General features: G+C 59.4%; 8 protein-coding genes and 2 long non-coding RNA genes across 23 annotated transcripts; 4 read left to right on the forward strand and 6 right to left on the reverse strand.

Annotated features, from left to right (window-relative positions):
• Positions 1–8685: 8685 nt before the first annotated feature.
• Positions 8686–324594, reverse strand: MAD1L1 (mitotic arrest deficient 1 like 1). Of its 6 annotated transcripts, XM_081791667.1 has the most exons (18): positions 324471–324594; positions 322179–322341; positions 319028–319168; positions 316594–316773; positions 314197–314321; positions 313266–313347; positions 312233–312363; positions 312000–312114; positions 310046–310107; positions 266285–266371; positions 201667–201811; positions 156190–156330; positions 143179–143235; positions 120244–120332; positions 98523–98613; positions 73457–73664; positions 45963–46153; positions 8686–9135 (listed from the first exon to the last, which is right to left on the reverse strand). In XM_081791667.1, the coding sequence occupies exons 2-18, from the start codon at positions 322326–322328 to the stop codon at positions 8977–8979; spliced, it is 2154 nt and encodes a 717-aa protein (XP_081647793.1). In that variant the 5' UTR covers positions 322329–322341; positions 324471–324594; the 3' UTR covers positions 8686–8976. The 6 variants fall into 6 exon arrangements, with proteins under 6 accessions (XP_081647793.1, XP_081647796.1, XP_081647795.1 ...); XM_081791670.1 differs by lacking the exon at positions 319028–319168; XM_081791669.1 differs by lacking the exon at positions 266285–266371.
• A 1095-nt stretch (positions 324595–325689) lies between these two features.
• Positions 325690–332097, reverse strand: MRM2 (mitochondrial rRNA methyltransferase 2). Of its 2 annotated transcripts, none has more exons than XM_078440496.2 (3): positions 331936–332097; positions 330168–330457; positions 325690–326813 (listed from the first exon to the last, which is right to left on the reverse strand). In XM_078440496.2, exons 1-3 carry the CDS (start codon positions 331941–331943, stop codon positions 326371–326373), a joined length of 741 nt encoding a protein of 246 aa, XP_078296622.1. In that variant the 5' UTR covers positions 331944–332097; the 3' UTR covers positions 325690–326370. The 2 variants fall into 2 exon arrangements, with proteins under 2 accessions (XP_078296622.1, XP_078296621.1); XM_078440495.2 differs by having other exon boundaries at positions 331825–331937.
• NUDT1 (nudix hydrolase 1) lies at positions 332003–341241 on the forward strand. Its single transcript, XM_078440497.2, has 4 exons — positions 332003–332104; positions 333667–333834; positions 340172–340317; positions 340553–341241. The coding sequence occupies exons 2-4, from the start codon at positions 333683–333685 to the stop codon at positions 340723–340725; spliced, it is 471 nt and encodes a 156-aa protein (XP_078296623.1). The 5' UTR covers positions 332003–332104; positions 333667–333682; the 3' UTR covers positions 340726–341241.
• Positions 341242–343831: 2590 nt separating this feature from the next.
• Positions 343832–396953, reverse strand: SNX8 (sorting nexin 8). Of its 4 annotated transcripts, none has more exons than XM_060649673.3 (11): positions 396830–396953; positions 357545–357735; positions 354751–354868; positions 354360–354481; positions 352438–352518; positions 351011–351171; positions 350377–350509; positions 347560–347628; positions 345914–346063; positions 345397–345546; positions 343832–343997 (listed from the first exon to the last, which is right to left on the reverse strand). In XM_060649673.3, the coding sequence occupies exons 2-11, from the start codon at positions 357683–357685 to the stop codon at positions 343887–343889; spliced, it is 1236 nt and encodes a 411-aa protein (XP_060505656.1). In that variant the 5' UTR covers positions 357686–357735; positions 396830–396953; the 3' UTR covers positions 343832–343886. The 4 variants fall into 4 exon arrangements, with proteins under 4 accessions (XP_060505656.1, XP_060505655.1, XP_060505654.1 ...); XM_060649672.2 differs by lacking the exon at positions 396830–396953 and adding an exon at positions 383366–383495 and having other exon boundaries at positions 345397–345543; XM_060649671.2 differs by lacking the exon at positions 396830–396953 and adding an exon at positions 383366–383495.
• A 16667-nt stretch (positions 396954–413620) lies between these two features.
• EIF3B (eukaryotic translation initiation factor 3 subunit B) lies at positions 413621–435979 on the forward strand. Its single transcript, XM_060649668.3, has 19 exons — positions 413621–414120; positions 418120–418312; positions 420486–420605; positions 420863–420920; positions 421070–421198; positions 421466–421623; positions 424171–424302; positions 424387–424453; positions 424834–424880; positions 425864–426074; positions 427308–427380; positions 428216–428338; positions 429778–429856; positions 430550–430688; positions 432414–432539; positions 433262–433339; positions 433635–433743; positions 433995–434111; positions 434727–435979. The coding sequence occupies exons 1-18, from the start codon at positions 413622–413624 to the stop codon at positions 434096–434098; spliced, it is 2445 nt and encodes an 814-aa protein (XP_060505651.3). The 5' UTR covers position 413621; the 3' UTR covers positions 434099–434111; positions 434727–435979.
• Positions 435980–437168: 1189 nt separating this feature from the next.
• LOC132689683 (kinesin-like protein KIF19) lies at positions 437169–478205 on the forward strand. The gene is made up of 20 exons (XM_060649639.3): positions 437169–437284; positions 437715–437795; positions 441266–441376; positions 443416–443503; positions 444355–444488; positions 444700–444825; positions 445781–445975; positions 448792–448944; positions 449549–449671; positions 451796–451946; positions 457295–457472; positions 458648–458825; positions 460789–461059; positions 461493–461614; positions 463184–463311; positions 467039–467147; positions 467755–468117; positions 471723–471876; positions 476378–476485; positions 477658–478205. The coding sequence occupies exons 1-20, from the start codon at positions 437258–437260 to the stop codon at positions 477753–477755; spliced, it is 2898 nt and encodes a 965-aa protein (XP_060505622.3). The 5' UTR covers positions 437169–437257; the 3' UTR covers positions 477756–478205.
• Positions 478206–485378: 7173 nt separating this feature from the next.
• On the reverse strand, positions 485379–489231 carry LOC132689710 (uncharacterized). Its single transcript, XR_009615127.3, has 2 exons — positions 488940–489231; positions 485379–485932 (listed from the first exon to the last, which is right to left on the reverse strand). It is a non-coding gene; the product is annotated as an uncharacterized LOC132689710 (long non-coding RNA).
• A 215-nt stretch (positions 489232–489446) lies between these two features.
• CHST12 (carbohydrate sulfotransferase 12) lies at positions 489447–510585 on the forward strand. Of its 4 annotated transcripts, none has more exons than XM_060649674.3 (2): positions 489447–489583; positions 508899–510585. In XM_060649674.3, exon 2 carries the CDS (start codon positions 508982–508984, stop codon positions 510224–510226), a length of 1245 nt encoding a protein of 414 aa, XP_060505657.1. In that variant the 5' UTR covers positions 489447–489583; positions 508899–508981; the 3' UTR covers positions 510227–510585. The 4 variants fall into 4 exon arrangements, with proteins under 4 accessions (XP_060505657.1, XP_060505658.1, XP_060505660.1 ...); XM_060649675.3 differs by having other exon boundaries at positions 489454–489568; XM_060649677.3 differs by lacking the exon at positions 489447–489583 and adding an exon at positions 490784–490882.
• LOC132689713 (uncharacterized) lies at positions 503003–509710 on the reverse strand. The gene is made up of 3 exons (XR_013552907.2): positions 509621–509710; positions 504582–504653; positions 503003–503108 (listed from the first exon to the last, which is right to left on the reverse strand). It is a non-coding gene; the product is annotated as an uncharacterized LOC132689713 (long non-coding RNA).
• Positions 510586–542464: 31879 nt separating the features above from the next.
• Positions 542465–543885, reverse strand: GRIFIN (galectin-related inter-fiber protein). Of its 2 annotated transcripts, none has more exons than XM_078439773.2 (4): positions 543602–543885; positions 543345–543504; positions 542918–543052; positions 542465–542631 (listed from the first exon to the last, which is right to left on the reverse strand). In XM_078439773.2, the coding sequence occupies exons 1-4, from the start codon at positions 543733–543735 to the stop codon at positions 542605–542607; spliced, it is 456 nt and encodes a 151-aa protein (XP_078295899.1). In that variant the 5' UTR covers positions 543736–543885; the 3' UTR covers positions 542465–542604. The 2 variants fall into 2 exon arrangements, with proteins under 2 accessions (XP_078295899.1, XP_078295898.1); XM_078439772.2 differs by having other exon boundaries at positions 542886–543052; positions 543602–543881.
• Between the last annotated feature and the right edge of the window lie 19093 nt (positions 543886–562978).

The following is a 562978-nucleotide window of genomic DNA, read 5'->3' on the forward strand; positions in this document are numbered from 1 at the left end:
TCCGGGCTGTCAGCACAGAGCCTGATGGGGGGCTCGAACCCATGAACCGGAGACCATGACCTAAGCCAGAGTCGGACACTTGGCCCACTGAGCCACTCAGGTGCCCTGACAGGTGATCTCTTTAAAATGCGGCCACAGAGTCACTGCAAGAAGTCAGAGCGTCCCCCACCATCCTGCAGCGGCGTTCTCGCTGTGGGGTCTCTCAGTACCAGGGGTGGCTCTGTGGCAGGGTCTAGGGGCCTGGTGGGGGCGGGGGGAGAATGGCCCCCGAGGGAGACCCGCCCGTCCTCGGACACCTGATTTACGGTGGCGTGGGCGGGGAGACCGCGGGGGGAGAGGGGGCCGTGCGCCAAACGCGGCCGAGACAATTAGTTATTCGTGTGGAAAAAACGAAATTGGATTTCTGTCTCACTCCATAAATAAGAATCGCTTGCAGACGACAGCGCGGGGCGTCCCCACGGCCTCCCTGTGTGGGGAGGGGGTGCCGAGCGCACGGGAGAGGCAGACCTTTAACTGCATTAGCGTCGAGAGCTTCGTTTATGGAAAAATAACCTAAAAAGGGGAAAGGTGAGTCATATGGTGGGAGGAGCTGTTTCCACGGATAAACCAGCAAGGGATCGATGCACAGAGCGTTGGGGCCACGGCCGCGGGAGACCCGCAGCCCGCAGAGGAGCGGGGAAGTAGGCGGGGCCGAGCAGCTCACGGGGTGTGCGGAGACGCGGCCCCCGCGTGGAGGGGGTGGGGCACAGGTTCCGGCGCCCCCAAAGTCGCGGGGCTTCCTGTCCCCAAGCCCGATGCCGGCGGACCCCGCGACCCAGCCTTCTGCTCCTCGGTAAACCCTATGGAAACACTTGATCCTGAGCCCGACGAGGCACACGCTGGGTCGTCCAGGTGGCTTTTAGTAGCGAAACCTGGGAAAGCGGCCGGATGTCCACGTGACGCGCGAACGGGTGCACCTGTGCTGGGAAGCTCCCCGCCGTGGAGTTGTGCCCGGAGGCCGGACGGTGTCACCGCGGGGCACGGCGGCCCCCCGGCAGACCTCCGGGCGTCACGCGTGGGTCCCGCACCGTAAGCGCGAGCGCACACCGAGCCGCGTGCCGTTCTGCGCTGTGTGACCCTCGGGCGAGAGGACGCGCGGCGCTGCCCGGGGCGGGGGCGGGGGCAGCGGACACGGAACCGGAAGGCACTGGGGCTCCTCGCGGTGACCTTGGGAGGGGGCGGTGGGCCTGCGAGGTCCCGTTGCGCGCACGCCCGACGACACAGAGTCACCCAGCGCGTCACATGTCACGGGACCACATTAATGAACAGAGATGCACGTTTCTGATGCCCGAGCGTCTCGGAACAATCCGTGTCCATCGAGAGGAATGACGGATGCTTCCTGCCGCTTAACGGACTCGCCTGCGGCGATGCCTACGCTCGGTGCTACTCAAACCGCCTTCACTGCTTCCCTCCGGGGCTGGCTCTCCGCGAGCTCGCGGCCTCCCGCTCCTCCAGGCTGGACGGCACCTCGGAGGGGGGGTCTGGGCGGCCCCTGAGCGCCCGCGGGCGGGGGTCTTGCCCTTGCCACCACGTGCACCTGCTGCGAGTCGGAGACCGCGGCCCTATCTGCCCTCCCATCCGGTCTGGGTCCCCCCTCCCCCGCCCCTGCCTCTCGGCGCCCCGTTTTGAAGGGCAGAAGCCAGCCGCACCCGTTTCCTCTGCAGGGTCTCTCCTCACACCCTGGTTCCCTTAGCTGGGAGGCGGGGTCAGGGCTTCCCCCCCCCCCCACCTGCCTGCCCGCTTCTCCCTGGGGGGGGGCTCTGCCCAGCACACCCTCCCCAGCCTGCTGTCTGTTGAGTCTGTGCCGGGTCTCGAGTCAAGGCTAGAAATGCAGCTCCGGGAGCCACTTGCTGGGCCCAGGGTGCTCGGAGGGACGGCCCGTCACACACCATGACCTGAGTGTGACGTCGTGACCTTCTTGGACCCTGGGCTGGCGATGGAGACGCAGGGGACGGTCACCGTGGCCGAGGAGCGAGCTTAGCCCGGTGCCTCGGCCACCCCACGGGGCTCTGTCCTCGGAGGCTGGTCGTGGCCGCCCCGGAGATGAGCTGTCACCCGCACACCCGGCTGCCTCCCAGCGGGATCTCTGTCTCCGGGGGAGAGGAGTCTCCCCGCTCGCCGCGTGGTGCCTAACATTGCTAATCTGACGCATCCATTAAGCATATTTCCCTAAATATTTAAACACTTGCACAATTAATGAATCCCAACTAGAAAAATTAACCAATAAAATTTCCCAGATATTTAGATATTGATTATAAACTTTAATCAAATGCTTCTACATGTTTAATTAAAGTCACAAGCTAAAGATACCAGATTTTCTCGAGCGCCTTTACAACCAGGTACAGCCTACATGCTGTATCTCCCCACAATCCACGCGCTGAGGCCCTGACCCCACCTGACCGGCCGGAGACGGGCCTCCAGGAGGTGACACCTGAAGGGACGCCCGAGCACCCTCTCCGACCTCACGAGGACACGGCCGGCCGGGGGCTCCACCGGAGACCGGCTTCGCTGGTCCCCGACCCAGTGACCTGAACGTCTGTTGCTGGGGCCCCCGGTCCAGGACATTAGTCAAGCGGCTCCAGCAGACGGACTTGGGTTCATGACTGTGCGGAGCTGTGCCCCCCGGGTGGCCTGTCCCGTCCACGGAGTGCCCCTCGGTAAGAAAGAAAAGCCTTACGGTTTCTTTCGCTGAAACCGGTTATCAGCGGCGCCCGGTTTTCTCTGTTCTCGTGTCGCCCCGAGATCTTTCCACGGTCGGTGGCCACGACTTTCCCTCCCACGCCCTCCCATCGGCCTCGCCCGCAGGATCTGGGTTGAACCCACTTCTCTCCCGTATGCCTCCCGGTGAAGCGCCATGGGGGAGCCGGTCTGTCTGCGTCGGGCCGCCCCCTGCCACCGTCCGGGGGGACCTGGGGCCATGGGCCCCTCAGCAGCACGTCCTCCTTGACAAGTAGCGTCCCCAGGAGGCGAGGGACCCTCTTCCTCCCGTGTGCCTGGGGCTTTACACAGACTGGCGTTGTCCCCAGTGACTCATTCACCTGTGACCTGTGTGTTCCCGGTGCTGAAGGGCCACTCGCCGGGCAGTGAGCCTGTCCGGCTGGCGCGTGTCCCCCAGCCCACGGGTCTGCTTCCCAGGACGCCGGCCGTGGCTGCAGCGGGGGGGCCGCCCGAGCGTCTGCCGCTCCCGAGATGCCCACCCTGTTCGGCACCGACGTAAAAACACACCAGATACTTGACGATCGTTAGGCCGACGGCAGATTCTACGTTCTTCCGGTCTCCACACGCACCTCACACCTGACCTCTGCTGTGTTGGCATCTCTGAGCCTCAGTTTCTCCTCCGTCACGCGGATGACACCGTGGGTGCGTCAACCCAGGACCGGTCATTAGGACGCCCGCCCCCTCCCCCCCCCCCCACGCGTCCTTGCCCTTTGACCCCCAGGCTGCCCTTTGACCCCAGGCATTACTGGCGATTGCTGCAAAGTAATCATAACGAGAGGGGGAAACCGACGTCCCGACAAAAGGGATCCGACAAAGAGAAGACGCGGGGGCCGGGCGCGCAGAAGCATCGCGACACGCTGTGCACCCACGTGCACACACACGCTCAAGGGGAAAGTTCCGGAAGACGCGCCATCCAAAGTGCGCGGCGATTATGTTCCTTTTCTTCCCGAGACTTTCCTGCATTTTCCAAATGTTTGACAATGACCGGTATGAATAAGAAAAACAAAACCCCCACTTACGTGTGTTTTTTAAGCAGAAAACACCACCGCTGCCTCCTGCCAGGGTCGCCGATGAGAGAGGGTCACGAGCCTGGGGCCTGGTTCCCTGCGTGGCAGCCGTGGGGACCCGGGGACCCAGGATCCCAGGATGCGGCCGCAGGAAGGGCGCAGGCTGGCGTCTCTGGCCCCCTGGCCCGCATTCCACCCTCAGACCCTTGGTCAAGCCAGCCTCAGGCCAGCTCAGAAGGGGTTAAGATGTGCCACCGATGCAAATTAGGTTTAATTAATCCTTTTCATCAGTTGCAAATATACCTTCTGAACCCTATTAAAAACATGAATATGCAAATGCAGACCTTTTTAAATTCTCATTTTCAAGGACTTGGTGTTGGGGTTTGATTAGTGAATTCCGTTAACAGCCTGTAAACCTGCTGCAAAATTTAATTTCCATTTTCAGTTAAAAAAAAAAAGGAGAAAAGAGTCATGACGGCTGTTGGTAATTGGGCTAATTACGGTGTTACACTCACGAGACCACACAGGGAGCCCTGGCGGGCGGAGGGGGCAGCGACCGGGCAGGGGGAGGGCGGCCCCCAGCGGGCGGTCCATTTCCGAGGTGTGGAGACTGAGGCTCACTGTGGGGAGACCGAGAGCCGTGTCGGCTGGGGCAGAGCCAGCATGGGAGGGCCACCGGGTGCCCAGGCCAGGCTCCGGGGAGGGCGCCCCGGGCCCCTGTCTGTGGGGGACGCCGCTCACCGCCCCCTGGTTCTGCCAGGTCCCCATGGACTGCCAGGTCACCTGCTGGGACAGCCACTTCTCTTAGTCGACAGGGCCCTTCGCACGCACAGTGAGGCCCCGAGTGACCTCTGGTGCACACGACGTCCTGTCCCACCTGGGGAGGGCGGCAAATGGGACAGAAGACAGCGGATTTCCCAGACGCGGCGGACGGTAAAAACACAGTAAAATGATGTCTCGTTAATTATTTACAGTGATTACACATTGAAGTAACCTTTTGGAATCGGTGGTTTAAATAAGATCTATATCTTAACTTCACCTGTTTCTTTTTATTTTTTTATTAAAAATTTTTTTAATGTTTATTTTTGAGAGACAGAGACAGAGCGTGAGCGGGGGAGGGGCAGAAAGCGAGGGAGACACAGACCCCGAAGCGGGATCCAGGCTCCGAGCTGTCCGCACGGAGCCCGACGCGGGGCTCGAACCCACGAACCGCGAGATCATGACCTGAGCCGAAGTCGGAAGCTCAACCGCCTGAGCCATCCGGGTGCGCCTCTTACTTCTTAAATGTGGCTACTAAATTTCAAGTCACACGTGTGTGTGGGTTGCATGTTCTGTGGGACAGTCCCGTGGGTTCCCGAGACCACGCGAGCCTGATGGAAACTATGTAACGTGTGTTGCTGATAAACTACGTGTGAGGAAGATGGCGGGGGCCAGAGGTGCCAGAACGGAGCGGGTTCAGGAGATGGGGCGGCAGCGGTCAGTTTGGGCCGCCGTAACAAATGCCGCCACATACTGGGCGGCTGAAACAACGGAAATGATTCCTCACGTCTCGGAGGCTGGAAGTTCGAGATCCGGGCGTGGGGAGGGCTGCTTCCTTCTGAGCCCCTCCGTGGCGTGTAGGCGCCGTGTTCTCCCCGTGTCCTCACGTGGTCGTCCCTCTGCGCGCGTCCGTGTCCTGATCTCCTCCTTGTATAGGACCCCATTCCTGCTGGGTTGGGGCGCACCGTCGTGACCTCCTCTTACCTTAACCCCCTCTTCAGACCCCCCTCTCCAAGTACATCACGTTCCGGGTCCCGGGCTTCAACCCGTGGATTTGGGGAACTCAACTCAGCCTCTGACGGGGTGTGGGCCCGGCCCGTGCACGCGTGTGAGCGGAGACCGGGGCCTGCCCTCTCTGGACGGGCCCCTGTGGGGAGCCCACGGGCGGGAGGGAGCTTGGTGAACTGGTTGGTTCCCGTGGGGTGAGAGCTTCACGGCCTTTGAACCGGGCATGAGAGCCGCCTGGGGGTCGCGTCACGTGCAGATTCTGATTCAGCGGGTCCAGGCGGGACCCGAGAACCGAGAACCTGCGTCCCTGACCAGCTCTGGTGCTGCCGGCCCGTGGATGCCGAGGGGGGCCGGGTGCTGGCGGCGGCTGGGGGTCCGGCGGACGCCCCGGCAGGCGGCGCTGTCCTCCCTGGGAGCCTCGGGGAAGCTGGGAGCAGCCTGTCGCACACAAATCCTGTTACATCCTGGCAATTAGAGTTTATCGCTGTGGCACTAATCCCTTAAAATTAGTCATTAGCGGCTTAAGAACCATTTAGTGTCGGGTGCCCACTGATGAGCTGGCAGAGGTGGGGAATCTGCCAGAACCAGAACTTTCTGTGGCCTGGCGGCCGGGGCCTCGGTGGGCCCAGGCTCGTGTGGCCGTCTGTGCCTCCCCCGGCTCCCCGGGTGGCCCCGAGGGGACTGGACCGAGTCCAGCAGCGGGAACGGGGCCAGCCCCGGGGGACGTTGGCAGGAGCTGTGCTCCCGCTCCCACTGTTTGAATCTTCCTGCTCCCTTCTGGAAAGGAAAACCCTGGAATCGGACGGAGCACAGCCGCCGTCCAGCCCAGGCTGGCCCGTGCGTCGGCGTCTGGAAGGGGCCTTGGGAGACCCTCTCCCTGTGGAGGGAGGAAGCTGGGGACCGTGGCAGGGATGGGACACGTGCCTGGGCGTCTGCACCTGAGGGAAGGCCTTTGCTGGATTTGAGCTGCCCGGCGCCCACCCCGTCCTGCAGAAGCGGGGACAGCGGGCTGTGCCAATGCGAGACCCCGCCAGGCACCCTAACCCGAGAGGGGACGAAAGCTTCGGGGACAGTTTAGGAACCATCTTGGAGGTTGGTGGTGGAGCCCTGCAGCCGTGGGGCTTCGTGGCCTGTGTCGGGCAGTGGGTAGCTGGTGGCCACGGGGCTGTGGCACCATGCAGCCCGATTCCTCAGCTCTGACCCAAATCCTTCCAGGATATTCCTCTTTCGCCTGGGCTCGCCTAGCAACCGGCACCCCTTGGGGGGCATCCAGTCTCCGTGGCCCACTGCGGACGGATGTTCCCTCGGCTGCCCACGGGGCAGAGGTCAAGAGCTTCTGTCCTGGCCCACGATCCAGGACATCCCCGTCCCTCGAGGTCCACCGGCCGTCAGAGCCCGGCCGGACACCCCTACCTAAGCCATCTGAGAGAGAACCAGCTCCACGCCCACTGCCCTGGAGGGTGCCTGTCCCTGGTAAGCGCCGTCTGCACGCAGGGAACGTGCTGGTGTGTGTATTCCTGCCCGTGCGTGAGGGGCCGTGCAAAGCGTTTTTTAGGGGCTGGTGATTTCGCGTGGCCTTCTGAACTGAGCGTTTCCTTGCTGTTGTACAAGCAGCCGGCCCTCCGTCTGCTCCGCGGGGCGGAGAAGGGAAGGCTGGCCTCCCCGCCCACCGCACCCTCCAGGCTGGAGCCTGCAACAGGTGCGGGGGGGGGGGGGGGGGGGTTCCCGCTGTAGGCTTGGGGCCCCCACGTCCGGGGAGGGCAGGGTCAAGCCCACAGGGCCTCAGCAACACCCCCCGCCCCCTCCGCCCCACCACTACCCTGCGGGTTTCTGATGGTGCTGGACACAAGCCCAGGGACCAGGCCCTAGAACAGAGCCTGGGAGGGAGTCCACTCTGACGTCTGCCTGAAACCCAGCACGGGGGTGGGTGGTCTTTGCTGCAGAAGCCAGGACCCCCAGGAGCTTCTTCCCAGTTCCCAAGGGGCTGCTCCGCGGGGTTCGGCAAGCCTCCCACGTGGGGGAGCGGGTTTGGAAACGGGTGCTGTCGGTGAGACAGGACGTGGGGCAGGGGAGCCTCGGGCCTCCGCACGGGCACGCCGGGGCTCTCAGCCCGTGGAGGGCGGAAAGCCCCCGAGCTGGACTGGGGTCCCCATTCCCACTGGCTTGTGGCCCTGGGAAGCCACGTCACCACCCCGAGCCCGTGTTTTCAGTTTCAAAGTGAACAGTTTCAAAGCCATCCGGGCTGTGCTGTGATCAAGGGAGCCAGGGGGGCTCCGGGTTCAGGCAGGAGAGCCTTGCTGGTGACCCTGGCGCCTGGCCAGGCCGTGTCTCCATCTGCCCGCGGTGAGGCTGCCGGCCACGGGCTGGCACCGCCGATGCAGCCACACGGGCGGCTGACGTCAGGACTCATTGTCCCCATGACCGGTGACAGGTCTGGAGTGCTGAGCCGTGCGTGTCAATGAGGTGGCACTTGGGCGCTCCAACGCCAGGCGGCCCGTCTTCTGTCCCCCAACATCCCGTGCTGGGGGGAGGGGTGGGCCACCACTCCAGGCCTTCCCGAGCCCCCCAAACCCCTGGTCAGCGGGCCCCCCAGGCCCGGAGCTGTGAGTACAGAGGCCAAGGTCCCCCCGGGGCTGGCAGCTGGACCCCCTCCCACAAAGGCGGCCCCCGTCCCTGTGCCCAGGGGTCCGGGGAGAAGGCCGACCCGTGTGCTGTGATCCCCATCCCTGCCCCGGGTGCCCAGGCGTGTGCAGGCTGCTGGTCCTGAGGTCACCACAGGGAGGAGGACGTGGCCGGAACCACCAGCGTCGCCCGTGGGGGCCTGGGGTTTGGGGTGCTGGCTGCCAGCACTTCCACACGGGGCCTGGAGCCGCCCTCCCGGCCAGCACCTGGGGCCGCCCAGTGTGAGCGTCATCGTCGGTCCGTTGGCGGGGGGAGGGTGGGGGCGTGGGGGGGGGGCGGAGTCCAGGGCAGGGGAAGTATCTCGCCCACTCTGTTCCACCTGAACACGCGCTCCCTCTCTTCTGCTGGGGGCGGTGGCTCCCGGGCTGCCAACCACCGTCCCCTGGTGTCCAGGGGCTGCCCCGGGGCCAAACCGAGGGCTGGTGGGCAGGGCGAGCCCGTCCTCTCAGACGCACACAGCGAGCCGGCGGGGTGGCCGAGGAGCAAACTTTATTTCATACGGAGCAGGGACTCTGCCGGGTTTGAGCGGTGTGTGGACGGGGGTACACACTGGGGAGGGGGCCGGAAGCGGGCCCCCCGGGCCACCCCCCGGAGCGGCGGCACCGAACGTCCTGGGCGAGGAGGAGGGTGCGGCCTCTCCCCCGCAGAGCGGCTCAGCCCCTGCCGGCTACGGGTGCGGGCGGCCGGGGTCCGTGGGGCCGCGTGGCGGGAGGCGGGGTGGGCCTGGGACCCGCCGGCTGCCCTCTTCCGCGTGAGCCGCAGGCTAGGCCACCGTCTGGCGGCTGAAGAGGTCGAGCGTGAGGGCGCTGAGGAAGGCGGGGATGCTGTCTTGGCGCAGGAGGTGCAGCTCGATGAGCTCCGGCACCGTGCGTGAGAAGGCCGTCTCCAGAAGCTGCATCTTGGCGCCTGAGGGTCCCGTGGCCTGGAGGGCGGGCGGGAGACACAGAGGACACACGGTCAGCGGTGCGGTGGCCTGCGGGGTCCCCCCGCCCCTGCCCCAGGGCCCTTCGGTCCAGGACAGGGCGGGACGGGGACCCCGTCCCCGGCGGGGGTGCAGAAGACGGGATGTGGGGCGTGGGGCGTGGGCTCCGGGTGCCCAGCTGCCCTCTGTCGGTCTGCCCAGCCCTCCCCGTCCTCAGAGCCCGGCCCCCGTGACGGCAGCCGACACCCCGCCCCACCCCCCGATGCTACAGACGAACGGGCGAGGGGCCGGAGCCGCCCCAGAGAGCTGCTCCGCGCCCGGGCGGACGGCCGTGCCCCCTGGTGCTCAATCCCGTTGGCGCCGGCCACAGAACGGAGGGGGTTCCCACCGGCGGCCCTGCTGGGAGGCCAACCCCGCTCGCGGGCCTTGCTTCTCCGCGGGAGGAGCCGCTCCCGGCCACGATACGCACAACAGCCGGGGTGCGCACGCCGCCCACGGAGTCCGTCGGCGGACCGTTACTCAGCCACGAAAAGAACGCAGCCCTGACCCCTGCTGCGCCAGGGACGAACCCCAGACACGGAACAACACGCGTGCGTCAGATCATCCGTAGGGAGTGTGCAGAACGGCGAGTCCGCGAGATGGAAAGTACATCAGTGGCTGCCAGGGGCTGGGCTGGGCACGGGACGGACTGCCAGTGGGCGTGAGGGTCCTTGGTGGGGCGACGAGAGTTCTGAAATCGGGTCGTGGTGGCGGCACAGCTTGGAAGACACCAAATACACCAAAAAGCAAGCCGCGGGGTGAACTGCACAGCGTGGGAACTCCCCCCCTCCACCCCACCCCGGGGCTGGGAGCGTGTACTAAACCCCCGTCTGCCCCACAGCCTGACGGGGCCACCCTCCTCCCAGGAGCTGCGGGGGCTGCCTGGCTCCGCCCGTGTGCACGGCTCACCCCTGCACGCGGCGGGCCACGCACGCGGCCCGCACACCGACCTCCGCCCGGGAAGGACGCCTGGATGCGCCTGTTGGGAGGCGGTGGTCTCCCTCCGAGACCCCAGGAAGGAGCTGGTGCCGGCCTGCCTGCTCCCCCGTCCTGTCCCACGAGCCCTCCCGGCGGCCGTTGGAGCTCGTGGCGCCCAGCGTCTGAGCGGCCCCCCCCCGCCTGTGTGCCGCGCGGACGGCCTCTGCTGCCTCCCCAGGGCACCCACCCTGCTCCCCTGCGTGTCCGCACGTTTAGGCTTGTCACAGTTCAACACGGACCATTTTTAAACAAAAGTAAGAGAAACCACTCTGACCTTTTACCGAGAAAATCCTTTCATTTCTGCCTTCTGCTCAATTGTGAAAATTTCCCCTAAATGTCAGAGGGGCTGATCCTCCGGCAGCGGAGGGGCGGGGAGCAGACGCAGGGCACCGCTCAGGCCGGGGGTGGGGGTGGGGGGGGGCGCTGAGGGAGGCCGTGGCGCCCGCCTGGCTCGGCGGCTGAGTGGCAACCCTCCTCCGAAGCGGGGTCCCTCCACGCCGCGCTGCACCTGGCCGGGACCCCTGCCTGCCCGGGAGGGGGCCTTCAGTCCGGGTGTCTCCCCAGATCCCTGTTGGGCTGTGGGGCCCCAGCCATGCTTTACACACATCAGACATCCCTCGCGGCTGCCAGCACTGCGGCCGTGTCTCGAACAATCGACATTTAACGCTCGCCCACGCGAGGCCCATCCTGGGCACCTCAGTGCACCTGTCCGGCATTCAGGAGGCGAGCGCACGGCCACAGAGACACTGGCTGTGCCCTGGGGCTGGCGGGGGGCGTGCAGGAAGGAGGCGTGACCAGGGCGGCCTTCTCAAAGCCGAGGGTTTGTGAGCCACCCGCCCCCCCCCCCCGCACCCCCCCGGCCACGCCGGCCCATTCCGTGGGAAGGGCCGTGTCCTTGCTCAGAGGCGGCGTGGAGCCGTGTGGCTGCCAGCATGTGCCCTGGTCACGCCATGCCAATCAATCTCTGCTAGGCTCCACCGTGCTCAAATACCACCCGGTCCCCAGGTACCTTGTAAATCACTCTAATTAGAGGCTGTTCGCTTAAAATTAGAGAGCAATTTTTTAAAAAGCAAATTGCCCAGTAAGACGCGTTGGCTGTGGCTGGAAATATTTATGGCCTGTGTCTCTGCCTCCTCTGCCCCCAGCATTTGGGAGTGACAGGCCGCGGTGTGGCTGGCAGGCGCCCCGTGGCGAGCAAGGCGCTCCGCCACAGTAAGACCCCCGGCGGCCCCTGGCTGGCCGTCAGCGCGGTCCGGCGCTCACACCTCAGCCTGGACTCGCCTCCAGGCCTCCCCTCCCTCCAGACGGCGGAGCTGGGCCTGCCTCGAAGGGTTCTGCCGGGACCCAGACGGCCAGGTCCGTCTGCCACGGCGCGAGTCTGCGGAGACGGGCCACGCGGGGACGCCGGGGGGCTCCGGGGCTGTGCGTCATCGGAAGACGAAGCACGTAGTGGCTCCAATGGGGCTCGTTAAATGCCAGCCTGTGGCACCCCACAGCTGGCGGGACGGCACGCGGCGGGCCCTTTGTGAGATGCCCTGAGTAGGGAACTGCCCCCGCTTCGGTGGCCCCCTCCCAAGCCCCCGACTGCCCGTGGGACGGCACAGAGGGGAGGGGATTCCCGTCGAGTGCAAGCCTACCGCTTGCTGAGGGAGCCGAAGGCGATCCCGCGAACGAAGGCACGGGAAGAATCCAGAGATGAGACCCATAGCGAGGTGTGGGTCCTCACGTCCCCACCTGAGCAAGATTTAGACAACACAACAAGATGATCAAACAGGCAGTGCGAACACCACTCTCTCAAGACTCTGGGAGCGGGGTATCGTCTCTGCGTCACGGTGGCATGGCGGCTTGTCACAAGGCCCCATCGACTCCCGAGGAAGCGGCTGACGGCAGCTGGAGGGAAACGCAGGACGACGGGAGCATCCTGGGGCCTGAAAACAGACGGTGAACAGTCACAGAGACTTGGGGGCCCCAGCTCGGTGACGAGAGACACATGAGATGACGCGGCATGCTTCCGTGACCCCGCGGGCCGAGACGAAACGCGGGGTCGTGGCTCGTGGGCGCACCGGGCAGAGCCGGGGGGACACAGAGCCCGGGGTGCCCTGCTGGAGACCAAGGACCACCCGCCAGGTGTCGGGGCTCTGCCTCGAGAGGCAGAGAAGGGAAGGGTCGCGATCAAGGAGGAATGAACGATACTGACGACAGGAGAGGGGGTATTGCAACCAGAGGCCGGTCCTTCGAAACCAGCAACAAAACAGACGGAAGAGAAAAGACAGAAGCTGCCGATACCAGAAATGAGATCCTGGAGCTGTTCCGAGAATAATAAGAAAACACTTAAAAACCCTTTATGCCCATAAACTTGACAGCTGGGAACAGAGCGTCCCTTAAACACCACGGAGCACCAGGGCTCGGTCAAGATGAAGCAGCGAACCCGACAAGTCCGGCGGCCGTTTAGGAAACCGAATTTGTAATTAAAACGCTCCAGAAGAAACCTCCAGTCCCACGTGGTTCCACCGGAGAATTTTATCAGACATTTAAACGAGAATTAACGCCCATTTTCCACGGTCTGTTCCGGAAGACGGAGCAGAGAGAGTACTTCCCTGCGCACCGGTGTGTCCGCCCGACAGCAAGCCAGAAATGGCGCACACGCACAGGCGGGAGAGAGAAGTGGACTTGGTGCAGAGACCCTCAGCAGAGCTCAGCTAACGTGGTCGGGAAGTATAGAGCGGCGACTACGCCAGGACCACGCGCAAGGCACTTCTGCGTGTGGCCGGTGCGCTGACGACCAGTCAGGACGCGTCACCACAACCCCAGGACACCCAGTCCCACTGCCGACACAGGGAACGCCTCTGACAAAACGCGACCTCCATTCCCGAAGAAAACCCTCGGCAGACGGGCGCGCACGGCCCACGCGGCCTCCGAGTGGGACAGGCGGCGCCGTCCCGTCCTGGGGGCAGAACACACACGTGGGGGCCTCGACGGAGGCCCCCACTAACGTGCCCCATCAACCTTTTTTTTAATTTTTTTTTTTTAACGTTTATTCATTTTTGAGACAGAGAGAGACAGAGCATGAACGGGGGAGGGTCGCAGAGAGAAGGAGACACAGAATCTGAAAGAGGCTCCAGGCTCTGAGCCGTCAGCACAGAGCCCGACGCGGGGCTCGAACTCACGGACCGCGAGATCACGACCTGAGCCGAAGTCGGACGTCCAACCGGCTGAGCCACCCAGGCGCCCCCCCCCCCATCAACCTTCTTAACGCAAGTGCCAGAGCTGCCCCACGGAGAAAGACGAGAGAACTGAAAAGAATTCTGACTTAAACCTCACACCTCACGCAGAACTTAACTCCACGCCCATCACAGACTTACACGTAAAACATAAAAACCTTCAAGCACAGAGACGACATTTCAGGACCTAAGACCAGGCGGAGAACTTGTCAGACTTCACACAGAAAGCTCAGTCCAGAAAACAGAATGAAGACGGGACAAACCGATGGGCCTCATGGAAACTGCCAGCCTTTGCTCCCGAGACACAAGCCCGCCCGGGAAGGGGTACGTCCGAGTCATGAGTGACCCGGGGCTGGCATTCTGTGTCCCGGCGCCTCCTGGCTGGAAGGTCAGGTGCACGGTTGTGTTTCGCTCACGGCTGTCCCCCCCCCCCCCCCCCCCCCGCCGGAACAGGGCCCGGAGCAACGGGTGCAGCCGGGCCCCCTCCTCCTGCACAGCGCTGGCCGCGGTTGCGACGGTCTGTTCATCTCTGTGACTCGCTGAACCGTCTCCCTCCGTTCCCGGGACGCCCGGGGAAGAGGCGGCCGCAGTCAGGACGGGGCGGGTGGGGGTACTGATGGCAGCCCCACGCCACCCCGGGGCTCACCTCGCCCACGCGCTCAGATGCCCCGAGGCCGGCCCTCCACTCCCTCACTGGCTCCCCGGCTGCAGGTGGGAAGCTGGCGGCTGCAAGGCCCGGGGGAGGCCGGCTGCTTGGCGGCCGTCTTCAGTCGCATGAAGGCTCACGTGCGGATCTGGGGGCGGCAGGCACCTGAGTGGACACAGCTCCAGGCGGCCCTGCGTCCCGCGAAGCCCGCCGCTCCCATCCCGGCCCCGTCCTCGGTGCCACCCCCAGGCCTTCGCGTGCGAGGCAGGGGCTGGGAGCCCGGGCACGGCGCAGGCACGGCCTCTCTGCAGCCGGGTCCCGGCCGGGCTCCGCGGCCAGAGGCTGGCCCCGCGGGGACAACGTGGGGCGGTCGGTGTGTGCAGGCGTGCGCAGACGCCTGCCGCGTGCCGGGCACCCCCTTCCCGCCGCCACGCACGCGTACCCCGGGTCTTCGGGGTTGAGCGGCCGTCCCCCCACTCAGACGCGACCGCCCAACGCCTCTGCTCTGACCCCTCCGTCTGGACGGCCTCCTCCCGGTGCTGGCCCTGGGTGACCCGGGGCGCTCTGGCGAAGCTCGGGTCCCGCGCGTCCGTCGGGTGTGAGAGCCCCCGCTCGGCGGGACGCGCTCGGTGGTGGGTGGTGGGTGGCTGTGGCCCCGTCTAGGGGAGGAGCCTTCTACCAGGAGCACAGGCGCTTCCTCCTCCGGGGACCAGCCCGCCCTGCAGAGGGGCGGCCCAGGCCGCGCACCCCGGCTGTGCACACTAGCCAGGCTGCGAGGGAGCTCCGGCTACGCGGGCGAGGGCCCGACGCGCTGCCCGAGCCGGCACACGCCCACCGGTGATGCGCGGACAGCGGCTTCGCCACGTCTGCTAGGAAGTCGCCTTGAACTTCCGTGCCGGAGGAAGCCCCCTGAGCACGCACCGCAGTGGGTCATGCTCACACACGACACGGCTCTACACGTGCAGAGAAAAAGCGTGTAAACCACAAAACCTAAGTGGTTAGCTCAGGGAGCTGCGATGAAACGTGGCTCCTTACGGCTTTGTGCACTTTGCGGATTTTCTACCGCGGCCGCACGTCGTCTCCGTAACCAGGGCCAGCCCGATGCGAACTGGGTCTCCGAGAGCGGCACTTCTGACACAGGGCACTCATCACACACGCTGGTCTTGCCACAGGCACGTGCGAGTTCGTGGGCCTCACCGGCCGCCTGGCCCCGGGACTGGGGCCCCTGGGATGCCCGCCACGGCACCCACGGGTCTCCCACCCAGAACCACGCACCAGGGCGGCGGTCGGTCGTGGTGTAAGTGGCCCGGCCCACCCGGGCCCCGCCTGGGGACACGGAGGTGACCCTCGGCCCTGGATCCCTCCTCCGCATAGCCCCCACCTGGCCGCTCCTGCTGCCCCCCGCCCCCGACTGTGACGGTGTCCTGTGTCTCCTCACCTTGTAGGCCGGGCTGGGCGAGGAGGCCCTTCCCACTGCTGCCCTCCAGGCGCCCCCCCACATGCCCTGCCAGCCTCCGGCTCTGGTGCACATCCCCGCCCACTGCTGTCCCTCAGGGAGGGCGGGCGGCGGGGGGGGGGGGGGGGTGACCCCGGTGCTCGGCGTAGGCGGACCCAAACAGGCCTGGGCACAGGCAGAGGGACGTGGTGGCCAGCGGATCGGGACGAGCTGGACGGAACGCCGAGGAGCCCGTCCCAGCACGAAGCTGCAAACGCCGAGCTGGCAAAAAGGATGTCCAGCACGGGGCGGAGGGAAATCGCTCCCCCAATTATCCCCGCTCAATTGTGCCGGGAAACGGCTAAATACCGCATGTTCTAATTATACCGGCGTTGCTGGAGTTACCGTCCCCGGCGAGGGGCGACCTCTCCCCAGCGTGCTCTGGGGGGTGGGGGGGGGGGGCGAGGCCAGGCGCCCCGGCAGCTGCAGATCGGTTCCGAGCCCACAGTTGTTATTATTATTACTCTATTTATACGGCTCTGCATCCCTCGTGCCTCGCCCCGGTTTGTGCAGCTGCTCCCACGGCCTCACGAGGGAGGGGCAGGAGGGCGCACATGGGCGGCGAGGGCCCAGGGTCATTTCCAACGAGCCTCGTGCATCACAGGTGGGTGCCCAGGGGGCCCACAGGTCATCGGCACAGGGCCAGGCTCCGTCTGGCGTCCCACTCCCGGCCCAGGCCTCCTTCCCATCCCGGGAGGAAGGTGGGGACAACCGTGGGGGCCGGGCCACCTCCCTCCTACTGGCTCCCAGGGGCAGGAGGCCAAGTGCAAGGGGCCCCCAAACAGCTCTGAAGGCCGGACGTCCCGGGAGGGACCGGGCCAGATGGGCTGGAGCACGTGTCCCCTAGCCAGCCACGCTCAGCGCAATGACGCGGATGGCACCAGGTCACACAGGAAGCCCCCCTCCCCGTCCAGACAAGCTGGTACAGTGGAGCGCTCACGGGGACACAGGCGGCCGGCTGGGGGAGCGGCAGAGACTGAGCTGGGGACCTGGGCTCCGATCGTGGCTGCCCCTCCCACTCGCCGTGTGACCGTGGCACCTCCCCTCCCCTCCCCTCTGCGAGCTGGACTTCCCTCAGTGGAAAGGGGCACACGGTGTCTGTGTCCCCACCTCGGATATTAACTCACTCACGTGCTGACAAGACGGATGAAGCCAGCCGCCACGTCACGGGCTGTCCACGTGAGGGGGAACTGACGGTGGCCTCTGGCCAACGGCCCGAGAGGAACTGAGCGGACCCACGTGAGTCTCTCCCCAAGAGACTCGTGGCTGTGGCGCGAAGGAGGGCCCACCTGGGCGCAGTCCGGCCACTGACCGTCGGGCCACCGCCACCGTGCTCGCGGTGAGTGCTTGTTCCGCCATGGACTGTCGATATGGGAGGGCAGAAAAAAATCCCTTTAGAAAAACATCCTGAAAGGTGATGCAAACCTTACCGAACATGAAACGTAAGTCAGGAAAATGACACCAGAGTGCACGGTAACCCAAGTGCTCAAAAGCAGGAACGACTTAAGATACGGCGGCCAGAGACGACCAGACACATGGCCAGAGGCGCAGGATGGGGTGACAGCGGACGCTCACTGGCAACCACGGAGGCCTGCAAAGTACAGAAGCAGCAACCAAACACAACCCCCAGCGCCCCCCACTCCCCGTGGAAATGTTCAGAAGGCGAGGCCGGCTCCAGACGCGCACGAGTGGAAATGGGAGCACGGAGAGCGGAGGGAAGCCCCGACTCTTGAAATCTCTTCACGTGACAGCAGCAGGCCACGAGCCTCCTCGCGTGCACAAAGTGACATCCAAGGGAGCTCGGAGCGGCGGGGTTCTCACGCCCCACGTCGCGAGAAGGCTGCGGGAAGAGGCACCCAAGTCCTTCAACAACCCTCAAAACAGCACGAAGAAGTACAGACAGTAAGTCGAAGAAGGAGACAGACCGACTTGTACAAAACATTCCCCCGACCCAGAGGAAGGCAGACAAAGAGGTTCAGGGAACAAGACAGGCCGGAAACAATGAATTTTGGAGCGAAGACCGTCCCTGGGGATGAGGGTAGCTTCAGAATGATAACAGGACTAATTTATACATGAAATAAAAAAAAAAAATGACAGAAATACAAGAAGGCACAGACAAATCCAGAATTAGTCAGAGATTTCAACGCTTGTCTGTCTTTAATTGACAGAAAAGATAAAAAATCGGCGAGACTTTGATAGAAGATAGGACGTTTGACAAGATTATCAAAGAACCTGACGTAACTGACGTTTATAGCACACGCTCCAGCAGAATACACGGTATTTTTAAGTATGTTTGCTACACAGACAACATTCTGGACCTTACAACAAATTTCGACGAATTTTAAAGGATTAACGTCGTGCAAAGTATGTTCTCCGACCACAATGAAATTCAGTCAAAACCTAATAACGGAAAGGTAGCTGGAGATTGTCAAAATACTTGGAAACTTGGTAACCTACTTCTAAGTAACCCCTGGGTCAAAGAAGAAACCAAGAGGGAAATTACTAAGTCATTTCAACTGAATGAAGCTGAAAACAAAATCATCCGAATTTGCGGACAGACTGAGGCAGACCTTGGGGAAGTTTTTAGCGCTAAATGTCTATGCGAGAAAAGAAGAAAGGGCTCACGTCAGTGACTTCAACTTGCACCTCAAAAAGCTGAAATAAAAAGGGCAAATGAGACCCAATGTACGCAGAAGAAAGGAAACAAAGATCAAAGCGGAAATCAATGAACTAGAAAGCAGAAAAGCAAGAGAAAAAAATACAACCCGCAGTGGTCCGCGAAGATTAACAAGGCTGACGCACTTGGGCCAGACTGCTTAGGAATGAAGGGCGGAAGACGACTGATGGGGTCGTGGGGGACGGGGGTGACAGCACGGGTCCCAAAGATGTCAGAAACACAAGGAGGGAGCACTACCAGCCTCACGTCGGTGAGTCCGACAACTTAGATGCAGCGGACCAACTCTGAAAGACAGAACTTGCCGAGCTCACCGCAGAGGAGGGCTAAACCCGCTAAGCCCTGTGTCCGCTACGGAAAACCTCTCACGGAATCTCCTGGGCTGGTGGCGCTCCCCGGGTCCCACGCAACACGCAACACCGGAGGAAGCGATACCAGCCCGACATCAAGTCTAAGACACCCGATGAGGACGAGCACGCCCCAAGCCCACGGAGAGCCCAGCACTGCTGATACGTCAAGAAGAAGGGCCATGTGATTCTCAGAACAGGAGGGAACTTCCTCAGCCTGACCGACGGCACCTGCGAATAACCCACATTCACGCCACAGTCGACGGCCCGAGAGCGAGCACCTCCCCGCCCGCCGCAAGCAGAGGCTCGCCAGCTGGCTCAGCATCGCTCTGGAGGCTGTGTGGACCCGTGCAGGTGCAACGTCACGGTCCAGGTAGAAAATCCAATCACTACAAAGATACCAGGAAAGACACATGAGGTTAGCGAGGGTGCAAAATAAAAGATCAATATTCAAACACGAACTGCTTTTCTACAGTAGCAACAAGGAGAGATTAGAAGAGGAAAAGCAATCCCCTTCACAACAGCGTCAAAACACCAAACGCTTCGGGACGCACCCGACAAAAGGAAGCGATGGTGCGGACAGACACTCTTGTCGACCCCGTGTTGCTACGACGGCCATTCTCCCCTCGATGACCTGGGAGGCTCGCGCACCCCTGACCAAAACCCGAGCAGACGTGTGCTGTGCACGCACACAGGGGCCTCAAACACGGGAATGCAAACACCCGGGAATACCGCCAGCGGCTCCGAGTGAGGAGGCGGGGGCGGCTCCACAGACGCCCTCCCTGCTCCCAGCCGCCTCCACAGGGACTTCCTGGCTCCCCTGTAGCCCCCCATGGCCTTGGGAGAAAGCGCTATGCGGTCTTCTCACCGGGCCCTACAGCACAGTAAGCCAGCGGCTGCGGGTACGGATACCGAGGGTCCGCAAACGCTTGGTCCTGTGCCATCGACGGAGCGACCTGGCTGAGAGAGAGGGATTCTCTCCCGCCGGGCCCAGGCCGCCTCCTTTGGCCACCACCGCGGACACCGCCTCCCGGCCCCACCCTGGGCCAGGGACACAGAGACACAAGTGCCGGGCCCGGCCGTACGGAGAGGCCGGTCCCGAGGACCCCGAGACCAGATGGGGGAGCCACTTGGCTGGGGGGGGGGGGGCAGCCCGCACTTCACAGGTGGCTGGCATAGCACGGCTGGTGGCCCGGGTGCCTCGGCCGTGGTCACACGCCGTGCAGCAGGCACACTGTGCTAGCCCTGGGTTAAAGACATCCCTGTGACGGACGTGACTCCCAGAAAGTTGTGTCTCCACAGTCACGCTGGCGTAAGAGCAGCCGGACGCGCTGTGCGCTGGGCCTCGCCGGTCACCCGGGTGGCGCGTGGCTGCCACGGGCCCTGAGCAACGAGGACGGAAGTGGTCTCCGCCTGGTCGCCGTGGGATCGGGACCTGCTGCCCGACCCTCGCCCTCCTGCGGCCGCGAGGGTCGCGCCTTAAAGCAGCCTCCATCCTGGCAGCAGAGTCCCCTCCTCTGTCTGCGCCGAGAGAAGCGCACAGGGTGGCTCTGCGAGAGCCCCCCGCTCCTGCCAGGTGCCTCTCTCCCGCGGGGGTCCCGGGCAGGGAGGCTGTTGGGAGGCTCGGAGGGGCCGGGCGGCCCGAAGCCGGGGCACACGCGGTCCAGGTAACCTAGACCCCCCTCCCCTGGAACGAGGGGCCGCGGCTGCCGCGCAGGGTCCCGCTGGGGGACGAGGCCCCATCTCTCGGGCCTGTGAGTGTCCCTGACTCGGGGTTCTCCGTCCCCGCCAGGAACCACGGGCGCTCCTGGCTGAGGCCTCGGGGAGCCGGGCCCCACAACGTCCCAGGGTCCCCAGCCCTCACGTTTCTGCCACCATCTCTGTGCTGACTACCCCGCTCAGCCCTCTGGCGTCGGTATCATCTGCAAACTGCCTTGTTTTTCATCTCTGGCAAGGCTGAAAATCTGATCATGAAAGGAAATTTTCTTTTTTCTTTTTTAATTAGTACTCGGTAATATCACCAAGCTGTGAGTTTATGGCTTTGTAGATCTTGTGTTTTTGACACTAATTACTCACAAAGGCTTTTTAAGCCTCATCTCAACTCTGCAACTGCCACGCCGGCGATTACACAAGAGAGGGAGACCCAACAGATTCCACAGGTCACACCCGGCCCCTCCGACCCCTGCTCCGGGCTTGTGGGGGGCCGCCACCCCCCTGGCCCCTGGGGCAACCCGGCCGTTCCCAAGGCTCTGGCCCAGGGGCCTCAAGGCCACGTCTCCGGGACTGCAGTCGCCGCCAGTCCCGGCAAGGGGCTCGGGGCTCAGGCTCTGCTCTGCGCTGAGGAGCCTGTCACAGTCCCCGGCGGCGGCCGGAAAGGACCCGGGGCAGGAGTCCTGGGACCCCGCGGTGGGGGGTGCCTGCTCCACGGTGATGGTCTCCTGGAGCCTCCTAGGAGGGCCTGGCCCGGCTGAGGACAGACTGCCCGCCTCCTCGGCCCTCCTTTCCCGCCCGGGGCCCTGAGCCAGCACCGACCACGTGCCCCTGTCCTCCCTGGCCCGGGCTTCTGCCCCCCTCCTGCCCCCTGCCCAGGCCACCGGGATATGGCGAGGCCGCGTGCACCTCCGCCCGCCTGTGGCTCAACGGGAAAGCCCGCCGGGGAGAGGCTGCTGGCCTGAACCCTGAGCCGAGGTGAGGCCCCAGCACGCCCACCAGGCAGGCCCGCGGCCCGGGCTTCCCGTCCTCACGCTCAGGAGCGCACACCGAGCCCCGGAACCTCGCCGGCAGGCAGGGTGGCCGGAAAAGCAGGAGCAGGTCACCCTCCGCCGGGACCCTCCGTCTCGCTGTGAACCCTGCGTGATGGCGCGTCCCTCCCTCCTCCTTGGAAAACCCGAAGGCTCTCGGATGGGCGATACATCGACTGAGCAGAACAGGAGGCTCCCTCTTGCTCCCGAGCCCCGGGCTGAGCTTGCTGCGCGGTGGGCTGCACCCGGAAGGCTCCCCGGGGGCCGCGGCCCGATGAGCGCGCTGGGCCGACCTGAGATACGATCGGTTAGCCACGGTTCGGCGTTCTTTATTGCGATCCCATCTTAGGATGCAATTAAAACATCTCATCGCCAAAGCGCCTGGCTCCTACCGGGCCTCTGCCGCCTCAGGCGAAGGCGTCAAAGTCGAAGCCAGGGGTGCCGCTTCAGGCACCCCTCTCGTTTCCAAAGGGGCAGGTCTGGCGAGGACCGGTCTCCGAGGACACCCTGCTTTCGCAAGAGCGGTCCCGCCGGCGCTCCTCCCCCCGGGACAGGCTGGTGAGAACCTCCCTTCTGCCCCACACTTCGTGCCGCCGTGGCGACAGGACAGCCCGGAAGTCTGGTCCCTGCAAACACACGCGCCCGCCTGACAGGAAGGAGGCTCTGGCGGGGTGGGCCGAAGCCACGGCTGGGATATCCACGTGAATCGGCACAATCTCACGACGGGTGAAGAGACAACGAAGCAAAGAACTAGTGATGCTGGTTGCATCTGGGCTGGCGTCCCCGTGCCTCGCCCCTGCTGGCCCTGCTCGGGTCACATCCTGTCACGGGGCCGCGTGCATCCCGCCGACGAGGGCTGGGCCGTCACAAACTCCGGGACGCAGTGACGGTGCGCGCTCCTGCAGGACCCTCCGTGACCTGCAGGGTGACCCCGTGACTGGGCAGGCCTGAGCCCGAGGGACGATGGGAGGGACGATGGGAGGGAACCCAGCAGGAGACAGGTGGACGCCCCACAGGCAGACCCCGAAGAGGGCGGGTGGGCGTGGCGGGGGACACAGGGCCTGTGGCGGGGTGGGGGCTGCAGGGGCAGGCGAGAGCTGAGCTTGGGGCTGCCACACCTGGGACCTTCTCCTTACGCGGGGGACCGACACCTCCCCTCACATCTGCCTTTGCCCCGAGGCGGAGAGAGGGGCTGCGATGACACAGGAGCCCTGGGCTGCCCCCAGGGTGACCTGACAGGACTCGGCATGTGCTGGACACTGTGCAGAGGGTCCCAATGTCTGACCCCATCTTCCCTTTCCACCTGGGGGGGGGGGGGCGTGTGCACCAGAGGTGAGGGGCTGGGAGCTCAGCCAGAACCGCCTCCCTGGGCTGCACCCCTCCACTGTGAGCCGGGGCGGCATGACCGTCCCCGTGCTGCCGTCACGACGCACGGCCTGACGGCCAGGGTCACTGTCCCCTCCATCGAGAGCCCGTGCGGCAGGATGATGGGGGAGGGGACCACGGTGACGCCCAGGGCTCGTCTCGCTCTCTCTGGGCACGGGCGCCGCCTGGTACCATTACGGGCACTGCCCGGGTGGGCCGACCGCAGGGCACGGGGGCGGGGGGCGCTGGAGCAGGGGTCTCCTGCTTCCCACGACCCCTCCTGGCAGACTGGCGGGCCACCGGGCAGTGTGCCGGCCTGGGGTTGGGAGCCCACTATTTATTCCCAGCCCGTGGGAGGCGGGGACTCACGCTCCAAAGCGCGGCTCTGTCCAGCACAGCCGTGCCCAGAATACTGACGCAGGGGCGGCCGCGGCTCTGACCTTGGTCGGTTAGCGGCCCTTCTGGCTCCTTCAGCGTCTGGCGGCCGGGAAGTCAGCAACCCAAAATCGACGGCCCGGAACCCCACTGACTGGCCTGTCTCCCTCTGGTTCCAGAATGGAGTGCACTGAGCAGCACGGCCGTCGCGGTCTCTCGCTTGCCTCTCTGAGCTCGAGTCCCTGGGTGTGCACCAGCCAGGCAGCGGGCCCGGGGTGATGGACCGCCTCGGGTCAGGCGCACAAAGCCACGCTGGCCACCCTGACCCCCTCCGCAGGGCCTGGGGGGACCACAGAGTAACGCGGACACGCTCAGCCTTGCCACCAAAGGGGGGCGGGGGCCTCTCCCTGCAGCCGAGCTCCACGGGAACCCATTCTAAGGCACCACCACCCAGGGCTGTCAGGACGGCTGAGTGGCGGCCGTGCCTCGGGAGCGGGGGACAGACAGGAGGGGACACGGCTGGCCTCCGGGCCCTCCATCCGTGCTCCAGGGGGCACGTGCCACCCCACTCTTGCCAGAGCACAGCCAGGGTGAGATGCGGTCTGCCCTTGTGGGGCAGCGTCTCACCACCGGGGTGGAGGCCACCGAGGCCACCAAGGGAGCAAGCACCAAGACCCAAGGATGCCGATCAAACTAGAGTCATTTGCACCCAAGGCGTCCCCAAACCGAGGGGTGATTCGGGACCAACAAAGCATCCAGCCCACGGAGAGGACTCGGGACGGGACACGGCCGCCTGGCTGGTGGGGTCACCAGGACCGAGGGCTCTCCCCTCCGCCCCCCTCCTCTTGGACAAAGAGCCGGCTGGAAGCACAGGGTCCCGGGCTCCCCCTGCCACGGTCCGGCCCTCAGGGAGGAGACGCCACGCCGTGTGGGCACCCGCGTTAAACACCTGAGCAGGCCTGCCCCTCGCTCTGCGGCCAAGGGCACGGCGCGCACACGGCTTCCCTCCCCCAGACCCCTGCCCTCGGACAATAAAAGCCGGAGGAAGGAAGCCCTTCGTGCTTCGCAAATAACGCTCGGACGGATGCCAGCTGCGGGTGCAGGCCGTGTGACGTGTGTTCTCCGTCTCGTCAGCGCCTCGGCCGCACGGAGCTATTTGCTTTCAGACCCGCTTCACGGGGCTGGAATCGTATCGTAGGATTTTCTTCATCCTGCAGTAGAGCCCACGTCCTGCTGGTAACTGCATCTTCACTGACCACGTTCATTTGAAGAAGAAACTTGAAAACGTATCTGCAGCGATTTGCTCCTCGGCCCCAAGAACGGATACGAGCCACCTGCTCACATCCGGCAGGTATCTTCCTGTGATTTAATTTCGGAAATGATTCTCCAGCCTGTTCTGAGAAAGGCAAATCACCCCTCTCTTCGGGGGTGTCTGAAGAGCTCACATCTGTCCCTACCGAAGTCTGGCCTCTTCTGTTTAGCAAGCACCAAATCTCACATCCAAACGAGCTGGGGCCATGGGGCAGCGGGCCAGGTGTCCAGGGACGGGACGTGGCTCAGGAGGGTCTGGAAGGCCCAGCACCCCTGCCAACAAAGGGCGGGAAGGCGGTCACGGTCGCTGTCCTGAAGCAGCGGTGGTCCGGGCGGCTGCCCGTGCACAGGGCAGTCGGCCAGGCCCCCGGCGGCCAGGGCCCACGCGCTCCGACCCCCCAGGGCAGGAAGGCACTTCCCGGGCCGAGAACCGTGTCTGTGACATCTGGGCCGGTCCCGCCTCCGCCCTGGGGGGCCCCCAAAGGTCCTGGTGGGGAAGGGACACGGGCCCGATGTGGGTGGACGTGGCTCTGGGGGCGCGCCACGAGGGCCGCCGAGGCCCCTCTCCCTGGACGCAGAGGGGGAGAGTGTGCTTACGAAGAGAGGGCTCACGCGGGCTGGGCCTCCCGGACGAGCACCATCAGCCAGGCTCTCATTCCTGAAAACAGTGGTTAACGTTCCAGCCGAGCGTGTGACATTAAGGGGATCTAACTTCCCGAACAAGGCGGCACGCGCCGTTTCTCTCGCCGGAACACTGCCCACATGGCGGCAGGGCCCCAGATCCGCCGGGAGGGCCTCCCTCTCAGGGAGAGTCACCCTTAGACCACAGCCCTCCGGGTTCCACGCTGCTGTCCCCGCTGCGGTGTTGGGGGCACGGCCGTCATGGCAGAGGCCAGACCTCAGGCCACCCAGAGGAGGCTGCTCTCGGAGCCTTTGTCCTGGCAGAAAGGTAGAGGGACACGGCCTCCCGTCCCCGAGTGACAACGGAATGGGCCGGCGCGGGGCAGATGCCCCAAGCGTTACAGGGCGAGCGCCCTGGAAACAGCGGGTGCCCCACTCCGGGGCACCTGTGGACAGTGACCTCCTCCTCCTATTCCGACTCCCGGGGACCAGGACAGGCCAGCACCGGACGGCCTCCACAGGCGCCCACCGCCCCGAGCAAGGCGGCCCACGGGCGGGGAGCCCAGGGGCTGGTGCCTACCTCGGGGATCTCAGACGCCCAGGACGGGGGAGCACCCGCTACGTGCCATCACCGCCTCCCTGGCCGCCACTGCGCCAATAACTCGTGCGAGGCCCGTGTTTTCAAAGTGCTCCGGGATAAGATGGGTGGTTTGAAAGCCTGAAGGAAGCAGATGATTTCCCGGAAAGTCACAAATTACTGAACGCAGGGAGACCACCAAATGGAGCCGGACTAAAGGCCGGGCGGGCGCTGCGTGAGGAGAGGTGCCCCCGTGCTCCTCCGCAGACAGACGTTCCCGATGCTCCAGCGCGTCTGCACCCGGAAACAGAGGCAGACACGTCCAGTGGGTGCAGCTGGGCCTTTTGGGGGTGCTGCGGGGTGTCGGGAAGGGAGGCGGCCAGGCACGGACGGAGCGGGGCCCCGCGATGCCCAGAGGGCGGGGCTGGCACGCGCTCTGGAAAACCTCCCCGGCCGGTCTCATCGTGTCTGGGCTGCGGGTGGGCGCCTCTCGCCCTGCGGCGAGACCCCGCGTCCGCTGGCCCGGGAGGTGCCCGCCGGCCCGGAACCTCCGGCGGGGCAGGGGCTGAGGGCCGCGGCCTGGACTCTGGGGGCTCCCAGGGCACCTGTGGGGGCAGCACGGCGGGCCGCCCCGGCCCAGCCGGGAGCCGACATTTGAGAGCGGTCCGGGTGACGCCGTGTGATTTAAAAGTTAATTAAACCGAGTAAAGTATAACAGCCCCAGGTGTTTATTTCCAAAGAGCATTTGGAAGGAAAAGGGGGAAATCTAATAAAAAGCTCTGAGGTATCGCATTAGGAAATAATCACGTCGCTAAATCACCCGCGTCTCCAGTGGCCTCCGCATGACTGGGCTCCGACTCCGCCCCCGCCATCACCCAGGTGACCCCTCTAGGCGCAGGCGGCCGGGCCTGCCCCAGCAGCACCCTCCAGAGGCGGCCAACCCCCCTGGCGGCCGTGCATGCAAACTGGTTCACCGGCCCGTCCGCCCGCCCGGCCCCCTGCCTGCTCACCTGCCCGTTCACACTGGTCTGTTCACTCACTCGTTCATTCGCTCACCCATCCATTCATTCGTTCACACAACCGCTCGTTCACGCGCTCGCACGTGTCCCCCCTGCACCAGCGCCCCGAGTACTCGCCAGACCACAGCGGGAGGCGGAGGACGGCAAAGGACACGAGGACCTGCTGTGGTGGCGTGGGGCGGGACCCGTCAACAATGCACGCGGAGACCCAGCCCCTGGGAAGGCAGCATTCGGGCCGAGACCCCAAGGAAGTGTAGCCTAAGAGGGGCATGTGGGTGGGGGCTCCAGGCTCACGGGGGCCCTGAGATACAAGGGACCTCAGATGCCGTCTGGTCAGACAGCCGCCTTCTGCTAAGGCTGGTGACCCCACTTCGGCAACGTCCCGACGGGGAGCTCAGCACCTCACAGGGCCACCTTCATGTGTCACTGGGCCGAAACCCGCCTCCCCGGGCATCCCGTCGGCCCACAGAACCGCACGGCAACAGTGGGAAGACGGGCTTCCTGAAGCTGAGCCCGGGGCCAACGCGGGGGTGCCGGGCAGTGGTGGGAAGCCCCGGGAACGCGCGGAAGGTGGGCAACACGCACGCAGTATGGCTGGAATGCATCCAAAAAACGCTCACCGAGGCCTCCTGTTCTGGGCACCTGGGAGGCTCCCTCGGGGCCTGGTGGGAAGGCACGGCGGGTCTTCACCCTCCTTCCCAAGCTGGGTACAAGTGAGGTCCCCTCCCGCCGCGGCCGGCGGGTCTCCACGGGGCTGTCATAGCGGCCTGGCTGGTGCCTTGGGGGGCGGCTCCCGAGAGCCCGGGAGCAGCAAGGGGAGAAGTCACGGGACAAGAGCTCGGTGCAGCTCGTGCTGAGTCGTGGAGCTGCGGGCGGCCTGAGGACCTGGGCCAGCCCCCACCGCCCCCAGGGTGCGGACAGGGACACTGAGGCAGGGCGCGGGCTGGAATTCTGGCGCGGGCCTCCCGACTCCAGGCTCCGGCCGCACCGCGCTGGCTGGCACCCCAGGAGGGGCCGCGTCCCGCCCCACGGTAGTCCACGGCCCCAGCTCCGCTGTCACCAACTGCCCTCTGTGATGTCAGGCACCCAGCACGGGGCGGGGTCCGGGTACAGGGGCGGGAAGGAGTAGGGCTGGGCGTCGGGAAAGGAGGGGCGCCTGGTACTCACAGAGGGGGTCTTCGGGGTGCAGGCGCCTGACCTGGGGGAGCACTCAGGGGGCGGGCGCCCCGCCGGCCCGCAGACCCGCACCTCCTCCCGCTCGGCACCTGCCGGGGGCCGGGACGTGTCCTGGGGCCGCTGGAGCCGTTAATTACGACAGAGTAGACAACTGCGGTTTGAAAAATGCGTGTTTCTACGTGATTGCTTTTTTTAATTGGTTGGTTTAACATCTGAAATCTGATTTAATTTCAACCTGATTTTCCTCGCCGTGGGGTCAGGCTCAGAGCCGGGAAGTCATTGCCGGAGTGCCCGTCACCAGCGGCAGGGATCCCGGAGCCGCGCGCCGGGTCCCTGGGCACCGCAGTCGGCGTGCTGGCACCAGGACGGTGGCGCCCTGCGTGAGAGGGGGCGGCCGCGGGGACGTGTCTCTGCAGATGCCAGGGTCCTGGGGTGGCGGGCAGCGGCACCCCAAGACCAGACCCACACGGCCTCCCCGCCCGCTCTCGAGCCGACCAGGCTCGGGTGCCGACCCGTCCCGTGTGAGGTGGCGCACGAGGCTGGGGCAGCTGTGGGGACCTCAGGCGGGAGTGGACGGTAAGCGGCGCGGCTGGCCTGGCCCTGAGGGGGACGCGCTCCCCGCGGCCGGCAGCCCGGCCCTGAATCTTCTCCGGCAAGTGAGCCCTCTTGGGGCCTCTGTCCCTCCCTGACACACCAGGAACGGCGTCTGCCTCGGGGCCCTCTGGGAGGACACGAGAAACGCACCCAGGGAGCCGAGGAGCTCGGCCGGCCGGGCCTGTGCGCTCAACGGAGGCTCCACCGTGCTGCCGCCTCCCCGCACCCTGAGGCCACCGGAAGGCCACCCGCCGTCCCCTCAGCTCCCGCTGCCCCCGACACAGGCCAATGCCACCGGCAGAAATGCCACGCCCCGCGCCCTGCAGCCACGTGATCCCCACACGCGTTCCACGCTCTCCTGTCTCGCGCCTTTGCGTGCGCTCGGTCCTCTGCCTGTGTGACCTGCTCCCAGTGAGGCCCTCCTCGCCCTCCAAGGGCCACCTCGAAGTCTGCTTCTCCTGTGCATCCTCCCAGAGCCTCCAGAGAGGATTAACTGCTTCCTCATTCACTCATTCATTCATTCACTCATTCATTCTTCACCCACACACCCACCATCTGCCTACCTGTCCACCCACCGTCTTGCTGTCCATCCATCCACCCACCTACCAGCTGTCCATCTGTCCCCCCCCAACCATCCAATCACCACCTGTGTGTCCGTCCACCCATCCATCTGCCCACGATCCGCCTGTCCGTCCATCCGTCCACCCATCCATCTGCCCACTCATCCACCCACCCACCCACCCTCCAACACTTACTGAATGCCCATCATGTGGCAAGCGCTATTCTAGCTGCTAGAGACACAACTGGAAATAAATTAGACAAAATCGCTGCTCTTACAGAGCTTACAGATTCTAAGTAAAAAGTAAAACAACGTCGAAAAAAGGAAGCAGGGGAGGCCTCTAGAGAGGCAGTGGGTTTTCTTCCACAGAGATGGTCATACAATGCCCATCCGCAAGGTAACCCTTGAACAGAGCCCTGAATGAGGCGGAGAACGAGGCATATGGCTCTGAGGGGGCGCAGGAAGCGGGAGAGGTAGATGCAAAGGTCCTGAGGCAGCACATACTTGGTGCACCCAGGGGGAGCCCAGTGGCCAGTGACCCTTGACGGCAGCGTTGGGGGGACGTGTGGGAGGAGCGGAGGCTGGAAACACACATGAACTTGAGGAAGTTGCCGGGGTCAGTGCTACAAACAGACCCATCTTCTGGAACAGGGGTCAGCAAAACCATGGCTCTTGGGTCAAACCCACCATCCGTGTCTTGTAAATAAAGTTTTCTTGGCACACAGCCATGGCCAGTCAGTTACATACCCATCTGTGGCTGCTCGTGCCTGACGCGGGCACAGCAGACCATCGCGACAAGAGACTGCACGGCCTCTAAGGCCCACAACAGTCGCTGGCTGGTCCTGCACGAAGTTCGTGAACCCCAGCCCGGCAGGCTCTCCGAGGGACCAGCCCCTTCTAACCCCGGAGGCGCTTCCTACAGTTTACAGTGTAAACAGACCCCAGGCTGGGTAAGGGGAAGGTCCTGAGCCCCACGTGGGGAAGCTGGGGTCAGCCGGGCGTGCATCGGGCGTACCCGCCGCGGAACCTCAGGCCCGGGCAGCGGTGACTGCCCTAGTGGGGACCAGGGCTCGGCTCAAGAGTCTCCCCAAACCGCTGGGCCCCAGTTTGCAGGTGCACCGCCGGCCGTCACTCCGCGCATGTGGCTGGGACGGGCAGAGAAGCAGCAAACGTGCCAGAAAGACAGACGGCTCAGAAGCGGCTGGGGGGGACCCGGGGCGGGGGGGAGGGACGCGGCCTGGCACTCTGGCGCCAGCTGCCTTGCCGGGACTACGGGGAGCGCCCTGGCAGGTGGTCACGCACCTTGGGGTGTGCTCTCTGTCCTCTGGAGGGCACGTTAACACAGCCCTTACGGAAGGGGCGCAGGGAGGGAGGCCGGACAGGACGCCACCGGAAGACAGAGGCCCCCCGAAGCCCAGGTCTTCCCTGTAGGAGACACGCACCCCTTCTCCTCCAGCGACCCGGGGGCCGAGGCTCCCGGTGGGGAGACAGAGGCTCTCCTGGGGGTGGAGAGGTGCGCACCTGGAGCCCTGCCTCCCTGTGCCACTTGGGCCAACACGACACGGGTCGCCACAGCCAACTTCCTGGGAGCTGTGGGCATGGTGGACAGGGGAGACCTGCCCAGTGGTGGCGGTGCCCCGGAGGCCGCACCAGCCTGTGGAGAAGTGAGCCGGGGGCTTCAGGCCCAGGGGGACAGGGCAGGTGAGAGAGGGGCCAAAGCCGTAAGATGTCACCCACGTGAGACGGATCCCTGGGGCGGCATCAGACTCTTCCAGACCAGCACAGGGTGAGGGCCGTGGAACGAGTGACCAGGCTGCCCGGTGGCCGAGGCCAAGCACAGTCCCATCACGTGTGTAGCCAGCAACAAGCAGCCCCCCGGCCACACCCCAGGACCCCGGCGGCGCAGCCGACGTGACAGTGAGAGGGGGAGACGCCCCACAGCCAGGCAGCTGTCCTCCCGCCACCCTGGGTCCCCGGGTCTCAGAACGCCCTGCCTGCTTCCTCCGGTCTCCCCAGGAAAAATTGCTTTAATATTACGTACAGCGGCGCAGGGGAGGGAAGACCAGACAGAAAGACGGATCAAAACAGGACTCGGGGAGGACGGAGACCCTGAGAAAGTGCTCAGTGTTCGTATCACCACCTCAGCGAGGAATCCGGTCCTCCTGCGACTGGAGGCCGTTCGCGCCAGCTCCCCGAGGAACGCCCTCTGCAAACTTTGATGCGAACTAATTAAGTTTGCACAGTTAATCAGGACCGGCTGCCTCGGAGACCCGGCATCAACAGACACGGAGGCCGCGGGGAGACGCAGCGGGGCCTCTGCGTCACGTCGGTCTCCTGCCTGCACGCGGCGAGCAGGTGCTTCTGAGCCAGGGTCCTGGTGACCCACGGGCAGCCCAGTGGCACGACAGCACCCACGACGGGTAGCGTGCCCACGCGGGGCCCTCGGGGACCGCCGGCAGGGGTGGGCACGAACACGGCGCCCGGGCTGGCCGAGGCTGCAGCTGGCGGGACACAAAGGCCGGGGCACGGGGGGTGGCAGCGCAGGGGCAGAGCACCCTCCGCACAGCGCCCGCCCACCGGCTCCCTCAGCACCTGCTAGCCGTCACCTACACTGTAGCAGGACTCCGGGCGTGTGGCCTCCGCTGCGCGGGCCCCCCGCCCCGGCCCCCAGCCCACCTCCCCTCGGGAGCCCTGGCTGCGACCCTGCGGCCCCTGCGGGAGCTCGCTGCGGGCACTGCGGCAGGGAAGGAAGTGCAAGATGGCCGTGGGAAGGAGGCCAAGGGACGGGGGGCTGGGCCGGTGGGATCCAGTGCAAAGGAGCTCCCATCGCTTACTGAGGACGGATTACGACGCAGGTAGGAGGTGCTGCCCGGATAAGAACCGCACAGTGAAGACACCGTCACGTGGCGAGGAATGACACTTGCTGGGAGGCCCTCCGGGCCCGCGTCCTTCACGCTGGGAGGCCTGGAGGTGCAGGAGACCGGCCCACGCGCCATTCCGGATTCTCTCAATCTGGTCGAGGCCGTGCCTGAGTCGGCGGAACTGGGACCACAGCCCCACCTCTTCCCGGCCACGGTTGGTCAGAACCTTCTAGAGTCCTCTCTCAAGCCCCCTCCCCATCGCTGGGACCCCGAGGGCCATCCGGGCCTCTCTGGACTCTGACCCCGCTTGCCCTGGCTGACTGGCGCTGAAGGCGCCTCCTCGGCGCGGCCCCGCCCGTGCCGCCCGCACCCCCACTTTGCACCTCTCGGGCCCGGCCGGGGGGTTCCCGGAGGAACCCCGAGGAGCCCGCCGCCAGGCGCAGCCCGCCTGTGTTTGCGCAGAGAGCCTGCAGAAGTGCTGACGGCCACGCTGGCGGAGCCAGGAGCTGAAGCAGCACTTTGTGCCGGGACCGCGGATGAGACCCGAGTTGGGGCGCGCTGTGCTCACGGGAGAAGCCCGCACCCCTCAGTGTGCTGGGGACGCTCCCCCCCCCCCCCGCATGCAGACGGGCGTCCCGCAGGGACACTCGGCCACAGGGCCTCATCTGTGCACCGAGCCCTCAGGGGTCGTGGGTGCAGGAGGTTCTGATCCGGGAGGCCACGGCGGCCGACACCCTGCACCCGTGACAGGCGCCCAAGGGGTGCTGGTGCGGCCAGTCGGGGGTGGACAAAAGGTCCCGAAAACAGCGACTGGCTAAAGTGGCACGGACGTCCGCCTCGGTCCCTGAGGCCTGCCTGATGTGGGGAGAGGACTCACCCAGCACCCAGACGGGGACGGAGCCCCTCCGCCCCCGCGTCCGGGAGCTCATGGCGGTGAGGCGGCTGCCACCGTGGGGATGTCCTGCCTGCCCGGTCAGGGGTCAGGAGGGGCACAGTGGGCACCTTCATCGGGAAAGGGCTGAGGCCTATCCCGCTGGTGGCTTCTATCCCCACCCGGGGCCCCCGCTCTGCATCCGAGAAAAGCCCTATAAGGAAGCTCTGACTCCAGAGGCCAGGAGAGTAGACTGGCTGCTGCCTGGCCACGGGGCTGTGCCTCTAGTCAGCACGGGCCACGGGGGGCGAGGTCTCCAGAGGATGGGTTACCGGACACACGGTGGGCACACGTCCCCTCCTCTCTTCAAACGCTCCTCACACACCGCTCGTTGGGAGGCGGGTAAGGAAATGTGGCTCCTGAGGCTGGTGGGGTGGAGGCCGCTGGACAGAGGCCCAGGGCAGACCCGGAGGGAGTCGAGCCTCTGCCGTCCATCCCGCCCAGCCCGGGGTGGAGCCGGTGCCAGGGTCCAGGCTCCCCGGCCCCTCCTCCCCTTCGTGCCGCTATGCCCTCCCCCCGAAGCTGGGAAGTCAGGGAGAAACACCTCGCCAAGAGGGATCAGGAAGCAGGTGGGGGTCCCGGTCCCGCCTCCAAAGCGTCAGGAGCACGGGACAAGGGGCGGGCACCGGAGTCTGGAGAGGGGATGCGGACACAGACCAGGCTGCCCTGGGGGGGGCCGGTCACCCGGGGCGGGAAGCCCCCCTCTCGTCCCCCGTAAAGCCGGCTGGCACCCCCCGGCCCTTGTCCGCTCTGGGCTGCCCGGCAGGTCGGCTGGAAAACGGGAGAAAGGTCTCCGAACACCAGCGGGCATGAGAGAAACAGAGACACGAGCCACGGCGGGCCGTCTTCAGCACATGCCGACCTCCGGCCCAGGAGTCCCACGCGCCTGGACCAACGCCCCGGCAGCTGGCCAACACGAGGCTCTGCCCCACCGCGGGGGCGCCCCCCGGCCCGTCCCAGGGGTGGGGGAGGGGTGGAGGCTTTCCGGCAGCGGGAATCCACAGAGCCAGCCTCGCGGTGGCCGGAGGTGGAACCGGCATCGATTCCCAATTCGCAGCTGGGCCCGTCGCCAGCGGGGCTCGGGGGGAAATGCCCTGCTGAGATCAAGTGCAGGGGTGGTTTTCTAGGGCTCCTTCAGCCCAGCCCAGCGGGCGTACGGCCCGCGGCGGCCTCGGAGCGGCCTCCGGCCTCCCAGCTGCACAAGACCCCCGCCGCCTCAGCACCTGGGTGGATCCTACTCCCCCTCCTCATCTGGGGTCAGGGCTCCGGCTGACCCTCAGCACCCTGGGCTGGCGGGTGGAGGACAGGCCTCAGCAGCCCCTGCCCACGGACAGCGACGTGGCCGCCGGGCAGACCGCGGCTGTGGGAGTGCTGCCTGCACGAGGCACCCTTCGCGTGGCCAGAGCATCTCGGTGGGGGGGGGGGGAGGTGGGGAGGCGGAGGGGAGGCCCTCTGATCCTAACGATCCAAGTGTCTGCGCAGCGTGCGGGCTGAGTGCGGTTCCCTTAAAGACCGGGAAGGGTACGGAGCTGCTCTCACAGATCAACATCACCCAGGGACAGCGGCTGCTCATCGAACGCCTGGCGGGCCCCAGCGTCGAGCTGCGAAGAGCCATCATCTCCTGGCCAGGGGCAGGGGGAGGGGCGAGCGCTCCGGACCCCGCAGCCCCCGTCCCGAGAACCAAGCAGCCTGCATCCTGCCGGGGCTGCCGCGGGGCTCTGGGGCCCCTGCCCCCCCGCCTCCCCTGCAGCGGGGGCTGGGCAAGTCCAGGCGTCCAGTGACCCAGGCCCCTGCCCTAGTCGGAGGCTGCTAACGAGCAGCTCCCCGCCCTCCTGTCCTCCGCCCGGCCTTCCCGCACCCCAGCTCCGAGCAGCAGGACGAGCCTGTCCGTGCCCGCACTGGGGTCTGTGCTCACGGCCGAGGCTGCGGGCTCGTGGGAGGCAGGGGCCGGCAGACCAAGGAGAAAACATCCCTTTGCCTGGCGGACAGGCCACCCTTCTCTGGGCCGGAAACACCACTGACAACTCAGTCTGGGGGTTTTGTGGGCACGTCAGAACCACAGCTCTGTGACCTCCCTGGCTCCTCAGTTCCCGGGCTCAGTGGGGTGTGGGCACAGGGCAGGTGCGTCCCCGCACAGGGACGGGGGGAGCCAAGTGCCAGAAGGCTCGCGGAGAGAAGAACCCGCTCTAGGAAAGCCCCCAGCAGGCATGACAGATCCCGGTCACGTATGATTGATTACATGTGCTCGTGGGCACGCGGTCCACATACACGCACGGCCGCGTACGAGTATCTGACACTCTGAGTGGAACAAGCAAGATGCCGGCAAAGCCAACGTTACAAGCCGGCCCGTGTCCCCCAGACTCACGCACTGTGTTTAGGGGTGCAGCTGTGACGGAGAAAATTAAGATAAAATGAGGTCATGGGGCAGGACCCCAGTCCACCAGGAACGGGTGTCCTCGTGAGATGGAGAGGCAGCAGGGACCCACTCTGCCCCTGCCCGGTACACGCACGGAGGACAGGCCGCAGGAGGACGCGTCGAGCCGCCTGGCCCGTGGCATCGGCTGTGGCGGCCTCGCTGACCGTCCGCGGTGTCCGTAACACAGGCTTATCCGGTAAAAACCCAGCCCCGTGACACGCTGCTGGCTGTGGTGAGCGTCGAGGCCTCAGGGTCGCCTGCACGCCAGCGCCCTGCCAGCCGCCATCCACCCCCAGGGCTCCGGGACCCGCACGCTGCCCGACACCTGGCGCCGGGACCCGCCACCGGGCCGCGATGCCCTCCCGCGTCCACCAACCCGAACCCACCCCGCGGTGACAATGCGGGTTAACGCCAAAACGCTCACACGCTCGCCCGGTGCGCGCGAGCCGCTTCAGAATAATCGGGGCAGCAGGGAGGGCTTCGGTGGGCACGTGGGGATTCTCGACACCGTCCGCTTTCACAGACGCTTAAAACTTTCCGCGACGAACCTGAGGACGGCAACGGTGGAAACAGACCTGGAAAACCAAGGGCCGCTATTCCCCTTGCCGGCCGGTCACACGGGGGTCTGGGGGAAGGACTGGCTGCTGCTCCCAGGAGCTCAGAGCCCCATCCGCACACACACAAGGATCCCCCCAGCACGGGCACGGGGTAGGAAGCCACTCGTGAGGGGGAGGGGCCGTCCCACCTCTGCCCGTCCTGGGGCACACCCAGGGCCATGGCGCTTCTGGGAAGGTGAGAGGCCTGTGACCTCTGCCCGGGGATCCATGCTGACACAGACCACATCTCCTGAATGCTTTCGGGGGCCACGGGGGCCCCCGGGGCCCCCCAGTGTGGGCTGAGTGCTCTTCTTTGAACGTATAAACCGGGACCAGACCTGCCTCCGTGTCATTAATGACCGACACGATGGACAAAACACACATGGTTAAGTGTTTGCACACACTGGGCAGGTGGCTACGGTGATCCCCGAGAAAGAGACACAGGAGGTGAGCCCACAAGGCTCAGGCCGAGGCCCTGGTGGGCAGCGCCTGCACAGGACAGAGCCGAGAGGGGGCTCTGGGACAGCAGGCCCCCAGGACGGAGCCGAGCGGGGTCTCTTGGCCAGCAGACCCCCAGGAGTTTGCAGCAGGTGCCCAGGGTATTTACCAGAGACCCCGGAAGGGTTACATCTCAGCAGCAGAGTTTAGTCCTAGAATAAAAGCAGTCTTGACCAGCCCTGCCAGAGCTTAAAAACAAGCCTCGCAAGGGCCAGCTGACGGACTTGCCTGCCAGAAAAAGGGATCTGAGAAGAAAAACCCATTGGAGATGAACAGCACATGAAAACCCCCCAAAGAGCAGGTCAGTGAACTTGAAGAGGGGGCGACGAAGAGCATCCAAAAGGAAGCATGGAAGACAGACACACGCAGCATCAGTGACCAGCAGGATGAAGCCAAGTGACCTTAAATGTGTGTAACGGGAGCCCCAGAAAAGAGGGGAGGGACACGGAAACAGTATTGGAAGAAATGACAGCCTGGATGATCCGATTCTGGTCAACTATAAAACCACAGATCCAAGATGCCCCGTGAACCACAGCAAAACGGGCACAAAGGATATCTAGAAATCAGCCCAAGGTAAGAAGACTTCACGTTCACAGCACCGAGGTAAGACCGCTAGCCTTGCGGGCTCTCCGGACACGCACCCCCCCCGCCCCCCTTAAGGGGCACGGCTCTGTTTCCATCTGACGCTGGTGAACCTTTCCTTATCCTGAGCTGGGGGCTGTGTCCTGAAGGATCCCCGCTGCTGTCCAATCCTACCTCCAGACCCCCTACCCCAGGAGGGCCCAGCCAACAGCGGCAAGCAGCGGCTCTGCCTGGGGCGCCCTCCGGATAAGCACAAGCCCGGCCTCTCCCGTGCGAGGCTCAGGGGGCAAGCGTATCTGGGCAGAGGGGGCTCAGGGAACACTCTGGGCCACCCCGATTCCCGCACCTGTTCAGCTGACGAAACGAGAGACGTTTAGAAGCCAGCGTGCGTTCAAAGCAGCTCCATTTGAAATTCAGAGGACCCAAAAAAAAGAAAATTCAAATGAAGGTGTGTGTCTGGGCCCTGTTATTACAGCAGGAGACGGGAGCGCTCCCGGAGCAGGCTTCTTCCCACACGAGCCTGTGCGCGGCCCCAACGGCCAGTCAGGGGAGGGGGAGAAACCTCGCAGCCTCACCCCCTGACTCCCGACACGGGAGCCCTGTGGGCTCTCCACCTCCTGGTGGGGTCTCATGGACCCAGGCTCGCCCACCATCCTCCCTCAGCCCTCACAGAGCAGGGACGAGGCCGGGGCCAGAAGGGTCCCTGGAAGCCCGAGGGGCGGCCCCTCATTCAGGGGGCGTTGAGAGACGCTGCGGCTTCTCCTGGGCAGTCTGCGTGGGGACCGGAAGGTTCCCGACACTCCTTCCAGGAGGCCCAGGGAGCCCTGTCCAAGCCAGAGGAAGCCCCTTCCCGGCCTCGCTGGCTGGCGGCCCTGGGGGCCAGCCCTCAGTACCCGGCGGGGGCAGCAGTGCCCCCAGGCAGGCAGCAGGGACGGACGGCCAGGTTCAACCGGCAAATTCCGAGTGCCCTCGGGTTCGGTATTTGGGGAGAAAACAGAACAAGCCCCTTTCCTTCCCTGTTCCTCAACTTGAAACCGACACTCCAACCCTGAGATCCGGCATCTGACTGGAAGTGACCGGAGGGTCAGTGCCCCTCACAGGACGCCTGTCCCACACACATAAATGCAGGGGTGACACCAAAGGAGGGCCGAGGACCCCAGAGGCTCGACCGTCCTGTGAAGGTCAGGACGAAGCCACGGTAGCAGAGAGGGTGTGTAGGCCCTGCCCCTCGGGCCGGGCTGGGTGCCCCCCGACACTCAGGCCCACGGTCACGCTGGAGGGATGCCCGCCTGCCCCCCGGCAGCCAGCCTGCACTTGATGCTCCGCTCCACCAGCCACAAGGCCACCTTTGGGGAGACTAGCCGGGGGGCGGGGGTGCAAAGTGACGTGGCCCCCAGGAGGCAGCTCTAGGACTTAAATGCACTGGCCGGTCTCGGTGGGCCAGTCAGTAGCCAAGGGACCCCGCGTTCCTCGGCCGCCCAGAGCTGTGGGCAGCTGCCGGCAGGGCAGGAACGCCTGCCGATCTGTTTGGCAGGGGCAGACTTCGGTCAAAGTCTCAAACCCGAAGCCCACGCCTCAGTGTCACGGCCCCACCAGTGCCCCGGCCCATAGGGAGGCCTGCACGTGGCTTCACCGGACAGGCCGTGGGTCCTCACTCACGCCGCCTACGCCTCAGCCCAGACGCGACGCGACTTGTTTTGATCCAAAGCACATCAGAGAGCGGCCTGGTCCAGGCCAAGGGGCGCCCCAGGGGCATGCTGGCAGGGCAGGGGGTTAGGGGTTGATGTGGGAGGGCAGGCGGCCCACACTGGTGGGGAGAGGAGAGCCGCGGTGAATCCTGGCCAGGCTGTGCCCGCCCCGTGTCTGACGGGCCTGAGCAGACCTGGCAGGACGTTCTTGTGGAGGGGGACAGTACTGGGGTCCTAGGGCCTGCCGGCCTGCCCCTCACCCTGCTCTCTCCTACTGACAGGATCCGGGAATGCTGCCCCTGAAGACAGCACAGCGGGGAATGGCTTGCATCCGCCAGAAGATGCACAGGCCCGCTCCTCCCAGGAACTGCCATCAACCACTGGACCCGACACAAGGGATCCGGACAGATGACGGGGTGACAGGGTGGGGCCCCCAGCAGGATGGAGGGGGAGGAATGTCCCTTATCTGGCCTCCGAGCAGCCGCTCTCCCGACACGAGGTCCCAGTGTGTGGACAAAGCCCCTGCCGAGGACCTGGCCACGGGTCCCCTGCAGGGCTCCACACGGGGCCACCCGCCACCTGCCCCGTCTGGGCCTGCTCTCGGTTTGCCCCCAAACACCCTCTATTCTGACTCTGTGGCGGGGAGAAGGGCACTTCTCATGGGCCTGGAAGCTCACGCGCACAGCTCCGAGGGCCAGGCAGGCCAGGCACGCTCGGAAAAATCCCAGGAAGCCACAACACGGGTGTCCCACGGGCCACGTGGGACCATGCTGTCAGGTCCGGTTCTGGGTCAACACCTGACCGGTGGAGCTGTCCCTGGGACCTGGGGGGAAACTGTGGCTCCCGGAACCCCTCTTCTTCCTCCTCCGACCAGGAGCTGTTGCCACGGCAACCGCAAGGCTCCCCAGCCCCGTGCCAGTGAGATGACGCCACTGGGACGTCGCCCTGAGGCACGAGCTTCTCTCCTCACTGCAGTCTGGTCCAAATCCTCTGTCTTGCTTGGCCCGACCGTCCCGCCTCTGCACAGGGCAGCCTGCCTCTCCCCCACCCGGCCCCTGGCCCTTCCCACCCCTGCTGCCCCACAACAACTGCCCCGGGCCCAGTACTCCACGGGAGGCTGGTGGCCTGTCTGTGCCCGTCAGACAAGAGTCCCGGGCACTGGTGCTATTGGGGCCCGGTGGGGCGGAACAAGCCTGCGCTCTGTGGGTGACGGGGCCACGGGGCCGACCCGCTCACTTGTTTATGAGGAGAGAAGGCGGCAGCCACGGGCAGCCACGGGCAAGCTCCTTTGCGGGGCTGCACGGCCTGCACGGGCCTCGGTCCGGGTCAACACGGCCCCGCCGGCTGCCAGGTCCACAAGGGCCGCGGTGTGTGTGGGGGGGTGGGGACAGAGGTCGGAGACGCTGGGGGACAGAACGGCCAGGAGGGCAGTGCAGGTGTGGTGGCAGTCGTACACCGAGTCCCTTCCAGGGACGAGCCAGGTGGACACAGGGGGCTTGGAGTCACCGTGTCCCCCGAGTACTCGCTGCAGTGACAGCAGGAAGTCTGGAACTTTCTGAGGACGCGCAGCAGCCAGATACTGAGCCGGCGCGGCCTGTGCTCACCGCGCCACGGTTTACGGGTTTACACGCACACCTCTCCCCTGCCCTCGAGCTGCTCCCTGGTGCTGGAAGTGGTGTCCCCCGCCTTGCCTGCTGGCCCGAGGGCGATCCCCGGGGCCGGCAGAGAGGACTCCCGCGTCCACAGCCGTGTCCCAAGGGCACTCACACGGGGGCCGGGCGCCGAGACTCAGCCACCGTTGTACCCGCCCGGTCTCCCTCTTGGGACGGGGGGCTCGCCCCGGCTGGTCATCAGGAGGGAGGGCAGGAGAGCTCGTGAACCACAGCCAGACAGAATGACAGGCCCAGAGAGCAGGCCTCCGGAGGTCCCGGAGACTCGCACGCACCTGCGGGCGCCACGGGCGCCCCCACTGCTGCCGGCGCGGCGAGGCCCACTTCTCCTCCGGCGCGGGGGCAGGGGCGGGGGCGGGGAGGGCGGCCGGGCCCCCGCCGGGCCTGAGTTCCGGGCCGAGTGCCTGCCTGTCCTCGGAGTGGCGGCCCCCGGGGGCAGGCAGCTCCCACCCACGCGGCAGCAAGGGCCGGGCCGCCGGGCGCCGCGTCTTCTGGAGCAGAGCGCGTGGGGTGAGCCCGAACCCTCAATCATGCCGGCGCACATCTGCAGAGCCCGCTCAGCCGGAACGGCGCTCAGCTATTTCTAACTCTGCCTTCAGCCCCCTTCCTGCCTGAAAGATCATCTCTGGGAAAATAAAATAAAATAAGCCAAAGGGGCCAGGAGACTGCAGCTTTCTGCGATCCCCCTCCAGCCCGATTCCGCCACCGCCGCGTGAGTCTGCGCTCAGCCCCCCGGGGCAGGGCCCCCAAGGCCGCGTGAGGGTCGGCGGGTCGGCCCGTCTCTCCGGCTGGTCTCCGTCCCGCGGCATCTCTCTCTTAGGACCACCGGCTCACAGGGAACCCTTCCTTGCTGCCCCAGCCAAGGCTGAGCTCGCTGGCGGAGCCCTTCTGACCCCGGGGCGCATCCAGGTCAAGCTCCTCACTGTGGGTGGGGAAACCGAGTCCCGCGGGGTGCAGTGGCCCGGCCAAGCGTGAGGGCTCCAGGGCACCTCGTGTCCCCTTGGGTCCCGGGGCAGTGCTGGGCAGGGGCTGCCTCTGGCTGCGTCCCCGGAAGGCAGTGAGGATCTGCACGTGGTCAGTCTGCCGTCTCCCTTCTACGTGGCTTCTCGCGCGTTCTCCCTATCTGTCCGTCCGTCCGCAGTGCACAGCCCGCACACGCCAGGCCGAGCAGGCAGACGAGCAGCGGATGGGATGGGACGGGGCCTCCTGTCACTGAGCCGTAACAGGCAGAGGCAGCAGGTACTTCACTGCCAGTCACTCCCAGCCCCTGCTTAGAGACGTCCTCACAGGCTCGGCACCTCCGGACGCACCTTCTTTGGGGCCTCTGAGGGCCCGATAGCACCCACCCCGGAGAAGCTCAGAGGCTCCGCGTTTCGAGTGTCCGGGAGGACTGCGGCCGAGCAAGCGAAGGCACACACACGTCCAGACGGTCTGCGGATACCGCCACGCTCTGGGGCCCTCCGCTCTCCGCAGCCCAGCACTTTCTGCCAGTGGAGACGCAGAGGGAGGACAGGGCCACCGTGGAGTGCAAGCCCCGGCCGGGCACCGCCCGAGGCACGGCAGCCGGTGCGGGGGGCCGGCACCTCGGGAGGGTGGGGAGGTGTCTGGGGGCAGAGGGCTGAGCAGGCCCAGAGGATGCACCCCTCACCCGGCCCCTCCCGTTGGGTGGCCTGTGAGCTCCCGGGAAGGCCCCACACGGACGTGCACGGGCCCCGAGCGGCAGATGCCTGTGGCTGTGTGAGCGGGGCTGACGCTGGGGGTGGGGGCAGGGGCCCTCGCTGCCACGTCAGGGAGCCCGGGAGCACCAGCTGGCCGGGGTGCGGTGGGCCTCACCTGCACAACTGTGGGAAAGGCCCCTCAGGGGGACCTATGAAGGGCTCCAGGGATGGGCCCGGGGTGGAGGAGGCAGGACCGGGGCCCCCACCAGGATGCTGGGGACTTACAGCCCTACCCTGAAGGGAGAGAGGTAAGCGGAGGGTGGGAGGTGTGAGCCTGGGGCCCCGAGCTGGCTCAGACCCCTTCAGTTCACCCCACACGGCTTCCAGTTTTTCCTGATGAGCCGGGACAAGAAAGACAAAATCCCAACCACCTGTTGGTGCCCGTACGGCAGCAGGCACCAAGGGGGTGACAGGACTGGAGACAGCAAAAGGAAGGCCAGCGTCCTCAGAAAAGCCGGGCCCTGGGGGAGGCTGGCCAGCGTGTGAACGCCAGGACGCAGGGACAAGGAGGCGGGAAGCTGGGACCAGGGCGGGTCCACCAGGGGCTGGGCAGGCCCCTGCCCGGCAGGGACCCATGAGAGGCCCGAGGAGAGACAAGGCTGCCCCACACGCCCTGCTGGAGGTCTGGGCAGGGGCAGCCCTGTGCGTGTGCCTGTCACACGTGCGCACGCATGCTCCTAGCCTCTGGTTCCCGGGACAGCCCCCCCCAGGCCCATGGAGGCACGGCCAGGCTCCCCTCTTCCTCCCCCTGCCCCCTCCAACACCCAGGCCCTGAGGCCCCGGGGCATGAGCGCTCTCTGAAGGGAACCCTAACCTCCGGTCCTGGCTCTCTCGCTCTGTCCAGCGGCCGCTGCAGCTGACCCGCCTGTCCCAGGGGTGCCACGGGATTGGGGGGGGGATTCCTGGGGACAGAGTGGGGGGGGCTTGCCTAGACGTCAGGGACCGGCTCTGTCCTGCGTCCCTGGCTCTTTGAAGGACACGGGACTCATTGGAAGCACCCCCAGACTTCCACGGACAGAGAGCAGAAACAGCTCCTGCCTCCCGGTGCCATGGCGGGGGGGGGGGGGGGGGGGGCGGGAGGGGTGGCGGCTTGCAGGCTGGGTGGGGCGGCCAGGAGCCCGAGCTTCCAGGACGTGGCAAAGCCACCAGAAAAGCTCCACCCACCCCAGCAGCATTGGCAAGTGCCTCGGGCACCGGGTCCTGGCTGGGGGCTGCGCACCTGCTGGGCGCGTCCTGGACCCTAGGTAGTAAAGAGTCTACAAGCCAGTGTGTGAGCCCGAACAAAGAGGCCGCATGCCGAGATCCGGGGTGGGGGCCTGGGTGGGGGGCTCCTGGCTCGTCCATACCTACGCCGCACTTGAGGCCTCCCAGGGGTAAGGGTGGGGTAGGCTCTCTGGGGACCCCGACGTAGGACGGTTCCTGTCCCTGAAGGACAGGGACAGGAACCTTGTGTAAAGGAATAAAAGTCACCTATGTAATGACCGAGCAACAGAAAGCGACATGTGTCCTGAACGGTGTAAGTTGAAGACAGTTCCCACCTCTGGGGAACACCGGAAGCCCTCCCGGAGGAGGCGACCGTGAGCACATTGCGGCTCTGTTGGGGGGTGGGACGATCTGACCAGGGGCAGGGCCCAAGCGCTGGTGTGCAGGGTGAGGAGACCCCCAGGGGAAGGCAGAGATGGGGGCCCTGTGGGGCTAACATGGGCCCTGATGGGCAGCTTCTGTCTGCTAAGCGCTCACTGCTGGAAAACACAATTCTGACAAACCCTGAAACCCAGGGTGGGTCCTCAGGGATGCTGCTGGTGCCCCCGTGTCAAGCACTATGGGGGCTCGTGGTCGTGAGCTCTCTTAGCTCTGACCCCTGACTCACAGACGATGAGACCGAGGCTCAGAGTGGTCTCCAGGTGGGGAAAGGCAGCGTGTGGGTCCAAGTCTGGCAGCCCGGACGAGGGGCAGCTGGCCTGTCTACCGGGTCCTTTCCAGACAGCTCTCTGCACGGCCTCCGAGGACCAGCGGGCACCGTGCTTCGCATCTCACAGTCGGCGACGTCCCTCCACGTTTTCCCCGACGACACGGCAGGAGAACCCACGCGTCTAGAACGTCACGCGTCTAGAACGTGGTGGGGCCGTGAGCAAACCCACGTCTCCTGATGCTGTGCACGGGACTGCCCCCTACCTGGGGGTGGGGCTGGAGGCCCAGCTGGGACGGTGGGGGCAGGGGTGCCTGCTGTGGGCGTCCAGGGCTTGCTGGGCGTGAGCGGAGGGCTGAGCCGTCGGCCCTCCTGTCGTCCTCGGGGGCCGTCTCACACCCATGCTGCTCCCGGCACATCTGGCCCTTAGGTCCGGAGCCAGGCCTGCAGCTGGGAGGCAGGGCACCAGTCAGAACTATGGGTGTACTGGACCCCGCAAGGGACCCTCAGGAGGGGAAGGTGTTGGGGTTACTGCAGCAACACCCAGGAACTGAGCCGGGGTGAGCTCTGGGCGTGGACACACTCAAGGGGCCTGGTGGGGGGCAACTGCTGAGCACAGTGAGGCCTTGCACGTGCAGGAGAGCCGAGGGTGGGGAGAGACCGCAGAGAGTGTGGGTGGGGGCGGGACAGCCGAGGATCTGTAGGGGAATAGTGGAGGGTCCGGGGTGGGGGACGGCAGAGGGTGGGGGACGGCGGAGGGTCTGGGGACGGTGGACGGTCTGGGGCGGGGTGGGGGAGAGGAACGGCCTGACAGTGCCTTTGCGGATCTCTGCTCCACAGGCGCTGTCCTGTCCAGAGTGAGGGTTTGTAAGACCTGAACATCTCTGCTTACGCGCTTGACATTTAAGAAAACCGTGTGGGGCTCCCAGAACACACGAAGTGCTCGTCAGGGTCTGAGTTCTTCGGAAGATCGCGGAATGACACAGGAGAGACGTTTCTGAGAGCTTGCTTAGAAACGTAAAAACAGACACGCGGGACCCAAGACGGCCGGGGATGTGGGAAGGCAGCCACCAGGCCGAGACGCGGTGCTGACCTCAGGACGAGGAGAGGCCGCCAGGAAGGAAGGGGGATGGAAACGAAGTCGGGGGGGGGGAGGGGGCCCACACCGACCTGCGAGGTCGGGACCCCTCTTCCCTCGGCCTCCCGCGACCCGGCGCCTCCGGGCTTGGCCAGCACCTGTGCCAGGAAGCAGCCAGGCGGGCACAGGTTTAGCGTGAGGTTCAGTTCACGATGAAACGAGACAGGCAGGACTCCTTTGCTACTGCGTCCTGCTCCACGTGTGCAGATCGCACGGGTTACGGCTGCTTTACGGACCCAGAAGAGTGGGTTCTTTGTTTTTACAAACGTGGGCAGAGCCAGGTGGACGGCCCGCTTCACACCGTGGTCACCCTGCGTGGGGGCCTCCGTGCCGACCGTGGCCGCCCACAGCCATGCCGGGCCCACGTCGCCATCTTCAAGCAAAGGGAGGGGAGGCCAGCGCGGCGGTGGCGGGAACAGCCCTCCTGGTCGCCCTGGCAGCGCCCCAGTCCTGCCCCTCGCGTGCGGGTGCGTCATTCCCCGCGACCGTCCCAGTCCCGAAACCTGGACACCACCCCAGGCCTGGACACGGGTACAGCTCCACAGGCCACATGCTGCCTCCGACTCCGAGGGGGCTCCTCTGTGGGGGCCCCCACCCTGCTGGCTTCTCCAGAAGGAGTCTGGGGCCAACACAGGCCGCCAAGTTCCCGCCCTCGCATCTGTCTGGGGTTCCAGCCCTGGCGTCTCAGGCAGACCCGAGGGCCCGTCCCACAGAGATCCAGCAGCTTCCGTCCCCTGTCCCGTCTGCCACACGGCACGATGGCCTTGGCCAGGGTGCAGTCCTGAGGCCGCCTCCCTGGCCCAACACGGACCCTCACCCTCTTACTTCCGCCGTCCCCCGGGAACTGCTGGGGCTGGATGCCCCGGGCCTCACTGCCCCGCCCCGCCCAGCGACGGGGCCAACGCAGCACAGGCGGACGGCAGACGCCCAGAGGCGGCCAGGTCGGGTGGGCCGAGGGTCAGCAGACTCCCCCGGAAGCAGCGGGCCACGCCTCCTGAGGGGAGGCGGCTCCCACTCCGTCGTGCACCAGGACGACTGGGCGGACGTGCTCTCCACGCCGGTGGCCGTCACCGCGGTCCTACCTTGAAGATGAGGCAGTCGGCCTTGTGCTCGGCGTACATGGACGTGAGCCGGTACTGGCTCTCCGTGGTGACGTCTATCTGGTAGCCCGTGAGCGCGTAGCAGACCTTCCGGAACTCCTGGATCTTTGTGTGAAAGACCTCCTTCAGCCGCTGGTTTCTCAGCTCGGCACTTTCCACCTGCTTCTTCAGTTCTGGGGGCGACAGGGGACAGGGTGAGCTTGCAAACCCGGACCGGATGGGATGCGGGGCGGCAGCGGGGGTCAGGGCCAGAGTCACCGACAGAGGGTCGTGGAGGAGACGGGGTCCCGCCCAGGCAGAGCCCTGACGCGCACGCGCGCGAAGCTAGGGAACGAAGAAAACAAGCAAGCACAGGGACGACCCGACCTTTGGGCACGGAGTCGTTCAGTTAAACGTAAGTAACTCTAAAGACAGCAGTGACTCTGAAAACAGCGGGCCTGGTCCCGGCTCTGAGCCCTGATTCGACCCCCCGTCTGGCGCCTTTTCTGAAGGGCAACGGGCAACACAGAGTCCTTCCCAGGGCTGCTGAGGAGGCTTGGGTGGGGCCTGGCCCCTCACGGGCAGTCTTGGGTCTGTACCTGCTGGGGGGCTGGCCGCCCACTCACACAGGCCAGCACTGAGAAGTGGTGAGCAGGCAGGGGGCCTTGACAGTGGATGCCCTGGGGCTTCCTGGTCACATCCCTGCCCCCCCCCCCCCCGCCGGAGACAAGGCCACTGCGCGCAGACAGGCCCCTGGGCCCCCGCCCGCCCCCTCGAGGCTCTAACAGGACGGTTCAGGGCAGAGGCCCCAGGCCCACCTGTCACGCCTGCCACGGTTCAGGGCCGCACAGGAGAAACCAGCTGTGCCAAGCACAAAGCCATCAGGAGGCTACACAGCAATTATCACGAATCCTTCACCCAAGGTGCCTTCCCAGTAATTAAACCTCAGTTCTCCCCTCACTAATTAGCAAGGCTGGCTCTCCTCAAACACCAGCCTCTGAAGCCAGGAGCTTCCTGCTGGTCCCTCTGGAGCTGAGGTCGGGGAGCCCCTCCAGGGCCCGGGGACGTCCTGGGCGGAACGGGAGCTGGGTCGTCTAAGAGGGTGGTGGGAGACCCCAGGCCTTGGAGCCGGTCAAGCCGGCTGTGACAGGGACAGGAGCCCTCTTGCTCAAGCTGAAGCAAGAGGCCCGTGGCACATCCTGTGACAGTCACCAGGACGGGCCCGGGCCCGGCAACCAGAGGCTCCCTGGCGGGGCTGAGGGCAGGGAGAGAGCAGGAAAGGTCACCTCCTGGAGCAGGTGAAGGGGACGGGGGAGCCTGTCTTCCAGGGAAAGACACACAGGAGAGCCTCCACCCGCGCGCCCTTGCGGACCTGTGGCCCTGAGCATGTGACCCTCCAGCTCCCAGGCGCGTCGGGTACACAGCTGCCCGAGGCGGCGTCGCAAAGACAAGCTGGGTCCCACGGGGCCGCAGCACAGTGCCGTGTGGGTTCGGGCCACACCTTGGATGCTGGGAGCTCGGTCAGCTCCGGGCACCAACACGCCCTGCAGCCATCACAGGGCAACGCGGAGGGCGTGGGCTCTGGTTCACAAACAGGGGCTTGTGACATTCACTGCCGGGCCACGCGTGTCTGGCATGGGGAGCGCCATCTGCCCCAGGCCAAGCTCTCGCGGCCCCGCTGCCCCTCACGCGCCCTGGCCGGCGCCAGGCTTCTGGACACGTATCCTGGGTCTCGTCTGTACCTTGTACAGCTCTGCGGGCAGCCCGGGGCCGGCCGCGTTCTTGCTCTGAACGAGGAATCTGAGACCAGGGCACGGCTCCTTCCGGCCTCCCCGCCACGCGGGTCCCTCCACCTGTCACACGCCCTGCCCTCACCTGCCCTCCATCACCACGCGGCCCTGATGGCCCCGGTGGACATCCTTCTTCCGGAGCAGAGAGCCTCTCCATCGGGACACGGGCGCGGAGCCCTTGATTAATCGAGTAATCAGACTACGAAATCCGAAGGGTGATTGGCGGCTCTGACCCCGTGCTCCTCCCTGAGTCTCTCGGCCAGCCCACCGAGGACGGACCCGCCAAGCGGGAGAAAAACCCATCCTGGAAGGAAAGATTCACTGACCACGTTTCTGCGGCGATAATTCACCCCTGTCAGACTGCACTGCCTTTAATGGAGCTCAGATGCCCATTGGGAAAAATTTAATTTTGGTAATAATGCAACCTGACCTTGGAGAAGGTAACAGCCCCTTTGCCCACAGATATCAAGATGCCGCCCGTTACCCATCCACGGACTCCTACAAGTACACGGACTCAGGCAAATGCACGGGTAAGCCGCACCCCTCCAGTCCCCCTGGGGGCTGCGGACGCCTGGGGTATGAGCTCCGCCCCCCACGTCGGGCTCCTCGCACACTCTGTCTCACCCAGTGCGGTCCCCACCACACCAGGCGGGCCCCCTGTCACTCTCTGACAAGCGAGGGGAAGCTTGGATGGGGGAGTGACTTCCTCAAGGTCACACAGGCTGTCAGAGGTACAGAGGGCTCTGCCCCCCGTCTGCCTGGTGCCGGTCCTCAGGTGCGGTCACCTTAATGCAGCACGTTGGGGTGGGGACGCCGTGAGCTCTCGCTGTGATTTAGGGCACAGCAAAGTCAGTGCTCTGACCTCCCCCCTATTCTGCCTTTCAATCGCTTACATAAACGTGAATGAATAATTCACACGATGGTTTGGATTAAATAAATAAAAGATGTGCCTTTTGCCTTGGAAAAGCCATTGCTCGGATGTGGCCTCTTCCCCAGAGCGAGCCGAGGCTTCCTGTGGGTGGGGTTAGGTGGCCTGCCAAGGGCCGGTGACCCCTGGGGTCCACGGTGACCCCACTCCGCACCCACCCGCAGGCACCCGGCCACGGCCGCCCACCGAGGCCATCGGGCAAGGCCGGCTCAGCATGCAAGTGGCCTCGTCGGGTCTGCGGAGAGCTCCGGGACCGCCCGCTTCCGGACCCCTCCTGCCGTGTGCACGTCTCAGGCATCACCAGATGCCTGGGATGAGGACCTCGTGCCCGGACCCCCTCCCCTCAGGCCTGGGATCAGGCCCACGGCTGGAGGCTGCACCGGGCCAGACTCACCCTCCACCCCGTCCTGCCCTCTGGCAACACGGGCTAAAGGAACGTGCCCTCCTGCCACGCTCTTCTCTCTTTGGGCCACCCTGTCCATCTTCCCCGTGGCAGCCCTGTGAAAGGCTCTCCAAGAGTCCTTGGTGAGGGACAAGGGAGGCCAACGAACAAGCGGGCGCCAGACAGAGGACGTGGTCGCCCAGAGCTCAGGTGTGCAGGGCGGGCAGGGGTGGTGCAGGCCAGGGATGGATGGCAAGGTCCAGGGGCCATGTACCTGCTTTTCAACTGGCACGCGGCCCCACGCAGGCCGGCTGGTTCCCTCCACAGCCACATCCACATCCACGGGTGGACTGCCCCTGGATGGCTCGGACTCCCCCCCCACCTTCCACCCTCCCCATCCGTGCCCAACACCTGGCTCCCTCCGGAGTCCTAGAAGGCCGCTGGGAGAGCCCGTGGGAAGGACACGGAACAAAAATAAACTCTCCCTTACGTAAGGCTGGCAGGAGAGAGCGGAGATGGCACGATAAAGGAGCGGTTATGGGCACATGGCTCTGGAGAGCAGTTCACAGTCTAAAATTCGGAGAAAGTCTTATCCCAGAGGAGCAGGGAGAGCAGGTGAGAGACAGACCGGTGGACGGCGGGACTCTCCCGGCAGCAAGCCTCTGCGGGGCCCCCGCACGTGGCCGCACCGGCCAGCAGAGCCCGGCTGTGCCTTCATTTCACTCACAGCACACGCGCCTCCGTGACTCAATTCCCTGCGTACCGGTTTGCTGGGGAAGGTGCGGGGAGCTGGAGGTTGGGGGGTGGGGGGCGGCAGCTCCACTCGGGAGGTCCCGGTCGGCTCCGTGGGACCTCTGACCCAGCCTCGGGATGGAGGCAGTGACGTGCAACCCTTAGCTCTGAGTTCCTCTTGCTCCCAGGGCCTTCGAGAAGCACAAGCAGACAGGACACGGCAGAGACACGTGCCAAGATGCCAACGGCCCTTAGGAGGGCAGCCCGGGGCCTGCGGTCCACGTCTTTCCTCTCGTGTGGCCTGAGCACGCCAGTGAGGTGACTGGGTGTGACTCTGCACGGTGGCCATTCTGAGGGACAGACAGACCTCGGGCCTTACCCTGTCCCACACGCGGCGGCCTCAGCTCCGTCCTGGGACCTTTCAAGGCAATGGCTCCCTGTTAACGGGCTTCCCTGACCCACATCGTGGTCCGGAGGATTCTGAGTGTAGAATAAGCACCATCCCGGGGAGGAGGCTGGCGGGGGGAGGGCTGGAGACCCACGCAGGGCGGAGCTGGGACCGGGATCCCAGGCCTCCCAGCACAGTCACCGAGCTCAGAGCGGCACCGGCGGCCGGGTCAGGCCCTCTGTCCCTTGGGTTCCAGTCCTGTGCCGGGGCCCAAGTCCTCTGGACAGAATTCCAAGCTCTGAAGGGGAGACACGGTCTGAAATGAAACCCTGTCCTGCGGCCACCAGGCCTGTGCCGAGCGTCCGGGCCTGCCGCCTCTCCAGCCACAACTGCCCTGGCTCTATTCCAGAAGCACCACTCTCCTCCCCACCTCAGGGCCTTTACACAGGCCTGGAGCAGCCCGTCATGCTTCCCAGCTGACTCCCAGACTCCTCAGCTTTGAAATCACTTCTTTGGAATAGATCCGGTCTCGTGTCACATGTCCTCAGTGTACGTGACAGTGTCTGTTTCACACAACAGAGTGTCTTCAAAAGCTTCTCTGAGTAAGTTATTTTCTCCGTAGACTCCACACTCGCTGCAGGGAGGACTTTTTGTCCCATTGAGTTTCAAGTGCACTTCAAGGAGGCAGGAGTACACGAAATGCCATTTCTCCAAAACCCTAAATCATAACCCCGGAAAGGCTCTAGTCAGTGTCAACAAAAGGGAACACACATACGGGGCTTCCCCACGGACACGGCGAGTAGAACGCACGTGCTCACCCTTGAACATACGTGTTCGACCTTGCCCCCTACCGCAACCACTGCGGAGGGCGGGGAGGCAGCGGCAGACAAGAGGGCGGACAAAATCTTAGAGGATGAACAGTGAATTCAGGAGAGGAACCGGGCCCAGCGGGCCTGGGTGAGTGGGACCTCACCGTCCTGGGCGGCAGGGAGGCCGGCTGGAGCTGTGGTGGGGGGTCCGCACCGGGGAGCAGGACTCCTCCCTGCACGCCAGGTGATGGCCCTGCCCCTCCCGGAGAGGAGACAGTCCCTGCTCCCAAGGCAGGGGTGACAGGCCACAGGGCTGCTGTGACGAATAGAACACCCCCTGATGCCTGTGCCCCCGGCCCCCGTGGACCCGGGGTCCACAAGCACAGGGCCCGGCAGAAGGTCGATCTGCGCCAGCGGCCCCTGCGGGGTCTGAACCGGCCTTCACATGCGGCTGGCGGCAGCCTTCCCGGTGCCCAGCAGACCGGCCCCAGACGGAGGCCCGCCGGCCCGGAGAACGACCCGCAGGGCGCGGGGCCTGCCTCCCGCACACGCAGGTTACGACGGACGCTGTGGAGGAGAGGCGTCTGAGGCAGTAGCAACAACGCGCGATCCGCGGAAGCGATGCCGTTACAGACACGCACGGAAGCGCGGACACGGAACGCGGAAGGGCCTCCCCGACAGCGCCCCACCGAAGACAGAGACAGAAAACGCCAAAGAAAAGATACATCCGGAGATCCTGGGAGGAGAGACCACACAAGGGAAACCCCAGAAGTAACCGACTGGTCTCCAGGCTGGGCGGGCAGGGCGCAGAGCTATGTCAGACACCCCCCAGGAAAACACCCACCCCCCCCACCCCACAGACGGACCTCCTCCCTCCCGCCCTACCCCATGGACAGAAACCCCACCCCCACCCCATGGATGGACACCTCCCACCCCGCAGACAGACCTCCTTCTTCCCATCCTATCCCCACAGACAAACTCTCCCACCCCACGAATGGCTCCCGACCCCTCGTGAGGGAGGCCGGGAGGAGGACACAGGGGGCAGGGAAGCCGTGCACTGGCCGCCGGCCGAGCCATCAAAGGCAGGCGGCCTGGCCCCTGCAGCTGCGCTGTGTTTAAGAACGGGAAGCAGCTTTTGAAATTTCCCTTTGGGGACTCGGGACAGAGTCATTTTTCTTTCTGAAAAGTGAATAAAACCACTTAGCCAATGCTAAGGTTCTCAGGTTTAGAAACCAGGAAAAGGCACTAACATTTCACCACTTGAAAGAACAGCTCTTGGAGCCCAGGCTGAGCCGGGGCTGCTCCAAGGGCATCGTGTGCAAGGCAGTGAGGGGGGACGATGGCCTGCCCGGACCCGGCTGTGGGCGAGGCTGGATGACCAGCTGTGCTCCGTCCCCGGGCGTCCCCAGCACTGCGCCCCTGCGGTCTGGAGGGGCCCAGGGGGCAGGGATGACGGCGGGCACACCCGTGGGGTCCGCGGCCAGGGACGGCAATGGCAAGAGGCCAATCGCCCACCTCCCGATGCTCACCGAGCTCCGCTCCATGGCCTGTCCCCTCGGGGCGTCCGTGTAGAGGTGGGATGAGGGCCCTGGCTCCACGGCGGGGAGGCAGGGGCTCAGAAAAGGGGTGGGGCCGCCGTGCACCGAGGGTGGTCAGCCTCTGGGCACAGCGCTTCCCGCCCGCTGTCTCTGCCCGCTCTGCCTGCTCAGGCTCTGAAGCAGGCCCTGCCGGGCACGAGGGTCGAGGAGGATGATGCTCGGCCAACTCACTGTCCCTCCCCCCCCCCCCCCCCCCCCCCCGCCCCAGACACCGGCAGCCTCTCGGCACCCAGATTGGGCTTTCCAAAGCCAGGCCAGCTGGTGCCGTGGGCCGCCCTGGGCCCTCGGGTCTTCCCAAGGTCCGGAAGGGCACGACTGAGACCAGTCTGGACAGTGGACGTGGGGATGAGTGAGAGGCGGGACGGTGCCGTCATCTGCCATGAACAGGCTCTGGGGGCGCCGCGGGTCTGCAGGTCCAGGTCCTGAGTTGGGTTTTTGCCTCCTTGGGTTCAAGAGGCCGGTGACGGAGCTGAGGGAAATGACCTCTCCGTGTCCAGAGGAGAGATACACGTGGGGGCAGCAGTCACACAGGTGGGAACTGAGCCAGTGAGGCCGCACGGTAACAGCTGTTTGACGTGCACGTGCTGGGTCTGGAGACGGGGGCACAAAACGCGTCCCTACGTTATCTGAAGGGCACTCGGGATGAAAGCACACGTGTTCAGAGCTGGTCCTGCAGCCGAACAAAGACCAGCGAGGCGACCCGCCTCTCTGAGGTGTGCCTCGGGGACAGCCACGTGTCAGGGTGACGCAGGGGCCCTCACACTGAGCCCGGGCCTGACCTCAGATGAGAGAACCGCACCCGTGCACGCGGGGACGCCCGGCCACACAAGACCAGGCCGGGCCAAGGAGCCTGGCTGGGCCCGAGGTGCCCCCGTGGAAGCGTCCCTGGGCCTCCCTGGCAGGTGCACGGGGAGGGGGCTGCAGGGGGCGCTGGCTCTGCTCAGGCCCAAAGCCGTGCCACGCCGCTGGGGCTGAATTATTGGCATCTCGTAACTTCTAACTATTTCAGTTTTACGTGTTTAAATATTTAATAATTAGGCATCAAATATTCATGCAATTTTATTAGCAACTGCGGGAGCCGGCACCACAGGGCGACGACTGTGGGTCCGGGTCCTGGTCCCCGGGGTGGGGGGTGGTGCCCACCGCCGGACCACGGCCCCAGGCAGGCCTTTCGTGGGTGCCGTGCACAAGAGCGGGTCCACCACCCCGACGCAGCACGTGCATCCTGACGGGCTCCCCCTCCTGCAGATGGCCTTCCCATCCCAAGCCCAAGCTCCAGGAGAGGGGCCCAGGAGGCTGGCAGGCACAAGGGGGGCGGAACCAGTCTGGAGATCCGCGTGTGCCTGTGCCCTGCCTGCCGGGGGGCTTTAGGCGCCCACCCTGCTCCTCGCGCGGCACTCAGGGCAGCCTGTCCGTGAGGGGGCACAGCGGACACCACCCGACCGCTGCCTTCGGTGACCAGCGGACAGGCCCGTGCCACCCGCCCGCCGCGGCCTTCTGCCATCCTAGGGAATGGTTTGCTTGAACTGCCTGGAGCCAGAGGGCCCTTGGGACAAAGTCTCTCCATTATGAGCCCATGTTCCCCTGCTGGGCCGGAAATTGCACGTTTTACACAAGAGAGAAGACATTCGCCCTGGAATTATATGCAGATGAGCAGCGTGTGTGCCCACCGCCGGCTGCCTGGCAGACGCCCGCCCTGGGTAAGCTCGGTGCCAGCTTTCAAACAGGGGCATCTCTGTGTGATTAACGGCTCCCTCCACAAGCAGCCTGTCACCTTGCACAGAAATGATCTGAAAAGACACCAGCAATTACAGCCCACCAGATTACGGGGTGGGAGAGTCCCGGGGTGACAGGCGGGCGCTCATGTGATATCGCATTCCCGGGAAGGCTCCCTCCCCCACCGCTGCGAACAGAGAGCGGTCGAAGCCCCAGGAGACGCCCCCACCCCCACCCCAGCCTCCCCACCCTGGTGCCTTTGCGGAGGGGGAGGAGGACCAGCTGGGCCACGTGGAAGGCCACGGCTGGCCCCTCGTCCAGGCAGCTGACAGATGTGGGGTCAGGCCCCGAGGAGGTCAGCGCCTTGTTCCCGGTCACCCCGACTGGGGAGCAGAGAAGCCGGACATCCAAGCGAGGACTTTGGAGTGGGGTGGATCCCCCAAGCCCAGCAGGCAGTGCCGGACTCCCGGCACCACCTCGGGCGGAGAGGTCTGGCCACAGGTGCCCGAGGGAGCCTTCGCGGCCATCCCCCCACCAGGTGCCCCTGGGGGACCCGTGTGCCTGGGGTGTGTACAGAGCTCACCATCCTCTGACTTTCTTCACTTGTTTCGTTGTTCACGGCCCATTTTTTCCAACTAAAGCACACCCCGCCCCCCCTGGAGGGTAGGGACTCACTGCACTAGGGCCAGCCGGCCTGCACGGGAGACCCCACAAAAGAGCACCGGGTGGAGACCTAACGCCCTCCGTGTGCACTGGCCCCTCTTAAGCTCTGGGAACACCCGAGAAACATCATTACATCCACCTCCGTTTCACGGGTATGGACCCAGGGGGTCACACGGTTAGAAGCAGACCACCCGAGGCACACACTCACACATGCACACACATGCACACACTCATGCATGTGTGTGCATGCACGTGCTCTCTCACACACACCACACATGCAGGCATGCGTCCACACACTCGTACACGCACACACACATCTGCACACACACACTCATGCATGCACGCACACGTGCTCTCACACACATGTGCAGGCACACGTTGACACACTCGTACACGCACCCATGCGCATGCACACACACGCTCATGCACGCACGTATGTGCTCTCACACACACCCCACACATGCAGGCGTGCGTCCACACACTCGTACGCGCACACACGCATCTGCACACACACACTCATGCACGCACGCACACGTGCTCTCACACACATGTTCACTCATGCACTCACCACACACCAGCCAGAGCCAGAAACCATCTAGAGGAGAGAGCCACCCAAGTATATCACCTCACAAACGCCCTGAGACATAAACCAGAGAACACCAGTGCTTAACTGAAGTTTCCGGCAACTTCTTTCCACACGCACACCAGCAGGTGACCTGTCGGGCTCATTGGCAGCGACGGCCTGTGGCCACCAGGTGGGACGGCCGTGGGTGAAGGCCACGATGCTGGTAGCCGCGGCAGGCTCCGCTCCAATCCGTTCTGCGTGTCCTGTGCGTTATTAATCTCCAACAGCGGGCTTAGAGAAGCCGAGTTCCTGGAAGGCGAGCTTCCTCTTGGAAGAGGGAAGAGCCTCTCAGAGCTCATCTTTTATTGACAGAGTCATTTTCGAGTCAATCTGTCTGCTTTGGGCAAGACAAGACTTTAAATCTTTCTCTCTCTCCCTGCTTTCAAGATGTGGCAGTCTATTAAGACCCGCTAATGTATGCGGCCAGGCCTCGAGTCTGAAAGGGAAGGCACGAAGGAGGAGGACCGAGAACCCAGAGAACCGAGCAGGGGTTCAGCAGGTGCAGCCGCCCACAGACCCGAGGGGAGCAGCGGGTTAGCCCTCTGGGGCTCGGACGCAGGAAGGTGGGGCGTGCGGTGAGGAGGGACTAAGTTCGAGGCGAGCAGGCGTGTAGCAGGTGCACAGCCTGGACAGGGAGGGAGTGCTCTGAGGTGGCAGGCGCCCCTCGGTCAAGGACACGCGGCAGGCAGCCAGGACCAGCGTCCGGCCCTCCTCAGGTCCGCCAGGCGCGGCAGGAGCAGGGGCCTCCTGACGACAGGTGACGCGCACGGCGCGCTCCCACCACGGGAACTCCGAGGGAAGTGTCGGCCTTCCCGGCCCCAGCCCCTCCCGCCGGTCCTGCTGAGCTCTGTCTCCAGCCGGGCCCAGCCCCTCTGTGCGGGACCACCACAGGCACTGCCCGTAGACGCCCTGGCGGGAGGCGAGACGAAACACCCCCAGGGGTCCTGCCTGCTCCCCTGCCCCGGGGCCCCCACCCCACGGCGGGCTGGCCCACTGCGCTGTCTGCCTGGGGTCTGCGGCCTTTGTCCAGCACCGGCAGCGGGGGCTGCTCCTGCCCCTACGCCCCTGAGTCGTAAGGACCCGGTGGGTCAGAGAAAGGAAGTTTCTCCAGTCAAGGACAAGTGACCAAGACAGGCTGTGGAGGGGTGTCAGCGCCTGATGCCCAGGACCAGGACCGCTGGCTCATCGGCAGGACCCTGCAGGTGCCAGTAAGTGAACTAAGGAGGCAGAGACCGTCCGGGGTGCCCGTGTCATCACATGGCTCCTCCAGCGACGAGGCAGGAGGGTGGCAGGTCTGAAGAGGACGTTCCGCTGTGGGAAGCCTGGGAGGGGCCGAGCGCCAAGGAGAGCGGCCACCGCCAGCAGCTGGAAATGCCAATGGAACAGGTTCTCCCCAGAGCCTCCGGGGGCCGGCAGCCCCTTGACGGGAGACTTCTGACCCCCAGCGCCGTCGGAGGAGACATCTGGGGGTGCGGGTGATGCCACGGCAGCTGAGTACAACCTTCCTGCCCCTCAAGAGCAGCAGCAGGAACAGTTCTCAGATGAGCAGCCCAGGAGCAAGGGCTTTAGAAAAGCTGCTCAGTTACTTACTCACCCAACAGATAGGCGTCAAGGGTGAACCATGTGGCTGGCATTATGCCAGGCTCGGGGCGGGCGCCAGTGTGGACAAGCAGGCGAGGATCCCAGACCTCAGGGGGTTACATCCCGAGAGGGGACTCAGATAAACACACAGGAGCGGGTGAGTGGTCTCCAGAGGTGGTTAGTGCCACGGAGAACGAGAAAGCAGGGTCGGGAAGGGGCCGGTCACAGCAGCCCTCTGGGAAGCCAGGGCATGAGCCGAGGACACGGCGGGTGGGAGACGGCCAAGTGCGGGTGGCAGCGTGGACCATTCGAGAAAAGCAGGGAGACTTGGGCAAGCCGATGCAGAAACGGACGCAGAGATGCAAACAACCCGCAACCGAGAACGGTAAGTTGGGCCGCGGTCATCAAGGCTGCACTACGCCACTCCGCTTCGGCAAAACGCCCGTTAGGGCCCGTTCTCACTGTCCACGAGAAATCCAAAGAAGGTTTTCTCACTTTTACGCGCAAAGGTGAAAAGCAAAAGTAGCATTCGGCACTGGTTTTGCGGCGAGCCCCTGGAGGCAGTGCGCACCGCCGGCCGGGCCCCCAGCTCCGTCCCCGGAAACCGCGCTCAGCATCCCGGCGTCCGGCCGCCAGAGCTCTGAGCTGGGTCCGCGAGCATCCACGCATCATCCTGAGTCTGTGTATCCACTAGCAAGATGCGTCCCAACGTCTCAGAAGAGCCCAAGAGAGGGGAGTTTTTCAACAGCTGGGTATCTAAATACCAACAAGCGAACGTTGACTCCTCCTTCACACCGGACACAAAAATCGATTTGCTGTGGGTCATAGGTCCACACGTAAAACCTCCCAGAAGCCAGGAGATGGCAACACTGGGGTGAGCAAGGATTCTGCAGACAAAGCGCTAGGCAGAGAAGAAGAAACGGGTAGATGCGACTTTCTCAAAATTTAAAGTTTCGCTTATCAAAAGGCAGCATGAGGGAAATGATCACGAGAAAACAAATTACGTAAAAAATGGGCTGAAGATTACGGAAGTCGTTTCAGCACAGGAGACGCGCGAATGGCTAACGAGCACGTGGGAAGGTGCCGGACGCTGCCCGCCACCGGGGAGACGCAGCCACGGCGCGACGCCACGTCACACCCGTCAGCGCGGCTGGACCCAAGAAGCCAAGGGCTCGCCGGTGCCAGAAGGACGCGGGGCACCAGAGCGCGCACGCAGGGGCCATGAGATGGCGGAGCCACTTTGGAAAACCAAGCAGCAGGTTCCTAAAAAGTTGAATATAAACTCACCCCCACGGCCCCCCCAGGAAGAGCCCCCCAATTCCACTCCCACCCAGGGCACAGGGGGCCTTGTGCTCAAAAGCCTTCGGCAGCAACGTTCGAAACAGCCCAACAGCGGACCACGTGTCGGTGTCCGTCAAAGCGTGGTCCGTGTGGTAGGCTCATTCGTAACCGAGGAAGGAAACGAAGCACCGCCACGCACACGCCGCCACGGCCAGACCTCACACACGTTCCGGTGAGGGGCGGAGGGCAGACACGAGGGCCCGTGTGCTGCGTGACCCCACTGTTGGGAGAAGTCCGGAAAAGACGTCGCCAGAGGCAGAGCGCGGACTTGGCCCGCGACCACGTGCTGCCGCGGACACGTGCTGTCCAGGAGAGGGACGGGCCGCGCACGCTTCTCTGGACGGATGCCCGCCCAGACCTCTTCCGCCAGGTGATCAGGGACGCCCCACCCTCTGGTCCCCAAGCAGGTGCCCAGGGCGCTGGCTCCACCGTCCGGCCCAGAGGCTGCCCCCAAAGCAGCGGGGGTGGGGCTAAGCAGCAGCGGGAAGGGGGACCACTCCCCACCCCACGCCGGCAGAGCCGAGGCCCAGGCTGGCCCAGGACTCGTTGGGCGCTAAGTCGCGGCCGCAGGGCCACCGGGGGAACCCTGCCCCGTCTGCCGGCAGACCCGGTGGCTACGTTACGTGACTTCCTTACAACTGCAATCACACACCCAGTTGATGGTGTTGCCCTTTGTTACCTGACACTGACAACAGACAGACAGCGAGGGGAGGGGACAGCCTGGGACACGCGGTAATTAAAGCGCCAACCAGTTTTCAACAAAGCCCGCTGTCTGGAGGCAGCAAAGGAGGGTGGGGCCGGGACCCTGGGTACTCCCCTGCCACAGTGTCCCCGGGCCCGCCCGGCACCGCCGGGGAGACAGGACCCGGTGTCTCTGTCGAGGTCACACCGGCCCCCCCACGCACTGGTGGCCTGACCCCGAAGCCACCTTCCCTCCCCAAGCCTTGCTTCCCGTGCAGCCTTCAGAGGCACCGCTGACCCGAGGTCTCGGGCGGTCTCGGGCTCCACTGCAGCGGCTCTGCACAGCTTCCTAGGCCGACGTGCCCCCGCCGCCCCCTCTCGGGAGAGCGTGCAGACGGACGCTGTGCACAGACGACTCTGGCTCCGGGCCTCAGCGGCCCTCACAGCCACCACGTCATTTCACAGACGGGGAGCCGAGGGCCAGAGAAAGGACGGGCAACGCCCCGACCACCCAGCTGTTAGGTGACCCCGGGGCCACCGAGTGACTTCCACCAGGGCCAGGCCTCCCCGGGTCCCCTCTGCCTGCCTTGCCTGCCCGAGGGCATGGGACCCAGGCTCCTGCCTTTGACTAAAGGGGGACGCCTCAATCGGAGCTGGTGGGTCAGCACGCATGGGCCACAGGATGCGTGGGGTCATTCCTGCTTCTCCACCCAGGACGGCTCTGCCTGGACAGGCAGGCTCTGGCGCGGGTCCGGGTCACCAGGGCTGATGACAGTGGCCATTGTCACGGCTACCCCATTACCGCACACCGAGGGCACATAGCACACTCCGAAGGCATCGCGCGGGTGCAGGAGGGGTCTCCATGCCAGCCTGGGGCAGGGCGATTAGCCTTGTGTGGAAGCCAGGGGGACTGGGGCCAGGCGGGGGCGCAGCTCAGACTGGCCCAGGGTCACACGGCCGGGCAGCAGGGCAGGGATCCCCAGAAGTGAGCGGGCCCTGATTCGATCTGGGATCCAGGCTCTTCGGGCTCTCCAGTCGGGGCAGCTCTTCCCTCCCCGGCTCCAGGGGCCCTGCTGCATGGGGCCCGTGGTTAACTTAAATGAATGAGAACCTCGCACAGAGGGATCTAGGGAAAAGGTCCCAGGGGCCGGGGGGGGGGGGTGCCCACTCACACCCCTGCGTCGATTCACAGGGTGGCCAACCCAAGAGCACCGCATGCCTCGCACAGTCAACCACACAGCCCCGACCGGCCACACAGCGGTCACATAGCCCAAGGGGCCACGGAGCAGGGGACTGCTCCTTCCTCACCCTGCCGGGTGGTGGGAACAAGAGTGGGCGCAGAGCCCCTCAGGGTGCAGGATCAGGGAACCTAGGGCTCTGAGCTGGGCTGAAGGGCGGGGTCACAGAGAGCTCGTAACAGCGGCCTTGTGGGGACTTCTGGCCCAGAAAGATGAGCAATCTTCCCTGCTCCTCCCTCCCAAAGACAACTGCGTGCGGGAAAGGGCAGGGCAGCACAGCAGAGCTGGAGGGTGGGGGGGAGGGGAGAGGCCCGGGACCCGAGACTCCAGGCAGAAGGACTCGTGACCGCACCTGGCAAAGGAAGGCGGCGTGGGCCCCGCGTGTGCAGACCCCAGCCCAGCAGCGGCAGGAGGCCGGGGCGGCCGTGCGTGTGCAGTGGAGTGCTCCCTCCTGCAGCTGGGCCACACAAGTGTGCGCCCGGGAGTCCTCCCTCCCTGGAGACAGCAAGGAGCAGCTGAAAAGTCGCCTGCCAAAGTAACGTACGACCTCAACGCAGGTTCGGTAAGAACCAAAATCTCCATGGCTTTTTCGCGAACTCCACGGAGTAATTCCGAAATTCACTTAGACTAACGGAAGATGAGAAAGTCCGTAAGTGGAAAAAAGTAACACCTTGCTCTACACTGGACACTAAAACACATTTTAAAGTTACAACTGCAAAAGGAACACAGTACAATGAAATTAAAAAAACGGAACGTACGAACACATCTTATTCTGTATCAGAACCTAGCAATCGATGGAGCGCGGAATGATTACGGGAAAGAAGGTGGTGGGGTGATCTGGGAAGAGCTCGATTTAGACCCTTCCTGACCTTGCGCCATGATTACGGGACAGACAGCGGTGGGGAGATCCGGGAAGAGGTCGATTTAGACCCTTCCTGGCCTTCAGGCACACACCAAAATAAGGTCCAAGTAGATTAGATCTTTAAATGTGAAAAATAAGGCTAAAAAATCCCAGAAGAACAGAGAATTATCTATCATATCACAAAAGGATTTCATAAGCATAAAAATAACGGAGTTAACAGAAGAGATTCTGAAAACAGTTAAAACTTCCTATATAAAATCACTGTGACAAAAACCCAGAAGCTCCTACCCAAACTGAGTGAGAAGGTGATCGAGGAGCGTGGACGTGGCGAGACCACGTGTACGGGGCACACAGGATGGTCCTCCTTGTCAGCAAGCAAAGGAACACACGCTAAAACAAGGAACCGGTTTGATCTGATATTTAAAAAAACACCGTGCAGTAAAACTGACATTTTTTGGTGCCTAAGTCCGCAAGGCCACCGGCTCCAAGGCTCAGGACGGCTGCGCCACCCTGGACGGCTGTCCGCCACGGGCTCGGTGCCCCCCGCCCCCCCGCCCCGCATGCCGCTGGGACACCGACAGGTTATTCCGCACTCACCCGATACAGGGCGCTGCGGCTGTCGACGGTCTGTGGGGACTGCGCGTGGCACTGCCACACGCGCAAGCTCGGTTCTGGGAAAGACGCAGCCGTGGGCTCCGGCCCGTCTCTCGGGGAAGGCGCTCGAGCCGGAGGGAATGCCGCCGCTGGCCCTGAAGGGCAGAGGCTGCGAGAGGCCGAGGACGGGGCCTGGGGCCGGCGGCTCCAGGCGCAGGGCGAGCGGACACTCGCCGTGCGGGGCCTTCCCGGCCACGAGCGCGGCGCGTCTCCCCCTCTGTTCGGAGCCCCTCTGACTTCCTGCCTCACTGCCTCCTCCTGGATGTGTTCTGCTGGACTCACACCCAGGCATTTCACTTTTGGAGCATGAACAGAAATGGCAGGATGCTTCTGATTTCCGTGTCCACGCGTCCGGCACGTAACATACAACACACACAGACACACGCACACGCACGTGTCCAGCTGGCTGGTACATAACACACAACACACGCACGCACTCACGTGTCCTATAAAGGGTGGTCAGCGAGGCTGCAGGACACGAGGCCCCCTGGATCACAAAGAATCCATCAGTTTTCTGGCTTGTCTGTTTGTACTTCTTGGGGTCTGACATCCAGTCAGGCATCTGTTCCCCCCCATCCCCACCCCCACGCCTGCTCTTCCCTGGCTGCCTGGACGGGGACTTCGGGGCGCCAGACCACCGCTGCCTTATTTCCGGTCCAGGCGAGCGTGGGGTCGTCGCCGTCAGGTCCGGGGCTGGGAGGCAGCGCCCGCAGATGCTCTCCGTCCGGCTGAGGAAGCCCCCTCTCTGTTTATTTTGCTGAGAGTTTTCCTGAGAGCCGAATTTTGTCACGTTACTTCATCAACTGGAATAAATACGAAAATAAATTCCTACAGGTCTCATTTTCTGTCTGGTTTTCAAATTAGGGTAATATGTGCTTCATAAAATGATTAAAAAGGGCTCCCTCTTCACTTTTCTTGACGAGATGGTCAGGACTGGTGTTTGTTGTTCTTCGTTTGGCAGAATTCACCAGTGAAAGCACCTGGGCCCGGACACTTCTTTTCTGGAAGCTTCCTGACTGTGCATCCCACGTGTGGAACAGTTGCAGGACCGCGGAGGCTATCTGCTTCTCTCCGGGCGAGCTCTACGGCGGCCTGGGTTTGCCAAAGCCAGTGGCCGTTGCCGGTTCGGATCCCGGCACCCCCTCCCCAGGCGAGAGGGCCTGAAGCCCGGGCCGGATGCAGCGAGCGCCAGGTACAGACAGAGCTGAGACAGAAGCCCTCACCTGCTGGCCCAAGAAGCAGGTAGTAGAAATCAGCTTCGTTCCTCTTCTCATGCTCCCCTCCTCTGGGTTGTGGGCAACCCCACAGAGGCACAGGTGCGGCTGGGCAGGTGCCTAGCACCTCAAGAGCTGTGACCTCAGGGCCGTGGGGTGAATCCTCGCCCATCTCCCTGCCGCACCCCACGGCGTGGGCCGAACTGCAGATGCGGTCGTGGGAAGGGCACAGGGGAGTGGAGCGAGCACCGCCCCGGGTTTCTGGCCAGGGCCCTCGGGGACCAGAAACTGTGGGCGTCAGGAGAGGGGACTCTGGAGGGCATGCAGAGGGTGTGCGGGCCCCCGAAACTGACCTGGTGTGTTAGCACAGCAGGCAGAGGGCACGGGAACCGCCACCTTGGCCCACCTGAGCAGACCACCTGCTGAAATCAGCCGACCGAGTGACATTCTCCGCAAGGCTACGGAAAGGCCTACAATCTCCTTAAATGGCATGCAAAACCTCCGGAAAACACCCCAAATTAAGCAGCACTTGAAGAACCAAGAAAATACAAACCTGCTAGGAAACACACAGCCAACAGGTGCCAAACCCCAAAACACGGAGATGTTGGAATTATCAAGCAAGACTTTACAGATGCTCACAAGACAGGTACTTAGCTTGTGGTCTACTCAGAAACAGTACTGTACCACTGAAATTGGCTGCAGAGACCACGTCAGCGTACAGGTCCCCTGCCCCCGGACACTGCTGCGGTCCCATCCCTCCACTGTTACCTGTGATCTGAGTTTCTTACACAGAGGGCAGGTGACCCGACTGACTGCAGATGACTCATCAGAAACCACAGAGGCCAGAGGTAGAGAGGCAATGTCGATTTCCAAAGTGCTAACAGATAGAGCCCCTGACTCAGAATCAGCAGGGAGGTCCTTCAGGAATGAGGGCAGGACAGGTGTCACCACACGGATGGAGCCCCGGGAACCCGTGACAGCAGACTTACCCTGAAAGAAATGCCTGGGGAACAGACAGCAGGGGAAACCTGGGATTTCAGGAATGGAGAGAAAGCAACGGAATTCTAAATGTCTAGGTAAAAATCATGAACTGTTGTTCTCCTCTTAAGCTCTTTGAAACACATATGACAGTCTGGGGCTCCCGGGTGGCTCAGTCGGTTGAGTGTCCACCTTCAGCTCGGGTCATGATATCACAGCTCATGGGTTTGAGCCCCGTGTTGGCCTCTGTGCTGACAGCTCAGAGCCTGAAGCCTGCTTCGGATTCTGTGTCTCCCTCTCTCTCTGTCCCTCCCCTGCTCACAGTCTCTCTCAAAAATAAACATTAAAAAAAATTTTTTTTAATACATATGACCATTAAAAACACAATTTTAGTCACTTTCGAAAGTATCCATGGACATACAAAAACACAAAGATAAATCAAAATGGAATACTAAAAAATGTTCAAATAACATGGAAATAGGTAGAAATGGGAAAACAGGAATAAAATACATAGAGGGCAAGAAAAACTAATCATAATAGCAGGCCTAAAACCAAACGTATTAAAAATTTACATTAAATATAAATGGCCTAAACACATTGATTAAAAGACCGAATACACATTCTCACAAAGTGCACACGGAACATGTACCCAGATAGCTCGGAACCGGCCATCGGACAAATTCGGAATTAAAAAAAAAACACCACAAGATATTATACAGAGTAGTTCCTTAAATGTAAATGAATTAAACAAGAGACCAATAACAGAAAACCACCTGGAAAATCCCCAGACGTTCTGAAATTAGAAACACACTTCTACATAATGTATGAATCACAGAAAACAGCTAAAAGGAAATCTGAAAAATTTTGAACTGAACAAAAATGAAGCTACAACATGCTAAAATCTGTGGATACAGCTAAAGCAGCACTCGGATGTAAATTTACAGCACTATACACGAACATTAGAGGACAAAAAAGATCTCAAGTGAGCAATCTAACTTTCCAGCTGAAGAAACCAAAGAGTAAGAGAAAGCCAGAGCAAGTAGATGAAAGGAAATCAAATGGAAATAAGGCAAAAAAAAAAAAAAAAAAAAAAAAAAAATCAATAAAATCGAAAACAGAATACCAATACTGAAAAATCAATGAAAGCAAAAGCTCGGTCTTTTAAAGACTGATCCAAGGATAAATCTCCATCAAAGCTGACAAACAAAAAAAGCAAAGACACAAGTTGCCAAAATCAGGAAGGAAAAAGAGGATAACTGCTGTAGACTCAGCAGAGATGACAGAACTGAAAAGCAACAGTACAAACAGTCCCTGCTATAACTTTCGTGACTCAGACATAAAGGACCAGTTCCCAGCAAACCCCAGGCACCACCACGACTCACCCAAGCAGAAACAGATAACCTGATATTATTCCTCTGCTCTTAGACCACGTGGGGCGTGCAGCAGAAAGTCACACACTGGGTGGTTTATCGACACAAGCTCGTGTTCCTCACGGCTCCGGAGGGCAAGGAGCCCGAAGGTACCAGCAGGTCTGGGGTCCAGCGAGGCTCCAATTATTGGCTCGGATGGTGTCTTCTTGCTGTGTTCTCACGTGGTGGAAGGAGCAAGGGAGTGTCCTGGTGCCACCCACGGGGGCTCCGCCCTCAAGACCTTAGAACCTCCAAGGCCCCATCTCCTAACGCCCTTGCACAGGAGACGAGGGTCGCAAGACACGTTCTGTGTGTTGGGGGCAGGGGGCACAGACATTCAGTCCACTGCCCCCGTATCTAGTCTTCCACGACCCAGATCTACAGGTCCAGATGGTGTCCAGCAGATATCTCTCTACAAAAGTGTTAAAGAAATAATGCCAACTTTACCCCGTCTCCTCTAGAAAACAGAAGAGGCAGGAACATTTCCCAACTCGTTGCATTCATTATGCTGATAACCAAGTCAGACAAGGACAAGAAAACTCCAGACTAATAAGAACAAAGACACAAAAACCGTTGACAAAATATTAGCAAGTTGAATCCGGCAACATAAAGAAGGAAAAATATACCACAACAAAGGGGAATTTATTCCAGGAATACAAGGCTGGTTCAATATTGAACAATTTCACAGGGAAATCTCCCCACTGATAGTCTTAGGAAGAAAGAACACGTGACCTTATCCATCGACGGAGTTGGGAAGTTCCACATCCGGCACAAGAAACACGGCACACTTAAGAGTAGAGGTGACCTCCTCAACCTGGCCAAGGGCATCTACACACGGCCCGCAGCTCACAGCACCACTGGTGGGGAGGGACCGAACGCCGAGGACACGAGGGGCAGTCGGGGTTCTGGAACAGATGGAACACGCCCGGAGAGGAGGACCGAGGCCAGCGCGCCCTCGCTCACCACTACTCTGCCCCACACCGGCGCGCCGGCCGGGGAGTAAGGCAAGAACGTGAAATTGCGGGCACCCGGGTTTTACAGGAAAAGAGAAAGCAGTCGCTGTCCACAAATATCATGACCGCAGAGAAAAAAAGAACGAAAACACAAGAACGAAACTCCCCAAATCGGTGCACGAGTTCTGTGAGGCCCCAGGAGCCAAGACTGAGCCTGTTTCTACACACAGCAACATCCACTAGGAACGGTCAGAACGCACGCGCACGCACTTAGGATCGCTGCAAGAAAGGAAGCTGCTAACAACACACTGAGTGGGGGTGTGGGCAGACGCTCGGGAAGCGCTGATGACGGAAACCCGGGCCGGCCGGGGCCAGGGCAGACACTCCGTGTTCCAGCCCGGAAAGCCTCACCTCTTCAACGCACGGACCCTCCCCAAGCTGACCTGCAGACTTAGCGGAGTTCTTGTGAAAGTCCTGGCGGGATGTCTGTCCATATGGACAAGCTGAGTCGCGAATTTCTACGGAAAAGCAGGGTCACCAGGACCGGTAATCGTGTGTGAAGAGGGGGCCCGGGCGGGACTGGTGCGGACTGTCTGGCTACGGCCGCCGGTCGGGGGCGGGGGAGAGCAGCGAAGGGACACACGAGTGGGCCAGAGGAACAGAAGGAGGCCCACGTAACTTCGCCAGGGCACGTGATGAAGGAGCAAAGGTCATCAATTCCACAGAGGCGTGACGCGCTTTTCCGCAGGCCGACACCGGGACGATCGGACGTTCGCCGTTCACGTGAACTCCCCTCACGATCCCCTCGACCTCAACCTCACACCGTATGCAAAACATAACTCTAAACGGATCACAGATTTACCCATAAAACTCAATCTCTCTTGGTAGGAAACAGAAGAAAAAAGTGTCTTGACCTCGGGTGAGGTCAAGTTCCCGGATGGGACGCCCATGAAAGGAAAATTCATCGTCTGGGCGCGTCCAAATGAAAAGTATCCGCTCTGAGGAAGCCACTGCCAGAAAATGAAACTCCCCGAACTCAATACAAAGAAAACCACCCGATAAAAAAGGGGAAAACCGGACCAGACGCTGCGCTCCAGAGGGCGCAGAGACAGGCACGGGCAGAAACAGGCGCTCGCCTTCAGACAGCGGGGAAACGCCCGTCACGACGGGACAGGCTCCGCCACACGGTCCCCGCCAGCAGCAGTGCCTGCCGGTGGGGACGCACGGTCACGGGCCACGGGCCACGCGCAGACACTGGGTCAGGGCCCAGAGTTTACAAAGCCAACCACACGCTTACCAGCCGCCCGGCCCTTTCCCTCCTAGGAGCGTGCCTGAGGACACGGGCCAGCGCTGCCACAAGCACCTGCGTGGTCCTTTCCCGTGCCTGGTGGTTTGCTAACAGCGTATCCGGGGGCCTCTGACCCCATTCTGAAAGTTCGGGGTCGACATCAGCTGTTTTGAAGTCTCTGTGGTGCTTTTCAGGTTCGCCCCAAGTGTGCCCCACTCGGGCACCGGCAGCCGCTTCAAAGACACAAGCCTTCCTTCCCTTCCCACCTGCCGCCAGGCCTGGGTGGGGGGGGGGGGTGGTGAAGGCTGTTTTGCGGGGCGGGTGGGTCAGGAAAGCCCAGCACCGGGACCCTCCCGCTGCTCCCAGTGCTCATCTGGGGTGGGGGACGGAGGCGGCCGGAGAGACCCTACGTTGCTCCCCAGATCATCTGGGCACGCTGGCCTTCTCTCTCCACCTGGATGGTGCATTGCTCGCCCCGGGGACACAAGCACAGCACTTGCTGTGGCCTGGCACAGGGCTGGGCACCTGCTGCGGGGAAGGGCAAGGTCAGGTGACCCCTGCCAGGAGCACTAGTCCTTCTCTCCTCCCACTCAGCCCACAGAGCTCACCGAAGCCCCCCACCCTGGTGGAGGAAGCTGCCCGGCCACCGCGGTGTCCCTGCTCCGAGGCCCTGGCTCCCATGGCTCTTTCCTCACTGGCAGGTGGCCAGTGTTGCCGGCCAATGGAGCATGTGCCCCGGGGGCCCTCGGGAGCCCATCGCGCCTCTTCCACGCCGGCACCGCACCCTCACGTGCCACGAGGGTGCCGACGGAAGCCGGGAGTGGCTCCCTTATCGGAGGGCGCGGGGGCAGCAATGACTCAGCCCGTGTCTCACGGAGCCGGTGTTCAGATTTCCGCCGCTCTTGGCCCATGACCGTGGCCCATGACTGTGGCTGAGCCGGCGTGGGCTGAAGCGGGGGGGGGGGGGGGGGCGGGGAGGGGGCCGCCTCACAAGCCCACAGACAGGCCGGACGGCAAGGGAAGAACAACACCGATCTTGGTGCCCCGGGCCCCTGTGGTGCGAGCGAGTACCCCAGTCCTCCAGGCCGCCTCTCTGGGCAGAGTGGGTGGGCTCCAGGGAGGAGCCACGGCACCCCACGGCCAGGAGGGAGGAGCCACGGCACCCCACCACCAAGGGACACCTTGGGATCAGCTGCACCCACACAGCTGGGCGGCGACAAACTTGATCACCTTCACTGTGCTGCTGACAAGATTAGATTACTTGAATATTAATGCCCTGCCTAATTAAGCTGCAATTAATCTCCCTGGCCCAGGCTGGGCTCAGCAGGGGGCCGTGTGAGGAGTCAAGAGCCGGGAGGGGGGTACGGGGGGGGGGGGGGGGCTGAGGACTCAGGTGTCCGCGTTCCTGCCAACCCAGGGGGCTGTGCCCCTGCTCTGGGTCATTCAGCAGTTCCTCCATCAAAGATCCAGAAGAAGCTCGCACCAGCTTTCCCCACACGGGAAGGCGGCCGTCCCCGGCTAGCCCAATGGGCCCTTCTCCTCCCTCTTGGCAAAGCGGCCTTCCCATCACTGGTCCAGCCACCACCCCTGCCCACCCCTGCCCACGGGGCACCTGCTCCGTCCGAGGGCTGCGCTCCACTCTGCAAGGCCCGCTCGGAGGCCACGTCCTGGGCACGGCAGACGGGAACCCGTCCGGGCCATCAGCGCCCTCCGTGTCATCTGTCAGGCCACTGGCCGCGTTCCTGTAGGGTCCACTGGCCCGTGCTAACCCTGGGGTGCCGAGGGCAGGGGCCACCGTATGCAACTCTACCCTCTCGCCGGGCCACCCCGGCAACACCGTGCGCACAGCTAAAGGTCTGGGCAGGGGGAGAGCTGTCCGCTTAGAGGTGACAGGGCAGGCTGGCCTGTGAGGTCCAGGGTGGGGGGTGGCGATGTCGGGAGTACCTGCAGGTGTCGAGGCTTCTGCAATTGGCGGGAAGGTCACAGGTCACAGCCCGACAGCACTGGAGGCCGGGGGAGCCTGGGGAGGGGGGAGGCACGTTTGCCGCCTCGTGACTTTGCTGACAACGCTGAGCCGTGCAGGCAAAAATAAACAAGCGGGGCCGCCAGAGAGGCGGCGTCTCATCACCACGCCCGGCTATGCGCCCACCACCCACTCGGCGGGTCTCGGCCATCGGTCTACCCGGTGCTTAAGCACCATCCACGAGGCGCCCGATTGCTCTACTAACACGTTCTCTGGGGCCGAGGCTGCTGCCGGGGGAGGGGAGCGGCCTGTGGGGCTGGGGTCCCTGCCCAGGCTCACCGTGTGGACAAATGCCTGGAAGGAGGCCACGGGTCACCGCCGGCGGCCCGCCCAGCGGAGCATCCCTGAGAGGGTCGCAGCAACGCCCACGCGCCCCGGACCCCTGCCAACCCTGGCAATGGCGTGGTCACCCCGTGCCGCGAGGAGGGCAGTGACCCACTGCTTCCTCACCCACACCCCCCGGTCAGCCAGCCACCGCCGGGTGCGGCGGGGGACCTCTGGGCAACCCCCCGCTGCTGCCCACCCCCTGGGCCCGTGAGCCTCCCAAAGCGGCCCTGGTCTCTGCCCGCTGCCTCCGCCCGCCCCGCCATCCAACCCCCACCCGGAGCTTCGGTGCTGCTGGCGCTCACGGCCTTTGGGAGCCTGACTCCACAAGCCTTTTAAACCTCAGGCTTTGTTTTTAGGCCACCTCCCCCTGCACAGGTTTTAGAGTCCGGGGGCGGGACAAGGGCATCTCCCCCTCCCTTGGGGCAACGGCTCCACCTGCTGGCCGGTTACTTGGGTCCCAAGTCCATTTATGGAGGCACCAGGATGGCCTGGGCCTCCTGCCCTCCTGTCCTCCCACGGACACCATGCCCCGATTCGCTCGCATCATGACCCCACACCGTCCTGGCTGCAGCCCCTGAAGCCAGCCTTCGGGGAAGATGGGAACCGAGAGCCGTGACGTGGGCACGCAGCTGCGCAAAGGCCTGGTCCACGCTGCCTCTCCAGACACCGGACACCTCCCATTCTGCAACCCCGTCTGTCTGAGGAGGTTCCAGCACTTTCTGACCAGTCTCCACCTGTGCCGGCTGCTCCCGAGGCGGCTGCCCTGGGTCCCCCCATCTCTCGCGGGCTGGGCTCGGGCCTCCTGTGTCTAGTGCTGCTTCCTGGTTCCCCCACCCTCGTTTCATGGGTGCGCATCCTCTGTGGCCTCGTGAGAAAGGGGCGGTGGGGGGCGCTCTCGGCACGCCACCCACGAGAAACCGACATGAACACTCCCTGAGGGAGGCGTCGCAGACGCCCACGGCCCCTCGTTTCCTTAGCCTCTCCCCCTGCTTGGTCCGTCCTTCCGTCCTACCATTCACCTAAACGCCCCAATCTATAAGGTCCTTTGTTCAGGCCCTCATCTCACTCTTTGATGTTTTTAATTTCCAAACGTTCACGTGCTTCCTCTTTGAAGATGCTTAAGTATTGTTTTCTAACGTTTATTTATCTTTGAGAGAGAGGGAGACACAGAATCCGCAGCAGGCTCCAGGCTCCGAGCTGTCAGCACAGCCCAGCACGAGGCTCAAACCCAGGAACCGTGAGATCATGAACTGAGCCGAAGTCGGACGCTCAACCGACAGAGCCACCCACGCACCCCAAAATGTTTTTAAAGTGCCGTATCCCCCTGTGTGTCTGCAGAGGTCCGTGGACAATCACCGGAAGCTTTCTCTTTCCCTGGTTGTGCTGCCCCCGCCCTCAGTGCCCGACCGCCCTGGGGCTCCTTCACAAGGAGGAGGGGGCTCCGTGGGTCCCGCCGGGAAGGCCTGGTCGGGCCTCCGACGTCAGGGGACTCCACGACAGGAGCCCACCCAGAGGGTGTTCCGGGGGGTGACGGGAGACAGAGGTGGGCTGGGGCGGGGGCCCGGCACCCACATGCACCCCTCTGTGTTGGCTCCAGGGCTCCCGTCCAGGGACCCTCTGTGAACCACTTCCCCCAGGGTTTCCAACCCAGCGGGCCTGGCACAGAGCCCGACATCCCGGGCTCCTAACCAGCTCTCAGGGAGGCCCTGCCCACGTGGGGCCTGCTCGGTGGGACTCAGCGCTCTCAGAGAATTACCCTGGTTTTCGGTCTTCCCTTCTGGTTTTTGCTGGGGGAGGGGCAAGTGCCTACTGGAAGGTGCCGGGTGGATGGCCTGGGGGGCCACGCTGCGTGACTACACCCTTCGGGGAGCACCGTTCATCCTCCTCCTCTCGGCCAGTCGCCCTCCCTCCCCCAGGGCCTCTGGCCACCACATCTGGCCTTGGGGGCTCCGGGGGCACCGCTCAGACTGGCCCTACCACTACTCACCCTTCGACCACCCACGCACCAGCCTCCCAGATTCCAAAGTCTGCTGTGGGGTCATTTCTCTGGGGTTTACGTCCTCCTTGCAAACTAAAAAGCAAAACCCAAGACCTTCTCTACTGCAACTCCAGGAAGGGTGTCCGGGAGGGGACAGAGTAGACGCCACGTGCAATGGGCCGGCTCCACCCGGGTGCCTGCGGCCGGCACCAGCCACCTCCTTGCCACGCGCCCTCCCCGGGCCACCGCGCTGCCCTGTCCGGCCTGGGCCCTGGCTCCCCGGTCACCCCCACGATCCGTCAGAGGGGCTGGCCAACGGCCTCCCATCCGCTGAGGCCGTGGGCACCTGTCTCAGCACCCTGGCCCGTGCGCGAGCGACTGTCCCCGTGTGGAGTGCCACTCTCGTTCGTCAGGAGCGCGGCACACCTCACCGGGCAGACAGATGACCTATCACGTCACGAGGGGAACAGTCACCTGAACGCGCGCTGAGTCTGGACCTTCGGCTCTTGAATTTGTCAAGGACACAGACAGCTCGACACAGGACGAACTTTCTCAGCTGAGAAAGACGAGGAAGACCAGGTGGCGGCCAGGGCCCTGCCACCGCCACGGGGAGATGACCCGAGTGAAAAGGAGGGGCGGGGGCGGCACACAGGAAGGGCACCTCAGAAACACGGGAGGGAGGTGTCACGGCAACTGCCGCCTGGCCCTACAGTGCAGATGGCCCGGTGACCTCGGCAGGGCTGTGCCAGGAAGGGCCAGGCGGGGGCCCCTCGCCCGGCCCGGGGTACCCATGGGGCCTGACTGTGCGCGGTAGCCCCAGGCAGACTGGGCTCCCAAACGCTCCCTGCCTTTGCCGGCGGGCCCTTCTGTGCACTTGTGGGGCGGCTCCCGCGTGGGACACGGCGGGAACGGGAGGGTCACTTCCTTGCACGGGTGGTGGCGAGCCGTGCGCTTGGGGGCCCTTACCCTGAGGTGCGGAGCTGCAGAGCACGAGTGAGGCCGCGTTAGGACAGGCGGCCTCCCGCACCTGCGCCCCCCGCTCCCGGCCACCGCCGGCCTCTGTGCAGACGCCTCTGGGTTCTGTGAAAGGTACTCAGACCCATGAAAGACGGTCCCCATTGCCGGAGTGTGGATTTACTCACGATTAACGGGACACGTATAACCTGGAACACGGCATTAGTCTGCGTGAGGGGAGGCTGCACACAGTTGAGCCATGCGTTTCCCCACTGCTGCCCGAGTCACCTCCCGGGGCGACCCGCGGCACGCAGGACGCTCGGTCCCAGGCCCTCCCGCGGCCCGCCGCCCGCGGGATGGCGCACGGACGGGGGGCGGTGCCTACCTGCCACCTCCTTGGACGAAGGCAGACCCGCGGCGGCCTCCAGGTCGGCGGGGACGGGGCCGCCCCGCTCCAGGGCGCGCACGAGCTCCCGCAGCCGCTCACACTCCTCCTGCAGCTGGGCCTGGTCCTCGCGGAGCCTCTGCTTCGCCGCGCTGGCCGGGTTCATGCTCATGTGCAGCACCTTGGTTTTGCTCTGGTCGTAGCCGCCCTGCGGGACCACAGGGCAGGTCAGCACGGCCGGGACCCGTGAGCGCGAGGACAGGGACTGCCGCGCCCCGCCCCGGGCCTCCGGGCCCTGATCGCGCACCGGGAGTGGCGGTAAGTTATAACCGGGGAAAACCCAGGGAAACCTGCGAGACGGCCCTCTGGAACGCTGCACGTGCCCGGGCCTCAAAGTCCCCTCCGGCTTCTCACACGGCAGTTGTAAAAGCAAACCGGGGAGCGGGGAGGACATCCCAAAAGTGCTACACTTTCATAACGCTCTGCCGACAAATGTCCCAAAGACGGGGGCCCTTGCTCCCACACGCCCTGCTGGCTCAAGGTCTGCAGGTTTAAAAATGAACACAAAACTCAGAGATAATCTGTGAGGAGAGCTCGGAATCCCCACATGGCTGGGCCCCGTGCCCCTGTCACCGACACCCCAAGGGCCCCAGCCCTCACCGACACACCAGTGTGGACGCTGGCCTCGCTCGCTGGGAGAGACACCCGTCTACGAACGTCTCCAGATGCAACCACCCGCGTCTATAGTAAACTGAGCCCCCGTGTGCACGGACGTCCTGTCCCCACCTCCACGACCCGCCATGACACGGCCCAGCCCGGCCCTCACCCAGTTCGGGTCTGGCACCTGCGTGCAGCGGGACAGAAGCGGCGGGCCCTCGCGCTGCCGGTCTGCAGCCTCGAGGATTCCCGGGTGCAGAGGCCGGCCCCTCCCCCACCCACACGCTCTAGGGTGGTTGTTCTCCCGCGTCCCGGAGTCCGCCTCGAGCCCTGGCCTGGATGCTTCTAAAGTCACGCACACACCGATGTTCACCGTGCGCTGTAAGTTCAAGGGGCTCTGGCAAATGCAGGCACGAGTCCAGCAGTGCGGCATCAGAGTCCCAAGGCGCCCGTGCACCGCCCACCCACCGCTCTCGCCGCCTGGCTCTTCTGGACACCGTGGGCCGGAGGCTTTTCAAACCGGCTTCTTTCGCTCTGCTTCACTTAGCAACACGCACCGCAGGTTGCACCACGTCTTTTGGCGGCCTGCTAGCCCATTTCCGTGCAGCGCTGAGCGACATCCCCTTGTACGGACGCGCCAGCTCGCGGGTCCACTCACTTCCGAGGGACGCCTCGGGAGCTTCCGGTTTCGGCAGTTTCAGAGAGAGCTGCTACGGGTGGTCATGTGCGGGTTCTGTGTGGACACGGGTTTTCCAACGACCGCACCCGGCTCCGCTGGGGTCCTGGAGCCCCCGGACGCCCCACAGGAGAACCCTCGCTCGGCCGGCAGGCCCACCTCGAGGCCCTCTCTGCTGCTCCTGCCTGCCCGCCAGCTGCTGCCCCTCGGAGTAGCTCCCGCCCTGGGGAGTGGAACCCCCTCGGTCTGACCCTGGAAACCAGTGCGAGGTGGCCCCGTGACCTGGGCAAGGCCAATCATTTCCCTGAAGTTTTCTCTTCAGGAACTGGGAAAGAAGCTTCCTCTTTCCGGTCCCGCAGCTGGGACATCGAAGGCCTCGCCGTCTTCCACGTCCCATCTCTTCCCTGCTGGCCTGGAAGAGGCCCGCCCACCATGGGGAGACAAGATCAGCTACGCAGAGACGCAGAGACGCAGAGACGGAGAGCGAACGAGGCCCGGCACCAGTACGGAATGACCCACCCAGGGCCCAGACGAGCCACACGGCCCGCGGCCGCCCCACACGGCCGTGAGACCATCTGACAGACGCCACGCGACAGCACGGTACAGTCTGCGGCGGCGGCGACCGCAAGCCACCGACACACAGAGACCGGGAGAAAGGGTGGCGTGGGGTCAACGGGATGATGACCTCACAGAACACAAAAATGACGATGCCTAAGCGACGACAAATTTACACACAAAAGGCAAACCAAAGCGGGTTCAGAAGAAAACAGAAGAGAACGCCACGGCCTTAGAGTAGACAGAGGTTTCTGAAAACAAGGTCGTGAAGGTGCTGACCTCACGTGAAAACGCAAGCACACGGGCCTCAGAGAAAACGAGACCTTCCGGTCACCAAGACTAAGAGGGCGGCTGGCACAAAAGCTGACACGGGGCTCACACCCAGGATACCTAAAGAGCTCCCGCAAACAAGAAAGGGAGAGGCAGACAATCCAATTTTCAAAATGGGCAAAAAACGTGAACAGACACTTGACAAAAGAACATGTCCGAAAGGCCGGCAAAAAGTGAAATGGAGCTCAAATTAATCATCCGAGCAAAGCCAATTAAAATGGCCCAGAGATGCCCGAGCTCCTCCCCCACGCCCACGGCACCGAACAGATGGGAAAGGCATCAAGGGCACAGAGCGGCCAGAGCTGATCCCGGTGAGGACGGGAACTGGCGAGGCGCCATGGGAAGGCCACGTGGCGGTGTAGCTCCTCCCTCCCGAGCGTGACGCCTACGGCCTGCACCTCGGAGCCTCGTGCAAACGTCCACGGGGAGGCAGGCACCGACAGGTCCCCACGGGGAAGAGCACCCATCTGCAGGAACAAGCACCTACGGACACAAACGACGACGGGGTTGGGCATCACCAACAACGCCGAGCAGAAAGAGTCAGATGCGGCGGAGGCACAGCCCACGAAAGCAGACCTGAGCACTCGGTGCCGCTGGAGGCCAGGAGGACCGCCTGGGGCTGTGGTTGGGGCAGCAGGGGGCCCCCGAGGTGTTTGTGCTGCTCCGTTTCCTGCTCTGGATGCTGGTCACCAGTGTGGACAGTTGACGAAAACTCCCTTCTGGTGTCCTGCCCAGCGGCTGTGATGAAAACGTGCGCCTGGACACAAGGACCATCCAGATACTCACGGGGAACTGACTGCTCGACTCTACCAGGGTCCACCCATGCTCAGTAACAAGGCCAGACACACACACAGGTGCACACACGTGCACACTCACATTGTGCCCACAGATACGCACGTGCACACAGTGTGCACACGGATACACGCTCACGTGCACATTCACACACACGTACCCAGAGACACACATGTGCATACCCACACGTGTGCACAGGTACGCTCGTTCAGATACATATGCACGCACAGATTCACATATGCACACACGTGCACACGGACACACGCACACACGCATGTATGCACATTCACACGCATATGTGTGCACCAGACACGCGTGCATACACACATGCACAGACACACACTCGTGTGCGCACATACTCCTAGCGCACACACACACACACACACACACATTCACACACACGTATACACTGACAAGGGCACACACACTCACACGGATGCGTGTGTTCGTATACATACGCAAATATACACCCGCATCCACACGCACACACGGATGGGCACGTGACACACAGACTTACACACACGTGTCCAAAGGTCAGAGAACCCCAAGGGGAAGGTGGGCTTGAGTCCCTTGCCCTGGTGTTGCTGGGCCTCCACCGTCCATGGAGTCTGACTCAGACCCTGATGACCCCGAGCCAACCTGGGGGGTCTCACCTCTTCCCCCTCGTGCCCCTGGACCTGCTAAGAGCAGCCCTGGTTTTTCGGCCAGCGTGGAGAACGTGTCTAAACGACCCGTCCAGTGTCCTGAGCCAGTGAAGGCAGGGCAGGAGCTGGGTCCGAGGCCCCTCCCTCGGGATGTCCCCCCGGGACGCCCCCTCTGGGACGCCCCCCGTGCCCTCCCATCTACAAGGCTCCTGAGGGCTCAGACACCAAGAGATGCCCTTCCTGGAAGACGCTGCCGTCTCCTCACTCAGGAGGGACATTGGTGGGGTCACAGCAAGAGCCACGCCTCTCTGGTCTCCCTGACAAGGACAGGGGCCGCCGTAGGGCAAGGGAGGGAGAGGGCCGTCTCGAAGTTCTCCCGTCTGCTGGAGCAGAGAACTGCCGTCGGGTGGCGGAAGGCCCGTACCCATTCTGGGACGGGCACTCTGGGAGGCCGGCATCTCCTGAGCAGACGGGCAGGAGGCCGCCGACCCCGGGAGCCCACCCCGGTTCTGTCAGTGAGGGACCAGGGCCAGCTGGACACACCGTGGCCTGTCTCCCTTTCCGCTCAATATGCGGTGATGTTTCCTCTCTCTCCGACAGCCCCATCTTCCGCCGCTTTTGTGAGTCCTGCCCACACGTCTCTCCTCGCTTTTCCAGGGACAGCGGTGGGGGGGGAGGGCGGGGGACGGCATCCTTTATTCTGAGCATCTCGCTCCCCGGGGAAGCAGGCTGGCCGCGGACACATTCATTAAGTGCAGCAGGGCCCGCACACGAGCTTGAGCTGCCGTGGGCGCGGTCCTGCCGAGTCACTGAAGGACAGTGAGGCCACCGTGGCGCCTGGGGAGGGGCCAGCCCAGAAGCCCCAGAATGTGCCCTGAAAGGAGAGGCAGGAGGGGATGGGGAAGGAATGGCAGGATCCTCCCTGTCCTGGGTGCCACCTCCAGAAAGTAAAACACCTTCCTGGGGTCCGCTGGCACAGGGGAGGGCAGCCACAAGCCCCCTCAGAGACAGGAGAGCAGGGATGCAGCTCTATCCTCAGAGACAGGAGAGCTTTGGCCACAGATGCAGCGTCACCAGCCGTGGCCCCCTCGGCCCCTCTCGTCTGGCATCACTTCAGAGAGAGGCTGGGCGGGGGGGGGATGGCACAGCACGGTGGGGCCTAGACACGGCTGTCTGCATGAGCCCGTGGGGAAGGTGCTGAGAAGGGAGGACTAGGGGCTCTTCACGGGTTTCTGAGAACCTTGTAAAAACCTCAGAGAATAAAGAGACATCCTGTAGCTCCGGCTGAATCACAGACTCTCCGGGTGGGAAGGCAGCGTTACTCCCTCCAGTTTTAACACTCTGGGAAAGATAACCGCGAGCGTGAAATCCATCGGCCCCGTGCAGCCCGGCAGAGGCCCTGTGGCAGCAGACAGGCCAGGAGCTTGCTTTCTGGGCCTTTGCGGGCTGAGGTGGGGGGTACCCATCATTCATGCAGGAGGCAAGCAGGCAGTGAGGGATGGGCCGGGGGCAGGCACGGCAGGCCTGTTACTAGCCTCCATCCGCCAGCCAGCTCTGCGTCTGCACGGGGCACCGGGAGTGGCGTCCTGCAAAACCACAGAGCAGCTCCTGTGTCCCCAAATGCTGCTCTTCCTTTGGTTTTCCTCCAACCCTTCAAAAATGTAAGAACAAAGACGGGTCGGCAGGCCTCGGGCCCAGGCCCACCCCTGCTGAGCCAGAGGGTCAAGCTCCTCCTTCCCTCGGCCACCAGGCAGAGGCTCTCCCGGGCCCGAGACAGGATGAGACCGCTAACACCCGAAAGGAGGCAGGTGCAGGTGAATCGGGTGACCCGGCGCCTGGCCATCCCGGGCCCGGGGCAGGATGCTGTCCTGGAGGCGCCGAACCCAGGGGAACAGGAAGGAGAACACCGCTCCCCGCCGGGACCAGGGGTTCCGAGCAGCAGCCTGCGGGGAGGACCCTCCCTCGATGGGGAAGGGCTGATGGTACAAACGAGGTCGGGGACTTCCGGAACCCGCAGGGCTTCTCCAGGCGAGAGCAGACAGGGGGCGGAGGCAAAGCGGAGAAACTCTTACAGGTGTCATGAGTCGGGACAGATGGCCCTTTGGCTACAGGGTCAAGGTGAGCAGGCCAGGCACCGGGAGGCCACGGCCCCGGCGTTCACAGCGGGGATGGCTCTGTGCGCTTGGTGCCCAAGCTCTCGGCCACGGCACCAGTCACCCCCCGGTGTGGGGACGAGCTGCAAAAGCTCTCACTCCCTGTGGCCCTGGCCACAGGGGAAAGGATCGCCGCTGACCCCAGACGGTGGTCAGTGGCCCACAGGGTCCCGCCAGGATGGCCGTCCTGACGGGCTGACTGCAGAGCCCAGCGCAGGAGGCCAGTGTCGTGTGAGAACACAGATCCCCTGCGGCCTGGCCTCTGCCCTGGGGGTGGAGGGGGGCACCTGTGTCACCGAGGCAGCACCCGTGGCCAGCGCCATGGTGAGTTTTGCTGCCGCCACACTGCGCCCCCCAGCCCTGGGCTCCCTCACCTGAGAAATGGGGAATGCCAAGGACGGACCGGGCGACACGTGTTCAAACCCTCATAGACCGTAAAGCCCGACGCTGACTGAGCCATTTCTTAGCACGTGGGAAGCAGCCGAGGCGCTCAGGACACAGGGTAACGAAGAGGGAAGGTCTCCGGGGCCCTCCGTGGGGATGAGACCCATCTGCGGATGTGAAGGCCACGGCCAGACTCCCCGGGCGCGGGATTAGCCTCTGCCCCTTCCCCGTGGCCCGTGTGGGGCTGTAAGGACCTGGTGGGGCGGGGCGGGTGGGACAGGGAGGGGGGCCGCAGTCCACGCTCCCGGGCTCGCCCCTGCACTGCGACGGGCCTGCCGAGGACAGCCGTCAGCTGCGCGTGCCGCGTCTGCCAGCCCTGGGTCCCGGGGCGCGAGCGCCCCAACCCGGCCGGCCCTGCAGAATCAGGCCGTGAGGACATCACACGGACTGTGGCCGATCAGGCCCGGGCGTGCGAGCCCACGAGGCTTCTTGCCTCTTCACGGTCACAGTGACAAGCGAAGGCGCGGCCCGCTCACACCACTCGGTCTGCCCTGCTCCCGCCCGAGGACTAGCACCCAAGTCAGAGCCCCATTTCTGGGACCAGCCCCAGGATGTGGGAGACGTGCCTCTGTGCGCAGAACCCGCCCCTCCCGACAGTGGGGGGGGGGCAGGCTGCTCCCGGGGAGACCAAGCCTGAGCCCCCCGCCCCCCCGTCCCCCGGACAAACGGCGGCCACGGGGAGGCCGGCGATCCCATCCGTGCGCCCACCGCCTCCCAGACCCTCCCCGTGAAGTCGGCCTCGGCCCCCAGGTCAGTGTGGTGCGCCCGAGGGCTGAGCGTGCGCGCGTCCAGCCTGCCCTCTTCTGACGCACCCGTGGCGGCACGTGCTCTCTGCCAGAAGCTGCACCGCTGGAAGCTGGCGATGGCACCCAGGGGAGACCAGCACAGTCACCCAGACACCAGCGAGAACAAGGTGGCTGCTGTTTCAGGCTGCTAAGTTTTGGGGCGTTTGCCTCAAAGCAACTGGGAAATGACACCGTCTCTAGAGAGGAGGCTAGAGGAGAAAGGAGCCGGGCACCCAGGGCGTCCCGGTCCCCGCCCGGCGGACGGCAGGCTCCCTGGGAGGCTGCGGGCCGAGGCTTTTGGGTTCTGCACGCATCAGTAAGAACAAGGCCAGAGGTCGTGCTCCAACCTGGGTCACCAGAATGACAGGACAGTGCACCACCGACCTCCACCCCATCCTGATTATGGAGGGGAAGTGGGGGGACTCACACTGGCTGGGGGTGGGCAGCACAGGCCTCCCCAAGATGCAGGGGTGAGGGGCCACATCGCAGCACCAGGGACGAGGTGCCCGGGCCACGGTGCAGGCCCTGCTCTGCCCCGCCGGTGGTCACGGTCCATCCTTGACAAACCCTCGTTTTAGGGGAACAGGCAGAGAGCAGGTCAGGGGACAGAGGCCAGGGCCCCGACGGCTGGGGCAGGCGAGGCTCCTTCCGTCGGGCCCCCTGGTGGATCGCTCTCCTGTTTTCTGGAGGTGTGTACCGTGCAGGCCAGCTGGGAGGGGGCAGTAAGTGAGTATTCAGGTCTGGTGGCCACACAGCCTATTATCATTGTAATGTGGGGGCAGCCACAGACGTGCATAAACTGACGGGCCCCACCGTGTCTCAAGAAAGCTCTATTTGCCAAAACAAGCAGCTGGCCGGACCTGGCCCGTGGGCTCTGGCTCGCTGACCTTGGGTGGAAAGAGTCTGAGCAGGAGGTTGGGAGGAGAATAAAGGCCCACCCACGGGGAGGCGCTGGGGGATGTGTGGCAGGCAGCACCAAGGCCAGTCCAGAGGCCGGCATCCAGGGCGCCCGGGGGCCAGGGACAGGCAGCAGCTTCGCCCCCTTCCTGTCCCCAGAGCACCGAGAGCAGTAGGGAGCAAACATCGCCGGCAGGGATTAAGGACGCAAATAGGCGCCCGTGGACCGGAGGACACGGCCTGTGACGATGGCCGAACCCAGCTGGTGCACACGTGGACCTCGTCTCCCCAATCCCAGCTGCTTCCACAATTCACAGGGAGCTGCAAGAGGTTCAGAATAATCCCGAATAATCCCAAATAATCCTGCATAATCCAGTCATCCTGAACGGGAGGACAGAGCAGGAGGATGCCCACTTCAACTCCAAGGCAGAGTGGTGCCAGCGTCAGGGCGAGCTCACTGGAACAGAAAGGAAGCCCGGAGGAGACCCTCGTGTCCCCAGAGAACTGACTTCCTACAAGGGCACCAAGTCCACTCTGTGGGGAAAGGAATCCTTTAACACACGCTGCCGGGACCACTGCACATCCACGTGCAAAAGGTGTGAGGCTGGACCCCTACCTCACACCGTATAAAAACTAAGTCAAAACCAAAGATGTAAGTGAAAGAGCTCAGACCACAAGACTCAGAAGAAAATGTGAGGGCAAGCCTTCGTGACATTGGATTCGGCCATGGATTCTTGGATAGGATGCTAAAATCAAAGAACAAAACAAAAAAAAGTACAAATCGGACGTCATAAAAATGAAAAACTCTGTGCTTCAAAGAACACCACTGAGGAAAGGAAAAGACAACATACAGAACGGGAGAAAATATTTGTAAGCTGCACATCTAGTAAGCAACTCGTACCCAGAATAACAAAGCCTCACAGCTCAGTAGCAACAAGACCCAGGTAACTGATTTAAAAATGGGCAAGGGTCTCACTACATACTTTTCCACGGAAGAGACACAAAAACTAGTAAGTACACGAGAAGACGCTCAGTACCCATGGCATCGTTAACCGAGACAACAAGCGTTGCCGAGGACGAGGAGGAATTGGGGGCCCCCGCGACTGTCAGCACAGATGTGAAACAGCACAACCGCTGTGGGTAACAGCTCCTCGAGCGGTGAGACAGAGAGCGACCGCACAAACCCACAAGTCTACACGCCGGTGTCGGCTCAGGAGAAATAAAACCGATGCGCACCAAGAAACCTGCGCCCCCACGTTCACGGCAGCATGATTCATAACAGAAGGCGGGAAAAACCCAACATCCATCAACTGGTGAACGGTGAACTGCGCTGGGTGCACGGTGGAATATCGCTCAGCCGTAAAAAGGGGCGGGGCACCGACGCCTGCTACCACACGTGAGATCCTTGGACACGTGACGCTCAGTGACAGAAGCACGTCACAAAGGACCACAGGTCACGTGGCTCCATCCACACAAAAGGCCCAGAACAGGAGTACCCACAGGGATGGAAAATAGAGACGGGGGCTGTGAGGGGCAGGAGGCAGAGGGGTGGCAGGCAGGGGTGGAGATGTGTGTCTGATACGATGAAAGGCACATGCTATCTGCGAGTGTAAGCACCACCGAATTGCTCTCGGTTTCAAACACGTGAGGTATACGGCATATAAATCTCCATAAAGCTTTTTTTTAGAGGGGCACCTGGGAGGCTCAGTTGGTTGAGTGTCTGATTTCAGCTCAGGTCCTGATCTCACGGTTCACGGGTTCAAGCCCCGCGTCGGGCTCTGTGCTGACAGCTCAGAGCCTGGAGCCTGCTTCCGATTCTGTGTCTCCCTCTCTCTCTGCCCCTGCCCTGCTTGTGCTCTGTCTCCCTCTCAAAAATAAACATTAAAAAAAAAAATTAAAAAAAAAAGTTTTTTGAAAAAAGGAAGGAAAGAGGTAGGGCGGAGAGCCGGCACCCACAAGGGAGCGGAGCACCGAGCTCGGTGGGGGGAATGCATGCTGGGTGCGGTGGAGGCCCGAGCCTGACCTCCACGCCACCCCGGGGCCTGTCTGGCTGCCAGGCCGAACCTCTCTGAGCCTCCCAGGCACCCCTGCGCCTCCATGGGCCCACAGCTGGTCAGGACTCCCCGCCGTAGTCCCCCTCGAGTGACGCCCCCCGACCTCATCCGCCCAGGCTTTCTGGCCCCATGTTCTCAGGCCACCTTCCCGTGTACACCTACCTCCCTGACCCTGGACCCTCAGGGCTCCGAGGGACCCCCACCGCCCCTGGACCATACGCTGCCAGACCCCGTCCGCAGGGCGGGAGACGGGCCATTCTGCTCCGGCCGGTTTCCTCCAAGTCTTTGACACGGGGGTGCATGGGGTGTGGGGTATGTGCAGACCAGACCTGAGACTGCAAGGTGGGGGCAGAGGCCCGTGTCGGGACAGACAGCAAGCTGCTGCAAGGCGCGGCCTGCCGGCCAGTCGCTGTAGCGGTCGCAGTGAGGCCCGGTCGGGAGGGAGGAAGCTGGGGGCCGGGATGAGCTGTCAACACCCTGAGGGCCTGGGTTTGCCGTGGGCACCTGCCACCTGCAACTCCCACACAGGGCTCAGAAGGACGAGGGCTCCCGCCCGGAGGCGGTGAGAGGAGGTGAGCTGGCTGGTGCAGTCGGGGCCCCCCCGGCAGTCTGTCACGGCCGGGGATCGGGGAGCATGCAAACCGGGTGGCCAGATAACGCCTTCCAGGGGCCGGGGTGACTGGCTCCCACGGCAGCCGCCCCTAGGCCCGGCCAAACTGGACTCGGACCCCATTCTTCTCCCCCCGCACGCCCCACAGGGCTGTCCCCGGGCCGGTGGCCGGCAGGCGGGGGCCGACCTGTCGGGACCCCGCGGCCGGGCTGTGCGTCCACAGGCTCAGCCCGCGGTGACACCGACCCCGCGCGGTGGGAGGAGGCCGTCCCTCTGCGGCTACGAGGGCGGCACGGCGTGGCCGACACCACGGAGGCCCGGGAGTGGAGGGAGACGCTGGTGCCCACGGCCGGCTCGCCACGGGACGTCCAGCCGCCGAGATCACGGGTTCCCCAGACGCTTCCAGCAGGCCGAGCCCCGCCCGGCTCTCACGCAGCACATCACCTGTGACCTGCACCTCACCCCCAGCCTCCCGGCCGGAGGAACGTAAGGGCAGGCCCCTGGGGCGCGTGCGGGGCAGGAGCTGTGTGGCCGCCGGGGGGCGCACCACGCCTCCGGGGGCTGGCACGTCCACGAGGCACACAGGCGGGGCTCCGGAGACCCCTGCGGAAACGTGCTGCTAGATGGCGGCTCTGAGACACGAAGAGGGAAGACGGCTGTGGTCTCCTCCGGAGACGGGTCTGATTCCCAGCTGAGGAACCGGGTAGCGACGAGAATCTCAAAAGGAAAAGTTCCGGGCTTCCTCCGGCCAGACGGCGGGATCGCCGCGTGTACAGGCCCCTGTCACCCGCGGAGAGCTGCCGTGTCTGCCCCAGAATGACCCCGGGGAAGCCGAAGACCGGGGCTGGGCGTGGGGCGGCCGGGGTTCTGGGGGAGGGGGCGTCTGCCACGCGTTTCTGCGGAGACCCGCAGAGTGCCGGGCGGGTCTGGGCCGGAGGGCGAACTCTGCTCGCCCCCCAGAGCCCGGAGGCTCCTGCCTCGGCCTCACCGCACGAATCCCTTCTTTTGCCCCAACTCCCTGACAGCTCCCAAGAATGGCCGCTTTCCTCCGCGTCCAGGCCCGCTGTGCCAGCGTCCTGAGTCCCGCGGGGAGCATCTGCGGCCTGGCCGCCCTGACCCACGCTGGCTGCTGGCCCTTCCCCACCTGCAGCAGAGCAAGGGCGGGCCGCCACCCCAAGGACCTTCGGGGCCTGGTGCTCACAGGCCTGCACAGAGGGCAAGCCCCAGGAGCCCCCGTCGGCCTGGCCTGCGGCGGCACGTGCTGCCCAGGGCCCGGGAGGGAGGGTGGGCGGGCGGGCGCCTGCCACCCGGGCCTGACACGCATACTGAGGGCCCTGCTGGAAGAGGCAGAGACGCAGGGAGAATTAAACGGCTCAGTTAAGTAAGTGCTGGTCTTGATGCATATTCATAAGTCACCCGGCCTCGCAGCTAAATCAATACCTCTCCCAGCCCAAGGGAGCACAGCTCGGGGAGAAGAGCAGGAGGCTCGGGAGCCGGGCCGGGCTTACTAGATGGGGAGCGCAGCCCTCCCCAGGCCCTGCCTCGGTGACCTTGCTCCCCAAGCCCGGCCCTGCATCTTCTGCACAGGCCCAAGGCTGGTGCCCCCTCTGCTCAGGAGCCCCATGGCCTTGTGCAGGTCCCTCAGCGGCTGGCCTCATGTCCCTACTGTCTCACGGGTGGGGATGGGGGCAAGGCGGGTTCTCGCTCAGTGCTCAAAGGGCCCTGAAGCCTCGGGCACACAGCAGACCCGATCCCCCCGCATGAGACCCCCCAGACTGTGCTCGCGGCAGGTGCTGCTCGTGGCAGGTGCACAGGGTAGGGAATGGCGGAGGGGATCACACAGAGCAGCATGAGCCGGATTCCTCCACCCCCCGGATCTGCGGCACCATGGGCAGCTGGCTCGTCTCCTGGCTCAGAGACTGAGAAACTGAGGCCCGGAGAGGACTGGAGGCACACACGGCTGTTCAGGACTGGTCACCGGGAGGGGTAAAGAGGGGAGAGGCCGGGGGCTGGAGGTTCCCAGAGGCAGGTCTCCGGGGTCCTTCCTCAAGCCGCAGACATGTTACTGAGGGAGAACAGGTGCTCCACAAGCTTCTGCCTGTCCGTGGGCCAACAGGAAGGCTAAGGAAGAGGCTGGGGACCACGAGGGCCTGCCCCTACCTCCTCTGGCTCCCCTTGCCCCCTCAGGACAGAAGCTTTACTCGAAAGCTGGGCACTTGGCATTCCCTGGGGCCGAGGCACCCTTGGAAAACACACAGGGTGTACAGCCTGCCACCCAACTTGCAAGAGGGGGTTGTGTGCACGGTCTCCAGCGCCCACCGTAGCCTCCGAGGGGCCCGGACCCTCTGGTCAAAGCTGGTCAAGGGACCCAGCGCAGCAAAGGGAGGATGCAGCCTGGGGGAGCAGCCCCGCCTGGGCCGCCACACGTGGGTACGGCTCTCCTCACTCCACCCTGTGGGCGACCACCGTGCCCGCTTCCGACCCAGTGCCGGAGACCGCAGCAGGATGGGTCTGTCCACTGACGGCCACGCAACAAAGGGGAGGAAGATACGCCACGTCCCGTGGCCGCCCGGAGGAAGACCAACGGTGACAGGGGGCCCGGAGGGGGCCCTCGCCCAGCCAGGCCTGACACTGGTCCTCCTTGGGCGCAACACCCAGAGGGAGGCCACTGTGCTCAACCTCCGGGCCCGTCCCCGGCCCAGAGTTCACCCTGCGGTGGTGGTCCGGAGCCCTGCCGGCCTTGGGCACCAGGGCAGGCTGCCAACACGACGCCGCTGACCTCCCGGAGGCGGGCAGACAGCGGGTGGCTCACGAGGGCGGTGGGGACCGCCTCACCAGCGCCTCCCTCCTCCCGGAGACAGAGTGGCAAGACGGGCCGAGTGCTGGGGCCCAGCGGGGTGCCCGTCCCTCCTCTGCCCGCACGCAACCCGTGGCCAGGCCACAGGGCCTGAGGGAAAGATGCCGCCATCCCAGGACACCGGGTGGGGCCCTGCGGGTCACACGCAGAGCCCCCGCGGCCCCGACCACAGAGGTCTGGCCTGGCTCCCCGGTCTGACTCAGCTGCCCGGCCAACAAGCCCCCTGAGGCTCCTGTCCCCAGGCTGGGCCCCTCCCTGCACCTCCGTCACAGCAGGGCAGGGACACCGAAGAGTGTCACCCGCGTGGGCCGTGCTCTGTGGGAAGAAGGGAAGGGACAGGGTATCTTCTCCTTGTGCTCGTCCTGCTAGTCAGGAGGCCACAGTTGACGATCTCCCCTCCACCTGCCATCCCACGGCAATGTCACCAAGCGAGGGAGCCAGGCCCCTGCTTGGCTGCGTGGATGCACAGAAGCTGTGGAAATCGGGTGACCGTGGCTGTCGTGACGTCTCTGTCAGACGGCAAACAACGGGCGCAGCCTAAATCCGGTGGCCTGCCTAAGCGGTGAGAGCCGGCACAGACAGCACTGAGGTCGGTGCTCACTGCCCTGGGTGCTCACCGGGACGCCGGGCACTTTGTCCCACCTGCCCAAGGGACCGGAGGCACACAGATCAGAAAGTGCTGAACAAAGCCACTCGATTTTTTCAAAATTGTGGTAAAATACACATAACGTAAAATTAACCATCTCAACCATTTCTAAGTGAACAGCTCAGTGGCACCGAGCACATTCACGCTGCTGTGCGGCCTTCCGCACCGCTTGTCTCTAGAACGTTCCATCTCCCCACACTGAGAGTCTGCCCCATTACACACAGACTCCCAACTACTCTCCCAGACCTGGGCCCACTTTCTACTCTGTGTCTGTGAGTCTGACGACCCCGGGACCTCGTGGGAGTGGGTTCCAGTGCGTGTCCTCCCATGTCCATGAGTCTGACGACCCCGGGACCTCGTGGGAGTGGGTCCCAGTGCGTGTCCTCCCGTGTCCGTGAGTCTGATGACGCTGGGACCTCGAGGGAGTGGGTCCCAGTGCGTGTCCTCCTGTGTCTGTGAGTCTGACGACCCCGGGGCCTCGTGGGAGTGGGTCCCAGTGCGTGTCCTCCCGTGTCCGTGAGTCTGACGACCCTGGGACCTCGTGGGAGTGGGTCCCAGTGCGTGTCCTCCCGTGTCTGTGAGTCTGACGACACCGGGACCTCGTGGGAGTGGGTCCCAGTGCGTGTCCTCCCGTGTCTGTGAGTCTGACGACCCTGGGACCTCGTGGGAGAGGGTCCCAGTGCGTGTCCTCCCGTGTCCGTGAGTCTGACGACCCTGGGACCTCGTGGGAGTGGGTCCCAGTGCGTGTCCTCCCGTGCCTGGATCGTGTCACTCACCGTGGTGTCTGCAGGGTCCGCCCATGTTGGAGCGGGTGCCAGAACTTCCTTCCTTTTTAAGGCTGAGTGATATTCCATTGTGTGGATGGGCCGGGTCGTGTCACCCCGGTCCAAGATGGACACCGTGATGCTGCCGTGAATGTGGGGGTACGTGTGTCTGTTCGAGTCCCAGGAGCGGGACCGCAGGGTCATATGGCTAAAGAAAGCGGCTTTGTAAAGTCCGTTTCAGCATCTGTGGTGGGACATCAAGAAATCCCCACGGGAGGCAGTTCTAGAATTCCGCGTTCTGTCCGTAAACCGCCTCTACAAAACCACCTTTCTACAAGAAGGATCAAGTAAACCGGTCATAATTTCCTTCCTTGCTGGGCTGCTGAGCAGTTCAGCTTCAACAGTGCCTGATGCCAGAATATTCCTGATCTACTTCTCGTAGGTATCACGTTATCGGTGGCCACAATACTGGGATCTTATCTAAAACAAATAGACACGACTGTGGAATATAGTCAAGTTAATACTCACAGACTGAAGAAACTCAAATTCCCCAAATAATTTGGACTCTTCCAGAACTTTCGTGGAAAGCCTAAGCACCCTGAGAGGGTGACTTCCCGTGGAAAGCCCTGGAAATCCTGGCAGTGACATTCCTTGTCCTCTGTGCCACAGAAGGAAACCAAGAGCACGTGGTCCCGCCAGGTCCTCGAGCGGCTCCTCCCCGAGTCCGTCCCAATGGCCTGCTCTCCTTCCTAGGTGTCCCCACGAGTGATGACTCATGGGTACACCGGGCCCACGGTTTGTGTCTCCCCACCAAACACACGCTCACGGAAGTGGGGCCCTGGCTGCCTCAGCCTCCGCTGTCCCCCACATTAGAGCAACACCCACACAGCAGACCCCAGCAAGGGGGACAGACACCCCACACCCAGCACCGGGGGCGCCAAATGACCGCTGCTCTGCTGGGGTCCATCCTCCCCTCTGGCCAAGCCACCCCAGGGACTCGTTCAGAAGGAATCTTGGACCCTGAGCCCTGGAACGGAGCTTGAACGGCAAACATCATGCCATGTCCCAGCGGGGCCCCCAAGTCGGAGGGAGGCCAGTCGGGGGATGGGCTGATGAGCAGGAAGACAAGGAGGAGACAAAGGACGGAGACCAGCACGGGGCCTGGAACAGACCTGGCCTGAAGCTCCGGTTACCTAAACCCCCGGGCACCGGGCCAATGACCACAACCCCCAGCGCCCTCGCTGGGGCTCCTACCGGGCAGCCCCCGCCCCCCCCACCCCCGTCACCACAAACATTCCTAAAGGAAGCTGGAGGGGAGGGGGCAGTCCGGGCCGGATGCAGCAGGGGGAGGGGAGGGCCGCGCACAGACGAGGAATCTACACTCTTCCCTAAGCGCCAGTGCAGGCTGCCCACGGGACATACGTGGATGCAGGCGCCAGGGAGAAAGGGCCTCTGGCAGCACGAGACGCCCCGAATGCCCTCTCTGCGGTACCCCTGCCTCCTGCCGCACGGGCCAGAGCAGGGGATGCAGGCGCACGTGATAAGCCCCTCTGCCAGCCCCTCGTCCGGTCTCGGGAGCATCTCACTCGGGCCAGAGGGCGCGGGCCTACGGCCCCTGTGCGGCGTGTGCCACGCCCTCAGCTGTGGCCCTCGCAGCACAGGGGCCATGAATGGGTCTTCTGGAGGCGGCCCGGCTCCGTGGGCCCTGGGGACGGTGCCACAGTAAGGGAGGACGGGAGCGTGCCAGACTCCCGAGGCGCCGCGGGCCGACCCCCAAGCTGGGCTTCCTCCCTAGCACCCAGGCCGACACGGCACGTCTACACGAGGTGACACAGCCGCCACGAGGGCTGGGCGAAGCCGGCAGGGACAAGAGAGCGAGTTCCCCCGAGGCAGCCGACTCCAGAGCCCCCATCTGGTGGGAGCTGTGACCCGGTCAGGGGACACGGATCCAGGGTGCTGGTGGGGTCCGAGCGGGTGCTGGCCTCACAGGGAGGAAGGGGCCAGGTGTCCTGCTAGCCCCGAGCCAGTCGCAAAAACAAGAGCCCAGGGTAAGAGCTCCTGAAGCTGGTCGCACTGCTGCCCGTCCCACCTGTCCCGCCCCGGATACGCCCTGGCTTGACGGGCCTTAAACGGACAGCTGCCGTGGCAGTAAGGCCCCGCGCCTGGCGTCAGAAGAACGGGTCTATCCCGGCCGGGCCCCAGGGGCTCAGTTCCGGGAGGGACACGCGGGGGTCACGGGGCACGAGGCCGCACCTGCCCTCCCTGCCCCCGGCCGGTCCCGAGGCGCGGACCTCCGCCACCCCGCGAGGGCGAGGCTTGCAGGCCAACGCTCTGCCCTCTGCCCACCCGCCTCACGTGGCCGCTGCGACGCTGCGGGTCCCTCGTAAGAAAAATTCAACTGGCTTGAAAATGATAATTACGTATGACTTTTCAGCACGCCGTTCGTCTCTAGGTCTGTGGGGAGCCGGGTAACCCACGTGTGTGTCTAATGGCCTGGTGACGATCAGACAGGGGTGAAGTGGGGTCGGCACGAAGTCTGAGGTGGCCGCGCCGGGCCTGCGCCGGCGGCACAGCGGGCGGGCCCGGCGCCCTGAGGCCTATCCTGAGGCAGGGGCTCCAGGGACCCTCGGGGCGCCATGAGGCCCCCTGTGCAGGCAAGGGGCCGGGCCGCCGGTCTGGGGGTTTGAGGCCCCGCGGAGACGCCGGCTGGCACCGGCTCGTGGGACGGGAAGGGGCTTGTTATTCAAGACACGTCCTTCTCATAAAAGAATCAGAAGAAATCAGCGCCTGTGGAAATGTCTCCTCACAAGTGCGCATCAGCAGGCCGGCTTTTTTTAGTCCTCGGCGTTAATAAACATGAGCGGCCGGGCGCCACGTTGGGGAGGGAGGTTCGGGCTCTTTCCTGAAGCGCCTTGTTTTACACGTACGTCAGGGAGCACAGGCCCGGGGCACGCTCCCGCTCGCTCACTCCGGGTATGAAGGGCACACGCGGCCGCCACGAACAGGGTCACGCACCTCCCAGGCGGGGCCCGGAGTCTGCGCGGCAGGGACACCGAAGATCCCCGCCCCAGAGGCAAACGACACAAGAAACGTGCAAAATGAAGACACAGCCGTAAAACGTGCCGGTGGGGCGCAAACAGGACCCCACAAACGCTCCCGCGCACGAGACTGACTGCCCTACGACGTCCGGTCCCGGGAGGCTCACCGCCATCTTTCGTGAGACCTAACAAATTCTCAATTAGTTGGGGGGTATGTTAATTCCAAAGGGCACATAAACGTGAACAAGAGGCGCCGGGAAAGATTCTGCTGGACGAGTCACGGGGCAGGCGGGAGGGGACGCACCAGCCCTGGGAGCGGCCCACACCCAGTGACACGCGGGCATCGCGGATCCGGGGCACGGCGCCTGACACCATCAAGGACAGGCTTTGTGGACAGTGGTCCCAGGACCGCGAGGGGCCGCCTTTCAGGGAACAGGCTGATGTCAGGCTTCCTCCCTTGTAGAACTCCAGACCAAACCCGAACGCCAAACCAGCCACGGATTTACACGTGAAAAACAAAACCACCACGAAGAACTCCTTCACCACCCGAAGCCAGAAGAGAATAGAAGGTGAACGCACCTATGTAAAAATTCAAATATCAAAATCTTCTTGGTAAAAAACACCTCAAGCAAAGCCAAAAGACAAATGATCAATTGGGAAAACCTGTTCACAACTTAAAAACACCTCAACTGCTTACAAGACAACGACTCCAAGAAATCGACAAGGGCCACCAGAAAGCTGGACCACAGAGGACGACACACAGGAACGTAGTTAAAGACTCTCGCTCTCACGTACAACACAGGGACCGAAGCTCGAAAGCACAAGGACCTGACCCCTGTCCACCTGCTGGGCCGGAAGATCTCGCTCTGTGACGGTGCACTCTGGGCTAGGCCGTGGGGAACCGGCGCTCTCCTGGGTCACCGCCGTCCCACGGTGTGGGGAGTGGTCACGGACGGACCTTCGCGACCAACCGTCCGGCAGAATCGACCAGAATAAGGACCGGTGCCCTTCGATCTCATTATCTCCCTCCCGGAAGTTTATCCCCCACACGCTTGCGCACACGGAAACGCTACACGCAGGACGTGCACCACGGCCACGTTTAGGACCACGGAAAGGGAGGACGGTGCCTGCGTGGCCACTGACAGGGAGCGAGCGGAGCAAACCACGGCACGCCACCGCCACACAGCTTGCAGCTGAGAAAACGAGGAGACAGCTCCCAGATACAGCGTACAGAAAACAAAAGGCACAGGATGGTTCGCAACAGCCTATCTTTTGAGTTAAAGGGGGGCGGGCACTACGTTAGGAAAAAACTCAACCACCAGTCAAGGAGTTACTACACGGGAGGAAAGCCCGGAACGCTTCATGTACTTAACCCTCCCAGCCTCCGCGGGACTCGGGGGCCGGCGGCTGCACCCACCCCTGTGCGCTCCCCGCGCCTGTATGCCCCGAGAGCCCGGGCTGACACGCAGGCCCGAGGCTGGCGTGTGCAGGTGACCCGGTCAAGGTTGCTGCCCTCAGAGCTCACGGTCCAGAGGGCTGACCCGCAAACAGGTCCCAGATGTGGCGTGAAGGCGATCCCGAGCCGGCCCCGAAGGATGGGCGGGGCTGGTGGGCAGGCGTGGGGTGCCCCAGACGGCAAGTCGTGGGAGCCGGGGGTGCAGGCCACGGCCAGGGCCCTGAGGGAGAAGCCAGTGGGTGGTGGTGGGGCCCTGTGGTCCCCACACAGCCCCCCGGGCTTTCAGGGCAGGCACGGGGGCTGACGGGGCAGCAGAAGGCTTGGGTCTCTGCTGAGGGGATGGGAGATGTGGCTCATGGCAGCAGGTGGGGGTCCTGAAAGTTGAGGGAGGTGACTGAGTGACCTCGCCACACCTTGCGGCCGGTCGCCGGCTTGTGACGCCGGGTACCCCCTTCCCCCAGTGACGGAGGCCCTCACTGTGCGGCCGAGGAGGAGCTTCAGGGGCTTTAGAAGCAGGGAGGGGGCGGCTGCCGAACAGCAGAGGCCAGCGCCTCTGGCCGAGGGCCAGTCTAGTGCCCTGCACCCCCGTCACCTGGCTGACCCGGATGAAACCAACTCTCAGAGACATCAGCCCCTTCCTCACCCCCAGAGCAATCTCTGGGGCTCCCCTTATGCCCACACATCCCCAACACATGGCCTGTGGGGTTCGGCGCCCCCAGGAAGCAACACCCAGAGAGCATTTCAGAAGTGGGGGCAGTAGGCCAGTCAGGGGCAGGACAGGCCCAAGGGTGTGGTCAGCAGCCAGAGGGTCCAAAGGGGAAGAGCCAGAGGCGGGAGGGTTCTGAGAAGCAGAGGTCAGGCCTGAATTGGGCCCATGGCTCCCTGGCAAGTGAGAGCTGGTGGGAGCAGGTGGGAACAGGTGGGAGGAGGTGGGAGCAGATGGCAGGAAGTGGGAACAAGGGGGAGGAAGTGGGAACAGGGGGGAGGAGGAGGGAACAGATAGAAACAGGTGGGAAGGGGTGAGAGCAGGTGGGAGCAGGTGGGAACAGGAGGGAAGAGGCGAGAGCAGGTGGGAGCAGGTGGGAGAAGGTGGGAAGGGGGGGGAAGGGGTGAGAGCAGGTGGGAGCAGGTGGGAACAGGAGGGAAGAGGCGAGAGCAGGTGGGAGCAGGTGGGAGCAGGTGGGAGCAGGTGGGAGCAGGTGGGAGGAGGTGGGAACGGGTAGGAGGAGGTGGGAGCACATGGGAGAAGGTGGGAATAGAGGGGAGGAGGTGAGGGCAGGTGGGAGGGAAGAGGCGAGAGCAGGTGGGAGCAGGTGGGAGAAGGTGGGAAGGGGGGGGAAGAGGTGAGAGCAGGTGGGAGCAGGTGGGAACAGGTGAGAGCAGGTGGGAGCAGGTGGAAACACGTGAGAGCAGGTGGGAACAGGTGGGAACAGGTGGGATAGGAGAGGTCCAGCCCTGGGGGCCCAGGCCGGGCGGGAGGAACCCGCAGGTGAGAAGGAACCAGCGGGGGCCCCTGGGGGGGGCCATCACAGCATCGACCGGGAGAGGGCAGTGCGATATGAAGGGTGAGGGCCCCTCTCCCCCACCCCGCACTCAAGAGGGAGGAAGGAGACGGAGGCTGGGAGGGTCTGGTTCGACAGTGCCTGCCTGGTGACGCAGGGACGGGAGCGGAGACGTCTCCACAGGCACCGTGAGCTTTTCGCTCGCAGGCAACCCAGCAATTTTCTACCCACTCTGTTTCCAAAAACGATACTTATTTCAAATGTCACCGGGCCGCAGTCTGGTCCCTTTCCCGCGCAGCACCGCCGGCTGGCTACGGCAGCCCCGCCCTGGCGCGGGGGGAGCAGGCGCGAGGGGTGGGGGGGAGAGCGGGACCTCCACCCACCCCTGACCATCACCTGCCTGAATGAGCAGCGTAATCAGACAACATTGAGGGGCAGCGGGACGTGGGCTCAAACCCCAGAGATGAATTCTGCTTGATTACACGCACGCTGGAGCGTTTACAGGGAACGCTGCAGATGTTTGCAATTTGCTTTAAAATGCATCAAGAAAGTTAAAAAGATTGACGGATGGCAGAGGGGCGGCAGCACAACACACGTCAAGTGCTCGTGCCGGGATGTGGGTGGTGGGTTAGGGTCCGTACTGTGCAACTTGCTTGTCCATGCTGTCCATTCCAGAACGCTCCTAAGACGCCGGGGCAGTGCGTGGCCAGGTCGTCTCGGTGCCCTCGGGGCGTCCGGCCTAGGCCAGGCTCCCCCCTCCCCCCCCCCCCCACCCACCCCGCGGCCCAGAGCTGCCGCGCGTCCAGCCGCCTCTCGACAGTGCGTGGGGAGCCGGTGCGGCTCGTTGCCGTCAGTCCCCAAGTCTGGCCCCTCAGACACACAAACGCCGAAGAGCACGTTTGTCTCCTTCGAGGGAAGACACGGGACGGTGGCGTTATTAACCACAGCGGCAGCGGCGCTGGCCGTGCTCAGCTGGCACGGGAGGCGCCCCGGCTGGGCGCTCCCCCCGAGGTCGCCAAAGTGGCCCTCCAGAGACCGGGCCCACGGCCTCCACCCTCCACGGAGAGCGCCGAGCGCAGTCAGGGCGGACGAGACCAGGGTGCTGTTCCTCCACCGTTCTGGTTCTGGGAGACCGAGGCCGGCGCAGGGGCGCGTGGGGCGGGGGCCCAGGCAGGGAGGACCAGGGCTGCGGCCGCCGGCCATCCTCGCTCTGCGGGCACCGACGCGCCACGAGTGTGTCCTGGAGCCCCCCGTTCCCGCGGCCACGCGGAGAGCGCACACCCGCCCCGCTTCCGGCCCGGAGGATGTGGCGCGTGTCCGACCCGCTCGGTAGCCAGAAGGGGCGTCGGTGACCCAGGGCCCCCCCCCCCCCCCCCCCCCCCGCCCCGCTGGAGGTCCGCCGCCCTGGGCTGCATCAGCGGTGCATCGGGACCCGGAGCCGGTGGGGACAGCCCGCCGCCCCGTCCGGGCTCCCAGAGGGCACAGGGCAGGAGGGGCACGCCCGGCTCCGAGCGGGAACGGAGCTCCGTCTCCTCATCAACCAGCTGTGAACTAATTACAAGAAGTTCTAACTAGTGGCTCCCTCTCCGAGCATATGTTCCCAATTAAGGCAACTGCAGCTGATTTTAATCAATCTTCCGTGAAGCGGCCCATCTCGAAGCCTCTCCGCGGAGGGAACGAGGGCACGGAGGGGAGGGTGTCTGCACGGGAGCGCCCCGGCCGCACCGCCGTGCCACCGAGGTCCCCCCGCCCTGCCGGCCGCGGCCGGGCCGCACTCCCGAGCTTGGCCCGGGGGAAGGCGGGGTGGGGTCGGCGCCTCCCGAGCTCCGGCACAGAGGTGAAGGGGCGAGGCCTTCGCCCTCACGGTGGAGAAGGCGGGAAATGGCAGGAGACGGACGCGGGGATCTACCGAGGGCCACGTGGCGTCAGACGTGGCATGCCACCTCCCCGGAGCCCCACCTGGGCATCGCCATCCCGAAGTCCTGAAGGACGTACCCGATGTGCCGGGGGCTCAGATGGCAGAGCCCGACACGCCCACGACCACCCGGCCAAGGCACAGGACGGTGTTCTAGCTGAGGACCCCACGACGCCCCCCGTACCCACGTGTCCGAGTCACCCTCGGGCCCACTCGGCCGCCGCCTGGACCCCCCAGCCAGGCGCGCGAGTCCTCCGGGTCCGCTCTGGGCGACAACGCGACCGCCCACGCTGCTCCGACTCGCCGCCTGCGTTCCGGTCTGCCCCGCGGGGGGGCCAGGTTCCAGGACGGGCCCGTCTGCCTACGTCCTCCACGGGGCCCCACGCTCACGGGGGCTCTTCGTGAGCCGGACGAGTGGACGGCGTCCGGGTCGGACGGGAACTGCCACCAGCAAAGCCAGCGTCCAGACCCCCTGGGACGGTCAGCTCAGCCCCGAGGTGCCGACCTCGCTCGCCCACACCACTGCGCAACAGACCCGGGTCGGGGCAGCCGGTGGCGGTGGGGGGAGCAGACCGGGGGGTCCTCGGAGCTGAGGCTGGGCACCTGAGAATGGCAACTGGCTGTAGGGACGCGGCCCCGGGGCCACGAGGGAGCTGGGCTCCGAGCCCTCTCCCGCCGGGTGCCCTCGGCCAAATTACGGACCCCTCCTCAACGGACGCTTCCTGCTCGGAGGACCCGCGTCCGAGGACCGTGGACACAGAGAGGCCCGTGCGGCACAGCGACCGTGCGCGGCAGAGGCCGGTGCCAGTTGTGACAGCCGAGACGAGCAGCCGGGAAACAGGGATCCTGGCGGGCCCCCGCATCGCGCCGGCCTTCTGACAGGAGCCCCATTTGAGGCGCCCTCCTGGATTCGTGCCGGAACCGGGAACCTGGGGCGAGGCCGTCACGGACCTCCTCGTGCTGCGGTGTCTGGAGGCAGGACACGGGCGCTGCTGTGGGACGAGCAGTCGGTCCCCCGACTCGAAGCAGTGGGAGGGAACGGGGCGCCCGTGAGGGGCCGCGGGACACCCACCTGGTGCAGAGGCGGTGGCTGCCTGTGGCTGTCTACAAGCCTCTGCCACCCCTGCCCCGGGGCCGTGGCACAGCTCAGGGAGCACCGCCATGCCTCCGCATAAGCACCCGAGCCCCCTGCGTGATGCAAACCTGTCTCCACACGGCAAACCTGCGTTTGCCCCACCCACGCCCACAGGCAGGGACGCGGAGGCCGCCTGCCCCCTGTGGGCAGGAGCCCAGCCCCTCGGCCGGGAGCGGCCCCAGGACCTGCGCGTCTCCCGTCAGGGAGCAACATTGGAGATGGGCGAGCAGCGGACTCCCCGTCTCCCAGGGTGCTGGGGGCAGATGCCCTCGGGCACAGCGCTCGCCAGCACCTTGCCTCAGCAGCCCCGCCTACTGCACGGCAGGCTCCCTGGGAAGGTCCTGGCAGGCCGGAGGCAGGAAAAAGGGACGTGAAGGATTTCAGCCAGCCTCACTGCGCCCCGACCCCGGGAGCCCGGGGAGCCGTCAGCCCCGATCACAGGCTGTGCCCGAATGAACACGCGGGAAGACGCCCACCCGCCCTGCTCCGACAGGGCCTGGCTGACGGGCCGCCCGGGCCGACCTGCCAACAGCCCAGATCTCCCTTCGGAGACCGCGGCCCAATTAGAGCGGTACGGGTCCCAGAGCTGAGCGCCGCCAGCCGCGGCTCCCGGCACCTCGCTTCATCAGACTTGTCACTTCCCCTGGCTCCAGGAATCGGTAATAAAAAAGAGATTTGATTTGCCTCTAATAGGTGTCAAGATAGAATCAATGGCCTGTCCAAAATCTGGGTAATCACCAATCTGCAGGTTTCTTGCCACGGAGCAATTCAGACGGGAGCATAAAAATGAAAAACAACGTAAAGGTGTGCCGGCGTAAACAGAGCTGTGGCCTCCTGACTGCAGGCGGCGGGCACGGGCCTGGGCGCACACCCGACCAGAGACCAGCCACGGGCCACGGCCGGTGCAGGGAGGGAGCAGGAGGACCGATGGAGCACGGGGCCGGGGCCACGGCTGGGACACCCTCCCCGATGCGCTCCGAGCACGCGCCCCGGTGTGAGGGCAGGCGTATGGGGGTAGATCGCGGCTTCGTGCAGTCTGGCGAGACAAAGATGGGACGTCGGCGGGAGGGGGAAAAACCCGGAGGGCAGGGAGAACCTGTGGGGGAACGCCGCGTCCCGGGATAAGCCCCCGCCGGTGGCCGCCGCCGGCACGCACCTGCAGGGTCAGCCGCTCGAGCTGCGCCTCCAGCGTCTTCTTCTCTTCCTCCAGGCGGCTGCGTTCCCCTTCCAGCTCCTCAATCTTCAGCCTGCAAGGAGAGCCAGACCGTCAGGACACACACCGCGGCCCGCCGTCCACTCCGACAGACGGGGCCCTGCCCGGAGGGTGGGGGGTGTCACGCTCAGGCCCGGGGGCGGGGTGTGGCCCGCACGTCCGTTCTGACGAAGGGGGGTCTCCACGGACCACAACTCGAGGGGGCAGGACAGATGGGAACGTGCACGCGTCCTGTGCTCGTCGGCCCACTCCCAGGACGCATGACCACGTATCGTAGAGGACACAGAACCACGGAGTCGACCCGGAGGGAGACGTGGGCTGGGGAGGGAAGCTAACTGGGGGGAAGCAGGCTCAGGGGGACCGTGCAGGGTCCCTTCTCCCTCGCGGGCCCGGACACCAAGGCCAGCGGCCGACAGAGGCGTACGGCAGGTTTCAGCTCACGGTAACTAAGTGCCTATTTCTGTCTTCATTTCCAGATTTTAATTTTTGAAAAGCACTATATTCACATGATTTGGAAATAAGTAAGTTTGTCCAGGAAGCAGTGTGCAGCACGTACATAGGCTAAGGAACAGGGCCTTCCCACTACTAACCAGCTGGAGTGGAAAACTCACATTTCATAGATTATTCAGGAAGGTCTTGGCTCGGGAGCAAGAGATAATTATCTCTAGACAGAGAAGTGCTCCAGGACGGCCTAGCAAATCACACAAGATCAGAAAGGACCAAAACTCTTTCCAAGAAACCTAATTACGTCTCTGAAAAAAGCTCGGGAAGATTTATACGAATACAAAAACATTCAGAATCAAACAAGCCAAAATTTACAATGTCTGCCAACTAATCAAAGACTACTAGGCATTAAAAGAAGCAGGAAAGTATGACCCGTGATGAGGAAAATAGTCAATCAGTTGAAACCCACCATGAGCTGCAGCATTAAGTAGCATCCAAGGACAGTGAAACGGTTATTGCAACCGTCTGCCGTTCAACAGCTCAGCACAGAGACGGAGTCACGAGCAAGACGGCCCCAGTTCCTGGAGGGGTGAGCCCCAGCGCCCGAGACCACAGACACGCTGGGCGGGCGAACGCCAGAGCAGACTGTGCAGGAGGAAAGCCTACGCACCGGAAGACCCCAGAAAGAAACGATACAAACCAACACACAGAACAAAACACCCAAAACGATCCCAAGTGAAAGAGAGAGGAAAAGGGATATTTGAGGCTGACGAGACGGTCACCGAGGTGTGTGGGGCAACTTCACGGAGCACAGCGGCCGCCTGGGTGGAGCCCCGAAGGAAAGGGCGGGAGGCAGACCCTGGGAGACGAAGCGTCAGCTTTGATGACGAGCACACACAGATCCGAGACGCTCGGCAACCCCCCAGCACAAGACACACGGGAAACGGCCCCAGTGCACCTAGTAACCTAACGGCTCAAAAAGCTGCCAGCGGAAGGGAGAGAGGTCACGTACAGAGGAATAAAGCGGATTTCTCATCAGACACAGTGCAAGTGAGAAAGGGAAGAGAAAGCTTTAAAATACTGAAATAAATTAAAAAATACCAACCGAGAATTCAACCGCCAGTGAAAATAATCACAAACAAAAGCAACATAAAGATGTTCTCAGACAAACCACACCTGCAAGGACTCGTCACCAGCAGACCCGCTCCCCGAGGGGGTCAGGGGAGGCCCTTCTGGCAGGGGGGCAGGGACGCCAGAGGGAGACACGGGTCCACGTAAAGGAGCGAGGTGCAGCGGAACCGCGACCGCGTGGGCCAGCGTGTGGCTGTCAAGGACGCTTGATGTCCGGCTGACATCCGCTACCACGTGTGTCTCAGGCGTCCAAGAGTGACTGTGCTATTACGGACACCACAAAATGCTCGCCGTGGTCGTGGTCTGTCGCTGCACAAAGTCACCACAGGATCACCAGCTGCATGTCACAACCCTGTGCTGTATGTCACATCCCTGTGACCTACTATTTTATAACTGGAGGTCTGTACTCTGAATTCCCTCTATCTCCCCGCTCATTATCTAGGCGTCTATGCATTTCTTTTGTTTTTTTAGATGCTACATGGGAGTCAGATCACACGGCATTTGTTTTCCTGTCTCAGTTCACTCAGCACCATACCCTCTGGGTCCATCCACGTCGTTGCAAATGGCAAGATCTCATCCTTCTTTATGGCTGAGTGATATTCCACGTGTATACACGCCACGTGTTCCAGCCAAGATATGAAAGCAAATTGCTATCTTTTAACAAGATTAGTTGTTGAAACAAAACTAACAAAAATGTACTGGGGTCTAAGATAAAAATACAAGTGGAATGCGTGACACACGTAGCAGAGGCCGGAGGGGAAAACAGATGATGTAGCGAGGAGGCTGTGTGCCTGACGGTAGAACATCGCTCGCAGGCAGACTGTGACCAGCGGGAGGTGTGCACCATGCACCCCGCAACAAGCCCTAAAATAACAAGGAGTGACAACCGGTGAGCAAGAAAGGAAATAAAGTGAAATAATAAAACACACGCAACGAGTTAGAAAGAAGCCAGGAAAATGGGAAACGAAGAGGAAGGGACGGGACGGGTGGACGGCAGTAAGGTGACAAGACAAGACCCCGTCGTACCGGCTGCCACAGGACACGTCAACAGTCCACACACCCAGTTAAACGCAGGCTACCCACGTGGACGAAGCAGCAACCCCCCGTTATGTCACCCCCGACACGAAGCGGCAAACGGACGTGAGCCGCCAACACTGGGAAAACCAACAGAGAAAGCCGGAGAGGCCCCTAGAACCACAGAGAATTTCAGAGCCAACGGCGGCGCCAACGAGGGAACTTTGTGATGGTGCGGAGGCCGAGTGGCCGAGAGAACAGTATCGTCCGGAACACCTACGCGCTAGGGAAAGCCCTTCGACAGGTGCAGCAACCCTGGTAGAGACACACACGGAAATATCCAAGCCCGCAATCGGAGCCCGAGATTTCGACGTCAGTCCCTCAACAGCTGACGGAACGATGAGCAGAAAACCCGGAAGGATGAAGTAGACAGGTGCTGGACCCAAGCATCCCGCGGCAACACCGTGACCACGAGAGCAGAGGGCACGGCCCTCTCGGGCGCACACACAGGTTGACCAACACAGACACGGGCTGGCCCACGCAAGGAGGCTCAACCTACTGGGAAGGGTATCAGTCATTCAAAATCTCTCCTGCGACCAGAATGGCGCTAAGTGATCCACGCAAGGACACCCGGGAAACGCGACTCACAACTGCACGCAGGAACACGGAGCGTGCGGGGCTCGACCTGGAAAACCCGTCTGAGACCCGCCCTCTGACAAGCACGAGGTCGTCCGCCGAGCTGAGGGGCGCTGACGTGGGCCCAAACGCGAGGGGATACACGTGGTCGTGGCTGAAAGGCTCCCTTGCTGGGATCTCACGATTCCCCGCACTGCCCTAAAGAGTCCACACCGACCCAGTCAAACCCCACACGTTTCTTCGTACAACCGGACAGTTGATTGTAACAATCATGGGGAAGTGTCACAGCCCCGGAACGCCCAAAGCACCACCGGGGAGAAGGCTGGAGACCTAACACCGAATCTCAAGAACTGCCATAAAGTCACGGCAACCAAAACAGCACTGCCCTTGAGCCGCACCGATGAAACACAGCAGGGCCCGGAAACAGACCCCTACGTGCAGACGACGTATTTTGATAAACATTCGAAGGCAATCCAGTGTAGAAGGGGTGTCTTTTTAACAAATGGTGCTGGAGCAGCTGCGTGTTCATTTTTCTAAAGGCCCTAAAGTCTGTATTTTGTACAATATAAACAAAACTAACTCAAGATGGAGATATAAACCCACATATAAGTCGAAAAAGGGTAAAATTGGCAAAAAACGTAGGGGGAACCCTGTGAATCTCAGCTACGGTATCCAAATCACAATCAAAGAAGAAAACAGATAAGACTTCTCTTTAAAAGCCTTCCTGAAGACAATGCAGTGACAAGCCGCAGAATGGGAGGGAATATTCGCAAAGCAAGTAAGTCTCCGGCAAAGGACTTGCGCCCACAATCTGCAAGGGACTCCGCAGATTCAGCGAAAAGCAACCAAGTAAAAAAACGGACGGTACTTAGGACACTTTGCTAAACCAGATGCCAGACGACAAGCACAGGCAAAGATGCTCATGTCGTCAGTCGTCAGGGAGACAAAATTCAAACCACCACGAGCCGCAGCGCACCTGTCAGGATCGCGGTGAGAGAGGCGGACGGGCCCAGGGCCGGCGAGGAGTCAGGGGTGGCGGGGATGCTAACTGGTGCGGCCCCCTGGAGACACGCAGACCCACAGAAAACGGCCACGTACACGCGCCAGCCGTCCCACGACCAGGTGGTGTCCCGCCGCAGTCTACACAAGGACCTTCTCCGTAACGTCAAGCGGCTCTGTTTACAACAGCCGTGAGCCGGGGGAGAGTGAGTGTCCAACAAGGGCACACGTACGCGAACAGTCCCCGGCCGTAAAAAGGACCACGGCACAGATGTGTGTTCGCAGTAAGGCAGACACGGAAGGGTGGCCACCGCGTGACTCCATTCATATTCAACTTCACCAAAGGCCAACCAGTCTCTAGGACTGAGAGCACATCAGCGGCTGCCTGGGGAGGAGGAGGAGGAGGGATGGGTTCCGGCCAGGCCAGAGGAAAGGTTGGGGGTGACGGACAGGTCCGCCACCTTGAGCCTGGTTGGCACAGCAGGGTGTGCGGGCGTGTGCGTGTGCAAACGTCGCACTGTGCGCTTCGTATTTTTAAAACTTTTTTAACGTTCATTTTATTTTTGACACAGAGAGGGACAGCATGAGTGGGGGAGGGGCAGAGAGAGAGGGAGACACAGAATCGGAAGCCTCGAGATCATGACCTCAGCCGAAGCCGGACGCTCGACTGACTGAGCCACCCAGGCGCCCCGCTGCGCGCTTTAAATACGTGCAGTTTGCCGTACGTCCGCTACACCCCAAGAAGGCTGTGAAAACACCTGCTGACCCCACGCTTCACACCTGAGCGAGCACTGCTTCTCTGCCGGCTCGGGGCGTCTCGGAGGGACAGACCTGGAGGCGTGAGCTGCCCCGCCCCAGGGAGGTGTCCCCCAGGGGCGTGGGGCGGGCCTGGCACCCAAGGCCACGTCCGGGAAGCCGCCGTCTGCGGGCAGGACCCCTGCACGTCAGGGGCAGGCTGCATGAGGAGCCCCGCCGGGCCCCGATTAAAACCGGACGCTACGGACTCTGAAGGCTCGTGAGCAAACGTTCTCGGGGGCTAAATTCAAATAAGCGCGTGCACGCAGCTGCAGGCCCATCAATAAAATGGCTTGGGATCCATCCCGCTGTCAGAGAACAAACCCGCATAAACAACACTCGTTTACGTGTCTTCAGGCGGGGCCCCTCCCCTCCCCCGGCCTCCCCTTGAGGCGAACCGCCACCTTGCTGAGGGAGAAAATGAACCCGCGTGTGTTCACAAGCTCACAGGGCGGCTTCGCCTTCGGATGCTTCGAAGCGATCAGCTGTGGCCTAGGTTTCTCGAGACCGACTGGCTCCACGTTCTCTAGACGAGGAGGGCGCTACGTAAACCGAACGACATCCCAGATGGCTTCTGGAAAAGACTAAGCGAGTCAAAGCAGGGTGTGCGTGCGTGCGTGTGTGCAACAGGCTAGGATGAGGTAGCTGTCAATTGTTCTCGCTGGACTAAAGAAAGGGTAACGGCGGGGGGAGGGGTGCCGGTGGTCGGGCCCCCCAACGGCCTGAAGAAGGGACAGCCAGTGGCCCTGGAGGACAGCCGGAAAAGCACGCGGCCCACGACGCACCATCCAGGCTGAGCGCCCCCAGATCCCACAGCCGACGCACTGCCTGCTGCTTCCTCCCTGACAGGCCCTGACCATCCACTGGGGACTAGGCCACCACACTGTCACCGCAGGCCTCTCCGTTCCCTCTGTCACACGCCCGCCCCGTGTTCCCAGCACAGAGCCAATGTTGGGCCCCACGGGCAGAGGGGATCAAGTGCGCAGACAGCAACCATCCCTGTCCCGCACTAGGAGGCTGGAGCACGGAGAGGGCGATGGCCCTGCTCCGGACTCATTCAGACAAGGAGGGGGCGTCCTGCTACGGACTGAACGTCTGTGTCTCCCCACATCCTTAGGTTGAGGCCCCAACCCCCGTGTGATGGAGCATGCAGGGAACTAGGGTCAGGTGAGGTCACGAGGGTGGGACCCTGTGACGGGCTAAGTGTCCCGGAAAGAGCGAACCCCGAGAGCTTGTGCGCACTGTCCCCCGGGGGCGAGCGCCTGGTGGGAAGGCGTGGCCCGCAGCCACAACCGTCCTCTCCGGCAACAACCACGCGGCACCATGGCCTCAGACCTGCGGCCTCCGACAGAGAGAACGTAAATGCCTGTTGCTTATGCCACCCGGGCTGGGGCCTCCGCTGCGGTGGCCCGAGCACAGAGGCAGATTTGGCCCTTAGGGGAGGGGGCCCAGTGACAAGTCCCTGACCGTGGGGACACGGCTTTGGAGCCGGTGACAGGCAGAGGCTGCGGGGAGCTTGGCCGAGCCACGTGCCTGTGTCGTGCGGAAGGCAGCACCGGCACGCGGCTGTTCAGCTGAGATCTCCGAGCGGAGTGCGGAAAGGGTGGCTTGCGACTCAATGCAAACGAAGGACGTGCGTCAGGAAGGAAGTGCCAGCATCCCGTACGGACCCCTGGTCTCATGTGACGGACCCCTGGTCTCATGTGACGGGAGGGCCCCACCCCTGTGCCCTTCCTCCCTTCTGCCGAGAACCTAGGTCTCCCCACGACACACGTGAGACATGCCCGGCCTGGGGACCGTCCACGGCCGCCTGACCAGTGCTGCCAGGGTCACGAGACACAGAAAGATGGGGACGCTGCCCAGGAGCGGAGGCGGCAGGGGTGACCAAACCAAGGCAGGGCCTGGACCGGACGTCAGGGGGCAGACAAAGTAGTGCCGACAACGGAGGGCGTCACAGGCTCACGGCAAGCAAGCCACGGGAGCGGAACACGCCGGTGACAAGGGAACACAGGCAGGGCTCGGCTGAGCTCTCTGTCCTACTCTCGAGAGCTTCCGGCAGATCGAGCTCATTCCAGCAGCACCTGGGGGCTCAGCCGGCGGAGGGTCCGACTCTGCTCAGGTCACGGTCTCATGGTTCGTGAGTTCAGGCCCCACATCGCGCTCTGTGCTGTCAGTGTGGAGTCTGCTTGGGATTCTCTCTCTCTCTCTCTCTCTCTCTCTCTGTCTCTCTCTCTCTCTGTCTCCCCACCCAATATAAATAAATACACTTAAAAAAAAAACTTATTCCAAAGTGAACGGTTGGCACGAAGTCACCCTGGACAAGATACTTACTGTCTCTCCCTTCCTTCACCCATAAAATTGGGATAATAGTGCAAACTGTGTACTTACAGCTTGTTTTAAGAATCCAATGTGTCACTGCAAGTAAACTATTTAAAGCTGTGCTTGGGCAGGTAGTAAGGGCTCACGAGAGAAAAATAAAACAGAATGGAAGGATGGAAGGAGCAAGAGGACAAGTCCAAGCGGTCGTGTGCAGGAGGCTCTGGGGCAGGTGACCAGACGACTGCCTGCCGGGAAAGGGCTAGGACACAAACGCAGGGGCGCACCTCCGAGCCACCGCGGGCTCGGTCCCAGAACACCGCAGTAAAGCAAATGTCACAATAAAGCGAATCAAATGAATTCTTTGGTTTCCCGGTGCACGTAAAAGCTAGGTTTACAACACACTGCAGCCTACTCACAAGGCGGTCACATCGGGTCTGCAAAAACGCACAGGCCTTAATTAAAAATACTTTATTGCTCATAGTGCTAACCATCGTCTCAGCTTCAGTGATTATAACCACTGATCACCAATCATACTACACATAACAATGAAAAAGTCCCAACTATTGCGAGAATGACCAAAATGTGACACAGCCACGGAGCAAACACACGCTGCTCGTTCGCCAGGACACAACCACGCTAACCGTACTTCCTCCTAGAAGCAGAGCTGCGTCAGGCACGAAGCACGACGCGGCAGAAGGACGGGGGAGCACGAGTGCGGCTGGACACGGCGATGAGCACGACCCACGGGCAGGAGGGCTGAACAGGACCATCCGCAGAGTGGATCTAACAGGAACTGGTACAACGCACCAGCCAACGACAGCACAATCCTTCTCCGGGACAGACCACATTTGGGGCATTTAACAAACCTTAACAAATTTTTTAAAGTGGCATTACACAAACTACATTCACAGACCACAAGGGAATGACACCAGATGCCAGTAACACGACAGGAAAATCCCCAAACATCTGCAAATCTAACAACACACATCAAAACAATAGGTCGTTTAGCAAAACGACTGAGATTATAAACTACGTTTACCTGAACGAAACGAGAGCACAGCATCCAAAAAGGTGGGACGCGGCTGAAGCAGTGCTCGGAGCGAACTTTGTAGACGTGAACGCTTATATTACAAACCAAGATCTCAAATCAATAATCTAGGCCTCCACCTCAAGAGACTAGGAAGAAGGAAAGAAAATATACCAGGAGCGGGCAGAAGGAAGGATCCACACGGAGCAGAAATTAACGAGACAGAAAACAGAAAAGCAAAGGGAGAAAGGGGAGAAAGCAGACACCAGTTCTGTGAAGAAGCCTGTTTAACAGCGAACGTCTGGCAAGGCTGCAAAGACCAGAGAACACGGAGAACGTGAGGTAATAACGTCAGGAAGGAGAGGCTCCCGCTGTGGGTCCTGCAGACAGAACGGGAACTGTGTACAGCATCACACACAGGCCCTGACAACCTACATGGGACGCACCAATTCTCCCAGGTACCCAAATTCTCTGAGACAAATTACCCAGCCCGGGTATTTCTGTGACTGGCGGAGGGATGACATCGTGAGCGAAAAACCACACGCAACAAGGACGCCTGGGTGGCTCAGTCGGTTAGGCTTCTGACCCTCGATTCGGCTCAGGTCACGATCTCCACGGTTTACGAGTTCAAGCCCGCGTCGGGCTCTGCACTGACAGCGCTGAGCCTTCTTGGGATTCTCTCTCTCCCCCTCTCTCTGCCCCTCCCCTGCTCGTGCTCTCTCAAAATAAATAAAAATATTTTTTACAGATTAAAAAAAAAAAAACCCACACACAACAGAAATACCCAGCCTTAGATGGTTTGCCTGGGTGCAAACTTTTAAAAAGGAAGCAATGCCAGATCCACACATCCCTTCCAGAAAACAAAAGAGGACGGAATACTTACTAACCCATTTCACAAGGTCAGTATTATGGTGATAAAAACCAGACAAGAACAGTGCGAGAAAGCTGTAAGGCCAGGATCCCTCATGAGTACAAACACAAAAATCATCAGCAAGAAATAAGCAAGTTGAATCCAGCAATATGTAAAAAGGACAATGCATTAGGGGCGCCTGGGTGGCTCAGTCGGTTGGGTGATCTACTCTTGAGTTAGGCTCAGGTCATGATACCAGGGGAACGGGATCGAGCCCTATGTGGGGCTCTGCGGGAAGCGTGGAGCCTGCTAAATATTGTCTGTCTCTCTCTCTCTCTCTCTCTCTAAAGTAAAAAAAAATTAAAAAGGACCATACGTTATAACCAGGGAGGGTTTACCTAGGGTGTCAAGCAGGTTTAGTACTGAAAAATAAATCAATATAATCTGCCATGCTGACAGCGTAAAGAGGAAAAACCACATCGTATCAATCAATTCAAAGAAAAAAACAGAACTTGAAAAAATTCAATATCCATTCATTTCAAGCCAAGACTAGAAGTGAGCTTTTACATCCTGATGAAAGACCTACAAAGGGGGTGCCTGGGTGCCTCGGTCAGTTAAGCGTCCAACTGAGGCTCGAGTCATGATCTCAGATTGAGAGTTGGAGCTGGTGTCAGTCTCTGTGTTGACAGCTCGGAGCCTGGAGCTGCTTCAGATTCTGTGTCTCCCTCTCTCTCTGCCCCTCACCTGCTCACACTTTGTCTCCCTCAAAAATGAATAAATGCTTAAAAAAAAAAAAAAAAGACACCTACAAAAATCCTACATTATTTCCAGTGGCTTCAGACTGAACATCTCCCCACATCCAAGACCAGGAACAAGGCGAAGGCGTCCGCCCTCCTCACCCCACAGCAACATCACACTCGAAGTCTCAATCAGCACAAACTGTAAGTGGAGGAGACCAAAGGCATACTTCTTGGTGAAGATGTACAACTAACCAAGTTCACAGACAACAGAATATCTATGTAGAAAATCCCAAGGAATTAAACACAATTAACCAAACAAACAGACAAAAACCCTCACAGAACTGATAATTTAGTAAGGTTGCAGGCTGTAAGATGAATAACTAAAAAGTCAATCATTTCTATGTGATCAAAAAACAAAACAAAGCAAAATTTAGAACAGATATAAGAAAGACATACTTGGGTCCAAATCTATTAAAATACACAGAACCTGTATACTGAAAGTACAAAATGCTAATGTAAGAAACGAAAGACCTAGATAAATAGAGATGCATACCATGTTCATGGAGGGAGGACCCAGCATGGTGCAGAATCAGTTCTTCCCAAACTGAAGGTGTCCACTTAACACGATACCAATTCAACTCCCAGCAGGGTTATTTTTGTAGAGATAGCCAAACTGTCCTAGCATTTCTTTGGAAATTCAGAGGAACTAGAATAGCTAAAATGATTTTGAAAAAGAAGAATGAAATTGGAAGAGTCATACCACCTGATTTAAAACTTGCCATAAGACTGTGGTCACCAGGAAAACGGCAGTGAGACAACATGCGGATCAACACGGACACAGAAACAATTCAGTGGAGGGACGCCTGAACATCTTAAGGTAAAGAATAAAATAAAATAAATAAACGTTGACCTAAACTTCACATCTCATACAAAATTTAACCGAGCGTGGATCAAGGAGTTGAACGTAAAATGTAGAATTCCTGTTCTTTTAAAGGTTTTATTAAGATGAAAAATCACACTACGGACTAAGAGAAGGTAGTTCCAAGTCACATTTGACAAATATGTCTGAAATGCATAAAGGACTCGCAAAATTCAAAAGTAAGTTAAGAAAACAAAAATAAAACTGGGTGAAAGATGGCTAAAATATCTGAACAGACATTTCACCAAGGAGGATAAGCAGATGGCAAGTAAGCAATGAACAGATGTTCAATATCAGCGCCCATTTGGGAGCCACGTGGGAAACCTACGATGAGACACTGCACACCTGTGGGACAGCTGGCATTAAAAATACCACCAACACCAAGCACAGACTAGGATGTGGGTATTTCTGTTCAAGGAACTGCCAAACCATTCTCCAAAGCTAAACATTACCCAAGGTATTACCCAGAAATGCGACACCTGGGTATCTACCCCAGAGGAAGGAAGACTGAGGGCCCCCCCCGGACACAATCTACACACAGCTATTTACAGCAGGCTCTAGTCAAGATGGCTCCAGATTGGAAAGAGCATAAATCCCTGTCAACAAGTACATGGATACAGTCTTTTTTGAAAAGCTGTGGGGCATCCACAGAGCAGAATGGGATGCAGCCACACAAGGGAGCAGCTACAACCAGACAGAAAATGAGCACAGAAGCAGCACACGTGGATAACACTACAAACCAACTAGACCAACCACAGGGTGCGTGTCCTTGTCAAGTGCACACGGGATCTCCTCCGGTACAGACCACGTGTTAGGCCACGAAACAAGTCTTAATACGTTTGATTTATTAATTTGGTGGAATTAATTCAATGGAATTGAAGAATCAATAATGGGAAGAAAAAATGGAAAACACATATGTGGCAACAAAACAACACAGTCTTAAACAACCAACAGGTCAGAGAAGAAATCAAAGGAAATTAGAAAATACTTGGAGATGAATAAAAACAAGACACGAGATACCCACACTTAGGGGGCACGGTGAAAGCAGTGCTCAGAGAGAAATTTGTAGCCATAAATGCCTACGTTAAAAAAGAAGAGAGTTCAAACCAATAACCGTAACTGCCTTCAGGAAATAGAAAAAGAAGGGCTTACTACACTCAAAGCTAGTCGAAGGAAGAAAATATTAAAGATTAGAACAGAGATGAGTTAAGTAGAGAAGAGCGAGAAAATCAATAAAGCCAAAAGTTGATTATTTGAAAAGATCAACAAAATTAACAAAACTTCAGCTGAAATGACTAACTGAAAAAAAAAAAGAGAAGACTCAAATTATTAAATCAGAAACGAAAGACAGGACCCTACTTCTAATTTTATAGAAATAACAAGGATTGCCAAAGAAGACTGTGGACAACTATACATAGATTGGATAAGCAAGACGAAACAGACAAGTTCCTAGCAATTCACAAACTACCAAAACTGACTCAGGAAGAAACAAAAATCTGAGCTGACCAACAACCGGTAAGGAAACAGAAGCGGTAACAAAACAACAACAATAAAGCGTAGGACCAGATGGCTTCATGGGTGAATTCTCCTAAACATTCGCAAGGGAATTAACACAATTCCCTTCCAAAGTCTTCCAAAAAGTTAAAGAGAAGAAAACCCTCCCAAATTCATTCTAAGAGACCAGCATTATGGTGATACTACAAGCCAGGCAAAATACCACAAGGAAACTACAGGTCACTGACCCTTATTGAACAGAGGGGTAAGAACCCTTAACAAGACACTAGCAGACTGAATTCAGCACCATGACCATGTGGGATTTATACCAGGAATGCAAGGTTGTCTCAACATGTGAACATCAACCACAGCAATACACCCCATTAACATAATGAAGGGGAAAAAACCCACATGATCATCTCAGCAAATGTAGAAAAAGAGAAAGCATTTGACGAATCCATCAACACTCAACCAACTAAGCACAGAGGGGAACTTCAACATGAAAAAGGGTATTCTTGAAAAAACCCAGAACTACTGCCAATCTCAACGGCACAAGGTTGAAAGGTTTTCCCATAAGATCAGAAATAAGACAGGGATGCCCGCTGGGGCACCTGGGCAGCTCAGGTGGTTAAGCGCCCGACTCCTGATTTCAGCTCAGGTCATGATCTCATGGTCTGTGAGTTCGAGCCCATGCTGACAGTGTGGAGCCTGCTTGGGATTCTTTCTCTCTCCCTCTCTCTCAAAATAAATAAACTTACAAAAGAAAAATAAACAAGGATGCCAGCTTTTACCACTTCCAGTCAATATACTACGAGAAGTTCTAGCCAGAGCATTTAGTAATAAAAAGAAGTATAAGGTATCCATTTTAGAAAGGAAGAAGTAAAACTATCTATATTTGCAGCTGCCACGATCTAGAAAACCCAAATAATCTGAAAAACCAACACTCATTAGAGGTAATAAATGCATTCAGGAAGCTGCAAGTTACAAAATCAATATGCAAATTCAGTTATATTTCTATCTACCAGTAATTAAGAACCTGAAAAAGAAATTAAGAAAACAATTCCAGGGGCACCTGGGTGGCTCAGTCGGTTAAACGTCTGACTCCTGATTTTTGGCTTGGGTCATGATCTCACGGTTCATGAGTTCGACCCTGCATTGGGCTCTGTGTAACAAGTGAGGAGCCTGCTTGGGATTCTCTCTCCTTCACTCAAAATAAATAAGTAAACTTAAAAAGAAATCAATTCCATTTATAACAGTGTCAAAAAGAACAAAATACTTAGGAATTAATTTACCCAGGGAGGTAAAGTTTTATATACTGAAAACTGCTAAACATTGCCAAATGAAATAGGTAAAAAAAAAAAAAGACAAGCCAAAAAAATAAATGGAAGGCATCCCATGTTCATGGATAGGAAGACTTTAGTGTGGTTAAGATGTTGGAAGAGTCCAAACAATCCTGAAAAAGAACAATGAAGCTGGAAGATGATGCTTTCTGATTTTAAAACATACTAGAAAGCAACAGCAGTCAGAAAAGCCAGTGTCAAAAGATTCCGTATCATAGGATTCCATTCTTTGGCCAGTACTGACAAAAATGGAGAATGTGGTTGTCACGCGGTTACAAAGGGGATTTTGAGGTGATGAAATTATCTGGTTCTCTGACTAGGGGGTGATTAAACATCACGGAATTGTACAACCCCCCACCCCACAAAAAGGGGAATTTTACTATAGAACAATTTTTAAGGTGAAATACAAAACATCTCCTGGTAACATTCTGCGTTTTATTGGGATGGTGAATGTACGCACGTGTGCACTTCTGTCAAACATGCCTACGGCACCTGGTGGGGGTGAAGGTGTGGGGAGTACTTTTATTGTGGACTTTCTTTAGAAGTGAAGGCACACAGTGGTAATAAAAAAGCAGACTGGCTCTTATTTTGTGTCATTACTGTTTCAACCTTGTCCAAAGAGAACACAGCGTCTTAGACCTGCACCCTGGTGGGCAAGTGCACTACCCCACCCTGCTACTCCACCAGCCGTACAACCGTACATTCTTCTGTGTGTTCCTCATGCCTCTGTAGAACCGTGGCTTCTCAAACGCTCGTGGAGTGTTTCTGGAATTCTGCAGGCTAACGCAGAGAGGGCACAAGGTGCAGACAGAGCCCGGCCCACAGAAGGCACCGCATCAGCATGAGCAGCTTTGAGCACAATTATTACCACCACTACCAGAGCCAGGAGCCATCCTCACTCTCAAAACCATGATGCATCCGAATCCTAGATGCGAGCAGACTCCCACAGTCTAAATACTGTCAGGCTTCAGAGACCCAGAAAACATGCTTGCACGTGTGTCAGAAAGTGGGTAACAGTTAACGCCTGTCCACTGTGGCCTGTTTTTTGTTTTTACATTTATTTTTGAGAGACAGAGAGAGGCAGAGCACGAGCCGAGCCGGGGAGGGGCAGAGAGAGAGGGAGACACAGAATCGGAAGCAGGCTCCAGGCTCCGAGCTGTCAGCACAGAGCCCGACGCGGGGCTTGAACCCAGGAGCTGTGAGATCATGACCCGAGCCGAAGTCAGATGCTCAACCGACTGAGCCACCCAGGCACCCCCCCTTGTGTGGCTTGTTCTTAATGGCTGAAAATTTGAAACAACTCAAGCTCTGAAAGTGGGTTAATTAAGTATACTTTGGAACAAACCATGCATTAACATTTATAGTCTGTAAAAACATGGGAAAGTGTCATGTCATCAAGCGGAGAAACACGGTCTGAACGAGGGGCTTGCTTCACTGTTTATAAAACAGCAAGACTCGAGGTAAAGCTGAGGGTTCCAACAGACATGTGCGTGCAGTCTCCCAAAATCGTACTCAAACGAGACTCTATGTTTTCCTTACTTTTCTTCCTCAGCTTTGTACTCCCAAGGGGACAAAGAAAATAAAGGAAGGGACAACATCGAAAAACCTTTAGAAGCTGGAAAGCAGACGGAGGAGTGGTAAACAACTCAAAAGCTCAATCCTAGGCCAGTGGAGGGAAAGCCAAGAAACTTCTCAGGAGTCTCAGGACTGGGCATGACCAGTAGTCACTTCTAGAGACGGAGAAAATAGGGCTCCAGCTGGAAGATTGCTTGGAGGTGTGTGCGTGTGCGTGTGTGTGTTAACTTTTCAGGAAATAATCACAGGACTTGCCAAACACGTACAAGGAGGCTCTTCACTTAGTCTCCCTTGATGGTGACAAGTGGAACCAAATACAGTTCGCTATCAAAGCCAGGACCACTGACACTGGAGCGGCCCCGGAGGCTCACACTCGCTGGCCTGCGTGAGATCCTGGACGTGCACATCTGTGTAGCCACCACGGCCAAGACGCGGAGCTGGGTCAACACGGAAGGCCGCTCACACCACCCTCTCGCAGACACCCGCACACGCCTCCCCCCAAACCCCAACAACGCCCTCTGATTTCTGGAAGAGACTGCATAAAGTCGACATTAACTAGTCTTTAAGGGTTTAGAATGCTCCACAGACACCATGTGGACCCGGAAGTATCTTCCCGGGAAGCATCTTAGTTATGAATTCCATGCGTTGATGCTTCTAAGACTGTGCAGATTATCTACTTCACGTGGTTGAATCTGGGAAGCCTGCGGTCTTTGAGGAAGTGGACCGCCGCTGCGAAGGCAACGAACCAGTAAGCATAAAACCATGTGTAGAACTCCCATCATACCCCTCAGGTGGCTACGGGATCTAGCCACGCCTCAGCTCGTTCCTCATCTGGATGACTACCTTCTCTTTCCACGTCGGTCTGTTTTGCTAGGAGCTTATTAATGTTATTCCTGTTTTTCAAAGGACGCTTTGTTTCAATAATTTTCTCTGCTGTTTTTCTCCCTTCAATTTCATTACTTTCTGCTACTTATTATTTCCCTGTTTCTGCTCCTTTGGGGCTTATCCTGCTCTTCCTTTCCCCAGGTCCTCAAGTTGAAATAGATACTAAAGACCTCGTCCCTCTGAGCGCTATCCACTTCCACGGTACTGAGGGAGCCCTGTCTCGTGGATTCCCGTACGCGCCTCTCCGTGACCAGTGGGACCGCTGGCTTGTGTTTACTCCTCCTTCCAAACTTCCTTTCTCACACGCGGGCCATCTGGAAGTGTGCTACTTAACGTGCAAGCGGGAAGAGACTGTCCTACTGTCTTCCCTTCACTCCTAGTTTGAGTCTGTTGTGGTCAGAGAGCGGACTCCGTACCTGATTCTTCCGAGTCTGGTCACGACCCCGGGCGCGGTCTGTCTTGGTGAATGCCCAGCGCCCTTGAAAGGAGGGTCCCGCTCCCCGGGACCCTGTGGTTGGCGGTGACGTTGAGTTCCTCCATGACTTCGCGCCGTTCCTTCCGGCAGTCTCGCCTTCGGAGCAGTGCGGAGGCCTCGACCGCGAGCAAGGGTGTCGGTTTCTCCCGCGGCTTCTACCTTCTCTACCTCGCTTCACGCTTTAAGCCCCGCTGTTGGGTGCAAACACGTTTGGGGAGAGCACGTCTTCCTGGTACACTGATCCTCACATGATGTCCCTTTTCGTCCATGTGATGTCCCTTCTTTGCACTGAAGTGTGTTCTTCTGATGTTAATGAACGTGGCCATGCCCACCTGAAAAAAATCAATGCTCGAGTGGCATCCTTCCATCCTTCCCTTTCAACCCACCTAGATCGCTGGGCTGGAAGGGAGCCTCTTGTCCACAAAACGTGGTCGGGTCCTGTGTTTTCACCCACCGGCCAACCTCCAGCTCGACTGGTGCATCTAGATCATTTCTATTAGAAGTAATTACGGATTTGCTCAGGCTTAAATCTATCGCTGCGTTATTTGCTCCCCGACGGTTCCTCCGTTTCTTACTTCTTGCCTTCTGGCAGGTTCCTCGGATGGTTTTAGGAGTCCTTTACGATTGGCCGACAGTGGTTTTGAGTTCAGCAAACCAGACCACTGTCTTTGTGGGTGCCGCAGGCACTCGAACACGCATCTGTCCCTGGGCCCGGAGGCATGACCGTGCCGGCGGTGAGGGGTGGATGCGGGCCGGTCCCTGTGCACTCGGGAGCACCACCACCGCATGACCCTGTGGGTTTCCAGCCACCCGGGGCGAGTCAGCCAACACACGAGGGCGGCAGAGGAAATTCCCCTCCTTCCTCCATTAATGTGCCTTTCTATCCAGAAGCTTCCTTCGCGGTTCATTAAGGGCAGGTCCGTTAGGGACAAACTTTCTCACTTTTGTCTTGATTTTCTTCTCATTCCTGAAGCGTATCTCCCCTGACTGACTGCGTGTTTCTCTCGGAGCCTGAAAAATGCCGGTGCACTTGACCTGGCGTCCACGTCTGCAGATGAGACAGTGTCCCTGCGGACGGTGCTGCTTTTGAGACTCCGCCTTTAACTTTCAGAGTAATTGGCAGGTGTCCCGTGTGACTTTGCGGTTTGACACTGTGTGGGGTTCCGCCCAGCTTCTTAAATCTGTGCGTTTACGCCCTTCACCAAATCCTTCAGAAAATTTTCCAGCTCCCACCTTCGTCTTCCCTCTGGGGGTCCAATTAAATGCATGTTTGTCTCCGAGCCCTGGTCCCAGTGGCTCTGCTCCGTCCGTTGGCCGTCAACCTGTTTCCCTGTCTGTCTGTCTGTCTGCCTCTGAGCTCACGACTCTCGTCTCCGACCCACTGCTGAGTCTGCCCGTGAGCTTTTCATTTTGGTTTTGCTGGAAATTTCCATTGGGCTCCTCTTCCCTTTCATTTTTTTAACTAATCTCTCCTTCTTTGTTGAGGTTTACGGTTTTCTCGTTTAAAGAAGATCCGTAACTTGTTTGCTGAAGCACTTTTCTGATTGCTCTGCGATCCTCGTCAGATAATCTGGGCACCCGCTGCTGCCTGCTGGCTGGCTGTCCGCCCTCTTGGGGCTGTGATGCCTGGCTCTGCGGAGGGCAGACTGCTTACCTACCGCATCCCGCGTCCTACTGAGTCTGCTTTTGGCAGGCGGCCCCGTGCAGAGGCGGTGCCAGGCCCGGGAGGCAGGCGCAAGTCCCCAGACCTGTGGGCCCCGTTCACACGATGCTGGCAGAGGTGGGCCCTGCAGCGAGTGGGATGCAACCTGGGCTCCCCACGGGGTTCCGCGGACACCAGCGACAAGGAAGCAAGGACCACCCTGCTGCTACAGGTCGGCATGAGGGCTTCCTGCTGAGCCTGGGTCAGTGGGAGGGGGTGAGCAGCCCCCCTGCCATCTCACCCAGGCTCTCCGATACCGAGGGGTGGGGCTCCGATTCCCTCTGGGGCAGGGAGACGTGGGTGGTGCCCCTGCCCAGCGGGGCACAGAGACCGACTCCCCTCGCCCTGCTGACACACCCGGCACGGCCTGCTCGGAGGGCTGGAGAGGAAGGTAGGTCCCCACTGGCCCGGCGGACACGGCCGGTGGGGACTGAGGGCCCTTCTTGCTGTCGTGGGGCAGCTGCCGGAAGAGACACGGCCCACCCGGCCACTCAATCCAGACAACGCTCAGGGTTTGCTGCAGCGGCTACGTGCCAACAGGGAAGACAGAACCAGGCCCTGCTCCGCTGAAAGGGTCCCGAAGCCGCCGCTTAAGTCTCCCCCGGGGTTCCCCTGGTTTGCTGGTTAAAGAGCGATGTTCCGTAGGCACACATGTGCGCAAACACTACACGTATGCACTCATCACACCGCCTGCACCTCCCATCCTTTATCACGTGCGAACGCGTGTGGGATTCACACGTAACAGACCTATCTGCCAGCACGTGTCCCCGTCCCTCAGGACCACGGGCTGCTCGTGGCCGGCGGGCAAACTGGGGCATGGTGCCAAGGGCAGGCCACGAGCAGCCCACTCGTCTCCCTGGGATCTCAGGGAAGCTCTGCAGGAAGGGGCGGGAGGAGCACGGGTCACGAAGGTGGGAGGGCCCTCCCGGGGCTTCCCACCCTCCCCGAGGCGGGCAGCGAGGCCCACGGGAGGAGCTGGGGCAGAGGGGCTGGCGCCCTCCCCTCCAGTCTTTCCCAGCCCAAGGGCGGCCTCGAGGGGCCCCGTGTGCGCGGCTTTCCAGGAAAGTAAAGGTGGCACGTGACACAAGGGAAACTGAGGCACGACACAACTCTGGAATGCTTACCGGGAAGGGGACGCCTGGAGGAGGACAGGCGTCGGGTGCACGGGGTGAATGGTGATGTGAACTGCAGGGTCCACCTGTGCTCCAGCAGCTGAGGGGCTGGCAGGACCCAAGAAAAGGGCCCAGGTCAGGGGCTCCCGGCAGGTGCCCTCGCCACGGGGCACAGGGGGGAGCGTATCAAGTCACGTGTGGTCTCCCGTAGCCACAGCCCTCCCTCGAGTGCGTCCGGGCAAGCGGTCCACACAACCGCCGACCCAATTTCTATTAATCAGCCACGAAGTCTCTTCTCCCGCAGCTGCACTCACCAAATGAGGCAGTGGGACAGGCAGCTTTGATCTTGACGGAGAAGAGATCGGTGATAAAGCCTTTTACTCAGGTTTTAAAAACAAATAAAAAGGAATCGACCTGAAGTGTGCCAGCCCACGCAAACACGAGCGCGGCTGGCCCTGTTGTGTGGACGGCAGCCAGGGGCCCAGATGCCACACCCGCATCTCTAGGGGGAGGCGCCGAGGGCAGCTCGGGCCGCAGCGGAAGGGTGGGCGCTACGGCAAAGCCCGGACGCGGCGTCTCCTCCGATTCCAGCACTCGGTGCTCAGTATGGGGCACCCGGGGCGGCAGCCCAGGCCCCTCAGGAGCGGCACCAAGCACACCCCCCCCGCCCCCCGCTCTTGGCGGGGCTCCCTGGAGGCCACTCTCGCGGGAAAGCCCAACCACATCCCAGACCTTGGCTGAGCCCCTCTGCCGCCCACCTCGCCCACTCACCGTCAGGACCCGGGCAGACCCCACCCGCTCTCCGGGGCCCCGAGCCCACCCTCGGACTCCAACAGCTGTGCTGCTCGCTGGGCTGGGGCTGCGCCTGGAGGCCGGGTGCAGGGGCGTGCTCTCCGCTTCTCCGCGCGGGGGTGCTCCCGCGGTACGCGCTCAGCTGACCCCTTGCCGAGCCCTCTTCCAGGTCCCCGCTCTGGGCAGCCCAGGGGGCTCCTATGCTCCGGATGCGACCACTTCTTTGCCCGGCAGGCTTTGCTGCCTCCACCGCTCTTGGGAACAAGGCCACATCCTTACCGGGACGTCACCCGGCCTGGCCCCCGGGCCCTGCTGGTCTCTCCCCCCACGTCACGTCCTCACACGCACCACCTCCCCATGAAGCCCGCAGGCCCCCAGCGCACCTGGCCTGCCCCTGGACCCCCCGCATCGGCAGCGGCCCGCTCCAGTGGCACGTCCGCCCTGCTTCCCACGGCCTGACCCCGCGGACTTGATTTGGGGAGCAAGTCCCCCAAATGCCCGTTAAACGGCGAATTCAGGAGGTCAGAGCGGACGTGCCCAGGCTCACCAGCCTTTCCTCCTCACGCTCGCCCAGGACACCCACACTCGTACCTGAACAAGTCAGGGAATAACAAACTGGGGACTTGGAAACTTGGTGGGTCCCAGCGACAGCGAGGTCTGAGGTGAAGGTCCTGACACAAGAGAAGCTTTGGAAACGACGGGGAAAGCTGGGACCCAGAGGGCGCTGCCGCCCTGGGCACACTTCTCGCAGGGACGCCCACAGCCTGAACGCAGCCTCACGCGGGTGAGGGACTAGCCCTGGGGAGAGGACAGGGCCCGGCCACCTTACCCTGCGCGAAGCAGGGTCCATGCCCATCGAGCGCCCTGGCGGGGGCCCAGGCATGTCTCTCTGACCCGCCAGCTGCACCTGTGCCCACGGCAGGCTCTCAGAGACCCGGAGCCGACGCCTGGACTCCCTGTGCACCAAGGGATGCCGGGGGGACGGCGTCAGCCTGCCCAGAGGCCACGTCCCAGTAACAAACTGCAACAGTGGGGCCCGCTCGGGGACCCGTGGGGAGCTAGGAGTAGGTCTCCCTGAACACCTCCTCCTTGGACGGCTCTCCCGGTCCAGGGAGAGAGGAAGGCCGGCCCGCCGCTCGGCACCAGGAGGTGTTCAGTGTCGGGACGGGGTCCAGAGGAATGGAGAAACCCTGAGGAAGACAGGCCGCGTCGTGAGCTGGCCGGACACACGGGCTGAAGGCCGCCTGGCAGACACGCCGAGGTGCCCTGTGAGTAGCTGTCTCCCGAAACAGGGCCGTCTCTTGGGCTCTGGACGAGCCCCTCAGCGTGCTGGACGCAGGGGAGTGTCTGTGCAGAGGTGGGGCGGGGCGGGGAGGGGAGGGGAGGGGAGGGGAGGGAGGACGATGCTGACATACCTGAGCGAGCTCACCTCCTCCCTGGAGACCGGGAAGCCCCGCTCGGAGGCGCTGGTCTGGCACTGCAGCATTTTCACCTCCACCTCCAGCTGCGAGCGAGAAAGCACGGGCGGGTCAGTGGGGGTGCTGCGGCCCACCTCCTCCCCCTCGGGCCCCTCGCACCTAGATCCGGCCCTCGACTTCTGGGGGGGGAGGGCGCGCCGGGGGCCGAGCCACCGTCTCCGGGGCCACCCCATGTCCCGGTGGCCCGGGGCAGCAGGACCTCGGGCCCTCCAGCCACGCAGACACAGCCTCCCCGTCGGCACCCGCCTCCGGGACAACAACAGACACGCGCTCCTTCCCGGGACGCAGCTCCCGACGCCCGGCTGTCCCTCGGGGCACCGCCTGGCTTACCACGTGGCTTACCACGGCAGACGTGGCTCTGCGCCCGGCCACCCAACGGCGGCCTCTGCGACCGCTGTGCGCCCGGTTCCTGGACCAGAGCAGGCACTCGGTAACCAGGCACGTGACAAGAGAGAGAGGCAGGTCGCGGTGGGCTGGGGCCGCGGGACCCCAGAACCGACCCCCAGCCTGCCCTCGGGCTCCTCAGGCGCACCCAGGACGGTCTGTTCTGGTCCAGACATGGCTCTCGAGCCTCCACGTTGGGAATATTCGTGCTCAGCCGGTTTTCTGGCCACCTCAGACCCTGGGGTGCTGAGTGCCCCCGACTTCTCACCGTCCAGCCTGTCTAAGAGGGGCCGGGAGGGCCAGGGAGGGTGCAGGGCAGCCTTCACCTCTCAAGGGGCTCTCCCGGGAGGTGTGGCCGAGGGGGCGGCGGGCACACCACAAGAACACGGACTCGCCACCTCTCGCCACTCAGGTGGAGCTCGCCAAGGGGCGGGCGCCACACCAGACCCAGCCGTTGGGCGGACAGCCTCCCCGGAGGCCGACACGTTGTTACTTTGAGAGACAACCGCAGTCAGCCGAAGAAAGAAAGAAGGTGTGAGCGGACAGGTGTCTCAAGCTCCGAGCCACCACGGGGGCCCCTGAATGGGACAGTGACGGTGACGGTCGGGGAGCGCTGCCGCAGGGGCTGATGGGGTGGGGGCGCAGGACAGACAGGAGTCTCCCCACCTTGGCAGGGCGTGGCCTGCATGCAGTCAGCCCCCACACGGCCTCTACCTGTGGTGGCCTGTGCTGATGCCCCAAAGGGAGGCCACTCGACCTCCCCACGTGACTCTCCACGAAGGCCCAGAGGACAGGTGATTTCAGGGAGAGGCCTCCTGGTGCGCCCACCACAGTGCGGGCTGGGAATGACGTGGCCCGGGTGAGACTGACTGTGGCCCTGCCTCGCTACCCCCTAGGCCGCGTGGCTGAAATGTCTGCCCCTGAACTGGGACGACCGAGAGCTCCCGGGGCCGGGTCGGGGGGAGCAGAGAGTGTCTCCACGTTTTTGCCTTCCTAGCTCGAAGGCACAGTCTGCTGTGCTCTCTTCTCGAAAACATCTTCTCCGGGTTGTTCCTGGAAAGGTCCTCCTGAGGCAGCTCATTTAGGAATTCTCAGGCCTGAGGCACCCGGTGTGTAGGAAGCCCCGATTCTCATCATCGAGGTCGCGAGTGACGCCACCACACAAGCGGGTGACCCCAATCCTGCCGAATGCAGATTAGAGAGCAGACATGAGCTGGAGCGGCCTCGGCGAGGTCCCCAGAGGAAAGGACGGTCGGGGTCTCCGCACACGGCTGCCCGGCACTGCCCGATGGGCTGAGGTCCCCCTGCACAGATCAGGCACTAAGCGACCACTCGGTGGCACCAGCACGTGGAACAAGGCCTGCTCACACCTGTGAACAAGTGGCGTCCCCCATGTGTCCCACGTGTGGCGTGTCCCAAAGCCTCTCCTGCCCCTCCCCCAGGAGCACACACACCCCTGACTGGCCAGGCGCGCCGCTCCTACCCGATGCCACCCACATGCTTACGCAGTGACCGGAGGTCCCTGTGTGTCTGTCCTCAGGCCACAGCCAAACAGGCCACCGGGCACGCTGACTTCTCTGGACCCGAGGACTGTCCTGGAAAGGCGCAGAAGGGGCCTGAGTCCAGCCTGGGCTGATCCCTCGGTCTCCTTTCTCGCGTGTGTCGGGCTGCTGATGTCTTGGGCAGAGGAGGCGTGCACACTCACGGTGGCTACCTGCCCGCCCCACAGAGAAAGCCGGGCTTTGGAGCCGCAAGACAGGACACTTCCTGGAGACGTCACCGTCCGGGCCCCAGACCTGTCACAGGCCCGCTGCGCCTTGTTCTGGATGCTGTGAACCACACGCAGCCTTCAGATCCAAGGTTCAGATGGGAGACACGATGGGCACGCACCCCAGAGGCCTCAGGAAGGCACCCCGGTCACCCAGGCGCCACCCACGGCCAACGGGGGCCAACGGGAGCCACCAGGGGGCGGGGCTCTGGAGAGTCACGCCTCCACTGGCAAGTATGAGCCGTCTCTTCCCCTACTTGCTTATCGATTTCTCGTTACAAAAACAGGAAGACGGGCTGCACGCTGTTTTGTACTTCGGTTTCCTCACTTAGCATATTTTGGAGGTATTTCCAAACCAGTGCCACGAGAGCCCCTCCGTTCGTGTTCGTGGCTTCATGGAACTCTGCCACGTGGACGCCCCACCTCTTGCTGACACGTCTCCCACGGAAGAGGGTTTCGCCGCTTCCACCTGACGGCGTGAAGTCAGTGCCGAGGCAAGGCAGCTCTTGGTTCCCCGCGTGCAGGCGGATCCCCAGACGGTTCCTCCCGCGGCTGACCTACCGCCCCCGGGAGGGCCCAGAGGTGCCCGCAGCACGTACCCCGAGGCACGACAGCCCCGCTGCTGTACGATTCCGCGTTGTCACTCACCCGCTTCCGCGTCTGCTTCTGATCTCCAGCCACCGTCCTGACCACAAGAATTCCAGGGCGCCTTCTCTCTCCCTCCCTCCCTCCCTCCCTCCTCAACCATCAAAGCAAAACAAAAAAACCTTTTTAGAAAACACCGGGACCACGGCAAACGCACAGACCGGAAAGAGGGCAGCTGAGGACACGATCGTCCGCCCGGCCCCCGGGGGCGCGGTCAGCCTCGCACACTCCCTGCGGGCAGGCGTGCTGGGGGATCGCGTCTGGTTACCCTGATGTGCCGCTGCCGTTCTAAGTGCGTGCGTGTCCCTGTATCGTCTGACTCGTTTCTGTATTTGCAGGACTTAACATCTCTGTGTAATCTTGTTCCCCACCCTCAGTGCGGTCAGGAGGCGGTCTCCGCGCAATCCCGTCAGCTGCGCAAGCCAGGGCCTCCCTCCCTCCCAGCCGGACGGCTCGCACCTCCACGCCGGGAAGCCTGGGCGCGTCTGGGGCTTGGCTGGAACGGCTGCTGGCATCTTCCTACTTACGGCGTGTCAGTTTCTGGCTGAAATAGATGCGCTTTGTTACGCTGAGAAATCATCCATATGTTCCTATTTTATGAAGACGGAACATGGGGTTTCTGGCAAATGCCTTTTCGGCAACTATGGAGCACATGTCCTAAAACCGAGCCAGCCGGCCGGTGAGGGGGAAACCGCGGGCGTGCCCCAGCACACACGGCGGCATCGGCAGCCCGAGCCCCAGCACGCACACGTGACGCCCACACGACACAGTTGTCGCTCGCCCCCAAAGAGCTTCCCCTGTCCGTGCTCCGGGTCCGTGTTCGGAAGGCCTAGCGGAATTTCCCCCCAAACTGCCTCAGCCCGGTACGATTTCGGTCTCTTTTTGTTGGGGGAGGGCAGGAGCGGCTATTTTGTGACAACTTTATAATTGTTTTCTTTAACGTTTCTATCTCTATCGCTTCTGGAGTCAGTACTGATAGGTTGTACTTTCCTAGAAAACAATTCATTCAGTTTATTTAAATTGAGCTATAATTCAACTTACATTTATTCTTTTTAGATGGTTTTTTCCTTTCCCGTATTTCCCTTTACCAACGAGGTGAAGTTCATGCGCGGTCAAGTGCGTGAGCCCCACATGCCCGGCTCCGTGACCGTGGTGTGGGCACGCCTGTGGGATGCCAGCCACCCCAGCAAGACCGGAAGGGGGCCCCTGCAAGCCCCTTCTGGCCAGAAACTCCACGATAATTCTTAGTCCTCATTTGGGTAGTGACGTGTCTATTAATTTTTTACCAGAACTGTGAATAATTCATACGTTTTACTGGTTTTATTTCCGAGCACGAGCGTTTGGATTTATTTATTATTTCCGCCATTTTTCACTTTCTTATTAACTTCTGCTTTGATCTTTACAAATTCCTACTTTGTGCTCTACTAGGGTTTATTTTGTTTTCCTTTTCTGAGTTCTTGAGCTGGGTCTTTAATCTGTCTATATTCATTCTTTCCTGTTCAATAATATAAATATTTAATCCACGAGTTTTCTTCTGAACTCTGCTCTGTTTCCCACGGGCCCTGAGATGTGTTTTCTAGATTCCGTGTACGTCCGTATCTCACTGCTGCTTCGACCCAAGAATTGTTGGAGACGGAGGTTTTGGTTCTGGTTTTTTTTGTGTTTCTATTATTTTTTTGGTCTGTTTGTTTAGGTCACCATTTCAAGTTCCTCACCTCGTGATCTGGTAAGTGTGTTGGTTACATCTATTTGAACTTAGGAAGGGTTTCTGTATTATCAATATGTGGTGAATTTTGGTGAATGTTTCCTATAAGCACTTTATAGCAAGAGTGTCTTTAGTTTGGGGGGGTTAAGGGCTTTACATGAAACAGATTTTATCTTTCTATCGCTTATTCTTGACCCACTCGACAGACCAGGGATTACAAAGTAAAACAAATCCTCCTGCTGCTGGCGTCCTTGACAATTTCCTCCCAAATCTCTCCCCATTTTCGCTTTTTGAACATCGATGACGTATCTGTGGCCTATTCATCTCGTTTACTTTTTCGTGTGAAATTCTTGATACTTAGAGACGTCTTTTCGTTCTCGTGGTTGCTTTCGGAACTCTTGACACGACCCCTGCACTTTTCGGTTTCCAACGGTTCCTATCCGCCTCCCGCAGAAGATTAACCGACGGGTTGCGTGCGTCCAGCTTACGGTTTACCTTTCCTCGGCTCAATGTGCCTTGGCCGCGTGACGTTAACTTTAAATGTTTTAGTCTTCAGCCGCGATGGGGTGAACACCACCGCCCTCCCGTCTTCTCCCGTCTTCTCCCTTCCCAAGAACTTCCATTAAATGTGTAAACTGTGCGCCACCGGAACCCACGGCATCTGCCCGGTCCTGTCTCCTGACCTCCTTGCGCGTTTTGGTCTTCTGGCCCCATGGGTTCAGGTCTGGCCCTCAGGCCCTGTAGCTCCAGTTTAACCTGGGCTCCGGGACCGGGGACGCCCCGCAACAAAACGTTCACAGATGACTTTCCTCTGCTCAAGGTCAGCTTGTTCATTCTTCCCATGAGAACTTTTTCTACCATCCGGGTTGCTACAAAACTTCTGCGTTTTACAAAATTGTATGACGTTGCTTTTATTACTCACCAGGAAGGTGACTTTTGCTTTCACTGTGACTTTCACTGTGGAAAGGACAATCCTGACCAGGCGGCTCTGTGTGCCCTCCACACACCTTCCGACTTTGCTCTGCAGTGGGGGGAAGCCGCGGGCACTCCCCTGAGAGCAAACGCAAGCCCTTCCTCTCCGTCCCAGAGACAGACGCTCAGCCTTGTGGGCATTGACCGGCCCCTTCCGCCACGGCCGCTGCACCTGCTGCACCTGTCCCAGGGCGCAGACAACAGGTGCCCTGCCCCTCCCTGCGGCTGCCTCTCCAGCCCTTTCCCTGCGGCTGCACTTCTTGGCTCAGCCCCGCACGCCCCTGCTATTTCCACTGCTGAGGGCCGGCTCCCTCCCGTGAAGGGGCTTGGCTTTTAGCTGCAGTTCTGTTCGGCCCAAATTTAGGTTTGCCTTTTTTGGCTTTCATTCTTCTTGGTACTTTTGGACACCTTCCAGGAAGCAAGGAAGAAATGCTGACTTATGCTATAGTGTTCAAAGCAAAATAGGCCCTTTTAACTTGTAAGCTTGACTCATAACTGCTTCCCACTCGACCCCCTCCCGCCCACTACAGCCCGCACATGCCGAGGCCCCCGGAGCTGCCCGAGCCTGCCCTCCGAGCGCCCGCACCTGCCAGCCCCCAGCCTAGGGCAGTGGCCGGCTCCCCAGACACACGACAGGGGTCTGCAGCTCAGTCCCCACCGCCACCCGCCCCCCGGACCCCGTCAGACCCACCTCAGAGGCCGCCCCCTCCAGCAGTCCTCCCAAACCGGGAGTGGTGGCCCCTGCCCATATTCAACCATGTAATTCTAAGACTCGCGTGTGTGACTGTTTTCCCGCCGGCCTGGGAACTCCTGAAGGTGCATATACCTCCGCTCACCTCTTAACCCAATTCCCAGCTCAGATGCGGCACGCCGGGGATGGTCCAGGCCCGCAGGCAGGGGCACAAGAGCGTGTGGGTGGCCAGTATGACAGTCCACGCCTGGCGCTCCCCTGGCATGCATGGCCGAGTGCTGTGCATTGGGGACAGCGTGCGGGCCAGGCCTCCGCCGGGACGGCAGCTCCGGGCCGGCGAGCGGAGGCAGGGTGAACACACGGGAAAGCACGCCGTCCAAGGAGAACACAGTCCGGCGTTTGCCCACCAGCACCCGATTTTAGAAAGTAAACAGGTCGGTATCAATAAGAGGAAACCAGTCAGGCTCTGAAAGGGGTTGCCGGATGACGAACGTCAACGGCACTCCCGTGGGCGCCTCGGGGAACAGCCCTCCACCCCCCGCCTGCCTGTGAGCCCTGCTGGCTCCAAGGCCACAGCCTCTCCGCCGGGGCCCCTCTGCCCTGTTCACGTGGGAGGGTGGTAAGAGGTGCTGGCACCAGCCGGGTCACACACAGGCTCAACCTCCATCTCCTCATCGGTCGAGTGGGGGCGATGCCTCCTGTTCTGGAGGTCTGAGCAGGAAGTGGGCCGCCTGAGAGGAAAATGCCCATCCGGGGGCCCAGCGCCCGCCACAGCCGAAGCCCCATCCCGGCAGCACCCCAGGGCCCCACCCTTCCCCACCCTCAGGCCCGGCCCTGGCTCTCCCGGGGGCACAAGCGTTCATCCTTTGTCTTTCAGCCAACAGGCGAAGCCACGCTGCTCTGACCCGGGCCCGGAAGAAGGGGCAATTGGAGATGCGTTAACACTGCAGTCTGCAAACACCTATTTCGTGCCTCACTGAGAAGAGTCTGCATTTGTAGCTTAAGACAAAGGAACACAGAGCTAACTGGATCGTATCTTCTAAGAGATTTGCCAAATGACAAAACCCCGAGGGCCGTTCCGGAGGGCCGTTCCGTGAGCCGCCCTGCACACGGGGCTCGGAAGGGAGGCGCCCCAGAGGGGGTGTCTGCAGGTGCAGCACGTGGCTCTGAGCCACGCGCCCACGATGAGGACGAGGCCCCGGGCCTGCCACCGCCCAAGGGAGCCCCTCCGCACAGGCCACGCTTCATCGCCACACCGGCCTCCCCCAGAGAGGCTCTTCTGCGTCTCCGACCTCTGAAGCCAACGCACACATTTACGTTCCTTCCTTCGGCTCGCCGTCCACATCAAGAGGCAGAATTAGCAGCAGGGCCGGCTCCAGACGACTCAAATGCCCAGGGAGCCCGGCCGCCGGCAGGCTGTGCTCACACCCTGGGACTGGTGGGCGCCCCTGGGGAAGCCCGATGTGCCCGTCTCGCAGCCACCGAGGGGCGCGGGTCAGCCACGCTCGGTCCACGGCCCCGAGGCTGCTGCTTCTGGTTCTGCGGGCGAGCACGCTGAGGCCCAGGAGGTAAATGTTCCTGGCTTTTTCACAGCAAACCTGGAGCCCAAAGAGCATGGGGACCTGGAGGCGGCCCGCTGAGCGCCGGGGTACCGAAGGTCCCACCGTCCCCAGCCCACAGACATAGCCTACGACTCACCCGGAAGCAAAGGACAGCACGTGGCAGAGCCTTCGTTCCCTCTACGCTCAAGCCACAGGCTGCGTGAGGAACACGTCGGCCTGCACAGAGCCCGCCTGTCTTAAATGCTTTATTTTTAAGAGAGAAAGACAGAGTGCGAGCTGGGGAGGGGCAGAGAGAGAGGGAGACACAGACTCCGAAGCACGGTCCAGACTCTGAGCCGTCTGCACAGAGCCCGACACGGGGCTCGAACCCACGAGCCGTGAGATCACGACACGAGCCGAAGCTGGACGCTCAACTGGCTGAGGCACCCGGGCGCCCCAGAGCCCGCCTGTCTTTACGCAAGGCACCGGGGACACCAACATTCTCCAGGAGGCGGAGCGGGCCCGGCTGGAGGCTGGCCGACCTCTACCGTTCCGCCTTTTCTTTCCTTTCTCCGCTTCACGCCATGGACGTGTGCTGCTTACTCAAACAGCAAGGAAACACTAAAAATATCCGTTTATTGGCCCAGAGCCCAGGCCAGCATCCACCAAGAAGCAGCCTTCCCAGTCGGGCCTTTGCTTTCGATAGCAAACCACAGCTCGTGGCCCACGTGCCCGCACACGCCCCACCCACAGGTCCTCGCCGTCCTCGAGGCACGAAGCGCACGTTTACCAATCCCTCGGGCTCCCACCCCGGGAACAGTGAGTTCCGGAGAGACCGCACCCCCCAGGCCGCCACAGCACCTGCGGGCCCTCGCAGGGACCGGCGGCGCTGAACCGTGTCCCCCGAACTACTGAGCGCGTTGAGGTGTCGCCACCGTCCCGCTCCGGGGTCCTGGCTTGCGTTCAGGCGGGGCTGGGCCCTCCGCCTCTTCACCGGCTGCAGACCCTGAGCCCAAACCGCAGGGAGGGTGCCCGCTCGAGGCGCCACCAGCACAGTACTGCGTGCCAGCAGACACGTGCGGACGGCAGACAGCGGGGGTAAGTGCTGGAAGGAAAGGAAAGGCAGTCTCTGCAGCAGCAGGAAGTGCTGCCCTGCGGTCTCCGCTGGTCTGCCCGCAGCCAGGGCTGTGGGGGCCTGGGCTCCCGGGAAGCACCCGCCCACCGCCCAGGGGACCGGGCCCCCTCGGGGCCTCGTGCCCGTGCCAGGGCACCTCAGCAAAGGCCAGCAGAGCTCGGGGCCCAGTTACAGACACCTGGGAGCCAGGCCCCCACTCCAGCACGGATCGAGCCCAGGAAGCGGGGCTCACACCTGCTTGAAGTGTCCCCTAAACCAGGCGTCAGAACATTCCTGGCGTAAAGGCCCAGCGGGCAGCACCCTCCAGTGCCACGGTGCACGGGCGGCCACGGGCCACGGGCACGCACACAGGTACCTCCGCCTTGTGGTTAAGCACGTGTGCTTAGAGACCGCAGCGGGCTGCTCTCCTGCCCCTGACCTGGCCCGCCCCCTCCCTGTTGACGAGGGGACAAACCAGCCGGGACAGACGCCCGAGAGCTGAAGGGCGCACCGCCTGAGGGACACCTACCCGACAGCCCCACGGCCGGCCGGCCGCTCTCCCCACCGCACGAGCGGGAGCGGGGGTGCTGCTCGCCACCCCCAGAGCGAGAGGGCGGCTAGCTCTCCGGACTGCGTCCCCGGGTGGGGGCGGCCCAGCCCAGCGCGTCCAGCACTGAGCGAGGCCGGGGGGGGGGGGGGGGGGCGGCGGGGGCAGCTTCTCACTGGTGCCAGCCGGGTATGGCGGCCGGGGGTGCGGTAGCACGGCAGGCTGGGGCGCTTCCTGCCCACGAGAGGGGCCGGTGGCAACGGGCAGAAGTGCCAGTTTCCAACACGCGGCCGAGCCTGGGCAGCAGCCAAAGCGGCCGGCTGCGCCCGGAACCGGGACCCTCGCTCCCGACAAAGCACAGATGCGCGAGTCCTACGGGTTCCGTGTGAAGGCCACGCCTCGCTCTGTTCACGGCGCAAGCGCGCCACGTGAGAACCAGTGTCGCCGTGGTGCCGAGGCCCCGGAGCTCCAGCACAGCCCGCGGCGTGCCCCGCGCCCACCTCCACGCATGCGCACGCGGACGTGAGACGCGTTCTTCTGGGTTACGTTCCTCCGTCTCCCCGTTACCGGATTCCCAGGCTGCCGGTGAGTGCCGGCGTCTCCGAGTGCGCGGGTGGGGAAGGGGCCGTACAATTCACCTGCTGTCAAGGGTGCCGCTGACAGACCAGTGACAGACCGGTGACCAGGTCGCGACGGGGAGCAAAACCTCCCGAAGGTCAACAAACCAGCCGTGTGTCTACGTGTTCCGTCTCCGTAAAGCCCACGCCCCGTGGCAGGAGCGGCACCTGCCCCCGCACGGGGTGGGGGTGGCTCCCGGGACCTGTGTCCGCGGGACCACCCCCACCCCCCAGCAACCTCCGAGCCCCAGACGGCCGAGAAGCGACGACCCAAGGGAAGGCTCCGGTGGAAGGGGCGCCCTAACCGCCCCCGCCCCGTGGTGGGCCGGTCGTGGGACGACTCTGGGCCTGAACGTTAACCGAGTCCACACGGGTGGGAAGTTGCACCTGCTGAGAAACCACACCACTACCCTGGGCGCAGCTGGACGCAGACACGCGCCGCCTGTCCACCCGGGTTCGAGGAGGGGAGCGCTCCGGGTGGGGGAGCGCCACGTGGCGGGAACAGCTCGCATGAAGTCACAGAGGCATCGAGGACACGGAGACGTGGGAGATCAACCACAAAGATCCTAACGTCAGGGATCCCGCTCACCGAAGTCAGGAAGACAAGCACAAGCTGGAGCCACCCCGGACGGGACGTCCGCGTGGACCCCGCGCGGTCCGAATCCACACCGGCAACTGGCCACCAAACCCCGTCAGAGTCAGGTGTGGGAAGAAGGGGAGAAGCGGGCAGGTCTGTGGCGTGGAGGAGAGAGGAGGACACGGGACAGGACACGGTCTCAGAAGGCCACACCACTTCTAAAAGCCGCTGCTCCTCGTACGAGGAACCTGTAGGTGTTAGTGGAATATTTACAGAGACGTGAAAATCCCCTTACCAAGATGGAGATTAATACAACAAAGGTCGCCAGCCCCCCAAAAGGGATCAGAAACCTACTACCTACGCAAGTTCCCAGAGACCAAGACTCACGTCCCAAGCCCTCCCAAGGGCAAATCCGCCCAGGCTGCCTCGGGTGCTCCCCGGCCCCACCCTGGCAGAGACTGCGGGCCAGGTCCGTGGGCTGCTTAGCATCCGGCAGCCAGGATGAGACCTGGGGCCACAGTCAGGAGATCGAGGTCCCATCACCACAGCAACGGCAGCAGGGAAGGCCCCCCGACCAGGCCTGGGCACAAAGTGTAAGTCGACCCCAGCCCCGGACGATCAGATGAAGGCCCCGGCGTGAAGCCACCCCTCAGACCACAAACTGTGGTTTCTTGCATGTGTCCCCGCACATCCGTGTGTCATGGGAGGCTCTAAACCAAAAACACTCTCCCCGGCACCTTCTGGAAGAAATGCCCCGTGCTCTCAGGAGGCCAGGTGCACAACAGGCTGGGGTGAACAGCTGGGCCACGGGACCCCGCGGCCAGGGCCGCCGCTGGGAAAGTGGAAGGCTGGGAACCACGAGGCAGGCCCGGTGGCCATCCCGGCTCACCGTCTTCAGGGAGTCTGGGACACGGCACAGCCCGGGCAGGGGAGGCAGACCCAGGAGGGCGGGGAGACCGCGGCAGCCAGACTCCACACTGCAGGGAGCGTGCAGGGGCCCCCACAGGCGCGCGGCAGAACCCTGACCGGCGTATACAGGAGAGCAAAGACCCCAGATCGAGGACTGAACCATCGCAAGGGACAAGAGGGAATTACCTGTCCAGCTGGGCTCCAAAGCGCCTAACTCCCAGGGTAGCAGGCAGAGCACCGTGGGAGGCCAAGACCCAGAGCTGGAGATAATTAGCCCTAGAACAAGTGCTGCCCTGGGTCAGCCTGGAATGTCATCAAAGTGCCACCTGGCAGATCGGGCCATTTCTAAGGACCTTTGCCACGTTCCTGAACGAAGGAAGCTGGAAGGATCTTCACAAGAATACACAGGCATCCAGCATCCACCCAACACAGGCGTTAGACTCGGCACAGAATGACTGTAAACAGTCAATATAACCGAACTCCATACTTTTAAATATAAGGTATAGACAAGGAGAGAAAAGGAAACCATAGGCAAACTTTTCAGGGTTGCAAACAGCAACATCTGAGCTAAAAATGCACGGGTCACTCCAGTGGAAGACTAGTCCAGGGAGCTTGGAGACACAGCAGCAGGAATGATTCAGAAGGAAAAGAGCACATGTGAGCCATGGGATAAGTCCCAGCACCCGAAATGTGGGTAACCGGACGCGGCCCAAAGGAGGCCTTTCCAAAGGACGAGGACGGGAAGTCCACAGAGCTAAAGAACGCAAGAAAGCCCGAGCACAAGGAACAAAGGAAGGTACAAGAAGGACACAGAGGCACGTCGTCATCAAATTCCTCCAAGCAGTGATCGGTGATCACGAGACCACCAGAAAAGCCAAGTTACACGAGGACCCCGGGGCTGGCGACAGGGGCCTGATGGAAACAAGGCGAGTCAGAGGCGAGTGGGGAAAACCTCCTTCAAGTCCTGAAAGGAACAAACATGCCAGTGAGACAGGAAGTAAAAGAAACCGCCCACCTTTAGCTAGACCAAAAGGGGGAGCAGAGTCCCCGCTACTGACCTTAGGAAGTAAGGACGGTAAGATACAGACCCCGGGAAGTGAGGACGGTAAGACGCCGACCCTGGGAAGCGAGGACGGTAAGAGAGCCCTAGGACGACTAGATGACTCAGACAAACTCCTAGAAACACACAAACTACCAAAACTGACTCAAGAAGAAATGGAAAATCTGAACAGGCCTGTGATGAGTAAGGAGGCTCAATTAGTAACTGAGGATCGCCCAACAAAGAAATTCCCAGGAACAGACGGCTTTACTGGTGAATGCTACCAAACACGTAAAGTAATTAACACAGAATTCCCAAAGTCTTCTAAGAAGCTGAAGAGGACAGAACGCTTCTCAGCTTATTTTATGAGGCCAACATAACCGTGATACCACAGCCAGAGAAGGCTAAGACCAATAATCCTTATGAACACAGGCCGAGAAGCTCTCAACAAGACAGCAGCTAACCAACCGGCAGCATCTCAAAGGGTCAGACACCACAACCAAGTGGGCTCTAAGCCAGGAATGCAAGAATGGTTCAACACAGAAAAATCAGTGAATGCAGCACACACCGCATTAACAGAATGAAGGAAAAGCCCCATGATCATCTCAACTGAGGCAAAAAACCAGTTGGCAAAAATCCAACGCCCTTTCGTTATAAAAATAATAAACTAGGAGTAGAAGGCAACTTCCCCAACCTGACAATGGGCATTCACTAACACCCACAGCAAACATCATATGCTACGATGCAAGACCGAAGCTTCCCCATAAGATCAGGAACAAGGCAAGGATGCCCGCTTCCACCACTGCTATTCAACATTGCACTGGAGCTCCAGCCAGAGCAGTCGGGCAACAACAAGAAACAAAAGGCATCAAATCGAAAAGGAAAAAGTAAAGCTATCTCTATTCACAGATGACCAAGATCTCATAAATTGCAAACGCTACGGAACTGACAAAAACTGCTGGAGTTCAAAGAATTCGGCAAAGTGGCAGGAAACAGGACCAACGCACAAACACCAGCAGTGTATCTGCACGCTAGCAGCGAACAATCAACAAAAACGTTAAGAAAGCAATCCTATTCACAACAGCATCAAAGAGAATAAAAACTTATGAATAAGTTTAACCAAGGAAGAAAGACGTGCAAGCTGAAAACCATAAACACTGCTAATGGAGATCCCAGCAAACATAAATAAATAGAAAGACAGTCTGTGTTCATGGGCTGGAAAATTCAATGTTGTTAAGACGGCAATTCTCCTCAAAGTGATCCACAGATTCAACGCAATCCCTGTTAAAATCCTGTCTTTTTTTGCAGGAATTGGGAAGCTGATAGTAAAAATTATATGAGATTACAAAAGATCCCAACAGCCAAGTTAATTCTGAAAAAAGAAGAACAACGCTGGAAAATGCACATTTACCAGTTTCAAACCTTACCACAAGTGACAGGAACCAAAACAGTGTGGTACTGAGAAAGGACAGGCCTGTAAGTCAAGAGAACCGAGCCGGAATCCAGAAGGAAACCCAAGCATCTCTCTTTCGGTGAGGGAGAGAACAGTCCTGGGACCACCGGATGTCCACGCACAAAACAATGAAGGCAGACCCCAACCTCACACCATCTTCAAAAATCCAACTCAAGATGATTAAAACCTCAGTTAAAGAACTAAAACTACAGAACCCTTAGAAGGAAACACAGGGGTAAATCTTTGCGACCCTGAATGTGGCAACAGTTTCTTAGGCATGACCGAGAGCATCAATGACAAAAGAAAAAAATAGACAAAACGGATAAAATCCAAACCCTGTGTGCACCCAAGGACACGCTCGAGAGTCAGAAGACAATTGACAAATGACCCGATGAGAACCCCGTATACACGACGTAAGACGAACCGCGCAGAACTCGTATTGCTCAACAAAAAGCCAGACGACCCAGTTTGAAAATGGGTAAAGGATCTGAACAGGCATTTTTCCGAAGAAAATACACAAATGGCCAACAAGCGTGGGAGGAACAGCTCCACGTCACTAGCCATTAGGCAGATGCAAACCCAAACGACAATGAGACGCACCTCACACCCACCAGGAAAACAACAAGCGTTACGTCTCCTCTCTCGTTCCTGATGTTGGTCACCTGCACCTTCCCTCCCTTCCTGCTGGTTAGTCTGGCTGAGACTCATCAATGTTGTTGATCTCTGAGGACCAGAGTGTGGTGTCGGGCACAGAACTCACCTCCGAGCATGAGACCTATGGGGCGGGGGGGGGGGACCGACGAACACCGACAGGTAGAACTCTCAGAGGGATCGCTGCCCTGAACAGAAACAGACGAGAGCAGAGAACAGGACACGTGGCTCCCTGGCGGACCTGCCCAAGCGCCAGGCTCAGCAGACCAGCCTCCGACCTGCCTGTCTCCTCTGGTGACAAGGTCCCTCCCTCTTGGAGAGCAGGCCTGGCTTGCCACACTCACTCACAGCTCCAAAGACTCATGAAACTTTAATGCTAATGGCACTCACGGCCGGCTCACTAGCGCAGCATAACCTTTAAATAGAGGCCACGCATTTCAGTTTCATTTGGGAAGACACAGTTTGATCCCAGGGCCTTACCCAGTTCCACAAAGCACTAGCCAGCAGGAAGAGCAGAGAAGTGTGCCCCCCTTGACACGATCCCAGTGAACCTGGCACCGTGGGGCGCCAGAGGAAGGATGCGTGCACCCCCAGGTCGGGGCACGGGAGGGTCCGCCTGGGCCACGGACCACAGGTGGTACTGACGGGACCAAGGCCCAGTGCATCCCAGGGACTCTCCCCAGAGCTCAGTCTGGGCGGGTACCTCAGGTGTCCCAGAGAAGAGACGACACTGAGGTCAGAGTGGGAATCCTGGTCAAAGGCCACCTTTCTGCTCGGTTCTGGGCCCATCACACATCCAGGAAGGTCCCTGTAGTGGCTGCTGCTTCTTGGGGAGGCGCGGGAGGGGCCGAAACAGACTGCCCTGGTTACGTTCCGTTCCGTCTGGAGGGACGCACCTGACCTGACAGGCCAGGCAGGCCACGGCAGCCACCGGTGGCTCTCCCGGGGAACTTCCTGGCAAGTACAGCTGGTCACCCGAGCTGGGACACGCCTGCACCCCAGAGAAAAGAAGCCCCACCGGAAGGCGTGTGCAAGCAGGACTTCACGCTACAGCGCCATTCCCTACGCCAGCACGTTTGCTAAGAAGATTCTAGGGACCCCTGCAGCCCACCCACCCAGGGAACAGGCTGTGGGAGCGTCCTGGGGTGGGAGAGACCAGCCAGGCGGCCTGGCAGCAGGTGACAGGCTCGTGGTGAGCGGAGGCAGGAAGGCCCAAGAGGCAGACCTGGAGAAATCCAGGGTGTTAGCAGGAAAAAACCCGAAAGAAAGCTGAAAGTCACCCGGGTCTGGAGGCAGTCTGGGCAACGTGCACCACGTGGGTGCAGAGGGGCGCCAGCAGCCCAGCATGGCCTCTGCCACCCCAGACCCAGCCGCACACGGTGGGCAGCCCATCCTGGGAACACGTGGGAGGTGTCCACGTGCTTCCGTGGGTCTAGGGGCTGGCTGAGGCTGTGAGGCCGCCTCCTCCGGGAGAGCAGCCGTTGAGATGGGGGGTGGGGGTGTTAGAAAGTCCAGGAAAATCCCATGAGGGCAAACCCCCTCCAGAAAACGCGTGCACGTAGCAGACACGTGGCCACGGTTCTGCGGGCTCTGGACCCCTCGACGTCGCCACGGGCGACCTCGGCGATGTTGAAGAGGAAAAGGCTTTGCTACAGAACGCCTTCCACTGAGGCCGCTCTTCCAGGTGGGGCTTACCGTGGGCCCCAGGACTCCCGAGTTCCCACACTCCCCAGTCGGGAAGGCACAAGACAAGTCTGGCTCCAGAGGAGCAGGGCCGCCGTGGCCGTCGTGCGAGCTTCCCCCGTGGGCCGTGGACCCGGGGGCCCCTCCACGGTGAAGGAAGCACTGGCCAGACCCTGGCTGTCACAGAGCCCTGGCTGCCCGAGCCTCCGCAAAGGACGGTGGGTGCCAAGGGCAGGACCACGTCTGCCCGGCTCCCCAGGAACACACCTGCAAGGCGTGCGGCCAATGCTCGGAGAGGAACCACAGCAGCTAGTGAGGATGCGGCAGACTCACTGATACGGTCAGGAGCGAAATCGCTCAATGCGGACACGACAGGAACTGCCAGCTGAGAAGGACCTGAGCCACAGAAGGCCACTGCCGAGGCTCGAGACGTTCAAACGATACAAAAACGTCTTACTTAGAACCGGGCCAAGCGTGAGAAGGTCTGTCGCGGAGGACGCCCCCGCTGGAAGGGGCCGCGTGGCTTTTAAAGATAAACAACCAATTTCCACGTGTGGCTGTGAGAGACCCTCACCGTGCCTCAGCTTTGTGGGCTGGGGCTGCGGGGCCTTCCCTTTCCTCTGGGGGAGCGCCGGCCTTCTCCGGCGTCCCTGACCCCGCAAGGGGCCCGGTGGGCCTCGTGGTGAACCTGGGCCGCCAGCTGGGCGAACAGCAACGTGCGAGTGATGGAAACGATAAACCAAACTCAAGAGAAGGCCGGGAGGCCAGAGGCTGTGAACCGGAAGTCGGCGGCACAGAGCGTCAGCAGCGCCGGGCAGAGGACTCTGCCGGGAGGCCCGACCCGCGACCTCCACCCTCACGCGGGACAGAAGACACGAGGGTATCTAAGACAACACTGACGAGGGAAATAACCGAAGGGTCAGCCCTTCCACAGGCTGGGGCTCTGGGGACTTTGACAGCATGTCTCCGTGGTCCAGACAGGAACGGGCTGAAGCGTTCCCTCTGCACTGGGGAGTTTCCTTTTCCTTTTGGGAACGATCCGATTAAGAGCCAGAAATAACAGAAGCAGACATTTATTTCCTAGGCTAGGAGACCATCTTCTCGGACCCCTGTCCCCAAAACACAGACGGATCCCCGTGAGGTGATAAATCACCAACCTCGTTAGGTCTTTGCAAGCTGGAGGAACCAAAAAGACCGGGCCCCGCTCGGGGAGAGGGGCCCCCGCTCGGGGAGAGGGGGCGGGCGGGGCGCAAGCTGCCTCCCCCCACGTCCACATCCCGTCACTCGGCAAATCCTTTACAACTAAGTCCAGGGCCCGGCCCCGTGGCACCGCGGCGTCCATGCAGGCCGGCTGGCGCGAGCAGGCCTCACGGTGCCCACAGGACTGCGGCCCGGCCGCCACTGCACCTGTCCCCTCATCTGAGTCATGGAGACGACCCCGGCACCAGGGTCTGCCGTGAGGGCTAAGAGGGATGATCCGGGTACAGCCGCGAGCACAGCCCGGCACACGGGAGCGCTCGGAGTTCAGTGGCTGGGGCGTGACCGAAAACGGGCCCACAACAAGGATGACAGCCATGGTGACGGCCACAGGCCCACAAGTGAACGTGGAATGGGAACGTGACGTGTCTCTATGAAGGGGAAGCAGAGGACGTTTAACTCGAGCTGAGGGAGGGCTCGGCCCTGCGGGACAGAAAACACATTCCAGGGGGCGGGAGCGGCACAGGGCGACGGGAAGGCAAAGGAAGCCGCATGCGGGGGCCTAAGTGGAAGACGCGTGCGGAGAGTCAGAAGGGCGCCCAGAAGCGGGACTCAGATACTCGCGGGACCTGACAAATACGGTGTCGGGACACAGACGTGTTTAAAGTTGTCCAGCGCGGGGTGCGTGACCCCTTCTCTCCCTCAGGAGCCTCATCCGAGGACAGGACTGCGGCGGCCAAGGGCGGACAGCCTCGAGCTGGCCCCTACCGGGGCCCAGTGTGGAGCAGCACCGTGGGGAGGAGGGGACCCGGGGCTGGACTCTGGACGCCCACACGCTAGGCCTCGGGGGACAGACGAGCCAGTGTGGCACGGGCAGAGGGCCCCACGCCCACATGCCGCCCTGCCCCCAGGCAGCCCTCGAGGCGTGGCGGCCAGCTCCGCATCCCTCACTCACCCAGAGCCCTCCGGCCCTGAAGCGCCTGTTGGGGACTCTGCTCTTGGGGGTGGCCCTGTGCCCCCCAGGTCAGCTCGACACTAAATTCTAAAGAGGCTTCGTCGAGCCCTTCTCCCAAAACCAACTCCCCGGCTCCCATCGAGCCGGCCCAGGCGCTCGCCCCCGGGAGCCAGCACCCAGCAGCGCATCTGGGCAGCTGCCGGGCAACGCGCCGGCAAGGTGCGCTGGCCACGGCGTGGGTGGGGGGCCCGACACAGCCACTCCCAGGGCGTCCGACGGCCCTTCAGTCTGTGCTAACGTGGGTCAGCGCGGTCAGGGACACGAGGGACAGGAGTCCCGGAGGCCCAGGCAGAGGCGTGCGGTGGCCGCAAAGTCACTGGAGCTGGAACCCGCCGGAACCCAGGCCTCTGCCTCCTGAAGCGTAAGGCCAGGCGCCAACGGGGCCACGCCACAGGGCTCCGGGAGCTCACGTCTGCACAGCTGTCAGAACGGCGCCCGGCTGGCCGTCAGGCCGCGTAAGCGTGCGTCAATAAACCACCACGATCACCCCGGTGCTCGGGACACTCAGGACCCACCCGGCTGCAGACGCCAGACCCAAATCAACCTCACGACCTGCTCGCAGACTCGGGGTGCTCGCTCCAGGCCACGCACTGGACACACAAAGACGATGAGGACGTCGCTTTGACACGGAGAAGACAACGCGGCCACCGAGCACCACCGGCCAGCCAGCGGATCTGCCCTCCTGCAGCGAAGGCCTGTCTCCTCCATGGCTCTGCCGAGGAAGCAGGACAGCCAGGGGGACGTGGCGGGGGACACGGCCGGGGACACGGCCAGAGGGACACGGCCAGGAGGAGGACACAGCCGAGGGGACACGGCCAGCAGCTGGCATAAAGCTGCAGAAGCAGCAAACACCGGGAGATGCCGGGAGTGAGAGGAGGCGGGCAGGACCAGGCCCCGGGACACGCACAGAACGGTCCAGACCATCCCGGTCGGCTCAGAGCAGATGGCCAGGCAAGTGCAGCAGGTCAAGCCCGGGTCAGGCTGGGGACACAGCCGCCTGCGAGAGACTGACTCAGACGGTGGCTCAGGAAGGCGAGCTCCCTGCAGCCTCCAGGGCCGGGTCCCCCCTCCCCCCCGCCCCTCCTACAGCTCCTGGAGCCTGCCGTCTCGGGCCCTGACGCCTCCCTCTGTCATGCCGGGCCCCAGCGGCGGGACACAGACACTGCTCTGCGGGCACGGAGCCTTGCGAATGAACAGGCTGACCCAAACCCAAGACGGCCACCAGCCTCAGGGACACGGGTCCTGCTGGTCCCTGCAGCGATGTCCCCCATGAGCCTTCGTGACTCGCCCAGCACGGATGAAGTTCTCCCATCGAAGCGGGGGGGGGGGTCTCCCAACCCTGGCTTGGTCCCGTGGCAGCACGGATCCAGGACGTGGAATGAGTCACTGTCAGTCGGAGAACCAGGAGGTTCTTGTAATAATTTTCCGGAAGGCAGCCGGCAACGCTGGCAGGCTGCGATAAGGCCAGGTTCTCGGGCGGCAGGCACGTAGGGATGCTGGCTGCCAGCACTGAACAATGGAAGCTCACACAACCCCTTCTGCCGATTTCCTGGCCCTCGACGCTGCTTTCACAGTGACAGACGCATCAGCAGGCACACGCGGGTGTGCGTGCCCCTCGCAGAGCTGAAAATCGGCTCTCACTGGCATCTCCCGTGATCCGCGCACCAGCCCCTCAGAGCCACAGCCAGCGAGCCTGGCGTCTCAGGATGAAAACCGCGGGCAGGGAGAAGCTCGGTGCGGGCTGAGGGGGCCGCATGCTCGCTCGCAGATGCTGCCCTGCCCCAGTGGGACGCTGCCACACCTCGGAGCCCCCCGGGGAGTACCCGACCCGCCAGAGCCCTTTCCGGCTGACCCTGCGCAGGCCCAGAGGCTGGCAGCGGGAGCCCGCGGGAGCCATAGGGGGGAACGGTACTCAGGGCGGACGACTGCTTAGTTCCCAGAGTCGTGAAGGCGTCATTCCCCCTTAAATCGGAAAATCAATCTTCCCTCCTTGCTCCCTGGAGTACGTCAAATATTAGAGCGAGTTTTATAGTTATAATCAAAAACCTCATTTCTCCAGCCACCGCCGGCCGTATCTAATTAGGGTGAGGGATGTTAATGATACAACTGTGGCCCAGGACATCTTTCCTTGTGATATTAATTGCACTTAAAGAGAAAAGCCTGAATGATGCCATGCTTCCTAATTAGCACGGGTTTGCTAATTAATAACAGAAAGGCAAACCGTCTTTGTCTTGTCATCTGCAATTAGCTACAGATGTTTAAGTTTTTCTTTTTTCCTCTCTCCTTCCCTAAGTAGCAAGTCAACTTAGGGCCAGAAAACAGCAGGCTGGGAGAGGCGGCCCAGGAACCGGGCGTCCCTGACCCAGACGGACAGCGGCCACGGGTGCCCCCGGCCAGAGCCATCGCCAACACCGTCACCGAAACCGCACGAAGGCCGCGGAGCCAGACCCAGGGTCACCTCGATCCCCGTGTCACTGCGAGCTCCAGCCCCGGCCCCACGTGGGGCCTCACTCTTCCTCCCACGCCAACCAGAGGAGGTGGGCCCAGGGCCTGAGGAGGAGGCAGGGAGAGGAGAGGCTCGCAGGCCTGAGTGAGCACCTGAACCCACACCGGCCCGGCCGCTGCCACGTCTGTTCTCCCTCCAAGTGGGAAGGAGAAGACAGAAACACGCGGGAAACAACTCAGATGACACAACGGAGGCAGAGAGTAAACCCACGTGAGTGACAGACGGGTCAACGATGAATGCCGGCCGCAGAGAACTCAGACACTCAGGGCACGGGACGCACCCACAGGGGCCCCCAAGGCGCAAAGACCAGCGGGGCCGACGTGCACTTTGAACAACACGTGTGTGACAGCAGGATGTGCTCCCGATGGGTGTAGCCGCCCTCCCTGGGGGCCCGGCTCCTGGGTGCTGGAGCGGCCTGGGAGGGCTCGAACCTGAGGCTCTGCGCGCCGGCCCCCGGGACACACACATGCCCGGGTGCTTTGCCGGCCGGCCTCGCCTCGGGAGCTCGGACCCCAGGGCCAGGCACCCGGCACCAGGCATCCACTGGCCCCTCAGACGCCCAAGTTTCTCTCCGGCTTTGCCCTCCCCAATCTTCCCATCCTACCCATGACTCCCTCACCCGCCTCCCAGGCCACCCTGCCATCTCTGACTCCTGGACTCATGCTCTCCCTGCATCTACCTCTGCATGGCCAGTGGAACCACTGCCCACCATGCACCCCTGCAACTCTCCCTCACCCCCACCCGTCAGGGGCTCTGAGCACAGCCAGCCTCAGGCGGCTGCTTCCTGAGTGTTCCATTGCCCTGTGCTATGGCCGAGAGCAGCGCTAAGACAGGACACCCAGCGGCCAGGGGGACAACTGCAGGATGGACGAAACAAGTCCAAGGACGTGGCATGTCCCCTTGTAGGCCACTCTTATTTTGCAGGTGAAGGCCAGGTGACCCGCTCAAAGTCAGGGACCGACAAGATATGACACCACACTAGGAAGCCTGAGCTGCGCTGTGCGCCCCAGGGCCCACCCCAACTCCTCACCCTGCAGCCCCGATCCCAACTGGATGGCTTGCGTCCTGGGGTGGGGCAGTCCCAGCACACCTGTAAATGTGGCCTGTGGCCCTCCTGTGACCCTGGTGGCTAGGTCCCCACAGAGGCCAGACCGTGACCGCAGCAGCGCGACGGGCCTTGTGGCTTGTGTGGCACAAGGGCGCGGTCCGTCCCACAAGGTAAGGAAGCCGTTTGGTACTGGGCACCCAGGCCAGGGTCGGCGGTGCCTGCCCCCTGCCCCCACCCAGCTCTGCACGCAGCCCCGGGGGGCGGGGGTGCAGGGCAGACGGGGGGATGGTCCCAGGAGAACACGCAGAGAGGAAACCTGCCAAGTGGCTGGGGGGCTCCGCAAGCTCAGCAGGGGAACGGGGGCTGTGGAGCCCGGCGGCCACCGCAGGGTGCACACCCCAGGAGGTGGGGCCGCTGTGGGCCGGCCACTGGGGGACAGCCTGAGGACGACGTGGCCGTGGGCGCCAAGGCACGGATCGCCAGGCCGCGGGCCCTGCACCGCTCAGGAGGGTGTGCGAGTCTGCTCTATGTTGGATGGGTCACGACCTAGGGCACCAGGTGTGTGGTCGGCCCCGAGTCAGAGTGAACCAGGGGACGGCCCCACACCAGCCCGTCGCTGGGGACCCAGCACCCGGCTTCCAAGCCCCACCACACCCTTTCCATTCCCACCGGTGTTTCTGACGACACGAAGGGCCGTGGCCATCAGGGACCCCCAGGCTTGCACCTGACGTGATCTCCTCACACCCAGGGTCTAAGGCACCCCCACCCTGAGCTCCCTGTGGCCACAAAGACCACCACCGAGGGACTCACCATGTCTGCTCTCTGCTTCTGGCCTCCCAGCTCCTCCAGGGCCTGGGACAGCTGAGCCTTCAAGACAAGACAGAAAGCAGGGTCAGTGGGCCTCCCGCTGCCCATCTCCACCGCCCACGCTGCCTGCTGCGCACAGGGGCCCCGGGGGCGAGGAGGTGGCCCTACGTTCCCGCCGTTTGGAGGAGGTGACCGGGGGGCGGCCAGCAGACACCCGCAAGCGCACGCCCACACCTGCTGCCCAAAACAGCGATGCAGTTACACGCGTGGAGACGACCGGGGTGCGGTTTCCACGTCCCTGCAAGAGTGGGGCTGCAATCCACCTCCTCCTGGAAAGCTCACGTCCTGGAAGAAGCAATCAGGGGGACTTTCCCGACGGGACCAACATCCAGGAAAATCCGGGACGCCCCCCAACCAGCAGGACCGTCCCGGGGGCCCGGCCCGTACTGCCCCAGGGCAGAGAGGCAAAGGAGGTTCCCGACCGTGGGAGCCGATGGCGGTGCCCGGCCAGGTCCCAGGGACCCAGGCGGGAGCTCAGGGGTGGCCGCGCGGGCCTGGCCAGTCCAGCCGGCACGCTACGTCTCCACGGACGCCACCGTGGAACCGGGAGCAGACCAAACTCCAGAGCGGCCCCCCGGCGCCCAGAGCCGGGCCAGGCACACCCGGGCGCTGCTGGCTCACATGTGCGCCTAGTCTCGACGCCCACGAGCGTGGTCTGCGTGGCTTGTCCGTGGTCCTGCACCGACGCCTCCTGAGCAGCAAGAGGCCAGGAAACGCTCACGCGGGGAGAGAAAGAGGCCTCCGTCCTGCCCGGAAACAGTGAGCGCAGGTGTACTAAGGGAGTCGAGGGGCCGCTACTTGGACACCGCCAGCGAGAGGCTGAACCCACCTCCCTGAAGAAGCACCGGGCTTGCTGGGGACCCGGCGGCGGCCACAGGGTCTCTGGCACACCGCAGACCCTGTCCTTCCTGGAGCGGCAGGGGACAGACACACAGCTGTCACTCCTGCCGTGACTCTCAGGACACTCTGGAGGGTCCCAGGACGCGGCTCCTGAGGCGCGAAGGGAGAGGCCGGCGGCACTGGGTCCTCAGGCCGCGGGAGACCCGCGTCTCTCGTGACGATGTCCGCGTGCGCCAACCCTTCCGAGGCCAGGGCTCCCGCTAAAAGCTCCTGGGTACTTTGTGCGCCCGCGCGAACCCAGAGCGACATTCTCAAGAGAACCGAGAACGGGGCGAGTGCGGGCGGCACAGAATCGTTGCCACGGCACGGCAGCCCCAAAACTCCAGCTACGAAACCCGGCTGAAAACCGAAAACGCACACCAGCATCAGGACCAAGCGCTGGGCCTGAGGCCCCGTCCCGTGGCGGGGAGGGTTAAAAACCAGGGAACCGCTCGGGAAGGTGATTTGGCTTTCCCCTCTCGCTCGGCGACCCAGCCCACGATGCGCTCCCAGGAAACCGAACCGTGCGCCCAGTTGATGGACGCAAAACCGCCCCTGCCGGCACCGCAGAGCTGAGATCCGAAACCGCCGGCTGCCCCCGCCCCTCCGGCAGGGGTGACCCAGCACGCTGTGGCGCGGCCGTGCACACAGAGGTGCGGCCGGCGGCCCCCGTGTGAGGTCAGCCGGGAGAGGCGGACAGCGCAGGGCCGCGTCTGCCCGTGGCCACGCCGGGAGCCGGCCACAGGCCTGCATGCACGCTCGGCGAGCCAGCCACAGAAACGCAGTGGTGGCCACCGGGACGTCCAGGCCGCAGAGAGGGCCCCCCCGGCCAGGTGGTGAGGCCAGAACTCCGCCGACGTGTGCGGGACACTTCACTACGGCCTCTGCGAGGACACAGGTGAGCCAAGGCCCGGACGCCAGGATGAACAGGCAGAGGCCGATCCACGATGCTCCGCGCTCCGCTCAAACCCCCAGCCTCCACGTGAAGCGGACCCAGGCGGCGTGCTCCTCGGGCGTTCGCGTGACCCGGGCTATGAAACGGGGCTGCTATACGATAGAGAGCACGAGGGCTGCAGAGACCCCGAGAAACCAGAGTAACTGACAGAAACCTGTCCGCAGGAGCGTCCACGCGGCGTCGGGAAACGAGCGCTCGCCTCCCGTCCCTGAGGCAGACGAGCCTCGAAGCAGTTTCAGGAAAACTCGGGCCGCAGAGGGAGGCCGGGAGCCTCTCCCGCCCTCTGCCAGGCCGGGAAGCCAATGCCAGAGGGACTGGCCACGCTTCACGTGTCCCACAGACGCGACAGGACGGCGGGGGGGCACCACCCCACGCTGCCGAGCCGGGGAGAAGGGAGGCGTCCAGAGACGCAGGGACCGTCCCGCGCAGAGGGCGGGGGTGCAGAGGAGCGGCCCCGGCAGCCCACCGCCCCTGAGTGACGGGCTCCGATGACCCAGCGTGGGCCCCCGGTGAGACGCCTGGTGGACGGCGGCCGCTCTGCGAGCTCTCCCAGCAGGAAACGCGGGCCTTCCTAGCGCGCCGGCCACGAACAAAACAGCCGATGCCACACAGGCCTCCTCCAGTGCTTGGCGCCTCTTCCGCAGACCCCCCCCCCCCCCAACAGCACACGTACGTGAATGTGCCCCCCCGCCCTCCCCAGAGCACGCTAAGGTGAAGCGGTGCGGTCAGCGACCAGGCCTAAGTCACGGTGGCCCACGCGGACAAGGCGCCCACGTGGCATGCCGGCCGTGTCCACCCACCCCGCGGGAGGCCCGGCCCGGACACCACGATCCCCTGCACCTGCCGAGATCCCACCAGCTCCAACACGCCGGCCTTTCCGGAGGACTGAGAAGGGGACACGACACAGGCCGCTGGTCAAAGCCCATCCACTGGGCCTCAGCCGGTCACTCGTTCTGTGGTACTGTCCCTACAGGCGTCACCGCACCCGTGCAGGCACGTCCGGGGCAGCTGGGGAACACGGCTGGGAGCAGCACCGACCGAGGCGGCGGGCAGACACGATTCTGCCCGTGGGGTCCCGTCTTCACAGACGGCAGCTGCTTGCTGGGCCGGCCTGTCCGGCAGCACCGGCCTGGCCCTGCGGTGACTCCGGCCGCATCCCTGATACTTGTGCTAGAGCGGGGCTGTCCCCTGAGCAGCAGAGCGCCACCCGGCCACCCACACGCCCCCTGGGCTGTTCCACTCACAACACCCGAGGAGCTGAGGCCACACAGAGGGCCGGGCTCACGGCCCAGGAGAGGAGGACGTGCACCCGGTGCGCCTGAAGCCCCTGCACAGGTGCATGAGGGCTGGGGGCCGGGGAGCAGTGGTCACTGCCCGTGTTCTGGACGGAGTCCAAGCGGAGCACACACACTGCAGTTTCTGGCCAGGCTCCCAGGAGGGGCAGCTTCCTCCCTGCAGCCGGCGTTCACACTCTGGGGACCTGGCGGGGGAGGGGGGGAGGGGGGGTGGGGGGGTGGGTGCTGCAGGAGTACGCGTGTGTCCTCCACAGGCAGGACCGCGTGCCTTGCACGGGAGTCAGGTGTCACTCCTGTGACCCTGCCGGCCCCTGGCCCGCCCGTGACCAGTGACCTCACACTGGTGCTCGTCCTCCACGCCGGGGGGGTCCTGAGGTGGTGGCAAGAGGGGGGCTCTGCAGGCACGGAGCTGGCAGGGGGCTAAGAAGGGAGGCGGGGGCCAGGGAGCAGCAGGCTGGTCCACAGGGCCGGTCGCAGTGACAAGGCTGGAGGCACCACCTGCGGGGAACAGACGCCCGCAGCAGCCGCGGGAGGCCTCGGACCCTGGAGCTGCAGCCCAGCCGACCGGGGGTCTGCAAATCAGAGGGGCTGGCGGGAGTGCCCGTGCGTGGAGGCAGCACGCCCGGGAGCACGCGTGAGGGGGACGGGGCGTGCGGAGAGGCCGGGGTGGCCACAGAGCCGCGTCAGCCCAGCAGCTCACACGGCACTTCCCGGTTCGGGGACACGTCCTCCGGCCGGGCCCCCGGGTGGCCGCTGCACTCAGACTCGTGCCCCAGGCCCACGCGCCACTTGTGACAGGCAGAGGCTGCACCAAGACCTCGCGTCGCTATTTTTACCCAGAGGTGAGAAGCTGCTATGTATGAAGAGCCAGCGCCCTGCCAGCGCGGGAGCCCGGGCACGGCCGAGGGGCAGTCCCCGCAGGCCGCGACAGGCTGCCGCAGCTGGCCGACCAAGCCGGGAGGACGCGAGGACACCTGGCCAGGAGGAGGGGAAGTCAGAGCCCACGGAGGGGGCACGCCCAAAGTCGCAGGGCACGTGCAGGGAAGGAGCCGGAGGCCTCGGGCCGCCGGCCCCTCTGCTCCGCCGCACTTGCGGGTCCGCGGGCCCCGCCGGGTGCAGGACCCAGACCCACTCGTGCTTTCTGCCCAGCAGAGGCCGCCAGGGGCGAGCACAGCCGCCCGCACCCCCAGCGTGGACGGCGGCCACAAAACAGACCCGCGGGCACCTTAAGCGGGCAGCCCGCTCACAGGGCCAGGTGACGGCCCGAAGCCAGCCGGCCGCGGCTGCCGCAGCCCGGCAGGTAGAGGCGTCCACGCCACCGAGGCCAGCCCTGTGACCCGGGCGGCCAGCGCCTCTCCCAGCCCCAGAGCACGCCCAGCCCTGTGAGGCGCTCCGTGGAGAAGCCCGGGACCCCGTGCAGTGCTCGGTCCCTCCCGTGTGGCAGCCCCGGGGGCTCATGCTGGGGCAGGGCTCTCAGCGTGGCCAGGGACCGGAGCTGCCCCGTCGCCCGGGAGCTCGCCACAGGTACAGCGTTTCAGCCCAGCACCCCCCACACCTCTGAGGAAGGGGCCCACAGCCATCCCAATGTGCACCGAGTTTGAGAACCGCTGCCACAGGTTTAATCTGGAGCGAGACAACCAGAGGCCAGTCCCAAAGGTGCTGCATCCCCACAATGAGCCAGGAGAAGCACTGGGCTGGGACGCCAGCAAGGTGGCCGGACAGGGGTCTCCAGCTGTCGCCCCACAGACGGTGGACTGAGAGAACTCTCCATTGGTGAGGACGGAAAAGATGACCAAAGCTAAGCCGGTGTCTTGAAAAAATAACCAAAACGGACAAACATTTAGTGAAACTCAGTTAAAAATAAGTCTGACAGACTGAAACCAGAAACAAGGGAGGACGTGTTACGAGAGACCACTCGAAGGTGCCAAGAGTCGTTAAGAGACTACCAGATACAATTACCAACAAAGCAAACGATCAGAAAGAAACAAACGAACTCCTAGAAACGCACAAGCTCTGGAGGATAAACCACAAAGAAACAGAAGATACAAACAGAACAATAACAAGAAGGCTGAATCAGTAATAAAAAAAAATCTCCCAACAAAGAAAGGCCCGAGACCAGTTCAAGAATTATTACCAATCCTTCTCAAACTCCTCCAAAACTACGGAAGAGAAAAGAACACTTCCAAACTCATCTTACGAGGCCAAGATTAGCCCGAGGCAAAGCCAGACAAGGACGCTACAGGAAAACCACAGGCCGGTATCCTGATGAACACAGATGCAGAAATCCTCAACAAAGTACTAGAAAACCACACTCCACAGCACGTTAAAAGGATGACATACCGTGACCAAGTGGGATTTATCCCTGGGATGCAAAGACGGCTCAACATCCACAAATCAAGCGACGGCACGCAACATATTAACAGAACGTAGCATAAAAATCATACGATCGTTTCAACAGATACAAAGAAAACACCTGACAAAAATCAACATGCTTTCACGATAACAATTAATTAGGTACCACCCACCGTCTCCATGCTTACTCAACACAGTACTCGAAGTCCTGGCCACAGCAATCAGACAAGAAAAAGAAACAGACGTCCCAGTCAGCAAGGAACAAGTAAAACTGTCCCTGCAGGTGACATGACCGTACATGCGGGAAATGAGACGCCACCAGAAAACTGTTAGAGGTAACCAACGAATTCAGTAGAGTCACGGGATTCGTAACTCACGTCGCAAAAGTCAGATGCGTTTCTATAGGCTGAGAGCGAACAATCTGAACAAGGAAACAATTCTACTGCATCAGCATCAAAAAAGCAATAAAATACCCAGAAATAAATCTAAGGGAGGAGGTGAAAGACCTATAGACTGAAAACTGTAAAACACTGACCAAAGAAACCGAACAAAACACAAACAAATAAAAAGTCATTCCACACTCACGGACTGGAAGACCTAATACTGTTAAAACATCCATATTACCTGGGGCGCCTGGGTGGCTCAGCCGGTTAAGCAGTCAACTGCTGCTTTCGGCTCAGGTCGTGATCTCCCGGTTTGTGAGTTCGAGGCCCACATCAGGCTCTGCACTGACAGCAGGGAGCCTGCCTGGGACGCTCTCTCTCCCTCTCTCTCTGCCCCTCCCTCGCTCATGCTCTCTCTTCCTCTCTCTCGCTGAAAATAAATTAATATATACGTTTTTTAAAATGTCCGTTACCCAAAGGAAACTCCGGATTCAATGCAATCTCTATGGCATTTGTCACAAAAACAGAAAAAGTAATCCTAAAATATGTACCGAACCTCAGAAGACCCTGAATAGCTAAAGAAATCTTAAATAAGGACGGCGAGGCCGGAGGCATCACACTTCCTGATTTCAAGCCGCCACGAAGCCGCAGTAATCAAGACGGAGTAACGCCCGCACAAGAACAGACATGCAGACCGACGCGGCAGAACAGGGAGCCCAGCTGTCAAGGATTCACGACGGGGAAAGGACAGGCTCTTCAAGGAACAGCCTTGAGGAAACTGGATGTCCACATGCAAAGGAACAGTAGTGGACCCCTAGTCTCACACCACACGCACAAAATCAACTCCAAACACGGGCCCGGAACCATAAAAGTCCAAGAAGAAAACGGGAAAGGCTCATTCATCTTTGTGATGGTTTGTTTTGTTGTTTTTTTTTTTTTTTTTTTTTTTGATTTGATATCAAAAGCACAGGCAACAAAGGCAAAAACAAACCGGTGGCTCTGAATCCAACTAAAAATCTTCTGCCCGCACAGGAAACCACCGACAAAACGGAAGGTGGCGGGAGACAGAATTTGCGGACCGTACGTGGATAAGGGGTTAACAACCGCGTATGTAAGGAACTCGTGCGACCCGATATCAAATCACCAAACACCCAAACAAACAGTGGGCAAAGGATGCACAGTTTTCCCCGAGAACACGGACGCCCAGCCAATCCGCGACAGGGCGCCGCAAACGCGGCCGGCCGGCAGGTCCACGACAAGGCGCTCAGCACACGCAGCATCAGGCACACGCGCGTCGGGACCGGTCGGGTGCCCCTCACGCTGGCGAGGGCGGGTGTGCTAAACGAGACGAGAGACGGCGAGCGTCGCTGAGGGACGCGTCGCGCGCCGCTGGGGGGACCGCAAACGGGCGCAGCCGCCAGGGGAAACCGTGCGGAGGCTCCTCAGAAACTTAAAACTACAAGTATGACCCGCACGATCCGGTGTTCCCGTTCTGGGAACGTGTCAAAAGGAAACGAAAGCTCCCTCTCAAAGGAGGCCCGGACGCCCGGGTTCTCCGCGGCCCGGCTCACGGCGGCCCAGACACGCAAAGAGCCGAGGCGAGGCGCCGCCAGTGGATGGCGGGCAAACGCGCTACCCATACACGATGGAGCGTTGCTTCGCTTCAGAAAAGGATGAGACGCCGTCATCTGCGACAAGACGAAGGAACCCGGAGGACACTGCGTGAAGCGAAAAGGAAGGAAGACACGCGAAAACGCTGCAAACCCTCTCGGACACGCAGACCCCGAGGACGCCCAGCTGGCAGGAAGGGAGAGCGGCAAGGCGGTCGGCCGGGGCCAGGTGGGAGAAACGGGGTGAGGGTGAGAGCGTACTCGCTTCCGGGCGTGAGGGGAATGAGACGTGGGGGCCTCACACGCAGCAAGGGGACAGGAGCACGCTGATGATTCGGCGTCACGAGCTTGGATCCGCCAAGACAGCACATCACACTCTGCTCCCGCTACCAAAATGACCGGCGGGGGAGGCCGGGCGACGCAGGGGCGACGACGAGCCACAGCGGTGGGGTCAGCGCGGCACCACCCCGCACCCCTCGGGTGTCTGTCGTTTCGTATGGGCCGATCACACATCCGCGGAGCTGGCGGCAGCCGGCTCCGCAAGCCTAGCGCCCGCCCTTCTCAGAGCGCAGGAGGGGGCAGCGGCCCGACCCACGGGGCGGCCGGTAGTGACACGCGCAGGCCGGGGCTCCCTGAGGCGTCCTGCACGGGCCTCCCGCCTCTGTCCCGAGCACAGGAGCCAGTGCCTCCCCACGACGTCTGCCTCCCCTGGGTCTCCCACCTGCACGCTGGGGAGCATTCCCCACGGAGGGTTCCCCGGGCCCGGCTCTTCTCACTCACCCCTGCTTGTTTACCCTTGTCTATAATACAGTTTAACGCTGCCTCGAGATTTTCCACGGTGTTGTGGGCGCTTTTTTCCAGGACAGTCACCCTGAGGTCTTTGTGCAAGGAGAACGACCAGACGGCGTTTGTAAGTAGCGCGGATCTGTGAGCTCCCCGGGGTTCCTCCGGAGGCCAAACCACCCCTCCCGCAGCCAGGGCAGGAGGGCGCAAGCACTGCGGTCGGACCCTCGCAGAGGCAGCGCGGGGCGGGCGGCTGGTAGCATCGGGGCGGCCATCCTCCCCGTGCTGGAAGAGGGAAGCGCTTTCGGACCCACCGCCATGTGAAACCGGGATTTTTCCTCACACCTTCCTGAAGCCAACAGCACCATTATCTGTTTTAATTAAATAAATTGGAAAAACAAATCGGGCTGATATGTTGGATCAGAGCAGCACGAGCTGCATATTTATAGCTCGGTCGACGGAGGAAGGTTCGTGACGCGCGCTATCAACCTCTGCAGCCGCTTTATTAAATGGAATAAATAAACTCCACGCAAAGTGGCACCAACTTCACTAGAGACGGGCCGCTGGGATTCTCCCAATCTCAGCATTCCCCGGTCCGCCTCACTGGGCCATGTCTGCCGGACTCAGACGTGCTCCACATTAGAACCACCCGATTAAGCTCAGCGAGGGAACTGCAGCGCCTGGAAAGAAGCAGGGACCTCGTCAAACTCGCCCCGCCCCCATCCTTCCCATCAGTGAACAGGGGGGCCCACTGGCGCGGCCCGTGTGAGGGCATACCGCGTGCTGTGCCGGACAGGCCGCGTGGGGCCCAGTGCCACCCAACCGGGCCCGGGAGCCCCACGCTGCTGGGGTGGCTTCACATCAAGCAGCAGCATCCCGGGGGTCCCAGGAAGAGCCGGGGCTAGACCAGGCATCCGACAACCACAGCCGGCCTCCCAATCCCAGGCCCCCCCACCTGTTTTGCCGGTAAAGTTTCAGTGGGACACAGCAGCCCCCACCATCCACAGACGGCCCGAAGCTGCCTTCCAGCTGCCACAGCCACAGAGCCGACCATGTGGCCACACAGCCCACGGAACTTACCACCTGGCCCTCTACGGACAAGGCTGACCCGCTGACCCGAGTGAGGAGCCACGGGGGCCCGGGGTGAGGGCTGGAGCGCAGGTGGCAGCCGTGGCAGAGAGCGGGGTGTGAGAGAGAGAAGACGTAAAGGACAGCGTGAGGACCGAACACAAAGACAACAAGGAAGGAAAGAGAGCCCGCCCGGAAACGAAAGGGAAAAGCAGCAGGTGGCGGTGGGCAGAGGCAGAGAGAGAGGTGCACACCCCACCCCCGCCAGGCGCGCCGAGCGGCGGCATGGCAACGATGTTCTCTCCCTCCGTCCCCCTGGACCTTGCCTTCCAGACCGGCAATCCGTCAGGCGGGGGGGGGGAGCCGCGGAGAGTTAATCCGCCGCCGTAATCGGACCCCGCGGGCCGTGGGGGTGTTCTCCCTGCACGCACCTCGCGGCTCCCCGCGGCTCCTTAAGGCGGTTGAACAAAATGGGAGCGACTCCGGGGGCTCGCCAGCGAGCGCTCGGCGCAAGGCTGCTCGTCCTGGGCCTCCGTGTGCCCCCGGCGCTTTGCCTGCATCGGCGCCGTGACGGATGGCTTGACTGGGAGGCACTAAGGAACCTTAACAACCAGGTTCTATGAAGTTACGTAACTTTTCACTGTGTGCCAACACACGATGCTCAACGAATAAACTTCTGTCAGGCCCCCTGGAGCAGCTTTTGATGCTCTCCGAGATCCTGATACATAAAATGTTCCTGTTTAATAAATAAGAACGGGAAAACAGCCCCTGAACCCTGGAGGGCGGCACTCTGTGGCCTACAGGATCCGGGGTCAGCATGTGGCCTCTGTGACCCTGGGGGGTGGCGGGGGGGGGGGGGCGCGGAGGCAAGGCTGGGGCACCCGTGACTGTTCCCTACCTTGCGGCCGCTGGACTGGACCAGCAGGCCGTCCCGGCCCAAGCCCGACACTGGGCCCCAGGCCTCTCCCGAGGCTGCCTGCCCGCTGGGGGTCAGGAAGCAGGTAGGCAGAGCTGAGGTCGCAGCCCAGGCCTGCAGGCAGGGAGGGGTCGGGACTCCAGTCTGGAGCGCAGCCCCACGGCCGAGAGACGGGAGAAAGGGCTTCGGGGACCCTGCGTGCCCGTGACGAGCTGCCCTGCGGGGGACAGTCTGGACCCGGAGGTCTGTCCCCCAAACCGGTCAGGCTGGAGATGGAAGGAGGGTCTGGCCAGGCCCCTCAGGCCGCCAGAGAGCAGATGCTCCCTATGAAGACCGTGAACCCACCGGCACCCTCACGTGCCCGCCCTCCATCAACGGGACGCCTGGGTCTGCAGGACTCGGCTCCACGGGAGCGTGTCGGGGCCAAACGCAGGTCAGGCCAGCATCTGGGTTTCGGTGCCTCACCTTAAAGTAAGGCTCTGTCCCTGCCTTCTGGCACGTCCATGAGGCTCCCAGACCCGGGAGTGGGCAGAAAACTAAACAGAGCAGACCCCGACTCACAGTCCACCGCCACCACCCACAGGGCCCAGCACAGCAGCACCGTGCCCTTCTCTCCCGACCCCACCAGCTCCCGAGGGACCTGTTTGCTAGCTTTCAGGGGGACCGCATCCGCAGCCTGAGCCGGGACCCTCGCCCTGCCTGACCCGAGCACGGGGAAATGCCCCCGGGTGCTCTCCCTCCTCCCCTGTTCTGCAGAGAGAGCCACCACCCACGGGGCCAGGGGACAGGACAGGACAACACCCGTCAGGAGATGGACGCCGGTCACAGAAGGTGACAGCAGGAGAGGCAGAGCTGGCCCTGGGTCCCCGGTCTGGCTCCAGCTGCCACACGGTGCCCACCCCGTTCCTGCTGGTGTCGCCAATGGCAGGCATGACGTCCACGTCATCTGGGAGCTCGCCCCAAGACTTTCCTGAACCCAAGACCCGCCCCCCCCCACCCCCCCCACCAAAGCCCCTCCTTGTGTTGCTATGGGCTTAGTTCCTAAAGCTGGGCCCCCTTCTCCCTAACCCAGACCTCCTCCTGGGTGACAAGCGGGTCAGGGGTGCCTCTCATGGGGGAACCGGGGCGGTCCTGGTGCCACGGGAGAGCCTGCGTGAGAACGGTCGCTAGTTGCAAGGCGGCCGCTGAGCGAGCCCGGTCTCCGTGCCACCGACGGGCCGCACGGAAGGAGCAGCGGAACGCGGTATCTGGCGCATCTCCGCCTCTTCCCTTCCACGCGAGACCCCCGCTAAAGAGCCACCGCCCTCCTCCAAGCGCACAAAGCGCCACTGGCTGCGTGTGCGCCTCTCTGCGCACGTGCGCGGCAGGGAGCCCTGCGGTCCCGGCAAGCGGCCAGGCTGCCCCTGCTCCGGCCGCCAGAGCACCGCGTCCCACCCCACACCCTGATCAGACGGCGTGGGGCTCGCTGCGGGGGTGACACACGTCACCGCAAGTGGGCGAGACGGGGCTCCCCCACTGGCTCCCTCACACCGCGTGATGGGTCCTGGTCCCACGGCCAACTCGAGAGCAGGGGTCCCTGAGTGCCAGCAGCAGCTGGCACGGGACTGAACTCGTCGGGCACCGGGTCCCCCGGCAGAAGGAGCTCTGAGACTTGGCACGTGGTGGGCATCACCACCCCACCCCTGCCCCAGACCCCCATCCTCACCCCTACCCCGCACCCTCCCGTGACATGTGCCAGGCAGCCACCTCGGCCTCCCGGGGAGGAGGGGGAGGACACCCTCCTCTTCTCCTGGCACAGGTTCTGAGAGAGGCCAGAGGGAGGCCAGGGGAGTCTTGGCGATGAGAGAAGGAGACAGGCCTTGGGAGCCCCCACACCCCCCACCCCGCCCCACCGCAGGCCTGAACGGAGCAGGACCTGGTGCTTCGTCTGCTGCCACCTGCTGGGGGCCAGGAGGCACACAGCACTCCACAGGGGACCCGGGCCTCTGAGAAGGGCTGGACAGGGTCCAGGCCCGACCCCCAGGGTGCACTGACCCAACCACTGCCTGCGCTCCCCCAAAGGGGGCCGGCTGCCAATCGCGGGCACCTGAAGGCAGCGAGCTTCTCTCCACCTGCTTGTTGATGTTCCAGAACGGCCAGGGACAGGGAACGGGGAGCCTGGCTGGGGAATGCCTGGCGGCCAGCCTCCCCGAGCCTGCTCCTCCCTGCAGGCAGCCGCTCGGGCCCTGGTGAGCCCTCGTGGAGGTTACCAGAGCCGGTGAGACAGACCGCGTGCAGGCCCAGAAAGGTGAGACGGGTTAACCGTGCCAGCCCGTAGGTTCTCAAGTCACCCCCATCACCCCATCACCCCAAACGCGGCCCTGGAGGTGCCAGAACCGCGGGCCTCGTACTTAAGTGAGGAGGGTGCACACGGCACACGGACAAGAGGGAGCTCTCACGTAAAACACGCCAGGGAGGACCGAAGGGGTCAGAGAGCCTTCCCCGCAAATCTCTCCTCGGTAACGTTCCACACGGCACCTGGTGTGCCGTAACCAGATGGCTATTAACACGCTGATGCTTACGGCGACTCGCTGGGTGCGGCGGGAACAGCCATTCGAACCACCGCTGAAGGTCTGCACGCGACAGCACTGCCACGGCCCCTTGGCGGCCCCCCTCCCCCGGCCGCCGGTCGGGGCGCGGAGCCCGCACGCGCCGGGCCCGCCCGCACACTCACCTCCATCTCCGAGCTGTGCGCGTGCACCTTCTGGACCATGTCCTCGGCCTCACGCATCCGACGGGTCAGCTGGGGCGAGTACTCGGCCGGGGTCAGCTCACTGTCGTAGGACCCCAGGATGGCACGCATGCCGTCTCGCTCCTGTGGGCACACACAGCAGGCGGTCAGGCCGGGGACGGTGACGGGACCCCGGAGGAACACGCACGACGTGACAGCAGACGCCACGCGGAGGCAGCAGGAGGGTGGGGGGCTCACGCGGCCTCTCAACGGGCCGAGGGGCGTTTGGATCCTCACAGAGCCCCGTGAGGCCAAGACGGGGCCTGAGCGGCTCTGAACCAGCAGCCCGAGCACAGCCCAAGGCCGGGCTGGGCCCGGGTGCTCCCCACGACCGCCCGGCCTCGAGCTGCAGGGTCTATGGAGGCCTGTGGTGGCCAGAGCCCCCTCCCCGGGCCTGCCGACTGCCCCAGCTGCGCAGAGGCCCTCTATCCCATCCCGCCAGCCCCGGGGGCCGCCAAACTCCAGACACGGTCCCAGGAACGCAGCGGCGGCGGGACCAGGCCAGGCCGTGGGTTTGAATGCCCCACCGCCCGTGACTCCTGACCTGGCCTCTGGGCCAGGCTGCACGCAGCAGTCGGGAGAGAGGACAGATCCATCCAAGCAGCAGGCGACCGGGTGGGAGCAAGAAGCGGGATGCACGTTCCTTCCACCCAGACGCGAACCGCCCCTGGCTCCCCACTCATTAGCTCTGGCCTTAGCAAGCTCCCTGTCTCCCCACACAGCTCACAGGATGCCTGGGGCCCCAATCTCAGGCCACAGATGTGTCACTGGGCACCAGCCAGGCCCGGCACCCTTTCTCCATTTTTTGCTCAAAGGGAGAGCCCCCTGCAAAGGTGCACCAGGTTTCGGGGAAGGATGTACCGATGCCACTGCATCAGGACCAAGCGCCACAGAGAAGCCACTGCTCAGGGGTGTCCTGCCAGAAACGCTTATTAAGGCTGAGTGTGAACCAGAGTCAGGGGCCCTGGGAGGCATGGGCGGCTTCTCCTGCCCAGGACTGGAAGACTCCTTCCTCAGATGTTCGTGCGGGGAGACAACCTCCTGGAGGCCAGCCAGGGAAAGTCGCAGAGACCCGAGGTGTCCCTCGGTCCAGCAGCCGAGCGGCTCTGGAGGGTCTGCACAGAGGGCACCCGTACCCAGAAAGGAGCCTCTGTCTCCCCTGTGGGCTGCCCACCGTCCATTCTCGTGCCCTAGGAACCTGGACTCTTCCTCGGCCCTAATACAGGCCTGAGCTGGGGCTGGCACCTGCTCTCCCGCCCCACATTCTGCAGGCTGCTGTCACCTGGGAAGCCCGCAGGGAGAAAATCCCATCACCCCGCAGACACCCAGGTGCACCGGCGCACGCGTCTCAGAGCTTCACGTGGGCCAGTGTCCCGGGGGTCAGCTCCGCAGACCGGGCTGGGGCCTGAGGGTCTCTATCGCACGCAGGCGCCCAGAGATGCCGCTGCTGCGGGACATGGAGCTCCGGGGCTCTGCCTGGGGCAGCACAGCCCAGGGAGGAAGGGTGGGGTGTGCACGGGCCGGGTCTGGCCCGACTCTGCTCCAGCCGGGGCCCCGAGGCCGGAGCAGTCATCCCCGGCATCAGTTCCCAGATCAGTGGGTTAATCCCCGCTCACACACAGCGGACCCGAGGGCTGACGCCATCACGGATGCAGCGTCCACGCGCCGCCCCGTGAACGAGGCCCGGTGGCCTCACCCGTGTCGCCAAACACACCTCCACGGGTTCACGGCGCACCCGCTCCGGCCCCGGCACCGCCTGGCTCTGCGCCGGCCCGGCTCTCGGCCGCTGTCCCATCAGGGCAGGGCGACCAGGCGCACCACAGGGACAGTCCGCACAGGCACCTTCACGGCCCCGAAACGGTCCCCCCACTCAACGTCCTCCGGGTTGGAGAGGCCCCTTCTTCTCGGGTGGGACCGGGGGAAGGCACAGGGCTCACGAGCCTCAGACTCGGTCTTCGCCCTGCCGCGGACTGCACAATTAGCTGATGACAAGAAATTCACCGAGAAATTAAAGTTACAAATCCAACTGGAACTGGTCGCACGTCCGTGGGAAATTTGTTTCCACAGGAAGGTTTATCGAGTGTCACAATTTTATTGAAATCCTTTATCTTCGTATTGACTTTTATGGCTCGAGCTGGTTACCGGAGTCGTCCCTACCAGAGTGCGGGCGCCCCGGGGGGCCCGGGCGGGGGGACTTGCCTTCCTGAGCAAGCTGTGATCGTCTCCCTGATTGACCAATAAATCCCCACAACCCGCCTTCCAGCATGGCACTCTTCATCGGGTCTGCGGGCGCCTCGGCCGGCGAGGAGGAAAACGTTTGGGAGCAAGTTCGTCGTTCGTTCCCGTTAAAGACGTCGCTTTGTCATTACAAGGAAAAGCGAAAGACCAAGTGTGCTGGTTTTATTTGATAATGACTTTTTAATGACCAATTCCGCTTGTGGTAAAGTTTGCTTTGTTTCCACTTGAGCAAATGCCGATGATTAATCTCTGAACAAACAGGCATCCGGTCCACGAGGAGGCCTCAGAGACTCGCCCGAAGAAGTAGAAGGGGACACTTGCCGCCGGGCGCAGAGCAGTCCCGTTGACTTCGAGCATGCCTGCTGGTCACAGAGTCATTGGCAGCTCCACGCGTGGATGAGGGCAGGGTCGGTCGCCCACGCGCAGATGAACCCCAGGCCCCGCCCCGCCCTCGCCGCCCCAGCCGTCTGGGAAGGAGTGCGCTGGCCCGGCAGCCTCGCGTGTGGGTAACAGTCACCGGCCCTCCTGCCCCCGGGCCTCCAGGACACGGAGCCTCCCTCCCCGCCAAGGGCTGACAGGCCAGTGCCCGACTCCAGGACAGACGCAGGACTGACGGCTCAAGACCCTGCCCAGCCGTCCTGTCTTCCGGCCCACCTCCCCAACCAGCGCTGAGCCCCGCAGGCAGGTTGGTACCAGGGACAGGAGGAATCTTCTGGAAGCTCTGGAATGCTCCCAGTAAGGGGCCGGAACCTGAGGAGGGCAGAGACCAGGGGCTCCGGACAAACTAAATGCTTCCTTCCTCAGCAGAAATGAGGGGACAGGGCTGGTAGGCGGTGCTGTGCGACGGTGCACAGCCAGCCCCAACACTGGCAATGAGTGGCCATCGAGGCAGGCCTCAGCCTTCTGGACAGGAAGCTGAGGCACAGGGGCTGCGCGCGCACGCACCAAGGGTCTGGGGTCTCCCGCAGGAAGGATGCCGACCCCAGGGGCCGTGGGTGTGGAGACCGAGGATCCGCGGCAACCAGCTGACATGCTCTGGAAAGCCAAGAGCGTTTGAAAAACATGCCCTACTTTGTCGGGCTTGTATCTACTGATGCGGAAGCCAGAGCCCCTCTGCGGGCAGCTCAGAACAGCGAAACCAACGCTGGCGGGCCCCGGACGCGGGCCTTCCCCCCCGACCCCGGCGGTATGCATCTCAGCCGCGGCCGCTCCCCACCGCCCAAAGTACCCTCCACCAGGAGCGGTAACTTCTTCTCCATGGGGCTGGGCAGACAGGTCTGCCTGGGAAGACGACGTCCACTGTCCTCCCTGCCCTTGGGGCCCACACTGGCCGGGCCGTGCTAGCCAATCCTGCCTCTGTCCCAAGGACAGCTCTGTTCACGGGACAGGCCTGCCAGCAGCAGGCCCCACTGCCGCCTCTCACCCCTGGCTGGTCCCGGGGACCCAGACCCCCGCCTCTGCAGTCCCACGGGCCATGGTCACCAACGCGATGCCCAGGGACACTAGCGCTCCAGCCCCCAACGCTGGGCCGGGATGCAGGCTTTTGTAATTTCCCCGAGAGGGTGCAGGAAGGAGGGAGGACACGGGGAAAGGTGCAAAGTCCGAAAAACCAGTGAGGGACATCCAGCAGGCACAGCCCCTGGGGCCTCTCTTCTGGGGTCAGGGGTCTCTCTTCCGGCCGTCTCCTCCCCTCCAGCCCAAAGCCTTCCTGTTCTGAGGCCAGGGAGGCGCGTCTGACCCTAAGCCCCCACATCACAGACCGAGCCCCCGACATGAAACCCCGACCGGTGCAAACCCTGGGTGACAGATCCCCTGGGGTGCCCCTCTTGGAGCTCCTCCCGCGTATGCCCAGACAGCAAACCCCAGCAATCCCCAGGCAGTGGCAGCCGCAGCCGCAGGCACCGCGGAGTCTGGTTCAGGGCTCAGAGCCCGTCTCCTCAGGCAATGCCAGGCCACGACGGGGACGGAGGCCAGAGGGGAGATGCTGCTCCTGCGCACGATCGCCCTGACTGGTGTCGGATGAGCTGTGTCCTCCTGGGTTCCCAAAGACCAGAGCCGCCCTACTCCACGGGCTCCCAGGCACAGACACCCCGGCACGTGGTCCTAACAAACACTGCCCCTCGCACGTGCCCCCCTCACGTAAACTGACCCCTGAGTCTCCTGGGCTCCTCCTGAGTCCAGGGGGCGCGGCCGGCCCTGGAGCCCGGAGCAGGAGTCTCCCGGGGAGGGACTGGAACCAGTCCCTTCCTGCAGGTGCCCGAACCGGGTGGGAGACGAGAGCAGAGAACCAGGACCAAAAAAGTCGGTATGCACAGGGGGCAAACCTTACAAAGAAACAGATGGTGGTACCTACCCACACAGGCACACACAGCGCTGACTGCCGGCGGATTAACTGTGCACAGCACCGCAAGACCACAGTGCGAGCAGGCTCGTGGCAGGAGCACACGCAGAGATCCAGGCTGGGAAAGCAGGACCACGCTCTGCCCATCAAACAAGTTGCAAAGAGAAAGTTCTAAGGACCGTAAGGTAACAGTAAAAAATACAAATAAATCACACAAGAAAAATGAAAATAGACCAGCAAGCACTGGAATTAGGAGAATTAAACCCACAGTACTCAGGTAATAAAATAATCGGAAGCAGAAATAGAAGATATGCACGGTACATTCAAAATAATAAAGAAAGGGACTTAAATTATTAGCGAGAAACAGTACATCAAAGAAACAAGCAAATTTAAAAACAAAACCAAAATGCAAATTAAATAAAGCTCAACAAGGTAAAATAACAATTCAAAAACGTGAACAAGTAGAACGGCGATTCAGATGTGGCTGAAATCTGAGGAACAAAGCAGAAAGCAGACAAAGGACAAACCGGAAAGAGGAGGCAGCGGCTGGGTGACGGGAGCACTGGGAGGCTGAGGGTTTCTATCAGAATCAGGGAGAAACAGCACCTCGGACGGAGGGCAACAGTCAAGGTCACGACAGCTGAGAAACTTCCAGAATGGATTAGAAGCGCCCACCCTCAGGTGCAGAAGATCGCAAACCTTGCAGAGTGCGCGAGGGGCGGGGGCGGATGGGGTGCGCCCTGGGAGGGCAGACACCCACATGCGTGGATGCGGCCCCCGCAGCAGGCTGGCCACGGGAAGGCCGCCAGACGTGCCCGTCCGCGGCGACACACAGTCTGGGGCGGTAGGGAGCTGCTCACCAGCAACGACTTCACTGGAGGAGAGCACACAAGACGTATTGCCGAAGGCAAGTGGTCACGGAAGCCAGACCGACAAAGAAGAAAGGAACACGAGCGACGCGCTAGCGGCACGTGCTACCACAGCCATAACTGTGAGATCGCAGGGCGCCTGACTCATGGGTGGGGGAGGAAAAGGCAGAATGAACCTGCTCGTCACCCACTAACAAGAAATGAGTGGCGACCAACACTAGATACTTAAATACCTACGAGACGCTAAGGCTGCAGAGGAGGTGTGGGGCACAACACTTTTCTTAAGGAGATACGAGAGTAAACCATTCGCGTGTGCACACACCCACACCCACACCCACACCCACGCGGCCTGTGCAAGCCGAACCAGACCCCTGGCTGCCTCCAGGCAGGTGTTCGGGGGGGGGGGGGGGGGGGAGGGGGTTTGGGCAGACGGGGCAGGGACAGGTGAACTTCTTACTGCCTACTCGTTCAGGATTTCATGACTTCTCAACTTCTCTACTGAAAAAATACCAATTAAAAATAGAAATTCAGGGGGAAAAGAATAGAACATATAATAAAAGCATTTAAGGGAGGCCTGGAGCCTTAAATTGCTCCCAAAGGGATAAAGATAGTTTACCCGGTCTATTAAATATGCCCAGGAACCTCTAAAAGAGAAGAAACCGAGAAAAATATAAAAGGGAGGGAAAAAGATGCAAGAAAAAAGAACACAGCAGGAAACTTATAAATTCAGTGTCTATATTAGAAAAGCTGAAAGCTGAAAATTAATGAGCCAGCAACCAAGTCAAAAATAAGAAAAAGAATAAAACAACACAGGCAAAGATGGGGCAAAAATGGGTACGACAAAACGAAGACAGACACGTGTCAACAGAAACTTCCCCGACTGAGACGCGGAGAGAGAAATGATGAGGAAAGCTGCGCCCCAGAACGAGGGCCAGTTACGACAGGGGTGGGCTCTGCACCATGACACCAGGAGCAGAGGAAACACCCCTCTGAATGGGAGACTTTCCAGAACGCCACCCAACCCCAGGTCCAGGGAGCTCAGAGGACCACAAGCAAGATAAACACCAAAAAACCTACACCCGGCAAATCATACTCAAACCCTGAAACCGAAGACAGAGAAATCCCACCAGAGGCAGGCAGCACGTGAGAGACCGGGGCCGGGGCCGGGGCCGGGGCCGGGGCGGGGAGGGACGTCTACTTGAGCAGAGAAAAACCTGCCTCGCCCAGAACTCTGCATCCAGTGAAATCACCCTTCAGAAGCAGAGGGGAAATAAAGGCATCCTCAGACAAAAACAGCACGCGGGATCCGTCGGGGTACACCTGCCCCACAAGAAATATTAGAAGGTGCGTAGCAGTCCGAAGTCGGATCGGCGTAAAGAAAGGCAGAGCTTCGGAGAAGGAGCAGGTGAGGGGCAAGCAGTCTCTCCCACCTTCCGGGTCTTACCTGCTCTAACAGACTATGCTCACAGGAGCAGGGTTAGCAAGGCCTCAGGAGACCAGCGCTGTCATAAGGGACGGGGGGAGGGGACTTGGGACACCTGGTGCGAGGCACCGCGCTACCTGTGCGGGGGGACAGTACCGTCTAAGGATGGACTCGGACTTCCGCCAAGCTGCCAGTTCTGGGGTGAGCATGACAACACAGGACTTGAGACCCGTAACTCATGAGTTACCAGAGAAAACGAGAGAAAAACAGAGTCCCATGAAATGCTCGGCTAAAACCAAACAAGGCACCTCGACACAGAAGAGTCCAAAAGGACCAAAGAACAAGTGTCCATGTGGAAAATGCGAACCACATCACAGCGGCCAAACTGCCTCGGTATCACTGCGAGCGATCTAAACACGCCAACCGGAAGATACCGTCAACGTGGATTAGAACGGGTCCAATTATATGTCTATAAAAAACCTACTGCACATATACAAACACAGACAGAAAAGTTAAAGGGTGGAGAAAGATATGTCATGCTAACCTCAGTCAAAAGACAGCAAAGCTGAAGGGGAAGCTTTACCAATCTTGGGCCAAGCAGACCTCAGGACACAGAAACGCCTATGGAGATAAGAGGGGGACTACATAATGATAAAGGGGTCAACATTCCCCCAAAGATTTACCAATCCTAAACACGTATGCACCTTTCAATAGAGGGTCAAAATACGTGAGGCAAAACTGATAAAACTTCAAGGAGAAACAGACATATCTCCTGGTGTAGCTGGAGACTTCCGTGCCCTCCATCAGTAATTGACAGATCCAGGAGGCAGAAAATCAGTAAGGATGTAGTTGAACCAAATAGCACCATCAATCAACTGGATCTAATTGACATTGATAAAATACTTCATACGCCAACGGTAGGACACACATTCCTCTCCAGCTCGCGTGGAACATTCACCAAGACAGACCACACTCTGGGCTGTAAAACACAACTAAACACACTGAAAAGGGCAGAAATCACACCAAGTAAGCTTTCAGAGCACTCTAGAATTAAAATGGAAATCAGTAATAGAAAGATGGCTGGAAAATCCCAAAATATTTAGAGATTAAACAACGCTTATCTAAATAACACACGGGTCACAGAAATCCTAAGAGAAATAGGACAGTATTTTTAACAAGATGAAATGAAAACCAACTTATCACAACGTGTAGCAAAAGCAGGGCTTCGAGGGAATGGATAGCACTGAATGCTATTTTAGGAAAGAAATCTAAAATCAATCATCAAAGCTTCTGTCTTAGAAAACGAAAGAAAGAAGAGTAATGTAAGCCTAAACCGAGCAAAAGAAAAGAAATGATGAAAATTAGAACAGAAATCGGTGAAATTGAAAACAGGAAAACAACTGAGAAAAATCAACAAAACCAAAAGTTGGTTCTTTGAGAAGATCAACGACGTTGAAAAGCCTCTAACGTGCCGACCGCGTCACAACCAGAGAAGCCAAGACAAAACAGAAAAGACACAAATTGCTAACATTGGATGTGAGAGAAAGGTCATCACTATCAATCCCAGTAACGTGAAAAAGAGTAAGATTATTAGGAACAAATCCGCGCCCCAAAACTTCGTAACTTACGTGTAATGGACCAAATCCTTCAAAGGCACAAATGATCGCAATTTGCAAGAAGAGAAACAGAAAATCTGAGTTGGCTTCTGTCTATTGAATGAAGTTGAATTGATAATAACCCTCCTAAAAAGAAGGCACCAGACTCCAGTGGTTTCCCTGGTGAATTCCACCAACTATTTAATCAAGGAATGATACCAACTCCTTAAAATCTCTTGCAGAAGACAGAAGCAATCATACACACATGTTCGCAAGTGACATTTACGTGTCAGCATAAATAACATGTATTTGCCAAAGCTCACAGACCCGCACAAGAGTCAACCTTACCATGAACCATGGCCGTTAATTAGAGATAACGTACCCATACTGGTGTATTCATCGTGTCAGACATGCCCCGGGAAAATTCAGGATGTTAGTGTTAGGCGAAACTGTGGGGTGGGGGAAATAATACAGAAGCCATCTCTGTACCGTCTTCTCCACCTTTTTGTAGACCCAAAACTGTTCCAAAGGAAAAAAAAAAGTACAAAGAGCTGGACAGGAGAAAGCGGACAAGGGACTGGCCCCAGGAAGGGGGTGACTTACTCATGAGCTCACCCGGTGCAAGTCAAAAGGCAGCACAAGTACAGGCTCAAAGGGCGTGGGTGGCCAACCGAGAATTCCATACCCGGCAAAAGAGTTTTTTTAAGTTTATCTACTTATTTTGAGAGAGACAGGCAGAGTCCCAAGAAGGCTCCACACTGTCAGCACAGAGCCCGACGTGGGGCTTGGTCCCACAAACCACGAGATGGTGACCTGAGCCAAAGTCAAGAGTCAGACCCTCAACCGACTGAGTCACTCAGGTGTTCCCCAGCAAAGTATTCTTTAGAAGTGAACGTGTAATGAATACAGTGTCACGCTAGGAAAAGCTGAGGTAATCCCTCAGCATCAGATCCATACCGAAGGAAGTACTTACTGAAGGGTGTGCCGCAAGCAGAAGGTAAGTGATCCGGATGGATGCCTAGAGAGGCTGGCGGGTAACCAACACACACGCGTAAATGTGAGTGAACACACAAAGACCCCAGTAACAAACTGGACGATCACATGCAAAAGAATGAAATCGGACCACGTTCTTACACCGCACACAAAAATAACCTCAAAATAGATTAAGGATCTTAAATGTGAGACTTGAACCCATGAACTCCTAGAGGAGAACACAGGTAGCAACCTCCCTGACATCGGCTGCAGTAACTTTTTTCTAGACGTGTCTCCTGAGACAAGGGAAGGAAAGGCAAAATTACCTATTTGGACTACATCATAATAAAAAGCTTCTGCCCAGAGGAAGGAGACAGTCAACAAAACTAAAAGATAACCTACAGAATGGGAGAAGATATTTGCAAATGATGTATCTGATAACGGGTTAACATCCAAAATATATAATGAACTTACGCAACTCGGCACTCAAGAAACAAATAATCCAATTAAAAATGGGCAGAAAACACGGACAGACATTTCTCCAAAGGAGACATCCAGATGGCCAACAAACACATGAAAAGACGCTCAACGTCACTCATCATCAGGGAAATGCAAATCAAAACTACAACGAGATACGCTCTCACACCTGTCACGGTGGCTAAAATCAACAACACAGGAGACAGCAAGTATTGGTGAGGATGCAGAGAAAGGGAAATCCCCTTCCGCTGCCGGTGGGAATGCAAACTGGTGCGGCCACTGTGGAAACAGAATGGAGGTTCCTCAAAAAATTAAAACTAGTATGACCAAAGACAGGAATTTCACGACTGGGTATTTACCCAATGAATACGAAAACACTAATTACAAAGGATACGTGCACCCCTACGTTTACTGCATTGTCTACAACAGCCCAGATACGGAAGCAGCCCAAGCATCCACTGATAGGTGAACAGAGAAAGAAGACTTGATCTCGGCTCAGGTCAAGGTCTCGCGGCTCGGGAGACGGTGCCCTGCGTCAGGCGCAAAGCCTGCTTAAGACTCTCTGTCCCCACCCCACGTGCCTCCACACGCTCTCTCAAAACAAATAAGCAAAACATTAAAAAAAAGTAACAACAATAGCTTCTCAGCTGTGTGTGTGTGTGTGTGTGTGTGTGTGTGTGTGTAAAGAACATAACAATAGTCTATACGTAAAGCAAAAAGGTCAACAGATGTCATGTTTTAAGGTTCCTTGAATTGTCCAGGAGAGAGAGAAGTATTCAGTTTTATTAGACTTTGATAAAGAATCTATGTTATAATTACCAAAATAGCTCCTAAAAATTACACTAAAGCATATGCTACTACAAGATAACCAGGGGGAAATGGTTAGTCTGCGACAGGTATTAATTAAAAAAAAAAAAAACAAAAAAAAACAGCAGAAGGCAAATAAAAAGACGGTTAATTTCAAAACAAACTTATCGTTAATTACAACTAAAATATTTCAACTAAAAAAAATAAAGATTTTCAGACTGAATAAAATACAAAGCCTAACCTGTGCAGGAGCGATATCATAATAAAATAAGGAACAAAGACTCCAAGTAAAACCTGAGAACGTGAAAGGCACAAATGCTATACAAACGCAAGTGGAGGGATCTGTCTTGATATCACACAAAGGAGATTCAAGGATCAAAAGTATCTAAGAAGACTATTTCATAACAACAAAAGGCTAAATGGACCAGGAAGATAATTGTTTGCAGCCTATATGGGCCTAATAAGGCAGTGCCAGAAGACACGCCGTAACTGACCAGATTAAAAGGAGAAACAGACAAACTGAGAGTCAAGCTGGGATATTCCAACACAACTCCCTCAGGATCAGAGAGAAAAAGAGGGAAACCTCACTGGGAACACGGAAAATTTGAACGGCACGATTAGCAACCGATCCACGGCGTTGATAAGGCACCGCATGCAGCCAGTGCGGAACACGTGTCACTCTGAAGTGTGCACGGGCCGGTCACAAACGCTGACTTCTACGCGGTCCCTCCAGCAAGTCTCAGCAAATTTCAAAGGACTGGTATGAGGTATGAGCTCAGAAAACAATGATATTGGGCTATAAATAAATAACGAGGTGTTCACAAAATGTTGGAAATTCAGAAATTTATTTCTAAATAACCTCGTGGTCAAAATAAAAATCACAATCGAGGGGCACCTGGGTGGCTCAGTCGGTTAAGCATCCGACTTCGGCTCAGGTCACAATCGCATGGTTTGTGGGTTTGAGCCCCACATCAGGCTCTGTGCTGAGAGCTCGGAGCCTAGAGCCTGCTTCTGATCCTGTGTCTCCTTCTATCTCTGCTCCTTCCCCACTCATGCTCGCTCTCGCTCTCTCTCTCTCTCAAAAATAAATAAACATTAAATTTTTTTTTTTAAATCACAATTGAAACTGAATATTTTGAAATGAATGATGAGAAAAATACAATGTTATCAGAACTACAGCAGGCATCTATGTTTATAGCCCAGAACACAGAGAAGAAAGTTAAAAACCGATCATCTACATAGCTCAAAAGTTAGAACAAATTAAAAAGGAAAAGGAAAAAATAGGAAAATAGAAATTAATGAAACAGAATACACATGGTACAGAATCAAGAATGCTAGAAGTTGGTTCATTCCAGTGACTACTAAAACGGATAAACGTGATGAGACAGCTTGAGAGCGAGGAAATACGTAACCAAACAACCAGACTGAACAAGAGGACGCAGCTGCAGGTCATGGAGACGACTGGTCACCCAGAAACAAAATTCAAATGACTTCAAAGCTGTTGAAAGAAATCAAAGCCCCAATTTAAAATCTTTCCAACCCAGAAACCCCACAGGCCCAGATGCCTTCACTGCTGAAATTTACCCAACACTTGAGGAAATACCCCCGATCTCATACATACCGTTACAGAGAAGAGAAAGAGAACTCCCTGACTCGTTCTATAAAGTCAGAAAAACCATGACAGCAAAACTTGATGAGGACATTATAAGAAATGAAAATTAAGAGGCACCTTCCTGGGTGGCTCAGGCAGGTCTTGATTTCGGCTCAGGTCACGATCTCATTTATGGTTCATGAGTTCAAGCCCCATGTCGGGCTCTGCACTGGCACCGCAAAGCCAGCTTGGGATTCTCTCTTTCCCCACCTCTCTCTGTCCCTCCCCTGCGTATTCACTCTCTGTCTCCGTCTCTCTCTCAAAAATAAACTCAAAAAAATAAACTTAAAAAGAAATGGAAATTAATCATCGAAATCTCTCATAAACACAGAGGCAAAATCTCCAACCTACTCATTAGCAAACCAAACTAAACATTACTTAGGAAGGAAAAGCCATAGCCAGGTTTGCTTATTCCTGAAAAGCACGTTTGGTTTAACATTTGAAAATCAATTAATTTAATTTTCCACATTAATGGAGTAAAGAAAAATCGTATGATCAGCTCAGTATATCCAGAAAAAGCCTTTGATTAAAATTCAACATCTATTCATGATGAAAACAATAAACAAAAACCCTCTTAGCAAATGAGGACTTGGAAGGGAGCTTCACCATGGCCTGCAACTGAAGTGTGACAATTTTCCTTCACCAGCTACCAAAACGCTTCTGTCCAGAACAGTGTTGGAGGTGATGAGCAGCAGAATAAGGCCAGAAGAGCCACAAAGGTGACTGGAAAGAATTAAAAACTATTATGAGCAGGTGACACAGAAAATCCAATGGAATCCACAGAGAACTTATTAAAATAAGTTTAGAATGTTGCTGGATCAAAGTCAATAATCAAACTTTAATTCCATCTCTATGTGCCAGCAACAAATAGTTGTAAAATTACACTTTAGAAAAGATGCCATCTACACTGTCAAACAAACAAACAAAAAAACACAACAATACAAACCTATGAGACGTCCACCTAGAAAACCTTATAAAACAGAGAAAAAACAAGGATGCCCCAAAAACACAGAAGCACGCGCCACGTTCACGGATCGGATGCACTCTTACCAAGATGGCGCTTAATCAGTGCAGTCCCAACAGACAGCTCGGCGGGTTTACCGTAGAAATGGACAGACTGGAGTCCAAACTCAACATGCAAACGTAAAGGGTCACCTCCAGGCGAGGCGGCTGGGGAGGGGGTGCTGGCTCTATCAGGTAGCAGGGCTGAGGAGAGTCCCAGTGACTAAGGCGGTGTGGTCTGGGTAAAAAGAGAAACAGACCAGTGCAGATGTGCACTCTGATTTCACCACATAAGCAGCCCAGCAGGCAGTGAGAAAGGAAGGGTCTCGATAAACGCCATTGTGGGGTGGGGGTGGGGGGCAGAGCCCGCCGTGGCACATTAAGCTTCACGTGGGGAGGTTAAGTGTGGAAAGGCCAAACGATAGAGAGGATAACACTGAAGCATACGTCGGTAACTGTGGAGCAGACGACGGTTTCCTAAAGAGGGCACAGGAGATGATAACCATCAAGGAAGGTTCACGTGGATAAATTAGATGGCATTAAAGTTAAGACCTTCTTTTAAGTTGCAGAGAGTGAAAACCTGACTCAGAGAGAAGGCATCTGTAACGCAAACAGCTGAGAAAAGGCTGGTGTGCAGAATCCGTGCAGAATTCGTACAGGTCATAAAGAAAACGGCAGAAGGGAGAAAACGAGACCACGGACGTGCCAGGGGCCTCACCAGAGCGAGCCCCACACGCCCGGTAATCACGCGAAGGGGTGTCGTCCCCATCCACACCCTGGGAAATGCAAACTCGAGACACGAGGAGGTCCCACCACCCACCCTGGAACAGCCTCCAGCGCGAGCGGCTCTGGAGCCCCAGGGTGCTGTGCGCACTGATGCCAGCAGCTGGGCGGCTGGGACCCCACGGACGTGCCCGTGGTGGGGCGGCTGTGCTCCCGGGTGCCCGGACACAAACGCAGATCTCCGTGCAACAAAAGACGAGAATGTTCACCCCGACATTCACACGCACCAAGAAACGAAGAAACTCAACGTTACGTGTGAATGCATAAAAAAGCACACTATGCTCTACTCCACTCGTAAAACACAGAAGAAGTAACTGCCCACAGAAACGTGGTTTTGAGCAAAAGAAAGCAAATACAAAAGATGACACGTCGTACAATTCCATTTACACACAACTTACAAACAGGGAAGGCAGGGCTGTGGTGCTAGAAACAGGACGGCGTGGCTCGGAGGGAGCACGGCGGGAGAGGAGAGCTTTCTGGAGCTGGTGACACACGGCTCTCCGTCTGGGAGGTGGGGCGCCATGGACCAGCGAGGAGACAGCCGCCTCCACGGAAAAGCTGGCCCACAGTGCCCCGCGCCACTGTCACCTCTGACCAGAGGGGAGCGGGAAGGCCCCGGGCCCGGCCCCCAGCAGCTTGCTGGGGGCCTCGGGTCCTCCCGGGTCCAGGGCCGCCGCAGTGCTGTCCCGGGGCGCAGCGTCAGCCCCTGACAACACGCCTTCCCCGCCTCTGGGCCCAACTGCCTTCCCGGCCGCCTTCACTCCTCACGGCTCCCATACAGGGTCCCCCGGCCGCCCAGGATGGCAGGGCCGCGCTGACGGAGCGCTCCAGAGCGGGCCCGACACAGGGACGGCCACCGGGACTGGAGGTGCCCGGGGGGTCATCGTGCTCCTCCCGACGGCCCTGGGCTGGCGCCTGCTGCACAGGACCCTCACCGGCATTTCAACCTGCTGATGAAAAGCTCTGCGGCGCCCCTGTGGGAAGGAGCAGGGATCAAGGGAGACTCCCCAAAGCGATTTCACCGGGATCTCACACTTCTCTATCCCAAATCCCCTTCCGGGGTCCAGGCCGGCTCCCCACGGCCAGAGGAGCCCCCTCCCCCTCCCAGCCTGCTCCCCCCGCACCGCACCGCGAGGCCTGGATCAGAGGGGCCCCCGCACCGCGAGGCCGAATTAGACGGGCCTGCCTTTCTTCCCTGGAAGGGCAGGGCACAGGCAGCCGAGCTCCAGCGTGCTCCCTGCGTGCGAGGCGCCCAGCAAGGCCATCTCCACGCCATGGCTCACTGTGCCTGCTCTTCACCGCGGAGAACCCAGCGCCCGGAACCCAACAGGCGTTCAGTGAGTATCTGCTCAACCGAAGCACGAATGAACCAGCCGATCAACCCACTTTCAGAGCAAACGGGAAGCAGGCGCTCACTCTCTCAGAGGAGGAAACAGGCTTCTCGAGTTCAGTGACTTGCAGACTGAGCCGAGGTCTGAACCCGGCTCGGCGAGAAGCAGGAGCCCGACGCTCGGTTGTCGTACCGAAGGCGACACGGACACCGGGATGGAGACGTGCTTTATAAACCCGGGTCCGGGACGGCTCCTGGCCCGCGTCCCTGGGATCGCAGAGTGCAAAACGTCACCGGCAATGGTGACCCCAAGGCCTTCACCACTCACCAAAGCACGAAAAGCCGGAGTTTCCGGGACGCAGGACGTGACCCAAATAGCTCTAATTTAAGAAGGCTCTTCTCAAGCTGGAAGGTCAGGCACCAGACAGGCTTTGTCCTCATGGAGCTGACCGTTGCTCTGCTGACCAGGCAGAAACCCAGAAAAGATGGGCTCTGAGCACGATGACTGACCAACTGGGAAGCATCCCCAGTGAGGTCAAGGGAGGCTGCTGCTTCGTGTCCCACACAGAAAGTTCTGTCCGGTGTCGCACGCGCCCATCCGGGGTCAGGCCAGCCCCGGAGGGAGCCCCGCTCTCCCAGACTCAGCCCCAGAGGGGACAGGAGGTGAATGCCACAAGAACCCAGAAGGGATGAAGACAGCGTGGGGGAGGTTGGGGGGGGGGGCAGGGGCACCCCTGGAGGGACCCCACGGCGGCACACGGGGCGCGAGAGCAGCACAGAAGGACACCGACTGTCCAAGTCCCACCTTCCACCCGCACCGGCACTTGCATGCACGGGCACACCCCCACACCTGGGTCCTCAGGGGGTCACAGGGCCACTGCTCTCACACGCGTCGGGGTCTCAGCACACGCCTGCGGACACCTCCGCGGGGTCCAGGACAGCGGACGGTTCACACCCCAGCTCGGCCACTTTCACTCACCCAACAGACGTCACCGACTGCCAACCACGGGGCCAGGGGACGGCAACGGACGAGAAGGCGCACTTTCGGCACTTCACGCCGCCATGTTAGCGCCAGACGCCTGGACCCCAGGCCCCGATCAGCAGCAGTGGAGGCACAAGCAAGAGGCAGAGCCGGTCTGGGCCTCAGCTGGGTCAACCGCGAAAAGACCAGAAATTTCCTACCACGAGCTTATTTTTAGGACCAAATAAGATCGTTTATTTAAAACTCATACCATCGGGGCGCCTGGGTGGCTCAGCCAGTTAAGCGTCCGACTTCGGCTCAGGTCATGATCTCACAGTCTGTGAGTTCAAGCCCCGCGTCGGGCTCGGTGCTGACAGCTCAGAGCCTGGAGCCTGTTTCAGATTCTGCGTCTCACTCTCTCTCTGACCCTGCCCCGTTCATGCTCTGTCTCTCTCTGTCTCAAAAATAAATAAATGTTAGAAGACAAATTAAAAAAAAAAAAAACAAAACAAAAAAAAAACTCATACCATCAACTTTTAAATTTCAGCTTATTATCACTGTCCCCGCCCCCCCCATTCTTGGAATGTCCTGCCCACTAAAAACCAGAACACACAGCTGGTTATACCCACTCAACCTCCCCACTCAGAACAAACACAGCCCCTCAAGGACGCCCTTCCCAAGCTACCCACTGGACAGGGGCCTGCCAGGGGGCAGGGGGGTGTCCCAGAACTGGGACCTGCTGGGGAAGGCAGGTGTTGTCCCAGAACTGGGACCTGCTGGGGGACCCACTCGGAACATGGGGGGTTGTCCCAGGAGGGGAGGCCTGCTGGTGGGGGCAGGGGGTGTCCCAAGAGGGGAGGCCTGCTGGTGGGGAGGGGGTGTCCTAGGACGGGAGGCCTGCTGGTCGGGGTGGGGGGGACGTGTCCCAGGAGGGGAGGCCTGCTGGTGGGAGGGGGGCTGTCCCAGGAGAGGAGGTCTGCTGGGGGGGCAGGGGGGTGTCCTAGGACGGGAGGCCTGCTGGGGGACCCTCTCAGGGCATGGGGGGGTTGTCCCAGGACAGGGGCCTGCTGGTGGAGGGGGGGGGGGGTGTCCCAAGAGGGGAGGCCTGCTGGTGGGGAGGGGGGTTGTCCCAGGAGGGGAGGCCTGCTGTTTTTGGGGGGGGGGTGTGTCCCAGGATGGGAGGCCTGCTGGGGGACCCTCTCAGGGCATGGGGGCGTTGTCCCAGGATAGGGGCCTGCTCGGGAGTCTCTGGCCACACTCTGTGGTCCACCCTCCAGCCATCATCACACCTTCCTATTTAGGTCATGATTCTGCCTCCCTGACCACACCGCAAAGCTCCCACAGAGCAGGTGAGACATTCTTTCCCTTTCACTGCTGAATTCTCAACATCCAAGACAATACTTGGCAAGGAAAGATGTTAAAAATATATTTGCTAAGGCAATCACAGTACTCGGCAAAAGGGCTCTGTGCCCGGCCCTCCCAGTGCACGATCCTTGGGGTCTAGGGACCATGGGCCCCTCGGGACGGGCCACCTGCCTGAATGCCCCTTCGGCAGCCCTGAGTGTGGCCCATAGACTTGCGAGGGCTGGGAAGGCACCCCTTCTGCCCTGGCTCCTCCAGGCCCTTCCTAGGCTCCAGGGGAAGGGGTCAGCCGCGGCCGTGTCCCCGTGGCCCGTGCTGGCACTCGGGACCGAGGGAGCAGTCAGGCCCCGCGGGGGCCCGCAGCCAAGGGCACTCGGGCCCCTGACTCTAACTCACATGTGACAGCTTCCTGACCTGGGCCTGGAGAGGACCCGAATGCGTGGCTCCGTGTGCACACTGAGCTTCCCCCACTCAAGGTACCCACGAACCCGACGCCCACTCCCGGCTTCAGCCCCGTCCCTCCACTGGCCGAGGAGGCTCAAAGCAGCACTGGTCCTGGAGGGGACAGCTCTGCCAAGTCCTCTGCGTGCGAATGCCCTCCGAGCCCGGGGACGGGGGAGGGGAGGGGGACCCAGCTGCCATCTCGTCCCCTCCAGGCCCACCTGACACTGAACAGGACGGCAGGGCTGGAGGACTCAGGGACAAAAGCTGCTCTCACCCCAACTCAACTGAGGCTTGAAGGACAAATCTGCCACAGAACGGAGAAGGCCTGCAAGGAGAAAACCGACAGACTCACACTTCCCTTTGTGGGGAAAACAGGGGCACCCCGCGGGACGGCGGACACAAGCGCCGGGGATCCCCAAGCGGGGGTCAGAGGGAGAAGAGAAAAACAGAGGCCGCCCGCCCTGTGCTCACAGCAGCAGCCTTCCGGCCCCAGGACCGCTGGGCAGCCCCGCAGACCGGGCCGGAGCACCCTCCAGGCCCCAGGCCCGGGGGCCCCAAAGGGACCTGACCGATGGCTGCCCGTGGCCTGCGGCACCTCGGCACTGACTCCTCCAGAGACAAAAGGCTATGCGGTTCAAACAGCAACAAACGTTCGACATGGCACAGACATTTAACGTGTCCACAAGTCTCTTGGTGGCACGGAGGAGCAGCCGCAGGATAACGACTGCGCAAACCTGACTTCAAACTCTTAACGCGCTTAACTTCCTGCTTCTCTGCTGCCTTCCCTTTGCAGAGGGACTGGACTCGGGCTGCGAATCTGGCTCTCCCACTTCCTGGCAACGCTTCCTGGCAAGTTACTGAACCCCGGCAACCTCCTCCCTCCTCTGGAAAACAGTGTCGTCAGAGACGGGAGTGGGCTGAACGCGGTGTCGGGCGTGTATGCCATGTAAACCCGGCAAGATCCGTTTCGCACCCAAAGTGGTAGGAAATGAAACGCTGCTACTCAATGCGGATGGGGCACACCTGCCAGAGGGGATGTCTGCTGAGCCAGCAAGTGTCCCTACTCCGCGCCCAGGAACGCGAGGCTCCCACACACGTCTCACGAAACGAGTCAGAGATACGGCCAAGAGCCACATCCGAGGATGCTGCTCACGCTAGCAAAACTAAGGCAAAATTAAGAATAATCTAAATTTCCAACAAGAAGCTTAATTCCGAGACAACCGTACAAAAGAACATTATATAGCCACTGAGGGCCTTATTCTCAAAAACTGCTTAATAACCTGAAGATCTGTCCCAATAAACGTTAAGTGACAAACACAGGACACGCACAGGTCTTGTCTGTCCTCTTCATGCCTGTTCTCTTAATACCTGGAACAGTTATGTGAACATGGCTGATCCCACAGCACCTGGCACTATGGTCGTCAGCCAGTGATGGATGGATGGATGGATGGATGGATGGATGATGGACGGCTGGGTGGATGATGGACAGATGGGTGGATGGATGATGGACGGATGGGTGGATGGATGATGGACGGATGGGTGGATGGATGATGGACGGATGGGTGGATGGATGATGGACGGATGGGTGGATGGATGATGGACGGCTGGGTGGATGATGGACAGATGGGTGGATGGATGATGGACAGATGGGTGGATGGATGATGGACGGATGGGTGGATGGATGATGGACGGATGGGTGGATGGATGATGGACAGATGGGTGGATGGATGATGGACGGATGGGTGGATGGAAGGATGGATAGGTGGGTGGCTAGATGGGTGGGTGGGTGGGTGGGTGGATGGATGGACAAGTGGATGAGTAGACGGATGAATGAATGCACGGATGGATGGATGACGGATGGACAGACAGATGGATGAGTGGATGGATGGATGGATGAGGGGAGAAGGCGAGAGAAATGAAAGAAACCTGCAAACATGATTTCAGTGCTATCTCCAGGTAAAGAAATCAAGAACTTTTAAAATGTCTTCTTTATACTTTCCAGCAGTTTCCAAGTGCTCCACAACGTACAGCATTATAATCCAGGAAAGAAAAAGTTGCCGTACGTTTTAAAGGGGCTGGGGGTTACAAGGCACCTCCAGACACATCAGCCTGAAGCCCAGTGAGCTAACGGGACTCCCCCGGATCCACTCTCAACACGGACTGGGGCCGTTCCATGAGGACTTGGAGCCCCGGAAGGGGCAAGGCCACAGGGAAGCCAACGACCCATGCCAGCATCTGAGCGTGGAAACGCCCAGGGACGGCGGAGGAGAGAAGGAAACGTGGTAGCTCGGAGGAGCTGGAGGGAGAAGGTCAGGTGGGCCGAACCAACTCGACACCGGTGACTGTGCAGCCATGTTTAAGCATCCACCCCTGGAGGACATCGCCGTTCTCTCCAATTTGGGCAATTACACATAAAGCTGCTAGAAGCAATTTTATATGGCTTTTTGTGTGGACATAAGCTTTATTTCTTCAGGATAAATGCCCAGAGTGCAAGTGCCGGGCCATCTGGTCACCGCAGTTCAGCTGTTAACAAACGGTGACATTATAGCGCAGAGGGCTGCGCCAGTTCACGTTCCCGCCAGCGATGGATAAGAGATCATTTCTCCGCGTCCTCGGTAGCACTTGGTATTGTCGCCGTTTTTTATTCGAACCGTTCTGAGGTGTGCGGTGATACCTTACGGTGGTTTTACGTGCATTTCCCTACCGGCTAACGATGCCGAGCGTCTCTCCCGGTGCCCGTCTGCCATCTGTGCACGCCCATTTTCTAATTAGGTCTTTGCTGCTGTTGGGCGTTGAAAGTTCTTTACACATCCCAGATAATAGTCTTTTGTCACATACACGGTTTGCAAACATGCTCTCAGGCTGTACCCCGTCTTTTCCATTCTAACCAGAATCTCTCACAGAGCACGGGCATTCAGTTTTTACCAAATCCCATTCATCAATTTTTCCTTTTGCAGATCCTATTTTCGGTGTCAAGTCTGAGAACGCTTTGCCTAAACCCTGAAGATCTTCTCTTACTTTGTAATAAGACTTTTGCACATTTGTGCTCTACGTTTAGTTTTGTGGTTAATTTTTGTATGAAGCGCGAGGTTCACTTTTTTTGTTTATGGGTGTCCGAATGCTCCAGATGGATCTGCTGAAACGGTCATCTTTCTTCCACTGAACTGCTTCTGTGTCCTTCTCAAAAATCGGTAGACCCAAAGCAGGCCAAAGAATGGAAATAACAAAGACGAGGGCAGAAATAAACAAAAAAGAGTATAGAAACCAATGGAGAAAATCGGCTGAGCCAGAGCCTGGGTCTTTGAAAAGATGAATAAAACTGATAAACCTTTAGCTAGACAAATCTAGGAAAAAACTGAAAAGATTGAGATTACCGAAATGAGAAATGACAGAGGCACTACCACCGACCTCATGGAAATAAACAGAATTATAAAGGAATACTATCAACAAGATGCCAAAAATCAAATGCCCTGAAACGGACAGATTCCCAAAGACTATCGAAGCTGACTTAAGAAGAAATAAAAAGCCTGGACAGACCTGTCCTGAGTCAAGAGACGCACCGGCCACCAGAGCCTCCCTGTCAGCCCCGCCTCTCCTCTCCTGGGACCCGGAAGACATCAGCCTGAGTGAGAGCTTCTGTTAAGATCCCACTGGTCCCCGAGGCACTGCCATTTTTCTCCGCACGTATTTCTCTCTGTCGCCCACACTGGGGGGTTCCCGCTGCTCTGTCTCTACTGTCCCCTCCATTCCACGACTGAGCTCAGCCACTGCCTCTGCTTATGTAACTGCATCTCCAGCTGTGGCCTGACAGGTCCCTCAGAGCCCCAGACTTTCCTCGGGGCCCCCTGCCGTTTCTGGACTGTCGGCTTCTCCGGCTCCACCTGTGTGACAGGCCCAGGGAACTCACCCCATGCTGCTCCCAGCGTCCCCAAGCCCCCAGCCACCACCTTTCTGAGCTTTTTGTTTGTTTCATACATAACGCCCAGGGTTGTTAGCTGTACTTAGCAAAAGGAAAAAAAACTACGTCTATTCCATCTTCCTAGAAACAAGAGCATTAGCTGCGCTTTAAACGTGGTCAGCAGCCCTAGGTGCTGAGCGCTACAGCAGACACTGCCCTCAGAAGCTCGCTTTAGAAACCAGGCAGATGTCTAGCATCAGTGACGGGCCACTAAGCCCTCTCCGCCTGAGGAAGGAAGGACTCCGACCAAAGGGCGCCGCTTCCCAGCTGCAAAGATGCAGGCTCTCACCAGGGCGGCCGAGGTGGAGGGAAAGCGGAAGGAGAAACTCACGCTGGGCACCCCCCACCCCGACCAACGAGCCACCAAAGCTCCCCACGTCCAGCCGGCTAGGCTCCAGCCAGAGAAAGGTGAGCCCGCCCCCCCCACTCCCACGAAGGCCGGGAGAAAACGGCCCGTTGGCCTGCTGGGGAGGACGCCGTTACAGAGAAAGAAGAACACCCCCCTCGTCCACCCACCTAAGACTCCCCGGCCGGGCCGCGGGACCACTGCAGCCAAAGCACATCCCGCGGTCCCTTCCGCAGGCCCCACTGGCTCCACGCCGTCTCTCTTCCGGAGAGCAGCAGCAGAGCCAGAGGACGCAGCCACCCGCTGCCGCTGCCCGGTTGGGCGGAAAAACCCCCTCACCAAGGAAGCCAGGCTGCCGGGAAGGACAGCCCAGCACTTGGGAAGTTTGGTCCCACTTTCTGCATCCTCTTTCTTTCGAAAATTGCTTATGCAAAGAGATTACCATGCATAATGTATTCAATTATGCGGCGTAAGATGCGGCCTTGATGGAGAAAATTCAAGTCAGCCTCGTGGACACTTCGGGAAATATTAAAAAAAACCACAACAACCACGCCGCTGACTTTCAAATGTGTTTGAATCCGCACACCTCTCACTACCCACAGGGACACAATATAAATACATAAACGAGAGCTCAGCTCGTCTCCCACTGCTTTCTTGCAGGATGAGGGTGCCTGGAGCCCACGCCTCCCTCCTCTCCTCGGCAGGGCCTGTATTAGCATGTAAATAGCTGGCGGATACTGAACTGAAAACAAGGAAGAGGCCTTTAATTAACTTTAATCCTCCGAAAAGCCAGGCGGCAATCTGCTCTGACAGGAGGCCCTCTCCAGGCCAGCACTGGGGGGGGTGCGTGGAAGGACCGGCCTGCGGCAGTGACATTTGGGGGTGTGGCCCGCAGAAGGCCGCGACACAGCTGTGCCCTGGAAGGCTGCTGCACCGAGCCACGCCGGGGCAGATGCCAGAGGTGTGGGCACTGAGCACTGCTCCCAACACAGCTCATGGGCACAAAGGGTCCGCACGGACGTCCCAACGGGAGGGGTCAGCTCTGCCCCAGGCCTCTTGCCAGCCCCCCCCCCCCCCCGAGCTCCAGGTGGCCGACGCCCACCCTGCCCACACAGAGACCCTGCAGAGTCCCCCAGCTATGGAAGCAGAGAGGCGCCGAGCCCCGGAGGACCCGCCATGGACGCGCCACACACCTCACTCTGCAGGCCACAGGGAGATGGCCGTGGCTTTGGGGCTGTAAAGCGACTGGTTCCGGCCAAGCTCGTGGTACACGGCTCTGTGAGCACACGGGACCCCAGCGCCCTAGCCTAGTCGGGGTGACCCCCAACCCAAGCGCCCTAGCCATGGTCCGGCAGCAGGCGGCACAGGTACAGGGACGTGTGGGAGTACACAGGGGGACACGGGGCCCAAAGATGCTACGGGCTGAGCGGAAAGCACAGCGGGACAGGCCGGAGATCATCCGAGGGGAGCACACGCTCCGGGCGGTCGCGTGGCTCCAACGAGGCTCCGCAGACTCACGGACTCATCCCACCCTCCGACACCGGACACGGGGATGCCACTACCAGCCGTTTCTCTCACAGCGGCAGCAAGCTGGAGGCCACTAAGGGCACGGCCTGGCCACACGCATGGGACGGGTGAGCCACATGCGAACACACACACTCGGCTCTGGGGGGCCACGCCACTCTGTCCAGGTTTCAGCTCTGGTGGGTGGGGGGATGGGGGAGGGGCAGAAAAAAGCCACGCGGCACATGTAGGAGGAAGCAAAATGCCCGGAAATGGTTCCGTAACATGAGCACCAGGTCCCCAAAGACACTGGTGAACGAACCAGATTTTACTCACAAAGACGTACAATTCGGGGGGCAGCCCGGCCGACACGGCGGTCTGTCCGTGTGCTCTGGCCCCCGTCCTGGTGCTCCGCAGCCGGCTCGGTGCCCGCTCCTGCTCACTTCCCCGGGCTCCGCCAGGAAGAAGAGTGGCGTGCGTGCGGAGGTCACCTGCTCGAGCAACAGGCACGGCGGGAAAGGAGGCTGACAAGCATCATAGGTTCCTGCCGTGTCCTCGATGTGGACAAGGGAGTTCCAGGCGGGAGCGGCACCGTGCTGGGCCCGTGTCCCGCGAGCCTGCATCCCGCGGAGGTGGTGCCAGCATGGGCGGGAGGCCCCTCGCTCCGAGCCACACAGAACCTGAGCCCAGGCCTCTGAGGCCGTTCCGCGGCACTGTGGCCCTAGGGCAGAGTCGCCAGGAGCCGGTGATGACGGGGAAGGTCACTGACCCCCGACCCAAGCGCCGTGTCGTCTGTGCTGCTCTCCTCGCCCGGAGCTCGGGCCCCTGGCGTGGGTCTGGCCTCGGCACGGGAGGCCTCGGGAGAGCGCAGGGCTCCACCCGGGGCCCGGCGAGGAGGCTCTCCAGGCCAGTTACCGCGTGAGGACGGAAAAGCCCCTTCCGGAGACAGATTCGCAGCCCTGCAGCCACCGGCCCTCTCCTCCGTGTGTTCTCATGACCGCCCAGCACTTCTCGTTCACACAGAGCTGCTTCTCCAGGGGCTCACAGGTGGCTAAACGAGACCGCCTTACACAGAATAAATCCCGCTTCTGTAACTAGCAATATTTCTTTAACCGGAGGATAATAAAAATCACTGGCAAAGGCTAACCGACGGATCTAATTTATTTAGAGACTTTCATAAAGCTGGGGATAAAGCCCTTTGTAAAAGCTTATTGGAGAGCCCCAAGGAAGCCCCCAAAGAGAGGACGTCCCCGACTGGGATTCGCAGGCCCCAGGGCAGGGAAAAAGCCAACCAAGTCCCTCAAAAGAAGGGGAGGGAAGAACAAAGTGGGAGCCGACGTGTCGCCCCAAGGGCTCAGTCCTCGCCCAGACGCAACAGGAGGCTGTTCCAGGGACCGCACACGGCTCCTCAGGCCGGTCCACACGGCCCCGCGCTCAGCTGGGAGGGCACGGGATGCACACAGCAGAAATCAAGTCCACGCTGCCCTCCCGGGGAACCCAAAGGAGACCAAACTACCCCCACCCAGGAGGGCACTGCCCGCGGCATGCAGCCCACCGGCCCCCACGCTCCCCCCAAGATCACGCTGGGAGGAGGGTCCTGCATCACGGGAAGGAGCTGCGGTGCCGGCGGGTAGGGGGCGGGCTCGCTGCTGGACCCACTTCCGTCCGGCAGACACCCCCACCTGGCTATGTGCCCACTCCCAGCCATAGAGTCCGCATCTCCGGACACCCCCCAGGGTGCTCGGATGCGGGCAGTTCACAGGCAGGCCCTGGGGCGCTGAAACGCCCCTGCCCACCTGCCGACGCCTTCAGCGTGGGGGGCCCTGTGAGTGACCGGGCGTCTCGTGTGTATTCATCTGCTGCTGGGCCAGGAGGCTGCCCTTCTGCTGCCCGGGAGAGTGCAGACCCCCTCTCCCACTCCCGGACTAGACTCTGTGAGCCCAGGACGCCCTGGGGGGGGGGGGGGGGTCCATGCTCTCTCCCTGGGGCACCTGTCACACCTGCCACCCTCTGCTAGGGCACCGCCCCGCTTCTTGGCTGGACACTTGAGGCCGCGAGGAAAGAAGCCTCTAAGCACGGTAAAACTTACTGGAAACTAATGGTCTAGAGAAAATAAAACTTCACCCGGGGCAAATGCAGCAACCGTCCAACTTCTCTCACATTCTTCTGGAAATCAGACCCTGTACCTGGAAAGCGCATCTGCATGAACTGTGGGAACGGATTCCGGGGCTGACGTCCCTGGACGTCAGACAAGACACAAACTGCTGTCCACACGCCAGTGTCACAGTGGATTCAGCGTATTCACAGCACGTGGCCAGGCAGGCGCGGAGCCAACACCGGACCCCGGGCCACAGACGAGCGGGACCCTCGGGGACCCCGCGAGACTCTTGTGCACCTTCACGGACTCCATCCTGGACCAGTTCCACCTGAACCCCTGGGAACAAAGCCGTGTACCGGGCACACCACACGGCCGCTCACGTGGACATGACCGTCACGTGCACCCATCCTGCTCGTGGACAGACGCAGAGACTCAGTTGAGGAGCGGGCCTCCAAGGAGAGGGTCCACGATCCACCGCAGACCCTTTTCCTCACTGAGCACCGCCGTCGCGGGCAGACAGCCGGCAGCCAGGACCCTCCCCGCCGAGGCACCGCAGGCAAACGTCAGTGCCACGTGTCCCCCCTTCTCCAGACACAGCGCACGACGGAAACGACCTACGGCACAGGTAGACAACCAGCGTTCTGGAGAGGGACCGAGAGACGCCTGTGTCCCGCCCACAGCCGCAGCACCGAGCCGGAGTGGACACCCAGTCACCCTGCAGATTGCTGCAAACCTGGAGCGGCGGCACGGCGCGGGCCTGACTCCACGGCAGCGCTGGGAGCGCTCTGCTCCAGAAGAACTTCCTCCCCGGTCCTCGGACTTTATTAGGGGCAGTTTGGGTCTTCATGGGCGAAGTTAACCAAAAGATTATGGACTCTGAACCGCTCTCCCTGCATTTGACTGTTTTCCATCTGATGATGGATGATATTTAATAACTTCCAGTCTGAGTGCACTCTGGCTCTGTAAATACAGATCCCTCTTTATTGCTACTTAATAACTATTACGATGGTTGGGGCCGGTCCTACTGGGCCTAATGTTCCACGAGGATCTCGTGGGAAAGGTAGCCAACTGCGGCTTTCCATAATGGAAACACACATGCACACTCACACACACATGCGCTCACGCACGGCACACACATACATACGCACCCACGGGCGGGTGCACACCTGTGCACACAATGAACGCACACTCACAAATCACACAATCACACACGTACACAATAACACACACGCTCATACGCACACACACCCTTACACATTTGCACACACGCACTCTGACACCCCTTCTGACACAAGGAGGCGTGACCGACAGACGGGAAGGAGCCTAGGTCAGAGTCAGGTGCATCTGAACTACAAGCGGGAAAAGCCGTCTCCCACTTTCCCCAGCCGCAGACTGCTCGCCCCGGAACTGGGATTCTGCAAATCCTAGCTCAAAGAATTTTGAAAATGACCATGTTCACGAAGATGAGTTAAGTGTGACGGGCGACAGCCGTCACTCGTATTCACGGAACGCTTACTCGTTCAGGTCCCACACCGGGGGTGTGACAAGACGTTTACTAAAACAGACTTTACTTACAACCACAGACCTCACCCACGGCACACGAGGCCTCTCACAGAGAGCGCGGACGAGCAGCCGCCCGGGGGGACTCTGATGGCAAAGTCGCCCCCCCGCTGAGAGCACAGGAACCTGCAGGACCCCGGGCCCAGCCAGGCCTGGCGTGGCCCTCTCGGCCACACCCCCGGGGAGGGGTCGTGTGGCACGGCTTTTGTGTGAGCGAGCAACACTGTACCACGGCTTGTTCGACTCCTTTCCCACGTCTAGGGTGTCTGTCACCTGGGAAGTTTCCGAGTGATCCTGCAGAGCAGGGTGACTTCTAAGAACACACACCACATCAGAGCAGCACTGGCTGCAAACGTGTGAACAACCCGCTGCGATCACGCGCACCGTCTACGGTCACACGCACCACAGGCAGGTGGGGAGCCGCGAGCTCACGTGTGCGCCACCTGTGGTCACAAACACTTCCCCAGCACTCCACACCCTCGTCCCCGTCCAGGGGAGGAAGAGACGGCGGAGAGACAAGGAGGCTTGAGGGCAGAGGCACTGAACGACCGGGTTTAGCACCAGCTCGGGTCTTCCCAGCCTCAGTCCCTGGTTCTGCCCCCAGAACAGAAAGTCAGAGCGCACCTGCCAGCCCCCAGCCCAGGCACCGACTCCCTTCAGACACAGCCAGGAACACGTCCTTTGGGCGCCCACCCACCAGGGGCAGCCGAGGTCGGGGTCGCGCACAGACCCAGAGGGCCTCCGGTCCCTGGAGAACGGCACAGCGCGGCCGGCCAGGGTCGGCTCCCTCCCTCAGAAGGAGAACGGTGGCTGCACACGCCCAGAGAGAGGAAAGTCCCAGCGCCCCGCTGGAGTCCCAGGCGCCACAGACTCTCCCTCAGGACAAACCACCACTGCAAGCTGTGCCCCCCTCACTGAACATTTTGCTACGGCTCGTGGTTAAGTCCAGGGAGCCAGGAACTACCCCGTGCTGGAGAGAATCCCACAGAATGCTGAGTGCCTGGCTTCCCGGGGCCCCTGGAGGCAGCCTGGGCTGGCAAAGGGAACAGTGGGGCTGAGGGCAGGGGAGGCCCAGCCCCCAGACAGAGAGCACAGGGTCCCCCTCACCAAGTGAGGGCATGGGAACCCTCCCCCACAAATAGAAGGCACAGGGTCCCTCCCCCACATCGGGAGTGCAGGGACACACACACACACACACACACACACACACACACACAGAAGATGTGGTGTCCCTCCCCCACACTAAGGGTGTTGGCCCCCCCCAGTAGAGGGCACAGGGTTCCTCCCTCACACTAATGGCATGGGGACGCCCAGACAGAGGGTGTGGGGTCCCTCCCCACTGAAGGCGTGGGGACCCCCAGACAGAGGGCACGGGGTTCCCTCCCCTGCAAAGAGGGTGTGGGGTCTCTTCCCGACACTGAAGGCGTGGGGACCCCCAGACAGAGGGCGCGGGGTTCCTCCCCAACACCAAGGGCACAGACGCTTTCCGGGACCCACTCTCTGGGCACCGAACAGGAGGACAAGCCAGGGGCAGAGGCCAGCCACGGGGGGCCACCCAGGGAGCACCTGGAACACGGACATGGCCTCGCAGGCCAAGGGCAGCCAGGGAGCCAGGCACAGCCCGCAGAGGACGAGGGCGCCTCGGTACCCCTGGAACGGTCACCAGGAGTGCGCTGGAGGCAGCTGTGACAGCAGCAGGACGCGTGGCTATTTTTAGCGGTGGTGCTGGAGAGGCCGCCTGGCGGGGAACCACGTCTCGGAGCGTGACCACCAATTTCCACCTGCAGCCAACTTCCTTTCCGCTCAGGATGAAGGTTATTCAAAGATGTGGATTTCTTCGGAACTGAGTTAAAAGGAGAGCAGGTCTCCACAAGACGAGAGGGGATTTTAAAGCGTGAACGAGGACACGGCGTCCTCGCAGGTCTGCCAGGGGCGCTCGGGGCCCCTCTCACCGCCCGCCCAGCCTCCCGGCACCACTTAGGCCTGAGCTGGGGGACCGCGGCCTCCTTCCAGCGAGGACGCTCAGGGCTCTCCGCCAGCGCCGCACTGGGCTGCGGGCGCCTCGGCCTGGGTGCCGGGGGGGAGAGGGAGGCCGTCGCCCGGGGGCCACACGGAGCGGAGGGCAAACACCTCAGGAAGGAAGACCGAAAGTACTGTAATGCTGTGCTTTAGAAACTCAGCATTCGTGCAAAACTACCTCACCGGCAAAATATGAAATATGCAAACGAAGACAGCGGCGGCCTCCCAGTCCCCATCACATGGATTTCTCAGAGCCCTGGACAAGCTGACGGGCACGGGGACGCGGCCGGCTAGAGCCGCCAGGGCTCACGGACACGTGTCGGGACTCGGGGACCGGGTTTCACCTGCTGGCACAGATGCACCTAAGAAACACAGCCGCGGCCGGTGAGCACCATTCCTGCCCCGCCAGCACGGAGTGCCTCCTGTGCGGGCTCGTGCCCAGGCAGGTCGCCAGCCGGCTGGGACTCGAGGGCCGGCCTCAGAGGAGCAAGAGCCAAAGTGACGATAAACGGAGACAGACAGAGCAGGGGACGTCCGAGAGGCCACCGTCTGCTTCCCCGTCCACGAGCAGCACAAGCAATGGCAGCGACCCGGTGGCCCCCAGGCCTGTCTGATGGCAGAGACCCAGCTCCTCCGCCTCAGAGGGACCCAGTGGTCACCTCCTCCCGGGCACCTGCGACCCAGGGCGTGCCCAGGACTACCCAGGGGTGCGAGGAAAACAGGAGATCCTACTCACCCTAGTTTTTAGAAATCATTTGGTTTTTAAAGACTTCCCAGGCAAATGTACTCAGATTCAGTTAGTATTTCATCACCAACGTGTGTCAGGTACATATGCACACGTCGGCGCACACGTGGCAAACTTTTCACAAAGGGCACAGAGTAAGTGGAGAAAACGGTGGGTAAGAGCTCCAGCTGGCCTGGGGCCTCAGGCGGGAGAGGACAAGGAGCGGCCTGCAGGTATGCTCGGGGGGACGGGACGGGGGCCTTCTGGAAGGCGCGGGGCAGCAGGGACCAGGCTGAGAGCCAGGCACCAGGCCCCCCTGCACCACCCACGGGCCACCCCCAGGACCTGAAGAAGGGATGGGGGGCATCTCCAAGCCTCTAGTCCTGGGCAGAGCCCCATTCCCCACCCCCCTGCCCTGGGCACCGGCGCCCCCAGAGCAGCTCATCTTCCTGCCCTCTGCACTGGGCGCTGCTGTTCCTTTAACTGTCATTGTGGCCATTTTCCAAGTTGCTGGTTTTAAGTCCTTGCAACCGACCCAGACATGCCTGTGTCTACCACCTCCCCACGAGCACTTCTGTGGGCCCTGAACACCCCCCAGGGGGCAGGCGGGAGGGGTGGCAACAGGGATGCTCTCGGGAGCCCTCTGGCAGGGGCAGCGAGCCCTCACACACACAGGGCACAGCACAAGTGCCGAAGGCAGGCAGGAGGGGGCCGCTCAGAGGCAAAGGCAGTGAGCGGGGCCAGAGACCAGAAACAGAGGTGGGACGCTGCCCGTCACCTACCAGGGGCTCCAGGCAGCAGACGTTTGCCGGGTGCCTACTGTACACGAAAAGCTCCCTACAAGCTAACTGCTGTTGAACAAAACAGAAAAGGCCCTTCCTTCTCAGGAGAGAGAAACAAAGATGACAGGACAGGCAGCAGCTGGGGAGGCCGAGAGCCAAAGAAGCAGGGAGGAAGCACCAGCAAAGGCCCAGAGGCCTGCGGAGGGATGGCGGGGGGCCCAGGAGGCAGGGGCATGGGCAGGGGGATGTCTGGTCCACCGCGCCCAACAAAGCACGTTCCAGGCAGAGCACGAGGAGAAGGTGCTGGGCCCAGGCGGCGCCCGCTGGATGAGGTCATGGTTTCCTAGCTCCGACGGCACACGTACGCCAGGGAGCCGCAGATCCGGGGCCAGTGGTCTTGTGCAAAGGGCGTGAGTTAGTCGCCTCCTGCGACCAAAGCCAGGCGGCACCAGTTTTGACTTTTTTAAGCTATTGGGATCTCATCTGCCATTCGCGGAATGGGGACACGGGCAGTCAGCCCGGGGAAACAGGAAAGCACAGGGCCTCTGATCACACATACACCACGCAGGCCACTGTGGAAGAGCCACGCGTGCCTGGAGGCAGGGCGCCGCCCCGTCTCCCCAAACTCGTGGCCCTTGGCGAAGGCACCGTTAGGTCTACACTGCCAGCGCACCCCTGAGGCTGCTGCAGCCCCAGCACGGGCGGGGCGGGGGCCAGGGCTGTGGTCTCTCCTAGAGCGTACGGAGGGTGGGGAGGAAAGGAGACGAGGGTATCTGGATGCAGCAGAACACAGCCTCCAAATGGCGCGAACACGGCCCAACGAGCAGGGCCGAGAGGCCACGGGCGCGGGGCCAGCCCTGCCCCGACGAGTGAGAAGCAAGAAGGCACGCCTGCCCTCCCCTCGCGGCCCCTCGGGGTCCCGTCCTCCCCAGCCCAGGCACTGCCGGGAGGAAGCCCCACGCGGCCCCCCACACGCCCCCCCCTCTGCGCCCCCGCAACCCCCATCTTCATCAGGGTCTTCAAACTGCAGAGGGATAAAAGGCACTTTGCTTTGATTTTATTATATTCCCTAAAATTGCTTTTCTCTCTAGGTCTTTTCTGCCGCAACCTGGGTCCACTGCCCCCTCAGTGGATAAAGCAAGAATACCTGTGACAAGTCTGGCTTTCTAATGAATTGCGCAAACGGCACGCTCCCATAACAAAACAGGCCGACCTTCTTGGATGTAACAAAATGGAGATAACAAAAATGTCAGCCTGGAGAGGTAAACCGAAAGGACAATATATTAACACCTGAAAATTAAACTTTAAAGCCGAGAGGCTCCTGCTCACCTGTGGGAGGACGAGGGCCGCTGTCGCACTAAGAGGAACAAATGTTAAATCAGAAACCACGGGCCGGGTGACATCCGCTACCCTCCTGCAGACTTTCTTCGAGGATCAGACAAAAGAGAAGGGAGGCATTTCAAGTAAGACAGAAGCAAGGTCTGAATCTGAGCCTGAATTTCAATCATGCCCGGGCCCTGCCCATGCAGCGGTGGGGGAGGGGCGGGGGGCTCCCAGACCCCAATTCATGGAAGATCTAGCAGCTCCGCTTTGCAGACCCCACCCCTCGGGAGCTACCAGCCTGGGCAGGACAGCAGGGTGCAGGTGTGGGGACAGCCGGACGGGCACCGGGAGGGCACTCGGTCAGCGTTTCTACAAGACCAGTAAACGGATCAACAGTGAGCGAGCTCCTCTGGGGGCGGAGGGGATAGAGGGGGACAGGACCGTGGTTGCTGGAGGCGAGCAGGGGGTGACAAAGACCAGGACTGGGTGTGGACAGGGGGGGGGCCTGCAGATATCTGCAGACACCTAGCCGGCTACGCTCCAGACCACTGTCCGCATCTGAGCCTGGCACCGTGCGGATAAAAGCACGTTTCAACACGGGCCCGATGACTCGGCTGCGCCACAATCCCGGCCCTGGTCGATCACAGGTCCCCACTGCACTGTCTCTGAAGCGGACGGGACTCTGACGTCCGGCACCACCCGCTGATCCGCAGCTCGCGTACCACCTGGGGGCCGGTGACGGGCAGGATCTGAGGCCCGGCACGGAACTGCTTACTCAAACCCTGCCTTTTGACGAGATCCCACCTGATCTGTACGTGCGCCCCCGCGGAGGCAGTGCAGAGCCACTCTCTGGTCTGGGGTGTGCACCTCTCTGGTCTGGGGGGCGCTCACCTCTACCGCGGAGGAGGCGGGGGTGATGAGGCGTACACTCCGCACGCTGCCGGGCCACGTGGCGTGCCCTCCACAGCTACGCGAGTCCTGCCTGGAGGGGCAGGCTGCGCACCGGGACAGAGACGAGGGGGGACGGCACAGAAGGCCAGGGTGCCCCGGAAAGGGCGGGTCTGGTCAAGCCTCCTCATCTGCAGTCAGAGGGACCGAGGGCACCGGTCCGGTTCAGCCTGGCACACCTTGGCGAGGCCTCCCACACCACGTGCCCGGTCAACGGGCCCCAGGACACCATCGAGGGCACGTGTGTGTATGAGCCACCCTGACGGCGCAGGTCCCGGGGTAGGGCGGTGCGGACGGTGCTGTGGCGTAGAGGCCCTTCCTCCTCAGAAATGCCAGAACCATGAGAACAGACCGCACCCAGAGGCACGGACCGCCTACCCCAAGCAGGCGCGTCCCCGCCCACCTCCACGGCCACCTGATGGTGTCAAACCCACTGTCAAGAGGAAGGCCCCTCGGCACCTCCGCGTGGAGCGCTCACCACCGTGCGGAACAGAGCGTGCGGGGGGCCGGCTCTGGGTGGGGGCAGGCGCACGGCAGGATGGGCAACCAGAGCCCAAACTGGGCCTCGGGGGCACTGCACCCTCACGACCCGCACCACCGGTGCCAGCGCCCTGCACGGGGCGAGGGGAGCACGAGAAGGCACTCTGGGCGCTTAGAAGGACTGTTTCTCGGAAGACAGGACAGGCACTGGGCGTGTTAAGTATTTCCTTCCACGCTGAGACCCGGAACGTGCAGCATTAAAAGGAAGGCATACAAGAGAAATCCCTTAATAAGATTAGGAGACTCGAGGGCTCGGAAGGAGGACGCAGGAAGAAAATGAGGACAGGGCGCGAAAGCAGCCAAGGTTTAAGGTCTTTCCCAAGAGAAATGGACGCGATGCGCTTTCACGGAGACTGAAGGCCATGATGTCGAGCTGCCAGCCACCCACCCGAGCCCAGGCCCCCCAGAGGGAGGAGCCTGTGGCCACAGACAGGGCAGCTGCTGCGGCAAAGGGACCCCGCCGTTACACCCAGGGACGTGGGGAGGTGCCCCCATCAGCATCTGCTCCCTGCCCGGGGCTCCCCTCCCCCCAGGGCTCTTCCCCACACTGCACTCCTCCCAGCCCAGGGCTCATCCTCACCCGGGGCGCCTCCCCCAGAAGCAGTCCTCCCCGCTCAGGGCTCCTCCTCCTCCTCTCATGGCCCTAGTTCCAGATGGTGCCACCTCAGGTCACACGCACGGTCACCCGGGAAAGGCAGACAGGTGCCCTGAGTGCCACTTTCAGGCTCCCGGGAGGTTTATTACCCAATTACGCTCAGGGGTGAAATGAAAACAGAAGCCTGAGGTGACCTGACCGATGAGGGAGGCCTGAGGGCAGAGGTCATCAGCAGAGTCCGGGGAGGAGCCAGGCCCGACGCGCGTGGCTCCAGCCTCCAGTGGCCCGTGACCCCGTCGGGAACACGGCAACACCCCCACCTCGTAGAGCTTCTACAAAAGAGGAGAAAAACAAAAAACACCGTGTGTGAAAAGCTTCACAAGAAGGCACGGCTTCCTCCAGCACGGCTGGTGGCGAAAGCGTTCAAAGCGAAACGCTTACCGCGCGATCCAGACACGCAAGTCGACGTTGCGCATCCACACAAAACTCCCACACAAGCGTTTACTGCAGCGTCCTTCAAAACCGCCAAGGCCTGGGCGCACCAGCTCGTCCTCGCCAAGTGAGCGCACAGGTAGGCTACGTCGCGCCCAGACAACGGAGCGGGAGCCTGCGCTAGGAAGAAACGAGCCATCCGGCCGTGAGCAGACACGGCGGAACCCTGAAAACATACTGCCAGAGCAGCCCGTCTGGAAAGGCTCCACGCTGCACGACTCCGACCGTGTGATGTTCTGGAAAACGCACAGCTACAGACACGGGGGCACATCGGCGGCCGCCCGGGCTCTGGGGGGGGGGGGGGGGGAAGGAGGGTGAGCACGCGGGGCACAAGGATGTGAGGGCGGTGACAGCGTTCTGTGAGGTGACACCGCCATGCTGCACGCACGACAGCACGCATCTGTCAAACGACAGGACACACGAGGCTGAGAGCCGGCACTAACGTAGGCTGTGGACCCAATTAATCATAACATCGCCATCACGGTTCATCGGTTGTGACACACGGACCCGACTGATGCAAGGTGTTAGTAGCAGGACAGCCATCACTGAGACAGAGGAAGAGGATCAGGGGAGGTCTGTACTCTCTGGTTCTTGCTCTTATAAACATAAATGGCTCGAAAAAATAGAGTCTGTTAATTGAAAAACAATTCGAATACATCACACGTTATATGATTCCATTTACTTAATATCGTTGAAATGCCAAAAACAGCAGAGACAGAAAACAGAGTAGGGGGTGATGGGTGGGTGTGGTTCTGAGGGCAGCAGGCAGAAGGTCCTTGCGGCGGGGGCACTTTGGCGAAACTGCACATGGGCTCACATGACACAGAGCCCCCTACACACACGCATTCGCGCGCGCGCGCGCACACACGCACACACACACACACACACACACACACACACACACACACACCACAAACACCAAGCGCCTGGTTTTAATACTGTGCTGTAATCACGGGATAGGTTTTCACGGCAGAAGCTGGGGGAAAGATATGTGGGGCCTGTCCACCACCTTCACGACTTCCTGCGGATCCGTAGTTGTTAAACAAAACTCAAAGCCACCGACCAAGCCCTGGCACGGGAGGTTCACCCGGGCGCTCCTTCCCTAGCTGCCTGCAGCGCTCAGCAAACCCCCCGCAGCGTTCCAGGCTCCCACTGGTCTGCTCTGTGCCCTAGAGGGAGGCGCCCTCGGGTTGCGAGCAAGAGGCTGTGCAGCGGCCCCGGCCCACAAGCGCCCGGCGCAGAGCCTGGTGCGCGGGACTCGCTCCACCGCAACCTGTGGGACGAGAGGGCCGAGGAGAGGTGAGCGAGTCTGGGATCTTCTGATCCCTTTCCAGCTTCCCATCTGCCTGCGCTGTGCTCCGAGCGCAGGAAACCTTGCCTGAAGGTCAGCTTGTGCACATCCAGAGAGAACGTGAGAAGATGCTTGAACGGAACGCAATAAAAATAACCCACGTCGAAACTGACGTAGTAGGCATTTTTGATAAAAACTCTTAGAAAAGAACGGCAAAGGGGGTGCCTGGCTGGCTTCTGTCAGCGGAGCGTGCAACTCTTGATCTCAGGGCTGTGAGTTCGAGCCCAACGCTGAGTGTAGAGATAGTTTAAAAAAAAAAAAATCTTGAAGAAAAGAAACAAAACAACACATAGCAGGGGATTCCATTAACGCAATGAAGAGTATCTACGAGAAACAAACAGCATGTGTCATCCTCGGCGGTGAATTACTGAAGCTTCGGGAGATCTGCATGAGTCAGGGACATCACCACTGTCACTTCCGCGTGACAGCCGACTGGCGGCCACGTCAAGAAGACAGGGAAAGGACAAACAAGGAAAGGCACGAGGACCCGAGAGGAAGAGGCGTGCCAGGGTTACGCACCGACACGAGGCTCGTCTCTGCCCACGTAGCGAGGTCGGCAGGACTGCTGCGCACACGGTCAGTGCGTGTGCAGACACCAGTAACACACACGAGATTCTCAGAGACACCGTCAACACTGCACCCAAAATAGAAAATATGCAGGGAAATGCCTAATAGTATGCATCTACGATGTTCTCATTCAGAAGACAAAGTTCAGGTGTCATTTCTTCCCAAACCGATTTACAAATTCCCTGAATCCTTATCATGTGCCAGCAGAGTTTTCCACATAAATTAGCACTCTGATTCCGAAATGCGTAAGGACAAGCAAAGGACCAAAATTAGCCAAAATCTTAAAGAACAACAACAATTTCGAAGGTTCACTACCAGGTATTAACACATCATAAATGGACACAGGGTGGTGTTGGCGAAAAGACAGAAAGGGCCCACGGAACAGAGAACCCAGAGGCTGGACTCCCCATGCCCAGTGCCTGGTGGCTGGTTATGGCCACATGACACCACACAGGGTAAGGGACATCTCTCAGTAAATGCTCCTGGGCCAACTGCATATTCAACAGAGAAAAAATAATCTTTAAAAAAAAATTTAATGTTCTTATTTTTGAGACAGAGGGAGACAGAGCATGAACGGGGGAGGGTCAGAGAGAGGGAGACACAGAATCAGAAACAGGCTCCAGGCTCTGAGCCGTCAGCACAGAGCCCGACGCGGGGCTCGAACTCACGGACTGAGAGATCGTGACCTGAGCCAAAGTCGGATGCTTAACCGACTGAGCCACCCGGGCAGTCCGAGAAAATAATCTTTTAAAAAATTTTAAGTGAGGCATAACCGACACGTAGCATTAGCTTCAGGCGGGCAACGTAACGACTCAGCGTTTGTATATGCCACCAGACGACCACGAGCGTAAGTCCAGTTAACATCTGGGGAAAAATGATCCTGACACGTGCAGGCCAAGTTAGGTCACCCGTAAAAGGTGAGGCCATAAAGCAGTTAGAAGAGCACAGTTAACTATCCCCATGACTCTGGTAGCAAAGATCACGGTCATTAAGCTCACCAAGGCTCTGAAAGCGTCAGCAGAACGGTAACGAAATCAGTCCGCTGGACTGCGCTAACATTAAAAGCTGCTACTCGTCAACAGACACAATTCAGAGAAGCAGCAAAGCCGCAGACTGGGAGATGCTGCGGCCGCGTCTCCGACAAGCGGTTCGTGTTCAGAATAAGGAGAGAACTCGTACAACTTCAGGAGCAAAGGGCAATCAGCCCCTAAACCCTGCATGGGGAGGGCCAGCTCCCACGCGTTCTGCCCCCCCCCCCGCCCCCCCCCGCCCTGAGCACGACTGAGGCCAGAGTCTCAAGAGTCTCAAGGGTATGGGGCAGACCCAGGTTCTGGGCCACGCACGGGATCGGGTGTCCACAGAACAGCCTGCAGTCCTGCTGACACTGTACGTGGCCATCCTCAGCCAGCCAGCACTCCACACCCCTGCATGCCCGACACGGATGGGGCCACCACTCTCCGCCCCCAGGATGTCTACCCCACCGAGACCACCACCCAGGAGGACCACCACCCCACTCAGGGACCTTTCAAAGGCGGGACATCATCACTACCTACCACGGACTCTGACTCCCCCTGTAAGTAAGGCCCAGTGACCTGTGCCCTCCTCTCGAAGACCACTGCACTCTGGAATCTGGGGTCAGGGAACGGTCAGGATGTAGAAAAGAGTTAAGCTTCTGTTTTCATTTGGTTTTTTAATTTCTCGCTAAAAACCTACCTTTAACTGCTCGGCTTCTATAAATAACAAGATTCTATAACCATATTGTGGAATATTAGGGGCCCACTGGAAATAGCTCATCTCAAATAGGAAAATGGTTTGTGTTCACCCACTTCTGGAAGGCAATTTTCAATCGCTTAAAATAGTCGTGGTATTTTACCAAGGTGATTACACTCTTAGCTATCAGTAACAATTAAACCCTTAGACGAGAGCCGCTTAATAAGGTCTCAAAATAAAACCGCGCACTCCAAGCACTGCGTACCGAAATGTCAAACACACAAGCAGGGCCCTCGGTGGACACGGGAGCCCAGAGCCCACGCTGCGGCCCCGCCGCGCGGCAGGCGCACCACACACACCGCTCTGTCCCGGGGGACGGCCGAGGACAGGGAAAGGCCAGCAACCAAAACACCCCGGAGGTGCCCTGACGAGGAAGCATCTGAACAGGAGCCGCCGGGCTAGCGTCTGACACGCTGCGGAGCCCAGGTCACTCGAAGGTGAAGGTGGACGTGCACGGGGCACCGAGCAGGGAGCGGCAGGCTGGCCGCGCCCCTGCACAGTCGGGCCTGATGAACAGCCTCATCACCCCGCTGGCTGGCGAGCCGGGTCCCCGTGAGCCGGGCCCGGGGCTGTGCAGGAGATCGGTATCGACCCGTCGGGAGCGTGCCTTCGAGCGACAGTCAGTATAAGCCATCAGTCAGCGCGAGGCAATCAATACCCACTCTCGCCCTAACTCAGCAAGGCCGGTGAGCGCAGCGGGTCAGGGCGAAGACCGAATTCGGCCAGGAAGTGCCACTGGCTTCCAACCTGCTGAGACAGGAAGAATGGAAATTTCCTGCCTCGGGACCCGAGCGGTGACCTTGCACGACAGAAAATGCCCGAGAAGGGAGCTGGGTGCTTCCTACTCACAAAGGCGGGGCGCGGTCTGAGCACGGAGGGGGTCACACCTCCCGGCACCGTCATGAGGCGCCTGTGTGGACGGGGACTCCCCCGGGGATTCTAACGGGGGGCAGGGGAACCACGCGTGTCAGTGAGAACCCCAGTGATCTCGGCAAACAGAGAGGGTGTGGTGCTCGCTCAGCAGGACGCCTACGGAAACAGGGGTACAGGGCATGGCCGCTGTGCCCGGCAACAGGGAGTCTCCGAAGCGCTCCACGTTTTCTCCTGTCGACAGGCAGCGGGCCGACCGTCCCAGGGGACTCACTCGCTGTGAACGCAGGACGCACCGGCCCCCGCAAGGGACTGCTTCCCTGAGCCGCCCCACCGCCCCCTCCAACACACAGAAGTAAGAGTACTTTGCAAACCCACAGGACGTTCGTGTGAGTGACGCCGGCTTCTCTCGGGCTCCAGCGGCTGGGGTGCCCCTTCCGGGTGGCACAGCCCTCCGGCCCACCCCAGCCCGCCGCGCAGGCCCACTCCCCGCATCAGGCAGTCTGCCGGCCTGGCAGGCGCCTGAACCTCCGAGTCTTGGCGTCTACAGCACCTCCCGCCCTTGACCGCACGCGTGGCAGGCCAGGCCAGGAGGTTTCTGCAGATGGAATTACGTCCGGGACCCTAAAACTACGGGACCACGCCGCCCATGCCGGCCAAGCCGCGTGAGCTCGGAGAAGCAGGGAACTTCGCCAGCGCAGCCGGGAAAGGAAGCCGCCGAGACGTGAACCGTGACGGGACATCAGCGGCCTGTTGCTGGAGGGACCGCAGGGAGAGCATGAGCAAGAATGCGAGCCGGCGCCAGCGGTGAGGACAGCTGGCACAGAACAGGACCCGTGGTCCTACAACCACGCAACCGAGTTCCACGACAAGCCCAGCGAGCCGGGCATAAACTCTCCCGGTGGCTGGCAAGGGTGAGGCCGGTACCTGCCGCGGGCTGGTGGGGTCTGGGGCCCAGGGCGCGGCCGGGCCTGCCCACAACTGCCAGATGACACACTCGTGCCAGTCCCACTGCCACGGCTATGGTACCACCACAGCAGCCATGGAAACCTGGTGAACAGGGGCTCCTCATAAGGAAGAACTTGGCTCGCCTGGCGACGCCACGGTCCCCCGCCTGCAGACGGAGTGGGAGCCCCAGCCACCACCTCCGGCCCAGCGAGGAGCAGCCCATCCCTGGAGACACAGGCCCGGGGGTCGGGGACTCCCAGGGGGCCACGCTGCAGGGTCCACGAGCGCCCTGCTGGGCACCCGCCCCGAGAGATGAACACTCAGGTCCGCACGAAACCTGTGGGCCATCACTTCGAGCAGCTGTATCTGTGACAGCAAAACCTGGAAACTACGAAACGCCCTGAGCGGTGCAGAGTCCCGCTCGACAACAAAGAAGGACCACCTGCTGACCCAAGCGCGACCCAGGTGGACGAGGGCCACACGCCGAGGGGAAAAGCCAGTCTCAAAGGGCCACGCGCCGTATGATTCCACGCTGACCACGTTCTTGAAAACAGATGAGCAGCTGCCATGCCAGGGTGCGGGAGGGGAGGGTGTGACCGCGCCTGCAGGGGAGGCCGTCTGGCACCCTGAGGGCGGGGGTGCCCACGCGGATCTACACACGCGTGCACCAGGATCAGAGCGTGGCACGAAAATTACATGTCACGTCATCACCGGGGAAACCGTGACGGGTTAAGGGACCCTCCTGTGCTATCCTCACAACTCCCAGTGATCAACGATTACTGAGCAAAAACAAAAAGCTGAAAATACAAAGTCATCACCCGGGGCTAACACGCTGGGTGAGGGGTCGTGGGGGGTGGGGGGTGGGAGTCGGGGGTCAGGGCGGCAGGAGAGGGGCTGGGATGACCCGCGTACTGTGGGCTGGAGGCGGGCACGTCCATGGGAACACGCGTCTGGCTCATGAGAGCTCGGGGAAGAAACACGGGGAAACGTTCACAGACGCGTGTGCACACGTGAGTTGGGACACACGCTTCCCGGCCCTGCGAGCTTGGAGGGCCACGGAGAAGCAGCGCACTCACGCGGCTCGCGGATCCTGACGCCGTTCTCCAGGGAAGGGGATGGGGTCCTGCCACCCTGGCTGGCACCGGGGTGGGTGGGACACACCTGGATGAGCCCAGGGCACCTGGCGGCCCCCGACAGCAGGGAAGTTGGGGGGGGGTACACCCCCACACTGACGACTGAAAGAGCTCCCGGCGGCCAACGGGACAAATTCAAGCAGTGCGGCGGTAAAACCCAAACCTACAACACATCCCCGGGAGCCCGCCTGATACGCGTGTCTGAATTAATGGATAAACAGAAAGCAGAGTCGAACCTCACGCAGAAGAGTCCAGAATGGAGCTACTGCGCCCTCTAGGAGGGGCGTGACCCCCAGCCCCCAGGTGTGGCGTGCACCGTGGAGGGAGAGACCCGGCTGACCCGGCACAGCCGGGTAAGCGAGGCCAGCGTCCACACGGGGAAGTCAGGCTACGGCCGGGGCCCTTCCCTGCAGGGCTGCCCCGTCCCCCGGGGGCCTGGGAGGAAAGCCTCGGACACACCCCCGTCCAGCACCTGCCACGGGAAGCCCGCGCCGCACTCCTGGCAGTGGACTCATCCACGCAAGGAGTCCGAGAACTGTCATGGCCCGAGGAGAGGTGACGACTCACCGTGGGGGGGTCCAAGGCAGAGAAAGGGCTAAGGGGCAATGAAGCAAACAGGAGGACGGCACAGACTTCAGTCAACGGCCCTGGTCAGGCCTGGTCCCTGAGCAGTGACGACCGTTCCGAGACCATTTTGGTCTAAATCACAGACTATTCCAGAAAATAAGTTTTATTAAAAATAAAAACACGAATGGTTTGAAATCAAGTAAGACGCCATCAGCAAGCCTCACGGGAACAGCAGTCACCCACCCAGCTGGACACGGAACGGGACGGAAGCCGTGAGAGCTCGCCACGACACTGGCCAGACAGCCCCGAAGACGGAGCTGCACGTGCCCCATGCACACACAGCGGCAGCCATAGGCTCCCCGCTAAGACCGCTGGACGAGCCACAACACCCTGTGGCCAAGGAGCCACGGGAGCCTGGGGTAAGAACGGGGTGTCCCCAGGGGAGGGTTGGAGAAGGTGCCTTCCGGACCGACGGGGAACAGAGACGCAGCCCGTGCGCACATCCAGGCGGGACACCGTGCCCCAGCTGTGGTTCTGAGCGGTGCACATGCGGGACGGGCAGGCGGCAGACAAGGCGCTCCAGGCCATGTCCCACGGCTCAGGCCACCGGCGGCCCGCCGTTCACGAGGCCCTGGAGGAGGACGGAATGAGCCACACGCACCCACCACCGGCAAAGCTCCACCAGGGTGACCGCCGACCTGCCCAACCAGCCTCACCCCGGACGCCCTCCACGAACCCTCGCGAAGCCTCCTTTCCTAAGAGGGCCGCACACTCCACTGCCCACGTGCGACAGCGCTGTCACGCGGCCTCACACGCAGGGCACCCCTGGTCCAGGATGGGGGGCTGCTTTCCCACGGCACGGGGTGACCCGGGGCCCCCCACAAAGAGGGGATGCTCTGCACCCGTGGCTCATGTTTTCCCTTTAGAACTCGTATCCCGTCTGGAGGTCCGTCCCTCGTGCCCCCCCACCCCCATTTCGTCCACATCCAGCCTGTCTCTGGCAGCCACCAACCTGCTCCCCGCGTCCGAAGATTCGCTGTGTCGTGTCGCTCGGCGGTGTCCTCCAGGCCCGCCCGTGGTGTCACACACGGGCGGGGTTTCCTTCTCTCCCGTGGCTCAACGATAACCTGTCGGGCACCTACCCGGCGCCTCCTTCCCCTGCCCAGCGCTGACGGGCACCGGGGCCGCGTGGCCATGAGCGCCACGCACCGGATTCCGTTCCTCTGGGTGGGTGCCGGGCGGGGGCGTGCTGGAGGGTGCGGCGGGCCCGGGTGGACGTGCCTTGGGAACTTCCACTCCGTCTCCTCCCTGTGACTCTCGTGAGAGCTGTCCCCGCGGAGCCCGTCTGGCGGGCACCCGGGGCCGATTCGGCGCACGGCACCGCTGCTCGTCCCGGGGATGGGAAAATGGGACGCAGAGGGACCGAGCGCCTTCTCCAAGGTCACAGGTTAAGGTCCCCTGCCCGTCACCCCGGGAAAGCCCGTGCTTCCCACGTCACGGACCGCAGCCCATCCTGGCCTCTCGCTCACAGCAAGTCGGGCGCAGACAGCCCACGCAGCCCTGACGTGCCGAGGCAGCTGTGCCGTGGACGTGCCCTCCCGGCGGCTGTGCCTCCTGCCCCAGCTCCCTCGGCCCGCGCTCCTGCCCATCCCCCCGTCTTCCACGGAGCCAAATTCTGCGAGTGCCCCTCTCAAACCGAGCCCTCGGGCCGCGGCTCAGCGGCGGCTTCTGCTCCCACGAAAATCCCATCACGGTTGGCATGTGCGCGCGTGTCCCTCTGCCCGTCCGGCTAGACTACAGACACTAGAAGGGCCGTGACCCAGAACCTGTGCAGGTGACCTGGTGGCACGCAGTACGTGCTGGGGAAGGGAGGGAGGGGGTGGGGGCACGAGAAGGCGGCTCCAAACCCCTGCCCGTAACCGTCCACGAGCACCGAGGCCACGGGACCGCGTCCTCGTCTCTGGCAGAGGCAGCCCAGGCTGCGGGGGTGGCCGCCTGCAGAGCCAGGATGACAGGGGTGGCACCCGGGGCCTGTGTGCAGAGCTCGGCTGAGCCTGACCTGGGAAGCCCTGGACCCAGGGCCCTGAGGGATGCCAAGGCTCTCGAGGGACACCACGGCACGGCAAGGAACGTGCTGGAGAAGCCACAAACTGGCGGGCGCTTAGCAGCTGAAATACGACTTGTCCCCTAGAACCTTCATAACCAGGTGGCCCCAGAGCCAAAGAGCCTCGGTTTTCATTAGAAACAATCTGGGCCATCGTGGCCTGACACTGGCCCACGCGGCCCACACGAGGCCGGGTCGGGCTCAGGTGGGAGGGGTTTTTGGCCAGCAAGCCGGACACCCCGTCCGTGCCTGGAGGGTGTGTGGGGACAGATGCAGGTTCTCTCCTCCCTGTCTTCTGAAACTTCAGCACTCACAGCAGCATTTAAATGACGCCGTCCCACAGAAAACCCTGATCCGCACTCCAGCAGACTCCGTCCAGCCAGCATGGGAAGCTCTGCAGGCACAGGACGGTCAGAGAGAGCCCGCCCCACACACGAGGCCCGGTGCATCTCGGCCCCGGTGAGAGTTCTCACCCCAAACCATGGGCCACAGACCCACCGGGATCTGGTCACCGAAGGAGGGGAAGGCTGTGCTCGCCCGTGGCCCGGGGAAGGGGTCGTGACCCCGGGTCAGCGTGCGGCCCCGGCCGCCCCGCCCCTCACCGGGAGCGCTAGGTCACCGGACAGCCGTCCAGAAGGGGACCCACACCTGGGCCCTCCAAGTCCCAGAGGGACCTCCGGGGTCTGGAGGAGTCTTTGTCATGATTCAAGAACCCCGCGAGCATCGCGGGACGGAGGCACAGCCTGAGGAAGTCCCGGCTCCGCAGGGAGGCGGACATCTTCTGAGGGGACCCCAGGCGGCCGCACACGAGCCCGACGGACCGAGGAGCCGGACACTCCGCACCGCGGTTAAAACCGCCCTCGGGCTGGCGGCGATCTCGGGAAGCCTGGACGTGGTGGGGAAAGGCTGGCGGCCGCCGGCCAGGGGAGCAGAGGCCGGGACGGCGGGCCCCCGCCCGGCCCCGTACCTTCGTCAACAGCAGGACCCGCTTCTGGAGTCTCCGGGCCAGGGCCTCCTGTGTCTCCCGCCTCTTCCTCTCCTCCAGCAGCTGGCCGCTGGCCTGGCGGACCTCCTCCTGGAGCTGCTGCCGGACCTTCTCCAGCCCACGGGCGCTGCGGGGGAAGGAGACAGGGCAGAGCATGAGGCCTGGCCCGCAGGATGGTGCCCCCGCCACGGCCCCCCGGGACCAGGACGAGCCCGTCACGTAGGTCCCAAAATAGAGCCGCACGTGCAACCGGCACACTGCCATTTCCTTACTTGTGAATAGCTACTTAGAGCTTTTCAGGAGTTTCTGGATTTCAAAGAGACACCCAGGGTGATCCCAGAACACGGCAGGCAGCGGGGGGAGGGGGGGACTCAACCCCACACACAATGGGAAAAATTGTCAGCAGCGCAGCGCTCCGGGGAGACGGCACTTCTGAATGAGCTAAATTACCGGCAAGCACTTCCATCCGGATCACAGCAGCCAGATGTGCCGCGGGTGTGGGGGAGCCCCCGCCACCCGGAGGTGGGGCCCGCTCCCCCAGCGCTGCCCCGCCGGATGCCAGCGGGGCTCCGACAACGGCCGGGGTGCCCCGCAGCGGCTCCCCCTCCCCCCCCCCCCAAAGGCCAGACCCCCGGCACGCGGACCTTGCCCGTGAGTCCCACCGGAGCCCCATGCAAGTCGTCCCTTCAGGGGGCAGATGACAGCAGGGGGGCCCAGGTCAGGGCTCCGGGCTCCTGATCACCCACAGGCTAACACCCCACTCCCCGGCCCAGCCCCGAAGCGCCTTCAGAGCCCGGCCTTTGCCCCAAAACGCGCTCGGCCCCTCAGTCCTGCCCGGGGCCGCCCTCTGCTCCTGACCTGTTCCTAAACAGCAAACGGCAGCCGGCACCCAGCGCTCGTGGACAACCCCTGACTCCCGAGACCACGCAGCCTCGCGATTCTGCACGCGGGGTGGCCGTCCCCGCGGCCTGACGGAGGGGACGATGACCAGGGGCGGGGCCGCGAGGGGAGGCGTCCCCGGACCCCGCAGGGCCGGGAGGCGCCTCTTCCGAAGGAAATGCAGAAACACGGTGTCTTCAGGATGTGCTGAGAGCTGACGCACGTGGCGCTCACACAGGCGGCATGGTGGGCCGGGCCACGCCGGGGAGGGCGCCCGGGGGCTCACGTCACACCTGGCCTCCCACCGCGTCCTTTCCGCTTTGACCCCACGACCTGAAGGAAACCTCACTTCCCGGGGACGGCGGTGGACGCTGTCTTCGGAGGCGGCGTGCGCCAAGCCCACTTCCCTCCCGCACGAGCGTGCGGTTTCTGCTCTCATCTGGTAGTTCAGTCTGAGCGTGCGCATGAGTCACAGAGGGAGCGGGTAGGAGGCTGGGCCGGCCCAGCGCGGGAACCCCCGTCAGTAGCTCAAGGGTTCAAGGGAACAGTGACCGGCTGCACCTGACTCCTCTTGGTGCTCCGCAAAGACGTGAAATAAGACAAAAGACAGGTAAAAACAGTCATTTGAAACCGGCCCGTTAAGAGGCTATTTTCAGTTCTGATTCAACTTGACGCTGTGCATAGGCCAAGTTAATAATCGAGGACTGAGATCAGCTCCAGATCCGCGGGACCCAGGTGGGAGCTCACGAGTGCCTTGAATCAGCGTTCCGACCGGCAGTGTCCCCTCGCTCATACACGCAAGGCCAAGCCACCGTCCAGCCAAGCTCAGGGATAAGGAGCCACGGACAAGCCGCCCCGAGCACAGGCTTGGTGGGGACGGCCTTGGGGGAGTCTGAGAAGCCCCGGGTCCCCCCATGTAGGAGCATGATGCCCACACATCCATGAGGGGGTCAAACCAGAAAGTTCCCCACCAAGAGCGGGTGGCGGCCAGGAGGCAAGCCGAGGCACAGGACGTCCACGTCTTAGTCTGCTGGCTGCCAGCTCCGCGTGCTTAAATCCCCCGCGTGCTTAAATCACGAGAGGGCTTCAGCCCCCAGTACCTGGTGGGGCCCACTACCCAGTCCTGGATGTCACAGACACAGCGCATCGGCCGAGAGGCAATGGGAAGGCAACGGGGCCCAGGCTGGCAGTCAGAAAGGGAACCTGCCTCAGGGGCACCTGGGGGGCTCAGTCGGTTAGGTGTCCGGCTTTGGCTCAAGTCATGATCTCACGGTTCATGGATTTGAGCCCTGAGTCGGGCTCTGTGCTGACAGTGTGGAGTCTGCTTCGGATCCTCTGTCCCCCCGCCTCTCTCTGTCCCTCCCCAGCTCGCGCTATCTCAAAAATAAATAAATAAATACACATAGAAAAAAAGAGAGAAAGAGAGAAAGAAAGAAAGAAAGAAAGAAAGAAAGAAAGAGAGAAAGAGAAAGAAAAGAAGAAAGAAAGAAAAAACAAAGAGAACCTGCCTGTCCCAATGGTGAAATGCCTTCCAGGGAATCGGGATGTTCCGGAAGGAAAAGGGCAGAGGACACATGGCCCTGCAGAGTCAGCACTGGGCGAGCAGCTGAGCGTATCCCCAGCCCTTGCCCTTGGCCAAGGGACTCCCTCCATACTCAGGGCTGCTGGCCCTGCAGGCTTCGTCCGCGCTCAAGCGTTTCGGAGACGGAACTACAAGTCACACTCATCTTCAGGGCATCACAGGGGGCACGCTCCACAGAGGCTTGTCCAGGACCATCGGTAGCCCGGAGGCACCCGGCCGTTCTCAAACGCAGGGACCAGCACGAGCCCGACCTCGCGGGGCCGTGCGCCGATGGGGCACAGAAACCACGTGGCTCATGTCAACCGAGAGAATGTGGCATGAAAGGTCGTTGTCGCTGCCTGTCACGCTGGAGCTGAGATGAGAAGAGAGAGCCCTGATGTCACGGAGCAGCCGCCGCGGGAAGCAGCGAGGGAAAAGGCGGGTGCTATCCAACCTATCAGGTCAGACGTGTGCGGGGCACTGCTGGAGCGCCCCAGCCCCGCAAAGGAGAGCGTGGGGCAAACGGGCGGGAGTCCACGCACACAACTCAGTCACCGCAACAGGCACGTGACGGTCAGGGAGCCAACACCCAGGTGTGCCACTGCCTCGCACGCAGGGCAGGGTTCGGGGGCCGAGGGCACGGCTCTGGGAGATGGGAAGTGCAGACCCCCCCTCCCCATGTAGGCGTCCATTTAGCAGGAAAGAAGGAGAGGGGAGTGGAGGGGAAGGGAGGGGAGGGGAGGGGAGGGGAGGGGAGGGGAGGGGAGAGGAGAGGAGAGGAGAGGAGAGGAGAGGAGAGGAGAGGAGAGGAGAGGAGAGGAGAAGGGAGGACAGGACGGGTTGGGGACAAGGAGTCAGGACGGACACACTTCTGCATATAAACTCCACAGAGACAGAGCAACGGTGAGCCGCACACTCAAGGGGCCAGCCCCGGGGCGGGGATCCTGGCCTCGCAGGACAGAGGGTGAGGGATAGCGAGGCCCTCAGGCACCAAGAAGGGCCGGCCTCCCAGAGGAGCGCGCTTTCCTGACGTTTCCACAAATCCTGGCCAAAGTTCCCCAAGTGAGTTGTTCAAGTCAGCGGCCAGCAGACTGCCCCGCCCCGCCCCCACAAGCAGAAAGGCAGAGAGGGACCCCACGTGCGCAACGAGCCCGCGGCCCCGACGCGAGACACTAGTGCCCGACGGCTGACCCTTCTCGTCGGGCTGTCCTCTCCGGTCCACCTCAGCCTTTCTTGGGAAGCAAAGGAGAATACTCATAAAACATTAAACCACTACCTTCCAAGCTGAAGTTGAACTCTGGGGTCAGTGGCATTTCCGCGAGCCTCTGGGGGTTCAAAATGAAGTGCTTAGTGCTTGAAGGAGAAGTCGGCATGCCTATCGATCAATGCCTTCCCGAGCGGGCGTCTGCCGAGGGAGACGCGGTCTCAGCTTCTGAGAACCGTCTCTGTGTTGCGGCCCCTCCCGTCACCCTCACCTGAGGACGCCTACTTTCAAGGAACAGAGGACCTGGCTCACTCTGAAGCGGCAGGAGACGTTTTAATGACCTTCTCGGAGACGACCTCGGATGCCGGCTCCGGCCCCACACGACCCCTGCAGCCGCGCCTCCGCGGCCGGTGCTCTCCCGGCCACGCGCCTCTGGGAAGGACCCGGACAGGGTGATGCTGTCCATCCAGGAGGGACGACCATTCCCCATGCAGCGTCGCGCCCGTCGTGGGCCCAGGAACACGGGAGGGCGCAAACACGCCGACGGCCATCGCCAGACCCGAGCGTAAAACAAACCTTTAACCAGCACACTTGGACCGGCGTTCGCAGGCAGGCGCGCGATTACGTGCCCGAGAACACGCAGCGCAGCGCGAGCTAGCCTGTTGGGGGTGAACTAGGACGGCAGGCGCACGCCGGTCTCTAGCAAGTACGCTCTTGTGCAAAGCTAAGAAAACGTTAACAAGATTTTATTCACGATTTTGCAAAATCTCGAAAGCATCCTCTTCCTTCGAGCTCCAAGGAGTGCAGATCAAACCACTAACACATACGCTCTCTAAGCTTCTCCGGTTTACAGATCGTAAATTCGGGCCCCGTGCACCCCACGGGGCCGCAGCTCGGGCCAAACCGCCATCCAGCAAGTGAGCCCGTTTTCTGTCTGGGGCATTCGGGCACCCATGCCGAGCCAGGATGGACGGGCACACGCAGGCCTGGCCCCAGAGTGCACAGGGCCTGGCGGGGGCTGCAGACACACCAGGGGGAGGCGGCCAAGGTCTTGGTTCCACCGAAGCTCAGCAGGGAATGCTGAGAGGCCGAACATTCTAGAAGCTGGCTCATCCAGCGGAAGACAGGGACGGGCTGTGGAAAGGAGCACCGCGCACATTCACGAATGCCCCCGCAGAACCGCCCCGCGGGAGAGCGCCCCAAGCCCTGCGCACCCTTGGTGCAGCCGTGCCTGTGGGGACCTGGCAGGGGGCCGCGCGGCAGCTCGGGAGGGCGACGATGAACTCACAGAGGTGCACGGGTACCGGCTGCAGAAACTCTCCCAGAGGCAACCGTGGGCCACGGGCCTGGAAGCCAGCACAGAGCACCGCCCACTGCCGGCCCCAGCGCACTCGCCGGGCGGGACGCTAACAGGGGCTTCCGAGAGAGACGCAGAGACGTGGCCCCGGAGTCTCCCGGCTGGAGAGATGCAGTAAGCCCGGTGTGACCCCATTCGGTGTCTGACTGGCCGGGAGCTCCAAGCCTGACCTCCCGTTTCCCCACAGATAAGAAGGAAGCCACTGATCTCTGCCCTGCCTCACGGGCCACAGGGAATCTAATGAGACACATGTGCGAAGTGCAAAGCAAGTGTGAGCTCCCCTGCCGTGTCCCTGCCTTCACAGGGGCGGGGGCACTCGGGCACACCTGCCCCCCGCGTCCAGCTGGGGCGGAGAAGCAAGGGTGCGGCCTTGCAGGTGCCTGGGAGACCTCCCCCGCAGACCCCTGGCTGAGACGCACACCATGTTACCCCACGTGGGACGAGAGGCAAGAGCAGAGGAGGTGGCAGCCAGGGTCTCCCCAGAAGTGGGAACTCCGGGACCCGTCTCCTGAGCGGACAGGCTACCCGGCATGCCACGGGCCCAGCACGCACGCCTGGTCTTTGCCGGACCTCGAGAATCAGAGACGGAAGGGTGCTGCCACAGTCGGGCCCCTGCGCCCCTGGTGAGTGGGCAGGGGTCGCACAGCTGGGGCGTGGCGAGCCAGCCGGGCTCCTACTCAGACCCGGAGCCCCGTCTGCACGTGGGCGCCGGCCCACCACGCGGCCGTGGCCAGCCCTGACCGGCACAGCAAGGGCAGGACTTGGGGACAGAAATGCAACCACAGGCCCCAGCGGTCGTGCCACGTGCAGGGGAGAAGGCAGGGAGCAGACGACAGAGTCTGCAGGTCCTGCTGAGACTCACCGAGGGGGCTGCCTCGGCGAGGCGGCAGTGAGCCTCCGCCTGGCGCGCCTCAATGCCCGGGCCGGGCACGCACGCGGCCGGCTGTGTGTGCCATCAAATTCCTATCCTAAGTGTCTGCAAGCGTCATACACATTTCTCTGAAAAATAAAAAGAAACCAAACAGCAGAAAGTAAAACCAGAGAACAAACAAAGCAAAGGCCATAATGGACCCGCTCAGAGGAGCCACGGACCAGCAGGCCAGGGGCTGCAGGCCAGCCTCCAGCCCTTCCCAGGGCGCCGCTCGCACGAGCCTGCCGCTCCTGGCGTCTCGTCCAGTCGGAGTCCCCAACCGAGCGAGCTTCCGTGCGTCCCACGTGGAGGCCACGCCGGGAACACTCGACTGACCCGGAGACGCGAGAAGGAAAATTGCCCTTGCGGTTTCAGTTCGATCCCAACCACAGTGAGCGAGGTGATGTAGCCCATCAGCTGCCGACGTGTAAACGCACAGGAAGGGCTGCCCCCAGTTCACGGGGGCGGGGAGGCCAAGCGAGGCGAGCTCCGCGTCCCTCAGGGCCAGGGTGCCAGGCACACGGTGGAACGAGCTCACCACCCACCCCGGTGCCCCACACCCTGGAGCTCCAGCTGGCAAGGCCACAGGCCCGAGGAGAACGATGGGGGACAGATAATTAGAGCAAGCCCACGGTCGGGCAGCACGGGGCTGCATCCCAAGTGCCACAGAGACGCCTGGCTCTGGCCTCTCCGGCCTGGGGAAGGCTTCCACATGTGTGAGGTCACCCCGGCCCCAGCGTCCCCGAGGACGAGGGCCCGTGCACAGTGCCAGAGACGCAGGAGTCCCACAGCGAGCAGGCCGGGGGGCCGGGCCTCGTCCCTGCTCCTACCCCCGTGCTCAACTACCATCCACACCTGCCTCTGGAAGATCAGGCTTTGTCACAACACAGCCACACCTGCTCACCCACGTGGTGTCTGTGGCCCAAACGGGCAGAGGGAGCCGTTCACGGACCGTCTGGCCCCCTGCAGACACCGGTGGCCACTCACTGCCCTGGATTTATGGTTTGGAAAGCACGAGGCTGTAGGTGAGCAGCGATGAAGGCCGCCCCCGAGGCGCTCCCCACCAGCGCAGCTGCTGGCCCAGCTGGCCCCAAGCTCCGTGCGTGCTGCGTTCCTTCCTGCAGAGGCGACCCCCGGGGCATCCCCTCACTCATCACTGGGCACCCGCTCACTCGCTTCCACACCTTCCTGTAAGACCCCCAAACTCTCTCCTCCGAAAAGGACCCGGGCGGCTCTAGTCCAAAGCCACGGCCACCGTGCCCCGCCGTGTGATGGCGACCGCTCCGGATGTGTCCAGGGCAGCTCTGACGTCGGGCTACGTGGGCAACGAGGTCCCACCTTCCCAGGGGCTCTGTGTGCCCCCGCCTCCCCGGGGACTGACGCTGGGGAAGGCAGGAAGCCTGGCGGGGGAGAGTGCGGCCACCCTGGGAGGGGCTCCCGCCGGCCTCCTCTGGGTCTGTGGGGGCCGGAGGCCAATAGAAGCCCAGCCGAGGCGGGACGGGAGGCGGCGGACGAGCCGGCAGACTCTCGCCCACCTCCCTCCCCGGTGTCGGCCAGCGGCCCCCCGGCAGCTCCGAAACTGAGGCGCCCGACGAGCCGGCGATCGATAGCCACGCGCCCAGGAGCGGAGCGGCCGCCTTCCAGCTGCCCGGCAGTGCCTGATTAATAAAGCCCATCCTGCCCGTTTGCTTTCCCATCGATTTTGCTGTCCTCGACCCAAAGCACAAGTCAATACCCAGTTAGGAGTGGCACCCTCGGGGGGGGGGGGGGGGGGGCTGTCTCCCCACTGGGCAGGAGCTCCCCCGTCAAGGATGAAGGGCCCGGGGGCCGCACGCGGGCACTCCGGTGACACCCAGGTGCCCGAGACCGACAAGCTCTCTGAGGGCCGGCGCCCCACTAATAAACATCTCCGCATTTCCCGTGCCAAACAACAGAAACGAGAGGAGAAAACGAGCTTTTACAACATCATTACTTTCTCTTCTACGATTTCTTCACGGAGCCAAGACAGGGAAGCATCTGCCCGGCTGTCTCCGTGTCAACACAGCAGCTCACTTGTTAATCTACCTCCTCCCCACCCCAGGCTCCAGGGCCCGGGGAGCTGACACTTGAGAAATGCCAGCTCTAAGCAGTTTATTTCCTCCTGAACTTTAACAACTAAGACAGAGATGACCTTTAGAAGGAAGGGCCAGTGCCTGTCGGACCCGTGGGAGCACGGCCCCGCCCCACCGCGGGAGGGGTGCTGGGCGGGGCGGAAGGGCCCCCAGGGCAGGCCGGCGTGGGGTCCCCAGGCGCGCCCGGACGACCACCCGCATCATGGCTCTGGAGCGTGCCAGCGCAGGACTGGGGGCCACAGAAGCCCATCCTCGTTGGGGTCTTCAGACAGGAACCCACTCGCCGACACACAGGCCATTCCAAACTTCCGGGTGGTCGCTGTGGGTCACCCTGCAGCCGGCCCGCCCCAGGCGGGTCTGAAGGAACGGTGCCGGCGAGGGCGGTGGGGTAACGGGGCAGTGTGCTGGGCACTCAGCAGTAATCCCGACACCGGACGAGACGACTTGAGAGCGTTAAGTCTGGAAGTGTCTGGACAGAGCGTAGAAAAATAAAGGCCCGCTGCGATTACAAACACTTTTTGTTTTCTCAAATTCCAGCAGAACAGGAGCCAGGCTGACCATGAGGACAGACAGTCACCGCAGTTCTGGGTGTGACACATGGCCACACTGCCACACCCGGGGCGGGGGGGGGGGGGGGGGCGGTTCGCCCACAACACCCAGAGGGCAGGGGCGACACCCGGGGAGCCCAGTAGAGAGGCCAGTCTCCAGGGCCACAGCGAGGGGCGCCCAGGGGTGGGGATGCTGCTGCTCACTCCTGCCGCGCAGCGGGCAGCTCACCTCACACCCCCACACCAGGCCACCGAGAGCGCCATCAGGGCAGGAAGGAAGGAGCCGGCAAACAGGGACCGAGGGCGTGACCTCGAGGAGGGGACCTGCCTGACGTGGCCCCGAGGTCCCGGCACGTGGTCTTGTCTCCCCCCGCACAGAGCCCACACCAGAAGCCCAAACGCCCTGGCCAATGACCGGCCACACGCAGGGGGTCCCCACCCACCTCACTTGCACAGAAGGGGACCGTCTTCCCAGCGAGCCTCACTCGCTTTCTCAGGCATTAACATTACAAAACCATCTGTTGAATAACTGACTCGCTTCTCATTGGGATAAAATTCACCGTTTTAACCACGTTAAACTGAACAATTCAGTGGTTTTCAGTATATTCACGACAGGGCCCAAACAGAACACGAATTCGAAAAGACTCTTCACCCCAAACAGAGTCCCACCCCCCACAGCACCCACTAATCTCCTATCGTGTGAGGATTCACCGGGTGTGGACGGTCCGCGTTCGGGGACCCCGACACGGCAGGGCCGTCTCTGCCTCTCCTGTCTCCACGTGAGCACCACGTGTCCGAAGTCTGTCCCCGTCCGTACCAGGTGCGACCGCGCCTCGCCCCTGAGAGATGCCACACCGCCGGCTTACCTGTGCTGTCTGTCTTCGGCCCACTCCCCGGCTTCCGTGAGCAGTAATGCTTAGCGTCTCCAATCCCCTGGGCACACACCTAGGGCGGCCACGCTGGACGGACAGGACGCCACTTTCACCCCTCCGAGGACTCGTGCGACCGAGTCCCGCCACACCGCGGCGTCTCGCTATGCCATCTGTGCGGGCTCGGTTTCCCCACAGCCTCCACCAACGCTTGTTAGCGTTCGTTATTATTATTACTTTTTTACGTTAATACCACAAGGACCCTGTGTGCAACGGTACATGACCGGTTTACTGTTACGAATGCTATACCGTCGTCTTCCTCACCATCCCGGCGGGGGGAAGCGGGGCCTCGCTGCCGTTTCAGTGCTCTTCACGAGACTGCTAGACGTTTGTACGAATGTCTACGTAAGTCCTTCGCCATTTGTTTTTGCGGCAAAATATACACGACATAAAATTTTAACCGTTTCTAAGTGAACAGCTCGGGGCACCGAGCACATTCACGCTACTGTGCAGCCGTTCTCACCATGTGTTTCCAGAAGGTTCTGTCTCTCCACACTGAGACTCTGTCCCCATTACACACGGACCCCTGGCCCCACCGTGCCCAAGGGTTTGATGACGTGACCCCCGGGACCTCATGCTAATGGAATCACACGGTGTCTGCTCCTTCTGGTCTGGCTCATCTCACAGAGCATCCACCCCGTAGCCTGTACCAGAATTCCCTTCCTTTTCAAGGCTGAATGATATTCCCAAGTCCAGACGCAGCCCTTTATTTTAGTCCATCTACCTGCTGAAGGACGCGTGGGCCGCTTCCTGCCTCTACCTGCCCTGAACGCTGCTGCTCTGTTCCAGGCACACCGTCTTCCACGTCGCCCGCACCACATTTTACCAACAGTTCCGGCCCCCGTACCTCCTTCGCCAACCCCGGCTGTTGACCGCCGCTGTCCTCGCCTCCATTCCCCTAGAGATTAGCGATGCACCTTCCCACGTCCCTTTGTGTCGTCTCTGCAGGAATGTCTATTCAGGCCCCTGTCCGTTTTCAAGCTCAGTTGCTGGTCTTTTGGGTGTTGAGCTGTGAGAATTCCTGATGCCTCCCGGGTGCCAGATCCTCACCAAATACATGATTTGCAAATATCTGCTCCCATTCTGTGTGCTGACTTTTCACTTCCTTAACAGCATCCTTTGATGCATTTACATTGTTAGTTTCAACAAAGCACTGTGTGCTTCTGGCATCTTCTTTAAGAAGCCCCTCCGGAGTTCAAGGTCACAAAGACTTAGGACAGTAATGCTTCTTCCAAGGGTTTATGGTTTCGGCTCCTGCATTCACAGCCGTGATCCGCCAGAACTGCCATCTGTGTGCGCGTGAAGCCTGAGCCCCGTGAGATGAGTCACGGAGGGATCCTTCCCCTTGTATGTTTGGGAACGCTTTGAGAAAGATCGGTGTGAGTTCCCTCTTGAAACGTAAGGCAGAATTCACCCGTGAGGCCGTGTGGTTCCAGGACTTTCTCTGCTGGAAGCACTCTGGCTGCTGACTACGTCTATTTGTAGTCTCCACTCCTTTTCCGTCAGTTCTGGCACTTTCTGATCCTCTAGGACCTTGTCCGTTTCATCGAGTTTGAATAATGTGCTGGCGGACGACAGATACCTCACCGCATTCTCTCGTGGTCCCTTCCGGCTCCGTGAAGCCTGTAACGATGTCCCCAACCCTCTCTCTCCTGGTTTTCCTGAGACTTCATGCACGTGTGCTCCGTTGGTCCAGCTCAAAGTTTGTCCATTTTATTCTTCTTTTCAAATAAATAACTTTTTGTTGTTTTCTTCGGTTCTCTATTTATTTCATCCGTAACTTTATCACGTCCTTCCTTCTGCGGGCTATGGATTTTCTCCCTCGGAGCACTGTTCATGCTGCCTCCTGGCCGCGCCCTACACCACGCGTGTGCCCAGTTAACCACATGGCTGCTCTCATTTCCCGTGTCTCTCCTTCCACTCACGGGTATCAATGTGTCGTCTGCTGTCCACCCGTTTGTGACTTTTCTAAATTCCCCTGTCAATGACTTCTAATATCCATTCCACTGCGGTAGGAGAACATACTCTGTGAGACTCTGACCCTCTTAAATGAGACGCACTTGGTGACGTAACTTGTGATCCGCCCCACAGACACCGGTGAGGAGCGTCAGAGACGCCTCCGTGCCTCAATTTCCCGACCTACGAACAGGGCAGCGACCCCCACCTCGAGCCTCTTACACAAATCTGAGGAGAGGAAGCATTCGAGGGGAGTCTCGGTGGCAGCGGTGGCACTCAGATAAGCCCACAAGGCACCAGTAAGGAGTCTGTCCTCACACGCATGCGGCTCGTCACTGAGAGATACTCCCCAGACTGATGCCAGGGTGACACCGTGATCTGCCAGAGAAGTCGGACAGAACCTCACTGGCGGGGGCGCGAAAGACGCAGGAGCCCAGGCAGGAGCCCGCGCTCGTGTGCTCATGTGCCCACGGACAGAGGGCAGGGCTCCCGCGCTTCTGGGACCACAGTGCGGGTGCCATCCTCGCTCGCCCCGTGTCCCACAGACCCTGACCGGGGGCCCCGTGGGGAAGGCTCCCTCCCGAGGAGCCCCCCCCTCCTGCATACACACCACCGGTGCCTTTCAGATGAGAGGGGCTCAGCAAGCCCAAGGGCTCGGGCGCCCAGCGAGCGGAGGAAGCAGGCCGGCAACAAAGAGAAGTGCTTTCCTTTACACAATTCCTTCACAGGAAATGGATCTCAAAGTGGCCATCTGCCTACTAGATTAGCATCCCAAAGCTACACCAGCACACAAGGAGGAGCGGCTGAGCCGAACTTCTTGAGGTAGAAAGGTCCCATTCACATGATAATAGCGGGAAGTGCTCAAGAAGCAGTTTGGGGAAGAAGCGCCCGCCCGCCACCGCAGCGCACGGCAGGGGCCAGGCCACAGGGCAAGGACTGTGGGTGCCCGACCGCACCCACCCCTCTCGGGCCCTCCTCCGGTGCCCGCCCAGGCCAGTCCCTGAGGACAGAAGGTGGGGGCACCCTCGCCCGGTGACCACCTGCCTGGGGGGGACGGGGAAGTGACCTGCCGCAGCCTCGCATCCAGGGCCTCTCCCTTCCCCGTGGGCCCTGCAGCTCTCCCCTCAGAGCCGTGTCCCAGGAAGGACTCCGACCAGCCCGGCCCCAGCCCAGCCCAGCCCCGGCCCGGCGGAGCGAGACCCGGCGCCCACGTCTCCACGGCACCTCGGCAGGCCATGCGGCGGTCCCCCCCTCTACCCTCGCCAGCCGGGGAGCTGCGGGGAGGGCGAGGCCGTGCGAGGCCCCCAACGCCTCGGAGGCGGCCTGCGAGTCATTCTGAAGGAATGAAGGGCAGACGTGGAGGCCAGGGCGCTCTGGGGCTGGGAGATGGAGGTGGGGCGAGGGGGCGGGGGGCACGCGCCCGCCCCGCGTCCGCCCGCACAGGCCCAGGAAGCGCCAGGGCCAACCCAGCTGCAGAGGAGCTGCCAGGCCCAGAGCCCTCAGCACCGCGGTGTGGAACAGCCCGGAAAGGAGGAACAGCACCTGGAGCACCACGCTGGAGGCAAAGGGTGGCGTCGGCTCTCTGGGGCCCGGGTGAGCGCTCCTCCGCCTCGTGCGCGTGCCCGGGTGAGCCAGCGCCTCCGTCGTGTCCAGTTCGCCGCAGGTGCACCACCCCGGATCCATCGGGAACGGCCCCAGGAGAAGGGAGTGGCCCCGGGGGGCGCCCTCCACTCGGCTTCCCGGTCCTGCCACGCCGGCAGGTGCCACAACAGCACCTGCCCCTGTTGCCCTCAGCGGCAGACGGATGGCCTGGCAGGGTGGGCAGACCAGAGGCAAAGGCACGTCCCTACGTAACGGCCCCACGTGACGGGCCCCACGTGACGGGCCCCACGTGACGGCGCCTTCGTGACGGCCTCCAAGGAAAAGAAGTAAAGGAGCCTGCACCTCTCAAGCCTGCCCACCACCACGGGCAGACACGGGGCCGCCGTGGTCCCCGGGCAGAGGCCGGCAGCTCTCGGGCCAGGGCCGCCCTGGGTCGCTCGCATGGGGACCAGGGGGTGCCGGGCACCAAGTGGCCGAGAGACACAGAGGGAGGGGAGGAGGGCTCCACCGTAGTTCGGCAGAGCCTTCAAGGACGGGCTGGGCGGGCAGAGGGGGGGAAGACGGGGGAGGAGTGCAGCACGGGCCCGAGAACGCCGTGCCTGTCAGGACGGAGCCAGATAGCTAAGCTGTGTCCTTGGTACAAACACACAACTGCCAGGAAGGGGTTATTCTGTTCAGAAGTGAGCCTGTATTTTCAAGCCACTACGGTGAAGAGCAAGGTGACCGCGACGGTGAGGACAGCGGCGACTGTCGGTGCCAGTGCCGCACCGGCTGATGCGTACCCGAGGGCTCCCGCGGGCTCCCGGCGGTCCCGGCAGGGAGGCGCCCGCAGCTGCCCCACGGGAAAATAAAGACAACGGGCCTGGGAAGGCTAAGACTCGGACTCCGAATGGAGCAGAACCAAGACGGGCAATCAGGCGTGTCTGCGCCGATGCCCCCCCCCTCCCCCCCCCCCCCCCCCCCCCCCCCCCCGTCTCCCAGGCACGGTTCTGAGCAGGGAGTGGGGTTCCCGGGTCACGGGTTGGCTAGGACTGTCACGGTGTTGTACCGGATGGGAGAGGTTAGATGACGTAACGAAAGAAAAGACCCCGATTAAAGCAACAAAAAAAGATGAAAGGAACAGTACAAAATCCATTTGAAGATAATCTTGTTTTTATATTTTATTTTACTTATTTTAAGAGAGAGGGCACGAGCAGGCAAGGAGCAGAGAGAGGGAGAGACAGAGAGAATCCCAAGCAGGCTCCACACTGTCAGTGTGGAGCCTGATGTGCAGCTTGAACTCACGACCCCTGAGATCATGACCTGAGCGGAAATCAATGGCCAGATACTCAACTGGCTGAGCCACCCAGGCGCCCCCGTTCAGAGATAACTTCAGGAGCGCCTGGGTGGCTCAGCCAGTTAAGCATTTGCCTTAGGCTCACGTCATGATCTCAAGGCTCAGAGCCCCGTGTCGGGCTCTGTGTGACAGCTCAGAGCCTGGAGCCTGCTTCAGATTCTGTGTCTCCCTCCGTGTGCTGCTCCCTCTCCCCTCCTTGTGCTCTGTCTCTGTCTCTCTCTCTCAAAAATAAACATTTAAAAAAATTAAAAAAAAAAAAACAAAGATAACCTTAAACATTAAGGAATTCTAAAGAAAACAAACCAACAGGCATGATCTAGGACACAACATCGAAGAGTCACCATCGTTAAGAGACCGACTTCCCTGAATCAGCCCATATTTAAGGCAATACCAATTAAAACTCCATTTATGTGAAACGAGACAAACCAAACTTGAAGTTCACGGGAAGATTTGAGTAAGGGACCGCCCACCCGGCATGCAGACGCCTCACGCGGCCACAGAAACTACAGCCAGGCCGCGCCACCCTCGTCAAAACAAGGACACGGGACTGAAAAGTCCGAACGGAGAGAGCAGGATTGAGGAGAGGCTGGTTGTCCGCAGTTGTTCGGACAACTGGGAAGGGCTCTGGAGCGCGGTGCTCTGACCACAGGGCGGCCTCGAGGGTCAGAGGTTGCAGACGTAGGACAGAACCATGGAAGGAGACTGTGGAGGAAAAAAGAATGTCCTTTCCACATTCGTTCAAACACAAAAACAGAAGCACTGAAAGAAAAGGCTGATGAACTCAACTAGGTAACAATTAAAAATTAATGTCTGCAGAAAATTTTCATAAGCAAATAGAGGGAAAATGTCAAACTGGGAAACCATATTTCCAGACAAAGGGCTGATTTCCTCAAGCTATTAAAAGCTCCTCTAAAAATTAATTTTTAAAAAGACAGAAACACGGATAAAGGTTGTAAGCAAATAGGGAGAAAAGTACGTAAGTCACATCTACGCGGAGGGCGCTTCACGCAGGAAGGCGGATCGGCCAGCAAGCACGTGAGACGGTGCCCGTTGTCAGGAAGGCGCACGCGAGCACCGGGGGGCGGGGGGGGGGGGGGGGCTGGCGAGGAGGGGGCACGCGAGGGGCAAGCCGGCAGCTTCTCAAGCACGGTTCACGCCCGATCACTCCCCCATCCTGTTCCGAGAGCACGCTCGCCCATACCTGCATGGAAACGCCACCCGCGGACCAAGGGAAGAGGGACGAGCACGCCGTGGTGGAGTCCCACCAGAACTGCACTGGGCGGTAAGGGGGGGGACCCCTGCGGTGGGGCGGGCACTGACGAGGCGGGTGGGCGGGGAACCCCACCTTCGCATCACGCGTGTGCTCGGAGGAACAGGCCAGGCTGAAGGACGGGCGCGGCATCTTACCGCGTGTCAATGACACCTCGAGAAAGTGCCACTGAAAATCCACGCCGACAAGCATGTTCGCCTAATGTCAGCAGCACGTCTGACTGCTCTGGCCCCTAACACAGGACCGCCCCCCCCCCCCCCCACCGGAGCCCTGTGGGGGCCACACTCCCACCCAGGAGGGCGGGCCCTGCCCCGTGGGGCTGCATCCGGCCAGGACCCCTGACAGGGAGGAAGGGAGGCCCCCGACACGCACCAAACCCAAAGGCAAGAGGGAGGGAGGTCAGGAAAGGGAAAGGGTCAGAAGCGGTACCGACACCGCGGCACCTGGGTCGCAGCCTCAGAACGAACACAGTCCCGGTCACGGTGTGAGTAGAGACAAGGGCCGCCAGACGAGCCGCCCGGTCGGTGACCGAGGGCAGGACGAAGACAGGCCAGGAGATGGCCAGAGACAAACGCACACGGCGGCCGGCACCATCAACCCCTCCCCCCAAGGGGCCCCCCACAACCCTCAGCTGCCCTCAGGACAAAAGCGAAGCGGGCCAGGAACGGACAGCCCAGAGTCAAGGGCAGGGAGCGGCCGGGACGCTGAGGTCACGGGCGAGCTAGAGCACGGGGCCCGAGACGAAACCGGACCACCGGAGTCTGAGACGAGTGGGACCACGACGGTGGCCATGCACCCAGAAACCGGACTTCCAGGTTCACCCCGGCCCTTCCTCTCCATGTCTACGCACAGGGCCGGGGCGGCGCAAGGCGCCTTCAGGAGCTGGCACAGTGCGTGCCGGGGCCGCGTGTCTCAGCCCACAGCACCGGGCACAGGCGACCAGCCGGGCACGGGCGCCGGAGCGCCAGCCACCAAAAACCACCCACTCGAGTCCCTCCTGCGCAGACCACAGGGCGCCGTCCCACAGCCTGGAACAGGTCGAAGTGCAGGGCCAGACGATTCCGCCCGTCGAGAAGGGTCTGTGGAAACGGTGTGACCGCGAGGCACAAACGAGCCGATCCGGAACAGGAAGCCGGCCGCCAGGGCAGGGACGCTGCGGACGCCCAGCAAGGGTGGGGAGCACGGCCACGCTGACAGCGTCGTCCCTGTCCCCGTGTGCACGTGAGCCTCTGATGGTACGGACACCGGCCGAGGTTCCGCGGCGCGTGGGGGACGGAGAAGGACTACGGGCTCCCGCCAGCCTCCCGCCGCAGCCACAACAAACCGCAATTCCCGTGCGCCAAAACAGCGCAAACGGATATGGGACGGGAAAACGTGCGTGCTTCGTCAACAGCAATCCGCTTCTGAGACCTTCTCCCAAGGAAATGATCAGCAATGTAAACAAAGATTTGGGGACGTGTGTATCAGGCCGGGTGTCATTCAGAAAAACGAAAAAAGAGAAAAAAGGATCTACCGGCAAGTTTGGCTGAGAAAGAGTGTTCACAAAGAAAGTGATTTACAGCCAAGAGTCAGGTTTTAAAAGACTACGTGACATGGAAAGTGCTCACGTGAGGTTAAACGAAAGAAAAGGACCCAAACCAGACGGCACACGAAAGGACGTCTTCCTAAACACGACATCAGGGAAACACCCACCGTACACGCACGCCAGGAGAATCTAAGCCGGCGGCACGGCCACACTGGTTTTACTGACGGGAGGATTGTGGGAAACCTTCATTCTCAGCTGTTCTCATTTTGTCGTGCTTTGTTTTTGTCAAATGTTGTAAATGACAATGTATTCCTTCTGTGATCAGAATCAAAAAAAGTTATTCAAGCAAAGTGCTGACATCGCTCTGGCCCGCCTCCTTCCTTCCAGGTGTGCAAACCTAACTCCCAGCATGTGGCGAAGGCAGATCTGGCAACCAGCGGAAGAATCGGCCCAGGGCCAGCCCCTCCGCCCCCTTGCACGTCCACGACCAAGGGCACGGGCGGCACCAGAAGCCGGGGACGCTGGGCGCTGGCCAAAGGAAACCGGAATGAGGTGGCCAAGGAAAGCTCGGGAATGCTGAGCGGGTCTGCGGGTCCAGGGGGCTAGGGGTGGGCCCCCCAAGAAGAGCGCAGTCAGCTGGGAAGGGACGGAAATGTCAGGCCGTCCCAGGGACGAGAAAACGAGCGGAGAGGCGAGCGGCACACCCACCCTGCAGCCGGGCAGGTCCCACTAGGTGCCGTCTGGCACCTGCCCGACTGACCTCCCGGGAACCGGGACCCTGGACCCTGGTCGGTCCCTGCAGCCCGCAGACCACGGAGTCGACGCCCCTCGGCCCTCCTCATCCAGCGGAAACGTCCGGCACCAGGGGCGAGGACCACTCTTCCCGCCTTCACCGTGGGGCTGACGCCGCCCACGGCTGGCACCCCCACGTCTGCCGCACCCCTGCAGCAGCATGGATGAGTACCGCTGGGCGGGGCACGGGGCCTCGCTGCCTGGTGCCCCCCCACCCACCCGGTGCAGTTGTACCACGTGCCCACCGACCTCGGGCTTGGCCACTGCGTCCTGCTTCGTATTCTGCTGAGGAAACGGGGGCAGCCACGTCTTCCCTCCCCTGCGTCCGCTCTCTGCATCACTTCCTGCCGGCCACATCCCCACCAGGACAGACCCCGATGCCACCGCCTGTCGGCAGGGACACGCTCAGTTCCAGCACGGCCCCTCGCCAGGCCGTCCCTCTCTACATTCATCCACAAACAAGCCGGTGTCGTCTACACGTGCACCCCGCGGGCACCGCGCCGACTGGCCCCCTCCCGATGCAGAGACCACGCAGCCCGCCTGGCTCCGCTCTGCCCACGCTCTCACAGGCTTCCCCCGCGGCCCCACAGAACCCGCTATTGTCCCGGCCACCACGAACTACACACTGCAAACTTCCAAATGGTCGTCTTACCTGGTCGACCTGTGGCAGCCACTCACTGGTCACCCTGGCTCTGTGACACGCCCTCGTCCACGGTTCCCAGAATCCCCCACGGTCCAGCCTCTTTCACGTGTCTGTCCTCCTCCCGGCCTCTTCCTCCTCTGTCTATGCTCATCAGAAGGAAACGGGCGGACGGAAAAACTAAGCAACTCAGGGAACAGCCCCATACGTGTACAGCCGACGTGTATAGATGATGACAACAGTCCAGCAGGGAACAATGACCAGGTCAACCGACTGCCCGCCTGGAAACCGGGCCACATGCCTCAGGGGGACAGCAGACCCAAATGTGAAAGGCAACATTATACAGCTTTTTCAAATACACACAGAACGTTTTTCTAAGCAGCCAAAGGTTTCTTTACGGAAGACACAAGAAGACGTCACGGCACAGGAAAAACCTGATGAACGGGGCTTGATGAGGACATGTGTGTCCCACGTGTAAACACACGCAGGGGACCTGAGCTCCTGTGGGTCCGTAAGCATACAGCGAACGACACGAAAGAGAAGCGGGCACAAGGACACAGTGGTGCCTGCCGCCGGGACGGTGGGGAGACAGGAAGCAAGTGGGGCCCCCAAACAACAGCACAGGGACCACAGACTGATGCCACGGCTCGGTCACCCCCCAGCCCCGGGCACGGCACCCCACCAGCACACCCAAGCTGAGAACCCCCAAACGCCCGCCAACAGCAGAGCGGTTTAAAACCCAGGGACCATCGCGGAGCAGGGACAACAGGCGTGTCGGACACGTACACGTTCCGTGCGTGACTCTCACGCTGCACATCAGCGCAGGACCACACACATGCCTATCCACGCAACCCCGCCTGGATAATGCTGAAAACAGGCAAGACCCGTCTCCAGTGCTGGAAGCCAGGCTGGCGGTTTCCAGAAACAGGACAGAGGACTGGAAAGGGCAGGAGGTGGCTTTGGGGACCAGAGACCTCCTGCCTTTTTTTTTTAATGTTTATTTTTGATGGGGGGCGGGGGGGGGGGGTGGAGGGGAGGAAGGGAGACACAGAATCCGAAGCAGGCTCCAGGCTCTGATCTGTCAGCACAGAGCCCGATGTGGGCCTTGAACCCACAAACAAGGAGATCGTGACCTGAGCCGAAGTCTGACGCCCAGCCGAATGAGCCGCCGGGCACAATGACGTCCTGCTGGGAGCTCGTTACACTGCTCACCGATAACGTGTACGTTTCTTAAACACGCTATGGTTTTTTTTTAAGTTAGGAAAACAAAGTTAATGCCTCAAAGTGGAAAATCATTTAAAAAATTATTTTTTTTCTTAAAAGGGAACTGTTTTGTACCTCTCCTATGTGCACCCCTCCTTCGACTGCAGGGTGCGCGGGTCCACGCGCCGCCGGAGACAGACGGGGATCAGCTGCAGCCCGAGGCCGCCTTCGCTTGCAGGAGCAAAGACAACATGATGATGACTGACGGGGGAGATGTGGACAGCACTGGTCGTCGCCACGAAAACCAGACGGAACGGACGAAGGGCAGGGAGGTCAAGCCTGCCTGAACGGTACGCGAGGATGCGCACACGCACCCAGGCCGGGCCCGCGTGGCCAGGACGCCACGAAGCGCCCCCGGGAGGGGAGCGAGGAGGAGGACCTGTGCGAACGCCGTGGCGTCCGTGGACAGGCCATACGCGCGGCACACACAGGGCCAGAGCCCGGTAAGGTCGGGCGGGGCGGGGTCTTCTCTCAGGAGGGCTGTGGTTTCCTGAGGAGAGGGGAGAGGGTGTCAGTGGCAAGGGCCTGGTGGGGGTGGCAAACCTCAGGGCCACCTACATCTAACTACCCCAAGAGGGTGCGCACCCGACCGTGACATCACCTTGGAGGACGCAGAAACGAGGAGGCAGCTGCCGCTCACGACAAGTGTGCGGCCCCAGGACGGCCTCCAGGACGCCGGGGTCCTCGATGGCCAAAACGAGGACTCCCAGAAAGTAAAGGAAGCGTCTTCCTGTGCGGCAGGCGGGGGGCAAACCCAGTCCCTCTCGAGCATGCGAGCTGTGGCCGTCCAGCCCCCCAGCGTCCCCACCTGTGGACAAATGCGTGAGATCTGATCCCCAGGCACCTGCAACCCCATGGCTAAATGTGAACTCGGGCCCCGGTTTTCCCTCCCCTGAGCCGTGTCTTCTACTGCGTGCTCTGCACAACATTTTGCGTTGTGCAATCTTCTGCTGCCCCGTTGCCTCTCCTGGGGATCCCAACGGCACTAATCACCACTGCCGCTTCTTGCTTTGCTACATGGAGGAGGCAGGGGGGAGTGACAGCGACGTCACAGACTACAGAAGGGCTAAGGCCAGGGTCAGGCGATGCGGCCTCCGCTGCAGAGGGCCGTGGCCACCGGGAGAACCTCCCGGTGTCTGTTTAAGGCAGACCAGTTGACTCGAGCCCTCCAAGGAACACAACGGCGGAGGCCGGGGCCCGGGCTGGCCCAGGCTGCACCCGCCCAGCCCCTCCGTGCCCAGGACTGGGCCGTGCGCACAGAGTCGTGGTAACGCACGTGGGTCGAACACGGGCTCCAGCCCCTTCCCAACTCCTACCCATCCCCAACCCTGACTGGCTGCCTGACTCTGGGCACGGGGCTTTCCATCCGAGCCTCTGTCTCCTCGGCCCCCTTATGGGGGTCCCCCTGTTGACTGCTGGAAGCAAGACCAGCTGTGCGGACCAGGCCCGACCAGCCACAGCAGCGATCACTGGTATGGGAACTCCTACTCCCCAACCCCACTGTGGACCAGCCGCACGGTCCCAGGGGCTGTGCCAGGTGGGGCGGCAACACGAGGCCGCACCGGGCACGCAGCGCCTCTAGGGACGAAGTCACACGGGACTGAGTCCAAGCGTGGTCTCTGACGAGGACCCAGGGGAGCCCCTGGCACAACAGGCCCCAGGCCGCACAGCTCTGCCTCCTCGGGGTCACCCTTGGTCTGAAAGCGCGCTCCAACGGCGTCAACTCGGAAGACCCCGGCACGGCCTCGTGGGTTTGGGATGACGAGCGCGGCCGGCCTTCACAAGAAGCCCCACGGCGTGGCCTCGTCAGTCGGGCTCTACCCACTGAAGGTGCTCGGTGAACGCCGGTCTACTCTAACCTAACCCTGACACGCGAGCCCGTCCAGGGAGAACACTCGGGGCCAGGGCCGCAGGGAGGGAGGCTGAGACCAAGGCGTGGCGCTCGGCCCGGGCCCGACCGAAGCCGGCTGCGTACAGCGGCCGTGACCCCGGCACAGGAGGGGGCCGGTCACACGGCAGCAGGCCACCGTGTGTGCGCGGTCCTGCCCGGCTCGTGCAAAGAGCGGACGGGGACACGGAAGAACGCACCACGTGCAGCGGTGCAGACACGTGCGTGTCCCGCAGAGCTCCAGGCCCTGGGAATGAGGACACGCGGGCCAAGAGAGCCGCACTACCTTCCCGAGCGGCTACACGGACGGCAGGCCCGGGGGCCGCACTGGAGATGGTGCACTGGGGGGACCACACGGTTGGGGCCGGGCAAGACCACAGAAACAAGGCACCCGGAGCTCAGCAAGTTCAAGCCGGGGTCAGGGTGACTTTCCCACCCTGGCCTGAGGTGCCTCCCGCCCACAGCACGGCTGGGAACACGGGCCACGTCCCCACGGAGCTCGCCAGCAAGGGCGGCCTCCCCACGGAGGCTGGGGCTGCCTCGGCCTCATCAGTATTCAGCAGCACTCGGCTCCCCTCTCTCGCCTCCTTTTGTGCTGCAGAGATAAGCAGCATTTCTCATTTCTGCTACCTCCCAGCTGCAAATATTCAAGACTTCCTTTCTTTTTACTTAAAAAGTAAAATCTCATTTTAGATTTGCAAGCCAGACAGCTACCCGTCCTCACTGCACTAATAACGCACCACCCAGAGGCCAGGCAGGAGCGCAGAGTGGAGAGCGCGTCCGGGGGAAAGTATCAAAGCCCCGGGAACCCGAGCCAGAAGAAGACCTTCACAACCCACCGGTCACGTTCAAGGCCCCCCTGCCTTGCCTCGAGATGGGAAGCGGCTCGGCCAGCACGTCCTGTCCTGTCGGCAGTCCTGAGGCCACAGGTCCCACGGGGCACAGACCCCACGGGCCACCCCCTGTGGAGCCGTCTGACAACGAGGGCCCGGTGACAGGTGGTCCCCGTGACCTCGGAGTTCACACGGTTACTTCCGCCGGCTGGGGGCTCCCTGCAGGGCGGGACCACACGCTTCCTTCCACCCATACGCAGCCTAGGACCCTTTGGGGGACATGGGTCACTGACGACCTAGCAAGAGTCTGGGACGAAGACAAAGCAAACGCCAGGCACCGGCTGAGTTTCTGGAGACGGACGTGAGGCCTCGCCAAGGCTGCGGCACGTGGCCCAGGGTGCCTTGACCGGGACTGGCTGGGAAAGCGGGAGCAAGCCAACAAACCCCCCCTGAGCAAGGCCAGGGTCCTCGCTGACTCCCCCAACCCCGTGCGAGAGAGCAGCAGAGTCTTGGCCTCCGGCTTCTTTGGCGGGGATGAGACACTGAAGACAAGGGCTCAGCCAAACACTCCCGAGAAGGAAGCGCCTGCTTCCGGACGGTGACAGCTGCCGCCGGGCCTGGCTGGCACCCGGGGTCCTGCACCAGGACCCGGCCCGAGCGGCAGGCAGGAGGCAGGCCTGAGCCCTCCCTGCATCCTGGCGACCGCTGCTGCCATGCCAGCATCTTCAGTAGCCGGGGCGGCCCGGAGGGGCTAGAGGACGGATGGGGGGGGGGGGGGGGCGGCTCCCCGCCCGCAGTGAGCCCCCGGGGTTTACGAGGGGCCCACGCGGGAGGGGCTCCCGCCGTCAGAGCAGGAGCCCGCAAGCGTCTCTCCCACAAGCTCACCTTCGGTCTGCAGACACGCCTGACAGGTTGACACCGCTGTTAAAATTTTACCGTTTACGTAACAGCTCAGTTATTAACAGAGCCTCATTTGCACGTGTCAGAGGAAGAGAAAAATCACCTAATTAACCATTTTCCCCATCAGCAAAAGGAAGGGAGTCGTGCTGCCAATTTGTTTCCAACTCCTCTCTCCCACCCTCGGAATTCGCTCCCTTTAATCAGAGAAGATTTACAGTCCTCTGCCGTCAGGGACTGAGAAGGCTCCCCTTCCAATTACGGGTGTCTTAAGTAGCCAACTTGAACGGTGTCCTTCGAAGCACGGAAGCCCGCCACCAAGGGGAGACCCGCATCCACCGCGTCCAGCAGACGCAGACAGCTCTGCCCCTGAAGGACCGTCCACGCTGGGGGCCACTCGAAGGCAAGACAGCGCCCGGCCGTGCGCAGGGAGACAAGGAAGAACACAGACGGCCTTCCCCATCAGCCCGCCCAGGGGAGCAACTGTTCCGACGCTGGTCTGCCGGGCCACGCGGCCCCAAGCCAGCACGGCGCCCGACGGCAGCAGGAAAGGGGGGCACCTCCCCAGCATGGGGCAGGCAGCAGAGGGAGCCCGGAAGGCCCCGTTCACCCGGAGCCTTGCACCTCCGATGTGGTCCTCTCAGGGCCTCGGACTCCTCTTCTGGAACACAGGACACAAGACAGAATCGCCAAGGGGAGTGAGGACAACACCGCGGGGTCACACTCCAGGCCCCACGTGCACAGCCACCGGGAACCCAGCGTTGCAGGCTTGGCCCTTGGCCACACCGGGTTCTCCCCTGCCCTCCCCTCCCCTGGTTCTCCCCCCAGGCCCTCGGCCAGAGACTCCTCCACACGTGGATTAAGTGTTACTCAACGTCAAGGTCACCCGCTTCCTCGGGAGAGGGGGGGGGGAGGGAGGGGGGAGGAACACCCCTGACAACCCCCACCCGTCCTAGGCGGGCCCCCTGCTCGCCTGCATGGTGTTCCAGGCTAGTCCCCCTCAGCACTGGTACAGTGAGTGGCTCCCCGCCGATCACCAACTCCAGAAGGGCACAGACACGCCGCTCGAGCATATGGTGCTCGGAAGCGCTCAGTGACCACGCTCCTGAATGACGATAAATGGAGGACGATGCGAGGGACGGGGAAGAAGAAACAAAGCTCACCGGACACCTCCCTCCCGCGTCCATCGGACGCAGGTGGGGTTCCCGGTGATCAGACAACAGACGCCGCCAGGAGCCCCCAGGGAGAGCCCATCACCCAGTGCACGCGGAGGCTCAGAGTGAGCACAGTGGCTCCGGTACGTTCTCAGGAGCCGCAAACCACCTACGCCCCCAGCGGACTGTGGGTCAGGAAAAGACAGGGAGGTGCAGGGAGGGCACAGCCCTCAACGCCACACAGCAGACCAAACCACACGACGAGGAGTCCCCCAGCGTCCCGGGACAGGCTGACAGTCACGCACGGTGTCCCGGACTCTGGGGACGTGGCGGGGAGGGCACGGGACAGGGGAGCCACCGTGCACTGAGTCCTCATCACAAGCTGCAAGACGGCCCCCCAGGCATGGGAGGAAAGGCCCCCAAGAACAAGCAGAGAAGGACACACGTAGCCGGTGTCTGAAAGCCGCCGGGCAGGAGACGACGTGAGTCCTTCAGCTGCGCGAGCAGAAGCACCTCCAGTCAGATGGGTAAAGACCGGAGCCCTCCGGCCCAACCGCTCAACAGGCAGTATGTCACTGAAGTCACTGACGCGGGCCAGGCCGGGGGAGGAGCAGGTGACAGCAGGCCCCTCCCGGCCCTCTCCCAGGGGAGCCGTCACCGACTGGAGGACAGACCAGGACGCGCGCGGTGCGGCTGCCTGCGGGAGGCGGCCCTCCCCGGGGAGGGGCCGGGGCTCGCACGAGGAAGGATGAGATGTCGGCGGCGAGGAGGGCCACGCGACACGCTTTCGTGGAGCCGGTTCCCCTTAAGCCAGCTCTTTGGTTTAAATGAATTTACTCCTCATTAAATCCTTCACCTGAAAACACAGCCGTTTGATACTTACATGCTTCATTCTGACACCGAGGGCCTTCTGTGGGGAAGACAGAGCCACCAAATCCCACCGTTAATTATCCCAACACAGGTGAGCCTGCGTTGGCGCGGCACACAAATCACCCAGCCCCGCCGTGGGGCCTCGGGCGGCCCGCCTCCACCGCCCACGCGGGGTGCAAACGGCAAGCTCAGGGGCCCCCGAGCCCGGTGTCCGCGTAGTCCTAAAATGCCACCCAGAGGACTCCTCCTGGAGCACAGGTAGGGGACATCCCGCCTCCGGCTCAGAAACACGAGGAGACTCACAGTCTGTCTGCAGCCACCAGAAGGGTCCTGCCTGTCCAGGCCGGACGCTGGAACAAGGGAGGGACCCGCCACTTTCCCAAAGCCGTCGGTGCCGAGACTTACTGCCACCACAGCCCCGGGCGGCTCCTCCCTGAGAGTACGACACGGGCCCATCTCGGGGCTTGTCCCGTGCGAACAAGGAGGGTGCTCCCCGGTGCCAGGCGGTAAGTACCGTGAAGGAGACGAGAGCACAGGGGCCAACCTAACCAAGTGGGGACAGAAGGCAGTGCCAGGGGGCCAGCCAGGCACAGGGACAAAACAGGGCGTGGTGAGCGTAGAGGGCCTCGGCGAGCTCAGGGAGCACCGGGGGGCCAGCAGGTGGGCCCCCCAGGTCAGAGCGGGGCTCAGATGCCACAGAGAGTAAGGGCCCCTCCGGAGAAGGGGTGTGGGGACAAGAGCAGCAGTGGGGGGGGGGGGGGTAGTTCCGCTGACGGGATGGGGTTCAGGCCAAGCAGGGTGGCCCTGAGGCCGCTACGTCTGCAGGCCTGTCACCCTGACCAGGCGGAGTCCAGACAGGGTGAAGCCCTTTCTCCCCACAACCCCCTGGCTCCCCCAGGCAGCGGCCTGTCCCTCTCGACAAGGCAGGACCCGGACCTCCCAGTCGCACTCCAGAGAGACACAACCCTCCAGACAGGGTCTCAAGAGCAGCCCGCCTCAGCAGCGAAGGCGCCCGGCCCGCGTCGACACCCAAGACCCGCACTCCCACCCAGCCCCACGGGCCCCAGCTCGGCCCCCGTGGGGTCAGAGGCCCTCTCTCCTCCCGTCCCGCACCCCGAACACGGGAGAGGACACACAGTCCGGGAAAGGCCCTCCCCCCCGCCCCCAACTAGCACAGACGCTGCAGGAGCCCGGGGCGGACCCCTGTCCCGCACGGGAGGCCCACGGGGGCTCCGGAGCGAGCCGGCAAGGCGGCCACCGCCCGTAGCTCTGCCGACACGCCAACCGCCTCCCCTCTGCCTGCCTTAGCTCTGAAGCAGCCGGCAGCCGGTGTGGGTGCTGGAGCGGCACCCTCGGGTGGGACGCAGGACGAGCCCAGGCCTCCCCCTCTGTGGGCTCTACGAGAGGTTCCCTGGAAAAACACGTCACTTGGCCCCGGCGGCCCCGCGGCCGCCTGTCCATCCGTTCTCTTTCCATCCCCAGAGGTGTCGGCTCGCCGAGGCTCTCCCCGCGGGCAGTGCTTAGTCTCCCTCCCGTGCCTCAGGGCGCCACACACTGCGCCTGGCCCCTGCCCAGCTGTGCCTGGGCCCTGGAGGCCAGCGCTCGGGCCTGGCGTAAGCCCTGCGGATAGAGCGCTCCACTCCTCTGTCAGGGAAGGCGAGGGACAGGCAGACACAGGGCGCAGGACAAGCCTTCCCGAGAAAACCCCTCCTCCTCAGCCCCCCCCCGCCCCCCCCAGACGGTAGGAGGCCTGCCACCTCAATTGCGACGTGGAAGCATCTGTTTGCAGCCTGTAAGAGAAAAGCCTCGAGTCACTCCCATCCGGGGGTTGACAAAGCGCCGTGGGTGACCCCACACCGCCAGATGGACGTGGCCCACGAGCCCCCTAAGCCAAGGCCCGGCTCTGATCCCACCAGGGAGTGAGCCACTAGCCCCCGCCCCCGAGAGGGTGCTGCTGTGGAGACCCCCAGGCCGGCCCACACCAGCCGTGTATAGGACGCGTGGAGACGCGTGGGGACCGGAACCGAAGCGAGCCAGCCAAGGACCGCCACAGTGAATCCTCAAAGGGGTCGGCGCAGGGACCCTGCGGAGGACAGGCCCTCCACGCACAGGCCATCGCTGCTCAGCGCCCAGCAGCCCGGGCGCCCCAAACCCTGGCGGCCGGAGGAAACTATGGTGAAGCAGGGCACCAGGAGCCCGGCGCTGCGCCACGGCCGCGGGCTGGTCCCCGACGAGGCTCCGGCAGGCCCTGGGCAGTCGGGGTCAGTCAGACCCCGCTGCGGGGTGGGTGGAGGCAGACAGGAGGCCAGGGGGCTCCCTGCTCACCGCGGGGGCCTTGGCGACTCCCCGGGTCTGCCTTCATGCAGAGAGTAACCGGCCCTCCGCTTTTCTCATCTTTCAACGGCTGCCCTTCGCTGTGGCCAAGGCGCTGGGACCGGGGCCGCTCGCCCCTCCCCACCCTCCGGGCTCTGCCCGCCCTGCGGGGGACGCTCCGCTGTGAGTGCTGCTGGCTCACTGCTTCCTTGTCTCCCCACGGAGGGGCCAGTGCCCCAGACCTGCCCTGCTCGCTGGCGACACCCCCTCGAGAGGGATGGGCCCTGCCCAGGACAAGCGCGGGTCAGACGGCTGACGCGCCACACCATTCTCATCCTCGGCACCGGCTCGGTTCCGTCTCAGGACGAGACTCGGGGAGGCACAGGTGCCAGCGCCGGGAAGCGCTCCCACTTGAAACTGCCAGAGGGCTGGGCTGTCGCAGCTGGGGAGCCACGGCGCAGAGCCACGGCAGCTCCTCCACGGGCACCGGGGACCTGCTGGATGACCCGGCGCTCTGCCGTCCGGGGCTCTCCACCCACCCCAGACCGGGACGCGGTCGAGGGTCCCTGCTGCCTTTGGGCTGCGTCCACGGGCAACACCCAGGGCCCAGCACCACGGAGGAGCCGGCCCCGCGGCGAGCGGGGGACACAGCGCCCTTCAAGAGGCCCTGTCCGGCCACCTGCAGCACAGGGGACAAGGCTCCCTCCCAGGTGTTCAGATTACACCTATTTTAAAACCTGCTGACCACAAACCCCCAAATGGATCACTTTTAAGTAGAAGCGAATGCTGGAGAGTTTCATTACATACGATAACGTTTCTATTAAAACAGAACAAGCTCGGGGGCTCTATCAAACCCGTTCCGGTGGGATTCGTGTCCGCTGTAATCCGGCATTCAGGCTCCGTCTCATTAACATAGCAGGCTTAATTGGCATTTCATGCCTGCTTTGTGCCTCCAAAATGAGCAAGGTGTAATTATGGTAAAAAGAGCTCTCCGCCGGTTAGCTTCTCATTCATGTCTTTCATAGCCTCCGACGAAGCACAGATGTTCCATTGGACGACAGAGGATGAGCGGCTTTCAAATGACTCCTTTTTAGCTTAAAACTTTATTTAAAATAAAGCGTTATTTAAGTGAAATTTACAACACAGTGTTTCTTTGCCTTTGTCTTACTTGCTATAGGGCAGTAACTTTCAAAAGCTGGTTCCGCGTAATTTGATTTTTCATTTTCAAATGAACATCTGTGTTTAAGTCTAAAAAGCTCTTTGTTTAAACATACAGAGCCCTAGGAAGGGTCTGAACAAAGCCCTCCTCTGTAAACACTTGATTACCAGGAAGGCCTGCTTTTCAGAGAGATCCAGGGGTTGGCAGGTCCGGGGGAGGCTCGTGGGCTCACGTTCCTTCCAGTGGGTAGGAAACTTTCCTCTTTTCAGAGCAGGAACAACAAAGGCGCTCCGGCTGGTGACCGCCCGGGCTCAGCACTCCGCCCACGGTGTGGACAGAGCAGGAGGAGGGGGCTGCCAGACCGGACGCTCCGGTCTCCAGGGAGAAGTGGTCTCGGCAAAGGTGGCCCAATCAGACCCCACTCCCCCTTCACAGGCCTGTGTCCATAGGCCACAGGCATCCCCGGGAGGGGGCTTCGGCAGGGCCTCCCCGGGCTCCCTGCACCCACAGCCCCCCGCAGGCAGGCCTGCCTTTGGAGACCCCGTCACCTCACACCCACCCAGACGGAGCCCTTGAAGGTGGGAGCCCAGCTTTGCTCCTGAACCGGAGCAGGCCCTTGAATGTCTATGCCTGGCACGAGGCCACCGGAGGCACGCCCAGGATCGGGTGCAGAAAAATGATCCTATGAGCATGCGACACGAGTGAAACGTGAAGTCAAGCCCCACCAAGACACTCAGAAATGGGGGGTCCCGGCAGCTGTGCAGGAACTCACAAGCCTGCGCGGCACGGGGGCAAGGGACACAGGGCCAGCCCCACAGCATCTGCAGCCTGCTCCGGGCTGTCCACGCACAGCACGAGTGAACCGCGTCCTCTGGACGCTGACACCCCTCGTCCTGGTGAGCGTGGGAACTTTAGCACAGGCTCACTGCCGCAGCGTGGGTGTAAATAGTTTGCAACACTTCTGTGTTTTTACAGCGCTAAATTTAGAAACCTCTAAATAAAACCCACGGAGAGTGTTGCAATAATATACATTTTTTAAACTCACTAATTGAATGTTGCCATTACAAGTGCTATTTTGGACCATCTGCTAAATATGTAATTTAGGAATTAAGATTCATATCTTACAGGATACGCTAATTATTCCTTTGAACGCATCCGGGGACTTCCGAACACACATGAGAAGTCCTGGGTGAGCGACAGTAACATGCCGTGTTCCACGGTGCGGGGTCAGGGCCACGACAGGGGCACCAGCAGGGGCTCAGCACAGCCACGAGCCATCAAAGCCCGGGGACAGATAGGCAGTGAGGGTCACGAGGCGGCACCTTTCCAGTCCCAGAAATGGTCTGTTCCGGACGGAAAAGCAACAGGAGATTCCCCGTGTTAATAAACCAAAGCCTTTCTCGTGAGGCTTCCTGAATGCACACGGTATTCACAAGTCCAACACCTTACCCCATCCCCAGAAAATAATCTCCAATAATAATAATCCCCAAATAATCCTAAACCCTCGTCTGGCTGCCACACTGTGAGTTAGTGACCGTGCTGTACCCCGGGCCCCGCACACAGCAGGCGCCCCCAACGCGTGACGGGGACTGTCCCCATTCGCGCGGTGCAGCGTCCAGACGACCCGCCGGGAGCCATGCCCAAACGTCAGGCAGACCCCGCGGGGGCGTCGTGAGACCGGGAGCAGCGCAACGGTCCCTCCTTTCACGCGATGCTCTACTTCTGTCAACACGGTCCGGGAAAGTTTACTTTCAGCATCACAGCACAACAGGGAGGCGGTCCTCACCACTCGGACCGCGGCGCGGCAGACGGGGCCCCTCCTCCGTTCTCACCCTAGGCAGCGGTTTGGTCGCAAAGGTCTCTCCTGTGTCCCCAATAAAATTCACTGTGCCAAAGGATGCATCGTTTCGGCCCATCACGATGCTTCAGGGCTCTCCCCTACGTTTCACCAAGCAGTAAACTGTCTGTATCAAGACCTCCATGCCGCCAGCCTGGGCAAAGCCCTCAGGACACGCCACGGGAGAGACGCTCGGTGCACTTCACACCGTCCCCAGGAGGCTCAGCAAGTCCCCGAGATCCTTCTCTCTCCCACTCCCTGGCGCCCTGCACACAACTGGGAGAGAGAACCCCAATCAGGAAACAGTAAAATATAAAAAGGCAGAGAAAAGGGGCGCCTGGGTGGCCCAGTCGGTTAAGCGTCCGACTTCGGCTCAGGTCACGATCTCGCGGTCCGTGAGATCGAGCCCCGCGTCGGGCTCTGTGCTGGCAGCTCGGAGCCTGGAGCCCGCTTCGGATTCTGGGTCTCCCTCTCTCTCTGCCCCTCCCCCGCTCACACTCTGTCTCTGTCTCAAAAATAAAAGACATTTTTAGAGAAAACTGGAGAGAAAATTTTCATGTGAAGTCCCTACAGCACAATGAGACCAAGTCCTTGGAGGGAAAGTGACTTGAACACAGAAGAGGGGCAGAGAGGAAACACCAACAGGGAGAGACCTCACCTCGAGAGTCCACCACGTGCACCGCACCCCACCCCCCATCCCCCCACCCCCGCCCCAGCGGCGAGGGTGGGGCGTCGTCGGCCACGGGCAAGCCCACCAGTCAGACGCGGCTCACTGCAGCCCTCCTCCACAGCGCCCGCAGCGCCCTCACCGGACGACAGGATGGCCTCGCAAGCCCGTGGTGCCGGGCACCTGGTGCTGGCCCGGGTCAAGGCGCTGTGCCCCACGTGACAGGGGCAGGGTCTCCCTCCAGTCCCAAGAGAAAAGAAATCAGTGAGGCTGCGGGCAGAGGGAGGGACGGGGAGAGGGAAGGGAGACCATGGGTCTTCACCTTCCGAGGGATTAAAAGAGGAGGAACCAAATGCAAGCAGATGTGGGAAGTCCGAGGGAAGAAACAGGCTCCACTCGGCGCCCTCAGGGAGGCTACACAAATCCACCGTCAGCAGGAACAGACAGATCTGGAGGGGAAGCACGTGCCAGTGGGGCTGGGAGGTTGAGCCCTGGAAAGCGCCCCGCGCACCACCCACAGCCCCACGAGAACGGCTGAGAGCACGGGACCGCCAGGGCTGAGGGCAGGCCGGGCACAAGTGGCCGGCAAGCTCACACGCGGCGGGTACGCGCAGAACGGTCGGCGCTTTCTCGAGTGACACGTACGGTGGGAGCCAGCCTCCCGCCCCCAGAGAAAAGAAATCCAGTCCCGAGAAAAGAAAACTCCTTCACACGCAGCCAGTGTGGAATTCATTCAATTGCACCAAACGCCAAGGCAACAAAGACGTCCTCCACCGGAGAAATGGAGGAGTGAGCCATGGGCCCTGCGCACAATGGAGCACACCTCAGGCGGACGGGGCGGCGAACCGGGGTTCCTGCAAAAGCACCGATTCTTGCGCGTGTTTCGATACGTGCAAGAAGCCAGACCCAGGAGCCCACAGGCTGTAGGATTATTCCCACAGCACTCCGGAGACGGCAGGGCTACAGGGGCAGGACGCGCTCGGTGGCGGGGGGGGAGGGAGTGGGCACCTAGGGTGAGGGGCGTGGGGAGGGTCGGCCACCAGGCAGGTCTGGGGGCTGCGTGGGCCGTGCCTCACCAGGCTGGGGGCGGAGATGGAGTGGGCTGTGACCGGCTGCACCAGGGATGGGTACGGAGAAGCAAGGAACGCAGGGCCCAAGCCGCGGGAGGCGGTGTTCCAAGGGGCGCTCCGCGGCCACAGACGGGAAGGCCTCCATACAAACCCACGCTGCGGATTCCCAGGCAGCGACCGGGGACGTCATGTGCTCCAAGGCTGAGCCAGGAAGGAACCAGACGGCACACGATGACGCCAGCCTGTCGATATATTGGAGGAGCACACTGAAATCACGGAGGTGAGCGTGACCCTGGGGGTGCTGGGCTCCCAACAGGGGTAGCGGGAGGACCCCAGGTTCTTCAGCACACACAGAGTTAAACGCAACGTGTGTATGTGCACAGCGCCAGGGCTCACCAGCTTGGGGCACTCATGGCGGGAGGAGCACGCGCACACCTCACACCCGGGCCCTCGTGCTTCATCAAAAGGAACCAGAGATCCTTGGAAGAGTGGTGGGTTCCCAAAAGGGGCAGGGAGAGTCAGAGCATCTTACTGGCCCAGGAAGAAGAGAAATGCTCACCCAAAGACGAGGGCAGATCAGAAAGGCACAAGAGCCAGGGCGCCTGGGTGGCTCACTCGGTCAAGTGTCCGACTCTTGATTTCGGCTCAGGTCACGATCTCACGGTTCATGAGATTGAGCCCCGTGTCTGGCTCTGTGCCGACAGTGCAGAGTCTGCTTGGGATTCTCTCTCTCCCTCTCTCTCTGCACCTCCTCCACTCACTCTCTAAATAAATAAGTAAGTAAACAAGCTTGAAAAAAAAAAAAAAAAAGCACAAGAGCCAACAGAAAGACCTCCCAGTGACCTGAGCTAAAACCTTCTGGGCAAAACAAATCAGTGCAATGCTATCTATCGTCCAAAGTGACATAAACGTCCCCAAGTCCGTAGAGCTAAACCGAGAAGGGCACGACTCCTTACCCAAGAATCCCATTAATCAACGTGGAAGAAACGGGACAGAGAGCAAGTCACCCGCCGCACCACAGCAGTAAGTGCTGCACACAGGATCCTCCGACGGACGCTCAGAGTTAGTAAGACGTGGAGAGCAAACGGGCTACTGACACCCAAAGGCCTCTCCCGAGGCAGTTACTACTCACGAAGGAAACGCCCCAGCCTCGCGGCGGGAAGACACGCAATCAAGGCCGACGGGACAGGTGGGCACCACCGTGTGCCCCGCCACCGCGCTCTGCGGAGGCACAGCCTGGCTTTTGTGGTTTTCTGCCCCAAAACGCATACCCTCGATCGAATCATGATGAAAACTCAGGCCCCAACCTCAGGACGTTCTACAAAATACCCGGGCGTGTTCCTCGTAAAGACCAGGAAAGACGGAGAGGCCGCCCCAGGTGGAAGACACCGAGCAGCAGGAGCGCACGTGGCGTGGGCCCGGGGGCCCGGGGCCCTGGGTGGGAGAAGCGCACGGCGGGAGACGGGCGCTGTCCCAGTGCTTCACTAGGTGGTGGTGAATCACGATACAGCGGTGATGCAGGATGCCGGAAGGGGGGCGAGGGACGTACCAAATGCTGCACGAGTTCTGCAACGTTTCTGTTAGTCTAAGATATTTCAAACTGAAGTTTTTTCAAAGAGCGCACAAAACACACGTACAAAAAATAAAACGGTGAACGACCCAATGGCACCACCGCCCAAATGCCAGGCCAGTGTGCCCTCAGGCTGGGAGAGCCCCAGGGGTCTCGTCACAGGAGGCCCAGCCCCCGCCCGCGGCACAACGCAGGTCTGTGAGTGGTGCACAGTGTCCTCAGCAGGGGCGACGTGCAGACACGGCGTGTGGGGAGGCACGTCTCAACCCGCTTCTGGCATCCGTCTCCGGGGCTGCCCCCCAGCCGCATCACAGAGATGACAGACGTGTCACCAGGCTGGGCACTTCTATGATTTGGACGGTGGTTTTTCAACAGGGCCCAACGGGACAAGCCTGGCCCAAAGCCTGTCTCCGTCAACAAAGTTCTCCCAGAACACGGCCAGGCGGGTTAGAACACGCACCGTCTCCGGTTGCTTCCGTGCCCCAAGGACAGAGCTGAGCACTGGTGACAGAGCCCCTGCCCCACGAGCCCTGCGTGGGTCCATCTGCAGCCCTTTACAGAAAAGGTCTGCTGCCCTGTACGCTGAGGCCAACAGGTGGCACTGAGCTTACAATCACAAGGGTCCACACAGAGGTTTCCGGGGTGCACCCCTGCCTTATTCAGAGCGCCTTTCCGGAAGTCCCCGCCCCCGGGACAGGATGCGCAGCGGTCCCGGGGCTGCGCTGAGCCAAGAGCTGAGAACCGGGGCCGTGGCAAAGAGAAGACACCGTGGACCAACCGGGTTACAGCACTTGTCTCCTTGTCCGCGGCCACCTGCTCGCCCCAGCTCACGCCCAGAGACACAAGGTGGGGGCCGCGTGGCCGGACGCCGGCCTGCAATGCTCTCAACCACCTCGCGACACACTCAGGTGGTGAGCCCAGCCCGTCAGGCCACAGGCCTGGCCTCCAACCCTGCAGCCACGTGCCCAGCCTCAGCCGGGAGGAGGCGGGACCCCACCTTGGGGGACAGGAGGCAGTGAGTGGCCAATCAGGCGACACTTTGGATGGTCCGGGAAGAGGAACCGTGGGGCTGACCCAGGAAAGCGCCGTGGGGGATGGGGCCGTGCACAAGAGCCTTGGAGGAGGAGGCGCATCTGGGAACCAGGAGATCCCCTCCCTAAGCACACCCCTTTCAGCCGTCCCCACCCCCGGGGGACAGAAGAGTGGCCCGCAGTCTTGGCACACCACCTGCTTCTTGACCCGACACCCTGCTTCTCTGCGCGCACAGGAAGGACTTAACATTATCTGCTGACGTCTGACGGCTCCCGGGGGACCCTACCCCCACCCCACGTGCCTTCCACGGTCCAGCAAACCCCTGTCCACACTAGCAGGAGCCAGCTCAGCACAGTGCAGCTAACACACCAGTGCGGCCTGCGCTCCAGGAGTCACGACGCACTGCGACAGCCCCGTGACGAGTACGGGCAGGGGGATTAGCAAGTGACAGGTCCTAAGCATGAAGCGTCCGGTTATCAGTGGGGCACCACGGCCTCTGGGGCAAAATATTTCATTTTTATGTGCCAGCCCGCCAAGAATTCCAGGGTGCTCAGCACCCCAGCCCTGTGCACGGCAGCCCCTGGGGGCACCTCCTCCCCCACCCCCACACTTCCCAGCAGGCCGTGGGCAGCAGCTTCCAAACACCAGGGCAAGACCACTCCACCCAACTCCGAGAGCCCCTGCTCCCCCCCCCCCCCCACAGTCCCGCTTAGGCCCCCAGCACAGACCCACACCAGAGCGCCTGCCAGGACTGAACGGCCTGCCTCTGGCCTGTCCGTCCCTGGCCTGGAGTGAACTGAACCACGGGCCAGAGAACAGAGACACCTCGAGCCTTGCTGGGGCCCGGTCCCGGAACTTGACCTGCACCCAACACACAGGGTGTGGCCGTGGCCCCCAGTCTGACCCGCACACTGTGGAGGCCGGGCCCCCCCTCCCTCCTCACAAGCAGGGCTTCTCACTGCGTGCGAGCAGACTGTCACGGGTGGGACAGCCACAGGAACCCCGGGAGTGCACACACATCAAACGACCCCAAAAGGCACGAGCGCTGCTGGGTCCACAGGGGCCGAGGACCAGGGACATATATCTCCCACCTTCTTACTCTCTCCCAAGCCAGCGCTACAGAACCTGTCCCTCCTAACAGACCCTCAGAGCCCAGGCTTCCTGGACCACGTGACTCGGTGCAAACACACGGCCCTACTCAGATTCCGCCTTCCCTGGAAAGGTGCGTGCTGGGTGGTTCTGGAAGGTGCGTCCCGTCACCCCTGCTCCTCTCCAGCGTCTATTGCTCATGTGCTCAGGGGCCTCTAGGAAGCAGGCTCTGTCCCAAACCCGGCAGCCCGGTGGCCCTCCCCTTCCCAAACCCACGTCAGACCAAACAGGTTAAACAAAGGCCGCAGACAGGCCGTCTGGCACTCCACTGCTGTGTGCATCGCAGCTTGTTTTCAGAAGAGAAAGCTTCCTCTTCACGCAGTTCTGCGTCTTTCCTCTGCGCTCTTTGCAGACCAGGGCTGAGAGGCCGTTGGTCAAGACCCCAGACTCCCCGTGCCCGCTCTCCAGCAACCAGCCTCGAGGAGACGCTGCTGGCCAACCAACTGCTTCACAAACCTCTGCGTGAACACCCGGGGGTTCGCAGGGCTGCAAGGTGCACCCGGCGCCCAGGACCCCGGCCAGGGGGCGTGTCTACGAGGAAGGGGGTTCCCACGGCAGCGCCCCCGGCTTCTCTCTTCTCCCGTCCAACCCTCCCTCCTTTCTGTCACCATCCTCCCCCTACTTGAAGGTCAGAACGAATGGCCCCCCTTCCCGGTTCTGCAAGCTGAGAAGCTCCAGCCCCGAGGCCGTGCCCCCCACGCCCCTGGGGCCCATCTCCCATCACTCCCGACGTAAGTCCGTGCGGCACCCAGGCACGGGACAAGGGCTTTCCTCGGCCCCCAGCACAGCGCGAGGCAGGGCTGTCACAGAGCACACACCCGCCGTGCTTGGGACAGAGCTGCGAGATGCCGCCCAAAGAGGTTCTCTGGTTCAGGACCCCGGGCTCTGTCACGGTTGGCCCCAGCCAACACTCCCTGGGGCCTCTGACCTGGTGGGAAGGGGACAGTGCCAAGCTCCGGCCCACACACAGGAGTCAGCGGCTGGTGCTCAAAAGAGGGACAAGGGCTGGAGATCTGGGAGGTGGTCCCAGCCGAGACACAACGTGGCCCGGAACCCAGGGTGCCACGGAGGGAGGCGAGCCCCGCGCCCGCCGCCGGAGACAACGGCCTCTCCCTGGCAGCATCCACAGCCACGCTCCACTCGCCTGCTGGGCACCCTGTTCCCCTCTAAGAGGCCCATCCACCTCGTCTAGGGACGATCCTAAGGCGTCCCCACCCCACTCTCTAGTCCAGGTCCGACACCAGCTGGGCCCTCCCATCCCCGCCAGGCGTCTCTCCTGGAAGGCCACGGAAGCACCTCAAGTCTGCACAGCCCCAGGGCCTGCGGCACTCCTGTTCCTACTCCCAAGTTCTCCAGATCAGTGCCCCGAACCACGGGAGCTCAAAGCCAGATGTCCAAGAGCCTCCCCCCGCAGCACCGTGCTCCCAGCTGGGCCCCATCGACACCAAACTCCGGGACTACATCCGGACAGCACATCCACTCCCAGGAACAGCCATCGCTCTCCCGATCTCCACTGGCCTGTTCCCACTCCAACCACCCATCCCGCACGTCACACTACATAATACTTAAAATAAAGCAGACTTCGGATCGCATCACCCCGCCACGCAGCCCCCGCGAAAAACCCTCCACGACTTCCTCCCAGGCTGGAAGTACAGTCCGCACACCCGGGGGTGCGTGCCACCTACACATCAGCTCCACAAACCACATCCTCTGAAAGAGGACCGTGGTCCACCGAGGCCGCGCACCGACACAACTCACAAAACACCAGGAGGACCCGAGGGAGCACCGCCAGCTGCCAGAACCACCCCTGAGACGTGGACAGACAGCCCACGGGGCCCTCGTGCCCGAGACTGGGGGAGACGCCTACAGGATGGGCAGACGCCCCCTCCCTCTCCCCCCGCTGCGTGGCAGGAGCCGGATGCCTCCCCTGCCACCTCCCTTGCATGCACCCCGGCTCGGCCTCCCCCCGCCCCTGATGACACGGGGTCCTCCCTCCCTCTGTTTCCCCAACAACGCAAAGCCGACACTTTTCTAACACATAAGACATTATAATTATCTCGGCACATCATTCCAAATTTGTAAACAGGAGCGTGTGCTGGAGACGGGGAGGGGAGGCAAGGGGAGGGACAGAGGTGGAGGAGGATGCCACCTCAAAGCCGCGTCGGGCGTTCAACCTGAGCGGAAGCTGCCTCCCGACGCCTCCCGGGCGAGATGGCCCCGGTTTGTGCGGCCTCCGGGGACAGTGCACAGACAAGGTCCTTCACTCGTCCGGCCCTGCCCACACGACCGTGCAGAGACCGGAGGTGGAGCCCAGCAAGGGCAGCAGAGCGGCCTCCGGCGTGGAGCGTAGGCCCCGCGGGGACGTGGACACAGATACCCGTCCCTAGGTGAATGGGCCTGCCAGGGCGGAGGGTCCACGGGCGGCTGCGAGGGAGACAGGAGGGCTGTGAACAACCACACGCCCCCACTCGGGCCGGCGGAGCCTGGGAGCACTCGCCCCCGCCTGGCGCTCCCAGCAGCACAGCCTCACGGCCCGCGCGGGAAGCCCAGCGGGTTCGCGGACCTTCCTGCTTCTCAGCGTGAGCGTCTTGGCACGGCGCGGAAGGACCGGGCAGAGCAGTCCCGGGCGGCAAGGGCCACCGCGCCCGGCACGTGCCTCCACCCGCCTCCCTGACTGCCCGTGAGCGCCGTGAACCTCCACCCCCGGCAGCGGCCGACCGCCTGGCGCTGGCGTGCTGCGGGGACACACGGATGTGCGCACGGACAGACGAGGCAGATGGGGCAGGGACAGGAGGGAGGGCCACGGATACACGCCCAGAGAAAAGCTGAGAAAAGTTCTGGAAAAAAACCCCAAGCTGTTAACAGCGATTGCCCTCGTGGGCGAGCCTGGCGGGTAGATCGCCACAGGCTTACGGGGGACGATAAGGAGTAATTTCTACTGTTTGTTTCTCATTAAATAACTAACTGAGAAATACACAAACATGTCAGTGCAACTAAACGGCCCTGGTTGAGGCCGACAGACGGCCACTAGCGAGTCTCGGGGGCCCTGGTCGCGTGTGACTGTGGACAGGCCGCTTGGCCTCCTGGGCACCAGGACACTGATCTCTCCCGCGGCCCCGGACCACCAGCATGAGGTCAGAGTGCCGGTGTGGACGCGGGCCTCCTCCGTCCTCCTTCAGCCACGCGGACGCGATCACCGAGAGAAGGTGGAGCGGGGTCTTCTCGGCACGAGGCAGGCGCAGGGGCACGAGGGCAGCTGGGGCCGGGACCCAACCGTGACGGGGAGCAGGGCACAGAGCACACGGATGCGCACAGACTCCACGCTGCCCGTGCACGGCCTGTCCACTCCTGCTTCGCACCTCCAAACGGCCCAAGCAGCACGTTCTAACTGTTGGATCACCGCCACTTAAAACTCTGAACTCCAGGCACTGAGTCCCGGAGCCCCAAACACACCCGGCAGGCTCGCGCCTGCTCCGGCCGGCTGGGAGCGAGGCAGCAGAGCGTCTCGAGGAGGCAGCACGTCGCTGGGGCACTGACAGCAGCACCCCGGCCGGTCAGGGCGGGCCTCAGAGTCCTGCCCGCACACACCGGCAGTCACTGCCGGTAAAGGACAGACAGAACGTACGCTCAGACGCACGCTCCAGAGCCCCACATCCGTCAACCAAGAGGCTGCTGCAGGGGACAGTCCCTGTTCCGTCCCCAGCAGCCCCGCTCCCCCCACCCCCATGGGACCGTGTCCACCACACCCCGGCCACAGGGGTAAGCTAGCAAACAAGGGGGCACTGACGTGCCATCCCGTCCGCCGAGCCGGCCCAGGGCAGCAAGGGACGAAATGAAGCTCAGTAACAAACCCCGGGCCACAGACTCCAGGCCCCCGGCAGCCGAATGGCCAGCGGGCAGGGTGGGGAAGCAGGGGGGCGCTGGTCTTGCCCCCGGTCCTGTGACCGACCCCGACTCCCCGGCCACTGGCAGAGAGGACACGCTCTGGTCACCCAGGCTGGTCACAGCCAGGCTTCCTTCTCTTACGACGGACTCACCCACCCAGCGGCCCCAGGACTCTCTGGGCGCCAGACGGGGGTGCAGCCAGCAGGGCCTGGCTCCTGCGGGGACACACGCTGGGGAGAGACGGCCGTCCCAGGGGAGGCAGCAGCCCGAGCAGGGCGACGAATCTGAGCGAAGATTTATGGAGACACCTGGCGCTAGGAGCTGGACTTGAAGTAATTAAGCCTATTTCAGAGTGGGTTTGGCAGGAGGTGCCAAATCGATAGATCCCCTCCAGCCGCGTGTCCCTGCAGGTAAGGAATCAATCAGGCAAACGCTTCCAATCTGTTCCCGCTGAGCCAAGAAGCAAAGCTGTTTACCATTCCTGCCCAGAAATGAATAAATAAAGCCACCAACTAGTCAGCACCCTCTGTTTCTCTGGCAAAAGCTTTTTAGTTACTTAAAGAAAGTCAGTGCCCCTGCGTGGTCCTCCATTAAAGCACAGACAGACATAGAGAGGCACACGCACGACGCGGGGGGGAGAAGGGCCCCAGTCCCGGCCTGGACACTGCACAGCTCAGTCTACCACAACTTCCGGGCCTGGGAAGACAGACGAGTGGCGGGGGTAGGTGCCGGGCGAGAGCGCAGTGCTGGCAGGGCCCCATCTCTGAGTCTAGGAGGCCCAGTCCGGAGGGAAAGCAGCCCCCCTTGGGTCGAGCCAGCAGCACCCCAGAGCAGAGGTGCCCCCCCATGCGGAGCGGCCGCGGACTGCCTGGGGGAGGGGAGAGAGAAGCTGGGGGCAGTGCCACCTGCCCCAGACCACGGCCTGCACACTAGAGGGCTAGACCGATGGCGACGTGGACCACAGCTGTGGAGGCCCCAGCAGAGGCCCGTGCCTGTGACGCCGACACGAGATGAAGCGAGCGGGGCACCCCGCTGAGCACCTTACGTGTATTAGCGCCCGAACCCTCCCATGGCCCCGAGGGGTGCTGCGGGTGCCCACCTCTCACAGGTGAGGGACTCACAGGTCAAGCCCAGCACCAGGGACTCGCGGGCGCAGGACCAGGCTCCGGACCCAGGTCTCGGACCAAAGAAGCTTCTCTAACTCCTGGAGGGTCATCCCGAGAGCAGCAGCCACCTCCCCTTCAGAATCCCCCAGCAGCGGTTCGGAGAGCAGGGGAGGCCAGGCCCCCTGGGCGAGGCCTGAAGCAGGGGGGGTGTGTGAGAGGAAGGGAGAGGCGGGCGGCAAGAGGAAGGCGGCCACGCCCAGGCCAGGGGGCCCCAAGGAGGCAGGCGTAGGGGGAAGGCCGGGGGACAGTGGCGGGCAGATGCGAGCACACACCCGATGCAGAGAAACTGGCCTCGGCATCCTTCACAAGTCCTCGCACGCTCACAGAGAATGGGGCAGAGGCCGGCTGGGGAGAGCAAAGCGGTGACGGTGCCTTCCCTCAGCCGTTCAATCAGATGCCCTGAGTTGGACGAGATTGCCTACACGTAGCATGAACCACCCTGCGCTCTCCGGCCCCGTGAGCAGAAGCACCCGTCCGGCTCACTCGGCTCCTACCCGGCGAGGAACCAGTGTGCGGGTCCTGAGAGCATCCACACGGGAGCAGATAACTCGCCAACCCTCTCACCCAGGCGGGAGGAGGCCGAGCAAGTCCTCGACACATCATCTCCAGGCTGGGTATGGGTCCTGCCTCAGTTTCCATCCACTGGCTTCCTGGGGCCCTTCGCTGGCACCTCTTAAACTAAGGAGATACTATCAAGAAAGAGTCCTGACATTTGTCCAGCCTGGAAATCTCAGGAAAACAGACTCCCTGCCTGACAAGTCAGCTCAAAGCGTCTGTTGAAAAGTGAACCAGCACTCAGCTCGTGGGAGGCAGCCAATTAGTACCCAGCCCGCTGTCCCTCCACCTGCTGACATGTGTGGTTCTGCAGATGAGAAGGGCCAGTGGCAGCTGGCCAACCCCTTCAAGTGGACGGTGCTCCCGCCTGGGCGGGAGGAGCAGGGACCGGGGTCTCCCACGAGGACTCTTGGTGGATCACTGTAAGCGGGCTCCTCGGCCGTGGAGGGGCACGGCCCCCCTTTGCCCTGGCCCGGAGTGGACAGAAGTGTGGCCCAGGGACCAAAAACTCCCCCAGAGAGCGACTCACAGAGGGTCCCTGTTCACTGAACCAAAAATAAGAGAGACCAGACCTAAAAGCAGGGCATATTCAAATTTCCTTTGCAGATAAAGGAAGACCCAGGCCCTCCCAGACACACACACACGGGGACCGCCTCTCCCACAGCAGGATGGACAGCCACCAGGGGCCACTCCCCCACTCGTGGACCCTTCCCGGCGTCGCCAGGCGAGGCACAGAGCAGCACAGCTCTGCCCCGAAGGCCCAAGCGCGATAAGGACCGGCTGATGTTGTCACCCCCGGGTTTGTAAACAGCAGGCTGCAGTAAGTCGCTTCTGCACGGAAGTCATGAAACGCCCGCACGTCAGCCCCACATCGAACACTTGGCTTTGGCGAGGCAGGCGTCTGGCCACCGTGCCGCCCGCCCCTGGCTCCGGCCTCACCAGAAACCACACACCTCGCGACAAGTAACAGCAGCCTCACACTGCCAGAGACGCAGCTGATAAATCGTGTTCCCGTGCATCTAACAGGGCACTTCAAACAAATGGCGAGTTAAAGCTCGGGACCTGTAACACAGCAGTCGATCCGAGTAATGACGCACACGTTCCGGAGGCAAGCCGGGGGAAGGACAAACACAAGTGGGACCAGGACATCTGAGGCCCTGCCCCAGGGTCTCTCGCCAACGCTCCCATGGGGACGGCCTGCACAGTCAGCCACACGTGGGTCTCTCAGTCCCGCAGGTATCTGACGTGCCGTGGTGCTGACCTGAGTGGGCCCCTGGTCCCAGGTGGGAACACAGTGCCCATGGCATGGCGTCACAGGACACGCAGATGGGGCCCCGGGAGCGTGGAGGGGAGGCCCCAGTGCCTCTGCAAGAAGACGCAGAAAGCCACGTGGAGAGCAGCAAGAAGACAAAGCCAGGGGCAGGAAAGTACACAGGACAGCCCAGCAGGCAGTGGCCCGGTCTCCGTGCATGGGGGGCGGGGGGGGGGGGGGGGGGGGGCGGAGATGCAAGGAGAGAGAAGGGGGCCGGCCAAGGCGGTTCTGGGACAGGACAGTGTTCAGGGACCAGACCACGGGGAGGCAGCACCGCCACCCAGAGAGGAGCTGGAGCAGGAGAAGGCGCTCCGCAGCCCTCTGTCAGGGCCCGGGGGACACCGCCATCCGCCGCGGCGCATTCGCCGAGCCACTCCACCCTGGGGAGACGCCCACCCAGCAGGCTGCTTGCTGGGAGTCTCAGCGCCAAATTCCCACGGAGCTGGGCCAGAGAAAGGTGTTCTGGGGGACAGCAAAGTCTGGGGGTGCTGGGTGGTCACAAACCCCATTGTCCTCATGGGCACTGTTGGCCCTGGGAATGGCGGTCCAGAGAGCAGGACACGGCAAGAGTGGTCAGCGTGGGACCTGCTCTGGACGGGCTCCGAGCACTGGCTACGTGACCTTGAGCCCTCGGCTCTGCGGCTCATGCCCAGAGACCAAGGCTGGCGGCCACCTCCGGCGCCACGAGGGTGACCCCGGAGAACGCCGCTGCGCTCCTGACACACGGTGAGCGCCTGGTACACAGAATGCATTTCAACCACGGTGGGCGGATACGAGAACGCGCTGAGGCCGCTTCAATTCTTGGGATTCGGAATCTGGTCCGAGGCATTCCCCAGATCGGTTCCAGATCAATTTGGTTTCCGCGAAGCCAGATGACTATTCCTCATACATCTCTGGTCCCAGACTAATTATTTCGCATTTCTGTAAGCGAACCGCATTTGTCAGCGGCGAGCTCAGCCACGTCCTGCAGCCGAGGGCCCTCTCGTCACACCAAACAGCTCTGCTTAAAACTGGCAGAGTGGTCAGCTGCGGGGTCCCGGGGCCAGGCTGCCGTCTGGAATGCGACATCGGTCACTAGGGGGGCCGGCGGCCGGGAGGCGGAAAAGCACAAGCCAGTCAAAGACCAAGACGGTTCGGCTCCCACAAAACAACCTGCTCGTCAAGAAAGGATTCGCAAGAGCACAAAGTAGGAAGGCTGCTTCGAGAAAATGACAGTTGAGAGCAGCTGGGGGTGATCTGCTCGGACGGCCACAGAGACCTCTCTGATGGAGGCCACCAGATCACTAGTCCTTAACGGAGAGCACTGCCCGAGGCACCCCGGTCACGCCTGCACGCAGAAGAGCATTAACCTCTATCAGAGACAACACCGGGGGTCGGGCCTGTGGCCTGGGCCGGCACGGGCTCGGGGACCAGCAGGAGCCCCCGAGTGGGCACCCCGTCAGCTCCCCGTGCCATCAGCTGGGCTGTCTGGCCGGCACTAAACCCCTCTGTCCCCCGAACTCGGGGAGGAGCCCGGGCAGCTGCTGGGATCAACCCCCTGCGGGAGGGTCCAGCTCCCCCTGGACCTCCCCATGCCCTGCAGCCCAGTCTGGCCACAGCCCACCCCCCAGGCCAGGCCAGGCCCACCCGCCGCCGTCCCCAGAGGCAGCAATCACTCCGCCCTCACACGTGTGGGGATCCATTCTCCCTTCCCCACCTGCACCCCCCAACTGGCCACGCGGGGGGTAAATTTGTGGGGAGCGAGGGCAGACGCCAGAAGGTGCCAGCGAGAGAGGGACAACCTCTCTCTCACGGCCTCAGCCCCAAGAGGTGTGTGCTTCAGAGGTGCCTCGGGCCATACGGAGAGAGCCAAGTGGGGCCACAAGGCCCGGCCAGAGCAGAAACGACTCATCACCCACGCCCGGCAGCCTTCAGGGGAGACTGACGCGAGAGGCCCCTGCAGAGGGTGAAAGTCGATCTGTGGGCAGCCAGCTCTCTGATCTCCTTTCTGGGCCCACAGCCAGCGGGAACTCGGCCCGAAAGCTGCCAAGAGCCTGGACTGAGTGGCATCGTCTCTGTGACGGGCCTGGCAGGACCCCTCGCAGAGGCAGCAGAGAGGGAAGCACCGTGTTCCAGGTCGGGGCCTGTGCACACTGGGTGTGTGTGGACAGCTACAGAACACAAGAGATTTCTCTCTGCGGGACATGCGCGTGCCCCGCCGCCACAGGGTCCGCAACACCCCATCCGTGGCCGTTTGACGGGCCACCGGCCGATGACAAGGATGCTGCGGAAAACGGTCTCCCAAGGCCCGCCTGTACACAGGACTCCAGAACGTGAGGCCCCAAGGACTTCCTCTCACACGGGGTGGAGAGGCCCCCGGTCCACAGGGACGGCCAGGCCCACACGTGCGTCTCCCTGACAGAGAAAGACAACCAGAGTGGACACACCCTGGGGCCCGGGGCTCGCTCTGCCCACGGCCGGAGAAACCAACGGAGTTGTCTCTGCACACTCGAACGAGGTGGTCCTCGGAAGGGCTGCAGGGGGCGACGGGGGCGGGGGGCTCTCACACCGCAGCCCACTGCTCGGCTGACAGTACCCCCGGGGTCCGGCCTGCAGCACCACCGTCAGAGGACCGACAGACAGGCGGGGGGCGGCAGGCCCAGGGGCCTCACCGCATCGTCCCGTCAGACGATCGGGGCCCGGCAGAGGAGTGGGCGAGCCCGGGCCCGGGAGACCGAGAGGCAGGTGCCCCGAGGGCAAAGGACACTGCCACCTCCGTGACCCCTCTGTCAAAGCAGCCCCCCATGTCAGCAGGTGGGCCTCCACAGGCACCACACCCTCTGCCCGAGGCCCAGCCCGACTCCCATCCCTGAGACCCCACAGCGTGCCCCCGGCCCACCCAACCAGACACGCCGGCCCCTCTTGACGCCCGCTGTCGCTGGGAGCTCTGAGCCTCTTCCACGAGCAGAACAAGGACATGTCAGCTCCGGCCACGAGCTCCACGGGGCTGCCCGCGTCGAAGGCCTGCTGGCGTCCACACGGCCAGCAGAGGCCAGCACGAGAGGGGGCGTGGCGGACAGATCAAGGAGCATCGGGACCGCTGGCCGTGGCTGCCTCCTGCTCTCCCTCTGGGGGCCAGAAGACAACTCCCGCCACCGGCAGAGCCCGCGACAATCACAGAGGACGCAGACCGCGCGAGGAGAAAACCTAACACGCCTGGGAGCGTGACCTGCGGGGCGGCCTACACGCTGCGGCTTCAGGGTGCCCCCAGGACCCCCGTGGACCACGGCACTCTCCTGGAGGACCGTACCTATTCACGAGAAACTAGTAACTAGTTTTTGAAAGTGTTTTGTAATGAACACTAGGACATATGACAGAGGGAACTACACACAGTCACAGATGGATACAGAGCAGCTCTCCGGGGTGGACACCAGCTGGGGGAGCCGGGATGTCCCCGTTCGGGGGCCCGGGCGGCCCCCAACTGACCACGCGGGCGGCACGCAGGTGCTCCCCACACCGCAGCCGCTGCGCTCTGGGCCGAGGACACTCGGGACCAACGGAGACAAGCCGCGATCCGGGCCACCTCCCCGCCGCAGCGCCTTGCTGCCTCCCGAGGGGCATCTGGGGCTAAGCGGCAATTCTCTGCATGTGGAGGGGCCGTCAGCAGCCGGGGAAGCCCATCACCTTGAGCCACGAGGCCTGACACGGAGCGCACCAGCCCTCCCCGGAACTCCCCCTTTCCCCAAACCCAGGCTGCTAGAGGTGCGTCTGTCCTCTCCCGTGGCGCCGCGAGCTTCCGAAAGGGAAGACGGGCCATCCGCTCGTGCTGGGGCCCCACGGCCGGCCAGGCGCGCACGGCACGGCCCGTGGTGGGGCCGCAGGCGACGGCATTCCCAGAGTGCTCCACGGAGGCCCGGCCACAAATGCTTACCGATGGAAGGGACTGCCCTTCCGAGGGCTCACAGGCGCACACCCCCCCCGTTCCTCTGGCTTTTATGAGAAGCTATATTAGATACGGCTCAAACATGATAAAACCTGTTACATTTACAGCAAGAAAATATGCGAAGATAATAAAATTAGCAGAGCATAGAAATGAGGTAACACTAAAAACATTCTCGGCTCTCCAACAGAAGCAGACAAGGTACGGCAGAGACTGCCCAACTGAAAGGAATTTAGACCCATTTAAAATTCAAAGTTTCAGGTCTTCTCCGCTGAGCCCTGTCCCCGGGGACCCCGAGCACAGCACCCGGGTCTCCTGCTCACCCTCCCAAACAGTGGCCTGGAACATTCTGGCTGCTCCGGCTGGGGTGACCACAGAGCAGCCCGGATGCATCCCTCCCTCAAACATCACTCCCCCAGGGGCTCCCTTCACCTGACCCGGCTCTCAGACCTGAGGTTACACCGTGACAGCCGTGCTCATCGCTCAAGAAACGGTAACTGGCAGTCACGAGAGCCCAGGATCCCCACCCGAAACGCCACTTGAGACAAGCACTCACAACACCAGAGGCGAGTCGGGTGTTTTTAAGAGGCTGCTGAAAGGACGCGCCTCCACGCCCGCAGAGCAGAGACTCACGCCTCCTGATTCCGCACGGCCCTCCGGGCTCCACGCTGCCGAGAGCACGAGACGAGGCAGACAGGACATCCGTGTGCATTTGTCCCATGAGTCTGACCGCTGGGACAGCTCTTTCTTTGGGCCCATCTTAGTTGGTCTCCTTTTGTTTTAGATTAATAGACATTATATTTTAGGGCAGTTTTATTTTTGTTTTATTTTAGAGAGAGAGAGAGTGGGCGTGTAAACATTCAAGGGAGAGAAGCAAGGGGGTGGGGAGAGAGAGGAGAGAGAGGAGAAAGAGAGAGAGAGAGAGAGAGAGAGAGAGAGAGAGAGAGAGAGAGAAACCCAAGCAGGTTCCACGTTCAGCACAGACAGAGCCGGACGTGGGGCTCGATCTCACCACCGGGAGATCAAGAGAAGGACACTCGACTGAGCCACCCAGGTGCCCCAGGCAGTTGTAGATTTACAGAAAACTGAGCAGAGTTTACCAAGTTCCCGCAGACCTCCCACCTGATTCCCAACACTGACACAGCGTTAACTAAAGTCCACAGTCGACACGAGAGCTCACTCTTCTACAGATCGGGGCAGATGTGCAATGTGACCTGTCCACCTGGGTCAGAAAGAACCATTTCACTGCCCTGCAAATCCACCGTACCCCACCTGTGCATCCCCTGCCAACCCCCCCACGGCACCCACCCGTCCTCTACCGGCTCCCTGGCCCTGCCTTTCCCAGAAGGCCACTCGGCTGGGATGACCCAGGGGGCGGCCTCTCCAGACTGGCTTCCTTCACGCAGTAACCTGGATCGAAGGTGCCTCCGCGTCGTTCTTGGCTTCGCGGCTCCCTTCTTTCCGGGGCTGAGTAAAACCCCACCGCCCGGATGGAGCCCGGTCGTCCATCAGCCACCGAAGGGCGTCCGGTTGCTGCCCGGGTTCGGTAATCACGGATAAGGCCGCTGCAAACATCCGCGTGCAGGTCTGTGAGCACGCACGTTCTCACATCTTGGAACGTGACTGCAGGACCGCACGGCGAGACCGTGCTCGGTTTTGTAAGACACCAGGGTCCCTCTCGGAGCGGCCGCGGCATCCTGCGTCCCCTCTGCTCCCCGTCCCGCCAGCACCCGGCGGTGACGTGCTGTGGGCCGTGGCCCTTCTGACAGGCGGCGGTGGCCTCTCCTTGCTGTCTCGCTCCCCGTTTCCCTGACGGCACACGACGTGGAGCACGTTCCCGTGCGCACCTGCCCTCCCACACGCGTTCTCCCCCGGCTTCTGCTCAGATCTCCTGCCTGTTAACTGGGTTGTTTCCTTACTGTTGAGCTTTAAGAGTTCTCTGCATGTTTTGGATAACAGTCGCTTATCAGAGGTATTCCCTCCTAGTCTGTGGTTTATCTTTTTACTCCCTTAACAGTTCCTTCCACAGAACAAAAGTTGATAATTTCAACTGAATTCACCTTATCCAGCTCTCCTCTCACGGATCATGCTTTCAATTTCATATCTAAAAAGTCATCGCCAAAGCAAAGGTCAGCCAGATTTGCTCCTGGCAGATTCTAGGACTTCTGTAAAAGGTGTGCACTTTACTTTTAGGTCCGTGATCCACTTGGGCTCACTTGTCACAAGGTCTGTGTCTAGATTTATCTTCCCCATGTGGACGCCCAGTTGCCCCTGTGCAACGCATTAAAGAGACCATCTTAGCTCCTCTGTCACAGGTCGTCTGACCGTGTCCCGGGGTCGATTTCTGGGCTCTCTGCTCCCCTCCCCTGACCTGCTTGTTCTTTCCCCAACACCGCGCTGTCCCGGGCACTAGTGCTTGGTGGGGCATGTTGGCATCGAGTGGCCGTCCCTCGGACTTGGTGCCTCTCCTTCGGCACCATGTCGGCCGCTCTAGGTCTCCAGCTTCTCGTGAACAATAGACTCGGCTGGCCCACATCCGCAGAGGAACGTGCTGGGACTTTAACTGGGTTAGTCAAGTTAAAAGGAAGGGAGTGGTGACGACGCTGAGTCTTTCTGTCCAAGAACACACAGTCTCTCTGCCTTTATTTAGATCATCTCTGATTTCTCCTGTCACAGTTTTGTCGTGTTTCTCACGTGCACCTTGCACGTATCTGCCAGACGTACACCTGCTCATGTAAATGGTGCGTCTTCGATTTCAAATTCTAATCACGCGCTGCTGGTTACAGGACGGTGTTTGACTCGTACACGTCAACCTCGTGTCCTACAAGCCTGCCGTGATGGCTCAGTAGTTCCAAGACTTCTCCGGTTGAGTCTCCGGAATTTTCTATGGAGACAATTGTGTCATCTGCAGTTTTATTTCTTCCTTCCCACCGTACACACTCCCTTTTCCTGTCTGACTGCATCAGTAGGACTTCCAGCATGAAACTGGACATCCTCGACTTGTTCCCAATCTTGGTGACAAAGCCACTAGTTTTTCATTGGGATGAAAGATAGGAACACGTGAGCACGAGAAGTCAGCTCTCTGCCACGATCAACAGAAAAACCTGCCCATTCAAACGGCATCAGTCCCCAAAGAGCTCAAGTGAGTTCCGCAGTTGCAAATGTCTCCGAGGCCGCATCCTCTCACTGAGGGCCGTTCTTGGCCCCCAGAGGCCTATGCTCCCCAGGCACTCGGTGGCCGCCAAGGTCTCAACTCCAGCAGAAACCCAGTGGGAGCCGCCGCGAGCCCGGCCGGCCTGCCACACTCATCCCCCACACAGGAACACCTGGAAGGAAGCCCCACTCTGCTGCAGCAAAGCAGACATCACCTCCTTCAGACACCACAACGGGCGGCAAAGCAGGCCTTTTCTCTGAGATGCGGACGAGGAACATCTTCCCGAGAAAAAGCGAACTGGGCAGGTCTTCCCAAACGTTTAATGACGGTGCTCCTGATTTCAAAGGGAGAAACGTTACAAAATGCCCTCGACGCTCCAATGAGGAACTCAAAGAAACACCGTAGAGAAAAGACCAGCCCTGGGGGGTGTCCAACAGCAGCACGACCCACCACGAGGAGCTCTGAGCACCAGCGGGGCCGGGGGGGGGCGGGGGGGGGGGGCCGCCTGGCACCCAGTCAGGAAAGTCTGTGCGGACCTGCGAGGTCCTCCTCTTCTGACTACACATCTGTTTGAGGCCGGACTTTTTCATATACTTCAGCTAGGAAACCACAACAGACGGAATACGGAAGCAGAAAGGAGAACCCAGCAACCTCCCATCTAAGCGACATTGAAAAGATGTGCACGAGTGTGAAATGTCATTCTTCTCACTAAATCTCACTATTTCAAAAAAAAAAATCTTTTTAAGAGGTTGTGAGTTTCTGTTAATGAAATTATAAATATATTGTAAATAATCTCTGAAATTTAATTTCCAGGAATAGTGACTATCAAAAGACAAACCCTACCAACAATGGCTCTTTGTTTCTAATAATTTTTTAGCATAAAGGAGTCCTCAGACAGCAAAGGGAGGGCAGTGTGGTGTGGGGGCGAGGGTCTCATCTGGGTGGGTGGGCAGGAGTCCAGCCTCTGTCAGAGAACATGCTGGATTCTCACCCACCAACTCACAGCCACAACGTGTGCGTGCCCGTCGTGAACACGAGGGAGGGGTGTGCTAACTGAGGTGTAACGCATAGTTAGCAAAGAGTCCTAAATCTCAACCTCTCGAGGAACGTCCCAAGAATCTGCACCTTCAGGAATTTTCCCGCACAAAATTGTTAAGCAGCCAACTGGGAATCTGTGCAGTTCTGGCATCTGGGAAGCATGGTGGAGTTCAGCACCACCTTCCAGTTCTCCGGTCAATTCGCTGCTGTCCTCCCTTCCCAGGCAGGAGCAAAGCTCCTCCCACGCAGGGATTTACTTGCTCCCGAAGGTCTGCAGCACCAGCCACAACGACTGGGCACCAAGGGGTGTTGGGTGCTTGACGACACACTGACCACTACCGCCCGCCCGTAGTTAAAGCAAGGCTGTTCTCCCTACTGAGTCTGCTAAATGGAGTTTCTTCACATGAGTATCAGCCCCGGGTCAGTAAAAAGGGTCTCGTGACCCGAAGGAGCGATCCACAGTTAACCCAGCGTGAAAAATCATCGCTTGACAAGAGACAAAACGATGAGAGAGCACGCAGGTTCTGGAGACGGACACGGCCGAGCTCACACCCAGACTCCAACGTGAAGTGACCGCCTGACGGTGAAACCGGTGCCAGCGAGGAACGCGGCATCTAGGGCGCAGGTCAGTGCAGGGAGCAGATATGATGATGCATGGGAAGCTTCTGGTTTCCGCCGGTGCTTCACAAGCGTACCCTTCTTTGCTCCCACTCTGTCTTATCCGCTCTTTACCAGGCTCAGAGGCACCAACCAACGCGCGTGCCGAACGATGCCTTCCGGCGGCCACTGTTCTCAAACAAGTTGACCTGAGCTAAACGTGCTCAACGGACGCTGAGGCCCCCAGCCCGGGCCCTCCGTCCGCGAGCTCCTCTCCGTCCCAGTCTCCCTACGCTTTCTCTGGGCCGGCCTGTCAGGGTGAGTGGGTTTTAATGCTTTGCAAACAAGCTGAAAAGCCTACTGAGGCTGACTTACGACATCAGAGACTCACTACCCGGCACTCGTACATGAGAATCAGCAGGTGTGTTCCCGGGCTGTCTCCTGAGAATGGGCCAGTGGCACCTGGGCTCCACGGCCGAGCCACAGAGCTTACCGAGTCCACACAAAGTCATGAGGAAACTCGAGGGACTCGTCAACAAGAATCCCGAGTCTTCCTCCCAAACAGAGGCCCTGGGCTCGGGAACCGTGAGCCCCCTTGAGCCCCCTCAAGCCCCCTCAGACCCCCTCTGCTCCAACCACCATGCCACGCCGCCTCCCAAAGCAGCTCCGTGGGACCAACGTCACCTAAGAGTCTCTGGGGGCGGGAGAGAGACATGCTACAACCCGTTAAGCAGCCGCGGCCACAGAGCGCGCGGGGAGGCCGAAGCCGGGCTCGGAGAGGACGGGCGCGGGACAGATCTTGTCGCCGGGGGAGCTCCCCACGCACACTATTTACGAGTTGTCCCGCCGGCCCCCCGCTCGCTGCGCTCCCAGAGCACGCAGAGCAGAGACGGTCTCCCCGCGAGCCCACGGTTATCCCAGGACCGCAGACAGAAGCCCGAGTAGACTTGCTGACAAAGGTGAGGGTCACACTGAGAGGTGAGGGTCCAGGGCAGGAACGGCAAACTCGAGTTTCCTGCTTCTGAAGATAAAGTCCAGTTCAAGGCGAGGAGGCCGGTGGGGGCCGGCCTGCCGGAACCAGGGACTGAGTCAGGGCTGCAGGGACTGCAACGGGCAAGACGTCCTCAGCGCCGGCCCTCAAGCCGGGAAGGCAGGAACCGAGGCTCTGCCGCAGGGGCCGAGCTGGCACGAGGCCAGCAACCACGGACTCCGCTCAGGACAGCGACGGCCGCCACCAAGCGCCTGTGCGGTGTCGGTGACTTCCGCCGTGTTCGGTTCTCCAAGGAACCTGCGGAGCCTCTGTCCAGACAGAGGAGGGGCAGAGGCTCCGAGGACCCGAGGAAACGGAAGCACCTAGAATCTCGGCTCCAACGTTCAATAAGAGGCCCCGGGGAGACGGCCAGCCTCTCCTGTCACCCAGCCACCATCCCATCCCGGCGGCGTGAGCACAGACAGCATGCCTCGGTCTCCTCTCCCCACGTGCGCGGTCGGACCCCCGGAGACAGGGCGGGGGCCGTGGGTGAGGGTCGCTGTATGAACCCAGGCAGCGCCCCACCCAGTGGCCGGCCGTGAGCCGAGCCCCAGTCGTGGGGAGTGCACCACGATGGGCTCGTTCCGCTGCGGAGCCGGACTGAAAACGGCTCCCTGGTGTGACCTCCGAAAAAGGGAGTCTGTCGGCCACGAGCAGCCAGCCTCCAGCTCGGCCCTTCCCCTCCCCAGGTCAAGGTCTGCAGACACAGTTGGCCAATGAAAGTGTGCCCAGGTGTCCCCTCCGCCTTCCACTTGGGCCCACAGCGTGTGTGGCCCTGGGCGTCTAACCCAGCCCCATCTCTGCGCCTGCCCCTGGTCTCCAGAGGGACCAGTCACCGGGACAGAGCCCTGAGCAGGTGGAAAACACAACAAAAGTGCCAGAAAAAACTCTTTCAAACACTTCTGGAGGCCGGTGGGACAAAGGACACGCCCTGAGACGGCCCTCCAGCTACAGGAAGAAACCGGGGGAGGCCTTCAAGGCTGCAACGTGAAGGGGCGTCCAAGACCACCCCCAAGGGTGACCAGCATGCACCCAGCACGAGGGTGTCCGTGTGGAGACCAGGCACCTGCAGCTCGGGGGCACGCACTTCTGACACCGCGTCTGTGAATCCAGGTGCGCGGGGACGGCCGGCCCGACGGAAGCAGACGCTGCCCGTCACACTGACGTGGGGCCAGGAGCAGGCGCTCACGCTGAGGGCTGCCGTCACGGTCCGCGGCAGCCCACCCTCCACTCGGGCAGGGCAGTGAGGGTGACGCCCAGGGGTCTGCAGCCCAGGGCGCCCAGGTTCACGGTCAGAAACACTGCAGGACTAGTCCATACAGACTGTGAGACCTCGTTTCTGGCTTTGCCGAGAGTGTGCTCTGCCCCACGCGTCCGACTGTATAAAAACGTTGAAAACTTGTCATTTTGTCTTCTAGGCCTCTGTGTGCTACGTACGAAGGCCCTGCCTGAGACGAGAAAAAAATACCGTGAAAACAAGAAGGAGCCCAGCGGCCAGGAAGCACTGCGCTCCCGGCTGGCCCCGTCAGCGACCCAGGGCGGAGTCGAGCCAGGCTTCCCTCCTCAGCCTCAGTCTCCCTGGCTGCTCCAAGGACCTTCCAGAGCGGAGTTCTCTCGTTCGGGCTCTAAGGAGCCCTCGTTTGGCTACTCCGCACCACACTGACCACGGGGCAGGCCGCCGTGGCCACGACTCTGGGGGGTTCAGAAGCCCGGACAGCCCGTGAGCTGTCTCCGTGAGCCAATCTCGGCGTCTATGCAAGACCCCAAGGCCGATGGACGTCCAGGGCACCCTGCTCCTCGCCGGTCCTCGGTGACTCCACTCAGCTCCCCGCCACCCACACGTCCCAGAAGCTCGGCCAAGCTGACCGGCGCCCGAACTCAGGGAAACAGGAGTACCAGCGGGTCTACGACCAGCCCCAGGCCAGCACCTCACACACCCCTAAAATCATGACCCCGAAGGAGCGGACAGGCGCCTGGCCCCTCCCCACAGACGGGAGGAGGGCGACCGGCTCTGTCCAAGTCCCGCGCCGTCGGCAGAGCGGGAACACCGCCGCCGCCTCACCCGGGGCTGGGTCTTCTCCCGCAGAGGCTCCCTCGGGTGCCCGTCCGCAGCCGGTGCGGCATGAAGCAAGGCGGACGCTGCCCACACCGCCAGGGAGGGCGCAGGCCCGGGGAGGAGGGCTCTCTGGGAAGCAGCCTGGGTCCGCCCGGAAGGCTCTCTGGTCTGCAGGGAAGGGCTCAGTCCCGTCTACCTGACGTTCTGCCCCCGCTCCCAGAGGAAGGCCAGGCCTGGCCAGGGAGAGTCAGAGGCGAGCCACGGCCCGGGCCTGGCAAGAGACAGGGACGCAGGCCGCGGGCCCCGCCCAGTGTGGCCGAGGGCACGGCCACCCGAACCCCTGACACGCTGGCTTCCCGGGTGATTTTCCTACAGAACCGCTGCAGGACTAACCGCCCAGAAAGAGACTTCATCTTGGGGATGAAAATTCTTTCCAGGCCTTGAATAAAAGGGAGAGTTTCACATTTCATCCACTTGCATGTCCCTTAACAATAAAAACTTATTTAAAAGGCCATGAATATGCAAATTCCGTTTTAAATATGGAAATGCAAAACACGTAAGAAAACAGTCTGGGCGTGAAGTATTAATGGCATCTCCTCTGGCTGACAAGAGACGATGCGAGCCGGCTGCTGCGGCAGGCTGACAACCCGTGGCCGGAGCTCACGGCAGCTGGACGGCTCAGCCCAGAGCAGCCAGAGCCCTGCCCTCCCCGGCCCTCCCCTGGCCTCCCCTACCCACAGCCACACCCTGCCCTCCCCTACCCACACACCCACATCCCCAGCCATACCTGCCCTCTTCTGCCCACGGAGTGGGCCGGGCTGGCCTCTGCTACAGAGCCCAGATCTTCTGACCCACTGCTGTCCTACACCCTGCCCGCCATCACGTCTATGCAGCCCCTCCCTGCAGAACCACAGGGCCAAACCTCGTGTCCCTGCCAGCACAGCCCCAGGTGCACAAGCCCCAGGGTGCACAGAAGGGGCACCGGGCCTGAGTCTGGACAGTCCGATGAGGACAGGCTCTGTCCCCCAAGGGTACAGCGGTGACTCTCCGGTGACTCCGGAGCACCAAGCACAGGGTAACCTCCTGGGTCACAAGCAGGACTCCAACAGAGGCCAACCAGGCGGCAACTCACCCAGCACAGTCCCATCGGGCAGCCTAGAACCCTCAGGTCTGCGTGTGGAGCGAAGGGCCTGGAGGCTGGCCCAAGATGACACACGTGTACACGCGCCCACGCGCCACCCCCACGGAGCAGCACACCTTGAGTGCGGCCACCCCAGGTGAGGGCCCCCCAAGCGGGAGGCTGATGACTCCCGACAACACCGCCAATCCCCCTACGGAAAATCCTGCCACCCTCCGTCCAGAGAGCTCAGGGGACTTCGGGGACCTTCTCGTGAGAAGCTCTCTGTGGACAGGCGGGAAACCGAGGCGCGGACTGAGAGCACTTCTTGCCTCTCAAGCTGTGGTCCTGGGAGCTGGGTGGAGACGTGGGGCCTGCTGTCCGGAACTTGCCTTGAAACGCTTGCTGACCTGGGGGCCATTCGGAGGCCACGCCACGGGCGCCACACGGCAGAGGAGCCGGCGAGGTCTCCAGCCCCAACAGCTGCCACGGCCAGCACAGCTCCACACGCACGCCCTGATTTGCGCTCTGCGCGGCCCGTGAGAAGCACCGATCCCCACGACGAGGCGCGGCTCCGTCGTCCAGCTTGTCGGAAGACTTAAATGACACGTCCCCAGACCCAGACCCAGGCCCTAGACTCGGCTCCCTGAGGATGTCCCCCTACACCCGCCCCTGTGCCAGGCTGGCACCACCAGGAAACCCTCGGGACCTCAGACTGGGCTCTCTCCCAGGGGTGAGGGGCCTCGGCCTCCGGACAGGAGCTGGACAGTCACGGTCCGGATGATGGGGGCAAGTCCTATGCTCCCTGGCCGAACCGGAGAGGGTGTCAGTCGAAGGTCTGCGCCCCCCAGGAGGCCTCGAGGCGCCCGCCCTGCGGGTCTCGCCAACACCGGACAGGAGACGGCCGGAAGCACCGCAGCCCGAGGCTCCAGGAGAGGCATCAGGGAAGACGCCCGCCGCCTGCCACCTGCAGCGCTCCCCTCACGCTCCCCCCTCCTCCCTCCCCCTCTCTAATTGGCCACAGGATTTATAGGCTTGGGAGCGGCAGTCCTGCGGGGGGGAGGGGGGAGGCCGCGGAGGAGGCTCGAGGACCGGCGGGCGCAAGAGGCTTCCAGAGCGGCGGGCACCACCTCACGTCCAAACACGGGCACTGCAGGCAGGTGCCGGCACCCCTCGGCCGGACGGCGTGGAAGGGGAGGCCCAGCGTCCCTCCGTTCAGCCTCGACGGGCACAGAGGTTCCTGGGTTCTCTTTCTCCTGCTGACGGGCCCAAGAAGGGAGCGGGGTTTGAGAACCAACGTGACGGGCGGCTGCAGGCCGACCCCGTGCAGGAAGGCAGCGGTCCCGCAGTGACCACACCTGCCCTGCCCCAACCGCCTCAAAGGCCCAGCTCACGTCCCCTCAGGCGGCCGAGGGTTGGGGCGCCGCCACGGCTGAGGGGAGGAGAGAGGCCTGTGTGGACAGGCGTGTTCCAGACACGAGAGCTTCCGGAAGGGGCTGTAAACACAGACTGGGAACCTGCCTGGGCTCGTACACAGAGAAAGACTGCCTCTCACTGGGCCCGGACAGCTGGCTGGTGCTGTGCTCGGTAGAGGCGTGTCACCCACCCCTGGAACGTAGGCACTGTCACGACCTCCATTCCGAAGAGGAAGAAAATGAAGTCCGTGTGGGCAGCCTCGACTCACGTGGGCTGACACACGTATCCCACCTCCCCGGCCACCAAGCTGGCTCAGGCAGCGGGGCGCCCCGCACCCTGGCGGACACGCGTCTGCGGGGTCCAGCCTGCCGGGGGCCGGCCCGCGTGGGACTGCAGGGGTCGGGGACAGGAGCAGGACACAGAAATCCCGGGCAGGTTCCCCCCAACCAGGTGCTCCCGGAGGACGGCCCTTGGGGCCTCGCCAGCAGCCCTGACCCAGGGCCATGCAGTCTGTGCCAGCGGACAGAAGAGACCCCGGCCGAGACGGGGGGGGGGGGGGACGCGCGAAGCGTGTCCTTCAAGACAGATGCGTGGGGCCCGCGAGGCAGGCGGGACATCCCAGCTCTCATCCCTCACGCTCCTCACGTATGCTGTTCTCTGGTTTGTTTTTGTTGTTTTTCACAGTCCCGGCCAGATCTAACTCAAAAGCTACTGGGCCCGCGGAACGTTCCCTGATCGACCTCGTGGTCAGAAACAGCTACGTCTCTCTGACCAAACACCCTTCTACCTCTCAGAGCCTCTGCACCAGTGTGAGCACACGTGTCCAAGGACACGTGCCTACACACGCGTGCACACCCCCAGCCCCTCCCCACGGGGGTTACCCACACCGGCCCCAGCACAAGCCAGCACTCCATCGGGCCTTACGTGGCCCGTGGTAAAGCACTCGATGCCCTTCAGGGCCACGATCTCAGTGACGACACCTGTCTGCTCGGAGGGACACATGTGTCACAGCCACCCCGAGGACACCAGGCTGTCTCCACTTGGGCGTCAGCCGCAAACGGAGCAGGAAGAGCCTTTCCGGGAGCCGTTAAGGGGAATTACAAAACTCACCACTTAGAATAAAGCAAAGCAGCCAAGTTTACCCTCTAGTGGGACGTGTGGGAATGGCTTCAAGCCACTCAGGCGGCACAGCGTGAGGGACAGCAGACCACAGTGAGAGCTGGCCGCACCACGGCCGGGACGAGGCGTCGGGAGTCAGGGGGCAGCGCCGGGCCCGCTGCGGGCCACACAGGTGCCCACGCGCCCTCCCACCCCACCCCCGACTGCCGCTGCATCTGGCCACCGGGCGGGGGCGAGGACGCGAGGACACGGGCACACGATGGTGACGGAAGGGGTGAGAGAAGCAGGACCCCGAGGGCGGCAACGGGCCACGGTCCTCCTGGCGGGGGAAACGGAATGTCCCAGAAGGTTTCTCACGGCAGAGGCCGCCCGAGGGACGTGATCTGTCTGACACACGTCTCCAGGGGAGCCTCCTACACCGACCCCACGGGGCAGGGAGAGCGGCCGGGGCCGTCCTCACGGTGCGGCGGTGACACGGCTGGTGCCGGCGGGGTCGGCGCTGCGATGCCGGGTGCGCTTCGCAGGCGGAGCCGCGACAACCGCCTGTGGCTTCAGCGACTGAGAACGACCAGAGGGCCGCGCACCCGCAGCGCTGGTGGCACCCGCCTCCGGCAGCGCACGCGCTCGCCGCGTGCCCGACGTCACTCTGACCAGAACCGCAGCTGTGACTCCCTCGACCTAGACACGTCCCCGCGCCAGGGTCAAGGTAAACAAGCACGCGATCAAAACACACTTCATACGTGACACCCAATCCGACGGGAAGCCTAGCTGAGGCGGGCAATTCAAACGCAGCCGAGACCTGAGCAAAGCCCCGGGGCCAGCAGGGTCCCAGGCGGGACGACCTCTACCTGACCTCACGGGCTCCTCAACATAAGCACGTCTGAAGCGACTTCCTGGTCACCCCCCGTGGACACACAAAGCAGGCTGCTGTTCCACGAGCTCCCACCAAAACCCCACCAGTCTGGTTCTCTCGCCTGCCACCACTGTCCTTCCCACGGACCACGGGCCCAGCCCCTCCACGTCCTCCCCCGGCCACACACAGGAGACAACTCTCAGCGCCCTGCCCTCGGCCGCCCCAGAGGCCACCGCTGCCCCGTTCCCTCACCGGGCGCCGGGCCACCCAACACTGACAGAAAGAACCTCCATACTTGGCTCTCGACAGCCCCGTGACAGTTACCGCCACCGTTGTCCCGACAGGTGAGGCAGACAGGCGATTCTACTGCCTAAGACACACAGCAACTCGGTGGCGGGCCAGGACTCCAGCACGGGCAGCCTGAGCCTCGAGCCAGTGACCTGGCCGCTCTCCAGGCACAGGGCTCCCCGTGCACAGAGAGAACAGGTCCTCGGTCATTGTGAATCTTCTGCGGCCGTCACCAGCCCTGCTGGCCTCGGGACAGCTTGAGAGCACCATAACTCACATAGACACAGGGTGACAGAGGTGACAAGGCCTAATCACACTCCAGGCGGTTCGAGACGACAGCCCAAATGCTTCGCACGAACAGCAGGGAAAGAGCCACACAAAGAATTATGACCCTGATGCTGATCTTAACTGCCCCCCCTCGGGGGTGACACAAAACCCATCGGCCTGCCGGCTGCCGGGAAAGCACACAGCCAAGGGCAGTGCCGCTCGCAGCCAGAGACGGGCAGCATGTGCGAGGACCGCCCACCCACCCGAGTCCCCTCACCACACAAGGCCCAGGCGTCCCCAGTCAAGGCCCAGCGCTCGTGGCAGCGGCGGGAATGACCTGCTGGCCGTGTGCGGCAGGACTGTGACCCCAGGTGCGCCAGGGCTCATGACCCCTGACAGCTTGCGACCGGGGGCTCTCGGGAGGCAGCTCTAACCCAGAGGAAAATGCCATGCTTCAAACCACCTACAGCGACGGTACGGCCCGGGGCTCGGATGTGCTTACGGATGCGGCCCAGGGTCCCGGGACTCATCCGCCCCAAGTGCCAGGACCCTCAGCACGAGCGCGCAGGGCAAGGGCTGCGGGGCTGGTTCTCGAGGGCCCGTGGCAGCTCCCCCTGCCTCCACATCTGCCACAGGTGCAGATGCTCCCCCCACCCCCACACCCACACCAGTCACAGGCGCCGTGGTCTGGGCCCCAAAGGAAAACAACCTCCCAGCCGTGGCCCGGCTCTAGAAGCCAGCTGTGAGCGCTGCACAGGTTGTGTACTGAGGCCCGGCGAGGGCGAGGCGGCTCACAACAGCATCCCGTGAGCTCTGGGCGGAGCACGGGGTCACAGGACACACCCAGATCCTCCACGATCACCCTGTGTCCGCGGCACACAGGCTGGGGGGGGAAGAGCGTGAGCCTTCAGCCTCCAAGAACCAAAACTAAATCTACGGCAGCAGCGGCGAAAAGGCAGGATTCCCTGAGCTGTAATTAACCTCCCGTCTGAAGGCACCACCAAACCCCTTCGCGTCAGTGCCCGCTGGTGCCCTGCAGCAGTCCGAGAACGGCCACGGAAGGGGAAACCGCAGAGAGCCTGGCCTAAGGGTTCACAACACCCCTCAAAGGGCAGGGGTGCCCTAGCGCCAACCGGAAACCCTCTTGACTCCCGGCCCCACGCCACAGAGGGCCCCACGTCTCTGGGCGTTCCCAGAGCGCTAATGAACACTGGGGCCATCATCACACCACAAAACAGCCCTCACGGTAGACACGCGCCCCACTTTGACGTAAGGAAATCAGAGCTCAGAACTCAGGGAAACGTGCATGAAACCAGCAGCGAAGTTCATCTCTACCACAGGAAGAAGAACACCTCCACCCCCGTGCAACTTGGGAGGGCTCTGGAAGGTTTCTGCCTCTGAATGCCCCAGCCCACCACTGGCCTTGCAGCCTCCAGGCCACGGGCACGAACATCGAGGGAGGCACAAATCCCAGCGAGGCTGGCGGCAGTGCAGGACCAGGCCCGCCAGCAGTGAGGTACGGGCACACTCCGCTCCACTCCGGGGTTGGCCAGCCGTGGCCCAGGGATGTGCCTTCCCTCACCTCCCCCAAGTGAGGCGAGCGCAGGACACTAGAGCACCAGATCCTTCCCTGAATGACCCACGGCGAGGCTGGTGCAGCCTGACTCGAAGCCGCCACGGAAGGACCTGGTGAGGGACAGACCAGAAGAAATGCCTGGGGCCCAAACTCACAGGGCCCACCCTCCGGCCCGGGCACCACGGCCTCAAGTCGCTTGCTCCCCTGCTTGTGTGAGCGGGAAGGCCCTCTGAACCCTCAGGCCCTGCCCCCTGCGTGCCTGCACCTGCAGAGACCCCGCATTCTCGGCCGCTGGCCATGGTGCCTCTTCCCACGTGCCCTCAATTTCTGCTTCACTGGCCGCGAACGTGAGAAGTGAGGTCCGCCGTCCTGACCAGGCCTCCCTGCCCTCCACGCAGAAGGCCATGACCAGCCCACGTCGCCTTCTCGCCCACGGGACCAGCAGCTGCCCGGCAGCCCACCAGCATGAAGGATGCCAGGCCACAAGACCTCTCTGTCCCGGTCAGGAAGGGCCACATGTCAAGGGCCCCCCACCATCTCTTCCCGGGGCCCACACACGGATCTATCATGAACAAGCACAGCGGGAGCCACCTGGCCTCCCCTATCACCCGAGCGCTCAGCTCCTCCTACGGGGCCGCAGCCCTGGACACGGCCACGCCGTGACAGCCGGTCTGCCCTGGTGGCCGTGTGCGGACTGAGTGCGACACCAAGGGCCTGCTCCCAGGGACGCCTGAGATGTGCCCTTGCTCTGAAGTGGCCACTCACTCTCAGAGGGGACCGGGAGGACAAGGTGCCTGGGGGTCCCCATGGGGGACTGCTGCTTGAGACAGACTCCGGGGTGACTGCCTCACTCTCAGAGGGGACCAGGAGAAGGACAAGGTGCCTGAGGGTCCCCGGGGGGGTGGGGGGGAACTGCTGCTCGAGACAGACAGACTCCGGGGTGGCTGCCTCACTCTCAGAGGGGACCAGGAGAAGGACAAGGTGCCTGGGGGTCCCCGGGGGGGGGGGGGGGGGCACTGCTGCCTGAGGCAGAGGCCATGCCCAAGCCAATCCCGAAAGGGATCAATGCAAAGGTCACTCCGCACTCACACCTGCAAGCCAGTGCGCAGCGGGCCCCTGCGCCCCCACGTCCAAACACACGGAAGCCGGCCTTCCTGCCACCTCACAGCCGGGCCTGAGAAAAATGAAGACAAGTTTTCTTCCCTCTGACAGTTCGTTCTGTCCCAAATTCAAAGTAAAATGAAGAAGATCGTCTAGAAAAATGTAAAAGCTTCAATTTCAAGTCACTTTTAACGCCCGTTTCATCTGACAGTAGCTTTGAAAGCAAAAGGCAATCTTTATCGTTTGAGGTTCTTAAGCTATATTGACGTGATTATGTCCAACATAACCAGATGCTTCTAAAAGCCCATTTTCAAAGTGACATCAACCCCCAAAATAAGAAAACCTTCCCTCTGGCTCCTAATGAATCCTTAAGACGCTATGTCCACAGAGGGCTGAGGCTGCCTCGTCACAGACCCCCGCAGCTGTCCCGCCCCTTGAGGGGTCCCCGCGGGACGTGGACGAGCCGCAGCGTCGGGGCAGCCCCGTCCCTCCGGAAGAGCTCTGGGTCAGGCCGAGGAGGCCGGAGGAGGATGCGCCGGCAGTGGGGCGCAGGTCTCTCCTTCGTGCCTGCGGACGGGTCGCCAGAAAAGGGAGGAAGACAACCCTGGGAGAGCCTGGGAGTGGCCTAAGGACAAGCATTTGGTCTCCGTCCCCTCTCCCGGCACTGAGCTCCTAAGAGCCTGGGCTTCCGAGGTGAGAGGGGCATTTCGTCACTCGTAACAAGCCCCTCGCGACCCCAGCCCCATCCGAGCTAACGAGGGGACCACAGGAGTGGCTGGAGCGACCAATCACATACTGGGGGGGCTAGGACTTCCAGGTTGGGGACCGCAGGGTGGGGGCTGAGCTCTTCACCAAGAGCCAGCGACTTCAGCACGGAAACTCCATAAACACCCCAGAGTGGGGCTCAGACAGCTTCTGAGCTGGAGAGCAGGCCCAGGTGCTGAGAGGGGCAGGCCCAGAGAGGACACGGAAGCTATGCACCCCCACCCCTCACCCCCGGCCCCCCCCAGCTGGCTGCTCGGAACACATTCTTTGTCACAAACCAGTGACTGCACGTGAAGCGATTTCCCGAATTCTGAGCTGTTCTAGCAAATCCTCGAACGAGGCTGGGGTGTCGAGGGAAACCCTGCGTTTGCAGGCACCCGGGGGACCCAGGACTGGAGACCAGGGTCTGGAGTGGGGGCAGCGTGCGGGACCGAGCCCTCCACCTGTGGGGTCGTGTCAGGATGGGGCAGACTGACAGAGCGCCAGCTGGCCTCAAGTGGCATTCGGTGTCAGGAGGAAAAACCTAGCACCGGAGAAGTCACGCAGCGGCTGGCCGGCGGGCCTCCCTCCGGGAACGGGACTCCTTCCTCGCTGTGCCGCCGCGGGGGCGGGTTTTCCTGTTACTCGCCACCAGGGGCGTCCCGGCTTCCATTCCTCTCTGCGCACACAGGGCACAAACACGCAGACGCTTCCCCCCGCCACCCATCCACCGCAGCCTGGGGTCCACACCATCAAGGGGTCAGTCGGAGCCCAGGCCACAAAGACAGGCCGGCAAAGACAAAGAGGTTCCCGGTCCAGGCGCACATCCTTCTCGTGGCCCCCCAGAGCACCAGGAAGGCGGCGGGCGGCCCGGCAGCCACATGCTGCCTCGACAGGGTCCCCACCGTGGGACAGAAACGGTGGGCACCCTTCACCCGCAAGACCGGCCCAGCCCCCGCTCACTCAGGCCGAGGGAACAGTGACGCACAGCTGTTCCCGAGCCAAGCCCAGGGGACGCACGCTCCCTGGCGCCCCCGCTGTCCGAAGCCAATGCCCCCCACGACCACCGGGGCCAGCAGGCCTACCTGCTGGTGATGACATTGTTCCGGTCCTGCAAGGCAAGTTCTCGCTGCTGCAGGTCAACGATGAACCTGGAAAGGTCTTCCGGGGTCCTGCGGGACCAACAACACACGTTAGCATCAGCCATTGCCCGGAGGGGACCTCATTCTGTGAGTCCCAGACCTGGGACAGCTCAAGCCCCGCGCACCGTCCCCGGGCCAGTGTGGTGGGGGCACTGCACACGCACCCCAACCTGGGTTCAAACCACAGCCCGCCACTGGCCACGTAACATCAGGTGAATTACTTTTATTTGACAGGATTTTAGTTCACCCGTAAAAAGCGATCAATAGCCAGCCGACAGCGTCACCGTGCAGAGGAGGGGAGATGAGGTGCAGGGGTGCTCGGCATGGGTCAGCGTGCCCTCCTCTCCTCCCTCCTCCCTCCAACCAGCAACAGTAAGAGACACCCACAGTCTGTGCTTCGTCACGTTCAAGCTGCTCAGCCTGGCCGTGTGGGTTCCCCTTCAGGACGGCCCTGCTGCTGCCCCGTCCCCCACAGAGACGAGGAAGCGGGTCCAGGGCATTAAAAGTGCCCCAGGGTGCAACGGTCTTTGAGCAGCGCTGGACCTCAATCTGGCTCCTGGCAACTCAACACCCTAACTCGGAACACACGCCAACGTCTCCGAGAGAATGAAAACACCCAGCTCAGTGGGAACGTTCCAGACACAGCACAAAGCACGCAAGCTGGGGGCTCCCTGGCCTGCAGGTGGCAGGTGAGCCGAAGGCCGACGGACCGAGCAAAAGGCCAGGCAGCACGTGCGAGACAGCACGGCCTCTTCTGTCACCAAAGGAGCCACAGGCACCGTGACCAAAGCTACACCCACAGGACTCACCCTCCGCAGAATCAGAGTCCGTCACAAAGCTGTGGGAGTGGCTATTGGTCACCGTGGCGCCCGAAGGCCCTCTTCCTGGCCTCTCACGGCACCACGGTACCAGGCTCCCAGAAACACCCCACTACCAGGCCAGGCCCGGGGGCTCCGCCACCCACAGCCTTGCCTCTGGACACGAACCCGCCAACCCACTGCCCCCGGACTCCGCGGCAGGTCACCCTGGCTCGCAGTGCTCTTCCTCAAGCCGTATCAGGACAACCGGCACCTCCCGGAAGAGGGACGCTCCCCATCCCGCCTGCCGCGCTCGGCGTGCGTGCGCAGGGCCTCTCGGGGCCTCTCGGGGCCTCTCGGGGTCCGCCGGGACGAGAACGTGAGCTCCCAGCACCGGCGCCCGGCAGCCGTCCATGCGGAAGCCCTGCGCAGCCCAGTCCTCACACCCCTGGGCCTCTGTAGGCCACACGCCTCCCGCAGGTGCCCCCCGGCTCTCCCACCCTCAGTCACCCTCACAGACGCCCCCCCCCCCACCCCGAGATGAAGCCCCTCACTGGGCCTGGGGGAACCCCTGTGCTCCTCCCCATGAGAGGATTTAAGGGACCTCACACAAGACCGTCACCCAGGAGGGGGAGCCTGTGCCGGCCCTGGATGTCAGCTCCCACTCTTCTGGGAGCTTCTTCAAGCTCTATGACCTTGGGACTTAAAGACACTGGCACAGAAAGAAGGAAATCTTTTCAAGCCAGGAGGGATTTCTTTCTGAAACATCCTACAGAGACGCTCAAGCGGTCGTTCCTCTGTGTTACTCCATCAAAGGGGTGTGCAGACCATTACCAGAGCCACAGGCCAAGTTTACTGAAAACAAATCCACAAAGACCCCGGCCCCCAGCCCGCTGCCGGCCTCGTCTTCCGCTCAGGCCCGTGCAGAGGACCGTCAGCAGAGGGCCACCCAGTCTCTCGGGGATCTGGCGGCGGAGGCGGCAGTCCTCTCTCCAGGAGGGCGGGTGGCCTGCGGCTCCCTCCCGCCAGAGCCTTCCCGGAATCTGGAGCCCAGGCGGCAGGGTCGGGAGCACCTGACAACAATTTGGAAACCAGCTTTGGGCCCTGGGGCCGGAACCCGCCCCCGCAGAGCTGGCGGTAGAGCCGGCGGCGGAGAGCCCAGACCCACTCTCACCGGGCTCTCCGGCCTCCTTCCGAGCGAAGGTAATGGAAACGAGCCAGTTTAATGATGAGGGGAACACCGCAACGGCTCAGAAGAGGAGGAAAGTGACCTTAACGAGCCGTCCCTCTGAGATGCTCCATCCCACTGACGGCGGGCACCCGCGTCCCCTGGGACCCAGGCCAGTGTGCACGGGCCGCCCACACACGCGCGCGCACGTACACGCACCCGGCCGCGCCCAGGAGGCCGGGGTCTCTGCCCCCTCCGCTCAACACTCACACGGAGGCCATCAGGCGGCCAAGTACCGCCGGACTTCTGGGCGGCCATCCGGGTCCTGGCCCCACCAACGAAGCAAGCAGCAAATCTGCTTTCCCTCCCCTCCCCCAGAGAACACCGGACCTGCCCACGTGGCCCCCTTCGCCCGAGGCGGGGGACGTGGGCGGCCGAGGTCGCCCGAGCCCTCGCCGCCCCTCCCGGAGCAGGTGGGTCGTCCCCGCACAAACCACAGGCACGAGGATCTGGCTCACACGCCCGTGGCGGACTCTCCGCCGGGCTGGTCCTTGGCCACAGTCCCAGCCCCCGAATCCCAGGTGCCACCATTGAGCCACCCCCTCCTCGCAGAGCAAGGACGTGGGCTGCAGGGCCTGCCTCCCCCACGTGCCCCACTGCACAAGACTAGAATGCGTGCACGACGCCCACACCCGCCCCGGCCTCACGCCACCACCGGACAGCCTTTCCCTCGGTGGCCCGCGACTCTGGCTGCAACGAGACCCAGGGCCCTTCTGGTCACTCCCAACAGCACTAAAAACCCAAAGCACAGAAAACTCTTGGCCACGCTCCAGAATCTCCCACCGACCTCAGCGACAGCGAGAAGGCAGGACGTCTTCGAGGAAAGAGAGCGGGTTCAGTCACGGTCCAGACAACCGCAGGCCGACGCGCCAGCGCGACAGGGCTCCTCGGGCCTATCTCCAAAGCCCCGAGACCCAGGCATGGTGCAGGGCGAGCGCCCGACAACCCTCGCGCAGCCGTCAACCGCACGGGAGCAGGGAGAGACGGGAACCTGGACAACCGTCTCCTGAGGTGCACCGGCCAACCCACTTAACGCCGTGTGGGAACAAGGACAAGGCACGGGTGACGACGACGGTGAAGTTGTCACACCTCGTTACATAACTGAGGAACGTAAAGTCCAACGTGAAATAAGTAATCGGTACGTTAAACCGCGTGGAGTCCTGCAGACCCTCAGGTTTGCAGCTGATCAAAAAGAAAACACGTTCTGCTGGAGGACCACCGTGTAGGAGCTTTAGTTAGAAATGGTGCATGGAGGGTGATGGTTCCGGAATGTTCCGCACAAGAAAAAGGAGAGACAGAGAGGTGGGTTTTGCAACAAGTGGACGCTCTAAAGCCAGAAGGCTGAGCCAGGGGCAGGGGTCCTGGCTACAGGTGACCTCTCAGGAAGCTGCCCCAGCACTCGGCTTGCTGTGAAAACACGCCCTAGGAAAGGACGTGGGTAGATCAGGCTCCGAGGGACTTGAACTGACCAGGTCCCCTGGGGCACAGCTGAAGGCGTTCGGGAGGCATCTGGGGGCAGCAGAGACAACAGCAAGGGTGAACTCGCTCATCCCCAGGTCTCCGTCAACCGGGACAGCTTCCCTGTCTGGTGTGTGGCTCCCGTGACCTGGCCGTGCAGCCCCCACGACCCCAAGGAGGGTCGGGCCGTTGGACAAGGTAAGAAACGTAACCAAGAGGGGAGTCCCCGCCCGCCAACCCGGAAGCGCTCTTCAGGGAATGCGTGTCAAGGAAGCAACGGTGCGTGCCTACGTAGGTGGGGTGGCAGTCTGTCCTCCCGTGGTAAAATACTCCTAACGCGACATTTACCCTCTTAACCACCTTTAAGCATCCAGCTCGGGGCATCAAGGGCCTTCACCTGCAGAACTTTCTCATCTTCCCAAACTGAAACCGGGTCCTCGCCGAACGCCCCTCCACACCCGTCCCCGACCCCGGGCGCCCCCGCCTACTGTGTCTGTGGACTGGACGTGAGGGGGGCCACGCGGTCCTTCTGTGGCTGACGTCACTGAGCACCGCGTCGGAAAGGCTCACCCATCTTCTGGGTCAGAGTGTCCTTCCCCCCTGAGGCTGCACGATACTCCAGCGTGTGGACAGGCCCTGCCTTGTCTCTCCATCACCATCTCCCCATCAGCTGTCGCGGACGCAGCTGTGAACACGGGCGCACAGCTATGTGTTCGAGTCTGTGCTTCTGACTCCTGGCTACATACACACAAGTGGGGTAGCTGGATCATTCCATCCTTGGTGTTCTGAGGAACCGCCATACTGCTTTCCACAGCGGCTGCCCGGCGCACTTTCCCCACGTCACCGTCTTTCACATTTAAAAAAATAAAGGCTCAATAATGGACAGTAAGTAGGTTCTCACATGGGTGCCGTCTACTCGTGAGACTTGCTGCTGGGCAAGGAGGGGGCAGGCGGTTGCCACGCAGCACAGGGCACGGGGAGAACACGGGGGGCGCACTCACTGGACAGGACAACGGCACACGCGGGGTTCCGCAGGTGGGGGCACCATAACGGGGTGGGTCATCTGGAACGGGAACGACGGTCTACATCATCCAGAGTCACTCCAGTCCACACACATCCACCTCTCAATCCATGGAATCAAAACCCCTGGAGATGGGCCCAGGACCTACAGACGAGTTCCCGTGTTTCCTACGCACAACTCAGAACCCTGGTCATTTGCAGAAAAATGGGGGCAATCCAAGCATCAAAACTATCCCACGGACGCTGCAGGGCAAATCACCAAAAAGGTTATGCCCTCAAGAAAACCACCCACCGGACATGTGACAAAACATTCTCTGAGACTCTGTCCACTTGATAGACAACTGCTAGGCTCGGTAATTAGGTCCAAATCAAAAAGAAGAATCCCAGAAGACAAGGCCATGAACTACCATGGCCCTCGTTTCTGACGGGGGCACAGAGGCACAAAGCAGTGAGGCTGCATGCCCACGTCACACAACCCGCAACCGCCGGGGCTGGGGGCACACCTAGGTTGGTTTCGTACAATAGGGCACACTCAACGCCATGAAAACAGTAAGGAGAGGTGACAGGAACGAGATTCTGAAATGCTAACACGTGTGGATCTTTTGACACCAAAAAATACACACACTGAGGAAAGCAAAACCAGAAAGTAAGATCAACGAGATGAAAAACGCATCTGTGTGTGGGGTGCCCAGGTGGCTCAGTCAGTCGAGCGTCCGACTTCGGCCCAGGTCATGATCTCACGGTCCGTGAGTTCTAGCCCCGCAGCGGGCTCTGCTGACAGCTCGGAGCCTGGAGCCTGGAGCCTGCTTTGGATCCTGCGTCTCCCCGTCTCTCTGTCCCTCCCCAACTCACACTCTGTCTCTGTCTCTCTCTCTCTCTCAAAAATAAATATTTTTACAAAAATTTTTTGACACATCTGTATGAAAAAAAGAACAGGGAAAAAATAGAAAATGTTCAAGAACAAGCAAGACCCCAAACACAGCAGCAGAACTCTGCTCTCTTCACTCTTGGAAAAGTTTCTATGCCGTGAGAATATGTTTCAACAAGTTTTTTTAGAGCTGTACGTCCAAGCTGTGGACACGGGGGCCACAGTGGCCAGCGCTGACCAGGTGAGACCGCACAGGTGCCGAACGAGGGTCCTCAGCCCTCCCAGCCCGGCGGCCCAAGCAAGGAGACCGCTGCGGGGACACGGGGACCCACGCTCACCGTGGCGTCCTGACCGCTCAGAGAGGCAGGGCGCGGGAAGCTCCTCGGGCCTCCCCGGCTTCATAGTGCAGGTCAGCAGCCCCGAGGGCTGGCCCTGCACAGCGCGTGGGGGCCCAACCTGCCATTCCAGAGGCCCAGGCCCCTCTCTCCAGCGGCCTGACCGTTGGCAGCGGAGGAGGCAGACACGTGCGCCTGAGCATACAGTGTGTGATAGGTCGGGTCTGTGGGTGCTTGTCCGGCCAGGCTCTCCAAGTCACACGGGCCTGGGGAATGAGCACAGAGGAAAGAAGGCAGCCTGTGTGCCGTCAGGGAGAGGCGGCCGCAGGCGGTACACGCCGGGCGAGGACGAGGCCCGGAGGACGGTGATGCGGATCCCTGGGACTCGAGCAGGGCGCTTGTTTATTCAGACCTTAGGGACCCCCTGGCCCGAGGGCAGGGCCCAAGCCCCATCCTCCAGAAGCACCCCCTCTTCCACCCAAAGGGCAGGTAAGTCCGGCAGGTGCTCGGGACACTCCAGGACAGGGTCCCTAAAACCACACCAACAACTTCACAAGTCCAGGCTCAGAAAATACGCCAACGACACGTGCGTGTACCTCCAGACCACGCCCTGCAAAGACTCACCCCCGGCGGATAGCGGATGTCGGCAGGCACCGGAGGACCAGGGCCGGGATCAGCGGTGGCAATCGAAGGGATCTTTGGCTTCCTGCACCTCGTGTGAATTTCTTACGACAAGAATCCGGGTGTGACACGTACAAGTACAAAAAGAACGAACACCACCCTGCCACACAATGCACTACATGCAAAGAGCCGCTGGAAAACGCCCAGCTGGAGAAGCAGGGGGGTGACAGATGGGGCTCACCCACATACGCTCGACACAGCATGAGCCAGGGCGCCGGGACACAGGGAGAAGGGCATCTGGAGGAGGCTCAGGGGGACAAGGCAGGAGAAGCCCCGGGATCCGGGGATCCAAGAGCCACACCTGCACCACCAGCCACCTGTCATGAGCGGCCCGGCCGCTGAGGAGCCGTGGAATCGGCCAGAGCACCTCCACCCGGCAGAACAAGCATTTACCTTCTGGAAACCTCCTGGCCTGCTGTGTGGCCAGAGCTGCTCGGAGATGTTTGCCAAGGGTGTTCTGGGGCTTAGCTGAACGCTCACGGTGAGCGGGACTAGGCCTAGGGGTCAGCCCAGCCCAAGACCTCCTGTGCACACACCAAAAGGTGGACGGCCTTCAGAGGGTCGGAGGACCCTCCACTCAGAGAGGACAGGAAAGTGACAGTCTGCAGCCCGAGCCGTGACAGCCGCTGCTGACGGCCCCGACTGGTGGGCTTCCAGGGAGGAAGGCGTCTCTTTGCTCACAGTGCCGCTGAACGTCGGCTCACACTCAGCCGTGCGTGTGGCGTGGCGGGGGCCGGGGGCGTGGGGGGTCACCGCACAGGTCGCGCTCGAGGAAAGGCGGTCCGGCCCGGCAGCAGCCGCTCCGAGGCTCGCGCCAGCAGGTGCCAGGGCCCCTGTTGAAGCCCGAAGTGCCAGTTTCAACGGGCCTAAGAGACGTGAGACGCAGAGAAGTCTGACTCCCAAAGTGAATGAAGCCTCCAGCTCTCTCCTAGGAAGCTACTCTCCCCAAGAACAAAGCCCCCAGGCTGGGGGTGGGCTTCGGTGGGGGCACGCTACAGCAAGGGGACGAGCCCCCCGTACAAAGTACACAAAACCGGGAATGGAAAATACTGCACAGGAAAACTCGGCTTAAACCCAAAAGGAGGACCGACGCTGACGACTGCAAAGTCACGGGGGCAGTGGGATGTCCCGTTAAGTCAGGTTTTTCTTGATAACGTGGCACAGGAATGCGGGGAGGTGGTGCTGGGGTCGGGGGCATCATGTCACCAAGCTCTGAGTTGGGACAAAAGCTGGTATTCGTCCCAGGATGGGGAGAAGCAGCTACTGTTTTCCCGAAGAAAAGGATGAATTCTGTATCCTGGACGTGGACCAGGTTCTGCTAGGGTCACCATCAGTGCCTGTCCCTGCTGTACCCAGCCCTGTGGCCACTGAGCTGGAGGTCAGACGCTCCAGAGCCAGTGACCACTGATGGTCCCGAGACCACAGGCACCCACAAAGGTCACCTCTCTTGCCCCTACACGACACGTTGGCCACGTGGCGGGCCACGGCCGTCGGTACAACTTCTAAAGCTGCCCATTTCCGAGATAAACAGAGAAAAGTCACTCCTTCCCCCACGGACAGTGGGCCGGCCGGTGACAGAGACAGTCTGTGGCTCCAGCTGCCTGCCTCTCTCCGGCCCCACGCAGGCACCCAAAGGCCCACAGGACAGCCCGGAAGCCAGCAGATCCCCGAACCACCGCAGGTACCCCCGAGGTCAACGAAGTCCGCACGCTGTCACAGACCGACCTCCCCACCGCCACGCCGCCCGACCAACCGCTGCCCCTCAGCGGCCCTCCGCGTGGGCCTCCACCGCCCGTGCGGGTCTGCAGGCGGCTGCCCAGGTGCCCGTCCCGTCCCCCCTCTGCTGGGGCCGCGGCCCCCCCTCCTCACCATTCTCTGCCCGGTGTCCAGTGCACGGTCCCTGAGTTCCGCGCCGAGCTGGCTGCGAATCTCTGCACCGACACCCCCTCAGGGCTCCCCCGCACTCTCCCGGGACAGCCCAGTCCTCCTCGGGCTCCTTGCCAGCCGTTCCCCGCCGGGCGCCTCCTGCCCCGGCCAGAAACCCACCTCTTACGTTCCCTCCCCCGCCTTGCCCCAGGCTGGACCCCCCCCCCCCAACATGAGACTCTGGGTCCTGCATTCTGGGGTTGCCCACCTGCCTCCTGGACAGCTCCATGCCGGAGGGCACCTGCCTGCTCCTCCAACCACACTCCTCTTGTCTCCTCTGTTTCTGGAAACCGAACGGGCCGGGCCAGCCGCCAGGACAAGCCTGTAGTCCCTGGGGCCGCGTCCAGGCCACTTGCCCCCACTGCTACAGCGTCGGCACAGACCCGGACACGGCTGCTCACACGGGCTCTGCCGCGACCGTCGGGTGGCCTCCTGGTCCAGCCCCTGGAGCCCGTACTGGCCTCTGAGCATCAGCTTGCAACTCAGCAACCACAGCCAGTCCTTTAGAGTGTGAGTCAGGTCCCACGCCTCTTGTCCAACTCGGCAGTGCCTCCACGACGCCAAGGAGACGCCAAAGTCGCCACCGGAGCTTACGAGGCCTGGCGCAGCCTGGCCTCCCAGACGCCCACCTCAGGGCCTTTGCACGTCCCGCTTCTGGAAGACTCTCTTCCAAGGTGTCTGTGCGGTACACCCCTCATCAGCTCTCTCGGGTCTCTGCTCAAATGTCCCCAAGGCCTCCTCCAGGTCCACCCCCACCACCCTGTTCTGAACTGTAGCGCCGGCCCGCCCCAGCCTCTGTCCCGTGGCCCCACACCCACTCCTTCACAGAGCACCTCAGTGAGATGTGCCAGGTCTCACCCACTTCCTTACTGGTCCTTCTGCTTCGACCGGAGTGCAAGCCCGGGCGAGCCAGAGGCTGTTTGCTTTCTCCCACTGGCCATGAACTAGAACAGCCCCCGGCACGGAAGCAGGTTCGCAATCAGGAGCGGTTAAACGGACACGAGACCACGCCACCTTTGCAGAACGGTAACCGTCCAACCAAAACGCGTCCAACCAGAGCCGGAACTCAGACCACCGGCTTACCGGTCAAACACGTCACGGCCCACCCGTACGCTGGAGTCTGTTCAAAATAAAGAGAAGAGCGGACCCCGTGTCTGTGTTCACACAGGGAGGCCTGGAAAACGGCAGGACTAGATGAAAACATGAGCGGCAGCACGTGAGTACTATGCGCCTTTTGTGGGAAAGAAATACGACACGTGCACACAGAGCTGTGCTGGTCTGTGTTCGCAGAAGAATGTCCAGAAGGACAAACAGGACAAAAGCAGCGGCTTCCTGTAGGACGGGATGAAAACCGGGCAGGAGACCTAGCGCTACCTACCTCTTTCGCAAGTTTTAGTAATCACGCCCAGGAAATACGACACCTACTCAGAAAACAACTTGGAAAACTTAGCTCTGTAAACGTACGCTGCGGAATTCGACGGAACACAAACGTCTTCTCAAAAGGAAAGCGTTATCCCGTAAGTTAGCGCATAAAAATCTAACTGCAGCCGTTTATAACCGAACGACCGCGCATCCTGCGTCGGGAGCGTTCGCCACGTATGACGGCATGATCTGCTCTCCAAGGGAGGCTCTCCGAGTGCCGGCGGAAGGCTTCCTAGCTGGGAGGCCAGGACGGCGGACTGATCCCGATCGCTGGCTGACGTGAGGAGCCCAGTGCTTTCCTCTCACACATCCCAAACGTCCTCACGGAAACCGTGACGCGTACGCGGGGCCGTCCCTACGCGGCAAACCTCTTCCCCCGCGGCTGCGCCGACTGGAGTCTCACCTCATATTGTTTACGCAAACCCCGGATGGGAATCCACGCTTCTGGCTTTGCGTCTTGCAAACGGACACGTGCGATCTGCCTAAATTTTACCACCCTTCCTCTCAATCGTGCAGTCTGCTCACCATGTTCAACGGCAAACTTTGGGCAGTTTTCCTCGGAGACTCTCCAAAGCCCTCAGCTTTGCGTTCACGGAGACACCGTTCCCTTACCACTTAGTTTTCATCAGTCTCCGTGACGCCGAAGAAGTTACGTGGCTGTGGCAACACGTGCACGGGACGGAGACGGGCGCTTCTCGGGCGGGGCCGCAGCACCTCGCGTGGGCAAGGCTCGGGACGGCCGGCAAGTTCCGCAAAGACGCAAGGCGCCAGGGCTGGCTCCGCGGCGGGGGCGGCGACGAGTCCTCAGAGGAACCATTGTTCTTCGTGACTTAAGGGTCGAGACAGGGCCGCACACGCCCCTTAAAGACGTGCTTTTTTCTGTGTATGATACGTTTCGTGTGTTTAAACACCAGCCGGCGGCCCGAGCACCCGCCGTGCTGCAGGAGGGTTTCAGGCTGTTTCAGGCACAGACGGGAGCAAGGCAAACCCGTTAGATGACAGAATCCGAGTCCACAGAGCCACACGGAGGGCGGAGGGAGGAAGGGAAGGAATAAGGGGTGTGGGGAACCAGGTGCCCTGCTGGGTAGCGACCCCGCCCTCGAGGAGGGCAAGGACACGATGCGGGTCAGGTCAGGACCGGTGGGTAACAGGCCGTGGCTCGCTGACGGAACGTGAGTCCACGGGTCCATGTTTAAGAACAAGCCTGGGGCTGGAATTCCAGCCACTGCACCCCCCTCCAATCGGCGACGCCTGCAGCGTGAGACCTCCGAGTTTCCCCGCCTCGGTCAGGCCCGTCGGGGAGCGAGGCCCCTCCTTAAGTGACTCTGGCACAACTACGGGCTCCCCGCGTGTGGACTCCCCACGTGGACAGCCGCAAGGCGAGCAAACTCCTGGCCGTGGTCAGCAGCGGGTACCAGACACTGCCGTCCACCGGCCAAGCCGGCGTACCTGCTTGAGGGAAACGAGTTACACGGGTCCCCTGACACGTGTAAATAAAACGAAGAACTTTCAAACTTACACTTGCTGCCTTCAAATTCCTTCCCCCAGCTCAGGCAGGATTAAAAGGACTTCAAAGCAGCCCGGGTCCCAATTAAGCCGGTGTGACCACCCCAGGGATGCTAGAATATTCTTCACACTAACAAGAAGTACTCTTTGAACTGTCTGAGCTAAAAAAAAAAAAGCTCTCAGAAGCTTTCAAACAAATGCCACAATTTTCTCTCCCTGTTCCCTGGCTCTTGGGAAAAGTTGATCTTTTGAACGCTTTAAACATTCAAAAAGGCAGCTTCACAGGGCCCCAAAGACCACTTCAGCCAGGGGCTCGGAACAAGGGCAGCCAGTGGGGGGCTCGGCCCGGCTGCACACAAGCGGGCACGTCCACCCCGTAAGCGAGCACCGCCGGCAGATCCGCGGGCGGGGAGGACGGGCCTCATCTTGCACGCCACACCCAAACGCTCCTCCCAGCATCGGGAAGGCCCACCTGGGAGGCCGGGCTGGCGTCTGGAGGGGACCGCAGCTCACAGGCGAGGTCTGCTTCCACGGACAGGGGCACCCCGGCCCCACAAGCGGGAGGACACGGCAGGTGGGAACAGCGTGAGCCATCGGGGATGTCACGTTCGCATCCGCACGCACGCCGTCACTCAGACGCGCTCGGCCGCCACTTCCGACGATCTACTCCAGGGCCGTGGCCCTCCCTGTTCAAGCATTAGAAAACCCTGGATGATAAAATCAGCACCCCCGACCCTCGGCCCACCCAGCCTGCCTGCGAGGATTCCTTTCAGCAGAGGCAGTGGGTGGACGGCAGGGCAAAGGACAGAGGGCAAGTCAGGTGGCTACTTGGGAACAACCAAAGGCAGCGCAGGAACAGAGGATGTCGGAACGAGGATGCTGAGGCAACAGCCGGAACGAGGAAGACGCTGAGAACGTGCTGAGCAGCACAGGAGAGGGGGTGTCAGAACCAGGCAGAAGCCGCAGGCATGGTGGAGGCCCGGGCAGCGGGCTCGGGGGGAGCTCCAGCAGGCTGTGCAGCCCCGGGCAGGTTACGGCCCCTTTGTGAACCGGGTCTACACTTCCTCCGGTGAGGAAGGGCCCGGGGGAACAGGACCTCTCCTCCTGATCTAGGATTCTGTTTGCAAAAACAACGGTGCCCAGCGGACCGGGTCGCTGTGATGACAGGAGCCACGTGGGGGACAAGCCCGGCAAAGCGAGGTCGCCAGACCGAGGGTGCACACGAGCGCTGGGTCCCTGAGGCACAAACCCAGGAGGGGGCTCCGGGAGGGTCAGGGCACACCGCACATGCTCGGGGCTCGGGGTCCGGACGTGTGGCCCCGTGGCGAGTTACACGAGTTCCCCGAGACGCCGGGTTTTATTCTGAGCAGGACAGCGACACGGTCCCGGTCGTCGGCGTGTAGAAAAAGCGTGTCTTGCTGTCTGTAGCAAGGAGAACCGGCAACGGCCCAGCTCCCCCCACGGCAGGGAACTGACACCAGCACGACACGGGACAGCACTAGGCAGCCAGCACACGGGGCCGCGGGCGGATGCTTTGAGGACGGCGTGTGAGGACCAGGGACGACCGCGAAGGCTGCAGCTCCCACCCACGGGACCACCTGCCTCCGTCTGTGCACCGACGCTGAGGGTCCAGGAAGATGAACGGGACCCCCAGGGAGTGGCTGCCGCCCAGGACTCGGGCGGGGAGGGGGTTTTCCACCTGCACGTATCTCGCTATCTTGTAACGCACGTTCCGTGCGAGACACGATGAAGAACGAAGTCCCACAGCCACCTTGTTCTACTTTGTTGTCAAGGAAAACAAATATTTACGAACACGAGTGGTCTCCCAACTGGTAACACCAGGAGCACGCAGCTGCAGGGGATGTGCACTTGGACGTCCCCACAGGCCGGGCACCGCGACCCACGAGAGGCCAGTCATCGCACCACAAGAACACAGAGAAATAAGCAGCTGGGGGGTGGGGGTGCTGAGGGGCTCCTGGAAGGCTCCGTGGGAAGACAGGTTTCAGACAAAGCCTAAATACCGAGCAAGCATCCTCCCAGAGAAGAGGACATCGTGGGCCCCGCACTCAGGCCCCAGGGACCCTGGGCCTAGGTCACGGACTCTGGCCACGACTCCCCGACCTCACGGGATCCATGAGGCAGCTCTCTCCAGCCACGCGGAGGGCCCGTGGAGGGACGCCAATGCCAACCTCCTAGGTGTCACCGAGGCGTCACAGGGTGAACAAAGCCAGCCTGGACGTCCCATTCTCAACAGAATCTGATGGACCGTGGCCACCAATTGCCCCGGCCACCTAAGGAATTGTGCAAGGCACGATCGCTGGCGCCAGGGACAGTCCGGGCAGGGCCACGGAGGCAGAGTCCAGGCCCAAGGGGCACCTGTCAGCCACGCAAAGAAATGCGGCTTGGTCGCAAGAGCAACAGGCAGAGTGACTGCCCAGAGCTTCACTGACAGACAGCCCTTGGGAAGCCGCAGTGAAGAAGGATCTTAAGAGGTCACGGTGGAGACAGCTGGCCGCTGGTGACGTTTTAACCGCATGACAGCAGTGAGCACAGCCAAGGCTGGCGCGACCTGGAAAATGCTCTGGAGACAGATTGGGAGGCGGCGGCGATGCGCTGGCGGGGAGGGGGGCGGAGACGAGAACCGGGGGCTGGGCCGGGCGCAGAGCAGACACGGTGCCCTTCCCTGAGACGGGGAACGGGGCCAGGCGCCGGGCTGGCCGTCCCAGGGCGGGTTCCTCACAACAATCCCCAGGCCTCAGCGGGAACAGGGAACTTGTCGTAAGAGGCAGAACCTAACGCCGACTCCAAAGGGCCGGGTTTCCGGGCCATTGCGTGCGGAGGCTGCGCTTGAGAGAGGGGCAGGAAGGAAACGGGACAGAGCCCTGACAATCCCAACATTCAGCCGAGGGGCAGCGGCACAGAGCGCCGAGCTGACCGACCCTCCCAGGTCACCGGCAAGGTGACCAAGGAATCAACAAAGCCAAGATTAGTAATTTCTAAAAGCGGATAAATAGGGCGCCTGGATGGCTCAGTCAGTTAAGCGTCCGACTTCAGCTCAGGTCACGATCTCACAGCTCGTGGGTTGGAGCCCCGCGTCGGGCTCTGTGCCGACGGCTCAGAGCCTGGGGCCTGCTTCGGGTTCTGTGTCTCCCTCTCTCTCTGCCCCAAACCTGCTCGTGCTCTCTCAAAAATAAAATAAACATTAGAAAGGAAAAAAAGAAACCAAATTATACCTTCTAGATCCATCCATGTCATTGCAAACGGCAAGCTCTCATCCCTTTCGATGGCTGAGGAACGTTCCGCTGGGTACGTATGCCCCACGTGTTCTCTGCCGGCTCATCAGTCGACGGACGTCTGGGCCGCTTCCACGGTCTGCCTACTGTCCATAGTGCTGCTACAGACATCGGGCTGCATGTGCCCCTTTGAGTTAGCGGTTTTGTTTCCTTCGGGTAAACACCCAGTAGGCGACGACAGACTCTTAATCTTAAATCAAGAGGGGAGATGGGTGGGGGATGGGTGCTACAGACGACGGGGATTCAGAGCGCGCTCCTGGCGGCAAGCCCTGAGGGACGCACGGCAGCGTTGAATCACTACACCGTGCACCTGACACCCAGGACATGGTAGGTCAACTCTGCGGAGAAAATAACTACACGTATACACGTGTGAGATGCTGGAAGGCTAAGCATGTAAATGACACTGGTGAGACCGGCTGTGGCTAGAAGGACAGGAAGCTGTCTTAAAAACAGCTATCCTCCTTCCTGGGTCACGCTTCCCGCCTGCACACGGGGCATTCTCGATGCGAAGGAGGGCTCTGCACGCTGGAAGCGCACGCCGCCTTTACCTTCTCCCGTATCCTAAGAAACCTAGTCCCTCGTTGAAACTTTCTACGTTTAAAAAAATGAGCATCCCTTAAAAAGAACGTACGACTAAAATCACACCGAACAGTGAACTGTTAACGGCCTTCCCTGAAGACTGAACAAACGAGCTGCCAATGACCACAGCCGCTATTCCACGCCGGCCTCGCCCATTAACAGGCCAGGAGAAGTGAGCACCTGGGTGGCTCAGTCGGTTCTCGATTTAAGCTCAGGTCGCGATCCCGGGGTCACAGGACCAAGCCCCGTGTCACGCTGACCGCGCGGAGCTGCTTGGGATCTTCTCCCTCCCCCTCTCTCTGCCCGCCCCCCACTCTCGCATGCATGCTCTGTTCCTCTCTCTCAAAAGAAGTGAACTTTAAAAACAAAAATCCAAGAGAAGAAAGGCAAGATCAAAAGAGAGAAGTAACTGTCTTTATTTGCACACAGCACCATCATTCACATAGAAAACCTTAAAGAATCTAAAAAAAGCTCACCGATGCTAAAAGTAGACTGAGCAGAGTACACGGCACAAGGTCAATATACAAAATGTATATTTCTCGTGTTCTGACTAGCAGCAAAATCTAGAAAGTGAAATTTTTCAAAATTCTACTCAAAAACAGCATCAAAACTATAAAAGTATTTAGGATTCAATTTGTCCAAAGGTGTCCTCTTCACAGAAAGCAACACTAGAAATAACTGCGTGGTCAGTTTCGCGGCCAAGAGCTGTCAACCCAGAAGAGCTCCCCAGAATTCTTCCGTGTGAACCTGCGTGAGTCGCTGTTACTGGTGTGGACTTGGGGAACCAACCGCGTGCTTCGGCGGAAGTCCCTGGAAACCCGTCAGGGCCCCGACGCTCCGAACGTTTTCACCTGAGGAGAAACACTCCTCAAGACCCCCATCCGAAGTCCGTCTCCCACGGCAGATCCCGCAGGCGCTGTGCCCGGCGGCAGGCGGTCACAGCTGTGACGGACCACGGTGCCGGTGACGACGTCAACCGCTGCTGACCACGACGGGCCTCTCCGCCCTGAGTCCAGCACCCTGCGGGCCGGTGGCTCCCAGACTTGCCCGAGGAGTCCGACCAAAATAAAGATGGCGAGGCCCTCCCGCGCCTTCCGCGATCTCTACGCGCGGTGGTCTTTCCTACGCTCCCCAGTGTCTGGTGTCAGAATCACTCCACATTACACCTCAGGGTGGTTTTCTCCCCATAAAAACCACGCTCATCCATTTCGATGAGTCAGATGTTAATACCCACTTACTTCTTTGAAAACAGGATTATTCATCATCCTTACACACATCTCGCCTAACTTTTTAACGTCGTGTTTTCATCTCTGCCCCAGAAACCATCCAATTTCATCTGCTGCGTTATTCTTCTTTATAACAACCTCAGTAGACGGTTCACACTTGAAAATTATCAGGAATAAGTTAACCAAAGCCATTAAGCCTCTGTCATCTGCGGGGCCGGCCTGGAGCTGTACGAGCACCCAGACCCCGGCTGGTGTCTTCCCCGGAGGACGGTCTCAGAGGCTCCCGGAGAAGAAGTGAGCCAGGCATCCCCAACTTTCGGCCCCTCGGTGCACAGGCTCAGGGTGCAGGCCCAGACGTGACAGCATTCAGACAGTGTTCTGACGCATCAGTAAACGGTCAGGACTTCCTGATTTTTAGTCAGGAAGAACATGATTTCAGACTTCGGTGAACCCAAAATGTCACAGGGTAAGAATTACACAGAACTAATGAACTACAGAGGGACCCTTTACTGGGGTTCTCTATGGATGTCGTTTGAAAGTTCCACTTTCTCGATACTTAACGTACTTCCTTTGGAAGCTTTCTGTTTTCTTTATTTATTCTGAGAAACAGGGGAGGGGCAGAGAGAGAGAGGGAGAGAAGAATCCCAAGCAGGCGCGGCACAAAACCCAATGCAGGCCTCGATCCTACAAACCGTGAGATCGTGCCCTGAGCTGACACCACATCCAGAGACTCAACCGACGGAGCCCCCCAGGCACCCCTCTTGTGAGCTTTCTAACCAACAATTTAGTGACCTCGGCTCTGATGAAAGTAAAATTTGCAAATGATACCTGACCCTCATTGACACTCCGGAATCTGGAAATTCTCCTTTTCACGGCAATATGGTTGTTTGTGTACGTTCTACAAGAACCTCTCTTTTTCAAGAGCCCAGAACTGGACAACTAGACAACCAAAGCCTCACCTGGACGGTGTGTGTTTGAGAACGACGCTCAGTGGATAGAGCACACCAAACCGCTTTTAAGGGTCAGGCGACGACTGCCCTCCGGCAAGGCCAACAAACCCCCAGGGAAACAGCCTGGTCCCTGGCTCACAGGCACTCCGCCCCACGGATCGTCAGGCCACTTCCAAGAAATCAGGAAATTTAGGATACTCAGGGGGGCCTCAAGAAGAGAGGAGTTCACCGGAATTTATAGGTGTGGCAGGTGAGACCCGGTGGAGAGGATGTACAAGTCCTGTTTCTCAGCCTACACACAGCAAACAGCCTGTAAACGTCCAGTCTGAGATTTCTTATCTGAGTCTCCACAGCAGCTAATGCCGTGCCTGGTTACCGCCGTCCAGCTCCGGGGTTCTGCACAGCCAGAGAAGGCCCACGTGTCCCACGAATACAATCAGTGCACCCACGGCAACGATCAGGTCGAACCTACTGACCCCAGCCGCAAAGAAGCAGCTTTCTCTGAGACTACGACTGTCGTAGAGGGAGGCAAAGTGAAAAGCTTCGAGGGGCGGAGGAAAACGGTAAGCTGGTATCCAGTCTTGATAGCCCTCAAGGCTCTTTCTCGCTCCCGCCATCCTTGACCTACGCCACAGCCTGCTAAGTAGAAGAAAACGGAAGTGAGGCGAAAACTATCCACAGAACTACGCCTTCCACCCGCGAAACACGGCGGCTCCCTGCCCCCTGGACACGGACCATCCCCCATCTAGCTTCCTCGCACAGACTCACCCCCGTTCACTAGAACTACGGCCACAAAGCACAAACAGGTGCACGCCGATACGGATGGAGGACAGAGCCACCGCGTCCGCGGTGCCGGTCACCCGCACTGCCCTCGCACCCGGCACTGCCAACTTTCTGCTGCTCTTGAACAAGCAGCGGCACCAGAGGGGCATCTGTTGTCCAAATCTGCTCCTTCGGCAAGAAGGACGACCTTACTGGTGCCGTCGTTAGTATCTGATACAACCTACAAGAGCCCTCCTTCTATTAAAGCTACCAGAACATCACTGCAAAAAATGAAGAGACACGCCGCGAATCAGAAGGGTCAACGCCGTCAGACGGCAGTTCTCTCCAAACTGATCCATAAAACCAGGCACACTCGATAAAAATGACATCAGGATTTTCGCGGATGCTGACGGCCATTTCTAGAACATACACGAGAAGCAAGGGAAACTCTACCGCAAACCATCGGAGGAAAGGACAAAAATGTAGAAGGCCCGTGCTAGTGATTTCAAGACTTACGGTAGAGCCACGGCATCAAGAAAGCAGCACGGGCACGAGCATATGGATTCCAGAAACAGACCGCCGCGTACACGCAACCTTCATCTGGTCACAGTCACAACGGTAAAGGAAAAAGAGCGGCTTTTCCAAAACCAGTGTTAAACTTGATCAGAGAAGGAGTTAAAACGGAACCCTGGCGGGGCGCCTGGGTGGTGCAGTCGGTTGAGCGTCCGACTTCAGCCAGGTCACGATCTCGCGGTCCGTGAGTTCGAGCCCCGCGTCAGGCTCTGGGCTGATGGCTCGGAGCCTGGAGCCTGTTTCCGATTCTGTGTCTCCCTCTCTCTCTGCCCCTCCCCCGTTCATGCTCTGTCTCTCTCTGTCCCAAAAATAAATAAAAAACGTTGAAAAAAAAATTTAAAAAAAAAAAAAAACAAAAAACGGAAGCCTGGCTCCAGCCGCGGGCTGCACGCAAGATGGATCACACAGCTGCGCGTAAGAGATGAGAACACAAAGCTTCTAGAAGAAAACACAGGAAAATTAATTTGCAAGCACGAGATGGCAGAAAACTCCTTAAAGCCTAAAAACCACCCACCATAAAAGAAAAATACCGATAAACTGAATTTCATCAAAATCAAGCCACGCCATCGAGCAAATGCGAAGACATCAGACACTTCATGGCGGTGGTCGACCACGACTATCCACAAACGAGAGGGGCCTGGCGGGGCTCTGTAATGAGAAGACCGCCACTGACCAGGCAGCCGGCCGTGTGTGTGACATCCCACAGCGGAAAGGCGAAGAAAAGACCAGACAGAGGTCTCCAGGGGCAACCACGGCGGACACGGTTCAGAGCCAGCGGGAAGACATACAGTGACGTCTGAGATCCCGCTCTCGGGTCGGGTCTGCAAGTGCCGCACGCGGCCCTCAGCCCTAGCGGCTGCGTGCACACACACACACACACACACACACACACACACTCGTGTGTGTGAGTTAGCGTTTTCTGCACATAAACCGTGTCACCTGAGCTGTTACGTCCACCTCTTCCCATCCCATCCTCGTGCCTTTGCCCTCCATCCTCACGTGACTGTCCCGGGCGAGGTGAGCCGGGCTCCTGTCTGCACTCCCTGTCCTCCCCCCTCCCCTCCTCCTCACAGTGGGCAGGCACCAGTGACCCGGCCTCCTGCGTGGACCCCCTGCCCACTGCTCAAACCCGCTGCCGGCCTTATCCAGGGCATCTTATCTTCACGTCAGTCATTGCACGTTTCAACTGCACAATTTCTATTGTGTCCCTTTCTATGATTTCTGTGCATTAATATTCTCTACTTCTGTTGAGCGTTTTGCCTGCGTTTAAGTTGCCCTTTCCTGTTTCTCTGCGCGTCTCGTACTTGTTGTCGGGAAGGGGGCATTTCGAATAGTCACGTGGCAGCTCGGGACACCAGGACCCCCGCCCCACCTGGGAGGCCGCGTGCCATGTGGATCCCGTGTCCCCAGCTTCTCCCTGGCTGTGCGAGCACCGAAGGCTGCCCGGCCCGGCCGCAGGAAACACAGATCGCGGCCGTGAGCCAGCGCGGCACGCCCAGGCAGACAGCGGCGACAGACACTGGCAACAACGTGGCTGGGGGGGATGGGGGGGCGGGCGGGCTGGAGGGTGGCGTGGCACAGCCGCAGTGGAAAACTTGGGCAATTCCTCGGAAAGTGAAATCAAGAATTACCCTCCGGCCTGGCAACTCCATCCTAGGTGCTTACCCAAGATAAGTGAGGACACAACCACACAGAAGCCTGTTCGTGAGGGCTCCCAGCACCACCAGTCACAGCCCAAACGGCTATCGGCTTTGAGCGGAGGAACAAAATGCGGTACATCCATCCAAAAGGGTAGGATTCACGCACGAAAGTCACGAGGTACAGAGACGGGCGACCACATGGAGGAACCCTGCAGAGGTTACGTTAAAGTCAAAGAAACCAGACGCAAGGGCCTCGTGTGGGATTTTACGAGAAGCACCCGGAGGAGGCAGGTCCACACAGAGAGAAAACAGACCCGCGGTCGCAGAGGCCGGAGGAAAGAAGGCGGCGTGGCTGCTAAGAGGTGCGGGATTTCATGTGAGGGCGGTGAAAATGTTCTGGAATCGGGGCTACGGCTGCACCGTCTTGGGACAATCGTATATCCTGACAATATACGCTTTGAAACAGTCAACTTGATGGAACACAAATTACGTTGCGGCAGTTAAATGAAACACACTAAGAAACGAGAAGCCGGGCCATCGACTCGGTGGGAATACTGGCAGGGCACACAGACAGTTGCCCTTGAAGCACACAGGCGCCAGCTGCTGGGCCCCCCCATTCACACTAACGGTACGGTGCTGTAAACGCACTCCCTCTTCTGCGTGATTCTTTTAGGAACATTCTCTTTTCCCCAGTTTATTCTGAGAATACGGTACAGAATACGTGTAACATATAAAACACGCGATTGAGTATGTTATCAGCAAGCTGGTCAACAGCAGACGGTTAGTAGTTAAGTTTTGGGGGAGTCAAAATTATGTGCAGATTTTTGACTATGGGGGGGAGGTCGGCACACTTAGCCCCCGCGTCTCTCAAGGGCCAACAGTCTGCATAAAACACCCCTGCCGTGTACCAGGCCGTGGTGGTTGTCTCGAGCAAAAGCACTTCTCTGTTTGACGAGCCGATTTTTGTGGAAAACCATTTTCCTTGAAAACATGACTGACAAACAACAGTTACTCAAACCTGAGTATCTGGTACACAATTCTCACAAGGGAGTTGAGTGAGTTTCTCACCTCCGACAAAACAACCAAGAGTATTTGCTGCCAATGACAATGTGAACTTTTCAAATACCAATTAGGATTTTTAAAAATTTCTGTCTGCCACCATAAATTTCACAAGGTCATATTTCTAAAAGACTTTTCAGAATCTGTTGGCAATGTGATGTTTTAAGATGTGTAATAAAACACAGTAACATTTATAACATCTGCACAACTCAGTGAACTGGTATTTGTCAAACGGCCAATGTGTGGATAAAATATCCACTCAAAGAACAAGACAGACCAATGAACTTCAATGCAAGAGCTTGCACAGAACGAGGGGTTGGAGACACCGTGGACAGGGCTTCAGTTTCCACACGGCAGTGGGCCTCTGACACATCATCACTTGCACAAGCCTTCACGCTAAGATGCAAATACGAATCAAAGCAATCAACAAATTCATGCCACCCCTGTCAACATTCCAATGACTTTTGCAGAAACAGAAAACTCAATCCTAAAATTCATATGAAATCTCAAGGGACCCAAAATAGCCAAAACAATACGGGGGGGGGGGGGGGGGTCATCATAGTGGGAGGGCACATGCTTTCTGATTTGACAACTTATTACAAAGCCACAGTAATCAAAACAAAGTGGCACTGGCATAAAAAACAGACATGCACGCTCGTGGAATACAGCCGGGAGCCCAGGGGCGCCCGTGGGGCTCAGTCGGTTGGGCGTCCGACTTTGGCTCAGATCACGATCTCACCATTCATGAGTTCAAGCCCTGCACTGTGCTCTGCGCTGACAGCTCAGAGCCTGGAGCCTGCTTCGGTTTCTGTGTCTGCCTCTCTCTCTCTCTCTCAAAAATGAACATTAAAAAAAAAAGAACAGAGAGCCCAGAAATAAATCCTCACACACACGGGTCAAATGATTTTCAACAAGGGTGCCAAGACCATTCAGTGGGGAAGGTCAATAAACGGTGCTGGGGGCCCCGGACATCCATGTAAAAGGAAGGATTCTGGACCCCTACTCAAGATCATATACAAAATAAACTCAAAATGGATCAAAGGCCTACAAGTAGGAGCTAAAACTGCAAGTAAGACTCAGAAGGAAACACGAGGGGAAAGCTTGCGGACCCTGGACTTGGCGATGACTCCAAAGCACAGGTAACAAGGGAAAGAGAGAAGCCGGACTCAGTCAAAATTGACCACTTTTGAAGAAGGACACCAGCAGCAGAGCGGACGGCAGATCACATCCTCCGACACGCCCCAGCACCCAGAACACAAAGGATTCCCGAAAGTGAGCATCCAGAGAACAAACAACGTGAGTGCGGGCTGGCAAAGGACGAACACACGCGTCCGCAAAGACACGCAGAGGCCAACGAGCACATGGAAACACGCTCCCCGTCCCTCGGCACTAGGAACGTGCAGACGGAAACCAGTGAGCTACCACCTCGCACTGGTGAGGGCGCTTCCCGTGAAAACAAACCAAACAACAGCAGCAGCAAAGAGCAAGCAGAGAACAGGTGTTGGCAAGAAGGCAGGGGGAGCCCTGTGCCCTGCTGGCGGGAACGTAAAGTGGGGCAGCGACAGAGAACACGGCACGGTGATCTGTCGAAACAGCCAACACGGAACCACCACGGGAGCCAGCAGCTCCGAGTCTGGGTACAGACCCCCTGAACGGAAAGCGGAGTCTGGAAGAGACGCCCGCACCCGCGTTCAAAGCAGCAGAGTTCACGACGCTCCGAGGGGAGGAGGCAGCAGTCCGAGGGTCTGCGGCCGGAGGAATAAAGCAGCCGGGGTCTGTACGCGGCGGATTACGCATCAGCCTCAGACAGGAGGGAGATGCTGACACCCGTCAGCGCGCGGGTGAGCCGAGGACGTTCCGCTAAGTCAAACTCAAGAGCGGACTCTGAACGCGTTCACTTCTGCCAGGTCCCTGGAGTCCTCAAATTCACGGGGACAGAGAGGAGATGCGGCTGCCGGGCGCTGGGGGAGGGGAGGGACAGAGGGGCTGGGAAGAGGAGGAAGTCCTGGAGGCGGGCGGTGCGGACGGCTGCACGACCACGTGCGTGCCAGAGAAGTGCAGGCCTGAAGATGCCCGAAATGCCACCTTGCACCCACGCATACTTTACCACAATAGAGAGAAAACCCGTAACCTGTTTGGCAACCGTGCCCAACGAGCCACAACCGTCTGAAAAGCCGATTAGAGTGCGTCTGCCCTGAGTGCGGGGAGTGGGCGCCTGAGCACAGCGGTGGGAGGAACGGAAAAGGGCACAGCCCCAGCCGGAGACCGTCCCGGAGCTAGAGGCGTGCTAGTGCTACACGTAATCGTGTCAATTATGAAACATTTTAGGTACAAAATAAGTTTGTAAAGTTAGAACGAAAAATACAGAAAGCATCCTCACCCGCCACGGGACACGCGATCACACACCCTTCCACGCAGCTCGCGGTTCACCTCGAGGAAACACCACTGCTGACACGTAGACGCACACACGTTATCATATACGCACGGCATTACTTGTAATTGCAAAACACCAGAAACCACCTGCGTACTAAGCCCGGGACACTGGCTGAAGAATTAGGATACAGCGCACACGACGGGGTACGAGGTCGCTATAAGAAGAAAGAGGAGGGGCGCCTGGGTGGCTCAGTCGTGAAGCATCTGACCTCGGCTCAGGTCATGATCAGGGGTTTGTGAATTTGAGCCCCGTGTCGGGTGAGCCCCGCTCCTCTCTCTCTGCCCCCCTGCTCACGTGTGCACGTGCTGGCTCGCTCGCTCTCTCCAAAAAAAAAAAGAAAAGAAAAAGAGTATTGATAAAAACCAATCGTGCATTGATTTTCAAGAGATATCGGCACATAAGACAAAGTGCCTAAGAGTATATAGAGAATGCTGCCTTTTGTGGGGCAGAAGAGGGAAGAAAATATGCATATTCCTCTTAATTACAAACAGTAACACAGGAGGGATACACCAGGAAAAATAAATAAAATAGGTTATCTCCAAGGGAAGGGAAGACTCGAACGGAAGGGGCCCGGGATGGAAGACACTTCTTTGGATTTGCCTCCATGTACAGGTGTGACAGTCTAAGACGTACTAAGGCTCCATACGTTGAAAACAGTCGAATGAGAAAAATAACTCCAGGGGAAGAGCAAGCAGAGAAAGTATCCCAATTAATTCAAATGAGTATCATAAAGGCTCAAGAGTAAAAAGGAGGGAAGGGAAGAAAGGAGAGAAGAAGAAGGGTGTAGAGGGGAAGAGAGGAGGGTGGAAGGGGAGGGGGAGGCAAAGGGATGGAGAGAGGAAGGGGGAGGAGGGGAGAGGGGAAGGGGGGAAGAGAAGGAGGGGGAGAGGAGGAAGCAGAGGAGGGGGGAAGGGAGGGCAGGGAAGGAGGGGGAAGGGAGGGGCAGGGGAGGAGGGGAGGAGGGAAACTTACTCGAGAGGATTCCTGGGAACAGCCCAGCATCTACCAAGGAACCTGCATGTGGAGTAAACACGGGCCAGCGAGGAGGAAACATACAGTGACAACACCAGACGCCCAGGACCTGTCACCCCAGACGAGGCAGCACTGCAGGGACAGGAAGCAGAGGGGAGGCAGGAGTCCGCCAGGGAACTTCGGGGGCATGGAGGCACTCCGCACTCTGACTTCAGGGCGCCGACTTGACCGTTAACGTGTTTGTCACGTCGTAGAATCGAACCCATTTTAAAGGCTGGCTTTACTTTACATAAATCATACGTCAACAAATTTGGCTTATGAAAACCAGCAGTTGTGTAAAAACGTCTGCATAAGCACGTCTGTCTGCAGGCTCGTGTGCGTGGCTGTGTGTTATGTGGCAGGCGGTGATGATTTCAGGAAGGAAGGACAAGGGGACAGGCGCGGGGAAGGAGTTCTGCAGCCTCAACGTTCTCTCCGGATTCTGTGGAGTCTGTACAACTTTTTGGGGGAACACAGCACAAAAAATCAATCACAAACCACAATAAAACTTATTTTCTGGACTTAAATGCTGTAAGTCAGAATTTGGGGTTAAAAGATTTACAAAATATGTTTCTACGACAAACAGGTTAATTTTCTGCACTGTCACAACCAGAATTGTTCTCTTTAACCACAGGAGTAGTTACTTTTTGTTTCTAATTTTGTCCACATAAACAGAGCGGGTGGGCGAGCATATCCCACCGTGGCTCCCATGTCCCTGCCTCCCAGAGTTGGCACTGTGCTCGCCCCTCCCCTGAGTCACAGGTCCCCTCCAGGCTGGACGGCCCCTCCTTGACAGTCACAGATCCCCTCCAGGCTGGACGGCCCCTCCTTGACGGTCACAGATCCCCTCCAGGCTGGACGGCCCCTCCTTGACGGTCACAGATCCCCTCCAGGCTGGACGGCCCCTCCTTGACGGTCACAGATCCCCTCCAGGCTGGACGGCTCTCCGTGATGGTCACAGACAGAGGCTCCCATCTTGCTGGCACTGCTACTCTCCCCACTCTGGCTCACAAACCCGGCAGGGCCAGGTGCACCACCAAATGATGCTTGCAGAGAGGCGCACGTGACAAGACACCGAGCGCTGCCCGCACGCGCGTGAGCAGGGAAGCCGAGCCTTCTCGGTGCAGCCTTGAGAGGAACACCACCGCAGGTCAGTCTGCCCGGATTCATGACCCGCGGGGACTTAAGGGGAGAAATGCTGTTGTTGAAGCTGCTAAGTCCCAAAGTAATCTGGACCAGGGCAATCGGGGACCAGTGCACGTATGTCCTCTCTCATCTCCAGAACCCGTCCCACAGGCGGGGACCTCAGCTCAGCCAAGCCTTCATCACGGGCAGGAGCACTCCCCCATCAGGCCCACATGTCAGGCTCCCACCGCCTCTCTCTCCAGGACGGCCCAGAGTGGTTTCCAAGAGTTGGTCAAGCTCCAAACGGCCCAGCAAATGGGACCCTCACTGGTGCTTACTAGGCTGCGCCACAGCCCCTACAGACACCCCTCCACCCCATCCCTCAGCAAGACGCAGCACAAAGCCCCAGGGCTCTGCTCCTCCTGGAGCCATTCATAAAATGCACACGAGGCGAGTTCTCCCAGGGGCACCTGGGGGGCCTCAGGTCATGATCTCATGGTTCAGGAGACCCAGCCTCGCGTGAGCCTCACGGCTGACAGTGTGGAGCCTGCTCGGGATTCCCTCTCTTCCTCTCTCTCTGCCCCTCCCCTGCTCTCTCTCTCTCTCTCTCTCTCAAGATAAACTTTAAACAAACCAACAAAAGAGTCCTCCCCATAGAAAACAAAGCAAAAATAGAAAAACCCGGGGGGTAGGGGGTGGGGGAAGCCTGGAGCCCAGCAGTTAAGTCCAGCTGAAAGCCCCCCTCAACTCTGAAATCTCAAGGAAGCATCTGGACACCTTGGTGGTGCCCTGTTACCTCAGACACAGGTAAAAGTGACAGGCACACCCAGGAGGAAAGGGCACAGGTCAGGGTCTGGGGACAGGACACACACGAGGCCCAGCGATGACCGTGGCTACAAGGTGGCTTTATAGGAGGGGGGCAGGTGGGGTGGCTGGACGCAGGCTGTATCCAGGCCACCCACCCGAGCTGCACACTGGTAATGTCCCAAATCCAGCTAACCGAGCCCAGGCACCGCTTCCCAAATCGGGAAATGTCACACGAAGACTATTCCTAGCTTCTCGTGAAGATACGGAGTGTCTTCCAGCACCAGCCACACACCGTTACAGGGCAAGCTCCAGGGGGGTCCAATCCCCCCGTTCCCACCCCACCCCCCCCACCCCCCGTGCCTGCCCCCAGCTTGGCCCTCTGTGCAGCTCAGGAAAGGGAACTCCAAAGGAAGGCCCAGCCTGCGGGGACAGTCAGCAACAACGTCCCCGGCACATGGAGGCCCTGGATCAGGAGGGCCGGGAACTCAGGCCCTCGACCGCCAGGAGGAGGTCGCGGCAGGCGTACGAATCCGGGGACACACAGCAAACGACCCTTTCTGAAACAGTGGTGTTTCTCAGAGAGGAAGGAGGTGGCCCTCTGACAGCCTCTTGTGTTTTTTCCCCCGCGGTTATGAAATGTGTTCACTCTGTTTACGTCCTTTTTAACAGCACACACGTAATGCAGAATGAGGACGGAGTAACTCGTCAATCATAAATCCGTACTCGGGCCGAGAAGGGAGGCCACCGGAGGCCATGGTCCCCTCCCCGCCCGCCTCAATGGTAAGAGCTGCGGGTGTGCCCAGAAGGCCGCCTTCCCCCACCCCCCCCCCCCCCGCCCACACACACACACACACACCGACAACAGCACAGAACAGCGTGAGGAGGTGAGGCCAACTCCCTGGGAACAGGTCTTCCACGCAAGAGAATTTACAACAAATTCTGACAACAAGCAGAGGACAGAGGACCTCTTCTCCCTCACCTGCCTCGCTCCTACGCGAGCGCCGTGCCCCAAGGAGATGACAGAAAGGATGTCATTAAGAAATTATTGCAACTTTCTTTTCAATGGTGCTGAAAAGTATATGCAAATCCACCGTAATTACGTTTAAAAATTCCATTTCATGGGATAATCAGACTTCAAAAAACTCAATTTTAGTTTTAATCAGATTTTAACAAGGATATTAAGTCCATTTCGTTTAGAAAAGGGGGAAAAAATGTGAATTTAACACAAAATGTATTCAAGCTTAGCCCCGGGAGATAATTAAATAAAATTAATTTGGCAAGGGCTGTCAGTAAATGAAGGCACAGCAAACGGAGGCTCACACTTCTGACAGAAACAAGCAGCTTCCTGCCACAGAGACGGAGGAAGGGGCGGCGGCCGTCCTGCAGCACGAGGAAGGGGACCGAAGCAGCCCTCGGAGGCAGAAGGCCAGGGCAGCCTGGGGGGGGAACAGCTGCAGGGAGGGAGATTCCCGGAAACCAGGCTGGCGGGAGCAAGGGGTGGCCTCGGGGTGTCCGTCTGGGCTCTTCCACCGGCCCCGCAGTCTGGCCATCAGTGGGGGAGCCGCGGGGCCCAGCCAACTCTGGCCACCCTGAGAAGCCACCTTCCCCGAAGGAACGGGCGGGGCCTCCTGCTCTGGCCCTCCCACCCCGGCCCACTGGGGGTGGGGGGGGAGGCCCTGTAACATGACCCCCGCTTTGCTCAGTGGCGATGCAGGGCCCACACGTACCGTACCGTATTCTCTGCCCGCCAGAGTCACCCGGCAAGCATCTGTGGCATGGAGCAGATCTGACCACGGTCCCCGTCCCGGGAAGAAGGCACAAGCCCTGCCCGTCCGTGGGGAATGACCTTCCCTCCCGACGGCTCCAGGCGCCCCGACAAGGCCTCCCGGCGTGACGCCCACACCACCCGAGTGGTGCCGAACCGCGACTGAGGCGCCCCGATCGGGCACCAGGCTCACCCCCGCTAATGACCTGTAAGCCAGCTCACATCCCACGACCAGATTCTCCCAGAGCGGAGAAGAGGAAGGAAGGAAACCAGTGCCATCCTCTGCGAGTAGAAGTTGTGGGCAAAGGAGAGAGCCAAGTTCCGGGCTGGCAGGCCAGCCCCACACCCCGAAACAGGTCAGCACACCACGGCCTTCAGGGAGAGGGCCGCGCCCGCTCACTTACATCTTGTCCCGGGCAGCTGTCCCACAGGACGACCCACAGTCCTGCTTGGGGCCGGGGTCCTCGAGTGTCATCACGACAAGTCCCAGGTCCTAGGCCACGTTGCCCCCACGCTGGTCATCGCGATCCGTGCTGCAGAGGTGAGGACCGGCATGCCGCTCGGGCCCTATGGGCCCCAGAGCCCCAAATATTTACTCCCCGGCCCTTAGAGGAAACACTTGCAGCCTCTGCCCCAAACGCAGCACTCCCAGGCACCCGTTGTTCAGTCACGAAAACTCAAAAAGAAAACTTGCCGAGCAAAGGGACAAAACAAGAGAAAGCACATTTTCCACCAGGAGAAGGCTGTCTCGGTGGGGGACGGGCACGAAGGGCGCAGAGCGGGGGCACCGAGTCCCAGGGATGGCGGGGACGGACAGCAGCCCGCCCGTGCTGAGCAGGGTCAGCACAGGCCTGTCGAGTCACTAAGCCGCACACCAAGTGCCACGTCATGTCAACGGAGCTCCAGTTAAAGGGGTGTGGCTCCAAAGGTCCAGGCCGAGCGGTGTGACCCCTTCTGGGACAGCTGAGCTCTAGGAAACAGTGAGAATGCCCCAACCAACCACTAGGCCGGGAAGAGCTCCTGGCGGCTCTTCTCAACCCTGACCTTCCCAGAGAGCCCGTGTAGAACCGCCCAGGTTCAACGGCGCCTTCTCGAAGCCCAGCGTGCTGCAACGCACCTGCTCTCAGGGGTGAGCCTGTGGCCACGCGTGTAACTGCAACCCTCACGAAAGGCAGCGTGCTCCCGACGCCTGAGCGCAGCAAACTGCAGCGACGCAGGAAGAGCGGAAGCCAGAGAACAAACGGGGAACAGAAGCGCGTGTGTCTAAGTGTCCTCCACGCAGACTCACACGCCACTCCCACCAGTGCACGAGCTGACACGCGGCAGCCCCCTGAAGCCTCACGCCAGGAGGGAGGAGGGAGGAGGGAGCCTGCCCCGCCCCTAGCTGTGGGAGGACTGTTTGGCTCCACGGAACGGAGAGCAGTTTGCGCTTAATAAAAATTAATTGCTAATCTCCTCACTCAGCCGCCTCCGAGAACAGGAGAGTGTCGTGTCGCTGCCCCTAAAGTTCAATCTTCCTCTCCCAAGTAATTACTGTCTTCCCCTACCTCGCAGAGCCTCCCCCATCTGAAAAGCAAATCCCAGCAGTGCCAGAAGGTGCTCGGCCCTGAGCAAAGGCAGGGAGGCCAGCCCTCCAGCAGGCTGGCAGGCCTTCCTTGCCAAAGTTCGGCTGGGAGCCATCAGGCCTCAAAGAGCTGCTATCAGCCGACAGGCTGCACGCCCGCCTATGTGCTGACGCTCCGCGGGCGAGCCGGTGGGCAGGGCCCCAACAGAAGCCTCAGATGCCAGCAGCGGGCTGCTCGGCTCACAAAGGCGCAGGACCCAGCTGCACGGCACCACGCGGCCAGCCAGATGGACGGAGGTGACGGAGGGCAGCGCCCACCATGCACCGCGACCAGCCAAGCAATCCAACGCAGGCGGCACGGACGCGCCGCACGACCTTGGCCTGTGAGCCCCCAGAAGGTCCGGGGCCTCCTCTGCCGAGCGGGCGACAGCCGGGCCGCCTCGCCCACAGCCCGGAGGGACGGCAACGACACTCCACGCACGCGCTGGCCTGGCAGGCTCTCGGGGTGGCCCCTCCAGGGCGGCCCCAGCTCCGACAGAGCCGTCCTCGGGGCCAAGTAAGGTCCTCTTCAGAGCAGGGCCCGTCTTGAAACAAACACGCTCTGGAACCTCGTCGGCCACCAATCTCCAGACCACAAATAACACGTGGCCCTCTGCCCACTGACACTATTCAAATCCGGCAAAGACGGAACCGATGGTCGACTCCAGCTCCGCGAGACACTCCAGCAAAATCCGGCCGCACACGCTCACCTTTCTGAGCGTCAAGAGACTCCCCGGCTATCCTCACTGCTCAGAACGCTCGGTCCTCCCACCGCGAGGGCAGAGGCCGGGTCGTGGCTCTATCCCCAGAGCCGGCCTGCTGTCCGCCAAGCGGCAGGCCTCAAACCTGCAAAGGATGACTACGGGATCGACGTTCCCCAAAATCTCAGTTCTATCACCAGGTGACAAGGCCGGCAGGAAACAGGCAGGCGTCACTCGCCTGTAGAGGAAACAGAGGCCACGATGGAGGGGACCTGGCCTGGGACACGAGACACCTTCGGGGTACCTGCCACCACCTTGACTCTCGAGATGTGCCCACTACCCACCCCCGCTGCCGACCCCCGCTCACAGGCAGCCCGTCCCACCACCCCCGAGGGGGCACCCTGCCCCCGGCACGAGGCTTCCACACCTGTTCTGAGCCACCCAGCCACACGGATGCCTACCAGGCAGGGTCTAGTTGAAAACAAGGCCGTGTCTCAGATCTCAGGGAAGAGGCCGCAGAAAGGCCATGGAAAGGAAGTGCTTCCTGCCACACAGTGGATATTGGCCACCCCACCCTCCCACCCCCTGCAGGCCAAGGTCCGCTCTCCACAGCAAGACCCAAACACCTCCAAGAACCGATCCCCGCCATCCCGTCAGCCTCCACCACACGCCCACACGCTGGCCGAACCACTTGGAACTGTGGTACGCCAGGTCGCTCTGGGTGGGTGGGTTCGTGCGAGCCCCTTCCCCACCAGGAACAAGGTCCCAGCCTCTCAGCTCAAGATCAAGGGCCACCTCTCCCAGGAGCCGTGCCTGACGGACCCGGCACCGGCCTGAGATACTGTAAACGCTCGCGCCACGCCCACACGGGTGCAACAACGGCAACGGTGACTCTGGCAGAGGCAGCATGAAGCAAGGGGCAGAGACAGGCCTTGGTGTCAGAGGAGAGACCCAGCCTCTGACACACAGAGCCGGCAGGGCTCTGCCCGTCCCTCCTCCCGTCTCTCACGGGATGGCTCGGGTCTCCGGTTAAAGCCCCGTACATCAATCCCCGTCTCGCCAGCTGCCACGTAAAACGGTAAACGTTTAGGAAGGACTGGCTCCCTGAGCCCTTCGGAGCCGGCAGCGAACACTTATCCCTACTGTCACCTACCCCTGATTAAACCAGGCCACTACCCGAGCCACTCAGACACCCTGCTTAGCACAGCTCCCAGATCACGGAGGACAAAACCTGAAGAGCCGTCAACGTGTTTTCTGTATGTCGCTCGGTTGGGTCAGGGCCCCAGAGCCTCACAGAAAAGGCAAGTCTTCAAAGCCGCCCTCCTCAGGGCCCTACAGGTCAGCAGCGAGCTTCCCGCTCAGGGCACGGTCCCCTTGGTCAGAGGCCCTCCACTCACTCGTGGCAGGAGGGGAGAGGCAAAGAGAGGACCCTCACCAGACAATCCAGCAACTCCCTAGGAGACACGTGTGCCCCAGAAGGGCCCTGCCTCCCCTCCTGCGGCGGAGCTGGCCAGGCTGCCCCGGGGCTCCCAGACACGCACACAAACGCACACACGCCTGTCCCTGGGACACCCCCTCGCTTGAGAGCCACGGGAGCTGCGTGCCAAGAGCCGAGGTCGGCGCTCTCAACATTACCGGAGGACACTGGCAGGTGCCAGGTGTCTGCCAGAACCAAGAACTGCACCAGGGTCCCATCACCTCCTCTCCCGCGTGTGCGAGCCACAGGCTTCACCAACGTCACTGCCACAGCCCCACAGCGGTGCGGGGACCCACTCGCTCTCTGTGACCCATCCTGACCTCCCCGGTGCCACCAACCTTCTAAGACACAGGTAGGCGGCCAAACAGGTGAGGTTCCCATGCAGACCAGGGAAGACTGGCGTCCCATCTCCCAGGACATCCGGGGCCCAGCGCGGTCCCAAGGTGTCCTCGGGCCAAGGGCGTGCTCCCCCCACCAGGGGACGGGGACTGACTGACAAGCGTTGCCAGCTACCACATGCCAATCGCTCTGCCAGCCGATGGCTAGACGCCATCCCTGACGTGTAGACAAGGAAGCTCAGACTCGGGCAAGCCCGCAAGTGGCCCCCTCCGTGCAGCCTTCCCGCCAGGGAGAGGCCCTGGACCCCAGGCCTCTGCTGTTCCCCGTCCGCGTTGCTCCCTAGGCCGGCCTGGCCACCTCTGCTAGTGGTCATGCGAAGATGACCCAGAGGGAGCCCTCAAATCCAGACCCGCGCACCCGTGACAACTCCCTCTGGCTATTTCTGTGACCCTTCAAACGCACATGTGCTACATAGAGTCCACAGTTCTCCCTTCCTAAGAGCCAAAACCTATCCCCGTGTCTGCCCCATCTGCCTGCACCCTCCCAGGCCCCCAACTGGGCCAGGTCACCTCCTGTCTCGCATGCTGAGGACGTCTCTCAGCCACTGCTCTGTCCCTGTGGCACCCCTGCTCCAAACTGGAGCCAGTCACTGTCACAGCCGGCTGCCCGCCCCATCCCTCGGCCTGCTCAGCAGCCTGTGGCCTCTGTCCTGGGCTGCACACTCACCCTCCCCTTCACACTTCATCCCCGACCTGCCCTGCCACCGCCTACCCCACCCCTCCCCTGGGCCAGGGCCCCCCAAAGGCTCCCTGAGTACAGAAAGTGCTGTCCTAGGCCCGGCTATCCCTTCCGCCGTCTGGGTGGTGCTTTCAAGAACGTGTACCTCCCACGAGGCGGGGAGCATGCACTTGGGCGGCCGTGCCCAGCGCACAAACTCGCCCACCATACATTCTACCCACGGGCTCTCCACGACAAGTGGGACAGGAAGGACACTGGGGATCCTTGGCAGGGACAGCCTGTGGCCTCCGTGCCCCACCGACTGACCGATCCAGGAAGATAACTTGCAACCAAAGCTTCGATGGTCCTTCCCCAGGCAAGACATCGGTAAGGGACATGGAATCACTGGCCAATAAAAACAGACTTCCTGAGTACAGGCCTCATTAAGTCGGTTAATGAAAGTCATTAAAGCAAGCCGGCTGGAACAGGTTCCTTTCCTCAGGGGTGAAGGGACTCAGATTAAGGGTGGAGACAGGCCACTGGTCGGTGACCCCGCGGTGTGCCGCTCCCAGCCCTACAGCCCCACAGCTGTGAGACACAGCTTCCTGGAGCCCGCAGCCCTTCCGGCCATCACTGAAACCAAGGCCGGCCTCGGGGACCCCCAAACTCTGCAGAGGGGACAGTCTCCCGCCCCGTCCCCTAACTATACCACATGCAGGAGGAAGCATCGCGTGCCTTTCAGAAACTGGGCTCTCTGGGCGCGACACAGAGCGAGAGAGCTTGGACCAGCGCCTCCAACACGGTGAGCGGGGGCTCAACGAGGCGCGTGCCGGCAGACACGTCAGTTGCACGTGCATCGAGCGCTTGCGCAAAGACGTACCAAAGCCAGCAGTGCCAGCGGCCGGCAGGAAGGGAGGCCTGTGGCCGGCAGAGCAAGAGGAGAACTGTCCCCATCGCCCCGACACGTCTTCTCAACGCCGAGCCACGTGAACGCAGCGCGTGTTCAGACGAGGGTCTCCAGCCCCCTGTGATCTCAAATGACCCCGGTCGCTCCACAACGGCTTCCCACAGGCCACAGAAAACACCCAGTGAACTTCCCGAAGCCCTGAGGCCTCAGCGTCCGTGCCCGGAGATGCCCGGGGTCCCCACCACGTCACCGCCTGTCACCACGAACGCGTGCCCTCAAGTAAAGACCCCACTTGCGGCCGCACAGGAACCTCACTCAAGATGAGCACCTGCGGAAGTGAAACGAGAGCAACAGCAGACACGGGAACAATTAACGCCGCGCCTCCTCACCAAGGACAAACCCGCCGTGGCCTCCACGGAACTAAGACTTGGAGGAGACGTGAGGGCGGGAGGAACCGCCGAGCAGGGCCCCCGCTCCAGGCCAAGGGTCTCCGCTCCCGCCCGTCCAGGGTGCACTCGCGGCCGGCAGCCCGAGTGAGAAAGACCCAGGCCTCCTGGTCCCAGCTGTGCCACACGAAGACCGGGCACGGCAGTACCAGCCCCTGGGGGGTGGCCGCCGCCACCCCCTGGCGCCTACCCAGCTGGTCCTCGCCTCTCCCTGCACCTGCACGCCTTCTTCCTACGTGCCCTGCCTCCTCCTCGTCCTCAGGACGGCCACCGCTGTAGGGCATGTTTCCCAGGAGACAAGAGCTCACCTGTGGCCACAGCCAGAGCCTGCGGTACACAGCAGGTCTGAGGAGCGTCCACCCAGCTGGCCCAGACGCCATCCCCACCGCCACCGGGGCCTGAAGCCCGCGCGGCGCACCAGAGCCGCGGGGGGGGGGGGGGGGGCGCGGTGCAGTGCAGAGGCGTCAACGCGTGCCCCAGCGTTCTGTCCCTGAGACGCCGACGACGACAGGGAGGTCCGGGCTTCGTACCCGGGAACAGTGGGAACGACACAGAAGCAACAGTGCAGCAAAGCCACGTCACACGGCCCATCGCGGCCGCCCCGCAGTCCCGTGCCGATTGGCAGCCACCATCTAACGGATAACCCCGCTTGGCTTCTAAGAACACAAATCTGCGCTTGTGCCGTGACCCTGCTTCACGGACACGTGGGCTCCCACTCGGTGCTCACAAAGGCCAGCCACCCTCCAAGCCGCGACCCCCAGCTCGTGTCCACACAACCAGAGCCCATGTTTCCAGGCAGCTCCCAGCCCCCTCCCCCTCTGCCTGGGGGTGGGGGACCTGGGCAGGGACGAGGGAGGACCCCCCAGGAGGACTTCAATAAGGCCTCTCCAAGTTTGCAGCAACCGAACAGGGAGGTGCCTCCTCCCTCTCCAACCTAATCCCCGGGTAACCCAGCACAGCCTGTTTTGTCTAAATCCTCTCGCTACCTGGCTTTAAACTTTTTACAATCGATTTAACACGATGTACAGAGGTAGAAGGGCCGGGTCCATAAAGCTGGAGTGAAGCCCTCCAAAGCGCTTCGAGGGCCACACCGCAAGTGCTGAACCACCAGGCACGTCCACCTGGGACAGGGCACCTGCCCCACCGTCTGCGCGGCCAGGGTGACCACACACAGGGCGGAGCCCCTCCAGGAAAGCGCTGCCCAGCTTGTATTGCCCACGGTGCGGTAGGCACGGCCTGCTGTGCGCACGGGGGCAGAGGGGACAGGACTGTGCCCCAGACTGCGGTCCCCGTCACAGCCCCTTGGGCAGCCCAGCCCCGTCCGGGACTGCCGCAGCGGGGCCCGGTGTGGGGAGCCGGCCCGTCGGGGATGCTGCTCCGTCCAGCCTCGCCACGCACGCCCGCTTCTGCCCGCTTCTGGCGAGCGGAGGCCAGACTCACAACTGAAACCTCAATGGGGAGCAAGGGACGGGCCGGGGCTGCTCCCCCGGACCCAGGATGGGCTGTAGCAGCTGAAGAAAGTCGGTTGTCAGGAAGCTCTCTGCCGCACCTGTCGTCTGATTCCCACCGGATCACAACAGTGTGAACAACACGGGAGCCTTGTCGCCGCAGCCAAGCCAGCCGACAGGGGCCCCGTCCCAAGTCACAGCTAAGCACACACACGGATGCACAAAAGCAGAGCAGTCCTATCACGACTCACTCGGCAAACGTCTACCACATGCGCTGGCTGCCAGGCTCGGAGCCTCTGAACACAAGCCCTGCTCTTCCCTCACGAGACCGAAGACTGAGGATGCCCAGCAGAGGGACAAACACGTGGCCGAGAGTCAATCACGACAACGCCTGCTTCTGTCGCTGGCCTCCACGGGGACCTGTGGAGCCGGGATGGGCTCACAAGTCTCCGGGCCCTGCCGGCACAGCTCTGGGGCCGCCGGGGCCCAGCCCGCCCCAGGAGCGCAGGCCGACAGAGAGCCCAGGGTGGGTGAAGGCGCCCCTCCGGGGCCGGGGCTCCCAGAGAACAGCTTCCGGTAGACAAAGGAGCCGGTGAAGGAACAATGCCACGTCCACGGCTGAGGCCACAAGAAAGAGCCACTCTTGCAAGCGCCCAGAAGGTGAGACTCTTGCCCAACCTCCTCCTCCTCGTCTGGAGCCGCAAAAGAAACCAAACCGAGACCAAGAGAAACAGTGAAAGAAGCTTGACGGCACGCCCCCCCCCCCCCCCCCCCCCCGCCCCAAGCGCCGGCAGCGCCTCACGTCCCGAGCGACCCCAGACCCGGGGCATTAGAAATGGCGACCAGAGGACGGGCGGCCACAAAGGTGTCAGGGGCGGCCAATAAGAAGGAATCGTGCTCCGCCTCACTGTCATCCTGACTGGCCTCACACATCACACATCGGGGGCGACCGGTCACCTGGCCAGCCAACAAAGGCCGCTGAGAGGGAAGCATGCAGGTCGGTGCCGGGTTCCCGTGTCCATTGCGGGTGACAGGCCAGCAGTTTCAGGGGCACGGCCGCCAGGCCTGAGAGCCAGCGAGACCCGCCAGCCTCTCGGCCTCCCTAGCGCCAACATCCTCCGAGACCCGTCACTCCGTCGAACCTGCGGGCTTCCTGACAGGCGCTACGCCCTCCCAGCCGGACTGAAACCAGGCCAGATCCGGGGACAAAAGGACGGGGGAAGGAGCCAAATCGCAGAGGCTCACACGCCACCAGCAAGTCATTTCCTCTACAAAATTAGGGGCTTGACTACAGAGGGACTCAACGTGCATTCCAGGCCCGCTGATAAGGCTTCCTACAGTGGGAACCGCCAAACGAGCTTTTCAAAAGCCGCCCGCTGGAGAGTCCTGCCTCCTCGCGGCACCGCGGCCCCACACCGCGTCTCCGCCGAGACCTCGGAGAGCGTGCCGCCCAAACTAAGCGGTGCCACTTGTACGCCGGACGGCGTTTCTGGAGGGCAGTCCAGCACCATCTGCCGATCTCAACACATCCGTCTTTGAGGCAAAACGCCTGCTTGAGAATCTGTCCGGCCACTCGGGCGCCGCTCACACCGCGAACCGAAGTGTCCGCCAACGGGCCTGAGGCAACACAGAGCTCGTCCACTTCGCGGAGCGCCGTGCGGCTCTTCGGTTCAGCAGTGCCGCGTGCCGGTGCGGAAGTACCGCTGGAAATCCACCGGGAACGTGCAGGACGCGGACCGAGCGCCGTGTGACGGAGGGCACCACAGGGCTCGCGTGCTCGTACGACTTCCAGAAAGCCACACGAGAACAGAGGCAGCGGACGGGGCCTGGACACACCGGGGGTGAGCACGGGGACCCCAGCCCCCTCCCTGAGAAGAGCAACCCAGGCACGAGAGCACTGCACGATGGGGACCGGGCGGCGGTGACAGAGAACCAGCCTGGCTGAGGGCAATGCGAGGTGGGAGGGCAGCAGTCAGGGGAAGGCGGGGGGAAGGAAGGCGACTTTCACTTTCTGTCCTCCCCCCAACCCCCCTCCCGACCCGACCCCCCCCTCCCCCACCGCCGGTGGTGAATTTAAGCAGTCATGCCCACGGCACCTGCCCCGAGGCCCCAAGACGCAGGCCGGCAGACAGAGCCCGGGTCAGTCCCACTGCCCACGGGCCCAACCGGCTCAGGGGATGGGCTCCACTCAAAATGGAAGCTTCAGCACCCCCACCACAGCCTCCCATCGCCCACAGATCAGCTCCACAGAGGCGGGACGCACGTACGAGCACGCACACGCAAGCGGCCGCCACAGTAGCCGAGGACAGGCGACTTCCGGCACGTTGCCAGGGCCCCTCACGCCCCATCGCATCCCAACCCGAGACGTGCGTGGCCTCCTAGCACCCGGCGTCAGCAGGTCTCCCCCACGTCCGAGCACCGTAGTCGGGCTCATCGCTCGTGGCTGCGGAGCACCCCCTGAGGACGCGTCGACCCACTCCCCGCGGCCGGGCAAACCCGCCGTCCACACGCGCAGGCTGGTGGGAATAGGCCGCTGTGAAGACTCCGGGACTCGTCTTTGTGAGGCCGCGTTTCCACCTCTCTTGGGTGAGAACCAGGACGGAAGAGCCAGGTCACGTCGTAAACCTGCAGGAAGCCACCAAATGGTTTCCCAAGTGCCACCTGGCCCAGGGTTTGCCTCTTGCCTTCACTGCGTCTTTCTGAGAGCAAAGGTGTTTCTCGTCTTGGGGAACTCTAAGTGACCGATTTTTTTCATCTTTGGTTCACGCTTTTGTGTCCTACGCTTCCAGAGCCTTGGTGTTTCCCCAGGTTAGGTCCACGCCCCACTGGTTCAATGCTGGAACAGTAAGGGACCAGAATCTACATCTGTCCATACAGACATCCCCCTGCATCAGCACCGTCTGCGGAAGACTGACTCTTTCCCACTGATTTATCTTGTCACCTTCGATGGAGACCAACAGATTCCATACTCTTGGGTAATTCCGGAACTTTCTAGTCTTTTCCGTCAACGTGTAAGTCTATCCTTATACCATTAACCCACTGCCTTGATCAATACAGTTTATGGTGCATCTGGAAATTAACCATCATAAGCCCACGGTTTCTTTTCAAAAACAAGGCTGGCTATTCTAGATCCTTTTCGTCTCCATAGAAACTCCAGAATCAGTTTGCTGGTTTCTACCAAAAGGCCTGCTGGGACTTTGGTTGGGAATGCACTGGAGGTGAGTATGAATTTTAGCACACTGACGTGTCCCCACCACGGACTCCTCCAACCTGCGAGCACGGAATCGCTCTCCAATTGCTGATATCGCTGCTAGATGACTTCCTGTCATTCTAGAAAGAACTTCTACTTTACAGCGTGCAGATTTCCGTTGCATTCAGCCTCACATTTCCAACGCGACTCTTCGGGGCTGCGTGCCTCCAACTGTTCGCTGCTGGCACACAGAAACTCAGTCCGCTTGTGCGCGTTGTCCTCGTAACTGTGAACCTGCCAGACCTACTACTTCCGGCTCTTTACAGATGCCCAGAGACGTCCTACACGGACGATCGTGCTGCCCCCCACCAGAGGCAGCTTTACGTCCTCCCGCCCGGCCGCGGGCCTTTCCTCCTCTCTCCCACTGTGCGCTGGCCGCACCGCCGCTGCCGCCGCAGAGGAGCGGGGAGAGGGCGGGCTAGACGCAGGGACAGCAGGTGCCGCATCTTGGGGAGGGGGGGACCCTTCCACTCCTACACTGCTCAAAGGTTGCGATCGTGCGTGGGTGCTGAGTTCCCACCAACACCTCCGCACCTACAGAGACGATCACGTTTCGTCTCTAACCTATTTAAATAGCAAACGACCCCGGTTGTCTGAAGGGAAAGGCCCATCTACTGCTGCAGGTACCCCCTTTGCTCCATTTTCCCACCGGCCTCTCCGTCAGTCTTTCCCCAGTGCCCCCGGAAGGTCACATCCAGGCTGACACAGACACAGAGTGTCTCCTGGTGTCCGCCTTCAGCACCTTCAAACCTTTCCGCCGGGCCGCGCTCCCCGGACAAGGCTCAGCACGTCACAGCTCTCCGCACGCCGGCGCGATCTGTGTACTGCTGCCGAACCCCTCAGTCGGCTTTCGCTGCCCCGGGATGGGGACCTGCAGGCACCACCCTCCCCCCGCCCCCCGAGTACGCAGGCCCCACCCAACACGGTGCAGTATTCCTTCCCACCAGGACTCTCCGAGTCCGGCGGCCCACCTGCCTCCAACCCGCAGGACCCACGTGCTGGAGACAGGCGTCCAGCAACATCCGGGTGGACGAGGCTGTCTGGCAGACAAGGAAACTGGCACGGGGCTTCCCTACAGGGTCACACTGCCGGACCGCCCCAGCCAGCTCACGTAACCAGCTCCCTGACACCTCTGGGCTCCTCAGGATGTGAGAAATCCCGAACTGGGAGAAAGGTGGCAACGGTCAGGCCGTGTCAACTCCAGGGGGTTGGTCTGTTCCAGGCGTTAGACCCGACCTATTCCCAACCTTGGCAAGGCCGCAGGGCCCTCCAAGAACGTGCGAAGAGCCACAGCCTTGCGCCCAGAGGAAAGCCCATGCAAGGAATATCTGTGCTAAGACACCAGAATCTCATAGGCATCAAGCATTTGAGGATGAGAGGCTGGGCAAGAACAGGGCAGGGGTGGGACAGTCAACGGCAGCCAGCCGGCCACCTACAGGCTACTCCTCCAGGCCGTGGCCGTAGCACGTGAGGTCCACGGGGAGCAGCAGAGGGCCAGGAAGAACTACAGGCAGAGGTCTGGAGCCAGAAAGCCAAAGGGCCCGAGGCGCTCAAGGCGCAGGGAGCAGGATCACGGGGCCGGGGGCGCCACCTAGTGGCGGCAGCTCTCAAAGCCCAGGAGACCCTGGACAGGATCCGGGGCCTGGGGGTCACGACACACACACACACCAAGCGACACACGCCAAGCGAGTCCCTTCAGTCCCAAAGTGGCGGCAAAGCCCTGGCCTAAAGGCCAGGAGAATCAAGCCTGCCAGGTCCTAAGGTCCTAAGGCCCTCCCGGCCCCTCCAGCTCCTGCTTCCGGGGCACCTGCTGGACTGGAACTCACTGCCGTCTCTCGGAGCCGGCTGGTCTTGCTCTGGGGGCGCAAGCCCCCGGCCTAGCGTGAAAACAGGTTTTCACAGGGAGAAGGTCTGACTTCCATGGTGAGAAACCACTATTCTAGAAAAATCTTTCCACTCGCAGATGTGTAAAATGAGGCACAAGACAGCCCCACAACCCTGAGGGCCAGGCGGGGGCCAAACAGAGATTCAGGCACCGCTCACCGAGGTCTGACAGTGAGCCGCAGACGCGACGGCTACGCTGTCGGAGGCCACCCACCCTACACCCACCGGGGCCGACCCACCCCGGCCACCCACAGTGGTCTCAGCACTCCCGACCGGGTCCACCCCTCCCTCCCTGCAGGGATCCCAACTTCTCCCTGTGCCCTATTTCCCTCCGCCCGTCTCCCTCCCCATATTCAACTCTGCCGGACGTAGGCTCCCCCAGGTCTCCCTCCCCACTCACAAACCTCCAACCGCCCAAGACCTGGCAAAAGAGGATGGCCCAACTCCTCCTCACGGCATTCAAGGTCAAGTGCGGTCTTGGACAGGCCGACTCCCTGCATTTGGACCAACACACAAGCCTGCAACCCACTGACTGTTACAGGACACACGGACCCACCTCAGAGGGACACAAGTGACTGGAGGCGAAGCCCACCCAGGCGCCCTGCTGCGGACAGGAAGGGTGAACAGGAGACACTGAGGTGCCCCAGGGGCCCCCGCGGTGGCCAGGCACAGAGTGACCGGGCACACGACAGAAAACCTGCCCCTCCAGGGGACCCTCACCAGGGGTGCCGGGACGCAAGGGCCACGAGGACGCCTCACCGCCTCCCCAGAAGCCTCCGGCTGCTCAGAAGGGAGGCCAGCACCGCTCCGCAGTACGTGACTTGTAAGCCTCCACACACAGGGCCAGGCGCGCGCTGCATTCCCGGCGACGGGAACACTGGCCCAGGGCCAGGCACAGATTGGCGAGGGGCCCACGAGCCAGGGGAGGGCAGAGACGCCAGGGACAGACTCACACCCTCCTCTCCCTCCCGCCCGCCCCAAGCAGCCCCCACCTCTGAGAGCCCTCGACCACCCCCCTCCTCTGCCTCTCCAGGGCCCGGCCGCCGAGTGAACACATGACACACACACACAGGCGCGTGACCAGGCAGAAGCAGCACCCCAGCTGGCGGTCAGCCCGCAGACCTCTGCAGGCCCCCCCACATCCCCCCCTGCGTGCCAGCCACACTCAGGGAGGCCCTCCGATTTGGAAGCGAGACCAAAGGGCCAGAGGAGGAACCACACTTTCCGCCCCGGCCAGAGGCGACTGCCAGCTGTGCACCAGCCCCAGGATTGACTGATGTCGAGGGCTTTGTGGCACATGCTGGGCGTTCAGACACTCCGCCAGCTGGTCTGATCGGGCACGAGTGGGCCTCTGATCTCCCACAAGAGAAAGAAGTCACAGAGGTTTCTCTTCTGACGAGCCTCCTTAGGTGCAGGAGGGAAGCGTTCTGGTGAGTTACTAAGCCCAGAGAGTAGGTGAGGCACCACCGGGTCAGCCCTCCACGAGTCTGGCGGCGGGTGCAGCTCAGGAAGGAACAGCAGCCTCGTCTGTCCTCTGGGACTCAGCGGGGCAAAGAGACGACGAGGAGGCATTTACAAGGGACAGACACCGAAGTCAGTAACGCTGATGGAAACCACGGCAGGTTCCAGAACCAGCCCTCGGACAGTGTAATTACGGGACAGCTCTTTAAAGAAGGCTCTCAATCTTGGCCCAGTTTCCAAGAGCGGCAGGAAAGACAACAGGGAGCTACAGTCTTAAAGTCGCACAAGCTGACGAAACAAGAGGCTCCTGAAACACCACAGCTCCAGACGAACAGGGACGATTGGTCTCCCACCAGCCCTCGCCCAGAACAGAACAACCAGACGAGGACAGAGCTGTTGGGAGAAGTCTATCCACAGGGGGGCCCAAAGTCCCGGGGACCGAGGGACAGGCAGCGATGCTGGAGAACAAGGGGCAGTAGCCCCCAGGACGGGCGGCAGGGAGCAGTGGAAAGGTGCCCCCCCAGGCCGTCCGGGCCATCAGAGGACAAGGCGCCAGCTCACCGCCCAGCTGCCCCCACCGCTGCCCCTCTGCATCCTGCCGCTCCCCTGCTGGCACGCCGCGGGGTCCTGACGGGACAACGATGCTCCCTTCTCACCCCTGACAACTCAGTCCATCTCCCCGTCTTCCATCTGCCTAAAAGGAATGGCTCGCCCCAAAAGCAATCGCTCCCTCAGTATAGGCAAAGGTCCTTTAACTGAAGCCACCGCTGCAGTGCGGTCAAACGCCTGCCACCACGCCACCACCGACCTTAAAGGAGAACGTTAAGACTTAGGCAGGGACAGTCCCCTAGTTGCATTTCCCTCCTGTCAGCAAAGTGCCGCGTCAAACCCAACAGGCGGTTGCACAAGCCGCCAGGCGGCCTCCAGCAGGGCTTCTGCCAGGGGCTCCAGCCGCCGGGGGCCCAGGGGAGGCAGGACCTCACCGCCGGGGGCGCCCTCCGCCTACCTGATGTTCAAGCCCGTGGTCTGTTCCAGACGCTCCCAGCTCTGCAGCTTTGCCAGCAGCTTCTGCAAAGACAAGGAGGCGAACGCTGAGGGTGCCACGACCCCAGCATCTTCCCCCACCCCTGCCAAGGCCTCCGCGGCGAGCGACCCGCCGCCCTTCTTCACACAACCCCACGTCGGTCCCCAGACCACCCAGCCTCATGCGGAGCTGCCGGCGACGAGGAGGAGGTTAAGTCTCCCTGACCCCTCAGAAGAGCCTGCCCTCATCTCAGCTGAACGCCTCGGGGCATGGAGTCCGCTCCGGAGCAGACGGCTCCCGCCCAACTACGAGTGAGCCTCTTTGCGGCCGGCCCCGCAGACTCAGGAAGAAGCAGGCCGAGCGGCCCCGAGGCAGACCGGGCGCTGAAGCCACAAGACCCCTCGCCCCTCCCCCGGTCCAGGGGTTCCACGGGACGCCGGGCCCCAGGGCAGATGCACTCAGCCCTAGCGCCCAAGTGTCCACAGTGGACGTGGCCCCACAGGGAGAACGGGAGAAGGTGGGGACGTCCCCCACCTGGCGCCACGCGCAGGGCTGCCTGACCCTGCGTTCCTCACGCTGCTTCACGCGGACCTGCATTCCAGGTCAGTCTCCCTCCCCTTCTGGAACGGAACCACCTGAGGGCAAGAAGCGCGTGCCTTCGTCCGGCCTCCCGTGCCCGTCGCCCGGGCCAAGCACGGTCCTGGCATCACCGCACTCCCTCGGTCCCTCGAGTGGCCCCTACCACGTGAGGGCATGGGCCGGGTAACAGAGCTGGGCACAGAGCCGATGCTTAGCGACCACCTACCGACGCCAGGCACTGGGGAAGTACTCGCCGTGAATTCACGGAGCCCCCACAACCCTGCAAGGCACACTCTGATGCTCCTCGATACACAGGTGCACGGAGAGGTTAAGCAACTTGCCCGGGGCCACAGAGCCAGCGAGCATCCATGGCAGGATGTCCCAGAGGCAGTGTGACTCGAGAGACAAAGCCTTAACCGGTGTCACAACTGTCCAGAGGAAACACTCCGTCTGGGGCTGCGTCTGCGGGCCAAGCTCACACGTCAGCCAGCACCTGCGAGGAGCTCGGCTCCCACCCCGTGAGGCCACAGGCCTCCGCTGTGACCAACTGCGGGACAGCTGCCAGCACGTTGCCACCACCCAGGAAACGACGCAGGGCTGCACGGCTCATAGGTGAGGCGGCAGGGAACGACCTGGGGGGGGCTGTGCAGAAGGACAGCGAGACCGGGGGACAGAGACCAGGAGGCTGAGCGCTAGTGTAACGTGTGCGCACCGGGCGAGACAGGCTCCCGCGTCCCCCGGAGCGCCCACGGGAGAAGCGCCCACGGGAGAAGCGCCCACGGGATGCTTTCGGCACCACGCCCTCGCACCAGCTCTACGAGCACGTCCCACAAACGCCAGCATGCGTCCCAACAGCAGACACAGGAGAGGAAACGGAGCCGGGCGTCCGTGCCATCTGCGGGTGGGAGCCGGTCTGTGTCAGGCGCCCCGCACCACGTCCCCTATCTGTATCAGTTTTCCAATTTCTTCCGGGGGGCTGAGAACAGAGCACGCGCTCTCACAGCTCCTCCTGGAGGCTCTCAGGAAGAACCCACTCCTGGCCCTCTCTCCGGCTTCTGGAAGCGCTCACCCTCCTCCACCTCGACGCCCCCACGGCAGGGGGCCGGGTCCTCCCCACAGGACACCCGCCTCGGCCCCCCGCCTGCACAACGATCCGCGACCGGGGGCCCGCTGGCTCCCGGTGGAGTCTCCCCACCGCGGGCCAGCTCGCCGGCACCCACACGTGCGGCCAGGCGGCTCCGGGGCCGCTGCTCCGCCCACGGCACCGGCCCGGCAGCTTCCACGTCTCAGGCGGGCAAGCGCAAGGCGGGCCCGAAACACCCGGGGTCCCCCACCTGCAGCACGCCCCCAGCCTCACCTCCTTCTCCAGCTCCAGGACCGCCAGGCTTTCCTGCATCTTCTCCTGGCGCCCCAGCCGCCGCCGCAGGCCCTCCAGCTCCTCCCTGAGCAGCCCGTTGGTCTCTCGCATCTCCCTGGGGGGCCGGACACCGCATCCCTCAAAGCGCCGCCACGCACAGGCAGGAGGAGCCGGGACAAGGAGTGCAGCCCCCCCCCCCCCGCCCCTCTGCCCCGCCGCCCACCCCGCCTCACCGCAGGCAGGCGCTCTCCTCCCGCAGCTGCTTCAGCTCCCGCTCCATCTTGGGCAGCCGCACCAACTCCGACTTCATGTTCTTCACGACCGCAGCATCCTGCTCCTGCAGGGACAGCTTCTGCTCCAAATCCTGAGTGAGGCCGGGGACAGAGAGGACAGAGTCGACCTCCACGGCCCCGGCTCGCCCTCGAGGTGTGCCTCTGTGCCACGTCCTCGGCACTCACTTCCAGGGGAGTCGTGCCCGCTCGGGGACAGGACCCTAGCGCAGGTCTGCCCCAGGGCATGCGGCAACGGTGCCCCGAAGAGACGCCTCGGAGAAACACACACACCGTCCCCCCACGCTAGACCCACTCCTGCCACACGAGCACCCAAGTGACAGGCGAGTCTCTTCCACGGGACAAAGCCTCTCCTCTAAGATCTCCAGTTCCAAGACACCCTGAGGACGACCGGCACCCAGCAGCGGCAGGTCCCCCAACAGGCTAGGTCAATCAGTCAACAAATGTTTACTGGGCCCAGCTCTGTGGCAGATACGGGGTCATGCAGCGGGGACAGGGTGACGCAGGACACACAGGAGGCCTCTGCACTTGCACTCTGGTGGAAGGGCAGACACAGGCCGTGAAGGCGAGCGAATCCGGGGAGGTTGACGGTGGGGGGAGGGGGGGGAGGGGCCAGGGCGGAGGTGACGTACCCGAAAACAGCACGTGGAACAGCAGAGGGAGCCGGGAGGCCCAACGGGGGAGCCGGCTGGGGAGGGGCCGGGAGGGGCCCAGGTCACTCGGGCTGGGGTCCGGAGCCCCAAGTTCCTCCGCAGGCAGGGCCCCCACCTCCGGACGCCCAGCCGCTCGCTCCTCTCGCTCGTGCGGCATCCCCAGCACCAAGCGCGGGCGCGCCACGCACAGACAGGCAGCGGTGTCAGCGGTACCAGGGCGCGGGCAGCTCACCGTCCCCAGGCGCCCTAAGCACACCCCCACCGAGGAGGCAGGAGGGGAAGAGCCCCCAGACACGGCCCGTGTCTGAGACGGAGTCACTCACCCTGATCCTCTGCTCTTGGTCAGCCCTCGCTTCCTGGCGGGCCTGGAGCTCCTGGACCTTCTCGTTAGCCTCCTGACATTTCCTGTCCGGAGAAAGGCACATGACGTGCAGAAACAGGGGTGTGTGAAACCAGCGGCTGTCCTCACCCCGGAGGCTCTCCAGGGTGGACCCTCACAAACATACTCCACCCCCTCCCTCCTCCCAGGGCACTGTGGCCCGTACCCTCGGGTCAGGGTGGGTGGCGAAGTCCACACCACGTGCAGGGCCCTGCCCAGCCTGCCACCGGCCCTGGTACAGCCACAGCCGAGGACCCACCAGGGACTGGCCCCCCCACACACCCCCAACGCTGCCCAGGAGCGTCCAGAGCCCTCCTAGGACAGCATCTGCGAAGGCAAAGGCCTAGCTCCCAGGGAGAGAACTCAGCCTTCTGACCTCGCAGACTTCTGTCCTGCTCAGAGAGCTGCCTCCACTTGGAAGTCCTCTCCCGTCCACCCCACCCACCACCCCGGGGCGCCCTACATGGCCTTTAAAGGGAAGCTCTCTGCGAGGGGAGAAACTACCACTCTCCGCTATTGTTCTCAGAATACATAAAACACTTAGTGGCCAGCTTCAGTGGCCCCTGTGTCTGCCCCCAACAGCCTGTGGACGGGGAGGACAGACCAGAAGGGCCCCCGGAGGTTCTTGGGGCTTGGCACAGGCAGCACGCCTGGTTGCTGGGTGCTCAGACCACAGAGGCCACAAAAGGAGCCCGGGCCCTCCGGTTCTTCCACACAGTTAACAACCAGACCCGAAACTCAGCCCAGGCCCCAGCAGGCCTGCCCGCACCACGCCCCGCGAAGGCGCAGAGCCCCGCCCCCTGCACGCCCCGCCCCCAGCACGCCCCGCCCCCGCCCCAGCACGCCCCGCCCCCGCCCCAGCACGCCCCGCTCACTTGCGCTGCAAGGCCAGCTGCTCCTGGAGCTCCTGCTTCTCAGACTCCAGGCTCTTCACCTGCATCTCCTGGTTCATCACGCTCCACTGCAGCTCCGAGACCTTCCCCTTCAGCGTGCTGATGGTCTGAGAGCAGAGCGGGCGGCCCAGAGCAGCTGAGCGGCTGCCGGCGCACAGAGGCGAGCCGCCCACCCCGCGGCGGCGGGACAAATGCCCCCACGAGAGCCTGCCCCTCCCATCCCCCTCCTGAGGGCAGGGACACAACCTGGGAGGGCATGCCACCCCCTCACCCCATCCCTGGCTACGCGGCCTGCCTCGCATTTCCCTCAAGCAAATGGGAAGAGACCGGGTCGTGGTGACGGGCTGCTCCCGAGACCGCCCGGGGCCGGGTGACATCTGCCACTCAGGACCCTCGCTCGTTCCTAGCGTGCTTGCATGGCTCTCCCTCCACGCCTGCCCCGGTGTCTCCATCCGAGATGAACCCCCACCATGCCATCATCCCAGCTGAAACACTCCCTGTGAACCACAGCCAAGTCCCTGCCAACAGGTCGGAAACGGGGACTGAGGCCATCCTCAGAAGGCTACAGGAGCCCCACAGAACGGAGGAGCTGCGGGAAGACCGTGCAGACCCCGTGCCCTCATCCAGAAGCAGGGAGAAAGGAGAGCGGAGGCTGGGGAGGCTGGGGAGGCTGGCGAAAGCAGGGCCTTGGGACTTTCAGGGGCAGAACTTCTGCCCGGCCGTCAGACCACACCCTCACCCGGTGACCTCTAGTGACCATCTGCTGACCGCTCTCCTTCTGTGGCTGTCCCAGGGAAGCCAGCTCAGAGGCGTCCCTGTAAATTAGCCTCCTGGAGCGGAGGACGAGAACCGAGGACCCGCACCAGCGAGGAGGCCCACCCCTGCCCAGGACCCATGTTTGTGGGGGCCCAGGGGCACTGACACAGGCCATCCACGTCCCACACTCCGGCCATCTGCATGGTCTGCTCTGTTACGATGGCGCCTGCCAGCCTGGGAACCCAAGAAAAACGAAGGTACTAAAATACACTGATCTAAGAAGACAGCCTTCGAGAAGTCTTCCCGAACTCCAACACGCACACCACACACCCGGTGCTGCGCTGGATACGGGACAGATGGCTGGCCGCACGCAGGACGCCGCTGCATGGAGGCCGGGCCGGCAGCAAGAGGACTCCCTGCTGACGGACTTCTCGAACCAGGCACCCCGTAAGAGAGCGCGGTGCGGGAACAGCGACAGCCTCGGTCACCAGGGAGGGCTTTCTCCAAAGAAGTAAAAAGTAACAAACAAAATTCAGCGTCCTCCTTCCTGACTGGCTGAGACCTTTCCCACTTCCGTGGCGGTAGCCTCCCCCCCCATCCGGCTCTGTCCCCCGCCCCCGTGGGCCGCACACCAGCCTCCCGCACGCAGGCCCCGGGGAGCACGCAGGCCCCAGGACACAGCTCGGGCAAGCACGCCAAGGGCGACACGGGGACTTGTCTTGAGCCGATCACGGCTCCGCTCCTGCCAGCATCCACATCAGAAGACAGATGTAGGAACAACGTTAACATACTCCCCAGCGTTGCCAAGGCAAAAATAACCTGCCGCTTCCCGAGATCTATCAAGTGGAGACGCACGCAGAGACAGAATACCAACGATCCCGCGCCCCCGCTCCTCCCCCGGCAGCGCTTCATCTCCTTCCTCCCGGCGCCCGCGAGCCGCAGCAACACCGCAAAGGGACAGGGAAGGTCAGGAGAGCCCCGTCTCCACCAGCATCAGCGTCTGGGCTCTGCTTCTGAAATTTATACAACCTTCAACGGGTCGAGGGAATAAGGAGCAGGGCTCGGATGTGCTCTGGCTTCAAAGGCGCTCTCAGATGCTAACAGACCTACTAATCAAAGACATGCAAATCCAGAAGCACCACTTACGTCTCCGGAAGAGACAAAAAAAGGTATCTAGGTATTTCCAGAAGACTTCCAGAAGATCCACGACAGGAAAGGCTACAGGGAAACCAGAACCCTCAACAATGCTGTCAGGACAACACGGCAACTGTCAGCAGAAGCCAGCGACCTCAAACCCCACTCCTAGGAACGCGCCTGAGTGAGCAACTCAGTAGAAACAGAAAGTACACGCCACCTGCCGCGTTCGTATCCCGTACGTACTCATACCAGGACGCACGCACGTAAAACAGTTTTTTACGTGACAAAACACGGGCCAGTCGACCATTAAAAGTCCTAATGACAGAGACTAAGACAACGTTTGACTCATTAACTGAAAACCACGAGTGGAAATGAGGATCTGTATCCGGATTACGACGGACGACACAGAAACCATCGGCGCAGGAGCGGGAAGGGGACTCTGAGACCGGCCCCGCACGACGCGGCCGCCCCGGGGCGGGCCCTCACCTCGCCGGCCGCGGCCAGGCCGTCCTCCTTCTCCCGAAGCTTCTGGCCGGCGGCGTCCAGGCTCTGCCGGCACCGCCTGTGGCGCTCCAGCTGCTCCTTCATCCTCTCCTCCGCCTCGGCCTCACGCTCCTGCAGCTGCCGGATGCGCGTCAGGAGCTCCTGGTTGCGGTCCACCTCGCGCTGCCAGAGCAGGGACAGAAAGCGGGGACAGTGAGCGGGGGCGGGGCGGCCCAGCCCACCCTCCCCGGGGACAGACGCGGCCATGCCGCACACCCCGCTCCCGCGGCGCACATCACCTCCCGCAGCCCTTCACCCCCGCCACGCGTCTTATGCCGGGAAGGCAGCCGCAGGACCAAGACTCCCTCGCTCTGATGGCCCCGGGGGGGGGGGGGGGGGGTTCCCGAGAGCCAACGGTCGGCCACGGGGAGCTTACCTTCAGCCCCAGAAAGGAAGGGACCACAAAGCGGGCACCTAATGCTGCTGGCCTCTGAGCGCTCCCCAGGAAGGGGAGCCGCGCAAGCCCCCCGCAAGGTCCGCCAGCACCCCCAAGGCAAGTGCTCACCCCAGGGCTCTGCAGCCCAGCACCACGGGGGAGCAACACGAAAGTGGGGACACAGCCTGCTCAAGGGACACACGGGAATAAGGAGCTACAAGCGTGGCCTCCGAACAGCCAGGGGACCCTTCTGCCACGGAAGCACGCCACAGAGCAGGGTGCGGCATCTCTGTTCGGGCTGCCAGTCCCAAGTGCACACAGGGCGGTCCGTGCAGGTCCCCAGACCTCAGACACCAACCGGAGTCTCACCATCTAGAGGCTCCAGAGTCCCACCCACTGACAAACTGGCATCCCTGAAAACCCACGACACGTGTCCCAGACAAAGAAACCACGTGAGAGCTGCTCGCTCAGGCGGTCCAGGTCCCACGCAGCCGCATCTGCGGGTGGGAAGGGAGAGGCCTCTCAGAGAGAGAGGCCACGCTCAGCGAGGGCCCGGGGTTAAGCGCAGCCCGCATCCTTGGACTTCCCCAAGACAAAACTTCCACCGACCCTGCCACGATGCCCCACCCATTCCAACATATCCTAAGCACCTGTAAGGTGCCACAGCCCATGCTGGACCCTGGAGACCCAGAGCAGCCAGGACAGACCCTGTCCTTGACAGACTGACGGCCCAGGAAAATTCCAGGAGCTGCACACCCCGTGCCTTCTGCCTGAGAGCCAGGCGGTAACACCAACACCACAATTCCTACCATCTCGGGGCCCCTGGTGCCACCTCCACACCCCTAATAAGGCACTTCGTTACCACGGCCTTCCCCTGTCCCTCCCAGGACGACCCTGAGCAGCAGCTAACACCACACGTTAAGAGAGAGACCCCCTCAGAGCGGCACCAGGACCATGCCAAGGCCACGGCACCCACTCGCAGCCCGTGTTTCCGGGCTACTGGGCCCACGCGGCACACCATGGCCAGAAGCCTGCGTACCAGGTCGAACACATCAGATTAGCATCACGCCCTCGAAGACATCAGCTATTTTTACAGGACTAGGAAAGCATGCAGATATGCTACGTAAGGCAAGAACGGGGCCAGACATCCACCCCTGGGAAAGCGTGGGCAGGTCAGAGACTTTCCGGTCCAATGCTTTGCTGGAGTCTGGCAGCATTTCCACAAATCATCAGCACTTATTAAAAAACCCTGGTGAAGTGCTGTTGATCAAAGCAAAGGAAGCAAGGGATTCATGCCCTAAGTAAAAACCTAGCACCTTCTCTAGGTAACACGCTTTCCCAGCCTGCCCTGGGTAAGCCAGGGACAACAGGAAGTACCCCCAGGCTGGAGGTCTTTTTTTTTTTTCTTTTAATTTTTAATTTATTTTTGAGAGAGAGAGAGAGACACACACACAGAGTGCGAGCGGGGGGCAGAGAGAGAGGGAGACAGAGAATCTGAAGCAGGCTCCAGGCTCCGAACTGTCAGCACAGAGCCCGAGTCGGGGCCCGAACCCACGAACCGTGAGATCATGACCCGAGCCGAAGTCGGCGCTTAACCGAATCAGCCACCCAGGCGCCCCTGGAGGTCTCTGCTCTGGGCCCTGTAACCACGTGAGCAAGACCGGTCCAGCCTGGACCTGAGACCTCCATGCAACCCAGTGACTTTCCAAGCCTGTCGCCCCGTGGCACCTGGTATTTCTGCTGGATTTACATCCCAATTCTTGGCAGGGGTGGGGAGAACGGGCAGCCCCGCAGAGAGGAACGCCCACCGGCACCTCGCCAGGCAGACGGCAGGCAGTCCTCCCCCGTGCGCTGCCCCCCCAAGGACGTCGAGCACAGTCACTCTGTGGCCTCAGGAGGGAGAACAGCTTGGCTCCCAGCCGGGAGGGTCACCTGCCCGGCGGCCCAGCAGGCACCGTGCACAGCGCCCTACGCCGGGCCCGGCCGCCCGCTCGCACCCACCTCGTAGCGCCTGGCGCTGGTGCTGGCCGCCCGCTCCAGCTCCACTCGCGCTCTCTTGTGGCTCAGCTCCATCTGCGTCTTCTCCCGCTCCACCTGGACGACCTGGGACTTGGAGCGGATCCGCTCGGCTCGCTCCTCCAGCTGAGCAGGTCACACCCGAGGGAGAGAGAACCCTCAGCAGCCGCGCCGAACCGCTGGGGGGTTCGCCTGACACTCGCACGCTGACACCTGCTCCCAGCAGGGCCCGTACTCGGCCTCGGGGGAGAAGGACGGATGCCCGGTCTTTTGTTGGAAAACGGGTACACGGAGCCAGTAAACAGAGAGGACACAATAACAGGAAGAGAAGGACCTATTTTTTTTTTCCATTTCTTTTAGCATTTGTTTCTTTTTGAGGGAGAGAGAGAAAGAGAGAGAGAGAGAGACAGAGCGTGAGCAGGGGAGGGGCACAGAGAGAGGGAGACAGAATCCGAAGCAGGCTCCACGCTCCGAGCTGTCAGCACAGAGCCCGTCGCGGGGCTGGAACCCACGGACCGTGAGATCGTGACCTGAACCGAAGTCGGATGTTCAACCGACTGAGCCCCCCAGGTGCCCAAGAATGATATGTTTTAATAAGGCGGTGTGTATGCTTGTTTTAGGGAAAAGAGCATATTAGTTTCCTACTGCTGTGCAGCAACTTACAACAAACTTAGCAGCTAAAACCCCACGTTAGCCGCCGTCAGGCTCTGTGGGCAGAAGGCCAGGTCGTGCGATCAGGCTGTCACAGGCTAAAATCAACACCCAGTGGCCACGCTCCAACCTCATCTGGACCATGAGATCCTCTCCCACACTCACATGGCTGGAGGACCGAGGTCCCGTTTCCTTGCTATCAGCCCCGGGCTGCTGTCAGCCCCTGGAGACCACCCACATTCCCTGCCACGTGGCCCCTGGCCACCTCCAAAGCCAACAAAGGAGAATCCCCCATATGTGGAATCCCTCTCCTGCTCTGTCTCTGACTTCTCGATCTGATCTAGTGACCTAGGTTTAAAAGGCTCATCTGAGTAAGTCAGGCCCAGCATCATAAGGTCAACTGACTGAAGTTCTTAATTCTGTTGGCAAAATCCTGCCACCACAATACCTAGCGTTTAAGTGGGAGAAAGTGTGGCCCACCTGGGGCTGGGAATTCGGGAGCCGTCTTACAAGTACACCCACCACAGAGGGTAGGCACATAAAGGTGAGGTCAAGCCTTGAAGGGCCTCGGAGGACACGTCAGTTTCGCAGACCCACTGACTGTCAGGGTCTCTGGCTCACGTGGACTAGAGCCTGACCACTCCAAGAATGCCTGGTAGCACAGCAGCTCCAGAGCACAAGAAAGAAACGCAGAATCTCAGGCTGCGCCCCACAGATGCCAAATCAGAACCTTCCCCTTAAACATATCAGGTATTCATGTGCACACTGAAGCGTTACGGCGAGTGGTTCCCAGTTCCACCAGGGATGCTTGGCAACGTCTGGAGACGCTGTCGACCGTCAAAAGACGGGCAAGCGGTACGTGTTCGCTACCGGCACCCCGCGGGCAGAGGCCAGGGATGTCGCTCAACACCCCGCAAGGCGCAAGCCTGTCCTGCAGAACAAAGAACCACCCACCCCAAAACGTCAGCCGTACCACGGGTGAGAAATCCCAGGCTAGGGGAAAGGTATCTTCTCTACCCACCCCCCCACCCACCGTCTCTCGGGGCTCAAGTCCACACTTCACTCCTCTGACACTTTCTCTCACTTCCACCCCCACCCGTTCAAGTGGGGGAGTTCCGAAGTGCACCTCCCGTCAGACTCACTGGCCTTCCCAGCCTCACTCTGTGCCTGCAGCTAGGGCTCCCAGCTCCCGTGGGCACCACTGCACAGGGACCAGGAGTCCCAGAGAAACAGACCCATGGACACATCTTCCTGAAACATCGACTGCACGTGAAGGAAAGTGACTGAAACATGTTTATGTCGAAACCAACACTGACATGTAGCAGAGCGACTGTAAACACTTTCCCACGGAAACAAGAGGCTTAAAAAAAGGGCAGGGGGCCCGGAATGGTAGTCAAAGCACTGATTTCCAGGCTCCCCCCAGACCTGTAGGTTCTCAGTTCCCTCATCTGCCATCAGGGGGCAGCTTGGTAGGGCAGAAAACCACTGACGGATGTCCCGGGCCAGCTCAGGACCAGGTCAGGGCCCGGGCAGCCTACGGCCGCAACACTCTAACCAGCTCGCTCTGGCCACGGCACCCGCCTACGGGGTCCCGCAGACTGAGGAAGCCCTCCACAGCACTAGCTTACTGAAAGGCTGGCCTCTGAATTTCTAGATTCTATAGTTCCGACAGGTTGGCCAAAAGTTGCCAGACATTTGCATCAACAAAACTGTAACACTTGTGTAGACCAAAGCTGCTAACTTCTTATTTTGCCAGTGAGCAAGACTCAAACAAAAAGCACAATTGCCACCAGCGTTTCCAAAAAATGCTTTAACGCCAAAAACAAATGTAAAAGATTCAATTTCAGAATGAAAACCGGTCCTTGCCAAAAAATGACAGTGAGCAGCAACTCAGCCCACAAACAAACAGAAATCATTCAATTATTCAGCAAACGAATGCACACAAACACACCAGCATGTGTTTGACCAGATGCTGCCTGGGCCTCCCTGGGGCTCCCGGGCTCCATCAGGGGCCGTTTCCCTGGGATGGCTCAGGCCGCACAGCACAGGGGAGCTGCTGGACGCCGGCAGTGCAGAGGGGCGGGGGCCAGGCCCAGGCGCAGACGCCACCCCCTGCTGGTGAGGGCCCAGTGATCCCTGCCCCCGTGAGACTGACCCCACAACTCTGTGGAACCTCAAGTCCTCCAGAAGATCTGACCCCTTTATCACGGTGTATGGTCAGTGTTGCAAGGAAGTGAAATAAAGGAAATAGGACTTTTTTATCACAAAACTGTAAAAGCCACATCACGGCAGAGTGAAAACAAGATCTGCAAACACCCCCCACCCCCACCCCCCACAGTGGTCTGAGACCAGGGCACACCCAATCTTTCTCTTTCTTGGAGACCCTTCCCGACCCGGGGACCGGGGACCCGGGTGCTCCCCGGCACAGGCCCCACCTAAGGCGTGTGTCTTCCCACCTGGAGCCCCTCCCGCCGGGGGCGCTCACCTGCATGCTCTCCTGGTACTGCATCTGCAGAGAGCCCTGGGCGGAGGTGGGAGCATCCAGTCCAGATCCTGCCTCCACCCGCTGAGAAATGAAGTTGTTCAAAGACCTCAGGGTGGACAGCACCGTGGTGTTCTCCCCCAGGTCGTCCATGGCCACCTGGCTCCTGCAGGAAGACAGGGAGGGCCCACGGTGAGCGTCTGCAGGCACCATTAGCTGCACCAGCGCCGGGGGGGGGGGGGGGGGGGGGGGGGGCGGGAGGGCGCCTCTGGGCAGCCCCGCCCTCCCAACACACACAGTGCTCACAGCACTCCCGAGCCCATAACCACATTTCCAGGGCCAAGCGGGAGCCCACACCGCCACTTGACCAGAGAAGAAATAGAGGCGTCAGAAGACCACGCCGCTGAGCCGCTGTCACGGTGCTGACCTGCACACCAGCGACGGACAGACGGCTCCCAGAAAAAGATGCCCAGCAGTCCCACGGCACATGGCCCCGTCAACACAAAAGACCCAGCCTCTGGGAACGAGAAACAAAGCAGGCCGCAGTGGCGATGGCTGGCGACCCCAGCGACGCTAACTGTAATCACCGCTAACGATGACCTTAACAGGCATTGCTAGTTTCGACCAAAAAGAAACGTACGTGACGCTGAACACTGAGCCTTCTCGAGCCTCGGTTTCCTCATCTGTAAACTGAGGACCAGGAAAGCCTCTTTGCAAAGCTGCCGTGAGGATGACAGTGCCTGTCCTAACTTTCAAGAAGGCAGGGGTGAGTCATGCCAGATCCTCACCTGGCCTGTAACTTCTCACAGGACACCTCAGACTTCACAACGGGCAAACTAGGTGTTTGCACACATGTGAGACGTGAGAAAGCGAGGCTTCAGAAGCTACAGAATGGACCGGATCCCAGGCCCGCCTGGCTCTCAGGTCCAGTTTGTGCTCCACGAGCCAACGCGTGAACAAGACCAAGGAGCCGCATCCCCGAGAGCAAGGGACTGTGGCTTCACGCGGCCGGCCTGCCCCCCCCATCCACCAGCGGGCACAGATGTGGACTGCTACAGGTGCCCACCGTGTCCCCTTCGGGAAACAGGCTGGCTCGCAGCGACTTCCCCCAGGTACCAGACTGAAAACGCCTCCCCGCCAACACCCCAGCAGAAGAGACTGAGAAATCTTAGTTTGGTTGTGAGTTTCCTGTACGAGAACCTTGGCCCTCTGCACACAGAGCCCTTCTCCTGTGCAGGCCACGTGTCCGCCCCTGGACAACACGGCTGTCCTCGCCAACTCTCAATCGCACTGGGAGGGAAAAGGGGACTGCAAGAGCAGGGCAAGCGCTCAGTGCTGACAGCGGCGGCAGACAGCTGAGCTCTTCTCCGGAAGCAAACCCTTAGGTCTGCCAAGGTCAGCCCCGGGCCATCCTCTCCATCCCCCCAGGAGAAACTGAGCCGGTAGGTCCCGTGCAAGAACGGATGCCTGGGATGCACTGGAACCAAGGGAACACACGCGTTGTCAACTGCCTGTAACTGGGCCACTACACGAGGCACGCGATCAGGCAGCAGCCTCCATTCCATCCCCTTTATCCCACAGACTCCACACCCCCAGGCTGCGCGCCGCCTGTCACCTGCCCTTCTCGGCCAGGACACCGCCCGGGGGGACCTTCGGCGCAAACTCCAGGCACACGTGCGTCGCCCCCCGCCCGCCCTGGCCTCCGGGGCGTTCAGGGGCTGCAGCGCGCTCCGCTAGAAGAGGCGCGGGTGACAGCACGCGGGCCGGTGCAGCTTCCCAGCCAGACGCTGGGTGGGGGTAAGCCCCGCCCCTAGACGCCACCGCCAGGGACCCCGTCCGGACCCCGGCCCGTGTTCGCACCTCAGCCCCAGCTCCTAAGACCCCGGCTCCCGCTCCCAGCACCTCGGCTCCGAGGACCCCGGTCCCGACTCGCACCCGAGCCCCAGCTCCGAGGACCCCGGCTCCGAGGACCCCGGTCCCGGCTCGCATCCCGGCACCGGGGACGCCAGCTCCCAGGACCTCGGCCCCGCTCTCACCCCGATCCCCGTTCCCAGGACCCCCGCTCCGACGACGCCGACCCCTCTCCGAGGCCCCCGCTCCCGGCTCGCACCCCGGCCCCCCGCTCCCTAGACCCCGGCTTCGGGTAGCACCCCGGCCGGGCTCCGAAGACCGAGCGCGGGAGGGGGGCAGGAGGGAGAAGACCAGTGGGCAGGGAGAGGGGGCGCCACCCGCGCCCAACCTGGCTCCTCGACCCCGCCCGAAGCCCACCCGGGACCCTGATGCCCCGCCGCTCACCTCAGCTAGCCCGCCGCTCGCCTCGGCCGCCGCTCAGATCTCCCTCCTCTGCGCCCGCGCCCGCGTATCGCGAGAAGTGCCGCCGCGCTCTCGCGAGACCTGGGCAGGGCCGGCCGTAAATCCCGGAATCCGAGCACCAGCGGGGCCGGGGACCTCCGCCTGCTCCCCAGAGCGGTCCGCTCCCTTGACACCGCCCTGGCAGGACTCGCACCAAAGGCCGGCCCGCGGGACTGTCGCGGTGCCAGTCTTCCCGCGCGGGACGGGCCTCCGCTGTGGCGGTGGCCTCGCACCGTATTGTGTGGAATAGCACGGCCCAACGGTGGCCTCTTCGGGACAAACTTGCTGGCTCTGACAACTCCCAAAATTTCGTTACGGTATTAGCTTGAATATGTTTTTAGTTTCCACAGGGTCCACTGGAAAGGCAAAATACTCTGCTTCTAGGCTACCCTCCCAGCGCCCTGTGAGCTCCCATAGCCAGCGATCATCGTCCAGTAACACAGGTCTCGCTCCCTCCTGAACCTCGTCCTCCAGGCTCCCACCCCACCCTGGACCGAGCGCCCTAGGGTCTGCACCGCGCTCGGGAGGGTCTGCATCGTACCCAGCGTCTACACCACGCCCCCTAGGGTCTGCACCTCCGCCACCTCTGATCTGCCCAGTGCTCCAAGGGTCGGCACCTCTTCCCCCGGTCCCGCCCCATCCCCAGATCAGCACCCCGCGCAAGAAATGCGGTGGGGAGGAGCCCTGAGGAAGTGGGGAGATTTTCCCGTCCTATTTGACTACAACCAAAAGTAAAATGAAAAAAGGTTAAACCAAGCCTGCAGCCCACTTCAGAGCGCTGGACTGCACCCTGGGGGACTGATGGAGATTGTGGGGTTCCCTATCTACCCAGGCTCTCCCTCAGCTCCACCCTCGGGATTTAATCAGGGTTATAGTCCATACACTCTTATTAAGGGATGAGCACCCCTGCAGGAAATGGCTTTTTTTCTTAAATGTTTATTTTTGAGAGAGAGAGAGAGACAGAGCATGAGCGAGGGGAGGGGCAGAAAGAGAGGGAGACACAGAATCCCAAGCAGGATCCAGGCTCTGAGTTGTCAGCACAGAGCCCAACCGGGGGCTGGAACTTAAGAACCGGGAGATCTGACCTGAGCTGAAGTTAGATGCTTTAACCGACTGAGCCACCCAGGCGCCCCCCCCCCCTTTTTTTTTAATGACAAACAGCTTTGAAAAAAACAATTTTTATAGAAACAAACTTCAAAGCATGGAAATCCCCTAAATAAATACAATCTACATTGTTTTATAAAGCTGCATCAAGTTCCTGGAAGAGAATAAAAGGAAATACAGCACTCCACGTGGCTGCTTGCTTTGGCAATTCCAGTCTTAGGGGCCGGGAGTATTACAGCAAGGTGGATTTCCAGCAACAAAACAAGCACACCACCCCCTGCAAAACTCACATGAAATGTCTTCCCTAACTGCCCCCGGTTCTGGTTGCTTGAAAGTATTAATTTCCACACCATTCACCAGAGAGATGGAAATTAACCCCCAGGTCGAAATTTCAGATTTTCATTCGCATTCGCTACACTGTATAACCACAGCCTGGCTGGTGCCTTCTGGGAGCAATGGTGGAAACTCTGTTACAAGCGAACAGCCTGTTGAGTCCAGTGTTACATCAAGGTTTCTCCCTCCCACTGTCTTTTCATCCTTCCTCTGCACCTAAGATCACTTAGGGACTATTTTTCATCATATATCGTGACCAGTGAATACACTGTGGTTCAAAGAAAGGTCCCACCCTCGTCCTGCCAGCCACGTCCCGGATCAAGCTCTGACCCCTCCAGCCACACTCCAGGAAAGAGCTCAGACCACACTTGCAGTGAACGAGGGCCACATATGGCAGAAGCAGCCCTCAGTCCTCCACGGGCCCCTTCGCTCTTTGGTACTGTGTGGCCAAGAGGTACACCTCTGAAGATTCCTTCCTGCTGGCTCTAGGCTTCACAGTCCTGGTGTTCTGGAACTGCTCGGCCAGTCTCTTCTGTAACCCAAGGCTTTGACTTCCAGCCCACGTTTTGCAGAGGAACGTTCCGCCGGGGTGCAGAACATCTGGAGCCACGTCCAGAAGGGACGAGCACAGGCTAATGAGCCTGTCGTGATCCAGGCTCCGGATCCCTGTGGCATTGGGTGCCATGTCACTCAGAATGACATCTGCTCTCCCGCCAGGAAGCAGCTCTCGGACTCTCTGGATGGTTCTGGGGTCAGTCACGTCAGCGGGGGACAGAAAAGTTGCCCCCTCCAGGGGGAATATGTGGAGAAGGTCTACCCCAAGCACAAAGCCCACAGGAGCACTGGGATCTAAGGAAGACAGAGTATGTTATTTATTTACGGCCTGAATCTTCCCTCAGAAATACAAACAGAAAAATAAAAGTAAAAAGTCAGGACCAACGTAAAGAGCGAACACGCCAAGAGGTGGACACGGGCCTTTTCCCCACTTGTATCCATCCCAAACACACACGTGGCAGGGGTGACAGTCCCCACTCTGCACACAAGGAAACTAACTGAGGCCCAGAGAAGAGAAGTGCCTGTCCCGGGGCAGGCACCTGACCCCAACTCTGACTTCACCTCCCTTCCAGAGGCCAGCTCTCTGTGAAAGGGGGATCTCCGAGTGGGCTTTCTGACAAACTGAACCAATGACACATGAGTGCATACAGCACCTCCGGGTTAACTCAGCACTTCCGTTAGCTTAATCCAATTTCTTGTGATGCAGAAACTACTAGAAGCAAGCCGAGAAGTGGGGAAGACAAGGTACAGGAACCGATCCCTCGACCAGGTGTGAGTGGTACCAGCTGGGCAGTAGAGGCCATCGTCTCACCTGGAACAGGGCCTCGGGCCAGCACGACTGCTGTCCCAGCCCCACGCTGAGGAGAGCCCTTCTCTCCAGTCCCCCGGGCATGAGGGGAGGGTGCCGTCACAATCTGCTAGTGCAGACCGCCTAGCAAAGAGGCTGTCCCACGGCGGTGGAACGTGGGTCTTACTTCTAGCTAAGGACTGGAAGTCCAACCATTTTGAAGAGTGCATTTTTCAAAGGAGAAAACTCTCATGTTCAGCCCTGGAAAGTAGGCCATCTCACACCTCACGGCATGTACCTGACTCCCGTTAACATCCCAGGCGTCATAACCTCGGGAAGGGGCCACTAGAGGCAAATACTTTGGGTGCATCTGTACACGTTCTGGCAGGAAAAGAAACCGGACATTCTATCCACAGCCTTTGCTTCGGCCGCTGCTTCCTAGGAGTCAAACCTGGCCGTGCTCCTCCTTCCCCTGAGGAGCAGTTATACAGGGACAGGAGCCATTAAAATCCGTTGTTAGAGGGGCGCCTGGGTGGCTCAGTCGGTTAAGTGTCCGACTTCGGCTCAGGTCATGATCTCACGGTCCGTGAGTTCGAGCCCCGCGTCGGGCTCTGTGCTGACCGCTCAGAGCCTGGAGCCTGTTTCAGATTCTGTGTCTCCCTCTCTCTGACCCTCCCCCATTCATGCTCTGTCTCTCTCTGTCTCAAAAATAAATAAACGTTAAAAATTAAAAAAAAAAAAAAAAAATCCGTTGTTAGTGACGAACGGATACAGAAATTGTGCTTTATATACACAATGGAACACTACGTGGCAATGAGAAAGAATGAAATATGGCCTTTTGTAGCAACGTGGATAAAACTGGAGAGTGTTATGCTAATTGAAATAAGTCATACAGAGAAAGTCAGATACCATATGTTTTCACTCTTATGTGGATCCTGGGAAACTTAACAGAAGTCCATGAGGGAGGGGAAGGGGAAAAAAAAAAAAAAAAGGTTAGAGAGGGAGAGACCCAAAGCATAAGAGACTCTTAAAAACTGAGAACAAACTGAGGGTAGATGGGGGGTGGGAAGGCGGGGAGGGTGGGTGATGGGTATTGAGGAGGGCACCTTTTGGGATGAGCACTGGGTGTTGTATGGAAACCAATGTGACAACAAATTTGACATAAAAAAAAAAAAAGATGCACTTTTAAATACGTTACAAGGAACCACAACATCTTAGTTATCTCTAACTAAATAAATAAACGTAAGATAAAAAATAAAAATAAAATAAAATCTGTTGTTAGGTCTGTGGGCAGACTCAGTGGTAGGAAAACGAACAGAGGTCTCGGACAGAAATCCCTTCACTTAGGTGATATTTGAGTTAAAAAAAAAAACTGTAACCTGTTCTAGGGCCCCTGGCGGCATCCCACACCCAGTAACGGGGCTGGTTCTTTGTCCTGAACCCAGGGAACAGCACTCCCAGCCCGTGCATTCAGAAGCTCGCCAAACCCCTCCGAACCTCATTCTTCACTAGGAAAATGGGCACAAGGTCCGCACCCCAGGTGTCTGAGATTTCTGTGAGCCGGCACATATGTCATGTAATGCCAGCGATTCTGGTCCGTTCCGACTTTACGACAGGAAACACAAAGGGTAGGGATGCTCACCACGGCTCGTGCAGCTGACAAGGGCCCCGAGGGCAACACCGGAGCCCAGCAGGAGGCTGGCTCAACAGCACAGGTCTACACGAGCGTTTACAAGGACGCCAGGGCTTTCCACACTGAGGGTATTGGTTTCTCCCGACTGATCAGGGGAACCTTATTAACATAGAAACATTTTCTTTTTTTTTTCTTTTTTACAAAATCCTAAAATATAAAATAGGTAAAAGCTGACTCCCTCAGGTTGAGCCAGAGGGGAGAACCTTGAGCAGCCCCCAGTAGGGCCTCCAGGAGACCCAGGGCTTCAAAGACCAGGACCTGGAAAACTCTGGGGTTGACTGAGCTGTGCAGGCATGGGAAAATGTCAATAGATCAGTAAGTGGGGGGTGGGAAGAAGCCCTCCATTAAGGCTCCAAATCAGTAAGAAGAATGTGATTTACTATCGTTTTTGAAAAAGGAAACATGGGGGGCGCCTGGGGGGCGCAGTCGGTTAAGCGTCCGGCTTCAGCCAGGTCACGATCTCGCGGTCCGTGAGTTCGAGCCCCGCGTCAGGCTCTGGGCTGATGGCTCGGAGCCTGGAGCCTGTTTCCGATTCTGTGTCTCCCTCTCTCTCTGCCCCTCCCCCGTTCATGCTCTGTCTCTCTCTGTCCCAAAAATAAATAAAAAACGTTGAAAAAAAAAAATTAAAAAAAAAAAAAGAAAAAGGAAACATGGGGCGCCTGGGTGGCTCAGTCGGTTAGGCGTCCAACTTCGGCTCGGGTCATGATCTCGCGGCTCGTGAGTTTGAGCCCCACATCAGGCTCTGTGCTGACAGCTCAGAGCCTGGAGCCTGTTTCCGATTCTGTGTCTCCCTCTCTCTCTGACCCTCCTCTGCTCACGCTGTCTCTCAAAAATAAATAAACGTAAAAAAAAAAAAAATTAAAAAAATATTAAAAAAAAAAGAAAAAGGAAACATACACGTGTAGTCACGTGTGCAAAAACAACTTCGGGAAGGGGGCTCTCCGACACATTCACGCACACACGGACGTGGTGACGTGAGGCGCTTTTAGTCTCCGTCGTAGCTTTCCACCCGGTCTCCCGCTGTCAACACGTCAGCGTCCCGTTTTCCTCATCAGCCCCTACACCAGCCACTCCGAAGAACGTGTCGTCACAAAGCGGCTTGGCCACCTCCTCTGGTGGAGGGCAGCTGGCCCGCGCCCGCACGCTCGGGGGTGGCCAGAGGCCCTACCTGCGCCCGCGGCGTTGACCCTCCGCACGGCCACCTGGCTCCACGCCCCGGGAGCCGCCCCACAGTCTAAGACCCGGAGGCCGGGCCGCAGGATCTGGTGCCTGTCGTTCACCTCCAAAAGCTTGAAGGCACTTCGGCACCGGTAACTCTCCACCTTCGCTGCCTTCACAAACGGGTCCCTCAAATGACGTGTCAGCCACAGGTGCTCAGCAGCGGTCCGACCCTTGGAGTGGCTCCCAGAGGTGTGAAACCTTTGCCGCCGAAGGGACGCACATACCAGCTTCAAGGACCTGAGAAAGAAAAGGGAGCAAACAAGTAGACATCACACAGGCGGGGTCCCTGGTTCAACCCACGTGTTTTTAGAGAAGGGCCCGGAGGCCCAAACGGGGAGGAAACTTGACAAGGCGACGCGGCCAGAGAGCGGGTGTGATGGCCTGCACTGAGTCCCTCCCCAGATGGGTGTGTTGAAGTGCTAACCCCAGAAACCTCAAAACAGAAGTGGTCTTTAAAGAGGTAAGTACAAATGAGGCTATACAGGGGGGCCCCCACCCGACCCGACTGGCGTCTTCATCAGAGACAGTTGGGACACAGGTGCGCGGGGAAAGACCACGTGAGGCCACGGGCAGAAGGCAGCCGTGTGCAGGTCGAGGAGAGAGGCCCCACCAGAAAGGGCCCTGCAGCACTGTGATCCGGGTCTGTGGCCTCAGCCTGCGTTTGCGTGGTCTACACCTGGCCTGCGGCGGCCCAAGTGCACGAACACGGCAGGCGAACTGCTGGCGAAGAAGCGGGGGCCCTCGGGAAAATTTTCTTCAGAAGGAAAACGCAAAGGTCAACCAAAGCTTTTCCGGTTCTGCTTAACAGGCCTGAAGATGTTGACAAAGCAATCTTCTTTCTTACCCGGGACAACTTGTCCCCGGGCTCTGCGGGACTGGGATGAGGGCCCCGGGGGCAGACCCCACCTTCCTCGGCGCCTCGGCACAGCGGCCAACACAGGGCCGCCAGGCCCATCTCCTAACAACTGCACTCGGCCTGAAGAACGAGTTCCAAGTCTCTTTGGCAAAGTCAGGGTCTGAACGGTTTGCCGCGGGCCGGGAGCTCTCCGCACCCCCCTCACTCAACTCTCAGAACAACCCTACAAAGTAAGTTCTGCATCCGTGTTCCTCAAGGGAAGACCCGGACATCTTCACCACCAGGGCGCACGGCCAAAGGCCCTTCAACAACCCAAGCGTGCGGTCAAGATCCGGACACAGTAACTCGGTGATGGCTGCCTGCGCAAAGCCCCCCGGGGTCTCTCGGAAGGAGCACAGAGCCATCCTGGGCACCAGAACCAACGGGGCCGGTTGGGGGAAGGCCGGAAACGGGGTCACCCAGGCCCTGTCCTCCAGCGCCGGCCCACACCTAGAGTTCGGCCACACGGGCCATTGGTGCCTCTCCAGTGCCACAGCCATCAGGCCTGCCCCCGCAGCGCCCCTCCCCTGCGCCCTCCAGCTGCAGCACCCCTTCACCTGCGCCCTACGCTCTCCGTAGCCCTCCACGCTCTCTGCCCGCCCGCCGCTCCTCGGAAGCCGTCCGGGCTACTGACTTCGGGCCGGAAGTCCTCCCCTAGCCGTTTCGCCGGGAATGACCGCGTCTCTGCGCCCCTTCCCCGCGGACGAACCTGGGACGCGCCCCCGGCCCCTCCTCCGCCCGCACGCATGCAGCAGGCGCCCCCATAAACGCCGACTGAGCGCACGACGTCGCCAGGCACCTAGCTCACAGCCCCACTCACCGAGCCATGGGCGCCGATCCGTTCCTGTCCCCCGCGCCGGAAGTGCCGGCCTCGCTTCCGGCCCGAGGCCACGCCCCCCCGGCTTCCGCGGCTCCCTTATTCAGAAAGCGCGCGCGATCCGGGGTCTGAGGACAGGGACCGGGGAGCCTGGGAGCGGAACCCGGGTCAGGTGAGCAGGGGAGAGGGGAGGGGGCCGGGAGCGGAGCCCGGGTCCTGCGAGCGGGGGGGGGGACCAGGGACGGGGTTGGCGGGGAGCCGGGGAGAGGGGAGAGGGGTGCGGGACCAGGGGGTGGGGGGGCCAGGTGAGCAGAGGTCGGAGGAGAGGGATCCGGGACCAGGGCCTGAGCCTGGTGTTCTGTGGATCCGATCTTTCAAAACCCTGGTGAGGGACCTCGGTGTACCGACCACTTGACTCGGAGACCACATGCCCGGGCCTGTTGCAGCCTCCCAGCCGCTGACGTTCGGAGGGGCCCTCTGAGGACCCTCTAATTGTGGTCCCAAGCCGCTTGCTCCAGGACCCAGGGGACAACTGAACTTCAAAAGCCCGTTAGACCCAGGTTGGGGTCTTCCCCAAGTTTGACGTTGGGTCAGACTGAGCCTCTTCGAGCTGCAGTTTCTTGATCTGAAAATGGAGAAAGCAAGTCTTAGCTCACACAGTTCTTGGGTCTACTAAATAGAATGACTTTTTAAAAGAGGTATACAGCCAGTGCTTAATAAGTGATAGCTGACACTCCTGGTATCTTCCTCACCACCACAAGTCACTCAGGAAGCCAGGGCTCTGGGCATGAACCAGTCAGCATCACGACAGAGGACACAGGCAGACAGGTAGGCTCGGCCACAGAGACCCACTTTGGCCAGCCCTACCCCCAAAACCAGGACCCAGCTGTAGCTCCCTTTTCTCAGACATTGTGGCTTCCCACGAGGATCCCTGCTCCTGGATCCTGCTTCTCATCCGGTGTGGTCCCCAGGGTAAGAGACTTGTGAACGGTGGCCCCAGGCTGGGACAGGGATGGACGCACAGAGGGTCCTGGTCCTCCTCCATGTGTCCAGCAGCAACCCAGGCATCACCCTTGGAGTTTTCCTCTGGACCACGCACACCCGTTCGAGCGGGAGGGGCCCTTGTGGCTCCAGTGCCAGAGCCCAGAGCAGCAACAGTTGTGAGCGGATTATGAACTGTCGCAGGAGGGAGGACCAGCCAGCCCTCGCTGGGCGGGCTCTCTGCCAGGAGCCAGGAGCTCCTCGGGACTCTATAGCTCTGCGGTGAAGTGTGGAAGGCATATCCCGGCAGGCCAGAAGAAGGCCCCACTGATGAAAAGGCCAAGGCCAAAAGCCTGACCCGAGAACCATCGGCTAACCCGCCTGGTTGTGTTGGGGCCACAGAGGGTGGACTGCCCACGGGCTGGACACGGGGGCAAAAACAGCCCTGTGCTGAGGAGGGGGAAGGGTTGACATGGCCCTTTCCTAACCTGCTCCATCAGCCCTGGCAATCCCAAGGCCTGGACACGGGTGCCACTGGATTCGGAGGGCCAGGCCTCTTTCTACTCTGGAAGCTCGCTTGTTCGGTTTCCATCTGGCATGAGGCGAGCCTCCCGTGGCAGGGCTGGGAGGTTACCACCAGGCAGATCCCCCCCTGCCTTCCACGGCACATTCCCATCTCACCGGGCCCCTGGCCTCATCCACACTCCGCGTGCACCCGGGTCAAGCTGACCCAGCCTTCTTGCCTTCCTCAAGGGGTCCCCGGGGGACCATGAGCGCCTCCAGGCTCTACACATTGGTGCTGGTGCTGCAGCCTCCGCGAGTTCTCCTGGGCATGAAGAAACGAGGCTTCGGGGCCGGCCGGTGGAATGGCTTCGGAGGCAAAGTTCAAGGAGGAGAGAGCATCGAGGACGGGGCCAAGAGGTGAGGGAGGGGTGGGCCTGACCACAGAACCAGCTCCCAAGGGTGACAGCCTACAGCTCCTTATGGAGCTCTTGGGTCTCAGTTTCTTCATCCCAAAAATGGGAATAACGATGACACTTCCTGCCTCTCGGGAGTGTGGAGATTGAGGATGTAACCACACAGGATTTGGACCAGTGGGGAGTGCCCAGGGCACGTGAGCTGTTGCCGGGGGCGCGGGAGTGGCTTTCAGGACACATTTGGGAAGCCGCTGTGGCGCGGCGACTTCTGGCTGGTCAGTCGTTTGCTTTCCTCGTGCGTTCAGGGAGCTGATGACCAGCTCTTCTGCCTGAGCCTTTTCACACACAGTCTCCGTTAGTCCTCGGCACAGCCTGCCTCACGCGGGCAGGAACCAGAGCCCAGAGCGGTTGACGGCTTGTCTGAGATCACACAGCTCTCCGACATCAGTCCCCTTGCCCTCCCTTGTCCTCACGTGTGGAACAAATGAGCCTGTGTGTGTGCAAACATCACAAAGCGCTCCACAAACCTTCGCTACTACTGACGGCATTCTGAAGGAAGTCAGCAACCTTAATTAAGGCCGCTTTCCCCGGGGAAGAGACCAGATCCCCACATGCATACTAATGAGGCTTCTGGAAAGGAAGTCAGCTGCAGGCTCCGCAGCCCGATGGTTCTCAAGTTTGGAGTTTTTTAAACATCACAACCCACATAAGAGATGTTTACGTTCTGATACAACAATGCTCTTAACACACGAAAGAACGCGCTCACGTCGTTCCGCTAACATAGTTCCTATCCTTTGGGCTTTTTTAATTGCTGGTCACAGTCCACCAAGTTGACTTCATGGTGCACAACTGGGCCAAGTCCTGGGTTTGAACGGCCGCGGGTGTGATGTCCTTGGCGTGCACCTCCCCCTCCTAGGCATGGGACCCGGCGTGCTGCCGCCTGTGGTCATTTGTTTGGGCAAGCGCGAGGCAGCGTGGCCAGGCTGCCCTGAGAGCACACGGCGGGGGCACAGGCCGGTCTGCTGAGACTCGGGTCCCCTGAGCCTCGCTACCCGTGGAACGTGGACAGAAACAGGTGCAAGCCAGCGCCCCCCCCCCCCCCCCCCACACACACACACCTAAGTCAAGCTCAGTGTCAGGACACAGGGAACAGGTCCCGACCGCCCCCCTGCGGGGCTCCGATCTAGTCCGGCTGCCGGGCTCACAGGGACGTGTGCAGAGAGCGGGTCTAGCGGGCACCCAGCAGTGCAGGGCATCCAGAATAAAGAGTGAGGGCAGATGACTGGGCACAAAGGAGAACTCCCAAAGGACTTGGTGTCCGGTCTGGTCCGAGCAGGTGGAAGGCAGGAACGAGGCATCCGAAGAAGCACCGAGGGCCAGAGGGCGGGGCTGTGCAGAGGCATGTGGCGGGGACCGCGGGGGGCTTCCCTTCAGCCCCCTGCCGTCCTGGTGGTCAGGAGCCTCCAGGCCCCCCGATTTCTTAGGACCTTTCCTTCTTGTCCTCTCGCTGTTAGCATTTCCTGAATGAGACACACCCGTGAGAAACCAGCAGTCACCCCAGAGCCTCAGTACTGAGTGTGACAGCTGCCTTCCCACAGAGCAGGCTTGAGGTCGGGCAGGAAACGAGCTTCCTCAGGATGGGAAGCATGTGGCCTCTACCCCCCAGATACAACTAGCACCCATCTGGGTCTGCCTCCCTCTGCCGCCGCGTCCAGACCACCCCTCCCCACCTGGACAGGTGCTCTGCCTCCTACCTGGCCTCCCTGCTCTGCCCTTGCCCCCCTGGGTCCATTCTCCACTCAGCCCCCGGGCAACCTTCCCGAAACCGGGTCAGGGTCTCTCTCGTTCATGTGTGAAGTCCCTTTATTTATTTGTTTCCTTTTACTTAACTTTAGAGAGAGCGCAAGCGGGGGAAGGGCACAGGGAGAGAGAGAATCCCAAGCAGGCTCCACACTCCACACGGAGCCAGACTCGGGGCTCGAACCCACAACCGTGAGATCGTGACCTGAGCCGAAAGCCACCAACTGAGCCTCCCAGGCGCCCCGTGAAGTCCCTGTAATAGCACCCAGTGCTGTTAAACCGAACCTCCGGTTTCACCCGTGGAGCCCCCTCGTGGCCCAGCTTCACGCCGCTCCAGCCGCTGCCCCTCACCCTCCCAGCTGTCGCCCACCCCACTCTTCTGGCTCCTCACCTGGCTGACCCCCCGCAAAGTCTCCGTGAGCCCAGGACCGGAGACGTCGCACACACTTGTCCCGAAGTCCACGTGCGCCCGTCTTCACCAGGGGACGTTTAAGGGATGGGCCCATCGTGTGGCCAGCACGTGGCCCAAGACATGGAAAGGGCCGCCTGCACGCTGGCCTCCTCACGGCTGAGGACTCCGCCTGTTCTAAAGCATCACGTAAGCGCGGCCACACGGGTGCGCCCTCTGGTGTCTGCCCCCCACTCAGGTCTTTTGCCCTTGTTTTTAAACGGGGCTGCCTGTCTTCGAGATTTGCAGTTCCTTATACATTTGACGTCTTTATTGATTTTCTTCTTGAAGTGTCCAGCCAGGACGGTGGATTCATCCACTTCTCCGTGCGGTTCCATTCATTTTTGCCTCCCGTAGCTTGACTCTCATCAGGTGCATACGTATTAAGGATCCTATCGAAGAGAAGTGGTCCCTCCCGCAGGACGGGATCCTCTTTATTCCTGCCGACACTTGCTGCTTTGAAGTCAGCTCTAAAACCCGTACAGATACTCCTTTCTTCCTTTGACTAGTGTTAGCCTGGTGTGTTTCTCTGCGTTTACTTTCAATCTGCGTTTTTTCATCTTTATCATTGTGTACTTTGTGCTTTTAATCTTTCTGTGCAACGTGGGCTCCGTGCGGACGGCACCGGCTGGTCTTGTCTCCAGATCCACTCTGACGATCTTTCTTTCGCCGGAGCCCGTGGACCGCTGACGTTCCAAGCGGCGGCTGGTACACAGATGGGTTCATATCCACCAGACTCGGTAGTTTTCTGTTTGTCACCCTTGTCCTCTGTTCCTGGCTTTGTCTTCCACCCCTTTTCTCCATTCTGCGGTTTTAATTGGGCACTTAAAGGATTCCATTTTCTCCCCTTTTTAGAAGGTCAGCTATACTTCTTTAATGTTTAGTTCACACCTCAAAGTTTGCAATACGCATTTGCACACGATCCAAGTGCACTTTCAAATAACACTGCCCCCCGCCCCATGGGTGGTCTGCAGGCCTCTTGACAACAATCCTGATTCCAACACCCAACCCTGGGTGCTCACTGTTCACCACACACATGGGGCACACCAACGCGGACACGTCGTCGCCAATAACCTCAAACAAACCCTTACCCACTCAATCGATCGAGAATAAAAACCAGAATGGTTTTTTCTTGCCTTGGCTCACTCCTTCAGTCCTCTCGCTTTCTTCGTGCAGATCCAAGGTTCCGCCATTGCCCTTTTCTCCAAAGACCTCGCTTTCGTGTTTGTTAGGAGGCTGGTAATGGGGCCCCTCAATTATTGTTTGAGAAAGTCTTTATTTCCCCTTCCTCTTGATGGGAAGTAAAGCACAGAATCCTAGGTTGGTGTGTTTTCTGTCAACACTAAGTATTTCGCTCCCTCTCTCTCTGCTCGCTCGGTTTCTGGGGAGTCAGATTTGACTCTCATCCTGGTTCCTCTGTGGCCAAGTGCTTTTGGCCTCTGGCTTTAAGATCTTTTCCTTTTCTTTGATTTATTACGCTCTGAAGGAAACGTGCCTGCAGGTAGTTTTCTGGTGTCTGTCTCGCTTAGAGTCCTCGGAGCTCCCGGGATCTGTGGTTCAGCGTCTGACATCAGTTTGGGGAAATTCCCAGTGACTACCGGAGTCACTGCTGTTCCCCTGCCGGTGTTCCCGTCGCACGTGGGCCACACCTTTCCTGGCTGTCCCAAACCCGACATTCTGTTCTGTGTTGTCCCATCTTTGTTCTCTTTGCTGTTTGGTCCTCAGACCCAGTGGGCTGCAGTGTCCTGAAGTTCGTGGGTCCCCCTCGGCCACGCCCAGTCTGCTACTGTGTCCTCCCTGGGGCTTGTCTTTTCATTCGTGATGACGTTTCTATGAGTAGAAGTTTCATTTTAGTGCGATCTTTGCCTATCCCAGGCTGGAGACCTTCTCCTAAGTTTTTCTTCTGGAACGTTCAGGAGTGTTAGATCTTCATCTGGAATGGAGTTTAGGGTAAGATGTAGGGCAGAGGGTCGAGACTCATCCGTCAAGACATCCAGCTGACACAGCATTACTGAAGAGACCACGTTTTCCACTGTGCTGCAGTCCCCTGTCGTAATCGCAGGGCAGATATGAGATGGTCTGACCTCCGTTTCCTGTCGCGCTGTCCCCAGTGCCACACGAAGGGCACCTGGGGGTCTGGGGGCCCTCAGAGTCAGGTTTGGGCCGTAGGCGGGTGCAGCGTCCCATCTCTGGACCGCAGCAAGGCCCCAGGGCACGGTGTTCAGAGCGACCCAGAGCAGCAGCGGCCGAAGCAGAGCCCCAGGACCGCGGGGCCCCCGCGCCCACCCAGACGCTCGGCCGCTGCTGTCTTGTGTAACGCGTTCCTCATCCTGCTCTCTGCCATCTGGGGACCTGAGTGTCACACGCACGATCCGACACTTCAGCAAAACCGAGGCTGTCGTCCCCGCTAATTACCCCAGCCCGTGAAGTGAGGTTATCGATACTTCGTGCACTGCTGTGTATTCAGGGAAGACGAACCAAAACTAGTCAAAACATCAACCACCAGGTGAAGTTTTTAAAACCCAGACCCACCGGCCTGCTGCCAGGGCAGTGGGGGAGGCCCGGCGGATGCCAGAGCCTTTAGCTGGGGAGCCACCTGCACCCCCCAAGTGAAGACATTCATTTTTTTAGGTCAAGTCTAATTTTAAGCACGTCCCTGAACAAATTCCAGCTTTCAGAGCCTCAGTCGGCCTCGTCTACAGCGGCAGCAAATGGGCGATTCCCCTGCAGACCTTACCGGGAGCTCAGGGTGGACTTCCCGCTGAGGAAGGCGTCTGCTCACATCAGACCTTTTGGACCCTGCGTGTGTGCGTGTAACGAGCAAAGTGGTTTCCCTGGCTTCGTGCAGGCACGGGAGGTACTTACGTATTATGTTCGTAACACAACTTGGAGCGCAAAGCCAAAAAAACCTGTGCCTACTTACAACTGTAAACGGTCAGGCGTAAGGAGAACGCTTACAGAAACGAATGCATCCAGAGCAGTAGGGAAGCCAGGCTCCAAGGGAGCAAAAGACCGAGTTCCCTGGACGCTGCAGCGAGCAGCCAGGGGTTCCCCGGGGTCCGGCGCACAGTGCTTCCAGAGGACGCCGAGGGAACCAGAAGCCGGGGGGGGGGGGGGGGGGGGGAGCGGAGCCGTTGGCCAGGGCCAGAGAGGAGAGGTATGGGGCGCACACGCGGAGACGCCCACCACGGGGTCTCGCGCGGGACGCACGGACAGCAGTTCCTACTCCGCCACCCACACCGGGGGGGAAACTGCTGGAACTCCTCGAGGGGCGGGGCGCCACGCCGGCCTTGCGTGGGAAGCGCGGGTCCGAGCGCGTGACGCGTCTGCAGTGGTGTAAACCGGTGTGTGAAGGAGAAGGCCCGGGAGAAACGCACTGAGGCGGCAGTGAGGGTTCTCGCTGCTGACGCGTCCGCCCAGGGTCTGCCAGGTCGTCCGCGGCGAACGTGACACTTGAGCAGTGAATACTTTGAAACAGAAGCGGCGTCGGGTTCTGCTGGTGGCCGGGCACAGTGCTCGGGTGGGGGGGGGGGGGGCCAGGAGGAGACGACGCAGCCAGACGGGCCCCAGGCTCCTGTTCCCCCCACCCCCGGGCGGCTGCAGGGAAGCTGGCCGGAGGGTTGGGGGCGTCTCCTCGGTGGAACAGACGTTCGAGGCAGGCCCTCGCGAAGGAGGCCGTGTACAGCGGTCTGCTCCCGTGCCCTCCGAGCACGCGTGTGAGGAAGGGTGGCTCCCGGTTCAGGGCCCGGGTTCCCACGGCCCACAAAGCGGTACTCACGTGGCTGCTGCCCCCCCCCCCGGAGAGAGCTGGAGCTGAAGGACTGGGTGGGAGGTTCCCAGCTCGCCCGCGACCCCCGAACAGCTGAGCTCGGCCGGGCCTGGGCTGCGCCGTGGCTCGCAAGGTGTCGCACCGGTCGGCCTGTGCGCCCTGAACCAGACTCTGAACAGAATCAGCTTCGCTGAACAGGCCCCCAGATAACCAAGTCCCTGCTCACGCGGGCCCGGGCGCCTGCGACTGTGGCTCCCTTGGCCCACAGGCGGGCGGTGCCCCTGCCCGGCGCCTTGCTGTGACCGTCGCCCGCTTTGCCCGCAGGGAGCTGCGGGAGGAGTGCGGTCTGACCGCGGACACACTCCACAAGGTGGGCCGGATCGTGTTCGAGTTCGTGGGCGAGCCGGAACTGATGGACGTGCACATCTTCCGCACAGACAGTGTCCGGGGGACGCCCGCAGAGAGCGACGGTGAGTCTCCGGGCCTCCCCTTCTCCCTTCCCTCCGTCTCCCGGGGCAGGCGCTGCGCCAGCCCCTCGCGTCAGCCTCGTTCCTCCTCCCTCATGCGCGGAGTGACACCGGGACACGGCCCGAGGGCTGAACTAGGAGCCTGTCGAGCTCCTCACACGACACCGCCTGGCAGTTTCTCACCAAAAGTCAGTTTAGCCCCCGGCTGAACACCGTGTCCCCCTTTGCACCACCACAGAAATGCGGCCCCGGTGGTTCCAGCTGGACCGGATCCCCTTCGGTGACATGTGGCCCGATGACAGCTACTGGTTTCCCCTCCTGCTTCAGAACAAGAAATTCCACGGGTATTTCAAGTTCCAGGGCCCCAACACCATCCTGGACCACACGCTCCGCGAGGTGGACGAGGTGTAGACACAGAACCACGCTGGCCCCGCAGGCCGCCGAATCCGCTGCGAGCCCGCAGTGCCGTCCGTCTGTTCACCTGCTCTCGGAGCCCCGAGGCGGGGCGGGGGGTTCCGGGTGGGGTGGGGTGAGGCGGAGAGAAGAAAACTCTCTTACCTTTTCACATTCTTCGCGGGGCCCGCGCACACCAGCCCAGGCCCGTCCTCAGGAAGCTGCCTGCCAGCCGGCTGCCTGTGGCCCGCACACTGGGCCCGGAGGGCAGGCCGGGTGCCGCGGTCTTGTCAGGACCAAAGAGTGGGTTAGAGGGTGTGGCGTCCTTGCCCCCCGCCCCTCCTTCAAGGGCAAACCGAACAGGCGAGGCCCAGGCCTAAAACCCTGGTCTGATGCATCAGAAGCCGTCACCTCCCTCACCCCAAGGGACAGGCTGTTCCTGTCCAGACTTCCGACCGCCAGGAAGGAGGGAGGCAGCACTCGCTTATACGGAGAACCCACCTCACCCAAGTTTTATAAATGGGTTTGATCACAGTTGTTCGTGTGTTTATTGATAAAGCTCTCAGAATGCAAACCGTGTGTGAACGATTCCAGTTTATTGGCGTAGTAACTGATGCCTACAGCCTTGTAAAGTGCTCCATACACAGAACTGCATCACGAAGAGAAGAAGGGTCTCGAATGCCGACAAAACCAGCCGACCTCAACCTGTGCAGAGTCCCGCACGTGCCCGGATCTGACGCCGCGAGCAAGCTGGGCCCGGGCTGGAGGGACCTGGCGAAGGCACACACCGGGGCCGGGCTCCATTCCGGCCTTGCAGAGTCGGGATCAGGCTCTGTCCCCGTGGCACCGGGACATCGCAGACCGTGGGAGACAAGGCAAGGCTGTGGTCTCCCTCCCGCAGTCCCAGCCTGGAGACTAGGGCCACGGAGGCAAGCTGGGACGCCCCTGCGCTCCCTGACCCAGAGCTGCTGGCAGCCTGGCCCTCCCCAGAGCGGCCCTGGCCCTGGGCCCAGAGGGAGGCTTTGTGGGGGGCAAAAGGTGGCCCCTGCTGTCCCCAGCCGACAAGCACAGGAAGGACGTGACCCCCACGCACGCAGCCCAGCAAGTGTCTCCCATCTGCCAGCCTCCTTGCAGGGGCTGGGGAGGGAGGGGATGCACAAGAAAGCACCCTCTGGGTAAGCCTCGAAAACTCCAGCCAAGAAGGGCTCCTGGCTCCTCCCACCGCACGGAGAGGCCGCCAGGAACACGGAGTCTCGGGAAAAGTCCTCTTGAAAAAGCACAAGTGAAGTCTTTGGTGCTGGAATTCTCCTCAGTGACCCGGGAGAGGCGGGCCTCCGCGTGCCCTGGGAGACCCTCTCCGCGCCGGCCCTCCTACCTTCCGTGCTGCCGCCCACCATGAGCCCCCAGCCCCCACTGCGTGCGTGGTGGGGTCTGCTCTGGGTGTCTTCCCAGCTCGCCAGTGTCCTGTGGTCGCCTGTCCCTCACCACCCACAGGCAGGCCGTGGCGCGCGGGCAGCAGCCGACAGGGAACGGGAGGCTCGGAGGTCAGCCCTACGGCTCAAGTGTACACAGCGCCCATGGGGCAGCCCTGTGGGGCAGCGCAGATCCACTCAGTGCCCAAAAACCAGCTTCTCCAAAGGGGAGCAGAACGCACGCACGGCCCGGTGATCGAACGGGCCCCCGCTTGCTGGGCTCTGGGGGTACGCTGCCCCTTATCAGCCAAGGAAAGCATGTGCCACAGTCCTGGGGCCTCGGGCTGCGTGGGGTGCAGCTGGCCTTCTCCCCGCACAGGAGAACCCACACGTGGGGTGACGCAGGTGTCTGGCTGGGCCTAAAAGATACTTCCCCGACCCCCGCCCCGGGCAGTGATGTGCAAGAGCACCCCAGGACGGGTGCGGGAGTCCTGCGTGCTGTGTGGGGACACACAGGTGGGAAGTCCCACCTGCCTTCAGATCCAGAGAAAGCCCCCTGGAGCACAGGCATCTGCACCCCGGGAAGGCGAGACCCTCAGGACTCCTGGCGTGCAGTCGGACCCTCCCACAACACGGATCCGCCGACACCGCTCGGGCCAGGGGGGCAGTGAGCTCAAAGCGTTCCCGGCCTGGGAGGAAGGCGCCCTGCCGGTGTTTACACAAGAGGGATTCAGAGCAGGAAGCGCTCGGAGGCCCCAGGCGCACACTGACCCCAGAGTTCCCAGAACAGATCCCCTCCGGGCCTGCCTGGAATGAGGAGGGAGGCTCTGAGTGCCTCCCAAAATGGGGCGGGGGGGTGGCCAGCCAGAGCCACAGAGACCCCCCCCCCCCTTCCAGACCCCAGCTGGAACACGGCCCCACCCGCCCTCCCCTTCCAGCCTCCGCACTCAAGCCGTCGCAAGCCGCCGCCTCCAAAGACAGGGGCCTGCAAGCAACCGCGAGGACACAGCCGGTGCTGCACGGCGACAGACCACAGAAGCACCGCTTCACCTTTGTCCCCGACACCGCAGCCCACGGGCACATGACAGGGAGGGACACAGGACACTTTACCCAGACCCAGTCCAGACCGGGGCCCCATGGTACCGACCCACGCCTGTCTCCTGGAGGTGGACACCGTCTGTGCACCCAGCGACCCCCCAAGGCCCCGCCGTACCCACACCCGTCCGGAGTGCCCGCCGGCCTTAGGTCACAGTCCACCCTCACTGACCGGTTCATCAGATACGGCCACCTCGTGTCCGACACGGGGGTTCCAACCTCCCCGTCCCTGGTCATCTGACCCAGACCCTCCCGACTCCCCAAAACTCACGGGTGCCCCCTGCACATGCCCCCAGGCACCTGCTATGTGGAAGCAATTCTCGCCACCCTGACCTCCTGGAATCAGAGAAGACCTTGCCAGGGAACCTTAACTCTTGACCGCCAGGCTCAGGCACAGTGCAGCATCGGGCGGGGCCCAGGACAGCTGAGCAGACCCCCATGGCCTCCGGCCCTCATGGATGCTCACAGGCCTGGAGTCACATCCTCAGCCCCACTCCCCACGAGGCGAGCACCCAAACCCCGGCCCCACTGGGCTTGGGGGTCAGTCAGACACCGGGGACCCCGCGGGGGGGTGGGGGGCAGCCACTATCTGGAGGGAATTAAACAGGAACACGCCATTTGGAAAGAGGTTTTAGTGAGGCCGCCCGGAGCTCCCGCCCCAGGCGTCTGGCACTAGCGAGGAGACACGCCGTCCTGCGGGAGCCTCGGTGGAGTCGGGGAACCGCTGGGTCCAGCGAAGAGGCAGTTCAGTTTGGGCTTCAGGTCGTTCCACACCTTGCTCATCTGGAGAAGAGGGAGTGTCCCAGGTTGAGACAGGCCACGAGCCGGCGACCGGCCCCAGTGTGTCCGTTCCCCGCAAAACCCCTAGAAGCCGGACACAGCCCACCCGGAGACCCGGGTCACTGCCCCCGGCGCCACGGGCCCCTCCGCTGCCTGCTCTCATCCCCTTCCGCCTCGGATGGCTTGGTGTAAGGGGAATCCCGAAGTCCACCACGACAAGCCGTCCAGGTGTTTTCGGCATGACTGGTTCTAGACCAGAGACTGAGCTGCCCGCTGAGACGCTCATTCACGAATGCCCCCGGCCGGACTGACAACCTCCACCTTCTAGCCCCTCACCCTGCCTCCAAGATGTCGTCCACGAGTGCTATGGACTGCACACCGGAGCTCCTGCTATGCGCTGTCCGTCCAGACAGAACCATACCCACCCCACATGGGGGCTCCACACACATCTTCCCGGTCCGGGAGAAGCCCATTCCTCCCCAGCTGGCTGAGTCAGGATGGTCCCCCCCACCCCCCCACTGGTCAGTGTGGTCCCTGGGGACAGGGACGCTGTAGTCTTCCGTGGGCCCAGCACAGACCCGGACCCCAGCGGCTTGCAGCCCATCGCCCTCCAGGTCCCCAGGTGATCGTGGAGGTTCAAGGACACGACCGAGGCCCCAGAGCTCCAACAGGCACAGAGCCGGGGCTCTACAAGCTGTGGCCCAAGCTCCCCCACTGTTATCAAGGGCCCCTGAGCAGGTGACTGCGCCCCCAGGGCTAACTAAAGGCGTCGAAGGAACCCGGGACACACGATGTCTGAAGGCAGCACCAGCAAAAGCAGAACGACCCGAGAACCGTTTACAAGTTTCCTCAACCCTGCAGACACCCAGCCTTCCAGGCTGTCCGGAGAGGACACACCCGGCCCCGTCTGAGAAGCAAAGAGGCCAAGCCTGGCTAGCGCAACACGGCTCTGGGTCACGGGGGCCAGGCAGGTGTCAGCACGGCTTGCCAAGCCTCAGGACAAGCACAGCGCTTCATCCCCGCTTATGAGCCGCCACCTGGAGGACGCTGACCGGGGGTCTTCAGGAAGCGACCCCTGCCTCCTCTGACTGATTCCCCACCGTCTCTTGTCTCAGTCCTGGGGGACGCTCTGCTTTACCCCGACTCTGAAACTCCTCCGGGAGAAGAGAAATGCTTCCTTCGTTGTCTCCCACAGTCCCGCCCCCTCCCACGAGAATAGCGTGGACAAGTTCACCCCTGCAGTTCGGGCTCCGTGTGAGACTAGCAGATGTGAGCAAGGCGGGCTGAAAGGTCCCGTGCCCACCCCCTCACCCCCCAGCTCCCTGCCCTTCCCGGTGACCCTGCAGGGCCAGCTGCGGGGTGCCAGACTTGCAGGCAGAAAGGTGCTGGCAGGCAGACCCACCTCCTTGTGCCCCTGGATCTGAGAGTTGACAAAGGCACCGAGGATGTGGGAGGTGAGGGGCAGGTACACGTGGACCAGCTGCATCTCCTGGTGGAGGCAGTACAGGGAGAAGTAGCCCCGGAGCTCCATCGTCTGGATCGCGTTCTCCTGCTGCACAGGAAGGAGGCGCCCTGGCACCGCGCTGGCGCACAGCCCGCGCCCCGCCCCGCACCACCGCCGAGGGAAACGCCAGCCACTCATGCCAACCGGGCATCCAGACGGCACCGCTCCGGGGGCGCCTGGGGGGCTCAGTTGGGTTAAGCACAAAGCACCGCTCTGGGCGTGGCGGGGCGGCCCTCCCGCCGCCGGCTACCCCAGCAGCCGGGCAGCGACGTCGTCCCGGCCGCGCGGGAGCCAGCCCGGGACCGGCCGGAAGTCCAGCTCCGGGGGGGCCACCAGGCCGGGCGCGCAGCCCAGCCCAGCGGGGCAGACCCAGGCCGCCCACGCCCCCTCCCCCCACCCCCCGCGCCAGGAGCACCTCCACGATGCGGGACTCCAGCTGCTCCACGGAGTCGGGCTCCCGGCTCTGCACGGTGGCGCTCATCATCTGCCGCTTCATCAGGCTGTACTTGTGCAGGGCCCGCTGGTGCTTGTGCAGCACGCCCTTCTCGTGCCGCTCGCACAGGTCCTGTGGAGGGAGGTGCGCCGTGCTCGGCCCCCAGCGGGAAGGGACCCGGAGCCGTCCCCCCCGTGGGAGCCAGCAGGTGAAAGGGAGCACGGGAAGGAGACTACGCAACAGACACAGGCTTCCGAGTCCGCACCATTCACACGCGAGCCTCTCCCTCCGCGCCGTTCACATTCGAATCCCTCCCTCCGCGCCGTTCACACTCGAGCACCTCCACGCCATTCACACTGGAGCCTCTCCCTCCACGCCGTTCACACTCCAGCCCCTCCCGCCTCAGAAAAGGCTCAGGCACACACTCTCTCCCTCCCTGCCCGGGAAGTGTTCACGGCACGGAGCGGCTTGGGGCCAGGCCCAGGGTCCGACCAAGACGGGTCGCGGTGCCAGTCGGCACCACAAACCAAAACCACACGGAAGACGGGGCCTGTCCACAGAGAAGATGCCAGAGCGCCGGGACAGCGCCGGACCTCGGCCTGTCACGCAGCCCAGTGTCAGAACGCCGTGTGCCTCCAGCAGCACAGAGACCAGTCTCCAAGAGGAAGCTGCACGGGCATTTCCCTGCAGCCCTAAAATAACCTCAATCGGGAGTCTTGTGGGAAATATCGGCCACTGAGCCAGTGCTGGGATTTCGAGGCTGCCTGGCCACCATCCAACTTAACAGACAAATCCCTTCGGAACATTCCTCAAAGCACTAGGCCCCCTCTCCTTGAGCTCAGCAAGAAGGATTCTCTGGCTTCACAGGCAATCCAACCTGTCACCAGTGCTGCGACAGTTACGAAGTCTGGAGTCAGACTTCCTGGAATCTCTGCCCGTGGAAGGGGCAAGCTCCCTCAGCACCAGGCCAGCCCCTCACGGTATCTGTAAGGACCTAGCATATTCACGCGTGCTCTCACACACACACACGTGCACACACGTACAGGCGTGCATGCATACACACGCAAAAATGCACACTACGTGCACACGTGTGCATACGTACGTGCACACATACAGATACACACGTGTGCATGCATACACGTACACCGGTAAACATATTAATACGTGTGCACACACATTCACATGTACACACAGATACATATATACACAGATACCCTAACACATACACACGTACACTCACTCAGGTACATTCACACACACGCACAGGTTCACATACATACGTGAACGCACATACACATATGCATGCACACATGCGTGCACATTCACACACACACACATACACACATACCTATACACACGCACTCACGTGAGCCTACACTCACGTGTATGTGTGCATGTGCACACACCCACACACCCTCCGTGGGCAGACCAAGGCAAGCCAGAGGCCTGTCCGCACGCCTGCCAGGCCACAGCCGGAACCCCTGCAGTGCCCGCCGAGACCACCCACGGTCTTCCCTCCTCGGCCCCGGCTTCACGGCTCTTTTCCCGCTCCCCCGGAGTCAAGCCCTGAAAGCTCACGGGAGACTTCTCAACGGCTCCGTCCCTGGCCAAGGAACAGCCGGACTCACTTTATAGGACTGCAGCAAATCCAGGAATAGGTTCAACTTCTCCACCACGTCATTCTCTTCCTGTTTGCCCTAGAAAACAAGGGTGGGTGACCAACACCGAGCACCACGGGACCCAGAGGCCCGGGCACGGCCTCCCGTCTGCAGGCCTGAGCCGGCCCTCCCCCGACGGCCACCAGCGAGCTCTGCAGAAGAGCCCCCTTCCCACACGACAGCCCCCCCACACAAGGCAGGGGAGCCAGAGAAGCCAGCGGCTAGGCGAGAGCTACGTCCTGGGCCTCCAAGGTCACCCGTCCACTTGCGCTCGCCGCTCAACACCACTGGGCCTCGCGGCCCGCCAAAGCCACGGTCACGGTTGGGGCCAGGCTGGCCTCCTGGGAACACCCAATGCTAACACTGTGCTCATGGCCACGTGTCCTGAAGGGCTCCGGTACGGCTTACGTCCTTCAGCTCCCAACACTCGCCGAGCACCTCGCCCAGGCGCAGCACCGGCTCCTCGCAAAAATGAGCCCTTTTACGACCTCTAGAGCTCCAGCTGTGGCAGAGCATGAAGAGCGCCTCTCGTAAACTGCACATCACGCCCAGCGTGTAGAGGGTGCCGCCGGAAGGCGGCAGAAGGTGTGAAGAAGCGAATAGAAGGACGTGACTGAGGGGGTTACGAGCACGGCACTGCGAGCCAGCGGTTCCGGCCCACGCTCTGCGGCCGACTCAGGGAACCCCAGGACTCCAGCCCGATGACCTCAGAGGCCCCGGGCCACTCCAACCCACGCCCATAGCCAAGATTCCAGCCAGTAAGGTTACAGGAAAATAGCAGTGTTTCAGTCTTTTAAAACCTGGAAAGGAAAACACCAGAGATCCACAGGTGCCCCGTTCCTTCCTGAGCGGGCAGGGGGGCCCAGGAGAATGGAGCCTCCCCCAACCCGTCTAGTAGCAGGAGGGCCTGAGGGGTCATTCCTGCTCGCGTCCCTGGCGCCCAGGTCCTCGTTCTAGTCTGATGCCCCAACGCGTGAGACCCCACACCGCCATCCTGTCCGCAGGGAAACGGCCCGCTCTGGGTCTCAGCGGTCTCGCCGGGCTGCGGTGACACAGATCTCCTCACAGTCGGCAGAGAACAAAACCAGCACGCGTGGAGACAGAGTGAGGAAAACCCTCCCTCGCATGCCTTTGCTCACACGGCCAGAGTGACTAGAACCCCGGCTGTGCTGGATCAAAGTCCTGACGGGCCTCTGATCCACTGTCACATTAAGACGACACTAATTCCACTTCACCGTGAAAACCACCGCGGACAGAGAGCGACGTTCAGGAAGTGGCACTTCCTCAGACGTCGCATTTCAAAGCAGCCTCCGTGAGATATCAGAGAATCTCGGAGCCGGGGGGAACTTCAAACTACGGACTTGCACATCAGAAGCCCGAACCCTGTCTCCCTCTTCAAACGCAGAAACCCAGCATCCAAATCTCCGTCGGAAACCACCGGAGACGGCAGTTTGGAATTTCCACCCCGCGTTCTGCGTGACCTCGGGGGGCTCACGGTGCGCCCCACACACACCCCCACCCCTGCCACGAGGCTACTTGTTGAAGAAGGAGCTGTCTGGGGCCCAGGATCCCCGCAACCAGGATGACTTCACTTTTCCGTTTTACAATCAGCTGCGAGGAAAGTTCAACAGGTTAAATGAGAAGTGTTTTAATGACTTCATCCAGCCCCCTCCTTTTCACGGACCAGAAACAGGCCCGAGACCAAAGGGACCTGAGCCACGTCCCAGCACAAGACACCGGCCGCGCACGGAGCAGGCTCCCTCCCCACGCGGCCACACCTCCAACACCACGTGCCCGGTCCTCCCCGCGGTGGAAACGTGGGCGCCACGCAGACCTGGACACAGACCGGGCCCGGCACCAATTCCGAGAAATGCCAACACCAGTTTCTAATGAGAACACACAGGCACCAGAACCACAGAGGAAGAAAACCCGGGACTTTCCCTACCCGCAACAAGATCAGATCCCTTCTTCAACACTCAGAGATATCCTGGGCCCCTGAGGGCCCCACGCGAAGCCTGAAAATCCCCCAATTCCACGCTTGGGGATCGGCCACCGTCACTGTGTTCTCCGGCTTGCTACTAAGGAGCTTTGCGTCTGAGGCAGCAAGGCTTTCCCAAGTACATCATTTTAATTTATTTAAAACCAGCTACCGTTTTTAGATGGTTTTAGATGGTTAGGGAAAGACCGTTTCCCCAAGAACTGGGCAGCAAATGCTCACCCTCAGAGTCATGTAGCAGTTTTACAGCATAAAAGCACCCAGATGAGCCTTTCCGGCTGTCACTGAACACCGCACCTTCCAATCGATCCCCAACGACCACACCGCACCTGTGTGGATGGCGGAAACGTTTCCGGAGCCTAACCGGGTATCTGGGGGGTACGAGGGGGCTCTCGCGGGGTGCTGCAGCTTACTCGTTGTTCTCTTAGGTGACCGAGGGGCCAAATACTTGCTGGCTGGGACAGCACAGCGGGAACTACTTGGTCCACCCACAGGTATCTGAGGAAGCCCGAGATTACGTTTGCCAGGGCAGTTACAGCGTCTGATTTCAGCGGAGTCAACCCTCCGAAGATCAGACCCCATCTGTCTTCGTCATCAGCAACCGTCTTCAGAGTCAACGGCTCACGGGAAGCCGCTCGGAACTGACGGGGATGGGCAGTTCCCGCGGGGCCCGGCAATCCACTCGCCGCAGACTCTGACCTCTGAAGTGCACGTGAGAAGATGTCCCGCGTGTGCTCCCAAGGTACAGAATGTTCTTCGGAACGGACACCGTGGAGAACAAATTCACTCACCTGCTGGGCGGCCTTGTCGGCGAGCAGTGCAAATTCAACAGACAGGCCTTTCAGTGCCTGTTTCAGGGACCCCCACGTGCTACTGTGCAGAGTGGCCCAGGAGGGGAGCGGGGTCGTATCAGACCCTAAAGCACTAGGGGAAAAAGAGACGGACAAGACACTCAAGGCCTGGGAGCTGACCTGGCCGTCCGCCACGACAACCCGTGATCCAGGACATGCGTCCGAAAGCCCGGGCCTCAGCCCCTCCCCCAGACCTCAGGACCGGTCCCGGCCAGCAACCCCCAGCGCCTGCGGGGGAGGGCGGAGTCATGTTGACAACAGCCCTCAGTGTCCTTTTCCAAGTGAAATCAACCCCTTCTCAGATCTAGTCCCGACCTCGGGAGAACGTGTGACATACATGTGACACACGTGTGACACAGTGGCGCACACTCACGTATTGAGGGATCCACGTTTCCCTGCCTAAATGCCCCAGTTTTCTTCTTCCTAACATCACTGCCCATTTCCCCAACTCTCTGCTTCCCCTTTCCAAAGTGAACCAGGTCAGAACGGAAGGGATTCTGGGCAAGCACCTCTGCCTGGACGTCGGCAGGCCCCTCCCCACCTGACCGAGCCCTGCAGAGCTGGGGGCACCTGCCTCAGCTCCTTCCCGAAGATGAGGAGGTCAGCAGCATTGTCGATGGCCCTCGACGCAATCCGCTCGGCCCGGTCGCGAAGCTTGTGGAAGCTGTTGTAGATGTTTCGGATGAGCTCCCGGCTGACGGCGAACTGAGTCTGGATGTCGGCTGGGAGGAAGTCCTGACAGGGAGGAGAGAAGGCCGTGGGTTACTGGCCGAGAAGTGCCTTGGGGAAAAGACGACCGCCGGCAGGGGAAGAATGGTACCCACTGAGCAGCCAGTGAGCCCAGATGCCAGGCCACGGGGGCACTTCGCTGGGCCTCCCTTCCGGTCCAGGAAAGAAACAGCCCATCATCACCCACACACCACGGACACGAAGCAGAGTGGCCCCTAGTGTCCGCTGAAGCCGGATCAAACTGACGTCCTGCCGAAACACACCCCTGTACTAACCTTCAAGTACTAATCCTCAAGTACTAATCCTCAAGTACTAATCCTCAAGTACTAACCTTCAAGTACTAATCCTCAAGTACTAATCCTCAAGTACTAACCTTCAAGTACTAATCCTCAAGTACTAATCCTCAAGTACTAACCTTCAAGTACTAGTCCTCAAGCTCAGAGTGACAATCACAAAGTCCTAACCCTTCCCTCGAGGCAGGGCTTCCCACGGGCCCTCACTTTCCCCCAAGAATCAACTTCTCACCAGCTTTACTGTTAACTACCTGTTAATATTAACCATCGTTTACCGTAACATTAACTAGATAATGCTTAGAAAACAGGCTGCTTAGGGAACGAAATGAAGGTAAGATACATGTATTTCTGTACGGAGAAGCAGTTTAACAAGAAAGGAGGGCCGCCCAGGGGTTCAGTCAGCTAAGCGTCCGACTCTTAGTTTCAGCTCAGGTCACGATCTCGCGGTCTGTGGGATCGAGCCCCACGCCAGGCTCTGTGCTGACAGTGCAGAGTCTGCTTGAGATCCTCTCTCTCCCTCTCTCTGCCCCTCACCCAATCGCTCTGGCTCTCTCTCTCTCAAAATAAACATCAAAAAATTTAAAAAAGGAAAGGAAAAAAGCTAGCCAACAGCTACCTTAATTCTTTTTGAAAAAAAGAACAGACTAGCTAAATTTTAAAATAAACCAATGTGACAATCACTCCCCTGAAATCCGAGAAGCTAGTGACGAAGCCAGTGTCTGCCCGAATCACAAAAAGCCTCAGTCACGTCCGGGCAGGCCGCTCAGAAGTCTGGGACCTTGCCAGACGACAGCCTCTCTGAGCCTGTCTCCCCATCTGGGAAATGGGCGGCACACCCGCTGTCTGAAAGGAGAGCCGATGAGAAAACCGCGCCGCGGGCCTTCGTGTCGTCTCCAGCACGCGGGGGAGGCCCAGGGCGGTAGCTGGTACGCGGTCGCCGCCCTGGTTGGGGGGGCGAGGGTGGCGGCGGGAGCGGTACCTTGGCCCGAGGAGCCAGCTTGCAGCTCATGAACTCGTCTCCAACACACTGAGCCGACTCCTTCAACTTGTTCTGCACGTCCTGCGAAAGGAAGACAGAAACGCCACATCCTCCAGCCGCAGCAGCGTCTGCCTGAGACCCGTTAAGTCAGCGAAAGGCAGGATGTAGTCCTTCCTCGAGAGAGCCAGGTTTCCACGGATCTGCTCTCACGTAAGTATCCAGAATCTCTTCCCGGACTTTTCTCCACTGACCTCCACCTTCAGGACGGCCGTCCACAGACAGGAAGGCCTGACCTAACAGCAGCTCCGGAGGGGAGACCCGTCTCCAGGAAACAGAGACTGCACGCACACGGCAGGGACGGGATCCGTGCTGCTGCCGTCGGGCTCGTCGCATCCGCTAGGTCCCACCCACGTGGGGCACAGGGACCAAAGACGAGGTCTCTTTCTCCCTGCACACAGACCCACGGGCCCCAGGCCCACGGAGCCCCGGGAGAGCTGGTGGGCAGCACACAGGGGCCAGGCCTCCGTGGCAGTCCACGTCAAGGACCCACAAAGAGCCACGGGAAACACAGGCAAAGATCCTAACATGCAGCTGTTTGTGGGTCAAGGAATTCTAGAATTTCAGACAGGCCCTGAAGACCATCTGGCTCAATTCTCTCGTTTTACCAGAGGAAAGAGTCAAGGAGGCCATAGGGACACTCTACCTGTGTGAGAACAAGGGGTCAGAGGAGCCTCATGCCTCTAGAATGGGGGCGCCGTCCGGCTCCACGACTAGCAGCACCCTCCCCTGTCGTGAGCCGTGTATAGCTCCCACGTCCCACCACGTTCCTCTTGTGGCAATGAAGATCCCTGCTCTAAAGGAACCTGTCCACCCAGCGTTCAGAAGACCCACACTCCCAGCTCAAGGGCAGGTAGTCACAGAAACGTCCCCTGAACGACTGCTTTAGGTCCCATAAAAGAGGCAAAGGTGACAGGTACCCCCTGGCTGGCATAGAGGGAAAGCCAGCGGCCTTCTCAAGGAGGGTCTCGGTGTGTCTCATCTTCCTGCGGGGGAAGTGAGTGTGGGATCGAGCCCCTCCTAGGTCCCTGGGGAAGGGAAAGCTACCGCGTTGGGGCCCCACCCCCACCCCACCCTCTTCCTAGGCGGAGCCGGCCGCCCTGGGGACCAGGCAGTGACTTCCTCCACAACTGTGAACAAGGACGCTGCAAGACAGCAGAGGGACGCCCACAGCCGCCTGGTTTCTAACTGAAACTAACGTCCACGTGGAGACAGTCCCGGCAGCAGGTCTATGCTGCAGCTCCACTAGAAAGACTCAGCTCAGGGGACCCCTGGGGGGCTCAGTCAGGTAAGCGCCCAACTTCGGCTCAGGCCATGATCTCACGGTTCGTGAGTTGGAGCCCCGTGTTGGGCTCTGTGCTGAAGGTTCAGAGCCTGGAGCCTGCTTGGGATCCTGTGTTCCCCTCTCTCTCTGCCCCTCCCTTGTGTGCGTGCTCTCTCTCTCTCTCTCTCTCTCTCACTCAAAAATAAACATTAAAAAAATATATAACTCAACTCAGCCTTCCAGTGGTACTTAAGGTGGCTCTTTTCACTTCCCAGAAATCGCTCATCCTGATCTGGGGTCTCGAGCATTGCCGTCGTAACCCCTCCCAAACAGAGCCTCTGCGACCGAGCCTCAGTGCCCACGGCGACCGTGCAGAGAACCCTCTACCTGGATACACAAAATCCTGCCAAGCCAAAGCCAGGGGCGCCTCGTAACGTTACACCCCCGTGATCTGGGAGGAGAGCGGATGTCACTCCTGGCACCACGAGGGCAGCAGACTCCCCGAGGGCCCCCAAACGAGGAGGGCAGGAGAACAAGCACGCTTAGGAACGCCACTCACGTGGGGAGCCTGGGGGCGCACCCACAGCAGAGTGATACTCACCGGGCCACTGAAGGACAGGAAGAGCCGGAGGGCCACGTCCTCGGAGAACGGGGGGTGCCGGGCCACCAGGTTAATGAAGCGCCTCAGGGCCCTGCGCCGGGCCTCAATGAACTCGCGGTCGGCTGCAGACCGAGAGCGAGGGGTCGGCCGGCAGCCTGCGCCGCGCCCCCTGCCCCCCCCCCCCCCTCCCCGGCCGTCCGGAAACGTGCCGGGCAAAAGCCCAGGTCCCTTCTGTCGTAGCCCACGGTAGCCGCCCCTCGCCGGTCCCCAGCGTGAGCGCTGGGCGCCACCGGCGGGGAACGAGGGTGTCCGCGGCACCCGCCCTAGCTGGCCCGGCCTTCCCGCGCACGTCTCGCACCGGGCGCCCCGGCCCCGCCCGAGCCCGCTCTACCTCCCAGCACTCTCTTGGGCGGAAGGGCCGGCACCATGCGGTAGGGGAACTTCTGCAGCAGCATCTCATGGAAAACCACGAAGTCGTTGTACCGTCTGTACACGGAGGACCTGAAGCGCTAGAAGACAAGAGGGCCCGCGCTCACGCCGGACGCCGGAAACCTCCCCGGGTCACCGCTCCCCTCCCTCCCATCCCCCGCCCCGAGACGGAGCCCGCGTGACGCGGGGCCGCATCCCCGCTCACGGGGCCTCCACGGCGAGGACGGGCGCCCTCCTCCCTCCCGGCGCCGCGCGGCTCGGGCCTCACGTCCAGCCCCCACCGCGGTCTTCACGGAGCGCTCAGCCGCGAAGCCGGCACCCACCCCACCCTCAAAGGCAGCGCTCGGGCCGGAGGCCTTCCCCACTGGGGGCCGGGGCCGTCCTCCCACACACGCCCCAACACCGGCGCGACCGGCGCGACGGCGTCCCGGGCCCAGCGGCCGACACAGACCAGACCCCGACGAGGGGGGCGGACGGAGCGGACGTCCGACTGCAAGTCCGTCTGCCCCGTGGCTGATAAAACCGCGGGCGCCACGAGGGATCCACGCGACAGAGGCGCGACCTGGACCTACTGGAAGGGCCCACGCGACGGACGCACGAGCCGCTAGCCTGGGAAGTATACAAGCTGCCCTGGTGATAAATGATACTGCGGAGTGAGAGAGGCCGGGTGATTCCACCGACAGGACGCCCTGGAAGAGGCGGGGCTGTGCAGACAGAAGACAGGGGCTGCCGGGGCTCAGGGCGGAGGGAGGAGCAGGGGGAGCACAGGGGACTCTTAGGGCGGCGAACAGCGCGAGGGACACGGGACGGTGGACACCCACAGAACGTGCACCCCCCCAGAGGGACCCTCCCGCGAACCGTGGACTCCGGGTGAGAACAGCGTGTCAGTGTGGGGTCACCGACCGCGACAAACCCACCATCTGGGGGACGCCGAGAACGGGGGAGTCCGGGGGGGGAGCGGGGAATTACGGGAAATCTCTGTCCATTCAGCTCAACGTTGCGGTGAATCTAAAACTACCCCCTAAAAATAAAGTCTACAAAAAAATTAAACATGCTACATGAAGAAAAACACAAAGTCAGTTGTGCCACGTGCTGGGGACTGCATGTGTCGTGCCCCCTCTGGATCTGCCCCAGCCTCTGGCGAGCAGGATGCAGGACAAAACGCGTGGCCCCTCGGCCTGAACACCTGCAGGCTGATCCCTCCGCCCGGCAGGGCTGCCTCCTTACGAGACGACACACGTGCTCAAGGAATTACGTTACTGAGCCGGAAAAGGGCCAGAAGCCCAACCTCACGCCCCTCTGATGCGTCGTCACCTGGGGGAATGGCACCCACGGGCATGGGAGAACTAAGTTTACTCACAGGCCTCGGTGACCGCAGCTTGGAAACACCATGAAACAAAAACCCTGTGATTCCTGGGGCGCCCGGGTGGCTCAGTTGGTTCAGCGTTCGACTTTGGCTCAGGTCATGATCTCTCGGTTCACGGGCTGGAGCCCCACATTGGGCTCTGTGCTGATAGCACAGAGCCTGGAGACTGCTTTAGATCCTCTGTCCCCCTCTCCCTCTGCCCCTCCCCTGCTCTCTCTCAAAAATAAATGAAAACATTAAAAAAAAAAAAAAATACAGCGGCACCTGGGTGGCTCAGTCAGTTAAGTGTCCATCTTGATTTCGACTCTGGTTAAGATCTCACATTTCATGAGTTCGAGCACTCTGCACTGACTGCAGAGCCTCCCTGGGATTCTCTCTCTCTCCTCTCTCTCTGCCCCTCCCCTGCTCACTCCTTCTCTCTCAAAAATAAATAAAAACATTTAAAAAAAAAAAAAAAAAAGGAAAGAAAGAAACCACCCTGTGATTCTGGGTTCCCATGGCACATACACACGGCTGTTCGATTCAGAAAACTCACTTCCTCCCTGGATGACGACTGAAGCCTGACAGTGGCGGGGCCCCACCACCAGGGCGGCCCTCTCGCCGGTGGGGCCCTGCTCTACCTGTCCCTGCACATCCCCCACTGACACAGAGGGGCTGCACAAGACCCAGGGATGCTGTCGGCTTGTCAATGACTTACTCCTCAGTTTGTGAAGAATAAATCCCTCCCCCCCCCCCCAATGTTTATCCTAACAGCACTGGGATATAGAAAGAGAACAGACACACACACACCCGCCCCCAGTATTTATTCTAACGGCACCGGGATTTAGAAAAAGGACAGAAGGACAGGGATATCAGTCCATGCAGACTCGCAGTCCTGGTGCCAGACGCCTCGTGAAGTCCGATATCGGCGGGCAGGATAACAGGGCAGACGGCGTCCTTAGTGGGGATGAGGCGGACACACCAGTCCTGCCCTCCAAACTGGATTCGCCGCCGGAAGCCCCCACTCTATCCTCAGGATTTCCCAGTTACTACAAAACCACTCCCAGGCCGGCGTGTGCCCGCACCTTGTGCTCAGAAGACGAGTGGGCTCCTACGAAGCAGCATCCCAGACGCAGGGAAGAGGGGAGCGGGCTGGGCTAGGGGTGTGGCTGAGCCAGAACAGAACCCAGGGACACGCACACGCAGGCTCTGAAGACGTCTGTTGGGCACCCTGGCTCTGAGCGTCGAGTTTTGGGTCTCACCTTTAAGCCCAGCGCAGACTCTCTGCGGTCCTTCTCCGCCTCGTACCCGTGCCCTAACGTGTCCCCGCCCCTCCCCACCTCCTCCCAACACACACACACGCGTGCACGCACGCACACACACACACGCACACACGCGCTCTGCCCCTTACCTGGCTGGAAACCTCGTATTCCACATGCTTTAGGAAGAGGCCCTTCTTCTCGGGAATGAGCTCCACCTGCACGGTGTCCCTGGCCAGCAACTCCTGCAGGGTGTACGAAAGCAGCAGCGGGTTCCCCTGCGGCATCTGCATTCGACTGGGGTGTGGGTCCCTCCGCTCGCTGACCTGGGGCGCTGGCAAGTCTGCAGGGGACAAGGCGACCGGCCAGTAAAAACGGCTGCTCGGAAGCAGAGGCTGCCACGGCGGGCCTGCCCCCGCCGCGTGCTAGCTTCGCACGTGGACTGTGGCCACATCACCCCCGTTCATTCAGGCCGCGGAGCTTGTGCTCCGAAAAGTCCCCACGCCGTGAGGCGTCCACCCGCTCGTGAATCAGCAAACACACCCCGCTTTCCAGGACCAGTCAGATCTAGTTTTCAACCTGGGAATAGAAGGAAGTGAACTATTCACAAGTTACGTGCAAAAGAGCCCTCCTTTTCTCTAGAGTCGAAAAGGAGGTTCAAACTAAGGAAAGAGCCGTGGAATTTCTCTCTCCCACTGTTTCCACAGTGAACACACATGACTTCACGTGGCAAAGCAATGATTCCAATTCCATGTAGGTAAAAACCCACATCTTGCTTAGAGCCACGGTTCCTGATCACACAAGTCAAAGAATTAGGCCCTCAAACCTCAGCTTCCTTACACATCACTCACAAGGCAGCAAAACACAGGTCCGAGAGATTCCAGGCTAAAAAACACGGACGTCACAGGAAAAAGTCAGTTTGGCTTTTAGTATAGAGTTTGAAAGAAAAAGAGTTCTTTTCGGTTAAAAACTATAATAGGGGCTCCTGGGAGGCTCGGTTGGTGGAGCGTCCGACTCAGTTTCGGCTCGGGTTATGATCCCAGGGTCATGGGATCAAGCCCTACCGCGGGCTCTGTGCTGAGTGTGGAGTCTGCTTGAGATTCTCTCTCCTTCTCTCTGCCCTCCCCTGCCCAAGCAAACATGCTCTCGTGCTCTCTCAAGACAAACGTTAAAATATATATATACGTACATACGCTACATACATAATAAAGGTATCCCATAGTGCGAGAGGGGGTCAGAGTCTGATCAACATTGCTATTGCTATAAGTAACCACAACAAAGTGTACATTTTTTCTTTTTCAAAATTTTCTACAACATGGTTATATCGCTTTTTTATGATTTACTTCTTAAAATAACACTTTAAGATTCTGGTTTACATTCTAAACAGAATTAATGGCCAGATTACTTTCATCTCTGAAATTACTCAGCATTTTAGAATTTAAAACGTAGCTGCTTTTAATTGACCTTAAAGCTTAAGAAAAAAAATAAACTAAGGCCTTAATGCTTACTTGGGAACCCCAAGGGCCTCATAAAAAGTCCACACGAAAACTAAATATTATGTGCTCTACAAGCGGTAAGCTCCCAAGTGAGAGCACATATCCTAGGGTCAAAACAATCCACCAGGGCGCAAGAAGAAAATATTAATAATTCTATTTGCATTTTGTTCCCTTCTTTTCAAACTTATATTCTTGTGATATCATAACACATGTAACATAATATTAGAGTAGTGCGTGCATGTAACTTACTAAAATACGTGTGTATAGATGTGTGCATATATTTGCATGCGTATTACATGTGCAAATGTGTATGTGTGTGTACAAGTGGGTGAATGTACACGAGTATATGTGTATACAAGTGTATGTGTACATGTGTATAAATGTGTGTGCAAGTCTGTCTGTGTATATACCTGAGTGTGTGCGTGTAAGAGTATATATGTACGTGGGTATGTATATGTGTGTGAACTTGAGTGTGTGTGAGTTTATGTGTATATGGGGGGGTACATACACTTGTGTGTATGTGTGTATACAGTACTGTGTATATGTGTACATGGGTATGTATGTGTATCAATGCACATGTGCATGAGTGTGTATGTGTAGATGGGGGGATGTACATGTGTTCGAGTGTATGTGCAAGTGTCTGTATATAAGCATGCGAGTGTGTGTGTACATGGATGTGTACGTATGTGTACATTAGTGTGTATGAGTATATACGTACATGAGTCTGTATGTGTATCAATGCACATGTACATGAGTGTGTATGTGTATATACATACAGGGGTGTACATGTGTACAGGTGTGTATTTGCAAGCGTGTATAAAAGTGTGAGTAGTGAGCGTGTGCATGACCATATACGTACATGGTGTGCGTATATTGCACGAATGTGTGTACACGTGTATATATGTGTATGAGGTATGTGTACATCAAGAGTCCCCAATATCTTAATGGCCAAAATGTGGAGACCACAGCTTCAGACGGTACCTGTTCTCCCCTCCTAAAACCCAGCCCCTTTCCATGTGAAACTATTTTGGTGGCCTTAGAACTGCGCTGACCCAGTCTCCAGGGACCACACACACCCTGGGTCAACGAGACGGCACGTGTGTCTCAAGTACTCACTCAAGTGAGTGACGAACAACACAGAGACACTGGGCTCAGCAGTACCCATTCAGCTCGTGGCTACCAAGTGTTCCCACTGCCGGGCACAATCTATGAGGATCCAAACTCCAGGGCGAACTGGAATACACCGTGACTTAACTTTAATAGCACCCAGGTAATGAGCCAGGGGGCCCAGACACAGCACCAGGACACGAACTCGGGGGGCACAGACGCCCTCAGCTTTGCTCTGGATGCATGCTGGCGGTGGGGGAGCCTGGCACTTAGAAGGGCACTGAAGGAAAGCCGGCTGAATGACTATTTACTGATATTTACTACACTTTCACGAGTGAAAGGTAGCATGTCTGGGGGGAAAACAAAGTCTTAGGTAACGAGAGCACAGAATATGTGGAAAAACAGGAAATAATCAAGTTAAAAGGTAATGGAGAAAGAACATTTTTATCAGAGAAAAGATTTGCAAATCACGTATCTGAGAAGGTACTGGTATCTGAAATAGACAAAGAACTCTTACAACGCACTAGAAAAAAAAAGAGAGAGACAGAGAGAGAAATAACCCAATTTTAAAATGGGCAAAGCATTTGCATACACATCCCTCCAAAGATATACCAGTGGCCAGTAAGCACATAAAAAGATTCTCAACACCATTAACCGGCACGGAAATGCAAATCACAGCCACAGTGAGATACCACCCACTGTGACGGCTCTAATTAAAAAAAAAAAAAAAAAGACCAGTGAGCACTGGCAAGGGTGCAGAAAAGTCTCGCTCATGCTGGCAGAGGCTTACGCGAGGCAAAAACAGTCGGCCGCTTCCTCGGTGTCACAGGCGAAGCCGCTATATGACCCAGCAGCTCCCCTCCTGGAAATACACCCAAGCCACATGAAAACGTGTGCCCACACAGAGACCTGGAGACAAATGCCCACAGCAGCACCAGGTGTGAGAGCCACGGAGTGGAGAACCCCAAGCGCCCATCAACAGTGAGGGGATAAACAAAAGTGCTTCATCCATACAACAGACTCCTTCCGCCGTGGAAAGGAATGAAGGACAGGTTCACACTACAAGATGGGTAAACCTTGAAAACCTCAGGGGAAGGGAACTAATCCATGCAGGGGGTGAGTCCATCCACAGGAAATCTCCAGAAGAGGCAAACCTACAGAAACAAAGCAAACGGATGCCTGCCTGGAGCCGGGGGCAGGGGGGGCAACGCCTGGAGAAATGAGCAGTGACCGCTGGAAAATAGGGGGTTTCTCGGGGAGACGATAAAACGCTCCAGAGGTGATCGTGGCGATGGGTGCACGACCCCGTGAACACACCAACGACACTGTATTGTACACTTTAAATGAGTGAATTGCATGGCAGGTAATGACAATTCTACACGCCTTAAATATAAAAGGCAACATCAGTAAATGGAAGAGTCCTCTCTTCTACAGAAGCAAAAATGGTCAGAACCAGCTCTTTGAGGACACTGGGAATTGAAGGTCTGTGGCAATCCCGGGCACATTTATTGATGCAATAATTAGCGAAATTGAGGTTATACTGGAGGAGGGAGGCCCCTCCTCCAGTATGGCTGCAGTTGTCATAAGAAAAGGGAAGACTTGGGGCGCCTGGGTGGCTCAGTCGGTTAAGCGTCCGACTTCGGCTCAGGTCACGATCTCGCGGTATGTGAGTTCGAGCCCCGCGTCCGGCTCTGTGCTGACTGCTCAGAGCCTGGAGCCTGTTTCGGATTCTGTGTCTCCCTCTCTCTCTGACCCTCCCCCGTTCATGCTCTGTCTCTCTCTGTCTCAAAAATAAATAAATGTTAAAAAAAAAAAAAAAGAAAAGGGAAGACCACACAAAGACCCAGAGGCACCCGACACGCGGGGGTGGGCACATGGCAACGGAGGCAGAGACCGAAGGGACACGGCCACAGACCAAGAACACCTTGGCAGCCTCAACCACATGCTGGGAGAGGCAGGAAGGACCCTCCCCTACAGGGTTCAGAGGGAGTGCAGCCCTGCCCATGCCTGGATCTCAGACGTGGGGCCTCCAGGGCTGGGAGACAACACGTTCCTGTTGTTTCAAGCCACCCCATGTGTGCTGCTTTGTTAGAGCAGCCACACACAACTCACACGAGAAACTTCACAGAATTCGTTCTGAGAGGTCATTAAATAAATCTACAATGGTCGGCAGCAACACCTTGGGGAAGGAGGAAAATGTGATTTCCCCAGAACTGTCACGTTGTATTATTTAAACTGTCAGGTTCACAACTGAAGTTTACAGTAAAAGACACGCAAAGAAGTAAGACAGTACAGCCAAACACAGGGAAAAACCACCACCAGAAACTGTCCGAGAAAGGCCAGGCATTGAACTCATTCGACAGAACTGAAGGAGGGGCGCCTGGGTGGCTCAGTCGGTTGAGCGTCCGACTTCAGGAGAGCCTGGAGCCTGCTTCAGATTCTGTGTCTCCCTCTCTCTCTGCCCCTCCCCTGCTCATGCTCTGTCTCTCAAAAATAAATAAAAACATTAAAAATAATAATAAAATAAAGAACTAATGCAAAGGAGGAGAGCAGTCCCAGCAATAGAAAATATGGATAAACAGACCAAAGTTGTACAAGAGGAGCGGGAAAAGATTCTGGAGTCAAGAAGCTCAATAAACAAAATGGAAAATTCACAAGCAAGGTTCAACAGCAGATCTGAGTGGGCAGAGGGAAGAATCAGCAAACCTGAAGGCAGGTCAACTGAGACTGTCCGGTGTGGAGGACAGAAAGAAAACAGAATGAAGAAGAACGAACAGCCCCTCAGCAACCTGTACCAACATCACCGACTGCACCAACAACAAAACCGACTGTACCAACACCACCGACTGTACCATCATCATCAACATGAGCGGCCCAGGAGAGAGGATCAGGAAGAATAGGTGAATGAACTGCCAAATTTTTCCCAAATTTGATTTTTAAAATCCAGGAACCCAAAAAAACCCACCCAAGATAAAGTCAGGGAGATTCACAACTAGACAGGTCACAACGGCATGGTTCAAACTGCACCATTCTGTGTCCAGAGACCAAGAGAAACTCTTGAAAGCACCAGGAGATCAGCAACCGGGCAAGATGAACAGCTCACTTCTCAGAAGCCACGGAGGCCGCAAGGCAGTGCGATGGCACACGCAAGGTGCCGGAAGACAGAAGAGTCAACTGAGAATTCTACAACCAGCAAAACTATCCTTGCAAACCGAAGGAGAAAATAAGACACCCCAGACGAGTAAAAGCAGCCAATTCACTTCTGCACTACCAGTCGTGTTGTTTCTTCTGAGAGACAAATCCACGTGTGGAAAGAAAGAATGCCAGTAAAGGTAACTGCACTGGTAAATATGAAAGGCAGTAGAAACTTATCCGTAAGTTTTTCTGGGTGACTTAAAAGACAACGTATGAGGCAGTCATCGTAAATCTGTTTTGAGGAGCATACAGTTTATATGCAAACTATCTGCACAGCTGATAACAGAATGGGGAGAGGAAGGGAGCTGTAAGGGAGCAAGATTTCTACACGCCACTGAAATTAAACTTGTACTAATCCAAGCAGGATTGTTACACATTAACATGTTGACGTGTACTCCCAGGGCAATCACTAAGAAAATAACAGGAATAATATAGTAACCGAAACAATGGAATTTAAACCGTACACTAGAAAATACCTATTTGATGTAAAACAAGGTAATAACGGAAGAACAGAGGAAAGATAAAAGTAATGCGGGAAAGAAAATTTGGGAAGCACCAAGCTTGTACTGATTTTGTTCTCTTCCTGATGGGTCAAGTAACCTAATCTAAGACATATTAGCTCAGTAATGATTACCAAAGGATCACAGGCTGCTGAAGAACCTGAACTCTGACCACAAGAAAATCTAAAAGTCAGAACCCAGGGGCGCCTGGGGGGCTCAGTCAGTTGAGTGTCCAACTCTTGATTTCAGCTCAGGTCATGATCCCAGGGTTGTGGGATCAAGCCCTGCATCAGGCTCCAAGCTGAATTTGGAGGTTGCTTGACATTCTGTCTCTCTTTCTCCCCCACTCATGCTCGCACTCTTTGAAAGAAATGTATACGTATATGTGTGTGTGTGTGTGTGTGTGTGTGTATATATATATATATATATATATTTTTAAAAGCCAGAACCCAAAAGGTACATTTTATTGTTACTTTTGTTAACGGGGTCACCATGTTGTCCAAGCTGCTATTTTCTTTTTTATATATATTTTATTTATTCTGAATGAAAAAGAGTGACCAGAGGAAGGGCAGAGAGAGAGGGAGAGAGAGGGTGGAGGGGGAGACAGAATCCCAAACAGGCTCCATGCTGTCAGCACAGAGCCCGATGGCAGGACTCAAACTCACGAACTGTGAGATCACGACCGGAGCCCGAAACCAAGAGCTGGACACTTAACCAACTAAGCCACCCAGGTGCCCCCTCTCGTCGAAATTTCAAAAAAAAAAAAAAAAAATTTTAATGTTTATTTATTTTTGAGAGAGCGAGCAAGCACAAGCAGGGGAGGGGCAAAGAGGGAGGGAGACACAGAATCCGAAGCAGGATCCAGGCTCTGAGCTGTCAGCACAGAGCACGACGTGGGGCTCGAACCCACGAGCCGTGAGATCATGACCTGAGCTGAAGTCAGACGCTTAACCGACCGAGCCACTCAGGTGGTCCTGGAGAAGTTTCAATCTCAAGAAAGCTATGATTCCAAGTATCAGTTTCCTAAACTGGGACATGTCTTTTGAAATGTTTAAGAAGGAAAACAGATCATTCCAGATCAGCTAACCTGTCATGCAACAGACCACACACTGTGGAAAGGGCAGAAATTCAGGGAGAAAGGGTCTGGTTTTCTGTGGGAGTAAATGTCAAGTTCACTGACAGGACTTAATACCCTTATCAGATGGAAAACGAAGTGCACACCCACCCACCCCGCCCCAACAGGTAACAGTTTCCGAGAGAGGCAGCGAGGCCCCATACTGAAAGGCTCCGGACAAAGGATGGGTTTTGACCTCAGACGGGTGTGTGCTGACACCCAGTGCCTCATTTCCTAGCAGTGTGTGCCCGGCAAGCGACCCCCTCCGAGCTTACCACCAGTAAAACGCAGGGGTAAGACTGCCTGCCCAGGGCCAGGCCCTCGTCGGCAACAAACCCTCAGAGGCCTCTCTAGCGGTGCTCCCTCCCTGCTCCAACCCTTCTGACACAACTGCTCAACCACAGGGTTTGGACTCAACCCAGAACCCAGTTCAAAGCCTTGCCTTGAAATGCCACTCACGGTCCGAGAGAAGCTGGAAGGAAGCGGCTCTCAGACCCGGAGGCTCAGCGCCTCGGGCTGATTCCACACTGCCCCAGCGGCCCTTGTGGGAAATGAGACACCAGAGCTCAAAGTAACTACCTGCTAGAAATCAGTGAGTGAGCCCCTGCCTCCCTTCGGGATTACCGTGCTCCACTCCGAACCACTTTCGTGCATCTGTGGACTAAAAGGTAGAACCAACTGCCCGTAGCAATAGGTGTTCGGGGCCGTGATCCAGGCTGGCCCGCGGAGCGAGGCCCCACGGGTGGCAGGGATGAGGCCCAGTCTCCACCCCGGGGGACACCTCGCCAACCGACAGAGTTGTGCTGGCTCCAGGTGACTGTAAGACAGCCTGGCAGGTGTTGAAGGAACAGGCACTGATGGGGAGTGGCGTCACTCCCAAGCCAGCCACCGGCGCGCCGCGGGACCCCCGGCGTGGGCCTCTGCCGCTCTGCAGCGCACACAGGGAAACGGTCAGTGAGCAGCATTCAACGTGTCCGGCTCCGAAATTCTGGGATTCTCCAAGCCAGCTATCCACAAACGAAAAGCAATGAAACGTCACACAAAGCCCACTGTCCTTCCCCCCGTATTTCCATCAGAGCCTCTGGGCAGCAGTCCTGCCACGGGCACGCCCCCCAGAGAGGTCCAGCCCCTCTGTGTCCGGACAGCCCCCGGCAGCAGGGGCCCTTCCTCACTCGCCACAGGCCGAAGCTTCGGGAAACCAACAAGAGTTGCCCGATGAGCATGCGGTCACGCACACCCTCACTTCATGAAAGCAAGCCCCGGCAAATGCTGACCAACGCAGAAGTCACAGACCAGGGGACCCCACACACACACAGGAGGCGGCACCCAGCCCGGCCAGCCGCCCCGCCGTGGAGGGACAGCACCAAGCACCCGCAGATACCCAACTATGCCCCAGCTCGGCCCTCCCCGGGGTCTCACTGCTTGCAGAGAGCCCCGGGGGGTAAAGGGCTTTCTCGACCGGGGCAGGTCACGTGTCCTCCAAAGGCAGCCAGGGAGGAAGCTTCCTGCCGTCCGAGTTTAGCAGCACGGTGGGCGGGAAGGTGTGTTCTGATGGCCTCCAAGTTCACCGTTCTACCACCACGCGGATCTGTCCCTACTGCCGTCCTCGGCTGCTGGCTCACCAGCACGTGGGACGGGGACCGGCGAGAGACGGCACATGCATCAGGGTCCGCTGCTGGGCTTGACCAGACACTGAGGGGTACAACGGCTAGTATCCAAAGTCAGGAAGTAAGTGTGGGCAAGGACGCGGAGGGACCGGACGCCCTGGACACGGCAGGCGGAGACGGACAGCGCCCTGCTGAGGAAAAAGGCGGGGCAGGTCCTCACGAAACAGAAGCACACGTGACCAGCGATCCCGCTTCCGGTCTATCCCCAGAAGAACCGGAAGCAGGGCCCGAAGAGACACCCGCTCGCCCACGTTCGCGGCGGCAGGATTCCCGGCGGCCGAGAGGTGGAAGCGACCCACGCGTCCACCGACAGACGACCACAGCGTGGTCCGGCCACACGATGGACTATCACTCAGCCTTAACAGGCAAGGAAATCCTGGCACCGGCCGCCACGTGCATGAACAAGGAGGGCGGGAGGCTGAGTGACACAAACCACACACGGGAGGACGCGCACTGGGACCCACTCCCACGAGGCCCCGGGGTCGTCAGACTCACGGACACGGGAGGACACGCACTGGGACCCACTCCCATGAGGTCCCGGGGTCGTCGTCAGACTCACGGACATGGGAGGACACGCACTGGGACCCACTCCCACGAGGTCCTGGGTCGTCAGACTCACGGACACGGGAGGACACGCACTGGGACCCACTCCCATGAGGTCCCGGGGTCGTCGTCAGACTCACGGACACGGGAGGACACGCACTGGGACCCACTCCCACGAGGTCCCGGGGTTGTCGTCAGACTCATGGACACGGGAGGACACGCACTGGGACCCACTCCCACGAGGTCCCGGGTCGTCAGACTCACGGACACGGGAGGACGTGCACTGGGACCCACTCCCACGAGGTCCCTGGGTCGTCAGACTGAAGGGGACAGAAAGTACGTGATGGTATCAGGAGCTGGGGGAGGGGGAGGGAGGTCAGTACTGATTGGGGTTCAATTTGGGAAGATGAGAAAGTTCTGGAGAGGGACAGTGGGGATGGCTGCGCAATAATGTGAATGTTCTTAATGCCACAGAACTGCACACCTGAAAATGGTTAACATTTTATGCCACGTATGTTGTACAATTAAAGAAACACACTCGGGGGTGGCTGGGTGGCTCAGTCGGTTAAGCATGTGACTTCGGCTCACGGTTCGTGAGTTCGAGCCCCACATCAGGTTCTGCGCTGACAGCTCGGAGCCTGGAGCCTGCTTCCCATTCTGTGTCTCCCTCTCTCTCTGCCCCTCCCCCACTCATGCTCTCTCTCTCGCTGTCTGCAAAAATAAACATTTACAAAAAAAATTTAAAAAAGAAAGAAAGAAACACACTAGGATCACTGGGTTGAACCCCCAGAGTCTAGGGTAGGGCCTGAGAACCTAAGTTTCCAACAAGCGTCCAGAGGCCCCAGTTTGAGAACCGCTGTCGTAGGACGAGCGGAAGAAGGACCTCAGGGCCTCGCCTAGACCCACGGCCCAGACCGGACACAGACCAGGGGTTCGTATGTGCTGCCACCTTGTTCTGCTCACTCATCAGAGACAGCAGCGACAGCAGCGTTCCAGGTGACAGCTCTTCCTCCAAGGTTACAGGGAACGGACCCAGCAGGAGTCCTCGATTTTCAGCAGCGACACTCCTCCTCAGGCTCACCCTCAAAAACTGCCCTAAGCTACTGTGTTCTTCTGAAATTCGGCTGCTCTCAGGAAACAGAAGCGACAGTGTCCGGGTCCTCATGGTGGCCATGGCCTCACGACAGAGAGCTCGGCGGCCGGGTGGCCAGGGAACACCAGGGACACCCGCGTGTGCAGCACACAGTCCTTCAAGAACGAGCCCTAACTCGAGCCCGAACACACAGAGGCTGTCACAGCCTCGGTTTCGCTACCCTTCAGACGCAGTTTTCTTTCAAGAACATTTCACGTGCCATTACGCTATCTTATTTGAAACGTTTATTTATTTCGAGGGAGGGAGAGAGCCAGCACAGGAGAGAGGGGCAGAGAGAGAGACAGAGAGAGAGACTCCGAAGCAGGCTCTGAGCCGTCAGCACAGAGCCCGAGACGGGGCTTGAACTCACAAACCGTGAGATCACGACCTGAGCCGAAATCAAGAGTCAGACACTCAACCAACTGAGCCGCCCAGGCTTTTAAATACAGAAAGCCCCCCACCCCTACCATCTGTACACATCCGTGTTCACTTTGCACGTGCTCTCCGCGTGCACAGGGATCAACAGACACACACAGGCAGTTTCTGAAATACAAAGTGTGTTTCCATGTGTGTACGTGACGTTTCTTTCAAATTTTCTGTAAACGCAAAAACCTTAGCCATTCACGTAACATAATCACCATGAACATGGTTTTCCCTTCAATCTGTGTTCCCACGTACATTTAAATGCACTTACGTTTGTTTTCGTCGTGAAACATTTCAAACAGACGTAAAAGTACAGAAAATATCATATTCCGTGTATCTACCATGGAGATTTCATAACATTGTGTCATATTTTTTCTGAAAAAAAATTTAAATACAAAACACACGTCACAGATGCACACCCACCCTGGCCCCCTTTCCTATCTGAAGGTGACCACTGTCCTAGAGTTGAAGGATATCCACTCCAGGCAGGTCTCTGTGCTTTCCACGTGTCCGTAAGTGTCTGTAAAGTGCATGCAAGTATTGTATTTTGTCGTATACAACAGACACAATTATTTTTTTCTGTTTTTACTGGAACAGAGCACGAGTACAGAAGAGTGTACCTATCAAATCTGTTCAAGTCAATGAACCGGCATAGCTATATCGGGGCAGCACCCACATAAAGAAACGGGACACACGCCCGCTGCCTTTCGGCCACTCCCCCACCAAGGGTGCCAGCCACCTTCTAACCCACACATTATTTCTGTCTGTGGTTACGCCATATACACGGAATCAATCCGTAAGTTCCCCCGTTTCTGACTCCTTCCACTCAGCACGACGTGCAAGGCCCATACATGTCACCGCACGCAGCTGTCATTGCTACAGACCCCGCTGCGTGATCGGGCCACGATCGGCCTATTGATCGTGCTGCTGGACACCTGGGTAGTTCCCAGGGTTTTCCTATTACACACGGTGCTGCTATGAACACTTAGCACACGTCCTTTGGTGGACACATACCCCTCATTTCTGTTGGGTATGCTCCTTAAAGTTCCTGGATCCTGGGATTTCTTACGTCCGGCTTAGCAAATATTTCCCGTTTTCCAAAATGACTGACGCACGTCACACTGCCATCAGCAGGAGGCCCAGCTGCCTCACGCAGTGCCCCCCACCCAGTGTTTTCCCTGTGTCCCCCTCACCACTTGATAGGGTCTGTGTCTAACACAGTGGCCGCGAAGTCAAAACTTCATCTTGAATTTTTTCCATTTACTCTACAACCGTTCTATATTCCTAAAAACGTACTATTACCTGTAACGATTGTATCACATCTCAGGTATGCAACTAAATGTCACGTAGCCCTTCTCCCATGAGATGTTTCCTGCTATTGTCAACAGCGTGAAGAACAGCCCTATTCACAAAACATGCTGCTGTGGGTTTTTTTACTCTATCCTTAGCATCAATTCCTAGAGAATTGCCACATTATTTCCTGCTAATGGACACTTCCCTGGATGGCTTTTGTACACAGACACATGTTGAGTAAGACTTTCTTCAGAAACCCTCTTTGGAGCGTTACTGCAGTGATCTTGGTAATCTAAAAGATGTACCAAAAAATAAATAAAGATGTACCATAGTGGCATTAAAAAAGAGAAAACTAAAATTTGACCTTCCCGCCTGCGATTAGAACGGCAATCGCCGAGGGGAAGGTATCGTAATGCGGTTTCCTCAAATCCACCACTGCCCCCCAAAATGTTCTTTTCTCCTTTCTCAGCCAGGACACGCATGTCCTGCTGCCCCCTTCACTCGCCTCTCTTCAGCCACAGCAGGCACCCGCCAGTGAGAGCCTGGGCACTGCTCCAGGGCCCTCGTACTGGGGACGCCCTTTCCGCAACTATCCGCAGACCGACTCCTTCACCTCCTTTGAACTGTGGCTCAAACACCGCTTTCTCGCGGCAGGTACTCGGTGCCAACTCCATCCCCTCCGCCCCCCACATGCTAACATGGGTCACTGGCTCATTATGTCCACCACCCACTATAAGACCATCAATTCCGGGACAAGAGGCTTCCTTATTCTGTCCACGCTTAGGATCCCAACAGTCGAGAAGAGCCCCCAGCACATAGTAGGTGCTCAGTAAAACCATTTGCTGACTGCATGAAAGGCGCCAAAATCACACAGACAGGAAAGCCACGGAGAGTCACCAAGGCCTGGTATGCTTTCCCAGGCGGGGTGACAACCTCTTGCCCATTCCACACCAACAGATCGCAGTAAGGTCTTGCCGGTGACAGGAACCGTGCCCCGGTGAGCCACAGCGAGAGGCAAAAGCCGGTAACACAGAGGAGGCTCTCAACGATGCCGCCGTCCCGGGCGAGCCCTGAACAGGGGCAGCTCCCCACCTCCACCACAGCCCCTCGGCCAATTCACAGCTATATCTACTTTTCCCCAAAAGAACGTAAGGCAAAACCCCGACTAAAGCCGTAACGCGCCATCTGGCTCGTCAACCAGCACAACAAAGAAAGGCTTTCCTCTTCCTGCAACAGTTTGAGTGTTTTTACCTTGAAACAAAGTAAAAATAAACCACCTCTCCAGGTCCCTCCAAGTCCTCTGGAACTTCTTCACTGAGAATTTCTGAGCTGAATCCTCTCCAAATCTCAGTTCAAACACTACTGCAACAGTGAAGTGTTTGCTAAGCCCTGTGCGAGCGCGAGTCTAGCGAGCCTCGCTACTCTCCAACTTCCGCCTCCTCGCTGACCTGCCTCACTGTCTCGTCCGTGGGCTTCTCACACACCAGAACATTCACCCCAGCCCGGTTCAGGGAGCTCTGGCTCCCCGACGCTGCCCGGCACGGGGATGGCACACAGCACATGCACAACTGGTTTCCAAGGGCCAAAGGATGCGCCAGATGCCCTCCCTCACACCACACGCGGTAACTAAAGGTCCACGTTAAAAGCGCTAAAACTCCAAAACACTTGGCAGAAAATACAAAAACATATCTTTGTGGCCCTGGGTTAGACAAAGTCATGAGTCATGACACCAAAAATACAGACAACAGAAAAACAGAATAGGTCAACGGGACTTCATCAAAATTAAAGACCGTCGTGCTGCAAGACATCATCGAGACATCGAAAAGACAGCCCACAGAATGGCAGAAAATAACGGATGAATCATGGATCTGATTAGGGGCTTGTGTCCAAAATATACAAAGAAATTCTGAAAATACAAATTAAAAAAAAAAAAAAGACAAATTACCTAATTTTAAAAACAGGCAAAGTGGGGCACCTGGGTGGCTCAGTCGGTAAGCATCCGACTTCAGCTCAGGTCATGATCTCACAGTTTGTGAGTTCGAGCCCCGCATCAGGCTCTGTGCTGACAGCTCGGAGCCTGGAGCCTGCTTCCGATTCTGTGTCTCCCTCTCTCTGCCCCTCCCCCTCTCAAGCCTGCATGCTCGCTCTCCCAAATATAAATAAACGTTAAAATTTTTTAAAATAATAAAATCAAGGGGCGCCTGGGTGGCTCAGTCGGTTGAGCGTCCGACTTCGGCTCAGGTCATGATCTCGCGGTCTGTGAGTTCGAGCCCCACGTCGGGCTCTGTGCTGACAGCTCAGAGCCTGGAGCCTGTTTCAGATTCTGTGTCTCCCTCTCTCTGACCCTCCCCCGTTCATGCTCTGTCTCTCTCTGTCTCAAAAATAAATAAACGTTAAAAAAAATTAAAAAAAAAAATAAATAAAATAAAATAATAAAATTAAAATTAAAAATGAGCAAAGGATAGGCGCCTGCTGGCTCCGTTAAGTGTCTGACTCTTGATTTCAGCTCAGATCATGATCTCAGATTGTGAGATCGAACCCCACATCAGGCTCCGCACTGACAGTGAGAGAAGCCTGCTTGGGATCCTCCCTTTCCCTCTCTCTCTGCCTCTCCCTTACCCCCCCTCTCAAAAATAAACATTTTTTTAAGAAATTGGCAAAGAGGGGCACCTGGGTGGCTCAGCTGGTTAAGCATCCAACTTGAGCTCGGGTCATGATCTCGTGGTTGTGAGTTTGAGCCCCGCATCAGACTCTGTGCTGACAGCTCAGAGCCTGGAGCCTGCTTCAGATTCTGTGTCTCCCTCTCTGTCTACCCCTGCCCTGCTCATGCTCTCTCTCTCTCAAAAATAAACATTAAAAAAAAATTTTTTTTTAATAAAAGTGGGCAAAAGATTTGAATAAACATTTCTCACCAAAAGATATACGAAAAGCCAATGAGCACATGAAAAGATGCCCAGCCACAATGAGATTCCATTTCATACCCACACGGAAGGCTACAGTCGAAAAGACAAGCACAGGGCCTGGGCGGCTCAGTCGGTTAAGCGTCTGACTCTTGGTTTCGGCTCAGGTGGTGATCTCACGGTTCATGAGTTCGAGCCCTGCGTCAGGCTCTATGCGGGCAGTGCAGAGACTGCTTGGGATTCTCTCTCTCCCTCTCTCTCTGCCCCATTGCCACTCATGCGCTCTCTCTCAAAATAAATACAACTTTTTTAAAAATTAAAAAAAATACAGGCAATAAGAAGTGTTGGTGAGGACACAGAGAAACCGGAGCCCTTGTACTTACAGGAAAACAGTCCAGCAACTCCTCAGAAGGTTAAATTCCACTGCCAGGTATATCACCCAAAAGAAATGACAAGCACGTCCACACAAAATCTTGTGCGTGAACTCACAGCGGCATTGTTCATAATGGCCAAAACGTGGAAACAGCCCAATGTCCACCAAGTGACGAAGGGGTAAGTAAAATACAGAGTCTTAATACAACGGAATACTACTCGGCCGTTAAAAGCAACAGTGTACGTGCTACAGCACGGATAATCCTCGACGCGATGCAAAACGAAAGCAGCCAGACACAGAAGGACACAGAATACGCAGTTCGATCTGTATGAAATTCCAGAAGAGGCACATCTACAGAGAGTAATAGTTGCCCAGGCCAGGAGGAAAGGGGACTGAAGCGTGAACCTGACCACCAGTGGGTGTAGGCTTTCTTCCAGGGGAGAGGAGAACGCTCTAAAATTACGTCGATGGCTGCACAATTCTGTTAATTGTGTCCTTCAAATGGGAGAATTATGTGGTGTGTGGATTAGAGCTCAATAAGGCTGTTAAAAATGTTTTACGAATTCCCTGTCTTCTCCCCAGTTCTTGTGCAAACGACTTTCCCGTGCCAGCAATGGGCCCGGGGCACAGCCGGCCTGCGATCTTGAGCAAAGACGTCTACCGAGAAGGGGGAAGATCATCTACGTGAGAAACCCTCTGGCTGTTCCTGGCACAAGCAAAAAAGCCTAGCTGGTGTCGTTGCCACGGAAACTTCCAGCGGCCCCTGGGGTCCGGGTCATCCCTGTGGCTACGAAGCTGCACGTCAGAACTGGAAGCAGCCACTGAATGCTGAGAACAACCGAAGCTGCCCTTAGGAAGGGTGTCTCCCACCCCTCACTCTACCCATGAATTCAAAGGCAGGGATGGACCTGGCCATCTGGACAGCTGTGTGCGTTGCCGACCACCATTCCGGCAAGGCCCCTTCCCAACGAAACCTCTTTGCGTGGGGGACTCGTGGAACCTCTACATCATCTCTCTTTAGTCCTAGATAACCCTTCAAGTAGGCACCGTGGTCCCACTTACCAAACGTGAAAGCAAGGCTCTAGCAGCACAGCCTGCCCAAGGTCACGGCGCTGACGAGCAGCTAAGCGGTGGGGCCTGAACCTGTACAGGTTATGTGATGACACCCAATCCTGTATTCCCTCCCTGACTCATGGGGAGAGGAGCCAGGACAGGCACACCCCATGCCTGGGGCCAGAGGTCAGATGGTGTCCACGCAAATCCCTGACTCCTCTGTGACCGCGAACAGACAGCTCACCTCGCTGCACTCAGTTTTCTCATCTCTAAGATGGGAACGGTACCATCTTCAACACTGTTCAGCTGCAAGAAGTTTGTGTTAAAGGAAATATGTCAAAGCATCCACCACAGTGCCTGGTGCCCAAGCTTTTCTTCTCCAAAGGACCGGCAGGCCAGACGCCAGACACGAACTTCCAGATCACAGATCAAATGAACCGGAAGCCCGGCGTTCTCACTGCCTCAAGCACGGGTCGCACGCCACAACGACGGCATCTTGCTCTGGTCAAGACCCGAACAGATCGCGGGTTGTCCCTGGGAGCTCAAAGACACGAGTGAACCACTTGCACACAAACGAGATGTTTGCAACCTATGAGTGGCTACTCCTTTCCGAGGGCAATGCGAGAGGGCAAACCACAGAGGGGGGGAAAAAATCATGGGTCTGTCTCCTGAAGACATCACAAAACTGAAGCTGAGGGCCAAAAACAGTCACCTATCAGATGATTTCCTGTGTCAAACTGGAGCGAGAGGAACCAGCACGGGGGCCACCAGATCTCTGCTTCTCCACGAATCTTTCCAAACATGCTCCTGAAAGGGCCCCGGTCAAGTTGGGTGTATTCCTCAAAAAACCTCTTCCGTCTCTCACTTTCAGAATGTTTATCTGTGGGGAGGCCCGGTGATTTTTTTCCAGAGTTCAAAAGCAGTACTATTTTAGCTAATAGTAATTTGGGGAATCTTGGAATAACTTACAAAAAAGGAGTCCATTTCCAAAAAGAATCATGATCTCTCTCTGCAACCAAATTCAACCTGTTGGGAGATCGTTCTTTGTTTAAACCCTCTGGGTCTGACTGGTTCAGTGTGAAAGTGACTCAGGTTTTCTAGAATCTGTTGCCGTGAAAGTGAAAATATTCCAAAATATCTATAGCAGGACCGAGTGTGCTCGATCTCAGTCAAGGCTACATAGAGAGCCTGCATTCACAGCCAAATTAGGCGCCACTAATAAAATTCCAAGCAGTCACTGGCATCGGAAACCAAGTGAGATACAATTAAATCCATCTGAACAAACCCCCATCGGTCTACGGAAGGAATCACAAAAAATAAGACAAGGCCACCCAGCGGCCTGCAGGGTAGAGGACCCGGAATGCCATTAATCAGCCAGGGACAGGAACGCCCCGGAAATTGGCATGGACAAATTAGGGACCGTGAAAAATGTCACAGTAAGAGAAACACGTAGTCAGTCCTGCCTCCACAGCCAAGTTGCGCCGAATCTGGAGGTCTCATCTCCCATGCAGAGAAGGCTGGACCGTCCTCTGGTGTCTGCAACCCAAAGACTGCGAATGGGTCAGCCAGGATAATCCCAACACCTTCATTAGACGAGGGAACTCGGCCTGTGCTTGGCAAAATGTGTTTCCGGGTGCTGTCACATTCTCCCTCCAGGAAACCTATGCTCCAGTCGACCCGCGGCTCCCCAGACTGAACCGGATGGCTCTGGCAGACGCGGGGCAGAGCTGAGACCCGCGCGCAAACCACGCAAGTGAGACCGTTCTGCCTCCAACGACTGTAGCGCACACACTTTCCGGACTGCCAGGCTCTCTGTTCGGCCCATCGTGCCGTGTCAAGTGCACCCCCTTTCTGAAAAGAGAGAGGCTAACATCTCACAGTGGTCTGCGGTGGCGATTTTCAGGACAGCCACCCGGAAACATCTCGCCGTATGTGAAACCTTCAGAAGAGGGAAAGTTCGAGGTCTGGGAACGGCTGGCAAAGCGAACTTAAGGGAAGCGCATGGAAGGCGGCCTGCGTAGACGGTAGCCAAGAGGTTACGTCTGCCGCTTCCGAACGGGAGCCCCACGCTTGCCGGGCTGTGAATCCCACTCTCCGGTCATGGGTGAGCGATGGGACTGCTGCCGCCTCAGTTTCCCCATCTGTAAAGTGGGGTTCATAGACTACTGACTTTGCAGGATGTCCGTGAGGAGGAAGGCACCTCCTACAGGAAGCGCTCTGCCAGGCTTTGTCATCAATGCAACGCATCCTCTGGTCGCCAAGAATGCCCTTTGTGGAGGTCTGCCAGGAGGAGGCAAAAGATGGGACACTTTCCACTCATAACACAGTCCATCTCAGGAAACACGCCCACTGCCACACAAGCCAGCTCACCTCTCAACTTCTGCAGGCGGGGCGCCTGGGTGGCTCAGCCAGTTGAGCGTCCGACTTCAGCTCAGGTCATGATCTTACGGTTCGTGAGTTCGAGCCCCACGTCGGGCTCTGTGCTGACGGCTCGGGAGCCTGGAGCCCGCTTCAGACGCTGTGTCTCCCCTCTCTCTGCCCCTCCCCCACTTGTGCGCAAGCTCACTCTCTCACACATACACACACTCTCTCTCAAAAATAAACATTAAAATAAAAAAAGAAAACAACTGACCTTCTACAGGTACTCCGAGGAGCCTCCCGACTTCACTGTCCACCCTAAGAAGAACGGTGGTACACGAGACACCCTGAGATACAGAACTGCACACACACACTTTCCCCACACTCTGAAGAGCTGAAAATGCAAAAACCCAGCAGTGAGTGGCATTTCTCAGGAGCTGGGAGGTGCAATTACGGTCCCAAAGGCAATTAACAGTGCAAAGTCACGACTATCACCTGACCCTCTTTACAGAAGATGGCCTTTGCCGTCTCCATCATGGAGATACTGTTAACAGCAGGTGAGGTCCCCAGACATCCCTCCTGCCACAACACCTGCCAGTGGCCGTCAGGTCTGGGTCCTGCTGGCCCCCGGGGCCACCGAAACAGCTGGGCTCACCAGCGCCAACTGTATTCAGACACAGACACCAGAAACAGCGGCAGCCAGGAGACCGTCCTGCTGATTCACTGCAAGGTTGTCCATTAGGAGTGGACAAGGATACGATGAAACACGTATTTCACCATAAATCTACTTCCAATGTTAACAAGAGAGTAGAAAACAAGGGAGGTCAGAATGCCTACAAAACTGTTTTAAAACAAGACCCCTTGCGCCCACCTCTGCCTGGCAAACTGCAGATCGTTAGCAGGTGCCCTTGACATCTTGGCATCTTGGGTTTTCCCTCCACATTTTCTACAGTGAAACAGATAACATGCACAGAGAAAGGGCTGTAATGTCTATGGACAGTTTAACAAAATTATATCTCAAACACACATCCAGGTCGAAAATTAAGAAGCCCACCTTGTCCAGTAAGCATTTTAGGTCAAACCCCTTTTCTCCTAACAGAGGCGACCACCACCTACTTTTCACGATATCTTCCTTGCCTCTCATTGATAGTTTTGTAACCTGCGGCAGCATCCCCACACAAGAGTCTAATTCTGCCTGTTTTTTAACTTGACTGAAACTGGAGTCACCAGTGTACGTTTTCTCGGGCCTCTCTGGACATCCTCAGGGGAGGGTGGAGGGACTCAGGTCTCACATCTGCAAAGATCCCTGAACAGGTCACCCAAGGGCATCCCCCCCGTTCTCAAAGCCCAATAACCGAGGTTACTGAAACCCTAATCCAACAGGAAAGTCTGATAACAGAGATCACCTCTGAGGTGGGAACGGGCAGAGCGGGAGAGACCAAGTGCAAGCAGGAGGGCAAGGTTAACATTGGTTCGATTTAAAGAATCATTTTCTTTTTTTAATTTTTTTTTTTAATGTTTATTTATTTTTGAGACAGAGAGAAACAGAGCATGAACGGGGGAGGATCAGAGAGAGAGAGGGAGACACAGAATCCGAAGCAGGCTCCAGGCTCTGAGCTGTCAGCACAGAGCCCGACGTGGGGCCTGAAATCACGGACCGTGAGATCACGACCTGAGCTGAAGTCGGACGCCTAACTGACTGAGCCACCCAGGCGCCCCAAGAATCATTTTCTGAAAAACGCATGGCAAGAGGATCTTTAACACAAATCATATGACGTTAGCACTGCAGAAGCACAAATCGAGAGCTTGACGCGGTACCATGCCGGCATTAAGTAGAGAATTATGAGGACTATTTTCAACAGTGTAGAAAAATGTTGAGTGGAGAGGCTAGGCCGTAAAGCGTAAATGTACTAGGAAGACGTAAAACGCATATGCGCGGGAAAAAGGAAGTAACAGCTGACCCTCAAGCAACATGGGGGTTAGGGGCGCCAACCCTACCCCCTGCAAAGTGGGAAATCAATGTAGAACTTTTGACTCCCCAAGAACTTAACCGCTAACAGCCAGATGTTGACTGGAAGCCCTACCAGTAATAAAAGATCAATTAATACATATTTTGTGTGTGTGTTCTATACCATAACCTTCCAATAAAATCAGCGAGAGAAAAAAAAAATGTTAGGAAAATCATAACACAAAATACGCTTACCGTACCGCACCATACTGATCAAAAAAAAACCCGCGTACAAGTGGATGCACGTAGTTCACACTTGTGTCGTTCCAAAGTCAAGCGTGTGCTAAAATGCAGTGGTTGCACTGAAATGGTGGAACTGTGGCTGATTTCTCCGTTTATAAAACGTTTGCACTCGCAGTTACATTCCTGTACAACACCCTCCTCCTCAAAGCGCAAATTCTCACACAACAATGCCATTTCACTGGGTTGATTACAACTCGTTCGTAAGACTTCTGGCAAACAAACTTTACCAGCACGGATCGTTTCTGAAAGATCCTCGGGAGGTCATGAAAATGGACTTCGCAGAGACAGTACCTAGTCACAAGTCTGGCCAGTCCATACCTGTTCCCAGACAGGCCTCGCGGAGCCCCTGTCCCGACACTCACCGCTCCAGGCTCCCCCCAGCAAGCAGCGTGGGCAAAACATCTCTGTTTGTGATGTCTTTTTCTTAGGAAGGAAAAAATAATACCAAAACAGAATTCCCCCACCCGGAACACATCACTTTCTTGCTAACCACAAATTCTGGCAAAATCCGTTCTACATAATAGTGATTCAGTTAGTTCCTCTTTCTTCAAATTGACACATTTTACCTTGCAAATTGGGTACGTCTGTATGACAGAGAGTTGAAAGACCAAGGAAGCAAACTTAAATCATATTTCCACAGCTACCACTGTTACCAAGTTAAAATGTGACACTATCCTTAAAAAACGTACGATGAAAACGTAATTCTATTTAAACATCTAAGCCTTTTCTACATAGCAGATCTTATTCTACATACTGGTATGTAAAGAAAAATAATAGTTTCTGCCTGGCGGGAGTTTACAATCAAAATGCGTGTAATGAAGGGGAGCAGGGTGGACGGGAAGGGTTGTTTTTTGTTTTTTTCTGAATGTAGTCAGCACTTTGAGATATAATTTAACCCACATGCATACATCTTAAGTGACAGCTCACTGAATTCTGACCGATGTACACCCAGAAAGCAGCAGGCGAGGGGTGGTGGCTGGGGCAGAGAGAGCAAGGAAAGGGCCCAGGCACGCAGAGAAGGTGGGGGCCGGTGCACAGGAGCTCCAATGATGAGCAGAGCTCAGGCATGACCCCAGAGAAAACCAGGAGACAAGTGGCTGGGAGCTTCCTAACCAAATGGAATGTCTGGAATGCCATCCACTGAGCCACTCTAACAGAACTGAAGCCGATTCTCCCTTGGGCTAAAGACCAAGTTTAGGTCCATCGGACTGCAGGAAAGTGGGCCTACGATACACAGTGGTCATGCGTGTATATTTTTATCAGGGTATGATGCAACCTCAAAAAATCAAATTGCACAATCAAGCATCTATCACATTCATCCGTTGCCATTCTTATTCTACGTCACAGTTGCTGAGCTTTATAGCCTCAAAAGAGGCCCTGAAATAAACGCTCATCCCGCACAGAGAGTAGAATGTTCCAATCAGACATTTTGCTAGTTATAATTTTACTGTACAAGCCACAAACGGCCTATGTTTAAAATGAAAAAAGAAATTCTACAATTCAACATGAAAAAAGATACACTCCTAACAAAATGGGCAAAAGATATGAACAGTGAGTTCAGAGAGGCCACACAAGATGAAAACATGACAAGAAACTAAACTCCACTAACACTGGAGAAAATGGAAGTCCAAACAAATATGAGACACATTCTTAATTTTTGTAAATCTGAAGAGTTTAAAAAATGGTATTTAGTGTTGATGAGGTTATGAGGAAAGGGTGTGGTTTTTATTTTTTTTAATGTTTATTTTTGAGAGAGAGAGAGAGAGAGAGAGAGAGAGAGAAAGAGACACGCACACAGAGTGGGGGAGAGGCAGAGAGAGGGGGAGACACAGAATCCCAAGCAGGCTCCAGGCCCCAAGCTGTCAGCACAGAGCCCGACACAGGGCTCGATCCCACAAACCCTGAGATCGTGACCTGAGCCGAAGTTGGACGCTTAACTGAGCCACCCAGGCGCCCCTGAGGAAACGATGTTCTTAATAAAGCACGATGCTGACTAAACGGGTGATAGGCACCACAGAGGACAATACGTCACTACCCGTTAAAACAAAAGAGGTGCAAACCCTGTGACCTGGCAATTCCACTCCTACAGCATCTACTCACGGAAGGCAGGATAACGCCCCTCCCACCCGAAGGCGTCCACGACCTAACCCCTGGAAGCTGAATCTGTTGTTTCCACAGAGAAGGGAAACTAAGGTAGCAGATGGAATTCAGGTCGCCAAGCCGCTGACCTTAAAATAGGGCACGGGCTGTGGACTACCCAGGTGGGCCCAATGTAGTCCAGGGGTCCTTCAAAGGGAAAGAAGGAAACAAAAAAAGGAGAACCAGAGAAATGACAGCATGTGAAAGACGTGCTCATGGCTGCTGGAGAAAGGGGACCATCGGCCAAGGAATGTGGGAGGCGTCTGCAAGCTAGAAAGGCCAGAGAATGGATTTTCCCCAGGGCCTCCAGAAGGCACGCAGCCCTGCCCACACCTGGTTTTAGCCCAGGGAAACCGATTTTGGACTGCTGACCTCCAGATCTGGGAGATGATACATCTGTGCTGTTGAAGCCACCATGTTTGCGGTAAATTGTTAGAGCAGCGGCAGAAAACTAATACACGATCCTGGGGAAACACGGGCGCATAGGCACAAGGCGGGATGTTTCCTGGGAATGCGAATGTATAAAATATAAAAATAGAACGGAGAGAATCCATCCCGAACTGATAACAACTGTCACCTCTGGTAAAGAGAGGGTGATGGCAATCGAGGTGAGATTTCCACCTAGTTAATAATGTTCTACATTTTTTTTTTAAAGAAAATGTGTTTATCCATACACTGCTTAATTGAAAGTTAAATGTTTAGAGAGTTACCGTTCACAGCTTAAACGTCAAAGAACCACAATATAAGACTCTTAATGCTGAAAAAGTGAACACAATTTCTGCTCACAATCTCAAAAGCACCACAAAGTCCTAGACCTCACAGTCCCCACGATTACGCGTGGGCTCTGCCTGTGTAGACGGGACACCAGAGAAAATTCATTCTGTATCCATACACACAAACCCTTCAACAAATCAAAATCAATGTGAGATTCACATTTATGGTCGACGGACAAGATTCAGTCTCAAAGGCTTAGGTTTTCTGACTCCAGCCCACCCAACCACCATTCCCACCTTGACCGTGCCTCCTTAACACTGCCCACTTCAAGCAAGTCACTTGCCTCTGGGTTTTCTTTATCCCAGTGTAAAAAAAAGGTTTGTTCTACCACGTCACCTGCCTCACGGGATGGTCAAAAGATTTTAAATGGGATGAAATGACAGGTTACATCCCAGCAATCCGTGAACCCTGAATTTGAGACTCAGCCGGCTATAGAAAGCCCTCTGTAAACACAGAGATACTGGCTACACTGTGGATACCATGAGCGGGCCTAATAAAATCGCCACGACCCCAAAGGAGGCCAGCTACCATGGAAATTCCAGACCAAGTTGCAGGAAAGGCAGTCTTGGAGAGCTGGTGCCATCCGTAACTGGCAGCCAGCCATAAGTGGAGTCCTCCTCAAACACCTCCTGCAGTTACCTGTACCTGCAGAGACCCCTGAGCCACCACCACCACCACATCCAGCAACTATGAACTGCTTTATAATCCGAGGGGAAACAGCCTCCCATTTCCAAATGTGACCCAGCCAAAGGGGCCAGGCGACGGCCCCGGTATAGGTGAGAGGGACTGCCCACGCTGGGCGCCAACCCGAGACCTCGAGGACACAATGTTCTAACCAACAGCAAGAGCCATCACATGCGTCCTCTTACCCAGCTCCAAATGAAATGAAAAATCTAAAGACCAACTTTGGGGGTGGGGGACTTCAGTGCAGACGTAGACTCACCCAGGATCTTTCCTATCAATTAGTCAGTCGAGTCCAACGCCCACGCCCCAGCAGCTTCCCTGACGCCCCCTTCCTGTTTCTCCCTAATGAATGAGCCCTCTCGTAGCCCCCCAGAACTTAGGGTGAGCACAGCCCCCTGGAGACACCTCGCCAGACCGCCAGGAGGAGTCCCTCAACCTCGTGCCCCCCCCCGCCCGGCCCGCACCAAGAAGAGGTAGTAACTCCTACCAACATCCCCCTACGTGGGTTCTGCAGTTAGAGGACTAGGACTAGAGGAAGGAACTTTTCAACAGGGAGCATGCTAGAAAAGCCAAGCCTGGCGGCACGCCTTTCCGTGTTCACGCTCATCCACTAGCTCGGAGGCACTCCCGGCGAAGTCTGTCCGGATTGCTTGGGAGAACTCCCAATTTCTCGTCGGAGCCCCGCAAAGTCCTGGGCTGCGCCCCACGCGGCCGGGCGGGGCGGCACCGCGGGGGGCGGGGGACGTCCGTCCCCGAGGGGGCCCTGCACCGGGAGGCGCGAGCAGAAGAGCGCGGCCGGGACAAACCTGAGCAGGTGCTCGGGTCCCCCGGCCCGCGGCGCCACAGCGCGCTCCTCGGCGTGGCAGGGGCACGCGGGGCGCCGCGGACACCCAGGGAGCCGAGGGTCGCGGGGTCACGGGGGACGCGGGCCCGGGACCGCGCGCCGGAGCCCGGGGGACCGCGAGCCGTACCTGCCGCCGGCGGGTCCGCCTCCTCCTCAGCCTCCGCCTCAGCTGCCGCCGCGACTGGCGCCGCGCCTGCCTCCCCCGGCAGCCGGTCCATCACGCCGCCAGTCATGTGAGCGCGCGCCACGTGACTTCCTCCGCGCCCGCCCGCCCGCCTGGCCGCGCCCACCCCGGCGCGCCCCGCCCACGCCCGGCCCCGCCCCGCCCCTTGCCTGGCCTCGCGGCGCCCGCTCCGGGCCTGCCACGCCCCTTGTCCGGCCTCGCCACGCCCACCCGGACCTGCCACGCCCCTTGCCCGGACTCGCCACGCCCCGCCACGCCCCGGCCACGCGGCCACCCGGAGGATTGGCCCGCGCTCCCGCCCGCGCTCCCGCTCCCCCCAGCAGGCTCGGTGCCAGCCCAGCTCGCCCACTGGCTTAGCCGCTTGCTCGGCCGCTTGCCGTCACGCTCACCCCTCGGCCGCTCACTCGGCACTTCCGCGTGGGCCTCTCCCCGCCCCGCGCCCCCGCACCCCTCCCGGCTCGTCCCTCGCTCTCCCCGCCGCCTCTAGCCCTTCCCGTAGCTCCCACTCCCCTCCGCTCGCTCATTCACTCGTTCACCCGCCCGCCCTCTCACTCGTTCCCTTCCGCCCGTCCGCAAGGACTCACTCACCCTCCCGCCCGCCGGCTTGCTCATTCACTCTGCTCCTCACTTACGCACCACTCCCCACTCACTCATTCACCCCCTCGCTCAGTCACTCAGCTTTTCACACGCACCCATCCCCCACTCATTCATTCGTTCATTCCTCCACTCACCCACTCCTCCCCCCGCCCCCTCGCTTGTTCACCCACTCGTCCACCCCCTTGCCCACCCACTCTCACTCGCCCTACCAGCTCACTCACCCACTCCCCCTGGCCGTCCAGTGCCGGGACCCGGAGATAGGAGGATGCATTCGGTGTCTCCCCCGATCTGGAGGACCACAGGACACCAGAGCAAGTGTCCTGGCTGTTCCAAAGTGAGGCTGTGGGGGCACCGGAACAGATGAAGGGACCCCTGGGTGGGGCAGAGCCTGCCTGAGCTGATGCTGGGGATGAGGAGTTCAGCAGAAGGAGCGGCCTCCAGCAGGCGCGAAGGTTCTGAGGCATCAGGCAGCTGCAGACGCTGTGGTCCTCCTGGAGCTAAAAGTGTGGCTGCAGAAATGGCAGAAGAGGAAGCTGGGGCGCCAGGAAGGGCTCCATGAGGGAGGGCCTCGTTTCCAAAGTCAGAATCTTGGACCTCCGGATTCTGATGCCCACCAACGCCCCCTGGGGGCTGATTATAGCGATCTAGAGCCCAGACCGACCCCCCTCCCCCTCCCCGTCGCGGTCCTAAGAAAGGTCCCAGTCTTCCCCAGGTAGCTGGTTTTCCTTGCTACAGCTGGACCCTGCCTCAGTTACAGATCACCGCACCCAAGGACATCCCAGAGAGCTGACACAGAGAGGCTCTCCCCGCACCCCCCCCCCCCCACTGTAACCTAGCAAGTGCTATCCCTTTCTCCAGATGGGCTTTTCCAAGTCACGGGGCGCAGGGGGGGGGGGGGGGACACTGCAGGATCCTGTGATGCACAGACCCCCATCTGATGCTATTTCCTTCCGCCACCGCCACCGGGGCTTCCTTTCAGGGCTTGTTGCATCAAATGATGGGCTCAGCACTTTTCCCTGACTCTGCGTCTATCCAGTCCCCAAACACACACTCACTCGGGCGTGCGCCTACACCCACACACACTGCTGATGTCCTGGTATTACTCGGCAGGTATCTCTGTCCCTCACTAGATTATAAAATCTTTATTAAAGGTTTGAAAGTTCACCGGACTCTCCAAACTGTAAAACCCTAATAGAAGTGTATAAACAGACACTATTCAAGAGTGATAACGTTAAATGTATTATTTTAACACCCTTGACACAGGGCCACACAGCCTCTAGTTCAGCAGTTCTGGATCTTTGCTGCACTTTCTAATCATCTGGGGAGAGTTCGGATACACTGTGTCTGGAGCCCGCCCCCAGAAGTTCTGATTTAATTCATCTGGGGTGTGGCCTAGACTTGGGATTTTTTTTTAAGCTCCCCAAGTGATTCTAACACGCAGCCCAGGTGGAAGGCCACGGTTCTAGGTTGAAAGATTATTTGATTCCTGCAAACATTGCCTGAGCATTTTCTAGGTACTGCATTTGGGGGGGGGGGGGGGACCAAGGATACAACAGGATTCTCACATCACAGAGTGAAGCAGGTGATAGGGCTGGAAACATAGGTGTTGTGAGAGGAAAGGGGAGTGAGCGGTGGGTTCTGACGTGCCCAGTTCCGAATGCCTCCAGAAAAAGGAACTCGGTCCTTACAGGTTGTGGGCTCTATTGCCAGATATCTCGAACGGTTAGAAAGTTCCTGGAAACGTGCACTGAAACTTGTCTGCCTGTAACTTCTTTAGATCCTCACCAAAGAAGACTAATCCTTATACGATTTCTGTTTCATTCGGGAAGCAGCAAACAGCAGACCAGAATTTCTGACTTTTAAAATCTTGTGGTTAATGGCAAGGATCCAACTAACATTGTTCATCTGTTGTTCGAGTCACATCAGTCGCTTTCCATGTAGGAAAACGAGGGCTGTAGGCACACACCGACAACTGGAACAGTGGAGTCGGGACGTCACGTTGCAGGTGGACGTGCAGAAAGGGGCTGTTATCAGCTGTCCCACCAAAATGCAAGGACTTCCTCATCCTGCTCGGGGCCTTTTGAAGAAGTTAGTGAAACGCTTTGAGGACTACGGACTTGACCGTTAGTAATAATTGACCTGTTTGTCAGGATAGGCTGTATCCTGCTGCAGAAACAATCTGAACCCTCAGACACCTGAAATAACAAGGCGGCCACGCTCGCCACAGTCCCTTGGAAACCCAGACAATGGAGCGGCCACCATCTGGAAGTTCTGCCATCGCGACAAAGAGAAAGAGCTCGGCAGGATCCAGCACAAGCACTGAAACGTCCCGCAGCCCTCCATTCGCAACTCCCTGGCCAAAAGTGTGACGCGCTTCCCCCAACCAGGAAGAGCCAGAGGGCGGACACCCCCAAGTGCCCGGAGGACCGAAAGCCAGAAATATTTGGCCAATAGCGCTAAATACCAAGCACACTAACCAAACTAGCGTTTATTGAACGGCTACCTACTATGTGCTGAGCACCTTTCTAAGTGCCTTTTATTGGAAACTCACCTACCCGTCACACGAAATCTACGAAATAGTAGTATGATGGTCTCCATGCCCCAGCAACTAAGGCAGAAGAGTCTGACACGCCAAGATCGCAGAGCTAGTCCACAGAAGAGCCGGGATTTGAACCCAGACCATCTGGTACCAGAGATCACCCTCATAATAGCCCCTGTGGCGTCACCCAATGCCATAAAACCCCCAGTTTCTCCTTAACATTCTTGTTTCTTTTTTTGAGAGAGCAAGTGCATGTGCACGTGAGAGCAAGGGAGAGGAGGAGGGAGGAAGAGAGAGAGAGACAGAGAGAGGGAGAGAGAGAATCTTAGGCAGGCTCCGTACTCAGCACAGAGCCCAAACCTGGGCTCGATCCCAAACCCTGGGATCATGACCTGAGCCGAAACCAAGAGTCAGATGCTCAACCGACTGAGCCACCCAGTCGCCCCTACCCCCTCAACAATCTTAATCAGGAAATTCCAGTCCATCCGTAATCTCTTCTTTTAGAAGGCTTGAGGGGGATGCGGCCTGTGGCTCTGGAAATCAGGAAGATTTCAACATCTCAGAAATGTTGGCTCTCCTCACGAGACGTCGGAAAAGCTACTTTATTCTCGTCAGCCTCAGTTTGCTCGCATGTAATATGGCAACATCGGTGTCACTCATTTCAAAGTTGCGTTCCTGAAAGGTTAAGGTTTAAATAAGAGACTTCTTGGGGCGCCTGGGTGGCTCAGTCGGTTGAGCGTCCGACTTCAGCTCAGGTCACGATCTCGCGGTCCGTGAGTTCGAGCCCCGTGTTGGGCTCTGGGCTGATGGCTCAGAGCCTGGAGCCTGTTTCGGATTCTGTGTCTCCCTCTCTCTCTGCCCCTCCCCCGTTCATGCTCTGTCTCTCTCTGTCTCAAAAATAAACGTTAAAAAAAAGAGAGACTTCTGGGGCGCCTGGGTGGCTCAGTCGGTTAAGCTTCCGACTTCAGCTCAGGTCACGATCTCGCGGCCTGCGAGTTCGAGCCCCGCGTCGGGCTCTGGGCTGATGGCTCAGAGCCTGGAGCCTGCTTCCAATTCTGTGTCTCCCTCTCTCTCTGCCCCTCCCCCGTTCATGCTGTGTCTCTCTCTGTCTCGAAAATAAATAAACATTAAAAAAAAAAAAAAAAAGAGAGACTTCTTATGTCAGTCTGAATGGACGCAGAAGTGTATTCATCCTCCTTCTCCAAAACTACAGAAATGCTGGCTACAATTTTAGCCCTTCCCCGAGATGTTATTAACACATTGCTGGCATCGAAAGCAAGAAAGCGTACCAGACATAGGGAGGACTTCAAGTTACAGGAATGAATAAAGCCGAGGCCAGACAACCCACAGAGCTTTCAGAAATGATAAAGATCTAGGGCACCTGTGTGGCTCAGTCAGTTAAGTGTCCGACTTCGGCTCGGGTCGTGATCTCACGGTTCGTGGGTTCGAGCCCCGCGTCGGGCTCTGTGCTGACAGCTCAGAGCCTGGAGCTCCTTCGGATTCTGTGTCTCCCTCTCCCTCTGCCCCTTTCCCACTTGGGCTCTGTCTCTCAAAAATAAATAAACATTAAAGAAAAGATAACAATCTTAGGAGCCTGGGTCAGGTAACAGGAGAGCACAGCTTGGGCCTGCAGCAAGGACAGGATACGGCCTATAGTCCCTAGATAGGCTCAGGACGGACGGAGAGCTACCCCACCAGCCTTTAGGAGGAGCGTGGGTGCTGGCTGTCCACACCAGACCAAGAGTGGAGAAAGAATAACCCGTGAGGCAAATCCCAGTCCTGGATATTTACCCCAGGGAAATCAAAGCATATGCCCACCAAAAAGAGGCTCATTCCTAGAAGCCTCATTTGAATAGCTACAAACTGGAACTAACCCAAATGTCTGTTAACAACAGACTGGATGAACATATTTATTGCCATAGAGCCATACAATGGCATGCCGCACTGCCACGGGGGAGCACAAAATACTCGTGCTGGCACGCGCCAAGTGGGGGACTGTCATGACAAATACCTACAGACGTGGAACTGGCTTTGGAACGAGGGGATGGGTAGAGGCCGGAAGAATTTCGACAAGCATCATAGAAAAAGCCTAGATTGCCGTGAACAGATTGTCAGCAGACACGTGCACGTTAACAACTCGGTTAGTGAGGACTGTGGTATAGAAAGTCCACATCATCTTAGATGCTAATACCCAAACTGCCATAAAGCGAGTGCAGACGGAAATTCAGACATTAAAGGCACTTTGTGGGGCGCCTGGGTGGCTCGGTCAGTTGGGCGTCTGACGTCGGCGCAGGTCATGATCTCACGGTCCGTGAGTTCCAGCCCCGCGTCGGGCTCTGTGCTGACAGCTCGGAGCCTGGAACCAGCTTCGGATTCTGTGTCTCCCTCTCTCTCTGCCCCTCCCCCGCTCAAGCTTTGTCTCTGTCTCTCTCAAAAATAAATAAACATTAAAAAAAAAAAAATAAGGCAATTTTGGTGAGGCCTCAGAAGGAAATGAGGATCACATTACCGGAAGCTAGTGGAAAATAGCTTCTGTCCCGCAATGGCAGAAAGCTCAGCTAGATTGTGTCCCAGGTCCATGAGAAAGAACCTATCCGGACTGCAGACAATTGTAAAATTAGGAGACTCACGGTCAGGAAAGTGTGCTCTGGAGAGAAAGCCAGGGGTGTGTCTGGACAACCTTTTTCTGGCGCCTGGAAAGGAACAAAAGGCCACAGTACTCATCACAGAGAGCTCTTTGGAGAGATTAGATTAGATGTGTGGCATTTCAGCAGAAGCAAAAAAGAGACAGGATTATTCAGGAAAGACCTGTGGATGAGCCTCTTTCTTTTCTTTTTTTAATGTTTATTAATTTTGAGAGAGAGAGCGTGAGCAGGGGAGGGACAGGGCTGGGTGGGGGGGTGGAGGGAGGGACTGCCAAGCAGGCTCCGCACTGTCAGCACCAAGCCCAGTGCGGGGTTTGAACCCACAAACCGTGAGATCATGACCTGAGCCAAAATCGAGAGTCAGACGTTCAGCCGCCCGGGCCCCCCCCGCTCCCCGAGCCTCTTTTGTAACGGCGCACGGGTCAGACCCACACGGTTTTTGAACATCTTGTCTCAGCAGAAACACCACCAGCTTGGACTTCAAGGGACAGAGGAAGACAAAATGAAAGAAGGCAGACTCGAAAACTCTACAGGCAGGAAACAGGCTGAAAATACCACTCGGCTGCAAACACATGCTGCGCTTCATGAAAAAGGAAGGAAGACTCAGGGTGCAGCCGTGGACCTTGAACCACGGAGAACAGTTCCTTGAAACCTGAGTTTGCTCCCTTGCATTTCAGAATTGCTTAGGACCGCAATTCCTTTCTCCTTCCGTTTCTTTCCGTTTAAATGGGAGTGTTTATAACTGTTACCCTATGCCTATCACGCCATCGTACTCGGGGATTAGATCATTTGTTCTCTAGGTGCCCAGATGGAGAGGAATTCTGCCCCGGGATGAATCACAGACAGTGTCTCACCCATACCTGTTCTAACTTATTTAGACGATGAGATTTGGGACTTTGAGTTGTGCTGGAAAGGGTTGAGACTTTGGGGGATACTGGGACGTGAGAGATGTATTTTGCAGATTGGATAGATGTGAATCTTTGGGAGCCAGAAGGTTAGCTGCGGTAGACGCGAGACTAGCCCCTCAAAGACCATCTAGTCCCCAGAACCCGTGAATATATTACCTTATGTGGAAAAAGGGACTCTGAAGATGTGCAAAGTTAAGGCTCATCAGATGGAGACAGTCTCCTGAATTACCTGGGTGGGCCAAGGTGCAATTATGAGGGTACACAAAGGAGGAAGGGAACAGTGCCAACATTACGGAGACATCCATGTGATGCTGGAGGCCGAGACTGGGGTGGTGCAGTCACGAGCCAAGGAATGCCAGCAGCCTCTAGAAGCTGGTAGAGACGGGGCGCCCGGGTGGCTCAGTCAGTTAAGCGACCAACTTCAACTCGGGTCATGATCTCACAGTTTATGGGTTTGAGCCCCACATTGGGCTCTGTGCTGACAGCTCAGACCCTGGAGCCTGCTTTGGATTCTGTGTCTCCCTCTCTGCCTCTCCCCACTCACACACTCTGTCTCTCAAAAATAAATAAACATAAAAAAAAAAAAAAGAAGAATCTGGTAGAACCAAAGAATGACTTTTCCATTGGAGGTTCTAGAAAGAACCGTTCCTACCTACCAACACCTGGATTTCAATCCTTTAGGACTCGTTTCACACTTGTGACTCCTAGAACAATAAGACAACACATCTTTATTGTTTTAAGCCACTAAATTTGTGCTACTTAATGCCGTTGAATTCTGTACTTAAAAAATGGTTAAGGTGGTAAATTTTATGTGTATTTCACCACAGTTAAAAAGTTATTTTCAATTTGGGGCGCGTGGGCGGCTCAGTCACTTAAGCATCCGACTTCAGCTCAGGTCATGATCTCACGGTTTGTGGGTTCGAGTCCGCGTTCGGCTCTGTTTTGCTCAGAGCCTGGAGCCTGCTTCAGATCCTGTGTCTCCCTCTCTCTCTCTCTGCCCCTCCCCTGTTCCCACTTTGTCTCTCTCTGTCTCTCAAAAGTGAATAAACGTTAAAAATGTTTTTAAATAAACATTTAAAAAGTCTTGGGGCTCCTGGGTGGCTCAGTCGGTTAAGCAGCCGACTTCGGCTCAGGTCATGATCTCACGGTCCGTGGGTTTGAGCCCCGCGTCGGGCTCTGTGCTGACAGCTCGGAGTCTGGAGCCTGTTTCGGATTCTGTGTCTCCCTCTCTCTGACCCTCCCCCGTTCATGCTCTGTCTCTCTCTGTATCAAAAATAAATAAACGTTAAAAAAAAATTAAAATAAATAAATAAATAAATAAATAAATAAATATAAATAAAAAGTCTTTAAATTATTTTCAATTAAAAAAAAAAACTTTCTCACAAAGAAAACTCATGGTCCAGATGGCTTTACTAGTAAGTTCTACTGAACTTCCAAGGAAAAAGTGATAGCAGTGTTATTATACAAGCAGAGTTTTTGCCAGGAATGGAGGTGGTTTAATTAGTTGAAAAATCAATTTAACTCACTGTGTTAACAGAACCATATGATCATCGCATATGCATAAAATTGACATTGAAGAAAAAATACATTATGCAAAAAAAAATGCCCCCCAAAATGCATGGGAAATTATGGAAAAATTTAACACCCATTTATGATTACATCTCTCTGCAAACTAGGATGATCAGGAAACTTCTTCAAATTGAAAAGGAGGATCCGTGAGAAGCTAAAGCTGGTTCATACTTAACAGTGAGAGACCAAACATTTGCCCCCTGTGATTAGCAGAAAGGCAAGACAAGACGTTAAAAGTCAACACTGACTGGAAGTCCTCGCCCACGACGGGGCAAGAAGAAAATGGCATGAAGACTGGAGAGGAAAGTGGCTGTGGAAGCAGAGAATGCTGAGGAATCTAAAACCACCACCACCACCACCTAGAACTGGAATAGGAAAATTTACCGAGGTGGCAGGATACAACACTAATATACCTGAATCAGTTGTATTTCTGTATACTCGTAACAAACACACGGAAAATGAAATTAGAGACGAGCCATTTCTCCGACGTTGTTCAAACCTATGGAACGAACAATACCAAGAGTGAACCATAAGGTGAATGATGGATTATAATGTGTCAGTGCAGGTTGGTAACAGACACACCGTTCCGGTGGGGGTGCTGGCTGGTAAAGTGGGGGAGGCGATGCATGGGTGGGGGCAAGGAGATATGGGAAATCACTGCACCTCCCTCTCAGTTTTGTTTGATGCTTAAACTGCACTAAAAAATAGCTTTAAGAAAATATGGGGGTGCCTGGGTGGCCCAGTCAGTTAGCATCCAACTTTGGCTTGGGTCATGATATCGAGGCTCATGGGTTCGAGCCCCCTGTTGGGCTCTGTGCTGACAGCTCGGAACCTGGAGCCTGCTTCGGATTCTGTGTCTTCCTCTCTCTGCCCTTCACTCGTTCATAAATAAATGAGTCTCTGTCTCTCTCTCTCAAAAATAAATAAACTTAAAAAAAAAACCTGTTTCCTCAAATTTTTGCTGTAAATTCTGATAATCAAAGACATTAGAAGAAAATTATCTTGATACCAAAATCAAATACACTGGAAGAAACTATAGGTAATGTTGCTCACGAACACAGACACAAAAATCCTTAACAAAATATAAACAGATCTAACCCAGTAACACATGTAAAATGGAGAAAACATTGTGACCAAGTAAAATGCAAGTTTGGTTTAACATTTCCAAATCAAGGTAACTCAGCACACGTATTAGTTTTCCGGGACTGGTAACAACGCACCACAATCCAAGGGGCTTAAAAGAATAGAAATTTACTATCTCACAGCCCTGGAGGCTTGAAGTCTGAAATCAAGTTGTCCGTGGGCCATGGTCTGTCTGCAACTTGTTAGGGGACAAGATTCCCTTGCTTTCTCTGTCTTCCGGTGGTTTGCTACAAATCCTTGGCACTCCTTGGCTTGTAGACACATCACTCCAAGCCCTCCTCTGTCGTCACATGGCTGTGTCTTCTCCACGTGTGTCTCTGCCTTCACAAGGCATTTTCTTTTTCTTACAGGGACACTAGTCACATTAGATGAGAGCCTACCCTAACGACCCCATCTTAAATTGATTATATCTGCAGAGACCCTATTTCCAGAGAAGGCCACATTTCTAGGCACTGAGGGTTAAGACTTCAATGCATCTTTTTTGGGTGGCACAGTTGAACCCATGACACCATATCAGTAGAACAAAGGAGAAAATTCGTGAGATCATTTCAATAGATGCGCAAAAGGCATTTGAAAAATGTCCAGCATCCATTCATCATGAAACTCTCAGCAAATGACCAATAGAAGGGACCTTTCTCAACCTCATAAGGGTATCTTCAAAAACCAAGAGCTAGCCACTCAGGCCAGCATGATAAAATATTGAATTGTTTCAACATTTGAGTTGAGATATTGTATGTCTGGGACCAAGGCCAACAACACACACTTCATTGCTCATAGTTGACATTGCATCGGAGGTCTAGCAAGAGACGAAAACAACTGCATATGGCTAGGAGAGAAAAAATCTATATAAAAATATAATCATGTCCATAGTGAGTTCTATAGAATCCACAAGTCACTAGAATTTGTAATAACATTTTAGCGGGAATGCAAGATACAACGTCAAATATAAATAGTTTTTATAACTCTTTTTTTTTAAGTTTATTTATTCTGAGAGAGAGAGAGAGAGAGAAAGCACAAGTGAGGGAAGGGCAAAGAGAGAAGGAAAGAGAGAGAATCCTGAGCAGGCTCCATACCATCAGTGCGGAGCCTGATGCGGGGCTTGATCCCACAAACGGTGAGATCATGACCTGAGCTGAAGTTGGATGCTTGACTGACTGAGCCACCCAGGTGTCCCTATTATATTTCTATACATCAGCAATGCACAATTAGAAAATAAACTTTAGGGGCGCCTGGGTGGCTCGGTCGGTTAAGCGCCTGACTTCGGCTCTGGTCATGATCTCACAGTTCATGAGTTTGAGCACTGTATTGGGCTCTGTGCTGGCAGCACGGAGCCTATTTGGGATTCTCTCTCTCTCTCCCTCTCTCTCTGCCTCTTCCCAGCTCTCTCTCTAAATAAATAAATTAAAAAAAAAAAAAAAAAAAAACGAGAAAAGAAACTTTAAAAAATACCAATAGTGGGGCGCCTGGGTGGCTCAGTCGGTTAAGCGTCTGACTTTGGGTCAGGTCATGATCTCACAGCTCATGAGTTCAAGCTCCGCATCGGGCTCTGTGCTGACAGCTCGGAGCCTGGAGCCTGCTTTGAATTCTGTGTCTCCCTCTCTCTCTGTTACTCCCCCGCTCGTGCTCTGTCTCTCTCTCTCACCTTCAAAAATAAATAAAATCATTAATAAAAAAATTTTTTAATACCAAGAGCATTAAAAAAGGAGATATTTATGAGTACATTTTTCTTTTAAAATGTTTTAACGTTTATTTATTATTAAGAGACAGAGCGTGAACAGGGGAGGGGCAGAGAGAGGGGGAGACACAGAATCTGAAGCAGGCTCCAGGCTCTGAGCTGTCAGCACAGAGCTGGATGCAGGATTCGAACCCACAAACCGCAAGATCATGACCTGAGCCGAAGTCGGACGCTCAACCGATTGAGCCACCCAGGCTCCCCTATGAATACATTTCTAAAGATACGAGCAAGACTGCAAAGAAAATTGTAAAACGTTGCTGAGAGTAATTAAAGAAGACCTAAATATTCGTGTCCACATAGTGTTAGGATGTCAATTCTTCCCCAGCTGGTCTATAGATGTTCACTCAGAGCAGCACAGACAAGCACATTTCTGCACAGCCAAACGACCAAACACTACTGGGAGATAAAAAGGAACAGCCTACGGACACGCGCACCAATAGGGACAGATCTTGGAAATACTCTGCCGAGTGAACAAAGCCAGACAAAAACACATTTTTCCATCGGTCGAAAATTCTAGAATAAGCAAAACTATATGACGACCCAGGAAAAGGAAATCTGATTCAGAGTGAAGGAAGTCACGATGGCGGCTCAGTACTGTGAAGGGGGGCACAGGGGAATTATGCGGGGCGATAGAACATTCTAGCTCTCGATGAGGGTATTAGTTGCACTGGCATATGGGCTTGTCAAAACTCTTTGATCTCTAATACGTAAGATCTGTACATTTCCTGTGTGTAAATTCCACCTCGATAAAAACTGGTAATAAACCACTAGCCAAGAATCTCCTCTTTGTGCAGAAGGGTAAAACACTGCATCAAGAAAGACGGATTATTTGGAATCGATGATGAAAGCACTCCTTATCGGAGCTCGAGAGAAGCAGACAAAGCCATGTTTAAAGGGAAACGTATAATCTTAAATGCACATGAGAAAACATGAAAGACTGAACGTTAATTAGCTCGAGGGTGACCTCTAAACACTAGAAGAGAGGAAACCCCTGTGTTGGAAAAAAAGAAAAGAATTTATGTTTGCTTCTACGAGGCACCGAGACAGACGACCAGACCGAGACCCCTTCGCTTTTGAAGCTGAAGGTGTTAAGATCCCGGGTTTGGACCCCAGGTCCACACGAGGGCACGTGGGCAGCGAAGCTTCTCAGCTCCTCCCCGGCTGGCCCTGTCTCTGCTGTGTCAAAATTCCTTGCTGTACCGGCAAAGGGCAAATTTGTTCTGGCTTCCCTCTTGCCCTGGATATATATAGCATTTGGGGGGGTCCTAGTTTTAGGGGGCAGTGGCTTTCTATTATCTTCCCAATAATGTATCGGGAGAGGCCACGCACCGCGAGGCCGTCGGCTGAAGCTCACGGTCGCCCAGGCCGGCAAATGCCTTTCGTTCTCCTGCTGCTTCCGGCACAGTGACTCTGCCTTATCTCTTTAGCTCTTCAAGACCTTTAATGACACGGGTTTTTACGTGTCATCCAGAATTCACTTGTTTGCAGCAGAATGAATCCAAGTGCCCCATGTAGCCACATCCTCCAGCCAGGGAGGCCCACAGGACACAATAAAGAAAATTCTTTATTAATAATTCTAAGTACCAGCATGACAAAGGGGACAAAAGACACCACAAACAGAGGGAAGAGAGAAGCCTCGGGCTGGAAGACGATCCTTTAACGCACATAACAGGGTTAAAGATTAGAAGGTACCGCAACATATATTAAAGGTTTAAAGATTAAACAGAGTACAAAGAGCATGTACGCTCAATACGAGGCACAAGATAGGTAGGGGCAGCTCACTGACAGAGAAATCTGAGAGGCCCACAAACATAAAAAGACGGTCAGCTTTACTACTAATTAGGTATACTGGACATCTGTTATTTTTTGGCCACTTGGCGTCTGAACCTTTTCTGTGTCTCTCTCCTCTGAGAGCCTTTTCCCACGGTAGTAAGTCCAGCGTCGGGCATGCATGTCCCAGCTGTGCCTGGCCAGGCTTCTTTCCCTCGGGGGCTGTGGGGTCCGGGTGATGACTCATGGGGGCCACGGCACCTGCTCCCCACGTCTAAGGGGAGAAGGGGCCCGGCTTCCGCCGGCATACCGTCAGCGGTGCTGGGGTGTGACTGACACCTGTGACCCGGCCACGGGACAGTGTTATCCTCGCCGTCTGGCTCTCCGCAGACCTGCACGTTTCCGTCTACCTCGCTTTGAGCCTGGTTCCCCAGACCTGCTGGAAATTCCAGGTGCTTTGGATAATTTTTCCCTTTCCGCTTTAATCAGAAATCTACTTACGTCAGGGAAAGGCAAGTTCGAGCAACGAGGAGACAGAGACCCCTTTCTGCACGCGAGATGAAGAGACACGGAAATATCCGGATGCCGGCAGAGGGCGTGTAAATTGGTAGAGATGCTTTGCAGGGCAATTTGTGGATGTCTGATAAAGCGGGACGCAGGTATCTTATGACCTGGAAATTCCACCGCTGGTCACATTTTCTAAACTACAGCTTGTGGCGACAAGTGCAACACTCTTCACCCTAGTGCTATTTATAAACCAAAAAGAAAAAAACCCAAAGTACTTTGATATCTGTGTAGAATGAATAACAAATTCCACGTATTTATACACTGTATGAACTAGAACAGAACGTACCAAGTTGGAGAGATTTTGAAAAGGACACAGTGTTGCAAAAGGACATGCATGGTATACTATTTAACTATTAATGTTTATGTGGAGAGGGAACAGGCAGACACAAATGAGGACAGGTAGCGGAGGGAATCTGAAGACAGGCGGAATGTGTCAATGTCAGCATCCTGTTGTGACAGGACACTATAGCTGTGCCTCGTTGGTGGACACCGGGCCAACTGTTTTCTCTCCCACAGCTGCATGTGAATCTGCACCAAATTAATAAAAATTTAATTAAAAAATACCAAACGATGTATGTATTATTTACATAGACACGATAGCTTCTTTCCAGAAGAGGAGAGCAAATGAAATTTGGGAGCGACAGGCAGGGGACCAATCAAATTTCTCCCCCCCTTGGAAAGAACCTTTTTGAGGCAAATGCGACAAAATATTAACACTTAAAAAATCTGCCTGTGGGTGAATGGATGAGTGTTTGTATCTTGCTCTGTACTTCTCTTTGTGTTAAAAAATGCTGCAAAGATTGGGGCGCCTGGGTGGCTCAGTCGGTTAAGCGTCCGACTTCGGCTCAGGTCATGATCTCACGGTCTGTGAGTTCGAGCCCCACGTTGGGCTCTGTGCTCATAACTCAGAGCCCGGAGCCTGTTTCAGATTCTGTGTCTCCCTCTCTCTGACCCTCCCCCCTTCATGTTCTGTCTCTCTCTGTCTCACAAACAAATAAACATTAAAAAAATTTTTTTAAATGCCACGAAGATTAGGTGAGCTGCTTAGAAAGGACTTACGGCAACGCATGGCTAGCAGTTGGCGCTCTGTAAATCCCTAGGCCTCCTGGGAACTGCTGCTCTATTAGCCGGCGAGGGTAAGGGCTGCAGAAGCTTGCTTGGCCCCGGGGATGCCTCATCACCACCTCCACTTTCCCTTCTTGCCAGCCCTCCTCAGGAAGGAACACAGCGAAGGCATGGTGTCTAAGAGAGGCAGGCCAGCATGACGGAGGGGAGCAGTCCACACGTGGGGACACAGCTGTCCCTGCCTCCGCGGTCGTCCCAAGGGCTGCGTGAGCTAACGCATGTTAAGCGCACGGCAGGGCCATACAGCTGGGTTCTGGTCAGGCCGGGTGCGGCCGGGACCAAGGCAGAGATGCTCCCCCAAGGACCACCGTGATCTTGTTTCAAAGTCAGCTTCTCAACCTACGTTACAGTCAGGATCGGGCGAAGAGGAGATAAACAGCTTGCCCGAGGTCCCTGGAGTTGAACAGGGACTGATTGCTGACCATGCCCCGAGCTGGAACAGGTGCACCTCTGAGGCCGAGGGCAGAAGGGGGACTTGGTCAAGTGAGAAGGGAAGCAGTTTGGAGGAATTGGGGCCACATCGGACCCCTTGAGTCCTCCTATCCTCCCCCCCACCCCCATCCCTGCTCTGTGAGCTTAGGGACAGCCGCATTTAGACGAGACATCCTGGAGAAACGAGTGAGGAGCTCAATGCCTCAGGGAGCAAAGCGTCTCGGGCTTCTTAGGACGTCAGGAATTCAAAGAGGAAACGCGTGACCAGCAGCCTCCAGTCCTCAGCGCAAAGGGAAGGCCGGGAGCTCCCTCTGCAGGCTTCTTCGGTGACATGTTTGTCCTTCCGCGGTGCCTTACCCACAGCGGGGAACCCAGCACGGAAGACCAAGGCTGTCAGCTCAGCGTCCTGTTCGAGGGTACCCAGCCAGCAGACAGGCAGACGGCCCCGAAATGATGGTTTCAACAGTAACGTTTTTAATAAAACCATTTTATTGTGCTAAAGTATATATAACATGGAATGTGCTATCTTAACCTTTTGTCAGTGCACGGTTCAGTGGCATTAAAATTTATACTGTTGTGTAGACATCACAACTGTCCCCTTCCAGAACTTTCCATCCTCCCACACTGAGACCCTGTTCCCAGCACACGCTGACCCCCACCCCCTTCCCCAGCCCCCGGCACCACCATCTCCTTTCTGTCTCTGTGGTTTTGATGAGTCCAGAGACCCCTAAAGAGTGAGATCCTTCTGTGTCTGGCTTACTTCATTCAGCATCATGTCCTCAAGGTTCATCCACGTTGTAACAGGTGCCAGAATTTCCTTCCTTTTTAAGCCCGAGTAATATTCCACTGTATGGATATACCACATATTATTCATCCATCCATCCATCCATCCATCCTTCCTTCCATTCATCCATCCTTCGTTCCTTCCTTGTTTCCTTCGTTCGTTCCTTCCTTCTAAATTTATTTTTAAGAGAGACAGAGCACAAGCGGGGTAGGGGCAGAGAGAGAGGGAGACACAGAATCCGAAGCAGGGTCCAGGCTCTGAGCTGTCAGCGCAGAGACTGATATGGGGCTTGAACCCACGGATGTGAGATCATGACCTGACCGGAAGTCGGACACTTAACCAACTGAGCCACCCAGGTTCCCCACACATGTGACATTTTTATTGGACAGCGCTGAAGTACTCTGTGGTAGGAGTAAGGTAGGCCATCACCGGCTATCAAACTTCATAAAAAGGTCAATATTAACACATGGGGCTCTCTACAACTGTGTCCAGCCAAGATATCACATCCTTTATTTAATTATCAATTTATTCTTTCATTTACTTGTTCAACCATGCACTCATATGAACAGACATCTCCAAACACCTGTTCCCTACGGGGTCTTTGTCAAAATCCAGAGCTCCCAAGAGGCGCCTGGGTGGCTCAGTCGGTTAAGCGGCCGACTTCGGCTCAGGTCATGATCTTGCGGTTCGTGAGTTCAAGTCCCGTGTCGGGCTCTGTGCTGACAGCTCAGAACCTGGAGCCTGTTTCAGATTCTGTGTCTCCCTCTCTCTCTCTGACCCTCCCCCGTTCATGCTCTGTCTCTCTCTGTCTCAAAAATAAATAAACGTTAAAAAAAAAAAAAAAAAAGATCCAGAGCTCCCGAGAGAAGAAACTGTAGCTCTTGGTCCCGATCTTCCTGGGTGAGTGAGGTTTTCCCGCCCCTTATGTTCCCCGGCCTTAGCATGGAACCCCACATCCTTCATCTTGCAAACTTAACTTATATGTTCAGAGTAAGCTGTGTGTATCATGTCCCTCTACCGCTAAATACTTCAAGACACGTTTCCTTAGAACAGTGATATTCTATCCCTTCACCTCGGAACAGCCATCAGCTTCAGCAAATTTAACCCTGTTAATGTATTTTTATCTGATCTTCTGTTTGTATTCCGATGTCCTCAGCTTTGTCAGTTCGGTCCGTGACATGCATCAGAGCATGTTTTTTCCCTCCAGTACAGGATCCAGCGAAGATGAGGCATTGGAATCAGTCGTCATGTCTCTTTGGTCCCCTCTTTTGGCCCTTACAAGCAGGCAAGCAAATCGTGGTCCACAGGAGCATAAGGGTCCATCCACAGCCACTCACTGGGTTAGTGGCAGAGCCGCTGCTGCTCGTCCCAGCTGGCCACGGGGCTCGAAACTCTCGCGGCTCCCAGGACGGAGCTGCAGCCTCGTAACGGTGATGTCACGACCAGAAGTTCACATTTATGCACACGGATGGTGGAAGCCTTCTGGGGTCGCCATGGCAATAAGCCAACCCTGCTACACAGTTACTTTGGGAAAACATGCCATCATCCTACACAGTTGAGGACGCCCCACGCGAGACCCGCCCAGGCCAGCCCCCGATGTGGACAGTCTTCAGATGAGCTCGTGTGCACGTGTGAGAACATTTTTCACAGCATTGTTTGCAGCACCGAACAAGGGAAAGAGCCCAAATTTCCAAGAGCCAGAGGAGGGACCCAGGAACTAGGATATGGTCTTTGGGCACCAGGGTGGTTCAGTCTGTTGTGTCTAACTCTTTTTTTTTTTTTTTAACGTTTTTTTATTTTTATTTTTGAGACAGAGAGACAGAGCATGAATGGGGGAGGGTCAGAGAGAGAGAGGGAGACACAGAGTCTGAAACAGGCTCCAGGCTCCGTGCTGTCAGCACAGAGCCCGACGCGGGGCTCGAACTCACGGACCGCGAGATCACGACCTGAGCCAAAGTCGGACGCTTAACCGACTGAGCCACCTAGGCACCCCTGTTGTGTCTAACTCTTGATTTCGGCTCAGCTCACGATCCCGGGGTCATGGGACTGAGCTCTGCATTGAGTGTGGAGCCTGCTTGAGATACTCTCCTCTTGCCTCTCACATGGCTCCCATGTGCACTCTCTCACTCTCTCTCTCTCTTTAAAATTAAAAAAAAAAAAAGGAAGAAAGAAAGTAAGATGTGGTCTATAATGGAATGTCACTCAGCAGAAATGAATGAGCTATGGTACATGAAAATGAATTAATCTCAAACACATAATGGGAAAAAAGCGAAAATTCCAGGAAAAGATGTACAAACAGGGATCATAAACGTGCATTCTGTTCTCTGGTGATGCACATTACTATACATCGCTGTGTATGAAATATGTATTTTTTAGCTTATTTATTTTGAGAGAGAGAGAGAGAGAGAGGGAGAGGGAGAGAGAGAAGGAGAGAACATGTGAGCAGGGAGAGGGACAGAGAGAGAAGGAGCGAGAATCCCAAGCAGGCTCTGCACCGTCTGCATGGAGCCTGATGTGGGGCTCGAACTCACAAACTGTGAGATCAGGACCTCAGTCCCTTGAGCCGACATCAAGAGACAGGCGCTTAACCGACTGAGCCCCCCAGGTGCTCCTAAATATGTATTCTTACATTTATAATGCCCTTGCCTGTCTTTATAGATTTATACTTCTATATATGGCATTTTAGACCATTTGTGGAGTGTATATATATATAATTTGTATGATATATATATTAGTTTATGTATATTAATATAAATGCGTTTGCTATAAGCTTTCTTATATATTTATCACTATACATATTTCCTCTCTGTATTTACTACATATAGTATTTTATACATATTTGTATGGACATAAGTACTGTAAATACTATAACAATATATAAATATGCTATTTATGTAATAATTTTGCTAATTATGTAATAAACATCATACAAAATACTATATAGAATTAAAATTCTACATGTAACACTATATACATTTTAGCCAGGTACCTGTTACATATACATCTATATTATAAATCCATAAAGACAGACAAGGGCATGGTAAAGAAACTTTATCGTCCTTTCCGGACAGTTTTAAGTGTTTTACAAACAGGAGTCACGGGCGTAGGGACGGGTCTGGCGTGGGTCCCCCGGGGGACTTCTGCGCTCTGAGGACCACCGTTTGAGAACCGCGGGCCTGGCAGCTACCTTGGATCCTTCCCTCCGTGATTCTTTCAAGCGGATGGAAAAATCACAAGGCAAGTGCCGCTGCGTTCTGGAACCCGGCCTCTCTTCGCACGCACGCACACACAAAGCAATTCTGCAGACCGAAGCTTGGAGAGCACCCTGCTGGTGTTCAATTTTCCCACAAAAACCGCTGGTTTTGTCTCTGTGTTCACTTTCCTTTCCCACTGCTCAGCTACCTCCTCCCCAAATGCGGGGTGCGGGGGAGGGGGAGGACGGACCGCGAAGGGGCGCATCGCTGGACCCGCGGGAGGCCTGGCCTCGTGGGCGCGCAGATCTGTCGAAACTCCCCCAGCTGCCCACCCCGGAGGGCGGCTCACAGCCAGGAAGTTCAGTGCTGCATGCGGTCCGGCCATCTGGCGGGCGACCCGGGGGCGCCCGCCCCGCACTTCAAACGAAACCACATGCTGCCCTTCCACAGAGCACCATCAAAAGAGGGTGAGCCCAGAGCCCCTGCCTGGTCTGCCTTCCTTTCTTCCCCCGCTCTGGCACAGACGCCTCCTTCCCACTCACAATGGCGACCCACACGCTCGCAGCCACTAGAATGAGCCGTGATGATGCCAGCATGCATTTCCCTGATGCCTCCCCTCTGTACAGGGGAGTCTCTCACCCCAGGCCCACGGCCACGGGACGGCAGATCCACGTCAGGCCATAGGCCCCGTAAGAGCTACCACTCACCAAGCACGCTGTAAGGGCTCACCGATCACTCACTATGTACCAGGCACTGTTCTTCAACTAGCGTAAGAGACGGGCAAACGTCTCGTTCCTTTGATTGAAATCAGATTTGTCACAATAAATCTGATGATAAGCCTTCACTCACTGGCTAACCAGGAATCTAATTTCACATTTTTTTTTAGGGGAAGTCCTACAGGCTGTTGTGTTTGGGCCTCGATGCTGACAACACAGCACAGGCAGGCCCATGGCTGGGAGGTGAGGGGGGACGTCAGCCCCCTCAGGCGCGACAGGGCTCCCGAGACTTTGCCGAGGGGGCAGCAAGGACGCCAGACACCCCCCTGGCCACCCCGCTGGAGACCCTGCCACCTTGGGCTCTCCCTCACCCCTGTCCTTGCCTCCTGGGCTGAGGGACTAGACACTTCCCAGCTCTGAGCCTCTTTCTAAAACCCCGGAGTGACCTCCACCCTTCGGAACCCGGTGGGCCCTCTTGAAAATACTCTTTCTTTTCAGATAAGCCTATAGGAAAAGAAAGGCAGAAGTTATCCACATTATCTTCCGGGGAGTCCTCCCTAGCCTAGGAGCTGCCTACTGTTATCATCCAGCTTCAGGCAAGAAAGCAGGCTCAGTGAGAGTAAGTGAACTGCCCACATCAGGCAGCAGGCAAGGGAGGCACCCTGCCCTCCCCGGCCCCAAGCCCTGGGCTTCCCACCGGGATGGGGGCGGGGCAGAACATTTAGCCCATCAAACTCACGGTTTCGTGGGAGCCCTGAATGTCTCCTTCCAATGAATTTACATTTTGGGGGGCCTGGGTGGCTCAGTCAATAAAGCATATGACTTTGGCTCAGGTCATGATCTTGTGGTTTGTGGGTTTGAGCCCCACGATGGGCTCTCCGCTTTCCGTCGGAGGCTGCTTGGGATTCTCTCTCCCTCTCTCTGCCTCTCCCCTGCTCGCACGCTCTCTCTCTGTCTCTCAAAAAATAATCTTACAACAAAAAATGAATTTACATTTTAAAATCAGGTTTCGAGGTGTTAACTTTCCGGGCCCAGGATGGATGGTGCCGCCTCTGCCCGTGTGCCATCACTGCTGATCCCTGCAAGTGCTCCAAGGGACCAGAAACTGTCCCCCAGTCCCCACACGCTGCCCACCTGGGCTCCGTCCTTATTTCCCTGTTCCTTCTCGCCCCAAACGAGGTTGACTACACGGCCCCAGCCGATCTGATATGTCCTTTTTTTCTCTTCCTTGTTCTTCTTTGTCCCCATCTCGCGGTTCTCCAAACGGAGGCGGTCTGCTTCAGGAAGTGTTACGTTGGGTTTGCCTCACCTATGTCGTCCTCTTTAATCATCCAACTGCTAATGGAACAACTGGCCACACTGCCTGGCAGCAGAGGAGCCGAGTGGCCCCGGGCCGTGAGTCTGGCCCGGGGGTGGGGCGCGGGGTGCTTCCCGAGGGATGGACCGCAGCACAGCCAGCTGCCGACCTGAGGAGCTGGGTGTAATTAAAGGCCCTAACAGCAACTCTGCCCACGTGTCAAGTGTATTTCCGACCCTCCCGGAGGGCAGGAGGTGTGGAGGCAGCCCACCACCACGGGGGACGGCAGGCTGGAGGCTCCGCCTCTTCCGGGGCAGGCAGCCTCCCCCCCCCCCCCCCCCCCCCCCCCCGATGTTGGTGGCGCAATGCCTCCGTGACGTGGCTGTAGCACACATGGCTCCGTGGGCTACACTGGGCGACTCCGAATGGAGGCAAACCCCAAATAAAGCGCATTCACACCGTGAGGACAGACATCTGCGGGAGCATGCTCATTTTGGTAAAAGACAGGCCATCATCCAGACGTCGGCAGTAGGACTGGGCCGCTGTGGTACATCTGGAGACGTTCTGATGGAGAGAAAGGGCGCACGCCGGCCAGGCCAGCGGGACGTGCTGAAGGACGGCTACTGGCAGAGGAGGTCTTGGGTGTCCACAGCTCCACTTGTGAGGCTCCTGGGTGGCCGCCACCAAGAGGGACGGTTTTCCCAGGTGTTCCCGGTCAGTCGCTCAAGGACAGACACCCGGGCAGCTAATCGGGTTATTCAAAGTACAGGCGTATCAGGGATGCTGCAAGTTTGCTTCCAGACCTCTGCAGTAAAGCTCAATCAGAATGAAGTCAGTCAAATGAATTTTTTGGTTTCCCGGGGCGTATAAAAATCTGTGTTTACACTACGATGTAGTCTAGTAAGTGTGCAATGGCATGATGTCTAAAGAAACAGGTCTCTACTTTAATTTAAAAATACTCTATCGCTGGGCCACCTGGGGGACTCGGTCGGTTGGGCATCCGATTTCGGTTCAGGTCATGATCTCACCACTCATGAGTTGGAGCCCCGCGTCGGGCTCTGTGCTGACAGCTCAGAGCCGGGAGCCTGCTTTGGATTCTGTGTCTCCCTCTGTCTCTGCCCCTCCCACACTCGTGCTCTGTCTCTCTCTCTCTCTCTCAAAACTGAATAAATGTTAAAAAAAAAATTAAAAATTGTATGGAAGCCAATTTGACAATAAATTATATTAAAAAAATAACATCATTTATTCTTGTTAGAAAGCACACATTTACTGTTGAAAACACAACAGAATAATAAAGACAATTAAAATCACCTACAATCCAGTAACCCCCCCCCCAAAAAAAATTAAAAATTTAAAAATAAGGGGCACCTGGGTGGCTCAGTCAGTTAAGTGTCTGACTTCGGCCCGGGTCATGATCTCACGGTTTGTGGGTTCATGCCCCACATCGGGCTCTGTGCTGACAGGTCAGAGACTGGAGCCTGCATCAGCTTCTGTGACTCCCTCTCTCTCTGCCCCTCCCCTGCTCATGCTCTGTCTCTCAAAAATAAATACATGTTGAAAAATTTAAAAATAAACATATTGCTAAAAATGCTAACCATCACCCAAGTCTGCAGCGGGCTGTAACCTTTCTGCCGGTGGAAGGTTTTCCTGGAGGCCGCCGGCTGCTGACCGTCAGGGTGGAGGTTGCCGGAGGCTGGGGTGGTTCTGGCAAGTTCTGAGGTGAGACGACCAAGTCTGCTGTGCTGACTCTTTCCCGAAAGGCCTCTCCGTAGCGTGCGAGGCTGTTCGAGAGCATCGTACCCACGGGAGCACTTCCTTGACGCCTGGGGTCCAGCCGCTCACCCTCCTGTGGCTTTAGCGACTCGGTTTACGCGCCGTTCTCAACCCTCTGGGGTCATTTCGCCCGTCCGCGCGGCGCCTTCACCAGGAGTGGGTTCCAGCTCCAGAAACCTCCTCACTTGCTCACCCGGAAGGAGCGCGGCCTCGTCTGGTGAAGCGTGAGACGGAAGCCGTCCGGCCCCACCCCCCGCAGGCTCCACCTCTGGTTCTGTTCTCTTCCTGTTCCCCCACATCTGCACGGACTTCCTCGCCCGTGTCCTGAGCCCCTCGAGGTCGTCCCTGAGGGCTGGCATCGCCTTCTGCCAAACTCCTGTCACGACTGACATTTTGGCCTCTTCCTGTGAATCGCGTACGTTCTTAGTGGCATCAAGAACGGTGACTGCTTTCCGGCAGGTTTTCTGGCATCTAGACGGTGACTGCTTTCTGGCAGGTTTTCGGTGGACTTTTCCCACCAGAGAAGGCACCATCCGGGCAGCTACAGCCTTACGAAATGCGCCTGTCAAATGAGTCTTGAGGACCGAAACGACTCCTCGGTCCACTGGCGGCAGGACGGATGCCGAGTCAGGCACGAACACCCCGCTCGTCTCACTGCCCGTGTCCGTCCGAGCTCTCAGGTGACCAGGTGCGTCGCACCCCGTCGGCAGAGGACAGGCAGCGCCGGCTCCGCGTGCTTGCTCGGGGCCCTGGGACTCGGGACGGGTCGCTGGGCACTGGCCCCGGCTTGCGGTCACCGGCTGCTGCGTCAGCCCCGGACGGGAGGGTCGGCCGGTCCCTTGAGGCTGGGAAGCCAGGTGACGACGTCTCTCCAACGACGCAGGTCCTGACGCACATCCTCGATGGCGTCTCCTGAAGACCCGTGTGGCATGCGGGCCCCTTCGTTAACGGTCGCAGCTGGATCTTCCGGACCCCCTGTGGCCGCGTCTACACTGCCGCGCACTCTTCCGTCTTGGACGCGGCCTCTGCTGGCTTCAGACTCTCCTCCCGCAGCTTCCTCCCCGCCTCGGCCTTCGTGGAACTGAGGCAGTCGGCGCGTTGCTCTGGGTTGGGCTGTAGCTTACGGGGATGCCGTGGCCGGTTCGCTCTTCTGTCCCGACCGCTAAAACGGGGAGGCTGATTCCTTCCCATGCTAATTTCCTTCCGGAGCGTGTCCTTTGCGCCGACCACCCGGCTAAGCGACCGTCCGGGGCGAGGGGCCCGGTTTCCGCCTTCCTCACCGAGCTTACTCGTCCGTAGCTCGTGATCTGACGTCAGAGACGTGAGACTCTTCCTTTCGCTTGGACCCCAGGGGCCTCTGTAGGGTCATTACGCGGCCCAGTTTCAGTGTTGTTGTGTCTCGGGAAACAGGGAGGCCCGAGGACGAGGAGGGAGACGGGGAACGGCCGGTCGGGAAAGCGGTCAGCACACACACGGTTATCGATTGTGTTTGCCCTTACGTGAACGCGGTTCCTGGTCCCCAAAACAATCACGATGGTAACGTCAAAGATCACGGTCACAGATCACCGTGACACATTATAACAAAAAAGCATTGGGAGAATTATCAAAATGTGACACAGAGACACCAAACGAGCAAATGCGCCAACAAACTCGCTCAAGGCAGCCACAAACCCCCAATTTGTGAAAACCAAAATATCTGTGAAACACGGTAAAGCGGGGCACAACATCACGGAGCACGCCCGTGCAGGAACAAGGATTCCCTGCCCAGACCTCAGGTTTTCCTCTCTCTCAAGTAAATCTTATTTTTGCCTTGGTTTGTTGGCCACAAGGGTCTATTAACTCTGTCCCTCAAACCCGTACATGTGGTTTGCACGAGGGTAACACCCACACATCTGAAACATTCTTTGATAATCCACATTGAGGTGAAAAAGGACACGAATCTATGTACCGACGCAGATAGATCTTCTGATAAATTAAGTGAAATAAAGTGCATTACGGTGCATGTAGCATGCTGCCACTTATACACGAACTATCAATTAGTTTTTTTTTGAAAGGCCAGGAGAAGAAGAACAAAAAACAAATAGAAAACGAATAGTAAAATGGTGGACTGGATCCTGACCGGAGCTATAATTACATCAGGTGGAAATGAGAAAAACACTTCCATTCAAAGCAAAGATGAACAGATTGGATTAAAAAAGTAAGGTCGCACTACACACTGTCTGTAAAACCCTCTTTAAATAACATGCTATATAGAGATTACAAGGAACACCAACTGGGTGGCTAAAAATAACAGAAATTTATTCTCTCAGTTCTGAAGGCCAGACATTGGAAATCAAGGCATCAGCAGGCTTGTTTCTTCTGGATGCTCTGAGGGAAAACCCCTGCCCGTGCCTCTCCTAGCTTCTGGTGGTTGCCCACAAGCCTTGATGTTTCTTTTCTTAGCCTCTGGACTCACCATTTCTTCGGTCGCCATCCTCACATGGCATTCTCTTCTGTTTCTGTCCAGATATCCTACTTCCCATAAGGACCCCAGACTTTGCACTGGGGCCCTCTCTAATCCCGTGTGATCTCACTCAACTTGATGACGTCTGCAAAGACCCTTTTTCCAGTTAAGGTCACATTCACAGGTACCGGGGGCTGAGACTCGGACTTGACTTTTCAGGGGACACAATCAGATCCGTGACGCTATGCAAACATTAATCAAAAGCAGGCTGGTAGTTACTCTAATAGTATCAGACACAACAGACTCCAGACCAGGACGTATCACCAGGAATAAAAATGGTAGAGGGGGCCAGTTCATCAACAAAGGCAAAGCAACCCTCATTGTGTCTGCACCTGCTCCAGAACTCGACATCCCATGAAGGAAGGGACAAGACAAATCCTTCAGTAGAATCGGAGGTTTCAACATCTCTCTGAGCAACAGTACAGCCAGCACAGATCAGAAATCTTTTAGAAGAGTTGAACAACGCTAACCATCCGCCTGGCCTGCCGTATACGAAACACTCCACCTGTATGTTCCCAACGCACGAGGAACATTCACCAAGGTGGACCGCACTATGGCCATAAAACAAAATCTCAAATTTTAAAAAGGATTGACATCATACAAAGTATGGTCTCTGGCCACCAGGTAAATACGCAAGAAACTAATTTTGGAAACGTGTCTGCAAAATCCTCAAGTATTTGGAAATTGACGACTCATTTCCAAATAAACCATGGGTCTGAGAAGAAATCATAATGGAAATTAGAGAACATTTTCAGGGGCGCCTGGGCAGCTCAGTTGTTTAAGCATCTGACTCTTGGTTTCGGCTCAGGTCATGATCTCAAGGTTTGTGAGTTCAAGCCCCGAGTGGGGCGCTGCGCTCACAGTGTGGAGCCTCCCTGGGGTTCTGTCTCTGCCCCTCCCAGGTCATTCTCTCTCAAAATATATAATTTTTTTTTTAATTTTTTTTCAACGTTTTTTATTTATTTTTGGGACAGAGAGAGACAGAGCATGAACGGGGGAGGGGCAGAGAGAGAGGGAGACACAGAATCGGAAACAGGCTCCAGGCTCCGAGCCATCAGCCCAGAGCCTGACGCGGGGCTCGAACTCACGGACCGCGATAACGTGACCTGGCTGAAGTCGGACGTTTAACCGACTGCGCCACCCAGGCGCCCCTCTCTCAAAATATATAAATAAACTTAAAAAAAATTTTTTTCGTAGAAAACACAACATAATCTTGCAGGATGTGACTAAAGGTAGTGTCTAGAGGGAGAACTATGGCCTTCAAACCAGATGTTGAAATTCAGACCCTGGCTCCTCCCAGGACATCGTTCCTACACCCTCTCAGCGAACAGCACAGGTTATAAGAGTGGATCACTGCTTACATTGTGATTTCGTACGGGCCACAAAAGGTCGCTTCTTTAAATTTTCTTAAAATGTTTACTTATTTTCGAGAGAGAGACGCACACAGACAGATCATGAGTGAGGGAAGGGAGACACAGAATCCGAAGCAGGCTCCAGGCTCTGAGCTGTCAGCAAAGAGCCTGTCGCAGGGCTCGAACTCACGAACCGTGAGATCATAACCTGAGCTGAAGTGGGGTGTTCAACCGACTGAGCCACCCAGGCACCCCTCAAAAGGTTGCTTCTTTACTTTTACTGATCCTTTTGCATTTATTAGCTAAAATTTTTGTCTATAGAATCAACCATTTACCTTGAAATATAAGGTAAAATAAAAGGCAGAAGTAATTATTTTTTGCTTGAGCCTTTGATTTATTTTCAGAGTAATGGCACGATGCTCAGCAGCATCCACCTGTGACTATACACAGTTTTTTTCTGCTTTTGAGGCTCAAAAGTTCCACGGGGGGACCCTTGAAGCTGGCTCCTGAGTCCTCCCTATCCCCAATGATTTACTATACAATTGTCAAACACATAGAAGTGTTGAAAGAACTTTGCAGGGAACAGTCACAAACCTACCACCGAATTCTACGGCAAACAGTTTTCTCTGATCAACAACACCAGCACTGCTTACCCTCCTCAGAACCTATTTTCATAGCACTTCATGTGTCTCCTTCTAGGCCTTTCTCTGTGTACTATACGTATTTCCCTATCGTGTTAGTCTGCGAAGGCTGTCATAACAGAATACCGCAGACCAGGGGGGCTTCAACAACAAAGTTCTGACAGTTCTGGAGCCTGGACATCCAGGGTCAAGGTGGGGTATGTTTGCTTTCTCCGGAGGCCTCTTGGGACACGGGACGTGGGCTGTGGTTCTATGTCCGTTTAGCATGTCTGACAACCCGGTGCTGATGTTGGCCGGGGAGTTCAGTTCCTCCCGACCGGGACCCTGCCACAGACTGCTTGAGTGTCCCGAGGACACGGTGGCTAGCTTCTTTCAGAGCCGGTGACCCAAGAGAAGAGACAGCAGGCCAGGGGGAGGCTTCCCATTCTCAGGACCTAGGTTTGGAGGGGACATAGCATCACCTCTGCCACATCCTATTCCTTAGAGTGACTAAATGCACACACGCTGAAAGGGAGCAGGGTTTGGCTTGGAATTTATGAACCCATCAAAAATGAACTTTTATGGCACACTTTGATTCCTGAAAGTTGTCTCCCTTACACTGTAATTCTAAGATGACAAGGATCATGCATTCTCGGGGCGCCTGGGCGGCTTAGTCAGTCAGTTAAGCCTCCAACTTGGGCTCAGGTCATGATCTCACGGTTCGTGAGTTCGAGCCCCGCGTTGGGCTCTGTGCTGACAGCATGAAGCCCACTTCAGATCCTCTGTCGCCCTCCCTTGGCTTCTCCCCCCACCTCGTCTTCAAAAAAAGGAAACAGTAAAGGAATCCTGCATTTTTGCCTCGCCACTGTACCCCCAACAGAGCAGGGCCCACTCAGGCCCCTAACTTCAGACCTTTGTGGGCAGTGGAACGGAGGACGGTGTGGGGGTGCTCTCCACAACTGGGAGAGATGTCTTTGGAAAACACACATCGCTTGTTTTGCACGGGGCGTACATCCACATTGCCTGCACTAAAGGACATGACAAGGCTCAGGATGCCCGGCTGGCTCAGCCCGGAGAGCACGTGACTCTTGACAACAGGGATCTGGGTTTGCCCACATTGGGCGTAGAGATTACATACATAAGTAAACTTAAAAATATATATGCTCTGTCTCTCCCTGTCTCAAAAATAAATAAATGTTAAAAAAAATAAAAAAAAAAAAAAAAAAAAGGGGGCGCCTGGGTGGCTCAGTCGGTCAAGCGTCTGACTTCGGCTCAGGTCATGATCTCGCGGTCAGTGAGTTCAAGCCCCACGTCGGGCTCTGTGCTGACAGCTCAGAGCCTGGAGCCTGTTTCAGATTCTGTGTCTCCCTCTCTCTGACCCTCCCCCGTTCATGCTCTGTCTCTCCCTGTCTCAAAAATAAACAAACGTTAAAAAAAATTAAAAAAAAAAAAAATATATATATATATTAAGAAAAATGAAAGAAAGAACTCAAAACATGACAAGGCTCTTCAAGAGGAAGAAGTGAGACTAGCCAGCCGCTCCAGGCCACACACCAATGCCCCAGAAACCTTCCCTAAGAAACGTGCAACTTCCACACCGAGGCCAGCTGTTTTCAAGCTTTTCTGTGAATTTCTGCTTCCTTGTTCATGGATCTGTCACCTTCAGCACTTTCTACAGGAAAAGGGCTGGTAGAACCCAGTGACCGATGAAAACCGCGGATGCAACTAGAAATTAGGCGAACTCTAACCTCCAGGGGAAACCTGTCGGCCGGCACATAAGGGGAAACTGAGGCAGAGAGGCCACTCAGCTGAAAATAGGACGGTGAAGATTCAAACCCGGTGTCAGGCAACCCAAGAACCTTCTGTAGCCCTGGTGTTCTTTCGACTGAGGGAAAAGACACCTGACTTTCAATAGAGCGCTATGACCGTTTTCCAGGGCGCTGCTGCGCGACCGTGCCCAGCACGTCCGTGGGGATGTTCCGTGTCCCCACCCTGAGCCTCGGTCCCCAGCACACACTGACGCCCACCCGCCCCCGCCCCCGCCCCTCCACCACCGGATTCCTTCCAGCACCTCACAAAACACGAGGGCGGAGCACCCTCTCAGCTCACAGCGGACCCGCAGCACCAGCCAGAGCCGGCCCCGCCCCAACAGCGGCAGACCCCGCCCCGCGGCGGCAGACCCCGCCCATTCACTGCCGAGCCGCCCCCCGGGTCGTCGCGCGTCGGAGGGCGGAGGCCTCCGCGGGCCGAACCACGGTGCCCCTCGGAATGGGGGGGAAGGCGGAATTACCGCCGCCGCCGCCATTGGCTTGGGCATAAGTAATTAAAGCAACTCGCCTTCATTTTGGTATCGTGCCAGACAGCCGTCTTTCCAGGAGTACTGGCCACCTCTTGGTCGCCAGAAGTTCATTTTATATTTTGGAAACGTCCATTCTTTTGCCCAGTCAGTGGACGACTCTAAGAGCCATCACGGAGAAAGGGAAACTTAACTCATGTAAGCGAAGCTTTGTCTGGTGGAAGGCTAAGATATCACAACCGAGATAGCTTGTTGAACTCATAGTGTTTTCCAGTATATACTTCTGAGTTATGTGTTCCGTTTCAGTGACTAAGCCGGTTCCTTGTGCCTCCCCGCGGCGTCACAGATAGTGTAGTCTTTCAGCGCAGAGCCCGACGGGAGGAGGAAGGGAGTGGCTGCCATGTTGGACGGGACCATCCTGTCCCACAGGCGGGGGGTCTGGGGTTCCCGGTGAGTTTGTGGTTTGAGCCCAGCAGCTGTGGTGCCGCGCCTCAAGCACATGCTTGTCATGGGAGCCCTGTCGTGGTCCCCAGCAGAAACACTTGCGGCTCCCGACCTCCTCCGGGCATCCTGCGATTGTCAGGGCGGGGACACCCCCCTCCCCGAGCTCCGTGGGTCGGCCCGCGGCATGCACATGGCCCGGCGGCAGGCGCCGCGCAGTGCGGCCTGGGAGAGTCGGAAGCGCGGCGAGGCCGGGCGAGGCGGCAGCGGCGGGCCCATGCAGGACGCGGAAAACGTGGCGGCGCCCGAGGCGGCCGAGCAGCGGGCAGAGCCCGGGCAGCAGCAGCCGGCCGCCGAGCCGCCGCCACCGGGAGAGGAGTCGTCGCGGCCCGCGGGGCCCGGCGCGCAGGAGGCAGCAGGCGGCGAGGACGCGGAGACCGGGCCGCAGCCCGCAGTGCCGGCTGAGCCCGCGGCCGACGGGGAGGAGAGGGAGGCTTCGGCTCCAGGCTCGTCCCCGCCGCCTCCTGAGGAGCCCCTTGCGCCGGCCCCGGCCTCGGGCGAGGCCCCAGCGGAGCAGGCCGGGAACGCGTCGGCCGAGGCCCGGTCCGAGGGGGCGGGCGGGCAGGACGGCGGCGCGGACGAGCCTTCCTTCAGCGACCCCGAGGACTTCGTGGACGATGTGAGCGAGGAAGGTGAGGCGGCGCGGGAGGCAGTGGGTCGTCCCCGCGTTCCACTTGTAGTCCCCCGCCTAGGGAAGGGTTTCTAGGAGCGTTTGGATCTCCTTACGTGTGTTCTCTCTCCAGAATGGGGCGGGGCGGGGCTGGGGGCCAGGAGACCGGAGACCGCTTGGGAGCCGCTCGGTTGCATTAAAACCTGGATTTTGGAGGGTGGTGATGATGGACAGTGGGCAAGCTGGAGCCGTGGCCGTGTATGGCATCTGGGGCCCAGCAAAGCAGGGCAGTGCACGTGCCGCACTATCTTGGGTGACACTTCCCTCTCTGCAGGTCTGGGTGCCCTGAGTGATGAGCCACACCTGTCAAAGGCCTGAGCCAGACCTCATGGGGACGCTTTTTGGGGTTGATGCGATGCTGTCCCTTAGAACAAGTTGTGACAGAGCTGGGTTCCTCTGCCCCTGCTCCACAGACGCGTCTGCCTTCAGAGAGTCTTAATAGGACTGGAAGGCTGACTCTGCCAGATTCCTGTCTGGTTCTCTCTTTTCTGAGTCTGTAGGCAGACGCTTGTCCTGTTGGCGCATAGTATTTTTAGGGTGTAGTGTCATTCATTGTAGCTTTACTTTTCTTCTTATCTTGATTCAATTTGCAGGTATTTCTGCTTCCTGCCTGAGAGCTTGTCTTCTAAAGTGACGTCTGTAGCGCCTAATCTTATTTGCTTATGTTTTGTTTTTAGCCCTTTGAACTGTCCGAGCTCAGAGCACATCACTGGATTCCTGTCCGTTATGGTAGAATGGGAAAGAACAGCGAGGAGGTAGCTAAGGACACGCCAAGAAAATAAGATGTCATGTTAATTTGTTTTGTTTTGTTTCTGAGATCTCGCGTCCCATCACACGGAGATTGAGTCAGAATGAAAGAATCTCCAGTAAAACGAAGACGACGACTTAGGGAACCAACAGCACCGTTTACTTTAAACTTCAACCTAACGTTAAGGAGTTACCTGCTGTTGTCGTTATTCTCATACTTTATTTCTTAATGGACATTTTAATGTTTATTTACTTTTGGGAGAGAGACAGAGTGTGAGTGGGGGAGGGGCAGAGAGAGAAGGAGACACAGAATTTGAAGCAGGCTCCAGGCTCCGAGCTGTGAGCTGTCAGCACAGAGCCCAGCGCAGGGCTTAAAGCCATGAAATGCGAGATCATGACTTGAGCACAACATCAGACCCTTAACCGACTGAGCCACACAGGCCCCCCCTCTTAAGGGATCTTTTAGCCTGAACAGGAGGAAAGGCCACAGCAGTGAACACTTGGGCTGCTGACCCAGCGAAAGTCCCTTACCTGTGAGGAAACGTGCTCCTTGGCGTGGGAGAGGTTGCTGACAATTTACGAGGAGGCAGTGTTGCCGGGACCCTGCCAGGCTCTCCTGCCCTGACTAGCATTTGTTTCCATGGCACCAAGTTGTATTTTGTAGTTTAAGTTTCGGTTCGAAAGCTCATTTCGAGCCTCTGAGTGTTTGCAGTTGATTTTTTAAAAAGCGTTGAGTGCGTCGATTTCACGCAGGATTTCTGCCGCGTGGACCATTTCCAGAGCTGGGTTGTGTGGCAGGACTAATGTGAGCACGAGCCAGCCAGGCCAGGTGACTGCCCGGAGGGCCTTTGGGGGCCCTTGTGATCCTGAGACTGTCCCCAGAGTGGCCTGTGAGGCCCCTGGTCCTGGGGAACTAAAACTGAGCACACCAGCAGCTTGTTTTTTGAGCCATCTGGTTGTGGTCAGTAGTCCAAGGATGTTTTGTGCTTAGTGAGAAGAGCTGCCCCGTGGGGTCATTGAGGTGCAGAAGGTGAAAATGGACAGGGTCTCCTGGAAGAGCCCTCTGGGAGGTGCCGGAAGCTCCAGCTGGGCCATCCTGACTCCTGACTGAGGAGCGGCTTTGCCAGCACGGCATCCTTTCAGAGACACGCAGCTGCTGGCTGCTGCTGCTGTTGCTGCTTGGCCAGACGAGTGTGTGACAGTTTTGACTCCACATGTTTACTTTTGGGCCCACTAGATAGCATTTATCTTTATGTTTGGTATTCAGTTTTGAGATTTGCCTGTCTCTGTTTCTCCTGGAGCCGGATCGGGACTCCACACAGCAAGAGTCACCAGACGTGGGCGTGGGCACTGGTGATGGTGAAGGAGAGGTGTCCCTTCAGCGTGTAGTTGCCGTGTTTACTCCTTGCCGTGTATGGGCACATTCCTGTAAGCTAGACGCGTCAAGATTGTGGGAAGGAGTCCACAGTTTGTATAAAAGCTGAGCTTTTTATTGTAAACCTTGTAAATTCAGATCAGGCTAAACAGGCCATATTTAATTGTATGGTAAGAGCTTTAACAGCGACCTAAGGAGCTGACTCTGGCCTCTCCAGGGAAGGTGTCTCCCGCTGCTGTGACTGACTTGCCTCTCTCCGTCTGTTTTCTCTTGGTCTCAACTTTTGCCTCTTTGGAAACAAGAGGCAATTCTTTTTTTAGAGTCAATGCTTTTTATATCATCCGTGTAAGTGTTGAAATTAGAGATTGTTTATAACAGGGGCTTGCTTTGAAACTAAAGGACTTTTTTCCTTTTTGAAAAAGTTAAATTTTTTTTTTATTATCGAAAATTTCCAGTACGAGAGTGCAGAAAAATTTGTCTTAAATTTTGAGAATGAAATGCAGCAAAGGATATTTTTGGACACGTATCTTTTTCAGCATGTTGAAATTGTTAAGAGTAGAACTCAAAACAGAGTAATAATCAGGTTCCAGGACCCAGGGAGACACATGGGAACGCCACGGCTCCTCCTCGGGTGTGTAGAATTGCCTCCTGTCTCCTGCTCTCCTTCCGGCTGGGTTTGCCGCTCTAGCTTCATCTCGTGGGCTCTGATGGCAACTTTGATCTGGTTTAGCTCCCAGTGCAGCCAGTGCCTGTAACTGTAACTTTGTAGACCAGCTAACTAATCGGGTTTAGGATTCGTGCAGAATTTGTGTTGCGAAGATGTCACCTGATGGTGCGTTTGACCTCTGCATGCTCCCCTCCAGCAGCTGGTCAGGCCTTTTATTGCCACAGGAGCTTCATGGTCAAGAGGCGTCGAGGCCAGATGCAGGCCTCGTGTAGGACAGCCGCGGTCAGCACCCAGCTAGCATTGTCTCCTGCCCGGCTTGCTCGCCCATGGCTCCCACACCTGTCTGTCTGTTCCTCAAATGCGTCTTTTTCCTGGCCCTCCTACACCTGTCCTCTTTCTCGTGATCTAGCTTACTGTCTTAGGGAAATGAAGCAAATCTAACATGTTTGAGTGCTTACGGTTTGGGTTTTATGATCTTAATTTTAAAGGCAGGTGACTTGAACTTGAAACATTTTCAGTTTCCGAGTGTAGTTAAGAAAATAACGGTTAACACACACAGCTTATGGCGTGCTACGCACAGTCCTAAGCATTTACGGATCTGAACGGCTGGTGTCTCCCAAGCGCCCTGTGAGGTATTTCCTGCGGTCGGGGACACTCAGTCGTAAGGGGCATTGCTGTTTGTTCTCACGAGCCTGTGGGTTTTCTAGCCTCCTAGCGTACACGGCTGTTTTACATAGAGAGTACCGGGTGCCCGTTGTTTGTTTTGTGTTACACTGGACGTGGGGAAAGTGCCTGCTAGTGGGTTCGCATTGGAGGTGGGTTAGGGAAGGCTACTGCGGGTGTTTCCTACCCCACTTTCCTGGAGAGAGGCCGTCTTTGGTTAGCATTCTGCATTCTTCAAGTCTTTAAAATGTTGATTTAAGTAAAATCTTCCTTTATTTCCAGAAATGAATGGACATACCAGACAGGGGGAACATGAAGAGTTAAAATCTTCCTAATGTTTTCAAGTTTAAATTTTGAGTTAACCCAGGGCCAGGATTTCTTCCATTCACTGTGGAACCATTTAGAGGATTCATTTTTTTATAGGGAAGTCGTTCAGTGTGGTAAACTAGCATATTAATGTTCTGCCTTCATCAGAAAAAAGTCATTGGTCCAATCTTCCACCCATACAGAACTGCTGGGGGACATTCTCAAGGACCGGCCGCAGGAGGCGGATGGGATTGACTCGGTCATCGTGGTTGACAATGTTCCTCAGGTGGGGCCCGACCGGCTGGAGAAGCTCAAAAACGTCATCCATAAAATCTTTTCCAAGTTTGGGAAAATCACAAACGATTTTTATCCAGAGGAGGATGGAAAGACAAAAGGGTGAGTGATGTTCCCCGCGGTCTTGGTCCCTGATGCCCTGTGGCTGTCGTCGGGCGGTATGGGAGTCGCTGTGGACACACAGGTGCACGCCTCACCTGGTGGTTCTGCCCCAGCCACCCTCGGCTGGGGTCTCTACACAGGGAGAAGGAGATCCACGTGGTTCTTGAGTTTGGATATTGTGGGTTGCTTGCTAAATTCTTAAGAAATCAGAGCTTCGCGGGGCACCTGGGTGGCTCAGTCGGTTAAGCATCTGACTCTTAATCTCCACTCGGGTCATGATCTTACGGTTTCATGAGTTTGAGCCCCACAGTGCAGAGCCTGCTTGGGATTCTCTCTCCTCTTTGTCTCCCCCTCCCTCCCCCTCCCTCTCAAAATAAATAAACATTAGGGGTGCCTGGGTCTCTCAGTGCATTAAACGGCCAACTTCATTTCAGGTCATGATCTCACCATTCCTGAGTTCGAGCCCCACGTCAGGCTCAGTGCTGACAGCTCAGAGCCTGGATCCTGCTTCCGATTCTGTGTGTCTCTCTGCCGCTCCCCTGCTCATGCTCTGTCTCTTTCTGCAAAGTTAAAACATTTTGAAAAATTTATAAAAAAAAATTTTTAAGAATCAGGGATTTAAGTCTTCTGCCATCAGAACGATAATTGATGTGATCCATCCTGGATGAAGGGCCCAACAGATAGGAGGCTGGCAGGATTTCAGGAAAATTTTACGTGCGGTATTCTGTTGATTCTAAGATGAGCTTTTTTTTTCTTTCTTTCACATGGTAACGTCTCTGAAATGGGGTTATTTCTAACAGTCTAGGTGAAAGCCTTGTGGCATTGCTTAATTAGCAACTTTTTTTCCCCAGCTGTTGCTTAAAATAGTGCATCTTTTAAAAACGGTAGCATAGGGGCGCCTGGGTGGCGCAGTCGGTTAAGCGTCCGACTTCAGCCAGGTCACGATCTCGCGGCCCGTGAGTTCGAGCCCCGCGTCAGGCTCTGGGCTGATGGCTCGGAGCCTGGAGCCTGATTCCGATTCTGTGTCTCCCTCTCTCTCTGCCCCTCCCCCGTTCATGCTCTGTCTCTCTCTGTCCCAAAAATAAAAATAAAAAACGTTGAAAAAAAAAAATTTAAAAAAAAAATAAAAACGGTAGCATATGGTGTGGGTCCTGGAGTTTGCTTTTCAAACTCAATACGAGGTTTTCTGACCTTTCGTGTCAGACCTTCTCTGTTAAAATTTCACGTGACACTGGTCTTGGAGAGTGTAGGCAAATTGTCTTTTACAGACAGGAACGTGAAGAGTGAAGATACTGTGTTTTTTAATTCCGGTAGTTTTGAAGCTATCTTGGATAGCTTTATTTTTACTTTATTTTTTAATTTTTTTAAATCTTGGGTAGTTTTTTAAAAATTTTTTCTTAACGTTTGTTTATTTTTGAGAGAGAGTGAGAGAGTGACAGACCACGAGCAGGGGAGGGGAAAAGAGAGAGGGAGACACAGAATCCGAAGCAGCTCCAGGCTCCGAGCTGTCAGCACAGAGCCCGACAAGGGACTCGAACACGCGAACCGGAGATCATGACCCGAGCTGAAGTCAGATGCTCAGCCGACAGAGCCAGCCGGGCACCCCTAGCTTGGATAGTTTTAAAGAAATTGTTTTTTTTTTAAGAAAGTGGGTAATGCTCCTTACGCTGTTTCCTTCAGAAACTAGGTGGAATAACGACCTTTGTGACCCCCGCTTGTTTGTATTGTAGGTGTTAAAATGAAGCTTTCTCTGAAAGTCTTTATCATTTTGCTTTTAATACACTGTATCAGACTAATCCCGTTCTTGGATTTTTCCCTAGCTTTACTGAGAAAGTTGACATACAATAGACTTGTATAGTCTCAAATTGGGTCACGTCATAAGTTCTGACACATGTACATTTGTGAAACCCTTTCCACGGTCAAGCTAGTGAACGTTTTGATTAATCGTTTTCTGATTTGTGATTGTGGCGTTAAAAGACTTTGGATCTCCCATTAGGGTTTCGTTTGCGTGTAAGGAACCACCGCCGGCAGCTTGACCCTCAGGGATGTGGTGGTAGACGGGGCATTGGCCTCGACGGCATTTACTGGTCGGGTGGACGGGTGTTGGTAAGTGGCACACGGCCCGCCCGGTCTTACAGGCTGAACTCCTGCAAGATGTTCTGTCCTGATTCAGGTATACGTTCCTGGAATACGCCTCCCCTGCCCATGCCTTGGACGCCGTGAAAAATGCGGACGGCTACAAGCTGGACAAGCAGCACACGTTCAGGGTCAATCTCTTCACTGACTTTGACAAGTAAGTCCTGGCTCCACAGGCGTGAGTGGCTCATCGGGTCTGGGGTGGTGCCGTCAGCCATTCGGGGAGCTCCGTTCTCCGGGCACGTCCTGACCCCTGATGTTCCTGGCCGGAAGCACCCCTCGCCCACTATCACGCGGTGGGGGGCAGGGGCACACACCGCCTGCTGCTGAGAGCCACGCACGGAGCCGCCACCCTGTCCCCTCCCCCCTCGTAGTTGTGCCGCGTGTTCCTAAAGAGCAGCTTCTCTGTTGCAGGTATATGACGATCAGCGACGAATGGGATATTCCAGAGAAACAGCCCTTCAAAGACTTGGTACTTGGGTTCCCTCCACCCGCGATTGGGAAGAGCAGGGGTGGCTTCCCGGCCGAGTCGGTCCCACCTCCGGGAGCACTAGTTGGGGGCCGGCTCCGATCACGGTCGATGAGACGTGTTCTCTCCCTTGCCTTGGGTTCCTTCTCTAGGGAAACTTGCGTTATTGGCTCGAGGAGGCAGAGTGCAGAGACCAGTACAGTGTCATCTTTGAGAGTGGGGACCGTACTTCTATCTTCTGGAACGACGTGAAGGACCCCGTCTCCATCGAGGAGAGAGCGGTAAATAAGCGTTACCACCCCGCGGGGCCTCCCTCTGTGTTTCCTTAGCGGGGAGCTGGGGGCCAGAGCGGGTGGACGTTCTCTTCTCCCAGATCACCCCTCGCCACGACATCCTCCGCTCTTCTGGTTTTGGAATAAGCCCCGAGACGTGAGCGGGCGTCTTGTGTTTTTCAGTGAAGAGTCTGAGGAGTAAATCCTCGTGGGAGCGGGAGGCTCTGTGCCGGCTCTCCACGCTGGTGTTAACACGGGCCCTGACTTTTCCCACAGAGATGGACAGAGACCTACGTGCGCTGGTCCCCCAAGGGCACCTACCTGGCCACGTTCCACCAGCGAGGCATAGCTCTCTGGGGGGGAGAGAAGTTCAAACAGATCCAGAGATTCAGCCACCAGGGGGTTCAGCTCATTGACTTCTCGCCTTGTGAGAGGTAAGCGATGTGCCCTCGCCTTGTGCCGGCCACTGCAGGTTACTGTAAAACGTGCTTTGTGGCAATTCCAGACTTGGCGGAAGTGTTGCAGCAGGGAACTTCCTGGGAGGCGTTTGCTGGTGTCTGCTGTGTCACACCTGACTTTCTCCAGAGCCACTGGGAGTGAGTTGATGTGTCCCTTTCTAGGGGTAGGGAATTCCCTTAGCTGAGTGTCCCCAGTGGCGCTGCAACCTTCTGGAAATGTAGTGTTGATCTGCTACTTTCAGTGAAGTCCTGCTGTGTTCCGATTTCTTCCAGTAATGTTCTTTGTAAAACTTGAGTCCCTTCAGTTTAGGATCTAGTCCAAGGCTGGGTACCGTGCCTGGAATTTTCCTATGAATGGCGTTTCCTCATGTGGGAGATGGCAGAGGGCTGCGGGACCAGGTGGGGCGCCGGCAGCTTCACGGGCTCCGCTCCCGCAGCCTGGCCTTCCTGTCCGCCCAGGGCTTTGCTGCCCAGAATGCCCCCCGCTCTCCTGCCTTGTGCCCCTGCTCGGGGCTGTCCCCGGGCCTTACCTGTGGTGTCCCCTCTTCTTACTGCATGGTCTGAATGCATTGTGGATTCACAACGGCTCCTGGTGTCCCAGGGCTCCTGAGACGTGGCTCTGTGTTACCTGGTTTGCTTTTTGAGTTTTTTTGGTAGAAGATTTTTCTCACGCCTGGAAAACTAACGTGAATACTTCGGTAGCATCCCTGTGCTAATTCTCTAGCTTTAACGATTTATGACTTTGCTGTATCTGTTTCAAATTTATTTTCGCTATTGGGGCACCTGGGTGGCTCAGTCGTTTCAGCGTCCGACCCTGGATTTCAGCTCATGTCCCGATCTCACAGTTCCTGAGTTTGAGCCCTGCATCGGGCCCTGCGCTGACAGCGCGGAGCCTGCTTGAGATTCTCTCTCTCCACCTCTCTCTGCCTCTTTCCCACTGACTCGTGCGCGTGCGCTCTCTCTTTCTCTCTTCCTCTTTCTCAAAATAAAATGTTTGAAAAACGAAAAAGAGATCTTGAGCGTTTTGAAGAAATGCTGGTGTTTTCACGGAAGTGCGTCAGTCCAGATAAAGGTGTCCTTCCCTGGTGATCGTGGCTCTTCTCTCCCACCTGCAGCGCCGACGTTTCCCTAACTGCTGCTGCTGCCCTGTGTGCTGCGGTTTCCCCCTTGGTCTCCCCCATCGCTGTCGTTGGCAGCTTGTTGTTCAAACCAGGGGCGGGGCCTGTGTGTTCAGCCCTCCCGTCGCCCCAGCCCGTTACCCTGCCCGCACGCCCTCCCTGTGCTGTCCCTTGATGGTGGCCCCTGAGGAAGATGGGGCCGGGTGGATGTGTCTCATGACTGGCTTGAGCTGTCCCGTCACCAGTCCCCTCCACCTTGGTGTTTCCTGTAAACGGAAGTTTCTACGCGATGTTTCTTACATCTGGTAAGATAGGTTTACGGAGCGTGTTCTTGGAGGACTCAAGATTCACAACCGCTTTGCATCTGTTTGGTACATAACACTTGACGTCTTGTGGCGGTGGCGCACGCGGGGACCCCTGGTCGCGTGCCGCATGGCGTGTACGCGGAGGAGCCGCCCAGGTCCGCCCGGCGGTGGGTTCCACCTGCCTTCTAGACTTCCCGTATCCGCTTGTGGTTTATGTGTGTAGCCACACCTGTCTGTCTGCTCGGGGACCGGACCTGGACCGTCCCTTACTCATCGCTGTATCTCTGGTGCTCCGCGAAGCGCGTGACACGTGAGACGCTCACGGGAGTCGGCGAGTGCACGCTTCAGCCCTCCGGGGTGTTTTCCAGTTCAGTGCTCAGCTTCCGTAGTTCAGCGTGACGGTCACGCCGCCTTGTAGGTGTGTGGAGTGGGTCTGTAGAGGGAATCTCATGGCTCGTAGGGGGTGACTGCAGCCTGGCGTCAGCGTCTTGAGCGCCAGGAGGCTCTCCTGGGCGGGGCCTGTTTCTGTCATTGCTCGTCGAGTGTTTCTGCCTTTCCTGGGTCCTGTGAGGGAGCAGTCTGTTTAGATACTTGCACTGTGTGTAAGCAGGGTGAGGCGGTGCCCTGGGTGTAGACGAGCCCGCTGTTGGGTGAGTGAGAAGCCCCAGGCGCAGAAGTGGTGTTAGAAGTGTGCTTGCTTTTGAAACACGTGGCTGGCTGTTGAGGTCCCCTCCTTGTCCCAGGCAGACCTCGACAAGGAGCACGGGGAACGGCACCCCGCCCCTCCCGGAGCACACACGCGGATTTCGGTCTGGGATCTGCTGCGTCTTTTCTTGTCCTGATTCTGTGGGGAAACACGTGCCCTGGTCCAGGAGGGACTGTGTGCCTTGTGCCCCGGAGGGGGTCAGCTCCGGGGTTTGGAGCGAGTGCTGGTGGCAGGAGCCCCGACTGCATCGTCTGGAAGTCTCACCATGCCTCGAGCTACCTGGAGCGGAGGCCCGTTGGGTGCAGATGCTCACCTCATCCGCCCACAGCCTGGCGCTCCAGGGCGAATGGTGGGACGGTGGCGGGGGTTCTAAACCGGGTCTGCTCTGTTACAGGTACCTGGTGACTTTCAGCCCCCTGATGGACACTCAGGACGATCCTCAAGCCATCATCATCTGGGACATCCTGACCGGGCAGAAGAAGAGGGGCTTCCACTGTGAAAGCTCAGCCCATTGGCCTATTTTTAAGTGAGTAAATGAGGGGTAGTGAGCGGCCACCTCGTCGTGGCCATTTCTCCTGACAGAGCCCGGTACTTCTGTCCTCCTTTTTAGGTGGAGCCACGATGGTAAATTCTTTGCCAGAATGACACTCGACACGCTTAGCATCTATGAAACTCCCGTAAGTAGCATAGTTTCCTCAGCGGTGGCCTGCTCCGTCGGGAGCTGCTGGGGGCGCCTGCTTCCCTGTGTCACGGGTTGGGGGGACGGAGAGAGCAGCTGTCCTTATGCAGAATCGGGGGGGAGTTGGGGGCGCCTTTCCCGTCCTGTCCCTGGGGGTCTCCCTGCTGGTGCTGCTGCCAGGAGTCTGGGACGGGAGTAAACAGAAGGGGCCTCGGAGATGGGTGCCTCGCTGCTGTCGGTGGATCGGTTTGTTACGTGCCCCCCACCGGGTTTATGCCAGGCTCATTCCAGAACCTCGTTTGCTTTCTCTGAAAATTTGCTTGTGTCACGGAGACCACAGTGTGATTTGACTCCGTTGTGACCCTCATTTTTCCACAGTCTATGGGTCTTTTGGACAAGAAGAGTTTGAAGATCTCTGGTATAAAGTAAGTGACCGTGCTCACCAGGTGGGGCTTAGCCAGCTCCCCGCTTTGGCCCCGCGCGCTCACGCAGCGGGAGGAGGCGGCGTGGACTTGGTCTGGAGACGAGGGGGCACGGCAGGCTCTTGGCTATCACCCACGGGCCTGCTTGTTGGTGCGGGCCTCGCGGCCACTCCCCCTCCTTATGCCCGGCGACCCTTGGGTGGGGGGGGGGCCGCAGGCTTGACTCTAGCCAAGCGTCCTGTCCCTGCCTTGGAGCTGGAGCCTCGGGCTGCAGTCTTCGAGGGAGACGGGCTGGAGGGGGCTGGAAAGGGCTTCCGTGCGCTCTGTGGTCCATGCAGCGGTTCGATGGCCTTCGGCGAGCTGCCTAGGAGGCACACGTGTGTGTGTGTGTGTGTGTGTGTGTGTGTGTGTGTGTGTGTGCGCGCGTGCGTGTGCTCTGGGGGCGGCCCGTGTGCGGAGGAGCACCTATGGTGTGGGGACGTGAACGCTCTTGGGCACAGCTGTGGCTCATGATAAAAACTAAACCGGGAATCGATTCTGCGCAAACGAACAGTAATGGGTCTGTGGGTCTGAGCTGGCGGGTCGTGTGGGCGCCTGGCCTGGAGGTGCCTGCGCGGTGGGGGGCATCGTGCTCTCGCTTTGGGGTCGTCCCGCGGCCTCTGCGGGGGTTTCCCGTCAGCCCCGTAGTGAGTCTCGGGCGTCACTCGGGGTCCGGAGGCCGCAGCTCCCCCCTCGCCCTGCAGCCGCGGGCTGTGGTAGCCGAGGGCCGGGTCGGGGCTCAGGGGCGTCCGCCGCGTGGCGGCCGGGAGCCTCACCAGCGTCTCTCCCCGCTGGCACAGCGAGTGCAGTGACGCTCCGGGTGGCAGGGGACCAGCTCTCCGGGAGGGCAGGCTGCCGCCCTGGAGGGTGAGCCCGTGTCCGCCGCGCTTCCTTCCTGTCGGCGGCCTGCCGGTCCTTGGGCAACACCGGCTTTCTTCGTTCTGCAGAGACTTCTCTTGGTCTCCCGGTGGGAACATCATAGCTTTTTGGGTGCCTGAAGACAAAGACATCCCGGCCAGGGTGACCTTGATGCAGCTTCCTACCAGACAGGAGATCAGGGTCAGGAATCTCTTCAATGTGGTGGATTGCAAGCTACATTGGCAAAAAAACGGAGATTACTTGTGCGTTAAAGTGGACAGGACCCCGAAAGGTACCCAGGTGAGTGGACGCCCGGAGCAGAGGCCGTGCCTTGCAGCTCCAAGCCGGCCCTCCCCCCGCCCCGATGAAGCTGCTGACGCGGCCTCTGTCCGAGCTCGTGGGTCACTCTCAGACCCGCCAGTTATAGGCAGTGGTTAGCGGGCGTGTGCTCGCTAGAGCTCTTGTTGCCTTGCCACTGAGGTGCAGGAGACCTGTGGGCACAGTTTACAGGTCACGGGGATGCAGTGTTGTCTCCGGGCACCGGCCTGCCTTCTCAGGAGACGGGAAGCCAGTGTGTCCTCTCCGTTTCTTTCTCAAGCACAAAGAGGAGCGTGCTGGGCGCAGTTCTGCTCCCTGATTGGTTTTACTTGCGTCATTTATGAGTTCTTCGTCCCGACGGGAGCGTTTCTGCTCCTCTTTACGAAACAGCCTGGAGACTGAGTCCCTGCACTGTAGTGCTCGCCCTCGAAACGCACAGTTAGTGGCTTTTTGGCACATTCACTGACTCGTGGCCGTCGCCACGGTCTGAACTCGAGAGCATTTCTATTACCCACAAAGGCAAGGAACTCCGCACCCGTCGGCACCACTGCCCTCTCTGGCGCGCTCCTGTACCCGCCGCTCTGCCTTCTCTCCGTCTGGATCTGCCAGCCCGGGACGCTTGCTGGGAAAGAAGTCCTACAGCATGTGGCCTTCGTGGCTGGCGGCCCTCACTGAGCACGTCCAGGCTTATCTGGGCCGTGGCAGGTGTCGGTGCCTCCCCCCTGCTCGGGGCCAAGGGACGCGGCTGCCCTTCCTCATGTGCATTCATCTGTGGTGGGCACTTGCTGTTTCCGTCTTGGCTGTTGGGAATCAGCACCCGGGTCTCTGCGCGGGAGTGCCTCGGGGGGACGCTGCAGGGCATTGCGCTGTTTCCAGATAGTTCATTCCCGCCCCGTTGGTGGGTATCAGCACTGTGGGAGTTCTGCAGACAGGCTACTGGCCGTGCAGAGCCCTTTCCATGCAGGGGCGTGACCCTGGGGCAGCTCTCCAAAGCAGAACGTGGGCCAGAGAGGAAGTCCGCTGTCCCCCACAGGGACCACACCCGTGTACTTCCATCGGTGCTGTCGTGACGGCTGCACTTTCAGTCACTTGACGTGTCTGTGTGTGTCCCGGCTGTGTACATTTCGTTGGTCGCCAGGTTGACTTGTTCTTGACTTAAGCGTTTCTCAAGTTTTCAGTTTCTGTGAGTTCATCCCCTTTTTTTCTCCCGAACAGGGCGTTGTCACGAATTTTGAAATTTTCCGAATGAGGGAAAAACAGGTGCCTGTCGACGTGGTGGAAATGAAAGGCAAGTTCCATTGTTCCTTCGTGAGCGAGTGGCCCTCGCGTGCAGCCCCCGCTCGGCCTTGGTGCTCCCCAGGCTCCCTACCTGAGCAGGGTACTCGCAACCCTGATTGGTACGTGCTGTCCGCCTGCGAGCCCGCCCGTTTAGGGTTCCTTTGGCCCTTTCTGGCCTCGGTGCCACTTCTGGCTGCCATGAGAGTATGTCCCGGTTGCTCTGCACATCCACCCCGGCCGGTTTCCCGCTGAGGCTGTGCCGGGAATGGGTTTTCATGACACTCTGAGCGCCCAGCAGCAGGAGGGTCATCCGCTGGCAGCCGCAAGTTGTTGGCTGACTAGGGCTCTTTTCTGGGCCTGTGAAAGCCGTTCAGATCCCCCGTCTCTGCCTCTAGATGGGAAATGTAGCCTGTGTCGTTGGTTGTGTGTCGTGTTCTACTTTTGTTCTCTGTTTTGCTACGGAGAGGAGGAGAAGGGGGCGGGGAGCACAGAATGAGAACGTGGGTACAGGCTCACCACCCTGCCTTGTTAGCCCTTGGGGGGCCGTGGAGTCCCCCCTCCCCCCGTGAGCGCTCCAGCAAGCGGGAGTCCACGGGTTGTGCTGGGCGTCGGGCCCAGGCCCCGCCGTCGTGGGCATCTAGGAAGGTGGCGGTCCCACGTGGCCAGAGTCTCCCACGAGTCGCTCGCACGCTCGTCTTTAGGCCTGCCGGGTGGTGCTTTTAGCGAGTTTAAGGATTTGGGGTGTTTCTCTCGTTGAACAGCGAAGACTGTGCAGGAATGTTGCCTGATCAGGAACGTTGCTTTATTACATGACCTGAGGGGCTTATTCTTTCTCCTGACTGTAGAAACCATCATAGCTTTTGCCTGGGAACCCAACGGGAGCAAGTTCGCAGTGCTGCACGGGGAGGCTCCTCGGATATCCGTTTCCTTCTACCACGTGAAGAACAACGGGAAGATCGAACTTATCAGTAAGTAGCCTCCCCCTTGGCAGACGGACAGACAGACGGATATGCACCGGGGACAGAGCCCCGTCCTCACTCCACGTGCGTGTTCGGCTGGCTGGGAACTGCTGCTTAGGCCGCCCCACAGCCGAGAGGGTCCCTGCGGCTCAGGCCTCCCATGCTTCCGGCCCACAAAGACCTGGCCTCTGGGAGGGAGCCCCTGCCCTCTCTCCCAGCCCTGGCCCTTCACAAGAGGGCTTCTGAGTGGACGTGGTCTCCCTCTTGTAGCCACAGCTGGTGTCTCTGGGCTGGGGGCCCCGCGTCCCCACCGTGCTCTGCTCTGCCTGTGTGCGAGGCAAGCAGGGTCCTGGCCTCTCTCAGCAGGGCCCCTCGTGCACAGCTTCCTCGCAGGAAAGACAGCGGGTTGGTTCGGTGTCTAATGGTTCAGGTGCGGAGCTTGTCTGGAGAGAACTCCGGTGAACTCAGCTTTTACCTCCTGAGCTCAGTGGCGTTTGTGGTAGAACCGTCTGGGGTAGGTGGGTGGCAGCCGCAAAACTGACCGCATCATTAATTCCCTGCCACAGACGAGGAAGTAGGAGTCGTTATGGGCTCCCAGATCTGCGCTGTCTCGTTAGGAAGTAGGTTTGCAAATGGCCAGCGTCCCAAGTGCCTTCCATCCCTGAACGCCCTGTTACCCACCTTGGAAGGTCGCATGTCCATGCTGGGACAATTGTGTGTGTTCTGTTAACACGCGTGGTTGTTAAAGGACAGCTTACAGTTTCTGTTCCTCCTTTGTTTGGTCTGAGAATCCTGTCCTTTGGATGGTGTCGCCCTCCTCACGTCTCCCTATCCCCGCTGGGCCCCCCGTCCTTGGATCCCCTGCAGGCCGGGACCAGGCCCCAGGGGGTTCACTTTGTGTCCTCCAGGGAAGAGACCCTAGCGTGCAGCCTGAGCCTTAATGGTCTGCTCTCCAGGGGCTCTGCCGGCCCCTCGTGGGATGTGAGCCTCAGGGTGTTGGGCAAAGTAGCAGCTTTCAAATGACTTGTGACTACAGAGTTCAGAAGGTGTTCGAGTCCCTGAAGGGTGGGTCTTGAGCTTTCTTGGGTGATATGTGTCTCTCCACGTCTGGTGGGGGGTGTGGGTTTCTTGCCCTCGTGTGGAGACCCCGTGACCCCATGACAGTTTTTACGGTGAGTCCTCTGTGCAGTTTCACTGGGAAGTAGGTGTCTCCGAACATGAGATGTTACTACAAATCGTATCGTAGCTTCAGGGTATCTCCTTTTTCCTTTTGTGTTTGAACTGTAGGTCATAACTTAAAAACGTACCCAGACAGTGGGTTTTCCAAAATGTTTTCTCCGGGAGGAACCAGGCGTGGGGAGCACATGTGGATGTCTGCCCACTGAGGCCGCGTGAACCCATCGCCCGCCCCTTCACAGACTTCTAACAGCCGCTGTCTTTGCTTTCAGAAATGTTTGATAAGCAGCAGGCAAATACCATCTTCTGGAGCCCCCAGGGACAGTTTGTCGTGTTGGCTGGCCTAAGGAGGTGGGTTCCTACTGTCTGCTGCCTTCTGCGTGTCCTGAGCCACGCTTGTGGGCCTCACGGGTCAAGCTCCGGGTTCGGAACCATCACAGCGGTCCCTTTAGCGTGATGGGGCGCGTGTCCTGCACGAAAGGGCCATCCCGTCTTGCTCAGACTCGGGTGGACCCCGGGTCGGGCAGAACCGTCCCCTGCAAGTGTGTTCCGGGTGCGCCTGGAGGACGTGCGAGTGTTGTCATTTCCTCGCGGTTAGGTGAGCCGTCTTGGTGGCAGGGCAGCGAGCCTGGCGTAAACGCCGTCCTCTGGCGGGAGGGCTGTGTGAGCTCGGAGCCTGCCTCCGTCCCGGGTGACCGTGGGGCGGGTGGCGTCCCCCCGTCCTTGGCCGTCCGGCAGCCGTGGGAGCGCATGAGCAGAATACGCTCTGGTTGTTCAGTGTTCTGACTTCATTGGAGGTGTCTTTGGGGCTTTGGCCTATGTCTTCTTGGAAGGCAGTCCTGGCAGGCGTGCAAGGTGCCGTGTGCACTTCCCCTGTCTTTGTTCACGACACCCTTGGGCGATGGCTCCTGGATTAGTTCTCCTCAGCAGCCAGGCGTTGGTAGGGGATGCCCGGGGCTCTCCCGTGTCCTGCCCTCGAGTCCGGAAGGAGCGAGGCGCCGTGCTGGCCCGTGTGGCCTGACCGCACGCTCTGCCCCCCCCCAGTATGAACGGCGCCTTGGCCTTCGTCGACACTTCGGATTGTACGGTCATGAACATCGCGGAGCACTACATGGCGTCCGATGTGGAGTGGGACCCTACCGGGCGCTACGTGGTCACCTCCGTGTCCTGGTGGAGCCATAAGGTACGGGGCCCCGGGTAGCCCGCGCGCAGCGTGAGACCCTCCTCCCCTCCCGGGTCTCCCCGGGGTCGCCCTACGGTGGTTCTTCAGTTGCTCTTTGGGGCCCTGTCCGGCTGCCGCTGCCCCGAAACCCTCGCCAGCAGAGCACCCGAGCGGCCGGCCTTGCCGTGCGTGAGGCGGCCGGCGTTCCCGGATTTCTTCCCCAAGTCGGACGTCTTACACTCGCTGCGGCCTGAGCCCCGGCCGCCTTCCTCTGGCGCAGTAGCCGGGGAGCTTCTCCCAGTGGGAATTGGGTTGGGTGGTTTGCCCCGCAGTTCAGAGCCACGCTGTCCTGTGGCTTGGAGGTGGAGGGAGGACGTGCCGTACCGCGCACACAGTTTCCCAGCACGATTTTTCCACGCTCAAGAAGCTTGTGGTTCAGAGGAGCCCTGTCTGCCCAGCCCACCGGGCCCTCGGTGTGGCGGCCTCTGCCTGCTCCCCCGCTCCCCTGGGAGCGTGCGCGCACTGGGCCGGCTCCTCCCAGGCGGCTCATTTGCTCCTCCCTGCCTGGAGGGGGCCTCCTCCGGGGGCAGCACCCGTCCCGCCCTGCACTGTCCTCACAGTGCGCTCAACCCATCTCGGGGGCTGGTCGCGAGTTCATTTCCTCTCCCGAGAGTCGAGCGTTGTGTGGGCAGGGGCCTGTTCCTGGCCTGTGGTCCCTGTTCCGTCCCGGTTTGCCGTCTGAGCAGGAGCTCCCGGGGAGAAGGCTGCTGAGGCTAGGGTCTGGGGTCTGGGACTCCCCGAGAGGACACGAAAGCACGTGTGAGGGAGCCCGTTTCTTAGTCTCGAACGTCGGTAGCCTGAAGAACTGGAGAAATGCCGTGCACCGTGGGTGTGAGGGCCTGTGTGTGGTGCACGTTCCGCGTGGTGTCTGCGTGCCGGAGTGTCCGTGGCAGTGCTCCAGGCTCAGTGCTCCTGAGCTGCAGGGGGTGGGGGCCTCTGCCGAGCGTCTGCTCTGTTTAGTTACTGTTCTTTATCAACGGAGGTTCTGAGAGTTGAACCAGCTCCTGCGAGTCCACAGCCTAGGAGGTCGTATCCGGGCGATTCCGTTTAACAAAAGAACAACGTTCTGGGAGTCCGACTCAGCAAACGTCACCGTGCTGTCTTAAGGACAAGCTCTGTACTCGCTTCATGGTGATCGTGCCGTGTGTCTAAATTTGAGCGCCGTCTCCGTGAGGCCCACCTTGGGCCTCGTTAAAATCTTTTAGGCCGTGGGCCCCTCCGTCAGATCCCAACGTGCTCCCAAAGTGCTGGTCTGGGACCAGCTCACGCCAGCATGTAGCTTCAGGTCCCGCTTCCTTCATCCGGAAGGCGGTGCCGCGGAAAAGATGTCAGCCGAGCCGAACACTGTGTTTAGTGACTCTGTCAGTGTACGTTCTGGTATGAGTTCTCCATTGCGGATCAGTAATGGAGCCGATGCCCCGTGACGCCCTTCGTAGGTACTCCGCGCCGTGCTCTGTGACGCGGGTAGCTTTCTGTCGTGTTTGTTGACGGTGTTCCCCTGCTGCGTGAGCTCCCAAGAAGCAGAGATCTTTGATTCACTGCTGTCGCCCAGATACCACACCGTCGGTCGTCGGCTCTTAAACAGCCGTCGGAGGAGCGCTTGACTGGGGTGGCCCTGTGAGGGGGCCCCCTGCGTCTCGCTGTGACGGGGTGGCGAGCAGCGCTTTGCCCTCTGTCCCCGTGCAGGTGGACAACGCTTACTGGCTGTGGACTTTCCAAGGGCGTCTTCTGCAGAAGAACAACAAGGACCGTTTCTGCCAGCTGCTGTGGAGACCTCGGCCCCCCACGCTCCTGAGCCAGGACCAGATCAAGGTCTGGGGCCCCGGGGTCAAGGAAACGTGGAAGCCTCTTTCCCATCACTGCTGCCGGGGCGGTAACGAGTGGGGAATGGGAACATGACGTTTTCGGGTGCCTTTGGAAGAGCTGCGGGAACACCGGGAAGCCAGTGGGAATGGTTTCGGTGTTGTGAATGTGGGTTTTTGGGCCGTTCCTGCCGCATCCGTGCCCTCCGGGGACGTTGGCGTGAGCTGCAGGGGATGAGCAGGTGCTGGGGGCTGGTGAAGCGTGCTGGCAGGATCGAGGGGGGCCCTGAGCAGTCACAGAGAAACGGGGCAACGCTGGGGGAGAGTGGACCACACGAGAGGTAGGGCCTCGCCACTGTGAACCCTGCAGACGGGGGTTTGCATGCTCGCGGGCGGCCGTGTGCTAGTGATCCGTGAGGATGCCGTTGCCCGTTATTCACTTTGAAGATGGTGTGTGTGATTCTTAGAGATTTTTTAAAAAATTGTTGTGATGTTTATTTTTGGAAGAGAGAAAGGAAGAGCGTGAGAGGGGGAGGGCAGAGAGAGAGGGAGACACAGAATCCGAAGCAGGTTCCAGGCTCTGAGCTGCCAGCACAGAGCCCGACGTGGGGCTCGAGCTCACAAACCGTGAGATCATGACCTGAGCCGAAGTCAGACGCTTAACCGACTGAGCCACCCAGGTGCCCCTCGAATGTTTAAATCCTGACTGGCTTGTGTTTGTTTTTGTCTCAGCAAATTAAAAAGGATCTGAAGAAATACTCCAAGATCTTTGAACAGAAGGATCGTCTGAGCCAATCCAAAGCCTCAAAGGTTAGCTTGGTCCTAGGACTGTGGGAAGTGCCACAGGCGGCCACTGTCCCTCTCTGACATGGAAGGGACAGTGTCAGGTCCCGGGAGGAGGGGGACAGGGGGGTGCTTGTCCACTGCCCACGTGCACAGACTGGCCTTCCAGGTGTGTGTGAGGGGAAGGAGGAGGGCGCGCCCTCCGTTCTTGTCCTGGGGCAGGGGCGGGGGTTGGTTGGTGGTGGTGACTGCCGACCTGACCTCCGTCCTCGTGGTGGTGAGGGGACCGTCAGCCCCGTGACTCTCCCACTTCCGCGCACAGGAACTAGTGGAGAGAAGACGCACCATGATGGAAGATTTCCGAAAATACCGGAAAATGGCCCAGGAGCTCTACATGGAGCAGAAAAATGAACGTTTGGAGTTGCGAGGAGGTAACCATTAGCTGGAGACGTGTTTTGTTAGGACAGGACTGTTGAAACATTTTTCTCTCTCTTGTGTGGGCTTTCCAGTTAAGCGTCAGGTGTTTTTGTCAAAGAACCCAGTTTGCTATGGCCACAGGTTCACGTGCACAGTCCTGTGGAGGAGGCTGGAGTGGGCACACGTGGGCATGTACCCACGTGTCCCCATCCTCCCCGAGTGGGCTGTCTGCACGCCACATCACTCCCTCCCCCCACCCCCGCAGGCGTGGACACGGACGAGCTGGACAGCAACGTGGAAGACTGGGAGGAGGAGACCATCGAGTTCTTCGTCACCGAGGAGATCATCCCCCTGGGCAATCCGGAGTGACCTGAGCAGCGTGGTAAGACCTCTTCAGACGGGGACGAGCCACACCCAGACGCGGGCCCGTCTCTTGCGTTGTGCTGTCCCTTCGCTGAGAAAAGAGCCAGGTTCACGTGCTCAGGGTCGGCGGGCCCTTTTCATGGAACCTGCAAGGGTCAGGTGCACACCCTGGCTGTCCGAGGGGGGGCTCTTCTCTGAACACGGCGGGGCCTCGAGCCCCGGATTTGGGGAGCGCGCCCCTCACGTGGGCTCTGGTCGTGGGTGAGAGGCGGAGCTGGGGAAGAGGAGGGAGGCCAGCCGCAGCGTGCCGGGAAAAGGCCTCGGTGTGCCCAGCAGAGACAGGCCTGTGGGTCTGAGATGGGAGCCTCCGGAGCACACGCGGGCTTCCTCGGCAGGCGAGCGGGGGCAGCGTTGTGTGCGGGCCGGCCAGCGGGCGGGGCTCTCTCCCCCGCTCCGGGACTCCTGCGCCTGCTCATCTCTGGCGTCAGGCGGGAGAGCCTCGGGTCCCTTCCGCCTTCTGAGATCGTACGCCCTGTGCCTGCCGTCGGGGCGCGCCTTCCGCAGAAGCCCTTGCTAATGTCCGTCTCGTCGTCGCGGCGTAGGGCAGAGAGTAAACACCTGATCCTTCTTGCAGCGTCCCCGGGGCTCGTGCTGGAATGAGGTCGTCCTGCAGAAAGTGCGCACGATGCCTGCGTTTTACCTGTGCTTTGTCTCGCTCCTCACTGTGCGCCCGGATTCTCCCCTGCCCGCACGTCGCTGTGCCTTCAGCCCCCGGTCCCCACCGCGGGGGAGGTTTCAAGGCACCGCTTTCCTTTTCTCTCGTTTGGGGTTTTTTTTTCAAGTCATGCCACCACTGTTTGTTACTGAGACTCGTGCGCGGCAGGGGCGCGCCCAGCCGTCCCCCTCCGAGAACTCGTCCTGTCCCGTGGCGGGGGGCCAGCATGGCTGTGTTGTGGAAACGGGAGCCACGCCATTCAGGTTGTGCTAGGTTCTCAACAGGCTGAGCGTGGAAATAAAAACAAACCTGTATGAAAAAGCTGTCTTTCTCCTCCTTAACGTAGACACCGGCCTCGAACTTGGTTCCTGTGCCCCCTCCCCCTGTGGTGGTGCCCTCCCACCTCCCGATTTGGTTGTGTTTTCTCAGCTGAGCTGCAAACTAAAGCATCGGTCTGACCGGTGCAGAAAAACCGTTCTGGCAGCATTTTTTTTGTTCTCCACACTTGTCTGACCTGGTGAGAAAGACCCTTCTAGACTTCCTTGGAGTCCTACAAGTTAAGTTGTTCGTGAGAGTTGCCACCTTAGCCGCCGTCACGTGGTCGTCTTTGACTGTTTAGCTTGATTTCTCTCCTGAGAAGGGAGTGAGCAAATCCACGTAATCTCAGCCCCTGTTGATTCGCAACGTCCGCTACCCATTGGTGCCTTGTCAGACTCCACCGCGCCTCCTCTTTCTTTGTGTCTCCGGGAGCCGAGAGCCTGGGTCAAAACGCACAGAACGGGCTCGCTGCGCTTTCATGGCCGTGGTGCCCATGAACTTGACACATTGGGATTGGAGGAGAAGCTGTCGTCCGTGGGGCAGAAGCAGCTCGGGGGCTGGGGCCGCCAGCCCCACGCCCCCGGGTGCGAGGCGACACTGGGCGCTCTCCCCGGTTCCCGGTCCCGCCCGTCCGCACGCGGTGTCCCGTGTTTCTTACTGGCTCTCACACCCTTTAAGCCTCAGCGTGCCGAGACCTGGCTTTTTAATTTGATGACGGTAAGAAGGAAAAGGCTCATGTTTCGATCATGTTCACAGATTTTTAACAGCTTTCAAAAAATTTACTTTTCGACTGTTTCCGACTCGGTAGTTGTAATTGTTTTATGTGATTTGTTAATAAAAGAATTTCTGAAACACCTGGTTTGTTTCTCTCTCTCGTGCTCTGGAAGTGGGTTTCCCAGGGCCAGCCCCAGGGAGAGAGTGTTCCTGATCCTTCCTGTGGGGGCGGGGCGTCCCCCTCGCTCTGGCTTCTTTGGCTGGGGCATCGGGGTGGGCACTGGCCCCAGCCGCCCGCACCGGCCCGCTGTCCTCGTCCTGTTTCCAGAGGCAGGCAGGATGGGAGGGCGTGTACCCTCGTGTTGAAATCAGAGACGGGCTTTTCGGCGGATCCTGTGGTCACAGGCTGGAGCCTTCATGGAAGAGGGGGACGTGGGCGTTAGATGGGCGGCTCTCTCCGCTGTCCCCTTGCCTTGTTCATGGGGTGAGGTTGACCTAGAGCTCAGTACTGACCCAGACGCCGAGGAGGAGAACACAGCAGGCCCCACACGACCCTGCCCTCGCCTGCCGCACGGGCACATTTGGCAGTTGGTCATGGCCCCTGGGCTGGGCAGGCCAGGACAGCCCTGGTGACCTCGAGGGACTCATTCGACTTCAGGCCCAACCCCTGCTGCTGCTGTGGGATGCCCTCTGTGGGCCTCTGAGTGCTGTAGCTGTCTCAAAGTTGTGTTTCTCAGATTTGAACTTCGTGGATCTGGCCTCTTTGTGACTGTCCTCAGGTGGGGGAACAGCTCGTTCTCCCCGCTTCTGGTTCTCGACTTGGCAAGGGCGCCCTGCATTGGGTCACCATGCACCAACTAACCTGGAGGCTGCAGGGTAAGGTTGTGTGCAGCCACCCAAAGGTGAAAGTCAGTCTGGCCCTGGGTGTGGTGCAGAGTGGGACTGGCTGCTAAAAACCACATCCCAGTCAGAATCTGGAAATGGCATCTGGGGAAAAGCGTTCGTAGTTAAGATTGTGTTGAGCGTTAGCTAGTGGTGTTTGTCCCCTTTCGGTGGAGATGCTCCAAGGCCAAGCTTTGTGTGGCTCAGGCAGGCAACTAGGAACCCTGGGGTTGCCATGGCATCAGGTGAGGGCGTAGACCCCGCGTGCCCAGGATGCAGCTGGCCTGCATCCACCAGGGCCTGGGCCACGCAGCTCCTTGGGGCCTCCCGAGCCACGTGTGCGGTCCCACGTGTGCTGACAGTTAAGGACTGGCTGGGCTCCTGGGGCCTGCTGATGTCACCAAGGTGGGGCAGGCTGGAGGGGGGGGGGGCCTGCTGCACAGACAGGTCACCAGGAGAGCACGGAGCACGTCACGCCGTCCGGCCCCACGGCCACCGGCCCTTCCCCAGCCCGGGGCAGCCCGGCCTTGAGACAGATGGAGCCCAGGGACCAGCCACTCGTGGTGAGCATCCCCTCTCGTGTTCCTGACAGGCCTACGGCCGCATGTCCCCGAGGCTGCCTCCTGGCCCTCTGCCCCTTGGTACAGGTGCCCACTTGGCACAGGTCAGGTGTCGGGGCTGCGGGTCCCCGTCCAGGGCCCTGCCTCTGCTCCCCTGTCTCTCCCTCTTCACCCCCTGCCCTGTGATCTCCTCCCCGAGGAGCTCCAGGTCCTGCGAGGGCTGGCCAGACCCGTCTGCTGGGTGACTTGGAACTTGAGCCCACCCGACGGTGGATGAGCCGAGGCCCGGGACACACCCATCGGCTGGTTATAGGGAGACCCCCTCGTGAAGGAGGGGGGCAAGGCAAGAGTTTGGGCTGGGGGGTCCCTGGAGAATCGGGAGCAGCCTCGGTGGGGCCCCCGGAAGGCAGCCGCCATGGTGTCCTGCCCTCAGGTGGCGCTTCGGATCCGCCCGCTCAGTGACACAGAACTGGAGGAAGGGGCCACCGTCATCGCCCACAAAGTGGGAGACCAGGTGAGGCTGTGGGGGCACAGGGTCGCGACACCTAGTGAACATCAACACCGGACACTGCTGCACCGGACACTGCACCGGGGCGGACCCGTGAGAGACCCGAGGACTCTTCCGGTCCAGGGTGGGGGCGAACGATGAAGAGATGAAGGTGTAGCCTCAGGGGCGTTCGGTGTCACAGAGGATCAAACAGCAAAGGTGGTCACGGAAGGGCTAAGGCCTTGAGCAGCAGCTAGAGGAGGTGGGAGAGGTCGGTGGTCTCCGGGAGGGGGCGATCCAGGCAGAGGGGAGGGTGGCTCAGGCCCTGTGGCAGGGGTGGGTGTGGCTGCCCAGACCAGGGGGCCTGGCGGAGGCGTGATCCCCAAGGGCTGGGGGGGCCAGAGCCGGTCTGGCAGGACCAGGTCAGGGTCTAGGCCCTTTGCTGGAAAAGGGCCCCGGTGACCGTGGTACGGTGGAGCCAGGACCCCTACTCCTCAGAAACCGCTCACAAGATGAGCTCTCAGCGTGGTTTAGAAATGCCAGAATGGGGGCGCCTGGGTGGCGCAGTCGGTTAAGCGTCCGACTTCAGCCAGGTCACGATCTCGCGGTCTGTGAGTTCGAGCCCCGCGTCGGGCTCTGGGCTGATGGCTCGGAGCCTGGAGCCTGTTTCCGATTCTGTGTCTCCCTCTCTCTCTGACCCTCCCCCGTTCATGCTCTGTCTCTCTCTGTCCCAAAAATAAATTAAAAAACGTTGAAAAAAAAAATTTTTTTAAAAAAAGAAATGCCAGAATAAATGCCAAGTGGGGGGGGGGGGCGGGCAAGACAAATTCTGTCAGATGAATTGGATTTTTCCATCTGTTGTTAGAAAGGCAGCTGTAACGAGGGGTTGAATGGAGTGCCCGGGAGTGTGTTAGCACTTCAGAGGCGAAGGACCCAGGGCGGGGAGCCTGCCAGATGGGGGTGCCTGGTGCTGACGCGGCAGGGCGGAGGGGAGCCCCGGAGGACGCCACGGGAAGAAGAAATGGACAGAGCGTGTGGGCTGCACACTTTGGGTGCTCTGGGCAGAGGCTGCGGTGAATTAGTGCTGATCCGTAGATCGCTAAGTAGTAAATCGAGGTGAGGGTTGTTAAATTGGGGGAAGCAGAGATTTGCAGGAAAGGCTTTGGCCCAGGGTTGAAGAGTGTATGTGGTGTTGATAGGGAAACAGCATTGACTCAGCTGAATTCACACCACAACCGCACTGGGGGGTCGGGATGCAGGCTGGGCCTCAGTCACCCAGGGGCAGGTGACCAGCCAGGCACCTTTGGCGGGGGGGGGGGGGGGGGGGGGTGGATTGGAGACTGCCCCGTGCACGGTACTGATTAACGCGGACAGGGGAGGGAGGGAGTATTCTGGAATCTGTAACAGCTCTTAGGAGAGTGTCGCTGTCGCTAATGCCCAAACCTTGGTGGCAGCCCATCTGGGGACTGACGGACCTCCTCCCAGGGAGTGCCCCTGCTGTCCAGGGTGACTCCCGCCCTACCTGATAACGGAGGTCAGAATGCAGCCTCTTGTTTGCTGGCCACACAGCTGGGAGGTGACCGACCCACACCTGCACAGTGGCCCCTGCCCACCCTGGCCCAGGGCAGCTGCGGGGGGGGGGGGGGTTGCCCATCGATTCCTAGTTGAGGATGCCGTACTCCTCGTGGGGAGAACTTCTCCCACTTCCTGGGCTTTGGGGACTGGGCGACTTTAGGGAGACTTCTGGATCATGGGGAAGGGTTCGGTGTGGGGAGAGTGTGTCAGGAGAAGGGAAGTGGCTTTAATGAGTTCGAACTTCACTTTTCGCAGGGCCTAGGCCCTTCTGGACATTGTGAGCACATCGGTCTGTGCAGCAGAAGTGGGGCTGTGCGCGCGCAGGTGACAGGGTGCTTTGACAACCGCCCCCCCCGGGCCCCTGCCCTGCCTTCCCCCCACATCCTGTCTGGTCTATCCTTCCACTCCAGGGTCTGCTAGAGCCCACCTGGGGCCTCTCCCAAGGCTGCCTCGCTCTGCTCTGTACAAGACGTAACTTGCTTTTTAAAAAATCAAAGCGGAGTTCATAAAACATAAAATTTGCTATTTAATTAATTTTTTTTTTTTTTTTAGTTTATTTATTTATTTTGAGAGAGAGAGGTAGAACAGGGGAGGGGCAGAGAGGAAGAGAATCCCAAGCAGGCTCTGCAGTCAGTGCAGAGCCCAACACGGGGCTCGAACTCACAAACCGTGAGATCATGACCTGAGACAAAACTGGGTCGGACGCTCAACCGACTGAGCCACCTAGGCGCCCCCAAAATTCACCGTTTTAATGTGAGCAAGTCAGCGGCCTTTAGGGCACTGGCAGTGTCCAAACATTGCCATCTCCCCAGCAGGAGACCCCACGCCCACTCAGCTGCCCCCCTGCCCAGGTTGGTGGGGGAGCACTGCCCCTCGCTGGTGCGAGCCTGTTTAACCACCAGGCCTACCCGGCGCTGGGCTGTGGGCCCCTGCAGGGACCTGCCCAGTTCCTCCAACATTCTGGCCTGGCTCACGGCGAGCACCTGTGGTGGGAACTGTGTGGACCGGGGCCGCCCGAGTCCTTTTCTGGAGAGTCTCTCCCGGTTAGCTTACATCATGGAAAGTGTGCTGGCCTGAAGCCGGGGCAGGCCTCTGGGGCCGCTCCTGCCCCGCGGACTCCCCAGGAACCTCTGAGCAGCCCTCGGACTCCCAAGACCTGTTCCCAAAGCTGTGGACCCAGAGGGGGCTCGACCTGGTGGCCAGGAGGCCTGGCAGCCAGGCTCTCGGTCTGCCCAGCCTTGCCCCCAGGACTCTGTGGCTCTCTCCTGGCGCCCTCTCTCTCCCCCAGTCCCAGAGCTCCTCTCAGAGTAAACAGAGCTGATGGCCTCTAATGGCCCTGGAGAGGCTCCTTTGAACCTCCCCGTCCCCAGAGGCCCTCAGACTCCTTGCTTTCCCCCCACCTCCGGGAGACTGGGTTGGGGGGGGGGATGGTTAACCCCACAAGGAGAGGCAGGAGCAGGCTGCAGAGCTGGGGGTGGGGAGTGGACGCACTCGTGCACTCAGGGTGGCCTGGGGGCGCACGGCAGCCCCTGCGGTCCATCCCTCAGTTCATCAAAGGGCTTTCTTCAAAGGGTGTCCCTGCAGAGCCCAGGGGGTTCTTCACTGAGCCCTGGTACCCGCCGTTGTGTGGGGGACTCGGCGTTGATTGGGTGCTGGTGTTGGGGGTGCCGGGGGGCAGAGCCCAGCAGGCCTGAGGGCTTCCAGTTGTGACTTTGGGGGTGCAGTAGCCTGGAGAGGCTACCCCTTTGCCTAGGAAGTGGGGAGGACGCCGGGGGGTGGAGCCCCCAGAACCCCCTCCTGGCTGAGCAGCCCGTCTGCGCCCCGTATGGAGCCCCCTCGTGTCATTGAGGGTGGGCGGGCCTGGGTCCTTGAGGGTGCGTGGAGCCTGCCTGGACCCTGAGCAGCCCCCTCGCTGCTCCTAGATGGCGGTGCTCATGGACCCCGACGAGGACCCCGAGGACACACTGCGGGCACACCGGTCACGGGAGAAGACTTTCATTTTCGACACCGTTTTCGACCAGCATGCCTCACAGGTACCCCCCAGCCCATAGCCACCCGCGTCCTCTCCTCGGGCCAGGCTGGCCGCGGGGGCCCTCTCCAGACCCTGGAGACCCCCTGGAGGACTTGGCGGGCAGGTGGTCCCATCCGTGACTTCTCACGGGAGTCTCCCTGACGAGTAGGAGGCTGGCACAGGGGCCACCCCAGGGGCAGGTAGCAGGAGGCCCCCTCCCACGGGTGCCCGGGGTTCACACATCTTCTCATTCGCCCATCCAAGCAAGGAAAGGGTGTCCCCTCCGCCGCCCGTGTGGCTAGGGCACCCTCCCTGCCCCGGGGCCCCAATCCCAGGGGGAAGGTGGGCTGAGTAAGCAGGGAGAACTGGTCCTCCGTGAGGGCATGCTGCAGAGAGCTAGAACCTGACAGGGGCAAGGGGTTCAGGCCGGGGCTTGGGCGCCCCTCCCACACACACACAGAGGAGGAGCTGAGCCTCCACGAGATCCCAGTGAGGCCAGGGCAGGGGGTTCGGGCCCAGCATCAGGCCAGACTCACCAGCACCCGTAGCCAAGGACGGAAGGCTGTCCAGCACGTCACCCGACCCTCGTCCGTGAGAGGGGTCTTGTCACCCCATGCTAGAGAGGGGAGCCCGGCAGAGCAGGATTTGAACCCAGGCGTCCGGAGGTGGGAATGTCACCCCCAGGGTGATGATGTCTGGGGCTGTTTGGCCCCAAGACAAAGCCAGCGAGGGACGTGGGCTCCGTGCTGCCAGCCCTGCACCCAGCTGCTCGTCCCCTCCCAGCTGAAGCGGAGCCCTGGGGCCCCTCCTTGCACTGCGCACCTCACCTCCAACTGCCCGGGAACCACGGGCTCCTCCGTGTCTCCCGGCTCTTGATTGAGGCACGCCAGCATCCCCGAAGCCGGGGCGGACACGACCACTCACTCCCGTCCTTCCTGGCTCTGGGTGGACGGGCATCAGCTGGGCTCGGCACGGATCAGGCCGCTGCAGCTCCAGGGAGGGATCCAGACTCGGGACGTCAGCGGGAGGAGCAGTGGGGAGGCTGGGGACAGCATCTCAGGCAGGACGGGCGTGCGCCACAGGGCCCGTCGAGGCCCACCATCGCCCGTTGGCACTGGGAATGTCCCCTCCCTCGGGACTCGGCCGCTGTCTGAGCAGGCATGCTTCCTTCACTCCCGAGATGGTAGCTGGGTCGACGACAGGAGGGTCCTGCTGAGTGGCTGCTGCCTGTCGAGCGCTGTCCTCGAGGGCTCGACGTGCGTTGTCTCGCCAGCTTCTCAACGATCCTCTAAAACATGGAAACCTGATCCCCATTTTACAGATGGGGAAACGAGGCTGCCTGAGATCACACAGGGCCAGGTCACAGTCCCTGACGGTGTAAGTCCAGAGCTGAGGAAAGCAGTACTGGATGGTGCCTCTAGCCTCTGAGCTGTGTGACCAGCCAGGGCTATGGGGACAATTCAGTGACATGAACAGCAGCGTCCAGAGTGGGTGCCCTGCAGGGCAGAGGAGGTGGGACTGTCATTTCTGCCTAATGCAGCCAAACCTACACCCCTGGAGGTATCCTTTCTTGAATACCCCTGTGGACAGGGAGCTCACTAGCACACCTATTGCTAGGCACTGTTGCCTTACGTGAAATGCTACCGTCCTGAAACTTTGGCCCCTCGGTCCTGGTTTTGCCCCAGAGAGGGGAGTCCCGACGCTCTTCACAGACACACAAATCCTGCTGTCACCTTCCAGTCGCTGCATTCTGTGTGGTTTCTCTCGGATCTTGAGAAGTCCTGGAGAGGACTCATGGGTGTCTAGGACCGAGCGGATGTCAGGCTCCTGGCAGGAGCTGTCAGTCCCGCGTAATCCTCCCTGGAAGCTGGGAGCCTGGCCCCACCTCACCCTGGGGGTGGCACAGCAGGACAGGGGCCGCTACCGTCCTCCCGGGGGTCCCTGGCCATGGGCAGAGGGAACGGGACGTTGCAGACATCACACGTGTGTCCTCTCCAGCAGCCACGTGCCCTGACTCACTGGGCCGTGCGTTCCACCGTCCATCCGTCTGTCCGTTCACAGGAAGATGTGTACCATGCCACCACCCAGCACCTAGTGGAAGGCGTCGTTTCTGGATACAATGCAACGGTGTTTGCCTATGGCCCCTCAGGTAGGGCCCTGGGCAGCGCCCCGAGGAGGGCATGGGGTGGGGGGAGTGGACTCTCCCTGATGGTACAAGACACCTGCCACGCACTGGTCTCACCAACTCTTCTGTCCTGGGAGCAGCCCCGAGAGGCAGGTCAGGCCATCCCCTTTCTGCACACAACACAGCTGGGCCTCAGCTAGAATGACCTCCCCAAGGTCACACAGCTGGGAGGAGTGAGTCTGGGGTTCAGCCAAAGCCCGCACCTTGCTGCCTGTCAGAACCCACAGACGTCTTCTCCGCACCCACTGGGTGGGCTCGACAGAGGTCCGCAGAGCTGAGCTACCTGCTGAATCCTGAAGCCAGAATCACAGAGGGCCGGGGCAGGTGGGGAGACTGAGGCCTGAGACACGCCTTGCCCAGAGTTGCGGCCTGTTCACTTCGCTTCTTCATTCAGCAGGCCTTAGGGAGCACGCACCCCGTGCCAGGCTCTGGCGTTTGGGGAACAGGTTGGGGGCAGGCGAGCGGCGCCCCCGTAGAGAGGCACTCTGCAGCAAGTTGCACGCGGGTCCCGTCACTGTAGAAACAGCACCGGCTCGGGCCTGGGGGAAGAGGACGCCTCTGGGGCCCACCCCCCACACCGTCTGTGTCCTTGCTCCGATCCCGCTATCCCTGCGTCCGCGCTTTCTCCCGCACGTGAGCCATCAGACTCCGGGTCTTTCCCCTGGTTCCCGAGGTGGAAGATGAATGTGTCAGCGTGGTCAGGACAGTCTGTCCAGGGTGGGTGGACATGTGAACGGTCTCCTGGGAGCGAGCACCCGGGTGGGTTGGAGCCCACTCAGGACTCCCCGCCTGGGCGGGCGCCCCGCCGTCTGCAGGCGCAGGGAAGACGTACACCATGCTGGGCATGGACGCGGAGCCCGGCGTCTACCTGCGGACCCTCAGTGACCTGTTCCGGGCCATCGAGACGCGCGGCAGCACGGACTGGGGTGTGTCGATGTCTTACCTGGAGGTGAGCTGCCCACCACCTCGGTGCCCCGTGCACAGCAAGCCTCTGTCTCCCCCCCCCCCCCCCCCCCAGATACCCCTCACAGGGACTGTCAGCCCTCGGGGCATCTGAGATCTCCCCGCAGCCACGAGGCCCGTGATACCTGATACTAAATCTCCCGCTTTCTTTGCACCAAAGCTTCTCAGTTTTGTGAAGCTTTTGTCTCCCCTCCCAGATTTACAACGAAGTGATTCGGGACCTCCTGAACCCGTCCTCAGGGTTTCTGGACCTGAGGGAAGATTCTCGGGGCAGCATCCAGATCGCAGGCCTCACGGAAGTCTCTACCTCTAACGCGCAGGAGGTGAGGGTCCCAGGGGCCCCCGGAGAGAGGCGTGCCTCAGCCTGGGCGGCCGCGCTCGCCACAGCTCAGGGGGCGGAGCTGGACGCACAGCTCCGTGTCATTTCTCGGCTGAGGGGACGGTGTCCTTGCGCCCACACCCCTCCCCCGGCCCGCACCCAGGGCAGATGTCACCGATGGACCGCCCATTCTTCCTGCTGCACCCAGACGCAGGCTGGGAGCCCTTTCCTACACGGCAGCCCAGCCTGTCAGGGTCAACTGCATGCTTGAAACCCACTTGCCATCCTGAGTGGGCGTGTTGTCCACATGTCTGCAGCCCTCTGTCTTATCTGTCCGCCCCCCACTCCCCCTGCTGGCCCACACTCCGCGCCGCCCTCAGGGTGGGCCTCCTGCTTGCCGGAGAGCCTCATGCCTCCCTGTTGCCCCCAGGTCCTTCACGGACGCCTCGAGGCCCAGCCGTGTGCCCTTAGCAGTGCCCCTCGTGGGTTCAGGTCGGGGAGAGGAGACGTCCTGCCCGTTCTCCCATGGTGACACTGTGTCAGTGTCCTCCCCCACCCCATGCTCTGTGGTCTCAGCACCGCCCGGCACGTAACAGGTGCCCCGCGAGGCTCGCTGGCCTGATCCCCACAGCGGCTTGCACACAGTGGGTTTCAGCCCAACCTGCCAGCTCCAGGGAGCCCACACGACTGCGGGGTTCTGCGGTGAGAGGTTCTGGGTCACAGGCAGGCGATCCGTTGGTGAGGCCTGCCACGGGTAGAGGAGGGGAGAGCGGTACAAGTGTCTGCACCCTGCCGTTCCTGCCGCAATCCAGAAATTGTTTCCTCTGGACGAGGTTCTGTCGGCAAAGAGCTGCCCAATAGGGCTCGGGGGACAGGCCTCCTTCCTGCCTCGTGGTTCTGCAGGGAGCGCGTGGCCTCTCGGAGGCCCCCGACACCCCCAACTCTCCCTTTGTCCTCAGATCATGCACCTTCTCACCAAAGGCAACCGGCAGCGCACGCAGGAGCCCACGGCCGCCAACAAGACGTCGTCTCGCTCCCACGCGGTGCTGCAGGTCACCGTGCGCCAGCGGAGCCGCGGCTCGGACTTGGCGGAGGGAGTGCGCGTCGGGAAGCTCTTCATGGTGGACCTGGCGGGCTCCGAGCGGGCGTCGCAGGTTCTGTCCCCCCTCCCGCCCCGTCACACCGTCCCCAGTCACTCTGGTCTGCGAGCGGGGCCCCTCCTTGTCCAACAGCATCTTCAGCACCTAGAACAGCTCCTGACCCCGCAGAGGGCCCCTAGCTCACTGGCTATACGGCTACAGAGTGAGCCGCTTCTCAGCACGTGCTGAGCAGCCACGCTCACGGAGCCAGAACTTACAATTGCACAGTTCCCGAGTGGCAGGCTCTCCTGACCCACCCGCCCTCAGGGAGCTCTGAGCCTCTGGGGGAAGGCAGATGTGTGACCAGAGGATTACGGCGTGGGTAGGCCTGTGCTTTGAGATTCACTCTGCACAGAGGCTGCAGAGGAGGGCTGGGTGGTGGTGTGGGGTCATCAGGAGTTTGGGGGAGGGTGCAAGGAAGGGCATGTCAGATGGAGGGAACGTGGCTGTTGGGAGGACGGTGCCCCGTTCACTCCTGCCCAACACGGCCACAGGCCCTGACACTCCTTCCGAGGGCCCCGCCTGCCTGCCCCTGGGCTCTTGGCTTGCCTGTCCTTTGCGGCACCTGTCGCTGAGAATGGGGCTGTGCTTACCTCGTGCTGCCCGGTGGGCTGGGCCTTCCTTGAGGGCAGGACCCAGCCCCGGGCTGGGCACAGAGAAGGTGTTTGACAGAGGCCGAGTCAGAACAGCGGTGTTACTGACACATGACAGTTTACACGTCCCCAAAGACCAGGCCCTTAGCGTGCACAGTCCACATAATCCCCCCAGCGCAGGATAGGGTGGGGAGCACGTGTGGAGCCGGGACCCCGGCGTGGTGTGGATCTAGGCTTTGGGCCTGGGGGCATTGGGCCCGCATCTGTGCCTTTCACTGCTGTGATATTCGTGCTTCTGGTTGGCATCACGTGCTCTGTGTCTTTGGGGTTTTCCATCACGGAGTCGTTTCACTCATCCGTTCACTGACCTGCCCTGCACCTGCCCTTCTGAACTGAGCAGGGCCTCGCCAGCTGCCAGGGTCAGGCTGGCGTAAAATGTAGTGTGTTCGTAGAAACTGTGAGGCACAGCAGGGCCAGGACACCAGGAGACGACCACCGTTGGAAAGATAGTCTTTGCTGGCAGTTCCCAGAGGAGGGGGCACGGGATGCCCCAGGGCCAGTCAGGAGGCAGAGGAGGCGGTGCTTGGGCGAGAGCCTTACTGTGGTTTCCGTGGGAAGGAGCAGGTGAGGCAGGGCAAGTAGGCTGAGGCCCGGCCAGTCTGGGTAATTCCAGTGGGCTCCAGGGCATGGGGGCTGTCCCGGCTGTCTGATCCCTGGGGGTTAGGACTGGGGGACAGTGGCCCAGAGTGTGAGGGCCCCACGGAGGAGGGGGTCGGGGTGTGGGCTCTGGGTTGGCTGGTCTGTATCCGAGAAGTGTGCTCCTGGGTGAGGGGTTTAGGACACTCAGGAACTGGCTGGCCCTGGGGGGGCGGGGGCAGTCCCTCTAGGGTCAGCAAGGGCTCCAGGTGTGAAAGCATCAGAGTACAGACAACAAAGGACACGGCTGACACACAGACAGATGTGGGTGCAGACAGGTTCATGCAGGTGGAGCCCCATGTGATGAAGGTCTGGGACTCTGGCCTGTTCCAGCTGGGCTTGGCTGTGTCCTCAGGGGACAAGATGGAGGGGTTTCCACAGAGGGGGTCCAGGGTCTGGGTCCTTGATCTCACTCTCCTCTGACTTGCTGTGTGCCTTTGGGCAAGCTGCTTCCCCCTCTGGGCCTGGTTTTGTTTCAGTTGTATATTCAAGTGACCTGCATGGGCTGCTTTGAGAATCTGCTCAGTTCTCACGAGCTGTCATTTCTTCACCGAAAACCACGCGTAAAGTAGTGTATTCCAGGGCACAAGGTCTCTGAGAAAGCCCCCTCACTCTATGACAGAGACACGTGACCTGGGCAGCTGTCCTGGCTCCGGCCACTCCAGCAGCTCTGGTCCTACCCTGCACCAGCTCCCGCTTAATGAGATTAGTAGCCAGTGTTTACTGCTTGCCTCTGTGGGCACAGGTCCGAGCTGGCCTGTTGTACACGTTCCGCACTGAATCCTCACTTTAATCCCTGTGAAGTTGGAAGATTGCCCCTTCTGGCAAATAAGGAAGCTGGGACAGACTGGGAGAAGTGTCAGAGATTCTCAGACCGTGCTGTCAGTTGGCTTCCCGTGCCTTTAAGGAGGAGATGTTCTTTCCCCCTGGTTTCACATGTACTAGAAACACAGTGCAGAAAATGTGGAAAATAGAGATAAGGGGAAGAAAGGGAGAGTCCCCGTGGTGCCGGCTCTGGGAGGTGCTCATGCTGCACTTTCACACGGGCAGCCCCTGCCGTGGGCCAGGTGCTGCCGGGGTCCTGGGCCACTGTGGAGCCTGGGGGGGGTCCAGTGGAGAGCGGCTAGGAAGATGTTAAGCGCGTAAAGGAGCACGGCGGCTGCCAGGGAAGTTACATGATGAGGGAAATCGGGTGCGAGGCCGGCCACCACGGCCCCCCGCTTCAGAGAGTGAGGTCGGGGGTGCCCCTGCAGGAGGGGAAGGACAGGGAGGTTCCGGCATGGGGGGGCGCCCACGTAAACCCGCACGCTCGTCTGTTTCTCGTCAGAGTGGGGTTGTCGTGCACAGAGCTCCCAGTCACCCATTTCTCATCTCGTTTGCTCACTGGAGGGCATGTTGGCTTGGCCACACCCCTCCCTGGACGCTTAGGGCTCCACGCAGAGTCCCGGCACCCACCTCCGGGCCCCAGGCTGTCAGGGGAGCAGGGGTGCCCGGGTGGGACGGGGTCAGTGCACCGTGCGGACCTCGTCCTCTCCCACCCAGACCCAAAACCGCGGCAAGAGGAGGAAGGAAGGCGCCCACATCAACCGCTCCCTGCTGGCGCTGGGCAACTGCATCAATGCGCTCAGCGAGAAAGGCGGCAGCCGGGCGCAGTACGTGAACTTCCGGGACAGCAAGCTCACGCGCCTGCTGAAGGTACGGCTGCGGCAGCCACCCGCGTCATCCCGGGCTTCTCTGCCGGGAGGGACGCCCAGACCTGGCTCCGAGGACCCCTCCAGGAACCCCCGAAGGCAGGAGAACGCTGTAGACCCCGTTGCTAGTCACTGCCTGACTCCCACGCCATCCCTCTGAGTATGGGCCAGCCAGCGGCTTGCATACTCCCAGAGACAGAGAGCTCACTACCTTACTGAGGCCGCCTGTCCCATCCTGGGCAGTCTGACATTGAGACACTGCCCTCTGTGCTGAACTGGGTGCTGTCCTCTCTATTCCTCTGTGTCCTCTATTCCATAGCAAGAGGGTGAGTAAACAAATCGGCAAGGCAATAAATGCACATCCCTGCAGGTTTGGCCTCTCTGCTCTGGTCTCATCAGAGCAGAGGTCCGATGGGGTGGCCTTGGGGCAGGTCTCATTGTGTCCCTTCCGCATGTCCCCTCCCCGAGCACCAAGCCCTTGGTCCTGCCATCACCTGCTTCCCTCAGGGTTTGGAGCAGGAACCTCAGAGGGAGGGTCCAGGCGGGCCTGGGACGGGCACTGGAGGGCCTCTTCCCATCACCCCCAACTCAGACCCTCTGCTGAGCAGGACGCCCTGGGAGGGAACAGCCGGACCGTGATGATCGCGCACATCAGCCCGGCCAGCACGCACTTCGAGGAGTCTCGGACCACCCTGCTGTATGCCTACAGGGCAAAGAACATCAAGACGAGGGTGAGCCCCCCATCTGTTCTTTATCTGCTCCCCCACTGGCCAAATTCTCACTCCGGGCTCCCTCTGGAGCCTCCCTTCCACCCCAGGGCTCCTGGCGGCCCTGGGCTTGTGGCCGCCTGACTCCAGCCTCTGCCGCCACCTTTACGGGGCTTCCCCAGGAGGATCTCATCTCAAGAGCCTTTACTTAACCTGCAAAGACCCTTTTCCCAAATGAGGCCCCATTCGCAGGGTTCTGTGGGTTCAGGACATGAGTTGACTTAGCTGTTCGCCAGGCACCCTCTGAGCTCTTGATGTCTGGATTTATTTACCTCTTCACGCCCTCTCCCCGGGAGGGAGGCCCGTTATCCCGTTGTGCAGACTGGGCAGCCCGAGCGGAGCACCGAGAGAGGCTCCCACGTTCTGGCTCCAGGGGCCACACTTTGGGCCCCTCCCCGCTCTGGCTGCAGCTGCACTCGGTGTAGAGGATCCGTCTGTGCGGCTGCTCAGCACTTAGGGTGTTCAGTGGCACTGTGTGTGTCTAGTGGCCAGCGAGTGAAGGGGACGCTTGCGGGGATGAGCCCCGTCCCAAAGCGTGGCCACGAGCTAGGTGCCGGGATAGCGCCTACTCTCAGCCAAGCTTCGAGCACAGCAGCGGGCAAGGCCACTGGGAACCGTGTCTCCCACACACAGATCTGTCACTTCCAGCTGTGGCCAGTGCTCTCGATGACAGCCGTGGGGTGTGAGAAGGGAGAGTGACAGAGGAGACAGAGTTTAGGGGGTCAGTCCAGGACGCCGGGCCCCGAGTGAGGAAGAGCCCGTGGGTGTGCACACATACGTGCGTGTGCCTCGTGGCCTGCTGGTTCACCCTCCAAATCACCAAAGACAAACCGGGACCCGTGTGCGTCCAAACGCTGTGTCACTGGCAAGCCCCAAAGTGCCCGTCCAAGGGGACGCGGCGACTGCTGGGCAGCTGTTACAGAAGGTGGGGTACACGCATCCGGGCAGACGGACCACGCCCCAGCGACAACGCTGGATGAGGGAAGCAAGTAAAAGTGAGAAAACAAAGCCAGGCGGCACCCGGCTGGATCGGTCGGGGGAGCATGGGACTCTTCATCTCTGGGTCATGAGTTTGAGCCCCACGTGGGGCATGGAGCCTACTTAAAAATTGTTTTAAAAAGAATAGTAGCCCCAGTTTGATATGTTTACATAAAAAGAAAAAAAAAAAAAAAAAACCAAACCTGTACCAAGAAACTCCCTATAGGTGTCTCTGTAGATACGTTTATATGAACAGAACCACCTCCGGAGGGCACATGCCCAAGTGACCACAGTGGTTACCTCTGGGGAGGGCCTTTGATGGATGTTCGAATTTTCTGTATTGTGCCAAATACGCATGACATAAAATTTACCATTTTAACCACTTCTAAGTAAGCAGCTCAGGGGCACCGAGCACATTCACATGCTTTGCAGCTGTCCCCACCGTCTGGCTCCAGAACGTTCCCTCTTTCCACACTGAGACCCTGTCCCGTTACACACAGACTCCCCATGTGCTCCCCCAGCCCTGGCCCCACTGTCTACTCTGTGTTTGTGAGTCTGACGACCCTGTGACCTCGTGTGACTGGGTCCCAGTGCGTGTCCTTCTGTGTTGTGAGTCTGACGACCCCAGGATCTCGTGGGAGAGGGTCCTAGTGTGTGTCCTCCCATGTCCGTGAGTCTGACAACCCCGGGACCTCGAGTGAGTGGGTCCCAGTGCGTGTCCTCCCGTGTCCCTGAGTCTGACGACCCGGGGCCTCATGGGAGTGCGTCCCAGTGCGTGTCCTTCCATGTCCATGAGTGTGAAGACCCCGGGACCTCATGTGAGTGGGTCCCAGTGCGTGTCCTTCCGTGTCCGTGAGACTGACGACTCCGTGACTTTGTGTGAATGGGTCCCAGTGTGTGTCCTTCTGTGTCTTGCTGTGTCACTCAGTATCATTTCCTTGGCGTTCATCCACAGGGGAGCAGGTGTCTGGGTTTCCTCTCTTTTTAAGGCTGAGTTGCATTGATCTGAATTTTCTTGACATAAACGTGCTGGCGTAGCTGTAGCATAAATATCACATAGTGGGTCCGTTCTGGCTAGGTCTGACCTTGGCCGCATGTCCCACCCACCAGGTGAAGCGCAACCTACTGAACGTGTCCTACCACATCGCACAGTACACCGACGTCATCTCCAACCTGCGCAGGGAGATCGAGCACCTCAAGTCCAAAATTGAGAAGCAGGAGGAGGAGAAGAGAGGAGAACCCGGGGTCCAGGATGCACAAGGTAGGGCCGAGCTCCTGGGGCCTCCTGTGGCTTTGCCGCCCGAGCCCAGGGCACGTGGCCGTGGCCGTGGATTTCCGTCCCAGCCTGCCACGTGCTGCCTGTCGCTCCCTGGCCCGCAGAGCGCGGGCAGTGGCTGCCTTGTCTGTCTCCTGATCTCTTCCTTCTTTCCTTTTCACCCTCCCACCGTTTTGTTTTTTCTTTCCTCTTAGATCAGTTTTTCTTTAAAAACACAAATCTTTCATCCCGGGATAACTGTAGATTTACACAGAAGTTGCAGAGATAGTACCGAGAGTTCTTCGCTTCCCCTCACGTTGGCGTCTAAATTGTTATTTATTTGTTGAGACAAAACTACACATAACAAAATTCGCCATCTTTTTTTTAAGTTAATTTATTTATTTTGACACAGAGAGAGAGAGAGAGAGAATGGGGGAGGGGGCAGAGAGAGAGAGAATCCCAGGCAGTCTCCACGCTCAGTGCGGAGCCCAACTCAGGACTCAGTCTCACGAACCGTGACGTCATGACCTGAGCCGAAGTCAAGAGTCAGACGCTCAACCCACCAAGCCACCCAGGTGCCCCTAAAACTCACCGTCTGAAAGTGCACCGTTCACTGGCGTTTGGCAGACCCCAAGAGTTCTGGGTTCTCCCCTCCACCTGGCCGGCCCCAAAGCAAACCCCGTGCCTGGCATGCAGTTTCTCTCTGTCCCTCTTCTCCCCCAACCTAGCTTTATTTAGGCCTCCCTTAGGGGTGAGCATATCATAGCTTTTCCATAAAATTATAAAATTAATCAGTAAGTTAAAGTAACCATAAAAATGGCAGTAAGGAAGTCAAGTGTGCTTATGCGTATAAACACGTGCTTACCTACCCACAGACACGTTCTTGTGGCTAAAGGAGATAGGCTTTGCCACAATGAATGAAGACATTTTGAAAATCCGCAAGAAAGAATAAATGGTCCAAAACTGAGGAAGAGAACAGGCGATTCAGAGAATTCCCAGGGGCCGACAAACACGGGAAAAGATTCTTAACTGCGTTAGGAAACAGATACACATTGAGATAATTTTCACTTGTGGGATTGGCTAAAGTTACAATGCCAGGTAACAGCGAGCGGATGGTATGCGATACATTGTGTAAATGGCAGCTTAAACACTCTTACTGGGAACGCGAGTCAACGTGTCTCAGGGAGGCCGGCTTGCGTCTTTTCGAACTTACAGTGTGTGTGTTCTGTGCCCCAGCCCTCTGCACCATGCAGGTGCACCTGCATGCCGCGAGGCATGCCTCTCCCGTGCCCAGGAGGCTGTGGGACCCTAAGGTGCCCATCGGAAGGGGCATCCCCCACTGTGGTTAGGGAGGGTGGCTAGGCCGGTCTGTGCAGCCGGGCCCCTCGAGGGTGCGTCACTGGATGGCCATGAAAGAGTAGCCGCCCTCCGATCCCATTCACCCACCGGAAATCCCACACGTGTCTCTAGATACACGTTCCGGTACAAAACCCCGCAGGGAACGATCCGGAAGGGCACGCATCAAAACGGCAGCCGTGGTTTTCTGTGGGTGGGGATCGGGGATTTGGGGGGTGGAGACCAGATGACAAAGAGGGTCTTCAGTCTTGACCTATTATTCGAATTTTTCTGACAAAACCATGTTCCCGTGTTGCTTGTGTAAATACCGCGAATTATAAAATCGTAGTACTAAGTGTTCATGACGCACAACTTGCTGAATACGGCAAAGCACGGGAGGAAAACAGAACTCAGCCACAGGCCCGCAGCTCACAGCTGGTTCTGTCCCGTCTCTTCAGGAGATGAGCACGTGCGCCCACTGCCCCACGTGCCCCCAGTGCCCCACACGCACCCACCGCCCCACGTGCGCCCCAAAACCAGGGGGGGTCATGCTCTTCACGTACCGGCTGAGGGCCTGCAATGGAAAGGGTGCCCTTCTCAGTGAGGTCCAGATGGCCCTGTCCTCAAGCAGCGTGCACTCTCATGGGAGGGAGACAGCAATGATCGGGTGGAGGTGTGAGACCGAGAAGCCGGGTGGGGTCGGAGTTGGAGGGGAGGAGGCCGCGTGAGCTCGGCCACGTATCAGGGCCTTTCTGAGGAGGCAGCGTCTCGCCGTGCGAAGGAACGAGCCACACACAGACCGGGGGCTGAGCCTTCTGGCCGAGGGGACAGCATGTGTAAAGGGCCTGGGGCAGAGAGCAGGCCGGTGTGGTGGCGCGGGGGCGGAGGTGTGGTGGGGATGAGGCTGGAGAGATGGGCAGGCTGGTGCTGAACGGGCCTGGGCTTATCCTGAGCGTTGGCATCCGGGGAGGCCCGGCAGGGTGTGGGCAGCAGAGCAGAGTTAGGGGCCCCCTTGAGATGCACAGTCGTAAGTGGAAGGGAGACCAGGCGACAGAGCGGTTTGCCTCAGTGTGCTGCCGGGGAGGAGGGTTCTCCACGGTTGTGGGTTAGCCCTGCAAACACGGCAGGACTTTAGGGGAGGCCCGGGGCGACCACCACGGTCTCCCGTGAGCGCCAAGGCAAGGAGGCAGGTTGAAAATGCTCACAGTCCGTGATGGGATTTCCAGCACTCGTGGGGGAGAAGGGCCGGCAGGGAGGGGCAGAGCCCCCAGGCTGCAGCTGCGCCTGTGACCCAGCCCGGGGACCCCGGTCTGTGGAGGTGGATCCCCAGAGGACAGGAGTCAGGAGCGCCTGAGAGGATTCGGGAATCACCAAGAATAAGGAGAGAGCAGTGCTGAGGAGAAACTGCCAGACTGAATGTGGACGTCATCCCTGGAGAAGGGTCAGTGGCATCTGGGAGGCCCTGGTGAGAGGGTCTGTTGATTTCTGCTCCTGTCTTCTGTCCTCTCCTTCCTCACACCAGCTGTGGGTTTCTCCTTGCTTTCCTGGTTCCCTGAGGTCACTGCCATCGTTTTGCTGTGTACCTGTGTGGGTGGTGTTTCCCAGAGAGGGACACGGGATTTGCGTGCGTGCGTAGCGTGGGGCAGGGGCGTGGCTTAGCGCCTTTACACAAACAGCACCAGCCTATAGCTGTGCCTGGTGTCTCTCCTCCAGGATGTGTCCTGGGGCCGCCCGTAAGTGCAAATGGGTCTGCCCCTTCTAACAGAGCGGTGCACAGGAAGGACACACGAGAGTTCGCAGTACCTCGTCCCTTTCGATGGCCACTTGGGGGCTTTCCGGTTACGTAGCCTCGCTGAGCACACGGCGCCTGTTTCTCTCCGGTGATTCGGAGGTTTGGGTTTCTGTTGGAGCAAGAGGATGAGGGAAGTGTGCAAACAAGAGGGGCTGTTGTTGATGGCAACTGAGTCCCACGGGGCCACGAGAGGGTGTTGATGGCAGCTGAGTCCCAAGGGCCAGCAGAGGGTGTTGATGGCAGCTGAATCCCAGGGGGCCAGCGGAGGGCTGGGGGGCCAGTGAGGGTGGAGGACGGGGTTGTTGTGGAGAATTTGCAAAGCCAGGTGGTGGCCAGGATGCTTGGGCTTCGTTGGGGTCGGGGGTCAACAGGATGCATGGTGAGAGAGCCTTCATCCTGATGGCCTCTTAATTATTGGGGCTGGTCCTAGGTGGTCTGTAGTGGGGAGACAGGCAGTGTCCTGAGGGGTGGTGATCTCACGATGAGCCCTGAGGGCACCACAGGCTTTCCTTGGGCCCTGCTCTGCCATGCCTGGGCAGCAGTGGGACCCTGGTGTGCACAGCTTTGCCAGGATCATTATGGGCATTTCCAGGATACCAAGTACTCCCCAGAAACCTTGGTTCGGTCATCTGGCTGCATTGTGCATTTCACCCATCTCCGATCGCTTGACATTTAGGGAAAAGGTGCCCCTTGACCACTGCCCTCGGGTCAGAGGAACAGACTACATGCATCCAGAGTGGAGCTCCCAGTGGGGCAGTCAGGGACTACCGTCTATTAGTCATAAACAGCCATTAGGTAGGAAATTACATGGAAACAAAAAAGACAAAACTGGTTTGTTCTGTGGAACTTATGTTCTAGCAGGAAAGGGAGATGTCAAACATCTATCACAAAATGTTCATCAATTATCGATATGCAGAGGACTGTGAAGGAGAAGGCATGATGTTATCAGAACAAGTGGCAGGTGGACCCAGATTGAGAATCTGGGAGGATTTGCCTGAGGAAGTGAGGTATGAGCTCAGATGGCTAGCCCAGTCACACCCCTCCTTGGATACCTGAGACTCAAATCCAGGTAACCTGACCCCAAACCAGGCAGGGAGACCATCTAAATCTTCTACCCAGTTATCTATCTATGCATCCCTTCATCCATCCATCAATCAATCATTTACTCACCCATTCATCCATCCATGATCTACTCATTCATCTATCCATCCATCCATTATTCACCTGTCCATCCATCTTTCCATCCACCCATTATTCACCCATCCATCTCTCCATCCATCCATCCATCCATTATTCACCTGTCCATCCATCTTTCCATCCACCCATTATTCATCCATCCATTTCTCCATACATCCATCCATACATCCATCCATCCACTCCATCCATCCATCCATGAATCCATTATTCACCTATCTATCCACCTCTCCACCTATCCATCTACTCCATCCATCCATTATTCACCCATCCATCCATCCACTCCATCCATCCATCCATCCATCCATCCTTCACCTGTCCATCCGTCTTTCCATCCATCCATTATTCATCCATCCATCCACTCCATCCATCCATCCATGAATCAATTATTCACCTACCTATCCACCTCTCCACCTATCCATCTACTCCATCCATCCATCCATCCATGAATCCTTTATTCACCTATCCATCCATCTCTCTATCTATCCACTCCATCCATCCATCCATCCATCCATCCATCCATCTATCTCTCCATCCATCCATCCATTATTCACCCATCCACCCATCTCTCCATCCATCCACTCCATCCATCCATCCATCCATCCATCCAGTATTCACCCATCCATCCATCTCTCCATCCATTATTCACCCATCCATCCATCTCTCCATCCATCCATCCATCCATCCATCATCTATTCATCCATCCACCCATCCTTTATGTACCCATCCATTTATCCATTCGTCATTCACTTACCCATTCATCCATCTCTCCATGCATGCATGCATCCATTATTCACCCATCCATCATCCATCCTTTGCCCACCCATCCACTCATCCACCCATCTATCACTTATCCATCCTTCTATCCATCCATCCATCCCTCAGCCACCCACCCAGCCACCCATCCATCCATCCAAACGTGTAGATAGAGCTCCTCCCCAGGCCAGACCCTGGGTTGGTGTGCACGCATGGAGTTCAACCCTGGCTCATGTGTCACTGCTCCTGGCGCAGCTGGCTCTCTTCCTGCCCCCAGTCAGGATCCCCTCACACGATGGAGAGGAGGATAGCTGCCGGCAGATGAACAAGATCCGGGCGCAGCTCGTTGGGGCCTTCAAGGAGCAGTTGGAGATGCGGCGCAGCCTGGTGGCACTGGAGAACACCAACATAGAGCTGCACGTTGACATGTCCCGCCACCTGCTGACCATTGCAGAGTGAGTGTGCCCACTTAGCCAGGTCCTGGGCACCATCCATCCCTATGGGGCCGGGAGGCCAGAGGGGCCACTGGTGGGAGCTCCTGTTTTGCCATCGTCCAGCCTCTCTCTACTGCCTGCAGGCCCCCAGCAGGGACTTTGGTGAAGGCGGCCCCCCTCTCTTCCCAGGCAGGACTCCTGGCCCAGTCCATCCCCGCTCTCCTGCCCCCCCGGGGCGAAGCTGGGCCGGGTGGGAGCAGGCTTCCAGGTCCCTTCGGTTTCTTCGTCTTAGGCTGGAATCCCGAGCCAGCCTGGTAGGTTAGGGTCAAGCCCATTTTACAGCAGAGGATTTTGAGGCTCAGAGGGGATGTGGGTTTGCCCAAGGCCACACAGTCACGAGGCCAGGATGCTTCTACCATTGTACACACCTGCTACTCGTACCTGCTGTGAGTAGCCTGACCACGTGCGGAGGGGCTGATCACGTAAGTTGTCATCCAGAGCGGGACACGTTTGAGAGGAGAAGGCGGTGCTTACAATAGCGTGTTGGCACTGCCCTGGACAAACCGGGACACCCGGCTCCCTGCCTGCAGGAGCTTCAACTCAGCCCTGGGGTCCCGGTCCAATTCTTGTCCCTTCCTCCCAGCATTTGTCCTCCTCCTCCCCCTGCTGCTTCCTCCTTGTTTGTTTTCTAACTTACACAAACGGTGTGATGCCCGCACTGGAGGGATTCCGGTGGCAGGAAACGCTCTCCGTCCCTCTGTTGGTCCCAGCCCCGCTCCTCCCTTCCTTCGGCTCCCCACGGTGCCCGTGGCAGTTCAGACCCAGCCTGGTGCCCTGTGGTGCACCTTTGAGGTTTTGCCCTGCGAGGGGGCCATCGCAGCTAGCCCTCAGAGCCCCAGGTGTGCTGTCGCCTGCCAGCCACGTTCTAAGGCCGAGGTCACCCGGGCAGCCTTGGGGCAGAGCCAGGGTGGGGGTGGCGGGCCGGCTGCAGGGTCCTGCGCTTAATTGCTACAATCCTGCGAAGCGCTCACTGCTTCTTGATTTCCTTCCAGTTGTTGTTCACGCCTCTGTTTGTACACATACAGGAGGTCAGGCCACAGGCCCACGTCTGTCCCTCTGCCAGGTCTAGGCCTGCGGGCAGACCGGCGGGGTGGGGGCCGGCACCCTGACCATTGCCCCTTCTGTTGCGGCCGTAGCTGGGAGCGGGAGAAGGCCCAGCACCTCGTGCACAGGGACAGGATGCCGGAGGGGGACGAGGAGCCGGCAGAGGCGGACGGGGACGAGGGCGAGTCCGTGGAGCCGCCTGAGGTGGCCGTGGCCAGAGAGGAGGTCAACACGCTTCTGGCTGAGCAGAGGAAAGCTGCGGCCCTCAAGGTGGGTGCAGGGGCTGTCCGTGCGCGGGCATGCCCGCTGCTAATGCACGGATGGTGACCCCGTGACAACAGTCCACAGAGCAGGGCCACCCACCGCCGTCCTGTGCATGGCATCCAGGCTCAGGGGGCTGAGATAAACTGTCCCAAGTCCCCAGGGGGCGGGGGGAGAGGTGCTGCACATGACCTGGGCTGACTGCGGGGCCCGTGACCTCCCTGCTGCGGGGGTCGGTGTGCAGGATGGGCGGACCCTGGGGGACCGAGGAGCCGCGGGGCAACCCCACCTGCCTGTCTGCACACACAGCGGGCCTCCAGGTCCGAGGGGTCCTGTGGGCAAGTGCTTCCCATGCGTGGCCTCCGGCTCATTTGTCCCCGAGTCAGGCCTGGGGCACGCGGTGCGGAGGGGGGCGGAACAAGGGACACGGCCAGAGGGGACCCGGTTCCTCCTGGAGAAGCAAGGGCCGGCTGCTTCTCTGAGACGCTCATGCAGTAGCTTGCTTCTCACGTTGTCACGGTCCCGGCAGAGCAGGCACGGCTGGGGAGCCGGGAAGCGCCCTCTAGTCACACGTCCGCGGGTGTCTTCTCTGGCAAGCGGGGGAAGCGCCACGTGCCGAAAGCAGGCGGCACTTGCTTCGCCTCAAGGCTGTGCGGCCAAACCAGCATGTGTCTTCACGGGGCTGCGTGTCCCTGAGCAGTCTGGAGGCTGCGTGGTCTCACTTCAGAAGCCCCCCGGCATTTAGCAATAAGAAAAATGCCTCTTGCTGAAACCATAATGTGCATCAGCAGAGAGCATGAGTTCAGGGGTCAAATTTGGATTCGGAGATGCAGCGTGTAGCATGGAATTGCGAGTCCGTTCGTGAGTTAACCCGCCCGTTCGAGACAAACTTAGGTTTTAAGCGTCCGGTGTGGCGCCAGGCCTGGGGACCCTCCGCCACTGAAGCTGACCGTCTGCCGGATTCTCCCCACCGACGCCGGCGATGTGGCGCGGGGCAGCGTCGTAACGGACCCGCGGACGGGCTGCTGGGGCTGGGGGAGGGGCTGCTGGTGCCTCGGGGGCCGGGGAGGACCTCAGGCAGAAGAGGAGGACCATGCCAGGCAGCCGAGCCAACTCCCCCGAAGTCGCCCCCTCCGCCGCCCAGAGAGGAAGATGTGACGGCTGGAGGAGCCTGCTTGGGCCGCACTGGGGGCTGTCAGCTGACCTGTGCCCGGGGCTGCGGTTCTGGGGGTGGGCGTGCGAGTGGGGTTTCCCACGGTGGACACACGGCGAGGGGTGAGTCCTAGGGTGTGTTCTGAGCGTAGTGTGTTCGGGGAAACTGTGAGGCACAGCAGGGCCAGGACACCTGGAGATGACCGCCGTTGGAAAGATAGTCTTTGCTGGCAGTTCCCAGAGGAGGGGGCACGGGAAGCCATGCGGGCCACAGGGGACGCCCCAGGGCCAGTCAGGAGGCAGAGGGAGGCGGTGCTTGGGCGTGAGCCTTACTGTGGTTTCCGTGGGAAGGAGCGGGTGAGGCAGGGCAAGTAGGCTGAGGCCCGGCCAGTCTGGGTGATTCCAGTGGGCTCCAGGGCATGGGGGCTGTCCCGGCCGTCTGGTCCCTGGGGGGTTAGGACTGGGGGACAGTGGCCCAGAGTGTGAGGGCCCCACGGAGGAGAGGGTCGGGGTGTGGGCTCTGGGTTGGCTGGTCTGCATCCGAGAAGTGTGCTCCTGGGTGAGGGGTTTAGGACCCTCAGGAACTGGCTGGCCCTGGGAGGGGCAGTCCCTCCAGGGACGGCCAGGGCCCAGGTGCGAAAGCCTCAGGACACAGAAAATAAAGGACACGGTAAACGCAGGCGATGGCCGCGCGTCCGCGGGCCCGATCGGTCACCCGGTGTCTCCCTGAGTTCGATCCGCGAAGCGGAGTCCGCAAGAGCGAGCGGACCTGGGAGCCGCGCCCGGGGCCCCTGCCCTGAACGCCCGGTGTCTCCGCCAGGCGGGGCTGGAGCGGCGTCTGGCCAGTGCCAAGGAGAAGGCCTCGCAGCTGGAGCAGCTGCTGCCCGCGCAGGCCAGCAGCGAGGACCAGCGGGAGGTGTTGCGGCTGCTGTGCTGGGCCCACGAGCTGGAGGCCGAGAACACGGAGCTGCGGGCCGACGGCCTGCGCAGGAGGAGTCTGCTGTGGCAGAAGGACTTCGTGATCCGGCGCTACCACCAGCACCGGCGGCTCTGTGAGCAGCTCCTCCGGGACCAGCGGCAGCTGATCGAGGGTGAGCCCGCCCGGCCTGGCCCCGGGAAGCATGGGGGGCGGAGCGGGGCGCCGCGCGTGCTCGGGGAAGACCAGTGCCCCTTCCGGCCCGGCCCGGCCCAGCTCACAGGACACTCTCCGGGAGGTACAGGTAAGTGAGGAAGAGCCAGGCACGGCGCGGGTGCTATGCTCCGTTCGCGCAAGAAATCCGTTCACGCAAGAAATCCGTTCGCGCGAGAAATCCGTTCGCGCACGCAAGGTGCACGGACCACCCGCTGGGGAGTGCGGGGGGGGGGGGGGGGGGGGGTCGTGGGGCACTGCCCGGAAAACCCACCGTCCGGAAAATCCGCCTTTATCGGGTTGGAGTATCTGCCTCCAGGTTCCGAGGAAAGAGGATGCTGTCCTTCCGGCAAGTAGGGACGCGTGCCCGCCCCCGCTCTCCCCGGCCCCTGCAGGTGGCGGCATCGCGGTGCCCGAGTCCCTGGACGAGCGGTACGGTCTGATCCTGCGGGAGCTGGGTGCGGGCTCGCTGAACCGGCTGCTGCTGCTGCACTCGGTCATGTCGAGCTCCCTGCGGGTGAGTGCGCCTGGCGGCTCAGGCCAGTGCTCGCTGTCCCCTCCTGCGCGCCCTGACCCCGTGAGGGGACTGACCCTGAGGTGGGAAGAGGACGCCCGGGAACCACCCCCCCTCCCCCCGCCCCGCACCAGGTGCTGGGGCCAGCGGCGCTGGGCAGGCCGAGCCAGTGGCAAGGGTGCAGGGTTTCGGGGAGGCTGGGTCCGGGGCCCTCTGTGCTGTTCACCGGCAGGCCTGGGACCCTGGACTGCTGCACACCCCATGTGGGACACAGAGGGCTGACGGGAAGGAGCCTGAGTGTGGGCTGGACCTCGGTGCCACGGGGACCCTGGGAGGGATGTGGTTTTAGGTCTTTCCTCCAGGGCGAGCCGGCAGTCCCCTGCATGGGCCCATCTGGGGACTCCCTAGAGAGGAAGGCCGGGGAGGGGGCTCTGCATTCATTTGCCACACGAATCCTGTTTCCCGGCTCTCCCCCTGCCCTGAGCTAGGTAGGGCCCCTCAGCTGCGCCTTCCTAGGAGAGAGGCCAAGGGCTCCCCGGGCTTGGGGCAGGGTGGGCGAGGGGCAGGAGCCCACGCGTGTGGTGTCGGCAGGGCTCCCGGGATCCGACTGCACGTAAAGGTGCTTCCCGCCCCCGCTCAGAGGTCCCAGGTACCCGCATTGTGCCGAGAGCTCCCCGCTTCCCCGGCTCTGCTGGCTCAGTCCCCACGCAGCCATCTGGTTCCCCGCTCACACTACTGCTGTGGGACCTCCTCCCCACCCTTCCGCCTGTCCTATAGTATATGTCAGGGTCCCCAAGACCACCGTCGGGTTCCCTTCCCTAGATGGACTCCCCGAGCTCAGAGAAAGCGTTGTACCAAACCGGAACTCTGACCCCATTAAACCCTCATGCCCTAGCCCCGGCTCCACCGTCTACTCTCTGTCTCTGTGGTTTCGACCACTCCGGGGACCATATAGCACTTGTCCTTTCGTGCCGGGCTTACTTCACTGAGCACGACGCCCTCGTCCATCCATGGGGGAGCAGGTGTCCGAATGTCCTTCCTCTCTGAGGCTGAGTGCCGTCGGGCTGTGTGTGGCCGGACCATACTGTGTGTATCCAGTCACCTGCTCATGGACTTGGGTGCTTGCACCCCTTGGCTCTTGGGAACGTGCTACCGTGAACACGGGTGTGGATGAATCTGCTCTCCGTCCTTGGGGTGCACGCCCAGAAGTGGGATTTCTGGGCCACCTGAGTCCTCTGTGTGTCTTCTCAAGGGCCTGCAGGCTTTGGAGGGCTCTCCGACAGGCGTCTGGCTTGCGCACCACTTTTGCTCCAAGGTCGAGGCTGCGCCCTGGCGGTCCCTGGCACTCGCCCTTGCACAGAGCCTCCTTTCTGTGTCTGTGCTGGGGAGGGCCAGCCGGAAGTGAGCTGGCAGGCTGGCTCGCGGGCCTCCCTGCTGGCTGGTTTCCTTCCAGTGATGGTGGCCAGCGGGAAAGGGACCTCTCTGCGGCCCCTCGGGGATCTCTGCTTGCTGACATGGCTTGCCTGTGTCTGTGGTCCATGCGGCCTCCCCCAGCTCCCCGTCTGTCCCCAGGACGGCTTGGTTCTGAATAAGTCCCCCGCGCCGCAGGAGGAGGCTAGCTGGGACTGGCCAGACGACAGGAAGGACCTCCCGTGGGGTGCCCAGTTTGAACTGCCGCTGATGCTGCTGGAGGAGGACAGGTACCCGGTTCTTCCCTCTCGCGACCCCGCATCACTGCACCCTCGGGCCCGGCTGTGGAGTGTGGCGGGAGGGCTGGGGGCCGGCCCAGGATCGTGGCCCCGGCGTCGCCTCTCGTGGAGTGTGTCGCTATCCCTTCCTTGTAGGGTTAGGACGAGCGAGCGTGTCCTAGGAGGTGCTCACCTAGGTTGGGGAGTTTGGTGCTAGAAAGGCCGTTTTGACACGCGCTTTTTGCTCAACATCAGCCTCCTGGTGCTACCGCCAATGTTTCTATCCTCTCCTCTGTCGACTCATTGCTTTGGTATCTTCTAGCACCCGAGACAGACTCATAGACCGAGCACTCCCAGAGTTCCCTCACGTTAATGGTTAGCGTCTTGCCAGTGTGTGTCACGGGCCTTAGCCAGCTTGGGCTGCTTCACACAACGTCACGGATGGGGGGGGCACAGGCCACAGGGCATTTGCTTCCACAGTTCCGGAGGCTGGGTGTCCGAAATGCCAGGGCTAGCGGGTAGAGTTCTGGTGAGGACCATCTTCCTGGCTGCAGGTGGCCGCCCCCGTGCTGCGTGCTCATGTTGTGGAGGCCTCGCCCCCCTCTCGCAAGGGCACGGTCCCCTGCCATCTGGGTCCCACTCGGTGAGCCCGTTTAGCCGCTATCACCTCCCGACGACTGCACTCCAGGCGGTTGGACCAGGGGTCAAGGCTTCCACGTGGGAACCTGGGGAGGGCACATGCACTGTGGCACAGACGTTGTGACGTAGGTCATATGCTTTAAATCTGGGGCACCTCCCTCCATAACCACCATCCCCGGAATTACTGCTGCTTCCTACCTAGAGTTACATCTCTCCAGTTTTGCCCCAAATACCTTTGCAGCTGGTTTGTCTAAATCAGGAGCAGTGAAGGCCCAGACGCCGTGTTTGGGTGCAATGCCCAGGCTCAGGCTGTGCCCTTTGGGGTAGCGAAGTCACCAGGGCTCCAACCTTGGTGCGTGCGGGCCTATCTGTGTGTGTGTGCACACGGTGCATTTATACGCACGTGTGTATGCACGTGTGCACATACACATGGATGTGCTCGTTTGTGTACTTTTATGCGTGCAAGTGTGGGTGCGTGTGTGTATGTGTGAGTTTTATGTGGGTGCACGTGTGTGCATGGATGTTTGCGTATGTGTGTGTGCATATAAAAACAAAGTGCCCCATCCCTCGGTCAAGACTAGACACGTCTGCCACCTGCCCCTGGGCCCACACCCGCCCGAACCTGCTGCTCGGCCCCCTGATTAGGGAAGGCAGGTGTCGATCCCACCTTGAGACGGGGTTCACTGTAGATCGGTTGCAAAGGAAGCCTGGGACCCCCCACCTCCCATCCTCAGCCTAGAGAGGAGGGGGCCGTGCCTCGCCTCGTGCAGGCCGTACCTGCAGCCACAGCCCGGACCGTGGCGAGACAGCAGGCCGAGCCATCTGCAGGCCGTGAGCTGGAACGCTGGCGTCATGCAGACGGCACGAAGGAGCTCTGTGTCCCTGCACACGGGTGGGGCTGGTGCCACCCGAGGCCTCTCCTACGGCGCCCCAGCCGGTTCCCATGGCAGTGGCTGAGGCCCAGCACCTGTGCCCTCCCCGGGTTGAGGCCCTGGGGCCCTGCCCGTGGGCAGCTGGCAGCCGGGCCCCCAAGCCAGACCGACCAGAGCTTGGTTCCTGGCTGTGCCGGTCACCCACACCATGGTACTGGGCACGTGACTGGCCACCCTGGGCCTCAGGTGCCCCGTCTCTACACGGGGCCAACAGTGACCTCCCCGCAGGGCTGCACGTGTCGGGCGTGGTGGGGACACGGCAGATAGAGCTGCCATTACAAGGAGGACCGAATGCCAGGGGGTGGGGGAAGGAGGCCTCTCACCTCAGTGGGGCTCCTGTACGGGAGCCGGGCTTCTCCCCGGGCTCTTACACTTTCCAGTTGCCGCTGGTCCGGACTCAACGCTTTCAGCTGTGAGTAACGGAATTCTCAGTGAGATTGGTCCAATGTAAACAGGTGTCTGTTGTCTGAGAGTCTGGAGGATGAGCGGACTCGGGGCCATTGTTTAAATGACTCGATGATGCCCACGTCCCTGGCACGTGAATGATGTCTCCCCTTGTGGTCAAAGAGGCTGCCACAGCTCCATAGATCACACCTTCATATAACCACACCTAAACACGGAAGGGAGAGAGGGCTGGCCTTATTTTTTATCTGGGAGAAAAGTCCCTTCGAGAACCTTCCCCAGTAGATGTCACTAAGTCCGTCAATCACCTGCTCTCTCCTGGGCCACTTCCCTACAGAAAAGGGAAAGGAGGACCCTAACCGGCATGGACCGGTCACGACCCATGTCTCCAGGCTGGACACATTGTCACGCAGAGTAACACGGGGGCTTGTTGCACAAGCAGAGGGGTGGCTGTTGGGGAGGGGAGCAGAGTATCGGCCAAACCTCACCACATACTGACTGAGCGCTTGTGCAGGGCACTAAGAAGAGAACGACACAGACGTAGTCTCTATCCTACGAGGGGCAGGTGGGGAGGGGGTACAGGCTGCTCCCTGCCCCAAGGGACCTCTCATGGCCACGTGCCAAGTCTGGAGCTGGCGTAGGAAGCATTACTGCCCAAGTCAGGTGTGGCCTCGGCGACAGGGTCCCCGCTGCTCCGGGTCTCATTCCACAGGTGGAGGCAGGTTTGCAGGGCCCAGCGCCTTGCCCGAGGTTCACCGTGAGGAAGTGGGGGCGCAGGAGGGCAGGCCAAACGTTTGTCTCTGGTTTGGACTCTGGCCGCGGTGCTAGGCAGCCCTGTGCCCTACCGACAGCACCCAGAGGCCTCGCTGGCTCACGTGGTGCTTAAACACCTTGTCATCCAGCTAGCGGTCTACCCAGTGGCTCGAGTTATCGGTGTCCCGGTTTCACCGATGAGACAGCAGAGGTCAGGAGCCCAAGGCCACTCGCCAGGGAGCCTGGGCTTGATGCGTGATGCTCTGTTCTTACAGTCACGGGTGACCTGACCTGACGGAAGGTGAGGAAACCCTGTTCTTTCACAGTAGACACGGTAGGACCGGGGAAAGTTCTGGCTGGAAGTTGTCAGAGGTCCCTTCTCCTTCCAACAGCCAAAGTTTTCCACACAAGGTCTTGGGCAAACTCCTGTGTCTCTGTCCCACCCTCCTCTCCTTGCTGGGCCTCGGATGTGCCGAGCTGGCCCCTGCCCCAGGGCCTTGGCCCATGCTGTTCCCCCTGTTCCTCCTACCTGGCAAGGTCTTCTGCCAGAGCTCGGCACAGCTCTTTCATTGCCATTCTTTGGGCCTGAGCTTAGATGTTTCCTCCTGTTCCATTTCTACTGCAGCGGATCTAACGCCAGCTGGGTGTGCCGCAGTTCAGTTCTGGCACGATCACGCCGAGTTGGCGTCAGACCCCACCAGTTAGGGCCTCCATCCCCCACAAGATTGTCCCCGTGTCAGAAGCCAGCTGCAGCGGAGTCCCCGGGCCACGTGCGCTTCTGTCCAGCTGACCACAACTTCGGGGGGTCCTGTGGCCCCCCCTCAGGTTCTGCAAGAACCCAGAGCCCAGACTCCCGGCGTGGCCCCTGAATGCAGCAGTGTGCAGATGCCACTTGCCCTGGCCTGACGTGGGCTGCGGCCTCCTGGGGTTCAGTCTCCGCTCTCCTTGGCTGGAGGCAGGGCCGAGGGGCCCCGGCAGCTGGCTCAGCTGCCGCCTCTGTGTGTCCCCCACAGCGGTGGCTACACGTCGTCGCAAGCCACGCCATCGAAAACGCTGGGAAAGCAGGATTCCCTTCTCCCTCTGCCATCCCTCCGCATCCTGCTAACGCCTCCGGCTCATGAGGTTGGTGTGCGGCCCTAACCAGGGCCCCGAGCTCCCGGGAGGCCTCTCCTGCCCCCGCAGAGCTGGGGGGGTGGGGGGAGCACAGCTATCAGGAATCTCTTTGGCAGATGGCGGGGGCTTGGGGAAAGGGAAAGGCTGTGAGTATTCACACCTTAGTAGTTTGGGGCCTTTCCTGTGAACCGTCTTTAAGAGGCCGCTAGTCTCATCATGATTACTGGTAATAGTGTGAGTGGTCATACTCTGGGTCACTGTCCCCGGCTGGGGAGGGGAGGATGCCCCTGCCCCATGGGGAGCCCTCCGCCCTGGCTGGAGTGCTGGGAAGTTCAGGTCCCCAAGAAAAGCCCCACCTGTGACTGTGAGTGGTACGTAAGTACCTGGGGCCCCTTGACCCGTGGGTGTGGTGACCCACTCCCCCAGGGTGTCCGGGCCCAGGGACTGGCTTCATCCACCTTCCTGGGCCCTCCTCCCATGGCCAGAAACCTTTACCCCCATACCACTTGCCTCCAATCACAGACTCTGAGTCTGCTTCTGGGGGTCCAATGTGGGGCAGGCCAACAGGGTGGCCCAGTGACGTCTGACCGTCGCTGATGCTGGTTTCCTGCGGCAGGCAGGCCCCCTGAGCGTGAAGAATTTGGTCTCCAAGCTGGGCGCCCCCGCTGGCCTGGACCTGGGTGCCTCGCGGATGGCAGCGGAGGCCGGCGGCCCGGCCCTGAGCGCTCAGACCCTCAAGGAGATGGCCATGAGCACCAAGAGCATCGCTCTCATCGCGGCCACCCGGCGCTCCAAGGCGCAGGACCGCGAGGGTGGCAGCGGCCGCTCCTCCCTCCACCTTCCGGAGGACATGGCCCCGGACTCCAGGGACCCGAGCCCAGCAGACAGGAGGTGGCCCCACGCCAGCCCGGGCCGGGACCGTTCTGCGGAGAAGGCCAGGGGGAAGCTGTCACCCTCCCTCACCTGGAGCATGCAGACGGTGGGTGCACGCTGGCTGGCTCCCAGGGTCCCGGGGTCCAGCTGGGACAGCAGAGCAGGAGCGTCATGGTGGACGGAGAAGGGCCCCAGGTGCAGAGGAGGCAGAGGGAGACCCCCCACACCCCCACCACCCTTCCTCATCAGAAGCCGCGTGCGTGTCTTCCCTGGGTACCGCCTTCTGATCTCGGGTCCTTCCTTAACGTCACTTCATGAACTCTCAAGTACCTTCACGGTATTTGCGTTTTCACCTTAAGAGGGTACCTTGCTTGGTTCTAACACGTCCACTAAACGGTAACAGGGTCGCGAAGCACTGTCCACCGTGAGGCGTCCCTCTCCTGCCAGAGCCCGGCACCAGGCCTGGGAGCATGGCCCTCCTCCGACACCTGCGGGGGGATGAACTCCTTACGCAGCCCCGTTTCGTGGACACTTAGGTTGTCTGCTCCCTGTTCCGTGGCCACGTGGTTGTCTTTCGTTTCTTGTCACTACCCATGATGCTTTGCTGTCCCTCTGTGGGTAGTGCTGTTCATTCCGTTACCTTCTTGGGGTACTGGGCAGTGTTGACCTGTGGAAAGCCTCAGCCCCACGTAGGCAAAATCCAGCACTCAATAGAGTGCCACACCGACCATGCGCCGACCACTCGCTGACCACACTGACCACACTGACCGCCCACTGACCACACTGGTCACTCGCTGGTCACACCAACCACACTGAACACACCGGCCGCTCACTGACCACACCGACCACTCACCGACCACACTGACCACACCACACCGACCACACTGACCACCCCCTGACCACACTGACCACACCGGCCGCTCACTGACCACACCGACCGCTCACTGACTGCTCACTGACCACACTGATCACTCACTGACCACTTGCTGACCACACTGACCACACCGGCTGCTCACTGACCACACTGACCGCTTGCTGACCACACTGACCACACCAACTGCCCACTGACCACTCGCTGACCACAGTGACCACACTGATCACTCACTGACCACACCGACCGCTCACTGACTGCCCACTGACCACACTGACCGCCCACTGACCACACTGATCACTCACTGACCACTTGCTGACCACACTGACCACACCGGCTGCTCACTGACCACACTGACCGCTTGCTGACCACACTAACTGCCCACTGACCACTCGCTGACCACAGTGACCACACTGATCACTCACTGACCACACCGGCCGCTCACTGACCACACCGACCGCTCACTGACTGCCCACTGACCACACTGACCGCCCACTGACCACACTGATCACTCACTGACCGCTTGCTGACCACACTGACCACACCGGCTGCTCACTGACCACACTGACCGCTTGCTGACCACACTGACCACACCAACTGCCCACTGACCACTCGCTGACCACAGTGACCACACTGATCACTCACTGACCACACCGACCGCTTACTGACCACGCTGATCACTCACTGACCACACTGCTCGCTGACCACACTGACCACTCGCTGACCACACCAGCCACACTGACCGCCCACTGATCAGTCACTGACCACACCGGCCGCTCACTGACCACACTGACCGCTCGCTGACCACACTGACCACACCGGTCACTCACTGACCACATTGACCGCTCACGGACCACACCGACCACTCACTGACCACGCTGATCACTCACTGACCACACCAACCGCTCACTGACCACACCGGCCGCTCACTGACAACACTGACCACTCACTGACCACACTGACCACTCGCTGACCACACCAGCCACACTGACCGCCCACTGATCAGTCACTGACCACACCGGCCGCTCACTGACCACACTGACCGCTCGCTGACCACACTGACCACACCGGTCACTCACTGACCACATTGACCGCTCACGGACCACACCGACCACTCACTGACCACGCTGATCACTCACTGACCACACCAACCGCTCACTGACCACACCGGCCGCTCACTGACAACACTGACCACTCACTGACCACACTGACCACTCGCTGACCACACCAGCCACACTGACCGCCCACTGATCAGTCACTGACCACACCGGCCGCTCAATGACCACACTGACCGCTCGCTGACCACACTGACCACACTGGTCGCTCACTGACCACACTGACCGCTCACGGACCACACCGACTGCTCACTGACCACGCTGATCACTCACTGACCACACCAACCGCTCACTGACCACACCAACCGCTCACTGACCACACCGGCCGCTCACTGACCACACCGACCGCTCGCTGACCACACTGGTCGCTCATGGACCACACCGACCGCTCACTGACCACGCTGATCACTCACTGACCACACCAACCGCTCACTGACCACACCGGCCGCTCACTGACAACACTGACCGCTCACTGACCACGCCGATCACTCACTGACCACACTGATCACTCACTGACCACAGTGCCGTGAAGTTCTTTTGCAGGGGGGAGAGGGTGTATTTGGCACAGGTTCCAGTCCGTATGGAAATGGTGTTCCCTTCACAGGGTTTCTTTCTCACCACACTTGGTCACATAAACTGGAGGAAGTGAGCAGGCCTCTCTCTGGGCAGGCTAGTGAGCAGCCGGGGGCCTGGCAGATCTCCTTCCGCCTCTGCCAGCCACAGTGGGCGTTTGCTGATTGCACTGAAGCCACTCTGGCGATAGCTCAGTAGGATTAAGGGCAGGACAGCAGCAGGGGGCGGAAGGTGAGTGTATCAGTCAGGGTTCTCCAGACAAACAGAACCAATAGAATGTGTGTGCGTGCAACACAGGCGGACACACGCACACTCGTATGCGCGCACACGCACACACACACACACGGGTTTATTACAGTTGGCTCACATAATTTATGGAGGCTGACAAATCCCAGAGCCATGGTTGGCAATTTGGAGACCAGCTCACATCCAAAGGCAGGAAAAAACCCAAAGTCCCAGTTCAAGGGTATCAGGCATAAGGAGTCTCTCTTACTCACAGGAAAGGCAGACTTTCTCTTCTAACCAGGACTTTGACTGATTGGATGAGACCTACCCATACCGCAGAGGACAATCTGCTTACTCGGTCTGTTTTTTTAAAAAACTTTTTTTTTAGTTTTTTCAATGTTTATTTATTTTTGAGTGAGAGAGAGACAGAGCGTGAGCAGGGGAGAGGCAGAGAGAGAGGGAGACACAGAATCCGAAGCAGGCTCCAGGCTCTGAGCTGTCAGCACAGAGCCTGATGTGGGGCTTGGACCCACAAACTGCAAGATCATGACCTGAGCCGAAGTCGGACGCTTAACCGAGTGAGCCACCCAGGCACCCCACTCAGTCTATTTAAATGCTGACCATTTAAACCCCTTCCATTTGTTGGGGGGGGGGCACTGAGAGGAGAAAGTGGTGTGTGGGGGGGCAAACAGCAGCCAGGAAAGCATCATTCATTCCTTCACTCCTTCATTCCTTCATTCCTCTTGGGGCTGGAGGAGAGCGTTAGCAGTGATTCTGCTCACGTTCACTGAGGTGGACGTGTGCCTACAGCGAGCCACCCAGCAGGGGTTTCATCTGTCCATGGCTTCAGCTCCAAGTGGCCTTGAGGTGTCACTCCCTCCCCACCCGCACCCCACACCCTGCCCTGCTGTGCGACTGTCCCTGCAGGTGACGGAGAACCCTCAACCCCCCTCCGTGGAGCACGTGGCCAAGAGCCAGCCACCGCCTGCACCCCTGCCGCTAACGAAGTCGTCCGGAAAGAGCTTCCTCCCTGCCGTCTCCACGGCCTCCAAGATAAAGCCCAGCCCCAGTCTCCATGCAGGTACAGAATCCGAAACGGAAACTAACACCCTGGGGTTTTGTTTGCATCTCAAGACTCTGCCCCTCCCGTCAAGGGTGCATCTTGAGAAAGCATGACGGTCCGGGCTGTCGTCAGTTGTGTGCTCCTGGGTGCAAGTTTCAGGTTTTCAGGGCGGTGAGTGGGTGGGCCAGGGCCGCTGGCTTCGTGGAAAGAAACACTCGCAGAGGCATTCAGTAGGCATTCAGCTTTGCTTCTGCCCATCTGATGCTCCAGCAGAGTTTAAAACGATGATTAAAACTACAGCCTGCTGCCGCCACTCAGTCTGTCTCTGTACGGGTTTGAATTGCAGCTCCCGTGGCTGTGGTCGCAACACGAGTGAGACACGCTCACGGTGAGAAGTTTGGGATACAGATAGGATTGCCAGCGAGAGAGGAGCCGGGTGGCGCGGGCCCCGTCCAGAGGCGGTCTCCCAGTGGTGTGGCCCCGTGCCCCTATGCTACCGGTGTGTGCGCAGCTACAGCTGTGAGCGCATAAGAAACGACGACCGTCCCCACCTTACAGATGAGGAAGCTGAGGCACAGAGGTGCAGGAACTCGCCCGAGGTCACACGGCTGGGAGTGGTGGGCCGGACCCCAGCTCCTAACCACACCCTAGGCCTTCTAGCTGAGTATTCTTTGCGGGGCAAAGCCCGAGTGTGTTCCAGGGCCTTTGCAGTAGAAACAGTGTGCACAGCTACGCTCTGGCTGGCTGGTGGGTGTGCACGTTGGCCCCACCCGATTCGTAGCAACGCTCTCCAGCTTTTCAGAAATCTCCGATCTGGAGGACACAGTTCACATTCCCCTGTGATTCCTGCATGTGCTGGCGACCGCGTGGGCCTGCGGTAACACTTAAAAAAAACACTTAAAAAAGTGTTCTTTACCCACATGGGATTTGCCGCTTTCACAAGCTTTTACTCAGTTATCTTCCTGTCTACACGCTCGTCAAAGAAGAACACAATCCCAGAGAATACAGCAGCACCAGGCACGGGAACCTTGAAATGCAGGGCTGGGCACGCGCCCTCCGCTGTCCTCCCAGCGGGCGGCAGGCGCCCTGGACGCCGGTCCCCAGGTCCTCACTTGGGGGAGGCGCCGTGATGGCACCTGTCTGGGGAGTAACAGGCGTGGGGGCGCCGGGTGGCTCGGGGGGAGGCCTTGCCATCACGGCTTAGCCAGGAGTGTCACAGCTCCTGTGACGGCCGCCCGTCCCCTGGAGATAAGCCCCTCGGAATGTGTCTGTCCAGATGACTTAAAAAGGAGTTTGCTTCCACACCGCTTTGTCATGACCTTGCTAACGCATGCAGAGGTAGGGACAGGAGCACGTTAACGGCATGGCCCGCGCAGCGCTCCGCCCTCTGCTGATTCCGTCTCTGCGCTCTGTCTACACGTTTCCATCTTTCCGTTTGTTATCTGCTTTCCTGGAGAGGGTTCGATAAAGTCTCCAATCATGTCCTTTCACCCACGACTCTTTCAAGAGCTTTCTCTCTGTGATGACAGAGTGTTTATGCACATCACAGCCAGAGAAGTTCAGTGTGGTTCCCTAGAACCGTCTAATGCCCAGGCTGTGTACAAAAGAAAGCAGCCTTTTTCAAACAGGAGTGAGTGCACTGTACCTGGCCCTCTTGGTTGGTGAGAAGGGGGCACAGCCCAAGCCTCCACGTCACGGGGAGGTGCTGAGCCCTGTTTTGTGGGCCCCCAGCCAAAGGCTGGAACCTCTCCTCTCAGCTGCGTTTATAGGAGCCCCGTGGGGCACAGACGGTCTCCTGTCTCCATCGTGGGTCTCTGTTGTGGGCAAGTTAGAGCCCGTTAGCATCAATGGTCCTTCCAGACCTTCAGATGGGTAAATTGAGTGGAAGTGACATCTCCAGGGCCATGCGGCCGGGGCCGGCACCCCCATGCCCCTCCCGCTGTGCCCAGCTGCCTCTGCCCAGAGAAGGAACACACTTGTCCTTGGCAGGGGTACACGGAGGCCCCGCAGGTAGCTGGGGTAGACTAGATGTCCCATTTCTCCGGTGGGGGAGCTGTGCAGGTCTGGGGACAGAGCCTGAGGATCACCACCTGTGGTGTTTGCACAGGCCCAGGCTCCCCTGGGCACCTCCCTTGGGCCCAGAGACCCCCACACTATTTGTTTGTTTGTTTTTAAACAAACTGAGAGCATGAGTGAGGGAGGGGCAGAGAGAGAGAGGGAGACACAGAATCCGAAGCAGCTCCAGGCCCCGAGCTGTCGGCACAGAGCCCGACGCGGGGCTCGAACCCACAGACCACGAGATCATGACCCGAGCTGAAGTCAGACGCCCAACCGATGGAGCCGCCCAGGCGCCCCAGACCCCCACACTTCACGTTATTGCTGGCTCACGGTTTAGGGCACTGGGGTTGCTGGCCCCGTACCCGTGGCTGATGTCTGGCTGTATCGCGTCTGGATGTGCAGTCATGAGCCACACCCCGTGGGCGTCTGAGGGAGGGAAGAACGGAGAACACTGAGCAGACAGCGGATGGAAGCCAGGAAGGAGTGGACGTGTTGCTTCATTTATCACTCCCGGCAACCCTGTCAAATAGGTTCCTCGCCACAGAGTGATAACGCAGGGGCAGAGCTCACCCCGGCCGTGTCATGCCTGCGGCTGGCGGCCCGGGCCCGAGCCTGTTCCCATCCCCATCCTGGGCCGGCAGCAAGGGAGCTCTTCCCTGGAGCTGTGTGCCAGCCTGTCCAGGGAGCGTGAGACCTGCCCCACAACCTTCCTAAATAGTGGCTGGACTCCTGTAAATGAGGAGCTCTTCCCCCTGAATAGGATCCACTTGACTCAGATCTGGAGCAGCTCCGGGCATCCCCACCTGCGGGCGGGGACGCCTGGCAGGTCCCAGGCCACGCGGAGCCCTGCGCCTGGAGTTGCCTGGTGGGCCACACCATCGCACAAGCGCAGCTTCTCCAGGAGAGGAAGGGCTGGAGACAGATGGCTCCCCCCCGCCCCGCCTGCAGAGCCTGACTCGGTGGCTGTCGACTTTTCTCAGCGAGGTCCTCCCTGCCTGTGCCGTTTCAGACCGCGACCCCAGTCCGCGTCCCCGCCCGAGGGGCTGTGTATTGAACAATCTTGAATGATCTTGTCTATCGTCTTCCTCGCCCCGCGGTCCGTAGGTTCCCTCAGTGCAGGGATGCTAGTCTCTGTGTGCTCAGTAAACATAGCAGGTGCGCGGTAGGGAACAGACGGACAGACGGCCTCCCTGAGGCCAAGGGTTCGGTCTCCGTCGACTGCCGGGCTTGCTGGGTCTCCGGCCTCCTGCTCTCGCCGGGTTCCCTGACGAGCCGTGCCCACCCCACCGTGCCGATCCTGGAGCGTTCTTCACGTCCAACCCACGTTCTTTTAAAATTGCAGTCAAATTCACACGACAAAACTCAGCATTTTCAAGTGTGCAACACTGTGCCATTGGGTACACTGAGTGTTGTGCATCCACACTGCTGTGTGGTTCCAGAACATGTCATTTCCCCTAAAGGAGGTGCTGAGCCCCGGGCCTTGTCCCCCAGCGGGTCTCTGCCCTTTCTTACAGACGGACTCAGGGCGTGTGCCTGTGGGTCCCCGCCGTGGCTTGGGACAGGACAGCATGCTCTATTATGCCGGGTACAGTCCGCCACTCTCAGGCCACCTTCTGTGGCTCACTCGCTGGTGAACGGGCACGTGTGTGGCCACCACGAGTGGTGCTGCTGTGAACATCTGTGTGCAGGTGTTCGTTTAAGCCTCTGTTTGCGGTTCTCTGGGGTCGTAAAACCTAGGAGCGGATCTGCAGAAAACAAGGCAATCCTGTGTTTAACTTCCTGGGAAATCATCGTCCCATCTTCCCTCACGGCCGCACCGTTGCAGGTGGCCACCGTCAGTCTCCGTCCGCTCCCGTGGGCTCAGTCCAGTGACCTCTGCTGTGAAAGACTTCTTGACGCCCTGTCCCTTCCCCAGCGGGCTGAGCACCATGTCAGGAGCACTGGGGGCCGTGGGGGGGGGGGGGGGGACGACAGCCGGAGAATACATGGTAGACACGTCAGTGTAAGACGGGTCGGGTGGAGGCAGAGACGGGAAGAGAGTAAAGCTGGTGAACAGGGCAAGCACAGCGCGGTGATGTGAGCTCAGGCCGTGGTGGGGGCTCTGCACGTGGGCGCCCCACCACATCCGGGGGGGACACCCCTTGCCTGCCTGCTTCCTCGCCTGTCTGAGGAGGCTCTGCTCGGCCAACCCGGGAGACCCTCCGCATTGCGGGGTCACGGCTGGCTCAGAGCAAACGGGGAGGAAAAGGAGAGGAGAGCATGGTTGCTGGGGAAGGAAAGGAATCAGAGCCGGAAGAAAGAACATTCTGGAAAGGATGGAGCTTGGGTATCGATGAGAAACAAACGAGGTACCCTCAGTACTCAGTCCACTGCGCCCATCACTCGGCCTTTATTTTCATGGACCGGGATTCATGGGGCGGTCCCTAAAATCACGTCCTTTCCTCTTTCACTCACCGTTTAGATGAGAAGGTGCTGCGGATGCCTGAGGTCACCTTCACCCTCCCCAGCGCCACGTGGCAGAGCAGCCCGGGCCCCCGCAGGACCCCGCTCGCGCCCCGGGACATCCGAGGTCAGTGCCTGCCCCGCCCCCGCCTGCGGATCGCCCTGTCCCTGTGCACGCGCACCCTGTGGCCACTCGCCACAGGCCCCTGCCACACGCTCAGCAGCCACGCTTGCCCGGTGGCTACTTAGTGGGACAGCCGGCACAGGCCTAGACCGTGAGCGAAACCACACCACCCTGGGGCTTTCATCCCAAAACTGCAGTGCTGTTTCGTTTAACTGATAGTGAAGCGAGACAACCTTCCAGGAAAGTTGTGCTCATTTTGCACACTCGCCCCCGGTATCGTGAGTGCGTTTTACCGTAACGTGGCCGGGCCTGGACATTAACCGCAAAACACGAGACACGGTTTTGCCAGCCTGCCCGTCTCCCCCACCCCCACTTCCTCTGTTCCCGGGTCTTGAAGCCACGGATGCTGAATCTCGGAGACGAGTTGAGCCGCGTCAGCCTCCGCGTTCACGTAATCCTCAGCCCAACCCGCGAATGGCTTGTGTTGCCTGAACCCTTTCTGGGAACGGAAAGTCTCTCTGGCCACGCTGACACCATTTTCTCACCGCCCCCCCCCCGACCCCCCGCCCCGAGCCCACGCACAGTCAAGTCCTAGGGAAGGCCACCAGGGGGAGAAGTGCTTCCTCGGGCCCAACTTTAGTCCCCCTACCTGGACCTTTAACCTGCTCCCTGCTGCCACTGTGTCCGAGCAGGTTAAGACCTTCCCATCATTATGCCCTTCTTTTCAAGGGCTCTCGGGGCATGTGTTTGCTGGCTGTGTCCTTGGGGTCAGAAGCTCCCAGACCAGAGCAGGCTGAGTAATGGCCAGTGGTACAGGCCAGTTTAAACGACGAGTCTTTAAACGGGAGGGGTGGGAGGCGTTCCCCGAGGGCTGTCCCATCCTCACTGCACGTGTCCCTTGCGGCGAGCAGGTAGCTCAGGGAGGTCCTGGCGACAGGCCTGCGTTACCAGAGCGTGTGGGGAGGTGGAGCCCCAGGTTAGGGAGGCACAGTCCCACGGGGCCCAGAAGGGGCCGGGCATGGGCGGAGCTGAAGGAGGGGGAGTGCCCGCGTGGGTCCCTGACTGAGGGTGGCCAGTGGGCGGGGCATCCGTACCAGCCAGGGACCCAGCCATCGGGACTCTGGCTTCGCTGGAGTCGGCCTTGACCACGGGCTAAAGTCTCCCCACCCCTCCAGGGTCTACAGAGAGTGGAAGCCGACGCCACAGCCCGGTGCCCCCCAGCACCCCTTGCAAGCACCGGGGCAGCACCAAGAGGCCAAGGAGGCCACAGTGAGGAGGTCAGCGGGCAGGCCCGGCACACGGGGGAAGGCCAGAGAGGCTGGCCCCAGACCCAGGGCTCTCTCTGCCTCAGAGGTGGATTCGAGAGACGAGGCCCCGGCAGGGACCAGCCAGCCCCAGCGTCCCTCAGCCCTTTGCAATCGGCGGGTGCCTCACCAGCCACCTTCGGAGGAAGGGCCACTGGTGGAACTTCAGAACCCTTCTCGAGGACACCGCGTGGGGAGCCTCAGGCATCTTCTGGGTCATTCCCAGTTGTGGGTGCTTTTCCCAGGATCGCTCCACCCCACAGTTTCTGCCCTGGGAGAATGCTTTCGCTCTTCACCTGATTGGGTGAGGCCCACCCACGCTGTGGCGGGCCCTCTGCCGAACTCCTTACTGATGTAAATGCTAATCTCACCTGAAAAACACCTTCACAGCACCGTGCGTGCTGGTGTTTGACCCATCACCTAGGTACTGTGGCTTGGGCAACTTGACGCACAGAATTAACCCTCACACCTCACGATTGGCCGGCAGGCAGGGTGACACTATCCCGTCCCCACGTATATGTAGGCTCCGGAATGAGCCAGCGTCGGGGAAGCACGAGAACATCCTGCATTCCCGTGACCCACCCGTCCCCTCACTGTGTTCTGATGTCCCTGTCCACACCCCATTGTGTGGAGGACACTGTGGTGGACGGCTGGGATGAGGCAGCTTTGCAGGGTACGTGGAAGCAGCCGTGTAAACTGGGGACGCAGAAACCAAGGTCCTAATTTTTCATCAAGACAGAAAGACAAGGTCACAGGGAGACTGAGCGCCATCCGTGAGCTGCGTCGCCACCTTCCCTGGCTGTGCTTTTGGCACCTGCTGTGGTTTCCGGGCCCGTGCCCGCATCTCAGGCTCTCAGGGGCACCCCTGCAGGACGTGGGGACCAAAGCCCCCTCCCCCATGGTGGGAGCCACCCCCGGGTGAAGCAGCAGGCGGAGCCCGGGAGTCGGCCTGTCGCACATCAGGGGCGGGAGGTGTGGGTGGTGTTGTGGCCTCGTGGCCCGGGTGGGCAGCCGGGTGCCTCGGACTCACGTGTGTCCGGCACGTGCCGAACACCCCGTCAATGTGCCGGCTGCACAGCTGGACGCCACGGCCGAGCCCCCTCTTGGCGTAAGATCGCTGTTGGGGAGGACGTGCTAGGGGCTTTGTTGAAGCCGTGCTGTCCTTTCTGGGCCTTCTGGAGGACGGTGGGGAGGTCGGTCCCGTCTGTCTTGGGGAGCCGTGCTGCCTGCTCTGTGCAGACCTGCCGCGGGCACTGTCTGATGCCCGTGTCCCTCACCGGGGGAGAGGCTGAGCCTGGGGGGCAAGGAGACTTCTGTTCTCCTGCCTTGGTCCCAGATCCTGGGTAGGGCAGGAATTACTGGTTGTCCCCTGTATCTGCTCACTTTCCGCCATGATAATAGAACCCCCAATTTTTAGCTAGTCGCACGGCTCCCAAAATAAAGGACCGTATCTCCCAGCCTCCTTTGCAGCTGCCTGTGGCCATGTGACTAAGTTCTGACCGATGGCATATAAGCCAGAAGCAGCTGCTTCTAGGAGTCTCTAGCACAAAGGATAATTAGCATGCTCCTCGTGCCTCTTTTCTTCACTTCCTGGAATCCTGCTACCTGAAATCTGAATGTGATGGCTGGAACCCCGGCCACCATTTTGAGGCCATGAGGACAAAGGCCATGCCTTGAGGAGGATGGAGTGGGAAGCTGGAAGGAGCCTTGGTGTACAAGGTGCAGGGATGCTTCTCAGCCTTGTTACATCCTATCCCCAGATTTTAATTTGAGAGAGAAATGAATGTCTATCTGAAGCCTCTGCGGTTTGGTACCCCTCATCTTAACTGATAGATGGGGGGGGGGGGAGCCCAGGCAGTTGGCAAGTAGTGGCTGGAGAAGTCTCTGGTACTTTTGTGGAGTGACAGCAGGAAATTAGAAATGGCAGTATGGTGGGACAAGCTGTGGGGGTCAGGTATGGCCCGCAAACTGATCCTTGGCTGGTGGGAGAGTACAGGAGAAACTCCCAATCTTTTTATACCCTGTCTTGAGCTGGGTGAAAAAGTTGTCCACAAGGATCTCTGGTGGATCTCGGGGGTGGGGTGCTTTGCAAGGAGGCTCTGGACTGACCCATGCACCTGAGAGAGGGCTGAGGACACACTTACATCTGGGAGGGGGGCGGTCCCAGCCTCATGGGGGGTATATTAGGGGTCTCCAGCAAAACAGAACCACTGGGATATGTGTGTGTGTGTGTGTGTGTGTGTGTGTGTGTGTGTGTGTGTGTGTGTATTTAGAGAACTGGCTCATCCGATCAGGAAGGCTGGCAAGTCTAGAATCTGTGGGCTGGGCCAGCAGGCAAGAGAGCCAGGGAGGGGCCTGGGTGCAGAAGTCCCTCTTGCTCAGGGAAGGTCAGCCTTTTGTTTTATTCGGGCCTTCAGAGGATTGGATGAAGCCGCCCCACATTATGAAGGGTCATCTCTTGACTCAGTGTCTACTGATTTAAATGTTAATCTCACCCCAAAACACCGCCACAGAAACATCCAGAATAATGTGTGACTGCATATCTGGGCGCCGTGGCCCAGCCAGGTAGACACATAGCATCAGTGATCCCAGGGGGCATACCCAAGGGCTGGAGAGCCCAACACAGGACCAGGAAGACCCAAGGTGGAGAGATTCACGCTCCCTCTGTGCCAGCCACCATGATACCGAGCTCGGGATCGACCCAGGTGGCTGGAACTGGGGGAGGACCTTGAATTTGACCCAGTTTGAACCCAGAATGACTGAGGAAAATTACACAGGCATCTGAGTAGTACACAAGGGTCCTCTTTGGGCGCGTCGGAGGTCACGCGACTGTGGAATTTGCACCTGTGACCTGAAGACCACACTGGGATCTCACCGCTTAAAAAAGAGAAACCTGTATAAAACGCGCGATAGAAACATCCTCCCCAACCTCGTGCCACCTCGGAGGTAAGTCCTCTTTAATGATTGGGTGCGTGCTCTTCCCGGTTTCCCCACAAAATAACCCAAATTAAAAAGCGTCTTGGCTTACTTGACTTACAAGACGAGGGCACGGGCGGCTTCCTTGGGAGGTGACACCACGGGGTGGGGAAGACGGGCCACCATGGGAGAGCACCACCGTGGCGCAGCTGCAGGCAACGGGAAGGAGAGTCTGCTGGGACCCCGGAATCAACCCCCCCAGGGCCCGTGGGGGGGGGGTCCTGGGGGCACCGGCCCTGCGTTAGGCTGTGTTTGCAAGCAGGCCAAGCCTCCTGGCCTGTCCCCAGCAGAGGAGGAGCCCCAGGGAAGGGAATGGAAATTCTGTTGCGGAACTCAGACCAAAGTGCATTTCAGCCCCCTTGGATCTGTCCACAGGCTGTGGCTGAGCCGGGCCTGGGGGCCACAGGCATCTGGGACAAAGCCATCCTTCACACACACTCAGGTATGCACATGTGTGTGCACACATACCCACTTGTGCACACACCCACACACACGTGCACACCGCTCGCTCACCTCCCTGCTGTCGCCCACGCTGTCCTCAGTGCTTGGAACCTTTCTGCTTCTGGTTCTCACCCAAGAGCCTCCTTTCCTTCCCTGAAGGGCCAGATACTCAGAGCCTCCTCTGTCCCCGCACCAACCCACCAGGTGACGACTGCCTTTCTGCACGTGTCCGCACTGCTGCCCCTTCGGCACCTGGGACCAGGCCCTGCCTGACGGGTCTGTGTCCTGCCTGGCCCAGAGCAGGTGCCTGGGGATGGCCGCGGAATGAGCGGACGAGTGATGGGCGGGTGCGGGCACTGCACTGGCGGCCGGAGGCGTGTAGCCGGGGCCCTGGCCTGCGGCATCCGTGTGCGGTGGGAGCCCGCGGGGTGCGCCGTGAGCTGTGCCGACGTGCACACGCACACTGTGGCCAGCCGAGGGGACGCGGGCGCTGAAACTAACAAGATGTCAAACGAGGGTGCGGGAAGCTTCACCCAGCACCTAGCCTCACGGCAAGCCTCTGTCACCAGCCTGCGGCCCAGGGAGGTGTAGCACCGGCTTGATTACTCACCCTCGGTGTCCGAGCTGGGATTTGAGCCCAGGGTGTGCGGCCTCCTCCCTTGTCGCCCCCGGAAGCCAGGCGGGATATGCCGGGCAACAGGGAGTCACAGCATGTTCGTGAGCAGGGGACAAACCCGACTGTGTCTCACTGTTGCCTCGTGCCTGGTGCCTCGCAGCTGCTCGGCGAAGGTGGGCTGAAAGCTGATGGGTGAGCGATGAGAATGTTGGAGAAAGAGTCCTTCAATGTTACAAAACCTTGTGAGACTCTGGTCGATGTATATGTGTGTATCTGCACACTTACGTGTCTACACTCGCCCGTATGTGTTTCGTGGAACAGCCTCGGAAGGAAACCCTGGAAACAGGTCACAGGGAGGGACTTGAGGGGGCAAGTAGGCAGGACACCCCTGTCCATTGTATACGTTTTCTACCTATTTGGATTTTTACCCCGTTCCTGCATGACTTAATGTGAAAAAAAAAAAAAAAAAAAAAAAGGAATTATTTTAAACCCAGCGGTAGTTCCATTATACCCTGGTGTGGGCAGCTCTCTGTAATATACCAACTGAGAGAAAAAGGTTCAGAACAGTAAGTATAATATGCATTTATGTCTATTTGGCGACAATTATATAACGTATGCAAAGGTGGTAGATGGGAATGATTCCTTGCAGAATTCCCAAGCCACAAAGACAAAACCCGGAGCTGTGTTTGCAAAGCCAGAGCCACTGGCCAGAGGCGTCACGGGGCTGGGAGGAAGTGCCGGGACTTACCCCTCGCAAAGGACTCTTTGTTCCACAGACAGATCCGCCCCAAGTTTCTGGGGCTGGTAAGTCCTCAGAGCCCCTGTCAGGGCCGCGCGTGCACCTGCGTGAGCGTGCGCTGCGTGAGGAGCAGGCCGGCCGGGGTCTGTTCCACGGGGCCCCCTCCCGGGAAGGGAGGGAGCTTGGGGCTGCCCGCGACTAAGCCGCCCTCCCTGGAAGGTTTGCTCTGAGGCCCAGAGGGTCAGCTTTCTCCTCTGCCTGCAGCTGGAGGTCCAGATCGTGCCGGGTACCAGGTGGGGAAGGGAGGAAAACTGGAATCCAGGGAGGGGGTGCATAGAGAGGGGCGGGACGGAGCCCCGGGCAGGCACGGATGCCCCAAGGTCCGGTGCAGACAGACACCACCCCCCCGCCCCGCCCCCAATGGATCAAATAGATGAAGGAATTAAGTCATTCAGGAAGTAGTTTACCCCCTGCCTAAACCCTTAGTGACTCCCGCTCACTCTCAAGACCAAGCCTCAGGACATCGTCCTGGCCTCCATGAGGCTCCTCTCTCTCCAGCCTTGCCTGTCCCCCTGCTTACTCTTTGGACACTTGTGGATTTATCCAGCACCGACCACGTGGCAGGCACTAGATGCACAGGACGCAGCTGCCACTGGGCAGACACGTGCCGAGCCGACCCTCATGGAGCCCACGTTCTAAAGAAGGTGGGGGAGAGAATGAATGGTAAGCGCTCTGATGAAAACGAGCCGCAGGGGCCGAGTGCTGGGGGAGAGGCTGGTCAAGGAAGGCCTCCTGGAGGAGGTGCAGCCTAGGTGGAGAGCAGAGCACCGGGCAAAGGCCCTGGGGCAGACTGGTGCTGTTGGCTCTGATAAGGTAATTCTGTAAACATCAGAACCCCGAGCTGGACTTGTGAGGTGCTATGGCCTCAATGCTTGTGTCCCCCTAAAATTCATATTTTGAAATCCTGACCCCCAGCGATGATGGTATTGGGAGGTGGGGCCTCTGGGAGGTGCTTAGGTCACGAGGGAGGAGCCCTCAATGGTTAGGACCAGTGCCTTTACAGAAGAGGCTCCAGGGAGCTCCCCAGTCCTCTCCACCATGTGGGGACAAGACGAGAGGGCGCTGCCCGCGAACTGGGAAGAGGGCCTTCCCCAGAATGTGGCCACGCGGCACCTTGATTTTGGACGTCCAGCCTGCAGGACTGTGCGTAACACACGTCTGTTATTTATAAGCGCCCTGGTCTGCGGGATCGTGTTATAGGAGCCAGAACGGACTAAGCTAGGAAAGCAGCAAAGGAGGGCCCCGGGCAGAGATGTGAGCGTTCCGGCAACTCTAAGAGAACCAGCAGGTCCTGTCGAGGCCTGGAGCCTGACAGAGGGCACATGAAGACTTCTGAACGGCCCCGCCTGCCTGCAGCGTGGACGCTGCCCAGTGACTCGCCCAGGGTCCTGGCGTCTTGTATGGGGCAGAGGCTGGATCTGCCAACGAGGAGGCCTGGCTGGAAACAGCCCGTGCTCACTACTGTGTTGTTCCGAGGCTTTGTTGCGAGAGGAGAGGGATGTGGGGGAGCACGTCTCCGACCCGGAGACAGATGGGCAGGGAAGGAGAGCCCGTTGGGGAGCGTCCTGCAGAAGAGGGGCACACAGTCTGGGTGGCCCAGAGGAGCGAGCTGGGAGGTGTGCAAGCAGGGACCGGCCCCTCATACGGGTGGCGGAAGCCATGGGGTGGCAGGGCGTTTGACATCTCTCTGGCTTCCTCCTGAGAGCCGGTGGTCACTCACTCCCTGAGCTGGCTTGCCCTTTCTGATTTTGCACACATTAGCCTGTGTGGGGACCATGAGGGCTCGGGTACAACTCAGACGGGGACTTCCCTCCCTCCAGGGGTCCCCAGCCTTCCTGTCCACACCCCAGGGTAGCCCTTAGCAGGTGGAGTTGGGGGGCTGGGTTTCACCCTTCCAGTGCTCCTCAGACTCCGTGAGCTAGAACCAGGAGCCCCTTGCCTCGGCCCTCCAGGGTCCCCTTTCCTTCTCTGCTGCCTCTTGAATGAAATGTAGCCTCTGTGGCATCTGTCCCGTATTGGTGATCGCAGTGACCAGGAGGGTGAAGCTGAAGGCGGCAGAGAGGGTTTGCCAGGACCCGGTCTGGGGTGAGGTGCATCGGGCTTGGCAGACCCCTAGGGTGCTGGCAGTCTCTGACATCACTTTCCATGGTCCCGTCTCCAGCCAGCACCTCTTTCTCCAAGTTCAAGACGCAGGCATCCTCCTGTCTCCCCAACAGCTGTGCTGTGCGGCAGGTGTTTCTGGCTGTGCACGCTCAAAGCCAAGTTCACAGCATTTGTGCCCCCAGATGTTCTTCAGCATCTCCTACCTCTGGTGCAGCGCACCCTTGACTCCTCTGCCCCCTCCCTCCATCAGCCAGTCCCAAGCCTACCCTCTTCCCCCAGCCTCTCTCCCACACCACCCTGCAGTCAGGACCCCGCAGAGCCTCCCGGCTGGTCTCCTTGCACACACCCTCTCTCTCATAGGCATAGCCACTGCAGGAGGTGAGGGTTCTTGCTTCCAGCGTCATACAGGTAAGGCCACGGAGTCAGGGAGGTTGGAAGACCCACCGTGGTCACACAGGTGCTAGGAAACGGCCCCAGCATCCAGAGCCGGGCCCCTACCATCCCGGGATTGGCCCACACCACCCAGTAAGATACGGGAACAAAACAGTGCGACGAGACTGGGGTGGGGCTGAGGGCGCATGCACGCAGGATGAACCAGGACTCCTGGGGCTGCTCTCAGATCTTGTGGCCTGCAAAGATACAGGTTGAATCTGTGACTCACGCCCCTGCTTTGTTTTATTTCCCCTCACTGGTGCTCACACCCATCCAGCACCCAGGAGCACTTAGAATTTCCCTGATGCCTCTATCACAGGCAGTTGACATTTCCTGTCCAAGCCACAGTTACTTTTCTCTTTTCTCTGTGGCCACGCTGGTTATGAAACCAGAAAGAGTTGCAGGCAGCATGGACGCTGGGATAGCTAAGACGAAAACACGGACACCGAGCCTGGCTGTCAGCCTGGGGAGGCTGCTGCCTGTGCACGGGGGTCCGGGGCCCCCGAAGGTGGGCCATGGCCGATCAAGTTGCTGTGGAGGCAGACAGACAGCTGGGGTCCAGCAGCCTGAAGGCAGCCAGGGCCTAGAAGAGGGGGAGATGAAGGTCCTCTCCGGGGCGGAGCCGGCCTGCTCACAGATCCCTCTGGGCTGGGGGGGCTGGAGCGGAGGCCGTTGCTGGTTCTGGAGCCCCACCTTTGCTTCTGGTCCTGACTCTGCCTCTTACACCGCTGTGTGTCTTTAGATAGTTGGTTCACTTCTCTGGGCCTCTGCCACCTCGTCTGGGAACAAGGAGAGAATGTGTGGCTATCTCAGCGAGGGCAGGTGTACAGCTAAGGGGAGAACTGGGCGGAGGGTTGGTTTTTTATGTTTTTTTTTTTTTTAATGTTTTTTTTTTTATTTTTTTTTAACATTTATTTATTTTTGAGACAGAGAGAGATAGAGCATGAATGGGGGAGGGGCAGAGAGAGAAGGAGACACAGAATCGGAAGCAGGCTCCAGGCTCTGAGCCATCAGCCCAGAGCCGACGCGGGGCTTGAACTCACGGACCGCGAGATCGTGACCTGAGCTGAAGTCGGACGCTCAATCGACTGAGCCACCCAGGCGCCCTTATGTTTTTTTTTCTTTAATTGAGGTGAAACTGACATGAGATAAAAATCAACAAATTTAAAGGGAACACCTCAGTGGTATTTAGCACATTCACGGTGTTTTGCGACCATGACCTCTCGCTCGATCTGGCACATTTCACCTCAAAAGGGGACCTGGCGACATTATGGTCTTGCTCCCCCTCTCTCCTCCGCATCAAGGGAAGGGGTGGTCTCATCTCAGCCTGAGTCCTGGCACTCCCCACGTGGTCTTGGAGTTGTTCAAGTTCCCAGGAAGGCTTTGGTAGCGTGAGATTGTGGTTCCTGGGCACCTGAATGTCTAGGTAATTCAGATGAGCCTTTTCCAAGCCCCCCAGATGCAGGCAACTCACAGGAAAACTCTTTAAAATTGTATCACACCTTATTCTGGTGAAAGGTCTGAGAAGTCTGGCTGTAATTAAACCTTTGAAATTTTATTTCCTGTCTCCTGCTCCTATCTGGCCGGGGAACACTTTTATCTCATCCAGGGGGGGTACCCTACAGCCCTCTCTGCAGGCCACCATTTCAGGGCGTCGTTTGGGAATTGCTGGCCCGGAGGAAACATTCATTGAGCACCTCTGAATGCTTTCATTTAAATCTTCATTATGTACCCCTTCTTCCTAAGGAGGAAAATCTTGGCTAGGGAGAAAAGATTTAAAAGATCTTTTCATTTTGAAAAGATTTTCAAAATGAAGCTACAACGTATATAGGACAACATTTATCCTGTTGAATGCAGAGTTTTATGAATTTTGACCAACACAGTCCAGGAACCACCAGCAGCACCACCATCAAGATAAAGAGCGGTTTCATCAGCCCTGAAACCTCCCTCTGCCCCTCCGTACTCAGCCCTTCCCCCAACTGCTCCCCCCGGGAAGCACATGTCACTCTAGCTTTGCCTCGTCCAGAAGGTCCTCTAAATGGAATCACGCAGGATACAGTCTTGAGGCTGGCTCAACGCGGAGCGCACCTCAGGTTCACCTGTGTTGCTACGCCAGTTGGTGTTCACTGCTGAGTTAGTGTCCCGATGTACAGACGTCCTACAGTCTATCTGTTCGTTTGCCAGTTGAAGGCGTTTTGGGTGCTTTCCAGTTTTTGGCAATTACGAATAAGCCACTAAAAATACTTGCATTCGGGCTTCTGTGCAAATGTCAGTCTCCATCTCTCTTAGGCGAATACCCGGGAGTGTGTTTGTTGGTTTGCTTGGTAGAGTTACAGTTAACTTTTTACAAACCCGCCAAACTGTTTTCCAAGGGGCTGTGCCACTTTGCATTCCTACCAGCAATGTAGGAGGGCTCCAGCCGCGCACTCTCTTCATCGGCACTAGGTTTTGCCAGTTTTTAAAAATTTACTTTAACCATTCTTATAAATATTTCAAGGGAAATAACATTGTAAAACAGTTCATTCTATAATTTTTCATAAATACCGTTATGGGCTTTAAAAGGACATGTGGGAGTACTAAACCCCAGGACCTCAGATGTGACCTTATTTGAAGACAGGATCTTTGCAAAGGAAATCAAGTTAAAAGGAGGTCATGAGGGTGGCCCTCATGCAGTGTGGCTCTGCCCTTACAAAAGAGGAAATGTGGACACAGAGATGGAAGGAAGTAATGTGAACACACACACAGAAGACGGCCAGCAAGCCCACAAGCGAGGCCCCAGACAGAGTCGCCTCCCAGCCTTGAAGGAAGCAGCCCCTTGGCCTTCCAGCCTCCAGAGCTGAGAGAGATTGCATTTCTGTCGTTTATGCCTCGTGGCCTGTGGTACTCTGTTATGACAGGCTGAGCAAAATGATGCGCACACAAAACACAGGCGAAACACGTATCTTAAGCCTTGAATCCTGTTAGTAAAATGACCTATCCATCACCTGTCACCAGCTTAAGAACTGGAATGTCACCACTGTCTTCCCAGCTCCCTGTGTGCCCCTGCCCCATGTGCACCTGCCCCAGCCATCCCACCCTGTGTGGACCTGCCCCGGCCATCCCTCCCTGTGTGCACCTGCCCCGAGTCATCCCTCCACGTGTGCACTTGCCCTGGCCATCCCTCCCCGTGTGCACCTGTCCTGGCCATCTCTCCTTGTGTGCACCTGCCCCGTGCCATCCCTCCCTGTGTCACCTATCCCGTGCCATCCCACCCTGTGTGCACTTGCCCTCTGCCGTCCTTCCCTGTGCCGGCACGGCCTGCCTGCTGAAGGGGACCTCTTTCCCAGGGAGTGGAGTGAAGGGGACTTAGGGAAAAGGAGACTGTGGAGAGAGACCACCCACTGCTTTGAGGTGTTAGCTGAGGAAGTGATAGCTGGAATGGGCAAAGGATACTGATTTTATTTTTGTGTCTATAATGGGAGAGGCCTGACCGCGGTTAATCTGATGCAAAGGAGCGGTTGGGGTCCTTGTTTGCTTGCTGTCTCCCCTGCTAAAAGCTCGGGGAGGGCAGGGCCCTTCTGTGTCTCAGGACCCAGCAGGTGGAGACTCCGTAGTGACTGACTGCTGGGCAAGAAGAGAGTGAAGACAGAGCCTCCCCTCGGAAGGCAGTCCGCTGTGAAACCATCACTGGTGGAAACGTCCTGTGGATGGTGGCGGAGGCTGCGGAATAGCGTGAACGTACTTCCCGCCGCTGATCTGTACACTTAAAAACGGCTAAGATGGTCAACCCTGTTACGTACATATTACCTCCGTTAAGGAAAAGCCACGGATACAAAGAGCAAGGATCGCGAGCGCTCGCTATGCAGTGGGCATCTCACGGGGCGCTTCGCACCTGCCTGCAAGGTGAAGTCACCACCCTCTCCGACAAACCTGGGGACAACCCAGGAGAGGCTCGGTCACTCGCCCAAGGCCCCGGGCCGGAGATGCTCTGCCGGCAGAGGAGGTCGCGAAGGAGCCGATAGACAGCGGGCGCCCCGTAAGCACAGGTTAGTGGCGCCGCGCGGGGCCCTCCCACCGCCCCCTGCGCACGCTGCGCGCCCACCCGCTGGAGGCGGGGCCAACGCTGCTGCTGCCCGCAGAACGGGATTGGCTGCTGGGGAGGGGGGGCGGGCTCCCGGCGCCGGGGGGCGGGGCCGAGCTCGGGTTGTAAATACGGCGCCACACGGCACTGGTTGCGGAGGGCGGGGGCGGGGTGCGGAGAGCGCAGGCGCATTGAAGGCGTGCGCCCCTCGGCCTCCGTGGCCCCTCCGTGGGCCGCGACTTCTCGCGAGACGTGGAGCTGAAGGCGGGGCTCCGGGCTCCGGGGGGCGGGGCCGGCGGAGGGACAGCCTCGGGAGGGTCGGCTGGTGGTGAGGCGACGGCGGCGGCGACGCGAGGTGAGGTGAAGTGAGGTGAGCTGAGGCGCTCGAGGCGCGAGGCGGCGTGCGGGGCGCGGGCGCGGGTGGCGGGCGGGTTCTGGCTCCCTCCTTCAGCCCACCCGGTGGGTCCGCGGCCCCGGGCCGAGCCCCCGCGCCGGCCACTGTGTGACCTTGGCCCGGCTCGCAGCCTCTCTGAGCCCCAGGTTGCCCCGCGCTGCAGGGCGGCGGCGGGTGGGGTGCTCCGCAGGCGCGCTCCCGGTCCGCGCCCTCGGCGGTGCTCGCAGCCGGGCCTCACGCCGCAGTGCTCCGAGGGCCCTCGCAGGCTCCCTGCGCGCGGACCCCGGGCCAGCCGGAGCCCCCCCACCGCCGCGCCTACCGGGGACCGGGGGCTCCTCCCGCCGGTCTGCGCTGGGCAGCCCCGCCAGGGACCCCGGACCGGGCTGCGCTGGGCGCCCTCCCCCACCCCGGGGACCCCAGCTCGGCCTGCGCCGGACGCTCCCCCCTACTCCAGGGACCCCAGCTCGGCCTGCGCCGGGCGCCCTCCTCTCCCAGGGACCCCAGCTCGGCCTGCGCCGGGCGCCCCCCTCCCCACCCCGGGGACCCCAGCTCGGCCTGCGCTGGGCGCCCCCACCCCCACCCCGGGAACCCCAGGCCGACCGCTGGGAGGTGGGGGGGGGGGGGCTTGGAGGCGGACCACTCCAGTGATCCCCTGCTCGGAAACAGCAGTTGTGCCTCTCCAGCGAAAGGAAGCCACGCACTGGCCGCTAACAGAGGGACTTGTATCTAAAGCTCGGGCTCCTGGCCGCCGGGACATCGCTGGCAGGCGGTTGGCTCCAGCCGAGGTTCCGTCTGGCGCGGAGCACAACAAGCCACAGTGTGTCCGCGATTTATTAAATTATTTACTTTATACTTGGACTCGGGAGAGACTCAGGAGGCCCGGCATGAATGGGGGTGTGCGCTGCACACGCATCTTTAAGGGTAGTGCCCCCCGAAGTGTGGGGTCCGGGCTGAGGGCCGCCTGGGAAGCGGCTCCGCGGGTCCTCGCCTGCCCCCACCCGCGGCCGCCCTGCAGCCCTTCTCCGTGAACATGTGGCGTGGGGAGTGTGAGTCAGGGCTGGTGTCCGGTGAAAAAGGAGGGGGGACACGGGGATGTTCGGGCATTTTGTAAAAATTGAGGTACAGTTGCACGTTGTGGAAGATCGGGGTGACGGAGAGTTGGTTTGATACACTTAGGTGCACCTGCCCCCCGCGGTAGTGATAGCCAGGCCTAGGACCCGACCCCGAACGTGCCTCTGCCGTGAATCCGGAAAGCGTCTGCATGGAATTGCAAAGGTGTGTCGTTCCTGGCAAAGTAGTTGGTCCGACTTTGGGTTGGTATTTCCAGGCCCGCGGCACTGATCGCGGTCCCGATCCCGGTACCCGCCCTGGGCCCGCCTCATCATTTCAGCAGACGTGCAGCCCCCGGTCATTTGCAAGATGCCACGTTGGGCTGGCTGCTGGCAGTTATGGTGACACTGATTATCGTACGGCGTGACCTCACAGTAGATAATCTAGGCAATTCTTCGCAGAGTGTGAAGAAAGGGGGTCGGTGAGGTTTATTTTCTGGCCTTGGAGTTTTCCATGGTGGAGACGACATAACGGCTTCGGGAGCCTTGAAGGACGAGTGAAGGTTGGAGAGAACATTCCAGGTGGAGGCAGGAGGGTGTGTGGAGACAGGGAAGTGAATGGGGTACTTGGTGGGGGGGGGGGGGCAGGAAGTCCCTGCATTCATTGTGAGAGGGGGATTGAGGAATGGGGTGGAAGCTAGGGCTGAAAAGAGGTTTCTTACCGAGGAGCCTTGAATGCCGATCTAGAGTTTGGGCTGTTACCCTGACCTTCGGTGAGGGGGGCGGGGCAGTCGGGGTTTTGGGTGATAGATCCGTGTTTCAGAAAGGCAGCACCAGCGATACCGTGGAAGGCAGGCAGGGGGAGGTGGAGACTGGCTGGGTACAGGTGTAGGGGGAATGACTTGAGGACAGAGGTCGCCAGAGTGGGGGGTGGTCACGAGACTGACACGGGAGAGCCCAGCGTGTGTGTGACGGCCTGCGCGGGGTGTGGGAAAGGGGAAAGGAAAAATGCCCCAGCGGCCAAGAGTTCTCACGTGGGTGCTTGAAGGACAGAGCTGGAGCGGGTGTGGAGGGGGCGTCACGGCGCGTGTGACCTTTAGGCTCGCAGGATTCGTGGTGTTTGTGGGCCCTCCTGATGAGACATGCTCTTGGAGAGAGGGTGGGGAGCACTCGCCAGGAAGGGAAAGGTGGTGGAAAAAAGGCGTGTCACCACGGCTGATGGGTGATTCTGTTCTAGAAAGATCTGGAGGCTCAAGTGCCACTTGTGGAGGAGAATCTGCCGAATGAAACTGCTGAAGCAGATGCTGCTGGTTTATCATTTTAAGAAACCACGGCTTACCTCTTATCTTCCTTTCTTTAATTGTCTCTTTCTCATCAGAAACCAGCAGTTGGTTTCACACCTGCTCGGAGTGTCTGTGGCTGCAGCCAGGGCGGCCGCTTCTCCAGTCCCTTGCCAGTACATGTGCCCAGGGCCGGCTGACACAGCAACTCGGTGCTTCCCGCCGCTAACCGGGGTGGCGGTTTCTGTAACTGTTTAGAGAACTTTGTGGATATTTCAGAGAGGAACGGGAAATGCCCAGCAGAGTTGGGGAGCGGGGGGCGGGGGTGTGCCCTGCTATACACAGCACAAGAGGATGCAGCGGAGGGGGTCGGTGGCTCCCAGAATACTGCCGGCTGGCGCCGTTCCCTTCGGGCAGGACAGTGGAAGGGTCTCTGGGGAGTGTGAGTAGCTCCAGAGAAAGGACCTAACAGTAGTGACGTCACAGGTTCCCCCCCTAATGAAGTTCATAATTGATCACGTTCCCCCACCATGGTTCAAAGCTTCCAAGTTCTCTTGGTGCCCTACCTCTGGCATAGGAACACGCTTGCAGGCCACGGAGAGTGTGCGGGAAGGAGACCGGGAAAGCCGCCTGTCAGCGATGTGCACATGCAGATAAGAGACAGGAACAGGCTGCCCCATAAAAACAGGCGGGGGAAGCGCTCTAAGAACCAAGACGCGAAGTCTTGGATATAGAAAACAATGCGAGAAATGAAAGCTCAGTTAGTGCGTGCAAGATAAAGTTGAGGAACTGAGGCAGGTGAACAGAAAAGCAGAGGTGGGAAGCAGGAGCAAGGAAGAAGGTAAGGGATCCGATCAGGAGGCTGACGGCTGAATGATCCCCGTCAGTGAGAAAGAACAGAAAATAGGACGGGGCCGTCCACAGCACGACGCAGGAGAACGTCCTAGAACCAAAACTTTGTGTGGAAGGGGCATCCAGGTGGCCAGCCCTGGGGGTGGGGGGTGTGGGGGGGGAGGCAGGTATCCTTCACTCTCTTGTCTCTTCCCTTCCCTTCCCGGGGTGGGTCCTTGCATCACAGGGATCGGGTTTGCACAGTGAGGGTTGCCGCGTTTCCACAGTAACGAGTGAGAGTTTGGGAAACAAGGAAGGGATTTATTTGGAAACGCCTCCGAGGCTGTGGGTTTCAGAATTTGGGTAGTGAGAGCGTGGGTGGAGAGAGAGATGTGCACACCCACCCCGAGGCCCGCTGTTGTGAAATTTCAGGGCTCTGGGGCAGAGGACCGTGCTGGCTTCTAGAAAGAAGAGTAAACACAGGCCACCAAGAGGGCATCACACACGGAGCAGGGTGCTTGGGGGACCCGTCCGCAGCAACCTCAGAAGGTGGAAAGCAGGTGAGCATGGCTTTCAGAATTGCAAAGGAAAACATTTTCCACCTGGAACTCTGTACTCAGGCAAAGGAGGGTGGAATAAAGATGTTTTCAGACACGCCCCCGAAGTTTGCGTCCCTACTCTAAGGGAGTGACGGACAGGCCTGCTCTCCCACCATGAGGTGGTGAGTCTAGACAGAGCCTGAGGAGAGGGGGCTTTCCCGGAGGAGGTGGAGAGGCGGCAGGTGCGCAGAGCAGGCCTGACCCCGTCAGACGGCTCCCGGGAGAGGGTTTGGGGGGGCGGGGAGCAGGTGAAGTCCACAGGGCGCCTGATCCTCTACAACATCTGGAGAGGGGATGAAGACAGCTGGCAGGGCTGGGGCTGGATGAGTACAAGCAAATGGGAGCACAAGACTGTTACTAGTTCCAGGGAAAAGAAACCACTGTGCAGGGAAAGAAGAATAATTACGGTGAACTGCCAGGCTCAGCTGTGAACAGCCTTCGCTCAAGGATGATAATTTGCGTAAACACGGAATATTGCTCTCATTGAAATGCCGATGTGCCCGTCTGGGGAACGTGTGGGGATGAGCAGGGCCTGGCCCGGAGGGCCAGAGGGGGTGGGGGGGAGGCCGGGGAAACTACCCTCCCACCTGCCCGAGTAGGAAGCCAGTAGGTAAAGCTGGTCCCCTTACGGCCCAGGAGGCTGTTATCCGGAGGCAGAGCTAACACCAAAGATTCAGCTGAAAAGAATGAGGGAGCCCGGTGGGGGCGGGTCACCCGGAAGGGCCAGGGGGCTGCCCTCTTTTGGAATCAGCTCCCCAGAACGGTTTCATCATTTAACATAAACGAGTGCAAGTAACGTTGATAAACATAGAGACAGTTGCACTAAGCTTCCGGCTCCAGTGGAAGCAGGGGCCCTGGTCCTGCCTGTGTTTTGTGCCCTTTTCCTTATCTGGGAAGAGTTTACTTGTTCTGATTTCCTTGTCATCATTGTCATTGTTCTCTGCATCCTGTCTCCTGGCTGTGGTCACATAGCAGTGTTGGCGCTTTTTTTTTTTTAGCTATTTTGTTTTTCTTTTTAACTTTTCATAAGGGGTTTGAAAGCACATTCAAAAGCAGAAGGAGCCCCGTTATTTCGTTACCTGTCAGCCAGTGTCAGGAATGATAAAATCAGGGTCATTGTGTTCATCCGTTTTCTTCATTAGCGTGATGACTCTATTGAGTACCTACTGTATACGTGCCTCCTCGAGTTTACGTTGTAGTGTAGACAGATGATGCAATGCACACATAAAGCGGAGAACGTGCGATATTGGAGGGAATGACACAAGCCACAGAGAGGAGGCAGGTCTGCAGGGTGGGAGCGACCCGGGAGGCCTCCCTGGTGAGGTGAGCTTTGAGCAGGAACCCGAAGCGCGTGCGGGGTGGAGCCCCTGGGTGCATCTAGGCAGGGCCGTGAGGGGGGCGATGGAAGGGCTGAGGGTGTGGGATCCCATCAGGTAGGGCCCGTAAGGACTGCAGTGGGAAGCCATCGGACTCCAGTGACCGGAGGGGTTTGAGCAGAGATGTGGTGTGGTCTGATTTGGGATAGGATGAGCCTGACTGCCACCTTGAAAGTGGGTGTGTGGCTCAAGAGCAGAGAGCGGGTTGGATGGAGACAGTTGGAGTGTTGCGGGTGAGAGCTGATGTTGGCTGCACCGGGAGGGGGGGAGGGGGGGGGAGACGGGGAGACGGGTGGTGGAAAGCCTGGAAGAGGTTAGAGTCTGGATGGGTTTCGGACGTAAAGCTCCAGGCAGGTTCTTAAACTAATTGTGGTGGAACTTACATCAGTATTTTCCCTTGAAATAATTTATTCGAATGAACTCTGAGAAATGAGAGCTTACCATTTGGGTTCCAGAGTCAAGTGCCATGCAGCAAAATTTTGGGTCTTGTGAGGAATACAGCAGGTATAAGAGATGATTCCTATCCTCTCAGAACTTGAGATCTAGCGTGGGAGTGTAGTACGCGTGCCCTGATACCCCGTCTTCTTGGAGATAGTTACCGGTGGGGCTCAGAGACCAGGGGTCGGGAGACCAGTGTGCGCCCGTGGCCCTCTGTGTCCTGGGCTCAGCTCCGGGGTGGGGGTGGGGGGGCAGCTCAGGCTCGATTTTCATCCGGGTCTTCTGGGACGCACACCAGCCTTCCAGTCCATCACTGTGACCGTTTCTTCCTAATTTTATCTGAGCCGCTGTCAGAAGTAGTTCTCAGGGTGAACTGAACACCAGCGAAGTGATTCTCCAAACAAATAACCCCTAGGGGTGCCTGGGTGGCATGGTCAGTTGGGTGACTTGATTTCGGCTCAGGTCATGACCTCACGGTTTGTGGGATCGAGGCCTGTGTCAGCACCGCACTGACGTTGTGCAGCCTGCTTGGGATTCTCTCTCTTTGCCCCTCCCTGGCTCTGGCTCGCTCTCTCAAAATAAATAAACTAATAATAATAATCCCTGATGCTGGTGGCATCGGATGCACATCTGTTTTGCACCGGGGGCTTTAATCCAGCACAAGCATCACTTCCAATGCTAGATGATGCAGCTCGGAGAATAAATTTGGAGACCGCTGATGGAAGCTTTCCATATTTCTATAGGCTACGGTGATGGGTACCTTAATGATTTCTTTGCTTTTTACGTAGTATTTGTAAAGCTGGAAAAGGAGTGGGTAGTTTCTGGTATTTTTGCCAGTAGCATAATAAGTAAAACTGAACACATTCTTGGACCTTCTTTTTTTTTTGATGTTTATTTATTTTTGAGAGGGAGGGAGGGAGGGGCAGAGAGGGAGGAGGATAGAGGATCTAAGGCAGGCTCTCCGCTGACAGGAGAGAGCCCAGTGTGGAGCTCGAACTCATGAACTGTGAGATCATAACCTGAACTGGAGTCAGACGCTTAACTGCCTGAGCCGGCCGGGTGCCCCCATTCTTGGACTTCTTAATGAAGGTCATGTCGTTTGATTTGATGCTCAGAAGTTGGTTATTGGTACAAGAAGAAATAAAGGGAATAGAAATCTGAGTGTCCGCTAAAAACCAACCAATTCTGCATTAAATGTGCACTATAGAAACTGGCAGGGTGTGGTGGTTGGGAAGGTAGGCTCTGTTTTGTTTTGTTTAAAAAAAATTTTTTTTTAATGTTTATTTCTGAGACAGAGACAGAGCAGGAGTTGGGGAGGGGCAGAGAGAGGGAGACACAGAACCCGAAGCAGGCTCCAGGCTCTGAGGTGTCAGCACAGAGCCTGACGCGGGGCTTGAACTCACAAACCGTGGGACCATGACCTGAACCAAAGTCAGTCGCTCAACCGACTGAGCCACCCAGGCGCCCCTGTTTTGTTTTATTTTGAAGTTTATTTTTGTGAGAGAGAGAGTGTGCACACAAGTGAAGGAGGGGCAGAGAGAGAGAAGGAGAAAGAATCCCAAGCACTGTCAGCACAGAGCCCAGGGTGGGGCGCAAACCCATGAACTGTGAGATCGTGACCTGAGCCAAAATCAAGAGTCAGATACTTAACCAACTGAGCCACCCTGGCGCCCCAGGAAGGTAGGCTCTTAACTCAGTTGCCTGGGTTCAAATGTCAGCTCTGAACAGGTGCCAGCTTTGTAGATTTGGGCAAGTTGCCTCAATGTTCTGTCCTAGTTTAACCATAATCAGTGTGAGGATTAAATAAGTTAATGTATCTAAGAGTTTACAATAGCACTTTGGAAAACTTATTAGCTCTTATAATTATAAAGTCAGTTGAAAGCATAGATACTTTCTTTGCTGATAACCAATTATGGGTAGAAAATATGAGTAATAAAAAATAAATAACATGGTATATTTATGGAATACAAATATTTGAGGGCCCGATAAAGATGGAAAAATAAATAAGTACAGTGGTATGGGCTGAAGGGGGTGGTTTAATAGTTTATAATATATTTAGCTCATGTTTTCATTTCCATAGTCTGGGTCACTCTGGTGAGCAAAATGGCCTTGGTGGGGGGGGGGTCTTGTTTTATAGGCAAGAAATTGAAGCTCCGACTTGAGGTGATGTCCCAGGGCCACTCAGCAGAGACTGGCCTTGGCCTCCAGATTCCTCCCCATTTCCTCCTGATCTATAAATGTCTGTAGGACCTTGAGGCCGGTGTTTTCGTCCTGTGTTCCTGTCCTGTGAACTGAGAGCTAGTTCATGGTATTCACGTTAGAAAGTTTGAGCTTCTGGAGGTTGACTTAACAAGACTGCTAACGTCCTTTTTCTTGAAATCAGGTGTATTGACGTATAATTTCCATGCAGTAAAATGCACAACTCTTTTTTTTACATTTATCTATTTTTGAGTGACAGAGCGTGAGCAGGGGAGGGGCAGAGAGAGAGACACAGAATCCGAAGCAGGCTCCAGGCTCCGAGCTGTCAGCACAGAGCCCGATTTGGGGCTCGAGACCACGAACCGTGAGATCATGACCTGAGCCGAAGTCGGATGCTCAACCAGGTGCCCCAAAATGCACACCTCTTAAGTGCACAGTTCAACAGATGCGGACAGATATGTCCACCTGTGGAGCTGCCGCTACGGTCAACACAATAGAACATTTCCATCCCCTGACGTGTCCTCCTGTTCCTTTGTACTGTGATTTCTGTCACTGTTTTCACCTTTCGGGAACTTCCTGTAAGTGGAATCATGTGGTATGTACTTGTGTCTGGGCTCTGCTGTTCAGCTTATTATCTGTGAGATTGACCCATGTTGTTGCGGGTACCGGTTCATGAGCCGGTGGTACGTTCTCTTCTGTGGCTGGGTGGTTTTCCACTGAATGAGTACACCACGATTTGTTTATTCTTTCACTCGTTGGTGGACCTCTGGGTTGTTTTCAGTTTGTAGCTGTTTTGAATAAGGCAGCAGTGAATATTCTTGGACACATCTTTGTGTGGACAATTATTTCATTCAGGGATCGGGTCTTTGGTGCTGTATCTGAAAGGCATCACCACACCTGAGGTCATGTAGGTCCTCTCCTATGACCTTCTCGGAGTTTTATAGTTTCGCGTTGTACATCTAGGTCTGTGATCCACGTGGAGTTAATTTTTGTGAAGGCAGTAAGGTCTGTGCCAGGATTCTTTCACGTACTCCTCTTTCCATGTGGGTGTCCACTCGTCCCAGTGCCGTTTGTTGAAGAGGCGACTGTCTTTGTTCCATTGTGTTGCCTTTGCTACAGATCGGCTGACTGTATTTTTCGGAGTCAATTTCTGGGCTGTCTGTGCTTTTCCATTGATCTCTACTCGGCTCTATTGCCAATACCACATCCTCTTGATTAGTGTGGCTTTATGGTAAGTCTTGAGGTCCCATATTCAGTCCTCCAACTTTGTTCTTCTTCAGTATCGTGTTGCCTTTTCTGGGTCTTTTGCCTCTGTAGAAATTTTGGAAACAGCTTGTTGATAATAACAAAGTAACTTCCTGGGATTCTGATTGGGATTGCATTGAATCTGTAGGTTAAGTTGGAAAGAACTGATATCTTGACAAACATTTACTCTTTCTGTCCACACACATGGAATATCTCTCCATATGTTGAGTTCTTTGATTTCATTCATCAGGGTTTTGTAGTTTTCCTCATACAGATCTTGTACCTATTTTGTTAAGATTTATACCTAGATATTTTGGGGAGTTCTAATGTAGATAGAATTGTAGTTTTGGGTTTTTTTTAAGTTTATTTATTGATATTGAGACAGAGAACCACAAGAGAGAGAATCTGCACTGCCCGTACAGAGCCCGAGGCGGGCCTCGAACTCTTGTACTGTGAGATTGTGACCTGACCCCAAGTCAAGAGCTGGATGCTTAACTGACTGAGCCACCCAGGCACCCCTAGAATTGTGTTTTTAGTTTCAAATTCCACTTGTTCATTGCTGATATATGGGAAAGTAGTTGACTTCTGTATATTAACTTTGTATGCAACCTTGCTGTAATCACTTGAGCCCTTAAAATTTTATTTGAAAAATCGTTGATAAGCTAAGATTTATTTATCATATTTTTGATGATCAGTTTGATTGGTCTTTAAATAGAGTCCCTAAGCATTATTATAGCATATCTACTTTTATTGATGTTGTAGAACCTTCTAGGAACTGAAAAATCTGTTTGATTTTTTTTTTTTAATACCAACTTTTCTAACTTTTAAAAAGTCTTAGCGTAAAAAAGGAATCTAGTCTGTATACCAAAAAAAGTTGATAACCGCCTTTACTCATAGCAGTCAAAAACAAGGAACTAACCCACAAGTCCGTTAGATAAATGGTCACGGGTGAACAGTGGTGTATCCACACAGTGGAACACTACTCAGCCAGGCAAAGAGAACTTCGTGCTGACACAGGCCACAACCTGGACACATCTCGAAGCGTCTTGCTGGGTGCAGAGCCTGTGTCCTCTGTGGTCTCATGTAGGTGACGGTCTGGGAAAGGTGAACCATAGGACAGAACACAGATTAGCGGCTGTCCGGAGGTGGGCACCGGGGAAGGAGGGAACTTTTGAGAGTGGAGGAGATTCTCTGCGTCTTAGTTGTGGTGTATCTTTGCTGAAACTCCTCACACTCTGCAGATAATTGCTGATGTAAGTCAGACCTCAGTAAACCTGAGTAGAAAGAGAAGAAAAAGGAGAGGCGCCAAACTGATTGAATCAGGAAAGACGGTCTCTTAAACGGTGCCAGAGCAACTGGGTATCCAGACGGGGGAAGTCTGTCTGCCCTCCCCCTGGAATACTCTATTGACTGGTGGCTGAACATCCCTTTCCACTGCGGCAAATACTTAGTATCTGTTTCTTTCACTTCTCGGTGATGTGATTGCTTCTTTTTGTAACGTGTGGTACACACACACACACACACACACACACACACCCCCATCCCTCTGGACTTGGCTCTCTGGAGAGCCCCAGCACGTTTCCTTGGCTTGTCACTTGCACTGGTGTGTGTGTGTGTGAAAGAGATGTATTTTTAGGAATTGGCTCACGTGACTCTGGAGGCTGAGAAGCTCAGGTCCAGCCGTCCTGATGGTGTGTTCCCGTCTGAGTCTGAAGGCCTGACCCCCAAGAGACAGCTGTCCCGGCTCAGGGATGGGCAGAGGGGAAATTCTCTCTTCCTTCACCACCTTGCTCTGTGCAGGCCTTCGGCACATTGGACAAGGCCCACCCCCCACTTTCCTTACTCTGTCTGTCGAGTCAAACAAGTGTCAGTCTCCTCTGCAGACACCCTCACAGACACACTCGAGTGCTGCATGACCAACCGTCTGGGCCGCCCGCAGCTCAACCAGGGTGACACAAAATTAACCAGCACACACCTGGCGACCTTTTCATACTGTGGGCATCGGTTCTGCTCTGGAAGTGTGGGCAGTGCCCCTACAAGGGTCCTCACGTGGGTGTGGCCGTGTGGCCCGCACTTGTAGGGAAGGCGGGAGGGAGCCCGGCCTTCCTCGAGTTTTGCCCGCCGTGGGTGTGAAGGCTCCTGGGGACCAGCAGCCTCTGGTGGGCGGCTGGTGTGGGGCGCGGGCTCTCCGGGCTTACGCTGCCACACCCTGCGTGTGAAAAGGAACGTTCAGCAACCCCACCCCGAGCTGAGAAACCACTCTGCACAGCCACCCTCCGTGTTTTTGGTTTAAACCTAACCTAAAACTGAATTGTCTTATCAGTGGCGTCCACAGGACACTTGACAAAGCCCTTGCAGAGACCTGGGCCCCGAAGGCAAAGTTCTGGGACAAGACTTTGCTGGCCGTTCTCTCGCTGGAGGCAGAAGCCAGGATGATTGTCAGTCGTTTCCTCAGTGACGCCTCTTGGTTTCTTACACCTTCTTCCAAAGCTGTAATCCTTTTTGTTGACTGCTTTTTTGAAATAATTGGAGATTCACGTTTGGAAATAATGCCCTTGTTTTTTGAACGAATATCACGTTTGAGGTCAGTGTTGTTGCAGGACTCGCTGTTGCGTCGTGAAGGCAGCGAAGCGTCACCCAGAAATTCGGATGCTCCCATCCCTTTTAACAGTAAGACTTGTGGGCGATGCTGTCTGGTAGTCGTCTTATCTTGGGCCTTCTCGTTCTCGTCGCGCCTCTGAGAAGCTGTGAACTGGCGATCGTGCGTGCCTGGCAGGAGCCACAGCCGTTCCTTTCTTGGGACTGCTCCCACAGGCCCTTTGAAAGGCTCCGCCCGCCCGCTCTCCACAACCGCCCTTTATGTGGCTTGTTTGAGGTTCGAAATGACCACACTAAGGACTGCCCTTGCTCCTTGATGTTAAAAATGGACCGTGGCCTCAGCCTCATCGGTAAACGCTGCCTCGGCCTGGTGTTGACGTGCTTATCACCTCAACTTGGAAAAGCCTGGATGGGGCTGTGGCCCAGGCAGGTCTGGTTCCGTGGCAGGGCTCCAGGGCGAGGCGACGCTCCCAGGACGCAGGCACACGGGGTTTGGCGACCCAAAGGGAGGACCTGTCTTGTTGTCATTCGTCCACCCTCTCACTGTACGTGTTTCAAACTTGAACATTTGTCTAGTGAACTAATTGCAGTAAGGTCGGCCCGTTGAACTTTCGTGCAGGCTTGTGTGAGATGAAGGTGTGGCTCCAGCGGCCAGCTCTAAGTTTATGGCCTTTGTTGCAGTTCTCGCCCACATTTAAGGCCTTGCTTTTTTCTTTAATTTTATTTATTTTTACTCACATATTTGTTTTTTACACATTGCCCTGCATTTTGCTTTATTTATTCAATGGCACGTCCTATAAATTCTTCCAAGTCTACTGTTCGAGCTCTGGTTCATTCTTTTCTTTGCCAGTTTTTTAAATTGTGGTAAAATGCACGTAACATTTATCATCTTCACATTCACGTTGTCACACAACCATCACCACCCTCCGTCTCTAGAATTCATTCCATCTTTCCAAACGGACTACATCTGCCTCTGGTAAATACTAACACCCCCTTGCGCTCCCTGCCCAGCACCTGGTAACCTCCAGTCTGCTCTCCCTCTCTATGGATCCAGCTCCTCTGGGGACCTCACAGAAGTGCAGTCGTACAGCGTTTGTCCTTTGTGGCTGCCTGATGTCACCGAGCATCGTGTCCTTCCTGTAGGTTCGTCCACGTTGTAGCAGGTGCCGGCATGTCTTCCCTCGGAAGGGCTGAGTGACGCTCGTCGTGTGCGTGCCATGTTTTGTCATGTCCTTACTCTTCACCACACACCTGGGTGGCTTCCACACCCATTATCCGGCTGTTGTGAATAATGCTGCTGTGAGTGGGGCTGGCTGTACAAATATCTCTTGGAGACCCTGCTCTCAGTTCCTTTGAATACAGACCCAGAAGTGGAATTGTTGGATCACATGGTAATTCTGTTGTTAATGTTTTTTCTTGTTTGTTTATCTTTGAGAGACAGCACAAGCAGGGGAGGGGCAAAGAGGCAGACGCAGAGTCCGAAGCAGGCTCCAGGCCCCGAGCTGTCGGCACAGAGCCCCACGTGGGGCTCGAACCCACAAACCGTGAGATCATGACCTGAGCCGAAGTCGGACGCTCAACCGACTGAACCACCCAGGCGCCCTTATCGTTAATGTTTTGAGGAGCCTCCGTCCTGTTTTCCACAGGGGCCGCAACATTTTACATTCCCGTTAGTAGTGCACGAGGGTTCCAATTTCTCCCCATCCTCGCCAACACTCATCTTTTGGTTTTGTTTTCATTTTAAGATATTTCTTTATTATTTATGAGAGAGGCAGAGACAGAGAGAGAGAGAGAGAGAGAGAGAGAGAGAGGAGAATCTCAAGCAGGCTCCACACCCAGCACTGGGCCTGTTGCGGGGTTCCATCCCATGACCCTGGCATCGTGACCTGAGATGAAATCAAGAGTTGGACGCTTAACCCACTGAGCGACCCAGGTCAACCGATTTTACTATTTTTTTAAAGTGATGTCTGTCCCCTACGTGAGGCTAGAACTCACAACCCCAAGGTCGAGAGTCGCATGCTGCATCGACTGAGCCCTCCAGGCTCCCCTATTTTTTGATTGGGGTTTTTGATGGGTGTGAGGTACTGTGTCGTCGTGGTCTTGATTTGCATTTCCCTGGCGATGAGTGATGTTGAGTATCTTTTCATGTACTCCTGGCCCATTTGTATGGCTTCAGAGAAATGTCCATTCATATTTTTTGCCCATTCTTGAATTGGTTGTTTGATTTGTTTTTTCCTTGGAGTTTAATGAGTTCTCCATTTATTCTGGATATTAACCCCTTAACAGATACACGATTTGAAAACATTTTGTCCCATTCTGCAGGAATCTTCCCTGTGGGCAGTGCCTTTTGAGGCCCAAAAGTTGCTAAGTTGCATGAAGTCCACTTTGTCTATTTTTTCTTTTGTTGTTAATGCCTTAATTTTTTATTGCCGTGTGTCTTTTCTTTCCTTTTTTCTTTTAAATGTTTATTTTTGAGAGAGCGAGAGGGAGAAGGGCAGAGAGAGAGGGGGAGACGGCAGATCTGAAGCAGACTCTGCACTGGCACCAGACAGCCCGACGTGGGGCTCGAACTCACAAACCGTGAGATCATGACCCGAACTGAAGTCAGATGCTTCACAGACTGAGGCAGCCGGGCACCCCGCTGTGTATCTTTTCTAAAAGGGAAAATGTTGGGGCACCTGGGTGGCTCGGTCAATTAAGCGTCCGACTTCGGCTCAGGTCATGATCTTATGGTCTGTGAGTTTGAGCCCCGCGTCGGGCTCTGTGCTGACGGCTCAGAGCCTGGAGCCTGTTTCACATTCTGTGTCTCCCTCTCTCTCTGCCCCTCCCCCGTTCATGCTCTGTCTCTCTCTGTCTCAAAAATAAATAAACGTTAAAAAAAAATTTAAAAAATAAAAAAAAATAATAAATAAATAAAATAAAAGGGAAAATGTTTTTTTCTCACAGTAAAAACCAATCAATGCTCAGTGTAAACAAAAACACCGTAAACGCGAAAGCTGTGAAGAGGGGAGTCAGAGTCACCCAGACACCCGCGCGCTGTCCCGGGATATGTGCGGACTCTGTCTTGTGTCGGGTGGCGGTCGCGGTGGCCCTTCCCGTGTGGAGTCCCGTGTGCTTACCCAGTGGCCGGCTGCCCGCCTGGGAGCTCTCCCTGCCGCCTGCCACGGGGAGGGGCCGTGCCGTTCACGCTGAGTGGTGGAGGGTGCGTGGTGTAAGTTATGGGTCTCATTACGAGTAAGTTAGTCGACTCGCTGTTTACAACATAAGCTGTAGATTCTCTGCGCCCACGAGGAAAGCGCCGTGGAGGTCGCCGCGTGGCCTGCTGCTGGCCCCGGGCCCGGCGGGGGCAGGTACCGTACCTGGACGGGGTCCTGGTGCTCGGCTGCAGTGCTTGGTGGTGCCTGGTCGTCCTCGGGTAGGTTATCTGTGGACTAAGAACAAAGCCGTAGATGTTAAACGTACTACAAGAGTCGTAGATGGTAGCGCCTGGTGCTAAAAGCTTAGAGAACCATATCGCGCACAGGTAAGAAAGAAACGTCAGGTGCCTCAGTTCCCACTGGGAGCATTTGGGGCTAGTTCCAGCCTGACCACAGCCCCTTGCAGCCGTAACCAGTGCTCCGTTCGGTGCCCTTCGCCTCCAGGCCCGGTGCCTCTGCGTCTCTTGGGTCGGAAAAGCCAGGGAACCCTCGCCCGTTTGCGACAGAGACACGCAGGTCAGCATCTGAACTTCCAAAGAAGGGTGATCCTTCTAAGCCCCTTCTGTTCACCAGATCGAACTTTGAGTAGGAGGAAACTTGCCCGTGTGACTTCAGTCCCTGGGAGAGGTGGGAAAATACAGGGCGGGTGTCAGGTGCGTGTGTCCTACCATGACTCCCGTGTAAACGCTTTCTACCGTGGAATGCCCCGAGGTCACGGAAAAGAAGGAGGTGTCGACGTACGCGACCACATGGACGAGTCTCAAAGTACACGCCGTGTGGTTCCATTGATATGACGCTCCAGAAAACGCGAGCTAATTCATAGTGACGGAAGCCAGATCAGCTGCAGGAGGGGAGGGATGAGCCGGGGAGAGGGATTAGAACGGGCATGAATACGCTTTGGGGGGTCGATGGAGATGTTCCCTCTCTGACCGTGGTGAGCGTGTCACGGGTGCACGCGTCCAAACTCACCAAGTGGTACGTTTTAAGGACGTGCACGTCCTCGTGCGTGAGCTACACAAGCCGTTTGGAAGACCGAGTACGTCTAACGGTAACAAAGCTGAGGGAGCCGGAGTGTGTGTGGGCTTGACCTGTGGAGCGAGGCTTGCATTCCAGGCCTCGGGTTCCTCAGCCGTGAGAGGGCTGTGCCTCCCTGAGGCCGCGTGCAGAGGCTTGAAGGAGCGCGCGCGCGTGACATGCTCCTCCCGGTGCCTGGCCCGTGGTGACGGCTCTGGAAAGGGCAACTGCGATCGAAGATGCATTATCTCTGTGTGTCATTTTTCTCCCCTGGGTATTCAACCTTCTCTTTTCCTCGAAATTAAATTTTTTTTTTTTTTCAACGTTTTTTATTTATTTTGGGACAGAGAGAGACAGAGCATGAACGGGGGAGGGTCAGAGAGAGAGGGAGACACAGAATCGGAAACAGGCTCCAGGCTCTGAGCCATCAGCCCAGAGCCTGACGCGGGGCTCGAACTCACGGACCGCGAGATCGTGACCTGGCTGAAGTCGGACGCTTAACCGACTGCGCCACCCAGGCGCCCCATCTTTTCCTCGAAATTAAAGCGAAGTGTTACTAAATTGTTAGTCATGAGCGTCCATTTTTACAGAACGCCGTAGGCCCTGGCATTTGTTAACATGCATATGCTACGTCTTGCCTGAAAAATAAGCAAAGGTGTTTATTTATATATTGTTTATCATAAGCAGACTTAGCTGGTTCTTAGCATTCTAAGCCCACAAATGACGGCCCGGTCCTTGATCTGTGGCTGGTGCCTGTGCCCGCGGACGGGACTCTGACTCGGCATCATCCCCACCGTGCGTGTGAGTCTCATTCTTAAAACTGGAAGCCGAGCTCTCGCGTCAGTTGACGTTTGCACTTACTCTTTCCCTTTGCTCTCAGCCTTCGGGAAAACTTTTCTTTTCCTCTTTTTTGATATGGTTTCACTTTCCGTCTCTAGAAACTTCACCCTTGTACATCCCCGAGAAGGCGCGGTCTCGAAAACTTTAATGGCGTGGTACTTATCATCTAATTTTGAAAACAGGCTGTGACGTCGTGTGATTGTCACCACGAAAACAGCTTTAAACTGTTGTCACATAGCTGTTGTTACTCCCTGCACACCTGTGATGCCCTCAGGGGAAGCTGGGTGAGAGACACACGCCTCTAATCCTGATGGTTTTCTTCATTTTGTGACACACTTATCACTTCCACAAGGTGTGATAAATCCCGAAGGCGCGCACTGCCCCGGCCCTGCCCGGCCCCTGGCAGAGTAGCGGTCAGCCGGGTTCTCTGCGCCCCCGGCTGGGTTTCCTTTTCTGTGGGGGTGCGCTGAGATCACCGGGGCCCAGGAAGGACTGGTGCGGGTGACTGTGACCAGCACATTCTTTTCTGTCACCTGCTTGTGTCGGCACCTTTCCTGTGTCAGCCCACACAACCCTTTGTACTGTGAACAGGTAACACTTTCTCCATCAAACACACAACATAGGGGCGGCGGGGTGGGGGGGACGGGGGGATCAGCCAGTTAAACGTCCAACTCTTGATTTCAGCTCAGATCATGATCTTATGGTTCGTAGGATCAAGCCCCACGTTGGGCTTGGTGCTGACAGTGTGGAGCCTGCTTGGGATATTCTCTCTCTCTCTCTCTCTCTCTCTCTCTCTCTCTCTGTCCCTCTCCTGCTCAGGCACTCTTTCTGCCTCTCTCTCAAAATAAATAAACATTTAAAACAACCAAAAAAGCCCAAAATGAACTGAGTATAAACAAGGCTGCATAGGTGGGTGGAGATTGCTTCCAGACCTTGGCCTCGTGAAGTTTTAGGTTCATTTAATGAAACTGCATCAGGTACCAGGTACCAGGCACACAGTCGAACACGTGCAAGAGGTTCAGACTCGGAGAGGTTCAGAAACTGAGAAGTCCCAGAGCATGCGCGGTGGGAGACCCTCCCGGAACGCCCCCAGGACGCCCTGTGTCTGTGTCTGCTCTGGTGCCCCCACTGGCAGAGCTCCCGGTGTGTCTTAAAAATGGCTCCTTCTGGGTTTGGGCCACTTTAGAGGAGTGTACTCATTCTCTCGTTAGGCCAGACCCAGAGCCTGAGTTCTGTCCTCTGAAGCCACACGGGATAAGCCTGTCCCCTCTCCCAGGCGACTGCCCTCCAGATACTTGAGCCCCCGCTGCAAATCTCTCCTCCGGCCTCAGCAGCCCCCACTCCCCTCTCGCAGGTGCTATTGGGGAAGAGGCCTGATGGCCGGCAGAAGCCACAGGAGAGGCAAGGACCCCACTTACTCTTAAGTGGATGAAGACGTGTGCCTGTCTAGGGGTACTGCAGACAGGAGGTGAATGCCAGGAGAGAGGGGTACAGATCTTGAACTTTTCCAGAAACCTCCTCAGACTCTCAGGTCATGCTTACTGAACCTGGTAGGATAATTTGTTTTTTATGTAAGATGGTCCTGGTTCAAAATACAGGAAAGAGAGAGGTGAATGTGGCCCCTGCAACTTCCCCAGCCCCCCTTGATCCTGGCACTTTTCAGACACTGCCTCTTCTTCCCTGTGCTGCCTGGGACAGGGTTGCTGCTCAGAACAGCTGTCAAACAGGACTGGCCCCAGGAAGGGGTCCTCTGGCACATTTGGGATTGACCTTGACCACGGTCGATGACAGCCTTAGTGGAAGTTGTAAGGGAAGCACGAATCCCTCGTCCGGCCTGCAGAGCCCTCCCTGACGCAGGGGTGGCGGCCTGCCCCCAGGCCGGTGGCATGCTGCTCGACCCCGGGGGTGAGGCCCCAGCGCCTGCTGACACCGCTTCCCCCCTGCACCTGCCCTCCCTCCACCCTCCTGCCGCGGCCGTGGCTCCGCTGCTGTCTGGTTCCCGCGGGGACGCGGACAGGCTCTCAGGGCCTGGAGAGCTCTCACACGGGCCCGCGTTCATCTGCCTGCTGCACCCTCCCTCTGTCCCCAGAGACCTCGAGTGTGCCCTGCCCTTTCCACACAGAGGGGCAGACACGGCGCCCAGGGCCCAGCACGCGTCGGCCACACACACGAGCCTGCCTCTGACGTGTTTCTTAGGATGAAGTGTACACGGGGGCGCCTTTAACATCATTACAAATCGTAGGACGCATTAAACCTTAACCTTCTTGTGTGTGTGTTTCACTGCCCGCCTCTCCTTCCTCCCCGGCACCTCCCGCTCAGGAGGGTCTGTGTTCCCGCCTGAGCCTGGTCTCTTAGCCCCCTGCTTTCAGTTCCGTGATAAAGGATGTCCGGTGACCGCATCAGCCGCACCCGTCCCGGGCCCCTCAAAGCAGCACTGGTCGCATTACACGGAGGAGCTGAAGTCCGGCAGGCAGCCCCGCAGAGCCTGAGCCGTGGAGAATGGGGTGGGAGCCGGGGGACGGGGACCCTGACCGCGAGGCAAGCACCGTGCGCCGGAACCTGAGGCTCCAGGAGGGCACGTTACCTGGACGCGGTCTCTAACGTGGCTCTGTGTTGCCTTTCCAGGGTCCCGAGAGCAGCGCCCCTCCTCCATGAAGCTGCCGTGAAAGCTCCCGGGTGAGAGGGCCCGCGGCCCGTCCGCGAACAGAATGACCAAAACCCGGCTCTTCCGCCTGTGGCTGGTCTTGGGGTCCGTGTTCATGGTCCTCCTGATCATTGTGTACTGGGACAACGTGGGCACGGCCCACTTCTACCTGCACACTTCCTTCCCCAGGCCGCGCCCCACCCCCGCGCAGGGGGCAGAGAAGGAGTTCACGGCCGACGTGGACGCGTTTTTGCAGAAGCTGCTTAGCGGCGGCCTGAAGCAGAGCGCCCCCTCCGGTCGAAGGACGGAGCAGCCCTCGGTGCCGGCCTCAGGCAGGCCCGTGCTGAGCAACGCGGAGGAGAGCGTGCGGGGCTACGACTGGTCCGCCCGCGACGCCCAGCAGGGCCCGGACCCCGGCGGGCGGCAGGCCGAGCGGAGGAGCGTGCTCCGGGGGCTCTGCGCCAACGCCAGCTTCGTGTTCCCCACCAAGGAGCGCTCGTTCGACGACATCCCCAACTACGAGCTGAACCACCTGATCGTGGACGACCGCCACGGCGTCATCTACTGCTACGTGCCCAAGGTGGCCTGCACCAACTGGAAACGCGTCATGATCGTGCTGAGCGAGAGCCTCCTGGACCGGGGCGCCCCCTACCGCGACCCGCTGGACATCCCGCGGGAGTACGTCCACAACTCCAGCACCCACCTGACCTTCAACAAGTTCTGGCGCCGCTACGGCAAGTTCTCCCGCCACCTCATGAAGATCAAGCTCAAGAAGTACACCAAGTTCCTGTTCGTGCGCGACCCCTTCGTGCGCCTCATCTCCGCCTTCCGCAGCAAGTTCCAGCTGGAGAACGAGGAGTTCTACCGCAAGTTCGCCGTGCCCATGCTCACCATGTACGCCAACCGCACCGGCCTGCCCTCCTCCGTCAGCGAGGCCTTCAGCGCGGGCCTCAAGGTGTCCTTCGCCAACTTCATCCAGTACCTGCTGGACCCGCGCACCGAGAAGCTGGCGCCCTTCAACGAGCACTGGAGGCAGGTGCACCGGCTCTGCCACCCCTGCCAGATCGACTACGACTTTGTGGGCAAGCTGGAGACGCTGGACCAGGACGCCGCCCAGCTGCTGCGGCTTCTCAAGGTGGACAAGCTCCTGCACTTCCCCCCGAGTTACCGGAACAGGACCGCCAGCAGCTGGGAGGAGGGCTGGTTCGCCCCCATCCCCCTGGCCTGGAGGCAGCAGCTGTACAAACTCTACGAGGCCGATTTCGTCCTGTTCGGCTACCCGAAGCCCGAAAACCTGCTCAGAGACTGAGGGCGGCGGGGACAGTCCCGAACGCCGGAACCAACCGGGCTCACGTCATCTGCCGTCCCACGGCCGTCTTCCTGAGGGAGGAGCGATGGGCTCCCGCGTGGATTTTTTCACGGCCCCGTTTCCCTGCCGGCCCGACACGGCAGGGTTCCCCAGCGCTCCCGTCAACGAGGAGGCTGGAGACCGTCCCGACACTCCAGTTTTTTAAATAACCTACGATTTTGCAATCTAGACGTACCGTTTACTCCACTGCCTATATTCGTTCAGTACTGTGTTAATATTGTTTTCTAAGATTAATATATTTGAGATATTTAATATGAAAAGCGCAGAAAGAGAGGATGGAGTAAATGTTACACCTGCTTCTTCCGCCTGCTCTCGTGGTTATTCTGGCAGAGCGTGAAACTCGGGTAGAGGAAGGGGGTTTTCGTGGTCACCTTCCACAAAAAGCAGGACCCTGCACTTGAAATCAGGCCTCCCTCGTGTTTATAAAAGGGTAGCAGACAGATCTCCTCAAGCGAGAGCGCCCTTGCCGTGTGATATTTCTGGAAAGGGAAGGCAGTCAGGAAGGGTGTTCTGTTTGCGACCACACTTCCCGGCCGCAGTCACGGAGCAGGGTGGTCACTCCAGCTGTTCCTGTGAGTGTATAAATCCTGGCCGTAAGGATTTGCTGTGACAGGGGTGCTGTGAGGAGTCTGTCCCGAGAATCGATTCCTGACGTCGGCAAGGTGAGGCTTGGGCGACAGATGCGGTGACCTTCCCCCTCGAGGGCGTCACTGACCCTGGGATCCTCTCGCTCGGCGGCCCCGACTTGGGAAAGGTGGTGTCCTGTTGGCTAGTCCGGGAAGGCTCCTGGTTCAGATTTATCTGCAGTTTTGGCCACGACCCTGTAGTTGGTGAGAAATTTGCGGTCACTCTGTGGTGTGTGGGGCTCACGTTTGACCTTGCGTCCTTGATGTGTAGCGTTTGGTCCCCGGGAGCCGGCAGCGCACTCAGGAGGCCTGCCCCCAGCCCTCCTTGGTGCGCAGTGTCCTTGCTGTTCCTGGTTTCCAGATGGCCCCGGGGGCTCGTCTGAGCACGTGGCCTCCGCGCGCTCACCTCCCAGACTCGGGGCTCCGCCGTGCGACAAGCCACCTGCTCCTCTTTTTATGAAACGGTCAGCAGCAGAGATGCTCGAACTTGGGAGTCCGGCTGTAGAGTAACTGAAGAGCCGTCAGGCACCACGGTGGGGATCTCCTGGGACACCCGTTTGCTCAGTAGTCACCCGTGACACCCAGAGCGCTGGGCTTCAGGGTGGCTCTGCCTTCGGGGAGCCTTGTGATCCTACGGTAGAGACGAGAGTGGGGACCCCCATCCCAGGCCAGTGGGCTGAGTGCCTTCAGGACAAGGCGTCTGGTGATGTGAAGGCGGGCTTCCTGAGGGAGGTGGTGGTTGAGCACGGCCTGAAGGGCGGGGCAGGCTAGGCGGCTGAGCAGTGACATCAGAAGTGCAGGGCGTGTCCACAGACGGCAGGTACTAACTACTGTGACACATTTCTTGTGTCATTTCATGTCCTCTCGGAAGCCACCGCGCTCTTCCTGTCCTTTTCTCTAGTGAGGATGCTGTGTAGCAGAGACGAGGCAGGGCCGGGATCTGGAGCCCATGTGCCTGACCCCCCCCCCCCCCACACACACACAGGGATGTGGACGGGTCGTGGGCATAGAGTCTGGCGGCCTTGACTGTCAGGCCCAGTTGAGATTTCACTTAGGCAGCAACGAGCCGTGGAGGTTTCTGGGTGGAGGGATTTGGATGCTTTGGGGTCAGGTGGTGTCGGGCCGAGAGGGGAGGGCGCCGGGAGGCCGGTCAGCAGGCAGCGGGGGCCTCGCCCAGGGATGATGGGGTGACGGGGAGACAGGAGGCACCCAGGTGACTCGAGGGAGGGTATTGGGAAGAGGCTCCTTCCGACGCCCCACGGGACGGGCACCCCCCCAAGCCAGCCTGCTGCTGATATTCCCACGTGTGACGAGGGACGAGCGGGAAGGAATCAGGAGAGCTTAATGAGGACCTTTCTTCTGACCTGGCAGCTTCCCCCCGCCACACACCGGTTTTTTAATCGTGGTCAAAGACACATACAATTTATCACCTTAGCGGTTTTGTGTCCATTTCAGGGGCGGTAAGCGCGTTCCCATTGTTGTGCAGCCATCGCTGCCATCCATCTGCGAGACGTTTTCATCTTCCCAGAGTGAGAGCCCCAGCCCCACTGTCGGCCCCCTGCGTCTGTGTGCGGGACAACTCCAGCGACCTCACAGAGGTGGGGTCACACGTACTTGTGCTTTCGTACGCGGCTCGCGTCACTCAGCATCACGTCCTCGAGGTCCACGCGTGTGGTAGCAGGTGCCAACGCGTCCCTCTTCGTTACGGCCCATGCCGTCCCACGGTGTGGATGTGCCACGTCGTATTTATCCGTCACCCATCCGTGGACACGTGAGTCGCTCCCGCCTCCGGGCTGCTGCGAATAACGTTGCCATGAACATGGGTGTGCAAATATCTGTTTGAGTCACTGTTTTCAGTTCTTCTGGGTAAATACCCAGAAGAGGGATTACTGAGTCATATCTGACCTGGTGGCTTTTTATAAACTGAGCCAGTGTGCAGACACCTGCAGGCTCCATCAGGACCGTTGTTTTGCAGATCATGTTTCCTGGTGTTGGAGGCAAGCTGAAGGATGTCCTGGGAAAACAAGCCAGTGTTTGGATGGTTTCAGATCTCCTTTACGTGTATTGACTACGCTGTGGATTTCAGTCACGTGCTGTAATTTTGAATAATGGATATTCGTCAAAACAAGCCACATCGTTTAAATAACAACAGTTTGGGGTATCTGGGGGCTCAGTCGATCAAGTGTCCAACTCTTGACTTTGGCTCAGGTCATGATCTCGCGGTCCGCGGGTTCAAGCCCCACGTCCGGCTCTGTGCTGACAGTGTGGAGCCTGCTTGGGATTCTTTCTCTCTCTCCCTCTGCCTTCCCCCTCTCGGGTCGGTCTGTCTGTCTCTCTCAAGATAAATAAACTTAAAACATTTTTTTAAGTAAGTAACGTAACAGTTCTGAAATACCTCTTTAGCCGCCATCATCATGGCGCTTGGCATCTGCCTCTCTCGGTAGTTTCTCCCTGAGATGTGTTTATTTCGAGGATATTCAGACACATGTCACAACTCACTGACTGGTGGGCTCATTACGGGCAGGGTCACATCTCCATTTCCTTGTTTTTGGTTCTGCCAAGAATAATCACCCTGTAGGTCTGTTTCTGTGGGTAGCGGGGGCATGTTTGCAGGGACATCGAGGCCCGGGGACCATTGGAGCAGATTGCAGCGACATCCGTACCCCCATCCAGATTCCTGTGCGGCCCCCGGGGCCCGAGGGACGATGGCAGAGAAGGTCCCCCTCGGCCGTCCACCTCTGCCTTCCAGAGGCTGCAGCAAGAGGGGGCCCCCCTCGTCCTTTCTGGGGTGACTCTTTCTGCTTCCCTGGTCCACAGAATAGCATCTGTGAAGAAATTTGGCTCCATATTTTTTTGTGCCCCCAGAATTTTTACATTGGGGTGCCCGGGTGGCTCACTCGGTTGAGCATCCAACTCTTGATTTCGGCTCAGATCGTGACCTCACGGCTCGTGGGGTGGAGCCCCGTGTTGGACTCTGCTCTGGGTGTGGAGCCTGCTTGGGATTCTCTTTCTCTGCCTCTCTCCCCTGCTCACACGCTCCTGCCCTCTCTCTCTAAAAGAAGAAAAATCAAAATAAAAAATTTTTATTGATACTGTTCAGATAGATCACTTAGCCAAACAGTTCCATAAACCCGATTCAACTCTACTTACCTTTGACCTCTAACCGTTGCCAAAACATTTGCCTGCAGTCCTAATGACACCACAGTCTACGGTACAGAATCTTCTTGTGTGTTGGCACTGAGCGCCCAGCACGGCCACCAGGCCACTGTGCCTGTTGACCGTCAGGGAGAGGGATGTGGGACAGACCCAACGCTGAGGCACGTGTGTGTGTATTTATGAGAGAGAGAGACACTGTCAGCCCTCGTTCCTCTAAAAATGGTACGTGTTGCCATGCTTTGACGCAGAGGACCCACCTGTGGCTTTTAATGTACCATAGGGGGTCTTATATTGCTTATTTTGCTATTAGCCATCTATTTGAAGGGTTTTCTATTAGAAGGATTTTAGGGGCACCTGGGTGACTCAGTTGAGTGTCCAACCCTTGGTCTCAGCTCACGCCTTGATCTCAGAGTTGAGTCCAGGCTCCACATTGGGCCCAACATTGGGCATGAAGCCTTCTTAAAAAAGAAGAATTTTAAGTCTGTTTTTTGGCAAGGGTCGGGATCTCGTTTCCTCTTCCTGGTGAGGCTGGTGTTCCTGTGCACCTGCACCCGTAGTTGGGTGAAGGTGGGGCTTTAACCTGGCTCGACCACTCGTGGGGAGCAGTTAGCAGAGCAGTCCCTGGGTCAGGGCAGACCCACCTCCCCGTGCAGGGTTGTCCCCGAGCCCGTCAGCAGGCGGCGTGTGGCTGGGAGGGGCAAGGAGGTATTCCCACCCCTGGGCTGTGCCAGGAGCCTGAGCGGGGGAGGCGGGGTGTGTTGGGGACCCAACAAGGCAGAAGCGTTGAGAAGCACAGCCGTCCTACCCGCCTGCCCGGCGAAGCTCAGTTTCAAAGCCCGCACGGAGTCCCCCGGGGTTTCAGGACTGGCGTCCGTGGTTTAGTACAGCCAAGTCCCTGCACTCAGGTGTGGACGGTGACGGCTCCTGTTACGGTGCGTTCTGCCCAAGCATCTGTGCCTGGGGCAGGGCCCGCACACCGTGGGCACACGGTAGCTGTCTGTGGAGTGAGTGAGTGAGCGAATGAAGGGGTGGTGCCACGGAGCCTCATTCTGAACCAGCTAGGGTGGCTGCCATCACCCTCTCCAGCTGTTCGTAAGGTGATCACGGCTTGTGGAAGTTCCGTGACTGGCCCTGAGTGGGCGCACACCTCACTGTTTCTGACTTCTGGCACTTTCTAAGCCTTGTGTTGTCTGTGCGGCTTGCACTGTTCCTGGGGAAGTTAGCTGACACCCTGTTTTGAGAGGATCGGTGTGTCTTTATTCCCTCCCTGTGTTCTCTCCTCCCCCTGAAAGATGCTATGGCTCCCCCTTACCTCCTGCCAGAGGGGGCGGGGCTGCTGCCAGAGGGGGCGGGACTACCGTATACGTGCTCATCTCCCACAGCCACCTGCAGAGGAGGCCTGCAGTCACGGAATGGCCAGGCCACCCTCTCCCTCCCCAGGCCCTCGTCCCAAGAGGGCTGGAGACCCAGGTGGGGGATGCAGGCGGGCTGGGCTGGTCCTGGCGGATGGCCAGGAGCTCATGGACCCCCGTCATGTGGGTCCGAGCCCCATGGGTGGCCTGTACGTTCAGTAAGCCTACTGGGCCCCCTCCCAGCAGGCCCTTCAGAGCGGCCTCGGTCGCCACCTCGGCTGCCCTCGGGGGTCTTAGCTCTGGAGCAGCTGTGCGGGAGGCCCTATGTGTTACACGGAGCACCCGATGGCTTCCCGGTGCAGGACTCCGGGGGCCACACTGACGTCCCCAGAACCTTCTCCTTCAGCTTCTCGGGAGGGAAGCTCGGTTCCTGGTTGGACTTGCTCCTCAGCGTGTGCTCTCCCCGCTCGGTTGGGATTGCTGCTAGGAGTGAGGGGGGTGGGGGGGCGAGGTGTGATGGTCCCGGCGGGTGCCTTGGTCTGTTCTCCTTGGGGGCTCTGCCCTGAGAGAGCAGGTTCGCAGATACCATGCAGACCCGGGGTGGGGGGAGGGGTGTGCTCACCCAAGCACATTCTCCAGTGATAATTCCTGCCCATTTCTTTATACGCCATACGTCCTTTCCTGCCCACCCGTAAAACTTGGACAGCATAGACGATGTAAACAGGTTCAGATACGTGACAGCGGGGTAGACGCGTGTTGTTTTTTGCCGACGCGCATTCCTCCCGGCTAAAGAGCCCGCCTCCCGGCTTCCTTAGCCTGAGAGAGTCGAGCGGGGCCGTCCCCACCCCACACCTGAGCTCTGGCCCGGCAGCCACGTGCTCGATAGAGGCAGGCCTCACACCCCAACTGGACGCATCAGACCCAGGGCCTGCGGCTGGAAACCTTCGGGAAGGGGCTCGGCCAGGCTGGTGGGGCGGGAGCGGCTCTGCCAGCAGAGCCCCACAGAGACAGAGGCCACGCCGTGAGGGCTAGACGTGCACGGCACGGTCCACCTGCCGTTGGTAGGCGCGGGGCCGACGTGCGTCCACTGGCTTACGCTCCTTTGAGCCGGATCTGTGTATTGAATGTCCAGGATGTGACTGCTATGCCACTTCATCACCAACGGGCATCAGAACGCAGGGTTAAAGGCGTTACGTCAATGAAGAGAAGCCGTGCGACCTCCGCGCACGTGGGTTATGGTTCGCTTTGGCGTGAGCAGTTCAGTTCAGATGACGGAACTTTATGTTTTCCTACTGTGCCCAGACCCAGTGACCAAAGGTCCCTTAGTGGGATACCAGTTCAGACCAGCAGAGAGGTTAATTAGGGACCGTGGGATCTTTCTCCTCTCGGGAATTACTTCTTCACGCGTCATGCAGGGGGAAGCAGGTGAGAAATGACACCCCGTTGGAACGCATCCCTGCGCTCGCCCTCCGCTGCTCTGGTGCGTGCCGAATGTCGTTCCTCAGGCCTGCCGGAGATGATTCAGGCTGGCCGTCCCGGGCACCGTCTGGACGGCATTTGCTCGTGGTGATGGCACCGTCACGCTTGTGTGTCACGGGTCTGTTGGGTGCCTTTGTGGGTGATGAATGAACACAGCCGGTCTGACTGCCTTCTGCGCTTTGTGGATTTTCCTGCTGGAGCTTGGTGGAGGCTGCCGGGCCGGTGGGACTGTGAGTGTGTGCGGTATGCTTGCAGAGGTGGATCCAAAAGGGATAGCTTTTCCGGGGAGGGGGTGTTTTGAACTCAGAGTTAGAGCCTGGGCGTCCGAAATTTTCCTGGCACTTTGGGGCACGAGGCACACTTAGGCCGGGTGCAGATTTGAAGGGGCAGCAGTGCCGAGCTTTGAAGAGAAGGAAGCTTCCTTGGGCAGCGGGGAGGTGAGGCCAGCCCGGACGGTTAGCAGAGGCGCCCACAGCAAGTCTGTAGACTGGTCCGTGAGTCAACCCAAAGTTGCCTTCTTTTTCCGTGTGGTCATACATCGTCACGTGAGCAGAAAGGTTTCTGTGCACGTGAAATGTGAGAGAAGAACGCGGCCACGCAAGTAGATGTGATGGAGTGAGCCGTTTGTGTGATGGAATAAGCCATTTGATAATGGTCTGGAAAGCCTGCGTCTGGTTCTGGATTTGTCTAGGGCCGCGGAGCCAGCAGTATTCCTTGCGGTTTCGGTTCTGCAGCTGTGCAAAATCACCACCTGATGAGCAGTAATAAGTCTGTTTAAACACACTTTGAAATCCTCACATGAGCGATGGTTCTGGGTTGTCCAGGCGCCTTCCAAAACAGCGGGTTGGTTTGCAGAAACACAGACGGCCTTTCCAGGCTCGGGGAACATCCTGCTTATCATGTTTCAAAGAGCTTCGGGGTGTGAGTGCGCTGACCCGTCAGCAGAGAGGGCCCGGCTGTGCTCATCCCGCCCTGGAGGGCCCTGGAGAGAACTGTGCACAGCCCCGGTGGGTGAAGGTCATCGGACCGGTGCCCAGACCTCCCCGAGGATGGGATGGGGGGTGGGGCCCAGGGCACTCCGTCAGGGCCACGGGCCAGGGCGCTTTCGGCCTCAGGCTTTCCACCCTGGACTGGAGTCCATTTCTTATGCGAACTTGGAGTAGGAACCTTTAAAGTGCTCTTTTCAGCTAGTAAAGCTGTTTGTCCTTAGATGACTGGCCATCCTCTTTAGGAGAATGGGTTTCTCACAATTAAAAAAAACAAAACAAACAAAAAAAAAACCGCCCCGACCTCGTAAATACGTTTTCTTGGATGAATTGGGGGTGGAGATGGTGGTGATAATTTTATTCTTTTTTAAAATGGTGGCAAAACATACATGACGTGAAATTCACATCCTAACCGTTTCCAGGTCCCTGAGTCGGTGGGGTGGCTGTGCAGCCATCTCCACCCTCTGTCCCCAGATGCCTCGGCCCCCGTGCTGTTCAGGGTCACCTGTGCCTGTCCTGTGTGTCCGGCTTCTTGCCCTGAGCATCACATCCTCAAGGTTCATCCATGCTGGGGCAGGTGCCAGAATTCCCCTCCTTTGTGAGGCCGCGTGACGTTGCGGCGTACGGATGCGTCACTGTCGTTGATCGGCCCCTCCTTCGGTGGACACCGGTTGCTCTCGCCTGTTGGCTGTGTGAATAGCGCCGTGTGAGCACGGGGTGCAGACGTGCGAGCGCAGACCCGGGAGTAGGATTTCTGGATCACGTGGTAATTCTGTATTTAATTTTTTGCACGACTGAGTTTCAATTCTTTTTCCTGCCAGAAACGCTTTCAGAGGATGACGGGTGGGAGTAGCACATGGCAGGTTTTCCCCGGCGTGTTTGCGTCCTTAAACCTCCGCGCGGTTTCGGTCACGGAGGCAGAGCTGGCGTTGGCTGTGATGTGGCGGCCCCCACGCCCACGGCCCTGGGTGGGCGGGAAGTGGTGAGTGAGACACGGGCCTCCCGTCCCGGACCAGGGGCCACGCACAGACGTCCTCGCTCACCCGTCACACCCAAGCAGCGTGTGGCCCGTGGAGGAGCGCCACCCCCGCTCCCGGCTGGGGAGAAGCCACTTCTGACCCGCGGTTTGGGGGACCTGTCCTGGGTGACGCCGCCACCAGGCCGGGAGCACCCGGCACCTCGGCCGTCTCCCGGCAAAACGGGGTGGTCGCTGTCCTCTGAGAAAGCTTCACCGGGTGAAAACCATAAGCAGAGCAGTGTAACTCAGGACCCTTGACCCGGCCCCCTCCCCACCCCAAGCCCAGGGCTTCCATGCGTCCCTCGCTCCTCCTCACGCTGCTGTCTGGCTGCCTCTGCACCAGGAGCCAGGGTGGTTCCCGCAGGGAGCTATTCCCAAGCGTGTATACAGTGGTGCTTAATGGGGCCTGTCGGAGTCCTGAGGGCAGGAAAGATGAGAAGTCAAGACCCAGACCCCCCAGACGTGGATGTGGGGGGCAGGGTTTCGGAGAACTGTCTCTGTACCCCACTTGTCCACCCATGTCCTAGGGTCACGAGTCCTGTCACTGTGTGCCGTGCCCACTCAGACGCAGGATCCTGACGCGGGCTCTCGGGTGGGTTTTCCCGCCCCTACCCCCGCCCCCCCCTCCACAGGACAGCAGTGTCCAGCGGAGGGAAGAGTCTGGAGAGGGAGCTGGGCCCAGGGCTTGCTAGAGAGAGCAGTGGGATCCAAGACTCCTCCCAAGACGCGGATGCCACCGGTGCCCTGTGGCGCGTGTCCCTTGGAGCAAGCGCTTCTGTGCGCCCCGTTCAAACACCCTGGCTCCTTCCTGGGACAGTTCCAGCGGAAACTGGGCCTTTGACGAAACGGCTTCCATTTCGAAGCCGTTGACAAAGCTTGGGGGCTGGAAAAGCATCCAGATGAGACGGTTTTACCATTTCGGTGACTTTCCTTACCGAGTGTCTTGTTTCCAGAGGTTTCCACAGGAGGTTGGGTTTCAGAACTTTGGGGCACAGATTTGCAAAATGGGTTTGAGAGCATCGGGTTTCAAAGTAGCTTGGCTTGGAAAGTGGTCCCGGCTTCTAAAAGGTTTGGTTGAAAAATGTTCTGGTTCTAAAATGTTCCAAAAATGCGTCCCAGAGCACAGAGCGCCCACAGCGTTTTGGGAAGGGGCCGGGCCAGAGCGCTGGGTGAAGAGGGGCCCAGCAGGCAGGGCTGTCCCGCCTTGGGGGGTCTGTGTGCTCTGCCCTCTGACAGGAAGTGGTGGCCCGGCAAGCCCGGCTCATGTCTGTGGCCTCCAAAACCCGTTGCTGCCATTTCTCCTCCAGCCGGCCCCGCGGGACATTGTGCTGGTGGGTCCTCGGCTCTTTGTGAGGGCCCCCACCGCAGTCTGCACGCCTGGCTCCCGGGTTCCTGTCCACGGGCGTCCCGACTCCAAAGAGACCTCTGACTTGAGACTGAATATTCCTTTCAAGAAAGGAGGATCCGTCTGAGAAAAGGCTTATCAGTGGAAACTCAGAACTTTGAGGAAGGTTCTTGTAAAGTCACGGGCTGAGCCGGATTATCATCCCGTCTTCCGGATGGGGAAGTTGAGACCCAGAGAGGCTGTGATAACCTGCTCAGATCCCACCATTACTCAAGGATCTACGTGTTCTGACCCCAAACTCCTGCTTTTCCCAAAGCTTTCAAAGACTCCCTTAGGAACCCTGCCTGCCATCAAGGCATTTGACCCAGGGCCCTCCTACTGCCTGTCTACGTCTGCCTGTGTCAGCCCCGGCGTCTGGGGTGACAGGCCCAGCCTTCTGAGCCAACCTAGGCCCAGACCGTGGCTGGAAGGAAGGGACTGGCGTGGCCTCGGTGCCTTTGCCGTCACACTGTTGACGGTGGAAAGTGGGGAGTTGGTAGGAAAAGCCCATCGCTGACAGACAGCCCCGTGTCCTGGGGTGGAGCGGTGCGGGCGACCCCGAGTCTTGGCAGAGATGCCCAGAACAGAGAGGAGGAGAGAGGAAAAATCCAGCACTTTGGAAAAACATCGCTAGCCGAGGGCGCGGCTGGGACATTAGCACCGTCACACCCAGGGAGCGGCCCCACCCTGGGCACAGTGCCTGTCCAGAGAGCCAAGAAAGTCTTGCCTCAAATGTGTCAATTTTGGGGCCACATCCCGTCCAGCAGATCTCACACCACTTGGGTGGCAGCCAGAGAGAGCTGGGCACGCCTGTGTTCAGGGCTGCTGGGTCCTTATCTGCTAAGGATGGCTGAGGCCTCCTGCTCTAACTGTGGCCATGAGCTCCTTCCAGAAGCCAGTGCTGATGCCCCCTCCAGGGACGGATCTCATGGACATAATCCAAAGGAATCCGTCCTGGGAGCACCTGGGTGGCTCAGTCTGTTAAGCCTCCGACTCCTGCTTTCAGTTTAGGTCGTGATGTCAGTCTGTGAGTTCGAGCCCTGCACCAGGCTCCGCTCTGAAGATGCCGAGCCTGCTTGGGATTCTCTCTCCCCCTCGCTCTCTGCCCCTCCCTGTCACACGTGCGCGCTTTTGCTCTCCCTCTCAAATAAACTTAAAAAAAAAAAAGAGAAGGAATCCATCGTAGTACAGAGATAACTGTGGAGCCTCAGCCAGTGGGCAGTGAATGCCCAGCTGCGTCCCCCCGCGTCCTGTGTCTTCCTGGGAAGTGGGAGCCCCGGGCCCATAGCCGAAGAGGAACTAGACAGCCCTGGCTTCCCATCCTCCCCAAGCTGGAACTGCTTCCTGCCTGGCTGCTGACTCACATGCATGCTTGTTACCTGGCCTGGAGACGGGCCCAGGTGCCAGACGGAGCTACGACAGCAGCTTTGAGTGAGTCTGGTGAGAGGGCCCAGAACCGCGGGCCTGCTGAGTTCCTCCAGGGTTCCGGCCTTGGTTTCTACGCTGAGGGGTCAAGATTGTCCCCACGGAGCCTCCTGGCACTGGCCTGACGTGCTGAGGTTTTGGGGCTCGGTGCTGGGGCCCGCCTCCCCGGGGGCCAGGCCGTTCCTAGGGCCTGGCCAAGGGGCTCTCTACCTTTGCCATCTGTTGGCCCCTTGGCACACTGGATGAGCTGGAAGGACCCAAACGCCATCTGGGGTAGCAGCTGGGCAGCGGGGAGGTGGGTGGGCATAGAGGTTGGTGCCACGTCTTCTCATGGGACCGGATGTGGGCTCTTGTGGGCAGGGCTGCCTCTGTGGGTCACCTCCTTCAGGCCGGTGTTGACCTCACCCGGCCAGCTTCCCTCTCTTCTGTTGCCTGCCCGGCTCCTGGAGGCATTTGGGTCGGCTGCCTCGAAGGCCCGGGACCCCCACTTTGGAGGGATGGACTTGCCAAGGTCACAGGGAGAGCCGGTGCAGAACCCTCGAGCCAGCCGCCTGCCCGGGCTCCCTCTACTCGCTCCTGCCCTCGAGGCACAGTGACCGCACTGCCCTGTGGTGGCCCCCGTGGCTCCTCCTCAGTGTGCAGTGTCCTCTGGTGACAGCACATGAGGGCTCCAGGGGACCAGAGGCAGAGGAAGGAGGACAGCAGGAGGCCTCCTGACCAGAGGTCCCAGCCCTTCACCCCACTGCACGGCTCCCACCATACCAGACCCCCTTGCACCCACTCCCTCCTGTGTGCAAGGCCGTCCGTGGCCCGGCGTCGGATCTGGCGGTGGCCAGGCTCACGCTGCACCACCTCCCCGGGGCGAGGCTAGCGGCCTCCTCACGGTCTCCCCTCGCCTCTTCTAACCCTTCCTTCCCCTGATGACACCTGCAGGCTGTGACACCGGCTTTCTCTGAAGCCCCCTCTGTCTTGCGTCTCCCCACCTGCATTCTCTGTCCCCAGGTGGACCCTCTCTGCTCCCACACAGAACCACAGAGGGTCCGCATGGAGCACAGATTTGCAGGACATCCCTGAGAAGTACCCCCCAGCAGTCATCTTCGCAGAGAATGAGCACATCTAACATCTGCGCAGGTGGAGGAAACGTTTGAGTTGGAGGAGATCGCGGCGTCACCACGGAACCCGCGGCAGCCTCACTTTGCACACCGGCCACGGCAGGGCACTGCCCCACTGCCCCTGCTTGGCTGGGTAATCGGCCGTTTACAGTCTCTAATACTGAGCCAGATCCGTCTCCCTTGAACTTGGAAGCTGCACAGAACAGACCTGCGGTCTCTTCCACATTGGATGTTTAGATCTCAGAAGACCGCCACTGTGTCTTGTCTCCCCCAGTTTTCCCCAAGAAAAACTCGTATGAAGCTGGCAAGAGGGGAAGCCAGAGCCTGGCCTCCTGCCTCAGCCTGGCCGCCAGCCTGTCGCTGCTCTGGGGAGTTCGGCAGCCCCACCCCCTAGCCTCTGCCCCCACCTCCTGAAGAATGTTCCAGACGGGCAAACAAGAGCTGGCCTTTCCGTGGGGGGGTCTGAGCCCACCTGAGTCTCTCCACTGTGAGGATGCCGCTCGGCTCGCAGACTGGTCCTGTTTTGAATGGAGATGTGTTCGGTCTTGTGCAGACACCTGGTGTCTTATGTAAGAATTTGCCACTGGAAGCAGTTTTCCTAGCCTTTCCTGAGCCCCGTGCACCAGGAGGGGGTGAGGACGGCAGCCGGGCTCGCAGCCTGGCCACAAAACTCAGCAGTGTGCATGTGTGCGTCCGTGCACATGACTGTGTGTGTACATGCTCGTGTGCACGGTGGGTATCTTTGCACGTGTGCGTGGGTGTGCATGCGTGCACGGGTGCGCACGTGTGAACGTGAGTGTGCGCACGTGTGCACATGGGTATGCGCATGAGCATGCCTGTGTGTGTGCACAGTGCACGCGTCAGCCTGTGTGCGCGCGGCGTGCATATGTGGACATGAGTGTGCGTGAATGTGTTGGTGTGTGGAGGTGTGTGCATGGCTGTGTGGACGTGTGCGTTCATAATGCGTGGATGTGTGTGTGAATGTGCCCACGTACATCTGTGTGTGGCCTCCGGCTAGACGGACGGAGGAGCAGCCGCGGACCAGCTAAAAGTGCAGGAAAGTGCCATCCCGGGTGGCAGCTGGTGCTTACGCGGCTCGTGATCGGCTTGTGATCGGGGAGGCAGAGGGAGAGCAAGCCGATCCCGTCCTCAGGCACGCGGATAGGCTCGGAGCAGTCTGTGTGCTGACGTGAGCGTTCAGCGTCAGAGACGCCGTCAACAGAGCGGAAAGGCACCCACGGAGCGGGAGAGAATGTTTGCAGCTTGTGTATCTGATAAGGGATGAGCGTGCAGAACATACAGAGAACTGAAAGCCGACAAAACCCATTCACAAGTGGGCAAAGGACCTGAACGGACTTGTCTCCGAAGAAGACAGCGACGGCCGATAAGCACCAGAAAGGCTGCTCAGTGTCACTGACTCATCCAGGAAACGCAAACCAAGACCACAGTGAGAGATCGCCTCACGCCGGGAGGACGGCTGGTGCCAAAGTGGCAGGTGGTGGCCCATGAGGACCCTTGCACCCTTGTGCGCCGTGGACGGGAATGTAAGGTGGACCCCGAGGGGGGTCTGAAGGTGCTGAGCCCAGTGGCTCGGCCTCCTGGGCTCGGGGAGGTGGGCGTCCTATGAGGCTTAGCTCCTCAGCCTTGCTTGGGGAGGATGTTCACCTCTGGCTTCCCCCGTGCCCCCTTCTGAAGTGTCTGGGAGGGGCCCGGCTGGTGGGAACCCCGCGGGGGTACCTGGAGGAGGGCCTTGTCCATGCAGGCCTGTCTCCGGTAGTTTGAAGTGTCTCGGCGAGAGGGGGTCCCAGGGCCGCCCGCCTGTCACGTTGTCCCGGACGGGGATGTTGTCACCAGGCTGGATGTGCTCGTGTCTGGCGGGGACGTTGCTGTGTGTGACGATGGCCAGGCGTCACTCACAGGGCTTGAGCCAAGCCAGCGGGTACGGACCTCCAGCTCCCGGAGGCCGCGTGGCCTTGAGGTGTATGCAGCCCTCCCTGCTAATAAGGACAGGATTGTCCGCCCTTTGTCAGGGTTCACCAGCTGAATCTTCCCACGACACTTTGAGCCACGTGGTAACTTAAAATTGGGGGGGAACTGCCTTAAAAAGCAAAACGCAGGAGGTGAAATTAATTTTGATATATTTGAACAGTATTATCATGTCGACTTGTGAGTCATCTAAAAACTGTAAGATAGTTTATATTCTAGGTGGTATGGGTGTTTTTGTACCGAGTCCTCGGAGCCCGGTGTGTATTTTACATTTTGTGGTACATCCCAGTCAGGACCGGCACGTTTCAGTGGTGGCCGTAATGGACGCATGGCTCCGGGGAGTGCTTTCCAGAACGATTCCAGTTTTATGCGTGAGGAAGCTGAAGCCCTGGGTCACATATTGAGGCCCCCGTCCAGCGCCTGCTCCAGGATCTTGTTCCTTGCCAGGCCGGGACCTTCCCAGGGACATTGTCTTGGCCCCTGTGATTTCCCTGGCAGTGACCCCCAGCGCTTCCACGGGGCTGACGCACCCCCGCTCACGCCGGCCAGGGGGGATCCTGCAGCCTTGTGCACGAGGGAACATGCGGAGCAGGGACCCTCTGCGAAGGGGGCCAGCCCCCTCACCCGGGCTGCCAGGGTCCCTGGAGGGGCTACATGGAGTGGGGCTCGCCCGGTCCCGGCGGCTCCCACCAGGGGGCAGTCTCGGGTCAGAAATGCGGCCTGTCTGGGGCTCTGATGGGGTCTCCAGGGGCTCTCCCACGGGCACATCTGTGCCGGCTCCGTGGTCAAGTGCGTGGGCAGTCACACGGCCTGGTGAATCTTGCCTGAGTGACGGGCCCAGGGCCTTAGGACTGCCGGGGAGGGGCAGACACCAAAGCCCTCTGGGCAAAGAGCCTCTGTTAGGAGCAAGTGCCCGGAAGTTGGACCACCCACACGGAGGGCGGGGAGCTGGTCGCCCCGGCCTGGAACTTCCCCATATCCCCCATCTTGACGGTGGATACCCCCAAGCCCCTAACCCAGAGCATAAAGCTGGCGGGAGCTGGCCTTCCCCGGGCCGACCCAGCCAGTGAGGAGTGTCCCCCCGGCGGGGCAAGGCGGGGTCCTGGAGCTCCACTAGTCACTTGTGATCCCTGAGGAAGGGCACTCTCTGCCCTGGGCTCCTCGTGGGGGTTCCAGGAGATGTGTGGCTCGGCCTCCCTAGGCCCTGAAGCCCCGCAGACATGCCCCTGGGACCACCAGGCCCGAGCCTGTCTTTGGGCCTTCTCTGTTCCAGAGGTGGCCCCAGGACACCCTTGGACGCATGCGGATACAGCCGTGGGCCGCCCGAGTGCGGCAGAACCCAGCCCCCGCCCAGCCTGGGTGGAGGGCTCGTGTCCACCCTCTGGCACACACTTGAACACGTGGTGGGGGGGGCCCAGGGGCAGACGCTGGCACACCTTCCCACGGGTTGCTGACCCTCAGATCCCATTCTCTTGCCCTGACCCTTTTGGGGGAGCCCTTTGATAAGGCAGAAGGTCCTGCTGCATTTCGGAGCCACGTGTAAGTGTGCATCCATCCGTTCCACTCAAGCAGTGTCTTGTCTCTGGAATGTTCTGTCCCTCTCCTGAGACTTCCACCTACTGGCTCCCAGCCTACAGGCTTTGTTCTCTCCAGGCCTCGCCTCCTACACATAAGGCCCCTCCTCCAGGCAGCCTTCCCTGACCACGGATAAACTCTTGCTACATTGGAAGTTGGAGCAGTGGCTGTCCCCACCCCACCTGGATTTATATTCTGATCACCTCTTCCTTGGGCCATTCGCCGTGTTGTTGTCATTACTTTCTAACTGAGGAATCACCTACATAGAGTTAAGTGCAGAAATTTACACAGCACGAGTCCGCTGTGAGACCACCACACGGCCTCTGGGAGATGTGGGGGGGGTCTCCCCGGGGTCTCCTGCCTCCCTTCCCTCCCTGTGTGCACGTGCCTCCGCCTGCCTCTTCCTGTAGCTGGGCTCGGAGCACACTTTCCACAACCTCGCCTACAGAGCCCCTGAGATCCTCAGCCTGGTTCCGAAGGGCTGCCCAGATGATGCCCACACCACAGTTATCCCCTCTACACACTGTCCTCACCGGGCACCTCGCCTCCCGCCTCCACCCCCTTACTCCAGTTCAGCCCCCAGAACCCGGGCCGGCCCTTCCCTCGTGTGGCCAGCCCCAGCCCACCTCCTGAGACATTCCCGTTTGTGTCCTCGGGCCTGGCCTGGAGTGAGTGCTCCACGAACACCTGTTGGAAGAACAGATACGGGGTTTTGCCTGGATCCATCACGGTTACGTACAATCCAAACTGACTTCGGCAAAATGTAATTAAAGAAAGAATTTTGAGGTCTGGGATACAGATGGCCTTTGAACACACACACAAACCTGCTTCACTCGTGCTGCACCCTCACGTAAGTGAGCGTAGTAAGATAGTTTTACGGGCATAAATCTGCAGATGTAAGAGGGCAGGAGAGGGCGTGACGGCAAAGCAAACGTTTGAAACCGGAGCAGAGGAGACAAATGGTAAATGACACGCCGTCCCGAGGAAAGCAAACCCTGAATGTCCGTGGGAAAGCCGAGACCAGCCCGTCTTGTCCCCCGGATCCTCAGAGGGCCTGACAGGAGGTGTCACCGAGGCGTGCAGGGGCGGGGTGACACAGTCCCCAGATGCCCCTCCCCAGCCCAGCCCTGAGAGGGAAGGAACAGTGCTGTGTGCTCCTGGGCTCCCCACGCCCCACTGACAGCAGGTGTCCCGTACGGATGGCAGACGGGAACGGGCTTCCACACCGCTCACAAAACGAGCATCTTCTCCGGGAACGGGCAGCAGGAGAAGAGACACCCAGCAAAGACCCTGACAGCAGAGCTCCCTGGCCACCTGGTCCCTCCAACCGGCCAGCCCTGTCCAGAGCCCAGAGCGTCCTGCAGCCTGCTAGCCTCTCAGTGGCTTCCTCCGTGCCCTTCTGGTCACTCACTCCAGGGGAAGCCAGTGCATGTCAGGACACTCAGGTGGCCCTAAGGAGGGTCACAGGTCGAGGACCTGAGATCCTTACCAGTGGCCGGTGGGAAGCAGATCCTTCCACCCCAGTTGGGCCTTCAGATGACAGCATTGCTGACTAACACTTGCCGCTTGTGAGGACAACCTCATGAGAAACCCCAAGCCAGAGCCACCGTGCGGCAACACTCTAGAATCCCCAACCCACGGAAACTAAGTGTTTTGACCTTTTATTTTGAAATCATTACAGATTTCACAGGAAGCTGCAAAGATAGAACAGAGAGGTCCTATGTTTTCCCCATTGGCTACATCTCGTGTAATCCTAGTATCGGGTCAAAACCAGGAGTTCGTTGACATTAGCACAATACGCATGTCTCGTTCGTGTCCTGTGATCACGTGTGTAAATGTAGAGCCACCACTGCGACCAAGACCCAGGACGCCCCATCCCCGTGCTGCCCCTTTGTCATACAGCCGCCCCCAGGCCCAGTGCCCCTCACTCTGCAGACCACGAGTCTGGCTTCTCTCTCTGTAATGTTGTCTTTTCAAGAATGTCACCTAAGTGGGGTCATATGGGACGTCACCTTTTGAAGCCAGCGATCCTCAGGCAGCATGTGCCATGATGCCAGGAAAAGGTTCATCGTTTTTATCCCCGAGCCATCATCCGTGGGATGCCCCGCCACGATGTGCCGCTGATAGTCCGCTAGCTTCATAGTGGGCGCAGTGGCCAGTGCTGTTTGCTTGCTGTCCACACGTCCTCTTCAGTGAAACACCTTTGCATAGGTTTTGTCCATTTTCGAATTGGATTTTTATTCATTTTGGGGAGTTTTGTGAGTTCTTACATGTTCTAGATAGCCCTTCATCAGATATGTGGTTTGCAAATGTTTGCTTCCAGTCTTAGCTTGTGTTTCCATCCTTCAGGAGGGTCCTGTGCATGGCAGCAGTATTTGATTTTGATGAGGTTCAGTGCCTTGATTTTTTTTTTCTTGTATAGATGGTCATTTGGGTGTCAGTTCTAAGCCCTAGATTTCGAAGATTTTCTCCACTATTATCTTCTAAATGTCGTATATTTTATATTTAATGTATGACCCATTTTGAGTTGGTTTTCTAAACCAGGGGTGGTGTGTAGGTGGAAGTTACTTTTTTGCCTGTGGATATTCATTGGCTCCGGGATTGTTTATTGAAAAGGCAATCTGTCCTCCATTGAACTGTTCCTGCACTTTTGTCAAAAGTCAGCTGGCCGTACCTACGTGGGGCTTGTCGTGGGTTCTCTGTCCCGACCCATCAGTCTCTGCATGTGCCTCCTCCCAATACCCTCTGGTACTGGGATTTTTATAGGCATTGCATTAAGTCTGTATATCAGATTGGAGAGGAGTGATACCTTCCCTGTGTTGAGCCTTCTAATCCATGAGCATGGTATGTCTTTCCATTTATTTGACTTCTTTCATCAGAGTTTGTGGTTTTCAGCGTAGAAGTCCGTACACATTTTGTTAGATTCACATCTATGCATTTCAGGTTTTTTTTTTTTAAGTGATTGTACATGGTATTGTATTTTTAACACAACAAAATGCTACAACAAGCACAGATACAGTAGTACCGCAAAAATAATCAACGTTTACTTCTTTAAAAATGACTTTGTTGAGGGACGCCTGGGTGGCTCAGTCAGTTAAGCGTCCGACTTCAGCTCAGGTCACGATCCCGTGGTCCATGAGTTCGAGCCCCGCATCAGGCTCTGGGCTAATGGCTCAGAGCCTGGAGCCTACTTCCGATTCTGTGTCTCCCTCTCTCTCTGCCCCTCCCCCGTTCATGCTCTGTCTCTCTCTGTCTCAAAAATAAATAAACGTTAAAAAAAAATTTTAAAAAATAAAAAAAAAATGACTTTGTTGAGATGCAGTCAGCACAACATAAAATCTGTCGTGCGTGATTTCTAGTGAATTTACAGGATTGTGCAACCACTACCACAATCGGGTTTCAGAACATTTCTATCACACCAAACGCTTGCCCCAGCCTTCGACAGGCAGCCCCTGCTTCCACCTGAGTCCCTGGTGTCCGCGTCCATAAGTCTGCCTTTTCTGAACACTCACGTACATGGAATCCCACAGTACCCAGTCCTCCGTGTCCGGCTTCACCTAGCATCATGTCCTTGGGGCTCATCCTGGTCGCAGGTGTCAGGACCTCATTCTTTTCTTGTAGAATAGTATTCCATGGTGTGGATGGACCACATCTGGCGATTCCATTCCCCAGGTGACCGGCACCTGGATTGTTTCCATTTGGGGGCTCTTATGTAGATACTGCAATGAACATTCATATACTCGGTGTGTGGACCTATGTTTTCATTTCCCTCGGGCAGATTCCTGAGGGTGGAAATGCTGGGTCGTATGGTAAGTTCACGTTTCACTTTCTAAAGAAGCCGCCGCCAGGCTGCTTTCACAGAGCGAGTGTACAACGCGGGAGGCTTCCAACCGCCCCACATCCGTACCTGCACCTCATTACTGTCTTTCTCGATTAGCCCTTCCAGTAGGTGTGTCCTGGCAGCTCATCAAGGTTCTCATCTGCATTTCCCTAATGACTGATGATGCTGAGCATCGAGATGATGCCGATAAGTAGGCTTATCAGTTCATATGTCTTCTCTGATGACCTGTCTGTTCAGGTCTTCTGCCCATTTTTACATCGGGTTATCTTCTTACTGACTCCTGTTTGTTTTATCCATATGTGTATATGGATTCGAGTCTTTTATCAGATATGCACTCTGAACGTATTGTTCCTCAGTTTATACTTATCTTTTCATTTTCTTCATGGTGTCACAAGAGAAATTTAAAAAAAAATTAATATTTATTTATTTTTGAGAGAGAGATAGGGCAAGCAGGGGAGGGGCGGAGAGGGGACAGAGGATCTGAGGCAGGCTCCGCACTGACAGCAGAGCGCCCGACGTGGGGCTCGAACCCACCAACCGCAAGATCATGACCTGAGCCGAAGTCAGACGCTTAACCAGTTGGGGCACCCGGGTGCTCCAAAGAGAAATTTTTTATTTGTGGCGAAGTGCAGCTTATCGATTTTTCTTTTATGGATTGTGCTTTCTTGGTGTAATGTCTAACCCAAGATCATGGAGGTTTCTTCTGTTTTCTTACAGAAGTTTTAGCTGTTACGGGCAGCATTTTGATTGGTTGGTTGTGCGCGGTATAAAGTTTATCATTTGTTTTTTTTCAGTACCTGTTTGCTCTAGCGCCATTTGTTAAAAAGACTGTCCTTCCTCCGTTGAATTGTCTTGGTACTTTTGTTGAAAATCAACTGACCATAAGGGTGCCTGGGTGACTCAGTTGGCTGAGCATCCAACCTCGGCTCAGGTCATGACCTCACAGTCTGTGGGTTCGAGCCCCACACTGGGCTCCGTGCTGACAGCTCAAGAGCCTGGATCCTGCTTCAGATTCTGTGTCCCCCCACCCCCCTCACCACCTGCCATCTGCCCCTCCCCTGCTCACTCTCTGCCTTGCTCTGTCTCTCAAAAAATGAATGTGAAAAAACATTTTTTTAATAAATTTAAAAAAATTAAAAATAAATAAATAAGTAATAGAAAATCAACTGACCGTAAATACAAGGGCTAATTTCTGGATTCTCAGATCTGCTCCCCGAATCTATACGCCTGTCCTGTCTTGATTCCTGTGGTTTTATCTTAAGTTTGCAGGTTGGGTAGTGTTGACCCTCCAGCTTTGCTCCTCTCTTTCAAAGTTGTTTTGACTGTTCTAGGTCCTTTGAATTTCCATATAAATTTTGGGACCAGCTTGTCAATTCCTACCACCTCCCCACCCAAAAAACAAATCTCTTTGAGAAAGAATGCGTTGGATCTATAGATGACTTTCGGGGAGACTCGAACACGGAATGTCTCTCCATCTACTTAAATACTATTTTTAAATTCACGTTAGTGATGTTTATTCTTTTCAGGATACAAGACTTGCCCTTCTTTTGTCACATTTATTCTTTTTTTTTAATTATTAATATAAAAGATGTACCTCAAAAATGGCCAGAGGGAAGAGATGTGCCGGGCAAGCTATGGGGAACAGGTGCAGAGCCGTCCTGGAGTGCACCACTCTCCCCAAATCCCCGGGTGTTCACCACCCCTGGAAGCTCTCTGAACACCATCCTTTGGATTTTTATGAAGGCTTCACCTCGCAGGCAAGGCTTGCTACCTGTCACATTTATTCTTAAGCATTGTGTTATTCCTTGTGCTATTGTGGATGGAATTATCAATTACGTTTTCACAATGATCATTGCTTGTACATAGAACTCTAATTGAGATGCCTGGGTGACTCAGTTGGTTAAGCGCCTGACTCTTGATTTTAGCTCAAGTCATGATCTCACAGTTCGTGGGATCGAGCCCCACATTGGGCTCTGTGGAGGCTACTGGGGATCCTCTCTCTCCTTCTCTCTCTGCCCCTCCCTGGCATGCACACATGTGCTCTCGCGCGTGCACTCTCTCTCTCTCTCTCTCTCTCTCTCTCTAAGATAAACAAGTAAACATTAAAGAGAGATGGAACTATAATTGATTTCTTTTGTTTTTGATCTCATACCCTGCCACCTTGCTAACCTGGTTTGTTCAATTCTGGTAGCTCTTTGGGGGATTCCTGAGGATTTTCTACACAAAGGACCATGTCAGCTGTGAATGAAGGTAGTTTTTCTTCTTCCTTTGCAATCTGGATTTCTTTAGTTTCTTTCGTTTTAGTTCGTTTTATTTTTTCCTTATTCCACTGGCCAGAGTCTTTAGCATAATGTTGAATAACAAGGATAACAGATATCCTTGGTTTGTTAGAGGGGGAAGAATTCAGCCTGTCATCCTTAAGTACAGTTATTAGCTGTAACTTTTCATCGATGCCTGTATCTGTTTGAGGAAATTCCTGTCTATCTCTGGTCTGTCACGAGTTTTTGTTACGGCTGAGTGTCAGTGTTTGTCAGATGCTTTTCCTGCATTTGTTGACACGATCATGTGGGTTTTGTCCTTTATTCTGCTAATGCAGGTTAATTGGGTTTTCAACGTTAAGCCAACTTTGCATTCCCGGAATAAGTCCTGCTTGGTCATGCTGTGGGGTCCTTTTTACATGTTGCTGCATTCGGTTTGAACATTTTGTTGAGGATTCTTACATCTGTGTTCGTTCCTGAAGACGTCCACAGTTTTCTTCGGCTGGCTTTACAATGTTGCCCTTGTCCTTTATCTTGTGGTGAATCGGACATTATTTCTTCTTGAAGCATTTGCTACAGTTTACCAGTAATGCCGTAGGGGCTGGACTGGCGCTAGCGGGAAGGTATGGGCGAAGCCACCCCAGCTCTCTTATGGCTGCTGTTTGCATATCTGTGTACCTTCATCTGTTTGTGTCTTTGAATCCAAGACTTAGATAGCATACAACTGGATCTTAACTTTTTAAAGCATTAAACAATAGAGTCGGAAAACCTCTGCCTTTTGATTGGGATGTTTAGGCCCCAGTTTACACGTCGCGTAATTATTGACATAATCAGCGTCTGTCAACCTAATTCTGTGGCCCTCCAGTACTGACCGAGGGTCCTACAATTCATTTTGGTTCTGACCCTGTGGGGTCATCGCAGACCCCACAGGTGGGGGGCTGGGTCCCGTAAGCTGACATCAGCTGTGGGCCTGGGGTCCCCAGGCTGCGCTCACACACGGGTCTGACTTGGCTGCACGTTCGTTTTTCCCACGACCTCCCTCAGGTCAGTAATTCACTAGAATGACCCACAGAAGAGCAGAAAGCACCGCACTCAGGACTGCAGTCACATGACGAGAAATGCAACTCCAGAACAGCCAAGTGGAGGAGACAGCATGGGCCAAGGTGCGGGGACGTGGGGCGTCAAGGTTCCACACGCTCTCCGGACGCACCACCTTCCCAACATACACGTTTCCACCTGGAATCTCCCCAGACCCCCTCTGTTTAGGGAGTCTAGATGGGGTCTCACTACTGAGGCATGGCTGATTAGATCATTGGCCATTAATGACTGGACTCGGTCTTGAGCCCCTCTCCCTTTCCTGGGGGAAGGGGGGAGTGAAAGTTCCAACCCTCTGCCCCAAGGTTGGTGCCACCCTGCCATCCAGAGCCCTTCTCCCCACCCCATCAGCATAAACCCAGGCGTGGGCTGCAGGGGCTTATTAGGAGTAACAGAAGGTAACACTCAGGAAATCCTACAGGTTTTAGGAGCTCCGTGCCAGGAACAAAGACCAAAGGCACACACTTGATTATTCCACACTTAGGCTCACATCTTTCATTTTGCTGTTTACTTTCTATATGTCTCTTCTCTATGTTTTCTTCCTCTGTTCCTCCTTCGCTACCTTCTTTCGTGTCTTATAAATATTTTTTAGTGTGCCATTTAAATTTCTCTGTTGATTTTTGTAACTGTATTTTTTAGTTGTTTTCTCATAGTGATCACCCTGGGGATTGCACGTGCCTCCTATCACAGTCTCTTTCTGATTAACACTGACTTCATTCCAGGGGTGCCTGGGTGGCTCAGTCGGTTAAGCGTCCAACTTCGGCTCAGGTCATGATCTCACAGCCTGTGAGTTTGAGCCCCACGTGGGCTCTGTGCTGACAGCTCAGAGCCTGGAGCCTGCTTCGGATTCTCTGTCTCCCTCTCTCTCTGCCCCTCCCCCGCTCATGCTCTTTCTCTCTCTCTCAAAAATAAGTAAAAACATATTTAAAATTTTTTTAAAAATACTGACTTCTTTCCAGTAAAACCTAGAAACCTTGCTGCTTGTAACTCCGTCTCTCCCCACTGCCCCATGCTGTTGGCGATACACTACATCAGGGAGATGTATGCACGTGGTCTCGTACGTTGATGCACTCAGTTACCACCCCCAGCACTTTTCATTCTGTCTGCGGATTCGGGCTACCACCTTGTGTCACTTCTGTGCAGCCTGGAGGACTTCTAGCACTTATTGTGAGAAGGTCTGCTAGCAACGAATTCCCTTAGACTTTTCATACCTGGGAATGGTTTTACTGCATCATCATTTTTGAACGATAGTTTTGCTGGATATGAGATTCTGGGTTGGCTTTTTTTTTTTCCCCCCTTGAGCACTTTGACCAACTCATTCTCACTGTCTTCACCGGCTTCTCTGGTTTCTGATGAGAAGTGAGCCACTGATCCTTTCGCTCCTGAACATGTGAGGATTCTTTTCCTCTTGCTGTCACGTACTTTTCTCCCCGGTTTGCTCGTGAACTGGTGGCGGCCACAGGCCAGCAGATGCATGCAATAGCCCCGTCCTTGCAAACTTTGTCCGAGACCCGAGTCTGGGAAACAGAGGCATCAAGCAGCCTGCCCTTGCTGATCTGGGCGGTGAGAAGAAGGGTGCAGCCAGAAGACCCTGCAGGTGCCTTCAGTCTCTGAGAGGGGAGGGCAGACCCGGGATCGTCCACACTGCAGCACCACACCGCGCAGGGCAGGGCAGGGCTCCAAAGGAAAGCTGGCGTGTGCTGCGAAAGGGGCAGATGAAACCGTGTCCCCTCCCTCTGGATGGGGAGGAATTAAGGAAGGTGACAGTTTTCAGGGAGACGGCGGAGAGAAGGGCGTATGGGCAGAGTGGTCAGTGGGGCAAAGGTTTGGAGGCAACACTGTGCAAACACCAGGTGCTCTCCCTGCCTGGGGACAGGAGCACAGAGTGCGGGAGGGACTGCTGAAGCCCCTGGTGTTGGCTCACACGTGCTCGTGATCCAGGTCAGAGTAACCCTGACATTGTGCCAATGCTGCCCGGCAGAGGGTGGGCGTGCCCCCCGCCCGCCCCAGTGCCTGGTTGCTGCAAGCCCTGACTTGGAGCCTTGTCCCAAGGCTGCCCCAGACTCTCGGATGCACTTCTCCAGGCCTCCGTTTCCCCATCCACGAAGCCAGGGTGCACTCACCTTCCCAGAGCTGCCGAGACGCTGGAGCGTGGGAAAGTGCTCAGCTACACGTCCACGGCCGAAGACACGCCAAGGCCATTGTGCCAGCCTGGCCTCCTGGGCACTTGCCACACTCTGGCGCCCAAACAATGCCCGCCTCTGAGTGGAGCTGCGGGTGGGCCGTAACCATGGTGAAGGGCCCTGCAAGGCAGCAGCACCGACTGCCTGTCCAGGGCCAGCCCGGCCTGCGGCCCCGGTTACGGCTTTGTCCCTCGGGCTGGAACTGGTCCCGTGCGGGCTCAGAATGGCTGGCTGTCAGGGAGGGCAGCGCATACTGAAAAGAAGCAGACATTTGGCTGGAGAGGGGGTTGAGGTTGACGCGAGGGTAGGGGCGCTGTCTCCAGGGTCCTGAAACCTGGTTTCAGGTTTGGGTGGGAGCACGGCCTGGGTCACTGTGCCTGCTGGCGGTGCCTTCCCCGCACGAGGAGCCTCTCCACACCCCCCCACACCCTCTCCCTCTGTGCGGAGCCCCACTAGGTGCAGGGCCTTGGTGCCCCCGGAAGGAGGCTCCCTCTCCAAGTTCCGGGATGTTCCAGGCAGCTGGCCAGAGAACGCAGGGTCCCCTCTGGGCTTCCCCGGGCTCTCTCACAGCCTGGATGCGCCTTGGCCACTGGCTCTGCCCCCTTCCCACGAAGTGTGGGGCCTCTGCCAGGGTGCAGAGTAACCAACTCCTCTTCAGCCATGGGGGTCAGAGTCTCCCCAAAAACTCTTTACAAAGCCATGTTTGCAAACTTAAGACCTTATTTTTTTTTTTTTTTAAGTAAGAAGGAAAACAATAAAATCAGCACTGAATATTTCCAACTACAACCACCCTAATATCTAGAAGACTCTGGCGTGAAATTGCCTGGGTTCAAATCCCAGCTTTGCCACAGACATGCTGTGTGACCTTGGGCAGATGCCTCCCCTCTCTATGTGTGAAACCCCTTATCTACGAAGACCACCACATAGGGCTCTTGTGAGGATAAGTGAGGTCATCGCTGAGTGTTTCGAAAGGACGCTTGCTCTCCTGAGCCCTGGGGGCCTGGCCCCGCTGTCTGTAGGACCCCACCCTCCACGGACCTCCCTGGCCTGACAAGCCTTGTCCCCGGGTCCCACCAGGCCACCGGCCAGAGGGGATGACCCTAGGGTCAGGCATCCATACCAGCACCACCTCCTAGAGGAGAGCCGTCAAACCCCCAAGAGCCAGGGCTGTGGGCTCCACCCAGTCAGCTGGGGGTCAGCGCACCGGGCTCCCTCGGTGACATCCGTGGTGCACTGGCACTGCACCTGGGGTGCCCTGAAGAGAAGGGGTGTGAACAGGGGGTGCTGTGCTCCCTTTTTGTCTACCCACCCCCACCTGCCCGGCAGTCCTGGGGACAGGGCAGAGAGGGGAAGCCTTTGGGTCTCATCCAGGAGGAGTGCTCCCAAGGGAAAAGGACCTCAGTGCCCAGGTGCAGAGAGGACATGATCCTCTGGCAAGTATCCCCAAGATGAGAACCCCCCCCATGTGCCCTCCCCCATCTCGGCCACCCTGCTTGGCCCACTTTCACCTCTGCCCCAGACATCGCCTGCCTCAGGCACTGGGTAGAAGCCATAACCCCTGCCCCAACCCCTCCTTCCGGGGGTCCCTCCTGCCCAGGGTCCCTCCCCCAGCCCCACCCGCACATGTGCCCAAAGTGCCCCAGCGTCCCCTCCCCCTGGGTCCTGCAGCTCACGTCCTCCTGCCCGGGAGTCTCTGCGGCCACCTTGGGGGCAGGGGGGAGAATGGGAGGGTACCTCAGGGTCGTACTGTGCCTGCGGAGCAAAGGGCTGCTTGGTGCTGAAAAGACAGCTCCAGCGGCCGGGCCTGTGGAGTCTGGAGTCCGGAAGGAGGGAGCTTGGGAGGCCCGCCTGCCCCACTCGTGGCCTGTGCCTGTGCTGCCTGATGACCAGTGGCCGAGGGCTGGGGGCCCAGGCCGGGTGGGGAGGGAGCTGAGACCCGCGTCCAGGTCCTACCGCCGCCCCCCGCTGTTGTTCACACCTTGCCCCGCTTGCCCCTCTCAGTGCACCAAGTGTCCCCCGCCCGGCCGCCCCAGGGCCCCACAGCCCCCAGGCTTATGGAGGCAGCCGTTACCCCATTTTGCAGAAGAAGAAACCAGTTTTCAAAAAAGAGGCGTAAAAGAATACTGGACGCTAGTTAAGGATGTGTGTGCTGGGAGGTCCGGGTGCAGGGCAGGGTTGAAGTGCGCGGACACCCAGGACCGCTGGCCGGGGGGAGGCCGTGGAGACGGCGTTATTTCTGTATCCAGACAGCGTGTTTACGGGTGTTCGCGGAAAGCCACTTCCAGCTTCCACATGTTTGAAATTTTTCATGACAAAATGTCAGGGCGGGATTGAAAATGCACATTGATGCAGACGGGCACTTCAGCCTGCCGTCCCCTCCCCAGGTCCCTGGAGCCAGCTCCACAGCCCGGTTTCCGCACCCACCCACCCCCCCCCCCCCCCGCCCCCGAGATGCTCGAGGGAGACTCAAGTCTCCGACTACACGGGACTTCTGGCGTGGACACCTGCAGGGCCCCAGTGACGGGGGTCCTGGAGCCTAAGAGCCCTTCCCTCTCACAGGGACTGCCCTGGGGCCAGAGGTAGTGATGGGTTTGCCACTCGAGGCCACCTCTGCCCTGAGCACATTGCCCTGGTAGCCCCAGCCCTCCTGGGTCGTGATGACACGTGGTCAGAGCTCAGCATCATGGGAGCCATACGGGGCCAGAGTGGTTGTAACTGAACTTGAAAGAAGAGGAGACATCCACGGCCTGGCAGGGAGCAGCTCGGCACGCAGGTAGCGGAGGGGCTCAGGCAGACCACATGTCCTGTGCTCACAGCCGCCCCATCTATGCATTCCGTTCTCCAGCCCGTGCCAGGTCCCGGTTCCACAGTGAATTACGCAGGTGGGGCCTCGCCGTTCTCAATGCCCTCGAGGCCCAGGCTCTCATTCTGGGGAAACGAAGAGTGGGTCTTTGCCGCTTGGATTTGGGGATGGGGAAGACCCGTGTCTGGAGCGCCCTCTGCTGGGTGGTCTGTTTCTCATGGGGCCCAAGAGGTTCAAGGAAGGGGCTGGACTGGGGGGGGCTGGAAGGCACTCCCCACCCTGGGGTGTCCAGGTGAGGCAAAGCAGGACAAACGTTGGCTTTAGACCAAAGGCTCGAACTGACTGCCCCTGGGACCTTGCTTAGAAGTCAATGCTCGGTGTAGGCCTCACCATAGAGGCCAGTATCTAAAAACAGATTTCAGATAAGTTAACTTCAGATCTTTTAAACCCAGGAGATCTGCTCACTTGCACACTTCCCTGCGCACGGGTGGAGGGGGCTGAGTGTGGCGGAGTCTGCACCTTCCTGGTAGCCACAGACCTCACCAGCCCCTATTGCCTGCACGTAGTCACGTGGGCCCGTGGCCATTTGCACTCTCTCCTCCACCATCCGGAGGGCTGGTACCTTAGGCCATCCAGTGGCATCCGAAGCCTGTGGACCCATAGACCCAAACCTCCAGGGGCCACTTCCTCCTCACCAAGGCTTCTGTGCTTCCCTAGACAGGCCAGGCCCAGTGAGTCCCCCTACACACACACACACACACACACACACACACACACACACACACACACAATGGAGAAGGAAACGGGTCCTCTGAGAGATTAGGCTCTGTTTTCCCAGAGCAGGGGGCCGCTCCGATTGACCTCTTTCAACTCCTTTGGCTTGAGTGCACCACCCTGCTGTCTTAGGGTCTCTGAAAGGCATCAAGGAATGTGTGTCCTCCTCCCAAGGAGCCTCTGTTGTGGCACAGAGGAGGGACAGAGATGCGGGGGGGAGAAGAGCAGGTTTAAGTCGACTCTAGAATTCGCTTCCAGTCACCAGGGAAACGGGCTGACGTGGTGGGTCATGACCTGCCTGTCCCTGGAAAGGTTTAGGCGGGGCCTGGTCCCATGTATTCACTAACTTAGCAGATATTTACTGGTGTGTGCGATGTGCCACGCATTGCTTCAGGTGCGAGGAATCCCGTGGTGAGCATCCCGCCCAGCTGGCTGTGTCCTGGCACTGAATGTCGGCGGGGGGAGGTTGCTGGGGGCCCTGTGACGGGGGAAATCCCGGGACCACAACGTGCCACTTGGGATGGAGGCCTGGAGAGTGAAAAGGAGAAAGCCAGGCTGAGTCCTGGGGCAGAGCGACAGGGAGGAGCTGGTGCAAAGGCCCTGAGGCAGAGACAGCACCGTGAGTCCCAGGATTGGAAGAGACAGATGAGCAAGGGGACGGATGAAGCCAAAGGCGGGGGAGGGGATAGCGTTTGTTCTCAGCTCTTGAGTTCAGGGACCAGCTACGGTGGAAGCCCATATGACTCTGTGGCCCCTGCTGGGGGGTGATGTCTCTGGCTTGTCCAAGTCTCTGAGTGATGCTCCTCAAGTCCGTTGTTCAATTCTCCACTTATTCATTCATTCAGCAAATATGCCCAGAGCTCGCTGTGCTCTGGGGCGGCCAGGGCTGGGTGCTGGGCTGAGACCTGGTCCCCGACCCCAAGAAGAGGCAGTGTGACGGGGGTGGGGAGTAGAGGCAAGTGGAGATCAGGGAGGCCTTCCCAGAGGAGTTATCATCTGAGCTGAGGGACCGGCCACGGGACTGCCACACTACAATGGGACACAGTTACAGACAGGCCAGACAGGCACCCACACACAGTGTGCAGAGGGCAGGGGGGAGTCAGGACAGAGGAGGGCGTGCCACCTCTACAGCAGGACCCTCTGAGATCACAGCTCCCCGCACCCCCTTTCCCAGAGGGGAGACTGAGGCTCAGGAACGCAGTGGGTCTGGCGCCCTGTGGTCCGAATTGCCCCCTGGCAGCTTGTAGCCTGGAGTGGACGAAGGGCTGATTCAAAGCTGACTCAGCTCAGACCAGCGGTTGAGGGGCAGAGTGTGTGTGTGCGTGTGCATGCGTGAGATCTGTCAGACCTGGATTTTTTGGCTTCACCCCTCATTTGCTGAGCAAGCTTCGTCAAGTAACTGGACCTCTCTGAGCCCGTTTGGCCCAGATCTTGGGAGACAGCGTGGGCCTGGCCCTTGGTAGAGCCCAGCAAAACTCGCACGCGGCATCTGACTCTGAGCCTCAGGCCATCCCCGGGCCCAGTGCTCCCCCCCCCCACCCCCCACAGGAAAAGACAGCCTGGCATCGTCTTTTACTTTTTCCCCCTCCCACCGTGCATTGCTACTGGGGAGACAACTCTTCCCCATGAGGGGAGCCTTTTGTCTGCAGGGAAACTGAGGCCCAGAGAGGGTGTGCAGCCAGCTCAGGTCACAAAGCAGGGGCCTGGCACCTTGAGCAGGGAAGCCCCCGTCGCTGGGCACAGAGTCCCCAGGAGCAGAAGCGGCCTGGCCCGATCACAGATGCAGACACGTGGGTGACCCCCTTCCCGCCACCCCAGTCCTCCCCAGGGTGCATGTTGGCCTGCCGGCTCCTAGCTTCCCAGTTGACACAAAACACCAGGCCTCCCCCAGGCGGGGGGCGGGGCGGGAAGGGGCTCCTGGGCCAGCCGGGCTGGGGCCACAGGCAGGGAAGTGCACGGAGACAGGAAGGAAGCAGCACCCCTGGAGTCTGGGGCCACCATTGTCTCACCTGGGGGTGGGGGGCCGAGACGGCCCCTCAGCTCAGGACGGCAGCGAGTCAGGCCGCTGGGCTGTCCCCTCTCTGGGCCCCACCCCGCTGCCAACTTCTCCACACTAGTCTCAGTGTCCCTGTCTAGAAAACCTCAGAAGGCCAGATGCACGTGGTGTCTGCAATTCTGCAGCAGGTGACAGTCTGACAAGTGCCGGCCAGCCAGCCAGTGCTCCTCCTGAAACAGCTCATCTGAGCCTCCCTGACGACTCCCTATGAGCGGAGGGCCCCTGTTGTCCCCCGAAGTTCAGGAACTTGCCCAAGGTCCCACATCAGGGCAGCGGGGCTGGGGCTCAGATCCAGGCAGCAGGTTCCGAAGTCCAGGGCCTGAACTGCTCAGCCTTCCTGTCTGCTGCCCTGACCTGCTTTTCTTTAAATAACTCGCTGGTACAGGCTAATTACTTGTTAAGCCTCATCCTGGGCTGTGACATCACCTATTTAATTCAGAGAGATGGGTAAACAGACAGTAGATAGATGATAAATCCATAGATAAGGAGACGCATATATGCATAGATATATGCATAGATACGTAGATGGTAGATAGATGAGCTGGGTCTGAAGCCAGCCCTGGAGGACGGCCAGCTGCACTCAGTGTCCCCAGACGCGGCCCTCCAGGGCTCCCTCCCTTCCTCTCCCCCTCTGCCCCCCCCCCCCCGTTTTCACACACACACACACACACACACACACACACACACACACACCAGGGCTGGGAGCACGTCTCATTTCCAGGTGGGACGAGGAGAAACAGGAAAGACTCCTTCCTTCCCCGCAACAGGAAGCAGGGCGAGGAGGCTACAGACCTCCCAGCAGACTGTCCTCACTGGGCAGGATGCGCCCCCAGGCTGAGCCACAGGGCTGCGTGCCCAGTGGCCTTGCAAGGGCAGCTGGCCAGGAGCCCCCTGTCCTCTGATGTCATCTGACACCACTCCCAAGGGAAGAGGGGAAGAGGCGAGGGGTCAGACCATCCCCAGGGCGGAGGTCTCCGGGAACACCCCTGCCCCCATCTCGGGGGGTGTCTAGGGCTGCACCCATCACCCACCTCACCCCGTCCCATCCCCCTTATAGCAGCCAAGCCCCTGCAGCCTGCTCAAACTTTATTGAAGGTGGAGGTGGAGTAGGGAGGGGCCCAGAAGCACAGACCACCAGCCTCCCCTCCTCCCCCAGGGTGGGCTCCAGGGACAGGAGACAGCTGATGGCTTAGGCTCCTTCCGGGGACTTCAGGCGCAGCTCAGTGGCCCCCATCCCTGCAAATATCCAAGACACCCGCCTCAGCCCCCTCCCAGACCCCAGCGCGGCCTCGGGGGTGGGATGTGGACAGGGGGCCCTGCCCCCTCGGGCTTGCAGAGGCGAGGGGCACCAGGGCCGGGGGACTAAGCCCACAGCCTCCCTCCCAGGCTGATGGGGCCTGATGGGTCCTGGGGACAAGGATGCCCAACACAGTCCCTGCTGAGCTGGGCAGGGGGCGGAGCTGGGTGGCTGGGGCGTGCGGGTGCATTACCACCAACTCAGGTCCCTCCTGGCCAGCTCCACCTGGGCCAGGCGGTGGTCACTCAGCACCTGTACCCGGGTGATGCCCGCCAGCGGCCGGTGGCGGTGTGCGAACTGTAGCACCTTGTGGTCCTGGGCGTGGACGTGGAAGTGCTCCGCATCTGAGCTCACCTCCATCTGGGGACGGGAGGCCGGTGACCCACGGGTCCCCTCACCAGCCCCATCACGCAGGCCGGCCCCGGATGGGAGCTCTGGCCCCCCTCCTCTCTCTGAGAAGTGCTCCCATCCACACCCAGCAGTGAGACTTCCAGCTGGCTGTCTCCCCGTCAACATCCATGATGAGCCGGGGGCACAGGACATCTGGCGCAAAGCAGCCGGACAGCCCAGATGCCTCCACAGGTACCCCTGAGCCCGGCCCCCCCCAGGGCTCCCTTAAACCCACGGGCCTCCCCTCCCCTGCCCCCGGCACCTCAAAGGGCTCCCCCAGCACCAGCGGGAAGACGCCAGACACCTCCTCCTGGCCCCAGCGGCCACCCTGGAAGGTGTTGCCCACCATGGTGGCGCTGGAGAAGCGGGGCTTGACGTGGAAGGCAATGTCCCCCGCCTCAGACAGGAAGTTGATCTCAAACCTATGGGGGTGTCATGGGGGTTGTGAGACAGCAGACGGCTGGGAGGTCACCCACCCAAGGCCAAGGGGGGGCCCCCGGGGAGGGCGGGGGACCTTACTTGTCCTCTCCAGAGTCAGAGTGTCCCTGGACCAGCAGGCTCCAGCCCGGGGCCAGGCCCCCTGCACAGAAGGCTTCAAACTGCGTGCAAAAGGGGGGCAGGGTGTACCCCACTTGTCCAGGGGGCCCCAGCATGTGCTGTTCCCCAGGACCCTGGCTCTCTGAGCAACGTTCCTTCCCAGCGGAAGGGTGGGGGCCCTCCCAGCCTGCAGGCCTGGGGAAGGACGCCGGGGACTCTGGGAGTCTCCCCCACCCCCGCCTGGGCCCGCTCCCTTCTCACCCACCTGCAATGCCATCTCACCGCCTTCTGCGCGTGGGGAGCATGAGCGAGGGCATATAGGCAGGGGGGCGGGCGGGCTGGGCGAGGTGTAGGAGCCCCACCCCTGGGACGGGCGACAGGAGGCTCCGCCCCTCCCTGCCCCACCCCCTGCTTCGGTCCCCATTATCAGCAAGTCCGTCTTTCCAGTAAGAGAGACAGGGTAGCTGGCCCTGGCCCCCTCCCCACCCCACGTCCCTTTTTAGGGTCCTTCGGAGGGGTCCCAGGAAAGCGGCTTCTGCCCCCACCCCCAGCCTCTTCCTCCGGGCTCCCAGGGACCCAGACTCTCATCTCTGCTCAAGTGAGGTGGGGGGAGGGGAGGCAGCCTGCCAAGCCTGCCTGGGTCTTCTGGGGGCTGAGCCTGTGCCCCCCAGCCCGGCCCAGCCTCCCCTGGCTGCCCGCTGCGGCCTCCAGCTGGCCCCATGGGGCCCTGTGCTGGGATTAGGCTGGGGCTGTGGTCAGCGCATTCCAGGGCTCTGGCCGATGGCGTGGGGAGAGGGCCTTTCCCACACCCCGGTGCCCCTCCTGGCCTGGTGCCCCAGCCCCTATCAGCCGAGCTGGGGAGGGGGCCGGACTGGGATCCCCACCGAGCATGTCGGGGAGACGGGCGGGGTCTCCCCAGGCTTTCCGGGCCGCCGTGGGGCTGCCCGGCTGGACTGTCCAGGGAGCTGGACCAAAGAGGGAGCAGGCTGGGTCCATGGAGCACGGGGCTCTGCGTATGGTGCGCGTGCAGGTGGGTGTGCAAGTGTGTGGTTGCGGGTGAGCGTGCTGTGAGTGTGCAAGCATGTGGCGTGGGTAGGTGTGCAGGTGAGCGTGCGAGTGTGGTACAGGTGAGCATGCAGGTGAGCGTGGGATCCTGTGGCTGCGCAAACAAGTGTCCGGGGATGTGTGTGCCCATGCGTGTGCGAGGTGTGTGCGAGGGCACGCGTGTGTGGCTCTGCCGTTTCCCTGCCCAGCGCGTCTCGGGGGGCCGGGCCCTCATCTGGACGCCCAGTCCCCCGGGGTAACCCAGCGCCTGTAACCCCCCGGTTCCCGCCCTCCCCCTGACCCCTGGGGGCCCCGCCTGGCCTCCCCCGGGAGCGGGCCAGGCCTGGTGAGCGAGGCGATGCTAAGGCAGGGAAGGGACCCGGAGGCGGCGCGGGGCACGGGGCCTGCAGGGGGCAGTCCTGAGCAGGGAAGATTCTGCCAGAGAGCTTTCCTGCCTTGGTGTCCTGGCTCTGACACCCTGCCTGCTGCCCAGAGCCTCGTCCCACCCCGGCCTGGCCGGCCGGGGGTCCTCAGGCCGCAGACCCCGTGCACCTGCCTCCACACAAGGACCACAGAGAAGGGAGACCCCTCCACAGTGGCCCGGCCGGAGGGTGAAGCCCAGTCCTGCCTCCCCTCCTCCATGTCCTGTCCCCTGTCCATGGGATGCTGGGACTGGGCGCTCAGGGGTCCAGGACGCTTGAGCTAGTAGCCCCTGGGCCTCAGTCTCCCTAGCTGTGCACTGGTCTCAGCAGTCCTGCTCCGCCTGCCGACCTCAGCTCTCTGCACCTGTGCCCTGGTGGGGGCAGGGGGTCCAGAGCAGCTCTGGCCGGACACAGGAACCTGGGCCATTGTCGCCTCACTTTGGGGTCAGCAGGGGCACTGATGGCGGGACCTTGGCCGTCAGCTGCCTGGAGACCTTGCCAGGCATCAGGGGGCCTGTGAGCAGGGCTCGTCCCCCAGAATCCCTGCACAGAGGTCTGGGGAGGGACCCCCCGCCCCAGGGGTCCCTGCAGCCCCGTCCCTCCCTGAGTCTCAGCCTCCCCATTTGGGCAGTGGGGCTTTGCAGGTAGTGGGCGGGGGAGAGGGCCTCGCCGGGGCAGGGGACGGAAAGAGACAGCGAGCTCTGGTGTGGCTGGCCCAGCCCTGCAGGGACACCCCAATGTTGTGGCGTCCCGGTCAGACGACAGCCAGGCTTCGGGGCTCAGGGGCAGCCATGGGAAGTGCCCCCGCCCTGACTCGCTGGCTAGCGGGCCTGGGTGCTGTAGCCTGGGCCCTGGGAGCAAACAGACCTGCTCCGCCAGGCGCCACCCCTCCCTTTCCCGGATGCTCGGTTTTGCCCCAGGGTGTTGTTGACTTTCCTCGGGCTGCAGGAGGCGGCAGGATCTCCACCCAGTTAGGAATTTCACCAGGACTCACAGCCCCTCATCCAGTGGGATGGGGGATGTCAGGGTTGGCTTCCTGGAGGAGGGGGCACCTCGAGCTGGTCTTGAGGAATGAGTAGCACCGAGAAGGCAGCACAGGGACATCGACTCAGGAAGGATCTGACCCACCTCGGTGGTCCCAGGGCCATCGGCACAGGTTCCACGGGACAATTTGAGAGGGCAGCACACCCTCCTTGGGCCTCCTGGAGCCGGGCATCATTGCGTCCACTGGCGCAGTGGACAGACCACTGAAGGAGGCTCCCAGAGCCCACGGAGAGGGGTGGTGACGCCAGAACGTGGGTGCAGCCTCCGGACTTACCAGTCCAGTGCTCCTTCCAGAGCCCCATCCGCTTGTGTCCCCGCCCCCACCCCAGCGCCAGCACCCGGCCGAGCCCACCGGTGGGTGATTCCAGGCATGGGGCCCTGGCTGCTGGGGGTCTCCAACCAGGCCAGGCCGCCCTCCCATGACCCCCACCCCATCCCCAGCCCGCATCTGGAACCGCTCGCTGGTGGTGAGGTCAGCACGGAAATTCTCAGCCCCCGCCTGGCAAGGGCGCAGGGACGGCGCTGGAACCGGGCCACAGGGCTTTGGGCTGCCCTCCCCCTGGTTGGGTGCCTGCTGGCCTTTAGCACATAGCGGCTCGCTCTTTCCCTCTGGGTCAGCACCTCTGGGTCAGCAGGGAGATCGAGCCCAGCACGGAGAGTGTGGGCAGTCAGGAGGCACCGTGCCACCGTTGCACAGGTGGGGAAACCAAGGCCCAGGAACCTGCGCAGGCAGCAGCCTGGGGCACCGAGCGCCGGCCTCCACTGCCCCGTGAAGACCCCTCGTAGGCCCTGCTGGAGGCTGGGAAGGGCTGACCCGGGGCTGACAAGGACCCCAGGGCTCTGGGGAGGGGACGGCAGGGTGCCCACTCCCTGGGGCTCCCTTGCCTGGCCCTCTGGAGTCCCCTACCAGCCACGCCAACCACTACCAGCCCCGAGTTCCACACTCTACGGCTTAGCTGCGTCCCCCCTAAACCCTCCTGGTGCTCTCCCTCCTCTGAAATCACTCTCACTCAGGACCGTGGTCATTTTCTCCCCGGGGCACTCAGGGAGGCCCCGCTGAATGCCAGGAGGGAGGAGGCAGGTCCTCCCACTGCCCCCGGGCACACCCGGGCACACACGAGATTCTCCGGAAATGCAATGACCCCGGGGACGGAGGCTCCGGGCCCAGGGAACTTAGCCCGTCATGGTCGCGGTGGCTGTCACTTCTGTGCGCTCAGTGCTGTGCTAGGCGCCGGCCGCTCTGCCTTGCTGCCTTGCCACCCCCTCGCCGCTGACGGAGGGAGGCAACTAGCTGCTCATTTAGTTGCTCGCGACACATACTTGCGGCAGGTTCACGACACAGACAGGCAGACACAGGCCGTGCCCTCACAGGGCTCCTGGTGTCTGTGGGAGGTGGTCAGGCAGCAAATGACACACCCCCCGTCTCTTTATCGAACTGTCTTCATACAGGATCCTAAGGGAAGTTCTGAGGAGTGACCGTTGTGTACGGGGAGCAGGGGTTGGCCTGATACGGAAGGACTGGAGAGACTTCCCGCAGGAGCTGATATCTGAGCCGAGCCCAGAAGAGGAGGGGCTCACCAGAAGAAGGGATGGGGGGTGGGGGGAGAGCGTGGCCAACAAAGGAAACAGCATGTGCAAAGGCCCTGGGGAGGCCAGAGCTGTGGGAGTGTGGAAGGGCCAGGATGGGGCTGGGGAGGCATGTCCCTCCCGGCCCCACCTTTGCTGCCTGGCTGGGGCCCAGCCCTTCCCAGCCTCCCCTGCTGGGCACCACTTTCCCTTCCCCTAATTTGGCGGGGCACTGTTTCTGGCCAAGCCGCCCACCCGGTGCCTGGCCATTGTCCCTGTCTCCTGCTTCCCGCCCTTGAGTCTCTTATCACCCAGAGAATCTGCTCGTTTGGGGGCATTTGGGGGCCGATAAGGTTTTACTGGAGCCAGTGCCGCTCGGGCTGTCCTTTCTGACGCCACCCCTCCTGGCCGGTGGTGTCTGAAGGGCACTCAGCAAACGTGGCCTCCCTCCTGCAGGGGCCCGGGGGGCTGCCCCTCCTGTTCCACACCTTTCCCTCCACAGCCTGCAAGTCAGGGCAGACCCACCTGCCTGTGACAGACCCCTTTCTGGGCCTCAGTTCCTCCGAGGTTGCCAAGTGGGTCGTGTGCGTGGCCCGTTTGCTCGGCCAGGGGACAGAAGCGAGGCTTCCTTTGGCCCGGTGGGGAGGGGGGAGAGGATGGCTCTGTGGGCAGTCCGGGCCGCTGAGATACCAGCTCTGCAGGTGAGGCTGGTGTCGCCCTCTCCCCAGCGGGCCTGAGCCTCGGGCGGCGAGTGGAGGCGCCCCGCGGGGAGGGCAGGACCCCCGTCTACCGGGAACCCAGCCCCGGCCAGGCCTTAGCCCCCGCATTCCCACCACCCCCTGCGAGGGGAGCACCCCTTCCTCTCTCACTTCCCATTTCACAGATGTGACAGCTGAGGCTCAAAGGGGAGGTGTGACCACCCAGGTCCTCGCAGCCAGGTGCCGCTGCAGGGGGGGGGCCAGGATTTGGGGGGAGGACAGAGCCTCCCCCTGCGTCCCCGACTCATTTTCCAGCTCCCACAGTGAGGCTCCTTGGCTCAGTACCCATTCCTCCAAGCGCATTCACGTCTGTTCACAGCTCTGCTGGGCCAGGGTCTCCGTTTTACTGACGGGGAGACTGAAGCCACCGTGCCCGTGTCCCTGGTGGGTCACTGTTGCCAAAAACCCTCAAGGGGTCACGTGGGAGCCCCGTCAAAAGGATGTGCCGCAGGGACCGTGAAAGCCCTCGGTGGGCCGCTGGGGAGCGGGGGGGCTCAGGCAGAGGCTTCCCCGTGGCCCCGGCCCGGGCGGGTGGGGGCCTCGCTGGCGCCGCGGGAGACTCTTGGGCCTCGACCAGCAGTGTGCCCGCTGGCAGCCCTCTAGAGGGAGCTCAGCTGGCCTAGACGGGCCGCAGAAAGCCTGTCCGGGTGCCGGGGCCCTCGGCCAGGCGTAGGAGGCCCTGTGCAGGGCAGGGGCTGGGGGCCGGCCGTGCGGGGCGGCGCGGGAGTGGGGGGCATCTGGCCCGGAGGGGGTGCTGTGATGATTTCTCCAGATGGGCGCTGGGCCCCGCCGCCCCGCAGCCCGGCATCGAGGGAGGGAGAGCCAGGAATCCGATTAGATGAGAAAGCGGCCGCGTGGGGTGACGGGGCTGGGCCGCAGGTAGCCTCAAGGTGGGGGGTGCAGGAGCCGCCAGGGCCCCGCGGCCCTCGCCCAGCAGAGTCGGGGACAACCAGGGGAGCACGGGACACCGGGTGTGGGTTCAAGCCCCCGCTTTGCACAGAGGGGGCCTGGTCATGCTGCCGTGTGGCCTGGAGTCGTGGTCCCCCGTGGGTGGGGATGATGCTGGGGGAGGGGCCCAGACCCCACAGCTCCCCTTTCCTCATCCTCAGACGTTGACAGAGCATCCGCTTTGTGGCCTTGTGGGGGGCAAGACAGTCACGTATTGCAGCGGGAGAGACGGGTAATAAATAGCTCAGCAAGTACATGGAACCTTCTAGGTGATGGTATGTGCTAGGACGCAAACAATAGGACAGTGGCACAGAGCTGGCCGGGCCTGTTTGGTAGCACTGACCACCAGCTGAAACGGGTTTGCAAGATTCAGGGCATAAAAGAAAATCTCAATAATTTTTATACCGGTCGCTTTTTTTTTTTTTTAATGTTTATTTATTTTTGAGAGACAGTGCGAGCGGGGGAGGGGCAGAGAGAGAGGGAGACAGAATCCGAAGCAGCTCCAGGCCCCGAGCTGTCGGCACAGAGCCCGACGCGGGGCTCGAACTCACGGACCACGGGATCATGACCTGAGCCGAAGTCGGATGCTCAACCGACTGAGCCCCCCAGGTGCCCCTATACTGATCACTTGTTGAAGGAAAATATTTTTGGATACAGTGGGTTAAATAAAATATATTAAAATTAGAGGTTTCTGGCTGGCTCAGTCAGTTGAGCGTCCACCTTCGGCTCAGGTCATGATCTCACGGTTCGTGGGTTCGAGCCCCACCTTGGGCTCTGTGCTGACAGTGCGGAGCCTGCTTGGGAGTCTCTCTCTCCCTCTCTCCCTGCCCCTCCCCTGCTTGTGCTGTCTCTCTCAAAATAAATAAATAAACTTTTAAAAAATATTAAATTTCCACCTGTCTTAAAAACTGTGTTTTAAACTGGCCACTAGAAAACATCAAGTTACATTTGTGGCTGGCGTTCTGTTTCTACAGAACAGTAAAGAACGGAGGTGGTAGGAGGGGAGTCGTGGGGACACTGGGGCCATGGCTGGGAGGGGGCTCTCAGAGGAGGTGACCACTGCCCTGAGACCTCATGTTGAAAAAGACCTGGCCCAGGAGACCGAGGAGGAATGAGCCAGGCAGAAGGAAGTGTCTCTGCAAATGTCCTGAGGTAGCAAGCAGCTAGGAGGCCGGCGGGGCCGGAGCGTGGGAGGGCAGGGCAGGGGCGTTGTGAGGCGAGATTGTGGAGGTGACTGAGGCCACATCTGTGGGAGGGACAGACGTGTGAAGATCCTTCGGTGTCCCCCCAGGGCAGGACCAGCTGGTAGGGAATGAGTTGCTCCGGGTCTGCCCCCACCCTGGGACCCTCTCAGGTGGGCCCCTGCCACCCTCTCCCCCAGACACCAGGCTGGGTCCCCACAACCGCTACACGCCCCCTCCCTCTCAGGCTGACCCCTGCTGGCTTCCAGCGCTCCCGCCAAGACTCGGGAAAGGCCCAGGGGAGCCGCCAGCTCCCGAAATAACCTCACACCAGTTCCAGGACATCTGCGGAGGGGCGGAGTGCTGGAACCCAGGGCTGGGAGAGCCCTCGCGGGGTGAGGGCTGGGAGCAGGGACAGGGAGAGGGGGACAGGGACGCCCAGGGACACCCCCAGGCCAGGCGGGTCTCCCGGGGGGGGGGGGATGCACCCCTGAGTGGAGGTCTGGAAGGTGGGGCCCGGGTGGAGGATCGGGGCCGACACGGACCCCCTCTGGGGCCCTCCGAGGTCTGCACGGCCTGTCTCCTCGCCCCCCACCTTCCCAGACGGGAAACGGGTGCACAGAGGCCGAGCACTTGTCTGAGGGCCCCGGCACACGAGTGGCAGGCCAGGCGCCTTTCCCTCTGTGTTCTTCGCACACTCGGTCACTCCCTCCCAGCTGGCCAGCAGGCTGACAGAATGTTCTCCCCCTGCCCTGGGTCCCCAGAGGGCCGGGACTGTCCTCTGATCCATGTGGCTAGCGGTGGCCGAGCCTGTGGAATTTCCCCAGCCTGAGGCACGGTGGGGGCCGGGGAGAGCCATGCGGGGGTGGGGTGGGGAGACTGAGGCAGAGAGGGGCTGCCTGGGGAGCCCGGCCCTCCCCGACCCGGGGCCCAGCCTGGGATTCTGGGAAGAGGCACTGAGGGGTGGTCCTTGGAGATTAAACGGTCTCTCCTACAAGACCCCCCGCCCCGGGTCCACGTGACCACCCTTCCATCCGACACACATCTGGACGCTGGCTGTGTGCTGGTGGCCAGGCGGCCACAGTGGGCAAGGGAACAATCTAGAGGGAAGACCAAGGCCATCTGAGCAGAGGGGAGGTGGGCAGCCACGGACTGGCCAGAGTCGGCGTGGTCAGGGCCAGGACTGTCCCCACGGGGGCTGGGGAGCCGCCAGCCCACGACCCCTTCCCAGAGAAGAGAGGTCCCCCCTACTGGGAACCTCGGCGGGCGTTCAGTGACCCACGGCAGCTGTCCCCCACCCCACCCCCCCACGAGGGCTGTTTGTCTTGTGATGGTGGAAATTTTCTATCATGTTTCTCAGGATAGAAAATAAAAGCAAAGAAAAAAAGGGCCTTCCTCAAGGAAGTGAGGGTCAAGGTCAAGAAGGGGTCGGCCCAAGGTGCCCAAGGCAGCCGTGGCACATGGGAGGGCAGGCTGGGCTCACATCAGGCACCCCGCTGTGCCCCGGGGGGATGGGGGAGCTGTCCCGGCAGAGGCTGGGTGGCAGAAGAGAGCCCGCGGGACCTCGTGGGGCAGGAGGTGGCCCAGTGGAGCGGAAGGTGGGGGTGCCGGCAGGGAGCGGGCAGGAGCTTTCGGGGGAACTGGTCTCCCCGGTGAAAGGCTGCAGGAGACCCCCGAGAAGGCCCAGGCTCAGCCTTGGGGGGGCCCCAGGGCAAGCAGGGGGCAAAGAGTGGGCGGGAGGAAGTAGAGACCCTCTTCCCACCAAGCCCTGGACCCCCCCATCCCCGCCCCCTCCCCACCCCGGACGGGCTAGGGCCAGCTCGCCAGCTCACTGCAGCCACCAGGGCCACCGTGGCCACTCTCACCCCTGAGCCCTCACTGCTGCGGCCACTTCCCCGGGGCTGGGACGGACACGAGATTCTTTCAAAAACATTTCCTTTGCAAAATAATCCTTCGAAATATGTTTTTGGAAACAGACTCCTGATCTGAACAGGAAGAAGTTAATTACAGTCCCTCCCCAGAGGGGCGCGGGGGAGGAAGCCTCGTGGTCAGAAACATGAGCGAGGGCCAGGGCGGACGCCCCCTCACACCCGGCCAGGCTCCCCTTCCCCGCGATGACCCGTTGTCCCCGCCCCCACCCCACCTCCAAAGGCCCGAGCTCCTCAGCCCACAGAGGGGGAAACAAAGCCCCGGGTGGCGGGGGGGGGGGGGTAGGGACCTGGCTGAGGTCGGCAGTTCGAGGCCGGCCCAGCCGGGTGGAGCCCCTCGTCCGCGTGGTGTGGGTAAGCGCGTGCATGCAGGCGTGCGTGAGCCGTGTGCTGCCGTCGAGGTGGGCGGAAGGAGGCTCGCAGGGCCTGTGGTGTTGGCTCGGCTGCCGGGGGTCTCTGACTTCCCCACCTGCCAGGACGCCTTCCCAGGTGCAGAGGCCCTGGTTGGACTAGGACCACGGGAGGCAGAAGATGGGGTTCCCTTCGGCGCACCTGCCCTGAACCCCGCCCCCGGGGCACCCTCCAAACAAGGCTCACCTGGGTCCCCGTGGGCCTAGACTGTCTCTGGGTGTCTCTGGATGTCTCTGTCCCTCCCAGTTAGTTGTGACGCTCGGGTTCTGGGCTGTGCGTCTTACGGGTACTAAGTGGTTATCTTGGAAGCCGGGGTGTCTAAACTCCCGTCCAGCCTGGGGCGTCTGGTCTTCCCGCCCGGCCTACAGCCCCAGGGTTCGTCCAAGTGTAAATCTGCGGAACGCGCCCTAGGCCCCTCCTCACCGTCTGTCTGTCCCACGTCCCTCCGTCCATCTGTGCTGTGTCCTATCGCCGTCGTACTAAATCACCTTGGACTTAGTGGCTTCAAACAGCACAACGTACCGTCTTACGGCCCTGTGGGTCAGAGATGGGTCTCACGGGCTAAACTCAAGGCGTGACCAGGGTTCCTCGTGGAGGTTCTGGGGGAGAAACGGTTTCCTTGCTTTTTCCAGCTGCTAGAAGCCTCCGGCATCCTCAGCTGGAGGTCAGCTGCCCGGCGCAGGGTCGCAAGAGCGCTCCCCCGATCTGGTGGCCTGCCGGCTTCACTTCCCCCCTCACGCCTGTGACGGCATCGCGGGGGGCGGGGCGCAGGGGGGGCAGCCACAGGACCCCGGTAATCTCTCCCTCTCTGGCTTCACTTATCCACTTCTTCAGTGTCCCTTTGACCACGGAAGGTGGCAGTCACAGGTTCCAGGGATGAGCCCCTGGGCATCTCTGGGGGGGCTCCGTCCTGCCTGCCGCATCCCCCTTCCGTGCGTCTGTCCGTGTCCTCGTGCATTTCTCTGGCCGTCGGCGCACCTGCGCGTTATTTCCCCATCCGTCCGGTCAGCGGCCGGCCAGGGAGCAGCCCTCTCTCTGTCCATCTTCCCATCCGCCGGCCTGGCTTCCCTCTTTCCTTTCCATCCGCAGCCATCCTTCCAAGTCGTCCGTCCGTCCACTCACACGCCCATCTTCCGTCTGTCTGTCCGTAAGGGGCAGGACGCTAAGTGGGGAAGATCGGAGAGTCGTGGCAGGTGTGGGGGGCACAGGCCGGGGCCCGGCTCGGTCTTCGTCTCCCTCACGACTCCTTCCTGAGACCTCTAGCTGTCCCCGCCCCTGAGACCGGTGGCTTCCCGGGTCCCGAGCGGGGCTCTCCGAGTTCAGGGGGGCGCAGCCCACCCTCCGGGTCTCTGGCCCTGACCCCGTGGAGCCTGGAGGTGTTTGTTCAGTGGGATCAGACCCGGCGTCGGCCCCAGGGCCCGCGGACGGAGCCACGCTGCCCAACGGACAGACGGATGCAGGGATGCAGGGGTGGGGGGTGGGGGGTGGGGGGTGGGTGCCCCCCCCGGGTGGGCCACCCCCACCCGCGTTCCCTCCTTGCCCCTCCTGAGCTCAGCGCCCGGGGCGAGCCCTGGATTCCAGGAGAGGCTGTGGGAAAGGCCCCTCGCGGACCCCTCGCCGGCTTCAGGGCATCTTGTGGGGGAGCGTTGGTCGCTCAGAGCTTGGGGAGAGGGCCCTGGACCGAGCCCAGGATGATTCGATGAGGAAAAAATGCCCCCACGAGGACTATCTCGCCGCAGCTGCTGAGACAAGCCTGCTTATCCCAGCCTCACCCCCCGTGCCCCCCCAGCGGGGCGAGCACGGGGACTCCAGGCTCTCCCGCCCTCGCGGGGGCCCCAGACTAGAGGCCGGGACCCTTGGGGCACTCACACCCCCTCTCTGTGAGTCTCACTGTCTCTCACTGTCTCCTTCCCTCGCTGTCTCTGTCCCTCTCTGTCTCTGTGTCTCCCTATCTCTGTGTCTCACTGTGTCTCACTGTCTCTGTGTCTCACTGCCTCTGTCCCTCTCTGTCTCTGTCCCTCACTGTCTCTGTCCCTCACTGTCTCTGTCTCTGTCCCTCTCTGTCTCTGTCCCTCACTATCTCTGTCCCTCACTGTCTCTGTCTCTGTCTTTGTCCCTCATTATCTCCATCCCTCACTGTCTCTGTGTCTGTCTCTGTGTCTCACTATGTCTGTCTCTCACTGCCTCTGTGCCTCTCTGTCTCTGTCTCTCACTATCTCTGTCCCTCTCTGTGTCCCTCACTGTCTCTGTGTCTGTCTCTGTGTCTCACTGTCTCTGTGCCTCTCTGTCTCTGTCCCTCACTGTCTCTGTCCCTCACTATCTCTGTCCCTCACTATCTCTGTCCCTCACTGTCTCTGTCTCTGTCTCTGTCCCTCTCTGTCCCTCATTATCTCCATCCCTCACTGTCTCTGTCTCTCACTGTCTCTGTCCTTCTCTTTCTCTGTCTCTCACTATCTCTGTCCCTCACTGTCTCTGTCTCTCACTGTCTCTGTCCCTCACTATCTCTGTCCCTCACTATCTCTGTCCCTCACTGTCTATGTCTCTGTCCCTCTCTGTCCCTCATTATCTCCATCCCTCACTGTCTCTGTCTCTCACTGTCTCTGTCCCTCACTGTCTCTGTGTCTCACTATGTCTGTCTCTCACTGTCTCTGTGCCTTTCTGTCTCTGTCTCTCACTGTCTCTGTCCCTCTCTGTGTCCCTCACTGTCTCTGTGTCTGTCTCTGTCCCTCTCTGTCTCTGTCCCTCACTGTCTCTGTCCCTCTCTGTCCCTCATTATCTCCATCCCTCACTGTCTCTGACCCTCACTGTCTCTGTCCCTCTCTGTGTCTCACTGTCCCTCACTGTCTTCATCACTCACTGTCTCTATGTCTGTATCTTTATCTCTGCTCCCTACACTCACTCTCTGACCACATCTCACCTCTCGGGGCCTCACGGGCACAGAGGCCCCGCCCCGTAGTCCGACAACCCAGGATTCTACCCTCGTGCCCCCCAACCCCACCGCCTGTCCTCAGGGACCTCTTCTCCAGGATGGCATCCTAGTGGCCACTGGGAGTGACCTCAGTGCAGGCAGTGACCCCTGCGGGTGCCCCCCAGGACCTGCATTTCCCCCTCCGCCTGCCTGGGTGTTGAGGTGTGGCCAGCCTGGGGTCCTAGAACAGGATGCCATGTGGTCAGGGCCTGTGACTCAGCATTGCTCAGAGTTCACGGCCAGCACTCAGTGTGTGTGTGTGTGTGTGTGTGTGTGCGTGTGGACAGGTGGGGGTGTGTGTGTCTGTGGACAGGCCGGGTGTGCGTGGATGGGGGCGGGTGTGGGTGAGTGGGTGTGTGGAAATGTGCACGGGGGGATGGGTGTACGCTCGGCTGGGCTGAGACAGATGCTTCGTGTCCCCTGGCCCCAGCAGAGCAGTGGCGGTCATCTGTGCCCAAAACCCGCCCCCACCCACCGGCGGGCCCAGTGCCCCACAGGCTGCCCACGTGGCCTCCCGAGGCACAGGCCAGAGAGGCCGCCGCGGGCCCCTGGCGCGTGGCTTCTGGGAGGTGGGCAGGAAGGGGTGCGGCTGCCTCGTGGGCCAGGGCTGCTGGGGGGGGCAGGAAGGGAGGCGGGCTGTGCCGCGGGCGTCCCGGAGGTCACCGGGAGCCGGGCGGGCAGGGTGGACGGCCGCTCGAGAGCCCCGCCCCCTGCCACCCGCCCCCGACCCGCCTCTGGCGACTCTCGGGGCCGAGGTGACGCCTGCTCCCCCGGCCTTCCCTGTGGCCTCCTCCAGACCCGTCCGCCCCTGCGTCTGAGACCCCGCCGGGCCTACGCTGGTCACGTCGCTGAGGTGTCCTGCTCCCCTGCTCCAGCAGAACCCCCGCCGGCATGATCGGACCCCCGACTCCGGGGCCCTGTGTGCGCAAGCCTGGGCCTCAGCCCGAAGCCCTTCGCCAGGGACGGGCTCTCCCGTTTCCTCCCCTGCCGGGCCTCCCGCAGCCCTGGGCCCAGATGCCAGGCTTCTTTCCACGTGCTGACAAGCTAGAGAGTCGCAGCGTGCGCCTGGACCCCCCTCCCCGCCCCTGGTGCAGGGCCCGGGGTCCCTCACCTGCCGGCTGCTGCTCACCCGTGGGACGCACGCACCGTGCAGTCAGCAGGGGCCCCGGGAGCAGTTGTTTGGTGAGGAAGGGGAGTGGCACACAGCCCCGTGTCCAGGCTGGCCCCCTGGGGCTCCCAGGAGAGCAGCGTGGCCCCTCCCCACTCGCCCCCGCACCTGTGAGGCCGGTGGGGCCCCGGGGCTAGTGGACGGGGTGGCGGCGGGTCTCCTCTGCCCGTTTGGGGTGCTTTCCAGGTGGGGGCTGTGGACGGGGGTTGGGGTCCAGAAAAGCAGGGAGGCTGATGGGTGGGGGCAGGGAGCATGGTAGGCCCGCTCTGTCCCCAAGCCGTTCCCTCTCAGCCCCCTGCCCACCATACGCACACACGCACGCGTGTGCACACGCCGGGCACACACCTCCCACTGTAAATAGTGGGGCTGGGCTGGGAGTAAGCCACCCCGGGACAGTGATGGGCCCTCACCGGCTTCTTCCCCCCCAACACCCGCCCGCTCAGCCACCAGCACCCGGTTGCCCTGCGGGTGGCCCGCAGCGTGGGCCCACCGGGACCTGGGCCTTTCAGTCCAGGCGGTGGGTTGGATCCTGGATTTCCAAGGCCACCCCCACTTCCGCTGTCTGGTTTATGCTCAGATAGACCCACCCCAGTCCCAATTCTGTTTTGTGGTAGGGGGCGCCAAGGCCCAAAGAGCCACGCTAGCTCCGGGGGGAGGGGGTGGGGGGGTTGTGGCTGGCAGGCAGGACCAGGGCACAGGCCAAGCTTCCCTCCCGTCCACTCAGGCTCTGTCCAGGGTGGGGGCTGCGTCCCGTCCGTCCGTCCTTCTGTCCATTGTTCCTAGCCACAGCGGAGGGGAGGGGCTGAGGGAGGGGGGAGGGAGGAGCAGGGGTGGGGAGGGGAGCGCCGGACCTGTTCACAAGCGTCTTCCCAGCCTCCACCCCTCCTTACCTCCCCAGGCCCTTCCCAGGCGGAAAATTCAATTAGTTTCGAGCAACTGCTTTGCTGAAGAGCCAGAGAGAGGGGTGATGAGGGGACGGGACGGGGGTCCGCCTGGCGGCTGGGGTGCGCGCTGGGGGGAGGGGAGGCCAACAGCCCGCTTGTCTCTGCGGGTTTCTGCCGAGTCCCTGTGCCTGTGTGACTTAGTGTGTGATTTTGGGTCCCAGGGTCCTTGCGTGCCCGTGTCTGCCCCCTGCACACAGACGGCCCTCATAGCCCTCAGCACCCCCACGTGCGCACTGGCATTCGCCGTAACTGCCAGCCAGGCCCTGGGCTCTGGCGAGTGGATGTCCGGTTGTGGGACGGGGGTGCACACGGGGCGGGGCGGGGGGGGTGGCAACCTCCTTGCAAATTGCACACACAGGGTGTGCTGTGGCGCTTAGCTTCCCGGACTGGGTGCCACCCCCTTGGTTCCACACTGGCTCCTTGTCTGGTCCCCATACACTCTAGCCTTCTGGCCACAGGGCCTTTGCCCATACCATCCCCCCAGGCCTGCAAGCTTCCCCTCAAAGAACCTCATCCCAGCGTGCGTCTGCCCTTGTTTTTCATTCTCCTTTCATCCCTGGGCTTCGAGGCATGCAGCCAAAAGTCTCCCGCTGTGAGGAAATGGGGTAGCCCTGTCTGGACCAGTCTCTGTCCCTGTGCCCGGAGTGGTGCTCAATAAGTAGATATTGGTCGAGTGAATGAAGTGTCAGGCCCACACAGAAGTTTAGAAAATGGGTCCTGCGGTAGACACACACTTCTTTTCCTAGCAGACTCCTATGCACCCTGCCGTGGCCCGGCTTCGGGCACCCCCTCCTCCAGGACGTCCAGAGTGCTCTGAGGATCGTTGGGAACAAAGGCCCTGAGCCTGGGGTATCTGTGCTTTCTTCTGGGACCCAATGTGCCCTGTCTCCGGCCCGTGGTCTGCCATCATCCCCCCCAGTTAGCCTGACCCGGTGAGTGCAAGACCCCTCCTTCCTGCTGTCATCACTCAGGACCCGCTCAGGGCCCGTGGGAGAAGATCCGATCATCTGCCTCTTCGTGGAGGGCTCCCATGGCCCATGCCACCAGGGTGCAGGCTGGGGGCAGGGGTGCCCATCTGACCCAGTCCTTTGTCCTGGCACCCCAGCTCCACACTGCCCAGCTGGCCTTCCCCCCCCCCCCCGGGGTCTCCCTCTCACTTCACTCCCCAATTCCAGGGGCTCTCTGAGGTCATGAGGAGTTGAGGGGCACCCCCCTGAGCCCACACACAGTGGGCACCCGGGACACAGACCCACAGGGCGGCCGGGTTGGGGGGAAAGGAGGCCGCTGCCTGAGTGTGTTTCTTTATCCAAGTCCCCAGACGCCAGCAGGGACGGCCCCTGCTTTCCTGAGGGGCCCCTCCCAGCAGGTAGAGGGTGGGGAGGGGGCTCCCAGGGCCCGCTAGGGAAGGAAGGAGGTTTGAGAAGGCCAGATGCGGGGAGGGGCCCCTGTGCAGAGGAATGTGGGCCAGCCCCTCCTCCTTCCCCAGGAGGGACGGAGGCAGATGGCAGCTGGGGGGTTGAGGACAAGGGGGAGGCCCAGCCGGCCCAGCCTGAGGCTCCGAAGGGCGCCTGTGGCCCCTCCTCGGTAGCCGTGGGGGCACATCCTTCTCAAGTTCCTGGCCCCCCAGCCCGCACCAGCTGTGTGCAGCTGGGGCCTCACCCTGAGGAAACCCAACACTGGCAGAGGGGGTGGGGGTGGGGGCCAGGGCGCCAGCCTGCTCCCCGACCACTGTGCGTGGGCTCCCCCCACCGCCACTTGTGGCCTGCCGGGCAGCTCATCAGTAAGGAGGCTGGAGTGTGGGCACCGCACCTGGGGCCTGGCGGGTGACATCATCCCGGAGAAGGCTGGAGGACGCGGTGTCGAGGGGTGGGTGCCCGTGAGGGGCCGGTTTTCCCTGGGTCACCCTCCACTGGCCAGGCTCTGGCAGCTCCCTTCTCCCGTGGGAGCCTCCCGCTCCTCCCAGAAGGGACAGGGCCGAGCCCAGGGACCTGTGCTCAGGACGAGGGGCTGAGCTTTGGAGATGCAGCCACGTGGCCGATGCCTTGCGGAGCAGGCCGGATGCCCACCTCGGGGCCCGCCTTCCCCCCAGCATCCCCCCCCACCCGAGGCCCTCCACGCCCTCCAGTGCCCAGGCCGCCGGCTGCCTCCACCCCCTGGGTTCTGCCCGGAGCCCAGAGGGTAGAGCCATGCGGGGAGGGGGCTTCCAGATGGCTGGAGTCCCGCGTCAACAGGGCTTAGACACCTGCCCAGTCTCTTCCCGCCCTCCCCTCTGCCTGCCCAGGCGCTTCTGCACATCTCAGCTTTCCAGGGGCCTTGCTTCCCTGGCCAGAGTCTGAGCGTCCTGCTCTGGGGTGGGGAGGGGCGCCATGTCCTCACCCTGTCCCTGGCAGGCGTTCCCCACCCCCAAGCACACACAGGCCCCAAAGGCCAGGCCCCTTGCTGGCCCTGCGTCCAGCCGAGGGCTAACCTGACGGATGACCGTGGCATATCTTCTGGGCACATCTTCTAGGCCGGAGCGCTGTGGAAGGAGCCCGGCAGGCACGGCACCCCAGGGGGAGGGCCAGGGAGATCGGAGGCGAGTCCTCAGCGTGGCCCCGGGCCCCGCCTCAGGTGGTCACGCAGCCAGGGGACAGGTCACTTCTGGGGCTCGGAGTGGAAGGCCCAGGCGGAGCCGGCAGGAGGGGTCAGCACGGCAGTGGGGGTGGCCCCCGGAGCTAGGCCCAGGCTCCCGTCCCCCACCATGCGGGACAGAGGCGGCCACTCTGGCCCACCGCCCCACGCTGTGGCCCTCGAGCCTGGCTTGGACCAGCACGGCCACGTGGACCCTGTGGCCTCGAGCGCCTACAGCTCTCCCCTCGACCCCGGGGCCCCAATATCTCCCCGTCCAGTGGGTGTCTGGCTGGGCAACTCTCAGCCCCTCTCAGGCAGTGGGGGAATGCAGGGAGGAAGGTGGGGGCTCATTCCTGTCCCGGTGGCAGTGGCACCTGCCTGCCCGCCTGCCCGCCGGTCCCGCACGCCCATTGGGCCCCTCCTCCTCCCCTGTGTCTTTTCAGGGTCCGACAGGCCTTTTCAGGGCTGACGGATGGCAGGTCTGGATTTCCATGTCAATGGGCCGGGCGCTGCCTGGTAAGCTGGTTAACAAGCCCCCAGCCCCACTGGGGAGGCTGTGCCGGTGTTAACACAGGCCCCTTTCTCCCAAGGCTCCGCGGCCTCGCGGTTGCCATGGCGCCCTGCGTGGCCTTTCGGGCCACGGCTAATCCTTTCTCTGGCGCTGTCATCCTGGCTGTCCCACCCCCAGGCTGGTCGCCGGTACTCAGCCTTGCCCAACAAGGCTGGTTTCTCCACCGGGGTCAGGGGAGGCCGTAAATCCAGCCCCCTGCCCCGGCCCTTTGTCCCTGGCATTGTCCCCAAGTCCCCAGCCCCCCCCCCCCCCCGGGGACTCCGGTGGCGGGAAGGGAGCCTCTGCCAAGTGGTCAGCTCCTGTCCTCTGGAGGAGGGGGTCCTGTCCTCGGCTTGTCTGTCCACCCTCGAACCCGAGGTCCTCGGCCCCCTTTTTTCCCTGCTCCTTGACCTCCGGCCTTGGCCTCTGAGCCATTCCAGGGATGTGCCTGTTCCTGCCTCAGTGCCTTTGCTCTAGCTGTTTGCGCTCTTGTCTGGAACGTTCTTCCCCAGACATCACCCCAGCTGACCCCCTTCAAATCTCCACTAGAACGTCACCTTCCCCATGAGGCCACAGGCCCCACATGTCCCACTCCTGTCCCGGCTCTGTTTTCCCCGTAGCCTAGTGCCTTCTAGCCCACCTCGAGGACCCCGTGTGCGGCCCTCCTTCCGTGCAGGCGGCCGGCTCTTCCGGGGGTGCCTCCGGCCTGGGGCAGGCGGTGGGCACTCTGCTTGAGAGGAGGGCAGCTCTCAGCTCAGAGCAGGGGCAGCTGAGCCCCAAGGACACACGGCATCGGGAGGTGGAGGAGGCCCCACGTCTGGGCTGGTCTGACTTCACGCTCGAGGTTTTCACGGAGCCCGGAATGCCACCACAGAGACCGCCTTTCCTCTGTCCTCGGAAGCCAGGATGTCAGTGTTCAGGAATCCCAGGATTCAGTTAGCCTGGCCTCCAGTCCCAGGTGTGGCTCCTGCCCACTTGCATACATCCAGCTACGGGGAGCTCACCACCTGGGGGGTGCCGAGTGGGAGGAAGAGCCCAGTCCTGGGCTCCGGCTCAGACGGCAGGGAAGCTTGGCTCGAACGGACCTTGTCTGGGGCTCCTGGCCTTGGGGTGAGCATGCCTTGAAACGGGCACATGGGGGGGCCTGGCCTGTCTCTCCTCCCCGTTCGTGCAGAGATGCTGGTGTTTCCTTGCTCTTTGGGGTCGTGTAGCAATCCCGTGAGGCAGGAAGGCCGGACACCGGCTCCATTTTACAGCTGAGAAAACTCTTAGGAGCACGGGCTGGAGCCCCCTAGGGGGAGGCAGGGCCTCACTTCTGACCCTGAGACCTCCCCCAGGTCGTCCGGCAAAGCGGCCTCTCACCGAGGGACCAACAGCTTCCTGAGCCTCAGTGCACCCACTGGGGTGGACACGGAGGGTGTCTGTGGGCCGGTGACCCAGCCCTGGCCTGCCTGCTCCCACCACCGGGCTCTCGGCCCCCGAGGGCCGTGGGGGCTGCCTGGGGGCTGGCCACCCAGCTTCCGGCCCCATGCGGGCCCCCGGCAGCCCCGAAGGTGGGAGCCGCCCCGAGCAGGCCTGAGCCATGCCGGAGGTGAGGGTGCCGGCCAGGCAAGGCCCCCGTAAAGGCAGGCCAAAGCTCCGAGGGTATGCAGATCACGAGGGCTGCAGGGGGAGAGGCCAGCCGGGGAGGGGGGTGCTGACAGCCTCCAGGCAGGGGGGAGCGGGGGGCGGGGGGGGGGGAGAACCCGTCAGCCTCGGTGTCCTCATCTGTCACAGGGACTGAGGAGGGGAGCCCTGCCTCACAGGGCTGCGGGGGC

The sequence above is a fragment of the Panthera onca genome, chromosome E3 (genome assembly GCF_046562875.1).
Source record: "Panthera onca isolate mPanOnc1 chromosome E3, mPanOnc1 haplotype 2, whole genome shotgun sequence".
NCBI lineage: Eukaryota > Metazoa > Chordata > Mammalia > Carnivora > Felidae > Panthera > Panthera onca.

Bases quoted from the DNA above. Each gene is read 5' to 3' on its own strand.
- GRIFIN (XM_078439772.2), bottom strand. From the start codon at position 543,735: ATGCTGGGGCCCCCTGGACAAGTGGGGTACACCCTGCCCCCCTTTTGC. The intron at 543,505-543,601 runs GTAAGGTCCCCC...ACACCCCCATAG, and splicing joins TCTGACTCTGGAGAGGACAA to GTTTGAGATCAACTTCCTGT. The intron at 543,053-543,344 runs GTGCCGGGGGCA...TCCCGTCCCCAG, and splicing joins TGCTGGGGGAGCCCTTTGAG to ATGGAGGTGAGCTCAGATGC.
- CHST12 (XM_060649674.3), top strand. From the start codon at position 508,982: ATGACCAAAACCCGGCTCTTCCGCCTGTGGCTGGTCTTGGGGTCCGTG.
- EIF3B (XM_060649668.3), top strand. From the start codon at position 413,622: ATGGCCCGGCGGCAGGCGCCGCGCAGTGCGGCCTGGGAGAGTCGGAAG. The intron at 426,075-427,307 runs GTGAGTGGACGC...TCTCCCGAACAG, and splicing joins GGACCCCGAAAGGTACCCAG to GGCGTTGTCACGAATTTTGA. The intron at 433,340-433,634 runs GTTAGCTTGGTC...TTCCGCGCACAG, and splicing joins GCCAATCCAAAGCCTCAAAG to GAACTAGTGGAGAGAAGACG.
- NUDT1 (XM_078440497.2), top strand. From the start codon at position 333,683: ATGAGCGCCTCCAGGCTCTACACATTGGTGCTGGTGCTGCAGCCTCCG. The intron at 333,835-340,171 runs GTGAGGGAGGGG...CTTTGCCCGCAG, and splicing joins ATCGAGGACGGGGCCAAGAG to GGAGCTGCGGGAGGAGTGCG. The intron at 340,318-340,552 runs GTGAGTCTCCGG...GCACCACCACAG, and splicing joins GACGCCCGCAGAGAGCGACG to AAATGCGGCCCCGGTGGTTC.
- SNX8 (XM_060649671.2), bottom strand. From the start codon at position 383,471: ATGACTGGCGGCGTGATGGACCGGCTGCCGGGGGAGGCAGGCGCGGCG. The intron at 354,869-357,544 runs GTAAGGGGCAGA...CTTGTCTTCTAG, and splicing joins AATACGAGGTTTCCAGCCAG to CGCTTCAGGTCCTCCGTGTA. The intron at 343,998-345,396 runs GTGGGTCTGCCT...CCTCTTCTCCAG, and splicing joins AGATCCAGGGGCACAAGGAG to ATGAGCAAGGTGTGGAACGA.
- MRM2 (XM_078440495.2), bottom strand. From the start codon at position 331,880: ATGGGGGCGCCTGCTGCATGCGTGCGGGCGGAGGAGGGGCCGGGGGCG. The intron at 330,458-331,824 runs GTTCGTCCGCGG...TTTCTTTCTCAG, and splicing joins GGGCCGGGGGCGCGTCCCAG to GTCCTTGAAGCTGGTATGTG. The intron at 326,814-330,167 runs GTAGGGCCTCTG...TGTCTTCCTTAG, and splicing joins GGTCAACGCCGCGGGCGCAG to ATCCCAGTGCTCCTGTGGGC.
- LOC132689683 (XM_060649639.3), top strand. From the start codon at position 437,258: ATGGAGCCCAGGGACCAGCCACTCGTG. The intron at 437,285-437,714 runs GTGAGCATCCCC...TCCTGCCCTCAG, and splicing joins CCAGGGACCAGCCACTCGTG to GTGGCGCTTCGGATCCGCCC. The intron at 463,312-467,038 runs GTACCCGGTTCT...TGTCCCCCACAG, and splicing joins ATGCTGCTGGAGGAGGACAG to CGGTGGCTACACGTCGTCGC.
- MAD1L1 (XM_081791667.1), bottom strand. From the start codon at position 322,328: ATGGACGACCTGGGGGAGAACACCACGGTGCTGTCCACCCTGAGGTCT. The intron at 266,372-310,045 runs GTAGGCGGAGGG...TTGGTCCCGCAG, and splicing joins ACCACGGGCTTGAACATCAG to GACCCCGGAAGACCTTTCCA. The intron at 98,614-120,243 runs GTATGTCAGCAT...CTCTCCTTGCAG, and splicing joins GAGGAGGTGAGCTCGCTCAG to GCTGAAGATTGAGGAGCTGG.